Consider the following 546,130-nt stretch of genomic DNA (forward strand, 5'->3'; position numbering starts at 1 on the left):
TCTGTTCATCATCACTATATTATAAGCCCTTATTAGGTCTTGGAAGTGCAATTGGTCTATCTTTAGCCCACGCCATTATGCCAGCTCTTTGTAAAAGAAGTGTCTAAAAGCTGATCCTGTTACTGTAAATGCACTTCAGTACACAAATAAAATAGAATCTCATATTATATATGTAAAACCACTGTCTTGAGGTTCCCAATGAGCTTCTAGATGTCATGTATTATAATACAAATTTAATATAGTATAAGAAATAAATACCACTAAGTTACAGCCAATTTACCCTGTGTTCTACCATCCTGCTAAACATGGGAAGTCATTAGGATGTGGTGAAGTCTGTATTTTCTGGAAGATCTCTGACAACTGCTTGCATCAGAAACACAGTGCTCAAATATTGAGTGCCTCAAGATTTCATTTTTGCCCCTATGAGATAAGGGTGAACACAAACTTCTTTTCATCCTCAAGTGGAGTGTAATAACGATGCCAGGCACTTTCTCAGGCTCTTCTTTTCATTAGAATTTGGTCTAAATTAAACGCTTCCAGTAGCAGATGTGTTCCAGCAGCATACTAAAGTGACAACCTCTGGATGAGAACCTGAACCTAAGCATTTCTCCCTCCACAGTGCCTGGCACATAATGTTACTGTACCATGCCAAATTCTGTCCTGGTTAATTATGTTTTGATTGCCAAACATTCTCTCCACTATTCCCTCACTGGACACCAGTCTGCTCCCCATCTCAGAGGGATATGTAATGTCACTGGATTTCTAGCCAGTTCCTGTATTTAACTCCAGAATTAGCCACATCAAAAAGTTACTCACACACTGGGCTACAGTAAAATGAGAAATTACAGAAATATTACTGTTCTGTAGGATTACACATTTGGAAGTGGAGGGAAAAAATACAGCTACATTTGAGTGGCATATCATAGACTACATAAACCAAGATTAAACACAGTACAACAGGTACTGAACATGCATAATCTGCTTGTATCTGTATCTAAGCACAGGATGTGCCAAGTTTCTTCTGCTCACTGCACAGAAGAGTCAAATAGTCCCTTAAGAAGTAAATTTGATGCAGTATAATTTGGTTAGAGTAAAAGGATTAATCTGGGCACCCCCCTGCTGATCATTAAGTCCAATTTATCACAGCAGATACAGATCTATAAAATAGTGAGTTTTCAAAATCAAATGTGTGCACATAAGCAAAATTCCCACCTTATGACGACAGAGTACATTTTTTCTAGGCATTGCAAAGTTCCCAGATCAATCCGATTGCCAAAGCAGGTCAATCAAGTTATAATTGACTCTAACCAGTACTCCCTTATCCTGCTAAATATTTCACGTGCATCCAACTCAGCCTCAAAGCAAATGCAATTTTTTTTTTCTCCTTCATGTGAAAAAACCCTCACTCCAAAATTACAGAAAATCACTTTGATTCCAATGGCTGCAATAGGAAAAAAAACATCAGTACAAGTGAAAGAAAAGCCCGACAACTCCCATACAGCAAGGTTTGAGTCAAATGCTTGTAGCGAGCACGACTGTAACTACACTAGCTACGAATACAGGCAATGAAAATGCCACTAAGGGGCAGGTGCTTCTCCACATAACCAGGCAGTCTTGCTCACTTTAGACTGAAGGAGTTCAGCATTGACAGAGTGAAGAGAAATGCAACTCCTTACATTTAGGTCAGTGAAAAATAGTCCTGCTTTCTCTTTCCTTCACTGCCTGTCACTTTGCTATGTGATCACCCATGATATTAAAAAGCAGAGGAAGAGCTAAATTCTCAAAGCCAACTGCTAAATTTAGCTACTTCTGTTAACATGCCACATGCTCACAGAGAGAAAAAAGTTTATAGTGATGACAGGTGGAAATAACTACAGCAAAGAGTAAATAAACCCAGCAGCAGGCACAGTTCTTCCTCTTGACGTCGCCTCCAAAATCAGCTGCATCTACAAGGAGGAAATGCCAAACCACCCACCACTCCACGAATGTCTTTCATTTGCTTTGCAATGCAGGCAGACTCCAGCTCTTTCCTGCCAACAAGGAAAGAGGATAAATAGCATTGCTATACATACATGGCGATGGCGTCTGTCAGAGAGGCCAATGCAAAAGCAAAGACCATATCCAATTCCCCGCAGGGTATAGCCATGCTGCTGTTACAGAGGTAAAAGAAGTTTGCCCTAAACAAAGCTAGCGTCAGGGTTGTAACTGCATCTGGAATCATGAGAAGGAAATCCCTACTTTCCCATGGAAGTCATTTCTCCCCTTGGTCGTTCAGGGTTTGTCTAGAGCTATACCTGGGTTAACATGTCCTCCTGCGTCTCTGTGGTACAGAAGCTGCCACAGCCTTCACCTGCTGAAGAAAAGTCCTTCCCCAAATCAAATACCTTGCTTCAGCATGGTTGCCATGATGAGGAACACTTTATGGTCCCCAAGAGCCTTACATATACCTTGGGGACAAGTTCTTTAGCAGGCTCACGTTTACTGCTTTATTTGGCTTTGTTACCTCCAAAGAAATAAACAGCACTAAATTTTTCAGCTTCCAGCTACCAGATTTTGAAAATACTAGTATAAACATGATAGTAAATCAATGAGTTATTCCTGTAAAGCTTACAAAAATGCTTGATTAGTATGTGTTGGGTGCCCAGGCGCTGGCAGTGGGGGCTGCAGGCAGGTCTCTGTGAGGAGAGGCCGGGGCTGCCCAGGGCGGGTTCCAGCCAGTTCCGGATGGTTCCAGATGGTTCCGGCCAGTTCTGCAGCCACCCCAGTGCAGGGCTCAGCTGAGCCCCTCAGTGACGCTGCTGGCACCTCTGTGGAAACATGTATGAGAAAGGGCAAAATGCTGCCTGGCAGTGAGGGGAAACTGAGGAACAGCGTGAGGAAAAGCGTGAGGAAAAGTGTGAGGAAAAGCGTGAGGAAAAGCCCTGGGAGCACCACGGTCAGAGCAGAAAGGGGTGGAGGAGGCACTCCAGGCCCTGGAGCAGGGATTCCCCTGCAGCCTGTGGGGAGACCACGGGGGAGCAGATACCCACACTGCAGCCTGTGGAGGGCCCCATACCAGAGCAGGCTCACTCTGAAGGACTGCAGTCCATGGGAAGGACCCAAGCTGGAGTAGGGGGAACTTATGAGGAGGAAGGAGCAACACAGAGGAACTGTTAAGGACTGACCAGAACCCACCATTCCCCATCACTGCTGTGCCACTCTGTGGGGAGGAGTTTGGAACGAAGTGCATCTGAACCTGGGAAAAAAAAGGGGGTGGCAAACAGTGGTGTTGCAATTTGTCTGTTTCTCATTATCCAAATCTATTTTAACTGGCAATAAATTAAACTCCTTTTCCTCAAGTCGAGTCTGTTTTGCCCACCATGGTACCTGGCAAGTAATCTCCCTGTCTTTACCTTGATCCATGAGCTTTTCCATCTTATTTCTCCCCAATCCTGCTGTGGGAGTGAGGGAGCAGCTGGGTGGGCAGCTGGCCGAGGTCAACCCACCACATAGTATTAGGTGGAAAAAGTATGATTACAAGAGTGTAGGGCCCTATCTGTCAATATTACATAAAGTTTTTTCTGGTCAACTTTTGTCCCATTTAAGCGTCACAGAAGGAAACTATGTACAATAAATCCTGCAGGAAATAAACCAATAACATTTGGTATCTTTGACTGTCAGAATGCTGATGGGGCTGGTTACTGTCATCGTAACTGACGTATTCAGTTCAGATGTAAGTAAAGAACTTAAAGCCTTCTGCTATACAAAACTCCATGGCTGAGACTACAGAGTGCTCACGATGGCATTGGCATTTGCTGATTTCTGGGATTCACTTCTCTATAATGATGTGGTAAGGAGGCAAGAAAGCACCAGTTTTACCAAAACTTAATGATTAATAGTTTGAAAAAATGCTGAAAATTATGTGGCAAAAATTATTAAAAGGAAGCAATTTCATCATATTGTTTTGCTTTTTAGCTTAACTTTGGATGTGGAAGAGAGCCAAAGGAGAGTCATTAGTCTCTATACTAATTTGATACTTTTTTTTACTTTCTTGGCCAAGGCCAACTCTGCATGATAGAACTTTGCCTTTAAAATCTAGAGGAGTTAATTTTCAGTCTTGATAGCTGCTAAGATAAATGTTCCAAAATAAGAGATGTTGCTCCTGGGTGAGCTACAGCTTTAACATATCTAATATGTGAATTGCCCTATTCATCTCAATAAGGAGTTAATTCTGGGGACTAAGGTTGCCTTGTTAAGAGTCAGTTTCCAAGTGCTTTTAACACACATGCATGTAGAAGATGTCCATTTCACTTTTCTCCCATTTATGCAAAAAATTACTGCAACTGCACAGGCAAATTATCCTACTAAATAGAACAGCCAAATAAGCAAAGAATACAAACAACAGGGCATCGACACTGCATTTATGCACCTTTTCTCTCTCTGCAATATGTCTCTCTCCTTTTGAAAGGCTGAGCACCTCTGATGCAGCTCAGGGGGAAGCCAGGCTCCAAGGGGTCCAGTTCATTCCCAGCACGATGGTAAGCACTGGGGGTTTTTTTCTTCCCTTCACAAATCCAGTTGACATTTAGGAGGATGGAATGACAGTTTGAGCCAGTTTCTGTCTCTGCCTAGTGACTTGCACTCTCCCTGGGGCCAGGTAGCTCGAACAGAGGCTCTCTGTCTTGCATGACAGGGTAAGAAGTGGGAACCTTTCTGTTCCAAACACTGAGGTATCTTTGCAGGGCCATACTAGACTCCAGCTTTTGTCATCAGCAGGAATGCATGTGGACTGTTTGCAGTCCTGCCTGCAGGTCCTAATGAAAAATGTCATTTTGTCTTCTTGCAGAGAATGAGTCTGACACGCTGGTTGGAGCCAGAAGCATACAGATCAGCAAAGGAAAATATTTGAGGGTCTCTGTTATAAATCCTGCGCTATATGAATTCCAAGAATGGATATATGCAAAAGAAAAAGCAATGAGATGTGCATTCGATAGACAAGAACAAGGGAACAAACATCTGTCACTTATCTAATTAGCAACTGGATGTGACTTGTTCCAGAGATCTATAGCCGAAAAGCCCTTTTCATTGGTGTAAGGAATGCATGTATGTGCATTAAAGGAAGCAGTTGTATCATGAAAGATTTTGGAAAAACTGGCACATTTCTGCAGAAAGCATCTGCACTGTAAGTTAAAGCATCTGCACTGTAAGTTAAAGCATCATATATTTGTTTAACTAGCCGGGTAAGAAGATAATATATAACATCCCTGAGATCATCATTAGAAAACTTAGCATTTCCTGAGGTACACACAGCATTTAGAACATAAGGCCACCTCCTCCTGGCAGAATGCAAGCAGGAGGAGACAGGCCTGCAGGGATTAGCAAAGTCCAAGTGTGGGTCAACACCACTCAGTAATGCCAGCTGCCACAGCTTGGGGAGGGCAAGGCAGACTCCAATGCAGCACACAGACCAGGGGCAGGTGGACAGGGCTGCCTGGTACAAGGTTCCTGTTCCTGCAGACAAAGCAATAAAGTAAAAATCATTGCTATCACTGCCAGGGAAAATTTTAAGGGGATTACAAAGGATAAAGGCGTTTTAACATTGTGCTTTGAAGGCTCACGCATATTGAGGAAGATTGGAGATATCCAGAAGCAGATTGGAGCCTATTATTCAAGACTAGGAGGAGAGTATTTGACCATGCATACCATCACCCCAAATCGTATCTGCATAGTGTGCACCTTATCTGCAAGTGACATTCGGTCTGATCCAGCACCAAACCCAACATCATCACTGAAAAGAACTCCCAAATCCAAAAACTTAGTGTAGAAAACTTTGCAGTCAGCTGCACTTAGGGGGTTCCCTCTAATGCAATCAGCAGATACTGGCAAATTGCAGCGTACACTGCAAGAGTATTAGGCAGAAAGTTACTGCATTTGTGACGGCCCTCAGAGGAAAAAAGAGGTGATAAATCCAAGTGGTAGCATGGGAGTCTGTTCTCTTTAATTAGTTAAACAAACTCTTTGAAAAGCTTCAGGGAAATAAAGACAACTTTGCTCTTGTATTTCAGGCCCTAACTTCACCATTATTCTCCAGAACCTATTGCATCATTCTATTAAAGCAACATCAAAAATTATTTTTAAAATGCATACAATTCCCAAGCCAAATTGAGAAGAAATCCTTCCTTCTGACCACTTCTTTCCCAGACCCATCAATTGCCTGGGAAAAATGGCCCTGCAGTTCAATCCACAAGCTAACAAACCTAATCTAAAACCAGACTTGGTTGCCCCATCAGAGAAAGATATACCAGGGATCTTTCATTAGAATGGCCAGCCACTTGCCCTCTCTAACAGAAGTACTAACATAAGCCAAAAGTACCACCTGATCAACCATATCACATCCACTCTTGTATACAGTACTTCTTTTCAAAGTAACCAGAGCCATAATCCACATGAATTATTAAACAAAAATAAAATTAAAAATCAAATCCAAGCCCTTTATGGTGTACCTGAAAAGTAATAGGAGGCAACAGAACTCTGAATCACAAAGCATGTTTGCAGCAGATTTCTTGCAAGACATGGTGCCTAATAAAAAGGTTATCACAGTTGCCCTGGCTGGGTTCTGCCAGTGTCTCTCAGCTGCAGGCTCTGTCCCCAGTGGAGCATGTTGCAGCACTCCAACCTCATAGCAATCTCCACATCTCCAATGCCAAAGTGTAAAAGCAATACCATGTGGAGGAAAAAGTGCACATGCTGCTGCTCCTTTGAGGATTGAACAAGACTACTCATACACTGCATGTGTCTGACATTTTCTCCACGCAGGAGATCAAAAACCCACACTGCCATTTAGTCCAGGTGCTATGCGCATCCTGTCAACTCCCTTGCTCAGCCAGCCTTCATCCCAGGGGAAATCTCCTTCAGACACTATTTAAATCCAGATTACCATCAAAAGAACTTGATAAGTAACTGCTCAGAGTTTAAGTTTACTCTGTTTGTTTACTAGGTCTGCCAAAAAACGTGAGGAGGTGTAATACTTGAAATGCAATACATACTTAACATGCATCTGTTAACTGCTCAATCACTTAAAAATCTCTGTATATGCAACATGGTTTACAACTACTTACATAAAGATTAATACAGAGCTATACATAGAGTACGCTAAATTATTTCCTCTAATATTTTCTTCAGATATTAAGTGCAATCAAGAAAATACTTTCAAGATCAGCATTTGACAGGGGAAAAAATTACTTTTGAATCATTAATAAAAAAGAAGGGATATTATTAAGAAAGAATTGCTTTCAACCCTTCTAATTATGACCAAATACTTCATAGCCCTGAAATACTTTGGATCTGTAGCAAGCCATGAGAATGATCATTCTGCCAAGACAGTTATCTGCTGAAATCCGAGACATAATTATGGTCAGTGAAACTCCTAATCTTGAAAGGCCTTAGATTTAATTCTTTACGCTATCAATCTCTCTCTCTCTGGATTTCCTCCATGTTACACTTGGCATGATTAACTGTAAGTGGGGGATATGTCCACAGAATTACTCGCCATCTGAACTGGGACAAGGAAGGATTATTCAGTGCCTCCTATAAGAGACACGTCTTCAGTGTTAACCTTAACCTCTTGTGTGCTGGGATATGAGGCAACGATAGAGACAAAAAACCACTTCAGGCGGCTTAACTAATACACAAGGCAGGCAGGGGACTGAGAAGATGCCTGAAAGCCCCGGACAGTCCTATACATACACTACACATTGCTGCCATTAAGTCTGTACCGGATGTTGGAGCAGTTTCATCAGAGGGAGCAGGATAGGCCAAGCCAAGAACAAGCAACTTTCCTAACCATGACATTGGGATCCAGCCACTGCAAGAAATGACAGGATAGTGCAAAAGTGACTGGATATAGCTGTGCTACCACCAGTAAGCCAGGCTGACATTCTAGGTAGACCACGCTTTTAAGCACACCAAATATATATAGATACCAACATTATTTTTGGAGGAGATTGTTGGCAGCAAGGACTGAACACAAGATCTGAGCTAAATTATCCAGATCTGGTAACTCAAACACAGTAGCAGACTCATTGCTCTGTGAGGCTGGGCACCAGAGGGAGAAAGAACTACCATGTCTTGATGAGTTTCTGCCTGTAAACAATAAACACTATGAGAAGCCAACATGCGATAAATTATATTCCTAAGCCCCATGGTTACAAACTAGAAGCCTGAAGCAGTATCCTTCATATTGGGAAATCAGTCTAGAATGCAGGTGGACTCACATTCTCCATTCCAGATCAATACATGAAGTCTGGACCCTACATCACTCAGAAAGTGAAATACAACCTTTTCTGGTAATGATTACCACTTGTCTCAGATTTCAAACTATAATGGAAAAAATAATCCTATTGTGACATTATCTCATCTGGCAAAACATTTCAGCTTTGTCTGGCAGGCATGACAGAAACAGTTTTTGCAAGCCTACAGTGCTTCCTAATTAGAGCCTGAATCAAAATCTGTTTTTATCACTTAATGACCCTTGAGACCATCCTTGATTTTTGCATCATTTCAGAAAGTGCCTTCATGTTGTTTTCACAGAACCATCCAACACATATAGCACAAAAAGCTAAGACGACAGGGTGTTCTCATGACAGAAAATTTAAGATGACAGAGCATCTTGGAGCATACAAGTATATTCCAAACAGTTGCCGGATGGTTTTTTCCTAATGGCAAGAAAGCAAGGGTTTCTTTATAAGAAAGATCCCTCTGTAAGTGGGTTACACTCCTAGCCAAGCACTTCTGCAAACCTGCTTTAAAACATGAACTAAATCTTAGGTGAAAGTAATTGGCTTGTCTCCATCTACGTCTAGTGCACGTTTAACAATACTAAAGCTAGAAAGACAGTGCATGGGGCACCTATAGATGCTTTTCACCAGAGCAGCAAGGGAGAATAATTCTGGGGTACTATTTCAGTGTTTTTTCCTACAGTATTAGTCTCCGCAACTGTATTCTAGAGGGTCTTATTATTTTTTCATCTCATAAACACCACAAATTATTACAGTTAAAAATTTAAAAAATAATTTTAGAAGTCCTCACATGTTCTCATTCCTAACTTAAAATACTGCATGGATGGGTGAGTGTCTGAAATTTTGTTTTAACTGTAAAAAATCTACTGGTCTTTTCTCTTTTTGTTGGGAATCACAGAGTGTCTGCAATCTGCACTGGATTGATTTGATATTGACAAATGCTGAATTATGAAACCCTATAGGTAAAAACCAGGTTCAACATCAATGTAATTTAGTAGCGGCTGCAAGCGTGTGCCATTATGAAAATACTCATTTTGGCAATCATGCAGTATAATGATCAATATTTAATATTATTACCAAAAATATTGGCAAGTTATATCTTTCAGCCATTCTATACATTCAGATAATTCCCATAATTCTTTTCTGCTAGGAGAGAAAAAAATTATGAATAAATCTATTTAATTCCAAATATCCATTTGAAGAAATTAATTTTGTAGAACACTATAGTGTAGCATTTCTGACATTTTCCCCCAAAGAGTGGAAATTGAGATCTTAGCTACAGTACAGGGTTAACTATTTTGCATCAGAAGAAAAAATGGCTCATTTATAGTAGGAAGGTTATGATCATTAATCTGCATAAATATGTAGAAAGCTGTGTTATATATACCTGCACTGCACTTGTGAGAGAAAAAAAAACCCCAACACAAAACTTCATATTCCAGTGTTATGGGTCATTAATTTTTGAGAACAACTATCTCCCTCTGTTAAACCCCAACCTATCCCCTTTTCTCCCCCCTCCCTTGAATTCATCTAATGTGTGATGTCCTTCATGTAAATATTAATGGATTTATTGACAAAAATGTTTTGGACTATTGGTGAACTCTGTTATTTGCTTGGGAGACTATTTATTACCTTGCAGATGCTTCAGGGAGAAGTCCATTGTTTGGTGTGAAAGGGGAGCAAATGGAAAGTACGGTGTTCATTAAAATGGATCACACAACCAAGAATCAACCTCATTCATGTGGATACTGATTTTTTCCATTTCTGCTACACTGAGCTCATCACAAGAGACTGCACCAGCAGCTGCAACTATGATATTCAGATTTCTTACCAGAACTGATGAAATGTCTCAGTAATTCAGTGTTTGCTTTTTGCTTCCAAGTGACAAGAATAAAATGTATTGTCTGCACTCACTGCTTCTAACCACTGAAAGCTTCTGTTCACAAATAACAATTTTCTTCTCCTTTCTCACCCAAAAAGACATATTAGCTGTTTTTCCTTTAAAATAAATTTAAATTAAATTTAATAGAAAGTTCTTATTAACTTTTATTTACTTTTCCTACTAAAACACAAAACAAACCCCCAGCTATAGATTCTTCACTGTTTTGAAATAAAACTGTATAAGCTTTTTTCTCTGGTTTCAACAAAGAATTCCAAGCAGGGATTTTTGATGAAGAGTTAGTAATTCACTATCTGTCATTAAGTACTATACTTATTTTAGCTCTTGCCTGCAGAAATGTTAAGAGATCTGTGAGATTCTAATTCTGAAAAAGATGTCTCAATATTTCCAAAGTATTTCAGCCTGGACTGAAGCTTAATGCTGAGGTCAGCTCATCAAATCAGCCAACTAAAAGAGTAACATCCCTGACAAAGCAAAAAATATTGGATGGCCACAAACAAGGTTCAGGTCTAGAAACAAAGGAAAAAGACAGTGAAACTAAAAGCTGGGATTTTCCACTGAAGAGAGAGGCAGGGTCCTGTGGGAGATATGTACAAAATTGGTGGTGACCAGTTGTGGTTCTGCAACTCCACACTGTATGTCACACATCCCAGCCTGGGAACGTCACAACCAGTGCCTCCACGCTGGGGCCTCTCACTGCATGCAGTCAGGACTGAGTGCCTTCCATCAGTTCCTTCACAGAAGCAACGGCAGCACAGCACAGAGGCATCATCATCAATTACAAACGGGTTTAGATATACCATCAGCCTAGCCCTGTCAGGCCACAGCTTGATATTAGTTAATTTTCCCTACTGAAAACTTTGCCAGCAGAGTTTTCGATGATGCTACTGATGAATCCCAGTGGCAGCCCAAGTATTCAGCCAAGCGAGAAATCCTTAAAGTACAATGCTGTCACTCCTGCGAGCCTAAGGTAAACACAACTCGAAACTCTGGACAGTGGAGCAAACATTTCCTGGAATTTGGATTCCGAATTGCCTGGTTGGCTGATTTACAAGCCCAAAGGAAAACTTGACACCAGGGTTCTCTCACAAAGGCTGCAAGTGATAACTGGGCTGTCAACCATAGAGACAGGAGCTTTAGGAGTTGAGAACTTCTATGCAAACACAGGAGAAGCTGATACCAGGTTGCATCCCTTGAGCTTCAGGGCTTATTTTTTAAAAAAAAGCAAAACCAAAACAAACCCACAAAACCACAACAGTGTTTGAATCTGCTTATTTGTATAATCCATAATGAAGTCTAATGGCAAACTCAAGCAGTGACAAGGAGCAGACCTTGCAGTCATGCTCCCTCATCCTTCCCTCTCGGCCAGACAGACCCATCCCTTCTCTTGCACTAGCTCTCCTGTTCATTGGGACTGAATTTAGTAAGCAAGAAGAATTTTCTTCATTTTTGCTGGGCTAGTCAGCTGAATAATTTCAAAACCATTTGATTAACATCAGAATGAGCACAGGGCAGGGAGGAGGAAAGAAACAGGAAAAGGGTTTTTAATTCCAGTTTTAATAAAGCTGTTAGACCATCTTAACCTCTGTCACGTAACTTCGCTCACCCTCAAATTATATAAACCCAGACACACTTCAGTGTTTTTCCAGTGCTTTCAGCCATTTTCCAAAATACCTTTTTACTGCTAAAAGGCTCTTCATCGCTGAATAGTGCTGGCGAAAGAGAAGAAATGTAAGTATCCAGCTAGATGTGCATGATGAAAAGCAAGTGAGTTAAAGGTAAAATTTGCATCCAGATTCTGCACAGGAACAAGCTCTATACAATTACTCCTGGTGGGAGTAGTGTTTCTACTCACTTCAAATCATTGCCTGTATGAAAGGTGCTATTTTCAAACACTTTCACTCATTAGTTGGTCCTGGGTTCAGGCTCGATGGATAACATTCTGTGTAAACAGTCAACAGAAGGTACAAACTAACGGCTCCATTTATGCTTTTACTGGACACCTTAGAAGTGGACGCAAGCCATTACCAAAACAACCGAAAACCAAAACAAAAAAACCACCTTTGGTGTTCCTTAAGAGCTAAGGCTGCCCACAGAGACACTGAAAATGAGAGAACAGCTGAGTCCTACTCCGGGAAGAAAAGATGACATAGCACTCAGATGTCATGGGGAGGGATACCAGAAAAAGGACAAGGTGGCTGTAACCTTCTAACAGTTTAAGGTCTGCTAAAAAAAATAAAATCCTGTACCTGGTACCTGCACGAGAACAGGGCATCCGAAAGCTGTTCAGTGACATGGTGGTTGACATGAACATCATGACTGGCAGCAGAAAGCAAGTGCTGAAAGTACTTCTCCCCCAAGAGAGGTTTGTATCTTGTTCCTGAACAGGACTGCTGAGCTAAGCTGTGCCATTCCACCCAGAACATCCCAAGAGAAGGAGGTCACAGCCCCAGCAATACTTTTTGATCATATTTCTCTGTGGAGTTATCAAGTCCCACCTTCTAAATCATGGCACTGAGAGCATAAGGGCTTATATTCATATTAATGGCGTACTTAGTGCAGCCACCAGCTCTTTCCTGTTGAACAAGTGTCTCTCAACTCACAAGCCTTTTGCCATTTATCTGTTTGACTTTCAATGAACAGCAAATTAAAAATTGCACTACTAGGGTACCAAGATGCCAGAAATTTCCCTCCAGGCACACTGTCAACAAAACTGCTGAAAGTAGTGCAATGACCAGAAAAAAGCTTCAGACTCCTGTTTGAATCAGCTTTGTGTGTCCCTAACCAGGTCAGAAGGAAGCAACCATGGGAGCAGTTAGTCCTCAAAAGAACAACCATTCCTCAGTCCTGAGCTGATCTCAATGCTACCTTGACGAAGATCTTGTTGATAAAGCAGAATAAATGGCTGCTATTCAAAGTAGCTCCCTGAGGGAATGGGTAAAGTCCCAATTCTCACACCTGGCTGCTGATAGACTGCTGATATTTTACTACAGGATATGTTGGCATCTAGCAAAGGTTAGAATCATTTTCAGAATACTCAGCTTTTGCTCATCTGCAAAAGACTGATTAATAATGAGTGTATTGTATACATATTCAATAAAAGAATATTTCAACATGTCTATTTGTGTATTCAGGAGAAAGGCTAGATTAGAAATTTTCACACTCTTGACAACACATTTTCCAGGGTCCCCTCTGCAACAAGTTCACGTAACTCAGAGAGAGGAGTAATCCTTCATCCCAGCTCTGAGAATAGCTACATGCATGGGTTCCAGGCCACAGAGCCTGCACCACAGCACTCCTGTCATATAATACTTAATCCAGAACAAATTTGCCAAGTCAAAATGGACATCCTTTAAAATGATACTGTGTAAGGAGTTCAGTGCCATTAATGGAAGGACCACAATATAAATTCAGAGATGTATACATCACCTATTTTATTTAGAATAGAGGTATTTGCCCGCTTAACAGCAGAATTTGAAAAGGTTACTATTGCATGACATGGTAAGATACAACAGGGATTAAACTACATACTGTTACTGAAAAGTTTGGGACATGTTTTTAAATTATAAAATATAATTGTTCATCTATGAAGCCTTAAGTTTTACATTTTCAAGTGTCAATTCAGATTTTATGTTCTGTCATAAATCTAAGCCATTTGTTCAGCTACATGGCCTCGTGCACAGATTTTAAAACATCTTTTTATGCAAGCGTCCAGCACACGGACTCCAGCTAGCCTGAAAGGAGTTAAGTAACACTCATAATGAGGTCATGAAGGTTTTCTAATACTTACAGTTACTTCTCCTTTGAATGAAACTATTAATGGAATTATAAAAAATTAAAATTTAAGCATTCAGCTCACCAGTTGCTGCAGTTGTCCAAATGACATCTTAGTATTCATCTATCATCCCTCACAGGTTGCACAAAAATCAGGAGGTAATGTCAGACAGAGATCTAGAAAACTCAGAAAGTGTTTTAACAGCTTCAAGCTATTTCTACATTGCCATGCTATATAGGTATTGCTGATAAAAAGAATGACATATCAGTCTTTCAGCTAATATGAAGTTATACAACTGAATTGGATATAAAAGTTAAAGTCTTAGTATCTGCCAGTTAAGCATTAGCCTGAGTTAGTCTCAGAAGAAGATTGAAGTCTAATGGACTGTCTTGATCACACAGATGTAATGTGAGCCAAATTCAAGCTTGCCTTGCTATAGGATTTTTTTTTTTTTCCATTATTTTTTTCAGCCTATCCTGGGGATTTGTTGTCCTGATATGAATTGCTGGTTGAGGAAACCATGTTCCTGATCTCAGCTATAAGACTGTATCAGTCCTACAAAATCTAAGAACAATGTTACACATCCTTGAACATCATTAATGGCACTTTAGAAGCTTGTTCACAGGCTGACAAAGAAAGAATCAAGATTGAGCCTTTTTTCTGAATCGGAAGAGAGCAGAATCTTCAAATGCAATGGCAGCCGAGAAACTGATGACTCTAATCCCACTCAGTTTTATTTCAGTTGTCAAATAATTGTAGTACAAATATTTGATGTATCTAAAATACTGTAAAGAATTACTTAGTTGATTTAATATTTCTGTGAAATCTCTCAAGTCATGAACTGATAGAGTATTATCAAAACAAGAGAGCAATGATAGAAAATGAGGAGATAGCAGAGAATGAAACTGTTTCTTTGCCTCAGTGTTGATCATACAGCTGTCCAGCATGTAAGTCACCTCAATGGATTTTCTTCATTGAACAAAACCACATTTTGTTTAGAGTATACCTGGAGAGCCACTGATACATAACTGTGGTGCATCTGCTGATAAAGTTGGTTGATTAGCCTCAGTTAACTTCAGGTAAAATAATTAGTGAAAACATGCAAAGAGGGAACTTACCCCCAGACTGACACACATCTGTGCAAAGGCTAAAGATAAATTCTGCTTCTTCATCTGTACTTGATCCTTTGTCGTTCCATTTTCATCACTTTTATTATCTACGCTAGCTACCTGCTATCAATACATTCATGCTTTCAATTTACTCAAAACAAATCTCTAATGAAACAAATATCTGGGTGAGCTACTACTACTAGGTGTAGTGTACAGGAAAGTAGGTAGCCAGAAGATTAATTACTGGGTTTAAAAATAGGTTAAGAAAAGAAAGAACAAAATATAGGAATAAGCTTTCAACAGTGTGGTGAAAAAACACTTTGTTACAGAACCTCTGTATATTCCATAATCATCAGTTATCTGGGAAATGGAACATTCAAGTGTTAAATGAAAGTGCCAATGGCAGATGAACACAAACATAAGTCCTTCTTAAACAATAACACAGAATATAAATCCTCAAGAGGAACACAGGAAAACAAACAGTGAAAGCAGTCACTTGGTGAAAGCCCATGCTGACAAAGTTGTATCATGCACAGCCAAAGAGCGACTATAGGCTCAATTTAGATAATTTCAAGTTTTCTTGGAATCTGTAATCACTCTGAAAAAGTGATGCAATGTGACCAATGAAAAAAAACAAAGTAGGAGTGGCAAATACTTGCCACTTATGAAAGCTCCATCAACTAGAGAAAGCAGTATTTCTTAAGGATTATATAGCAGATTTTGCATCAAAACAAAATATATTGCTGTACCCTTGAGAGCTTTAAGATACCATGTGCCCCTTGACACTGTATCAGGACAAGACTAATGCATAGGCTAGGCCTGAACACAAGGTTTTCTAGAAGTACACGTAGACATGTTTTTAGGGAACCAGGACCCTGGAGGCGATAACAGACATGGATCAAACTACACCCAGCCTGAGGGATTTTGGCAATAAACATTCCCCAGAGAACATGGTAAATGGCAAAATCCTAATACCATTTGAAACTATCCTCCCAGTAACGTACAGTTGTTCTTCAACTGGAGTTAACAAAAGTTCCTGTAAAAGTATCCTGAAAGAAAGAGGCGTTTCAAGATTAGTAAGGCTGTTAAGCACCTTTAAAAGACTCATGAATACATTAATGAGAGATACTGAAAAGGAATAGCACTGTGTTTATTTCATGAAACAGCATTATAGCAAAGGGTGATACTCACGAAAGATAACTATCTATCTTTTATAGGTGTGAAAGGCCTACTGTATAATTTATACAGCATGGGCATCTTTTAGAGTAATGCTCAGTTTATGTACCTTTACAATGTCTTTACACATAAAAATTACATACAGCCATCTTCACAGTTATAAACAAGGCATTTACAACAAAGCCAGCAAACTTTCTTGAAAAGATTATTCTATTTCCACATATTATATATAGTGAAAAGGGTATTTAATTTGTACTATTTCTTTACAAACATAGTTTCTTTGGCTTAGCCCTAGACAAACTAATATATTTGTAAAACAACTAATTTTTTTAAAAGGTCAAATATCAAGGACATATTAAAAATGTATCCCATTTTTCAAGACGAAGAAAAGTCCTAGCCAAGTGGTTTGTTCATCATCAGCACAGGAAAAAAGTAGGTAAAGATGGAGCAAGAGAAAAAATAGTAAAAAAAAAAAAAAAGTAAAAATGTCTTCTTCGGTTAGTAATGTGATCTCCTATTGATTTATGTATTATTTCCCTATTTATATCTCCGTCCAGAAAATATTATCAGCTAGAAAGATATCCTTGAAGACATTCTATGTAGAAGCAGATTCCATGTCAAGTATTTGATGTGCCACAGAATCCCCCATTTCCTTTCCATTGCAGGTGCTGCTCCTAACGGACAATACAGAGTCACAGAAATGACAGTCCTCCTCTTCCCTTGGCAAGCTGGAGATCTGCTGCGTAGGATACCTCTGGCCACACACAATACACCTACTCATTCCTCAGCTCTTCATTCACGGATTTTAGTATCTCACAGAAGCTACACACAATGACTGATGCTAATTTCTCTTTCTCACATGTGACAAAAGTGCATGGTTTTAGAATAGCAGACCTTGCGCATACAAACAAATAACTTCTTACTCATTTAGCCACAGCGGTAATTCAATTACCTGTTTCCTTCCTTGCCTCGCTTTTGTAAGGTCCCCAGAATACTGGCCCGGGCATTGCCAAAGACTGCACTGGTAGCGTAGTATTTTTAATGCTATGTTTGTTATCCATTCAAAGCAAATACGAACCTCAAAAGTTAGACGTACTGGGGCAGACTCCAACACACACCATTAGCAAATACAGTAAACTGTTAACCAACTTACTTTCAGAGCTCTTACCTCCGAATCAAGCAGCTTCTCTTTTAGGGCAGAAACAGTATCACGTTGTCAGGCTTAAGACAGGCTACTATGACCAGCTGTGATCCTTGCTGGAGTTAATGTCACTTCCAACCTCAATTATACCAACACAACAATGGCAAGATACATGAACACAATAGAGACTTCAGTATGAGCTATCAAACCCCAATGAAGAACTTGCTTATTCATCCAAAAGCTCATGTATTTGGATTAAACTTTGTATATGACTAAGATCTCAAAATAAACCTTGGGATTAACACTCAATGTTCAAGTCACTGCACAATAAGACTTAATAACATACACATTATTTCATGTTAGCAAAAACTTTCTTCTTTTTAGTAATACAGACATGGCAAACAACTTCTTGAGACAAAATACTGTTGTGGTCCATAATATTCTGGTATGGTCCTCTTATCAAGCAGTCTGAACTCCCAACAGCATATCAATAAACTAGAAGAAAACGTCACTGGTAGTTTATTGATATTTGTGACAACATGCTGATTGTTATTAACTGAAGAATAAAAAAATATCACTGACATCTTAATATCATTAATGTTTTCAACTAAATGCTTAAAATAGAAGCTCTCTATACAACTCCTACATAGCTTTATCTGAGGATGCTGGGAATTCACAATAAAACAATTACAGTTCCAATGAATCTGCTATAATAAATCTGGACATAGCACAGGATGGTTAACTTTGCTGACTTTTATACTTGAGTGAGTTTCCCTTTGCACTGAAAAACTCACTGTTAGGAGAAACCTGGTTTATAGTGCTGTTGGGGGAAATACCCACATCATAATAGATGGGGGGTTTTTCCACCCCTCTCTTGTTAACTTACTTTTTGTGTCTCAAGGCCTTTCTACTCCCAATCACGTCACATGGATAACAACAAAAGTGCTGCAAACCCCATGGTGGGACAGTTTAGTCTCTGAAATTCAAGTTCATATGAGAGGAGTTCTACCACTACAGACTTCCCCCAGCTGCTTCCAGGGTGTCACACACTACCCAGAACTACTACTGAAGGCAGAATACTAGTTTTCTTATATACAGCTCTTTCCATCCTACGTGTCTGCTGACAATTATTTATTGACTACTACATTAACAGTCTTCCAGAGTCATGTATGCCACTAAGTAATTATCAGAAGTAACAGAAAGGTTTAGGTCCCCACTACTGAAGTATAATCTATTATAAAATCACAGAAGGTTTTGAAGTGGATACATAATTAGCACAGATCCCTGTCCCTTCTCAGCTGCTTGGGGGAAAACGCTTCACCTGCAGTCACAGAGATGAAAAACATCCGAAGCATTCAGCCAAAGTGAATTATGTTTTGAGATTTAAGTTAATTTGTAGTAATCTGTTTTTAAAAAGGATTAAATTGTTTCAAAATTACCAAAATGAGACATTTTTATTTTCTTAAATAAGTGGGTTTTTTCCCCTCTCCAGATTATCTTTTCAAAACCATCATCAAAATTCTGGTCTCCTATTGATCCGAGAAAAAACAGAACAGAGGAAGGAGACTGCAAACTATTTCCCACCCACCTCTATTAGATACTCCTCTTAGATACAGTAGCTAAGCATCTTCTTTAATGGTATTACTGTAACTGAAATCTCAGCAAATATGTCAATGATTTCCAAGATACTATCCCAGGACTGTACATCGTAGTTGGATTCATCTGTGTAACGTTTCTTGCTGCCCTTTTACCATTGCCAACAGAACATAAAGTATATTCTGTGTGACAAGAAGGGAATGACTTTGCCTTTGCATAACTCTTTTTCTGCCCAGAAAGTACAATAGATCAAAGGGGTCTTGGATGGATTGTCCATTCAAACAGAAGTATTAAACATATTAGTAATCTGTCATTCCTTGCTCCTGCTTCATGACTTGTTAGAATGTCTTTTTACTAACTCTATTCTTTCTTCAGTTTTTGAGGCTTTTTTTGGAGGGGTGATAGAGTGGTTTGCTTTTTCATTTTTGTTTTTTGTTTTCAAAGATATTAAGTATAGAAGCATGGCAGAACTGCTTATATGTATACAAAAAAAATTTCACATGCTTGGCATTCTGATTTGATGACTTGTCATATCCACAGTATTGAAAATTTCCAAGGAGAAGCCCATTTGTAATGCTGGTGTCACAAAGAAGTTTAAAGGTATGAAACAACACATGCTCAGATAAGTAAATTACAGAACAAGAAATAAAACCTCGAAGTCATAGACGATGGCACTCTTCTTCTGACAAGTATACTTAAATAAGACATTAAACTTCCTTATTCTTACAAAATTTATCAGGAACATTGTGATTAGCTTAAAGGAAATAAGCTATGACAGATTTTGGTTAAAAAAGGTACAATTTACACTGTGGGGGAAAATTATTTCCTCTGTATTTTAGTGTAGAGATTCTGTAGAAACATGTAAGTCCAAATGAGGACAATTTGACCAATAATTGTAATCCTACTATTTTTATAATTCTTGCTTTAACTGTATTCAGGTATATAATATCTACAGAAGGTGGTGGACATTGCAGAACTTTAAACAGGAGATGCAGTTTAAAAGACTCAAAACATCGGTTTCCTTTTCAGTGATTTCCAAACCAGCAATAAAAAAAAAACAAAACAAAAACGTCTTATAAAAACTTTTTGCCCTGCCAATCTAAGAAACTTTTTTTCTTGGACAGACTCCAAATGCTCTTAAAGTTGTGCATCACTGAGATTAATAGTGATGTAAAGGGAGTTGTGAATTTTATTACGAGAATGTACTGATGTATTGTCTAGGGGCAGCAATTAAGCACTGGCAAGTATTTCTACGTCCTAATTCCTGGTAACAAAAATTCAGGGAGCTTGAAACTAGTACTTGGGTAGAATATAAAGTCTGATACCATGCACTTATTTGACCCGGAAATCAAGAGCCCAGTACACAATCCTAAGTCCTTATACACACAACCAGTCTCTCCAATCACAGTACACTGAAGTTATTTCTGTGCACTCGAGTTTTACCTAGAAGAGGATCCTGCTGACATTAAAGCTTCTTTGCACAATTTGACATACTACTTTGATTTTGAAAACTCATTTTGCTGTCATTTCATCTATTACCCCAAAACTTCTTTGGGACTTAAATCCTTTGCAAAAGCCAACCAGCTGGAAAAAGGATTTCATATCTTAAGAGCCACAGCCACACATAGGCCTGCCATGCCAGATGGCTTATATAGGACATATATATTCCTCACTCTTCTGCAATAGCATTTCTCTTTTCTGACATCCACCTCCTCCTTCACTAATATTACAATATCACCAGGCAGGGAACCAGGGAGGAGAAATAAGGACTATTGTCCGCTTTAAATTCATTGCTTGCTGATTGCATGTTACTCAGTAGATGAAGCATAAATACATCCTTTACGCAAGAACTTTTGAGGATTCCCCATGCTCTTCTGTAGATAGCAATGCAATCTAAGAATCTGGCTGGTACTGGGGAAGAGTGAGGAGAGTGTCTGGGACATCGCAGAAATCAGAGTTGTGCAGTGCTACTACCTGCTGCAAGACAGAAGCACAGACAGCTTCCGTGGGGCAGCAGACAATAACCAATATTTATTTTGTTTGTTTTGGATCATTAGCAGAGAAGTCAACATATCCCATGCACACCAGCTGTCGGGGGCTATCTAGAGAATGCTTCACTGGGCACAGAAATGTAGAACTTACAGATAAAAATAAGCCAGTTCAGGCCTTTCCCAAATAAAATTGTTTCTTAAGCAGCCCCTGTCTATGGCTTCTGCAGTTTGGTTTTAAAAGACTCTGACAGTAACAAAGTACCTGATATTCAGCTTACCTTTCCCTTTTTCTTAATTTCATCTTGCTTCTCCTAATTGTATTACCATGTACCACACTAATTGGTGTTCACACATGGCCAACTCAGCTATGGCTGGTCAAATTTACTGTCACACACCTAGCACAATTTGGGATTCCTTAAAATTCCAGTTGTGTTAGTAAAGCATCACCTGTAAAAGGGAAAATACAACTGCAGTATTTTCACAGTTGTTTTCCTTTTTCCAATGGTTTCTGCTAAAGGAAAGACAGGATCTCAATTTGCATTTACCTGTTTCCACCTCTCCCCCCCATGTCAATTAGCTCTAACTACCACAGATGTATTTAGGCACTGTAATAACAGAAAATCCCAATGAGTGGAGAGAAACCTTCCACTCACATTCTAAACACCCCCCACACCCCCCACCCTACTTCCAGGCATCCAGAATAAATCTACCAGCAGTTTTGTTTGCAGTACTTTTATCAGATAATGATAGTGCATTTCATCAATAAAAGAGCAGTCTGCAAATTTAAAAAAAAAAAAACAACAAAACAAAACCCAAAAAACCCCACATAAATATCTGCATTAAAATCATGGTAATGCATTCTAAAGTGAGCTATAACAATTCTATGGTAGTAACATCTCCCTCACTACCAATATAAATGTTTCACAAATTTAAGGTATGATTGTGAGCTTATGTGACATATCTGCAATGCTAGCAACCCATTTTACAGGACAGGAGCCCAAGTGATGCAACCAGTGTTATATGGACAATCTGTATTAAAGCACAAATCAATCTCATGCTAACACCAAGCCACAGAAAACGACTTCCTCTGAAAGTTAAGTTACAAAATTCTTGTAAATTGTACAAAGTGGTAGGCTTTAAACAGATGACCACTTACACTCATACAAATACCTTGCCAATACACTACCAAGCCAGCATCTTTCTTTCTCGCTTTGCCTATTAGCAAGAACACAGTAATTTCCATTTTAGTATGCCAAAGAACACAGCACATCTCTGAGAGGTGCAGCTTGAGATAAGGTCTATTCCACTTACATCAGGGGACAGGGAGTAACTAATGTAGGTTAACACAGAGCTATCTTTGAAAAAAATCTCCAAGCATGCTGACAAGAAAATGACTTTTGCCTGAGGCAAGCAGGTGGTTTGTGGGATCTCCCCAATCACTTCTTCACCTCTCCATATTTACCCATGAAAAGCAACTCTTCCATCAGAACAGCTGTGCACAACAGGAGACCGGTTTAGAAATTCAAGGCATGTCAAACCAGAGCAGCAAGACCATGCTGATTTGGTGACTACTGCATCTATTTTAGAGCTATGCAAATTCACAAAATAGGTCATGATCTAACCCAGGTTACACAGGTTTCTATGGACTCAAAATCAGGCACAAGCATCACAAGGCAGAAAGCCCACGGGAGGGAAATGTGCAGCGTGACGCAGTGCCAAGGAAAAGCAGAAGGCACCAGAGGATAGATTTTCATCACCACAAATGTGTTCATCTTTTCTGGTAACTAAAAAGTAAATAAAATTTATTTTTGTTTAACACAAAAGGCTTACATTGAACCAAAAATTAATGAAAAACATTGTTAATGATTCAGTGGGGTAGCATTCATGCAATACGAATTGTAAGCGCGCTTGGAAGCAGGCTGTATCCACCCCAGTACTCACCAGGCTACTTGTACAAAGCCATGCAGCCGCTGCCTCTTTCCTGGGCAGCTGTAAGGCCTCCTCAGGCGGCAGGCTGGCAGCATGGCCTCCTCCAGCGCACTCCTGAGCAACCTGCCCAGCAGCCACGCGCATTCAGTAGGCACAGGGAGGACCAGAACAGCATCTCCTTGTACAGCAAAACTCTCCTGCCATCCCCGCTGAGACATTACCATGTAGCACAGGTTGCTTCAAAGGCACTTAATAAGAATGTATTAATCTTGAGTACGTCAGCAGCAATTACTAAGATTTAGATGGCAGCGCTTGAGCACAGACGCCAAAGTGTGTCACTGTTTACACCTCGGAAGGACGATGCCCTGTGGGGTAATCTCTATCTGCAGCCAGCCCAGAGCCCCTCAGCGATGCTGCTGGCACCTCTGTGGAAACAGGTGTGAGAAAGGGCAAAACGCTGCCTGGCAGTGAGGGGAAACTGTGAGGAACAGTGTGAGGGAACAGCCCTGGGAGCGCCCTCCGTTAGGAGAGCGGGAGGCCAGCTTCATGGCCCTCCTCTGCCTGCTGATGGCATCCCCTGGAGCCCACTGAAACCAGAGGTGAGATGGCACCAGAGAGGACACAAATGAGTGCTGCAAATGTAACAGAGCAGCAGGCTCCTGTTTTACTAGGGAAAACAAAGGGAGAAAACTTTTCCTCTGAGGGGAGCTGACGCCTGGCATGACGCCATTGCAGGTGCTCTGCCTGGTCCTGCCGCCTTCCGGCACAGCCACCGCAGGCCATGGGGACACCGGCAGCCCAGACGTATGGACAGAGAGCTGGTGACGTTCAAAATCATCTCTTATATGGTAAGCTCCCCAAAATTGTCAGTCTTCAATTTCTGCATCTTTCTGAAAGTAATGCACCTGAGAAGCAGACAAATGAGCACATCTTAAGATCACCAGACAGTGTAATAAGTAATCATGAATACCTAAGGAAAGAAAAAGCAGTGTCCAAACAAATTCCAGCACTCAAACACACTGAGTATTGTATTACACCACAGATCACACCCCAACACTAAGAAAAAATGGCAAAATCCAAATTCAAAGGACTCTGCCTCAGTGTCTGTGAGTACAGCTAAATAAATAATTCTGCTAATCAAACACTGTTCGCATACTCACTCCCCTAAAACTATTTGCCCAGCTCTGAACTGCTTGGGTGCGAGTCAAATGGATTTGAACACAGAGAAACCAATTTTTTACTTTCATTTTTTCAAAATGCTTGAGAGATTATGTAATATTTAATAAACTACACATAAGACTCAGTAATATACCATTCATATCTTTTACATTATATGGCACCATTTTTATTGTGCATGTAATATTTTTAATTTATTTTTTCATTAAAGATGGCAATTGGAATTATACATTTTTACAACACAGGAAATATTCACCTATTTTTCCTTCATGCAAATGAGATTTTCAAATATTAAAGAAATTTGAAATTTCTTTATAAATTTCTGATTTCTGATTACTAGTTGCCATTGAACTGTATGGAGAACAAAAAAGGAAGAAAGTAATTCACCTTATTGAATGTGTCCATAAATCTATATATTAAAATTAAATTCAAGCTGTAAAACACAAATATATTTCACTTCAGGGGGAAAAAAAACCCCACAAACTGGGAGGCTGAGAAGCAGGATGATATTTTTAAAAATCATGTAAGAAAAGAAGCGATAATGAGATGAATAAAAACATAATAATCATACTGGCCTATACTCATGGACACAGAGAATACCTTAACTCTGCACAGAACAGCATGGGTCATGATACAGTTACCATCTACACAGCCTGCTCTTGGGAAATTGGGATGCCAAAGGAAAGTGGGATGCTTATTGGGAGGACATGAAGACAGAGCAGGCAGGTAAACTGCACAGTCATCCCATGAAAAAGGGTGGAACTGGTGGTTCCAATCTCAATTTTGAATCAGGATCCCAAGTCTTAAACAAGGAAAGTGGTGCAAAGCAGATTTTGCCTCTGAAACTGCTCTAAGCTCACTGAATCCCAAAAGAGATGGACACCAGGAAAGTGTATCAATGTGTGGATCTCGTGCAGTTAATATTTTTGGTATTTCTGAGGTGGCAATACTGCCTTCAGCTACAGGTTCTTATTTAATACAGCGATTGCCAAACATGCTGATTTATCAGACATGATCTCACAACTCTGCTGGGGTGGGTTCTTGTGCTGTGGGTGTTATAGATGATGCAATGAAATTCTATTTTCATCAGAATCATCCACATTTAAAGTATTTTTTGCTCCTCCACTTCCCTAGGATGTGTCTGCACAAGATGAGTTCCAAGTGTAAAGTTTGGTTTCGATGTCTCTGAAGTTCAGAATTTCCCTGAACATTTAGATTCAAGACAGCTAATATTTGCCCAATATATCTTAACAAAATGTTTTAGTGGACTCAGATTCAAGTTTCTGCAAAGTGTTGGTCCATTCCTATTTTCAAGGCCCATTCCACTCATTTATTGTTCAGACACCAAAGTAGACTGATTAGTTTCTGACTTTTCACACAGCATTTCTTTTTTTTTTTTTTAATTTAAAAAAAAAGCTACTTTAATTTTAAAATGCAATCTATCATTTGTGTAGAACCAGCAACAGCATGGATGTAAAGCTAAAAGAAAATGATCAGACCACATAAAGTTAATAATGTGGTGCTAGCAAGAACATTTAATTGATTTACAGTGCAGCTCAATATCTAATCACTGTGCTATGAGTAAAGCTATAAGGTAGCCCACCAGTTCTTAGTGGGCTTGCTCAAGAGTTTCATTCACAAGCCTATTAATTAGCTTGCGTCCTTCAGTGTCCATCATTCAGATTTAAATCATTTGTTTCCCGTTATGCTGTGTACTATACACTGCAGGTCCATAAAATCAGGCATTAATATTTCCATCAGCAGGTCTTCTGGAAGTCAACTTTAATTATTATAGGTGAAATCTTCCTAATCCTTGCAAACAAAAATGATTAAAATACAATGAAGTAATAATTCAGTGATCGTGTTAAACACTGGAGTATGTTATGGGCAAATACCATCAAGTTTATTCCTCTTAGTAGGAAAGAACATTTAAGATCAATATATTTTTTAAAATGCCACAAAACATGACATGTTTTTTCAAGCAAATGCAGATAGTGAATTGATAAATTTAAGATCCTTTCAAGTTCTTTAAATGCTGTATTTTTCATCATACACCTGCTAGATGTTGTGATTCAGTTCACATGAAAAATAAGCCAGACTATATATATATATGACTCAAACCGACAGCAATATTTGCTAAATGTGTCATATGCACAAAATATTTATATAAAATTATTTTAATTATTTTACTATTTAGTTATTCATTCAAATTTAATATTTCCATATAAAATGAATTATTGCATTACTTAATGTCTTGTTCCTCACTGATATTTAAGCAAGACTTTGATTTACATTGCAAACTAAGATCTACAGATTGTCAAAGTCAGCTTCAACAAATTAAAAAAAAAGCAAATGGGACAGGATTAAACAATAATATAACAGTTGCAAATCAAATGCTCTCTACACTCCTGTGGAATATAAACAGCTGTTTCCTGGGTTTTTAAAAACATACTATGATTTAAATCTCCTTAACAATTTGACAAAATAATTTTATAGCACTTTAAAATATTGCCTGCAAATGAATCTGACAAGCAATGAAGAAAAAATGTTCTCGGTACCATTTCAAATCATATTTGTTGTGCCATACAAACAACAAAATTTAGAATTTTACTTTTAAGCTAGAGCTACATCATCACCTGCACCTTGTGATACCTAAAAGAATGTCAGAGTACAGCAGTCTTTCAGGCTCACATCCAGCTCTGACTGAGGTTCATATTTCTTTCATTTACATTCCTTTGTCCAGTGTTTAGCTGTTATTTTTTTTTTCAATGAAAACTGTACCACAATAGCAAAATCCCCCTTTTCATCAGCCATGATAACAAACAATATTAAAAATCAACAACATGGAATCCTATACCTCTAATACACATACAACAGCCTGTTTAGGGATTCAACCTTGCAAATTATCCATCAGATTAGGATTTAAATTAAAAAAAAAAAAAAATGAAGCTGTTAACAAGAACTTCCTTATTATATTACATAAGATAAAAAATAAAACCAAACATCTCCAATGGTTTCTATTATAGTATAAACCTTCCAACAGTCAGAATTAAAATTAAACAACAATTGTGAAAACAACAATTCACTGGGTCAGCACTGCGCTAAAGACAGTAAACCTTACAGATGAGAAGGAGGAAAATGCTTATTGCAATACCTCTGAATTATAGAGGATGTATGGCATTAAAACCCACTGCTGGAAATGCTAAAAAGAGACAAATTGAAAGAGATAAAAAACCATATCCTGCTATGAAGCTTAATGCAAAATTCCCATAGACGCCAACAGATAACTCTGTCAAAGTGTGGCAGGTTTAGGGCCAAAGGTAGAACTGTTAAAGATACTTTGAAGATTACACCAGATTTTGAGATTCCAAAATTAAAACACCTCACAGTAGTGTCTACCATGAAAAGTTTGGTTACGTTTTGCAAACTATGTATAATAAAGCTTTGTAAATTAATGTACAGAAGTACCTTAATCTATTATCCCCCTTAAAGTCAATGAAAAGCTGTTGAGAAAAGCCTGACAGTTTCATTCTAACTACAGCATTATTAGACAAAACACCTAGCAGATGTAGTAAATAAAAACCACATTGCAGTAGCTGACAAACCTCCCTTACACTGCGTACTACTGCCACAGCTTTGACTGCGTACGTATTTTACTGTTTTCTTTCGCATGTAATTGTAGCCCCTCTTCACTAAGAGCTTTCAAAATCTCTGGGAGTTTTAGTGTAAAGTTACTAACTGGGTTGTCCTGTCAGGACTGAGACTGAAGGGTTACTCTATCTTTCCATATGCCACATCCTCTGACAAAAGTATGCAGTTCTCTATTTCAGTAATTGCTTTGTTCAGGGACATTGAAATACAGTTGTACTGAATATGCATCTATTTACAATACGTCAGTCAAAGCCTCTAAATATAATAACATTAAGCTCCAGAAACATTCTCACAGGGCAATACTTAGTAAACGCTCACGGATGGATTTTGGAGACTGTTTCTCTTTGCAGTAAAGAGCCAAGGCTACATATACTATTACTGTTCACAAGTAATAAGATCTAGGACAGCTAATGTTCCTTTTTAGGTGACAGCATGAGCTCTGTTTTAGAGCTTTGAAGACAAAGCCACAGACCTTCAATTAGTTCACATAATCATTTTGACAATGCTGAAATCTATACAGCACTGATAAGATATTTCACTTGTCCCATTCAGGTGGAAGAATCCTGAAGCAGTTCATATACAATTTCACATGCTTTCCATCATCACCTTCCACCTTCAGCAAAATCATTTACTGTCTTTCACTCTAAAGGTTTATTAATTTGATCAAGGGCAAAGGATAGGTAGTATATTCCATCAGTTAATAAAGTTTATAAAGCACTAGGGGATCTACTTGGATGAGAATCATCACAGAAATGCAAGACTTAATCAGACCAAAACCAGCTGCTAATGCCAGAGAGATGTAAAACTCATTTAGAAATTAGAAGGGGTGGCTGAGCAAGCAGACAAAATTGAAAAGTTGTATTATGGGACACAGGTGCAAAGACTTTTAACCTAAGTTAAGGTTAGGCTTTTAAGGTTTAAAAAGAAAGTACTGTGAAATGCACCTGAGGTGAGTAGTTGAAAGGATACTTGGGCACAATGGATGTGCTGATTGTAAGAATTTACAAATGGGGGAGTAGGATATTCCAGCTGAGAAAAAACATTTGAAAAAATATTTAAACACCGAAGCTCTATGAACGTTATAAGCTAGGAATTACAACAGAAGTGACAAAATCAGAGAGCTTTAAAAGAGCACTGAATAATCCAATGATGATTGAAAGAGTAACCTGCAAGCCAGTCGGAGCAGACACATCACAGGTATGGTTGTGTGTTCAGAATGGTTCTGGACTACTAGTCACATGCAGACTTAATAACAGCATATCCATATGGATAACAGCGTTCATTTGTCAACAAAGCACTAATAGTCAAAAGGAGCAAATGAATGAAAACACCAACTTTACTGCACTTCAAGATAGCTCCACTGGTTCAGGTGAGGAGGGGGGGTTGTAACTAAATCGGGTGATGTAACAAGTGTTATTACAGTGCCATCTAGTGCGAACGAGGCGTTTGAATGAAGATGGCAGATGGGTGAAATCTCTGCAGCCCACAGCACCACCCCTGCCTGCCAAGGAAAAGGAAAGCCCCTCCCTGCTGGGGCCATGGTAGATAGGCCATCCTGCTTCTTGCTAGGAGGTAGGGGATCTGGCTCAAAGAGCAATTAGAAAAATATTTCCATTCTTGCTTTTGGGTGAATTGTCACTCTGAGTATCAGTGTCACACATTTAGCATTTTTAAGTATCTGGATTACGTGCTGGGCTGCTTTTCTCCATCACAATCACTTGCTCCTCCCTCAGTCACACAACTGAGAATAGCTTTGTGCTGACAAACAGAAAATGCTCTGAACAGGAGAAAATACAGCTCTGATTTGCCTGAATGAGAAAAGGCTATCATCAGCTTAACAAGTCATAGTCTGCGCAATACAACAATTCCCAGTTTATACAGACTGCTACTTGAGCTCTGGCCAACTTTGTACCTGCAGCTGCTCAGAGATACAGGAAGCCCATTTCTCTCATGATACCTTAAATATTGACAAGGTGGTCGATGCATCAGGTAACAAGCTGAGAATAATAAGAGAAACAGTGGTTAACTGTGAGTGCTGCATCTGTTAAATTCTAAAGTGAAACTCTTAGACTTACATTGGAGGTTTTGCAAACTTGTTGAGGAGGAGGTACAAATCCTAGCTGCTCAAAAAGCTACAAAGAAGGCTTGGTTAGTTACTGTGCATGCAGGTGACCTCGAGGCATCTCAGTGAGATCCACAGGGGAACTCCATGAAGGAAGAGCCACTCCAAAATGCTGGCTTTGTTACAGAATTTTCTGTTCCATCTTTTGTAAAGATAGGTTTAGGTCCAAAATGAGAATGTCTGTTCATATCTTTGCCGTGCAAGTGACAAATACTCATTAAATCCACAGTAGTTTCCATGTGAACTCTGGAGACAAAAACAAAATTCTAAGGTGCAGCTACCATATCAGCTTCAGAGCAGTTTTGTTCATTTAACTTCCTTCAAAATTATAGTGTCTTGTATAAATTTTGTAGGTGATACAGAAAAGCATAAAACTTCCTTTAAAAATTTTGAGAGAATTGCTTTGTGACACACAGGCTGTCCCTGCTGCTTCACAGGGAAGGGCACTCAAAATGCATGTCTTGAGCAAGCACAGGAGGTGCAATTCCACTAAGAGTGCAATGGAAACACCTTCTCCTAGCAGGACTGTATGAACAAGCTTCACTCTCTTGCTCTACCCACTGCTGCTCACTTTTTGATGTCAGAGCTCTGCAGCCTGAGAGATACTGGCAATGAATCAAACTTGCCTTAAACGAAATGAGAAAATTCCTCTTGAAATCACAAACCACAAATCAGGAGCCATACTCGTCTCCTCTCCTGCCTACACACAAACATGCACCCATACACAAATCCGCTTCATAAGAGAAGTAAATGATACAATTAGTACCTGCCTAACAACCACAATGCAGGCAGAAATGTGTTCTATATTGCTTTACTTCCTTAAGGTCTTTCATGGAATGATGATTCATAAAAACAATGTATGGGCCCAACGTGGTTTCGCTGGACAGTCTCAATGACCAAAAGCCAAAATAAAGAGAGAACACATGCTTGTTTGGATCTGTCTGATCCCCAGCTGGCCAGAGACTTGTCAAACTACACTTGAAACTGTCCTTCCTGGATGCAGGGAAGAAATCCAGCATTTTTGTTCTTCCCTAGCTCCTTCCACTTAGACATTCTGTATACAGAAGTCCCATATAAATCCCAAACCCTTTGTTTTGCCATTTATGGTTCCCTAGAGTCATATTACAATAGCTTTGATTAAAATACAAACCAAGTGAGTAATTGCAGGCTTTTTAATTTTACAGTGTCAGTTTGTCATTGTAATGGATATGTTGGAACACGAAAGTCTCTTAATGAATTAAAGGAAATGCATATTTAGAAGGACTTAAAACTGCCCATGACCAGCAACCTCATACACTCACACAAAAATAAGAGAGGGACAACAACTTTTCTTGTCAGTGATACAACCCCCCGATAAAAATGATGAACTGTATGTCCTCCTGACTGCAGCTCTCAAAGTGCCCTGTGTCTTCACTGAGTATCATTAAGCAGAACTCTTATGTACTTATTTTGAACAGGCCCTTCCATCTATATGTATCCATAATGCTGGAAAAAAAGGGGTTTTTACAACAGAGTTGAATAGAAAATAAAAAAGAAAATGCTCAGTTAATATTGTTTGTCCCCTCCAATCTGTAACATCTCATCTTAAATGAAGTAATACTTACATTTCAGAGATGTTTGTTTCCAGCAAGTGGATGCTTGTTTTCCTTTCTACATGTTGTTCCACTATATCAGTGTGTTTCACAAAACACACAGTGAGCAGCATATTGTAGTGGAAGTGCTGGAATACCATTTTTATTGTGAAGATCTAATGAGCAGATCTAATCACACTTGGACTACCCCTCTGGTAAGCAGAGTAAACCCAAGTATTATTAAGGAAACTGATAAATTTTTCCTGACGCACACTCCTAACAAGCAGGAAATCCATTTTGACAGCTGTTGTAAACAGCCAAATACAGGGTTGGCTATTTTTTGTTATTTAAAGGGCAGCAGAGTAAAATAATCATTAGGGATTTGCACACATATTACAAAAGTAATATTGGCTAGTAGAGAGCATTTTATAAAGGAGGGACCCGCTCCCACTCCATCTCTGCTACCAGTCTTTTCAAACAAGAGGAAACAGCAGAACTACGTCACTGCTGCAGTCATGCCACAGAGTATTTGTGCATCATTGTCAATATCACTAGCTACTATTCTTCAAATAACACGTACCAGATGAAACTGAATTGTAAAGTAGAATACCACTTTTTTATTCCAGTTTCTGCATGAAAATTTAAAAAACAAAAAAAGAAGAAGAAGAAGAAGAAAACAGACCAGAAACAAAATATGTTTGTTTTTCCCCATATTCCAGGGCTTTCTTCATGGACCATTGCTCCCCGCCCAGCGTCTCTTGGTGTACACACACAACTCATAAAGATTTCTGGTTTTGGTGGTCTCTGCTTTCTGTGGCAAAGCAATTTCTCCAGCTGAAAAAAGCACAAGATACCACCACACTAAGCTGTTTAATGCAGCTGTAACTCTTGCCTAGACTTCCTTGGCAATTTGCCAAGTTGCAGTCAGAATGACTCAATTTTTTTTCCTGCTTTTAACTTAAATCCTCAGACGTGACAAGCACCTGCAATTTGTAATGATTAGAAAGTGGGAAGTATTCAGTAACTCTTCTATTCCAGCCCTGAGATCATAAGCTTACTCCACACACTGAAGATTTCAATAGCTTCTCCAAAGCATTTATGCGCTGGCCTTTTAGGAAATGTTTTCCATTTCTGAGAGATGCAGCTCCAGCTGGACCTAGGCAAACAGTGGGGCAGGGTGACACTGGATTTGGAAATAGGAAATACACAGTTATACTCTGCATCTTCTTTCCATAGGGCTCCTGCCACACCGACTAAGTGTACTCCGTGATGATGTCATTCTGCTACTTTCTAGCCACATCCCAAACCCTTCTTTTTGGATTTGCAGCTCTTTAACAGTGTCAACACCACTCCACTGTAGCCCCCAAGTTTTACTGAAATTGCTATTTACTCACATTGATGACTACATTGAATAAGACTCCAATTCAGCAAACACTTGTGCACCCACTTGATTTGAAGTATGCACATGGTTCAATTGACTTCAGTGAAGTAAAGCACATGGATAAGTGCAGGGTAAGGGCTAAGACTGAATGCAAAGTGTGTTTACTGGATACTGCTATACAATCATACTTAGTATTGCTTTAATTATGGTGACTAAATTTAACTAGATTTTTGTCCACAGGAACATCCACATCCCCACTTCTTACACCAAATACTCTGAGCAAAACTATTCAATACAGCATCTGTTAAAATGATCCCTTCACAACCACTAATTTTATAACTCTTGCGAAAATATCTCAGACCTCCAATCGTTATTTGGCAAACAATTTCTAATACATGAAGGAAATAAATATACTTTAACAAATTTACCTCCCTTTACTTGCATATGGTTTTCTGCTAAAAATCAGGCCTTTTCCCAAAAGCAGTATGTGTTTGATAAGCATAAATTGAGTCTGCTTCTTTTTTTTTAGCAGAGGGATGTATGTTAAGAAATAAAAATGCAAGCAATTGTTCCTCCTGCTTGCTATTCATTGCTCAAATACTGAAAGTCTCTTTATGAATAACATGAATTGATGTTCTTGTCAGTAGTAACAATATTTACAGAATGTATGTAACATTAAAGAGGAAATTGAAAGTAAAGATGTGATTCCACTAAAAGAGACATTGAAACATGCAGACTATCTCACCCTTGCAAAGTCTGCTCACCTTTTGTCAAGATGTTTTGCTTAGTATTCATAAACCTTTTGTATTTGATGTTGACTATTTAAATCAGCTATTATCTGTCAAAGTGGGTCTCTGCAAACATTTGTGATATCAGAAAGAAATAAACAGCAAGTTATTACAAAGCATAACAGAAACCTGGGATTTTTCATAAGCTAAAGAAAATTTCCACCATTCAGCTACGGATGCTCCTTGTGGGAAACACAGAGAAAATGTTCTGAAAGTGAAATACAGAGCTAATACAGCTAGTCTGATTCACTAAAGTCTTTCAGTGTACCTAAGGAACTACTATAGGCTCCATTAGCATAGCAGCTTAGTGCCAAATGGTATCATTAAAATTCACATAGAGCTGAGCATAGTGCAGACTACAAAGGTTCCACCAAGACCAGTAAGCCCAAGAGGAAATCCCATCTGAATAAACATATCTCCACGGTTTCCAAGCTGATGGAACTACGGTGCTTAATTCCTTCCCAATATTCTGTTTAAAAAAAGAAAAAAAAAAAAAGTTCATTTTCCCTAAAGTAATTCCTGAACTCATGAAAGGAGAAGAACAATGCATTCAGCACTTAGTTCATAGGGTGGACAGGAGATGATCACATTTTGTTCTTTACTTGGAGATCAATAAATACACTTCTAAGCCCAAGCGTTTTACACCCCTGTAGCAATTGAAAATACAACCAAACTCACAACTCATAAAATCCAAATTACATTTCCTTTTCTCCATAAACAGAAGCATGGTGCACCAAAACATACCATAAAACCCCAGTGAGAATCTAGCTTTCTTTACACTTCCAAAACATCTTTTTGAGATGCTCTTTGACCAAGGGAATAGGGGAGAGAATTCCAGAGCCAGACACCTGAGAGCAGCATCTTTCCTTGGCAGTGCCCTCTCCTGTCTCAAGGAGAAACCAACTCCCTTCCCAAAGGAAGGAGTGAATCAGTTGGGTCAGGAGATTGCCGAGAAGCCTTGCACAGACTCACCACAGAGAAAAAGAAGTGTAAAATAGGCCCTTTTAAACAAATATTTTGAAATTATGGACTTGCTGACGCAGACCACTTAACAGAATTTACAGGGTAGATGTTAACAAAATACATCTCTGGGTAACCAACTCCCTCCACCCCAAAAATTCCTAAGTCAAATAATAGTCTAGCAAGTAAAAGAAATGAACCAGAAAAAATAATAATAAAAAAACAAAAAACAAAAGAACAAAACACGAAAACTGGAGAAAGAGAGAAGGTGTAGTTGTTATTTTACTACACTGTATTTCATCCAAAAAAAGCTATTTCAAGAGACTGCTGCAAATTTAAAAAAAAAAAAAAAAATCCTAATGATGCTGAATATATGCAGTAGGGGCCATGCACGAATGGAGAGATGATGCCGTAACAGGTTTTTCTGTTATGGTTACATTCAACGCAGACAATTATGCAAATAACAAGAAGGAAAACTCTGTAGAGGAAAATACTTCTCTCTCACAAGAATGAAAATGAAAACTATTAATCATATGGCTCTGGAGAATTTGGTATTAAGCACTACTAGTGACAAAAGACAAAACCCAATAATTCAAACACATTTCAACTGTCGTATATGTCCATTAATATTCTCTTCTCTCAAATTCAACATTTCTCATTTTTTTCCTCAATGAAATAAGAAAATGGCTTATGAGGAGGGATGGAAGGCACAGAAAGCAAATCAAATGGAATTGCAACAGGTAGGTAAAAAGCAAGCCATGCTTCAAGCCAAGACAGCTTCTTGAATGGATTTATATTATTGCATAACTGAAGTACTGCCATGATTTTAGATATCTTTGCTGAGGAGTATATTCCCAAATCCAAACAGAAAACGCATAGTTACGCAGAAAATATCCTAAGAAATTGTCCTAATTTGTCCATAATAATGTTGTCGTGCTACAAATGCAAAAATTCATATTTTTCAGTGAAAACACTTTTTTTAAAAATTTATTTATTATGCCTTAAAACTTCATGCTTTTCAGCAGACGCTTTCCAAAATTACCATCAGCAGGTTCATACAACTCATGGCAGTACTTAAGTAAACCAGACTGATGCCAAAGACACGCTCCCTTTTGGTTAAGAACATAACAACTGGACAATGAAATGATTCACATGTCAAATGGTAGGATACCTGCAGTCAGCGCAAGAAAGAAGAGAGTAGAAAAATCATGCTACTTTTTTTATAATAAATCTGAAATTAAGAGTCAAATTGCCCTTAACTAGAGGGATAATTAAAATACCCATCCAGAGGTGAAGGTTCAAATCCCTTTTTGTATGAAATAGTTGACAAATACACTCCAGTAAAAATGCCATTCTGTTCCTACCAGCACTTCTGGTTATGGAATTTTACTTTTCTCCTCTTCAGTTCCTCAAGCAAGGTGTATTGTCTCAAAATCAAGACAGATATCTACAGATATTCTCTCTCACCATCAGCCCTGCTGAAACACCTAGACATGTGCTTCAGTAGCATTCACTCTGCACACCGAATCTGGCCCTTGTTCACATCGCATTTTCAAATCGCGCTCTCATTACTGCTCCGGTATCTCATCCCCTTCACTGTATCCATACAGATACATGTGACTGAACCTCTTATCTCCTTCATACACTGCTCTTCAAGTTATACTGTAAATTGGGACAGTTTGTTTAAATAGTCATCTCCCTTGCATATGCTGCTCGCTGGCCCTTATATTTCACTAAACTACTTATCCAACGGAAATGGTACAATGGACTTACCTGAAATCCCCAATGACCAGAAATCTGTATAGTAACATGTATTTAGAAAAGAAGTTTGCCAGGACTTTCTGTATAGCCTGAGTAAAAATTGGACATCGTCCAAGAACAGCTCTTGCAACAGAGAATGCAACCACTAATTTAGGAATGTGTTTCTATCAGACCCAATATCTGCTTTATAAAAATATGATTCCCCTCCTACCAAGCTGCTGACCGATATATTCTGTTTCTTTTCACTGAAACTTAGTATCATGCTGTGTTTTCATGTTGAGATGAAAATTGGAAAATAGGTATACAGGTCTATTCTGTCATCTTGGCAATCTGTTTTCTCCTTGTGATATTTTAATCCACTTTCCATACTTTCAACATTAACAACTTCTGACAAACTTTTCTTCTCCCATGAAGATAACATCCACATAAATGACCTTACACTGTGTCTGAGGCTTGGAACATGATTTTATTTCCTTTTATCACTTTGTACTAAAAAGGAAGAAAATGAACCATTATTAAAAAGGGCTTTCCTTCTCTCCTTTTTAATTCTCCTTAGGAATAACAGTTTCTTTTCCTTTTATCTTGTGTTGGGTTTGCGTGGCAGGGTTTTGGTAGCGGGGGGGCTACAGGGGTGGCTTCTGTGAGAAGCTGCTAGAAGCTTCTCCTGTGTCTGATAGAGCCAATGCCAGCCGGCTCCAAGACGGGCCCGCCGCTGGCCAAGGCCAAGCCAATCAGCGCCTCTGTGATAACATATTTAAGAAGTAGAAAAACACTTAGAGAGAAAGAGCTTTTGCAGCCGGAGAGAGGAGTGAGAAGATGTAAGAAACTCTGCCGACACCAAGGTCAGTGCAGAAGGAGGGGGAGGAGGTGCTCCAGGTGCCAGAGCAGAGATCCCCCTGCAGCCCGTGGTGAAGGCCATGGTGAAGCAGGCTGTCCCCCTGCAGCCCATGGAGGAAGGATGAGGGGGCGTAGCGATTCCACCTGCAGCCCGTGGAGGACCCCACGCCGGAGCAGGTGGAGGCACCTGAAGGAGGCTGTGGCCCGTGGGAAGCCCACGCTGGAGCAAGTTCCTGGCCGGACCGGTAGACCCGTGAAGAGGGGAGCCCACGCCAGGGCAGGTTTGCTGGCAGGACTTGTGGCCCCGTGGGGGACCCCACGCTGGAGCAGTTTGCTCCTGAAGGTCTGCACCCTGTGAGAGGGACTCCATGCTGGAGCAGGGGAACGATGAGAGGAGTCCTCCCCCTGAGGATGAAGAAGCGGCAGAAACACCGTGAGATGAACTGACCGTAACCCCCACTCCCCGTCCCCCTGTGCCGCTGAGGGGGGGGAAGGTTGAAGCCGGGAGTGAAGTTGAGCCCAGGAAGATGGGAGGGGTGGGGGCAAGTGTTTTAAGAGTTGATTTTATTTTCTCATTCCTCTACTCTGTTTTGCCTAGTAATAAATTAGATGAATTCCCTCTCTAAGTTTGGTCTGTTTTGCTCGTGCCGATAATTAGTGAGTGATCTCTCCCTGTCCTTATCTCAACCTGCAAGCATTTCGTTATGCCTTTTCTCCCCTGTTTAGTGAATGAGGGGAGTGAGAGAGTGGCTCTGGTGGGCACCTGGCCCCCAGCCAGGCTCAACCCACCACATATCTTTTCATTCTGAACTACAGGTACAGTCCTATTATATCACTTGCTGATGCCTTTAAGCATACTTCAGCTAAATGCATTCCTTAAATCAATGAAAATGAATTAAATTAGTACCTGTAGGCAAAAAAAAAAAAATGTACAATAATACAATTCTTACACATTTTTCTCTGTACAAAAACATTAATATTCTGTGCATGATATTCAAATAAACAATTTTATCCCACTAAAATTAAATACCCTTTTTTTTTGTTTCGTTATTAAAAATTAAGATTTTTTGAATTACAGTATTCCAAGAGAAAAGGTATTAGTCTATTTTCCCACAGAGAAAACGAAGGCAGAGGATTCTCATTTACATTTTAAAGAATTGTACTACTTACAAAAAATACTGGTTTTCTAGGACTGAAAAGTGAATTTCTTTCTTTACTCACAGAACAAAACAAAATCAACGGTGGAAAAAAACGATCTCTGTTATTTCACACATATGGTTCTGCTATTGATGTGGTATTTTTAGGAGCAAGAAGTTTGTACGCATCCTGGTGTCTGCTTGAAACACAAGTAAGGATTTGAATTTCTGATAAGTGTTATCCACAAGAAGCAAGGCTGAGCACACATACACATTTAAAATGAGACACTGAATATTCAGAAACATTGTCATCTGTGATTATTCTAGATAAAATTGGGATTTGCACCAGTTCTAATTGTTGTTTGGCTTCACCTCCAAAATCCTTTTGCTTATAGGTTCTGAACTATGTGTTATGAACCTTTCCCAGCTGACCCACAACAATAAAAACCCACCTCATCTTGATTCAGAATGAAAGGTCAAACTGCATTAGAAATTCCTTAGTCAGACAAATAAATTGTGAAAATGAGCTTTTCACAACTGCTATTTTAGTAGCATCAACAATCTAATCTGTGTGATAGCCATAAATCCAACAGGAATTAATTATTTTAGGAAGCAATAGGTTGCATTAGTGCCGTGAATGGCATGCACTGACTAGGTCTGGATCAGGTAGTAGTCCCAAGGGATACACCACTGTTCCCTCTCTCTTCCTCCAAATGATCTAAAGGGAAAGGGGTTTATGCATCTCCCAGAATTCATTTTTCCTTTGAAAAATAAGGAAAGATAGAGTATACAGAAGAAAAATAAGAAAAGCTTTCATGCTTGCTTTCCTTTGCTCCTTTCTGCCTGAAGTCTACCAAATTGCCTTATTTAGCCCCAGCCTCTAAGCACTTCATAATTTTTCATGTATTAACAAGGCACATTTCAGATGAGGCACAGAGACAAGGCAAATAGCCCAAGCTGCCCACAAGCCCACCGGTTTCTCAAGCTCCAGCCTAATGCCATAACCAACAGGCCATCCCCTGGCTTTGCAATAGCTAAGAACCCAGGGTGTTTTCAAATGCTCGTTTTAAGTTTCATTTTAGCATAGCTAACGTTGCCTACAAGAGAACTCATCTTATGTGAGAGAGTGTGGAGATCTTCTGTTGACAAACTCAGCTGATGACAGCTCTCCAGAGTCACTGATAACGTCCATGGACAGCCAGAGACTCCCTGCTGGGTATCAATGCACAGCATTCACCACCCTGCTGCCAAACGGCGCCTGCTGTACTGAAAGAAATCAGAAAATACATCCTGGCCAAAATGAAATCAATGGCAAACACGTGGTCACTGGCAGGCCCCAGATTAAACCTCACACCTGGAAGATCTTCTTTTCGAATAGAAAAAAGACAGTGTTTGTGGTAAGCTATTTTTTTAAATTTTGGTGGTGGTAGTCTTTTCGAAGACCTGTAGAAGCATCTACTAATTTCAAATAATGTCACATATAGAAAATGAGTAAGCACACTTTTTTCACAGGGATTTGAAATAAACTAAAAAGAAAAATTATTTTCTCTTATTTTTTAATTAGAATTGCCTGCCCCCCAGCAGGTAGAAGGACACTGCCTGCAGGAGCATTTTTGTTGGCTAAAAACTGGTTTATATAATCAGCATGGTAATTAGTGAGCTCTCTGCTATTAAAAGGAACTCATTACTGCTATATTTTGCTGATTGATCCATACTCATGAAGCAATTTAAAAATGTAAAAAGCATTTTGTGAACCACTTAAAATAAAATCTTCAATATGAATATTGAGAAAATGTAACTGACAGTTGTCTTTGACTAAATTCCAATCTATAATTCTCTGGCAGTTCAAGCAAATCTATGTGGAACTGAACCTTAAATCATACATTGTTCTCCACTACTTCTCAGATTTCCTTCGCAAGGGATGGGGCCTGTTAGATCAACTAAATACCTCAGATTCTGTGACACTCTCACAGGTGATCTTGCAATCAGACAAACAAAGCAACAAAGCTCCTACACAAGTAGTTGTAGAGTCATTGGATTCCCCTGGATGACTCTACAACTTGCAGGGATGCTGCTCTTTTCTCTGAGGACTCCCCAGCAGGCTTGCCATGTCCATGAAGTCCTATTAGTCACATGGAGAGATAGCCTTCTGAGAAGCTATTTGAGAAGAAAATCACCTTTACTCAAAATTAATGATTAGCACGGATCTGAAACTGTTATAGAATGAATTACTTTCAACTTTGTACTCTCTGCCAAGTTTTCTCATGCTTCAAAAAGAACGGATAAATTATCCAACAATTTCTAATATTGAAATGCAAGGAGGAGGGAGAAGAATGAGGGAGAGATGACAAGAGGGTGGACACATGTCAACTGTTCAAAGAATTTCCCTTATTCAGGGAAATCTCAAGTGAAATTCTGCCTCCAACGAAGTCAACGTACAAGTCAATGAGCTCAATAGTGGCAGTATTTCAGCCTTGACCTACTGCCTTGACCTCCATCCTCTAGTGCTTCTAATAAGCGGTCTGTTCCTTTCTCCCTGACCAGCTCAGGTGCCACTTCATTTCCAAGCTAGCTGTGGCTCTGAGGCTGACCCCACTCTTTTAGGCATAAAAAAAAAAAAAAAAAATTGACTCTCCCATTGCCATGGCAATCCAATCTGGTATTTATAGGCTCCACTACAGTGCCAAATCATTTTACAAACTGAAAGGACATCACTAGTAACTGAAGTGGATACTTTGACAGGGATCATAAGTAACTATGACTGGCCCAATTCACCCACTATTAAAGTAAAAAGCAGACTTCAGTGAGAGCTGGGTCAGGCCCTAAAATCATACAGCATGGTCACACAGTGCTGGCAATAGGAAGGGAACATGGATTTCAGCTCAGACATTCATAAGAATCAAGGTAGGTCACTGTCCTGGAGGGCATGAGGACAACCTTATCACTGCTCATGTACTTCTGTGCAAATTTGATGGGCACTTTATGGGGACAAGTGATCTCCACGATTTATTCAGAAAATTTTCATTGCATGCTCCCACAGACACACTCTCCTGCCAGCATTAATATTACCGATGTGCTCTTTCAGAGCAATTCCTTTAAGATAATGCATTTCAATATTTAAAGGTCTATTTCCCTACTCTGTTCCTTCCCATTTCCATTTTTTGAAGAGGAAAGGATTATGCTATTTCAGCCTTTGCTTTTGTTTTTTAGTACATTAAGTATTTTTAAGCTCTTTTTTCCCTCCACAAAATTGAGTGCTTATAACATTCATTTTGCTTTAAGAAATTTATTCTTGCTTTCAAGCTGCAGAAACAACTCTTACTGAATTTTATTTTTATCTTTCTTGGAGATGGGTGATTTATTTTTAATTGCTTCTTTAGGTCAGGATGCTGCTTACCAGTGTGCCTACATTTACTGTGTTCATTAATTTAAGCTTTTTAAAAAAGTAATATGTCAAATCACTTTTTTCTCCTGGAAAGGGAAGTCATGGTAGATAGAGAGATCAATTATTAATCAGCATTAACCGAAAGTTAAAAAAACCAAGAAGCATCTTAAAGACTCAAGTGCTCTTGAGTGAATTAATTTATACCAGATCATACTTTTCCAGCAGAAGTTCTCTGACAAAATTAAAGCACAGCGAGATGGAGGTCTAAGTCCTCAGAGCTATTCAGGTCCTTCATTTTTATATCAAGGCAAAAAAAACCCCACTTAAAATTAAAAAAAAAAAAAGAAGGAAAAAAGAAAACAAGGAAAGAAAAAAAAGAACAATCTCCAAGGTTACAGAAAGATGTACATGAAAACAAAGACCACAGCCAGTTCTTCCAAAAATTAAACTCCAGTTAATCCAAATCTAGCTGTACATCCCCTCAAAGTTAATAAATTAATATATTCATACAAGTACAGGATCCTAAACCCAGCAGAATAAATTGTATCATCTACAGATTTCAGTAGATGTAAGTAAATAAACTCTTTGTTATTCCTGCATTTTCATTGAACAAATATGAAAAAAGTACATGCAAAAACCCTGGAAAAACCCCACTGCTTCTCAATCCTACGTATTTATTACATGGATCATAGGGGAGAGCTCATAAACATCCATAAACAGATTTATAGCCTCTTCTGCTAAGCAGCAGCGTACTGAAAGAAAAGCCAGGCCAAAACTGCCTTGAAAATGTGATTCAGTGATCTTGTATTCACTATGTTTTATGTAAAGCATAAAACTAGCTTTTAACTCTAACTGATAACATTACTTTTGTCTTTTTATCCTATATTTCGGAAAGTAAATTTGGACATAATACTGTAACTATCACACCGCCACTGAACTTTCTACCAGATAATAAAGTCAATATACAGACAAGAATTCTTCCATTTCTATAAATAAATAAATAAATAAATATTTGTATAACCACAAATAAAAATTGGGGATTAAACTCTCCTAACAGATTAATTCTAACTTTGCATAACTAATGTTCAAAACCAGATAGCGTAACACCAGCAATCTCTGAGTGGAGCCACCATGCACGCACCATGTGAGGAGACCCTGCGTAGCACCCGCAGTGAAATCACTGCCCCAGGCAGGGCTGTGTGCGCAGCCCTGCACCCAGCTACAGCCAGGCTGCTTCACACCAGGGTAACGGTCGACACCATAGCCTGTGCCTGAGAGCAGGCTCTGCGGTGCGTCAGATGCCCAAAAAAGAGTGCGCAAACCATGCTGAAGCTTTTCTCAATAAAGATCATCTTTCACTTTGAAGTACAGCATCAAACCTAGAAACGCAGTCACTTGTAATCCCAGGATATGCTGCTGAGCACTGACTCTTTCCCATCACTTCCATTTCCCCAAGATCTGCTTCAAATCAGATCCCTGGAATCCTATGATTTGTTAGTCCTCATCTGTCTACTATTATTTCCTGATTTATTACGTTTTTAAAACTAAACTAGTGGTGGTTTGTTTGTTTGTTTGAACCAGGGACAAGGCTGTTATAGAATCAGGGTGACCCCATTTTAACAACATAATCAGAACTAATTTCCTCTCTCTTTTGTCAAGTTCTTTTCCTGCCATTCAAGAGCTTGCCAGGACATGCTTCTCTGCAATATATTGCTTTATTTTCCTTTCTATTGTAGTCAATTTGATGCCATCGGCAGTTTTCAACTGGACAAACTATGTTTTCTTATTTTTCTAAGAAATCTGGTCAAGTATGTTCTACAGGATCCATGGTTTTATTCCAGTTTCTCAGCATATCTTCTGTTCCCCTCAGACTACTTTTTTTGCCTGTTTTAACTGCTGTTTGTCTAGTAACAGGCAAGTCCCTTCCTTAGAAAATGTCACTCATTGCCTTTCATGGCTCTATGAGCCAAATACGTGAATATCAACCACTCTGGGAAGCCTGGGGACCAGGCTTAGGCCTTTACTAATACTTCTGTGACCTACTCATTGCTACAGGCAGTACTAGGAAAGAAAAGGGATATGGTAAGAAACCTAGGTGAGAGAGGAAATCCTAAGCTACAGAAGCATCATTGATCTGTGTAAGAAAAAGCAAAGCTGAAAGCATGTGAAATGCATTTTCTTTGAACCACTCTTTCCAAGAATTGAAAGCAGAGAGTGCGACCACACACCAGAAGAGGAAAATCAGCTGCAGAGTCCTGCTTCTCTGGGAATGACAAGCAGGTCATTCTTCTGAAGATGTTAGGGAAAAGTATGTCAGTCCAGCTGATAAAAGGAGATGAAGGAAAAGAAAAAGTCAGTAAATGAGAAGTTTTCCGTAAGTCCACACGAAGGAAGCAACCAGGAAAAAACATTGCAAAAAAGGGCTCATCTCCTAAGTACGACATATTAACTTTGTTGCAGTAGTCTTGCTTTTTTAATAACTAATTTATTCATTACTCCAGACTAAAGGGACTTTTATTACCAAATGAGTCCACGCTGTCAACTGAACTGACTTCCTCTTTTATCGATAAGGTTTTCTCTCATGGACTTGACCTTGTGGACAGAAGTCAATCTGTCACAACGAGCTCTGTGTCTCAGAGATGTCCCCAGTGTGGCTGGCAAAACAGCACTAACATGACCCCTAGGAGCTGTAGCATACTTTGGGGAGGTATTCCACTATGGCACTGTGGTCAATTTTCCTGCAAAGACAAACCTGAGAAAAACACTTCAATGAGGCTTATGTTGCTGTTAAAGAACCAAACAGCATCACTCTGTTCACACTTTTAAAAGCTTCTCTGCTTATAGTGTCCCCAGAGTGAAATTCTGAAAACATAAAGGAGCATTTTAGAATCCCCAGTTTTTCCTGTAACCAATATCCTTGCATGTACTTGCTGTGTCCAGCAAAACATTGGCTAAAGTGAGTCTAGACAGAAGACAAGACTACTTTTTCTCTCCAAAATATTATTTATTTTAAATTTAGATAAGGAATAGATTATTGCTAGTCCTGCTACACTATGTTCATGCCATTCTTTTCATACTATCCTTGATACTAATGAAGGTAGTGCTATTTTTTGAAGAGTTTATATGGGGGTCATGAAGGTGTCTCACATAAGCTGATGATGGCAGAGACACCTATCCATTTGGGATTAGTGGAACTGAAAGCTTTAACCCTACACTGCTTTCATTCTCGACTGTAAGCTGCTTGCCAACATTTCACCTGCTCCTTTGGCACCTCTTTATACTCTTCATTTTCAGGACAGGTAGTAATATATTCCTTTGGAAACATGACACAGTTTGTACCATCTACTTTTTGATAGACCCTTGCAACAGTAGCAACTCCTCTCCTTACCCTACATAAAACTCATGAAAAATGGGCTCACGATCAATTACTAACATTTCTTTTATATCATATTATCCATTTTACATAGCAAGGCAGCTTCCAAGTGCATCAGTCTTGTTTTAAGAAAGCCTGAAACTTTTTGCAGAGAAAGGCCATAATATAGAATTAGTGACATGCCTCAGTGAAAGACATTTTGGAAACTAGACCCTATTATAAAGTATTCATTTTTGCCTCTTCAGACTTCAATACACAAGTGAAAATTTCAGATTCTTCTTTCCTCAGAAAGTATTTGTCTTCATCACAATGCCATGACACAATTTGTCACTGTTCAGCATAACTACAGTAACTAAACCTACTTCAAAAGAAAGAAAAATGAAAGAGACTGTAACAATATACAAAGAAAAGAGAGCTAACATGAATGGAAAGCCTGTACCAGGCCTCCTTGTTCTAGCTAGTACAATTAGTATTTAATGCTAATAACTCATATCTCTGTAAGACACACATAGTTACCACTGACAATAACGCAGGCTCCAGTAACATGGGATAAAATTATATGCATGCATTTACATAAACACTGCAAACTTCACCCTTTTGCACATCCCTTCACAGATAGCCCCACACCAACATCACTGAACTCATTTATATCCCTGGCTAGAGAAAAGCAAAAACCTTTCTGCAATTTTTCTTTTCCTTTGAATGAGCTTTCAGTAATAATCCACATTTTTATTCACATTAACATCCTTTGCTAAATTTATAAGGATACACGTTTCAATAGCTGAAATCAGTATTTGCTTTTGATTGCACTGCTCATTTCAGATTCGTTGTTATTTAACTGAACAAGCATTCCACAGAAACTGGTGACAACCAAGATTACCATCCTACCCCGAGATTACCCACAGTGACCCACTCACTGAACTGTTTTGGAAGTTGAGTTTGGCAAACTGAGAAAAATATTTGCATATTCAGTGAGACAGGAGGTACCTTCTACTCGCAGTGGCTTTGTATAATAAAATTACTATTTCCTGTATCTACTGAAAAACTCATGCGTCCTAGTATCCCACTGACCTATTTAACAGACATATTGCACAGTTATACTTTGATCAGCCATCACATATCTAGATGTTCTTCCTTCTCCTGCCACTTCCTATGATAGATCTGTAATTTGTTGTAGAAACATTTGATATGAATCCTAAATGACCTTGTATGACCTTGTACTTTGTGCTACTAAATTTCATCCTAACTTGCCTCAGCAGATTTCATTAGTATATGTCTTCTACTTGCACCAAGGATCACTAAAAATATGAAAATATGAAATATAACTGATCTGAAAACTTGGGAGGAACTCCACTGGGGACCATTAGGAACAGCCTCAGTACCGTGATTATTCTCCTAACTATGCATAAAAAGACAGGAAAAGGCTCTTATTTATCATTTCTACATAGAAGGACAGAAAATAAAAACAACAACAAGCAGATAATAAAAAAACCCTTTTGCATTACAGGCAGGTTTCCACAAGCCACTGTTGAAGCAAGTGCTTAGTAATAGTCACAAGAACATTTAGATGATTAAGACTACAGTGTGCAATTAGCTAAATTCAGGTACGCGTTATAAACGTATTGTTCCCGATTCCCTGAGGCACAGAGATCAATACCATGTTTTGAGACCAGGGCCAGCTTTTTCTTCTCAGCACGGTATTTTTAAACTAGATACTCCTCACAGTAACACACATCTGCAGCAACTCAGCTGAAACCAAAGGAGACGCATATGTTGCAAACCAGTTACGATTTATTTTAGAATCAAGCCCTATAATTCAACTAAAGCATTGAGATGAGAAAAGGCTACAGCCAAAATCTCTGCACATCTGGTATACGGGGGAGGAAAGGGACAAAGTTATGACATGTGGACACTTTCATTGCACTAGCTCTTAATGGCACAGCTCTTACTCTGCCATTATGCTTCATGGTGGTTTTAAGCTGCTTAGAAGCCAAGGTCCAGCAACCTTGCATCAGGGAAAAGCTTACAGGAGTCTAATGATGGTCAAGATCGGTACTATACACAGTAAAATTGAGAAAAAGTTATTTCCTTTATCACCCTTTTAATATTGTCCTTATTCTGCCATTTCACCCAAGATAGGTTTCATAGTGGCAGATATATACGCATGTAGTAGCAGGTGAGATTTTTTGGCCCTGCATCAAGCAACATGCTTAGCTCTGGTGCTACTATTCCCTTTGCCTACTTCTGCTTTGCTTAGTTCTAGAAGAGTCTCTATCCTGCCTAATCAATAAATTTAAGGTCCTCTGAAATGCTACAAATGCTCTATTTTTGTAACATGTATGCTTAACTGTACAACTATGAGAGATTTGTTTGCAATGACAGAAGAGTGAGCTGTTCCCAGCATATACAGCTAACACCTGAAATAACTCCTGGGTTCTGACCAACAGAAACCATGGCAGTGCCATGCAGCAGACTGGAGAAGAGACGGTCGCTCCAAACCTCTTTCCATGTACAGCTGCAGGGAGAACATCTCCCTCCACCCCACACAAACATTGTCAGCTGGGCGTCCAAGACAAAATGGAGTCCTTCAGATGGATTAATCATAATAAATACGTAAGCAAAGTAAAGGAAGTTTGGATTCTCCTTTTTAAAGCTTTTCAATTTTTAGTCAGAGGTGGTCACAAAGTTGAAAACAGTTGTTTCCATCTGCAGGTATAATAAAATGCAAAGAACATGTAGTAGTGGAGACCAGTCAAACACATGCCCTTCAAAAGGTAAAAGCGTTGGGGATTTTTCAGGAAACATGAGGAGAGAAAGCAAGAGAAAGGGAGAAAATATTTTCCCTCAAACCAACATTTGTACTAGCTGTCCTTGACGATGCTCCAGGCAACTTCATTTAGCCTTCGGCTGCTGCCTTGCTGAGCAGCCTTTGATGTTGCCCCAGGCAATTATCATCTAGCCTTTGGCTTCTGCTTGGTTGGACACCTTTTGTTGCCATTTCTGATTTGCGTGATCAGATCTTATCAATTTCACATAGAGATGACTCTTTGTCCATGTGGACAATTACATAAATCTTTAACATATTCTTGGGCTGGGCCTTTTTATTTTTATTTAATTCACTTCAATGGTTGCATTTTCTTTCCTTTGTATAACAGACTCAGAAAATCCCATTCTTCCTGCCTGGTGGAATGCTTTGATTTTTCTATTCTTTTTTGGGTGGGGAGGAGAAATACACTTTGTATTTATCTCATTTTATACTCAAAACATTGAGTGCATGTCTGCCAGAGCCAGATACTCCATGTCCTTCTGCTCAAGGCAATATATCTTGGCCTTATCAAGCAGGGATAGAAGAGATTTAGAATAAGATAGTTGCTAAAGCTGTGAACTCCTGCATTAATAGAAAGAGCACTAAAAAGCTGCCATCAGATTTCTTCTTTGCTCATGATACTTTAACTTATTGCTCCTTGACTATGAAAGAGCTGTCTTTAGATTGGACTGTAGCAGTGAGGTGTCATCATTTCAACTAATTTGGGGAGTGGGAGAGGAATGTTTGACCAATCGAATGTTAGCAGACTTTTTTCTCATTTTTACTGTCCGTTTTTGATCCTCACTTTTCATATACATTCCTTTTGATCACTCACATCTTAAGACTGTCCAAAATGATAGGCCAACTTCAAAGAACAGTAAGGTCTAAATATCAAAAGGTCTCCAAAATTTTAACCTTGAACAAACTGTATTGCATACACAAATCTATCTTCAAATTTATTTAGCAGCTTCCTTAGTACCACAGCACAAAGCAGAAATCACTGTAATGAACATTAATTCTGTAAAGGAATTAACTGCAGGCATTTGGAGCCACTCTAGCAGTAGGGTGCTCTTATCTAAATAGTCAAGGAACTGAAGAGCCTCATCTAACGCCTGCAGGCCCCGATACACACCACTACATTAAAGATACATCCCCTGTTTTGGAAAGTTTACACAAGAAAATTACAACATAGCTATACAAAGAAAGATTACCATTAAATAAAAAAGTATGAAGTACTCTTGCTCAAAACAAATTTTAAAAGAAAGGCAATTTACTGGAAAGCAAGCAGGAAAATCTTCCATTCTAACTTCCAGAAACTTCTTGCTCAGTGCACTCCCAGTTCGTACATTCGTGCTCGGCAATGGCACCATGCAGGGACCAGAGCCACGGCGCTGCCATTAGCCCCACCCTACAGGTCAGGGCAGCAATGTTGGGACTGTATTTCACAAGAATGTCTGAACACTTCTAAGCAAGCAGCTTTCCCTCGCTCGCCAGTAAACACATTAACATGAAAGTCAATGTTACAGAGTCACAGACTTGCTTCAGTTGGAAGGGACCTTTTGAAATCGTCTAGTCCAAACCCCCGGCTCAAGCAGGGTCAGTAACAGCAGGCTGTCCAGGACTGCGTCCAGTTAGGTTTTGAACATCTCCACAGATGGAGACTCCACAACCTCTCTGAACAACCTGCTCTTGCATACTGCTGGACCATGTTACATCATATGCATTCTCCCATCTTATAGATGTGAGATCATGCAACATGACTAGAGGCGAGGGCGGGGGGAGGGAAATCACCTGGGCCACACAGCACTTGCTCCCAGTCATCCTCCACCGCACAGCATGGTAAACCTCATCTTCCAGTGTGATGACACAGGGCATACTGGCTTTACTAGCGACACTCCACAAGTGAAGTTTGATGGTTCGTGGTTGGTTTTTATTTTTTGTTTTTCTTTCTGAATACTCTTACTCAGGGAGAAACAAAATGATCATCAATGCAAAACCAAAAGGCAAATGCAAACCCTCAAGTCTCAAGTTTAGTAGCACTGACTTTTCAGAGCATAAAAATAATGCAAGATGGCAAAGAACTCAGAGAAAGAGAACTTTCTGGTAAGATCAAATATGCCTGGGGTGACCAATGTTTTAGCAAAAAGCCAACCAAGTTCTGCAGTTAATATCTGAAGAAAACATAAACACAAGAATAAAATACCATGTAAAGAAAGGCACGGAAGCACCACTGCACATGCCCAAAATATGCTGCAACTATTTCATAATACTGCAACCCTGACATCTTATAGCGTTTGTATTAATGCAAATGAACTTTTAACTTACTTTAAAATGACAAGAACATTAAGCAGTATAAATTTTCATGAGGCTAACACTCTTGTGAATGCACAAAAGCAATCGTAGAGATCTGTTTAGATGGTTTACGCAATACTATATTAGCATTTAACTTTCAGATTTAGCAGGAAAACACTTGCTCAGTATTGCTGTTCAGGAACATAAGCCTAACAGCAGGTCTCAAAGAAACACCTACACACTGGAATATACTTAGTAATTTTAAAATTAAAATTACTCTTTTCCAGACTCTGATAACAGAACGTGGTGCCTCTTCGGCTAAAATATTTTCATGTTTTAATCGTCTGACCGCGCTGTAATTTGAAATTAGTCTTATGTCTTTAAAAAATTTACAACCACATTTTCAAAAAAAATCACAGCTACCTCATTTTGTCAAGAGTCTCTAGAAGTAGCAAGCACATTTTGCCAAAAGCCTCTTGGAACAGCACCCAGCCAGAAAAACATATAATTTGGGATGAGGCCATGTCTGCCCCATCCCTAACAGCTGTGCTGGGTTAGCAAATTCAAAACTTACATCACTGTCAAAACTCAGAATCTTAAAAAAAACCACCACAAAACAAGAAGAATCCCCAAGCCCCACAACTGGTAACAAACCCTTCTACAAATACTAGCTCAGATCCTCAGTCTCATTGTAAAACATCAAATATCTACAGTATACTAATATCTGATGGCCTTAATAGAACCTCCTCTTGCCCTATTAGAACTTGTTAGGTTCTGATCAGTCTTTACCATGAGCGTGATAATTTTGTAATCTGCTAGAGAAGAGAAAATAAGATCATGTTTCTGTAGCTCTTCTTCTCTTAAATGTAATAATGTTTGTAAAACTTGTGCTGTTAAAATGGCAGCCATATGGATGTTCCTAGTTTTCTTTCCTCCTGCTTGAATATAATTTATTTCCACCCATACATTGATTCACAGCCCCAGTAGTTTCTACAAATTACCTTCCCTCTAGAGTATTATTATAGTGTCCTATAATTACTGTATCACTACTAACTACAGTTACAAACAGTACAGTGCACTGAGTTGGGTAAATCATTATCTACCCAGGCTTAGGTGTCACAAACTTGCTGGGAAAGAAATAAATTCTAGATCAATACTACTGGAACTGGAATGATCCATCCCACTTAATTAGAACTACCATATTTCAGTACATTTTAGACCACAGCTAAAAAGATTCAGTGAATTACTTATATGAAAAAGTCAAACCCTTAAATAAATCTTAATAAGGCCAGTCCCTAAACTAGCACTCCACAGAGACAGTTTTTTAATGCACAATCATAAAATAATTCAGTAGTAACACCATTAGCACCAGTTGCATTTCCAAACAATAGCTCCTTATACAGCCAGTATGAAACACTACAGCTTCACAGCCTTGCATGAATGGACTGGGTTGACTAGCTGAGAAATTGTGGTTAGATTTCTAAAAGTTAGTTTAGTTCAAATGTCTTTACAACATAACATGTCTCTGTGTCAAGTTTATCCCACATTTTGGGAAAATTTTAGAAGCCTGAACTAGTGAAAAGACTTGACTGGAGCAGGTACACACCTACTAGTGTATCCACCTAGTACTGAACAAAATCTCACCGTTGAAAGCCGTGATGAGTCAGCATAAGACTGATGATATAAAGTAAAATACATCTGGGAAAAATAAAACCAAACCACAGATATTTATTTATTCACTCCAGTTGTTAGTGGAAGAATAGATCTTTCCTTTAGCGTGAGATTCATTTATGTGATAAATCTATTGTCCTCTCATCCTTGCAGTTAACCCAAACAAGTTTTGGGTGAGAATATCACGCCAAATTGAGTGGTTACTCCAGAGAACTAGAACCGTGCCCAGAGGAAGGACTTTGTTGAAGAGCTGGGTTGGCGCTTCCAACGAGAGTCCAAGACACTCCTCCATTTTTACAGTGCTGCTGCCTGCCCAGAAGCCTGTCTGCACGTCAAGGCTGGAGCTCTGCGGAGGCAGCCCACAGCCTCCCTGTTGCAAAGGGAGGAAAGACTTATATGGCATTCTGCCGTCTTGTCTCTTAGAAGTGCTGCCCTTCCTCGGGGTGAATGGCCTGCATCTGCCAAGACTCATTTTATGACCTGAACTACCATCTCCAGAATAGCCCTTGGGAGTGGATTTGGGTTTAATTTGCCTGGAGAATGTCACTGCTGCTTGTTGCACAGGGGAAGGAGCTGACAGCAGCACTGTTTTGTTTCAGATTATTTTTCACTGCAGCCAAAAGAGTGAAATCACATATATTATCTAATTAAAGAAACAAAACGTACAAATGAATCAATATTTCTGTCTTGCATGCTACTAGCATATCATCTTAGAGGATATACTTTTAAAAAAACCCCTAATTTTATTTCCCTTTGCGAAGTTCCACAGAGCAATACCAGCAACAATTTTAGGACCACCAGGCCAAATCTATTGCTGTCTATCAGGCCAGATGTACAGTATTCTTAACAGAAGAAATATTTAAATCTAACAAAATATTTTCTAATGAATTTAATATTTTTAAATACTTTGATTTGCGTATGTCCACACAAGCACAAGCAGTGTGCATGGTCAGAAAAAAAACCCCACTAGAAACAGAGCTTTTTATTTAACTTTTTGCTACTCAAATATATAGCAGGAATTTTTAGAAAATAATCCATTCTATCCTCAGGAAAACAACTTTGTACATTCTTCATAAATAATCAAAAATACTTCAAAGATACCCAAAGAGTACTGACGTTTCTTCCCTTAATGGAAAAGCATTTAAGGTGCATGGGAGGGGAGGGAAGAGGGTGGGGGTTTTTATGCTAACTGCGCAGATCTGAAGGTGCAACAATATGCAAACTTCCCCTGCCTTTCATACAGCTGACCGAAACTGGTCTGAGTAAAGATATAAATGGGACTAAAGTGTTTGCATCTCAGCCTGTGTTTGTGATTGAGAATGGAAGAAATATATTTCTGGCAATAATTACAGCTGCTGTGTTCCTTCACCCTCCTAATGACTGATGATAAGAATGAGCTTCCAGGGAACTGTTTGCCTTCCCCAGCAGTCTGAGCTCCAGACTGAACGTGCTGATGAGCAATGGGAAACACTGAAGCTGTGACAGCAAGAGGCTGCCCGCAGAAATGTGGTTATCAACATAATAGGTGTATTGTAAAACATGCTTTGCATTTTTCAAGCTTGATGTAAAATCTGTCACTCGCCAATTTCCCGTGACAAGCTGAAAATTTTTTTTTCCCACTTTGTAACTGATCCAGCAGGACTATGAAAAGACAAAAAAAATAAATAGATAAGCTAAGCTAAAAGAAACAAAGTAGTAAAAAGGGGCAAAGATCATACGCTGCACAAGGAACAGGAGAAATAGCAAAGGGCATGTGTTATCCCAGAAGTGGCACGGTTTTCTTTCAAGTAACATTTCTGAATAGTATTTACACATCTCCAAATCATGTTCTAAGAGCAGCAGGGGAAAATAACATTAACCCCTTAGGGGTGTTCTGCGATCATATTGCTTTGTTTAAATGAATCTGTGTCCTGCAGCAAAGGCACAGGACCACTCACATATCCCCAAAGTGCTTCCTGAACCCTTCTTTGAAACGTTCTAAAGGTTAATGACTTAAATTTGCTTGTGAGCATCATCAGAGGTATTCTAGAATGGGACTTCAATGCACTTACTGTCCTTTCAAAATATTAAACAGAAATACCTCCACAAAATAATTACAGTAAAAGGGGAAACAATGTTTGCTGTAACGCTGAACTGATTTGTACGAAATGAGGTGATGCCAAGAAGAGGAAAATCAACAACCAAAGCTCTTTATGTGAAAAGACCTCCTTGGAGTACCAAACCCAAACCAGCACTAACAAGACAGCTCCCTGACAGGAGCCAGGCACAGGCAGGATAAGCCCCATCACAACTCCTAAGTTACTCTTACTGTACTAGAGGAGAAGTTGGAGATTTGGGGCCAGGAAGTCTTAGAGGGAGCATGAAATGAAACTCACGCCCAGGACACAGTAAGCAGGGATGCTTTTAAGACAGTAGCTTCTGAAAAGAAAGTAACTGCCATGTATTTGGGTTAATCCAATGCATAATTTGTTTTCTGATAATGCCTCAAGAACCTTTTGTGCTTGACATTGTACACAGTTGCTGAAAGTACTCTTCATCCTCAAGGTCTAACCACTACAGCAGGTAATGTAGCCGAGCTTTCGGAGGGAAAAAAAATAAGGTCCCTTGAAATTAGGGGAAAAAAAAATGTTTGGAAGATGTAAAGTTAAGAGCAGAGCAAGGAATTAAAATTCTTAGAGTTCCTAGCTGCCAGATGGGCAATGCTATCTTGGCAAGGGAAAATGATGTAACTGTCTCTGCTTGCCTGCCAGCCTCACCACGTCAAAGCTATACAAGGCTTGTTACTCATCACAACCCGTGACACCCGTTGCGTCACCTATACGCCGTATTCCCCTTTCCACAACCCCCAGCAAATCCAGCCTGACGTTATCCCCACCATTTCCCGATCCCATCGTTTCGCGTCACTGGAGCGGGGCGTTCCCCACCGTTCCTCCTAAGCTCCCTCGCTGCCTGCATCCGACCCCTCCCGCGAGCACAGCATTTACTGAGGCGGTGCCGCGCTCGCAGCCCCGCGCTTAAAGGGCTGCTCCAGCCGGGGAGCTCCCGCGGCCGCGACTGTCGCGAGGCTCCCTGTCCCCCGGCGGGCAGCCGCGGTCACAGCAGGACCGGCGCCTTCCCGCGCTCCCCGGGAACGGGAACCCCGGCGCCAGAGCGGCGGCCCCGCCTCAGCGCTGCCGCAGTCACAGAGAAGCACAAGCGGCTGCAGCGCCACCCCCTGCGCCGTGACGTATGGTGACACTATCACGCAACGGCGCTGCTGTGACGCCACCACCGCGCGACAGCCTACCGGTGTGACGTCAGCGCGCGTGCGCAGTTTGGCGCCGCCGGGAAGGTCGCAGCGGTGACCGGCCCAACAGCCGCCGCCGCCGCCTCCGCCATGTTGTCAGTGGCCGCCCGCTCCGGGCCCTTCGCGCCCTACCTGTCGGCCGCAGCGCACGCCGTGCCCGGCCCGCTGAAGCCGCTGGCGCCGGCGGTGGCGCGTCGGGCCGAGAAGGTGCCGCTGGACGCGAAGCGGCCTCTGCTCTGCCGGGAGTCGATGAACGGCCGGTCGGCCCGGGGGGGCCTCGTCGCCGGCGCCAGCCTCAACGGTGCGGGGCGGGGGTCGGGACGCCGCGGGCCGGGTCCCTGGCGGAGCCGCTCGGGCGGGGGCGGGCGGCGGCCGCGTCCCGTCGGCTCGGCGGGCGGGAGCCGGGCCCAGGGGGCCGGCCGCCACCCCGGGCGGGACGGGGGGCTTAGGCGGCAAGCGCCGGGGCACCGCAGGGCCTCGGGCAGCGGGCTGGGAGTGCTGCCGCCTCCGCCAGCGCTCCGCGGTCACCGCTCGGCCTGCGCCCGGGGGATGGGGGGTACAGGGGACTCACCGCAGCCGCTGGCGAGGTGTCCTCAGCGCTCGGGGTCCGGCCTGGCAGGCTGGGGGAAGCAGAGGCGTCAGCTAGTTGAGAGGCTCTGGCTTGTGCTTTGTTAAAAAAATATATATATATGTATATATGTATTTGCTTCCAAGTTGTCATCGATATAGTAACACACGTTTATGACTCTATTAAGAGCACTTGAAAGCCTGCTTCCTTTTTATGACTGTCAGGTGGATATTTATTTTGCAGTTGGGAAGATGCAGAAAATTTCTGTGTAGTTCAAGAAGGTATTTAACTGAGGGACATCAAAGCGGAGATGTGCAGTGAGAACACACTTTGTGCATTGCTGGTGCAGAAAACCAGTTCTAACAGTGAATTAATGATGTCAAAACCATCACTGTGTCCTTCTTTGGAATTCCTGTATTCCCAGTTCATGCAGTGTTCGGAAAAGCATCAGCCAGGTACAGTTAGTCCCAGGTTGTTCCTGCAGAACCTGACTCCCGGGCAAAGGGCAGTGCTCCTCCATGGAACAGGCTGATTTGCATTTCATGGAGAACTATGGTCCTTACATGCTGATGCTGGGCACGTAGTGACGGTTTGCCTCATACCATTACAGAGGGTATTCATGTAAGCCTTGGAGATGGCAGTGCCTTGTGGAAGGTGTGCTGTGGTGATTAGAACTACGTACTTCACCTGACCCTCAACTGTAAAGGATGGGTTCAGGTGAAAATCCTACAAATCTCTAACCAATGTAGCTGACATGTAGTCCAATTCTTAGTTTTAATTAACATCAAACATGCTTTTCACTTTATATAAGGAATTTTTAGAAGTTAATAGTATTGCTTGTGAAATAATGTGAAATATTTTAAGTCTTAATACCGAAATAAATTAGTATGGTTTACTCTCTCAGAACTTTGAGTTTCAGTTTAATTTTTCTGCAATTAAAATGCTACAGCAAATACCTTCTTTATGCTGAGTTACTTGTAAATAAATGTACATATTTTCCCCATTATATTGCATATAAATCTCTGAGACTAATTGTAAGTACTTTGAGAGAATGGTTTTTATTAAGCTCCGTTAACTTTGGGCCAAATGCTAGGAAAAAAAAAAGACTAAATAGTTTTTTTCAAATAACAGAAGTTGCGCTTTGGCAAGTAATACGTTCTGTTTTTGGCATGTTCTTTTCTTTGGCTTACAGATTTTCATTGAGGGAAGCAACTTTCTTTTGCTGGAGAAACTAATGGGAGGCCTCTTAGTTAGCCGTCACATCTTGTTAGGTTAGCACACAGGTTTGACATGGGAATCCCACTTGAAAAGCTTAGGAATTAGACAGTTACTAGCTTTAGCCCTAATCCTTCTGTGAAGTGAGCCTGGTAAATAGGGGATGGTGGGTTGAAAAATTATTGACTGGGGCATTTAGCTTTGACAGCAGTTTAAAGGGGGAATGCCTGATACTGTGTTTTTAATCTTAAACATGCTTAACCACACACTTAAGATTATTAAAGGCATAGAAGGTATTTAAGTCCAAGGAAAGCACAAAAGCGTTAAGCTACAGATGTGCAAACTGTACTAAAACCAAATTTTCTCATAGCAATTGTTTTCAGGGAAACATCTGAATGGAAAACAGGTCTTGTCTTAGCTAGTCATGGTATCCTGAAGATGATTTCCTTGAAATCTTCTGAAAAAACACTTCACTCTAAACCCAGAACTTCTCACAGAATTTTCTGCACCCTTATCAGGCTTCATGTAATTTTCAAAGAACAAGGTTTCACAGATAACCTGTTCATCTACCAAAAATACCTTTTGGAAACCATTTTCTTACAACTTAAAAGTGAAACGTAGCAGAATCCTACCCAAACTTGGAATAACTTTTACCCATTGTTCCAAAAATACAATTTAAAAAGTGTAACTTAAAATACATCATAATATTTTTTACTTGAAAGTGTTGTCATTTCATGTTTTTTTTTCTTGCAGCACCTGCCAGTGTTCGTTGCGTCCATAATGATGTCGCAGTACCTGACTTCTCTGCCTATCGTCGTCAAGATGTGCTAGATGCCACCACATCTTCTCAAGGCAGCAGTGAAGCTAGAAAAGGGTTTTCCTACCTGGTGACTGCAACGACATGCGTAGCAACTGCATATGCTGCTAAGAATGTTGTCACCCAGTTTATTTCCAGCCTGAGTGCCTCTGCTGATGTGCTAGCGTTGTCAAAGATCGAGATCAAGTTATCTGACATTCCAGAAGGCAAGAACATGGCTTTCAAGTGGAGAGGGAAGCCCCTTTTTGTGCGTCACAGAACCCAGGCAGAGATTAATCAGGAAGCTGAAGTTGATTTATCTAAACTGAGGGATCCGCAGCATGACTTAGACAGAGTAAAGAAACCAGAATGGGTCATATTAGTAGGTGTCTGCACTCATCTTGGTTGCGTACCCATTGCTAACTCTGGAGATTTTGGCGGTTATTACTGCCCTTGCCATGGCTCCCATTACGATGCCTCTGGCAGAATCAGGAAAGGTCCCGCTCCCTATAACCTTGAGGTTCCGACTTACCAGTTTCTTGGTGATGATATGGTGGTTGTTGGCTGAATAACGAAGCGCTTGCTCACTTTCGTGTTCTGTGAATGTACATTCAAATGGGTTAACTGAGATTCTGGAATACTGTAAAACCAGATGATTCTGAAAACATAGTAGCTGTCTAGATTCTCAACCAGAAGTATGTTTGAATACTTCCCTGTGTTCGATTTTAATAAAAACTCGGAGTGAGCACTTGTTCCTGACTTAAAATAATGTGTATTTATTTGTGTACTGACTTGTAGTGTGTCTGGTCAAAGAGATACTACAGCAGACCCAGAGTATGTTCACGGAGCCCTCCTAAAGGGCTGCTGACGCAAGATAGACACTGAACTACAAAGCCATTGTTTCCTTAATAACACATATTTTCATTATTTGAGGGTTTTTTTGTTTTCACTACATTATGGGAAGAAAAAAGATCTAAAAAAAGATCTTGCTATTAACTTCTAATAGTGTTTGGAGTAAGCTTCAATGTAGAATCTTACGAGACGTAATCCTTTTCCTTCCAGTGTATTTTGTTTGTTTTCAAAGGAAGTGAAGGAAAAAGTAAATAAAAACCTACCTAGGAAGAAAACGTCTACATTGTTCAGAGGCAGCTTATAATTGTTTACCTAGAATGGTAACTATAATTTTATGATTATGTGGACAAAAATAAGCGTGTCATGTTAGAATTACAAAATGATTTTTTTACTTGCAGATAAGGCTTGATCTTATGCATACCTAGACTTCAGATTAGGGGCTTAGGACACTGGAAAACTTGTTACACTTTTCCAAAAGAACTAACTTCAGAAGGAAGTAAAAAGGGAAAGCCGAGTTTTACAGAGGGTGAAAAGTAAATTGTAAGAACCACTCAGTCTGGACTAATCTCTAATGTTAGACATAACAAAGGGTTGTGTTGCCATCAGAGATATTTTAAGACTCGATGTGTGTGAAAATAAAGGCCAAAACTTTGAAACCTCTCTTACCTTGATGCTGACTCTGAAGGCATGGAGAAACAAATGCAGCCTGAAACAGATCTTTTAACCGATATTGGTCCTGCCAGTACAAAACAAAACTAGCAATTAATTACCTACAGTACCTGAGGAGAAACAAGGTTTGCTGTTTCCAGAACAAACAACAAAACCCCAAAACAACTGCCAAACTATCTTGTCATTCCTGTTTGCTTCCCATTCTTCACTGCTGTTCTGTGAATGCTTCTGCCTTACACTGCATTAATGTGCTCCTCCAGTGATAAAACAGAAAATACAATCCTCAGAATGCCCTGAGTCTGGAATGTTTAGCCTCACGTATACTTCAGGTAAAGCTGTGATGACAGCTGGGCTAAAGCTGAAGTTTTAAACAGGATTAATCAGAATATTGATGCATATAGGTCACCTGTTCTCAGACAATTCAGTGAAAAAAAGACCATGACGACTACTACAGAAGTTCTTAGGTATGCATTTTACACCATTTCATAAATTTGAGCTTTACACCTTATCACTATGTCCACAAAAACATTCTCAAGAACTATTTTTGGTATAATGGCATGCTAAGCCAGTAGATAGAGATGTTCCCAAACTTGTATGTACATAATTGGTATTCATACACGTGGCTTGTACTACAAGGTTGATCTTGCCTCAGATTTTTTATTTCAAGAAGAGAAGCATGTATTTCCATTCTGATTCCCTCCACTTCACTAATGGCCTTACCAGCGCTCTGTTCCTAACATCAGATCCTTTTCGCTTCAACTGCCTGTGAAAACAAACTCCCAAGATTTCACAAAGCTAACAGGGCACCTTCCCCTTCCAAAAATGTACAAAGCCCCACTTCTCTCCTCACAACTGGGGCTTCCTCATGTTTGTGTAATACAGCTCTGATCTCTGTATGGTTTTCAACCGAGCGGCAGCATGAAGTCACACTTCTCCCTGAGCCGTATGATCAGCCAGGCCGGCATCGTTAGCTGCTGTTGACAGGGTGGCAGGAGCCGAAAGCAAGGACAAGTCTGATGCTAGTACAGGTTTGCCAGGTTGATCAGCGTCGGGGCCTGACGTTTTTCAGCAGCGAAGCTTTAAGACACGAGCCTATGCCAGAGAGAGGAGCTGCACTGCCTGCCTTTCATCTGTGTGCCTCTCGGATGGGAAGCAGCAGCTGCGTATCTGTCTCCTCTCTAGCTACTTTTTCTTTAGAACAAAACAGTCCTTACGAAGTTGCTGAACAGAGTTCATGCTTATTTAATAAAAAAGCTCTTCAGATATGGGGAATAAAGATACTAAAATCAAAACATAATTTTTAATATTTGACATTTCAAAAGCTTTGTCTTTTCTGTATCGTTAGAAGAGGGGCAATATTTTTAATGGTTACTGCTGTCAAAGGAATAATTAGCGCAGAGACTCTAAATGAAAATTCAGAATACGAATTCATTTTTGTGGCTAATGACACATGGTTTTTTAACCCTTCTGATCTGTTAGGTCCACTTGTCAGAACTGACGACGGTTTTCCACACAGCTTCTGTACAGTTGCTAACGTATGTTCTTGCAAACCAAACGAGGCAGTGTTCCCAAGGGCCGTGTTGCACAGCAGCACAGTTAGCAAGGACTCTCTTGCCACTGATCAACAAAATCTACATGAAGACGACACTCTGTGAAGAGGGTTCCTAAGCAGTTCAGGTGTACCCGAGGAACACAGTAGTCAGTTCCCCAGTTAAAGGAGCATTCGGCGCCCCAGCAATATGTTTCTCATAAGTAGAAGTAACAAGTGACAGAATAATAATGGTCAGAACAATAATGACCCTTCTCCAACCTTGAAAAAGGAAAAAGTCAGTAATTTATACATGGAAGGAGAGAGTTGAAAGCTACTGAAGGTTGGGTGTCCTCCATGGATAAAATTTTCTTAGGTGATCTACAGTTTATGTTTATTTTATATATTAATGGCTTTTATCATCCATAGAGCTGGTAACACTGTTCATGATTCAAATGATTCACATTCTAAGGCAATTTTTGGTTATTTATAGTGTTGGGAAGCTTTGGCTGTGATCTGTATTAACTGTGCCAGATTTCCTGCTTTCAAGTAATTTCTTTTCCTTGTGTTTCAGTAATAGTTTTGAAGATATGACTAAATGAAAAATAGCTTTCATGTCAATAATGGAGGTGATCCTGTCTCTGAAGGACTTTAGCATTTCATGCCATTAAAGTCTTGCAGTTTTGCTGACCAGTATACATTTTGCAATCGCCATGAAAATCCAAATTTTCTCTCATCATAACCTTTTAAAAAGTATGCCATTTACACAGGCTCAGATCAAAAGTATCCATTAATCTGGGGGCCTGCTTTGATACACCTAGAATCTGGTGGTGTTCAGGGTGGTTCCCCAGGCTGTAGCATCTAATTAATATATGCAGAATAGGGTTCCCACTGATTCTGCTACCATTAAAAGTACTTGACAGTCCTGCAAATCACAATCTTAAGTTAGAAGTCTAGAAGAGGAGAGAGAAATGTGATGACCATCTGCAAACAGAGGAACTGCGCCATCACAGAGGATCTACAGCACAACCAGGGATACACCTCACACCTCTGGAGCATCATTCCAGAGTATCCTCCCTTTCTTTCCCGGCGAGCTGGGCATTCACCCCTATGCAACCACAGCAGCAAATGAAGAGGGAACACCTTCCAATAATTACTTTTGTTCAAGAAATAACCAGTTAGTTGCAAACATAATATGCCACACTTGACAAATTATTTAGCATAATTATGACATTTTAAAAACTACTGTAACAATATCAATGATAACAGCCTCTATTCTTGCAGAAAATATTTTTTTTAAAGGAAAATACAAGATCTTTTATGCACTAGAAGCAGAGGAAGAATATACCTATGTAATTAGAAGGCATTACCATAGCGGACACAAAATGATGTCATGTAAAGCCTATAAGGAAATATTGACCTCAGCATTTCAAAACTGAGATCTCAGCTGTGATTTCACCTTTTAAAATGATACCATTACATTGTACTTCTAGAGAAAAACATACAGATACATATATGTTCTGCTTGCAAAGTTGGTATCTACGCCCAAGATAAAATGATGCCCTTTCTGCATTCCCATACTCCTCCTGGGCATCAAAGAGATGAAACACAACGACATAGAGCGCTCCAGTGGATAATCCTGTAAGTGCCCCGAGCCCATACAACTGGAGCCAGGCAAGCTCACCTTTACAGCCCGCTGGATTTGGTTTGCATTCCTGCCTGTAAGAATCATCTGCCAGGAGGCAGACAAGCTGAGCCAGAGCCACAGGGGCATTAGGCACATCCTGAATCTGGTATTCCTGAAAGCTTTAAGCTGCAGAATACCTTGTCATTCAGCTATCCTACTCCAAGGTGCCACCAAACCCCAAGTTATTCAGTGTTAAACTCAAGCCTACAAACCTTCCCAGCTTTCGTTCCTGTAACTACAGAAAAGTCCAACAAAAAATTTTCAAGATGCAAGTAGTAGAAGCTGCTTTACTAGTAAAACAGTAAAATAAAGAACTCAGATTCCTAGAATTAAGCAGTATTAACCAGAGACTTCAACATGGTCTGACAAAACACTGATACCCAGATATACTGAGGCAGAATTCTGTCTCACACCAGCTTTACAATAAAAGTGTGATCCATTTCAGGGAATCTGTCTATATACAAGTAGCAGTCAGTGACAATTTAAAACCATTGTGTCCAGCCTATTTTGTGAACAATCCACATCCTATGTGCATGCAAATATTAATTCTAATGTATAATTTTCTTTGTGCCTCATGAAAGAAGGAAACTATTAGCTTGATTTTTCGTTTTTGTTTTCAATGGATTCAGACAACACAAAGTTCCTGTAGCAAGTGGTCAAGTACAAAAAATGGTGTGCTGCCCGTATTACAACAGGCTCAGGACATTGGAATGTGTATATGGTTCAGCTGAGGCACCTGATTCTGCCAGATGAATTTAAAGGCCAACCCTACATAGCGACACAGAGATTTTAAGTCTGACTTGGATATTATAAAGCCCCCCAAGAGGAGTGTTTCATTGACTACAGAGGAAGCCAGGTTTGGGTAGGTGGTTAGGGTAGACGCTTGGAGCTTGTAGCGCAACCACTCCATTAACTTCACGCTTTTACTCTGCCTGAGCATCCCCAGCAGATGACAAGAGCCTGAGTGGTGTGTTCTAGGGGAGACCATGCTGCGAGAAGCAAGGGCAATAACTAAGAAACGTTAACCAGCAGCTATATTTAACATTACTTAGCCTTACCTATTTGTGTTTTAAAGGGAGAATTTCTATTTTCCACACATCTAGCAGTTTAGTAAAACAACCAGTTATAACTGAGAAGTCAGACAAAACTGATAAACTCCTCCTAGTGAACAAGGAAATGTCATTAAAAGGAATGTGGTTTCAGAAAACAGCTTAGTCACACTTCCGTCTCCTAGCCCCAGCCACCGCCACTGCGCTTGCCCTGAGGTGCATGTTATCAAATCCTGGGTTCGCAGAAGTGGCAGAGTCAGGTGCAATTTGCTCATTCCCGTACCTACGGGATGTATTACAATCGTTTGTTGAGAGTGTTTGCAATGGGAGGAGGAAAAGGGAGCACCGAGGACTTCAACAAGGCTCACTGTATTTAGAAAATTTGTGTAGGAATTGTAAGAGGACAACAGCTATGATACGTAACACGTAACACAGTCCTTTGGGTGATCAGTTGTATTAATACTAAATTTGCAAAATTAATGATGCTTCAATATATTAAAGCCTCAATTCAGATTTCATGCATATTAAAATACAAAATAAAGTTTTAATCCTATTTGTAAGCAGCTGGAGTACTATAAGGTGGTAAGTAATGGCCTCCCCGGATTTATCAAGAACAAATCATGTCGATGCTATCATATTTGTTGCTGTAATAAGATAACAGGCCTTGAAAACAGGGGTATATTTAGCAGTAGCTATCAAACTTTTAAGAAAGATTTTCACACCATCTCACAAGACATTCTCCCATCCTACTTTATCACTGGTAAAGCATTACTTGAAGATGACGTGTAGCTCAAAGTGCTTTATTTAAAGAAAATTGTGGCTCAACTAGAGTAGTATCCAGAGGACTGCAACAACTATGCTAAAATTTACGTGTAACTGAAATACAAGTGGAACAATTGGAAAAGATGGAGAAGATGCAACAACGCTTTTAAAACTATTTTAAACTAAAATATAAATAGATAAACATGAACTATTCTCTGTAAACTTTAGATATAAGCCAAGAAATAATAGGCTTGAATTAGAAACAAAGAGATTTAATTGACACTTAGGGGGGAGAAAAATGAGTCTTTCCAACTGTAGAATATTTAATAGTTGAGAATAGTTCAAGATTGGATACCTGAAAAGAGATGCGGGGTGTCCACACTGGAAATTGTGAACAACACTTGTCAGTAGGAGCTCAGGAATAACAGATGGGGCTTTGGGGACCTTCCAAGGTGGCTCCCAGCTGTACATCCCTGTGAACCTATGAAAACAGAAAAATGGATAGTTTGTAACATTTTTAATGCATCTTATTTTATCTTTGAAGATTAAAATCTGTGGGGATAAACTATAACATTGAAATGAATGGGATTCTTGATACTGGAATAGGGTAAGCTGAGGAATCCTTGTGCTGAGGGACTGGAGAAATTAATGGCAGAAAAACACCCAGCTGATTATAAAACATTCATCTGGTCAGGAAGGTGCAAGATAGGGAGAAAATTTGAGGGAAATATCACTGAATACACACTTTATTTCACATTCTTTCCTTAGTATCTGCTTATAGCCACTATTAGGGTAGGATACTGAGCTAATATGGACTTTTTGTCTGGCTCATTAGAGTTGTTCTTACATTGTTTAACAACCTGCATCAAGTAGGACTAGCATCCAATGAAATGCAGGAGAGAAATGACAGATTGTAACTTTGCTTGCTTAAAGAAAACACAGAACTTTTGGCATTTATTGTCCTAACACAATTAGCAACCAGTTTGTGTCACAATTGTGATATATTTTCTTCATGAACTATTTTAGCATTATAACATTTTAACAATCTCCAGACATTAATTATGACATTGCCTTGTTCTAACAATGCATATTCAAAATGTAACAGACCATATTGTTTACTACATGCACATTACTTCCCCCCCCAGCATTAGAAATTTAAAATAAGCAATTCTGGAATTAAACTACGCTAGAGAGGCATATGTTACTTAGTTTTACCTAGCCTTTACAGGAGTTAGACACATGAGACAGGGGAGACAGTCTCTTCTGTCTATAAATGGCAGTAGAATTAGCAGGAGAAGATAATATTGTTAAATGTGGGAGTTATGTAGCACTGATGGCTGATGTCTTTTGTCAGCCAGTTACAGAATTGGCAGCCGTACCGTGACTTTGTCCTCTCCCATGCCAAACAGAAGTTACACACGTAGAGGCAGGGCTGGGGTCAGAAGACAATACAAATGATAGCTGGTCTTGCTGCAGGACTTTGCATGAGCCAGTATTTGAGCTATCTTTAGTAAAAAATTCTACAGTAAAAATCACCGATCTGTAGATGTCTGTGCATAATTTTCTGCAAGCAATCTAATAGTAGTGTTGGACAGAATTGTTTTACTCCCACCATGTAACATGGTAACAGAACTCCAAATTTTCCTCTGTGAAGAGTCATATAATTTGCAAGTAATTGCAATACATGTCAGCCTCTAATTCCTATCACAAATAAAAAGTGCCAGCTTCCTGCACAGATCTATTGGTTTGCACAGCCCGAGGACGATCAAAAGAGTTAGAGAAATGCATCGTTTCCTAGCAGGTCCAGGAAATTTTATACGTATGGGGATTTAATGGTTAAAAAAAGAGTACTTAAAAACATAATGTAACCCACTTGAATGTATGTCCCAAGAGGACAGACTTTGCATGTACAGAAATTATCCTCCCGTGTCTACATTTGAAGAAGTGAAAGGACTAGAAAGAAGCAGCTAAATGAGATGAATTTTATTTCATAGGTTAACAGCACGGGGGCTTTATATTAGTCTGTGTTTGGGCCAGGAGGAGGAGGAAACCAAGCAGTTTATTTTGTAACCAGATCTGTTGTGCATAACTCACATACAGTTGGCAACTGATGACAGCACTCCTTAGGTAACGTTGGTATTTGGAAAAAAAAAAAAAAAAATTGAGCTCTTTGGATTGCAACTAGTGTGACAGAGCATTTTAGATATCAGCCTGAAATGTCACCTGTAGGACATCACCCTCACATACAGAACAGCCTGCCAGTTGTGACAGGCTACAGCTGAGTTTTTTCCCCTCTATTTTCAGTTCCAACTGAACTATAATTTTGAATTAAGTACTAAAATATCAGGAGTTTCAGTAGCTTTTCTAGCAGTTTGCTTGGAATTGTATATATCCCAAAGTACATTGCGGTTTTGTGCAGGCTAGAATTTAATAGACACAAGAAGATGTGGCTCATACATTTCCCACTGAAGTACCTATAGTGGCATGACAAATTCTGACCTGGCAATTATTCTTGCCTTATAATAACATCAATTTTAACTGCCTGATAAAAAGATTCCGTATTTAGGTCAATATGATTTTCTCTTTACATTTGTAATATGCTTTGATTTAGAAGTTTTTATTTGGACTTCAATGTTTCCACAAGCAGAAGCCACTATTCACTCTTCTCTCCAGTTCTTCTAATACCTTTGCTTTGGACTACAGTACACAATAAAGATATCTCTCTCCTAGCCATTATACTTGACACTGATTAGAAAGATGAGTAACTGCTTCAAAACATTTGTGTTGCTTCTAACTAAATAAAACATTGCTATTAGCTCCTAAGGCATATCTGACATTGTACGTCTGATAGACAGACTCTTGCATTATGGTATGAGAAAAGAAAAAACCCACCTATACATATATAGATTTGTATATGCAAATGAGTATATGTCAGACTCTTAGAATGTAATAATTTAATCTTTACTAGAGTATTTTCTATAGCAGCGTTTGGAAGGTTGGGCATTCATCCAATATTGGGTTTTTTGGCCATAATCACAGTGCCGCTCAGCTTGTCCTGCTCACTTCTCATAACCTACTGGAAGAGTTGTTCGTGATCATTTCATTTAATTGAATGTGACAAAGATCATCTCACTTTGTGCCAATAATTTTTCAGAAACATTTGTTTTTGAAGACAGTTTCCTATTTTGACAGATAATCTATCCTTACTTCTAATTCATATCGATAGATATGGGCTGTTCTTACACACAGTCTATAAATCATCAACCTTTTTCAGCCTGAATTTCTTGTCATCTCTAGGCTGCTCTGCTGAGGTCACTAAAGGCTGCCATTGCCAGTGCTATTTATCTTCCAAATTTTTTCTCCTCTCTACCTTTTCAGTTCATTTCATTTCCCAGGCAAACATACTTCCACTTATGCCAGCAGGTCATCTGTTGCTCTGCAGTAGGTATCACATCCATCAGCTTCTCTTGTAGACAGGAGTGACGCTCCATGGGCTCTGCACTGTGAGCACACTTACAAACTCTGGGCCTTTCACTTCAGTTGCAGTCATAACCCCAGTGAAAAACACTTGATTGATCAACTGGGTAGGTTAAAAGAAGTCTGGAAGATTAGCGATAAATGGTGGAGTCATGGTCTAGCTTGTGGTTATGGATTAGGCAGGCTTTATGTCCAGAGCCCATCAGTCTATAAATAATTATTGTCTTAATTAAGCCAGTATTTTTCTACAAAGGAAGCATAAATATCTTGCAAGAAATCTAGAATAAGCATGAAATAGGTTGTTGCGATTGAAGGATATAGCACATAGGAGTAGGTATATCATCCTACACGTACAGTGGTAGCCTAAATCTGTCTCATTTTATGTACTAAACTCAACGTTGTGGGGCTTTAATCTTAAGGGGCAAAATGCCCCTTGAACAGTAATGAATTACAATTTCCTGATTGCCAAAGCCTCCCTGCATACACATGACCAGGGTCACAGTCTCTCTAGCTTTGGTGGAGAAGATTCAGCAACCTACAATCTCTTGAATCTCTGACTGCATTTCTTCCCATCGTGTTCATGATATTTAAGCTATTTTCCTTTCCATTTACCTTCCACAAAGCTCAGAGGCAGCAGAAATTGCCACATTCTGTGGGTTTTAGCTGTCTTTCATTCATCAGTAGTCTATCATCAGTATGTTTCTCCCAGGTGAGATATAATCTATTAACATTTTTGGCAGCTTCATGTGTGCTGCTTTTTTGTTGTCCTTACCCAAGTGAGCTTTAAGGAAATGTTTTTTAGCTGATTTGTATTTGTTTGGACAACAGAACACAGTTTTCTCCATTTTCTTCTGTAATTAGTTTTATCAGTATCAGTTTGTTCTTCATGAGAGAAAAAAAAAAATCCAAACACTGCACATGTTTGGTCTCTGTCTTATATTCTTTAGTCTTAGTTGCAAAGCCATACTTGTTTTGTGTGCAGCTTTTGGAAACATCTACTTTTATCTGTTGATATTTCTATTTTGAAATAAATTACAGCAATTAAATAATACTGAAGTCCTTGACTAGAATTATCTTTAGCAAGTCATTTAACTAATGTTTATAAAAACACTTTCATCTAAGGATCTTAAAGACTATTACTATTATCTTCTAAGCTGTATCCCAGTTGCACTGCAGTGTGTATTCCTGAATGACACACAGCTTTGAAGTCTTTAAACTACACAAGAAAGTCATGGCTTAGGGATGTTTTTGACAACTAATTGTAGTTTTTGATAAAACTCTTCCAACTCACTCTGTGAGAACATAAGTCTCAGTGTTTTCATTATTCTTGGTTCATATTTTATTTAGGCCAACATTAGCTTGTCACTCACTCGTGTGCAATCTTTGACTCCCCAGTGACGTCCTTCAGTGTAACCACAGAAACTCCTCTGTATGCAGCATAATTTCTTTCATTTATGTACTAATCTTTGCTATATCCAACTTATTCTGCCAAACGGTTATACTTGCACATAATATTTTTCAGATGTGTTGGTTTAAAGTCACATTTTCTTTCAGCTATGAAAGGTAATTTAGGTATGACATATCTACTATTTAGACACAACTCTAGGTGCTGTAGAGAAGCTCCTGTCCTTTCCCCCATGACCATTTTAACCCCAGCTGAACGACACTGATAAGGAATGGCAATACCCAGAATTACTTGCAGAACAGCACGGATAACTTGAAAAACTGATTGAGGTGATGTAGTTCGCCACTAGCCAGCTCAATATACAGGTTACAGTGGTTCATACGCTCTGCAGATTCTTCACAGACTGGCACCAACCTCTCACAGGCCAATACATTTGATCAATGATTGACCTGAATTTAAATGCTTTTAAAGTCATGTTTCATGCAGTACAAATCAGAGAAGAGTATAGCAAGAAAAGTAATTGACAGAAATCTTAAGGAAGCTACATCTTCTGCCAGCATAGTATTTAACACCATCCCCTTTCTCAGTCTGTAAATTGTAGTTGGATGAGTCTTCCCACACAGAGAAGGAGAGTAAGTGGGTGAGAAGATGGTCAGGAACCTTTTTACAGCTCTGCGATTGCACAGGAACCTGACTAACACTGCTTAAAACATTGCTCTTTTAAAGATATATTTAAAGGACCAGAGGAGAATTTTCTGGTTTCGGTACGAAGCACATCTGCCACAACACAGACACTGTTCGGCCACCTGTTAAATCTTTCCAATACACCATTTAGATCATCTCAAAAATTAACAATGGTAAAGAAGGAATAAAAAGCATGCAGAAAAAATCATCAAACAACAATTGTAAAGCAAAAAGATGGAAATATGGATTACACATGATGATATTGCTTCAGAATGTGAAGGCGGCCCAAAAATTGTGCTGGCTTTAGCTGAGAGTTAATTTTCTTCATAGCAGCTAGTAGTGGGCTATGTGTTGAATTTGTGCTGAAAACAGCGTTGATAATTCAGGGATGTTTTTGTTCCTGCCGAGCAGTGCTTACACAGAGCCAAGGCCTTTTCTGCTTCTCACCCCGCCAGTGAGTAGCTGGGGGTGCACGAGTTTTCTCACTTTTCCAATTCTCTTCTCCATCCCACCAGGGGGGAGTAAGCGAGCAACTGCGTGGTGCTTAGTTGCTGGCTGGGGTTAAACCCTAACAAAACTAGAAGTAATTTAACAAGTGGAATAGAAAATTCACAGAGGAAGGTCCATCTGTGGCTTTTTGAACACAATGCTCCAGGCTCAGTCTCTGGTTCAGGAGAAGCCTACAGGAGATGACTGCTGGAAACTGGGACTGTAAACTCAGAGGAAGGACAACTCTAGTCTTGTGTGTTTCTTGTGCTCTTTCCAACCGTATTAGCTACTGGTTGATGCTGTAGATAGGGTGGGCAAACTGTGACCTCATACAGTATTTCTTGAGCTCCGAGGACAGCAAGGAGCCCAGTGGCACGGGTAATTATCCTTCTCAGTGGCAATAATCTGCCCTTCATTTTATGATATCTATGATGAAGCAACAGACTTCTACAGATTTATTTAGAGCTCTTTGAATAAAGTACCCTATATATAGTGGGTGACAGTTACCGGTAATGTTATTGTTATTATTATTACTGTAGAGAAGATTTCAGCATAAAAATGTTTATAGAGCCAAGGCTTATACAGACTGATTTCACATTGCACCACCTACACTAAAATACTCCACTGAATAGAACACCACAATAATTCTAAGATACGCTGAATCCAGAGGTTTGAACAGCAACTGTAATGGCTCCCTTAGAGCCAAGCCAATTCCAGAGCAAATATATTGCTCGCATTTCATCTCCCAAATGAGACAGGAAAAGGCCAGTAAGAACATTCCTCATAAGCAAAAAGGTTTAAAACTTGAATATAGACTTTTAAAACTTGCATATATTTTAGATTATAGGTACTTGGCTGCTCTGTAATGAAAGCTATGGTCAATAAATACCTCTGGGCAAGATAAGGATGATCTTTGATATACCCAACAGCGACGAAGAATATCTCAGCATAGGATACTATCTGGGTTTGCATCAATTCTTCATTTTTACTGTGCTCTTTGGACAGTGTCCTGATCCCTGCTATCCCAAGTACCACAGGTAGTAGTATTCAAAATATCACAACATTTCTGAATTTTTCCCAATTTTAACTGCAGTAATGAAATCGGCTTGTATCCATCACGGCTTACTTTAATGTCTTCAAAGCAGTCCTTTTTAAACAGAGCCTGTCACAACTGTAGCCAACATGTAGCCTTTAATCAAAGTAGCTAAAAAATAGTGCACTCATTTGCTTAATAACATTTGTTGCTAATATTACATACTGATGCACCATTTCATAACAGAATTAGCTAAGTTAGGTCAATGTATTACAGAAGTTGTTTATGAAAAAAATGGTTGAATAAACTTTGGACCAATCCCACAGTATAGTATCAACCTCCAGATTAAGTGGGAACAAGACTTCATCTGGTAATACAAATTTGTAGAAACTGGTCCAGTGTTTTGGAAAAAGTATTTTTTTAAACTATTCATTATTTAATCAAGCCTATTTACTTTAGAACGATTATGTACTTATTTAAATCTTGTTAATACAGTTGTTATTCTTCAAGCATTTATGAAAAAAAAAGGTAAGCTATCTGGTTCCTGTAAATAATATATTAATTAAATTTTCTTCACACAAAATAATTCTGAACAGTAACATTGTATTATAAAACAATTCCAAATAAAACATGCTCTAATTATAATTCCAAAGCTCACATTATTTTGAAACTTGTGTTGGTTTTTAGATAGATTATAATAAAAGCAAATTGCTGTATGTTTTAATAACACAGTTGTCAAATAAAGCCATAATGCCCAACTGATGACTAACCACAATGTATAATTCCCCATAAAAGCTAATTGACAATTGATTTTCTTAAATACTGAAAGAATTCATCATGATTAACACTATTACAATGAAATCCAAAGGAATTAGAAAAGATTTATCTCCAGTTGAGCATTTCTGCAAATATTAGACCTACTGAAGAGAATAACAAAGTAGGTTAGAAACAGAGCATCCCCTTGCCTAGTTCATAGACAGAATATGAAATACGAGGATGTAACCAAGGGGTTTGGTGCTTTTTATGCAGGTATATATACACAGTAGCAGCATGGCACATTACTCTCTTAGTACTCAAGCTCTGTCAGCAGGCTCAGCTCTGGGATCATCATCTCACTGTCTGCAAATTCTCGACTGGATTTATAAAAATTTAGAAGAAGAAAAAAAAGAGAAAACAGTAACATTATGGAAAATAAGAAGATGAAACCAACAGTAGCTTTGCGGTTAATTTTTAAAGGTAGTTGAAGTGACAGCTTCAGCTGACCTCTAAGCGCAGTGCTGGAGGGGAGCCAACAAGGGGGGCACACAGTTCCTTGCCGCTTGCATCAGCCCCGTGCAGGAGGCATGTGGCCTCAGGGGCTTGGAGAGAAGCTGTGGAGCTGTGCTGGAAGCAAGTGTGCCAGTACGCAGAACGAAGCAAGGTAATATGAAATGGAAGCTAATGAGGGAGACAGGCAAAGACCCCCACTGCCCTGAAAATTGGATAATTGAGCAATAAATTTTTCCATGCCATATTAAATACAAACCAGGAAAGCCAGTGAGCATGATTATTATGTATCAGCTTGTCTAAGGAACTTTAAGCAGTAATTAAAATAAAAAGACATTTCCCTGCCCTGGAGAATTTTCAGTGTGCAACTCCCCAATGTCGTGGTGACAGGCGATTCATGTCCTTCACTAAACTTCAGTAGGGTTCTCATGGGAAACTTTAAAAAGTTGTCACTGTGGGATTCGTCAGAAGGTACAAGTGACACAGAGTAGAACATAATAAAAAGGTGAAAGGCTATTGCTGTATGAGCACATGGCAATTTAAATTAGTTATGCACACTCAAGAGCGCTCTGTGCAGCCCAAGGGCAGTAGGATACTAGGCTGGCTTTTAAGCTGCTTTAGCTTCTTTTTAATGCTTTTAATACTAGAGGAGCTGCCGGTGTCATTTGGACAGCCCACCTTCTATCCCAAATATTCAGATCTTCCCTGGTATTTAAGTAAAAAACTTTTGCTTTACTTCTTACAGCCTGCATTTCATTCCCAGCTATTGCAATGTCAACTTCTTTTCTACAGTACCAGACTTTTTCCTTTTTTTATTAAAACTAAAAGAGAAAAGATGTTGCTTGTATTACTAAAAAGACCCCAAAAAAGGCAACTGAGATTGGTCCTGTGCTTTAATGAGAACATAGAAATGGTAAGCTGCGTCATAGAAACAAGAGTGGTTTTAAGAGAGATGTCTCAGTTCAGTACAACTATATAAAAAGAGGAATATAAAGTCAGGTAACAGTCTACTTACTTAATCCATCTGCATTTACCATGTTTTATCCATGTACAAACAAGTAAACTACAGTTTTAAAATAGCATTTGTTTTCCTTGCACCCAGAAACAATGATATCAGTTTAATAGAAGAAAAAGGCATTACGATTTTTTTCACGCTTTCCATACCTAACACATTGTGAAGCAGCCTAACCCTGCAGAGGTGGCCTAGGAAATTCTGTGATCTGTGTACGCTCAGCTCACCTGAACTAAAGAACAGACGTGCTTTCACTACAGAAGAAATAGTATTCCCAGCCCAAAATTTTCTTCCCTAATAATTTCAAGACTGCTAGGGAATTACTGATGACTTCCTCAATAGTTAGAAGGAATGATCAGATATTTGAATTTAATATCCAGCTTCCAGGTGGCAACTAAGGAATTTAGCAGCCCATTTTTAATCTACTTTTGTGTAACTAAGTTGACGCTGGCAATGAGTCTAATCTGCTCCCTGATTTTTTTATCCTTTCCCTCAGTTGGTCTAGTCACACACCACTGTAAAACTCTTCCTGGGCCCATCCCATCATCCCTCCTATTCATTCCTCTGCTGATTTTTTTGCCCCCATCCTTATGAAGAAAACTCCTGATCTCATCTCAAAGGGTTTACACAGAATTATCTTTGTCTTCTTGAGCCTTCATCTCCCTTCACTCCTATTACGCTGCTTTCCCTTCCAGACCTCTCTTCTCTGCTGCCTCCTTCGGACTGTATCACAGAGCTCCAGGTAACCTGCAGCGAGTGACAGAGCAGGAAGGGCAGAGCTGGCAAGACCATTATTTCAGGAGCTTTGGTCTATTGCCGGATTTCGATTGAAACATGTGGTTATTCAGCAAGATGGGAAATTACACATGAATGTACCAGCGTTTACAAAGTCCTGAAGATATGGAGGCTCAGTTGGTGGAGAATCCAATGTTTCTAAACTGTCAGATATCAAGCTGGGAGTGTAAAATGTCTGAAAACCTCATACTAGAAAACCAGGTTCCCCTGAGAAATCAGCTTAAGCTGCAAATATCAAGGCATCCATCATCATGAAGCTGGGAGCCTTGAATCCAAACTTGAAGTCAGAATTTGCTTCCCAGTGCAATGGTTTAGGCTGCCTGGCTCCCCATTAGCTCCAGCAGATTGCGCTGGAGCACAGAGCTAAGTCAAGCTGGTCAGAGCCTAGAAGCCATATTCTACATTATTATGTACAAACACATCAGTCAGTAAATTACGTATGTATATGAAACAAACAAACAAAGACTTAACCGACTCCATTTAAAAAAACAAAAACAACACACACCAACAACAAAACCCCAAACTGATAAAGTAACTTGAATGCAACTATTCAACGAAACCAATCTCAGCATGCAATTTTGGGATAATAGGCTAAAAGGTAACAGAAAGCACACCGTTGCCTGTTCAAAAGCTAGTCTGATAGGAATGCTAAACTGACAACACCACAAACAACTAATAATCCATATACTGTCCAATATTTTATAACAAACAATTAGAATGGTCAGATCCTTTGGAAAAAGGTGTAGAGCTTTATATAATGCACTACCTATAAAACTATAATCCTATTTACTATTTTCCATAAAACCAGAATATGAGAGCATTTGCTTAAATGGAAAGCCATACACACCTTTGTGAGCTACGCCTAAGTGGATAACGGCAGCCAGACTTCGGGACTTCCCGTCCCTGACCAGTTCTGGGGAATTGCCTTTGGTATGAAGAGTACTAATAATCCACATTGGTTTCTTTTCTTGGCATGTACTTTTGCATCTATCTGTCATCGTACCTGAGGAAAACGACCCCTGGTTTAAATCTATGGTTTATGACAAATACTAGGAAATGCTTAAAAAAAATAAAGCCAAATCAATATACAGCACAATATAGGAATTGTTTGTGGATGTCACTGTCAGAAAACAGTAGTGAAGGGAGCAATTTATTAAGTTTAAAGGAAGCCAAACACTGAAGACAACTTCCATCCATGTAGAATAACATTAGCTATTCAATACCACCAGATCTCATATTTCACATTAATTACGAAATGAAATTGGGAGAACAGTGTTTTTTCTTTATTTGGCAAAAGAAAAAGCATCCACTATCTTGCTTGGGTGGTCTTTCTGCATCCCTTTATTGGAATCAATGCACTGATCTTACTAGAAGAACCGTGTGATTATCCATAGACACGAGTACCCTGCATTTGCATTAAGTTGGGTGCCAGCTATAGTTTGTGTTTATGCACACGCATACATACAATTAGAGAAGTATGTCATTTAACACAAGCATTGCTCACATTACTTTTTTATACTGCGGGGTGAATGTGTGTGCAAATAGGAATTTGGTGTGCAAGTAGGAATTTTTGATTTGAGGACATGGTTGCATATTTTTACAAGAGGATTGCTACCCTCTTGAAAAAAAAAATCAGACCCTCTGTGTCACATGAATCACACACGTGACAGTCTACACTCATGCTTCCACATTTAGATTTTGTTTTCATTGTTCTCCGTAGGTTTTTTCTGGCTATAATTAGAGTTAATCACATTTCAAAGTACCAAGATAATTATCTCCATGTCAAATTAACTATTTTCAAATGAAAGACTATTTTTGCTTAATTTTTCCCATCTTGAAAGCAAAGCAGTGATTCCCAGATCTTTTATGTCATTTCTTTATGAACATCAGGTTATGATAAGCTACTTTCTGAACCACTGCTTTAATGCAATTTATTTTACATAGCTTTGCATAATAAAATGGCATTTTAGATAACTTATTCAAAGGGCAGATACTAATTCTCTGAAGATTTCATTAAATCACTCTTTTCATGTTAAATAAATGTGCCAAGTTAATTTTGGAATAAACAAACCAAGGTATTTAATTGCTTTGTGATAAATATGTACTACTTAGAATTGTATCATGCAGCTTTACGTTTTAAAACTCTCTATATTTCTATGCACCTCAAGAGATTTCAATTTACGTATATTTACTAGTACACACAAGATGTATTTAATAAACTGGTAACTCCGCATGCATATCAAATGTAATTCTCTCTTTAACAGTTATTTTGTATCCTGTGTTTTCCTAAAATATGAATAAATGACAGAAGGGGTTTTCTTGGAAGTAGTAGTCAGTTCTAAACAAATAGGCAGGGAAAAACAGAAAGCAAATGATCGGCTTTCACAAACAGGAGCTAACATTACAAGATGCAGCTGCACAAGAGCAAGACAGCAAAACTCAGACCTGACGCTAGACTGCCTTACCTCAGATTTCACTAGATCACTCCCCTCTTTTTCCCCCTTAAGTAAACATAAAGGTGTGCTCCAAAACTGCACAATGTAAAATACAGTTAGTTAGAAACTAGCTCAACTGATTTTTGCGTTTCAGTTTCAGAAAATGGTCAGCTTTAAGTGCACGAAGTCAAATCAAAACACAACACAACCTCTGCTCCCAGTTGTAAAAGTCCTGAAGTGCTCCATGGGGTTATTTCATGCCTGATCCTGCAAGTGCTCCTTTCAGCCTTTATCACTGAGTAACCAAAACCACCACCTACAAAATCCGTGGTTAGATAAGTATGCACTGCTAAACAGGAATTAATGCAGCATCTTTAATAAGAGGGAGATTTCGATGAGCTTTACTAGTATGAAATAAGCCGGCAGTCCAGCAACAATTATTTGCTAACACTCTTAACATGTAGAAAGATTTGACTTGAGATTTTAGAGCCAAAAGGTACCTTTTACAGCCATCAGTTATTATTATTATTATTGCTGCACAATATAGCTGGATACATATTTTACTTTATTTCTTGGTAATATTTCATATTATTTTAAAGGATATAAAAATCAATTGCAGTATTAATATTTCACACTGATTTTTTGCAAGCATAATGTTGGAATTAGTGCACTCTGATGTTTTCTTCTGACAGGCTTGTGAAACATTCTTGGGAGTTATTTTGATTTTTTAAATATCTTTTCAAGAAAATTATACTCAGCTAGAATAAATTATTTCATTGCTTCAGTTACCAATGAATAGCAATCTTCTCATTTATGGTAATTTTTCAGTATGTACTACAAACTGGGGAAGGAACACCCAAGCTGAACTGTCATATGGATATCGATAGCAGATTTTTATCTAGAAAATTAATTATTTCACAGTTTTGTAGCTGAAACGTTTCTAGAGAAAACTCTATAGAGAACAAGGGTGATACTTGCTTATATTTACAGAATTATTTTTCTGTGTGGAAAGCAGTGGATGCTGATCAGTTGCTGGATTGATTCTTAGTAGCTATAGGGTCTAGAGAGCTTCTCTTCCTTGTATATCCATCCTCATCCAGCTGAGCGGCCTGCAGGCTCTTTTGCCACTTTGAGCCGCTCCAGCCCAGGCGGGGACATGAGGGTACAATCCACCCAGTCAGGAGCACGTGGAGGAAGGGAGCCAGAATCTCATCATCCTCCTGAGGTTTACATCACTGTCGTCGTGTCTATGGTCTACCAGCCTCTTATCAGCTAACGTAGTACTGAAACTATCCATTTTACTTCCGTCTTCTGTGTGACATTCATTGTGCTCTAAGAATATTTACCTCAGCAACACATGCAGGGAACGCCCGCTTGATGGATCACAAGCGTACTTAATCATGATGATCTACATGTCAATCTGCTCTGTTCTGGTGGGTTTGGGTGTATTGAAAAGAGCACTGAGTTTCATGACTAATTGTCCTACAGTAATAGAAGAAAGCACTCGGTATAAGTTGCATTCGTGAAAGTTCAGTGAACTTTGTTAAAGGGCTGGAAAAGCATAGAGCAGAGACATTTTGTACTTCTTAATAGGATACACAAAAAGGTAAATTGTTGAACTCTTTCACGACAAATATAGTCAGCATTATGATAAATAGCAATACCCCATGAGAAAAAAAAATCCAAACATGCTTAATTTTAAGCACAGACTTAAGCCTCTTTAAATCCAAGAGTACTAGAGCTTGCCAAATTTAAGCAGTGAGTAAACTAACAATTCAGAATAATCTAAACATTACTGAAAGTGAAGTACCTGCCCAAGTGATTCACTGACTCAGGGTGAAATAATGTGTATGGGGAGCTCACAACTGGTATCACCTTGGCTTTTTACACATCTACAGATTTTGTACTTCTACAAAAATAAACAAGTATTTGTCAAAATATTTATTTTTTTCAGTGGTAGAAAAACATGCATGCATGCTCAAAATTCGGAGATTGTGTGAAAAAGCAAAACCAGCTTCTTCTCCATCCACCACGTACTAAAGCAGAGTGCACACTAAGTGGAGTACACCTGTGGGAGTACAGTTTATGCAGGTAAGTCCTCAAAGGGTCCATTTTCAATGGTTTAAAATTCTCTTGATTATAAAAAGTCATTATTTATCTGAATGAAGAGGAAGAAGGAAGAGTAGATGGTCAAAGCAAGAACAGAAAATATACATGCTAATATGTGACCAGGTCCTGAACAGCATCCAATTGTGAACACCGGCATTTCTCAATGGGATGAAAATTTGATGATAGGTTGCATGTGCAATTGAGCAACACAAATGACTTATTCTCAGCCACACTAAGGGCTAAGGCTGCACTTCTGAAAATAATTATTTTTTTGGAATACACAATTTTGAGGGTCATTGCCCGTAGATTGCTGAAAATGCTCTCTCTGGGAATTTAGACTTATTTGTTTGGCCATGAGTTTCTATTTCACAGTGCAAGGCCTATTTACTGCTATTGCCCATCACAATGTAATCAGCTTCTGTTATTATCATCGGCTTATTCATTCTTCTGTAGCACACAGTGCTGTGCTCAAGTTCAATCAGAAGAGATTTATTGTAGGAATGACCTGTTTGTTGATTTGCTTGCTTCCCCTCCTCCCAGACAGCACAAACCCAGAGGTATGTAGTTGGGCTACAACATTTTAATGGTGTCCTAACTCTAAATTGATGTAGCTTCTGGAAAAGTCTTTAAACTGATGCCCAACTCTAGTATCTAATTCTCGTTTTGCAGGGTAGGATTAATATCTAGCAGCTTCTGCCTCTTCACATTAACAGAAATTGTTTCAATGCAGGGTAAACAAAGTGAGAAAACTAGGGCACTGCTGCTACATTTGGGAAATGCTGCCAAAGGCAGGAGGCCAGGGCCAGAGAAACTCAATTCTCCTGCATACAGTCATCCCGTGGAGAAGGTTAGCTGTAAGATAGCTTGGCTGAGCACACTACGATCTTAGCGCAAGTGGAATTTTCTGCTGTAAGTTTTATAAAACTGTAAACCTTCTTTCCTGTATTTACAGCTACCCAGGCACTTTTTCGTATTACCAGAAGCACTTCAGGGGTTTGCTAATGCATTGGAAGCACCTTTCTGATAAGCCAACATAAATAGGTACAGCAATAAATCAATAAGCATTATGCTACTCCATGATGTGGAAGTGGATCATTTCATTATGCTGATAAAAAAAAAAAAGAAAAAAATGCACATTATAATACTATATGAAGGTCCATTTCTATGTATAGAGAATCTGAGTTATATTATACCTTGAAAGGCAAGGAAAATAATTACAGGATGCGCTACTTGCCGAAAGCAATCAGTATCGCATGACAACTGTCAGGGTAGGCTTATTAGAGAGGTTTGCATTAGAAGATGAGATGTCTTAAAAGGAAGATGGAGGCATTATTAAAACATGCTGCACATGCAGAGTGAGGCATGCATTACATGGTGACAAGATAATGGTTCGCAAGAAGATATATTGTTTTAAATGCAGCTTTAATTATTTAATTTCCTTGTTCAAATATGCAAAGCTCTAGCCAAGAAAGCATCTCCTTCTCTATCAGTTTAAATAGCACCTTTCTCCTATCTAGTTGGTAGCTCCTATTTCATACTCCGTTGCCACCAGAAAAATAAAAACTAATTCCATTGATAAAAAATTAATTGCATTAATGAACAGATGTTTTGGTTTTAAATTTCTACAGTGAAAAGAAAACTGTGTTTGAAAAGTTAGACTAACATGTTAATGGTCCTACTTTTCGTTATTTATTTGGTTCACTTGTTCAATAAAATTGGCCTCTTCCTTTAATTAAACACATTTTATACTTTTATTGCCATTGCATAAAGTCCAAAAAGTCACAACAGGGAATACATTATTGAGCCATTACACACTTCCTAGATGACTGAAAGCCCTTCGTTTCACCTCAAACATCACAATGCTTTAGAGAAGGGAAATATGATGGCGATGATTAATATTAACAATCACTTAGTATTGTGCTTTCACATTGACAGTCTCCCAGTGACTCCCACCAGCTCTGGATCCAGCTCACCATATCCTGTAACTCAATCTCTACTAGCGGCTTGTCCCCCTCCTCTGCATGAAGAGGAGTGTCCAGCGTCCTGTGCTGCCAGAGCAGCTTCTCTCCAGCAGTGGGGACAGAGGCCAGACTTTGGCAAGATCCCGCACCAGAGTCAGGCCTCAGCTCAGTTCCAGAGAGTCCTTAATCTTGAGTAAATGAAATATTAGGGGAAGATAACACTGTACCCCATGCTTAGCGCCCTATTTAACCAAACTGAAGGCTGAAATGGAGAAATAAACCTAATGCAAGCCGCTCATGCCAGCCCCACAGAATACATGAGTTCCAGAAAGGGTTTCCTGAACACTGCGGAAGGCAATTCCAAACTAACGCGCTGGCGTGAAAGGAAGCAGAAAGAAACAAAGCATGGAGAACATTATCCAGTTTTTGTTTAAGATGCCTAAGGCTCAAAGGCACAAAAACCACACAGAGTCTACCTAAGTCACAGAGATACTCAAAGATATATTTCAGTGTGAGCTTCAACATGTAAACAAGCTTTACAGGACAGCTCCATAGGCTTGTAGTAGCCCATCTCATCTCAGTACCGTAACTCCTTTTTTCATTATCTGGAACACAGTGCTTCCAAGGCCTTTCCTTCTCTATTGCTTCTTTCCATACCGAAGTCTAGGCACTATCAAGATTTCTCTCTATAATAGTCTCTACATTTGGGATGGTTAACCAAAACCTTCTTACAGAATCTTGGGAAATAAGAAAACTAATTTTTTTTTATTATGTTTTTTCTCCCCCCTGCCAGACACTGTATTTCCTTTGCCTGTAGTACATGTGAGTTTTCCTCTGTTCCTCTTCAAGATGTCCAATAACACTACTCATTTTTACAGCCTCCCACATCTGCTGCTCAGTATTCCAAAAGAAGGACCTGCTTCCTATCACAGCCCCCTCTGTTCTTTTCACCTGCCCGCAAATAGTGTAGAAGTTTAGACAAGGCTCAAGAAAGCTGCATTTTTCCAGTCACATCATTAGCATTTGGGCTGTCCAGGAGACATGACAAGTAAAAGGAAGGGAAATAATTTCAGTCAAATTATTAGGACTTGGTTTTGGTTAAAAAGAGAACCTCTGAAAACATCTATATCAATTATAATTTAATCTCCTTTGCAATCATTTAAAATTCCATCTAATTAAGGTAGTTTTTGCAATATACCTCAAAAAACTTCCTATGTGCAAATTTTCCTCTATTTATGTTCCCTGGTTCTAAATGCTGCTGCTCTATTGATTACTATAATTCAGCTCTAATTGCACTTTTACAAAGTAGAATGAATAGATTACAGTTGAGCTAGGAGGAAGCCAAACATCAATTATTAATATAACAGAGCTGGCCTTTACCATGTCTGTATTATTTACCTTGGGGAGTTTAAGAACCTGCTGAATAATATTTATTCTCATAAATTAACCACTTCAAAATATTTGTTTCCATTAAGGAAAGCAACCAGACTAATAAAAAATACTTTCAGCAAATGCAAACAAGCCCTCAGTGTCTGTAACGATATGTGAAAGCCCAGTGCGCTTTCTCAGGAGGAGGCAGCCTCGGTATTTCAGAAAGCAGCCTATATATTCTTCACCAAGAATAAACACAGCTGGTTGATCTCCAGATTAGCTTGCAGCACAGGGTTTGTGGTTACTGTTTCAGTCGTTGTTGTTATTGCTAGGCTATTTTAGCCTCAACAGGGATCCAAAAAGTGGACTGTTTCAGTATGGAGAAAAAGCTAGTGGTGAAGCTGGCATTTCCTCAGTGCAATTTTTTGTATTCACAAGGCAATTACACCAAGTCCTGCTTCCCTTCCCCACTCTGGCCAGCACAGTGGCCATAACACACCCTCACACCCCCCATTGCTAACTCTCTCCTTGGTCCCACTTCTTGCCTGTGCATCATCTGCTGCTTTGCTCCAGCAATCTGCATTTCCATTCACAGCATTTAATATTGACACAGTTTATACTCTAACCTTATGGCCTATGGTCTGACCGATGATTTGGCTACATTGATTTTATTTTTTTTTTTTTAAATACACATATTGCTAAGCAAGGAAAAAATTAAACAATTCCTCTGGCCTTTGTCTCTTAGGATACTTCTCCTGCCCAAAGAATGGAGTCATCCCTTTTCCACCACTAGTTTGGTCACCTGCAGAACGATCTGACTTGGTGCAGAGCCTGCCTGGCCAAAGCACAGGGCTGGCAGTTTGCAACCACATGCACAGATCCACCAAGAATTTCACCTTAGGAGTGAATTTCAGAATTGTTCACAGGCAGACAGTATCAGCCACAGTTCCCCTTCAGCTACTTTGAAGTCAGCTCACATGGAGCACAGATTCTGTGGTTGTTCTGTAGGTAGAAGTAAATTTCCTCCAGTGAATAAATACTATGCTTAAAAGCTATTGTTTCTCAAATAAAAATATTCACAAAAGCTAATTCTGTAAATTTCCACTGTATCATAATCAAGAACTCACTGTACAATAATTAATTAGTCAGCCATTTGCAGCTAGGGCTAGAGGCGTTCATCTTTCCAAAAGCATGCACAGTACCATCTGTAACATCCGCTCAGTATTTTGGCTCCAAATGAGATAAAACATTTAACACATTGGCTGCTAAAAGTTACTAGACTTTTACAGAACTATAAAATGGGAATACTGTGGTGCTGCTTACTCCTTTGAGAGTACAACCCCAGCATTTGCCACTATGGTATAGTCTCTCATCAAAAAGCCTGGAGGGAATCCAATGAAATCTCTGCATAATATTCATGGCTATTCCATTGCAAGAGTGTTAATCCAGCTCTTTTCTCTATCTGATTAGAGGAAATCAGCCCTTTCTACCCATTAGGCATCTTTATCTGCTCCTGCAATGTATATGTTTATATTTCTTTTCAATTCTTTGGAAATAACATCAGTGTAGTACTCTACTAGTAACTGTGTATCTGTGACAAAAACTTAGGGCTAGATCATACCTAAGAAAGAAAACAAGATGCTTCTCCTCCTTTGATTTATCCAGGAACTGATCAGAGATCTTCTGTGCAGCACAGTCCTTGGATATGAAGAATATCATCAAGGAGGAGGAAGGAAGACTGATAGCTCAGCTTGATTAGACCCCTCTCCCAAGATGTGCTGTCCTGCAGAGGGTTCCTGGTACCTCCAAGCCTTTCAGTTGTCTCCTCCAGTGTCTTGATTGCCAGGGGCCCTCAAGCCATACACACACACACCCCCTCCCCATCTCTAAATATGTTACACGCAGATTCCTGGAGCTGAAGATTCCCTTACCTCATTTCAGAGTTAGAGCTTTCCAGAATATAATCCCTACTGTACAGATAAAATGGTGTGCCTTGTTCCTGGATGCGTAATTTTGAATTTGGCTGTGCTAATGCTCAAGGGAACTGGCCTAACCAGTGAACGGCATCAGCAAGTGCTCTGTCCTCAACACATACTTTGATGTTGGATCGTCTGCAAATTTTATCATTGGCAATTTTGTACTTACTTCAAGATTATCTGTAAAAGTGCTGAATAATGTTAATTTTGATACTAATTCACTAAAACACTTACTCATTGATTCCTCATTAACAAATATTTGTCATGATCTAAGTGTCTGGCAGTTCTTAAAGCACTTATACCTGTTTTAACAATGTTGCACAGTGCTAGTTTTACCTAAGAAATAAAAGCTTAAGCCATCACTCTGTGTATGTCAACCAAACTCTTCAAAAGTTTTTGAATTTATGGACCAATTTCACACTTTTTTTTTATAGTGCTAGAGACCTGAAACATGTTACAATCCTACAATTTCATGAAAATCAGTAATAAAAATAAGTAAGCTCTTCTAAAAAAAACTCTCAAAGAACATGGTTCAGGGGTGAACTCTACTCCTTAGCCACCAGAGAAATCACCCAAGGGATCGAACTCAAGACAAAAATTTCATAGGAAGGCAGGTTGCACTGGCTTCACTATACACCAAATCACCTGATCAACTGGAACATTGTGCAGTGTTAAGTCAGTAGCTATCAACTGTCCATTTAAATAACTATACGGGTACTTGTACATAAGGAATGGAGACCTATTTTTAAAACATAATGTAAAAAACATCCATGAAAAAACCCACCAACAATTAAGATCATTCAACCAGAAGTTTTCTCTACCAGATGGATACATTCATGTGTTCCCTTTTTCTTGCTACTCCCCTCACATGAGATATTGTTGACTTGATCCGGACATAAGCTTTCAATGCATTTTTCCTTTTTTTTCTTCCAGTTTTTCCCATGAGCCTTGAGGTATTAGACAAATGTATCTCTGTTTAGTGAATACTTTCCCTTTCCTTCAAGAAATGGAGATGAAATCCACTCAGACAGTAGGAAAAATACGTAAATACTTTAGTCTTAACCTCAAAAAGGAAATAAAAGAACAGCGGAACACCCATGTGTGGGATGCCGGACTTGTCCAGGCTTGTTGGTGCCGAATACAGGGCCATTATGAGCCAGCAGAAGGGGCCCTGGGGGAGTCCAGCTTGGGCGAGAGCAGGGATTGAGCAACTTGCTTATCCTGCACTGATAAGCACCGGACCTGAACAGGGGCAGGAGATGAGCAATTTGCTCATCTTAACAAGGTGTGGTGCCTGACGGGTCTACTCCTCAATCAACTGAGTGACGCCTGGGGTGAGGGGGAGCCTTCACAGCTTGATGTTACTTTGGTAAAACTAAACAGACCACTGCTCCTCTGTACTGAACGCCTTTGTTCTCCGCCACTTCCCCCCCAGCCCCGATCAACTGCACAACAAGCCTTGTTAAGGGCCAATCGGCATACAATACCTGACTTAGTCCCACCTCGCCAAAAGTATAAATCTGGCATTTAGAAACCTCTTTTTTGAGGACGAGAACTCCAACTATCCGGACGGGTCGACGGGCCTGGACCTCTCTCCTCCCCAAGCAGGGATGCCTCTTTGGTAAGACTTCGCCTCCGATTATGTCGGATGTTACCCCAGGAAAACTATCATTAACAAAAGCGCTGAACTATTAACTTGAGCTCAAAATTGTTGCAGTAAGTGCATTTATCAATGGCAATTCTGAACTTTTTATATCTGTTGCCTCAATAAATTACCTATTTTTCTTTTCAACTTTGCGAAACTGTTTCAGTGAAAGTCCTTAGTGGGGCTCTGACAGGCAAACGTTGACTCTGATAAGTGGCTACACACATAATCCTTTAGACATAAACCGTTGACCAAGTCTGGGACTAAGACTGGACCTAGCCGCATCTAGGCTCCTCTCTGAGAAGGAGTTTAGAAAGCAAGGGGGTCCTTTCTGAACCTCGTGACTCAATGGGAGGGCCTCCCTCAGCCACACATCAGACTTGTACCCTTTCACGCGACACCACAATTTTATTTAAAAAAAGAAAACAAAACCATAAAACAAAAAAACCCAAACCCACAACAAAAAAACCCAAGAGATGTGTCTTTGTTTAGGTGATACTGTACAGAGCCTTTAAAGACACCTGTGAATATTCAGTTTTTCACATGATGCAGACCACCTCTATTGCAATATACAAGTAGCAGCCTGGTATATCTTGAACAGATATAATGTTATTAATAGCAAATTTCTCCACCCATTAATATTTATCTACATTGAAATAGGAATGTGTCTCATCTTTGAAAAGAATTCATGAACTTTAATGGCAACTTCAGACAATTTGATAGGCTTATATTTCCCTCAAGTAAACAGCTTCACATTAGCATATGAATGTTATTATCTATGCTTTAACTTTGCCAGAAACTGACCACTTTGTTGCATTTTTAATAGCTTACCCATGAATTTTTTCATTAAACATTTTTGATCTAGTGTTAGCTTTGATGTCAGCTTGAGAAAGAATTTTGTCTATTTGTATATCAATGAGCTAAAAGTTACCTAGAAACACTTTATACCAGCCTAAACTACAAAAAAAGGCCTTACACAACTAACTTACTTCTCTGTTATAACACAGGTATCTTAGGAAAACACATTAAGTACCGTGAAGGATGCAAAGATATTAGAATCTGAACTGCTTGAAGCATCATCCTCATTCTTACCTATTGCAGTAGAGTTTTTTGAAAAACTGGAATGCTCATTTCACAGAAAAAGGTACTTTAACATGTATTTTTTCTGAATCCTGGGGGAACTTAAATTACATGTATAAATTTGGACTTATAAGAGAGAAGAAAGATGGAGAGATCCCCTTGATATCTTTGAAGATTGAGGAACATTATTTATTTACATCTTCCCATTATCTTTGCTATTATCAATGAACAACAAGTGCCTGATATCAGAGTGACGGACAAAATTTTTCCTGTGTGGAGAAGACCTCAAACACGGTAATTACTAAGGCCACTGACAGATCTCTAGCACCAGAAGAGATTCTGCTCAAGTTTCCTACTAGAAGTATATGGTGAAACTCTTCCTAAAGGAGGGAAAATGCAGGGATGAAAAGATCCTTCCCTCCTAACTTAACTTTAATTTTGACCTTGGTTGAATAACCTAGAAAGCAGCAAATAAGCATTTTTTTAATGAGAATATCATTATTATGAATTGAAGACAAGGTTACACTGGACATCTTTCATCTAAGTTAATGTACACACTCAGATTATAACAAAGTCCATATTTTTACATGCTTGAGAAAACATCTCATTCAGTATTTCCATCAGTTTAAAAAGTGATTCCTGCAACTAAAGGTGTATGTTCTTATTTTCCTGGTTTCGGCTGTGATAGAGTTAATTTTTTTTTTTCTCCTAGTAGCTGGTATAGTGCTGTGTTTTGGGTTTTGGATGACAATAATGTTGATAACACACTGATATTTTGATTGTTGTTGCTGGGCAATGTTTACACTAAGTCAAGGACTTTTCAGCTTCTCATACTGCCCTGCCAGCGAGGAGGCTGGGGGTGCACAAGAAGCCAACACAGCCAGGACAGCTGACCCAAACTGGCCAAAGGGATATTCCATACCATATGACATCATGCTTAGTATATAACTTGGGGGAAGCTGGCTGGGGGTTTAGACTGTGACCCGGGAGCTAGCTGGGCATTGGAGATCTGAAGGTGGTGAGCAATTGTGCTGTGCATCACTTGTTTTGTATATTGTTGTCGTGGTTTTACCCCAGCCGGCAACCAAGCACCACACAGCCGCTCACTCGCTCCCCCCCTCATCGGGATGGGGGAGAGAATTGGAAAAGTTAAAGTGAGAAAACTCGTGGGTTGAGATAAAGACATTTTAATAGGTAAAGCAAAAGCCGCGCGCACAAGCAAAGCAAAGCAAGGAATTCATTCACCACTTCCCACAGGCAGGCAGATGTTCAGCCATCTCCAGGAAAGCAGGGCTCTGTCATGTGTAACGGTTACTTGGGAAGACAACCGCCATCGCTCTGAACGCCGCCGCCGCCGCCCCCCCCTTCCCTTCCCCCAAGCTCCTTATAAACTGGGCATGACATCATATAGTATGGAATATCCCTTTGGTCAGTTTGGGTCACCTGTCCTGTCTGTGTCTCCTCCCAACTTCTTGTGCACCCCCAGCCATCCCACTGGCAGGGCAGTGCAAGAAGCAGAAAAGGCCTTGGCCCCGTGTAAACACCGTTCAACAATAAGTCCATAGAACAAAAACATCTCTATATTATCAACACTGTCGCCAGCACAAATCCAAAACATATCCCCACACTAGCTACTATGAAGAAAATCAACCCTCTCAGCTAAAACCACGACAATTGTATATTCTTTATTATCTTCCTTTTCTGCCCTATTAAACTGTCTCAACCCATGAGTTTTACCTTCCCCCCCCCCTCAATTCTGTCCTCCATCCCACTGAGGGGGACAGGGAGTGAGCAAACAGTTGTGTGGTTGTTTTAGCTGCCCACCAGGTTAAACCACAACAAATACACTTTATGCTACATTGCTTCAAGTCTCAGTCTAAGAAGGTAATGAGGTGACTCTTTCCCACAACAAGAATCCCACCTAGCAGACCTAAGCAAACAGATGACTTGGAAGGTTGAAATAATTAGATAATCCACCCTGATATAGGAAGGGATGTGCATGCATTTGTTTTTACACCTACTGTGGTAGATGTAACCCCAGAGCTTTCGGGGATTAACTCAATTATTCATCATCATCTGTTTATCAGTCTACTTGTGTCTAAAATGAATTTCAGAGTGAAATAAAGCAACAAGGAACTGGCTACCTCAGCGGACTGAAATTGTTCACATGACTGCTTCAAATTCTCAATTTACACAGGTCAAATGGGAATTGCCATGCAAGTAAAGCTAGTGGTCCATTCCATCCTTTTTCTTACTGTGCCCTAGAAAGGAATAAAATGATCTACAATAGGAAATAGTGGGTAACCATTTAGAGAAGCAGCTTTCCTTCCTATCCCACCCTCCAGTTGAGACACTGTTTCCAACTCAGTGAGTTTACACCCCTTCCAGAAGACAGTCTAGAGTTGAATTGTGTCAGTAACTCTCTTATGGCTTTGGCTAAAAGCCAACTGCAGTCCTTGAAGTTCTTCACAGTTGCCAGTTTCCCCTTCTGCTCAATATTCCTTCATTATTTTCAGTACTGGTCTAGAAGTTAATCTTCCAGGATGTAGATGAGACAGTTGCTTACTGTGAATTTTTGTTAGTTATTTAGCTGTTCCTCTACTTTTAAAATGTCCTTAAAATCAGTAAAATCAAGGCGAAAAACTTGATAGAAATGCTTACTGTTTTCCTAGTTAGCTCTATACATATACCTGGAGAGATCCAGGGTGTGTTCAGCTCTCATAGTTGTCACCAGCTTTTTTAACTTTATCTTAGCAAACCGTTGCACTCCAATATGCATTGATAATACAAAGAGTGAAGCAGCTAAAAGCTGAAGTCTTCTATAGCGATTTTAATTCAGAGCCTGTCATCATCTGAATTATTATTACTGTTACTTTAGGAATTACATTGCAGCATAAATTTATTATAAGAAGCAGCCTGGCAATTGTGATCTTAGTCAAAGTGCCTGAAACAGGTTTAGCTTGTTTTTTGGGTCACCGGGGAAAAAGAAATCCAGAGATTGCTTCCATTTGGAAAGGGACTTGCGATGATGCCAAATACTTCCATAATTAACTGCTGTTTAGCTCTGGAGGCATTAGGTGCCCTGTCCCTGCCTCTGAAGCCCATGGCCTTCCCCATGGCACCCCCACAGTTCCTCACCCAAGCGTTCCCTTCCTGGGGTCCACACTCGCTCTATCATTGCGTCTCCAGCTCACCCAACTTCCTGTTGCTTGTGCTTGCTCCTTCACAAACACACTTCGGCAGAATCAAATCCAGAGAAAGCCTCACGTCCCGTGTGTACACCACAAATACATTTGTTTGAAACACGAGAGGTGCCTGTATTTGGGCTGAAAGTGGCAGATGTGTACCTAGTTATGTTATGTTTTATGTTATAAACCAGCACAATTACCAACTGTTTTAAGCAGGGAGGAAAAAGCAGGCATTCTCAACCCATAATGGTACTTTATCAAACCACGAGAAAAATCAGACAAAGCCAAAATAGGAGAGTCTCCAACCAAAGACTTCAACAGACATGCTTCCCCAGGAGTGGCATTGAGTGTGAGGGGGTCCCTCCTGCTTTGCCAAATGCCTGTGGATGGTGGCAAGCGGCTGCTTTGCTAGCTGTGGCAGGGCCTCCCGACAGCCGTCTCATGGCACTGCTTTCACCCAGCCACTCTGCCATGGAGGCAAGAGTAGAAGAAAACCACCATTCCTATCAAGCGCATGGGGTACAGCACAAACACCCACGTGATGTTGTAACTTCAGTGTATGGCTGGATGCATACCATGAGGAGAGCTGAAACATCCCCTGCTTCCAGCCTGTGGTGCACCCAGAAAGTCATACCCCAATGGCACCATCCCTGCTGACCTCCAGTGTGCTTGAAGGATTGAGTTCTCTTTTTTTTTTTCCCCACTTCCTACAGCTTTTAGAGAAATATAAGCAATGAAACTAGGAGGAACTGGGTCACAGCTGTACCTAATAACTGCCTGTGTGACTTGCTGCTAACAGCAGCAGCCCCAGACTCCACCTAAGGCAACACTGGAAAAGTGAAAAGTGATGCCACAAGCAGAACGGGAGCGTGATCCTTAAGCTCCCCCTGCCCACATCTGCAGGCAGGCGGCAGCACTCGCTTAGCTAAAACAGCCAGAAAACTGCTTCATGTGAAAACCAAACAAGGGAATTAATTCCTACTTGATTCCGATTTTCCTCGTATGTCTGGGTTGAGATTCCTTTCCCTTTGCACCCGAAAACTCAGTTATTTAATTTACAAAAGCATGTGTCTTGGTAAATAAAATGCAGATGCAGCTAGTTTTTCAGCAGACAGATGCAATGTTTTTACTGTACCCCGAAGGCCAACCAAAACTACAATAGAGAATGACTGAGCATAATATAGAATTCAAACTCTAAACAGAAAAGAAATAATCTTGACAATGGGCTAAGCAGAGTCGAGTGACTAACACAAACGTGGAAGATTAAATATGTTTTAAGGAGAATTGAAGATTATATTTTTTTTATATTTAGAGCTTCATTATAATTTTTTCTAAGCTGTACTTAATTATACAACTTTTCTAATTCTGGGTATGAATTTTAAAACCCACATAGGATAAGTCCTTAAAAATTGCAGTTCAAGTTACAGCATTTAATTCTAGATTGTCAGCAATGTAGCCTTCAGAAAATGCAAAGCTCTCAGGTAAAAAAACATGACTGCGTTCGGATAGGGCCAGAGTTTCACTTCTGCATGCAAAAATAAAATAATTTACATAATTTGTTTCAAATTTCTGTAACATCTCAGGACGTGGAAAGTGTAATAGTGGACTAATGTCTTTATAAAGTAATATAAGTATAAAAAAGTGGAATCTTACTGTACTTTTCACTGAGGAAAAAACCCCCTTACATTATTATTATTTTTATACGCCTACCCAGGCTTCACCTTAGATCATTTATTGTCTGAAAAACAATCTGTTAATGTTTCTGCATTACTTGTGTTTTGTTCCAAAACCAGCACTATGTGTTGGTTGGAAGGCATATAAAACTATGTTCGTACAGCTGATGTCATTTTTCTCCAGTGTGGGTCTGCACAGTTCATACACACCACCACCATCATCATCAATTCACAGCGCTCTCCACAAAATGTGTCTGGCAAGAAAAGCTTAAAGCGTGTTTAGAAAAAATAGAGCAGATCTTCACCTTTCACAGCTGGGTCTCGTCCAGTAGATCTGATTAACTGGTTTGGCAACCAGTCTACCAGAAAGCCACATGCGCAGCATAATGCAGTGCTACTCTACAACTTTATCTTCATGTAAATCATGAGATTGTTTACAGATACTCAGAAAATGATAGATACTTTTAGTCTTCAGTTCAGAATCTCTTTCAAATGAGCATTAAAATAATGGCTGTTCTCTCTTTTACAAACAGATCCAAGCATGAGAGTAAGATTCGCCCTGATGCCAAGGGCCTTCATTGAGACTCTCATGCGTAAAATGGTGCCAATGTCTTGTACATCACGCATTTTTTCCAAGAGAGTACCTCAGTATGCAACTCCAGATGTATATCACTGCTTAATGTTATTCTTTCAAAATCCGTCTCAAACCATATTATACATGTGGGCAAATTTTCTGGCTCACTTTTGTGCTTCACACAAGGGACAGTCATATTTGAACGGTGGTTGAAATTACTCCTTTATGTATGCTGGGTCCAAACTGTTGTGGTGTAACCTGGCAGGCAGCTAAAACCACCACACAACTGTTGGCTCACTCCCCTCCCGTGGGATGGGGGACAGAATCAGGAAAAAATGGTGAAACTCATGGGTTGAGATAAAGACAGTTTAATAGGACAGAAAAGGAATAATAATAATAATGAAGAAAGAACATACAAAACAAGTGTCAGCTTCTTGTGCACCCCCAATCTCCTTGCTGGCAGAGCAGTATGAGAAGCTGAAAAGTCCCTGACACTGTAAACATTGCCCAGCAACAGCCAAAACATCAGCATGCTATTAACATTATTCTCATCCAAAATCCAAAGCACAGCACTATACCTGTGACTAGGAAGAAAATTAACTCTATCCCAGCTGAAACCAGGACAGAAAGCAATATGGCATCTTGAGTAAATTATTTTTTCATAGTCTTACATATTTTAAGTGTAATAAAAATAATTCCAGGGAACAGGAGTCCTACTCGGGTCTGTATAGCCTGGTTTACCATTTTTGCAGAAGTGTTTTTTTTAAAAAGAGAAACATAAAGTAGAAATTCATTCTTTAAACTGTGCTGTTCCTGGTTTTCTATCCAACTCCAGAGACCTTGAAATATAAATAGCACCAAGAGTAGTCCAGGCCCTGAAACATGCACTGCCTCCTTCTGTAGGCATAAAGAAAAGTTAGTCACTTGTAACAGGTATATCCATTTGATCATTACCTGAAAATATTCAGAATATGCATCCCTGGGAGACAATACATCTTGCTAGGGCTGAGGGCTGTCATATTTTAGGCAACTCATGTCTTTAGTGAATCAAGATTATTACATCCACCAATCTAAGCCTGAAAGGGGAATCATAGTATAGAACTAGGCTTGACATTTTCTCATTATAAGGAAGTCAACAATTTTGTTCTAGACCCAGAATCCCCCCAAAGCTACGATGCATTCACAGTAAGTCCCCTAGTACGGCGCGCACTGCTACAAATCTGTTACATACTTCATTCTTTTAGTTCCAGGATTTCTGAAACTCAAGTCCTGTTATACAGGGATCATACAACTTGGGTAAAGCAGGAATTTGTCTAAGCCAGGGCTGGAGGTGGCCACAATGTGAATGATGAGCAGCCACACGAGCCTTCTCCATCCCATTCCGGTAGCACATAGCCTGCAGGACTCATGGCTGGCTGTGCTTGCAGTTCCCTGGGACTTCCCCAGAAATCCTGACTTTCACATCCTTCACTCCACACCACAGAAAAGCAGCATCACAAGAAAGTTAAGATATCGGCAAAATACCCGAATCCTTTGTACGGGCAAAGACAGACCAGCAGGACAGCACACAATAAGGAGTAACAATATGGGGGCCAATCCTAGTTTCCAATACGGAAATTAGGAATCCCCTGTTCGCAAAACATTAGACCTATTTGATCTCTAAGGAAAGAAAAAAAACAGATTCTGCACTTAGCCTTGTGTTCAGCAGCATTTCTGTCACACGCTCAGCGTATATTCCTGCAAGATTCAGTGCTGACTAGCTAAGCTAGACTCATGCTAAATAGCAGAAGGGGAATGGGTGGAAGGAACATTATCATTGTGTTGCACCTCTAGACTAATCTAATCAGATTCTTTCTCAGGATCAGGTTGTATATAAAAAACCCCACAAAAATTAGTCTGGGTTCACCAATCTATTTAATGCATTGTCTCCATTTGCATCTCCTACCAAATATTGTTACAGCAACTACACCACCTAAGAACCCCTGTCAGGCCAGTTACCAAGCACTACGTTATCGACCTCTTCTCCACCCTTGCACAGGAAGGATGCTATGGTCTTGCCAGGGCTCAGCACAGCCCTCCAGCCTCAGCACTTCTGCATTCCTTTGGAGCAGTGCTAGCTCAGCCACATTGTTTTTCCAGAAACAACTACCTTCTACTTGTGGGGCTACCTGACAGCTGGAGGAATCAGAACGGGCTTTTTCATCTGTGCCTAGCTCTCTCATTCATTATTTGGCTTTACTAAACATTTTAGGAGGTAAGGGCTGGGTCTGCTCCGAGAGCCACTGGCTTCAGAATCCCACCAGAAATCAGCTGAGATCTGATGGCACATCTGTCCCTTCTGCCCTCAGCTCTCCCAGTCCTTCATGTGGAGTCACAAACTAGCATATATAACTGCATAACTACCTATAGGTTTCATAAAAGTATTCATCCACTACTTCCATTAGGGAGTTTACTTTTCTTCCCCTGCCCTGTCCAGTCTCCACTCCTGGTAGCCACCCCCCAGTAAGTTGGCAGCTCCTTCAGAGGGAAAGGGTTAGCTCTGGCAATCATGTCTCTCTAACGACACTGCATAAACGCTTGGAAAAATATGGAAGAAGTGTTTAGAGTAGCTGCATATCATAAGAGCGATTTATAGGCCTATTAAAAATTATTAGGCTTTACTTCTTCTTCAGTGACAAAGCTGCTTACATAGACTGCTCTTGACAACTTCATATCCAGAGTCCACAGGATGTTTATTTTCACATTTTCAAAGTGTCATACTTCCTTCATCATTAATTTTTTTTGTTTTGTTGTTTAAAACAACAATTCCCTAAATCGTCTGACCTAGCAATTCAGTTTAAAAATATATGTTTCCCTGGAAACACTTTCAAATGGACAGCATGACTGCAGGGACTGTTGTGAGTAATGCTGTGAAGTGTTCCCCAGCGCCCAAATAACTAAAATGTACATGTCACAGATCCAAATATTCAACTGGGTGCTGATCACTGATTCCAGTTTCAATTGCTGATACACTTTGATTGGACTCAAGGACCTTACTCGCAATGGGAAAGTCTTTATCTCTGAACGTGATAAGCAGGAAGGCAGGACAAGGAAAACATTATTTTAATATTGGCTATAATATGAGCTCCCAACTTTCCACTCTCTGACCCACAAAGAAACAGAAGGGTTACTACTGTCCTTTCGTACTCCTGATGGCCATGATTTCTTCCTTTAGCATCCACATACCAATTCGCAACAACTATAAGAAGTCTGAGGTCTCTCCACTTAATAGAGGATCATTATCTTAGATTTTGCTTCACTTGATTAAACTGATAAAACCATTTGCAAATGTACTTTTATTAAAAAACAGGGAATCATGGCTGCTCTAATACATGAGACATAGATGATACGAACTGGACAAAGAGAGCTTCAGGAACAGTTTCATAATTGAATTTGAATCTGCTCAAGTTAAAAAGAGAAAAAAGATGAGACTTTTCAGAATTTTGAGCAGAACTGATAGACTAAAATCACTCCACTCCACAAGTTTCATTTGGGTTTACCCAGGAAAAAAAAAATCACATCAAAACTTGCTCAGCACAGAAAGACCTTTGGAATGGGCCTTTTTCTACTAAGAAAAGCAGTCCTTTGTGTGATACAGACATTTTGAACAACAAACAAAATGACAGTTTAAAAAATCTAGCTGGAATCTATTACTTGCTTCTATAAATGATAATAAATCACAATACAGTTGCCAAAAGAAAGATTGTTTCTATTACCAAACCTCTGTATTTGCTGTCAAGACATTTGCAAAGATTTCTGTCCATGACATCCCTCAAGTCTTCAGTGCTGGGCAGGTACTCTAGGTTATAGACAGCAGGTACAGTCAAACCGTGTTAATGAATTAAACACAAGGCTGTACAGAAGCATTCATCATAATTTACATGATAAAATGGTCAGGTAAAATCTCAGCAGTAAATCACAATGAGAAAAAATGGTTTATTCAGGTTAATCCTAATTAAACCATATAAATTTTTCAATATATCCCAGTGGTCTTTTCTACAGAAAAGATGAATGTGACCTGAATAGAAGAGTGATTTCAAACCTGGCTGAACGCATTGACAAGAAGAAGTAACAAAATTCCAAGCCAGCAGGCAAGAGACAAAACGATTTGAAGGTTTCCTTCAGACTTTCATCTCTGTGATATATGGCCCCCACTGTGCAATCTAAACCACTAAGACTATTTGGCAACACCAGCAAATCATCACTGACCAAGAAAGTAGTTAAAATTCAGCACTACACCTAGCATTATCTTGCTGTTTGCTATTGGCAAAAACAGGAAGGATGCTGCAAAAAGAAATGCTGCAATACTCCAAAGTAGTGCAGTTTGTAAGCAGAATGACAATGACTTTCATGATACTTTGCTATTAAACAACTGGGTGGGACCAATTCCTTCTTTTTTATGGAGCTGAATACCACCTAAAACTGAACGTAGGGCATCATTCTTTACTGCAACATCTATTGTTTCCAATGCTAATCCACTGATTAGCTATCAGCCTGAAATTATCTAATGTGCATCCAGCTTCACAAGTAGTTCTATTTTTCTTCTATAAACAAAGGAAAATAAACATCTCTAGAAAGGTTCTCCTGTGTGCAGAGAGTTCAAGAACAAACTCTTTTTTCCCCTAACTAGCTACCTTGGAATGATTTAGCATCAGTGAAGAAAGCGAGATGACTCATAGGAATAATGATTTTTATGGGTATTAACACTATGCAATCAGGACTGGACGCCACATGCTGCATATAATTAATCCTAGTAAGAAGATTGAGGAGACATGGGGTTTCTCACATGCATGTTTGCAATATATAAACCCACACTTGCATTTCTTTTTTTTTTTTTTTTTAATTATTTTAAACACTCTAGACATAAAAGTATAGAAGCTATTCTGTGCTGTGTCCTAGGAAGTACGCTGCATACAATGAGATCACAGCTGTGAAACAGAAAGCCCTATGCTTACTGAATGCTGTTAGGACCAAAACACAGACAAAGTCAGGTTAACAAAAGAAAACAATACTCAAATGGCATTTTGAGACTTGCAAAAAGTCTTTCCAGAATTTTGTCTGGAATTTTATGGAATGTGGAAAATCATGTAGGGAGATCAAAATACCTTAATGTCAGGAATCAGTCACTAAGTTCTAAAGTAAGACCTTAGATTAGATAAATACAAGGCAAAGTGGAACCATGTGCTAATATTGTCCATATGCATGGGTGTTATGAACGTACACCAAAACAAACATCAGCAACTAATGCTTCATAGCAGCTTCAGACATGTTCAGTTTTATTTTTCTCCCTGCCTGGAACACATGCTCAGTTATACCCACTTCTCTACACACGTGCAAGAAGTGTTTTAACTGCACGTTAGATCTTTCAACACAAACTTTATAGTTAGTGCCACAAATGCCATTTGTCTCAGTCAGTTAAGAGAAGCAACAACTTTTGTGATTTCAGTATTTTCACAAGCACAAGTGGTGTTCTCCCAGCATTAGATACCAGCAATAGTGACCAAATTATCTTGAACAATAATTATTTGCGGTCAAAACTGAAGCAGATAATAGAATTAAATGTTCCATTTCACTGAAGAAGGTAGCTGGATAACAAAATCTCTCTGTAGGTATAAATTATGAACTGTCCAGGAAAAAGAAAATAAGGGAAAACCAACCACAACAGCCATACAAGCAGTAACATAATCTGCAGACAAAGATAGCACTAAAGTGTGGAACAGAAGGCTAGAAAGCACTTACTATTTTCTCCTCATGTCATGGTCAATATGTAGTACACCAGGTATGTATTTCAGATGAGTCCACAAAAAAACCCCACCAAAAAACCACATGCTTACACAGCTCTGGGCTACTATTTAAATAAGTTAAGCAACATAAGTTAACTTAAAAAATTCCAGCAATCTAAGCCAAGGCCAAATGCTATGAGATCTTGCAGATGGCACATGACAGCCCTGACCATCCAGCACCTGGATAACACCACTACAAATGTGCAAGTCTCGAGCAGAATCCATGCAAGTCTTCAGAATAATTTGTGCAAGTCTACAAGGAAGGGATGAAAGTACAATGAGAAGACACAGCTTTTTATTTAAGTACCGTGTGGGTTTTTTCCATCTCATTTTTACCCTAAACAATCCTTTTTTTACCTATTCCCATCTGAGGCAAGTGTTCATAATCTAATACAGGACTTTGTGGGCAGCTTTTTTTTTTTTCTCCCCTTCTATTTACCATGATTTCTCTCACATTAATTACAACAGCAACTAAAGACATAAAGGGTAAATTTGTCAAGCATATTATAGATCTTCATTTTTCTTTCTTAAAACATATTCTTTGCAGAATATAATATCAGATTAATATAGATATGGTATCCCTAATAAATTACAACAGGTAATTAGATCACGGACACCTTCAACAGCAGCACAATTATTTTTACATTGTCTGCAGCTACAAGTTAGGAATAGCAGATAAGCTATTTCTAGACAACTCTAATAAGACTGTGGCTTTATCTGAGCCCAGAGATATTCTCTTTCCTTGCAAGTTGCATACAACTCAAGACCTGACAGATACATGCGTTCGAACATTTTCATAATTCCAGTAATGAAAAATAAAGTAATTATAAAGGCAGCCAAGTGAGATTTGCAATGCCAGCATTTTAAAGTAACTTCTGAATACACTAAAAGCTTTGTCACTTATCTATACCCCGAGACTCTGAAGAACTAGCAAACAGATAAATTTTCTTAATTACTCCATCTTCCCACCGTCATCAGTGCTCTGGAAGTTTACTAGATCCAGTTTCAGTTTTCATAATCAAAATCTTTGCCCTCTAAGATGGCGTCCTAATTCCAGGCTTCGGTAACTGGCCATGGTGCTGAACCGTAAGGGATACACACGCCTGTGTCAACAGCTCGGCCCAAACACTGGATCAGCCCAGTGCAGAAGCAGGAGCAGCAAAGCAAGCACGGCAAGAGGCCTGCCTAACCCACCCACACTCTGGTTTGGGACTGCACTTTATACTTCTTGCTCAAAAATCTAAGAATCAAATCCAAATATTTTACAGTGTGAAAATCTTTTAGTTAAGACTAATGTTCCCCATACAGCGATAATGTATGAGTTGCATTTCACTCTGTGAATCCCAGATTGCTTAATGAAGGCACAAGGAACTCAGCCTTCCAGCTAGAGCTGGTCAAAGTCTGAAATTCCTGGTGCACAGAAAATTTTGAAATGAACCAGCCTGGGGACACACCCTACAAAATTAAAATCTTAAAATTGCTTTCTTCTTAAAATAAAAACTCCCTAAATACTTCATTCTGATGTTGCTTCCCTCTCCCTTTATATTGTAAAGTATGTCGCAGAATATGTAGTAATATTTTAAAATTACAAATCAAGCATAGAGCTTGTCAAAATTCCTTAAAGTTGTTTAATAAAAAAAATCAAAGTCACCACTTTAGACCATTGTGGTATCAGAGAAATGGCATTTTCTAAAGAAAAATACCACTTTATCAGGAGTTTTTTTAGCAATTTTGTTCTCCAGCACTGAAGAAAAGAATAATCATGGGCTATAAAAGCAGGCCCAGAGGAAAAAAAACCCCACATCTCCCAGTGCAGGTTTCTATGCACAAACCCACAGTCACCATGCAGACCTTTCACATAACTAGTTGCATTGTCCACCAGTATTTCTTTCAGAACAGATAATTATTCATGCCCTAACTAGACCAAGGAGCACCCCTCTGAAAATGTGAAATTATTTTTCATCAAGTTTTACTTCATGTACTAGAAAGAGCACAGCAGTAAATATCTCACACACAGAGATCGAATGTGGAATAGTGATGCTGTGGTTTGTTTACATGGAGCTCATCTGCTACACCTTGCTGAGCAGCAGCTTTAAACAATGATTTCAAAATTGAATTTGAAATTATCAAATTACCAAAGTCAGTTTTCATGGGTACACATGAACCATAGATACATACCAGAAACGCATCAACTAGGGAGAACTCAGGTCATGCACCATTAATTTATTTTCTTGCCTACTTACTACAAACCTGGCTCATCCCAACAGGCCAGGTCACCGTGCAGCTGCTCAAACTCCCACCGCTCAAAGAAAGGGGACAGTGGACCTCTCTGTCTCTTTGGGCAGCAATGGCAACTTAAAACCTTAAAACTATGGCTGTAAGTTATAATGAAAGAGAGGATGATGTTAAGGTAGGGGGGAAATGAGGAAGTGACATGAGCCACAGGCTCCAGTGGCTGCTCCATGCACCAAGCATGGTTAGAGACTGCTGGAAGTGCCAGGACTGCCCACCTTGCTGTAGCACCCGTGCCCCCAGTGCCTTAAATATGCTCGTGCCATTGTCCCTCTTTTCCTCAGCAGGTTCCGGTCTGGCATCACTCACACATAATCATTTACAGAAAAAACAAAATCACACTTTTGCTGAACTGAAACTGTTTCAGAGCACTGTAACATTGCTCGTATTGATTTATCTATTTAAAGTAATGTCAGGATTTTGTCATTAATATTTGATTGGTATTTTTAAACCCTTACAAGAATTGCACAGACCATAAAAAGGTGTTACAGTAAAGCACCATAGGCAGAACAGCATTATCCTAAACCACAGGGGATGTTGGTTGGCACTATCTTCTGCATCTTAAAGTTCTCACAAGGTGTCAAGACACTATTACGTCATTGCCAGGACTCAACTTCTCAGCACACATGGATTTAAAAATTAGATTAAATTAAAAGACTAAAAGTGGCAGAACAAAACAAAAATCTAAAATTATAGACGTTCATAGAATAAAAAGTAGTATGATGTGTATTCATTAGTCAAAGTAAATTCAACATAGTATACATTAAGGCTTCACACATTTTAGCAGGAGTTATTATGGTGAAAGGCTTGCACATAAGAATGTACCGTTATATAATGAAAAGCTCTGTCTTGTTTCTTCAAAGAAAAATAGATCTTGGGGTACTTTAAAAGGCATGCATATTTAGTATTCTGAAAACATAACTCACAACAAGAACAATCGTGCTTTTAGAATCAAGAAGATCTATGAGGAAATGTCATCAATGAATTTATGCAAGGCCTTATACACAAGCAGAATTGAAATGCATTGGTTCTCCAGAGTACAAAATAAGTTAAAAATGGTGTCAGGAGAATAACGCAGCCCAGAAAGCTTAATAGCAACTTATCCACACTAATGACCTAGAGGTAAATTCAAGCTGCCAGCATACCTGCCCAAAGAGCTGGCAAATGAGCAGAGATGTCTTCGATGGGAAAGCATCTCCCTTAGTTTGACATCTGATACCTTGAACCATCATCTCAGAATGGTATGCTTGATAGAGTAGAAAGCATTCAAACTTTTAGCTATTTTATTAAAAGCATATGTGTAAATATGCCAGTTTTTACTTATAGAACAGGAATAATTTTTATATTAACTTTAGACAGAGGTGGTAGCCCTACCTAGACTTTAAGTAGTTTGAGTCATCCCAGCGTGTGACCCAACGTTATATAGTTTGTTGCTTTGGTAGGCTGAAGTTTTCCACCCTGGGTATCTGCCGCAGTCTTTGCTTTCTAAAAAGTTTCAGGTATGAGTTTTGGAAAATTTCTGAAGTGAATTTAGGAAAGAAATAGATTCTTCATCTATGGTAAAAACGCTCACAGCTTTTCTGCTGAGATGTTCTAGTCCAGTATACCTGTGACCTTTAGCAGGGACTTGAAACTTGGCTACAAGCAATATCCTGGTTTCTGGGCAGTTGCTTTGTCACTCAGAAATTCTCCCAAATACGGCCAAATTATAAGCTTCTATGATTCTTCAGTTTTTACCTTCGTAGCATTCACAATACATGAAAAACAGGAAGATTCACACTTACTGCATTTTCTAAATCAATACTACAACTTGAGCACTAATTTATGAAAATGTAATATAGAAACAAAACACTATATTAAAAATAAAGATATCATCAGAGATTAAAGCAGGACTACAGGAATTTAAGACTAATTAAGCCCCAAGTAGATCACTCTGCAAGTACTTCTGAAATACGCAACAGATCCTGCCCCCAAATAATGAACAAGAGTTGGCAGAAATGCCAGAAACTCTTGCCAAGTTTATAAATTCTTATGTCTTACTGAGGTTACAAAGCACACAGCTCCCAAATGATAAGCTGCATACCCTTGGGTGTGATAAAATTTCCCATAAAAGAGAAAAGTAGCCGTGGTAGTTCAAATAATTTCTCCAATTCAGGGTCAAACCCTCTCTCCCTCTGGATGTTCATGGTGTGCGCAATGTCAATGAGAATTTACATATGCATCCTAGAGCAGAACTGAGTTTTAAGCTACATAAAAACACCACATTACTGTCCATTATCTTAAAGCCTGAGTCTGCTATTATATCTGCAGTATAAATCAGAATAATCTCCTTTGAAGTCAGTGGAATCAAAACTCTAAACTCCAAGAAGAGAATTAGGTCCTCCACTCTAGGCTGCCTACCACATGAGCAGAAGTGAAGGACTGATAGAATTGTATGTATTTTTTAAAAAAAGTCAGCTTTAAGAATTATACTGCCAAGAAAAGCATGTTAACAAAGTTATGAAAGACTTTTCTATAGAAATCTGCTCAGCAGAGAAAGGAAGGAAGAAAAGACAGACGCATTTATAATGCTATGTGTCTTCATGGCCAGCAAAATGCAAAATGAAGCAGGAGAGATTCTTTGTAGTTCATATGAAAGACAGCATCTGCCAGAAAAGATGTTCCCTGGTAAGAGAGCAGTGGAAGTGTCTTTTGACAATTCTAATCAAGTGCTCTAGTTAGTATTCAAAATGATCATGATTATAGATTAGATGAATAATTTTGGTTCTTTGTCAGGACTTAGATAATTTCTGCCTGCAATACATCTGTATCAGTGCACTCTTAATTACTGAGTAAAGGACAGAACAGCACAAAACTTTTCTACACATCCTTTATGCTCAGATAATGACGAGGTCACGTAAATTATGGCATATATTAAAAAAGCAAACAGTATGCTTCTTTTCATCGTTACTCACTATACACATGTAGCAATCTGAAGAGCTATAGGGAGAAGGTTGTTAAACAAGATTCATCAAGTTGAGTAAGCTGCAGAATCTGAGGTAATAAAGGTCTGAGGACTGAACTTTTCATTGTGCATCCTAAGATAGTTGTACAGAACAAGCAGCAAAATTTAGATTCAGTCTACTTATATACAATTGATGAAGAGAGAGGTTGAGGGAGTAATAAGGTGACACAAAGACATCAAATTGTTCTGCGAGTTCTTTCCCTGCTTTCCTTAGGATTAAGGCTTCCTGTCTGTCCAGGCTGATGAATAGCATGGTGCAGAGCATCCTCTGTATAAAAAATAATTATCTTCCATTATTTCACATCTGCTCTGTATTTACATATCCATTTAGTCACTTCATGCTCCAGAAAAGTACTTTTGCTTTGGTGGACAGTCATCATCCTAAGATCATCTGTGGTTTTATTTAGCATTTTCCCAACCATTTCAGGAGCAGAACATAAGCTTTTAAGCTGTTCTCCTCCTGTGGTACACAGTTTGGCTTGTGGTCCTTTCCTAAAAATTTTACATTTGTTCTAATCGTGGAAGGTGGCTTTGTGGGCTGCAGTGTATGGTGAGAGCTGGAGTAGGTATTATGCGTGCTCTTTAGAGCTAAGGCTCTTTTGCACAGTTCCTGAGGAGAATTGGATCAGGTTATTTAAATCGTATGCTCTTATATTCTAGATTTCTACCATTTTAGATCTCAGTATCTTGACTTGTTCCTTTCCCTACAGCCTTATGGGTTTGCCTCAGAGAAAGAGTATTTCCAAGGAATTCTAGATGATGTTCTCTGTTTTAAATTATTTACCAGATTTGCTGCCACTGGATATCATTTCACTTTAATGTATGCTTCTTAAGTATCCTACTATTGTGTATGCTCATTGTTTTATTGTTTATATAGGAAAACTCAAATTAATGATCAGCATATCTGATGTAACAACCCAGATGCTCAGTACAGAAGCCTGAAAAATAGATGAAGCAAGAAAAAAAACCAAGATAGTTCTGCAGCTGTTGCACATCTCCCAGTGTACAGTAATTGATACAGTAAACTATTGGACTGGAAAATTGCTATTGAAAACGTATAATCAACCTTTTGAACTCTATAAACCCAGAGAGATGCGAGATGCAATTCTACTTCTTCAGGTCATGTATGACTAGTCAGTTTAGACTTCAACCTCAGAAAATGGAGGTGAACAAATTGCAGACAATCGCTCTTTGAGGTAAGTTTGATTAGAATTTCATCAGCCCATATATGTGACGTAAACTCTTTCTGTAAGTCTTTTGAAAGTATATAGACACACAATGACATGGAAACTGCAGATCCTGATAATTCTCCATCACCCCAGAAGTATTAAATATATATGGAGAGATTTATTGCATAAGAATTATTAAAGCACCTACCAGGTTGAGCTGCTGTTTTGTTTTCCCCTTTGTACACACACACTGCCAGGGAATTCTTTTGCGTACCAGGTTAAATCATAAAAGGCAATTCACTATTTGGCATAGATAGGAAAATGAACTAATAACATAAATAATTTACTGATCTGTAAGATATTGTTCCACAGTAATAGATCTAAACCCTTGCCATTAAAAGGCATTCATCTTCAATATACTTCCATTGGTAAAATCCATAAACTAATAATTGATTGTAATTTGATGTTTGAATACATTTGTGCAATGATTAAATCTAAATCTACCTTTACCATTCTAGAAGATCATCAGGTTAAAATTCCTCTTTTTGTGACAAAGTTCTAAAATTTACTTGAGATATGCTTCCTAGCTGGGCTTCCAAACTGCCTTCTTCAGCAATTAAAATTGATTGAAAATATTGATCAAAAAGGTACAGTGGTTTGGGTTTAACTTTTTATTGGAGTCTCCCAATGTCATCAGTGGATACTGAATCTGACCCTAGCAGAGGAACTGGCTTACCAAGGTGAGTACACGCTCTAACACCTTTGCCCTTTTCAAGCACTAATTGCTCCAGAAGGCAATGAGTGAGTCAGAACTTTCAGAATATTGAGTTAGCTTCTTAGATGTCTTAAAGATTTTGGAAAAATGTTATGGACCCACAGGCAGATGAAGAAAAAAAAAAGAACCAGACTGTACCACAGGAGTTTCATCTGACCCTCAAATCTGTAACAAACTATATTGTGCTCCAGATCCTTAAAACCGTTGCTATTAATTTAGGAATACTCAGATCACCAGATCAATAGCTCTTGGCAGCATTTTGCTACCACCTTAAAGAGAAACTGCTTTAAGATAGCTGTTCATAGAGTATGGATTTCTGGTTTCAATCTTTATCTCTAGGCAGACCCACACTGAGAAGAGACAATTCTGTTTTAACCTACTTCCAACTCATCTTAATTATAAAGTGGTCATCTTGAAAGTACTGCACTTGGTGGCAAACTTGTGATGGGAACTGACTTTTGATGAAGATTCTTGGCAAGTCTCTTTCATTTGTGCTGAGGCTATTTGACTGCTATCAAAACCTTGCATTATCTCAACCAACCACAACTTGCTGAGTTGAAAAAGCATTTTTATCTAAAGATAGAGGTATGCTCAGTGTGACAGATTTCTGGAGTAGTAGAGGTAGAATGAAAAGATCCCATAGAGATAAGTATTTTTAAGATAGATTTCATTCAGTAACTCAGCATTAAAGGGTGTGCCCAACTTAATGCATGGAATAAAAAAAACTTGTTCACAGCCTTCTGATCCAAACTCCCCACCAAGTATTTAGCCTCCTGATATTTTAATAGCATAACTTTCTGGCCAGATGTCTGCTGCTTGTTAAGCTCATCAACATCTCTGCTAAACAGTTAGGACATTATTGTCTAGTCACAGTGTTAGATAATTGTAACAACTGCGAGACTTATAGGTGTGCATTTCCAGATTTTAGTCTTCCTTTCACGCATATATTGTAGCATCTCTCCACATTTGCTTATATATAGGAAAAATGGCTCTTCGAACCATGCCACATACTGATGTCACTGGATTTGTCACTAGATAGGATTTGTTCAGATTCTGCTCATGTTTTCTTCCAAACGCTACAGATCATAACTTCAAAATGCATCATGCAGAAGGATCACATATAGAAAATTTATGCCCATGTATGAAGTTATCAGAACTTACTTATGAATAGTTGCATAATATAATAAAAATGTTCTGGACTTATTCTAATTTAAGGAAAAGCTGTGAATTAAAACTATGAATTTTAATTGCTTTTAAGAAAGTGAGATGCATGTAAAATGAAGATGAAAATAATCCCATCAACTCTAGAAGTTTTGGATCAATGAAGCAGTTGACAGATAATAGAGATTTACAGCAAAATTAGATTATGTTACCTGTTAAAAATAAAATTTAAAAAATCTGTATTTGCTATTATGCATGAGCAACATACTAAGACCAGGAAAGTTCCCTCCATTGAATTAAGTTGATATAGAGGTGAATGGACAAATGAGACTAGGTAATAAAATGCATCATCCTCATGTTATTAGCTGAGCTTCATAATACTATTGCATGATGGGTCATGATTACCTTATTTTATTCCTATTATTTCAGCAGTAATTCATCTTGCAAGTTTGGCTATAAAGCTAGGTTTAAACATACCTTTTACAGATGAATGGCTACATGAATTTATTTTCCTTAAAGCAGATAATACTTCATATCCTATCTCCTCTGCCATGGATTGTGTTAGCAGCTATACTGACTAGCAAGATATGACACTAAGTCTATATTTAGATCATAATGACTGCAGATTGCTGTCAGTGATTTGTAGAATGATACATGAACGACGTATGCTGTGTTTCACCAGCAATCAGTTTCTAGCATACGTACGTAATTTCAAGTGAAGCATGTATTTTAGTTAGAAATGGTTAAGAACGACTAACAAGAATTAGTGAGCATACATAAGATCATCAATATCATCCTAAATTAAGTGTTCTATTTAGTACTTGTGTAACATCAAGCAATTTTTTAAGTAGTCATTTTAAAGGGAAACAGTTTTAAAATGTTCTAGTCCAAATGTTATTAAAGATATGTTCAAACTGTTCTCAAAGGCTGCTTGATTTGGATCACAAGGATTTCAAACAAAATCCAGGCTATATCATCACTAGCCATTAAAATGTCTGACAGATGTTGTCAGGCTCACATAACAATAAAGGAGGGTACCCCAGAGACACCTACATTATCTGGAAAAAAAACGACAAAGCAACCAAACAAACAATTTGCTGGTCATTGCCTTAGAATAGTAGATCCCACAAAACAGCAGATGGTGAAACCAGTACAATTCCTACAATCCAAGGGATGCTAGCAAAGAATGTTTGAAGTGACATAAAATTGAGCTTACTAAAGTGACAGCAAAAAGAAAGGAAAAAGACAAAAAGGATGTTAAACCCAAATCCACCACATGCAGGTAAATGCGCTACATGTTCATAAGCAAAACAAATATTTGAAGTTAGCTTCTCCATAAAAGAGCTTATAAAATATGTGCTAGAACGAACTGCTGCTTCTCTAGAAGACAAACCCAGTTTTGCTTAAAAGATATCTTTTTTCTTTCTGGAAGTTTAGTTATATTTCTGCTTCTCAATAGTTAGAATTAATTTTTATAAAATACCTATGTTAAAGTGGTATAGCAGGAACACTTTTCTGTGAACATTGCAATTTAGCTGATCCCATCATAGAGAATGCCCAAGAAGAGCAAATTCACTGGCTTGACATGTCATAACTAGCACAAGGAGAAAGGCAGGCGGGGTGCAGGAGCACGCGGTGGGGCAGCCACCCCTACACCCAGAAAGCCCTCCCAACAGAGCGGTGGCAGCAAGCACACTCACACCACCGGCAGAGTCCCCCACCGGCTGCAGAGCCCCTTCTCTCCCCTGGAGCCAGCTCCCAGCGCTGGAAGCGAGCCAGCCCAGCCCAGCCCCACTGCCAGCACACCTATCAGCATGCTGCCTTGCGGCTGCTGCACGAGAGGATGCTCAAACTTTTTAAAATTTCCATTGCTTAAGCAACGGAAGCCACGCTGGAGGATGACGATAGGCGTAAATATCGGTGCAGCAGCTGCATGCATGCAGACTGGGTTTGCAAAGCAAGGTCTTTGCCAACGTGAGCCGTGCTTTGCCATGGTGCAAATTTGCTGTTTGGATACCAGCAAAAAAACAGGTTTATGATTTGCAGCTTTTCAAAACTAGGAATTTTTACTTGCCACAAATCCACTGTACAAAGAAAAAAAACTACTTTATTTTCTATTTTCAACATCTTTTCTATAGCATATGGCTTATACTCAGGTTTCTTATTGTGTATGCCATTCACTGTGGATCTGCACTGGTAAAAGTCATTTCAGTATTGTAAGGGTTGTTTTAACTATGATTGAATTGATGTAATATATGGTTTAGAAGGAAATTATTTTAAATTGAGGGCAAGAAGCCAACTGAAGTCATAGCTATACTTAATGCACATGCTGTAGACTGTAAACATTTTTGTCCTCATAAACATGTGGCAATTTAGTTTAAAACAAACTTCTCAGGGCGATCTTAATCATGTTTTCCTGCAGCATAAAGATTAGCTTTTTTCTGTAGTCTCTGAAAAGCAGTATGGAAGAATGACCCAATGTGTATTCAAATTAACTGGAGCTGAATTCCATTGATGATAATCTGTGGGTTTAATTATTCTTGTCTCTACTCAAATGAACTCTGTAGGTTTCCCACCATATTGTAATAATTTTCTTAAAATTATAATTAAATAAGCCTAGTGGCATAACAGCAGTGCATAAAGCTGACATGCAAAATGCTGTAGTTCCAAATAACAGCCTTGGGTTTTTATTAATGACATTTACAACTTGCAATTTTACATTTGATGGAAGGTAAGAAAATACATTCTCTCCAGTTTTGGGCTTTTTTTAAATAATCTTTTAAAGATACATGCCAGAACTCTGACTTTGCCACATATGTAGTAGGTAACTGCTCCTTTAGCAGCCTGAAGCCTCAATATTCTGGACTGCTAGCAGTGAAGTTCAGTTACTTCCACAAATAAAAGTATAGACAACAAGAATCCTGGCAAGACATTGTTAGAGTATATAATTTAAAGAAAAGCATCTCAGTAGGGCATGCACGTGCACCAAAACTGAAAACATGCTTAAGGACTATGTAAGCATACCTCAGCTACATTTAACCAACCTACGACCGCTATCTGTAGCGACAACAGCGAGGTAGGTAGGCCACTTTGCTGTGGACTTCAGTGGTATCTAGAAAGCTGCCTGCCAGCTGGTATTCCTGGCCTGTCCAAAGCAGGTGTTGGCAGGGACCTGGGGAAGGGAAATGAGAAGCCAGCAAGGCTATGCTGGACCATGCTGCAGCCACAGCTCCAGCTGCTATGCAAAGATATTTCTTGGTTTGATAAAAACAGTTTTATAAAGAGACCCTGAAAACCCCAGATATCTAAAGGGATTGTTAAATCTAAGGAGATTTTAAGCATTTTAGTCATTCCTGGGTTTGACCCATATTGGCTCTGTTTGCTCCTGACTTCACTAGAAAATGGGCTCACACTGAAACACAGCTGTGAAAAAAATGCCACTCCTAAAATCCACCGTAAGACTTGCCCATCCCATAACCAAAATGAGCATTCTCAAAATCCATAACCAACCAGTCTTCACCCACATTTTTTTTTGCTTGAGTATATTGCTGTTCCTAAGGAACTGTTACATATTTTGTATAAATTATTAAAATTTCAAGGGCAGATTTTAATCTGTTTAACTTAACTGTGGCAATTCAAAAAGAAACCAAAATTAGCCTGCAGTTTTTACTTTTAAATTTTTAGAAGAAAATGAACATCACTTTGGCTTCTGTGAGAGTTCCCACACTCAAGTTATCTTTGGAAGTAAAAAATGTTATTGTTGTCTGCCTATTTTGCAGGCAATACTAGGAATTAATAATGAAAAATTCACTATCGAGGATTTTTTTTTTAAAAAAAGAATTATGACTTCTTTTGCAGATACTGCACATGTTTATATATATGCATATTATCTTTAAATTTTAAATCTCATTTGCATTTAAAAAATGACACTGTAATTTGCTTTTCCCAGATGTATCACTTAATTAATCCTAACAGCTACCCAGCTTTTTTACATTTCTATTATCACTACTTAAAGTTGAGAAGAGACTTCTAATTGATCCAAATTACATATTCAAATTAGTCTTTTATAAGCTCAAATTAACATCCCATAGACATTTTATTTAATTTGGCTCCCAAAATGTCACCAAAGTAATTTGGTTTTAATATATTAATTAGTAAAAATTCACAAATTATTAAACTATAATAAATTCTTCTATATGAACATTCCTCTTCAAATAGCACCCCAAAGTAACTTGTAGCCCAATATGGTGTGCATTCACAAGTCTTGCTTCCTTAGGTTCTTTAACATTTATGCTGATGCAACTTTTGTTTGCTATCTCACAAGAACTGAGAAATTAGAAAAAGTCTTTGGGATTCTCTGTCTAGGGGATAATGCCTCAATTCCAGGTGTTTGGGATAGGCTTTTTAAAAAAAAAAAAAAAAAAGAAAGAAAAACCATACAACCCCAAAAAAAACCCACACCTTTTATTCACATTCAGAAGGTTGAAAAGATTAAAGAAATAGCAATTTTTTTTTTTTTTTGCAAAATTGTGTTATTTTAATGAAAACATTTACATTTTGAAGTTTTTTTTTCTTATACGTTCACCTACACTAGGAAGGACCATGCATTATTCCCCACCTTCTCAGAATTTCTCTATTGCCTTAGCAGAACCCCTAAAAGATCTCCAGTGCAGAAGGAGAACCGAAATGGCTCTCCCTCCCCACCGCTGCTACCCACCTACTTTGGTAGCATATAAAGATAAAAACCATTACTTGCAAGACTAGAAATATATGCCTGTTTACTTTTTAAAGTTCTTTTTTTCATTCCTTATTACTGGAAGCTTGCGGTCTTTCAGAACCTGTCCAAGTGATCAGGTTCTGACATTAAACTAACACACCTTTGCATTTTCCCAGGTCTATCAAACACAATTTCACCAGTTTGCTAACTCTTGGATCTAACTCTTCCTGGAAGCAGTGCTCTGGATGGCTGTTACCTAAACCTGTGGTGTGATTCACTGCAGAATAGCAGTTATTGTTGGGTATACCTATCCAGCCACTTATGTCTTTGTTTAAATGGCCAATAACAAAATCTGGTCCTGAAAACCAAGGAATCTTTAAAAAACAGATCCTGGCTACAGTTTGGCTCTGCTGATAAAATGCCACCAGTGACTGACTTCATAAGGAACACTTGTCATTACAGAAGCATACAGCTCCAACAGTTAGCATCCTTCTATCTGTATTCAATTGCAATTTGAACATTTGAGACTAAGTTCAGTTTTCATGCATAACACAAGTCCATTATTATTCTAGCCCTGAAAACTGACAGTTTTCCCAAAGATTTGAATGATGTTTTCTTTAGCAGTTGCCTTAGCCGAGTGATGGTCTCATCTGCAGGAGTTATCTGCTCCCAGAGATCAATTGACTATGTTTTCCTCATTAAGTCATTCATCTGCAGAACTTAAGTACACTTCTCCTCACTAAAAGTTCACCTGTTTGTAAAGCAAGACCTATAATTTTCACATTTCTTACTAGTACTTGCACACCATACAATAGAGATGAACTTTTTTCTACTGAATGTAATTCCTCTGCTCTTACAAAAATTAAAAGGTTAGGGCTTTTTATTCTTTAGTTGAAGCACCTATGCAAGTTAATGGAAACATGGCAGAGGTGTGCAATCTCAGCTGTGAATAAATTTGCCTGGAGATGGAACTAGCCAGCATTCTTCAGTTATAGCAAGTCTCAACACTTTGAGGTTTGGCTTCAGTCCAACTTAGAAATAAATCACATTTTTTAAAGCTTATTTCTTAAAGGAAATTCTGTATGTTGTGTGCCATAAGGAGGCCAATAGTTGGAGTTTTCAAAGCGCCAGGTTTCTTAAAATTCCTCATCTGCTGAAAGATGTTAATATGACACACAGCACTAGTTGTTAGCCAAGGAGAGTTTTCAATTTAGATGTTTTCAGTACCAAATCCTGTGGCCCCAGTTCTCCTATCTCTGTTTCTTACTAGCTGTCTGGGGAAAGTGAAGATTTTCTACATTTATCCAGGACTTCTGGAACTTTGGTTGCACAGGTCCTCAGGACACAGCCTTACGTGAAGTTCACTATGAAACACCGTCTACTTCGTAAAGTGAAGTTACTAAAGAAACAAATGGTCTCCCGAAGCCCCTCAAAATACTGTCCAGGTGTGGACTGACCACCACATTGAATTTACTATCAGGTGTTGTGTGCGCACAGACATTTGCCTGGGAAATGCTGGACAAGAGTATGCTGGATAAGTATCTGGGTAGGATTGATCTGCTGCATCACACTTCACACACTCTTGGCTGGACTGGGGCTTGCAGAGTTTATTATAATTTCTGGGTTTAAACAAAACGTATCATACAGCTGTAACTGCAGTCCACAAAGGAAGCAAATATGTCTCTTCCCTTTAAGTATTTCCTGGGCTATTGCTCTTGTGAGTAAATATGCTCTTAATGAACATAAGCCTGGAGAAAAACATTTTCCTTCAATAAAAAAAGTATCAATTAACCCAGAAGAGAATTTTCAATGGCAAAAATATTTTATTAACACTGTGTTGCTATCAATTCAATAATTCTTTAACAGCCCTTTCCAGAGTTTCTGCTCATAACAGGAATTTTCTCCAACAGCTACATTAACTTACAGACAAATAATACCTTGACTCCTAAGTTGTTCCTCATTTATAGTATCAAAGAAAGTATGCACAACTTTAGCAATCTTATATACCTTTACAATACATTTTAGTTCAAGGAAAGCTTCTCAAGTTCTCAAACACCTTGAGTTTTATGGCAGAAAAAGAAATATAAGCAAACCATAGCAAATTTTCACATTTCTGCTATCACTGGATCATAACAAAGAAAACCACAGTTCTGCCGAAGCAAAGCATATATGCTCTGTAACTGAGATGAGGGAAAGTGTGGAATATAAAGCCTACAATGCCACAAGTCCAGAAAAATCAATAAAGAAACTGCAACACAGAATGATACATATGTCAGCTGATGTTTTTGAAGCTCTTTGACAGTTTCATGCTGGAATGATTTGAACTGCCACAAAATTCTCTTAAGGCCCTTTTTAGATTCTTACTCTGCTCACTAGTGAAGACAGTCACTAAAATAGTCCAGAAAGATGGAAAGGTCATGATCCTAATGAATAAACCATTTTCTCACCATTGAAAAGTAACCCTTTTGCAGGACAGTAACTGAGCGGGCTGAGAAAATAAACATGTGGCGCTCTAACATACACCGTACTGTTTCCACTACATACATCTTCATTCATCAGTATTATCAAATTTCCATAAAATCTAAAGTGACTTAGAGATGAAAACCTAGCTCAAAATCAATCTTCCTAAAAAGCCTACCTTAAACTTTTTTTTAGCAAGTTCACATTAAATATTTTTATTAACTCATTATTCCCAAACTAAAGAGCAATTAAGAAATGGCACTGCTCTGACAGGCATTTAGAATAGAATAGACTACTTCAGTTGGAAGGGACTTACAATGATCATCTAGTCCAGCTGCCTCACCAATTCAGGGCTGACCAAGTTAAAGCACGTTATTAAGGTCCGAATGCATTATGACAGCCTTCAGGAATTTATATACACATATATATACAGCAGCACTGAAAATATAGCGTGTACAGTACAAATATATTGTATACTCCTACTAGAACAATGCTTTTTGGGAGTCAGCTGAGCAACAATAAGCCTTTTCAACCTTGAATTTCAGCAGGTAGGTAATAGCAGTTAATCTGCAGCAGCAAAGCTGACACTGATTATAAAATGATACATATCTGATGGCCATTTTATTTCTTATTACAGTCTGTGTTTAAAATTAAATTTTCCCCTAGAAACTAAATGACTTTAAGATCTTTCTTCCTTGGACTACTTTTGGATCTGGTATTGCTATGAAATATTATGCAATTCATATTTAAACACACTTACCAGAAGCCAAACTTGCTTGTTGCCTAGGACTAGGAGAGGCTGGGAGCAAGGAGCCTGTTTGCTCCTCATTTCTGATCCTGAGCCCAAGCCCTGCTCTGTTACTCTTTCCTGGGCTCCTGGGTTGGGAAATGAGAATCTCTGCTTTATTCAAGAAGACATATACTCACAGGCAATACTTGACTTTGAATCTGGATAAACAAAAATTCAGAGATCTCACACTTAAATGACTTTGTTCATATCTTCACATATTTACTAAATGTACAATGTTCTGCACCAAAATAGCACAAGATTAAAATGGTCAAGACATTAATTTCTTTCATTTGTAATACATTCACTGAGTGACAGAGATTGCAGCTGTTGCTTCCATATCCTATATGGTTGCATAGAGGGGATCCGCAAGGAGAGAAAGTTAATATAGCTATGGTAGTTTAAAATAAAAAAGGATTAGTCTTCCCCTTGATGCATGAAAGCTCACCTGGACTTTTAATATTGATCAAAGTATTTGCCAGGTACCACACAACCCATCTAAAGTTCTCTAAAGTGGAAAATTTACTTTCAGTCAGACACCAAAGAAACCCAGCATTTTCACACCACCAGATCTTACCAGAAAGTGTGTTTTGTTTTTCTCATTTCACAGGGCAGTCCAGTATGTGTTGTTTATCAATCCAATTATGCCAAAAGCAGCCTATGGTAAATCTTCCAAAACAAGCTTTGAATAGTGAAGAAGCTAAAAATCAGCAGATCTGAACAGGTTTCTATGACAAGGTGACCTGCTTAGCGGATGAGGGAAAGGCAGTGGATGTTGTCCACCCAGACTTTAGTAAAGTCTTTGGCACCATTCCCCACAGCATTCTCCTGGAGAAACTGGCTGCTCACAGCTTGAACGGGCGTACTCTTTGCTGGGTAAAAAACTGGCTGGATGGCTGGGCCCAAAGAGTTGTGGTGAATGGAGTTAAATCCAACTGGTGCCCGGTCACAAGTGGTGTTCCCTAGGGCTCAGTACTGGAGCCAGTTCTCATTAACATCATTATCAATCACTTGTCCAAGCGGATCAAATGCGCCCTCAGTAAGTTTGCAGATGACACTTAGTTGGGTGAGAGTGTTGATCTGCTTAAGGGTAGAAAGGCTCCTCAAAGGGATCTGGACAGGCTGGATCGATGGGCCAAGGCCAACTGTATGAGGTTCAACAAGGCTCAGTGCCAGGTCCTCCACTTGGATCACAGCATCCCCAGGCAACACTACAGGCTTGGGGAAGAGTGGCTGGAAAGATGCCTGGTGGAAAAGGATTTGGGAGTATGGGTCGACAGCTGGCTGAATATGAGCCAACAGTGTGCTCAGGTGGCCAAGAAGGCCAACAGCATCCTGGCTTGTATCAGAAATAGTGTGGCCACCAGGACTAGGGAAGTGATTGTCCCCCTCGTACTTGGCACTGGTGAGGCTACACCTCAAATACTGTGTTCAGTTTTGGGCCCCTCACTACAAGACAGACATTGAGGTGCTGGAGCATGTCCAAAGAAGAACAACAAAGCTGGTGAAGGGTCTAGAGCACAAGTCCTGTGAGGAGCAGCCAGGGGAACTGAGGTTGTTTAGCCTGGAGAAAAGGAGGTTCAAGGGAGACCTTATTGCTCTCTACAACTACCTGGAAGGAGGCTGTAGCAAAGTGGGTGTTGATGTCTTCTCCCAAGTAACAAGCAATAGGACAAGAGGAAATGGCCTCAAGTTGGGCCAGGGGAGGATTAGGTTGGATAATAGGAAAAATTTCTTCACTGAAAGGGTTGTCAGGCATTGGAACAGGCTGCCCAGGGAAGTGGTGGAGTCATCCCTGGAGGTATTTAAAAGAGACATAAGATGTGGTGCTTAGGGACATGGTTTAGTGGTGGCCTTAGCAGTGCTAGGTTAACGGTTGGACTTGATCTTAAATGTCTTTTCCACCCTAAATGATTCCATGATTCTATTCTTTTTTTAAAGCCAAAACCTCAAAAGCTGAAATTAAATCAACTTATTACTCAAATTGCCCCACGGTCTGAATCTCTTTCTTGTCCAAGGTCTGGACAGGAAAATAGGTTAATTCAGTATTTCAACTGAATATCAGGGTTTATATATAAATATATAAATTTCCAAACTACGTCACCTCATTTTATTATTTTGCTGTTCCAATACTTAAATGTGTATTAAGTGAACTTTGCTTGTTATTTACTATAACAGCATATAGCCAAATTAATTTACAATAAACCACTTCCTATCCTAATTCCCAAAACCTGACAAAACCCCAGAACTAGGTAAAACTCTCCTTACATTGGTTTCAAGCTAGACTAATAAAGTCATGCCTGATTTATACCAACAGACAGATCTAAGCATGCAGTAATGTTGCATCAGTTTATCTAAAGATATTGTCAAATTAAGAAAAGCAGCCTCTGCGAACTCTTACATGTGCTTTTATTCAAACCAGGTTTACATGAGCCTGAACCACCAGAATTAGCAATTTGTGTGATTTCTCCTATAAATACAGCCCCATGTAACAAATTCATAGCTACTGCCATAAACAAACATAACTTTGCCAATTAGATACTGTACTTGAGATAATTGAGAGCTTTATTTAACTGGGTGAAGTGCTGCAGCGCTTCCAGGTCTTGAGCTAGCATATCTACCCAATACTGCACCAATTTTGCATGGTTGCTGTGCACCATGCAAAAAGGCTGACAGCAGGACTGATTTGAAGTGGGTTTGCTCTTCCCTTATCTCTGGCTATTTTCCCTTCCAACCTCTACACCTACAGTGTTGCCTCATCATTTGGTCTGACAATCATTTAGGAGGTCGTAAGCTGCATCAGGTAACTATCAGGTTATGGCTAAAAATAATCTTAGCAAGAAAGGGGGTCTTTTTGTATCGGATAGTCACTGAGAGAAGCAGAGTGGTTCAACTAGAACGGATGGGAAGAAAAACAACAAAGCTTTTTGGAAGCACAGTGGATTTCTCAGAAAACCAGATGCAGCGCAGCTCTTGCTGCACAAGAGGCCTCTGTACGAGCTGTAGAATCCATCTCTCTGTTTGCCTCAGGAGCTGAACAGTGATTCTGTCCCTTCAATTTATTAAACAAAAAGGTGGGGGTGTGTGTGTGAAGAAAAGGTCCTTAATAGCTTATATACAAAACACACTTTTATCCTGATTGGTTTGATTTCATATCAGTGCTTTTGATTTATACAAGGTGATTTTTTTCCATTCTCATCATGTGTCCTCTTCAGTCACAGATTTAATTAAGATTAGGAAAATGAAAAGGTACTGAGAATTAGTCAGATTTTTGAGACAACATCTGTAACAATTTTTCATTCAGGACTAACCAGAAAAGATTATGCGTATAACACTTTGAGGGGAGGGAATACATACCATACAGTAATTTCTAATTTATGGAATACAATGTAATTTTGTGCTAGACAAATGTCAAATGTGATTAATAATTAATTTTTTGCGGAATGTCATTGGTCCCTTTTCTGGGCTTGGTTTGTGGAAGATATAAGTCTGCAGAACCCTTTGGATCAGCTGGCTAAGACATACTAATGCATAAACCATGGTTCACTTTCTTTGTTAATGGTGACTCCTCACCACAGGTTAAGATCTCTATTTACTTCAACGTTCTCTGCAGTTTTCTTAATCAAACATAAGCATGATGGTGAAAAGAAAGCAACAGGATAAAACTGATCAAAGTTTTTGCAAGCAGCAAGTCACACAGCACCTCTTGCGCTGACTGAGAATGCAGCTGGACGCAGGCTTGGCTGGGCAGAAGCAGGCTTGGCCAGAGCAAGTTCCCTCATAATTTAGGAATCCCTGTTACACAGGCTCAGTACAGCCACCCTCAGGAGCAAGGAGCACTGGGTAAAGTATTATCCTCTGATAGTGGCACTTATAGGCAGCATTTAGCTCTCTTCAACTTTGCTCTAATCAGTAAGGCTTAATATAGTCACACTTTTGCTCAGAAGGGTTACTTTTTTCCCCACTCGCATCATGAAATCATTATTATTCACAGATTCAATTAAGATTAGAAAGAACAAAAGATAGCAAATGTTTGCAAGTGTGCTCAATTAGGGCTGCAATAATTCTACATTTCAATTCGTTTTCATGTGGGTTTAAATAAAGGGGGGAAGACTGTGAAACAATACCTGTTCAGTAAAATTGCCCTTTCCAAATTTTTCCTTTAGGTTTGTGGCATAGCTTTTCCCTCCCTTGCAGAGGCTGAAAGTACCAGTGCTGTTAGAACTGGTGCTCAGCATGGGGGAGCTCAGACCAGGAGGTAACGGGCAGAGGCTGCACCCAGCAGCAATGGGAATTGGGGAGGGAGGTTCGAGGCAGACGCCTGTAGACTCTCACACCAACACGTCCACACCACAGGGCAGGATATACTAACTTCACAGAAGAGCGTGGTGATAAACTTGATAATAGCTTTGTTTCCTGCCTCGCAGCCTATGAGATACAGCTCCTCTCTGCTTTCTCCCCACTGGGAAGGGGATGGCTTTTCCTGCGAAGTGCTGATCGCATTTGAAGTCATTCCCACAAAGCCTCTAGAGTATGGAGGTAACCTCCTTGGGGCAGTCTCTAAACCAGGAAAGTAAAGATTGCCTCTATTCCCCATCTCCTGTTATCTTGTCCAACGCATTCACAACAGTGGCAGCGACTGGCCACTGAGACAGATCTTTTAACTCCTGTCATTTCTTACATTCTCTTGTGCTATAAAGAAGGTGCAGAAATGCATCTAACATGGGGAAATGAAAGCTACTTAACATAAGATGAAGCATAGCCATGAAAAGGAACAGGAAACCCACTATAAATTGATATTGAAAGAAGAAATTGTAGAAAAACACTCAGAAAAGAAACCCAGAGCAGTGAAGAAAGCATAATGTATCATGTTCTTGTGCAAACAGAGCCCCTCCACCACTGCTGCACACCTTTTCTCTGCTTTCAGCAACACTTTCCAGGCCCCCATCGAATTTTATATGTGTGCACACTGCGTGCTGGCAACAGAGATTCTCAATCATTCCCTGTCCTCACCTGTATCAGAGCAACATCCCAGAGTATCCCCTGGGGCATCATGTTCACATGAAAACTTTTACATCTCCATTTGCAAGGACTTGTACTACTAGAAAGCAGCAGTCCTTTACTGCTTGAGTGAACATGGCTACGAGCAGACCAGCTGAAAAGGTCACTTAACTTGTTAAAAATCCAATGAGGAAGACTTTGGTGGTAAACTAACTGAAATATTGAAGATCAAAAGCTAAAATTCAATGACCTATAAAGTTTAACAGGAGTATAGAAATTAACTGTAGCGATCATCCTGTTGAAGGCCTAAGATAATGACAACTGATCCGTATGTGTGAATGGGTACAGATACATATAAGACCATGGACAGAGCGGTGAAATACAAACATGAGAGTACAAATATAAATCTCTACATCTTTTAAAAACACATTCACGAATATTTATCTTGCAAAATCTGTACCAATATCAAATTACTCATAAGCATGTTTTTGTACAACGATGCATCTTACTGCTATTTCCCAGCTCTGCTGCTCCTTCCACACCCATAACAGAAAGAAAATAAAATGGAATTAAAATTCACTGCACACATTTGAGATACTGCATAATCTGAATTGCAAACCCACAAATGAGTCACAAAAGATATCCCAAAACACTTGACAGCTGATTGAAAAAAGCCTAACCTCCAGCCAACACAGATTTGTTAACATGGGATTTTAAGCATGATGATACCACATGTGCATTACTAGCAGGTTAGAGACATTTAAATCCTTCGAAAAGTACCAAAAGAGAAATACCCTCAGGAAAAATAATTATTTAATCAGAGCAGGTTGCTTAGCTGTACATTTAAATCTGAAAAATCAAGGTCACGCAGTAGAATTTTATAAACAAAGGGGACCTGCACTCGGCAAACTGCCATGGAGAGAAACGCTCATGTTCACCAGGAACTGAAAAGAATAGGCCCTTTGCATTGTGCAGCGTTGCTGTGTTCTCCGGAGAAATTTCAAATTAAGAAATTGCAAATCTTCTGTGGAGGAATAATTTGATATACAGGCCTTACACTGTATTTTCCCCTGTAGCATTCCTGTGAGGCATGACAGAGTCAACTGCCCATTTCACAGGTGGGAATGCAGGTCCAAAAATGAAGAATGAAAAAAATTCAGACAGTCCTTTAGAGCAATAGATACTTTTTCAGAATCACATCAGTGTCGATTCGTATTATAAGATGCCTAAATATGTTCTCTGTTTGAAATATAAGTAATTTTTCCTGTGTTACCCCAAGAAATCTAGAGCTGAGCAAGAAGCCTGGGCCATTTCTCCAAAGACAGTGCTTTACAGCAACAGCCTCCATCTTGACAAACAGCAAAAAGAAGATCTATAATTTAAAGTATTAAACCTAAATCTGCAGCCTTAAGGATTGTAGCAAACCTGTATGCTCTGTGGCTAGAGCACAGAATTTAATTCATAGCACATGCTGAATAGTAAATTAACACAAATATTTTTGTATTATGTTTAAAAACTGCCTCCAAAGAAATATTATAAATAAATATGAATTGTATAAATTAAGCATAGTTTCACTTCAATTTAATCTCATAAGTAGACTGTCTGAATACATACATTAACGGGTAAGTGCTGCTTATTCTAGGGTTCACTAGTAACAGTTCAATATGAAAGACACACTCTATAGAAGAACAAGTCTCTGTATCTTTGGGAAGATTATTTCTCTGTATTGTAGCGCTATGTAGTGCTAAATCCCCCTCAGCGATGTTAATAAATACACTGCTGTTAATACCGCAGAAAAATGTTACACCTTCTCATATCAAAGCATGCCAGTTTGTTAAGATATCAGGGGCTCTGTACTCTCCAGAGGAGAGAAAAGCAAATATTAAGATTTAGACATGAAATGGAAACATCTGAAAAAATCTGGACAGAGAACAGAAATTTTTATGAACAGATGGACGAACAAAAGAAAAGATACAAGCAGAGTCTATCTAAGACAATCAGCTGAGTAACTTCAGAAGCCTTTTATATGTCTACCAGCACTGGGAATATAATTAGAAAAAGTGTTTCACAAATATTTAGGCAAGTTAAGAATCAAGAGCGATGTTCAGTCTTCTGTATTTGCTTTTCATATACATTTGCCTGATAATTTGTTTGCAGTCAACAGTTCGATCTGGTGTAGTATTTCATACACAGGAGATAGATTACAAGAGTGACAGAACAGTTCAGTAAAGACACTAATCAAGAGGGAGACAATCTCGTTGGTGAGCAGATTCATTTTGTAACATTTTTGAGGATGTAATTCATATCTACTCTTGAAGGGGCAGGTCCTGAGCTTGTTAAAACTCCAATTATATAAGCAGAAACGTATCAGTAAGATTTGTCTATTGTTCAGCATTGTGACCCATATTTTTTTCCAGGCTCCCATGCTGTTCAGTAATCGCTCAGAGCTAAGAAGTCTGACAGATCCCAGTTTGCTGCCTGACACCAACTTATCAGCACTGAACAAAACAAGCCAGTGTATAGCTCAAGCGCTGGCTTACACCAGAGCCTCTGAAACTTATAACGTCCTTCATCTGCCCTAAATAACATTACCCTATAACCAGCCAGGCTTCTTCAACAGGATACTGGAAATTTATTTTTGTAATGACAGAGCCAAGTGATTGCAAATATATTATATTACATACCCCCTTCGCCCAAAAAGGACTCTTCAATATTTGGAGAATTAATATGGTGTTGAATGTCACAGTCAAAGAGAATGTCACACAATAGAAAATTCCAAGAAACACTATATTTCTATTTCTGCTTTTAAACTCTTAAGATTCCTCTTGCTAGTGTTCCTGGACAGGTTATGTCCGTTTTTGCTTCCAGATTAAATTTCTGCGATTATTTCTAGGAAATGTACACCACCATGTTCCTAATGTTTATGGCACTTTCCCTTGACACAGCCACACTTTCAGCAGGCTACAACCACTGCTTCAAAGCCTCCCCAGGCCTGGGGCAGGCACCCACTCACATCACACCCCTGCAAGCTTCCAGTACCGCCCAGGTTCAACAGCAGAAAATGCCTATGAGCAACTGAAGCACCAAGTTTAACAGACCAACAGACCATTTGCCCATTTAATTTTCCTTTTAATTTCTGTTACACAAACTCCTTTGGGAGCTCACTGCTCCAAGTTCAAATTGGTTCTCAGTCAAGCTCTATAAATCATCTCTCGCTTGCACTTCTCACCCTTCATTGTCAATGCCATGGGTTTTGGATTATTCACAGTATAAATTCCACTTCCTTTTGCAACTGTCATATTTTCTATTAATCTAGTTTGAGTGGCTGAAGGTCTTTCTGCAGCATACTGCCGCCAAAATGCCCTGTTTTTAAGCTTGACAACCATGTGTATTTGTCTAATACAAATACCTTTCCCCAGGATTTCCAAATGTCTCCTTCTCTACATCATATTTTCCAAACCCAGCCTATAGTTTCAGAAGAAGTACTTCTCTCTGTTCTAGTTACAAGTAATATTTGGTGATCCTCTAAGCAAGTCCTTTGATGTGTTTTTGCTTTTATTTTGGCTAAAGGCCAAGATTCAGAATGAAGCCTTGCAGGCAATCTACCATAGCAAGAGCAACAGGAAAATAGGAAAAGTGTTTAGTGGAAGTGGCAGCCCAAGCAGCTGTATGCACAAGCTATTTAATACTTTTGCGGAAGTTTCAGATGGCGCTTTCCCAAGGCAGAACAGAAACAGGAGGTTGTTATCACACCTCAGGGAGGGAGACAGCCAAGGTTAAGGACTGAAGCAAGGTAAATTTTTACTAGCCTCCTTAAAAAAAAAAAAAGTATTCTGCTCTAGGATTATGTTTATGTTAATACTGAATACACAAAAAATCCTTAATATCATATTTACAACATTTTTAGCAAACCTATAAAGGAGAGACCAATATGATATCAACAGGGGAAAAAAGGTATCACTTGAATAGATACAGGAGAACGGACACATAGCATGTAAAACAATCAAGCACCCAAAGGATGAAGGTTTGGAAATGAAAGCTCCAGCCACTGGCCAGCCATATAACCATGCATGTGCTTTGGCTAACAAATCCAGAAGTCTCTTAATTCTGACTGACACTTCTATCACAAAAAACCTGCATGTTTTTATAGCATCATGTATACTAGACAGCAAGGGGAAAATGGAACAGACAGCTATTAAAAGCTTCTTTAGAACCATCATAAATACCCATTTCCACTTTTGGCTTAAAATTTCTCTAGCTTTACTATCAAAAATGATTTATCTTCTTTCATTTTTCACATTATCTGTAAAGAGGTTATTCCCACTAGTGTTGCTGTAAGAAACATTTGTCACACCTGTAAGAGGAGGGAGCCTGGCTAATTTCTGGATTCAGAAACCAAGATGAATAGCCTTTCTCACCCCACAAACACCCCTTAACATCAGTCAAGCCCTTTCTTCTGAATGAAAATAGTATTTTGAAAGCCAACAGGTACCTTCACCTTGTTTTTCTATTCATATTCTGATATTTAGTATGACATGTTGCTACTAATTATGATGCAAGTTTGCAGAAAAGCAACTTATTTTAACAAGTATTGTAAAGTATTGAAGTATATGAAAAATTACTGAAACACAGCAGTACACAGTTAGCATATTAAATATATTAATATATCCTAATAAATGTTTGCCAACTATCAGTTTAACTTAACACACCACCACCACCCCCTTTTATTTGATTCACCTTCCACAGTGTGCAGATATATTCTTAGGCCTGTCTTGTCTACACAGATTACAAACTTGTTTTAAAAGAGCATCTCTCCCAAATGTTACTGGGTCCCCTTTCAGCTGGAGTCATCTATATGTATCGCTATGCATCACACACTGATGAAAAGAGATATTTTATGTAAAATACAAGCACTGAATTAAGGCAAAAGAAACAGACAATCCTGGAGACCTTACTACTGATAAGAACCCTGCTTAGCAGTATTTTTAAAAAGCTCAAAAATGCTTAGTGATTTGATAAATCTGCTGAGTGTCAAACCTTCCTTTAGCACTGAAAAACTGAAAACTGGATAGTAAGAAGTGATTAAAATGAGCCTTTTTAGGGCTCAACCTATTACTAATTGGTCACGACCATCCTGCAGAGCTTCATTTGTGACACCAGTAGAACAGAAATTATAATGCTAGTTTAATAACCTGAAAGAACTTTGCTGCTAAAAGACTGAATCATTTCTTTAATATTAAACAGTACATTTACTCTGTAAATGATGAACCAGTATTTCAGCAGAGTGCACAGTGTTAGCCAGCCAAGACTTTTCCTTATTAAAAAAGAACAGAAATCACTGTGAGCTGAATCCCACAGTCCCTTCTCCTACAAAGCTCTCTTTGAGGTCAATGGAAAATTTGGCTGTTAAAGAATGCCGAACTCTGACCTCTGGAATCACACAACACAAATCATATTCGGTTTTGAAAATAACCTCCCATCCTAGGTCTGGAAAGATTTCAAAACAGGATGAACAGGACATCCTTTTTCTATTATCCTTTCCTTAAGTTCACAATACCTGAAAGGTTATGACTTAGAATAGTATGCCAAACCATCTCAGCCTCCTCATTGGCTGGCTTTTATTGTTTATTGCCCACTTACTTCTTTTAGAATATACAAGAAGTAACAAAGACCATTAATCTATTTAATCTAGTGAGAGTGAAGCAGCATTTATCATTAGACACATCAAGCACAGTAAAAAAGAATACTGTCAATAAGTTTAATGTGCTTTTCCAAACTGAAGCGACTGTAGGTGATGATGAACTAGGAGAGAATGCAAACCAAACACCTTGCTTTTATCATTCAGGATATTTTAGGCGAGCAATGTCTGAAACTAGAGTGACAAAAGCTCAAAGGAAAAAAAAATGATGTGGCAGTAATATTCTGACAGAAGAGATCTAGTGGCCAGTATTAACAAAAAAATTGGAATTTTTATAGGACATTTTAGTACAGGCTAAGACCCAACACTACAGAGATTATCATCTGTATCTTGGAAAGCAAAACCTGGCTGACAAACTTTCAAAAGTTCCAGACAACTGCATCTCACTAGATTTGCAGTGGTGAATTCAATATAACACACAAGAATAATGCCATTGGGATAGACTTTCATGGCTCCTGTACCTGACAGCAAAACCAGTTCACTTCCAAGGCAACCTCAGTCACATCTTCCCATTATGCATGCTCTACTACGACCATGGTTCTTCACAGTCAGCATCCTTACAGATAGCCTCAAGGACACAATTACATACTGCTATATGCACCCAGGGCAAAAGTAAACGTAGGCATGATTCAGAAAACATTTTACAAGATAAAGATCTCTTCCATTGAGTAAATTGCACTCACCTCAATAAAACCCATTTAAGGGGGCTTGGGGACAGATTAATTTTTTAAACAGAAAGAAACAGCAGCTGAAGCTGAGGAGGTGGGCCAGAAGGTTTTGGTGAGGAGGTGTTGGGTATATTGTCTGAGAAGGAAGGTGATATCTACAATGTTTGAGAAGATCCATTGCTCAGCATATGATTCTGCCATGACATTAAACATACATTGGAGCTGCTAAGCATAATTTCTGGGCTTTCACATACCTCAATTCACATTTCATTCTTACAAATAGCATGTTCAGAAATATTACTTTCAAACTCCTGTCGTGCTTTCTTAATACTTTTGCCTACTAAGTTTCTATATCTATTAAAACAGACTCTACAACACGCTCACATAGCTAGAAGTCTGAATTTCACCACAACATTCATATGACTAGATGAATATTTGTATGAATAGATTCATTGTTCAGAAACACTGAATTTATTTCAGATCAAACAGCCATTCTATTTTCACATCTAACTCACAAGTCTTTGGTTTGGTTTGGGTTTTTTTTGTTTTTGTTTGGTTTGGGGTCTTTTTGTTTTGTTTTTTCTAAAATATATTTTTGTTTTAAGTTAGTCCTCCACTCTATGTCTGATTTTATAGCTTTGGAAAAAAACTTTCCCCGTGGTCTCAAACTACTTCCATTCTGCTCAAAATAATAACTTTTACTTAACATACGATAGAGCAATTTAACAACTCATTCTCTTTTAACAGTTAGTTATAGATGATTAATCTTAGTACAATTATGTCTGAAGAGTCCCTGAGCTCATCAGTCGATCCTTTCTAGACACCTAAACTAGGGCTGGGAATACATGAAATAAATGCTTGAAACAAGATAAAGAACAGAACATTTTATGCTTCAATCAAATCTAAGTAGCTCACTCTTGCTTTAGAGAAAGATCAAGTACGGACAAAGTCAGAGCAGTCTCCTGTCTTGCCTGGAGGTCCCTTCTAAGCCAGGACTGGCAGTGCTGCAGCAAAACGCCAGTCACGTTACAGTAAAATAGCGGACATAGCTTGTGCCCATGTGCTTTGTTCCATCAGTCTCCGCTCATGGAGCTGGGGATTCTTTGAGGTTCCCATTGCTCTTCCAAAGGGAGGGGGAGTTTATTACTCTTTTGCACCTCAGCATACAAGTGTGATTTTTACCTAACAGATGTAAAAAAACCCTTCCATACTCTGTCAGACAAGATGGTTTACCAAGGGTGAAATAGGTCTTTGCCTCCCTCTGTAATAGATGTAATTTTTCTCCAAAAATGACAGCACTCACATTAGAGAATTTCTTTAGAAAATACAGTAGACTCAACCTTGGTGCCACTCCCTTGGCAGGCGTATCATACCCTGACAGTCTTTCTTCAAATCCCTTCATTTGATCTTGACAGAGCCAGACCAGCACGTATGGCAGCAATCCAATCCCATTAAGGGCACTCAACCACACCAGCAGCTCTGATGGGAACCGCTGTGACATCCACAGAGCACAGGAGAGTGGCCTGAGCACAGCACAAGCTGTGGGGCACCACTGTCACTGATATACCCACAGGCAGAACTTTACAAAAAAGAGGAAAGCCTTTACCACAAGCATCAAAGTTTCAAAAGCAAGCTTGTTGTGTTTTTTTCCGTAAGACTTATTTATGACCTTTACTACTTCTTCCTTGCGACCATTTGAGACCTTGAGCAAAATACTCCGAAAAAACAAACTGTAGTTTAAAGTACACCCTTAAATGTCACCTTCTAACAACAGCATCAATTATCATTCATCAGGGATAAATTACTGCATGAGAAATACAAGGAAGATACAAGGTCTCATGTGACTTGTGCTTACTACACAATGAGTTATAATGCTTTTAGGAATGACAAGGAAATGAGAATAGCGAGAATAACATTATTTCTGGAAGAAAAGTATACATAATCTGGCAGCCTGTTTTGGAACAGGCTGCCCAGAGAGGTGGTGGAGTCACCATCCCTGGAGGTGTTCAAAAAATACGTAGACGTGGCACTTCGGGACATGGTTTAGTAGACATGATGGTGTTGGGTTGATGGTTGGACTTGATGATCTTGGAGGTCTTTTCCAACCTTAAGATTCTATGATTCTATAATGTTACATACATTCTACTTTTTCCTGCATCTGACAGCATTTTGATCTGACATCTTCCAGATGCTAAAGATGAAAAGTGATTTTTATTTTTTGTGAATCAAAAAATGTAGACTTGTCTTTTAAATTGGAATAATCCATGGTAACATTGGCATACATATACAAAATAAAGTTCTCAAGACTCAAATGCCTTCCCCAAGAGAACGGGAAAACACACACAGAAAATGTAGCATGCACGTTTTCTAATTAGGTGTAAACCAGGACAGAATTTAGGATATTGCCCATTTTATTTCCTTAAACAAGGTCACCATTAAGTCAAAATGTAGGCACTACTGTGTGTAATTTTGTATGATCATGAGATGACTGGCTTTGTCTTAAATAGAGACGTGAATCCTTACCTGTACAAGTGTGCCCCCTTGGATTGCCCAGGAGTGAAATGCTTGTTTTAGCAATTTGCATCATTGTAGCAGACTGCAGTATGGAAAGGATGATCCCATTTTCACCCTCAAAAGGGAAAAGATTTTTCTTTTCTTGGAATAAACTTGTGTAACATTTTCTTTTAAATTATATAGAATCATCCTGAGGCTTGACATCAGCTAGAGGGTTTAAAGGTGAGATTGAGGTTTAACAGCAGGTGTGTAGCCCAGTTTTATTTTTCAGTACTATGCTATGCAATCACTAAACTGCTTTCCTTATTGCCACCAGCAAGGAGAGAGCAAGACATTCAATATGAAATATATACGTACAAAAATAAACAAATGAGCTTTTCCTTTCTCTGCTTTCCATCTTTCCCCAGCACACACTCCAAACTTTCCTTTTCCACTAGGACATGTACCAAACAAACCTTGGGAGATGCCAGTGCCATGCACATGCTTCCCCCATATACTTGCAGGGCAGAGCCAAGCCAGAGGATGCTGCTAGCCTGGCTGCCTGAGCAGACTCTGTCTGTGCGGTGCCAAGCCCTCCAGTACTTCCTGACGGAGCCACGTAGCGAAGCTGCCTCCTGCACCCAGCACAATAGGTGATTTGTCTCAGGGTGGAGGCAGCCTGGGGTCTCTGCAAAGCACAGGGCTGTCTTCTAGTAGCCCCATGTTACCTGTGAATCTGAACTGAACAGTGGAAAACACTACGGACTTTAAAAATCCTTAGCAATGGGTGCCCAGTTATACTACCTAATGAGCCTTAATTATGCTATGACTTCCTTATGCTATTCAGAATACATGCAACTAAAAGCCTATTGTTGAATATTAAATACAAAGTTAGAAATTATACTACTCATATTATGCAGATACATTAACTCAGTCAACCTGAGCATAAACAAGTCTTTCAAATATTTTTATGCTGCAGAAAGCACTGCACTGTTAGGGTAATTTATGCATTTGTTGACCCTTATTTTAAAGGTTGAGCTATAACACTGCAGCTTTGTGCTTGCCATAATTTCCTACTCCTCCTTCAGCCACTTTATAGAGAATTTTATTGACTTTATCAGCAAAAAATAACCTCCATTCTAACAACCACTTTCAAGTTTAAGAACATATGTCTCAGATATGACTAATTTTGTTCTCTGTGCATATATATCAAACACTTCTGTACTCATCAGGTTTGGAAGGTGCAGGACAGCCTGGGTGGCTCTGTACAAAATTGCCACAGTACTGCTCTGTTTGCAGAGTAATAGTAGCTGTACGATTCTCTGAGCTGGTCTAAGAGCAATACTGCTGCTATGTTTGGAAAGTGCTGTATGTGGTCTAATAAAATGGTGAAAGTTCAAGGAGGATGTCTGTAGTATGGGTAATCCGCAATTCACAAATATTCAGAGGTAACGGAGCAACATATAAAATAACAGTTCTCCTCTTGTCCTTAAAAAGGATAGGGTTGGATCATCAAACCTCCTATTATACTCAATAGAAGTCAACACAGCAAACACTGTGTGCTTCAGAAATTATTATTACATTTTTATTAACTACAATTAAATATTACCTGTGTGAACATTCATGAGGTAACCTCATACAAAGTATTTCTGTGCTCCACATGGCATGCTAGACTTTGCTCTTCATAATGTTTACTTACGTAGCTAGTTACACAAGAAAATAAGTTCTATTGAAGTCAAGGAGATTTTATACGGATTAGTCGTTCAAAGAACTAGGCTTAATCTAAAAGCAAGAAGGGAAAGACTAAAATGAGTGCATTCAAAATCCAGAAGTTTTAAACTCTGTCAAGAACGATTTGGGTGTTCAGGAATCTGATTTTGGAAACCTATTTGTCTCCCGGCACCTAGCAAGCTAAGCTGTTTTTGAAAATAGAACTATGTCAGCTCGACATTTTTGACAATGCTACTGACTCCCTTCAGCATCTTATTCCCCTTTGTCCTTTCAGAAACTTCACAACATTAAAATCCAAGGAGAGAACAGAGACTTCAGCAACTGATAATCATTCACAAAATGGTAAGACAACAATGTATAAAACCAACTAACTATCCCAGGATTGTTAGACAAGTAGCCTATAAATCATGTAGACATCTTGCTGCATCTGTTCAACAGACAAGAAAAGTAACACACTGCTCAAAGAATAGTTACCAGAGTCTTACAGACTGTAAGAGTAAAGGCATTCTTTTCACTGCCAGATTCTCTCAGTTTTATGATTTTTATTACAAAAGTTAAATTATTTTAGACTCAAATAATTAATCTCAGTTCTTGGCAAGTAACTCAGAGGATGAAAAAGGTTTGTCAGGAGGATCATAGACACAGCTGCCAAATATCCCTGCCACCTTCAGCAACCAAACACCCTCAGAACATGGAGGGTTCCTTGAAAGGAAGATCCTAATTTCTTTAACTGCTGAATATTACTTGTAAGTCATTTCTGAAGTAACCTCCTTATGTAAATTTACACCACACAGAAAGTCTTTTACATATAGGATACTATTTGCTTCCTAAAGACAACAGGTGAAACTTTAAAATTCAGCTTTTCTCAGGGTCTGCTAAGTTAGCCAAAAGTTTCCAGGAATTCCAAACAAGCCAATCTCAAATAAGCATTACTAGTTTCATGGGCATGAGGATAGCATAATGGAAAGATGGGTAGTCCTTGCCATCTTCTGTTATTCTTCTGAGGGATAAAGCAGATCGGCAGTGCACACCTGAAATCCAAACATGCAACAGGAAACATCCCTTTGCTGACAACTCAGTAAACAGGTTTTCACTTCTCACATTTCCTAAAAATATTGACATCTAATAAAATATGCTCCCAAAAACTGAATGAAAGGAAACATTTTTGTTGTTGTAAGCTGTAAAAGTATTTTTCTCAGATGGTTCCTGCATCTACCACATAAAACCACTCAGTCAACTATGGAAATACTGTAAATGCACTGCTGTCAGGATCCAGTTTTAGTGAAGCAAGCAGGACAGGATAGGTATATTTAAACAAATAAACACATCACAGTAGAATGGACTACATTTGGTGACTTCTAGCTTCTATGTTATAAATAACAAGACCCATGTACATGATTAATTAAAAATACACTGTCCAGAGTGAACAAAAACCAACAACATGCTACAGTCTACTAAATAAAATGATGATTCTGAATTGTAATTCCTTTATAGACCACCGAATTAGAAAGTGGGGAGAAAAAGATTTATCACAGGAGATGTTTGAGATCATTAGTAAAAGTTTAATTATTAAAAGGGTTTTATCTCTGAAGGATGCGTGGTTTTGTATTTATGTATGCTTCTATTTCTTTCCTAAATTATTAAGAACAGCCATCACCACTTCACCCCCACTTGAACCCCCTTGAAATATTTTATGCACTTTCAACCACCTTAATGAGATGAATGTAATTGTCTGTGGTCTCAATTCAGGAAAGCATATAACTATACCTTAAGTCCCGCTGGGATAAATCCTCAGCTGATATATATCACGTTTATGGAGCTTCGGCATCCACCTCAGTGGGACTTAAACGCCTTCTCAGTACATTGCTGAACCAGCTTATTAAAAAGAAATTTAAAAAAAATGTTCCTGAAACTGTCATGCAATATCGACAACACAGAAATTAATATTTGTATGAGGAATTTCATTACAATGATTTTTGTGCAATATGAACATTTAGTACTATATGTGTCACTGTGCACCAGATGGTACAGCAGCAAAATTTTTCAGTCTAAGGTAACACAGCAGTTCCTAAAAGATCATTAAAGGTCCTTGTGGTCAGGCAATCATTTAGTTGATCTCATTTTGTAGCCAAAGCCATTAGGACAACACAAAACCGGTTTCAGGAAAGCACATTATTTAATTATAAAGCAGTCTACAACAAACCAAAAGGAAAATATTTGATTTATGCTAATTGTTTACAGATATTATAATACTGTGGTTCTCTAACTTGGTATCTTGTCTGGGGGAAACTATGAAATAATACGGGTTTTAGACTTCTTGCTTTCCTTTTAAGTAATTTTCTAATAATTCATTTACATCTTCTCCTGACAAGAACTGGTCCAAGTTTTATGCCTGATTCGGCTCATCTTGATGTCAACAACCTTCATTAGGTGCAATATAAAGGTCACACCAATTTGTGAGCAACAGGAAATTACAGTTTCACACCAGCTTTCACCAGCTGGTCTGTACAAACTGCCCATATGAATTAAGGGTACAGAACCTGGCCCAAACCTTTCTGAAAAACACACTGACATGACATCCTTTTCAACTGGTTGCACTGTTTCTTTCTACTCCATCTTGCTTGCTTTTCTTTCCTTCTTACTACATCTTTTAGACCATAAGCTCCTTGGAACAGAATTATCACTCATTCTGTGTTTTCCAACTGCATGGCAAAGTAGGGCTCAACCCACTTGCAATCACAGTGTAAGCGCTAAATAGATCATAAAAGCAGTCATAGTGCCTTACAAACTGGGTTTGTCTATTATTTCACAATACGAACATAGCGATCTTTTCAACAGAAAATACCTATAGGTTTTGCATTTATATAGAACGTACCACAGTGGGGTCCCAGGATAAAATCAGGGCTCCTATGCTCAGGCTTAAAACATATAATCATTTCCATTGACTTCTGCCACTGTTCTGGATTGCTTCTAGGATCCTGCTTTAATGCGTACAGATACCAGTTCAAATGACATAATGATTGCTCATTGCACCTTAAGCTGTTAAATCTCACCAGGCAGAAATAGCTATTTATTTCTTGTCACTGCATTTCCTATGCAACAGAAAGTCTTTCCTTACTCACAGGCTTTCATTATATTCATCAAAAGGTTTATTCTTATCACAGGCAAGACCAAGCATATCTAAAGAGATATCGTAGGCACCGCAGTAGATTCACTACAAGTCAGGTTGGACATACTCATTTTAAGTGCATCATATATTGCTAGTGGATAGCTTATCATTTCTTTCTCTAATGTTCAGCTTCTGCAGGCAAACAAATTTCTACCTTAGGCACTTAATGAAACCAGAAGTTCCAGCATGCTCCCAATCTGTAACTGCCATGAAATGTTTCATAACATCTTTCTCAAAGTCTTTTTCATAGAAAGAATTATTAATTCTTGCTTGGCTTTCTCCATTGTGTCCCAAAATTAGCTACCCCAGATCCAGTGTATATTACGCAGATTCTGCCAAAGCCATCCAAGGTCAACAGTTTTTGATTTGTGGATTTTTGTGTGTGGTTTGTGAAGGTTTTTTAAATGCTGTAATTTTCATTAACAATTGGGGAACATGGGAAACTTGGGGAGCTCTGAATTAAAGCAAGCAGTTGTGACTCTCAGCTGCTATGACACTGTGACTGCTCCTATTGCTTAAGTCTCCCAGTAGTGTAGCTCTTTACCCACTGATGTCTACTGCATCAGTCTCAGTGGTTTTAGTAGAGGGGAAACATGTACAAGTCTATTTAGGTATGTACTTCATGGTCCAGCTTTTATTATAGGAAGATAATTTTTCCAAGTTAATTATAGCAGAGAAGATTCATGCAGCTTGTTACTATAGCAATGAATGCAGAATAGCTAATATTCCTCACAGGGGTAGTGCTGCTCCTCCCATGGCAGGTGTTAGCTCCCAGTTTAGGTTCTTCATTTGAAGCTCAGGAAGAAACACCAGAGGTGACTCTCTGCTCTAAGCAGCCCATCATTCCTGGGTGCAGCAGGGTGTAGGCAGTGACATTTTCCCACACTTTCTGCATTCCTCACTGGGCTGGAGAGCACAGAGGTCTGAGGCAAGGGGAACTTGCATCATCCTGCTCCATCCCACAAAACAGTATTTGGGAAGCTTGCAATTAGCAGCTGCCTAATGAAATTAATTTTTTTCTTTTTTGCCTTTTCCTCCTCCATAGATGGGCACAATTGGCTTTTATTTAGATAGAAATCATAGCAACATTTTACAGGGAAGGTGGGCAATTGCAAACAGTCACATGCTGAATGTGGGCTGATAAAAGTGTGGGCTACAACTGTAAAATTAAAAAAGAGGGAGATAAGAGAAATGAAGGAATAGAAATTAAGGGCAAAGCTTTCTCATCAGTTGTCTGATCAGAACATATCTATCCAATCGGTATATATTTTCATGCAAATTACTTAAAAATACATTCTGGCCCCCTGTAAGCCAGTATTTCCACATTTTTGCTATATATTATTATGCTCTGTGTGAGCACATGTATTTAATACAACTAGATCTTTAAACAGGAAGTACACTACTTGATCAGGCTTCTTTCCCCTGGGAGGAAAATCTCAGGCATTATAGCAGAAAATGTGCAAGATGCGAAGCCAGTACTGTACAGCCCTAGAATAGCTTGGCCACTGGACAATATCTTTTTAAACCCATCAAGTTTTGGTACCTGATGCCGGATAGGCATTTGTACAAGTGCATAATGAAGATTCTGGCTTCTTCCAAGATTTTCCATAGCCTTTACTACTTTAGCAGTCTTGCCTTTCTAATCAAGTTTCAGAAAACAGTGGCAACGGATTCAAGTTCCACATGCTTCCTGTGCTGCTTAAGCTCAAGAACTCCTGAATGGATGCTATAACTAACCAGTTTGGGGTCAGAAGTTACCTTTATTCGCTACTGTACATTCACACGAGCAACACATACTGGCAGTTTCCTACTTTTAGTTGCAATCACTTTCCACTTTTTCCCCTAGCAGGGAATGTTCACTTTCTTCCTGAGATCCTCAAAGCATGTTCAAACTGGCTTCCCTTCCTCCAGAGTTTTTAAGAAGTGCCAATACATTAATATGTCTGGCCATTGCTGGTCATTGATCAGCACTGATTTAGCAGGTATGAAGCAAACTTGGCACAACTTAGCATCTCTGCAGGAGACAAAGGTCATAATTTCAATTATAATCCTCATTATTTACTACGATTAAATGAATTTGTTAATAATGCCAAAGTTCAAGTTGTTTAACATAACTAATTAAGCAAGTAACAGACTATTCCATCCATTAGCAATGCATTGCTTCTCAGGCTTCTGGTGTTTTACATTTTAGTTAACTCTTTCTACAGCAGATTCTTAGCAAGTGCAAGCAAAGCAGGGGAATTACGGAGTTTAGCAGCATCTGAAACATCTGTCACTGGAGGTGAACACACACTACAGGTTGTGGACATGTAGCCCAAGCCAAGGTTTCTTTTCCACAAACAAACAACAAAACAGAAGTTACTCATAGTATGATGAAAAAACACAAGTTGAAGTGCTCACCATGTTTTGCCAGGAGAGGGAAAGGAGGGCAAAATGTTTTGTACAGAGGAGGTAAAATGCAATCCCTACTGCCCTCTCCTATTATTTTTGGCATGCAGATACTTCAGTTCATAGCCCCAAAAGATGTTTAATTCCCTATTACTATACTTTAATTCCCTATTCCTTTATCGCATAAAGGAAAGCAGTCTGTTGTTTTGTTATTATGGATTATTTAGAATAGGAAAGCCTAAATACACTTGAGCTGAATGAGTTCAAGGCCCACAAACTGATTCCTGCTGAAACCAGGAATTTGAGGCCAAACCCTGCCCTCCTCCCCATTCTGGCCTGAGGGACACAAGGGAGACAAGACATCCCCAGGTGCTTGGAGCATTGCTGTTCGGGGAAGCACAGCTGAGAGCACAAGGAAGAGCTGGAGGCAGCTGCTCCTTGTGGCACAGCTCCAGCCAGCCAGATTTGGGCAGGCTGAGCAAGGCCACTGCAGCTGCCTGCCCCCTGGATAGGGGGAACTGGCAGAGCTGCTGGCAGGAGACACTGCTTGCTAAATAGCGTGAAAAAGTATTTCATTTAAGTGTTTTGGAAACACTAGTCCAGGCTTAGAAAACAGACTGTAAGCTCTTCAGGGCAGGGACCATCTGTCTGTTCTCTACTTAGGATGGAGGGCTTTACTTTTTCACTGAGTTAAGGCACTGCTGCAGTAGAGCAGGTAAGTAAACATAAAGATCATACTTTCAGGACTTTAAAGCTGCAGAACAAAATGGATGACACTTAACTGCAGAGTGACAGGAAGGCAAGGACTAGTTCCCAGCAATGCAGGGCATTGCTCCATGCAGCACGTTGTTCCCCAAAGCAAATACACTCAGCGCGCTGCTGCTTCCACACCATGACTACTGACGAGCATCCTTCAGGACTGCACCACACTGCCAGTTTTAGTATATTTTTTTCTCTTTTATGTATGGAAAGGGGGAAAAAAAACCCCAAACAGTAAGACCCCCTCCCCCCAGGTATAAACAAGGCATTAAAAAACCCATCAAATCTCAGACAAAAAGTATGACTTGTTAGGAATATCTTCTTGAAGCTGTTTGTTTCTTGGGCAGTTCATTTCATACAGCTGCACTAAGTATTCAAACTCTACAAAGATTATTGCAGTCCATCAAGACAGTGCTCCAGAAGAAAATCCTAAACCTAAAAGCCACTAAACAGAATCACAAGGATGAGCAATTTGGGAGTCCTTAATCAAAACCTGATGTTGCTTGAGATAGGCACCTTTCTTACCCATTCTTACACCTCTTTTCTTTGGCTCAAAATTTCATTTCAGCTTCTATAGTCTCTAGTTTGGCAAGTGATTTCATGGTAAGGCTTCTGCTGACAAAGAAAACTAACTGCATTCAAAACACATCCATCTTCCTGCAGGTAGGCAGATACACGTTTATGCAGCAAACCCATCGCCTGAATCCTGCCTTAGACCTTGCCCATAATAAACTGTTGGATTAGTTAGGAGATCAAGAAAGTTAGAAACTAATAATTCAAATGAGAAAAATCATTAAGTTCTAATTACACCAGGGTTTTGCAGAGTACACATTGGAGGCAGTAGTCTTTCATTGATATGGCAATGAATAGTCCATCTACCATACTTGTGTCTTTCCCACTAATTGTTAATTCTAGGAACTGACTACAAAATATGATTCCACAAAGTACCCTTTGGTTCTGCAAATGGAGCCATAGCTCTATTTTGCAGAACCTGCGAATCTTATGGGGTCCCTCATATTGCTGAGGGATAAGCACCCAATACATTACATCTGTGAAGATTACTACTGGTAGTTCTTATTTCTACCTTTCCCTGAGCTTCTACAAATAAGCATTCCAAAATACCCTCTCATCTTTCCCAGATTTGTTAGAGGCCGCTCCTTCCTTGAAGTTTACTGGCTTATTCTCTCCCAGGAATATCTTCCCTTCTACCAGCTCACAGTTGAAAGTCTTGGACAGACATTTCCTCCCCTCTTGTCATGTTCTCCTACACTAGCTTCATGCAGGTATGATAGTGTATGGGTTATTTTCATCAATTAATGTTTTAGAATATACACCTGTGACACCTCAAAAAAGAACAAAAACTTGTTATAAATGTGTACTGGTATTCCAGATAAGAAATTTTACTTATACCAACATATTAAGCAGAAATGGATGTGGGATATTTCCAAACACATGATTATTCTACAAAGCCTAAGCTGCTTGTTTCAGCCTTAGCTGTTATGTCAGCCATAGAATTCTGTGATAATGCTGGAATTTCAAACATTCCTGAAAAATTACCTCTCCAAGTATTCTGTACTCTTCAAATGCCATATGTTGTACATTACTGTAATTTATAGCTGCTCTATTTTAATCACTCATTCTAGGTTAGATTGACAGACCCAAATTTTTTTTTTAATTTTGTTTACAGAAATGCACTTCACTACTTATGCAGGCTATACAAAGACAAAGTAAAACTCTCCTCCATGTTATTTTCTAATAAGATTAAAGATCTACTCCAATTCTTTATTTCCCCTGATATTATAGATGGAACTGTTTGAAGATGCTGACTTCCAGCTATAAGGGCAGAAGAATAAAATAAAATAGATGGGAGAACATTCCATTAATGCAAGTCATCTAGAACAGACTCCTGCCTGGCTGGAGGCACATCTCTTCTGCTTGCAGCATCACGTGCAGCGTTCTGTAAATTGGTTCAAGGGAAGCTTTAAAAAACCAAAAAAAGGTGGACATTAAATGTCAGCTGACAGCTAGCAAGAGGCTCGGATCTTGCTGCACTTAATATGAAAGCTGTCAAATTAGGCAAGGGAAGAGATCAACTTTTACTTATTGAAGGCAAAAAACTGAATAAGTGGAGGTAGAAACTGGAGGAAATTAATTAATTAATATTCGACTTGTGAGGGGGTTTCTTCGATTTGTTCCAAATTATCAGCACAGGAAGACAAGTAAATTAACTGCATATTGTTCACAAAAAAAGTATAGGGCTTAAAGGCCCAGCTTCCATGTGCTAAAGGTCACAAGGAGTGGTAGTGGGAGAAATAAAACTCAGATCTTACTTATTCAGTCTTTTCTAGTCTTATCTATTTTTAAAACAAGCTCTGGAAGGTATAGGACAGACAAATGAACAGGTTTTCCCCCAAAAAATATGACTGGTCAAGAATAATGGCAATATAATAAGAGGGAATTCAGCCAGCTTCTCTCTTTCAAATGCCTGAACATTTTTTTTTTGAGGACATCTTAAATCTTGTCAAAACAATCAAGCAGCTAATTCAAGTCAAGCAAAGCCTCTGATACACAGTGGATTACACATTCTCAGCTAGTGTGGATTTACACTGCTTCAGTGCAGTGGTGGAATAGTCTGTTTTGCTGCAGGTGAGGTCAAAATTCAGCATGTTTAATAGCAGAAGAGAGAAAATTCAAAACACTGTTGCCAGCTAGCCATCTTGGGGGACTTGAAATGATAGAAAATCAATTCATCCCTGTGCAAAGCCCACTCTTCTAAGCTGCCATCCTGTTTTGTTTCAAGTGAAAATAACATTGATGTTGGTAATGCCCACTAGGTTGACATAATCTAATAGTTTGTGGCCAGTTAGAAATGCCACCTTAGCGAGTAAGATACCTTAAAATACTAACTATTCTTACTTTAAGATAGATGTTTTCCTCTCTTATTTTAACCACAATCCAAAACATCACCTCCAGTGATTAAGTGAACGATGACAAACGATAGTGTGGGCAGAATTAATTGCTTTGCCCTCTCCACAAAAAAAAAAATTCCATAATTCTACATGGCCTTTCATTTTAGTTTATGGAAATTAATTGGGGGGGTTTTTGGGGGGTGTTTTCTTCTCTCCAAGGAAAATATTTTCTACTCTATTCTTCAAATGTTTCATCATGAGAAAGGCTACTATTTTCTGCAGTCTTATCTCTAAAAAAAAAAAAAAAAAAAAAAACAAACAACTTTAATCAAAAGAGAAACAATAAAAGCAATGCAGAATGACCTTCTTATACCAGCAAAATATAAATTTGAATCTTGGTATCTACCTTAAAACATGCGTTCATTTACCAAAATAACCCCAACCATAAAAGCCAACATATATACTTAAGAACAGATCTTACAATTGTTACTTTGACAACTTCAGGAAAACCAGGATGAAAAAAACCAAAAAGAATTTTTAAAAAAAATCTCCTAAACACTAAATCAGATTTTTTTAAATTATTATTTTTTCTTTCCAGTTCCTATTTTGTCTACAGAAAACGAATGGTGGAAAGGAACAGCCTGCTCTTTGGTACATCTGAATTCTTGAGTTTTCTATCTTCCTTCAGCTTTTTAACATGTCCTTGCTACAGAGATCATGAGAGCAATAGGGAAAATATCAAGCATGTCTTCAGATAAAATCCTTGTATTTTCCATCAAGAGGCAGTGAAGTTCAAAATTAATTCTTAATTAAGTTTTAGGCTATGTTGAGAGAGGTCAAGTATACCATTACTGTTATGAACATCAGTGTTTTTGTTCAGCTAGAAAGCTACAAATCTTTTTAGCCATCTTGCCTTGCATTTGGCAAGCTATTAATGAATCATTTTGTCATATGTAGAATATTATCCATCTGAGAACCATCATATCATGAAAAGACATTAAAATGTGCTCTCATTATGGACACGGTGATTATTATAAATCCTTGCTTTCAGGTCTTAGGATAAAACTCACTTTAGTAGATGCATTTTATTTAAAACATGCAGCAGCCAAAGGTTTTGCTGGAACTAAGAAGTGTAATCATATAATGACAGTATCGGTGTCTCGGAGTAAAACAAAAAAAATTCATTCTCAGATCCTTTTGATCATTTTGCATTGCATGAGGACAAGTGTTGTCATATATTAAAGGCACTCTCATATTAAAGGCAGTTTGTACTTAAAGAATCATTGTCTTTCATTAGGGGTATCCAGTTCTCTCATGAGCCAGTGGAAGAACTCTCCTTTAGTCTGTCTCTATGGATTCACCTATTAGCATTTGAAGAGACTAACTTAACCAATATGTGTAATAGGAAGCTGCAAGTAGAGCCTTTTTCCTTCTTTGCAATCTTAGAGACACTTGTAGTGCCCATAGCATCTCTCTCAATCTTCACTGTATTTAATCCCACAGCACCTTCAGAGATATAAGGAATATTATCCTATTGATGTGGTAGTGAAGTACAGACCTCATGCAGCATTGAGGCATCTTTTTCACTCTGCTATCAGATCTGGGTTATCGAAACACCTTTTGAGATATAACTGGCCCAAAGTGACACAGGAAGTTTACCAGGAAGAAGTATGTTGAACCCAGGCCCCCTACTCCCCAGCTAGAGCCTCACCACTGAGAAATCTTTCTTGACCTGAAGCTTCATGCTGTTTCTAAAAATACAAGTGATTTTATGTAGGTCTTCTATCTTCATATCTATTCCTCAGCCTATTTGTTGTCATTTAGTGCCTGGAATCATAAGATTCACTGGTTAGAAGGGACCTTAAAAATCACCTAGTTCCAACCCCTCTGCCACGGGCAGGGACACCCTCCACTAGACCAGGTTGCCCAACCTGGCCTTCAGCACTTCCAGGGCTGGGACATCCACACCGTCTCTGGGCAACCTGTTTCAGTGCCCTACCACCCTCAGAGAGAATAATTTTTTCCTAATATCTAATTTAAATCTACTCTCCTTCAGCTTAAGGCCGTTACCCCATTACAATACAGGAGAGAAAATCCCATCATTTCAATACCAAACTAATTTTAAATCCATTGCTCCATGACTGGGAGCACAAGTCTAGGACTGCCTGTGTGGGGAAGATGACTGGTTGTGAGCAGGACATTGTCAGAGAACAGGAAACTAGATTATCAGAGAGAAAACTCTGGCTGTTCCTCTGAACCAGACTTCCCAACTCTTGGGTTTCATTCACAGCTGCTTCCCCACTCCACCACATTCTCCTCAGTAGTGAATTACTGAATTGCCACTTTGACCTGGTTGCAGGCAACCTACACCACATGTTGGCAATAGTACTCATGCTCTACCTTCGCAGGTCACCTTTAAAAGGTGTGAAAAACAATTTACTGAAATTGAAGTGTCAAAACTGACACTGACTTCCAGATTCTTGAGGGCACCTTCCTGAGTTCTGTAAGGAAAAATAATATGGTTTCATTAGGGACAAATTAGTTTTTAGGACTTCTGTTTGCCTTCATTGGAAATCACTGCAAACAGATTAAGCAGATTACTGAAGCTATGAACCCTTTTAGTTATTACTGCAACTGTAAAAGAAACTAGAACAGTGATATTGATTATCCTATTTAAAGAGTGCAAAAATCTGGATCTATTTAGTACATATTTTCAGATTTCTAAAGAAAACATTTCAAGGACACATAACAGCCACTAATTTCTGTATTACATAAAACATTCCCTGAATCCACATACATTCTTCCAGCACTTTGGCCTTTTTCTATTCCATGCAATAACCTCAACAGCAAAGAAGTTGTACATAGGCTGCTAGTCAGAAAGCATAACATGACTAGAAAACACTAACCCAGCTGCAACTGAACCTTAACATTGGGGGATGTGTAGTGAAGTTATTTCTGCAGTACTCTTCATCTGAAGATTTATTAATAAAGTAGAAAAGTCCACCAAAATAGTAATGAGAACAGAGAACAGTTAGATGCTTATTCTTATATACACAAAGATAAAATTGGAATGCTGTTTCTTTCATACCCTGAGAACTTTTCCACCTTTTCCTTATACCAGGCACGATGCTTTGGACCTATTCCTTTCTTGCAATCTAATGAGAAAGCTTGACTAAGGCTGAGCTGATTCCTCTTCTAGCAATTGTTAGGGTGACTCCCAGCCTATAGATGTTTCTTGAATATGATGCAATATAATATTCTATAAAACATTCAGCTACCCAAATTTGTAACCAAAACCTGCTTACCTCACTTTCATTATCTTTTGAAATGATCTACAATCCTATGCCAAAATATTTGCATTTTCTCCTTAAATTCTGTGCCAGAATTACAGTACCTTGACTCAGTGTTTATACTTACATAAGCGGTCATGTTTATGCATTGTTTTTTCCTAGTGGGCAAACTGAAGCTTATATAGAATATAGTTTGGGGTTTTTTTTTGCATATCCTCCAAGACTTCAGGTTACAGTATTTGCCAAAGTATTAAAAAACTAGTCAACACTGACAAATTAGAAATGGTATTATCTCAGTGGAAGATTTGTGAAACATTAAAGTAAAAGTCTGCCTTAAATTTTCTCAAAATAAAACACGTATGGCAAAGTAATCACTTCATTTAAAACTTGATCCTCTGATATTCATTAATTTGTTAACACGTGAAGGAATTTGGACTCTTATAATAAAGATCAGTAAGGATTTATTACCATAGCAGAGATCATAAATCTGGAATTGGATGTGTTGCATGAAATGTAAACTGAAAAGTTTTAAAAAGGTCAGCTCTTTTTTGCCAACTAAGAGGTGTAGAAACCTATGGATGCAACTGTTACACATTTAAGAAAAGAAAAGCTACATAGTTCACATGACAGACAAGTACCCCACAACTGCACATGCAGAAAGTTACAGTTAACGAGATTTACAAAGAACACTTAGATAACCAAAGTATTAATTACATTTTGTGCCTTTGGAAAAAGCCAAAAAGCCAACAAAACCACAAAACAAAAAACACCACACTTGCTAATTTTTAAATAAACCTAAAAGATAACATTATCCCCATTAACAGTCCTGCATTCAGTTTTGACTGACGCAAGAGCTGAGACTGCTCACTCCTCACATCTTGATGGCTAGTAAGTGTCCAAGTTCAGCACTTACCTGATTACAAATGAAAGATAAAAAAAATTGTTTTCAAATACTACTTTCAAGTGTCTCACATGTTCACTCAACCTTATCAATTCATGATTTAAAAATGTGACGTGCTTTAGCTAGAATATATCTCACTGATAGCCCCCATTCCAGACATTCTTTATGAGCAGAATGGAGAAGAACATAAGCAAAGAAACCTAACAAGTGTCTTACCTAGAAAGTGACTGCTTATCCACAGACTCGGGCAGTTTATTCAATTTTTAAGTGAATTTTGCTGGAAGGTCAAAAATCACACTTGGATTCAACGGATCAGATCTAGCATACACACTGCTACAGTATTGGCCAGCTTTACGAATAGAATAAGATTAGAATAGTTATGTATAGGTTAACTGTCCCTAGTTAATTTCTTTAAAAGTACCATCAACGGACAGTTCCTTCACCTTGATGCCACATTCCCATAGCAGTGAAATTGTGTGTCCTTATAAGCAAAGGCAGTGAAGCACATGAGCTGTATTACCTAGAGTGTGGCCAGCAGGTCCAGAGAAGTGGACAAATGGCTGACTGGAGAATACAGGAAAGAGCACCAGACTTTTCTCAGAGGTGCAGAATAGTAAGATGACGGGAAAGAAATGCAGGCTGGAACATGAGAAATCCTGAAGATGTTGTGAAATGTCCACCTTGGAGGCGTTCAAGACCCAATGGGACAAGTTCCTGAGCAACCTCACCTAACCAGACCTGCTTTAAGCAGGGGTTTGTACCAGATGACCACCAGAGGTTCCTTCCAACCTGAATTATTCTGCAATTATGTGAAACTGTCCATTACATTTCATAACAGATTAAGGTAGATTATTTTTTTTTAATCTTGGTAGTCTTACTAATAGTCTGGAGGGTTGGTTTTTTTCTGCTTCCAAGCCTACTATGTCTATAGTAGATGAGAACTGTGACCTCCAGTGCTGTACGAATCTATAACAAAACTTAACTGCCACATTTATCTCATGTACCTATATATGTAGATATATATGTATACCTAATTACCTATATATATATATAATATGAGGCATTTCATACCAACAGCACTGATTTACCTAATCTGAGGGTAATGCTCATCAGTGCAACTGCAGTGGCTGCTCTGATCTGCACCAGAAAGCAAACAACAACAATAAAAGCTGACTTAGTAGGAAGACATGTCAAAAATAAACCAACTAGCAGTATTAGTATTAGTCCAGGGTCACTGTAGTATCTAGAATGCAGGCACCACACAAACTCACTCAGAAAAAGAAAAAAGGATGATTGGAAGTGAGATTTAGCAAAGCAGAAACCAGAGTGAATAAAGTTTCATAACCCACAGAAAGCTATTTTTAACCAACCTTTTCTTTTCCCTAAGCAGAAACTACAAAGAAACATACTAGTCATTATCTCAAATCAGGGTGCTCACAGCAGGGCCAGTCATTTTGAGCAAAGCAAACTCAGAGTTGATGCTTTTTAATAAAGTTTAACAGTATTTACTTCAAGGAAAACAGCCATCTGAATCCTGTTATTTTCAGATCTAAAAGGTGGTCTGCAAGTACAGAAGGTGCCCATACAAATTTTCTTTTATGCCCAGATAAGTGACAAACGATATCTGGTTATTCTTATATATAAACTACACAAAAGGCAAGATTCTATCTGTTTGCCACCAACAGAAGCCTTACTTGTCCTGAGACCTAAAAATATCTAATTTGTACAGCACAAAGTATGCTCAGTTCTGAAATGAACCATTTTAGAAGGTCTGATGCATTTTTTAAAATGCAGCTAATTACTTTTAACTCCCCTCCCCCTGCCCCCCTTTTTGTTCTTGTGGATGAAATATCAGAGAGAACCAAAACAGTTCACCTGAAACAAGCCTTCATAGTACCAGGCACAAAAATGAAGAGGAGATGGATCATGCCTGACCCTTTTCACAGCCCAAAATCACACACATTCAGAACTGAAGACTGCTCAGGTTCCTGTTCCCGCATTCAGTCTCCACAAGACAAAGATTTCATGCAAGGACCAGCAGTTTCTAGAGCAAAACAGAGCAGCCCACCTCAGAATACTTCATACCCTTCCATGCTATTTGGACAGTCACCTGGGTAGCAGAAAAAGAAAATAAAGGCTGCAGGTCTTTTGGATTGATCCAGCTATTTCTTACTCTGGAAAGATTCTTTAGTGGTTCAGGAAAAAAAAAAATCTTTATGGAAAGATAGTCCTTTACAGAAAAGTTAATAAATTCAACATTTCAAGGTATTATTATTGAATTCCATTCAAACCCAATGTAGATTTGACTTTTCATACTTTAAGAAAAAGAACCATCATAATTAATCTGAGAATTAAATATATTTCTCAAAGAATATCTCTCATTACATTTAAAAGGAGGCAAAACTAGATGAACAAATAGACTGTGGCTTCTACCTACCCTCAACATATTCTGACCTACTAGCATTTTGGCTTCAAAAAACCAAATGTAAGTTCACTGAAATCTTATTATTGATTATAGCAGCCATTGGATCAAACCTATTTGTAGGAAGTCAAAGCTTTTTAACATAAAGACTTATTGCTAGGAGATTTTATTTCCACAGAAACAGCCATATGACAAATTACAAACTTACCTTTTTATTCATGTTTTCAGAGACTGTGACCAATCACAGACAAAAATAATATTACCATCCTGAAAGAAACAGTTACAATCAAGCCCTTTTCTCTATGCAAAGTCTCTAAACAATACTTTTAGCTATAGGAAAATTCAACCAAGTGTAATGAATTTTATCACACAGCAGCTGTTCAAATAAAGCAAAGCAAATTTGGCTTAATAGCTACTTGACGAGCATACACTGGTCTAAGACAAGCCATAGCAAAAATGTAGTTGCCTTGTGTATTCTGTCATGTAGTGAGGTCTTGAATATATTAGTTTCAATTGTACTCAACTATGCTGGACATTTAGATAATTAACCTAACAATATACAGAGTTTTGTCAGCTTAAAGAATTGTTCTGACGACATATAGGCACCATAGGCAGTGCCTGCTATTGCTCTGGTAAGGGAAATCCTGTTCATTAAAAATGTATTTATAGGAGTAGAATTAAAAGATTTGGAGGCACACTATTTTACGTTGTAGGCATCAATCCAGAAGTAAAATATTTAAAGTATTTTTCTGGTTGAGTTATGCAATTCTTTTGTACAACACACAATACAAAAAAAAGCTCACATAGAATGAAGAGAACAAAGCTGATAAAGTAATGTCCTAGCAAACTATCACTTTGATGAAAAAGCAGTAATGGTCTCTTAACTGCTCTCTCACATGATGGATATGAAGTTTCTGTAGCACATTCCCTATTCAAGATCAAGTTGGAAATTGTCCTCTACTGTAGGCCAAATTAGCCCAAACAACTTAACCTTGAGGAACAGTGCAACAGAGCTCAAGTATTTCTTCAAAGGGAGGAAGTGCAAAAAAAGAAGAAAAAAAGAAAAAAAAGCACTTGAATAGTTCTAGTTCAGGCTACATAAAAAATGAAGCTTCTGAACTGAGTATATTTTGAGAGGGTTTATACGGCTTCAAATCTAATATTTTAGTATAGTCACAATAAATACTTTTAAAAAAAAATCTGTGAGAAGAGGTTAGAAGCATTACAAGATTTCACATTTCATTGAGTCAGAACCAGAAGATGCTGCGAGTAAAAAGCTTCTTTATAATTAGTTCCAAATGGAGATCTGGCTTCTCTGCTAGACCATTACATCTGGACGCAATAAAATGCCCTGAAAAATATCCCATGCTCATCTACTGAGCTGCAGGTGAACTTTGAACACCCACCAGTAGATCCACAGGAAAGGCACTCAACTTTAATTCCTCAGTTTTCATGCCATAGAGGCTGACCTGCAGTCGATGATAGCAACTCCAGCTAGCATGGGTGGTCTAAGGCCAGCCGTACCTCAGTTTGCCTTTCAGCTCCAAGGACCACTCGGCCATATTCTAAGAAACTGCATGCATTATTAGGTGAGCCACATTTTTCCTAATTTGGGATGTGATAGTCAGTCCATCCTAAGGCTCCCCCCTCAATGCACACTTTCATCCTTCAGCATTTAACAGGAACACAAAGATTAGAATAACTGCTCACTTGGTGTGGTCTATACTGCATGAAAGCCTTCTCCTCCTGTCTCTCTAGTACTGAAAGAGGACACTTCTGCCATCACTCTCCTCACTTCACATTGCATTGTACAGCACTGTCACCCTCCTGGAGTTCTTCCCCTGCCTTCAACTATCCACCCTCTCCTTTATTTTTGAAAAAGAAAACACCCCTCCTTTCTCCCAGCTGATTTGATAACTGAATAGGGCTGATTGAACCTGATAATGTCTGTACTGTGTGGTATTAGTGACTTACAAAACACAAGACGACAGCAATTTGTACTATTAATATGAAGAACAACAGTGGAACACCCTCCTCCTTTGAGAAGGAAATTGAGAGTTTTCAGCTGGAAGCTCTTATAGTTTCAATGCATTCCTTATCTGCCTTTGTCCACAGTTGCTGATGAGAGCTAAACTCTTGCATCCATCCCAGCAAATTACATGAGTTTAATCAAATGGCTGTGTGATATATTTGGTGACAGCAGATTTAGTTACCCTGCTGTGATAAAGGGTTGATCAATGTACTATTATTCTTTCCTTTATTGGCTTTTCTTTCTTCCCAGCAAGCATAATACTACAGTATCACAGACCAAATTTTCTACGCTTCAGAACTCACCACACGCTTCTAAATCCAAAGACAACATTTCTTGCTTCAGCAATAAAGGCATTTGTTGCACCTTAAAATTCATGGTTTTCTAGCAATCCTTTTATTTTCACAAAACTGAATTGTTACTGAATTGAACTTTGCATATTGACCACCATTATTTGGAAACTTCTTCCTTTTTTTTCTGAATAGTTCAAAGCAACAGTGTTTTTTCAACGCTAGTCGAAGAATTCCTGCTTTATGGTCTTCCAAAAAAAAAAAAAAAAAAAAAAAAAGAGGAAAACAAACCAGTAACTTAGTCTTTTGTTCCACTGCTTTCCACCCTTTATCAATCTAGTTCTTAGCCCAAGACCAAGCTAACCAAGTGAACTTCAGTTATACAGCCATTGTACCGTCTTTCCCAGCAAATTTGGGGTTAGATAACACAATATGGCTCCTGTTCAATGATCACATCAATCAAGGACATTTTTGGCAAACTTCTGTAAACATGTTCAGATACATTTCCCATGTACCTACCCTTTTGAAAAATTGTTCCTAGAGGTTGAAGATTTTGATTTCGAAATGCCTTATGTGGTGTTTGTTGATATTACTAGTAAATCACTTTGTTCTACAGCTCACCTAGGAAATACCCTCTCTGGCTGTAAAATGACATCTGATACCTAACAGCACAACAAGATAGGACACAAATTGCTTGTGTCCTTTCAATTTTGGATTTTGAGGTTTGTTGGGGTTTTTTTTGTTTTTTAAGGTCTCCTATCCCAATTCACTCTGGGATATTACAAGAATGCAACCCTTTGGAGTAAAAGGGCAGATTTCAAATTAAAGATGAGTCAGTGCTGTCTGTAGATCTTGCCCTGCTATTCGGTATGCTGTTACATATTAAAATGTGTATTAAATTTAACTCTACACTTAAAAAGTAATTGAAGGATCAGAAGAGCAAAACTCCTTCAAGCTTTATGCTTTTACTGCCATTTTCTGTCTTGCTAAGCAATGTCTTTATTGTGATGTCATTTCTTCTAAGGTAGTAATTGCAAAAAGTGCAGAAATCATTCATCTACAGTAGAAGTTTGGAATGGGCACTTAACATTGGAACTTACCTTTACATTTTGATTATAAAAGAAAATGGCCCATATGGCATAAATATCTTCAACTGAAATGAGAGTTCATGAATTTATAGCAAGTGTGATAAGGGTAAAGAGATCTCCAGAGGAAATGCTGTGATAACGGTCTTCTAATAGACTTAAGAGAAAAACTGGCTAACTCTTACCATAGCTGAGCAAACAGAGACACAAATCAATTAGAAAACTTGCCAGTTAAACAGAAAAGAATCCAGAGCAAAGTTCATATAATAAAGTGATCTGCCTTCAAATGAAAGTTAAAAGGCAAAATTCTTAATGAGACAAACCTAAGAGTACTAAATTAGAATACAAATGAAGACATCTACGTTAGTGGATGTTGAGAGCTTTTAACTGGCTTCATCACTGAAAGTGCAGAAAACAGTTCACCCAAGCAGCTTGGAAAAGAGGGGTGGGTTGGGGTATGCAAAATTCAAATCTATGTTCATCAAGATATTAGAGACAGACAGAGCCAGAGATCTTGCAGAAAGGAAAGACTATAAACTTCTTACTCAAATTCTGGTTTGTTCTACGTAGCATTACATTCAACAAGTCACATCATAAGAGAAAATGTAAGACTTGCCACATTTTAAATTGATATTGCTATGGTCAGGTTTATCACATGGTGCACTCTATTAATGTCTTATAAAGTAAGACACTATTTCAGTTCCTCCTGATGTAAATTAAACTAGTGAATGTAACTTAGTTAACAGCTGCTCCCACACATTTACATACCAAAAAGGTAGCTGATTTTGTTGACTGATTCATTTTGAATTATTCTCTCACATCTAACTGTTAAGAAGCATGGCAATGTTTATAATTGTGTCTTGATTTGCACTGGGAAGTTCTCATTTTGTTTCCAACCTCCTACTCCTTTTCTCCCTCATTTGTCTTAACAGCCACACTAAACTCCAAAGCAGATTTGTAAACTTCTAGAGAGAAGGGAGAGGAAAAGTGAAGTTTTCTGTTATGTGATCACCACAGACCACAGGTCCTGAAACAATGAAGCCCAATGAGAGAATCTTTGCAAAATGAAATGCAGCTGCAATATAATGACCAGGAAAAGGATTCAGGAGTTATTGCAGAAAAATCCCTAAAAGCCCTCATCAGGATGAGCCACCGCAACAGTGGAGAAGGTATTAAAGCCTTTGGATTACACTGACAATTGTAGCTGAAACAGGTAAAAACAAAAATTCTACTCATTTTTAAAAACAAAACAAACCTAGACCTTCACCAACATATTTTAATTATGTAGATTATTAAAAGATCATAAACTTTTTTCTATTATCTATGAAGTAAGAGCATATGGCTCAAATTCACCATCAGGTTTGTAGGGCCCTCCACTGGCTCAGGTACTGGTGACTTCCTTCAGGTCAGAGGTCTGCCCAGCAGCACAACAGCACCCCAGTGACAGTGGCCACCAGCTTGGCAGGGACGTGCAGTAGCAATCAGAGTGCTGCTGCTTTGGCTGCATTGCACTGCCTTCTCCTGGGAAGCAAAGCCTACAGGAAACATCACAGTGCTGACACTCTGGGAAACCACCTTCCCCAGAGAAAAACTGACCAACCATGTCAACTTCTGTAGTGTAACTTTAAACCATATATTCCAGCTGTTGATGAACTCTGGTTTTGCTCTTTGATTATCTTGCCAATGAAAGAACAGGACATACCACATCTGAACCAAGCCTTCTGCTAAGAAGCACCCCTGGGCCATCTAGTCAAAGTTTTAAACTGCATTATACCAATGGGGCCACAAAGACATGATAGTTTTAGGGAATACAACTAGAAACAACAGGTCAACCAAAACAAAAGCAAAGCTTTAATCTGAACTGCTGAAATTAAAAGAAAAAAAATCAAGTTACAGATCTAATGACTCAATTTTTTGGGACGTTGCTGCACACGTGTATCAGCCAAAAAGAAAAAAGAAACATAGCCATATAAAAGACATTTCTGAAGCGCCAGCCAAGCTTTCTTTTTGCTCAAGGAAGCATATCCGTTGTTGGTTAAAGTTCTCTATATACATCCTGTATTTGGACAAAGTTTGCACTTTGGATGTTTTCCTATTCTGCAGTACCATCTAGTGACATTGCAATGAATGAGAATTGAGCTTCACTGCAGTGCTACTTTTTGGTGGTACAATTATTGGACCAAATCCTGCAACTCCTATTTTAACCATTTCTTTCCTGGCTTGTTATGAGCCCCATAAAAGAACACATATTATAGAAGATGCACTCTAATAGAAATAAAAACATTCATAAGCCCAGACACAAAGCACTTTCTGCCTGCTTTCTGGCAGACTGGAAAAGAGTATTTCAATGAATCTACAGGTGTGAGAGACATCCTTTGTGAAACCAGCTTTAAAATGCAGCAATTAGTAAGGCACTTATGTTAACCTACCATCACTACCTATCAGGCAACTCTAAAAGTATCTTACCTGTGCGTTTGGGGGGAAATCTAATAAACTGTGTCATTGATGAAAGTAGCTGCTTCCCTGGTTCCTGGAAGATCTCAGCTGAACCTGCCCTCAGAAGCATTCTTGGGAAATCTAGACGTGGAAAATTTCTAAGCACATCCCAGTATTCTCTTGTGTATTGAATACAAATGTTCTTATCAAAAAGTGTTAAAATAGTGACTATTACTGAGAGTTAAAAGACTGTATTTGTTAAAAAATACTTTAGATATTGTTCCTACAGAGCAAAATAAACACTTCATTTGTAGGCTGCCTTATCTCAGCTTTACTGGGGAGATTGAAAGAGACAAATATAATGAGTTTTTACAATGTCACAAAAGGTAAATAAAACCTTAAACTACAAAATAAAATCCTTTGTTACAAAAAGTTTTAACAGCATTTTACACAAGACCCCCAATATGGATTTGATAAGTGCCTTTTTTTTTTTTCTTTCCCCAAAGCTATTATTCCCAACTTGGCTCACAAAACAAAAGCTTGCATTCTTGACCAGAGCTTTTAATGCCTAATCCTAATTACAAAACCAAATATTAATCTACCAAACATTATAACAACAAAAAACCAAACAACAAAAAACCCACACCACACAAACCCCATCTTTGAACAGGCATTGGATCTGCTATATTTGTTCAGGATACAGACTGTGTAGCTTAAAGTCTTATTTTACACTATAATAATTCATGCATTAAAAGTTGTAATTTATGTCTAGTGCAGAAAGAATTTATGTGCAATACCTAGCTTAAAGACATATAAAGTGATCTGGAATGAATACTTGAATGATAGCTGATCAGCAGCAAGCCAGAATTATCAGTTGTGCTTTTTTTTTTTCATTTGCTTAACAGATATTCACATCATCTGTCATCTAGGCAGATAAAGGAAGTTTTTGAAATAAACTGATCATAGCCAATGCTAGACAACCACCTATGTAGACTTTCATCAAAAGAGACAGGTAAAACCATTATCTGTGCCAGTATAAGGCAACAAGAAAAATCACTCCTTGTGCAACTAGTGACTTCGTCTGACTGTTTCATGGCAGCTGCCCTCTGCCTGACTGGGAGCAGATGACATCAAAATACCATGGCATGGACAAGACTTAAAGTCACATATCATAAAGCAACAACACATCAGTATTCTAGGTTTTCATCTCCATGCTTTTTGAAGACACACCACATGTATTCATAAGGATATGATATAAAACTTGCATCAGAATTATCTAATAAAGGATTGGGCCCTAAATAAGAAGTTTCAGTAAATGCACATCCACAATTCTGATGTTAAATCAGGTACAAAACTATGGAACTGGCAGAAATTCTTGGCACCGCTTAATTATGTCATCATTGCATTCAATAAAAGGCCTGCCATTGTCTTCAACAGGAGCAAAAGAAATGAAATAAAGTCAAATTAAAAGCTTCTGAAAACCCTACAAGCACAGGCACTGTTGTCTGGTTGACTAATGGGCTCCATGAATTTAAATGTCAACAACCCAAAACAAACCTACTTTGCAGCACCATCTAGCGATGCTACATGGGTTTCACAATAAACCAGTATTGCAAAATGAATTTTAACATTAATCGCACAATTTATGTGTATTAATGCATACATGCAGCTCATACCAATTACTTGAGAAGCATTTTAACCAACAAGTTCAGCTATATGCAAAACAAACCCCAATACCTGCAGACCACCATTAGAAAGAAATCTGGACAAAGAATTTACTTCATAATCCTTCTATGGATTGTTAAACCAAAAATAGTGTCAGCAACATTAACTGAAAACAGAAACTTTAAACTCACATAGTTAAGATACGGATTGGACAAAGCAAGAGAAAATTGTGTTGTTGCAATATTTATTTCGTATTTATGACAAATATTTGAGAATAGCCTTAATCCAAAAGGGTTTCAGATTCCAGGTAACTTATCATTTTATCAACAATTCTAGGAACACAGAAAAAGATCCCACTCTCAAGACTTTCACAACCTGCTCCTTCAAGGAAGGCTCAAACTTATGTTTTAATCTGGGTACTTGAGGGGGAAGCCTTTTTCCACAATAAGTTTTACTATATATAACAGCGCTTGTTACTGGTGTATTAAAATCACTCGAGTCCTACCCTCAGGATAGCCTTCTACTGACATGATTACACTACTCCAGTGACAGATTTCTAGCCATTAAGAATAAAGAGAAGTGGCAGACTGCTTCAATAGAATTCTCATTTTCTGCAGTGACTGCTACTGTTGCAGGAGACGTACTTAGAAGTCTCACAATAGGAGTTAAAGTGACTGTTCTTCAACAGAAGAGAAGATAGCAATGCCTATTGCCTGACCAAATAAGACTTAAGCTTTGGACTACACAACTATTCTTTGCACTCATACAAGGTGTACTGCTGGATTTTGAGAAAGACTCCCCCAAAAAAACCCTCAAAAACACAAAAAACCAAACCACCCCCACCCAGAAAAGCAAAAGTAAACCATTTACCAATGCTAAGTGGAAAAATTTCTGTAAGAGCTACACTACCTAACATTTTCTCTAGCTAACAAAAATAGTATTAGTTTTCCCCTGCATACCCCTCACAGAATTTTGAGAGTGAAAGCTAATGAATATAGAGCTGTAATGCACAATTCATGTTATGTTAGAAGTCTGCAGAAAGTCTCAAACCATACAGTTCTGATGTCATCTTCACTTTCCAGGAAAGTCTAGAGTCGGAAGAAATTATCATACTACACAAAAAAAGGAAAAAAAAATCTTTGAATGGACCAATGTCTAATAGCATTGCTGTCTCCCCTTTCCTTACTACTGTTGAAATTTATTCAATAATAGATACAGATACGTTTTATCCCTGATCTTACGTTTCCATCAAATGTTTTCTAACCATCATTATCTTAGCAGTGAAAGTGTTAATACAAATGAACTTTACTTTTGTATTTAAATGAATCTTTATTAAAAGGAAAGGGTAAAAATTGTTCATATTTTCTGTGTTTTGAAGCAAACAGAGGCTTCAAACATTCTTCCCTTGCCTCTAAGTTGCTATACATTTTCAGATAAAAACAGTTATCTATATGTGCTATCACATCACGAGATGGTGCTTTCTTCATGCTGCTTATTTTTCCTGTGCAACTGAGAGAGATGCAAAAACAGGTGGGATGTATTATTATTTAGGCACAGTACAAGAGATGCTTAGCAGAAAGTTCCCCAACCATCTCTCTCATGGCTGCTTATGATATCTCTAGAAAGTCAGTCACGCACTACAGCTCTTCCAGATTCAGAGAGTTACTGATTACCTGCACAGGTACAGCCTCTGCACCTGGATTCTTGCCTGCCTTTCCCTGGGGAGTCCTAATCCCAACCTTGTTCCTGTATCCAGCTGCTAAAAGTTGAGATGTTATTTCGAGGATTCCTCCTCCCCACCCATCCTCAAAGCCATTTGAAACCATGTTTAGAGTACATTAGAGTGGAATAGATCAAACAAGCAAATTATTGCCCTGTTAGAGAGACATAACTTTTGAGAGCAGTGCTAAGACTATATGTACAACTGGTGAACTGACAACAACACAAGGTTCAGAAGACTTGAGATTTATATAGATAAATAATCAGAATCAAACTATAGGGCACAGTGCATCATTCTAACCCTCCCGCTAACAGTGCCTGCTGCACAAACTGAAGAAGTCAAGCATAAAGAGGATAGCTCAAAGCAAACTCAACCGAAAACCCCACATTATTCTTTTGTTGTTCTACTTTTATCTTTTAAGAATGCCTTAGTACATTTTAAAAACTCTGGAAAGAACGAACTCATGGCAGGCTTAAGACACTTTGCAGGGGGAATTAGATAAACTCAATTACATTTAAACTCCTAACATAAGGGCTAAAATTACTGGAAATGCTGATCACACACCAATGCAGCCACACTACTAGGCTCTGTTAATTTTCATCCCAAGTGAAAAATAACAAAACATAGAATGATGGCTATTTAAAGTAATTTTTAATTATGTACTGCTATATTGCATCCTACTGTAGATTAGAGAAACCACAGCCAAGTGCCTCTAATTTAGGTGCATAAACACAGAATGGGAGCAACATGACTACTAATTAATCCTCAGAAATTATTCAAAAAAAGAAATCAGAGCAAATTAGCTAGCGAGAAAAGGCGCTCTCCTCCCCTTGTACAGTCTGCCTCCCTTGCGGAAAAGGCTAGCCAAACATCAACATGGGTCCAAAAGAGGTACTTGGTTTCTGCTTTGTGCCACTGAATTTCTAAGATGCATCTCTTTTTGTGTTACAGTCAGCTGAATGGACTGAGGAGAGTCAGAAAAGCAAAGGAAAAACTTGATTAACGTGGATTATATGACCAAATAGTTCAGGTATTAATTAAATAGCCCATATATTAATTATAGCCCAACATCTCACTTATTCAATAAAATCTTTTATATGCCAATCACACACAAATAAATAATCAAATAAACTATGTATATTTTATTTCATGGTGCCAGTTACCTAATGAAGCTTCTACCAATGCTAAACATGCCTATGCAGACATACAAAGCTCAGAGATCCTGACCATGGTTCCTTTCAGAGGGTTTTCTGCCTTCTGGCTCTCTAACTTGAAATAAATTTGCAACACATTAAAACACTGCACTGCATAGCCCTTTCAGAAAAAGGTTAATTAAAAACAAATACAGTAGGTAAGTCCCTCTTTCAAAACTGCTCAATTCAACCACAGGCAGCTTTGAATCTCTACAGCAACAGACACCAGGTACCATCAACAACCCCACAAGCCCTCACTGGCCCTCGGGCACTGGGAAATACAGTGCCTCCCACCCCAGCCCTACCTGCCTGCCCCACAGGCAGTGAAACAGGCAAGTCTCATCATGTGACAAAGGTACATTGGGAAAAGCTAAGACGGAAGGAGCAGTAACAGCTCCAGAAGTTGCAAGGAGCAGTGGAGGAGGAACGAAGCAAGCAGTAAGACTGAGCAGCTCAAATACAAACAATACCAAAAAACATCCTAGCTGAAGAATAGCTTTTCCTCAGGCCATGGTTAACAAGACAACTTCTCCTGTCCTCACCCACCACAGTCAGTGCTGCTGGTTTTTGAGTAAGCTCCAAATAGTAGTTATATTCCCACTCAGGGAAGTGGTTGAGTCACCATCCCTGAAGGTATTTAAAAGACCTGTAGACACGGCGCTTCGGGACATGGTTTAGTGGTGGACTTGGTAGCCCTAGGTTAACAGTGGACTCAATGATCTTAAAGGTCTTTGCCAACCTAAATGATTCTATGATTCAACAAAAATTTTGAGGAGTCAAAAAAAAAATGAAACTGGGAAGAAAAACAAGACCACTGTGAAAATAGAGCAATAAGGTCATTTAAAAAGCACTATTTTCCTTCTCAGCATTTGGGCTAGTACAGAAGGACCATATCACCATAACACAAGTTATTTTTACAGCCAGAAGTAGCTTTGTGCTATTTCCACTGCATTCAGACTCTAGAAGCTAGGAGGGGTATCCACACTCATCCTAGCTTTCGCTGGGATCTGGCTAAGCTTCATCAATCCATCTGAAGAACCAGATCCCATGTCTACCCAGAGCCATGAGGACCAGTTCCCTCACTGTCCATCAGTGGGATCAGCTGCAATGACCTCCACGAGGATCAAAAACAAGTCTTACAGTCTTTTCTGTCCAATACTCAGCTGTAAGGAAAATCAGTGTCTCTAGGGATACAAGAAACAGGCAGAAATAACCATAATAATAATAAAAATAGATCATCAGCAATGCTACAGCAAAAATGTTACGAACACTAAAACATAAGACTTCTGAATTTTTAAAAAAATTTACTTTTAGAACACAGGCTGTAAAAACTGGCTAAAAAAGGGATTTTCATTTATCTTTATGAATATTGTTTTATACTATAAAAGTTTTATCTTATGTCCAAACAAAGGCAAAAGTACCTGTGTATATTCTTTCTATTCTTGGTACCATTTATTTAGTGGAGGTTTTATTCTTCCAATAAAGCATATATTCACTCTTGCCTAGTAGGTATCATCCAAGTATCATCCAATTTATTCATCACAATAACAGATCTGCATTTCAACAGTCATTTGCAGACAAGTTCCAGCATCAAGTTAAAATAATATATTAATAAAACCAAACTGCAGGACAACTTGGAGAGAATATGAAGGGACAAAATCACTCCCGGGAGCAGAAAGAGAAAAAAAATAATTGCCAGTTTTCTGCTGGCTCAAAGACAGATTTCTACCTCCTGCAGAGCTCTTCAGTAAACCAGGCTCCAGGAGAGGAACATCGCCTGTGTCTGTTGGAAACAGAAAACTGTACCAAGAGCACTTGTTTTGTAGGTAGATGTTTCATAGCTAGAACAAATTTTCCATCACTGAATCTCTTTCCTACCCCACCTGCAAAGACCCCAGACATAATTGCCATGTGTGACAAGCTTGAGCTTTTCTTGTCTTTTTATTCCCCAGCACTTCCAGAGTATTATAGCCCCAGCAGCTACCCCCAAACGAGGGGACAGTGGCAGCATGCCACCTGCACTGCACTGGCCTCCCACACCAAATCTGGCTCCTTGTGCCATGGCTATTTGCCATTACCAGATGCAGGGAGCTGAACATGACAGTACAAGGCACTAAGGAGCTCAAACCCCCTGTACTCTTCACCACTTGTTCTCTCACCCCCACTGCCAGTCAAAAGGAGAGTATTACTCCTGAGTTCAGCCACAGGCAGAAAGTGGTTCAAAAGGGGCAGATAACAGTTTATTTAAGCCAAGACATTTTTCTTCATTAGGTTTCCTGGAGTGACTGAATGGTATAGAGGATGCTTTAAGCCTGAAGAGGATGGAAGTGGGTGAAAAGATTGAAGAATAGCCACAAGAGTTCCTTTTCTCCAGGGAAAAATCTGTTGAATTAATTTAACAGGGAAATGACACCACCCAACTGTTCAGTTGAGATCTGAACAACATCTTTAATGAATAAAATATTAGCACTAGAAAGCACGTTTATACTCTCCTGTAAGAGAGCTTATAAGCAAACCATAAACAAACTATGGCAACAAAAAGGCAACGTACTTGTAAATATTCATGACATTTTCTATTCCACTTTATTTTCATCCTAAAATTGCTCAAGGCCCAAATCTTTTCTTGAAGACAGTTGCATTAAAATAAAAAGGAGTAAAGGTACAAAGGTCAATCTCACCACGCACAATCCTTCTTCATTATGAATTTATGATATGATGGCTCTTTTTATGAAAAAAGTAATGCCAGAATTAATTAGAATCCATACACTTTAATCCACTACAGAAATTAATTCCTTGTACAAGTGCCTTTGGGATTGCTACTATCTCTAGATTTTTTTAAAACTTTTTTTAACTAGGCAAATTTTTCCATATCATTGCAAATGAATGCAAAAGATGGAGGCCACCATAATTAATTAGTTTATCAGGGAAGAAGCAGGTAGCTTATGGATCACCACAGGTGCAAGCTTGTACCATAACTAGGTACAAAGACCTGTTTATATTCCTGTTTCAGAACAAATACTCATAATCAGCATATTGCTATGGCTGGCAACAGTTTCACCCTGCCACAGAACAGAACACCAACTGCATCAGCTACAGAGCACCATACATACTCCCTAGATATTATTATAACCTCAGTAATTTTAGCAGATTTATTTGAATGGCTATTTTATCTTTTATAATTTGCATACCAAGTATTTTCTCTTGATAGTGCTTTTCCATTTAACATTGTATTAAGCATACTGATAATCTCATGTTATAAATGACTCAATTTATCATCTTCTCTTGCCATCGGCTATTTGCAAGCAAGAATGCTAGTGATACTCAGTAAAGCTGCTGCTGCACTTTCATTTCACATTTAGGGTTTTATTTCACACTGAGAAATACAACATTGTACTACATCAGACAGCCACCTGGGAGGATAAGGGGAGTTTATAGAAAATTACTCTCTCACAGGTTTGAATCACTTTTGCTTTGGAAATCCTTCTGCAAATTGCAGTTTGCAAGGCATAAACAGGAATAACACTAGGTATATGGCTCCCCTCAGAATTTCCAGCTAGTTTTCTGAACTGAAGACTCACCCATGGAACTAATACTGCAGAGTTTTCTCAAGGTTTGTAAAATCCCATATCTACACTGGGTTAAGGATGCTGAACTAAGCCAGGTGTTGGTACAAACTGGCTGTGTTGTGAGCTTGTACAAAGAGAGCTCCTCAAGCATCAGTACTCAGCACAATCAACACAGTGGTTGTTTTGTGAGCAACTTCCCATGCTTGCTTTGGCTTATTTTATAAGAATGAAGTGTCAGGATTTTAATGCCCTGTATATTCTCTGCACTACCTTGACCTTTCTAGTGTTCTGCAGTTTGACTCACTGGCAAATCTTATTTATAGCCATAACACACCAAACAGAGCTGCAGCACGAGCAATGCTGACACATAAAACACCTCCAAAGGGGACAGTTGATGAAAGGGCTTGATAGGAATTTCCTGGCAATTAGAAACTTCCCGGATATTCAGTAACAAAAAAAGAAAGATCAGCTCCAAGCACAGAAAACCAAATAACCTGCAGATTAAGTACCAGAAAGAATTTTATCCAACAGCTGCCTTTTGGAGGTCTTGGTCACAGATGATGAAAGGCTGCTTCACCAGCTATATTTACACTGGAGTCATATACTCTAGGGTAGCTCCATTGATTACAGTAACAGCAGAGCCTATAGTTTTAAACAATTCTCAGATGTTAGATGCTGCAGTGTAAAGACCTTTAGTCGTAACAGCATGAGAATCATCATTACCCCAGTCATTTTCCACTCTTCAGATAGCCACTATATGGTGCTTTAGCTCAGCCATAGGCACAAGAAAGGAGGGTTGTTTCGTGGAGGGGTTTTTGGGATTGGGTTGTTGGGTTGGGGTTGTTGGTTTTTTGGGGGTTTTTTTTCAGTTTTTTGTGTTTAATTTTTGGTGCTGGAACTTATTTTTAAAAAAAGCACAAAACACTTGCACCCGAATATTAGCAAGAAACAACTTCTTATCTTGCTGTGTCAGACTGAGCCATTTCACGGTCACAGCTTAAGTCTGAAAAAGCCGAGACAAGTGATGAAACAGTAAGAGGGAGACCTCAGAGAATAGACTGGAGTCATACCAACAATTTCTGGGGGTAAACACATAATTTAGAATAGTTTATTCTTAGAAAACAAATCAGAAACCAACAGTCACATTATTACAAGAATTAATTTAACTTTTTTTACAAGTCATCAAAAACCAAAGCAGAATATTCTGCTGTGCAAGCATGCTGGACTCCCACATCACCTCAGTTTCTCAAAACTCCTTTTACACAGGCAACATTACAAAGTTAAATTTTTTCCCTGGTTCCATTAATAAGAGAAAGAGACAGCAAGGGGATTATTTGCTATTAGGATTATTTATTTCTACTTATTTTCAGTGTGATCCAATGCTTGTTTAAATCCACAGGAATAAAAGTTTCAGACTTTTTTTTCTCCTTACCTCTCTCAACTGTCTGAGCTTTCTTACCTTCTTTCAAGGTTTACCTTTCCCCAGCACTCTGTTGTTAACTTTCCATATTTTTGAGCCCGTCTCCTCCCTCTGTGTGGCCTCTTCCATCTGGCTCATATGAACTACAGTGCAACAGTTAAAAGGGGACTAGAGGGAGTTCTAGGATGTTCTTAGGTCTCATCAACTGCATGTGGCTTAACTACCACCAACCTTAAGAGGAAGGATGACCTGATACAGATTGTTCTCCCAACCTTCCATGCTCCCACTCTGGAGTAATTAGGAACATTCAAACTGAGAATTTAGCACACAGTAAACTAGTGCATGACTAGCACATCACTGGCATAGCAATTTGTGCAAGCACAGCTACCTTAATCTCAGGCTTAAAACGACAACAAACAAAAAACCCAACACAAACCCAAACCACTCCACTTCCCCACCACCACCAAAAAAAATAATTAAAAACACCAAAAAGACAAGACAACCAGACAAAACTGTTTAAGTTATCCTAGCTGATTTTCCTTGAATCAAAACCAGGGCTTGATCACACAAGCAACTTCGCTGCAGGTTGGAGAGTATTCTATGGCATTGGCATGGCTGAATCTGGACAATGACAGTCCACATCTATGGTTAAGGCAGTAACTGTTCTCTTACAATCAGGTGGTCCAACTAAAACTTGAAAATATTCTACATGGCAGAAGAGTTGCACAAACATTATTTAGACCACAATAAGTCATCTAATTATTATTAATTTAGTTAGGTTTAGTTTGCAGGTACACACAGTTCTTACAACACTCATACTGCAATATGCCCATCTTACTATACAAAAACTAATTTAATACAGTTGCCATTAAGACAAAAAGTAAGAATTGAAGGAGGTTTTCTTATTTTCTCTGATACGTACTGCAAACAGTGAGTGGCTGAATATTCTCCAATATTTTCCTTATTTATTTACTGAGTGTTATCTATAGTGGTCCCTAAGGAGTCCATTTATTGTAGAACTTGTAATTTATATTATTTGGACACATATTACTTAGGGACGTTTTGTTGGCTTGCTTTTTTTTTTTTAAATCAAGAAAAGCTTACAAATAATATTACTTCCACTTACAATCTGACTCTTTCTATAGTCCAAATAACTCTTCCAATATTCAAACTACTCTAAACTGCACAGCTGTTTCACAGCAAGTGCCAGGCCTGTCCTGGAATCTCTGAGGGGCAGGAAGAAAGTCTATAGGTCAGTTCAGGCTATATTGTTCTCTTCCCAACAGCTACCTTTGCCGAAGGTCAGTGAGTCACTGTCAGGCTCCCAACTTAAACAGTTCTGAAAATGGGGGGGTTGGAGCGTGTTAGTTTTGCCTTTTGGTTGTTTGGTTTGGTTTTAAATCCAGTGGTTCTTTACTAGTATGTATGTAATGCTTGCAGGAAAAGCTATTGTTAGAGGCTTACAAACTTTCCAAAAAGTCTAAGAAAGAAGTACATACTACTGCAGCAAATTTGATTTATCTCCTTTTATAAACAGAAAAATAACCTGACTTGCAGTGCTGCACATTCCAAATCTCCCCACTTTTTCAGTAATGCAAAGGGAAAAAAAGGGAGAGGGAGGTAGAGAAAACGTTGAGCACAAGTACTTGCTGAAGGGCAAACAAAGCATTTTTATTAAACATTTTGTTTTTGCATACTGAGGCTTAGAGACAAGATCCAATATTAGGTTGAAAGATCATGCACTTGCTGTATGTACATACACCCGTGCAAAGTTTTCCATTTTGGTATAGTTATAAGCTCTGAGAAAACTGTTTAACAGGCAGCTCAGCTGTTTTCTTCAGCAATGACAATCCCAACAGCCATTAAAGGCAGGAAAATATCTGATACTGTCATCCTATCTAAACAATGCAGCTTGGAAGAATTAAATTGCTTAGTGTATTTCAAGCCTGCAGTAATGAAAATAGAAGCATACCAAAGCACATCAGGGACATTGTTTACACAGCTTTTTAGGCGTTAATTCCGAAACATGCATTATCAAAAAGTGTATTATTCCATTAGAAACACACAGAGATGAAAAGTGCTGAGAGTCTCCAAAACATTTCAAAGCCATGTTCTTTTTAATTCTTTTTTTTTTTTAATAAAACTGCCAAAGTACTAAATAATTCAAGATAATTAAGGGATGTTATATCATTAATAACAACACATTTCTAATAGAACCTTGATACTTTGTGAAGAAGAGTTTTTGTTTTTTCTTTAAAACACCTTGTTCTTTTACAAGTGTTTGTCTCTGCACTCTCTTGTCTGTGCATAGGTGAATGTTATTCCAGATCAAGCAATAGCAGCTTTAATTTCACCGGTTCCTAAGTAAACCACTCCCAAAACTACTATGGGTCAGTGTTCACTCCCTCCCACTCACAACTAAGAAGGTCTCTACATGAGGAAATATGTGGGTTCAAGCCTCTAATATTCCTCTTAAGCCACTAAAACCAGATTTGTTCAAATACCTCAAGAGATTACTCAGTTCACAATATTGAAATCCCCCAAGAGTGTATGACCTTACATTATTATTTTAACTGAAGACACTACTGTTCTTTTATGCTGGAAGAAAGGTGTAATTCAAGAATTTCAGTATGTACAAAAGTTTAAAACAGTGAAGCTCAAGATTTTCCTACTTTGTCAGGTTTGTGAATCTGTAAAAGATCTCTGGAGGTTCTGGTCATGTGACTAGGCTTAGTAGCTCTAATGAAGGTAACCACACAACTCTATCTGGAAAGGAAAGTAGGTCACCACCCAGTAATTCTTGCTCTCTACCCCAGGTCCCCTTGTTTTCCTAAGATCACACCCAGATGTACGTAGGCAGTCTAAAGCTCACTAAACATAGCCAAATTGACAACAGGACCCAGAATTTGTAGAAGCCTTTTTTCCCGGCACTGCCTGCAGGTGTAACTTGACTTCAGCAGAACCCTTCAATAAAGGGAAAACTTCTTACCTATTACAACCACAGAGATAGGTTTCAGGGTGCACAAACTCTTCAGCACCAAAATTACAAGAAAGATTAAGAGCAGTGCTTTTCTGAAGCTCCCAGCATTCCATATTTGAGTTGGCAGTATTGTCACCTATGGTCATCTTCTCAGTTTAAGATGTCTCTAGAAACTTGAGTTCCTAACACTATCAGGCACCTTCTAATTTCAAAATTGTATGTGACAAAAGAATGGCAGCTTCTTTGTTTACATTTCAAGGAGACCAAGGACCTACTATCCTTTGGCTACTTAGCTGTAATTTAAGCAAGGCAGAGGAAGAACATAGGCTTCTATCCAGGCCATGTTTAATCCACTTACTGTGCTGTGTCTGTATATACAAGTTACCATTTAAGCTTTTAATACATCTGAAAACCCTGATAAACAGTGCAAAATGTGCAAGTACACCAGGACCTGCTTCAGAGGCTTTGGGATGTTGGGGAAATCCAAAATCCAGGTAGCACTGCATCTTTCCTTTGCAGGCAATCCTCAGCACAGACCAGGCAAGGCACTTCTGGCTGAGTTGCCCTGCTCTCCTTACTCTAACATCTCACTTTTCCATTTATTTTTTTTTTCTTTGCCAGAAAGCCAACTTTTTCTTGCTCAAAGAAGAATTGCGCAATTTTATAATGGCAAATAATTACAGTTGTAAAGAGCTTCAAAACAAGAAACAGTACAGAAATAAATAGTATGTGGTATGATTACATATTTCTTTCATCTGTAACATTCAAACACTGGATTTATATTATCCCCACACACACACCCCTTTCTAAAATGTATGAACTGCAGTTGGATCTTCTGCAAGTCAACATAGTATTTAGTATTTAATTTGGGAAATGCTGAATAGGCCCTACATATATATTCAAAAGATCAGCCTGTTGACATCTGAGTCCTTTGGCTTCTTCCTCTAGGCATAACTCTACTTTTGTTTTTAGATTTCTGCATTTTCTACAAAATTGCCACTTTCTATGATTATTTCTTGGCATGTCTGGGTTGGTTGTTTTTTGGGTTTTTTGGGGGTTTTTTTTGAGAACTTTATCCTCTCCAAAAAGAATATTTCTATGTTCTGCCAGCATAGCATTCTTTCCAAAGAGAGAATTAAGATCAAACATCCTCAGCAAACAAACATATTAGCATTATGTTGTTTCATCCAATTTCTTTCAACTCTACAGAAACAGAAGAGAGCAGGTAAAGAAAAAACCCAAATTCATTGTTACAAGAGGCAACCAAGATGCTTGAGGATGAAACATTCCCCTCACACAAAGCAAATACGAAGGTGCAAACTCAGATCTGTACCTAGGAATTCATTTTTTCTATAATCATCACAGAAGACAGGCATCTTCAAAAGCTGAGACAAACATCTACATTTAGCTGCTGCAGTGACATGGTACTAACACCATTCTAGGAGTTTCTCCATCCAAGTCAGGGGAAGGATCTAAAGTCACACAATTTTATATATTTATATATATATTTCACCACCAGCTGGTGTCACCATCCACCTTAAATTTATGCCAGGTTATTTCATACTTATCTTGATCCTCATCAAGTCACAGAGGAAAAAGTTTAATGTTTAGAAATAAGAAGCACTGACACTGTATTGTATATACTATCATCTGATTGGTCTTATTTTCATTTGTAAAAGATCTGAATAAAGAAAATTCCCCAAATAAATGAATTAAGAAATTTTTTACTGCTTTTGTACATTATTATTTTCACCTCCTTTTTTACATTGTTTGTACCAACAGCAATCTCCACAAAAATGGATTGATGTGTAGGAAAATTCACTTTGGGCATAGCAGTAACTATTACTTGTACTTGGAATCACACTTTTCTACATCAGGACAGGTTGACTATGTGCACTGGGGATTACTAACTTGTTTTTGTGCAAGAGAGGTATAAAGAAACCATTAGTTAGGAAGATATAAGGAGGGAGAAATGTTTGTTTTCAAATCTACATGGCAAGATGAATTTCCTCCTACGATATTTAAAGAACTGGCTGATGAAAACAGTACAAAGGATTCAACTTAAGAATGGCAAGTGTGGCATACCTATGGAAAAGGAAGAACTGGATAGTTACAGAGAAATAGCAGAACAAATAATGACCGGGTTTCACTCCACGGAAGATAAACAGCAAGCATGATTTATCACAAAGACCTACCAAGTTAATCTAATCTCCTCCTGTAGACAGGTAACACACTTCATAAAAATAAAATAGCAATAATGTTTTACCTACATCTTGAAAAAAAAAAAACATTAAGCCATATTAGAATTATGGCATCAGAATGTCTTCCAAAGACATGCAGCACACAATAGTCTGTGTACACAACCAGCCTTTCCATGAAAATACCAGCAATTTCCTGCCAAAGAGAAAGGCTGTGCTGAAGGGGAGTCTGCAGCTGTGAATCCTTTGAGTCAGTCCTATCAAGTACCATAATGACATGGTTAATGAACTAAGGATTTTGATTATTCAATTTGCAAAAGCTGGAAGGGCCATGAAAAACAGTGGGAGCCTGGATAGAACTCGGTGATCTTGAAGATGTGCTCTGGAAAAAGACAGATGACCAAAAGGTACAAGACTTCAGCAGAAGCAATCAGCTACTGCAGTAAAACTGACATTGTTCTGGATGTTGTATAGCAACACATCACAAGCAGTTTAGCATAAAGAAGCAAAGACTGAGGCAAGAGTCCACAACTTTACTGACATATATACAAATTTGCTGCAGAGAACACTTTGCACCTTTGTGTCCGTGTTGAATATGGACAATAGCAGCATTCTTAAACTGTGACAAAAGTATTCAGAATAAATAATGAACATAAAAAAAAACAACATAGAAGCTTAATGGGGAGTACAGGTCCCTGCGAGGAATAGCACAGGCCTATTTTATCCTGCTTCAGAGAAGAGTGCAGTATCAGAGGGTCCTGAAGGTCCCCCTTCCCAGCCCTGCGATACTAGGGCCTCATGTTTTGTTCACTGCTGTCTATTTAACATCATTTTTCATTTCCTTACATCTTCATTTCCTCTAGTAGCCTTATTTAATCTTCAATGTAACTCTTACCACATTTGTGAATTAACATCTTTGTCACATTAGCACATCATTTTCTAGAAGATCACCAATACTTTACTGCCTTCCTTTATATCTCATTACAGGATCCTTAAGCATAACACCCACTGAGTTTCCAGACTTGAAATCTCAAGTGTGGTACAGCTAGAAAGTCTAGCCTGCTGTGATCAGTCTCCCACATGATTTGCCCAATATTAAAGGTAAGGTAGCAGAAATCCAAACTATCCTTTTTTTTTTTCTTTTGTTCCCTGTGTTGGGTTTGCATGGCAAGGTTTTGGTAGCAGGGGGGCTACAGGGGTGGCTTCTGTGAGAAGCTGCTAGAAGCTTCCCCTGTGTCTGACAGAGCCAATGCCAGCCGGCTCCAAGACGGGCCCGCTGCTGGCCAAGGCCAAGCCAATCAGCCCCTCTGTGATAACATATTTAAGAAGGGAAAAAAAAAACAGAGAGACAGCTTTTGCAGCCAGAGAGAGGAGTGAGAAGATGTAGGAAACTCTGCAGACACCAAGGTCAGTGCAGAAGGAGGGGGAGGAGGTGCTCCAGGTGCCGGAGCAGAGATCCCCCTGCAGCCCCTGGTGAAGGCCATGGTGAAGCAGGCTGTCCCCCTGCAGCCCATGGAGGAAGGATGAGGGGGTGTAGAGATTCCACCTGCAGCCTGTGGAGGACCCCATGCTGGAGCAGGTGGAGGCACCTGAAGGAGGCTGTGGCCCCGTGGGAAGCCCACGCTGGAGCAAGTTCCTGGCAGGACCTGTGGACCCGTGGAGAGAGGAGCCCACGCCAGAGCAGGTTTGCTGGCAGGACTTGTGACCCCGTGGAGGACCCCACTCTGGAGCAGTTTGCTCCTGAAAGTCTGCACCCCGTGGGAGACACACATGCTAGAGCAGTTCGTGAAGGATTTTGCTTAGTAATAAATTAGATGAATTCCCTCTCTAAGTTCCGTCTGTTTTGCTCGCGACAACAATTAGTGAGTGATCTCTCCCTGTCCTTATCTCGACACACAAGCTTTTCATTGTACTTTTTCTCCCCTGTCTGGTGAATAAGGGGAGTGAGAGAGCGGCTCTGGTGGGCACCTGGCCCCCAGCCGGGGTCAACCCACCACAGTCCCCCACTTCTGATATTAGCAGCAACAGAAAACAGAAGTTGCTGTAAGCATCTGGAAGTTGAATACTGGCCTGGCCTCTCAGCACCCAACCCAAAATCCTCATTTTGTCAAATGAAGAGACTAAAATTGCAGCTTGTGTCATGTGGAAAAGCATAACAGAGCATTAGCAATAAAGAACATGGATATACACAGAAGAGTAATAAGTAGAAAAATTTAGCTTTCAATTATAGCTCACTGAAAAAGCCATACTTGACTATTTCTTGTTTTCCAAATATTTTACTCCATTCTTTTGTGCTCTGCTAGTTTCTATTCAGAGCCACATATTCATTTCTGTGTAAGACCACTCACAAAGTTTGAGTGAAAAACCTAGTAGTTGCCAATAAAATTGGTTGCAGGGGCAAAAAAAGTACAAAAGCCATAAACACAGACACAGCGGCAGTATCCTTGGATACTGTAAAGAGGTAGTATCAATTAGCACTTTATAATGAAGAAATAAAAAGCATCTTAATATTAGAAGGTAAATAAAATTAAAGACTAAGGTCTTGTATATTAAAACTCCCATGAACTATAAGTGAACTTTTAACGGCATCTCACTAATCACTAATTTCTTGAGAACACTTACTAATTAAGCTGTCGTAACCCAAAATTGCTGAAGCAGTTCAGCAACTACAAAGAAGTAGTCTTCTGTTTTAAGATAAGACTTCAGCATTTCTAGTGTCTCAGGAAGCTGAGATCAGTTGCACTGCAAATTAGTCATCTAAAATAAAAAGTAAAATACTTCAAGACAGTTTTCCTGAAGCCCACAGAGCAGAGGAAAGATTACAGCAGATTAGTAACACACAGACAATTGTTTAATGCTAATAAAAGCCATCTGAATCACAGAAGAGAGAGAAGGAAGAGCAGGGAAAAGAAAAAGGCTCACCAAAATGCATTCCTGATTGCCTAGCAAGGTCAAGTCCTGCCCAACTTGGGTAGTTCCCATCATGTTCTGTGATTTCCAAAGGTTTGCACAATAGAGAGTTCCCTGTTTTCACTGAAAGGAATAAGCTGGTTTTATCAAAAAGAGATCATATAGCTTTGTGGATATATGCATTACAATCCAAATGAAGAAGTGTAATGACATGGCCATTCTTGAAGACATGTCTCTGATTCCTAATAATTTTTCCCCAAATTATTTTTTTTTTAAAATGAGACCTCAGTCATTTACTTTTATTCTATTAGTGTCTCAAAAAATGATTGTAATCCCTACAGCATATAGGAAGAGGGGGCACGATGCTTTAGGATACGCTAGTCAAAATGAAGATATAGCTGCAATTATCAGATTAAAATCATATGAGAAATTCTACAAATACATGAAATATCCATTCCCTAAAGCTTATGATAGCACAAATCAGAAAATAGAGGAAAAAAGCAAACATTCAAAAAATTAGCAGGGACTGAAAAAGATTGCTAAAGGATCTGATCAAGTGTTCTGTTCCAAAAGAACAGCTTTAGATCCAAGGATTTTCCCTCTCTGATGCTGAATCACATTGGAATTCTCCACCTCTCCACACACACACAATCCCCATTTAAATCAATTCAGCCTCAGATTCTCTTTGGTGACTTTCTGGATTTCTATAGAAAGCATCTTGCAATTTTACAAATTCTGCAGAGGCTCTATGAATTGAAATTTTTCTCCTCCCAGTAATGAAATGAAGATAGTCATCGCACTTATCTGTAGTAGAAATTAATATCTTGCCTTTATTATAAACAGATACAGGAACAGACTCTGATGCAGTTGCTTGCACACATACAAATGAGATCAATTTTTATCCTACTTGAGGGACAATATGATTTCACTAGGTAGTGGGAAGATTAAATTATTTAAAACAAAGGCAAAGTTAAATATATAGCAAAGATAAATGAGTGTTATTTGCTAGCACACAAGCATGCTAAGCCTAAATGCAACAATTTCCCAGTAAATAAAATTAAGAGACACATGGAGAAAGCAACTCAAAGCTGAAACAATTGTGCTCTCCCATCTTCCTCATTAAAAGTTTATATTGAGAAGCAATGATTGTATCTTTTTAAGCAAGTGACTGGCTTACATTGACCATTTATAGATAAGAAAGGAATTTTTTGTTTCTGTACTTACATCAAAATAGTGTTAAAAGAGGTTACTACAGATTATCTCTGCCAAAGCCCCCTTCATTTCACAATAGGATTATATCTAATAATTATTAGGGAAAAAACCTCAACACATACACGATATATGCTAAAAAAGCATTTAAGAGTTAAGGAATACATTTTCATTTTAACAGATGAAAAAGTATTGTGATGTTTTAATAAAAATAGTGAAGCAAGGTGAGAAATACAATTAGGTTTTAGGCAACATCCCAATTCTTTTAATATTATTTTAAGGAACAGCTAAAATTCAAAATACATGACACACTTTCCTGGCTCCAGACCCAGCTTCATTTCCCCTACACTGTCCAGAATCCAGGTAGGTAGAGACAGTAAGTAAAAGCAGAGTTACCTAAATGCTACAGGTGCAAGAAGAAGCCAGTTATATGCTGGCATGCACACTGCTTTTAAATACTCAGGATATTAACAAAAGCATAAGGACAATTTGGGCAGGTTCCTGTTGTTCAGGATCTATGACTTCATTACGTTTTAAATAAACTCTCAGGAGAATCAAGTCAGGATGAATTTTTCTAAACTTAACCTACACAGCCAGCCATGGATGAGACAGAAATGCACATTCACAATAGATTAAATGTGAAAGGAGGTATTTTTCCCCAAGAGTTCATTTTTCAAAAGAATTAAGAAAACTTTTTTCTGAATCCAACAAGTTGCAGATGGTTAGAGGCACAGAGCTGAGAAGACCCATGTATTCACGCAAATGCTCCTCTACATATCCACCTAAACTCTCACTCTCATATGGTCCTAATCAGAGTCCATCTTCATTGCATAAACAAGCAACTATGTCAAACTGACACAATTAAATTATCCTCTACCCTAGTTAGGAATCTCATTTAAACTGTAATGAGGGCAAGAACATGTCTACTCCCAACTATGAATCAGCAATAGCTTTGCCAGAACTAATAGAAGACATTATCCGCTCTAAGTAAACCAAACCTTTAAGTCCAGTTGTACCTTTAATGTAGTCAGTCATGCTATTCTTCTGCCCAATTATCACCTCCCCTGTATCTCCTGCTGTTAAGCTGAGTAAGTAGTAAGCATGCAAGCAACTGAACTGGGTAAATGCTACCTCAGCATTGCTGAATACCAAACTCCCTGTAGCAGTAACTCAACTGTTCAAATTGATGGTGTGAAAAGATATTCCTGCCTGTTGATAAAAAGCTACATGGGAAGGGAAAGGGGAAACAGAGGTGACAGTGGAGGTCTAATTCAGCAGTCAACTGATATTTCGCTTATATCTAACCTTGTACAGATCAAGCCGATGTTTCAATTCTTTTTCCTTTTTAGTTGTTCGGTGCATGCCTCTCCTCAATAATGCATGTGGCATAACTAGCCACTTATGCTGTCAGTATTGGAAAGCAAGAGTTTCTAGATATCTGCTAAGAAAAAGCAATTTTAACTTTGCTTTCACCATGTTTGTTACACTAGAAGTTACCTTCACTTTCATGCAACTGTATTAGCAGTAATACTATAGTTGTTTCAGGAAGCCCACTGTATGTTTGTTCGTCAGAACAGTTTCTTTGAAATTATAAGACTACTCATAAGTTGATAGGCATATGCAGCAAAGTTTGCAGGCAAGTGGACTGTTGTTACATTACCACTTAAATACACCAAACACACCAAACTCTTATTTGGCAGTTATAAATAGGAAAATGTCTTAAAATAATGTCATCCAGGCAATTCACTAGCTAATTCTTCAAGTTTACAGAATAATTGCCTCTCTAAAGCATTTAAAAGCTTCAATTTTCCCTACGCTGTACATGTGTATAGCTATTAGCAACAGCCTATTTAGCCCACAAGATACCTATAACGTTTGCACAAAAAGAATGCATGATCTTAGAGGTCTTTTCCAACCTTAAAGATTCTATACACGCTACTAAGACCAGGATTATAACTTAGGAGCTCTCAGAACATGGATCTGGATCAGATCAATGGACTACAGCATTTCAGACAACTACCGCACCATGACTTGGCTGCTGACTCATATACACTTATATCCAAAAGGCGAATAATTCAGTACATTTTGCTGGCTACATAAAAATATGCAGGTTGCTTTAAGCAGCAAGTTGTAAAGATTGAGGTTGGAGGGACTGCAGAACTTCATGGCTTTACAAACTACAAATCCTACCATGCAAGAGGTAAATCCTTCAAATCTATCAGTAAATTATCTGTATCTAAGTATAGAGTTGACTGATGACTATTCAGACAAAAAAATCATTTAATGTAAGCAATTCAAAATTACTTTTGGAAAGTCAACCAAAATATTTAGGACTGGTATTGTACCAGTTTAGGCAATGTGAAATCTGGTCCACATAAGTCAGAGTATTCCCAGAAATAAAATTGTTTCTATTGCTACCTGACAAATATCAGAACAACAGCCAGTTGAGCATCATGCATTTAAACTGAAAATCAGCTGGCATCAGGAGGCCCTTTTCCTCTTGAAAGAGAAGTTATCATATTATGCCAGGCAATGTGCAAATAATGTTGTAAGATTTACTGGAGAAAATTAGGTCATTTCTGATGATAAAACTTTCCTTCTCTTACAGGGACACTTGACAGCCAATTGGCAAGTAGTCTTTTTATCTAAGCAATCAGCTGGCAAGTATTTGACAAATGGTTTTTGGATATTGTTCTAATTATATTTATGAAAGGCAATTACTTTATTTCAGTGGCAAATAGGACACATTTCAGGGAATTTTCAACAAAGTATTTATTCCCTAATATCTCGTGAATGGCCAACAGACAGCTGGTGGGCTTTTGTGTATTTAAAATTAGAAGATCAGCTGCCAAGTCTTACTTCAAAATTCTAAGCAGTAAAACTGCACAAGTTTCACAGCTGAAGCAGAACTGGTATATTTAGATATCTATATTACAACCATAAAGAGAGAAAAATATGCAGAACAAAGTTTGGGGAACTAGGAGTTAACTGTGGATTGTGGGCCTACCTTTGTCCAACATAACTGTAGCAAATGCCACACACTAATTTCATCAGTTAAGAGATATCTTTCCTGTCACTCAAGTCCAGCATTCATTTCTCCTAAGTTCAACATTGTCCCCCTCTTGAAATATTGCACAGAGAATTGGAAAGGACAGCAGCACAGATTTTGCCTTGGTGGAATTTGGTATGGTTTCAAAGGTATAGCTGGTAGAGATCATTAGACATGCACAACTCCCCACTGATCCAGTAGGTTCAAAGTGCGCGCTCAACCACAAGCTAGCTCCTAGTCGTGACTGAGTGGGACTGAGAGACATACTACTGCACCAGGGCCCAGGAGACTTGGACTCTATTTCCAACTCTGTGAGGAAACAGGAACACAGAGAAAATGCTCATCGAGAAAGTGATATGGACCCTAACTTAACCATACAACCTTTGACTCTTCATCATGGTTGTCACAATCATCAAAGCCCTTTCCGGCAGCCAGGCAATACATTTAGGGGTTGTGTTAGCTTGAGATAAATTCAAGTACAGCAGGATGTGACGAAGCAGTGGCCTGAATTAGAACAGTAGTGCTTCCTTTCACAGTGTCACTAGTCTCCGCAGTGCATGCCACCTATTTTTCCTCTCAAACTATATTTATTTCCTATCCTCACAGATTTACAGCAGAGATTAATAGGAAGATGTCCATATTAAACCTGAAAAGGATGGGCTGAATAGTTTATGGTTTTAAGCCAGTTGCATTGTCTTTTTAAGCTACTGATAAATTTAATCTATATAAATACAAGTGTCATGATAAAGTCACAGTCTAGTGCATTAGAAAGCACTTCCTAGCCCGTTAGGGACAACAACGATTAAAATCAAGTTAGCAAGATGAATAATGGCAGTGTCATTTTAGCTAATGCACTACAGAAAACCTTTCTGTCTCTATATAAAGTCCTACAGAACCCTCATCAACACCAGCATGATTCACTTTGTAATCACTAATGACTAACAGGAACTCCAAAATCAGATCTGTGATTTTATACTTGTCAAAACAAAATAGTGTCAGTTATCTGAAATACACATCAGGAACATTAGACCTTTACAACCATGATTCATAGCTTTGCAGTACTTAAGAAAATCACTGTAGCTACATACACCTCAAAACAAAGCAGCTTTACTTCTGATTTTCTTTACAATTTCTTTTGCCTTTACTCCAGTACATCACTCTCCTTGGCAGGAACAAATTGGGTAGAACCAGTTCAGATAAACTTTACAGGCAAAAGAAGCAGCGAGAAAAGTGTTGCCATTTTTATTTACTCACACGTGACCCCTTGCGGTTGACACGTCCAGCCTGCAAACACTACCAGCATTCCAGCTGGAAAAGCCCTCCTGCCTCCTCTTCCACCTCTCAACTAATACACTCTCTGAAATAGCGGTACCCCCAGGCTGCCCAAGCAGGGTCAAGCTGCTTACCACCTCACCATCTAGCAGCTACCTCCACACCTTCTATTCTCTCAGTCAGCAAGAAAACCCGATCAACCCTAACTTACCATGCAACCTTTGCTCTTCACAACCAGTTCTCTGGGGAGCCTCCATCCATTGCCATTGCCTCTGCTTTAACCCACTTTTTATCCATTTTCTCAATTGCTGCTCAAGTTATTTACTATCCTGCTCACAGAGCCAGGAAACTGCTAGCCATCTATCATACTCATTTACACCTTCCCAAACTGGCTCACAGTTAAATGACATTACAGCAAGACCTTAAGTAGGTGTGTTTCAGAAGATTAGGTGGACTTAAGCAGTCTTATGCACCCCCAAAGTATCACTTTACCACATCTAGTATGATAGTTTTCAATATTACATTACATTTCATCTGTGATTCCATGAATGCAAATTTTGGAGAACTCCCCATCGTGTCTACTTCAAATATGGGAGAAAGGAAAAAGGAAATAAAGTTAAAAGCTAAGTGATGGCAACCAAAAATAGATACACTGGAGAACAGAATCCAGCTTAATTTTCAGACTAAGGCTTATTTTCTGCCTGATAACCTCACCTCTTTTGTAATTTTTCATTTATGCTATCAAATTGTGTACCTTTAAAAATAAGGTCTTGTGTGCTCTGCTTGTTATCTGTTGTGTGCAGCTAGAAGAATCTTATCTTGCTTTCAATGAAAAATTGAATAAATACTATTCAGATACTGATGTAAAACAGGAACAATGCCCTAGTTCAAACCAGTCAGTCCCAGTACACAATCAAACCTGAACAGCTCTAATGGAGTCACAAGGCAGTTCTTTAGCAACAAAAACCAAGAAGCAGCACTCTCAAATATACATCTGTTTGGTTATACATAAGAGATCTTCCAAAGAATCCACTCAGAAGGAGGTTTCAAAAAACTGAAGGCCAACTGCAATAAAGAGCACAAACATGTTAACCTGTGACATGCTAGCATGTGCCTCCTCAAGACTGCTAATCAAAAGCCACTGAGGACTGGGAATCATTAGGCTGGAGATTCTCTGGCCAAATAAAATACTTATAGTCTAGTACAGAAAGTTCATTCCTGTCCTCTGCCTATGATTTTCACACAAATTCCACCTACAAATTGATTAAAATGGACTCCTATATTTTTTCCAGATTGCTTACTGTTGAAATTTTTAGTCTTGAGGCTGCCAGTTCAGTGGAATATGTTCCCCATATAAAATCAAATTAAATTCTCCAGGTTATTAAAACCAAAACACTGCAAGCTTGATTTTGGCACACAATCTTATAGAAGTTCAGATCATAGAAAAGACTTTTATTTTGCTCTGGCTTCACCCTCTCCCTCCCACCCTTGTCATTAAAAGTTTTCTTTAAGCCATATCCTTCATAGTCCCTGAATTAATCAAAATACTTTTAAGACTGGTACTGCATCCTTTTTCATTGCTATTCTAGCTATTTTGGCAACAAAACTACTCCATTTTTAAAAATAAATTTGACTTGCAGATTTTTGTTTTGTCCTTCATTTCCTAAGGCAACATCACCAGCACCTTTCCAAGATGATCTACTTGGACAAAAAGGCTAAGATCACAACCACTAAAGTACAGGTTAGGTCAGACAAAAGAAAAACAATTTGTAAAAACCAGTTTTTTAAACTCTTACAGCTCTCAAATATCCACACTTTGAAGCTCTAAAACAATTTGGGTACTCTAGTTTCTCATTGTACAAGCTAGTCTTTCAGACAATTTTAACAGACTTAATTTGACTAGTTAATGTTGTAACAGGTTATACCACAAGCCATAAGGTGCTTCTTATAACACAAAGGACTTTCTCATCCTCACACTAAATTACAATTAATAAAACCTCAAAAATGGAAGAACACCAACTTGCAGCACCGTAAACCCTGGCTCATCGACCTTGACAGTCGCACTGGTGGAAGAAAACCCCTCTTTGCATACATGCTTCTCCCCTGGACCTTTTCTCTCTCCCATTTTTAACCAAACAAATCTGGCTTTTGTCTTCAAGAAGCCCAGAATCAGTGAGTTCCACTAAACTATGGGTCCATCTAGAATGGCTAGAATTTCATCCAGAAGACTTAGCAAGTGAAATGGATAGGTGAAAGCAGGGAAGGGAGGGGAACACATTGCTGAAAACCACAGCTGCATTACTGGAACTCTGGCAGTGGCAACAGTGGAATTAATGGCAAGTTACCATTATTGAGTGCTTAATGCTACCCTGTAATCTCATGAGAATGCAAAATAGTAGCCAGACTCTCCACTACTTTGTGCTTATTTACTACCGATTAAAACACGACTAATCTTAGTGACAGACCATATTCAATTCCCCCAGATTTAAACAGCTATGCAAAGACTGCAACAATAGAGAATAAAGACCATAGCATGCCTCTTAGCAATCCCTATTACTGCACTCCCAACTATCTACCATTAAGATCAAATCAATTCACCATTTTTTAGAAGTCGAGACTTGTGAAATATTGATCACCTCCACTGCCTACTGTACATTTAAATAATGTATCCTATACTCAGGTCTCAGTAGAGGGCAGGTCCTCTTGATACTTTATCATCTCTACAGCTATAGATTTTGCCGTTACTGTATTTGCCTTGTGTTACACTGGACTAAGATTGTATTTTTGATTTATAGTAGCAGACAGGCAATTTATTCTGCTGTTTACTTCTTATAGTTGTTTGGAAGGGAGTAATATATAGAAGGGGATACTTGCCTAAGTCACTAATATCTTCAACTGAGTGGTATGTATTTTTCTTCAGAGAACAAAGACATCTGGCAATTTGAACAAAAAGAAAGCAGTGCAAACTGCAGAAAACAGCATCATCACCACCATCTGCTAAGGGTGATTAGATAAAGTATTGTACACCCACAGAAGTCTTGATAGTTCTGACTTTTCTTAGGGCAACTGTCCTGCCTCTCAGAGTTTAATTAGTCTTGTTAAGGTAAAGAGCGAGTAGTTACCCACACACACAAAGCCAGACTAAAAGACATGCTGGCAGCAAGTTTAAAACCAGGGCTGGTGTTTAGTTTGATACTGCCATCATGTGTCAAGATTCCCTGCTTCCCATTACACAAAGGACAGAGCAGTGGGTTGCCTTTGTTCTATTTCCATATTAGCAGAATGAGAGCCTAAGCAGGTACGCAATTTAACTGGGAAAACACTAGAGAAATTGGCCCTGCAGTAATAGTAAGATCACCCAAAATGCCTAGAGGTTGCAGTCGTGCTTGGACTTTGGCAAAGAAGGGCCACATGCTTGTAAACCAGGTGAGAATGGTGTGCTTTCTGCTCATTTTCTAATTATGCAGATTATCACAAGGTGCTAGATAACAGAGTAAGATGCTTGTATTTCCCATTAATAAACTGCCTATGTAGCTCCAAAGGACCACAGAGATCACAGCCCAGAATAAACTACTGGATTTGTTGCAAGAAAACCTAGTCAGGCTTTTTATAGGCAGAAAATAGCCACTTTTGCTATTTTATAAACATTTTTCCTTCTAGCCAGGATAGCATTGTTGTCAGACAGCTCTCTATCAGCTTTCGTCCTCTTGAACAGCTTCCACAAAGCATTCCACTCATGCTGTATCTGGATCCTTCCCTACTAGATAATCTTTCAGCTACCATAGCATAGTGGAAGTACTTGACTAGAAGTCCCTACATGTAGTTCATAATGCATAGTCTGTGCTTCAGAACTACTTTTCAAAAGAAATCACAGAAGCATTAAATGACTGGAGTAAAAAAAGGCAATTAAATACCTTAAAAAAGGGAGGCGGGCACCACTGAGTTTAGTATTTGTAAGAAAGTCAATTATTCTTCTTGTCCTACAGATACATACTCTCACACTCACTGATGCAAATGAAAGATGTATTTGACAAGCAGAAGACTAATACAGCTGAATAGGTGGTATATCATTGTACGGAGAAAAAAATAATCAATGCTTAGAACTTTTTTTAATGGCCCCAAAAATCTATATGATCAACAATGTGCTTCATATAGTTACAAATGATTCCTGCCTGTCACACGGCTTAAATTTATAGAGCAAAATACCTGATCAAGCTCTTAAAAAAACACCAACACCAAACACAGAAAGCAAGAAACCTTTTAAAATATGTGCGTGTATTTCCAAATGATGTATAGAAAGTATCCGATAAGCATACCAGGCTGTGCACGTGCAGAGCAACTAAATCACACGAGTCCTTATGACATGCTCACAGGGTTCACACATTCTGAACACACAGTTCATTTTCAAGGGATCACAAGTACACATCTCAAAAAGCTTAGGGCTTCAAAAATGTGTACCTTTTGTTGTTAAAGTTTCCTTCAGTGAAAATAATTCCTCTGGAGACTTGCTCAAATGAGAAAAGCACACTTGGGAGCAAGCCTTTGCAGAAGCTCTTGTGTTCACAGTTGAAGAGCTCTGTTATCTCCTGTTTTAGTCAGCAAAGAACTAGAAATGCCACTATTAAAGGGAAAAAAAGTCTCTATACAGGTAAGACTCAAGCAAGGGAAGTATTCTAGTCAACTCTGCAGTGAGGACATGCTTGTTTACCTATTCCATCAAAACCAAGTACAGTCTTTTCTGTCACAGGAAGTTGAGGGTTACTGCTTCAAAATAATCTGTCTAAGAGAAGGTGACAAGTCTCCAGTTTGCATCCCCTTGAGGATGAATATTTTCCAGTAGTACAGCTGTTTTTCTGGGCACAGGAAGGGACACACTTTACACCATTCAACTGCTCTGAGGAAGAATAAATCACTACAACATTCTTTTCTATACAGTTAAATATGTACCTGTGGAAGAGCAGGTTCCAACAGAATTTTTCTTTTTCATATACTAAAGTATCTTTTAGCATCAGAATATAAAGTATTTGGGGGGTGTTACCACAGTATCACAGAATTGAAAGAAGAGTCTCCTCTTCCCTCACTCATCTCCATGCAGAATTCCCTTTTCCTCCACCCCAGACCAGCAGCACCCACTCAGTAACTTCAGAAGGGCCAAAAAAAGAAAAAAAAATTAGCCACACACACATCTTCTGGGGTCTTGCTGAACAAGAAGGAAAGTGTAGCCCCAAATTATATTAGAAGGAGAAAGGAAGAATCAGTTATCACCTTAAACCTGAGGCAAGAAGACCAAGGACACCTACCATAAGCCAAACCATATTCAACACAGCCTAACCTTACAGGTAGGAACAGGAATTTGTTATCACAGCTGAAAGTGCTGTTACTCAGTTTACAGAGAAGTTACCTATTGGATTTGGCATTTAGAGATGCAAATCCAAGTTAAGTATAGACATAACAAAAGTAGTACTGCTCACTTACACTAACCTAATCCTGTGCTAGCATTTACTGATTAACATATCACCACCACCTAACTTCATTCAACAGAAGCCTACATAACTATTACCATAACATCAAGCAACACTGTCTAATGCCACCATGCAGTTTTACGTAACACAGCTAGCTTCATATTTCACAGCGCAGTTTTCTGTAGCTCTTGCTACTCCCCATGCAGCCACACGCTTCACTTAACACTCAAATTTCAGTATCCAGATTGCCCAGCCACACTGGGCCTTAACTGTATCTCCCTCTGTTGCCAGTGGTCCCTAATTAACCCAAGAAAGGTAGAGGAAGATTAAGTTTTAAAGCTCCAGATGGGAGGTTGCACTCCATAGTATCTTTCCTTAAGACGACTGCGACTATGCTTTGAAGGCCTGCCTCTATGACAAACGTTTATCTCTCCACAGTTCTTTCACTGATCACTCGTCTCTCTGTCTGCACTATCCTCACTGCTTTCCAATGGCACTGCTTGCCTTGTGGCTTGCGAGCACACAAGTTATAAAAACATCTTTTACAACAGAAATATTTCTGTCCATATGAAGTTCACTTTTCAGTTACTGTCTCAAGAGGATGCCAGTGTTTTTAAAAACAGAAATAATCACTGTCTTTCTCATGTGGGTACATAGCACTGCACCAACAGCAAGAGCTCCATTCCTCTGACTGCACTATATTTGGGGAGATTCAGCAAGTCTGTACCATGAAACAACACAAGAATGGACCCAGTGAGTGTCTGACAGGAGCAGGCAAATCAATAGCCCCTAAGAGGTTCAGATTCAGCTCCTCTTTAAGAAAGAGGACCACCGCCATCCCACCTCCACCTCCCCCAAACACATAACCCTTCTATGAGCAGAGCTTAACTTTAGCAAGTGGTCGACTAACTCTTAAAATATACTTACAGCTTCTCCTGAACACCTCCCATCACAGCCTACTCACCAACACACACTCCAAACCCTGCTAACTTGCTCACCCCCTTCCCCTTAAACCTTCCAGTCCCACAGGTGCTGCCAGTCTCTGGTGGTTGGGGAATTGGGTCCAGCTGCTCCTCCAGACAGGGCAAGCCACTGCTTCCAGCCCAGTCATAATTCTGTAAACTCTAAAGAAATATTCATAGTAATTCAGTGTCTATATTGATGTCAATTATTACTATATTAACAACATGGTCTTGATGTAATGCTGCTGAGATCTTTAATTTAAATCCAACAATAATATTTTAATGTCGGGTAGAACAAAGATCTAAAAACATATTCTGTATCAAATGGTAAGTACTACAGAAAAACTAGAACGGAGACCATGGAACTACACCTCATCACCAAGCTCATAATTTTTTCTGAACTACACTAACACAATCTCTACTTCATCTGATATGGAATCCAGCTATCACAGAATTATTCACAGAGCAGCCCTGGTTCACAGTGGGGTTTTTATGTTTGAATTTCTTTCAAGAATCACTCAGGTGTGCTGTATTGGATGTCAAAAAGAAAGTATTTTTCAGAAGTAAAGAAAAACTTTTTCCTACTGGAAAGCTGATGAACTTGATTGTATTTATGATCTTAAAAAATCCCAACAAAACATACATGCATAAAAATTAAATAATTAAAGAGTTTACCAGCCTCAGGAGTGCAAGTTTAAAATATCTAACTCTGATTTCAAGAATCAATTACTCTTTTTCTGGAATTCAAGGGATCTTTGTTAAATCGACAAATCTGCAAAATTTATTTTTTTCATTCCTAGCCACAATTCATCATCTTCAAAAACATGAAGCTACACCAGCACAGAAAAAAAGTCCTTTTAGAAAACAGTAATACATTTCAAAAAAGTATTTTAAAATATATGTTCTCCTTATTGTAGCCAAGCACAAGATGGGAGGAGAACCATCCTCCAAAATTGTTACGCAGATGTAGGGCCAAAATTGCCACACAAAGCCCAGAATATGGTCTGAGGCTCATACACACAGCAAAGGCCAGGAGAGAAAACTTACTGTCCTGCTTTGCTGTGATGCAATAACACTGCTGTTCGTAGACTCAAAGTAGGGCATGTGCTTCTGCTCCCAACCCCACCTGTATGCCCAAGGGTGACCTAGATTTTGGCATTCTGCAGCACTGTGCTTTATGTTGGCACCTCCAATATGGGACGTGCACAGCCCACGGCTTCAACTGCAAGGACTAGGCTGCCCATAAGGTATTCCTGAACTTGAGCGCATTTCTCCAAAAGCTCCAGCCATCAGTAGTCTGAAGTTTTTGGTTTATCTTTTCAGGCACGTGTGGTAATGAAAATGCACACAATACTCTCAGAGTTACCAAATACCATTGTCCTTTACTCAAAAGAAGGAGAAGTGACAGCACATAATGCAGTAACTGCACCTGAATCACACACTTTCCGCTGGAGGATATCAGATGATCTTTCCTCAACAAGCTGGTTCACCTATGCAGCAGCCAGTTCTGGAAGTGCTTTTCTTTGATTAGAAAATCATCATGGATTTAATGATCTCCCTGTTCTTAGCCCTGTATCATACTACACATGAATTTCTAGCCTTTTTGCAGATCAAAAGAGATGAAAGAAGGCTAAAAAGCTACAAGTGCGGCAAAAGTACGTAGGGTTCATAATCTCACATAGAACTAACAGGTTACGTAAAGCCATATTACCCCCAAAACCACTCCTCCGTATAGACAGGTATTACTTCCAACTCTCTAGACAAATCAATGAGAAAAAGGGGATAATGTTACCAGCCACAATACTGACATGCAATTACGCTCCCTTGAAGTATTTCCAACATAAGTTTTGACTTAAGTCACCTCAAATCACTAGGTATCAGAATGCAAATACCTAAAATTAAGCTCTACCTATTTCAACTGAAAGAAAACCTTATCTTTATCTGCTGAGGTCTGACTACACCTTTTAAACTGCTTCTATGAAAGTGGAAATTAGTAACGAGATTTCTTCTGTTTTCACAAATACTACTAAATAATTGTAAACCTTTTTCTTATTTCAATAATCTAAGAAAAATCTAAACCAATTTATACAGTTTTGAAATGGAAATCTGATAATTTATAGATAGCTTTCTGTTATGCAGTGAACTGTCATTGGCAGAAAAACTATACAAAAATACAACCGAGATATTGGTACATACAGCATTCTCCACACAGCGTTCAGAATAAATCACCCTTTTTCTCCCCCATGTATTTTGATATTACACAGTATGATTCAGTTAGGACAATGTACACTGATATTAGTGATCCATTTATCAGTTGTGGTATTTAGTTTGAACATAATTATCATCTCTACTTTTGAATAGAAACGAGATTTCCAATTCAATATATGTTTGCCCACTAGGAAAAGGAAAGCCAGTAAAACCCCTGGGTTTTTGTGAGTATTTTGCTGAGTAGAAATAAACACATTGCTTGCTGCTCAAACAATTCCTAATGAGGTTCATGCATACTTCATACATATAATGAAAAAATGCAGGAACTTTTTAAAGAAAGGTTATATATTTTGATACTTCCAACTTTGAAAAAAATGAAATCAATACAGTTGATGGGTTAAGAATCACAGCAGCTAAAAATATCTTTCTGTCATGATGTGTTGGTTGTGACATTAGGAAACATAACTATAAAATTTGTCTTAATGTGCAGCCAGAACAAACTGATTTAGAGCTTCCTTTCTCCAAGACAACCTAATTTATATTTTAATTTGCTGGAGGTAATTGATTATCATGGAGTAAATGCATTATACCGAAAACTCTATTAAATCACTAACAATGGGAGCAATTTTTTTTTCTCTTTTTGGATAAAGTTTAACCTTTGTAAGCATTTTAAAACTAATGTATCAGGCTCCAATTATTTTATGGTCTGTATTAAGCACTGTTTGGGGTTCATGTCCCTTTAGACTCCAACACAGTACATTATACTATACAAAGCAATTTGCCCAGAATAATGAGTTCTGTAGTAGCTTCATGAAGACCAGGATCGAAATGTTGCTGCTGCAGGCAAGCATTTGATCTGATATAAAGTATAGTGGGGACCAGGCTGGCAGATTGCTGCTCATCCTATTTGTATTGTAACTAACAGAGACATGAATATTCTTTAACTAATGGGTGGTGGTCAGTACATGGCCCATAGAAACCAATCCAAATTTACAGACCAAAGTGGATAAACTCATCTTTTTAAATACTCAATATCAATATGGCTATAAAGTGTAATCTAGTAGATAATTAGACCAAAAAATCAAGGAAAATCGATGAAGTGTAAAGGAAATAGAAAAATCTATGCATTTCCAGCAACCAATACCCTCAAACTGAAGACCAGAACTAAATGAATAAAAACTGGAAAATTAATTCAGATAACATCTGTATTTTATTAACCACATGTATCTATGTTTCTGTAGTGTTTGCTTATACTGATCACATTTACCAAAGTAATTTTTATTTTATGAGGAGTGTAATTCTTTCCTTGGGAATAGCTGTCTAGCTTTTTTAGCTGCTTGAGTTTAGGTGTGCATAAGATAGACTCAGTTGAAAAGGGTCGGATTTTACCAAGCATTGAGATTCTTCTAGAATCCAGGAATATTATTTTTCTAGCAGATGGTCTATTCTCTTGTGAAAAAACAGCTGCTCAGGAAATGGGGAAAAAAAAGGTGGTTCTTCAATTTTTTAAATTTACATCTGTAGTATATTCTATATGAAAATTTTGAGGGTTCTTCTATGTACAGAATAAATTAAAACCAACTCGAGTATAATATTCCTGACAGTGGGATTACCTGTTAATTCATGCTGCTTAGGAGGAAGTGCATAAGCTCACTTGTGAAACTCCATAGAGATGAGACTGAAACTCTAAAAACCTCGACCTTCATCCCTGCTGACCACACCAAACGGCTCATTGACTGTTTTTGTGGTCATGTTCTAATGGAAGGGGCAGGAACCTTTCACAGGAGGTGAAGTGAAGCTCCTAAGACAGTAATATAAAGGTTTCTAGTTAATATTAGTGGAAATAATATTATCATTTTACAGCTCTGGTGTAGTGCCAGCTATAGCATGAATAAGATGGATAAAACTGTATCCATATCCTGCCTTTGGTCTAACATGCAGCTACATGGGCCACTTTTTTTCTCATCCTGTCTGTGATTGAAAATGCTTCAAAGCATAATCCTTGGACATATGCCTTATACCATGTCTCCTGCTGTGTTCTTTTTTTCTGATCTGAAATGTGGTGGTCCTTGGTTTACTCACCTAAGCTGTACTCATACATCTGGAACAATTTGTTATTCTTTGAAGCAAGCGACTATAAGGCAAACAATGCTAACACCAAATTTCTAGGCAGCTTTCTCACTTCCCAGATCTGCTAAAAAACTTCACTTTCAATTACTTTCAGTTTCAAAAACTGAACTGTTTTAAAGCAGATGGTAAACTTGCACTGCAAATTGAGCATGTTGCTCCTATTATTTTTTAACAGAAGTCAGATGTCTAATTTCCTGCACACCATTCTGATAATTTAATCCATCTAGTCCAAGCAGGGAATTATTTAGAAAAGGAACCTTCTTTGGAAATTAACTGATAGCTGCAGGCCTAATGCAAGCTGTAAAGCAGAAAGACAATGAAACACAATAAAGGAAGAGCAATATATAAACCCATAATCTGGATTCTTACATCAAACATTTACAAATAAAATCCTGGAAAGTGTTATGCATATTGATAGCAAAATACTCAGTTTCTTATTCCTTACAGGTTTTTTTCCAATTAACCTCCATCTTCTCAGGCCTAAAGCCTCATACACAACATTATGTGCTATCAATCTGATTTTCACTTTTGACCCAGGGTCAAAATATTACTTAATTCTTTCATTTTGTCTTTCAGAAGTGAACACAGTTCCTTCAGCTAAGCACAGAGCATCATCAAGGACTGATCCCGAGCACTTTCACCTCCACTCAGATCAGCAACAAAGGGATGATAAGATTGCAGAAGCTATAAAAGAAAGGCAAATTCAGGGAATGTTTGTTGCTAAATAAAAAATTCCCCCATGAAGAATTCAGCAGCATCAGCCTGCTCTCCTTGCCTGCCTGTGAATGATGCCTTGCAAAGTTGGAAACCTTTTCTTTGCCACCGCACACACAGAAGAATCCCTCAGATGTCAGTAAGTCAAATAAAGGAGGGAGCAGCATGGTGACTAAAAGGCACGTCCTTGTTTTTTATTAAACAAGGGCATTCGATAACCTAATGGGGCTATTACACATTGTGAGGCTGTTTCAGAGAGACAGAAAAGAAAAAGTAATGCTTTTTACACTGCATTGTATTAAACTTTAAAAATTCTGTAATTTTATTATGGCTCCATTTATATATGACTATATATAATCTGCTCAAGAGCATTTACAGTTTTTATGATTGCAATGATTTATTGACTATGGAGTAATATATACTAAATAGTTCCTATAATACTTTGGTACAGAGATTTTGCTGTATGTCTCACCAGTTAACCTCCCCAAAAAACTAGTTTTAAAATGCCTCAGTACACATCACTATTAATCTTTATCTCTCTAAATTCTGAGCATTCTGAGAGAAGTGGGAAGCTGACAAGCCTTTCCTATATTTCTTTGCATCCAAGTTCCAATCCCCAAATCATATTTTCTCCCTAATTTAGCATCAACAGCATCAAACTGTAACTGTAAACCATTGCTGAGAACAAGCTTTTTTTTTCCAGTGGCTAGAGAGGTTGAAGTTGTCCAGGTATCACATCTGGAGACACAGACACAGTGTGCTTTCCTTTCCACATAAGCAGAACTATAGACTCTTTGAGGATATCTGGAAATATTTTCACCAAAATTATGAAAAATTAGTATCTTATACTTTGATTATTTTTTAAAAAAATCAAATAGATCCCAATATATCAGACTGGCTGAAATAAAATATAGATGGATTTAATAGGAAACAAAACCACAGCAAGGATAAGGCGCTCTCATATGCAATATAAGAGTTTATGAAAAAAACAATGGGGAATTTACTAAGTGGAAGATGCTTTCCCATGCCTACTAAGGCAAATTTTTAGGACAGTTTGAATTTTAACTTTATTTTTATCATGCTGCAAACCCACATCACCTATCCCACCACAGATGGAGTTCACTGGATTAAAGAGGTCTCAAAAACTGGTCTGTGAAAGATTGAAGCATAGGTGAGAATACAGACCCTTTTGGCTTCAAACTTCTGCTCTGTATGCTCATTGTGCTGTGTAAAAGACTAAAAGGTACCGATTTGTGAAGGAGCTGTTACAGTATCACTCTAATCAGTTCATGTCACACCTTCTTGGGGTCAAAAGAACTTGCTTGAACAAACCTTAGTTGGGCTAAGAGTTTCTCACTATACAAGTATGTAAACCCGATATTGCAAAAAATAAAAGGCAACCACGTCTGTAGTCTTAAGGATGCATTACAGAAAGACTGACAGACCTAAATTACTGTTTACCCTGAAACTGAGAAGACAAATACTCTGTAACACACTATTAGTCAGAAGCATCATAGCTAACTATAAATGTCATAAACAATCTCACCATGGCAGCAGAGTTCTGTGCAGGCTGATTCATACTTCTGCAGTTCATCAACTTCTTCAGCCCACGCTCGCCCTGGTATCTCTGCAGGGCAGGTATAACCTGTTATATCACACCTCTCCGAAATGCTGCATTGTGACATCAGTGCTCTGGATGTCAGCAGTGACATATGAAGGCCGTAATAAATAACTTTTTCTAATTCACCTTAACCTGGGTTATAAACAAATTCACAAAGATGGCTGCAGCATCCACAACCTGCAGGCAGTACTGAAAGTCCCTTCTCCAAGCACAACCTGACTTACTTCAGAAACAGATTTGTTTAGGGGAGTGAAGGTATGTTTCAGACCACGCTGTCCTAAAAAATCTCCTCTGAAAAAACTGAACTGATTGAACCCAGAAGACTACAAAAATTGTGTATTATTATTAGTTTAAACATCCTATGATTTTTTTCAGCCAACCTTATTTTAAGGCCCAACTCTGTTGAGTATAGCTGGTAAGAGCAATCAAATAGGAATAAAAACAGGGCAGAATTCAGTTCACCCTAATAAATGCAGAACATTAGGGCTTTCTGGGGTTCATAAGTCCTTAAACCTGGAAATATATCATGTTTGCATGCACAGAAAAATCCAGTCTATAGAGAATTTTGCTAAAATTCAGAAACAGATTCTGAGTTGAAAGCCATTTGTTCACTAAAATAAAATAATAAAAAAAAATCAACCAAAAACCACAGTAAATCTCAGTGCCAATGCCAGATTTCTACCCTGCAGTGACCAGCATTTGTTCTGTATTAACATCGGTCTCAATGGTTGCGTTCCTAGATCCATCTAGATACCAGACAGCATTTTGTACATTGAAACAATGAGCCCTCTATTGTTGCTGAACTTACATAGTATAATTACTTGTTATCCCATTCACGAATCTTGCTTTGCTTTCATATATTCCAGCCCTGTCTAAGTGCTAGAACACCAAGCACTACAAGAAAAAATGGCCAAGATATGCTAGTCCAAAACTACTACTTGCTATGACTGAAGAGATCTTTGCTACTCATTTATCTGTTTAAGGTACTCTCTTCTATCTTGCCTGACTATTTATTTGCATAGTCTCCCCCAGTAATGCAGTTATCAAGTGGATCAAAGTAATTAATAGAATAAGAATATATGGCAATGAAGCCTGTCTGAAAGGGAAGAAAGAGAAATTCATTGTGGATATTTAATGTCTGAGGGGGGAAAACCAGACAGATGCATTATTTTTATACACATGCTGTACATTGCTGATGGTTACATTGGTTGTGTAAGTGTTCTTTGATATAAGTATGCCTCTGAAGAGAGTGCTGGGAATCTTGTGCTGGTAGCTGTGTTATGTAAGTGTACTGTCAGCTAGAGTGACTTAGGAAGTGGCTCTTATTTTGAAAAAAAAAGAAAAAGAAAAAAAAAGGAATAAATTTATGGGTTTAGTTCAGGAATTCTTCTCTAGAGGCATAACATAGTGCTTAAAATAATGAGAATCCCTCCTTGGAGGTATCTCTTACCGAGAAAGAGCTATAGTCGAAAATTGCAATGCTAGAAACACTGCCCTAGAGAAAGTTATAATACAATAATGAAAGACTGAGATTCGTTTCTGCAACATAAGAAAAATTCTACCATGGGTCTAAACCAAAGCCATTATAAATCTAAGAACATTTGAGCCCTAGAGACAAATCCTACTACAGTACCACATACTAACTCTGCAGCTGTGGAAATCTGAACGTGACAGTAGAAATATCCTGAAAAGGAGGATTTCCTCTACTGAACACTAATGAAGATCTGTGCCATTTAACAATGAACACTACAACCCTCATCATCCATGTTTTGAAGGTTGCTCTGTTTCACAGTATGCTTAGTAACTGAGGCATTTCAACACCTACGACTTCATTGTGCAGTGAATGGTGGACTTTGAGACAGTTTAGTAAGACGTGTTATCCCTTCTTTGCAGCAACTTTAGAAAACCATTCATCCTGAAGGACAGTATGAAATGCTAACTTGCTACTAGTTGCATTTGAGACTCCTCTACTAGGAGAAGGCTCTCCTCTAGAAATGATGAATGCACAGGTCAGGATGATTTACACTAGAAGTCAGCTGAGGAAGCTACCTTGATATCAGAACTAATGGCATCATTCCTTTTCTAAATTGAGATAGTATCTGCAGAAAGGTTTGACTGTAAGCAAGAACTTCATCATTTTACCACATCACATCAATAAGTTACACTCCCTTATCGACCATCAATTGGTTCACAGAATTGAAAAGATTATTGTAGGACAAAAGTTAGTCTTTTAACAGACTCCAATTAAGTGACTCTATATTAGAAAAATGTATTAGAAAAGTACAGTAATCATGTAATAGAAATAAAATTGGTAGCATCCTTGTGTACCTTGATGGTGTGTCTGAAAACCTGTCTGTTCTATCAGTATCAGTTGGTCATGAAAAAATAAATGTTATATCTTTTTCCAACCTTATCCTGTCACATCAATTCTATGAATAAACAGGAATTATATTTTAATTTTATATTAACCCTATGGTCGCATATGACCCAAGGTTCACAGACTTGTGAAGTGTAGTTCTCCTGACAATGTAAGATTGCTTCTGGTGACTCTGTATGTGTTACTGTGGATGACTGTAATGAAAGACACAAGAGGTTACATTGAAAGGAGAACTACCAAAATAAAGAAGCTACTATTGTTATTCCCTTGAGACTGATCTTGGGATCTGCCACAAAATTAGAAGGCACTGCCAATACCAAGGACTGTGACATGAAATTTAACGCTATAAGGTGCAGTTTTTTGTAGCTTCTTTTGCTATTAATTGTGCATTCATAAACTGGAAATTATGAAGACAGAAAGAAATCCAGCTTATTGCTTAAAGGACAATTACGTATTACCACCTTGAGGCAGCTGTGAAGAAGGTGAATGCAATTCTAAATTGGAAGTAATGAAGCATTTTTATTGGGCACAAGGGAATATTAATGCTAGGAAATAAGAACATGGGAAAGACCTAATTTGGCATATTGCTATCTGGTGTAGTTCTGAGTATCCTTGATCTTTATCCATGAACATAAGAAGGGTTACTGTTTCAAATAGTTGTCTTCTGAAGAGCGACTGGAAGAGCTTGGCTTTAAGCTACCTAAACAGAAACTCAGGGGTTGATGTGAGCACTGTGATGATCTCCTAGAGTAAATGCTGAGTCACAAATGACAGAAGCATAGTAGAGACAAAAGATCAGGAGGTAGGATGGGTGCACTGGTGCTCTTTGGGGTGTTACAATACAGAGACCTGACTGGTGTGTGTCCACTGGAGAGACACAGGCCACTGACAGTGCTAATGAACTCTCCTGTTTCTCTTTTGGTTTTGTTTGTGTGTGGGTTTTTTACACCACCTTAAGATTTATTGATTTAATGTTTATAGCATGTTTTAAGTCAATTATAGAGCATAGAGCAGTACTTTATGTAGATTCCTTCATATCAGGTAATTATGATGTGGTTGCCACTGATCAACAAGAAAATAACTCAGTGTTCCAGATTTTCTCAGCATTTTCTTCCAGTCTTCTGCTCAAAAGTTTAATTGTAATATATGTTCCATTTTTCTGATGTGTGTTTCAAAGAGCAGACATCCACAGAGTCACAGAATGGTTGAGATTGGAAAGTCAATTCAGTCAGTTTTCAATCCAACTGACTGTCCCAAGTCTAAGTAGATATCCACATTCTAACATTTTAAGCAATATAGTTACCATTTGGTAAGGAAAATTTTTTTTTTTTAATTTTACATGCAATAATGGATCATTCTTGCTCAGCTATGTATTTGCAATTGTACCTTCAAGGGTAATAATTGCATCTCTAGGTGTCTAAATCTTAATCAGTTTGTATACAGTTACTTGAACTTCATCCACATGATCTCACAGAAATTAGAAAGTCTGTATATATATATATGTGAATTGTGGAACTATATTACTAATCACTACTTTGATTCCTCCTCCTCCTTCTCCTCCTCCAGTCCATTGCTAAATATCCATGGCTAATTTATGCACCATAGATGTAGTGCCAAGTCATTCATTGTCTGAAACAGTAGAAACACTTCTCAGACATACAACTACCATCCTCATATGGGCAAACTCATCCAGGCCAGTATGGAGCTACACTTCCATTTTGACCTTAGTGTGTCAGTAACTCCCTAGTGTATATATTTACATATTTATATTCTTTAATTTTTAGTTCATTTAGAGAACTTCAAGAAAATAAGAAAATGCTTAGGATACCAAGGATTAGTGGTGGTGTAATTAATGAGAAACTATCAAATAGATGTGGTAATTACAATGCTCTCTGGGACAAGGTGTTTAATGGGACAATTCAAAGTACATCCAGGGTATTTAATCCCTTGGAACTCATTTTACATCTGCTTTATTACAAATGAAATGCAAAGACTTAAGCATTGGTCTTGCTTTCATTGTTCAGGAAATAGAGCTTATAATTAGCTCCATAAAGCAGGAAAGTATTTAAATACTTTGCATTCTGTGTATAGCAACAGGGTACAGTTCACAATGCAGATCCTGCAGGAGCCTAAAACACAGGCAAATCAAAAAGAAAATTGTGAAGTAATACAACTGAGATGTGGTAAAGTGTTATATATAAAATCTTGTGCACTAAAGAATAAATATCACTTTCCTGGCTAGGGGGGGAAAAAAAAAAAAAAAAAAAAAAAGAAGAAGAATGAACTGCCTCTTCAGTTTCAGGGAAACCAGCAGTCCTTGCCAGAAGAATAAATCAGACAGTCGGAGACAAAAACTATTATAGATTCACTTGTGTGAAAAAGTGACCTCACTGAAATTGTCTTTAGCATTGTGGCTGAATGCTTGATGGCTCAAAACAGATCTAGTTTAGTCAACCTTATCTTCTTCAATGGGAGACAGTAGGAAACATAGTAGTTATAAGGTCAGAACTGCAAGGTCAAAAGCATGTGTCGTCATGTCCTATATACTGCATTTCTAAATGCAAATTAAATAAGGGAAAAATAAGGTAATATCTCACTTATTGAGCAGTTAGGGACAGTTATATAAGAAGCAAGGGAAAGTAAAATGATTGATTCAGCTAATAACTGAAATCAAGACAGCATGGATTCGTGCCCCAAATGCTTCACATAGTATCTTGGCTCCTGAAGCTGAATTTTAGCCTGGTCTGCTTCTTAGAGCCTCTTCAAATAGCAGAAGTCATCACAGATGATTGTGTTCAATATAGTAAAATCACCCATGCTGCTTCAGTTCATCTCTACTGTTATCTGCTGGACTGGCACTGTACATCAGGCATGACCTAATTAGCTAAAGACTAATGGACCAGTTGCCAAGATACAGCTGTGTGCCTTTAGATGCTGAAGTCTGCAGAGGAAATTCTTGTTCTGTTTGCTGGTAGCATCTGCATCCTCATGCTAAAAGTAGTACAACCCCCCCACCTAAACGAATGTCTGTCTCATTTTTAGCAATATGCCTGCACAGTGCCTACTGAGCCACAGTCCAGTACACCATTTGGGAGTATTACCAATTGCATTAAGAGAAAAGGAGAAGAGAAAAGTTAAAGAAAACTCATGAATGGTATCCTTACTGCTCTAATTAAGAGCTGGAAAAGCAAAAAAACTATGCCATCATGTTGAGGAAAGGAGAGGAGAGAAAACAAGTTACTTCAATCACATAATGCAAAGGTTAATGAAGACAACAAAATGTGGCATAACAGAAAACATATACTATTTGGGAGAAAACTTTGCTCTGTCCTTATTGACAGAAATCTGCACTCGCTTTGGCATAATGGAATTCTCTTTGAACGCTACAACGTCTTCACGCTAAAACCACCCACCATTTGGAGAAGCGGGATGCATCTAACGGATGCATCTCTTTTAAACAGATTTATTAGAGGAGTTTCATCTGGCAAAATACGGCTTTGACAATATCATAGGAAGCATGGTTGGAACAATAATTTCCTTCTTCTAGTTTTCCTCTAACTTGGGCAGGTATTTGCAGAAGATTGCAGAGAATTGCCAGTTGAAGGGTCAGGGCTTGGGAGCTGGACAATGAATGCAATTTGTGAAGGATGCAGAGAATCATTGCCCAGTGCTGGTCTTCAGAGACATACTGCATAAAGAAGCAGTTCTTGTATAAAAACGCAATTCCATGCCTTAAATGATACGCATATGGGCATGGCTTTTCCCAAGCTTTTGCTTCCTTTCTAGGTGCTGAGCAGCCCATGTTTCCTTACATCTGGTAAAAGAACTGCTGCATAACTGCAGTTAAAATGTGTATCATCTTGTTCTGCAATGCCCAGTTTCGTACTGCTTGTGCGATGAGTCTACTCAGATTCATACAGTGTGACAGAACCACTCGGACAGTATATGATTTATCTGCACAGAGGTACAAGGGCCCCTTTTTTCAGAACCTTCAAAATCCTAAAGCATTCCCTGCTGCAAATAATGTACATGATCTCAGACTTCCCAGGAATGAAGCTTGTGCACTGAACTTGCTCAGAGCAGGTTACTCTACTTTCCCTTGTCTTTCTTGAAGGTTTACAAGAAGAAAGGAGTATTTTAAATTTAAGGACAGCACATGTGGAAACATGAACAGTAGAAAAAATCTGAACATGCTTCAGTGAATTATTATGCGCCATGTTACTTTACTTTCCTGGATTTCTAAGCTAAGGCCACCCCAAGGACTTGTCAGTGCCTGTTATGAAGGAAAAGACAAACTGAATCACAACATGGGAGAACAGAAAAACTCTAAAAAGAAAACATTCTAGCAGGAATTCAGTCAGCTGTCCTCCTCTAAAAATTACCATTGTTGAACTCAGGGAGGCCAGACATGCCCACTAGGCTCAGGCTTGACAATCTCTCAGAAAACAATGTTAGTCTCCCATGCCATTTTACATTTGGATATGAAATAAATCATGAAATGGTTCTTTAGGCCTGAAAAAGCTCTTAGTGTTCTAAAGCTTCAAAAATGATAGGCAGAGTCTATTAATGATAACATTTGTGGGGGAAAAAGCAAATGGATTGGTACTGGGCTTCAGGGAAGAATTACATTCCAGAAACACTTTAGCACATTGCAAACTCTTCTGCACTAAGCTCTTGGTGTATAATCAAAAGCCTGACTTGTTAGCTCTTGTGGTATCTTCCATCTTCAGAACAACTTATAAGAACTACCTAATCCTTACAGCATCACAGTGAAGTATTGTTATCTCCATGTCCCAATGAAATTGAGTTGCCTCGCTCAGAGCTATGATGCAGAGTCAATTATGAGACTGTAAACTATGGCTCTCAGTGCCTCCTTCCCACTGGCAAGAACATGCTTCTCTCTTGGTTGAACTTGGCTATTTAGCAAGATTTAGATCTTTGGAAAATATTGCTCGGTGATGACATGAACAGATTACTTTGAAGAATAAGTAAGAAGAGTAAGAGGAGAAAGAAATTTATTATGCAACTGAACCATAAACAATTTATTTAGCAACTAATCCTACCTCCTTTTTGATAGAGTGACTGAAAAGCTCCTCAAAATAAAACCTCCTGATGCTAAAACCTTGCTTTCTTGTTTGAAGGCTTTGTTTCCCTGGACTATTTCCAGAACACCAAGCCAGCAGGTAGAATATCAGTACTGCACAGGAACAACGGTGAATGTAGCCTAGAAAGCAAACTGCAAAGTGAAATATGACTTCATATTAACAGTGGGTCTTTTCCTTTAGGGTCTGAATGGCTCTTTATTTTCTTGAACACCACTGCCAACAAATATGCGTACCATCTACCACCACCCCCAGATTTGAAGAAAATAAATTCATGAACATAAACATGGTTTTGAGTATGACAAGAGCAGTTGCAAAAATATTTTGCATTCACTTTGAATGACCAAAAATATTTTGGAAACACTGCACCTACAGACCAACACCAAAGAAAGCAGCTGCTCCTAAACAGAATGCAGAATTCTCTGCACAAACTGTGAAAGGTAATGTTTGGATGTAAGTGCAATACTATTTCCAAAAAAAGTTCTATACATTTCTGTATAGACAAGACAGAGGTTCTTCGTATGAAATGCTGTGTACACAATTCCCTTTAAATGGACACTATTTACCCATAAGATACCAAAACATTTACTTGAGCCAAAATCCACTCTTTTATGTTCCTTACCATTATCATGTCATCTGTTGTTACATAGCAAAGCATTCGTTATGTAACATTGTATAGTACTACCTTTAGAAAGATCTACAAATGAACAGAAAATAACCTACCAAAAATATCTTCAAAATAACTTTTTCAGTCAGTTTTGCTGTAACTTCTCTCACGCTATCAAAAAAGATGTTAAAAAAACCTTCATATGTTGTCAATCATAATTTATGGCTGCTTGCTTGCTTGTTTTAAATTAACAAACATTTTAAAAGACAGATAAATATAATTAAATGAAATGTTTGATACTTTATGAATTTTCTAGATCTCTTTTTCCGTTGGTATTTTTTGCACAAACTTTTCTGAAGTTATTTCTTACTTCCTTAGTTAGTAAAAAGTTAAATATTAAAAGGGAAGTCAGAGGAGAATTGGACATTGAATCCAAAAGGACCCTTGCTGCATCAGAAGAATATTGTGATTTAAAACCCCATAGCTGCAACTAAGGAAATGCCAGGAGTGGCATAACCTACTTCTTTGTGTCCTGTTCTTCTCTTTCCTGTGGCCTGACTCCTCTCCATACCCTCCACTGCTTCTGTGAGCCCTGCAATCCAGTCCATGCCCTCTCCTTTGCAGCACTATTTCTGTTCTTGCCTCCTTCGCGTCCTGCTAATATTTCCTTCCACAGGATACTTGGGTTTCCCATTCAGCGCTGTTATCTGTCTTGTTGCCCATCAAATACTTCAGGTTTCTGTTCTTATCTGCCCTTTCCATCACCAGCAGGTTACTGTCTGTTTATCTTCTCTTGCCATTCCTTCACATTCAGCTCAGGCAGTTCTCTCCTGTTTCCTCTAGGCCGTCAGCGCAGGACAGACACTGTCTACTCTCAGGAGCTGTGCCAGGCAATAAATTTGGATCCAGCAATAAAGAGCTGCTTTTCTGCTAACTTTCTCCTACATGTTGGAGCATATTAATTGTCTCTCAGTCTGGGGATGCTGTAGGTGCAAACCCATTAGCAGGACTGGTGCTAATCATGTTCAGTTAAGACAAAATCCTCAGAGAATCTAGGTAACAATTGTTAATAAGCTTGTATGGATCGTGTATGGAATATGTCAGAAGCTTACAGCATGTCTAAATTCTTCAGAGAGACTTCAAAGACTGTATCCCTCCTTGCAGACTTCACTTTCCTCAGACCCAAAATGGCTTTTCAGGAAAAATGGTTTGCTGTCTTCGGGAGTTCTTTTTTTGGAATGTATGGATAAAAGTCAGTTCTATTTCAGACTAACACAATTTTGGTAAACAAAGATTTCTCTGTATCATGGAGAATGCTGGGTAAGCTTCACACTCACCATTCCTGTTGCTTTCAACTGGACCTATTTTTGCCCATCCACAATATGCTTCACTTCCCATGACTTGATAGTTCTGTGCTTTTTCAAAAGGGATCAGGTCGGATGGGCTTTTATTGATGTTGCAATGCCATATCAGCCCTGGGAATATGAAAATCTTATTCACCCAGAGCTAAACCTCAACAGAAGAATCTAAGAGCACCAAAATCTCACTTTGAGCAAGACAGGAACTAGAAAAAGGAGTAAGCATCATCTCCTGCACCCACCAGTTCAAGCACATTATTTCTAATCATTCAAATGCAAGCCATAAAATACCACTTTAGAAGTCAGAACAGTACCAGCACCCTCGCCCCCCTGTATGGCTGACAACATGCAAATACATTGGCAATGCAGACATGCCTATCATTTGTATACGGTCTCTAGAGGCTCCAGGAGTCTGGATCTGCACATCAGAAGCAGATTTATTGGACTGTGACTATGTGCTCTGCACAGTAAGAACCAATGAATCTTGTGCTGGATTGATTAAAATTGTAATTGTACAATCTCTGTGATCCAAAGAACAAGGAGTCATTTTTCACAGTGAAACACTTAGCAATTGGACAGACTCAAACTGTCTGCCTCATGGCATTTGTAGCTGTTCTTTACATTGCCACATAAATCAAAGGCGTGTATTTTGACCCTCCTACATATAATGCAGCCAAACAGGAAGCAACACAACAAAAAGAACATTGCTGGTTGAATTTAGAGCAGTTTTTCAGAAAGAAAAACAATAGTGGATATAAACCCTTTACACACCCTTTTTTTCACAAAATGTGATATGATCTGCATAATAAAAAATACAAACTCCATACAATTAACAACTAGGTTGCTTAAATTATATGAATATTCCATTTTTACTACTGCATATAAAGGGAAAGAGAGAGGGGGAAATGCAGATATAGAAAGAGCTAGCAAAGCAATCAGGTTCATTTCAAAATTAGAATGGGGGGATGGGGAAAGAGATCTGAAATACCTTCACTTATTTGTTTCTATTTTGATAAGAGCTGTTCATAAGATCAAGAATAGAAAATTATTGCTCTCCATGCCTAATAACGTTTTCAGACAATCAAAATCACAGCAGTTTTTAAAAAGAGTTTAGAGTCTGGTTTGTCATCCATTATGGTTATGGAGAAAAAAACCATGTATGCAAATAACCTGTGAAATACCAAAACTTCTACTAGACCTCTTCAGGAATTCTGCAATAGCTCATGGGCTAAGAACTGTCAATTTACACTGCTAGTGCTCAGAAAAATTCTCCACTATGGTAGAAAAACTGCAAGTATTTATCTCTGAGTGACACCCTCCCCAACCCCCGCCCCCCCCCAAAAAAAAGTGAAAGAGGTAAAAAAGCACAGACACTCAGAAGAAACAACCATATCTCCAGCAGTCAGAACGTTTTCTTAGGAGAGTGCTCAGACAGCTACTGCCACATTTAGCAAGACTAGGTTGATAGGGAACTGAAGCCAAAGCAGAGTTCAGAGACAAAGCCTAGGACTGAACAGCTCACCAAGGGGACTGTTACTGCCCAAGACTCTTAAATCTGATTTTTTCAAACTCATTGTGTTATGCAGTTAATGGGTTACCTTAGCATGGCATTATTGATTCTGTGCTCTGAAGTATCTATTCACAATTCAAAGAGCTGCACAGAGAAGAGATTAGAGACACATTAGTGACACCTGTGGAATGCAGTTTAGCTGCCCACCAGCGCACCCCTGCTGTATGTATGGCACAGATCACACTAAGACTCCAAATGCCAGTTTGTGCCACAGACTATGTTAAAATGATGTCAGCATGTGGGCAAACAAAAATAAGGAGCTTAAGATGGAAAGCATCTATGTGTTTCAAGTTCCTATACACTGTTAGTAATTGCTATCTTCAGCAGTTATATTTGCTGCTCAAGTGACACCTACAAACTGAGCCATTACCGGTGAGACAGTTTCTTCGCATTCTGTGGAATCACTTGCACTAGGCAAAGTCCTTGATATTGAGTCATCCTTAGCAAAGTCACTTGCACAGCTCCCCACACCTCTTATCTGAAGTGATAAGAGAGCAAATAAAAATTGTATCCTGCTTACCACAATTAACATATTTACAGCAGGTGATGCCACAGTTGTATTCAATTAGAGACAGTACAAACATTTTCCAATGAAAACCAGAGTGGCTATATTTAATCACTTCCTCTATTTCATATTATTTGTTTAGATTCAGACACAAAAGAATGGAAGCCAAAAGTATTTTTCACTGCCTAATAAATTAAAAGTGCATTCACAGAGATTTGACCATTCGAAAGGACAAAATTCAGACCCAACAAAGCAAATTATTTTACCTAATCTGCAATCTAAGATCACAAAATATACCTTTTATCCACCCACAATAATTTCAGGGGGAAGATGATCAGTGTAACTACTTACCTGCAGCTAAGGTAGAGACTTGGCCAAGTCATCCAGTATGTTAGTAAGAAACCCATACACAGCTTCTGCCTAAGAGCCAATAGCAGTATCTGTAAGCATGTCAGATCTTAGTCTCCAATAGTCCCATTGTCAAGGTCAATATATTTTAAACTCTTCAGAAATGGGAAGGGATTATCATGGCCCACAGCATCCCAGCATATTCCTTTTCTTTCAGAAGGCTGCAGAACCATTGCTTTAACATAGAAAAGTTGTAGCAGGATGACAAGTCAGACCTCAGAGCAAAATCAAGACTTTAAACTTGACCTTGACACCAACAGATTGTGAAGTACAAAACCCCTGTGTTCAAAAGCCTCTCCTACAGGGTTTACTATTTTCTGCACCTGAACCCAAGTGGTTTGAAGATACAGTTCAATTTTTCATTTCTCTTGAGACCCCATCCAGGTAGTAGAACAACAACAGAGCTACTGCATTGCTGAATCACTGAATCAATGTCAAGGTCATGTGTTTACTTGATAATCTCTGATATGCTGTAAAAAATATTTCTTGAGATAAATGTTTCACCATGACTGGGGTTCTGCACCTTTTTATCACAGATGATAGCTACTTCACAAGAAACAGAAACTAAGGCATACCTAGCTTTTTAAAAATTTGTATTAGTGATCTGTTTTCTTCACTTGAAGCCCCCTCTTGTTAAGGTACCGAGTATTAGGATCAGAATTGTCCTACTGGGGGCGGGGCGGGGGAACGGGATGAACAAAGTTCCTTCCAAACACATTGTTCGAGCTCCTGGCATTTGCTGGTAACTTTTTTTGTGAAGTGACAAAAAATAACCCTTGTTCTGGAAGTCCATTCCTAGGACAGTCAGGAGGGCTGGACCAGGGGACTGTCAAGGGCTGACTGTCCTATAGGTTACTGTAAAATAAGGACACGCTGTAATTACAAGGTAATGCAACTGGCTGTGAAAGATTATAGACAGCCAAACAGGCATTTGTTTTTTCTTATAAATATGTAGGAGCTGTTCTGTTTCCATTGACTGTTTCAGCTAATGGCTATAGGACTTTTGCCAATTTGCTGTGTCAGGTATGTCAGTGTTCATTTGACTTTCCTAACCAGGCTTTACCTAGTAATGCTCACCAGTAGTATACTAAAAACCAATTAAATAAATCCTAGATCTTTTATGATCTGTTGCAATTACAAGAGTTTTCTGAGATCAGACTGTTACAACAAAATGTTTATTAATATATAAACTGTTTTATAGGTGAATGATCAGTAATTCAACATACACAAATGGACCACTAGAAAAAGCTGCTTTGAGTTTGTATCAGCCTTCAGCTCTGACATTCACTGCTGTCCTTTCAGATTCTTGCTACAGTCAACTTCTGGCTATATTTTTACCTCCTCTTTCTGAGAGCAACTTGAGAACAGAAAGGTCATTGGTGACTTTCTTTCATGTCAACAAAATCTAGTTTAACAGCAGAGGAAAAATATGATAATAAGAAATGCCGTCTAGCACTCCCCTCTTCTGTGCAGCCCTGGAAGGCTGCAGTGGGAACGAAGCCCCGGGGAGCAGATGCCATCAGTCTTTCAGAACACTGGTTTTGTTAGCAAAGAACCACCAGTGTCCCTTCTAGTGAAAAGCTTACCATGCAACAGCAGAGAGGAAAACTGTCTAACATTTAGGAAAGTCAGTCACATACAGGGTATTGTGGACTTCCAGAGGCTTATCCCAGAATGACTCCCAAACAGTTACCTGCACAGGTCTAGCCCTCAGAGTCCCATTCTCTGGAACTATGCGGTACAGATAAATGTGACTGCAGCTGGACTTTCTGTGTAAGTCTTTTCTTTTTCCTTCTCCTTATTTTTTTTTTCCACTCAAGAGAAAGGCAAGCAAGTCCAAAACTACTGGCAAGAATCTGAGAGGAAACAAACTGCAAAGCAATTTATAGCGAGTATCGATCACTTGGTTGAATGTCCAGGAAGTCAATCTGTGCTCAATCTTCCCTAATGTACACTTAAATACTATACACTAACTAAGAGGGACAGCAGAGCTCTGATGGCCCATCTATACTGAGTGTCATTTAATTCTGCACATACCTGAGTGATCTTTAAATGAGCTGCAGCCGCAGTGGCCAAGCCCTCAGCAGCAACCAGCTGACTGAACACTTGTTTCTTGGTTGAATTTTGCAGCCCATCATGAACTCCATGCTGTTTTTCTGTAGCAAGCTTAAGGTGTATATATAGATGGGCAGATGCATACAGATGCACAGACTGTATGTGCCTGTCTATCCTGAAGCAACTTGTATTGGGTGTCCACGCCCAGGCAGTGGGGGCTGCAGGCAGGTCTCTGTGAGGAGAGGCCGGGGCTGCCCAGGGCGGGTTCCAGCCAGTTCCGGATGGTTCTGGATGGTTCCGGCCAGTTCTGCAGCCACCCCAGTGCAGGGCTCAGCTGAGCCCCTCAGTGACGCTGCTGGCACCTCTGTGGAAACATGTATGAGAAAGGGCAAAACGCTGCCTGGCAGTGAGGGGAAACTGAGGAACAGCGTGAGGAACAGCATGAGGAAAAGTGTGAGGAAAAGCGTGAGAAAAAGCCCCGGGAGCACCAAGGTCAGAGCAGAAAGGGGTGGAGGAGGCACTCCAGGCCCTGGAGCAGGGATTCCCCTGCAGCCTGTGAGGAGACCATGGGGGAGCAGATACCCACACTGCAGCCCGTGGAGGGCCCCATGCCAGAAGAGATGGATATTTCCTGAAGGAACTGTGGCCTATGGAGAGTACCCGCACTGAAGCAGAGAAAAAACATGAGGAGAGGGGAGCAGCAGAGAGGAACTGCTGTGGAGTGACCACAAGCTGCCATTCCCAACTCCTGCCCTGTCTGGGGCTGGGGCTAGAGAATCATTCCAGGTATAGTCTGTACATTCTGTTGTCATTTCCTATATCCATTGCTTTCAGAGAAAGTAGTAGGCAATTCTCACAGTAAAAAACCTGAGCCTACAAAGTCTGCATAACAGGTAGTACAAATTATCAATTCTTGTAAAACCAAATCTCCCTTTACAGGCAAATAGAGTCAATGAAATTATGATAAGTATCATCTTCTGTCTGACTTACACTTAATTACTTCAAAAAGGCTGAATAAATTTGGAGAATTAGATTTCTAAAATACACTTCTTTTATAGCAGTTTCTTCACCACTAAAAAAATTTATTAGTTTTCCTGCACAATATAGGCATGCACATATACACATACTCCAGGCAACAACAAAAAAAAAATAATAAAGATAATTATACTCTAAAGTTGTACACAATATGCAAAAGATACATTCTATCTCTAGCTGTTCATTAAATTTTATTGCCAAAATGATTTTTGAAATTACCTTCAAGTTTTAACACAAGAAACTGATCTTAAACTTTCTAAATCTTCTGATTCACGTGCTAGTTAAAGTGACCGCCCTTGCTAAACGTGTACTAGCAAAAATATATCTGATTATGCTGAAATCTCCCACTCATAGCGCAGCCCTCTTCGGGCCACTGTATTTCCAGGATCAGTTTTGGCTATTGTGGATCACTGTTGGCAGCATTTCTTCGAAACCTACATTTGCCACTTCCCACTTAGGGCAACAGCTTTATTCTTCTGGACTGCATGATCATTTTGATTGGAATTACTGGATAACACAAAGCAATGACTGCTTGTTGTTTTTACAGTACTGAGTCAGGGATGATATGACAAGCTGGGCCATATTTCCAAAAAGCTTCCCAATGCACCATATAAATTATGAAATTATGTACATTCTAAACTATTTTGGCATAGAAATATATATTTAAATTCATTAAGCAAAAGGGTGGACAAATTTACTAAATTTCAATATAAGTATTTGTTCAAATAATTTTTAACACTTGATGGAAATTCAGTCTTTAATGGCCATAAGACAGGCACCCCAAAAAACTTTCTCCAAAAATTAAAGCATTTTGGAAAGGTACTAGAGCAAGAGCACTGTTGGGAGGAAGAGAACGAGACAGGGTGATGCATGAGGTGGTTCAGTGTTGGGCACTCTGCCCTCGAATCAGCATCAATACCGACATAGACCCAGTGGCACCACTGTGGTGGACAAAATGTAAACATCAGGTAAGAGCCACTAATGCATAATTATATCCCACAAGCATGGTTAACTGTACCTTTTGGAATAATTACATCTTATCCACTGAAAATACCTACTAGCAGTTTAAATTGGATAGAATATGCCCCTCATTCCACCCCATCAGTGTGTAACGTGGCCTTGCCTGATTAGCAGATGTTTTATTCTGGCCAGAGGTCGCTTATTATTGTATAAAAGCAATTTTGTAGCTTAAGTCGTGTATATTTCTATCCTAAAACAATAAACAACAAGAGCTGAGGAGAAAGGAGAGTGGGATCATGAAATAGTTCACACCTACAAAACCACATACGTAAAAAGGTATTTGTGATGTGCAAAACCAGGAAAGGTTTATATACATAGAATATAATTATTATTGCCTGTAAGTACTAGAATTTGACTGTTTCACCTCTAGATGTCAAGGACAATAGTTAATTTGTACAAAGTAGATAAATGAGGTGGAAACTAATCAGAAGAGGTTTGTTTATCTGTTCTTTGATGATATATTACACTGCAATAATAAGACAGTAACTGTGTGTTCTATCTGGCTGAGAATAACTTCCAACATCATTTCTCATTTTTACATATCAGATCTGAAAGCACCTCCCAGTCTTTGAAGTTCAACAAAATTCAAAAACAGTAATTAAGCCCAGCCAACTGGTAGCAGGGGATTTTAACAAGAGAAGTAACAATATTAAATTCCACCAAGTCTTAATACGTTGCTTCCGTCAACTGACTTGTATGCATGTCATCTCCTGTCTCCTCTGACTTTAATGGTCACTAGTATCAGATTGCATTAAAATGGTAATTTTTCTTTGTACTGCAACTCCAAATGTGCATGTGGTTTAAATTGCATTTTAATGTTTTTAAAAATGTGAAAATACTCATTGTCTTTTACTAGTACATTATATTACAATGCAAGAAAACAATTATTTCAGAACACACATAATATGATACTTTGATATAAAAGTCTGTATGGCTAAACATGTCCTTAACAGTCTACTACAATCTGCATGCTTGCTGGGAGATGGGTGGATGGGGAAGGTTTTTAAAAGAAAATTTTATGTCTTATGCTGAAAATCCAGAGGTTTACCAAAGAGCTGATGTTGTTCAGCAGAAAACACAACTTCCAGATCAAAGACAACTAAGAAAATTAAGTAGTTGACAATTTCAGTTTGCTTGTCCAAAGGCAAGGGCCTCTCCTTCTTTCCCTTCTGATAAAGTAGTGAGTTATGCTTGCTTTTTCTAGAACTCACAACAGTAGGTCTGTCTTTGCCCTCCAAAGGCCAAGACCTCCAGAACCGGAGCAATGTGATAGAACACACAGTGCTTGCTTCATTTTTTTCCCCCAATTATAAAACACTATTTGGTTTCCCTTAAAGATGCCAATTACAAGCTGCTTATTAAAAAAGTAATTTACAGGCTGAAGGAAGTTGATGAGAAGCTACTATTTCTCACAGCAGATTTATCAATAGAGAAAATGATAAAATAAATGAAGAGGGGGAAGAAGTCTAAGCAAGTCAGTGAGACTAGATAGAAAAAAATAAATTTATGTTGTGATAAGTGGTAGGAATTTGATTTAACAGAATTCATAAACCATACATATGGTCTTTCACAAATGCATAAATGCAAGTAGAGGTCTAATACAATCCTATTTCTTCCCCTGCCATCTCACTTTTATAAATGTAAAAAGCACCGACAGCCAAGTAAAAATAATGCATTACTTCAAGAATCTTTAAAAGAAACTGAATTATTGTTATGTAGTAATATTTATATCATCTGCCAGTGTGCTATATCTCCTACATAAATTTTCAAAGAAGCATATTACAGCCTTGCCTGCAACAGTGAGCAGCTGTTTCTGGAGGAAGTCACATAAGCAGACATAAGCAGCCATGGATTCACCTTAGGCTTTCAGGAAGGCACAGAAAGCCACCAAAATGTCTCATTACAGAAACAGTTTCATTCTCATAGGTCTTGCAAAATGAGAATTCCTGATAATTTTAGATAACCTGTAAATGTTTTGCTATAGAATATGATGTGGTAAATGCATGGGATTTGAACAACATGAAGAATCACCTACCCTATGCAAAATGAGTATTTTTGTGTATTCTAATAGCCAGCTGCAACCCTAAATTGAATACAGATTAACTGCACTTACGTCTTTGGCTGAGCAAAGGGTATTATGTGTACTTTGGAAAAACAGATTTTTGTAAAGCAGATATATAACATCCTGTTAACAGAGCACATGCCAGAAATGAGGAACGCAGGCTCTGGCTACTGACAAAACTATCAGGGTATAAAAATGATTTTCAAGGTAACAACAGGTTATTTTTATAGGATTATGAAGAAGTTACACAAGGCTGAATTTCTAAAAATGGCAAATATATTTCTTATTTTGCTGGGTTTTTTGTTTATCTGCAACACAGTTTAGCTTCCCAAAAAACCCCACAAAACACGTGGATCTGCTCCTAATGTTTCAATTACTTCTGTCTTTCCTAAGAGAAAAGAGTGACAGGCCGTGCTTCCCTCACAGCAGCAATGGCTGGAGTCATTCATGGGAGTGCTGTTTCCAGTCAATTTTAGCCTAAGTGGCAAGTTCTTCAGAGTGCCTTAGTCATTCACAAATAATCCAAAGTGTCATATGGGGAGGGCTTCTCTCCTGCAAGACTAGAGCTATATAATGAAAATGCTGACAGTCTTTTAATTATCAGTGGCACAAGTGGGTGCTACTATAATAAATCTCTCTTTTCTAAACACAGATGAATCAAGAAACTAATTACTAGCTTCATCAAAGCTCTCTAGGATCAAAGCTGGTCAAAAAGATTATATAGGAAATGCTACTCCAATAGAGTTGAAAATGAAGACAGTCATTTGGGTATACTTTAACACCCCACACTGGTAGCCAAATGAGAATGCAGTACAGCATTCTGCTGACATAAAAAGATACCGCATAACATTACATTATGGAAACATAGATACACATTATAGTCTTGCTTTTTTTCATTTCCTTATTTTTTAAGGAAAACATGAAGTGCACTGAATAGGATAAATGAATGTCATGGAACTCTGACAATTACCATGATGATCAGACAACTTTAAAAGATCTTTTTAGTCTACACTTTATAGTAAAGAAAATGGACATCAAACATTGGTAATCTGGCAAAACAATGGCTCTGGATATCTATCTCTATCTCCCTCTTACACGAGTGGCAATGATGCACTGTAAAATATAACCAAGGCAGTTGATTCACATGGTGATTACAAGCTCTAATAAGGAACAGCAAATCAGCGGTTCAGCAAAAGCCCAAAGAGAGAAATATATCAATGTAATATATTTGAATGATTCTGAGCATGTTAACTATAAAATATTATAGCATGTTTGTTGGCATGCTAGAAACATGAAAAAGACACTCATCTTAGAAAATCATCACATTTCTATCTGACATTGAAAAAGGATGCTTTTCTGACAGAAATGCAGTTTTAATCAGTGGAATTCTGTAACACACACATGAGGTAGAGCTCTAAAGCTCCAATACTCATCTTATTAAATGGTAACATATCCTATTAAATGGTAACATACATTTCTAGAGTTGAGTAAACCAGTCTAAAATACTGCCAAAAATATTATTTCACATTTATTTAAAAGACTGTTGTTCACTTCAAATGACTGAAAACAATTACAAGAATCTTTCAGTCTTTCATTAGTATTGTGAAGATAAAACAACAGAAAGAGTCACAAAACCCATATAGTTAGATAAATAAAATATTACAACAGAATTTCTGTGACATGGTGATAAAACATTAATAATGACATTTCAAAAACATGAATGACATTATGTTGTCAATGGGAGTTGAGTGACAGCCTGCCTCTTCGTGACTTCGAAAGCCTTGCCATAAAGGACTGCAATAAGGAAACCTTTCGTATTGTCTAACTATCTGTAGGGAAGTATGTGGAAAATACACTTAGAAAACAATGCTGATCTGATATAGAACAAAAAAAATTCCCTTTGCATATAAAATATACTAGACTAAGAACTGAAACATTTTGCAAGTCCTATTAAACCATCAATTGCAAAATCAGTATGTACTGTGATTTACACAAGACATTGCTGAAGATGTTACAGTATGAAATTCAGTTCCTACAGATTGCTTTTGAAAGCACTTGTGTATCACTTTCTAATTACAGTTTTCCAAATGAGGTAAATTATTCTCCTAACTGCAAAGGAATAACAGGTAAAATTTATCTCAGCTGAAGTTCTGACTGAGTTACAGTTTGGTGGCATTTCATTCCTTGATGCCTGCTCAAGCTGTCCAATAATATAAATACAACAAAGCCCAGGAAGAGCAACACCAACATATTCTTTGGATCCAGCACGTTCAGTGTCTTTGTTTCTTTTTCTGGTGATTCAATCTTCTTTCTTTTCTTTCATAAGAACTGCTATACTTCCAAACTTTCTTATCTGAATTATGTTTCTAAGTGCACTTATTGAAAAAGTTACTTTACACTTTTGGAGTAAAATACTGAATTCTCACTCATCATATGACAAGCAAGCAACAGAAAAAGTGAAACCTGGACACCTATGGATTTTCATCAGGTGAATGTTTTTTTGGAGGCTGAAAAGGTATAATGTCATCTGAAACCAGAACATCTGTTACGTTCTCCAATGAAATTAGATAAGAAGAGTGATGAAGCAGCATACAGAATACATGAAAGTTACTTTTAGTTCAGCATTTATGTACAATGTTTACACAAAAGCAGAATATCGCCAGAGATTAGTTCAGTTTTGTGAAATGAAACCATGAAGCAAGACATTTCAGGTCCACATTATGAGTTCAGATAGAACATGTGGGCATTAGTCAAGCAAAACAAACTCACCTTCACTAAGAGGTTCCTCTTCCATCTTTTTGCCAGGGTACATTTCATGGGAGTAGCATCTAAGAACAGCAGAAGCAATTAAGGTCCTTAAAGGATGCTGTAACACCTGCCACTAAGTGATCAATTTAGAACCTTTGTTATAGTGCAAGATAAATGGATTCTATCAATTTTTTCTTGGATGATGTGTAGAGGACAGAAGATATTCATTCCATATAATGATAAATGAAAATTTACTGAAAATCTTTTAATACCACAAGAGTAATTAATGTCAGTACACATACCATCAAAAGCCAGCCTCCTAAGAGAACAGTAAAGTTCCAAGTAAACACAACCTACTACAAATATCTATCTGTGGTGGGTTGACCCTGGCTGGAGGCCAGGTGCCCACCAGAGCCGCTCTCTCACTCCCCTCGTTCACTAGACAGGGGAGAAAAGGTATAACGAAATGCTTGTGGGTCGAGATAAGGACAGGGAGAGATCACTCACTAAGTATCGTCATGAGCAAAACAGACCAAACTTAGAGAGGGAATTCATCTAATTTATTACCAAGCAAAACAGAGTAGAGGAATGAGAAATTAAATCAACTCTTAAAACACCTCCCCCCACCCCTCCCATCTTCCCAGGCTCGACTTCACTCCCGGCTTCAACCTTCCCCCCCCTCAGCGGCACAGGGGGACGGGGAGTGGGGGTTACGGTCAGTTCATCTCACGGTGTTTCTGCCGCTTCTTCATCCTCAGGGGGAGGACTCCTCTCATCGTTCCCCTGCTCCAGCATGGAGTGCCTCTCACGGGGTGCAGACCTTCAGGAGCAGACTGCTCCAGCGTGGGGTCCCCCACGAGGTCACAAGTCCTGCCAGCAAACCTGCCCTGGCGTGGGCTCCCCTCTTCACGGGTCCACCGGTCTGGCCAGGAACTTGCTCCAGCGTGGGCTTCCCACGGGCCGCAGCCTCCTTCAGGTGCCTCCACCTGCTCCAGCATGGGGTCCTCCACATGCTGCAGGTGGAATCTCTACACCCCCTCATCCTTCCTCCATGGGCTGCAGGGGGACAGCCTGCTTCACCATGGCCTTCACCAGGGGCTGCAGGGGGATCTCTGCTCCGGCACCTGGAGCACCTCCTCCCCCTCCATCTGCACTGACCTGGGTGTCTGCAGAGTTTCTTACATCTTCTCACTCCTCTCTCCGGCTGCAAAAGCTCTCTCTCTCCAAGTGTTTTTTTCCTTCTTAAATATGTTATCACAGAGGCGCTGATTGGCTTGGCCTTGGCCAGCGGCGGGCCCGTCTTAGAGCCGGCTGGCATTGGCTCTGTCAGACACAGGGGGAGCTTCTAGCAGCTTCTCACAGAAGCCACCCCTGTAGCCCCCCTGCTACCAAAACCTTGCCACACAAACCCAACACATATCCTTTAGCGGAACATATGCTTTTTTTCCTGATCCTCTGTAGTAAACATTTCACTTTAACTTTAAAATACAACTATATTTCCAGGCACAAAACTATTTGTCCATACTGTAGTGACAAAGATTTTAGATTTATGTTAAACAAATAATTAAATTTCCTTTCAAAAAAACCACCACAGATTTTATATTACACAAACATTCCCTGTATGGTTCCATCCCTGCCAAAGATTTGGAGTGGGATATGCAAGTCTACCTATCCAAGAACTCCTTCAATTCTTTCAGTATGCTTTAAGCACTAACAATGGTCAGGCATGATTAAGCCACCATTATTAATGATCGAATGGGATTTTCTCTGCGTGAGGTTTATGCCTGGTCTGTTTTACTGTACACATATTAATCAGTTGTACACATATTAGTCATCACCTAGGCCTAAGATATAGATAACATGAAAATCTGGGTTTGTAGAGCTTTCTGTGATTCTAGGACTGATGTAAATGCAGTATACAGGACAAACAGCTGAGATGAAAACAAGCCTGACTGACATTTATTGCATTTCACTTCCTGCTTTTCCTTTTGTTGGACTCCAAGTATTTTCAAAACAGCAAATAGGATAAGTAAATAGCATGAGAGAAGCTGTAAAAGGTGATACCAGCAAAGAGCACAGTTAGAAAAAGGAATCAAAAGAACATGAAAGATAAAACCCAGAAAAATAAAATGAAACCGCCATTCCAAAACAAAACTTGGAGTGTCCCGGGGCTGATGGCACATTTAACTGGGTTGTGGTGAAGTCACATCCTGAACTTATGTTTTCTCAGTTCCTATAGAATCCAAACCTAGACTGAGGCGCAGCTTCTCTGATTATGCATGAACACCAGCTGAAGCTTATCTCCGTGGATGGGAAATTCAACTTATCTTTTACCAATGTGCATTTTCTGAAGTCTATATAGGAATGAGCTGCTGCTAATCATACTTCTAGGCTGCCAGACTAACCAAAATTCACATCAATCACCTGCTGTCTTTTGGTTGCTGCCATACCAAGTAAATACCTTCTAGCACCCCATGGTGCTGCTGGGACGTAACTGTGCTGCTTAGTATTTTGAGACTTCCATACTTTGTCAAACACAGCTGAATCTGGTCTGCAAGCAGAGCTATCCATGGGGGAAAAAAAAGGAATGACACGGACGGCATTGTTTAATTATGTTCAGGCAGAAATATTTCTAGATTTACTGTAAAAATAATAAAGACTACAATTCCACATAAATCTTGAACTGCACAGTTCATTTTTTTTAAACAATTTAAACACACAGTGGGAACAAAGATGTAGCCATCAGATCATGTACATGTTTTTAAAACTAATTGAAATGCACACATTAATAACACTTTCAGTGGGATATTGCTAACTCAAAACCCACCTGTGGTATTCAAAATACTTTCAGGTTCTCTGGAAGTCTGTATTAACCATCTCGTTAGTACTGAAATGGTGCAGAATCAATTTGGGGTACATCTCCCTTTGTGTGGCAACTGAAACTGGACCACTGCAGAATTCCGTAGGCAGCAGTCATAATCATTAAGGGCAAGCCATTTTTAGATCAGTAAGAGAGAAATCACTGCTACACTATTTAAATAGGGGGAAAAATCCCAAACACTACTACAATTGTTGAGACACTGATAAGCCATTTCATCAAAAAAATTGATTAAGGATGCATTGGCCTTTTACTAATTTGCTTTAGCTTTCCTAGAGTTCACCCCTGTCTTTTCAAGGTAAGTCAACTTACATTGCAAACTTAAATGCTAGATGGAAGATCCTGAGATTCATTGCTTTTTCTGAAATAGCCTTTCTGGTCTTCCCTTGGCTGCATACAGTGCTGTAGTGGCCGCCAGTGTGTTTGCATAATGCATGCTCTGCAGTAAATTGATTCCTTACTGAAAAATATAACACTTTAATGTTTGTGGACTTTGTTGCAAATAAAGCAAGCTGTGTCTGGGACAAGCTTCAGTTGAATAGCCAAGTAATTTGACCAGACATTGTAAAGGACAACTGTAAATTCCTCTTTAAAATCACCCATACAACTAAAACTAAATATACCCAGACATAGCTCTGAGTTAAAGGGAAAGGCACCCCCCAACCTGAGCCAATGCTCTCCCTTTGTTTATTCACATATATGAAGAAAGTAAGTCAAAGCTGGATTTGGGATACAATGTGACGAGGGGACAGAAGTGCAGTGACCTGCTCATCACATTCCATTGCTCTCTCCCTTGTTCTGACATGTCTGAGAACAATAAGAGCAGGTTCCAGAGGTGGAGTGAATTAGCCAGGCTTCTGTAGAAAACATTTCCCCAGTAAATTGAGTCAGTGCTTGGTCCAGAGTGAGTTAGAAGAGGCTGCTGCTGGCCTGTGGCATTCCAGCATTGATGGCCAGAGCTTTTGAAATATGATTACTTTTGTTCCTGTGAAAAAGAACTACCATCATGAATGGGCATTCCCTCATTAAATTTTAATATCACTTTGTCCCCAGTAGAGCCCCAATGCTCTAAACTCAAAACTCAGAGTTTCTTCCCAACATCGAGCAAACAGTTTTTAGCAATAATTTTTGTGAAGATGAGAACGAATTTTTTTCTTACCATGATGCAGGGAAGTTCTTGGCACAGGAAACTGTTTGATGCCTCTAGTGATGTAAGAGCGCCCCTGAAGTCAAAGCACTGTCATATAAAATGCATGTTCTGGACTCCAGCTAAGATAGTGTCCGAAAACCAGGACAGATAGTCCTTTGTTGTCTGGGAACTCACAAAATATTAACATATTCTGATAACCTACTTTTAAAAGAACATGGTAATGATGAGCAATATAACCACTGAGATTTCAGAGTTTAGGGAAAGACACGATATCCATTGCACCATTCTCACACTATCAGAGGACTTTAAGTTTGCTATAAGTGTAAATTGTGATTCCTTTCCCCACATAGCTCCTATATCTCAGTAGTGGGACAAGATTTTAAAAGAAAAGTCTTGCAGAAAATTCTAATTGTGAGGGCTTCAGACCCACGTCCTGCTACATATCCTTGTAGATAGGAACATGACTACCCAGAGCTTTTACTAATTTTTCTAGCTTATATCCTAAAATGATGTCCTGTAAAAAGGAAAGGGGAAAAAGAACTATTATTCTTTTTGTGGCTAAATCTTTAAAGAATATGGTTAATTGAATGAAATACTAAAAATAGACACCTGGATCATCTAATCTAAGCTTATACAAGAGATTAAATAATAATGCATTACATGTAAAGTTTCCTGTGGGAAGACCAGAGCATTGAGTATCTGTGTGTTGTTGAGAGTAGAATTTTAAGGAGTGTTTTCTCTACAAGATGGAGAAATTTAAGAGGATATGAAGGGCAAGTGCATAACCATGTCTGAAGGAAAGTCATTAATAGCATAAAATATTCGTCATAATAGCCTGATAAATGAGCTTTCATGCATCCTACTCAGGATTCAACACACTTCAATATGCCTTTTTTTAATTACCGAATGTAAATTAATTGACCTTGAGCATAACTTGAATGCTGGCTCATGATTCTTTACACGAAGACTCGGTTCATTCAACAATGTCAGTGGAGTAAATTTACAGTCATTTTGCTTCTAATGCACAAGTCAGCAGAGGAAGTTAAAGCATTTTTGCATGGCACTGTTCTTGCCAGTAAGCTGAGGTTTCTTTCTTTTCTATTTGTCATCTGTGCACGACTATTCTATATACATATGGTCATCAGATGTGCAAATTAAAATTAATTTTATAGAGAATACAAAGAGGAAAATTTACAAAGAACCTACGCAAATAGTTGCATTTCACTTTGTTGCAGTACACCTTCCTCTTTTGCCACAGTAAATTTTTAGTTAGGTGGAATTTATTTATCTCGCTGCCTGCTGTATGTTCCTCTGTAACTGATATAGCCCAGAGGCAGAAACGGGTTTGATGTCTTTGAGACACCATCAGAAATGGAAACATTACACTTACACCAATAGTTGAGAATTCAATTTTCAATAAACTTGAAAAAGCAGCTTCTGCCTTCACTGTCCTTCTTATATTTCCACTTCAGATATATACCAGTCATTGCATTACTGATGCCTTGACTTACAATTATTTGCAATGTATCTTTGTTTTCCCTCACTTCAGAGTAATTCTATCAGCTAAGCTCGCTGTGCCTGGTAAATTAATTTCTTCAGATGCAGGCAGGATTCATCTTCATACCAGCCACACAATGCTTCAGAGACAGAAAGACAAACATCTACTTAAAAAAAAAAAAACCAAACTATGTCCACCATGTCAGAATTTGCTTTTCTTGAAGAAAGAGACTTCTTTGGTGGCCTTTGTGGCTCTGCTTTCCACAAACAACTTTTCACTTTGTAAGTAATAAAAATTCTCCAATGTGGAGAGAGAAAACTGCAAACATTTAGGAAAAGAAAGCCCAGAAAAGTCTAAAAGAATTTGGTTTAATTATAGATGTTTACAGACAAGTGTGTATAATATCAAATTAAAATAAACAGAAAAATAATGAGATAATTTCAGACATGTCACTTTACATTCAGTTACTGTGGCGTATTGAAAGTGTTCTTGAAATACCCTCTTCTAATTTGCTGGTGGTATGAATTTGGATTTGGAACAAGGCCATATATCTTTTCTTTATGAAGCAATTTTCTGATCCTCTGCATTTATTACAGCTGTAGTCTTGACAGTTTATACCTGACCTTGATTATCATTTGATATTTATACAATACTAAATGGAATCTTCTGCATGAAGCTGCCACAATAATCATGCCCAACATTGCTTAATTCTGCAACAAGATTCTTGCTTATTGTCTCCATCTACCTAGAAATTTGAAACTTACTGGAAAAAGAGAGGCAGATAGGGAGACACATAGGAGAATCATCTGGGAAGTAAATGAGAAAAGGGACCTGTCAAATGTAATTCCTGCATAAATAAAATACAAAGCCTGTCTAGGTAATTCACACACGCACCCCTTCTTTTTTCTTTTTTTTTTTTTTTTTAAGAAAACTGCAGGCTTATGTTTACATTTCTTATGACAAATGTAATTTCTTATTTAACGTCTCCTCCTCTTTCAGTGAGTGAAGAGGCAGAAAACTATCTTAAATAATTGCCTTATAGATAAGATTTTTCTGCCTAGACCTTCAACTCAAATTATAGCTTTTAATGAAAGTTGTAAACACAAGACTCTCTCGTTTTTCAGCAAATTTTTATGATATGCATGACATTTGAGCATCACTGTATTACCTCTCGAGATTCAACACCTTTTTTTTTTTTGTAGAATTCATTATGTAGTCTGTCATATTTCCCAATCATCACTTGCCTTGTAATTTCAAAATCTTGTACAAAGATGTACTCTTAATTCCATTCACTTGTTCATAATTACTCTGGATTTAGTAAAACTGGAATACAATCCCTGATATGTATTGTTAGAAATCAAGAGCTGCTTTGACCTTGGAAAAATCATGTGTAGAAATCAAAAGAAACACAAAACTCCTTGCCTGAAAAAAATTAGTTATTCCATTTCCCTCAAATTATTACAATTATTACAAAGTGTTGTGCAATTAAAAGGTAGAGTAGTGCATCATGCTAGGAGCACATCTTTCTGACTTTCACAGATCAACATTTCAGAAATTTCATTTATTTTCTATATATTCTATTGAAAAACATTTTAAAAATGTTTCATTATGGGCCCAATGATAAAAATGAACAAGCTTTTGAGACAATATATTCCTAAGCAAATTTAATATAGAAATATTAAATGTATGTATTGGAACCATAACATCAGGCAACCTTGATTCTCTGAGTATTTTTCCCTTCTTTGTGAGCTTGACTTTGCAAACTTTGCTTTCTTTTAACGTAATGGAAATATTTGCACAATTTTACATGCCTGTAACTACGTATTTGCACACATATGCTAGTTGAAAATATTCTTAAACATTTTAAGGCATATGAAGAAGAACATATTGTTAAAAGTCTATGCTATAAATATGGAAAATGAAGAATTAGCAAGGAGTTCAGTCAACTGCAGTTACAGAGAGCGCCTCTGAGTAATTCTTTCCACTTCATACAGTGTTGTAAAAACAGTAGTTTGCCCAGTAGAATGCACAATCTCAAAAGCTTTACTTCTGTAAATCCCATTATCTGCCTTCCTTTCAATTACATTTTTGTGGAAACAGCTGAAGTATAGCACACACTGAGGGGTAGGGAACCTAGGCAGGTAGCCAGACTTTATTCTAAACTTGCCTTTTTGATCTATAACAAGAATCTTAATTCAGGATCTATATGCATATAAGAATTTCTAAGACTACGCTGAGTAATAGCTACTGTTCTTTAAAATCAGCTGCAAAGCAGAGCAGTATTTTGCTCCATTATATGTACTATCTTAGAAGAAGGCTTTACTCTTATTAAGAGGAAGGGTGTACAGACTATAATTTCATTATTGTCTTTCTCCACCACATTGAAACATATCAACAGATGATATATATGGAATATATATATTCCATAAATGCATACTTGCATTGTACATCTAATATTATAAACATTACTACTCTAAGTTACCAGTTGTAAAAGAGTTGCAAGGTATATTTTATAATATAAACACCAATACTCCAAATATGGATGTGTTATTGCAAAAAGTTTAAGTTTGCCAGAATCAAGTGTATGGCCAAAGGCACATCATACCAACCTCATACTCATCCTAGGTCAACTGTAATTAATGAGGAAAGATAAGGGAGTGAGACTATGTACCATCAACATTAGCTTGATTTTTTGCATAATTTTTTATTTAACTTGGCCTCACCTCAACAGTTGGGCATTTTCTCATACACCATTTGGCCTATTTTTTCAGCCCAAAGAAGTATGTTTAGGAACATGTTTTGGTTATATTGTCATAGAATCATAGAATGGTTTGGGTTGGAAGGGACCTCAAAGATCATCTAGTTCCAGCCCCCTGCCATGGGCAGGGACACCCTCCACTAGACCACGTTGCCCAAAGCCCCATCCCACCTGGCCTTGAACACTTCCAGGGAGAGGGGGCATCCACAACCTCTCTGGGCAACCTGTTCCAGTGCCTCACCACTCTCCCAGTAAACAATTTCTTTCTAACACCTAATCTAAATCGACCCTCCTTCAGCTTAAACCCCTTACCCCTTGTCCTGTCACTACACTCCCTGATAAACAGTCCCTCACCATCTTTCCTGTAGGCCCCTTCAGGTACTGGTAAGCTGCAATTAGATCTCCCTGGAGCCGCCTTTTCTCCAGGCTGAACAACCCCAACTCTCTCAGCCTGTCCTCACAGGAGAGGTGCTCCAGCCCTCCAGTCAGCTTCGTGGCCTCCTCTGGACTCGCTCCAACAGCTCCATGTCTCTCCTGTACTGGGGCCCCCAGAGCTGGACGCAGTGCTCCAGGTGGGGTCTCACTAGAGCAGAGCAGAGGGGCAGGATCACCTCCCTCGACCTGCTGGCCACACTTCTTTTGATGCAGCCCAGGACACGGTTGGCTTTCTGGGCTGCAAGCGCACACTGCCGGCTCATGTTGAGCTTCTCATCAATCAATACCCCCAAGTCCTTCTCCTTGGGGCTGCTTTCGATCCATTCCTCGCCCAACCTATAGTTGTGCTTGGGATTGCGCCAACCCACGTGCAGGACCTTGCACTTGGCCTTGTTGAACTTCATGCGGTTTGCATGGGCCCACCTCTCAAGCCTGTCATTCGTGCCTGTTCAGACCTTCAATTTTAATTGAACAATATTAAGATTTATATAGTGCCTTAGAGAAAAATGGCTGAAACATAAGCACTGCCCACTCCGGATGAACAGCAGAAGAAACCAGGAAGGTTACCACAATTATTTGTAATGCAGTAGTGTATTGCCAAGACCTGTAAAACCATAGTAAGATGACACTGCTGCCTTGCTGTGCAAGAGCTGAGGCCAAAAAGATATTAGGTAAATCTGCAGATGAAGAAATGGAGCAGAAAGAACTTAAGGTCTAGTTACTGGGTTTTTTTAGGTTGAAGATAATCAGCAAGCAGCCTCAAAATGTTTTTATACCATAAAATCAAAATAAAGATACTCTAATAGAAGATGATGGAACATTAGAAATATTCCTAATGTATTAAAGTCATGTGAGATAATCCCCACAAACCCTAAGTCAGACTGTATGCCTGGTTGTTAGTTCCCTTCTATGCTGAATATTCTAAGGGCACAGTGAATGGATTAAAGTAAGCTTCACTAAGACCTTAGAGGCTGCTTCATCACTGAGCCTTAGGGGATCAATTTTTCTAATGTGGAAATGCAATTCAGATTCCACCTCTTAAGAACAGCACTTTTTTGTCAAATTAAAATTCATGTTTAATAGAAAATTACATTAGTCTTTAATATTCCTACATCTTTGGCTTCAGCTCTTTAACAGAAAGATTTTAGGAAGATGATCTGTGCTAAAATTTGAGAAGTCTGAAGTACATTAGAGATGCTGAACTGGTTGTCCAGTGAGTCAATCAGGGATTATGATTTGATAAATCTACAACGTTTTTTAAGCACAAATTCTCTCTCTGTGGCTTTGTTACATAGATGGAAGAAATTAACTGCTGACTGGTTAGATTGCAGATGGTTTAAATTTTGCTAAAATCTGAGTAACACATTACATCCAATAATAAATGACTGCCAAACCTGCAAAATCAAAACAGCTGAAGAAAACAATCCTAGAGTTGAACACACTACAAATAAAAAAAAAAAAGCATACTAAGATTATCTGCTGAGCACCCAAATTTCCCTTGTTATAGACAAAATTCATAAACACATTAACAATTTACAGCAATTTAATCATAACTACTAACTGGATCAATTTTTGTATTAATGCATGTACCAATAAATTATAATCTCCTACGCTGACAACAATGTTGGTCAAAAACTGGAATCCAATTCTTCAAGACACTGACAAAGCAGTTTTATTCCAAGATGGAGTCAAACATGACATTTTCACTCCCTCAACACTATGAACTTTGAAAAAATGCATAAAATCAAGATAAATTTTACTTTTAAAAAAAGGTGTTCTCTTCCCTTCAACAGCCCTGTATGCCACAATACATCATTGCCAGACCTTGGAAAACATGCAGTTAATGAGCCTGATTACTGAAACTGCTGATGAAGAATCTGAGATTTTTAATGGATCTTTATCAACTGCCGTGTTCACTACACTAACCATATCCATTTTGAGAATCTGTGCTTTTTCAACAGAAAAGCATTTAATCCAAAATAGTCTAAATTAACTAAATATTCTGAATTAGTCTTTATTGTCAGAAGAATGTTAAAGTCAGCAGACATACCTGAGAATGTAGAACTGGCAGGAATATTCTGATGCTATTTTCAGCTACTATAAGCATGCAAGGAAGACAAAATATGTATGAAACAAAACACTATTTATATCATTAAGAAGTGAAAAACACCACATATATTATATACATATATATGCACATACACCAACATAGAGATGCTTGTTCAGTGGCTTATTTTTTTGCCTTGTCATAACCAGACTCTATTTTTCCACACCTTGGGGGGCTTGTGAGACTAGAACAAATATCTTCCACAGTGACAAGAGTTCTGCACATAAATTCTGCATGTGAAAGATGTTTGTTCAAGAAAATATATATTAGAGATCCCTGTGGAGACTGAAACCTGAACAAAGTAAATAGACCATATACATATGTTTATTTCCTGAAGAAACTTGCGAAGACAGCGCATGGGAAAAGAACTGCATTAAAGAGAAACTCCTGGCTGATAGCTCTTATTTTTGAGAACATACTACCTGGTTTCTTAATAATGCAGCTGCTCTTCTGACTCACACACATTCGCCTGCATACTCAAGGCTTTATAAACACCAAGATAAAAGTAGCAAGCATAGTTGCTTACTTGAGATTTAGCTATTATAATATTTTAACTCTCTGTATCAAAGTGGAGAATTCAGCTTCTTAATTATACTCTGCTCATTTGATTCTTGGCTATACCCTGAAAGCACCTACTTTGCTTTTCATTCTGTGCACTGGGACACTACTAAAGCTGAGAACTTGCCAACTATCACTTAAGAAACATAGAATGCTTTAGGGAAGTACTAATAGCTGATTGCTACACAGTAGCTTTTCCAAATTATAAACAAATAAATCAGCTTCACCTATAAACCACCTCTGACACTGCATAACAATTTCGGTGTAGTAGTTCAAAACATTTCCACTCTGTTTTTCTTTGGTTCTTGCTCGTTTCAGTTAATGTCGCTCAAACGCTTATTGCCAATATCTGGCCAGATGGAAGCTTCCTGGGAACTGAATTTGACCCACAAGTTACCCATTAGGTCACAGCTATACATTAATATATGATACACAACTAAAACAGTACACTGTTGTCAATTTTTTCTTTTATTTTCCTCAAACACCTGTCAAATATTTACATATATTGACACTTGCTGAATATTTATCTATATTGTCAAATATTTACATATATAGTCTGTATATTCCCTTTCTGGTGCCTTATGGCCCAAGGACAGCGAAATGTACACAGCCAACTTCATATAAAGGTCCCCAGAAACTTTGTTCAGCACTTTACCCTGTGAATTAAGATGCATTATACGAAATCTCAGAGGACTGAAATTTTTGCTCTTTATCCACAGAGCTGATGACAGAAAGTGGATGACAGGAATACACATTTTGCTATAGCTAGTTATGACTGTCCAGCTAACTTGGCACTAGAGATCCATAATAACATTATCGCATTCCTATTTACAGAAATGCACCTTCTCATGGACAGATGTCACTTCAAAGTAAGAAGTGCCACAGTGAGCCTTTCATCACAGTTGTGCCTCCTCATGCTGTCTTTATTCTTACCTAATTAAAAAAAAAAATACAGTTTTGTATATACTCCAAATTGTGTAGCATTTAAACCCATGAATTTTTACCACCTTGCATGAATGCAGTACTTGCTGACAGGCTACAGAAACTTTGTGACAAAGATAATCCTTCCCATGATTTGCTCTCAACTGCTAAAGGCGTACTTGATGGGCTTAGCAATCACAGACTGCCACTCAGCAAAGAAGTGTTATTCAAATAGAAACCATTTTAAGCATGTCAGCATTGATAATTTTCTATTTAGTTGTTATATTTTCCAGCTCAATGAACAGAGACAACATAGTCTTCTGCTTAGAGACTCACCTTAACACAGAAGCTGTATGTCTCTGTAGCTGTAAATTGAATTACTTTTCTTCCTGTTTCTCAATTAATGGAAAATGAACATGGTCTCTTTTGAACTTCCATGTTGGCTCAGTTGCCCAGTCAGACCTCCCTGAAATATCAGAGCACCATTTGGGAGCTTCATTTAACTGAAGTAAAAAATTGGAGTATCAGCATGGTCTGAATGATTAGGCAAGTAGGTGGGTGAATATAGCAAGGTATTTGTCATGGTTTAACCCCAGCCAGTAACTAAGCACCATGCAGCTGCTCACTCACCCCTCTCTCCCCTGATGGGATGGGGATGAGAATGGAAAAAAAAAAAAACCTCAAGAGTTGAGATAAAGACAGTTTAATAGGATAAAAAAGGATGATAATAATAATTATATGTATATTTTTAAAAAAACAAAACCAAACAAAACAAAACCAAAAAAACCCCAAGTGATGCACAAATGCAATTGCTCACCACATGCAGAAGGAAAAAAAAAAAAAAAAAACCAACCTGATGCCCAGTCTGCTTCTGAGCAGCGATCCTACTGCCCAGCTAGCTTCCTCAGTTCTATAGGGAGCATGACGTTCTGTGTCAGGGAATATCCCTTTGGCCAGTCTGGGTCAGCTGTCCTGGCTGTGCTCTCCCAGCTTCTTGTGCACCTGGCAGGGCGTGGGAAGCTGAAAAGTCCTGGACTTGTGTAGATGCTACAACTACTGAGCAACAACTAAAAACACATTAGTGTGTTATCAACATTATCCTCATCCTAAATCCAAACCACAGCACTATACCTGCTACTAGAAAGAAGATTAACGCTATCTCAGCTGGAACCAGGACAGTGTTCTAAACACAGCCATGTGCCTTTGCGATCATCTCTTTCTTGAAAGAGAAGAGTGTGTGAAGGTCCAAGTGATCAAACGGGCTTCAGATGAACTGGCAGAACCCCAGCGTAGGTGTGTAGTAATGCAAGCCTATTCACTAGACAAACCAGAAGCCAAATTTTCTAGTAACCACATGGGGTGCATACTTTCTGTTATGCTGTTATAGTCTGAGTTTTTAAACAACTGTGCAGAATCTTTAAACTGAAATACTTTTCCAGACTGTTTCAAAACTTCCAGGCAAGTGAAAACAGGCATCTCATTCACTAGAATTATGATTTTTACTACACTATAATGCATGTAACATTTCATTATCTACTATGTTCTGAATGTGCTTGCATATTTTTGAGATATAGTTGTTGATCTGTTTCAATTTGATTCTTCTCTTTCACTGTTCTGGTATGTGATAGAGCACTGTTTGAATACACTGATCCCTTCACTTTTCTGACACAAACTTGTTATTTTGTTTTTCATGCTTCTTGTAACAGGCAAAGCCTAAAACATTTACTATTTTATTTTCTCTCTTGCTACCTTCTGCCATTCCAAAATGTTTTCATTCCCATAGGTAATTTTCACTTACAAATTTATTGTGTCACATCTGGTTGCATCAGCTAAAACTGTTCATTTCTGTGGTTTTTCTACTTATGATTTTGCAACATTGTTATTCAGCCTCAGTGAACATTGTCTATGGTGGGTATGATTGCATTTGAAAGCTCAGTACGATCAAAGTGGAATTATTATAATTTCCTAGCTTAGATTTAGAGCACCTAGTCAATATTTATCCTTACAGTTTTGGATACATGGAACATGCAACCATGTTCAGATTCTGGGATATAAATTCTGCTCTGTCATTTCAGCCTGTTATATTTGCAACAAGCTAATACTTATTCAGAATGACTAATATCAGCTATCTAATTCAGAAATAGTTTAATAGTCTCTCTATTCAACTACTAATTTTGTTGCTGTTGTTGTGAAAGAAAAATGCGGACTATGCAAGGACTCCAGCTTATCAAATATGTTCTGCAGTCCACAACAAAGTTGCACACAAATTTACTGTGTTACTTCAGATATTCATTCATGAGTTCCAGACTGTCTCAGACATTCTCAGGCACACCCACAGTATGACTTTCAGGAGCGGACTGAAAGTCCAAAGGTTTAATATTCTCTGGTACTTCATTTTAAGATATTGTTAGCTGCCATGATTTCCTGATATGCTAAGTTTAAATATTCCAATAAATATGTTGGGAAATCACTTGCATTAGGTAGCCTGCTTGGTCATCATCTTTGCAATTAGTACTTTTTCTTTAAAATGGACAGAAAAAATTGCTGCTACATGCACAAAAAAAAATGCTTGTATTTAGTACAAACAAAAAAGGAAAGACACGTAGAGAAAATCAGATACAATAAGTAAGGTGGGGAAGATGGGAAAAAAGGCAAGTTCTCTAATGCCAGTGGACTCCAAGAAAATGAAACTCTGACTGCTCCTTACCCAGGGGTACTGCTGATTCACAGCCTCTGCAACTCAGAGACAGAATTGGCTTGCAAAGACCACTTGCCATAGATTCAAGCAACATGTTTGGATGTCATTAGATTTTTCTGACAAGAACAACATTTTTAAAGAACTTTTCCACTAAGAGTCCGCACTAGTAACTTCCTTTCCAACAGATCACTATTTTCTGCTGAATACTGCCAAGATTGTCTGTTCTAGTTCTGTTTTCCATTCCTCATCCATCTCTTGCTCACAGATACAATATGCTCCTTCATCCCTGAAGAATGAAATAATGCCTATCTGGTTGTTTATTAATAGAACAGACAGCCTAGAGATTAATTGGACATATTTTGAATTAGAAAAAAACCCAAAGGTTTTACCACTCGTGGGTCCAGATGCCGAGGTAGAAAATGTTTTAGTTGATGACCAAATGATGAAGAGCAATTTGGAAAGTCAAGTGTGAGCTTGCAATTAGCCTCTAGTCTAGTCTCTACTGCATTGTGTGATTGAAATAATGCTGGAAAAGGTAAAAATATAGAACCTTTTGGTTGTTATTTGAAACTGGATTTATAATTGCATGAATAGTATTCTCAGTAATATATAAAATGGAATAGCATTAGTCTGTAAGCATATATTTCAAAGCTAACGTGATGCAAGCCTTTAAGACATACTCCACTGTAGTATCTATTCACCATGTTCACATCCTCTGGGAATTCAGAGAACCAAGTATTAGGGAAATACTTCAGTCTCAGTTTTGAGGCTGAAATAGCAGCACATGCATTTTTGCATGAACAGTCACATCTGTAAGTATTTCTTTCTCTGTCTTACTGCATACTTAATGAAAGTTAAAATACAAATATGTGTGTATATATTTATGGACATGTTTATGTTAAAATAATCACATTTTCCTAATACACATGAGTGTGCTAAATATTAAGAGCCTGATAAACTGGCTCTTTAAAAGCAGTGATTGCTATTTGCATTAGAATTAAATACTCTATAAATACTGGAAGAAAACCTACTGGGTTTTTTCCCCCAGTAGTAACATGACCTGTTTCTTAGTATGTTGAACAACCTGAGCAACAACTGTATAAGAATTTTTTTGCTTCTTTGGAAAGCAGTGGATGCAATACAAACTTAAAGTTGTTTTTACATAACAGGATACTCAAAAATAGTTTTGAACATAAAATCATTTCCCAGTTGATTAGTTTTTCAAACTTCTCAAAATTGTCAGTATCGAACAAATGTTCCCTTTGAATGTGACCAATTTTTAGTATTTCAATATGTTGCATAATAAAGCAACATTTTCAAATGAAGAGTTGCTTTGAAATGTGAAAGCTAAGTGATTCATAATTAAAAACTTGAGGGGTTTGGTGGAGGTTTCTTAAATTTTTTTTTTTTTTTTTAAGGACAGTTTGTCAAAATCTATGAAATCTAGATCAGTAAACCTGTCTACTTCACCACAAATATTTGCCTATTTGCATATATTTCACTAAGTGCAATTCATGAGAAACTCAGAGGAGTCATCCTAAAATGACTAGCAAAGAGTCATAAATCCATTTTCTCCTGCTTCATTGTTAGGCATCATCCTTTTGTTTCACCTATTTATGGCAAAATCAGTGTAAACTGAAATATTTCTTCATATAAATGTGCATAAAGATCATTGCAGCTAGCAAGTCATGGTATAATTCTGCAGGGTTCATGCAAGTCTTTAAAAGATTATTTTAAGGGCACATGGAAAAATGTTTATAAAGCATACTAGTTTGTGTCCTCAAATAAAAGTACAAAGAAAGTCAAAGCAGAGTGGTATATTTTTAATGGTTCTTTGGCCTCTCACAAGTTTCCCCAGAATGACAGGATGATGGACCTATTACTCCTCCCTCGATCTAACACCCAGCACGCAGCTGAAAATCTCCCAGGCCATAAGTGACAAGTGTCATAAGTACCATCACTGCTGAAGCAGACTATTTTAATTTCTGCCTTTGTCAGTCTGCAGTAATGAGCTTGTCTGCTCCATCACCAAAGGAAAACACACTAATCTTTCTGTTTCAACGTCCAGACTTTATGCAGAGGACTCTCAAATACAAGTGGCGACCCTGCTCATGGCCTTTTTGAGGTATTATTAAAGCTCAGATGCTCAAAATTTAGAACCATATGGTACCAGATGACCTACACATGTGAACCAAACTCCAAAGAAAACTCTGTTATACTCATATAGAAAGGAATTTACATCATCTTACTAAACTGAAAATAAACCAAGCAGGGTGACAACTGAGTGCACAGCATGGCAAAGAATGAAACCCTGGATGCTATAGCCACTAAATTACTAAAACTCATCACATCTGCGGTAACTGAAGTCATGAATATAAAACTCCAATGGTAACTAAATTCCATAGTAGCTCACCAGAAATATTGAAACTTCATGCAATCACCTAAGGTGTTTATTTTTGTACTTAATTGTTTTGTACTGAGCACTGAGGTGTTTTTGCTGAATCATCAGACCTCATCTCAGCACCTCGGTGATGTCTAATGTTTTGGGGGATATTTAATAAATGGGGTTCATCTTTATCCAACTGCTCACTGCCTTCCTCAGTGCTTACTCATACAAATCCACTGAACAGAACTATTCATGACAGTCCTGTACCACCAACACTGACCCTGACTGGATTCATACTTTACAAAAAAATTTTTTAATTCTTCTGAATGAAAGTGCAATAACATATTCATTTATAAAGGATACAGATACCAAGAACTATTAATCTTGAAATTAATATAAAATCTATTTATGTGTGAAATAGCAAAGAACCATTAAATGTGGCATTCAAATTTTCTTGTTTTGTGCTCTAGTTATGTACTAAAATATTCGACCTGTTCAGGTAGCTATGACTACGAGTGAAATACCATCTGTATTTCATGATCATTCAGTAAATAACTTCTGGCAGTGCAGTAAAAAGACTCATAAACTGTGTGATTTATTTGATAATGGAATAATGTTCTTCTTTGCAGACCCAGACTTTAAGTTTGATTTACCTGCACAGAATTTTTATAAGCATATATACACAAGATTGATCATATTTCAAACATCTTCTGAAGGAAAACTGGGGTGGTGCACTTAAGAAGAAACTTAAATTAGAAGCTCAAATTTTAAAGAAAAAAACTTTGTCAAATAATAGTAAATTAAACAGCAGAAACAGCATTTTAACTCTTCACAGAAAAAAAAGTTATTCAACTTTTTATATTAGGAATGACTTATTGATTGATAGAGCATCATCCTTCTTTGGAAGTGATTTAAGTTGGTGAAATTTTGTACATTTGAGACACAGTTGATCTTACAACTGTATGAGAAATTCATGGGGAAAAGCTGGATTAAAGTTGGATCTGTTTGGGTTTTTTCCACAGAAAACGTCATTCTTCTGGTCCTTCTAGTATTGCTCTCCTACATATTCATTGAGTGAAACACTTAAAATTTGATAGCATTCCATGTCCAGTTTTCACTCAACAATGGTAAGAGATTTCAGAAGGTGCATTGTAAAGAAACATTGTTCTTAAGGAGTTCCAAGGATAGGCCAACATAGTAAAGCATTTGCATTCACTGACCTCGCTACTGAGGAGAATACAGGCAACAAATTTGGCTTTTCTCGACTCCAAAGCATATTAGGAGTCATAAATCCCCACATGTACTCTATCATATGTCTTGCAGGAATATTTACAAGTATTGATGGTTAACCACCCATGAAAATAACTAACTCTCACAGGTAAAATCTCTCTTTTCAAGTAATCATGCCAGTCTGTTGAGATCTATGACATTTTCAAACCAATAAAACTGACTTTGTTGGAAGTACTTAGAAGATTTTTTTACTGCATTATCTGATGCAGCAATATGTCCTTGCAAATAACCAGCTCTCTCCCCTTCCTTGGTCCATACTGCAACATCATAACTTACACTGACTTTAGTAGGATATCATACAGATAAAGATATTATTAAGTAAAATAATGTATTAATGAGTCCGTACAAGGCTGTTGGTATCCACCTACCCACTGATTCAGTAGAGGTTTTATCATAGAATCATAGAATGGTTTGGGTTGGAAGGGACCTTAAAGATCATCTAGTTCCAACCCCCCTGCTAGCGGGCAGGGACACCCTCCAGTAGACCAGGTTGCCCAAAGCCTCATCCAACCTGGCCTTGAACACTTCCAGGGAGGGGGCATCCACAGCCTCTCTGGACAACCTGTTCCAGTGCCTCACCACTCTCACAGGAAAGAATTTCTTTCTGACATCTCATCTAAATCGACCCTCCTTCAGCTTAAACCCATTACCCCTTGTCCTGTCACTACACTCCCTGATAAACAGTCCCTCACCATCTTTCCTGTAGGCCCCTTCAGGTACTGGAAGGCCGCAATTAGATCTCCCCAGAGCCTTCTCTTCTCCAGGCCGAACAATCCCAACTCTCTCAGCTTGTCCTCATAGGATCATCACTTCATAGGAACACTATCCTTTACAGAAAAGCTGTTCTTGTTACTGTTTTTCATCACATACTAATGGATCAGGTGGACAGAAATTAGTTAATTTACAAACATTTGCGAATTTAGTGGTGGAGCTAACCACAACTATGAGGACAGATATGATAAACAATTTTATAGTTGTCTAACAGTTAAGCAATTTGACCAAAGTATTCTTACATGTTCTAGCTCAATACAACTCTATTCAGTGTCTGAAGCGTTAAAGAAAAATGAGAGCTATACTCAAAGTATACTCAAGTCCAATGCTATCTCACCACACAGCATAAAAAAATTAAGCTTAGTTGGAAAATATCACACCTTCTCCAACTCCAGATAAGGAGTCTAACTGATGGCTGATGAACCCCTAAAGTTCCATGACTAGCCCTCCTAGAAAAAGAAGGCCATGTATACAAATATATTCACGCACAGCACACAGGCATATTATATAACTATCATATTAACTAGAAAATGGAAAATAAAGATTTCAAGTTTTTCCACACATAGGCCATGCCTAAAAGAAACTACTTGTAGGAGAGCACAAGGCAGACTTTCTTTTATATTTGAGTTTGCTTGGACAGTTTGCTTAAGATTATATCACACTTCCACAGTCTGTGCTTTGTGGAGAGAATAAATAATTGTGTTTCTTATCTTTTTTGTGGTTATTGATATATATTGATTTAGAAAAAAACCCAACATTTAGTCCAAAGATTGCTCTCAGAACAATCTAGTATTTTTATCATGTCCAGAATGAGCATTAATGCAACTCAGATCATTTGCTGAATAACCAGCCTGCATACAAACCTTTGTTTCACTTTATTTTTTTAGTTTATTTTCACACTACCTGGCTTTCTGTTGTAAACATAAAACCTGCTTTTAAGTGGTAAACACAGCAATTGGTTACACTATTGCATCTCTTACATAAAAACTGAATTAAAAAATTAAAGATTCATTCTTATGCTAATTTTTCTGGAACATTCCACCCAAACAAAATACCATCACCTCATGATTGCTGTCATTTTTAGCATTATTCTGAATACTGTTTACCAAGAATGACAGCTGAAACATTTGATTTTCAAGTTATTAAAATTCTACTAGGATTTTCCTATTTGTCTATCTAGTAAGGAATATCTACACAATTAATCTTGTAGTCATTCTAATAGCGTAAAAAACCTAACTGCATATGGGGAATTATAGAATGTGAAATTGAATCCACAGAGCTTGGCCTTACAGGCTGATGGTTTTGGACTAGATTCTTGTATTCAACAACCAAGTCAGAAGTTTCTGAACAAGAAAAGGAAGTCATAAAAAAACCCAACACAACAGTCCTGAAAATTCAGATTTGCTCACAAGCCCCCATAAGCCGTCAACTTATATGGGCTCATATAAGTTACACAGAAACAGATCGCTTTTTTTCAGACAAACATCATGTACTATAAAGAATGTGACCAACTGATCAGTAGCTTATTGTGAATTATTGTATTATTACTATATCTGTTTGAAGCTGAGGCAGCTCTTAAATTTACCAGGCTAGTATTTAGCCATCCTACTAAGATAATGTATTTACTTTTACTACGCTCCTTACTTCTCTTCAGTGCAATCCTTGTGTACTAGAAAAAACAGGTCCTCTGCAGACCTAATGCTTCAGCTCAAGGGAGCTCTGACAAATCCTGATATTTTTCTTGTTTTGAAGTATACTGGCTTTATAGTTCAGAGGCCCTGTGACTGAAGAGACAGCATTTGCCCTTACCTGTTGCTCTCAAACAAGACTCATAGGATTTTAGGGACACATGTTGGCATATAATAGCGTTCCCACTGTCAATCCTAGACAAATTTAACCTATGCTAAACCTGTCAAGTTAGTCTAATCTACAATCAGCACTCTTTGAACTGAATAATAAGTAACTGAATTTTTCACATGTGCTTTTGTTGTTCTTTTAATCTCAATCACATTAAAAACACATTGTTAATGGCCATCAGAATCTAAAGCAACGGTTAGTAAAAATGTACAAGCAGCTTACACATACAAATCATGTGTGAGTATTTGTTCAGTCAGCTTACTAATTTCAGGCACAACTGTGGTAAAGTCAGGCATAACTGCGCTTACATAATCTTAAATTTCTCTCAAGCATATGAATGAGAAATTCGAGAGGTTATATATAGGCAAGTAGAACAAACATTCTGTATTATAGTGCTCGAAAGCTGTCATAATGGTGAAATTCTAGAAAGCACATCTTAATGCATCACCACATTCCATTTTCAGCATCATTTATAGTACAAAGGGATATCCTGTATACAATATTCTGCTCTCATTATATAGATTGTCAGGCTAATGAATTACTAGAATTTTAATGTACACAATTTTCAATGAAGTATGGTCACATGCCTTTGTGAGACACTGTTCAGTCTTTGTTTAGCAGATCATTATGTACCTTCCTACGATGAGGAGAATAGGATAGAAATGACCAGGTTATTGAGCATTGAAATGGTTGTATATGCTGAGAAGCATCTTTCATAACTCACACAATATTACAGATAATTAAAGAATCTGATAACTCATTTGTGGCAGAGATATTAGTGAGCATAGAAAATGGTACAAATTAATCAATCCCATGGTACAGAACAGAATATGGAATGCAATTTAATAGCTCTTATTACTACATGAGGATAACTACATCAGCCTTATTTAAATATATATATTCATACATATGTACATATACTGCAATTTACAAGCAATTTATGAAAAAGGAAGCTCCTCACAAATTACTACATGAGTACTAAATATCTAAAACTAAAGATACCTTAATATGTACACTATCTAAATATTCAAGATATGTGGGATGGAAGAGGACATTTAGTTGGTATGAAAGTGCAGAAAGTTCCCCACTCCTAAAGCCTACTTCTCAATGTATTTTACACACAAAAAATTATTCTGACAACACAGAATTTCTTGACAATAAAAAGAATTACAGTATTTGCTAATTAAAGATAACTGGAGACCAGTAAGCATACTGTTTGGAGGAGATTCAGAGGTGTGGTCTACTTCTGAGCACTCTATAAGGAAAATTCAATGTAATTAAATTTGTATTACTTAATCGTTTCTCTCTCTCTCTGTCGCTCCCTCTCTCCCCCCATCCCAACTGGTTTCAGAACAGTACAGTTCTCTGAGACCTTAACAGACTAGTTAAGGTGATGTTCTACAGCACGATTTCATTTCACAGGATTTCGGTGTTAGATTCTCAAAAGTATGCAGGCTCCCATTTGTCCTTTAACTACTCAACCAGGCATCAGAGCAAAAAGGTTGATTCCACCATAGCAAAACTCATCAAACCTTTTCATAATCTGTTAGCTACATTTTAACAGACTCCCAGAAATGCTTCCTGCATTTGCCACCTTGCTCTCAGTTCATATTAAAATTTCCAAACCAAATTGAAGCTCTGTAAGGATAAAAAGTACCCTACCATAGCCTGGGAACAACCGTGCTAATATAACTCTCTATTTCCAGTAGAAAGTGGCTATCCAAATCATGACACTAAGTTTCTGAGTATGTGCCCTTGAGTTCAAATCAAGAAAGAGATTCAAACTAAACTAAATATTCATGTAGTTATTAAAAAAACCCACCACATGGGCCACCTTCTTTCCAACTCAATGTCTTGCAGGCTTATTTACCACCATTCAGTGGTCTATTACCTTGAAATTCATGCCAGGTTTGCACCTCTCTGGGGTACAGCTAGGCACTCTTATGTGAACATAAAGCTAAATCATGCAGTTAGCATTTCACTGTCATTCAACATGGAAACAATTTCAACTGATCATTCCTCTTATATTAGATTCAGCTCAAATTTCTGCTTATGCTATGAAGTTTTATGAAATTCTTTATAATATCTAATCCATCCAGAAAAGATAGACTTACTGGTTTGTGTCTTTATTGAGGTAGATGGACACTTTCAGTTTTGTCATTGTGCTACACCTTCTCTGCCTTCATCTCTCCAACTTCTATCTCCAATGATTTTAGCTACAGATAACCTGGAGTTCTGCTGTTTTTACAGAATGTTTCTACTTTTAATATCATTTGGAGCGATATCCCCCTGTCAGAACATGAATGGACAGTTCTAGAAACCTTTTCTTCCCAAAAGGAAATTATAATCATGTATCATGGTTGCAGTATTAGTCTGAGAAGCAGGAACATTTCCTAGAATAAATGTTCCTGATGTATTGATTCCTGATGTATTCTGAAATATGATGTATTTCACTATGATTTGAACACAAGTCATCTATACACATTGTTAAAAAAATCTGTACAAAAATAATGTTAGTGTGATATATTAACTGAAGTACCCTAGTTGCAAACATCTACAAATTTTCTTGACATACACCCATGGTTTTGACACAGAAATGAATTCAGACATAAAAATTACTTGACTGATAAATAAATGAAGCAAATATATTTTAGATGTATAAATCTACTCTATTGCCATCCAGCATGGCCTCGAGCCCTGCCCTGGGTGGCAGAACTCCCTCTGCTGCAGGATCCCCTCAGCCAGCTCAGCGCAGCAGGGGGGCAGGCAGGCAGCCCTTCCCCAGGAACGCAGCAAGGAAGGCTCATGCAGCTGCAGCCATGCTGGGGGAAAATCCACCCAGCCTCCATCCAGTGCTGCATGAACACAGGGTGCCCATCGTCTAAAGGGATGTTAAGATTTACTTGCTAACCATTCTCCGCTTTTTATTCTGTCTTATTAAAGCAGTTGTCTTGCTAAGCCATTTGTTGTTGGGTCTTTCTGAGATCCAGACAACCCTGTGCCATGTCTCTCTCTCTCCTCACCCCACGCACCTTTCCTAGTGAAGAACTGCTGTGTTTGATTTACTTTCCCATCTGCTTCAAATTTGCATTGGACAACCCCACACCACATTACAGTCCAGCAGGACATAGATGGCAGCAACTCTGGACAGACTTGGCTTCTTACCCAGCCCCCTGTATTCCACCCTAGGGCCAGACACAGCCCCATCAAGTGGATTAACAAAACCTCACCACAACTCAGCACCAGTGACAACATCTATAGATCTTGCTCACAGTCCAAAGGATTTTTTTTCACAGAAAAACCACCTCACTCAGAACACTGGACTGCCATTAAGGCAGTCTGTTTGGTTTCATTTATCTTCACCTATAATACAGAGCAAGTTTCTGTCAGTCAGTTTAAAAATAGCAACAAAGTCTAATAGCAATTTGCCAGCAGGCTTTTATTTCTGAAATATGTTATGTAGATAAGGAATACTTGAAAGCTTAATGACTTCTTACTAGATCAATGATAGCATATAAAGGTGTTTGTCTTTTTAAGGGGAAAAACAAAGGGTTTTTGGCTCCAGTCTCATTTCCTTTGAATATTCTTTCAAAAATTTCAAAAAAAGTTGGAAAGACTTTATTTAGTTTTAACAAGGTCAATAGACCAAAGAAAAAACAAAAATGAAAAGAAACAGCTGGTACCAGAATGGAGGAGGAAGCAAACCAAAAAGCAATATACACTTGAGAATCCTAGGATTTCACTATTTGAAACCTCAACATTATCAAACCATTTCCCTAAAAATCACCCCCATTTTAATGTTTCCCTCTCCTCAATCGATTCTGAATTCAGCCTGTGCAGAGCTCTGACTAAGCTCAGACACTACTTATACTGACCACCCCAACACATCCTCCAGTCACCACCACTACTACTGTCTGCAGTTTGAGATATTGCCAAAGCCTGGCTGAGTAGGGCTCTTGGACTGCCAGTGTTGCCACTGCTTCCGCACGTGTAGGATTAACAATATGATACCTCTTAAACAAGTGACAAATTCTGAAACAAAACAGTCAGATGATCTCAGAACCACCTACATATCAAAATAAAAATTTATTTCCATGCAGATTTTTATGATAGCCATCTTTTATTTCTTAAGGGAATTGCCCCAGCTTGACTGAAATGACACTCTTGGAGATACTCAGCAAAAAGTGACAGGAACCAGTTCTTGTACTTATGCGTCACCCCTGTCAGACTGTGTTGATAAATAGAAGTCTGTCAGCAGAGAATAGAAAAGACTTCTTTCAAATTAAGCACACCCTAGAGAATACTTTCTGTCTGGGAGATACTGAAGTCTAAGATACTTTTCTTCATTAACAATACTGAAAAATTTACTGGACATTTCAGGAGAAAGAAAAAATTAAGAGCATTACATTTTATGTGGTTATACGGTCCGGTACATACCTCAGAATTATACCAAAGCATCATATAAATAGGTGAATTGTTTCTTCAGTTTAACTCCTTGGTTAAGCACAAGAAATTTTTTCTTATAAGTGTTTGTTGCATTTTCAGAAGTATTTTGTAGGTTACTGTATATGGGCAACATTCAATTTTTCAATAAATGCAGGTAATTTCTTTTAAAGGACTGAAAACACAGCTTAGTGAAACTTACATATTAGTCTGTACGTTATTTTTCCCAAAAGATTACAATACTCAAAATTAAAATTATATTAAATCCAACGTGTACAACGTTATGGAATTTTAAAAGTCTAAATTCAGAATTAGCACTGATTCCCACTAAGTGGTTTACTCCTCCATTTTAGTTCAGAAACGGAGAGAGGAGGTAAGAATACACCCTAATCAATGATCCATTGAAAGAGGTAAAATTCTACTGAAGCTCAACAAGCTTTTTTTGTATTCATAAAACAGCACACTGTCTTCTGGTGGCAATTTTTCTCCCCAGGTTTAGACTTTGAAATGCTAGCATTTTTTGTCCAGGGTAGTTATAGGAATGAAAAATGGAATGAGAACTGGGAAGTTATTCCAAATTTTTGATTCTTAGAGCTCACAAATGGTCAGAAAGTCAGAGATTAGATTGGGCCCTAGAATGGAACACAGGTTCTTTCAGTCTTTACCACTACTTTGTTTTATGTCTGTGAATAAAGATCAGTTTATTGTAACATCCCACGATAACAGATTACTGCAGTAGTATCAACAGGGCTTTAGGAGCATACTCTTACTTTAATACACGTGTGTTTGTAAACCAGGAAGAGAAACCAATAAAGACAACTTTTCCCTCTCAGCCTAAATGCCAGACTGCCAATTCAAAACTTGGATTATAAAACCATCTCTTAGGTCCAGTGGGAAAATTATGTATTAGCTACTTAGAGCTTTTAAAAAGACACAGTCAGACATGCGCCAAGAGCAGAACTTGTCTTTGGGGTTTATTTCGCACACTTTTTGGTGCCTTATCAGAAGATCACAGATTTGTGACTCCATAGATTACATCAGGTTACTGTCTCCAACTATCAGGATTTCCAATGGAAAGAGTAATAATAAGATACAATAATCAAACCCACAGACAATGCAGCAGAATGCTTGGAAGAAAATACATCATTGTGGTAAACACTCCTTCAGAGAGTAACTATGCAATTCATAAGGCTTGACTTTAACAATTGGCAAGTGTTCTGTATTACTGCTGGTTTATCACTTGCAGGAATTGTTTTAGTAACGGTCTTTATAAATTTATTATAGAAGTCATCTGGCAAGGTTTTAATTTTCACTAGATATGTTAGCTCTAAAACCATGAGCCTATCAGACTTCCTTTTGTTCAGAAAGCCTGCATACAAACAAGATTACAAATATCAAGATAGTTGACTTTAGCGAGGTTAGTGTAATAATAAAGTTTTCTGCTTTACGTAAATTCCTATAACAACCAGACAGACCAAGTAATCACTGATGATATTGCCAAATGCTTGCACAGAAGCAGTGTCATATTAATAAAGCATTTCTGAGTTGCTTCATCCTGCAAAGAACATAAGTGGAGTGTGGATGAAATATATATCAGCGTTCACCAAACTGGAATACCTAACCCCATTAAAAAAAAAAAAATCATCACACTGGTAATTCACATTTTCGTCTAAATAAGCAGAAAAGCTATATATAAAGTAAGATTCACTGTACTCCAAAAAAGCATTTTATACCCCTAATTCATATAAATCAATTTCAGCTATGGATAAGGGGTTTTGAGAATCTATATGATTTTGTCTAAGAGCAGACCTGATGATTCAGTGGCAATTGTTCTCAGAATTATGTCTGATTACTATGGATCCAACAAGAAGCACGTGGGCCAGAACTCAGAGAAATTAATTAACCCAAGTGAAACTGAAGCAGCAGCTGCAGCGTGAAATTCTGACACAGTATCCTCCTGGAGAATGACTTTATAAAAGTATTAATGGAGTATGCCCACTGTGGTAATACAATATGAATTTATCCCAGAGGAATATAAAAAGCAGCATCTTCCCATAACAGGGCAGAAACAGCCTTTTTAGCTACAGTGAAATTGCATCCAGCGGTGAGATACCAGTCATCAGATTGTTACTGCAGGAATATTGGTGGCAGCCATTGTTGCAAGTCTTTAACTATAGTGAAGTAATAATATAAAGGGGCGGGGGGGGGCGACTTTCAGAGCAGCTTTGTGTGCGTACTTGTTATTCTTACCACTTGCTGTGAATATCGCTGGGAAAGGTCACTTGAATTCAGCAGTTCACAGCATCATGAACTGCTGGCTCAGATAAAGGCATTAGACTGTGGAAGATGATAATATGTTCTTCCTTCTCTAAGATATCGATCTAAGCTACACCTCTTGATCCCTACACAAGAATTTTAATTTGCCCAGCAAGGATAACACTGAACACCATCAAAATATTTTCTTTTGATAGTGGTGCAAAATCACAGAAAGCCTTTTAATGAACCATTTAAACTCTACTGTTTACAGCAGATTAGTGTGCCCATGCAGTGTAGCCAGGGTCTAAACACCCTCACTGCGCCATAATATGCTATAAAAGTGATTGCTATCAAAAATCACCTCCACACAACTGTGTCTGACACTGATATCTGAAAGCTACTTATTAGCATCACCATACTTTTCATGACTCGCATCACTTGACTAAGTGATGGGATAAATAAATTGCTGGGTTTCAGCTTATTTTCCTTTTTTACTGTGCTGTTGTTCTTGAAATAACTCTTTTTAACACCTTCTGCAAGGAAATTATGACACACACACCCCCAAACACAATGGGAGAAACAGAGTATTGGCCTACCTGTAAGCACGACTTTGGGAAGGATGTTTCACTTTCACTTCTTCCACAGCTCCTCTGTACAGACACAGTAATTCATGATTTAACAATACACGGGTTCTCTTGATTTCCATAATAATTTCTGGAAATAAGGCTTAGGTCACCCCTACATCTTTTAGGAATGTCATTAAATTGAAGCATATATTGAAAATACTTTTTATTTTCTGTATATTTAGCTGCAAAGTGAAATATTTTAACGTAAGGTATTTTACATGTGCATCAACATTCAAAATCCCAGAAACTTCTAGGTTTAGCAAGATTAAGCCAAGCTGTACACAGTTTTCCTTTGCATTAACCATCCAGGTTAGCACTTCTTCTATCAGCTGCAATATTGCCCAAGCACTCAAAAAAACATAGATCAGGGAATACAAAATTATATGGGGTTATGTGGAAGCATGATCCTTAAAATTTAAAAAAAAAAAAAAAAAACAAAACCAGAAAGAAAATATATATCATAACAAATAAAATGTAGTATGATTTTTCTGGCCTTACTGTTTCTTAGGTTTTGATGATTATTCTACCAGTATTCCTCAAGTGGAGATCCAAGAAAGAAACACAATATCTATAGCAGAGCTACCTTCTTTTGTTCTCCACATGTGAAATCTTCAGCATTTGAAGAAGAACTACTGAAATTATATGTTTATTCTGCAATTCTTTTTCTTTTTTTCCCAAAGCAAGATTAAACCATGAGAAACATTTTGAATTTTTACCTTTAAACACTGCAAAATTAGTCAAAAAACTGCAACATTATTTAGTATCTGGCTGTAACAGTAACTAGTATCTCAAGCAATACCAAATGCACTAAAAACGTGCTTATAAACAGTCACGTCATGTAAAGTCATTTCTTTTGCATCTTTATGCTAGAATAGGAAAGAAGAAAAATACTTCTGTAACAAAAAGTACCAGAGTAAAAGCAAATCATTACAAAGATGTAGAAATCAGAAACTTTTAAATATGCAACATTAATCACTTTTTCCTTTTCTTTTAGCGTTTCTAGATAAACATTTTTGAGCAAGGTCTAGTGTCCAATCGCTAGCTCAAATTGATTTTTGTTTAGCAAGATAGTGTATGTTAGATATGTGTCACGTACATGCAATGCATAGCTAGCTAGAACTAGTCGAAAGAATCACTACCAGGATTTTGAAATACCTTATAGAAACTATTCCCTGTTCTTTTTGAATATCACAAGCATGGCTGAAATGAAAGTATTGCATGGCCTTGCTTGAACAGATATGTGCATCAAGAACCCTAATTACAATTAATAGAAAAGCATTTGCTGGACTTAAAATCCATTTAATAAGAAAGGAAAAAGAAATACTATTAGCTTTCCAGGACTACCGGTCACACAATAGCAGCAGTATTCAGAGCTGTGGTGAAACTGCATAAAGTCACAGTCTAAATTATGTTTACTTGAGATTTACCTGTTTACACTGGGTAAATTTGAGCAATGGATTATTAAAAGCAAAAATATTTAGAATTTACCTAGAGTTAAAAAGCCAAATTTGTCAACTGCATCCCTACTCCTATCAATATTTAAGTATTTACAGACATTTGGGAAATCTCTTTCAGACAGAGTTATTTCTCACCGCATTTCCAGGGTGAGGGTTTACATTCAAATCCCAGTCAAACTTTTATCATATATTGCCTTAAAGAAAATAAAAGTAACTACATAAGTTTGATTACACTATTAAAAATTTTAGGACCATGTTTTTTAGAAGGACTACGGTACCTTTAAAATTTGGATCTTTGGGAAAAAACACCCCAAAAAGCAGCTGACAGGCCAATAAAAAAGGGATTTAGAGGTGATAAGGATTCAAATCAGAGAACTAAACTTCTTCGTCAGATCTGTCAGTAGGCCTGATTTGTATATGAATCACTCTGTCTTCTATGTTTCCCCAGTGGGCAGCCAAAAATACCAAGTTTCTGCCCACTGGGTAGGAACGTCAGATAAAGCCTAAAGTAGCAAATGTCATCAGTGTGCGGGTCACACAAAGACAGTGAACTTGGTCAGAGAAATCACGTATGATAGGAAATTGTGCGAGGCAGATCACTAGAAAATAGACTTACTTCCACATGTATTTTCTCACCTGTATCAGGGATTGCTTTGAATCAGCACCTTAGAAGAGACTGTTCCGTTAACATTTTCCCATTTGCCCAGTACCAAAGTACATAATACCACAATATATTTTGGTAGGTCACAGAGGCACAAGTCTTAAGTTAACTAAAATTCTGCATTTCATCTAAACATGTCCCCAGAACAGTATTTAAATTCATTCCATATGACTGCACAGTAGGATATCTCAATCATTTTTCTCTGTTATGGAAGAAGGAAAAATGGTTTATTTGGTTTTTAGAGTGCAAAACCCCCATGTTATACAGGGCTTTCAAATGACTGAATAATTCAATGATAAAAAAGGGGATGCATCTGCTAACAGTTGCACTGCAAACTATCCTGTTCTTTGAAGTTATTTGGCAGAAACAAGTTAATTGAAGTGCTGCTTCTCTACTTATAATATTTTGTGCTTAGAAATGACCTTTTATTTCTCATCCAAGGTAATGAAATACTAGAAATATCCATACACACAAAAATTTATAATAGTGTATCTTTTAAGACTGCTGTTGCATTCAAGCTAAGTTTTCTACTGAATTACAATAAATTACTTAGACTTTTCTAATTCCAGTAGTCTTAAAATAAAACCTCTTTCTAGTGCTCTGTGCATCTTATTATTTTGCATAAGAACAGGTAAGATCTATTTGAGTCTGCTAAAGATGTATTTCTCAAAAGACAAAATGAACTACTTTATTTCACTCATTTCTGTCTGCATAAGCATTCACTGGGATGACTTTTTGATTGTCTGTATTGTTACAGGGCCCTAACACAGCAGTGGTTTTATTACATCCTTAAAAATGTTTGCACCACACATTATAATCAAAATGTACATAGCGGTTATGGACATTCATGTGAGTACTTCATTTACTCTATGCCATGGGGTAATAATAACATTTTATATTATACCATAGAATCCCAAAGCATTTAAAAGCATTAGCAAATTAAATTATATGACGACTTTGTAAACTAAGTTCAAGATAACTTTCTACACTAATGAAATGAAATCATTTTTATATGAATAGTGTTCTGCTTAGTGAAGAACAAACACTGGAATTAAAAAACTCTACTCAGATTGTCCAGCAGGAACGATGTTATAATTCAGTCCAAAACCTCTCTGTAGAACATTCACGAGACCACTACTCAGAAAATGTTGTAAAATTACTAATGTTATTGATCATGATAAACATCATTTTATATTACGCTGATGAAAACCAGTCAGAACACAATAAATGGCAAATGCAGTTTGATTTTGGTGTAATACAATTTCTTCAGCTCTTATGCCTAGAAAATAAACTAGACAACTGCAAATCTTTCTAAAAAAGTTATTCTTTAAAAAAGTTCTTGAGATGGAAGGCCCTATATCTCAGATTTTCTTTTTCCTACTAGGATCACAGAGAAGTTTCACACTAACTTCACTGGAAGGAAGATACTACTTTGTACATTGGTAACTTTTTGTTCACAATTTATAAAAAAATTCCCATCAACAAGATTTATATCATTGTTAGAATACTCCACACAAAATATAACAACAATTTTACCAATGCAAACCAAGACAAGTTTCATGTAGCATTCTTCTATCATCACTGTCAAAAAAACACATAAACACACAGGTCTTGCACTGTACTCTGAAAGTCCCAAAACTTTGCAAGTTATAAAAGCATATTTCAGAAACACAGAATCATAGAATGGTAGAATGGTTTGGGCTGGAAGGGACCTTAAAGATCACCCAGTTCCAACCCCCCTGCTGCGGGCAGGGACACCCTCCACTAGACCACGTTGCCCAAAGCCCCATCCCACCTGGCCTTGAACACTTCCAGGGAGAGGGGGCATCCACAGCCTCTCTGGGCAACCTGTTCCAGTGCCTCACCACTCTCACAGGAAAGAATTTCTTTCTGACATCTCATCTAAATCGACCCTCCTTCAGCTTAAACCCATTACCCCTTGTCCTGTCACTACACTCCCTGATAAACAGTCCCTCACCATCTTTCCTGTAGGCCCCTTCAGGTACTGGAAGGCCGCAATTAGATCTCCCCAGAGCCGCCTTTTCTCCAGGCTGAACAACCCCAACTCTCTCAGCTTGTCCTCATAGGAGAGGTGCTCCCTCCCTCTGATCAGCTTCGTGGCCTCCTCTGGACTCGCTCCAACAGCTCCATGTCTCTCCTGTACTGTGGCCCCCAGAGCTGGATGCAGTGCTCCAGGTGGGGTCTCACTAGAGCAGAGCAGAGGGGCAGGATCACCTCCCTCGACCTGCTGGCCACAATGCCTCACATACTTTCATTTTTGAAGTCTCAGCATCCAGATAAAAACACAGGGGTTTGCAAGGGAAATAGACAAACCATTCTTACTCTTCCAGTTATCATAAGGGTACATGGGGAAGAAGTTCCTTGCAAGGAACTATGGTCAGAGATCAAATCATTTATCTGCTCGTAGTACACCTGGAAGCAAACTGGAAACCACTGTTGAATGGGGAAGGCATTTCTATAGTTTTATACTTGCTGGATTCTAAACAATGCCCTCTTATTTGAACCATCACCTGAATATCATGCAGCTGTGAATAGAAGTAGCTTTCAAGAATACTTGTGTAAGTCCTTGACTCGGAGGCAGACAGTGTATGATTTCATAGAACCAATGAGACTTAAGATAAAAACTTACTGCATCTACCACAATATTTGATAAAAGTTGTTGAGAGGCATATTTTCAAATTGGTTGTGAATTTGACATTTACCATATGTTCACACACAGCTTTTTTCACTGTATGAACAGTATAAAAACTTCCCATAAAGCTCCACTAATTAAATTAAAATAGAAAATGACAAACAGGATGACAAGCTGACAGTTTTCATAAGCGCAAACCAGACTAAGTATTCATCTTAAATCCTAATAGCACCATCTGATGGAGGATCATCACAATACTACAGAAAAGATTCAAAGTGTGCTAGAAATTCATTAATTTCAAAATGGTTTAACATATTTCCTTAATTTGTGTAATAAACTTTAAACATAAGTACACAGAATAGTGATGATCTGCTAAATAAACTTAATGTAGGTTCTGACATTTTAAGTCAATAAAAGTTTTGATTTAGTAGGAAGCAAATCCAGTCTGAGGCTAAGCCCAAAGGAAGAAAAACAGTTTCTTGTCAGTACTCTTTCCAGACACCTCTTTATATGAAGTCTGGATAATAAATATAAGCACATCTGGTATCCAAGTCAAGTCTTTATTGCTCGTAGACACTCAGGTTCCAGATATGGACTAAAATATAAGTGAAGAATTAGATGTTTGTGCTCCCTTAAAGGATACCAAGTAGAATAATTTTTTAACACAGGGATCACCGAATATCAGAATGGTGTAAGAGAAGAATGCAGGCATCACACAGAAAGACCAGAGTCTTTCAAAAAAAACCAAACAAAAAACCAACAACAACAACAAAAAAAAATACAAGATTTTTTCTGCCCTTGTAATAAGAAAAATATGAACCAGTGAGCATTTTGATCTGTTGACCTCTGAGATTAGGAGCACCTTTAGTTCCTGGCAGATACTCTGAAGACAAGAAACCTATATCCTTCAAGGAAAGTCTTTTTGTTATTTATCTGCTTAACAAAAAAAACCACAAAAAGTGTCCACAGAGATATGGTGGGGCAGCTTACATGATTGGAGCACTGTGATGGATGGATACAGATTAGGAAGGACAGGCCGGGAAGGCGAAGAGAAGAATTGCCCTGTATGTGGGAGAGCAGCTGGAGTGCATGGAGCTCTGCCTGAGGATGGTGATGAGCCAGCTGAGAGCTTATGGGTCAGTGTCAGGGGGCAGACCAACATGGGGTGACATTGCAGTGGGTTTCTGCTACATATCACTCGCTCAGGAAGAAGTAGATGAAGCCCTCTTCAGACAACTGGAAGAAGCCTCACACTTGCAGGCCCTGGTCCTCATGGGATTCTTTATCCATCCTTTTATATGCTAGAAAGGCAACACAGCAGGGCATCAGTGAGCCAGGAGGTGCCCTGTTTTTGGGATGCATTGATGATAACTTCCTAACACAGCTGATTGAGGAGCCAGCAAGTGCAGGTGCTCTGCTGGACCTGATATTTACAAGGAAACAAGATCTGGTTGGGGATCTGAAGGTAGTTAAACATTGAAACAGAGACCCAGAGATGCTGTGGAATATCTGACTTTGGAGAAATTCAAACCTGACTGGACAAGGCCCTGAGCAACTTGACCTAGTTAACCCATCTTTGAAAAGGGGATTGGATTAGAAGACCTCAAGAGGTTCATTTCAACCTAAGTCATTCTAGGACTGTAAGACTACTTTCAGATAAATCTGGTTTACTTTTAAAAATGTTTTCCCAAACCATTTCATTTTTCAATAAAGTAGAAACCTCCTAAGATAATGCTGAAAGAGAAAAAAAAAAGGATTACCAGCATTTTTTTGCTAGAATTTTTTCTCTGAATCTCCAGATAGATAATAAAGCAAACATGCAAGTTTCTTCACAGCTGTGCCGTTTTGAAACCAAAGATACAAAATAGTAAGAAACAAAGAGCTGATTACACTCTTTTGGTTTTAGAGTATTTTGTACAACATGTCTAAAGCTGGAAATAAGTAACAAATGTGAGAATGAATTCTGAAGCAAAAGACAATCATAAGTAAAAATACTAGAGAGCAAGATAAGGAAAAACAGCACACAAAATGATTATATTGAAGTCATTCCAGTTATGCCTCTTTTGAAAAGTAGAGCCCTACAGTAGAACATGGAAACAGCCAACATCAAAAGACCTACTCTAAGCAGAAAACCTTAGAGCCAATGCCAAGTGTGTGGAACTAAGCAGACCTGCTATTCAGTCATCTCTTACACATGTTCTTACACAACTTTACTTAAATGAATGCTTACTGCTTTGCATTCACAGGACAAAGTAAAATCAGACATATTTTTGCAATAAAAATTAAAAGGCTTGTTACTGCTTTTTTACTGCCTTTTGTATGCATTGATGTCTATGCTTCATTACTTTAATTTTTTTTTTTTTTACTACAGGTAGTGCCCTAAAGTTAAGGTGGTAAATTACAAGCTTTTAAAACAAGCAGATGTTTTCTTATTGTGGAAGAAGACTGTAGCTTTGTTTTATGCCAAGAATAAATTTTAACTTTTAATATCTTTCACAAAAAAGTCCTTTTTATTTTTTCATAGATTGAAGTTGGTAGAAAAGACATGAATTACTTAATATCTGCAATGCATTTAGGAGAACAGAAATCTTTTCCAGACTTGCTATTAGCATAGTCACTAGTGCATCAATAAGAGCACTAACAGGCCAAAATCATCCTTGTCATGAGTCTATTGACTTTACTGAAGTTCTGTAAGAAAGAGCATTAATGTATCCAAACAGTACTGAGCGCTTAATGTTTTCAGTTTGTTCTCAGACTTTACACAGAATACAAAAAATTGCTGAATACACGAAAACATTATTTTTGCCTGTAACAATTTAATTTTCTTCAAAATTAATTTCTAGTTCTTTAATTTTAAAGCACAGTATCTCATGACCTCTGATGCCAAACATTTTTCATGTACAAAAAAACCCAGGAACTACCTTTCTTCATCTTCATTAAAAGAGATTTTACTCCCTATAAAGATGAAAAATTGCCTGAACAACCTAAGATAAAACAAAGGAAAATTAGAACTAAAAACTACATCTTTCTCTAGTTTAAAAAACTATTTTCACTTTTTAACACTGGGAGGAAAATGACATTTTCTCAAGTTCTCTTTTGAATTTTACCTTTCCAAACAACTTCTTCTAGCCAAAAGACAGAAGATGAAAGAAATCGGGCAAAATGAAGAAACAGGTAAGAAAAAAATTAATTATTTTAGAATGACATGTCAAATAGGGTTTTTTAATTAAAAATATGAATCATGCATCTGAATTTTTCAGTGAGAAAACTTAGTTGAAGGCATTTTATTAAATGCACAAGCAAGGAATATGCAAAGGGCCTGATTCTGTTTTGTTACATTGCTAGCGTGCTCTGAGAATTTCCTTGTTATATTTCAGTTTAAAAGGCTTGGATATGAACCCAGATTGAATCAGCAGTGTTGGTTACTTCAGAGGTCCCACCTCCAATGGTCTCAGATTTTGTTAAATCACCACAGAAAAAGGCCTTACCATTGACACTCTCAGTACCTGGACCGCAAAATAAATTGCAAAGTGAGAATTGTGCTTTATGCAGAAGATGTATTTGACAAATGAGATCCATAACTAATTTAGCTCAGTGCATTTGCTATTATTTTTTATTGAACTACGCCTTTTATACCACCTTATTATCTGATCACTAACTTCGTACCTAAATTAATTTCTTCTGAATGTACACAGTTCACATCCATGAGTAAGAAATCTCCAGCGGTTCTGTTTATCAAAGAAAAAGCTGTACCCATGGTAAGGGGCATTCAAAAGTCTACAAAGGACCTTAAGATAAAAGCGTACTATTAAGGACTGTCAAGTAGGCCTAGGAAACGATTGGTATGGAAGGCCAGTAACTCAGCAAAAGCAGTATCACAATGAATCAAATTTCTTATTTCATATTGACCCTAAAATGACTTCTAAGCTCCTGAATTCTATGCCAAGGAAGTGCCAGAAAAGGAAGGATTTCAGGTACCTAGGGACTTCAATTTTGACCTAGTATATCACTGAAGTGGAAAAGGAATATCAGACAAAGTAGTATGAGCAGCAGGGTGTGTAAGAGACAGGAGAATGAACAATGGTATAAGGGATATTTTAAGATTCTTTAAAGCAATATATTGTGTAGATAAATTTAAATACAAACAAGTTTCTAGACATTGTAGATATATTTATGACTCCAATAATTGGAAAAAAAACCCAACCAACCTACAGTAGTTTTTATCTAACCCCATTAGAATGGCAATATTCACCTTTTGGTTGCTTCATAGATGTGTATACAATACCATTATTTGTAGCTGTTTGCAATTGTCTGTTTCTGAGGTACAAACACTGTGTAGTCATTGTGGGAGAACCACAAAACATTAGCTACCCTCCATATAGGCCTACTGTCAATCATCAGAAGAGCTGGAAAAACAGAATCTTTATAATTCATTTCTACAACACAATGAAATAGTCCAAATAATAAGAAATTTAAATCATTATCATTTTAGCCAGCATCACTAGCAGCCATTTCTTCTTTTGCTGTTACTACACAGAAATCCTTTCAAAAGTAGAGTGTGGCAAGACTAGCAAAGCCATAGCTGACTAACTACATCTGAAGGAACAATGGGAAAATCTTGACTGCACATAGCCAACACCTAAAATGAATTACAAGCCCAGACTGGGTTTGGTTTTTTGTTTCATGTCATGGCAACCACCCCAGTCGTGGGAGGGATTTAACTACCCAGCTCATCACAAACACTGGATATTCCAATTGTCAGATTCTATTACTTTTGGCAATGCTGCAAATATTAATAGTACCTTTTATTAGACTAGCCTTTAGCTTGTTTTTTTTACTTAGCTGTTATGCTCTGCTAAGAAGGTTGTTTTTAACATGTTATTAAAAATGGACTACTACAGAATATTAACCAATTAGAAAATTATAAAACTGTTCACTCTATGATCATAATTTTTAACATTATTATTTATCTACGTCCAAAATCCATTTGACACTGGACAAACAAGATTTACTGAAAATGAATATATAAAATGTAAAATAATTCAGTTTTGGACAACTTTGCAGTTTGTTTATTTTGTAATATGTATAAGATCAAGTCCTCAAGTTAATACTATCAGGGGAAGAAAAGCCCTCAACTGGCACTTTTTTTATTTGGAGAAATTAGGATAAATAAAACCAATGATTTTAAGTAAATTAGAAACTCTAGTTTAATAACACAAATAATCTTATTAAGCAAAATCAAGAAAATCAGCACACAATCATATTAGGGAGCCACAGACGTGAATTTTCCCCAGAACTATCTACTTCAGTTAACAGTTCTGTAACTCAGGGCACGAAGACTGCCTTGACTAGTTTTCAAAGAAACCACTTTACCGACTTTTTTTCCCCCTGTTATATCATTCAACTGTCTCAGAGTCCACAATTTTTCTTTTCATACAGCCCAGAATGAGTTTTCAAAAGATTTACAATAATGATAAAGAAGCATTTTCCTCAGATCAGAAAGCTGAAGGAATCCAAATGATACATGGAAGTGAGCATCCATCAAACAACCTTCTTACTCTATAAGGCAACATGGACATCCACCAAACAGGGTCTAACTTTCACTGTTTGGGACACTAAGCACATATCCTTCAGTGCTCATTTATAAACTGATTGGAAGAAAAAATCATTTTTCCCTATGCAACACTATTGTAATAAAGCAAGCTGGTATAGAGTATGTAAATAATACAAAGATGCACATTCTTTTTTTTTTTTTTTTCCAGAGATTTAGTTTGCTAAGGACAGAAGAATACAGTGTAATAAGATTTGAATGTATAGTTAGGAAGTAATAATCGCAAATGCAACTACTCCTTAAGACAGAGTAATCAATTTTGCTCATTTTCTTTGTATTGTACATGTTCCATATATTCTAGTTTTTAAGATGGGACTAAGACACACGACTGTGAAATGCATGTATGTCTATTTAGAAAATGTATCTATATGTTGCCCACTTTGTGCAAAATTTAAAAAAAGGTATCATATTAATATTTAAAACCTAAACATCCCAGGATTCACAAACAGCGTTTATGTAGTTAAATGCTTTCATTGTTTTCCATAAATGTAATATTTTTTCATAAATTTCTTCCCCATGCCACCCTCACCGAAACCATAAACCTTATATTACTTATTTAATGCACAGTGACTGATCTTTGATATGCTCTTTATCTGCACTGCCAAGACATGTGAGATAACTCATCCGTGAGCAGGTAAGAGTTTATACTCAAACAGATTGAGTACATTGAACTTCCAATACATCTTCAGCTACTGAGGTCTTTAATTTGGTGCACTCCATAGTACAGTGACAAACAGTAAAAACAGTATCCTAAACCCCAGACTATTTTCCATCTCCTCAAGGTTGTAAATTTCATTTAAGTTTTTAGAACAGATCCATTTTCAATTTGCAGCTCTGAGGAAGATGAGGAAGCCTCGGGAATGTATAATACTCTTACAGGAAAGCAATTCTTAAAAAACTCTTCTGAATTTTGATAAAGACTATATAAAAAGATCTTCATCTTTTTAGAATTCCTCCAAAAGTTCATCTGCATTTTTCAATACAGGCCATCCTATCTTGAAGCAGGATCTCAATTTTAAGTCAAATAATTGTAAAAAACATTGCAGACAAGACTGTGTAAATAAGACCATATCACTGAAAGTGGGATGCATGTCTCTCAAACAGACAGGACATTGCAGTGTGCTAAAATTTTCCGTCATCTGTCATTCTTAGATGTAAATCCAGATGGAAGTATTTCAAAGGCAAGGACAGGAAAAGAAGGAGGAGAGAATGAAGGAACAGATCATAATTTGAACCTTACTATTCATGCCTTCAGCAGTTCACTAGATAAAAATGAAATCTGGTTTGGTGACATGATTCTATTTTAATGGAAAAAATGCTGCTAAATCTCTGTGATTAATTTATGTGTCAGACTACACAAACAGAAAGATGAAGTTTTAAGAGGAGGAGCAAGACATTCTTAACAAGCTTATACATCAACATTACATTTATTACATAAAGGATCCTTTTTATAACTTTGACTAATCAGTACTGACAGCAGCAGAGATGAACAAGGAGATTAAAGGCACCCCTTTGCACTTCTTTTAAACCATGATGAGGTCAGAAATAGTAGTACAGATTTAGGTGATACATATAAAGCAAGCTCCAATCTCATTCATGCAATTTACCTAGACCAATTTTTCCAGTTTTCAATATGCAACTCAATTTCACTCATTACAATTTCTGCATAGCATCAAGAAAATATAGAATATTGATTATAAATTCAATCTGTTATGGCATTTACTTAAAGACTAAATGAAATGCAGAGGCAGACTGTTAATGTACTACAAAAGTCAGAAAACTTTCAGTTGGACTATATAAGCTCTTAGGCATTCATTAAATCTGCAAAAATGGAAAACATCTTTTCATTTGTGGCCAATTCAACCTAGGTTGCTGTATTAATGCTGAAAATAAATCTTAATCCTCGGTGAATTAATTCTCTTTGTTCAAAAGAAGAAGATTACAACATTACAGTTCAAATTTTAGAAATTTTTTTCCTTGGAATTGGGTAAAAAAGTTTCTTGATCCTTTCTGTATAAGTTAATAAAGTTGAATTTGCTAGTATTCTATTAGCATACCATTATTAGGAACCTAACTACAATGCTGCATATCAAAGTGAAATTTTTGTTGCTAGAGAACTGGATGTTTTGCACTCCCCGCATGCCACTGTACAAATTACTGTCTGCATCAGATGAATTGCCACTCCCATCAACTGCCAGGAATAACAGTAACAAGGATTAGTATTGTGGTTAGCTTAAAATAAAAAAGCAATAGCATAACAAACAAAAATGAAGCCTTATTCTATAAATATCTTTAGTATTGATAGTCTGACATTGAGGTTATGGCTTTTTTCCTTAGTAACAGCAGTAGGTATATGAAGTGTCTACACTGATAGCAAATATTGCTAATTGCAAAAATCTCTGATTTAGATTTTTTTTTTTTTTTAGCAAGTAACACAAATAGCCAGATAATTAATCAGTGGTAGCAGTGCAACTATTGGTGCTGCTGATTATCTTTTACAAGGAAACAAACACTACACTAGCATTGGAAAAACCGCACACCAAAATATACTATTTTAATGGCAATATTTTCTTTCTTGAATGTTCCTCCTTTTCAGAGTATAGGAAACAGAAGTACATGCTCCCAAAGTCTGTCCTTGTAATCACAGACAATAACCAAGACTTCCCTATTCTGAGCTCTTTAGGTTTTGTCTAATCACTTCTAATATGAAAGAATATGACTACTGTAATTGTTCAAAGAGTTTCCTCTCAGAAATAAACAGATGCAATCAAATCAGTTCTGACAGTTTAGCTTTATTCTTCATAATAAATTCTTAAATGGAGTATCCTTCTGTACTAATAAATTTAAAACAGGAAGAATTATCAACTGAAGGGATTACTCTGACATTATGACATCCAGGTGTTGTCTTGGCCATGGCAGCAGGTGACACACTAAAGTAGCATTACCTGTATGCTGACTTACCTGAGAGACTTAGAAAAATAGCCTCACGATATGGCTTTTGGACTGCAAACAAGTTGCCAATTACGAAAGCATTTTGGTGAAGTTCTAGCTAGACATAGAACAACTGAGCAAAACAGGAAAAAAGCTAATGGTGTTCATTACTGGATTTTCGTCCTTGTCTTTTGGCCTGAGAAGTTACCTGATGCTTAGAGTCATGCTGCATAATTTCCCTGGGGAGAGAGGAGGATTTGTCAATGAGTCTGACATTTCTTTTGTCCAGTTTTACTCATTCCAGGAAAAAGATGAAAAGACATCCTATTTCCCTGAGGAAAAGTCGCAGAATCTATTTCCCTTACTGGCATTTTTCAAATTTGCCTGTCTCCTCCTGTCTCACAGGTGCAATTACCAGTTGAAGTTTTTCAAAAACTGGTTATTATTTTTTTATGATGGCCGAACTGAAGTATAAAAATAGCTAACGATAATAAAAAGTGTCAGTTCTCCTACAAACAAGAAACTTGAGAATTAAATTTCTGATCAAACTGATTAATTAATTTGACCCAAAATGATTATTTTGAAGAGACAAGGGTTGGAACTCATCAGCTCACTCAGGATAAAAGCTGAGTACCGTCTTTTTCACAATTATATTTTTACACACACACACACACGCCCCAGATTCTCCCATTCTTTAGGACTATTTCCTCTCAATATCTTCCTTTCCAGTTCATATCTGGAAGTCAGCAAGCATTGATTCCTACTTTCTGAGTCAAAAGGGTTTGTTACATTTGGCCTTTCTTCAGACATACTTTTTTTGGTCACTATAATTTTATTTTCTTTTTTGGCTGAATCAGCTACACACCTCATCTGCTCTGTTGACAGCTACATTTCTTCCTCCTCTCCCTGGCTTCCAGCTCATCATCTGCCTTTGAGCTGGGTTACAACAATCACCAAATGCTCCAACACTTGCATTTGGAGTCTGTTCTCAAGGAAGTCTCTCACTCCACTTGCCTTACTTTCTGCTCAATCTTTGCTTCCTGTTTGGTGATTATTCCTGTTTCTCTTATTACAATAAAAATGGACACATCATTTTATTTACTTAAGCACAGTATGTTTACATGAAGAAATGGATACAGTTGAGAACACCAATTCACAGCTGAGAACATCAGTTCACAGCTTATGGTCCCAAAATCTCCTGGCTCAGAAGAGGGAATAATTAAAGACTGAATGCTCCTCAGCATGACTTTAATATCCCATCATATAGAAATACACATCTTTTCCCCACAAAAAAACTAATGTTCAGCACTGAGAAATCTATCGGGATAGATAACCATCAGAAGACTGCTGCAGAAGAACCTCACTGAAATCCAGCATGTGTGATACCTGAGGATTTATTATTTGTGAACATCTTCTGATCTGAAAAGTGTTCCACTACACTGGACTGATTTTTACAAAACAGTAATAATAATATTTTTTCTATTTTGCTAGCTTGCTTTGATGGTCTATTGATTTACTCAGTTGGTTTCCTGAAACATCTGGGGCACACAGATATGATACAGAACTATCTCATGGAGACTGGATTAAAGCTGAAAGTTTCAAATTGACCTTTCATTCACTAAGATCTGAAAATAATGTGTACATTTCCTTTGACAAAGGTATCAGTGCAGCCCAGCAAAGATGAGTTGCAGTGATGTATCTCAACAGGACTTGGGAGTCCTTTATGTGATTTTACCAGTTACTATCTGCACTTAATTAGAGAGTTGCTTATAAAGGCAGAGCCTGTGTGTGATCTTGAACAGCTACTTGTGTCATAGAACAGAAGAAAATGAGTGGTAAAGAGCTTGAGACCTTTGTACTCAGAGTGTGCATAATTAATACAGAAAGTAAATATTGAGACTCACCAATGTTATCAAGTAAGTCAATGGAGGCTATTAGCATCCTTTCAGCAGGAGTGCTCTTCAGGAAGGAGCAGCTACCATGCACACATTCCTGATCAGTGTACTTTCAACAGTAAACCAGGCAAAAGATCATCAGTAAATGTTTCCTAGACATAACTGAGGCTTGCTGTAGCAATACAACATACTATGTTCTAACACATATACATATAGTCTTGTCTCGTGTATCAGAACTAATCAATGTATTACAACTGCATCAAGTGCTATGCTCCTAGTGCATTAAAATTGAATACGAAAATGTAAATCAAAGCTTCAGAAAAAATATTGATACTGAAACAGCACTAAATATAGACTGGGAAAATGGGCAATATATGGAAAATAGCCCCTATCTAGTGGATTACAAAATACAACACAACTGCATCAGTGCTCAAAAACAACGTATTCAGCAGAAAACAATTTAAAGATACTTCTTCATTTCACTGACATAAATCAAGCACATGGCAAAAGAATTTCTTTGAACCAGATAATGGTTTGTCTTGAACAGCTATCAGCACAAAGAGGTGGAGATGCTAACAAAACAGAATGGTGGTAACAATTACATTGAATTTGACCTGCATGAAAAATCAGTTTGGGTTGCCAAGTAAAATCAGGAAAATATTTAGATCAGTTTGAAATGGAGGAAAAAAAAATAAGTTTTAAAATCTAAAGACAATAGTATTTTTGTTCAGGCAGAAAAGAAGCTTCAACCAAAACCTAAACATTTCTTTCAATCATTTCAATAAAAAGTAGCCATACATAATCTGAAAGTATAATTTCCATTAAGTACTTTTTCCTGAAGAACAATTTCTTTCCTTGAAAAAAAAAAAAAACAAAAAACAAGTGTAATTCAACCCAAATTCAAAAAAATTTCAATTATTCATTTTCCAATTACTTTGTCCCTCTTAAAACAAGTTTTGACAGACTGACAAAAAAAAAATCTTAAAATCACCATAACCATATATTAAATTGATGTAAAAGATTTCTTGTTAATCTGACCATAGAATTGTGAATATTGAAACAATACTATAGAGAATATAATTACAAATTTAGTGAACATGAAAAAAAAGATTTTTTTTTTTAATTAAATATTCTCAAAAAATGCTCCAAAATTGAGGAGATTGGTAGGTGTGTGCCTTTTCAGAAGATGATTCTAGATCTAGAAGTTGCATTGAAGATTTTCAGGATTTTCAACAATTCCAACAAGGAATTATGTATTTTACTTTTAACATTGGATTTTGCCTCTCTCTTCCACCACTTTTAACTTGCAGAAAAAAAGACTTAGAAGATGTCTTTGTTACCCATGCATGAAGATACTAGTTAGTACAGAAAGGTACTATGGTAATTTAATCAAGAACCAAGACACAATGAAAAATTAAAACCAGAATGGTTTTGATTAGGGAAAGCAAACGACATCAATAACACTTTGTGAGACTATAGCTATTTAACAGCTCAAAAATAAATACTGTAGGAAGACTGTTGTCTAAAAACATGGCAAACTAAAATGTGGAATGGAAAAACAATTATCAGAAGAGATGCAGGAAGAAGCAGTGTAGACAATAGTTCGTGCAATTGTGATATGAACAGTATCAACAAACACAAACACACACACACCCCCCACCAGATTAACATAACATTAAAATACTGCAGGTGATAATGTCTCTTTAGTGCTGAAATAGGCCTAAGCCCACCTACCCTTGAAGGTTGTGATGAATTCTAACTGCAAGGTACTCCAAAGATGCTATGTTCCACATCTTTGGAACTCACTGCTGTATATATTCAGCAGTTGATTAATTCAGCTTAAATCTGATTAATAAACACATAAGCTATTCCCCCAAATCCAGAAAGATAGCCTTTAACACCTATCAGGGACACTGTAGAAGAGACACTGCAACTCAAACCACTATTATCTGTCAGACAACACTTGACAGGCATTCTCCCTGTCTTACCATTCTCTCCTCTCGAGAGTGACTGACACTGCCAGACCTGTGCTTCACCACTTGTCCTGGCAGAGAGTAAAGTATTCACTTATCCTGCACAGAAGACAGTGTGCAAGGTCTCAACTGTTTTCTGCCATGTCTGGCATTCCCAATAATCAGACCTCACCATCACACAGCAGAACAGAAGCCCATATCCAGCCTTACAGGAAGGGTGAATTCTGTCCGAGGAAACAGAACAGAACTCTGTGTTAGAAAAAGGTATCGTTCTCTCCAATTCTGTTTGAAAAGAAAAATGGGACAGAGGCACTTTGATAACATCTCCTCTGTGGCAATTTAGCAGATTGGAGATAACATCTCCTCTGTGCACAATGACAAATCTGAAACAAATGTTTTGACATTTGCTAATTGAAGACATTTTCAAGTTCCTGAAAAAAAAAAAAAACCCAAACCCAAACAACTCAGCATTTCCATTTAACATCCCTACTCCTACTGAAAACAAAGTTTTCCATAAAATAGACACTCTGGTTTTTGCCCAATTCAACAAATTATATGATATTTCATCTAAGTATTAAGCTATGAGTAGGCAATACTACCAAATGTGTTATTAGAGAAGACATTTTGCTTTAATTGTTTATAAAATTCTGGTAAGAGCAGGGCCTCCAGCACTGTACATCAATATGTCAGAGAATCACTCCCCAAAATCACACTTGTAATCAGTTGTGATTGCTAGTCTTCCTGTTAAACACACCCTTGTGCTTAGTCTTTGAAGAGGTATCATTTCCTCAAGGCAAAACAGAATATAGAGAAAATGATATATTATCCACAACAGCCTAACAATTCAGTGTTAAGCCTCTAATAGCAATGAATGTCGGGAATATTCGAGGGGCAAATATTTCCACCTCCATCCTGACCTTCCCTACAGCCATAATCAGTCTAGTTACACATATTAAAAGATCTTGCTAAAGAAATAAATAGTGGAACTGGAGAGTTTAAAAGTTTTAGAATTAAAAATAAGGAAATTAATAAAATTTCATAAACAGATGCAAAATGCTACAGCAATGAAGATTTTACAGGGTCAGTTAAAGAGAATTTTCTGAAAGAATTTCACTAGAAAGACAACATGATAAGGGCAGTCCCGCCAGAACATAGTGAATCTTTGTTTTGAAAGCAGTTTGTTCTGGGGCTGAGGACATTCCATTCTGTTCTGACCCTTGTCACTCTTCCCCATGCTTTTGGTCTCCCTGCTATCCCATGGAAAAGGCAAAGTGGAGTTCAAGAATGTTTTTCAAAGCATGGAATCTATAATTCACCTGTAGACATGCTCTTCATTTCAAAGCTTGTTAGCTACACTAACAGACTTTTTATATGCTTTCTTTTCAAATTTAATGACTTAAGAACTTGCTTTTACTTTAGTAATATTCTCGAAAGTTCTCTCAAAGAACATTAATTTTCCCCACCTCTTCGTTCCTGTTTTCTTGCTGACAACGCTGGTATTTGTCAAGTATTAAACCACTGTAACATGTGTGGTGAATGCACATTCTAATTTTTCTGCAGAAGATAAATGGAGTAGATTTACCCAGAAGCAGCAGATAATTTGCTGATACTCATAGTCAGTCACAGTGTGAAAGCAGATCAGTCTTGCCACAGTCTAATTTTTATCCATCCCTTATTGAAATTAGTGTTTACATTAACATTTGCTCTAGCTTGGTTTGCCAAGTCATGCATTAAAAATGGCTCCTGGAAGTTGAATTATATTTCACTAACTTTCCAACACACTTAAAAGATTGTTGCTTGAACATAAATCTCCTTTCTGTATATCTGAGAAGATAAACACAAATAGAAGAAAGAAAATAAGCCTCTATGATATTTACATAGAGAAACACAGAGGGTTTTTTAGATTCATTTAATTATTAAGACATACAATGCTGGTATGGGGTTATATCTAAAAGAAAAAAGAAGTATTTTTTGTGTTTGGTTTAACATGTTATATTTCCCCTGCCCTTGACGGTAAGTACTGCTACGTCTTTAAACCTTCCTAATAATAGAAAAACCTTCCACTGGTGAATTAAGCTGACTTTATAGTTGCTTTGTACTGCCATAGTGAGGTCGGGATTTCAGGAATCTCTCACTGACAAAAGCACTTTGCATATCTGTAAAAATAATTCAACTTCTATGACTGAAGAATATAATCTGGCATCACTTCCTTTGGCATAATGCCAGTTTAAGAATCAATGTGTTCAAAAAGAGACAAAATTTAATTTTTTATAAAACTTAACAGAGAGCACTTGAGTATTCAGTATAGTAATTACTAAGGATGGCTGTGGCACACCTCATTAAAATACTTATTTCATAATGCGGAATACTAACGTCTCTTCAGAGAAAAGCTGTGAACTATAGTGAAGGGAATGATGCTCAAATGAGTCTGGTAATACCAGAATGTTACTCCTGTCTGATTTTTTTTTTTTTTTTTTAATTTCAAGCTATGATTGCCTTGTATTTCAAGAGACGAACCGCATCTTGAAGCAAAATCCCATAAGATGAGGGCATGAAATTTGCTTCCCTTCTAGGTCAGTTGAAAAACAGCTCTTAAGCCTGTAGGTCTTAAAGCAGTGCCTCAGCCTATGAACTTCAAACCTTGTAAAATATGAAATGAGAAATGGCCACAGTGATCTCTCTTTTTGTGTTTACCAGAGACAGTTACTCACAGTTTTAGAACCTGAGGGGGAAGCTTCAGCCTCCAGCATTTTTTAGCCACTGAATTTTTGTTCAGGAGCATATAATGAAGTCTTGGAGTAATTCTTAAACAAAAAAGACAAACTCCTCCTATTAGTTGGGATTTTTCTGAATAAAATCATAAAACTTGATCCTCAGTTAAGACAACTAGTAATTTTAATTCTTGCATTCTGATCCTGCAAAGAAATCTATCCACCACATCTCTCATCGTCCCACCATGGAATCACCAAGAGAGCAGTTGATCTGCATCTGTTTAGCACAAGGAAAACTGATAAATAATTCCAGTACTAGGAGAGATTACTTGATCACTCCTTCCCCTCGAGGTATATTTGTCTACATAAAGCACCAATATCCTTCCCTCTAATTTCACTGTGCTACGATATGCCCTTCCATTCTTATGGGATGAATGATTGCTTTATAATCTTTTAAATCACAGAGCTCCGTAGTGAGGACCTTATAGTAACACTATTACAAACAGGTCAGGCAGTAATTGCTTCCCTGTGATTAATTTAATACAAATTGAGTCATTTGACTTTCATTCAGAAACTGTAATCACAGGGAAAAGTGAATATTTTCTCTACTCCCCCATCATCATTATCACCACCCATCAGAGCTTGAATCTTAAACATGCCTCAAATTAACCCCCCATTCAGCCATACTAATAGATTCAAAAGTAGATGCTCAAAACCATGAAATAATAAGAACTATGCTGGAAAAATAACTAGAAAATACATGACTATTTGGGAACAATCTTGCATTTGCAGACACGTGGAGAATTGGCAGGAGATTAAAAGGCCTCTTAAAAGTTATTAACTTTGGTCTAAAATGCATCAGAAGTACCACAGTTTTAATAATGAAGGATGTTACTAAAATCTCTGAATCATCAAAATGGAAAATATAAAGATCTGGAAAGCGCTGCGTAAAGGTAGCTTAAAACTCTGTGCTTACTCCCCAATCCAGTATGATCAGCATCAGACAGAGACCCAGTGCTCTGCAGTTGTATGTTGGCCCCTCACAGCCTCAGGAATTATCATTTTAATAAAGTGATTTTTCCCAACACCTCCAATTTGACCAACGTATCTTCTCCCAAATAGCAAATATCAAATACATCCTCACTTCCATTAAGTTTTGAGATCAGTGGGGTAACGTGCACTGAAATACTAAAACCAAATTAGGTTACTGTCACCCAGCAATATCTCTGGACTACAATCACAAACGTCATTTGGCACATACAGTTTACCCATTGTAAATATTCGGCAGTCAGCTGCATTCTACTTCTAACAGAATGTACCTAGCCCCTGCCTAGAGCTGCAGTTCTAAAACCTGAATCACAGATATGGTACTTGGTCCTGCGGTTTTATTCCAGGAAAAAAATCCTCCTGAAATCAATGGAGTTTTGCCTCACTAAAAAGACTAAATAAATACATTTGGCAGAATCTGGGAATGTACTGTCAACTGAAAATAGTGGTGAGAGAAATAAGTATTCTTTCTTTTCCTACAATAGGTGTCAGGTTCATTTCCAGAATGATAAAAAACTCCTTGTCCCTTTCCAAGAGCTTATGAGAAGCATACGCAGCTTGCCTTTTCCACATAGCTAGCTGTTGCATTACATACCTGTTTCAACCATTCAATGGAAAAAAGATGAGTTGTCAGACTTTTACTGTTTACATACAAATAGATATTTTACATCCAGCTAGTGAACCAAAGTACAGGAAACCACCGACAAGATCTAACCACCTCTGAAATGCCTTTGATCAAGCTCCATTTCAGAATCCAACAACCTGGTTCAGATTTTCTTTTTACTGCTGGCTGTTCAGTCAGAAGTCTCTCTTTCATACTCAATACTTTTCAGTTTGCCTATGCTCCCATATTGCTCAGGCAGATCTATTTTGGTTCAGAATGTATAAAACAACCCAGCTTTGCTAAAGCAATCCGGGTCTTGACCAATGAACAAGTTACAGGATGCATTATTACTTATTAACAGGTATAGTTTCAAGAGTGGAGTTTCAAAACTAATTCCATTTTGCTGAATTTAAATGCTCATGGTCACGTACAGAAATTGACAGTGCATTGTTACATCGCTTGTTTGTTGTTTCAAATTGTACCCTGCTCCAGGACAAGGAAGTCATGTATTCAAACAGCTCCGATAACAGTAAATATATGCTTGGCCTCTGCCAGAATCAGTCACAGAGTATAAAAACAGCAGTGGATGGAAATGACTGTGCTTTCTTTAAACGCCTTATCAATGCTAAAGAAATGCTCAGTGTGGCACCACTGAGGTTGGATTGCATTGTGAATGCCATGCTCTTTCCTAACTTCACTAAGATACTGGAATTAATGTCCTCACGGACTAAGAAAACTTTAACTAAAAAAATGCAGTTGACTATGTAATCTACACCTACCTAATAGGATTAAGATGAAAACCAAAGTCCACGTCCTTTAACTTTTGACGCTATTCAAACTTCATTATTTGTGAATTATACACAAAACCCCAAATTACCATCAAGGTTAAAATTATGCTGTTCAAACTCTGAAACCATTGATATTTCAACAGAGTTTGCACTTGCTGCTCTCTCTGACACAACAGAGGACTGTGATTAGTGCAGGTATTGTTATTACTTTTTATGTGAACATAACAAATTGAAATAGAGGTCCAGCTTGGCACAGTGCTAAGCCAGAAACTCAATAACGCATGCTATATCTTTATTAACAAAACAGTCCCTTCTTTCATAAGCCAATAAAATAAGAAAAAATATGACAAATACGCACAAGTCATTTTATTTCCTAACATAAATCAGTGAGAAAACTATCTCATTTACAGTTTGTCAGAATAAAACTTTGTAACAAGTGGACGTGATGTCAAATCCATATATAAGCTAACCTTTTCTGTCACTCAAAAAATGTTGTTTACTATTGGATGTGATGTCACATCCAAGAATATAACCAGTTTGACTGATAGCTCTAGATGTGAAGTAAGAACAGAAACATTTCAAATAGACCTCAGCCCAACATTGTAATTCACATATATTGATGCAAAACCAAAAAAATCCCAACAATTCAGTAACAATACTAGAATATAAAGTCCTGGTGAAAAACAATTCCAGGTTTTCTTCCTTAGTTCATAAACCCAGAAGAACCACTGAGACGGCTGCCTTTGTTCCACCGACTGTATTTCCTGACTTTACACAAAGCAAGAACTATCACTGCAAAAAATACCTTTAATCTCTGTTGGGCAATTGGCATTTTAAGACAGATCCAAAAATACAGCTCTAGAGAGCGTTTAAGCTTGAAGCAGCAACCTTATTGGTGGTCACTATCATGGATTTCACATTACTGGTTTTTATTCATATCTGACCCTGTTGTGGGAGATTGTATTTTATTTAAAAATGAGTTTCCATGGTGTCATGATCATGTAATACAAAAATAAATTCTTCAAAAATAAATTCTAGCATGAATTGACATGGCTTCACTGAAGCAAATCAGCATAAGCAAATGGAAACCAGGAGAGGATCTGTTTCAAAATATATGATTCTGCTTTTCTTGCTCAAGCTAAAATTCCTGTCAGGGGAGAGGAAGCAGATCTACACCCTTAGCAGAAAAGTCAAGATGAAGGGAACAAGATGATGCATGAATGCAGTGATGCCCCTATATTTACAGCTAGTACACAACTTTCACGTACACATTCATCTACATGTACTAAAGTTGCACGCCTGTTCACGCTGTACGCACTTTGTCTTATTCACAATTAAGTGAATATTCTTTGCCACTACAATCCAAGTTGCTTTCTGATAGTTCTGTTGACTTCTAAAATATTATATCAGTTTTCCCAAAGTCACTGCAGTAGCACGTTTAGTGCACACAGTAACTATTGAAAGCATTACTGGATTAGAATGTATCACCTGTACATTAGATTTGCTGTCCCAGGATGAGGAACACAATCTCCATTTCGGTGACTGCCTAGCAGTAAGCTGTACAGTTGGGCTTGGTTCTGTTATACAGAAGTATGTGAGCTTTCAGTTCAGTTATGTATGAGTTGGATACATTCTGTAATATAGTTCTAGGATTAGAAAATGTCAAGAGTGAGTGGTACAGATATATTTAAGATTGCACAGTGAAGATTATACTAATTCAACAGTTTTCAAATTTGCTGCTTTACTGCACTCATCAGAAAAGATTCTTTCACTTAGTCATGTCACACACCACCACTGCCACCCCCACTTCAGTTGCCAGACAGTTCCCCTTTCATTGCTCTAGCCAGCACTTTGCCCTGACTTCCTGACCAACCAAAACTCTGAAATGCATACTATGTAAATTGTTTTGTTATGTCCATTTTAAATGTGGCATAATCCAGACTGAAGATAATGAAGTTTTTGTTTTGTAAATCTTATTTACATTTAGATCCTAAATAAAATATTTTTAGCCTAGAAAATGAACCATTTGACCTTGGAGATGGACCTAGCTGTCTCCCAACACTCTTCTGCTAGGGTACAGCAACAGGGAGAGACAGAAGGAATGATAAGGTGCCACAGTAAGTATTAGCTATCAGTGACATAAATAAAAAAATCCAACCTGAAAGATTTGATTCTTATGAATATATATTAAAATATACAGAAGAGATATTAATTATTTGGATATTTTCAGGGAAAAACAACTTGAAATTCATCTTCTCAGCCGCATATCATACATATTAACAGAGAAAAATTTGGAACTAATCTGAATATTTTGCATTTTTGCTTTAAGAATCTTTTTCACATGTAAAGTTTGTAATAAGAAAGACACTAACAAGCTCTTTTTTGCCTAATCATTCAGAACAGGAGGAGGCATTTGCAGCAGAACATATTCAGTGTCTTTTGTGGTTAAGAACATCCATTTTAATAACATTTTTTTCTCTCAATTCTTTATGCGTATACTGTTACAAAACATACTTGCTTTTATTAAATTTCTGGTACACAAAATCTTCTGGGAGAACATCAGTAAGATGGAGTGGAATTAAATACATACCCCACTGTGTTTCTGCTTCTCTGGGCAGAATATAAAACTGCGACCCAACCCCAACATAATCCTTGTGAAAGAGTGTATCAGGCATAGCTCCTTTTTTTTATATATATATATATATACACACACACACACACATATACACACAGAGAGACACACACAAGTTTGTACCACAACACCCAAACACTTTAGTTCTCGTTGCAATAGAAATTTTACTTGCACAAATACACTGGTGAGACCCCAGCACCAACTTCCTCTGTCTGAGGCAACATGACACAATCTTTATCTTTCCTCTACTCCCAGTCGCAAAGAAATAAAAGATTTGAAACACAGATGGCTTGGCTTTTGACCTATTTCTGGAAAAGGATGTTCACAAATATTCACCCCGCACACATCCCATGAAATCCTCAAAATACACAGCTAGCAATAGATTTTAAAAACATACAGCAACACAGTAACTTCTGTCCTGCTTTCAGAAATACAGTACAGAAAGGTAAAATACAGACTTGCAACCACAAATTACTGAAAAGTACACAGTAATATCTCCTCAGACACATGCAATACATTAAACATTGAGAAGATCCATGAGCATGATTACAAAACTGCAAGATACCTGAAAATACCACAGCCCGGTCAGTCCATTAGATTAGAAATCTCTATAGCTCCATCGCCAAAATGTACAATTGTAAATCAACCACTAATTAATGGATGACATAGCTTCAACAAGATTAGAAAGATATTTAGCCCTTCGCAAGCACAATTTTAGTACTACAAAATAAGGCAATGAGAATCTGGTCTCAGATTTTTCCAGGTGGCAGTTTCACATTACATATCTGATGCCTCCAGATCTTGCCTCAAGTACAGCTGTTTTATAGAGAATCATCTCAGCTGTAATTAGATGAACACATCAGGATTTAAGGTCTGCATATTCTACACTGTATTTGCCAGTTTTGTAAAGGCTTATTACCTAAGAATTTTCCCAGCTATGTAGCATATAGATTACTCAGTTTGCTGAAGTCTAATGTTATCCTGGTTGCTAAGGTTCCTCAGAGTTTGAAAAAAAAAAAACCCACACCACAGGTGAGAGAAGAATTCATTGGGCTAATGGTTTCATGACTTGGATATCTCATGTTTGACACACAGTTTTATGGGCATGCACTCATCATACCCTCTGTATTACTTCATTTCCTAGTGTAGCTTTTATGTAAAAAAGGAAAAGTCAAACAATAGCCCTAAGACTCCTGCTCCCACAGCTGTCCTGGGTTCCCTTGTTCCTCTGAAGGCACCTCCAGGCAAACAGAAATTCTGTTCTGATCTCTACCACATTTCTGTGTTAAAATGCATAATCAAAAGTTTGTTGAATCAAACCTCAGCATTTAATCACGAGGTGAGGGTGAGTCTGCCCTAAATAGCCATGACGTAGCTACAAAACTAATATCGCGTGCTTTTGATTCATGATCATAGTTTCACAAGTTTTTGCTGTCCATTCCTAAAACTATCTAAGCTACGAGTACCTCTAACCAGCTCTACTCTGAAAAGGTCACTATAAGAAACATCGTTACTACACAAGCACTTTAACAGTATTTATCTGTAACATAACTACTCTAAAAAGCAATTATTTGGGCAATAACGGGGACAAGAACTATCAGACAGAAATGAAGTAAAGAAGCTAGTCAGACAAAGATCAGTAATATCTGCTTGCTATGTCAATACTTCTTGAAACAGAATTAGTTTCAAAAGTTTACCTACTGTTTCCTTCTTTTTGATTCTCACAAAAACAACTCCTAGTTCTCTTAGTCTAAAATTTACCGTATCTGATACATCGTTTACCATGACAGCCTAAAGCAACAGTTCAAAACAATTTCAGCCAGATTTTCAGAAAAACTTTAATTTTCCATTATGTTTAGTTGCTTGTCAAAAGAAGTATCTTCATTAGAATAGTATTCTTTTTATGAAGTGATAGAGGCTCTAGCCTAACATGAATAGAGGCTGTAGATTAAAAAAACAATGAGAAGGGGAGGTACAGATAGATTCGTATACGGATAGATCAATACATATTCATAGATTCATATCAGTGGACCCACGAACTCTGTATCCTCCAAGTCAACAAATAAGGAAACTCTTCTCAAATTATGACAAAACGGCCTCCTGCTGCAATGTGTCTGAGTACCAATTTTGAGGCATCAGATTTGCCTGCAATTCCTTCTTGTGAAGACTTAAAATGTTCCTTCAGAAGGCAGTTTCAGATAAGACTAAAATTTAATTGCAGCTTAAAAAAAAAACTCTAAAAGAAATTGTTTAGAGGTGAAACAAAGACAAGAACTACTAAACAGAAGAAAAGTAAAGAGTTTGTGAGAAAGGAAGTTACAGCTAAAGCTAACTTGGTTTTGTGAAGCATGGGAAAATACAACCCCAAATTTACATAGCAGAAAGGAGAAAAGATAATTCTGCCGCATCCTTCCCTCCAGAAACTATGCCCCCCATATAATTTGCCATCTACCTTTAAATTCAACTGACCGGATCTAGCTCACTAAGTCATTGCACTCTTAACTCTGGTGAGTGGGACAGTGACTCTGTACCTCCCACCTCTGTTTCTTCTGTCCAAAGGAATCTTTTCAAGGAAAAGTCACCAGCACCAAGTCTACAGAATGTCTTAAAAGATATGTTTAAAACAGTATTTCCATACATCAAGTATGTAAATTAGGTAACTACGTAATTTGCCTTAAATGTCTCAGTGGTGCTATATGAAGTTTGGAAGACACAGGTAAATTGATGTTTTAAACAGATGGTGCAATTTCCCTATCCACTATTTCAGCTACTGCATGACCTATACCATCCTTTCAGAACAAGAAAATAGTAGAGAAACTTTTAGAATTGAAAAGGATGCCTGAATCATGACATCATTTGATGCAACTCACCCAACTTACTCAGGACTAGGCCTCATGTTAAAAGTGAGTTGTAAATGCCACTGACCCAGACCATAATTCTGCTCAAGTTGAAACAGGAATGATAGAGTAGTCTGCCAGCCGTTACCATTTTCTCAATTCAGACATAATTTGTGGCAGAATCTCAAACAGACAGTAACTTATAACTGGCAACTGACTGAAACTTAAGAAATTTTCCATTTAGAAGAGCTTTCCAAAAGGTAGTAAGAACCCTGATCCCTAACCAGAAGAGGGCTAAACTTAAGGCTAATGATTTCTGCAATATTTGTCAAAAAAGAAAAAATCATCTTTACCATTTGCCAGTGTAGATGCCATCCAGTTTCTACAATACCAAGACAGGATTAGCAGAGTTAAAAAACCCCAAAACAAACAAATAAAAAAATCAAAACAACATAGTAACTTAGTTCTAATCAATACTTCATGGGAAATGCTGACAATAAAATTCAACAATGGTTTAATGGCAACTCTTCTGCGCTTTTCCTTTCATCTTTTGAACTGCAAGGTATAAAACTAGTGCTTCAGATGCTTCTAGTCATAATAAAACTTACACAGAGACCTTCCTGCTATGGAAATATGCAAATAGATAAGCAGCTGGAGATATTAATTAAAACCACAAACCTCAACACTTCATTACAAAGTTGTGTACATTACAGCAAAAGAATGAAAAGTTAAATGGAAAATAGCCTGCAAATACCAACACAAAACTTTCAATTTTAGCAATTAAATTCCATCTTGTATTGTGAGACTGTACTATGGGATAGCAGATTCAGAAGTGGAGGGCAGTCAGTGCCCCCCATGTACTCACCAGGAGGCTAAGAAAAAATAGTGCTGAAGACCTCCACTACATGTTAAATTAGATCCCTGAGTAATTTGCTTTACAATACTTCCCAGCTGCAAAAGAGAAAGGCAGGTGCTTTGCTTCACTCAAGGAATAACTATGCAACCCATTTCTCCTGTGCCACGCTGTCACTGCTTGGAAGTAGCTGGCTTGGCTTTGTAAAGCACATTAAGAACAGCTGCTGACACTTCTCTCTCAAAGATTGCGCAAGATATCCTACCTTGTGCAAGCTATCAGAGAAATTAGGGAACCTTAACCAAACTACTGCAAAGAGGAACAACAAATGCCAGATACATAAATCCAAGCTCTTGTTCTGCCACCCAGACCTTTATCTCTGGCAAGTAACTGATCCACTGCTGCACCTGTATATTGGCAAGAACTGCTTTTCTTAATCATACAGAAAAGATGTGAGATGCTTAGTTTTTACAGTAATGGAGCCAGCAAAAACCTTATTAAACAGTTTTATCCCTTTAACTTGGCATGAAGAAAATGAACAAGAATCAAACTTTGCAATGTTTTAATGCTGGCAATAACATTCTTCAAGCTATTACCACTCTTCGCAATGGTAATACTGAAATTTTTCTTCACTACATTTGAGGCTCTTGTAAAGATCAAGGGCCCCTTCTGGTTGGCAAAGCAGACATGTTAAGACAGCCTGACCAGAAGAGGTAAACCAGAAACAATAGAGAAAGAAAAGAGGAAAGGCTGAGCAATGTGCTAGCAGCAGCACAGCCCTAAGTGTTCCAGCCACAGGTCTAAAATCCTTCTGCTTTTATGGGACTTCTGTATTCTCACATACAAATATATGTTTCCTAAGGCACTGGTCTCTCTCAGTTGACCATATAACCTGGATCACTAAAGCCCTGCCAAAGATGCAATCATGTAATCAACCTGGAGTCCACTAATTTATTTTAAAAGGTCTTTTATCACTTTATTTGAAAAACTACACGTTTATTTTTTTTCCAATGTTCAAAAAATTGCTTTTTATGTCACACTCTTTTATAGCAATTTCATATTTTTACCATGTCATGTAATTTCACTAAAACTTATATATGATAATACATGCACTGTAGGCACACATATATACGCAGCAGCATGTGAAAAAGTAGTTTGTACATGTGCCTGAATGTGAGCTTGGGATTTTAATATTTTTTCCATTTGCAGTTATTATTCCCTTAAGTCTGACACTAAATGGAAGGACTCAGGCAGACAAGTGTTCACCAAGTGAAGATCATGATTTGACATTTCTGTAAGTACTTTACTGAATTTGCCAGCCTTTAGAGGCTTTGTTACAGAATATGAAGCTATGTATGTATTGAGCAAGGATGCTGAAACTCAAACTGCAGTTTATTTCAATCAATATTTCTTTCTGAAGCCAAGGACTCTCCTGTAGTGCCCATATGACAGCCTTTGATGTGAAGAGCATTAATAAATGTTGACATTAGGGTTGATTACTCTTCCTCTACAAGCATGGACTAGTAAGACACTGACTAATCCCTTCATTCTTTCTATTTGAGTCGCTGCTGTTTCTGTCCTGCTTGCTACTGCTCAGTTTTATCTGTAACTTTCAGTGCACCAAAAATAGAGGATTAGAAAACCTGACACTAACAAGATCTGTGATGTTATTAAGCACCAGCAGAATCTGTAAAAACCGTAACCAGAACTAATATCAGTGACTCGTGTCTTTCTAATGTCTATACAATAATTCTTAAACTGGCACCATCCTGCTTCCATTTCAGTATAGATAAACCACGCACTTTGGGGCTACCTGCACAACCAGTGCACCCTCCTGGAAGCAGTACAAGGAAGGAAATGGACACAGAGAACACATTCTTCCAGTTCTGAAGGTCCACGCACCATTCAGATTGCACCAGCTATGCTATCTGGCACACTGAAAGGTATCATTACAAAGAAAGGTTGTCTTGATCCCCTCCGCTGATTCCCAAGTTTAGTTATGTAATTAATAAGTGCAAAGCAGTAGCTTGCTCTTCAACTTGCAAAGCCAATGACAGTTTTTAAGGGAAGACTACATAATTTATTACATAAGATGCCCCTTTTTTTTCTTTAGGTTATTAAACACATCGAACACCCTGTATCTCAAAACATTTCTAATTCATTTTCTATTATAATAAAAATGGTCTATTACTAACCTAAAAATGTATAAAAAAATTACTCAGAAAAAAGGGTATATAAAAGGCAGCAAGGTCTTGAGATCCTCCTTTCAGAACAGGAACTCATCAAAAATCCTCTCCATTAAAAGCTGTTAGCTTACTAGATACTATAATCCCTCCTGTTGAGTTGAAAGGTGGTCATTCTATTTAGAATCCTAACCCAAATTCATAATGTGTTGCTATTCCAAAAATGGAATCTGGCACTTTATGGAGATTTTTTTATCTGAGGCTAAAAAATAATTATTAATAGTAAGGAAATATTTTTCAAAAATTCAGGACAACCACAATGCAACAGAGTAACCAGAATACAAAACTGAATGAGGTGGTAGATATGTTCTGAAATGCAAACTCATTCATTTACAGGTGTATTGGTTTTGGCTGAGATGGAGGTAATTTTCCCCACAGCAGCCCTCATAGTGCTGTGCTGTGTATTGGTTGCTAGAAACCAGCTGGAGCTATCCCTTTCCCTGACCTGTTCTGGACTGACTGTACCCTAAATAGCACATAAGGAGACCCTCAATTAGACAATACTTCCTTCTCCACTGTTCAGCACTTCCCATCATTTGGGAAAAGAAAATTGCACAGAAGAGAGTCAGCCTGAGATTCTGGTCAGTCAGTCTAGCTTAATATCAAAGAACATCCACAGCTGTGTTTACATTTATTATGCCACATCCTAACATATGATGACCCCATAACCTTCCTTCATCCCTTCTACTCAGCACCATCTGTCTTATAGACACTCTTGCTATTCTCCAGCAATTCATAGTTCAAAAGCTTCCAGGCTGAGCCAGAAATTACATCTTGTGTTTAACTGTCCTTCATGGAGCCAAAATAGAGAATCACAGAATAGTTGGAAACGACCTTAAACATCATCTAGTTCCAACCCCCCACCATAGGCAGGGACACCCTCCACTAGCCCAGGTTGCCCAAAGCCCCATCCAACCTGGCCTTGAACACTTCCAGGGAAGGGGCATCCACAACTTCTCTGGGCAACTTGTTCCAGTGTTTCATCAACCTCATTGTTAAGAATTTCTTCCTAATATCTAATCTAAATCCACCATCCTTCAGCTTAAGACCATTACCCCTTGTTCTATCACTCCATGCCCTTGTAAACAGTCCCTCTCCAGCCTTCTTGTAGGCCCCTTTAGGTACTGAAGGCTGCTATAAGGTCTCCCTGGAGCCTCCTCTCCGCCAGGCCGAACAGCCTCAACTCTCTCAGCCTGTCTTCAAACGAGAGGTGCTCCAGCCCTCTGATCATCTTCGTGGCTTCCTCTGGACTCACTCCAACAGCTCCATGTCCTTATGCTGGGGGCCCCAGAGCTGAATGCAATATCCTGTTGCAGTTCTAAAACTTAGTTACATGTTGTGTGAAGAAGTACTCCTTTTATTTGCTTTGAACACACTCCTGATGATAATTTCATTTTGATGCCACCAGTTGTCACATTATAAGAGACAGGGAACAATCATTCCCTTTCCACCTTCCCTATATTACTCATGATATCACTGACCTTTTTCATATCCTTCTCTGCCATTTCTATTCCAAAATGAACAGTTCTAGCCCACTTAACCATTTCTCATATGGACACCATTCCATTCCCTTGCACATTCTTGTTGCTTTCCTCTATACGTTGCTAATTCAATTAAATATTTTTCAAACAAGGATAAGAAGTATATATGGAATTGAAAAAAGAAAGTTCAACATGCACTTCTAATATCACAAAAACATTTTCTGTTTTGTTCTCTACTCCCTTCCTAATAGTTCCTAATGTTATATTTGGTTTCAGGGTACTACGTTAAAAAACCCCTTGTACTATAAGCTCCAAGATCTCTTTTCTGAATGGTGATACCTTGTCTAAAGCTTGTTATTAAGTTTGTAAATTTAGAATTGTTTTTCCCCATGAATCATTTCACATTCTTCAACTCTGAATTTCATCTATGTTAATTAGAAAGCTGTCAGTTAACTAACTCGCTAATGGCATGGATACATTAGTGGTGGACTAGGGCACTATTTAGGCAGTAAAGCTCTTAGAGGTGAACTGTATTAACATAATAGTAATGAAAACCAGCACTGAACCATTCCAGCTGTGAACTACAACAGTGAAAAATGTGAACGAAAGTAATTTCAGAGGTTGCATGAATGCTGTTGTGTAAAGCCCATGATACAGCCTTTGGTCCCAAACAGTCAACTATTTACCTGCTTGCATTGCCCCCATGGAAATTACTCTGACACAGCTGAAAGTAAATTTTAGAGGTACCTGGAGTACAAACCACACTTCTTGTAGTAAAATAATCCTTTTCCAGTGCTTACCTAGTCTCTGTGTGAACATGTTTTTCCTTCTATCCAATCAGAATTTCCCCTGTTGCATCATGTGTCTGTTGCCATACATTCTTTCACTGTGCTCCTCTGGTTTTATCTTCTTTAAAACTATCAATCCCTTTGGGCAACACTATTGACTAACACATGGATCAACATTTTTACTATACATGTAGAAACACAGCCCTTAACATATATTTTTCTCATTCCACATTGAGGATGAAGAATTTAATCACCACACAATCCCCTGGAGGAAGGAAGACATTCTATCAAAGCAATCTCAGTATGTTTGGAGGAATTATTTAAAATACAGACTGCTTAAGGGCTACACAACAGATGTTCTGCATGAAAGAAAGTCCCGGTAACAAAATTTCTAGATAACTGCAAAGCTGTGCCCATCATTGTACTCTAATAGTACAGATCTTCTTGCCACTGTAATTTCTTATGCTTAGTGGAGAATATTCAATTTCCTTAATGAACACAGAAGGAAAGGATTCAGTCACTAGTTCTAGTTCCCTACCATACACAACCACATTATATAAACTTTTGCTTGAACTCCTGAACTCATAAAGATCTATTCTAAGACCACTTACCCTTTTTTCTCCTTCCCCTGCCCACACTACTTCATGTAGCTGCTCACTGCAGAATCTTTCTCTTTTGACAGGAACATTCTTTTATTCAAGCCAAGACTCGGGCTTAAGGGAGTTAAGGGACATTGAAGAATATGTACAGGCTCATGCATGGACAGCACTGCACCCTGATCTAGCTCACTTGACCAGACTGTAAGAGTCTATGCTGACTACATTTTGTGCTGCCATAGCTACACCTTTTAACAGGTCTTAGACTAATTGGACATCTTTGGTGCATCTAAATGAGATGCAGAGAAGGTGCATAAAAACAGGCAACTCCGTTCTACCACCTCCTCTAGTAAGTTCTATCTGACTTTGATTTATTTAGATGGAAGTGTGTACTTGGAAATCTCTACTATCTTGCAAAAATACTATAGTAATTAAAACTGTGTTATGATCCAACTTTTTAAGCAGTATAAGATATTTAATGCCAGAAACAATAGCATTATTACTGCATGCAATCAGTTTACTGGAATAGAGGAGAAACATCACACTTTCTCAGTTATATACTGCGCTGTAAATTGGGGTTGTCATCTGTCTGGAGGTAATCAAGACAGTCCTGATTTGATGAACGTGTACTGACCACAGAAAGGGAAAAAGTAACTGCCCTGACTCTGTACAGAATAAACAAATCTAAATTCTATCAGCAAATGACCAATCTGAATAAAGACACCAGGCAAATGCAGAAATATCTTGCTTCTATTCTGTTGAGTCACCTCTCCTGGTAATAATGTACAGGAAAATGCGAGGATGAGAGGACCTCTTCTACCAAGAGAAGACTTCATGCCATTACTGAATCACCCATTGTGAGATGTTAACAGAGACCTATAGTGACACTGCTTTCTTAAAGATTGTGTGATTTATGTTCTCAGCTCACAAAATGACTTTGCTATTTTTTATTGCAAAACAAAGAACCAGGGAGAATCTTTTACTACAAGTAAATGTCAAAAGGACTGTCAACACATTTGTATAAAGCCATGATTTATTATGGTTATTGCACAGTTGTTACGGAGATGAGTTCTGTTTTACTTTTCTGCTTATCTTTGCTAAGAACTACAGGATAGGTGATTCAGTAGAAACAGCCCTGAGAGAAATGCTTGCAAGAGCAAAATGTGTCAGAAATACAAAATCACCCTTCTATCATGATGTCACAAAGAAGGCTGCAGATGCATATTCTCTGCCTATTCCCCAAATTCCCACTGGAAGGTTATGTGACTTTATTGGTTTGTGCAAAAATTCAATTTATACAAGCTTGATAGCATTTTCCATGATAATTTAATTCTAATTTAAATTCAGAGAAAATTTTTCAAGTGGTTTAAGAATGCTATAAAACCCAACCTCCTTCATTTTTCTGAGAAAATCTAAACAACTACAGCTCGGACTTGGAGTTATCTAAGGCTCTGAAAAGTTACCTATGGAGATTTTGTCCATTAGGATCAACTAGCATCAGCAAAGAGCACTGTCCAAATTCTCAATGAATAATGTACATCCCATTGCTTCTGTGGCAGATGCATTCCCAATTAAGTATGTAAAGCTATAAGAATTTGCTTATTAATAAAATCCAGTTCCCACTGGATTAGTCCTGTGCCTATCAACATGGAAATAACAAGCCAAAGCTCACAACCTTATACTAGTATTAACCAGCTTTAATGAAATAATGGAGGTGCCTAACAATTTATTTTAATAGGTCTATAAATATATTCCTATTGTATAATAATGTTTTTATACTATTTTTACTTCTGTGTTCCTCCCCTGGACTTCCTCCTTTGTAGCCTTTTCTCTTACCAAAAAAAAAAAATCTACCTATCTACCTGTTATGTTTCAAATCACATGCTGTTGGGTTTTGGTTTGGTTTGGGTTTTTTTATGATTGACATTAAGTACATTAAAATTGTAGCACGATTCTATCTACATTCTTTGCTTCTGGTTTTTGGACAAAAGAATCTCTATATCTTGAAAAGATCTGCAGTTAAAACATGAATTATAGCTTCTGGGACATAAAGTCCCCATCCAACACTCACAAAAGAAACTAATACACAAGATAGCCAGAGATGATACACTTCAAAACTATCAGAATATGACAAAACTGTTAGTTTGCATCAAAGTCCTTACAGAGTTATAGTCAATGTAATCAGGTAGAAATAGCTTGTATTGTTGGCTTGTCAATATCAATTTAGACCACCCACTGGTTCTTATTTATTTTTTATCATTGATTCTGCATCTTTCCTGCCCGCATCATACAGCTAAATTCCTTCTAATATGACAAGGCCTTAAGGATTTATAGACATTTCTCAAACTATAACAAATTGCTATTCTTGTTAGGGTTCCAGCTACAATCCCCACTGGAAATATGTTATGAGAGAGATACTATCAAACTGATCCCTGGCTGCTTATGCAGAAATGAAGACAAGTCATTTTTAGTTAAAATCAAAAAGGGCAGAAATAGTAAAGTGAGGGAATTTATTAAGTTACAGTCATTTATCAGAAATAAAGAAAATTAATTTTTTTTAAAAAAAAGGTTTGAGGGTCTGTGAATCCTTAGTTTTAATACTGTAGCTAAGAATCCCTATTTATTCATTAAAAATACACCTGGGATCATCCTGTAAGAAATATACAGCTTTTTTCTCCAGAAATCGGGTCACATAGAATCATATGATAAACTTTATAAATTAAAATGATTTTTTTAATATAACAGACTGTACTATTATATTCAATACAAGCAAGTAGCATCGATGGACCTCCATATATCAGGATGATACATGACCAGGACACAGCCATAGAGTCAACATTTATATGCTCTAACAAAGGACAACAGAACTTTCTGCCACTTAGGAAACTAATAACTTCTGTGTGGAAAACAGTAAGAAAAAGAGAGGATTGTTTTCCCTTTGTCAATTTTGTTTGGTAAGTTTTCACTGAAAAAAAAAATTCTTTTTCACTCATAAGTATTATAAAAATGACGTCTGGTTTTAACACTAGGAGCTGTTTGCTAAAATTGAGATCAGTAAAGTGTAAAAAGCTTGAAAATCTACTCTGACATGGACATGCTCAGAATTTTTAAATTTTTGGCATCTGATGGGTAATTGGTATGAGTAACAAACAGAGGTTCAGGGTTTTTCAGTTTGTGTAAGATATCAAAGGGCCAGTTTAGTGAGACTCAATTGAGTTAACTGAGACTCACTGGCCCTGATCAGAGCTTCTGACAATGAAATCCAAACAGAACAGAAATATAGAGGGAATCTCCAGAGGGATCCACTGAGCACAGTTACTACAAGTGTCTTAGTAAAAAAAGCCAGTGTTTGACACCAGGAAGAAATATCAAATAGAGCAAAACTTCACATCCACAAGACTAGGGCCTTCACTGTTGCTGCTACATTTCCTTTTGCACCCAATGTGCTGCCAATGATCTTCCCTTTCAGTTCCTTGGAACTACAGAGGTGACTAAATGCGACTGTCTAGAATGCTTAAGCCACACAGAAAAATGATGCACAGCAAAAGCTTAGTGAGGTATCTTACCTCTAGTCACTTATTTTCAAACAAACTCTGAAGAAGTAAGGAAAAGCAGCCAAGGTCCCTCCCAGAAGAAGTGAGATCTTTCCCTCTGTGGAAAAGTTTACAAGGGTTGAAATGGCTCAATGTGGAATTCTGGAGAAAAAACCTAACCAACAAACCTCAACACATTCTCCCTGTAGAGTTCACCAGTTTTTATGTCTTTGAGTGGACAATAAGGTTAAACACTTAAGGTTAAAAAGAACAAAATATATCCATTGCTGGTGTGCCAGTTACAATAGACATATGCTATGAACTCATACTTCCAGCCTAATAAAGCTGGTCTCCAGAAATCATGAGGAAATAATTTCCTTCCTGTAAGTCCTTTCACAATTAACAAAGTGAAATTTAAGAGTCAATAGCCTTATTCTCTTTTCTCACTTAAAACCAAGAGCAGCAGAGTTGTCATCATCAAAGTCAGATGAATTTCTAAAGGATTTAAAAGAGACACTATGCAAGACCAAGACTGCTGGACACTCAGAAGGTGTTCCCTGCCTCTGACCTTGCCATTTCTCCAATTACTTTTCTGTTTATTTACCTCTACATCTGTCCAACTTTGCTATTCAATTCAACAGATTTTCTTCTACATTTTTCCCTGAATCAGTTTTTCTCCCCATGCTATTTTCTCAACATGAAAATGAACAATATATTAGACAGACAAAATCCTTGAAAAAATATTTATTTCCTCACCAAAAGATGCTCATCAGAGACTGTATCTGTTGCAAATTGTCCCCCACACTGGTTTATCTCATAATTTGTTTCCACAGCAAACAGAAACTGTCTTACTAATTACCCTACTGGAGACTCAGTTAGCAAGAGACTCCATTATGGCATGAAGTCCAGCACAAGGATTTGTCTGTAGAATTAATCTCTCATTTTCAAATCATCCTCACTTTCTAGAATTCTGTGAGGAAACAGAAAATGAAACCAGAGGGGAAAGAATCATTAGTAAGTTTATTGTTAAAAGAATTTATGTTATTTGCTTATGCATTTATTAATGTAAGCATCCTCAACCAGTAGTTCAGGCCTCCATCATACAGAATAAGATTGACCACTGCCACAGAAGTGTAATATTTCAGTATGAGAATAGAACGGGCATATGAATCAAAAGCTCATCAAGATAACAGGTGGCAGAGATCAGATAATAAGTACGCTTTTAGCCCATCAGTAATAAAAACGTAGCTTGTCACATGCCTCACTGTAACTAGAATGCATGGAAAGCACATGCTGGCTCTGTAGATGAAGGCCTTCTCATCTTAGAAGGAATATCGTAGAGTGTGAAAGGACTAGTGACAGAATGAAGGAATTAAGCAATCTAGCCTAATATCTTTAAAATGAAAATGGAAGAGAGAATCTTGCATTACTGATCTGATTAGAAAAAGAGCAGCAGCAATCATGAAAACAAGGATGAGAAGTTTGGTTTTAATGAGGGACTTAAATGAGGATGTGACAGTCAGAGCAGTGAGTCAGGAAGATACTATTAACAGCACTGTCTTATAAGGAACTGAAGACAGGAAAAGAACAGGAAAAAATGGTCTGAGAGAAGATTACTGTTGAGTGTAGAAACAATCAGATTATAGATGAGAGTTTGGAAAGCTTAAACACTACATGTAGAGACTGAAACAAGGCTGAACTGAGATGCAGAACGGGTGATTACAGCTACCTCAAAACTCATGCAGAGGAGAAATGGGGTGAGAAAAGCCTGTAAGAAAAAAGAAAATCCAAGTAGAAAGTAAGAATGAAGACACTGGTAAACCTTGGGCAGATTTTACTATATAGATCTGATCCATTAACACACATACATCACCCATTCCTTTTTCTGGTATCTCCTGTACTACAGCTTTCAAAATTTAAAACCTTCATTCAGGATGCCATTTTAGACTGAACACAGTATCACACTTCTATCTGTATTTTTACCCTTCATTATACTGCACTTGCAAGGTAGAATTCTGGTAACAAATATTTATCTCTGTGGCCACTAAGTATTTATGCTTCTCATTAAAAATTTCTGAACTGCAATCAACAGAACTGTTTGGTGCTATTTATATATGTAGCACTACTATGCATTGCCTCTTACTGTGATAGTTGAGCTTCCCTGCTTGACATTAATATCAAGGGCAAGCTACTGTATCAGTTTGCTCAGGAAACTGCAAAATTTATAGTCATTAACACAGTGTATTGAATGCTTTAGAACAAACTAGTAAAAAAATTACTTTGAACTCATATACATCTTAGTAGACTACAAAATATTTTCCACAAAAAACTCTGCCATGAAACAGGACAAAACCATAGAAATTCAGTTTCAATTTCCCCACCAACATTCAAAATCTGAGCCAAGTCTTTTGATGTAGGACATGACACCAAATCTAGCTGTTTAAGAAAAACAAACAAGATATAGTGATAAAACAAACCTGATATTGATAACATTGAAGGCTGTATAAAAATGTACAACTAAATTGGGCATGAGAGGTAAATAAGGTCCACTGGAATTCTTTAAACAACTTAAAACAAAACTACTTTAATTATTTCTCTACTCCTAGTAATTTTTCTTTTCAGTTTGCCTTATTTTAATTTACTTAACTTGAATTCAAAACAAATACAAGCGAATGAGTCAGGATATGATCTCTGACCATATTTAGAAATAACTTGCAACATAAAATGTAAAAAATTATGCAGGGATAGCCAGGAGCGTTGGATTTGGAATAATTTCTAATTCAGATAATTTAATTTCCTACTCTCTTCCCTAAATGACCTAATAATGTCTCTATAAGAAGCTCTTCTGAGCCATTTAAGAGGTAGCATGATACCAAATTTCAAGTTTTGAAGCTCTCTTCCATTAAGTGGATGTACAACATGGGTATTTGTAAAAGGTGGAAAACAGTGCAAATGGAAAAAGTGAAATGCAATCAAAGATTTAAAGGTCAAGAAAATTAACTCCAACTAGGATGAACAGAACCATGATTTCAGGCTTATCCAATGTTATTGCTTTGTTCCATAAAAGCAGTAGTTACTAATGCAAATAATTCTTGCTTCCATCTTAAAACAGAAACCCACAAAGATGTATGGCTATACATACCCTAGCACATAATACTCTTTAAAATGAGTGGGCTGTGGAGTGAAGCAACTGATGTTTCCACACTACAGGCATAGCATAGAACCACACAAGTGTAGGGTCTTACTTCAGACCAGCTGTATTCTGATGCTATGGATAGACATTCCCTTAGTGGAGAGAGTATATTAGGTATGCTCTTAGAACAAATATTCCAGCTTAGTTTCATTTAAAAATAAAAAGAGTTCAGTTTGTGCTCTCTAAGACCACTTCACAGTGCAATCTAAAATTCAGGAAATGGGGACTATCAAGACAGACCTGATAAAACCTGAAACATTAATGTGCATGTATTGCAAGCATAGTTGCATCATTGCACAATCCCACTGTAAAAGTTATCTCATTAAATCTTATGAAAGGCTTGAAAACTGAAATGAAGAAACAACTGTAAAATACTATTTCAAAGGCAAGAGACTAGCAAAATGCCTTTAATATTAAGCAAACTGTAGATATAAACAGAAGGGGAAAAAACAAACAAACTAGAAAGAAGAGTTTTCAGTCTTAAATCTCAGGAGTCCTTCAGTGAGAATAAATAGTATGGTGAATGCAATGCTCAGTACTGATCTTCTAATACAAGAATCTTAGATCCTTTTGAACTTCAAGAGTTTAAACTACTGAAGTGAACCATACTCTGCCTTCTAGCACCTTGCAGTGCTCGCTCTTTCTAATGCAGAAGACATTCCCTGTTTATTTGTGACTGCAAAACACCGATGTGAATTACACAATCATTCCAACACACAAGGGTCATCAGGTCACAAGGGATCACTTCCCATGGATCAGTTTTCTAATTCTATTTTAGTGTGGATAGCTTTTTTAATGAATTTTGTAAGGTTGGTTAGCTTCTAGGTTTGAAGCACGCACACAAGTCAGTTTAAACTCAGGCCTTTGTTTTGGCCAAAAATCTCTCAAACTATCAAACGACCATCATCGCTCACTGCTGTATCACCCACTTACATTTAGACTAATCTCAGTATTCAGACAGCAAATAGGAGACCTTTAAGATTCTATCATTTGGAATGCAAAAAGAATAAAAGGAGAAGAGAATAAAGAAAATAGATGTTCCATTTTTTTTCCTTGAAGCTGCCATATGAATAATATATCAGGGCAGGCCAGGACAACCTAAACTTCTGAATCTTTTTTAATATGCCAGTGATTTCAGTGGACATTTTCTTTGTGATTCTTCAGCTTAACAGGATACTAATTCATAAGATCTGTTCTTTACTTTTTTGGAGCCTTCATGCAGGACATTCACTCTCACCTTTAAAAAAAAGTGAAATATCTAATTTTGCTGCCATGCATAATGAAAGAACTTTGGAGAAAAACTCCAAAATTACTTTTAGTACACATTGGAAATAAAAGCTGACAAAACACTTCCATTTTTCATGGCCATTCTTTGTAATGGGAATTTTTATTAAAATGTGACAACCATGTGAAAAGGGATGTGTCTTAAGTCACAATGCTCAGAAGTCACACAAAAATACTGTTAAACTTTATTTTAATCCATAAAACCTTGGGCGGGGCGGGTGAGGAGAAGTAAACCTTCATAACACGAACTTCAAAATGGCAACTTCAAAATCAGTTTTCTCTTTCTGCGCAACTCTGAACCAGAGTAAAATCAGTACTGAAAAACACATTCAGTTTACAAAGGGCCATTTTGTAAACATTTTTACTAATGTGGCCACTATGATGTCATTGAGTAATGAGTAAAAAAAAAATGAGTAAAAATAGTTTACTGTGCATACAAAATTCTTAGCCCAATGCAAGAAAACCAAAAGTCCTGCATTTCTGGTGAATTTATGTATGAATTATGATTACACTTTGATAAAGGAGAAAAAAGTACAGCTTGTTTAAAAGTGTATGTTCCTCAAAATACATTTTTTGTGAATGCAAAAATGAATAATAAAAGAATAGGAAAACAAGACTGAGACTAAAGTACCAGTTGCAAGCTGAAGTAGACAAATACTTTGTTGGGGAGGTTATTTATTATGAATTCAATAAAGTGATAAATGTCATCTTCCTTTGTGCAATGAGGAAGCCACTCCACTTATTCCAGTTCTATAAATAAAAAAAGAATAAAATTTAAAGATGATAATATTTTTGGCTACATCAAAGGGGGAAAAGATGATCTCTGGGTAACAGACAGACTTCCTTGAATAAGATATTATGTGCAGCAATTAGAGCCATTTCATAATGTTTTAATGACCTTCCAGTTAATAGCTCTTTAAAAGAGTTACCACACAAGTATTTCTTAGGCTGACCTACCACTAAGAAGGGAAAAAGCATTTATGTGCAGTAGCAGAAGCTATCAAAGGCTGAAGTCATTTTTACTTAGTAAAATGACACAAGTACTATATAAACAGCATAGAATATAATAATGATTTAGCAATTATCAAAGAGTGCTCTCCTATGTTGAAAAGGATTTACTCTAGTTAGGCTGGGCAATATAGTTTCCTTTTTTATCACAATTTTAAAATTAAAGATGACAATACTGCAGTGATTTAGTCTAATCCTCATAGACATTGTAATTATTGTAATAAAGATAACAGGGTATAGTTAGCTGAAAATAATTACTAAAATGTAAGTTATTAATAAATAAAAGACTTAGTTAAATAGGATGAGATAAATGCTAGTTTCTACTGTTTATATGGTAAGTTCTTATTCTGGTTATTATGTCAATGTGACCAAATAAAGGTTCTTTGCACATGTAATGGAAGGAAATTACAAACTTGACTAAAATAAATCACATTTTTAAGATAGTAGTTCTTTCAGCTGAGGCTCTGGTTTGACAGCCCTGTACGCCTTCACCCTGACATACTGTTATTTGGAACAGTTTGTAACATTCTCATTTTGTCTGTGAAAAGACATTTTAATTGAAAAATCATTTGCCCATAAAATTATCATCATCAATTTACATTCTACAAAAGGACTGCATTATGACCATAAAACAATTTGTAAGTGGATTCATTCTACCCACTAAATCACTTTACATTATTCTGTGAACAGAATGATTAAAGCAGGTTAGCATTTTGCTGGCAAAGTAATTATGTTGTTATGCATTTCAGCCACACAGATACTTATAATAGCTAGTCCATTTATCTTGGTGACAGAATATCTATACTAAACAGGCAGAATACATTTTATTTACTTGATACAATTAATTTAATTCACAAAATACTTTAAAACTTAGTTTTTGTCATCAGGAGATAGCTTTATCTATTTATTTAGCTTTTCTGTAGAACATACATAATCTTGCGTAGAAGTAATGATCCGAATTTGTGAGTGAGTTTTAAGAAAAAGTGAAAATAAATTATCTAGTAGAAGTAGGTTGGCTACATAGAACTTACATGTTTAGCTCACAGAAAATCTACACAGTATGAGCTGGTGCAACAGTCTTCTCTTTGGGACTATATTGCTCTTACTAATGAGTTAGAAAAGGGAAATGACAACTCAATACTGAGGGCAAGAGCCACGGTGTTTCAGTATATCATAAAACACAATCTGAATGAAAGCTTGGTAGTTGGCTTGCTCCCTATGGTGACCCATATTGACCATGTATGTCACTCCCTAACAAGCAGTACGCCACGCATAGGTGCATCACAACCCACAAGTTTGGCTGAAAGCTACCTTTTCTCATTGCAGAGAATACCAAAACAACCAGTGGACACTTACTCACATAAAATCTTGCTGTAGTTTCACCTATTACTTCAGCAACACTAAAGAGCTTGTTCCTGCTCCCAAATTCTGGACTGTGATCAGTATCCAGCTTTTGGTATTTATCATCCATATATGCATGCCCACTTGACAACATGCAGACAATCATATAGATAACAGCTGTAATAATAATTACTAAACAGCACTGGTAATTTTACATCTCTATAACACCACCAGGGGACTGACTCCCCATTGTGCTGCAAGTAGAAGTATGTCTATGACTGTTGTATTCAGTTGAACGTACTGTAGGTAAAGTAATTATATTGTCTGCACTGGAAAATATTAGCAAATATGTAAACCTGGACACTTAAATCTGAGTTCCTCGGCTAATGAGGATTTCAATTCCCTTTGCAGGAATTCCACTGGTGTAAAAATAACAGGAGCAAGAGACGCTGTGAAGTCTGAAACCATCCAAAACATCCACCTCTTCCATCTTCTGTAGTTTCAAGGTAAGAATAGTGAGTGGCTAGTTTAGATTTCTAAATACGCTAAGAATGCCAAACTTTTAAAGAAATAATCAGAAACAATTGTAAAAATTGCACCCGTTTGGTAGTTACATTGCAGGTAACATATGGAAAAAACATACATATTGCTTCCCAAGGGACAAATACAAGTGCAAAAGAATCCGTCTCCAAATACCTCATTTCAGTGAAGGAGAGCCATACTGGTGACAATGGAGATTCCACAAAAAAGGTGGCTCTTATGTGGGAACCTTTCCATTATTCAACCAAACTTTCCACCCCTGTAACAAAGGATGTAAATTATCTTCCTATGTTTTCTGTCTTTATGACTTCCCTTGACTATGCATGTCTGCCTTGGCTAATGAAATACCATGACCGAGCAGATTCTATGATCAACTGGCAACCTCCATTCTATTTGCCCCTTCTGATGGCAAAGCAAATCATTCAGACCAACAGCTGAGCCACATGTAGGTCATGAATCCTGTTTTAGACATAATATGTCCAAGTAGCTGTTGTTATGATCTTAAATCCTCACATAAATAATGCCACTAGTTACAGGCAGAGAACTTAAACCAGCAATTATTTCTCCAGAAAACAAAACATCAAAACCTGATTATTTAAATATCTATGTGTGCTAATTTAGTCAGTCATGGCATTCACGCAACTTTCCTTCTGCCATGAATAAATATTAGTTACATTGAACAAAAAGAAACAAACAAAAACGCATGGAAAAGACCTCCACACAGACACCTTTTCATGACACCATAAGTGATCTCCTGACTTGAGGAAAAAAGAAAAAAAAGTACTTTTGCTTCACCACAGGTTTGTTACATCAGCCCTGCAACTTCCTCACAAGCACCAGTCAATTTGTTTCAAGTTACCTAGGGGTTCTTTAAGGGTTTTGTTGTTTGGCTGCGGTTTGTTTGCTGGTGGGTTTTTTGTTTTTTTCTAAGCAACTAATATGTTTAGATGAAGAACCATGCACCAATAGTTAGGTGGGCATAATAGCATATTTTTATTTTATGTTTAACTCATTTATTTTTTTTAATCTGAAGAAATTGTGCTTGTAGCGATACCATTCCTGTTAAAAGAACTCACAAACTGGTTTCATTCCAAAACTGCACAGCCTTTATAAACTGACAGCAGCATTACAGCTCTCCAAACACACTCCATTCTCATTAAATGACTAATCTAAAACCAATCAACCAAAACACATAGAATAACTGCACAGAATATGAATGTTTTACTCCCAAAGTGGAACTCAAAGTAAATCACAGTTATCTCTCAGATCTGTGTTACCATTATTCACAAATAATTTACTACAAAAAATAATAGCTGAAAAAATTTTCCTTAGTAGCATCTGCAATCAATTACCCAGGTAAAGGATTAATATACTGCCAAATTTCAACAACATTATGTAGGCAATAATCTATAGGCAGTTAACAAATTTCTAACAATACTGGAATAAATAGACTTTGCTAAAAATAAATTTCAATATTGAATAATTAAAATTATTTCTACTTAGGGGATATTGTCTGAAGTCAAATTTTATGTTTATCTAATTCCAGGGGTAGTACATATCTGCAAATAAATGGTGCAGTAATCCTTAGAAACTGGTTGAACACAAAACACGTACATTATCTTGCACACCAAATTTGACCAGACAATCAGTATTTTAAGTGTTATACCTGCTTGGTCTATTCCTTCGTACCTATTTGAACTGTTCCTTCCTTAGATCAATATAATACATCTACCTAGGATGTGCACTAAGATGTGCATAAATCATACCCATAAAAGTTGAATCTGAAGTTCTCCTCTCATTCTGCTATAGACCTGCTGTAGAAACTTCCTTGGACAATTCATTTCACAACTCTGTGCTTCTATTTCTCCACGTATTTAGTTGGGGCCATAAATTATGTTTGTCGTCACTACTAAATCATTTTGAAATCCACAAAGTATACATTGAATGACCAAACAGGATTTATAAATAATAGCAAGCCATAAACTACATAAATAAATGCCTAAGGTTTTTGTCATGATCATTTTTTTCTTAGAAACCTACAGTTATGTGAATATAATTTGTGGACAATTTCAAGGTGCTCTATGAATACGATTTGTAGTTTTATACTTGTCTCACAAATGAACAGCTCATCATATATTACTTTGCTGTACTTCTAATTGGTTATCTTAATTGTCCTGTGACTGCAACAAGCAGTTCCAAACATTTGTGATTACGAAATCTTAATTGACTCTTTGTAAATGTTATGGAAACATTGCAAAGAAAGAAAAAATTGACAAGCAGCATTTTTAGATGAATTATTTCTCCCCATCCCATCTGTTACATTTTAACAGTTCTACTAAATAGACCCTCCTATGCCTTACTAGTACATTCTTAAAATAATACTATTAGGACTTCCTTTATGAAAGCTTTAAGTTAATATTTAGATACTCAGCTGATGTAAAATACCTAATCTCCCATGAAATCTATGGAGCAAGATTTATTCACATCACTGAAAAAATACAGCCCACATTGTTTCAAAACAATCTCCTGTTCTTGCTTCTCTGTAATCCAAGTGTCCTCCGATAAAATATACTGATGGAATATATGCATCTCTATAAGATATTATAGATCAAGAAGGCCAGTATCAAGGAAGTTAGTAATCATACAGAAGTGCATATTATGATGTCAATGGTACAATTTTTGCTTTGGAAGAAATGTTTTTAATTTAAATAATGAGGGAATGAGGATATCAAGCCGTGCCCTTGAACACCATGTAAAGAAATATAAAGTAGTACAGCATGGGATACTTTCATGTAGATGCTCAAAAACTATGCTAAATTACATTCTTTACAAAAATGATTTTGAACTTATTCATTTAATCCGCTATTTAATTACAAATAAAACAAAGAGTGTTAGAACTATGAAAAGCACAAATACACTTGGAGGTCTTAAAGGGTAAATACAATTATATACTGTAATAAAACTTAGCACAGATCTTTTCAGTCAGTGGTTCAGAGCACTCAGATACGCTTTTGGAGAAGCATAAACAATGCAAAAACCTATAATTGCAATGTCAGTCATGGTGTCCATACAGAATACCAAGTACAAAATCATATCTTATTTGATTTATTTCCATGGGTCTTTTGTAAAATAAAAAACTACAAAGCCAACTGCAGAAGCACAGTGTCCTCTGCTGGGGAAAATTACTTAGATTTCTTACCTGAACATCAGGGGCGAAAAAAAAACATGACTCTCATAACCAAAATTGAGCTCGTTCAATCAATCATTGTTGCAAAAATCCCATTTTTCACAACACACATAAAAATAGCTGGAGACAGAAGACCATCCTGGAGATACTGCTTCAGTGAATTCTAACAATTCCAACTTGATTAATAGCTCAATAGCCATTACTTATATAATTCACCATAAGTGATCTTAAAATACTTTACTTTTTCATGCATACTATCATTATTGAAAATGACCAATTGAACCATTTGTCAATGCTAACTAAAAGGTCTCTGAGCACAAACGTTCTTAATCTTTTTTCTTTTTTTTTTTTTATAAGATCAGAATCCAGCTACAATATGTGCCATCTGTAATTTAGAATGGAAAAAGGACCGCAGCATAAGTCAATAGCTTTCTTCGATTACTGGATGTGATCAATTCAACTACATACTTGAAGAAGCTGCAGCTCTCTCTTCTAGGAAAATAAATAAGATATCTCATTCTAAACTGAATTACAAAGAAAAAACCCACACCTACCCTGTGTGAATTGTCTCTCATAGAAACGGTCAACAGTGCAAGGTTGTAAACTTAACTGAACAAAATAGGATGCAACTATCATAAGCATCTCTCCAATTTGAACAGCATTTACATTTGAATGTTAAATATAGCATTTCAGGGGAAAAAATAATAAATGTATAGAAAAATAATAAAGAAAATAACAGAAGCATCAACTACTAACTACAACCAAAAATAAACAGCTTTTGTAAATAAATGAACTCACAGGTCACATCCCTTATACATTGCTTCTATACTTGAAGATCAATACAAATGAACTCTTCTTTCAGACATCAAATGTCTTATTTGTACAGAAATATTCCTTTATATTTAAACCAGCTGAAACAGTTAAATTTTATGCTTAGTTAACCAACATAACACTGAAGTAACCTCACAGCAGTGACATAATGAAGTGAAATTAACTGTCTTCATGGACATAATGTATTGCCGTGCACCAAATGTTCACTACTGATGCAGGGCAAACATCTTAGTTTTAGTTTGCACTATTAAAAGCCCCACCACACACTGATAATAAAAACTGAGTACATACCCAGAGTGGAAACGAATCTCTTCATAAAAAGGAATATGGACAGGACGGAACACAGCTTGTAGTGATCTGAAACACTGCAGAAGATAGCATAGCTACCAACAAGGTAAAAGCCAGCAAAACAAATTGTCTTATTGTATATTAGTTGTACCCCTAAAAATGCCATCTACTGTTCAGTTAAAACAGGCAAGAACACGTCTCTTCAAGAGTGGCAATGCTTAAAATCTTCAACAACAGTGAAAAATCATTTCATTCTAATATTGAATGACCATTGGATGATGAAAAGATACTCAGAACGTGTTAATTTGGCAAACTCGTCTCCCTAGCAAAATACATTCTACTCCAGCTCCATTTTGTAAAATCTTACAAATATCTTGCTTTTTTGGAGTTCTTTTAATAGGTCTTGTGGAAATTATAACCTAGGTTGTTGTACTTCATTAAATCAGTAAGCCAGCAACTTTTTTAAACCATCCTAGTTTGTATGGCTGTATGTGAAAAGCAACTAAAAATTGTCAGTAGTTGCATGATCTGGAATTGCCAACCATTAAACCAGTGTGGTTTTATCCATTTGTTTAAGTCACATGGACTTAATTTATAATGCCTCTTGGAAAAGATTCTGATTTAGTCCCAGATTTGTGGTATAATAAGAGCTTACTGATATGCTGATATGGATTTTTTCACATTAGAAATTATTAGCTATCTTGAATCTGTTCTTTTAATGCATATATGATTTTCATGCACAGGTTCCTTTCATGCATGATTTCAAATTAATTTTGCTGTGCATTATGTATAGCTCAGTAGCAAATGAAGGGAAGGCTGTGCTAGCAGATCAAGGAGAAAATTCCAAGGCAGGTATTCTTATACAAATCAGAAGTCCAGCCTCTCCTAACAAACCAAAATTGCTAATGACACCACTGAAAAGAAAAATGGCCCCATCGTACCTTTCTGCCTCCAACAGTATGGAGATGTAAATGTTTTAAATGTTCTGTAGTTCTTCAAAATGTTTGATTTCTTGTATCTTACATTTAATGATGATAAAAGTAAATCTCCTTTATTACAAGAGTACATTAACTTTTCTAACCCTCAAAACGTCCTATGTCTGCCTTCAATCATGCTCATGTCTATAGCATACAAAATTACATAAAAACATAAAGCACTTTTCATTGGAATAGGTACTTGATGGTCACAGGAAGAAGTATAGCTAGAAAGTCTGGGAAAACATAGACCTTTTCTTAGCTTCTGCCTGCAAAAGAAAGCTCTAGCAAAGTGAAAGTGGGGGTCAGGCTATAATACTCAGAATATAATTACAAGAGATATGAATTCTTACATGCTTATAGATCCAAAGCTCCCTGACACTAGCATGTACGACTTCAGTAAACAGCACCAGGAACTACCACTGCCAAAGAAAATTCTTTCTTCAAAGAATGCAAATGATGAATGAGTCTGGATAATGGCAAAGTCCAGAAAGATTGCACAGTTTCAAAATGTCAGCAATAAAATTGTGTCATACAGATCAGAAAGCCAATTTACAGCAACAGAAGGCTGACAGTATGAGATGCAGTACAGCAAAAGAGTTTACCTTGTATTTGCATAACTGTGAAGGAACTGGCATAGTGAATGAATGCACTTGTATACCATCCAAGACAAAGGATCTACCCAAGACCAACACATTCCCTTAGCTGCCATGTGATTTTCAAAAGGAATTTTAATTTTTGAAGTTTCAGAGTTTCATTTATGTAAAAGGGGGGATTCTACGTTTCTACTTCACCTTCCCTTTTAATATGCTTTAAAATCCACAGATAAAAATTATATACCATACCTACACATTATATTATTATGTGTTCAATTGAGTGTTTGCTTTACAATTATGATGACCACAGCTCCATGTGCACATTGGCCAGTTGTGCATGCGTTAATTTCATTTGTGCACATAATAACCCAATTTGTTTGCACAACTGTAATCTAAAGTTTGCCTAAACTCTGTTTCTAGACTAGTTTCATTCATTCAAAATATACCCTTCATGAAAAGGACCCAACAGTTCATTTTAATGGTGTCAGCATTCATGCAACTGAAAGTCAGCTAGGGTACACAGCCAAAAATCAAGGAAATGTACTTGTATACGTATACAGGAGGAAATACTCTCAGATAAGGATAAAGAAGATTTTTTTTTCCCTAAACTAGAACCCAACATTATTTCCCAGAATTAAATGGTAAATTTAAAGAGGATAGGAGGGAAAGATAATTCTATTTTGCCATTAATAGCCATACCAAGTACGATAACCGTGTAGTAGCTAAATTAGATAGCCCAGCAAGATACAGCTGTAAGTAGCATTTATCAGAATTGTACTTAAGCCTAATACCAACTTGACTATATACCATAGCAGACAGAAGACATTATACAGTAGATATAGTACAACAGATGCATTTCTTGTCTTTAAATATTCAAATTATGACTTTATTTACAGGTTTGCATGGAAATACAGAAAGACCAGACAGCAAAAAAACCAGTTATTCACATAACAATTACAAAGAAAAGAGTGAATCTCTTGTTATAACAAAATATCCCATCTAGAAACCATGTTTGTATCTGTTCTGCTGCATCTAGACCTTTTTAAGGCATTCCTCTATAAATGTTACTGGAAAATCCACCCATATCAATTCAGTGATCCCATTATATATATATATACACACACACATATAATATACACAGCAAAGCACATATTATCATGCAGTAATAATTGCATCCTAATAGTATTTCACTCTTCTTCGGATCTCTTTTCAAAGCCAACTGCCTTGCACATTTTTCCTCTTTTTTCTCACACAGAACCTTTATACCCATCTCTGCTATCACTCATCAGACACTCTCCCAGGGATGTAAAGCAGCAGAATAATTTAATGCCTTTGGTCTATATGGTATTCCTGTAGCAGTGCTCAGCTCACTAATACTCTCATTCAAATATATCATTGCATCTCTAATGTCAGACTAACTTAGGCCATCAAAGTCTAGAACTATCTATAATTGTTCAGTTAGTCCATCAATATACTCATTTTCTGGAATGAGGGGGTAGAACGAGTCTTTGTGTTGCATACATGATAAAGAGGATTGCTGTTTCAGCTTGAACAGATTTCATAGAAGTTTTATGTTTCCAAGTCTACTAATGGAGTAAGAGTGTCATCACTCCTATCTACTGGTAAAAATAAGGAAAAGCTACCGCAATCACTTAGCTAAATTCAAAGCACTGCCAGTGTGATCCCCTAAGGCTGCTTTCTGAAGTTGGAAACAAATTATTTTTCCTTTTTGTTTGCTATGCCAAGAAAAGATAATGCAGCACATTCAGTTAACATGTGTCACTGCAGCACATTATCCCTCCAGGAGTAATACGTGGGAGTAGCACAGACACAGTGTTTCAAATCAATCAGGAATAGGATTAATCATGCAAGAAATAGAAGTTAAAATGTAATATTTAAAAATAAAGCTAAAGTAGTAGCAGAGTATAATTAAAATATTCTTCCTAGCTACCACTTCTGTTGCCATTTTAAGTTTGATTTTATCAGTTACCTTCCTCTGCTTTTTAATTTCTCAGTAATAATGTGTTACAGCACAAACCTGCCATTTAATTAAAGCCTAGTTAGAAATGCTTGCACTTTTTCCCTATTCCCTCCATTTTTAGAAAAAAGCAACTTCAAAGGGATTTTGATCTGCATATATGATCTGAATTACTTCAGAGCAGCACATGGGGACATTGGACTGTGCCAGGGAACAGTACTAAGAGAGGGGAAGGTAAGAACTGAACAGGTGGATAAAGGGAGTGTTGTTTCTGGTGAGAACTGACAATGAAAATTAAAGCAGAATTTTAGAGCACACTCAACATAATGCATTTTGAGTGCCAGTAATATGCACAAGAAATCTGAACATGATACGTAACACAAAAGGATAGCAGTGGAAGGGCAAAAAATAAGAATGAAATTAAGTTTTACTAATACGTAATGTACAGCTTAACACTGGTGCCCTCACTCAGTCCATATATCAGGCAGTCACATCACTTACAGTACAGGAGGTGTCCTGAGGGAAGAGTGGGTGTTCCACAACATGGAATTTGTTCACTCGCTTTCAGCATATTGCAACATATTGCAGTTTACGTATGCCCATTTAAGTGGATTTAGAGTTTATATTATCCAGTTTTAACTAAACAAACTCTCACAAAATGGACAAGTGGTTTAAAAAGATTTCTATGAAGAAACTGTGCATTGAAGATAATGCTAATAATGCAAGTACAAGCCAACAACAAGAAAATGGCAGAGCTAACAGTTCTCTTACTCCTAGTATGAGTACACCTAGCTCTTCATCAGACACATTATGAGGTAAAAAACAATGATGAGCTAATCAGAAGTTGCCTGAAAAAATTGCAAATTGTCAAGATGACTATTTGAAATATGGATTTATTTCTGCTGTTGTTAACAACAAACTTTGCTCTAAATATATATTGTGCCTTGAGATATTAGCCAATGATAGTATGAAGCCATCACAATTAGCAAGGCATTTAGGCATCCAGAACATGAAGACAAGCCTCCACAATTCTTTCTGATGTTTAAAGTCATGCTATACTTCACCCAGTACTTTACAGAATTTCACTGAACAATAAATGTTTAGAAGCCTCTTTTAAAGTTTGTCACTCAACAGCAGAAAAAAAAAAAAAAACAGAAAGCCACATACCATTGGGGAACCAACTGTTTAACCTGCCACGGTAAAAATGACTGAAATAATACATACACAAACAATACGGTGACGATTCTTTTGCCAGCAAATACTGTTGGAAGATACAGAGAAACCATTACTGAAGATTTGAAGAAACAAGAATTAAAACAAGTTACACAATGCGGGATGTTTGCTATACATCCAAATGAAAGTACAGATGGTTTTCACATGTCTCAGCTTACGGTATTTGTTAGATTCTGTTTCAGTAATGATATACATGAAAAACTACTCTTTTTTAGTTACTAAAGGAAAGATGTGCCAGAGAAGATATATTCTCAACAATAAATGACTTTAATAAAAACAATATTTTATGGAAAAATTGTGTAAGTGTAACCACTGATGGAGCAGTGCTTTGACTGGAATAAAAAATGGATTCTGCTGTAAGGTTGCAGAGATAGTATCACACATGAAATTTATTCACTGCTTTCTTCATTGGAAAGCTATTGCAGTAAAGAAATTGGGGGCAGAAGTGCAGAAAGTGCTACAGGATACCATGGTTAATTTTATAAAAACAAGACCTTTAAATAGTGCAATCTTCACAACACTTTATAATGAGATGGGGAGTGCCCATGCAAATCTTTTGTACCACATGGATGTTTGCTGGTTGTCTTGTAGCAAAGTGCTTTAAAAAGTTGTCAGAATTAAAGATGTTACACATTTTTCTTTGACAAAGAGACAAGTGTTTCAAATTTGCTGATCTTTTCTGTGATGAGAAGTGGCTGTCGGTGGTATGCTACCTAACATAATTTTGCAAAAATAAAATCTGTCTCTTCAAGGTAAAGGTGACATTATAAGAATTAGTGAGAAAGTAACTTTTTAAAAAGAAACTTGTGCTATGGAGAGAGCACTTTGAAAACAGATGTTTGGAAGGGTTTTAATTGTTACATCATTTTCAACAATAAAATCACATAAGGTGTGTCACCTATAAAAACTCTCTTATCTGTACACTTTAACTAGGAAAAAGAATTTTCTAGCTTGTTCAAATCTTCCAAGCAAAGTAATTCAGTGGGGTTTTAGCCCATTGATTAAAAATATTGAAATGCAACAACGTCCAATTGGTTTGAGAGAACAACCAATTGACATCAGGGAAGGTGGAAATTTACTAGCCAAACTTCAACAAAAACCTTTGCAGAACTGGTGGATGGGACTCAAAAATGAGTATTACGATTTGGTAAGCGTGCTTGAAGATGCACTTCTTCCATTTAGCTCTGTATATTTGTAAGGTATCTTTTTCAGCTATCACAGCCATTAAAACCAAGTATCAAAATAAACTGAACTTAGAACCACACTGTTGAATAACTGCATTACAAAGCATTAAGCTAAGATTTAAAAAAAATATATATATTCAATCACATTGCTCTCACTAAAAATATTATTTAGAATAATTTTGTTTATGATATTTTTATTAATGGTATTTATTAACTTTTTCACTCCCCTTAAAAATAATAGTTAATAATTTAAGTGAATACATTAACAAAATAGGGTGGAGAGTGGGAGAGTTACAATTATGTTTAAGACTACCCGTAAAATGTTTAATACATTTTGTTTCTAACATCTGTGCATTTCTAGAACTAATTACTGTTCACAGATTCATTGTAATTGGCTTGTTCAGACTTATTAATGATGTAATGACTAATTACAATGCTTAATAGGCCATCTCAGGTAGAATTCCAAGAATACATCCACAAAATTATGTTTAATTTGTGAAGAGGGAAATGTTAATGGAGAGATGAAGTCAAACCATTTATCAAAAAATCAAGAATGAAGACAGGTGGTTCAAAAAAAGAAATAAATAAGCATCAGAAGAGAGAACAGATGTTGCCAATTGAGTCCTGACTTACATGGCAAAGCTACCTTTTCATTAGCAATTACAGCCATTTCTTTTATCATATGCTTATTCAGATGAAGAAGTGGATTTGTGCTTTTGGTATCTTTTTAAAATAACCCGGTCATCGTTCACATGGTCAAAAGTGCCTGCCTAGTCCAGATGGATCCGTTTGGATCCACTTTCAAAGACTATAGAGAACATTTTTTTCATCACAAACCCAAGTTATTGAAACTGAAGCTTTTGCAGGAAGTTCTGTGGAAAGTTTCTCAGATGAGTAGACACTGACCCCCAGAATAGCCCTCTTTTAGGAACTTATGGGAGAAGCCAAATTTAAAACTTGTGTATTGCCTCATTTAGAATATGAACCTCAGTATTTCATGCAGCAGACAACTGGTCAGTGAGATTATTGCCTGTTGCCTTGTGTCTGTCTCAGTTTGTCTTCAGCATGAGATTAAGTAAACTAGGCAAATCAGCATATTCTGAGAGCATGTGCGTTTCTTCATGTATGCACATCTGTGCATACATACCTGTGCTCCCAACATCCCTGAACATATCTGCCAATTTTAATGAGAGATAACTGAATCAACATCTCAAAGGTAGTTACATGCTTAGAAGTTTTATTAAAGGCTGCAATATGAACCCAACTCCTATTATACACCAGAGAAAGGGTTATGAATATCCCAACCATAGGAAAAACTTTAATAAGCATTTGCTGATTTGCCCTTTGAGATAAGAGAATCCAACCATGAATTGGAAACCAAGTCTTATTACTCCCACTACTTTCACAATTAATTGCTTGTGAAAAAGTTAACAAGGTTTACTTTTTTAATGTAGCACAGAAATGTTAGAACACTAACATAGTCTAAGAAATGGAAATTGACTTTTACAAATTCTACTGATGATTTAGCCATAGCATTTGTTGCTAGCGCATTTAAACTTCCTTTACTAGAAATGGCAAATTAGAAACTATTCATGTCCAAGGTGGTTTTTAATCATTAAAAAACCCAACATAGTTTAAAATCATAGAATCATAGAATACCAGGTTGAAAGGGACCTCAAGGATCATCTGGCCCATCTTTTCTTGGCAAAACTCCATCTAGACAAGATGGCCCAGCACCCTGTCCAGCCAAATCTTAAAAGTGTGCAATGTTGGGGAATCCACCACTTCCCTGGGAGATTATTCCAAAGGCTGATTGTTCTCACCGTGAAAAATTTTCCTCTTGCGTCCAGTTGGAATCTCCCCAGGAGTAACTTGCACCCATTACCCCTCATCTTTTCCATGTGACTCCTTGTAAAAAGGGAGTCTCCATCTTCTTTGCAGCCACCCTTTAAGTACTGAAACATGGGGATGAGGTCTCCCTTAAGCCTTCTTTTCTCAAGGCTGAACAAACACAATTCTCTCAGCCTTCCCTCACACGACAGGCTTCCCAGTCCTTTGATCATCCTGGTGGCCCTTCTCTGGACCGTCTCCAAAATGAATCACTAAACCTTTGGATAAGTAACAGAAATAAACAAAGCTCAAATAATCCACGGGCCTTTAATAAGAGAATTGAGAGCATCAAGGAAAAAATAAACAGTCAAAACAGCCAAGGAAGATAGTCAACTTTCCCTCTAATTTTCTTTTTCTAAATTTTTAATTGGAAGCCACTTTTCAACGTTTTGTATTCAAACATTACTTTCAAAAGTATGTGTAATTTCAGTAAGGAAACCTGCAGTTCCAGTCAAAACCTTTTAAGATATTGAAAGGACAGAAAGTGACTTAATGAATCCAACAAAAATTTTCAAAACAAAATTTTGTGAAACCTCAGCCCTCTCCCATTTTGAATTTATGTACCGCAGATTGAAAATGACCATCAGTATGCAGTTTGATATAAGCAGCCTTATTAATTTACCATTAATTTTCTTTTTCAGTAATCATGAATTAAAAGAATCTTTCTTATTAAGAGAATCTCTTTGTACACCATCTACAGGTTTTTTTACTGTACAATTACAGTTGTAAGAATCCACAGTGCTGTCCAATGATGTTGGACCCAGAACTACCAAGCAATTCTTACATGATATCTCTCAATATACCACTCAAATTACATGTTCTCAGTGAATCATTTTTATGCTACCTGCAGTTTTAGAGTCAGGCAACTTAACACACAGGGACTTTAAAAAGTTACCTCCTCTTGAAATGCTACTGTGTTCTGTGAGGTCTCTCATGTCATCCTATAGTCTGATCAACTTCCCACTAGCTTTAGCAGGAACTGAACAAGGCTTTACATCTCTTTGTACACATATTCTCTGAGTATGTGATAGAATTTTATCTTTAGTGTTAAAATGCTTAAAACATAAAAATTATTTGATAGCTTCAGCCTTCAAGTTTAGTCAAACTGCACTTAAATGTAAACAAAACTCTCTGGGGTTTATATTTTATTGGAACTAGCTCTTCATCAGAAGCTAAAACTAAGGGAATGCTGCTGTTTGACTATAATTCCAGTCTACATATAAATAGCCTTGGCAGCTCCTAGCAGAGGTGACATTGCCACAAGAACTGTGTCATGCTCCTCACATTGTACCTGCACAATCTTATTGACGTGTGATCAGTTCACAGCAACAGTGTGAGAAATCTGAAAGCACTTTGGTTTAAATCTGCCGTTTCTGCCTTTGGCTTCTACATCAGAATGGTTCGTTTCTTCCTGTGCACACTAACACAGCTGTATTTTGTATGCAATGTAAGCAACAATTATGATGAATATAAAAAAAAAGAATATTTTACCATTATTTATTTGAATTTTGAAAGAAGCTAACTCAAATAGAAAGCCATTTTAATTGCAACAGAACATGCCCTGTTTCATGATTAAGTCTCAATTTTATATTTTTATTTTCCACATTTGCAGAGTACATTTATTCATTACAGTGAAAAGTGTGCAAAGTAAAGATAATATTACTGTCCCTCCATCTCATTTGATTTCTTTTTAGAACAGGAGGCTATCACAAAACCAGCCCTTATCATACCTGATTAGTGTTAAAATGAGTAAAAGATGAGTCATTGTGTCTAAAGAGTACAAATAAATGCAGACTCAATCTTCAACATTTTAACCTGCTTAATTCTGCAAATAGCCATGAATAAATTACTTGATAGTGCTATTTACAAAAAGCACAGAACTTTACCAAATCTAACCCTCCCCACAGTCACAGCTCCATTGAAGGATATACATATTTTTTAATATTTTCTATATCCAAAGCATGTGTTAAACATGTATTGTCTAATCTGAGAGACATCAAAGCAGCTGACTGAAAATTAAGCATGTGAAAACAGACATTAGGTGCAGCACAAAACAGTAGCACAGGCTGTTACAAGTTTTTGAAAATAGGCATTATATCAATCCCTTAAGATAACTTTTTTTTAAGTATACCCTAAAATACTTCTGGAATATTCTGTCAATAATACTTTGGTTTTATTTCTGTATATGCCACAATCTAGAAACTTTTAAACCTAGTAAGAGCACTTACAGCTGCCTATAATATTCTCAAAGATAAGCTACAGCATATATAATTCTTTACAGTATAGGAGTAATAGTAAAGATTTTTTGTTGCTTTTTTTGTCGATACCATGGCATTTGGTTAATGCAAATTGCCTTGTAGCTGAAGTATATAGATAGAAATGTTTCTTTACGATTTATCACTCTTGTAACGGTGCATGTTCATTAATACTTAATTCTCAGCTTTCATAAACTCCCAGGGATTACAAAGGGATTAGTGGGAGACTCATTTAGACATCCTGAGTCTCTTTAATGAGAAGGAAAAACCAAAAAATACAAAAAAAAATACAGCACCCTTTTTTTAAGTCCCTAGTATTTAATATCTGTTTAAAACACAGCCAGTTATATCATGCCTGCTCTTCTTCGCTTTAAGGGATGAATATAATACAAGGTAACAACTGACAACATTTTACATTACAATCTCTGTAGCCAGTGTTGGAAAAAGTGGTATTTTTTTGCTTAGGAACCAAAATCACTATTTTTAAAACCTCAAATGAGAAAGTTCATGTTCTAAGGGCAAATACATACTCACGGATATATGGCAAGGACACTGAAGATGAACGTGTAGATCTAGCAGTGGCATAAATGTTAATTAACATTTTGATCAGTTCAGGACTACAAAGATACTCAGAGCTTCCAGTTCCAAAAGATTCTTTCAGTAATAGTAGTATAAATCCAAACAATTTATTAGCTGTATGCAGTTAAACTGGATTCACACCCATTTAACAAACAAAAATATAGGCTAGGTTTGAACAGAAATATCAAGGAGGTGCATTTAAATATATGGAGTCACACTTACAAGAAAAGACTTCCTCTCTCATTTAGTTTCTTCAACAAAAAATTTTAATCAGGGGTTTGTGTGGCCAGTTGTTCTCTCCACTTGGTTCACTTATTTATTCTAGAACAAAATAAAATGAGAGACATTATATCAAGGGATTGAACAGTACATGGAGAAGAATAAAATAAAACAAAATATAAATAACAGAAGGTGGATACCAAAAACCACAGCTGAATAGAGACTAGTATATTTGGTTTAGTCCTTTTTATCACATGGTAAGTTGCTTAAACTTACCAACCAGAGAAGTATTAAGCAATGACTGTGGTATTCAGTCTATGTGTGTACTTTCAAAACGAGCATGAAGAATCCCCTATGGCATAGCGTGTCAGCCCTGACACTCATTTGTTTGCTTAAGTGCAGTCAGTTCACTTATGCAATAGCATTGCCTTGGAACAGCAGCATAGCAGATCACTATTTATTCCAAAATGTAGTCTTACAGATAAAACCTTTGGAAGACCAATGCTGTCTTCCTTTGGGTCTTGGAAAGTGCTCTTCACTGCACAATTCTTCTCTATACATGGAGAGTTCCATGCAACTTTTAAAGCCCATTAAGGCTATGTCATCATTAATAGCCCCTGAGGGGCTAAGCTGAGCCTGCACATGTACTTTAACTTCCAACCACTCACCAGCGTTCTCCTAGTCTCACTGGACCCCTTCCAGCACCTTAATCAATTCTTCTCCCAGCTTCCAAAGGGAAGCTATCCTAAAAAGAAACTAACACACTTCTCCCTCAAAAATCCAGATGAAAACACCCATTCAACTTTAAAATTGTCTCCAGGGTGCATTTACTTTTCCCACCTTGTGAAACATAACACATTCTTTAAGAGACAATTATTAGAATTCACATATTTACCCCTATCCATGAGCATGATCACGATGCCTAGATATCATCTAAGTTTTCCTTTAGAAAGGAAAAAATCCTTGTAGTAAATCACACATCAGTTAGTTGAAAACAGTTAAAATAATACTTTTATATTCATATTGAAGGGTAAGTGTCCATAGGAACAGCTGCAACATAAATTAGGAACTGTGAATAGGTATGTTGCACTTTCAGAAGACTTCATAATGTAAGTATTTCTTGACTTTTTCATTGTTTGAATAAATGACTACAAGACAAGGGCTTTCGAGAGGTTGCTGATTAAAGTGCCCTTTATTGTTAAAAGCGTAATTAAGTAATACTTGAATTTGTATCTCTCTTCAGGGAATCCGCACTCCTAAAGAAATTAGAAAATGGCACAGCCAGAAAGCTATCTAATTAATAATACTTTTTAATTATCTCAGATAGCCTGTGTGGCATTAACATTTGCAAGGTTTCATTTTATTTAAAGAAAGTACAGTGCAGATCAAGTCACAAAACTCTCCTTTTATGCATTGTCCAAAGTCTATTAAACAAAATATAGTTTAAAACCAGCATGGAATTATAAATAGTCTGCTGTTTGGAATAGCCTGTCAGTCTGTTCCCAATTATGTAGGTTTAGCTAACAGCTCTCTAATTAGCACTCGCTTCTGACTACACAGCTTCTAAACTGTTTACATTGGAAGTCACAAATTACTGTCTAATTATGTTGGCTACATTATTTTGCATAAAACATAAATAAAGTATCTGCCCATTCTACAAAAACAAAATGTGCTGTCATCACTCCATGACTATAAGATATACCATTGATATTCCAAGCCTTAGAAAAAAAGTGTTTAATTAAAACACTTTAAAAGCACAATAGCAACTTTACTGCATCAAGATCACATTTATTAAGAGACTGTATCACTTCTGAAATGTATTTTACTTGGAAAAGAAAACTAGAATGAACAACTCCCTTAAATCTGCTAAACTTCTCCTTTCAAATGTGCATGTTGTCATATTTCCATCTATAGTCCTTGGGAATTTTGCATGAAGTGTTGCTGATCATCAGTGAAAGGTGAGATAGAGATGCAGAACAAGGTGAAGGCTGGCAAAGAAGCAGGACATAGGTAGAGTGGGACACATCAGGGACTGTGGGGGAAGTGATCTAGAACCCAGAAAAATCAACATTCTTGTAAAGAGCCCTGCCAAGTCACTGAAACTTGATACAAAACTGAAGACAGCCATTAGGTATCAGACACTGAAACTTCTCCATTCCCACAGCTAAACTAGATCCAGAAGATAACCTTCTGTTCCTTCAAACTCTAGGTTATACCGCTAAATCAGAACTGCAGATCAAAAACAAAATTAATTTATCACTGTATGCCTCCTCTCTCTCAGAAAAGAAGCGGCCAACATCTAAATTAGAGGGATACTTGAAAGAAACCAGTAGTTTTCTCCTTCATACCTGAGCCAATGTAACCTATGCCTGAAATTTTTTTCTTCCTGAATTATCATGAAGTGGCCTCCAAATTGTCAAATGAAAAATACCAGTAGACCTTCAATATTATTTTGGCTTGCTTTATAATTCCCATTTATTGGAATGGGACTTCATGACACTTTAAGACTTCATATGACCCTTCCTATCATAGTGGCAGATACCTCAATAAGATATCACATTCACACAAAAAAGCGGCAACTTAACATCCAATGAGCACCTCTTATGACCTCCCAACAGTATGACAAGAACTGATTACTCAGTAACTTTATAAAGGATTCCAGAATACATCCAAGAACAAGTCATGTCACCTGCAGAACACAAAGAATTCCATACCCTCCTAATAAATATTCTTGTAAATAAAAATTAGTATTAGAGTTCTCTCCTAAATTTTGGCATCCTAATTTTTCCATGGATACCATAACGTTGTCCATGGAAAAAGATAAAATAACATTATTTGATATTCAATCTTATTTGTATATTATTTGTATAAAGAAAAACAAAAGAGAAAAAAGTGGTTTTTCTATTTAATAAACAGTAACCAAAGGCAGTTAACAGTGATTATGAATTACTTTTTCATGATGGTGTTGTGTCCTTTAGTCTTTGGTGATACAGTACCTGTTTGTTTCATAAATTCTAACTTCACATTTTTTGGTCATATGGATACGTAGTGAGAAGTCCAGCATATTTTATGGGGTTTTTTGGAGCCAACATTGAGATCACCTTCACTAAACACTACAAAATCCTAAATGGGAAATTGTTCTTTAATACTATAAATATCAACTGATTTTTCATGAATAAACATAGAGCAATCATGCCTTCCCTTCCAGAAGTTTGTGGGAGATGAACAAAAAAAAACGAGATCTCCTATCCTTTTATCAGGAGCTAAAACAAATGTGAGAAATAGAGAATGCTTTGGTTTTCCCAGGAGGATAAAAACCACAATACACTTCCAACTTACAGCACTATCACTGAAGCTATTTAAGATAAGGCATGGTGTGATTACTGCCATGTTGCATTCCATTTGACGGAGGGATTTGGATTACAGTAGCTGAAAGGTCAAATTAGCAATTAGAATTCATGTCAAGAAGAAATTCTTCTTAAGAAAGTCATACAACATGAAAAGAAGTGACTACAAATAGTTGAACAATAATTCTTTCAAAACTAATATATCTGGATGACTTATCAGTCTTTGGAAAATAACTGTGTATTTCTTTTTAAGTTTTTAATGTTGTTACTTGAGATGCGTAAGCATTCTTTACAGTCAGATCTGACACCACTTCTTGTTAATATTTCCTAGAATAAGATGCTTTTTCAGACACTTTCAGTGATAGAACCCCAATAATTTTGGAAAGAGATTCATTAAAGAAACATGAAAATCCCATCCCACATCCTTAGGGGCTGACACTGAAAAGTTAAAAAGCCTACCAGGTTTGTTGTGCATTTTCTCTAATAATAGTTGACCTCTGCTTGTGAATTCTTCTCTCCTTAGAAAAACAAGACAAACCTAAAATAGCAGTTCCCATTTCCTCCAGGGCCCTAAACTGTTTTTTGTTTTTATATATCCTCACATCTCAACACCTTAATTATTAATTTGTTCCCTCAGCTGACCTGTTTGGTGAGCTCTCCTCACAAGTACAAACCTACTTACCGGGCTGCAATTTTCAACTTATAGATGATCCTTCATAATATTAAAAATGTACTCCCTAAACACTTCCCTATCACTCAGAAAATTGGCTGTCACACATAATTACATTAATTTAGCTTAACGTTCAGAAAAAAATGTGTGCATTATTAACAATGAAAGCAAACATATGGAGCAGGTGACCTTGCTTCTGTCAAAGAGTGTACTTGGTACATTCAGCATTTGGTAGGGATGACCTTTACATACAGTTAATTGGCCAACTCAACTACAGTGAGTAGTTTCCGCTGATGGTAAATTTATTATGGAAAAAAAGGACTTGTTTTCCTGTCTTCCAAAGAAAAGAGAAGTTAGGCAGGAACACAGGAAATTATATGTTCCTGCCATCTCCATCTTTTGCACAAAAAGCCACTACATTACATTTAGGAGTTGGATGTGGCCATATCAATGTCACCTTTGATGTTCAGCTCCTAAAACTATGACCAACTTGTCAGACCAAGGATTCCCCACTACATGGAGTTTTCAGCTCTTTAGAGTTCAACTGGAGTGTGAAGTCCCATGACTTATACAGGATGACCACAGCAGTTCCCCTTCATTGTTTTTATTTCTGAATTATTGTGTTTGCTTTATTGTTCACTTTCTCCAATTCTTTTCTTACTTTTTGGATAGGATAATGCAAGTCCTTGATCAGAAATCCCTTCTGCTCTATTTCCTACCAGAAAATTTGCCAATTCCAACTTCAGAATAAAGGTATTATTTTTACCTACTCTCCCTTTGCCCCTCATCAGTCCAAGACAGTGAGGAGAGGGGGGGAAAAAAAACCCAAACAAAAAAAAAACCAAAACAAAACAAAAAAAACCCACAAACAAACAAAAACCCCACACATTTACAAAGCCACAGAATTTATATTAGATATTAAAAACCAAAAAAATAAAGATTGCATTGTAATTAATACAGCACTAAATTTAAAGGACATCAATCCTCTTTAAAAAGAATATTGCTGTAGACATCTTATAGAACTTCAAATTCCATGAGCAAATCAGAGTGATACAAAAATGAACACAGAAATTTCAGACTCAGACCTATTGATCTGGGGCACCATCCAATCACCACAAGAAAAAATGCACTTCCACTTCTTGTTCAACTGTTTAATTACTTTGTGCATGTCACAGAAATCCCATTAGTTGTATTGTGAAACTCAAAATGCCCAATTCCTAAGTTCAAAGACTGCTCAAGATGCTCTGAGTTTAGCAGCAAAGGATTTCCTTCAATAGTCTATGAGGAGTTTAAAGTAAAAGACCATCTCTCCCTCAGCTACGTAATTCTGTCTACAGAAGCTCAACATTTGTTTGCTATGCATTCATAAGCACTACTTAGTATCTGTTCAACAGATATTCAAACAAATACAATACAAAACTAGTACTTTCCAGAAACACGGACTTTTAGTTTGTCTTTACCAACACAATAAGCTCACCTCTTCATAACATAAACACATCATACCATTGTGTTTCCTAAACTTGTACTGGAGCTGACAACACAATGGAAGTTTAAACCCTCGATCTGGTTCATTAATTATTTATTTCCTTCCTGCTTTGCACTTGTGACTGTCAATTCTCCCTGCTCTTGTGACAGGTCTCAGTGACATTTAGATGTGCCACGTCAAGAAGATAGTCTTAGAACAGCATAGTCATGAAATATAAGCAGTTTCTCTGATTCTTCTTTGTACAGTATGATCACCTTTTCATTGAGGCGCATACCTGGAGGGAAGAGGGAAAATAATGACCCTTCTTACAGGCTTTCCACAAAACCTCATGTCACAAGCAAAGCTTTCAAAGTTGCAGATGCCCTTACAGAAAGAGACATTCCCAGTGACTCCCTAAAGGATGGTACTACCACTGCTGTTGCTGTTAAAAGCTTTTTTACCCACCATTATTGTTTCTATGATTAAAAGTTTTGTTTCAATAACTGTTTTCCATAGTCAATAAGTGCAAGCGAAATTTGCAGGCTTATATGCATTTTCCTTTTAATGAAGAGTCACTCCAATTTGCATTGAAATTGATTTTTTTAATGGTAAATATTTTATTTTAGATTAACTGTGAATTATTTTTAATCTCATTACTATCAATAGAATTCAATACTTGAGGGAGGAAAATTATGCACTTCATCTGGTTAAAAATAAAGCTTCCCTTAGTTTATGGGTTATTAAATTTTACTTGAATCCAGAGCAATCACAACTGAGTTCAATGAATTGTTAAATCCCAGTGTTTGAGGCCTGCAAGTTGATGGAAGAAGGAGAAATGCATTAATATTTAGGAAAGCTTTATAGATGTCTTGCCACCTAAAAGTTCCCTTTCTTTACCCGCCTCATCTGAGTGCCTTTTATCTTCCAATTGAAATCTGTTTCTCTGAATAAGGCAAGACACTTTATTGAGGCAACTAATGTGTATAAGGCAAGGACTAGAAAGAACAGCCAGCACCACACTATGGTGAAACCTCAAGCCCAGAGCTGACTTGCTGACTGAGTTAAAGAAATTTTCTGTTTGCTTTTCTTGGTTCTCTTTCACTTTATAATGCAAGTCCAATTCACATGTGGCTTTTTATGCCACCAAAAGATAATTTGTTGAAGATCAATAAGCTGCAAGGATTCTCAACACTTTTCTGTCACCTTTACCAGTGTATAAAGGAAAATTGTATACTGCTACTTTGATACTTTTACTTCAACTAAAATTTTGCCTGCAAGGGTCAGACATGCTGAACTTCTGATCACTGAACTGGTTTTATGCTTTGTCTTGTTAGAATACTATAATGCAATATTTGTTTCAATAGCTCACTAGGACTGAAAAAAATGAAAAGGAAAAAGGAAAAGGAAGGAATATTGTGGCAATTAAGAAGTTGTATTTGTACTGTCTAATGAGAACATCAGACTTGCCGTAGTTTGACACCACTAAATCAGAATATTTTAGCTATCAACTATTACTTCATTTCAATTACACTTGCCTTTTTATTTTCTGCTTTAACTGGAAAATCTGAGTTATTTCCTTGCTTTTCTTTTGCAACTTGATGGAGTTGAAATCTCATTTCTAGATTAATCAACATCTCAGTGTGAAATAGTGAAATGTCAGAGAAGCAAGCATGGGTCACTGCAGTGTGAAACCAATGTTTAACTCATGATCACATAAAATGGACCCTAAACAGTTCCTTTTGTTAAGGGCAGCAGAGAATTTTTTCCTCAGCTCTTACTTTTAAATGAGATTTGTATTTATTTCATAAAAAACATTCATTTTTTTAAAAAAAGAACAAGCTGCTAAAAGTTTTTATCAAAGCCAGCTGAGAAATATTCAGACAGGTTACAGATCAAACCATTCCCCCTCAATTTCATACACTGACAAAAAAAAATTAAGACGAAAATGAAGACTTTTGCAGTAATTGTGCCACATGAATGGATTCTCTATAGATTCTCTATAACCCTGACTGCAACTGTTACTAAAGAAAACCTAAATAGTGACTTCTTTCTGTCCACGTGGGCTTGCACTGTAACTTCTTAAGAAGCTAATAAACAAGCTTTACCTTCTCTTTGCTGAACAAAGAGTCATTTAACGTGACACAGATTTAAATGTGGATGAAATTTCAAGTGATATATGCAGTCATATTTTGTTATACAAAGTAAACGAAGACACTTGTTTCAAAGTAAAAGTATCAGTTGGGACACACAAGTGAAGGAAAGACAACACAGAAGGGTTTAAACAGCAGGCCACAACTTTAACTCGATACATCAAGGATTTGAACACACTCAAAGCAGGGGTTGCTTACAGGGTTACGACCATAAGTTCAGAAAGACCTTCTTCTGGATAAGACTATAGGAAGAGTTACCGGGTCAGACAAAAGGCACATCTACCATCCAGGATCCCTTCTCAGCAGTAAGAACAGGGTTAGCATATATTGATACTTCCCCCAAATACTCCTCCAACAAATTGCAGCTCAGAGGATTCCTGAGCAAGAGATGATGTCCTTATACTTTATTTTGAGAACAAACTTTCCTGTCAGTTTATCCAATCGCTTTCTGAAGCCATTTATCCACAGCTTCTAGGCACTTCTAGTTCTTTTTAGCTGCTACCAGGTTTTCTGGGGGGAGAAAAAAAAAATGTCTCCTTTTCTTTCAAATAGAATTCTGTCTGATGTCCTCCAGCTCTTATGTTGAAAAGGACTGTCAAGGTAGCATTATTACATTCTCTAACTGCAAAGTCCTAGTCTTAGTAGTTATTCTTTTCATATCCTTCTACTCAGCTTCATTTCAGATTCTTTCCTAACCTATGAAACATAGTGTTGGGCAGGTTTGCTAAATTCAGAAAAAAAAATTCATCTTTCAAATTGCAACAATGCATGTACTCAAAATACATAAGGTAGTGAACAGAGCAAAAGACTACAAATTCTGAATGAAGGTGTAAGTTAATGAGAGCGAGAGTGCAAGGGGCCAGTCGTATCTCTTCTCTCCCTGGTTCACTACTGGTGAAAAGGGCTGTGGAAAAGGAAGGGTTGGCATTAGCCACCCTCCCTCAGTCTCTAGAGGTTACCTAAGTCTCCCACACAACAAACTTGAGTAGTTATATTACCACAATGGCTAAGTCTTCAGGTTTGGACAGAACCTAATCACTGACAACCTGATACTCACTGGGGCTACAGCAATGCAAACTTTAAATACTATCTGCAGTTGAGCTACTGTTCCCTAGTCTCAAAGTATATAAACCTGGAAAAATCACTTTCACAAAACAGCTTGCTTAAATGAGGAAATTTTGCTTAAAAGTAACTGTGTATACATAGATACTAAATTAACAGCTATACATCATAGGAGTCATGTAAGAGAAAGAATGGTGCACCATGAAAGTAAGAGTTTGAAGTTGTAGAATTAGAACCCTACTCCACTAAAACTTTCTGCATTTCCTCTGACATCTCACCGTGCTTCATCTATTACTTCAGAAACATGGAGTACCTCCCTCACAACATGTGAAAGAGGGAAAAGAAATAAGTTTCTGATGAAGTCTTCTGGAACTACAGTAATGGAAACCAGAATTCTCTGATAAAAATAATCACAGAAGCTCTTGAACTATTTAAGACAATGGTAGTTTTCTATTTAACTTTTAGTCTGAAACCAAGTATTTTTGAGGATGTTTCAAGTGTATGTTTGCTCTGTTGCAGTATAACTAAAGACAGCTTTTCAAAGAAAATAATTTCCTCTTTCTCCTAAGAGCGTGTCATTTGTGGATTCCCTCAAATCCTTGCATGGAAATGTTTCATTTCACTGCTGTCATGTATTCCTAACAGCTCATCAGCTTCACTAAATGTCAAGAGTTTAATATCTCTATGACTCATATTGGATAATTCTTTTTAAGGTAACTCTGACTTATGCATACCAGCTTCTGCGAGCTGCACACATTCCTGTACAGAAAGCAGTTAAGCAAAAATATCTCAGGCTCAGCTAAATGCTTATGACATACTGTGCAGGGAAGGTTGGCACAAAACACTCCTGCCAGGCACTTCATTCTGTTCTCTTTATCTTTATGGGACTTTTTCCCCACTTGGTTACTACTACACCCTTGATGCAACACTAACTATTGTTCTGGCACGTGTTCTGCAGAGACACATTTGATAACAAAAGAGGTTCCTTTAAGGATTAACATCTATAAATCTAAACAAGCAGCATGCTGCCTACTGAAAGGTCTGGATGCTAGAAATCTTGTAATACACACCTCAGGTGAAAAATGTGTGCAGACCAAGGTTTCTAGAGAGAGAAAGTATCCTTGTGATAGAGCTCTTCAGAAATCACAATTTAAATATTTTTATTTTTCCTTACATGAGCCTTTGGCCCTAGAAGATAACAGGACACTAGACAATTCCAAATCAGACACAGTGATAAACCAGTTTATTTCCTGGAAATTTAACCAAATTCAGATCACGTTGCCCTATTCTATTATAATCACTAAAATCTAAATATTCCCAATAGCAAATCAATTTATATGATGACTACATTTAAACTAGTAAGCCTGCCTGTTCTGTTTTCTGATACCAAGCTAGTTATCCTTAAAATCATATGCTTAAGAAGTGAAACCATATTTCCAGATTGTCTTTTACAAAATGTTGTATATACTGTAAACTCACAAAAATCTACCATATCCATCTCCTTTCCTTATTCTCATTCTTGTGATAGAAGGTATCTACCTGTTTCACACATGAAAAGAATCCTTTGAATCTGAATTTAACTTATACCACATCTTCCAAAACTTTTATAGGAACTCATAATGCTAGCAGCAAAAGCAGAATCATTTTTTTCCTGTTTCAGAAATATGGGAGAACAATGCCACAGTTGTAAATCCTAAAGCATTAAATTCATATTTATATTCATGTATTTGAAGTTTCTGAACATAATGAAGGTTTTGTACCATTAGCCCTCTGATATTATAACTGCATGGTCTATACAGAGCTTAATAGTGTTAGAAGATTTTCTTTCAACACAGTGCTGCATAAGGATATAAATATGCAGAAAGTCGAAAGTACATCACACACAAACATGAATCAACTTTTTTATTTTTACATATTCAAACTATTTCCAGTCAGTTAATGACTTACAGAAGTTAAAAGAGCTAAAAGAGTGCATATGTGCCCTGATCAGGCTTCTGTTACGCTGTAAGACAGATGACCACAAAACCCTATCCTGAAAGTACCCCTTAAATATAGTCAGGACATAACTGCCTTATCTAATAGGAATCACTCATACTACTAGGTGCTTTCAGGAGAGGGGTTCCTTGCTCCTCCTCTAGCAGTTCCTGTTTCAGGAAAGGAACCATGGAGCTCATCCTCTCATGTGAGAGTAGGGAATGTAACCTCCCCACAGACTTCTGAAGAATTCAAGCTCAAAACCATATAGCACCACCTATTTCAGATTTACACAATGTTTGTTGCATATTTTATTTAAATTATTCAATTATTATTGTCCTCCACAGCTAAGGGACAACAAAACTATATGAACAGGTGTACAGGACAATTGCACTCCTTTCATACATGCATCAGATAAACCCCACAGTTTTCCTGAGGAGCACATGGAGTTTCCTTACCTGCTTCTCCAATCAAACAGTACTTGCAAGTGTGAGAAGCTATAAGCCCCATAAGGGACAGGAAGAGGAAGAAGTGTAGCCAAGTCATGCTGGAGAAAAAGCACTATGCACTCCACTTTCTTTTTGCTGATTTGAGTCAACAGTCTGCCTCACCTCAAAGACAATTACCATCTCTTGCATAATCTGGAGTGGATGGTCTTCTTCCTCCTAAACAGAGAAACAAAAAAGTGTTGGCTTACTACTTCAGTATAAAAGGTTAGATACAACCATGCTCTGCTTTGTTACAAAGGATGACACAGCTTGGGTCCCAAAGCATTAATCCTGAAACACTATAAACAACTTACTTAAACAGATCCCCATCACCACAGTGGTGAGTAAGATGACTAGTGCAAATACAACGACAAAGCTAAATTGGGCAAGGATAGGTGGACCAACATTCGATGGAAAAAAAAAAAACCAACTAATTATAGTATTCATTGTCTGTCTTCTCACCTTTCAAGTGCTAGATTGCTTAGTCCTTTCCACTGCAAATAGTTCTGCTTTTTCAACAGGCTAAATTCGTCACCATATGTGACTCATGGCAGACACATTCAGCATTAAAGCTTCCTTCAAGCTTTTCCTACTCAATCTACACTCAATTTTAGTGTATAAAGGCTTAATACTGGTTGAAGCACAGAAGCAAACTTCACAAAGAGACTAAATTGCAGTCACAGGCCTAAGGATAATTGTTCAGGCATTTTCAGGTAATCCCACACAGACTTGCACCATGGAATATGCTCAGCATGCTGTTTAAGCTACCAAGAAATTGGTCCTTCTTAGGATCCCCCACAAGTTTATACCTAGCAACTCCAAAAAGGAGCATATACTGAAACTATGATTAGTTCACAGCTTATATACCCAACTACATGAGTACACATTACACACTTTTGTCAGAAAGTAATACTCTAAAAAGTACTTTCATTAGAGCTGCACACTTGCTGTCAACCTAAGCTAACTCTACATATAACGTTCAAAGTGATGCAGTATGTTTCAAGTCCCGTATTCATCTATTTGATCTGTATTCACAGAAGAGCAGACATGCTAATCTTTTGTTTTAACTTAAAAGACACAGACTATTTCCACATGCTAGTCAGGACTGCCCAATACCCACAAACAATGACTGAACCAGGGAGCATCAACTAAGTAATTTTCAAGACAAGCACATTCATCATTTGTGAAACCTCTAGCATAAAGTCTCCTGGGTATGACCCAGGTCCTGCTAATTCCGCCCTGTGCACACAGAGTGGATTGTGAATTCTGTTGCAGTATCTCATTTCAAATTAGGGGACACCATCAGTGAAAAAAGTTTTCTCCTGCAAGCCAATTATTTTTAGTTAGGCTATTACCCAACACAGCCTTCAGTCTTGATACTCTTCTCAAGATATTAAAATTAGAATAAAACTGAAAATCTTTTCTAAGTAAACCTACACTGGCTCTCTACATTGGGAAAGCTAGATCTGATTACAGCACATTACAGTGTCAGTTTAACCTGGTTAGCATGGTGAACAAAGAAGCAGTGGCATGGGCTTTAATGCGTGCTAGCAACCGGTCTTCCCCTCTTGAGATGTTAGGTGCATGCTCCAGTTGGCAACTCAAGCCATAGGAACACCATATCTATAGACTCATGTGTTATCCTGGCCCATGTTTTTATTCTAAATAGAAGGAAGAAGGCAATAGTACACTTCTTTACAAATAATCAGGCAGCAAGAGTTAGGAGGCCATCACTTTTCAGCCAGACATGCAGCATACAAGTTCTACGAACAATATTGACAAAATACATGTAAATAAATAAGTAAATAAATATAATTAAAAGGCAGAGAGATGTAAAAAGAATCTACTCTTAAGTCAGAATGTCACAAATTCATTGTCCATTCTGCTCTGCAGAGAGTGCAGAATTAAACTATTTTAATTACAAAACAAAGCAGCAAAATGAAAACATAAGCAGCTGCAAACATAGTGTTTACGGCTGCTCAAAAAGGTCACAAAGAAACAGCTTTTCCATCCCACCCATCTTTTAAATAATTCTGCCCCTTGCTTTCACAGTCACCCTCTAGGAACTCATATTTTTAGCTAATGTTTATTTCTGATACATACTGGATCATCTCATCCACCCCCTACACTCACACCTCTCAATTTTTCTTGTTGTAAACATTCAAATGCTGTTTGAAATTTCTCACTCAGTGGAAGATACACTACTTCTATTTAAAAGGAGTGAATAAGGTTTTTAATAAAAGCATCACAGAAACTGCAACAAAATATTTATGACATTGGTATTTCATCCAAAAAGCAGCCATTAACAGTCTGAAACAACAACAAAAATTATTGAAAATTCTACTTTTTATAGAAACAACATTTCTGGTTTTTAACTCACTCCAATAATGATCAGCATTTGCCTACTACATACAAAACATGCCCACTGTTATCTACAATTCTATCACTTTTTGATCATTCTTTCTTGTTTTACAGTGTTTATTATAAAACCTAATTCTGCCCATTGTTGCAGACAGCCTAAGACTGAGCAGCGTTCCTCTGCCTTCGTATAAGACACAAAAATCTCATTATATAATTAGAAGTATATTTGTATCAAAAGGAATTGTTGGGAGGAGGTGGGGAGGGGAAGAGAAACAGTTCAAATAGCTTAGATGTTATTTTCCTTTTGTGAGCCTTTTTTGGCTCATTAGACTTACATGACTTCTGTTTCTTAAAAGATTATATTAGCTCCTAATGCTTATTCCCCACCTGGAGTCATCCTAATCCTTTATTTTTGACCCCAGAATGACTTCTACCACAACCAATTACATTATTTCTTCATGAAGAGGAGATAATAACTTCAAGGGAAAAGCAGCAGGAGTGGACAAACTCTTACAATATAAAAAGTCAGTGTTGCATGCTGCAGGTGTACTTAGTAAAAAATGAAGTGAAAAACCAAACATTATACAACACAGAGTTTTTCTTGTTAAAAAGCTTTCCAATGTTGTCTCTATGGGATTGAGGCAATTTAAAATTTTAAGTCATTTTTAGATTACCCATTTAACAAATGTGAGAGAAAGGTCTACTCCACCATCCTTAATATTGGGATAATTATACTCATACAATCCAATAAGCCTACTAATAAACCCAGTAGAAAACAAAAACTATTTCTTGATTTTGCCATATCTATTTCCTTTTGTCCTTTAAAGTAATGTAAGCAATTTAAGCAAATTAAGTAATTCAATTTTGAGAACACATTATTTAACAGCACTTCTTTGGAGAGCAAAAGATGACGACCAAAGTTTTATTTCAGAAATCTGACTGAAAATTCCAGCATTTAGTTCCCATGGAGAAGTCCATTTGAAGAATTTACTCTAAATTAAGGTAGGAAATATATTATTTTCCTGATTCTCACAGAACTTCATAAAAGGAACCATAACAGAATGTCACATTCATTCGTTTGGTAGACTGGCCATCAATAGCAGTAATCTAAGTAATTTGACATCCTGTGAGGCTTAATTTTCATTAATTTAAAGGAGGCCATCAAAGGTTAAAATTTTTGTCATTGATGATTAATGCCATAAATTAAGGATATGTTAGAGGGAGTATTACACACAATGGCATTAACCTGTAATGAACTTTTTGCTAATATAATCTTGGATCTAGTTGTGAATACAAACTCTTGAAGGTTAATGGAGTAATATTGGTTATTACTATATTGTACTTTGCATTTATACATTGGTAGGTCAAACAAAACTGGTCATTAAAATTTAACCTTGGCTTTTTAATACAAAATAACTATGGGGAGGAAAGAACAATTATGACTAATCAATTCAGGAACGATAACAAATAATTTCTTTTCAAATGAATCCTACAAACTTGTATCTCAGCTGACTATGTTTTGTAAAAATGCCTGTAAATACATCGCCTTAAAAATAACATTAATCTTACAATAATTTTTTACCTGATAATTGTCAAATACAACCATAAAGAAAACCTTAGAATTCAAGCAACATTAAACAAATGTTGGTATCAAATCATTTGGTCATAAGAAATTATGCTCATAACAGATCCTTAGTTGTTAACCTTTTTAAAAGCATCACTTGACCTGTTTCAAGATAAAACCAAGTTCTTCAATATTGTTTATATTATCCAAACCATCACTAATTTCTACTGGGTTTGGACAGACTGGAAGAGAGTATGTGATGTTAACAATAAGCAGAATTTCTAAACGGAAATACTAGAAATACTTGTCTTCAATGTACAGTCATTTTCCTATTTTGCAAGTATTTCTTTTAAATCAGCCATAATTCTACATAGGGGGGAAACCAGACATTTTTCTGAGGATTTTCTTCTATGTTTTTTAATATAGGATTGTTTTAATTTGTATGTTAGGTCTATGAATGATTTATACCATTACATTACATACACAGACGTAATGATGCCTTTTTCTTCAAATTTGTGTTTCTGAGTACTTTTCCAGATCTCACTTACATCTCTTTTTCTATGTATTTTTATGTCTAGTATTAATTTCATTTCATGTCCCTCTCCTTTCAGAAGGCACCATTTTCTCCTAAGCAACAGATAAAGCTTTTAATCTTTTTTTCTTGTCATATCACCTACTCTTTAACCAGAAAAGCTTTCTGATTTAACATCACTTATCAGGTCTTCAGAAGTTCCTTTTGTATCACTCACCGCAGTGTAAACGAATCCCATGCTGTTCACTGCCCGCAGACAATACTATGTGCAGAGCTTATTTATAACCATTGTACTGACTCAGAGCAGGCCCTGCAGCTTTCTGAACCCAGCCATCCTCTATTGTGACAATAACCTGGCCTCTACAAGCCTTCAGTAATACGAGCCAGGTCCAGTATGACAGATAGATTTTAAGCCTATTTGTACAGCATATAGTATATTCTCATTGAGCTCACGAGTCTTATATATTTATTTACTCTGAAAGACTCCAAAGCAACAGGTAACTCTAGCTTCCAGTCTAGTTCTAATGTCTGCCAGGGATCCAAGCATATTGGCAAAACAATGCTGTTTGTTTAAAGATATACAGCTCCATGGAAAACCTTTTTTGTTGTTGTTGCTTTTATTTTATTTTGAAGATATAATGAAAGGTAGGACTAGACTATATACTTTCAGCTTGAAGGACTTATTCTTCTACACAGAAAAAGGGAAATGTGCATCTCACTGAAGAGTCCACAGAGGAAAAAAAAAATAAAATTAAAAAAAAAATCACAGAATGTTTTCCAGAAAAGGAGGAGCTAATGGGAAATTAGGGAGTTTATCATTACTGAGAATCTTGGTACAGCATCAGAAAGCTTCTAAATTTCCTTCATAACCTTCTCTGATATTGAATCAATCTTAGGTTTGAAAATAAAAAATAAACAAATATATAGTCTCTCATCCTGCTCAGCTACATGGAGGTGCCATACAAGGACAACAATCAGTTGCTGCATAAACCAGAAGTACAGCTCTGCTATGGCTAACACAAAGTGAAAAGCATTATCTGAAAAGTATGTCTGTTTCTAACGTTCCACTGACTGATACCAGCAAAGCACAAGTAATTTACAATGTCTCTGTATTGAAAAAGACCTGTAAGAACAGAAAGAAAAGTCTCACTTTGTACTCAGAGACTTCACAAGTGAACACTTTTTTGCACCAGTTTAGGGTATTTTATTAATTTATTTTGGTTTTTTTTAAACTATTCACCCAAGATATATATGTACACTTTAGAATATGCCTACACTGTCTATCTTTAGCTCACTTGTGAAAAAATTCCAAATTCTCTGTTAGCAAACCCAGAAGAAAACAGCTTATTGGAGTTAACAACTCTGCACTCCAGTTCAAAATACGCAGAACAGATCTGTTCCAGGCTCTGCCCCACTTTGCTCTATGGCCACAACTATTTCATTCCACTTCAGTTTTAGAGTAAGAAATACAACAATATTGGTATTTAACTAGCAAACAGCCCAATACTTCCACAAATAACATTATCGACATTTCAAGGAAGCAAGGTAATTTCCAGTCTTGTGCCAAAAGAAATAAAAAGATTTGTAACATTTAGCGCATTCATCACTAACTTAAATAAACCTAAATAACCTACATAAACATGCTTCCAAACTGAGCAGAAGATAACACCATTTGCCATGCCGTTTTGAGACTATGCTAGGAAAAAGAACACACTCCTCACTTTATACACAGTTTACTTCAAATCTGTAATCCAGCAGTGAAACACACCATCTTATAATCTTTCTTAGTTATAAATTATTAAATAATGATTAAGTGTAAGTTGTTGTGAGTTTAATTGGACCATTAGGATGCAGTTTTTGCTCCTGTGATTATTCAACTTCAGCTTTAGTAGAGGTCTCTGAACAATTTCCTATTACCTTATAATGACTTTCAGTAAATGCTTATCTGCATCCAACAGATTGCTCTGCTTCAATATATGGTGCTGCAAGAGAAGGAACTAACTAAGGTATTGTCACCATGAACTAATTAATTATGGTTGAAAATGTCAGAGACCCTCATAACTTGCTGAAGCATAAAATTTGCCCTGCCTTTAACTCGTTATAGTCTAATGAGATTTCAAGTTATAACAGCACATCTCAATGCCTTCTCTGATACTGTTTTAATCAGATTTCTTTTTTTTTGTTGTTTTGTTTGACAGGCTTCTGAGAAAATATTGTATATTGCACACATCACTTCAAAAATAATCTCTAACTGCTAATGAACCACAAAAATGGCTTATGATTATTGTGTAACTTCCACAAGCTGCAACTATTCTATGAATGCCATTTGCTAAACTCTGCTATGTGCTCAATGGACCTAGAAGGATCCTTTTCCAACAAGTCCAATGTTTCCTTCTAATACGGTGTTTTGCTTTTGTGTCTTACAAGATAATAAGAAAAGCTACTGTTACTAGATTTATAATGGTATGTCCAAGATCAAACATACATCATAGGACAATGTCATAAGGAGAAAAAAAAAAAGAAAAAGGATGGTGGTATGTAAAACAACTACAAAACCCCCCACATATGTATCAGAAAATTATTGGCCTACATAGAACCTTTCCAGGTTTGACTCACTAACTTGTGGGAAAAATCTTGGGGCAGATCAGCTGCTTACTAAATTCTTCAAAGCTGCAGACTTGAGCAAAGGATAGAGTGTGCCACAGGTGCCATGCAAGAAGGGTGTCTTCACATTCAGTTGTAATCTTCTTTTCAGCTATACCACAAGTTCACATTGTCCAGAATAACTGCAGCAAAACAAGGAAAAATGTGTATGTGGGAAAACAGTTCTTTCAAACATACAGTTGATTACAACAATGCTTCTAGATGAATCTTTGCAGTATACATTTGATATCTGTGCAATACTGTAGAATGCTGAAAAGACTACCAAAATCAGCAAAAGTGTCAATTATTGTATTTTTGAAGTTTCTTAAAATGGACAAATCCCCAAGTAGTGGCTTTGTTGATGTTACCTGTATGCTGATGGTTTTAAAATGTAATAAAAAAAAAAAAAAAGACATTTTTTTCCTTCTAGCACTTTCACTGTTTAAAATAATAATAATAAAATCAGGTCTTGATCCCAAACTGTTATTGGCTGAAATCAATTCTAGAACTCCTGGCAAATTTTCATTTATGTATGCGAGATGCACATTAAAACAATTACTGTAAACTGTATTATCTTTGTACAGACTACAAGAGTACAAGAACAGCCTTTACAGATTGTCCTGGTTTCGGCTGGGATAAAGTTAATTTTCTTTCTAGTAGCTGGTATAGTGCTGTGGTTTGGATTTAGGATGAGAATCATGTTGATAACACACTAATGTTTTTAGTTGTTGCTCAGTAGTTGTAGCATCTACACAAGTCAAGGACTTTTCAGCTTCCCACGCCCTGCCAGGTGCACAAGAAGCTGGGAGAGCACAGCCAGGACAGCTGACCCAGACTGGCCAAAGGGATATTCCCTGACACAGAACGTCATGCTCCCTATAGAACTGGGAAAGTGAGCCGGGAAGCAGTTTCACTGCTCGGAAGCAGACTGGGCATTGGGTTGGTTTTTTTGTCCTTCTGCATGTGGCAAGCAATTGCATTTGTGCATCACTTGTTTTATTATCATTATTATGAAAAATATTATTATGAGAATATTGTCTCGTTACTCGACGAGAATGGTCACCTTACAAACAGGGACATAGACGAAGCAGAGATGTTTAATGCCTTCCTCACCTCTGTCTTCAACACTGATGACAGGCTGTGGGACCCCAGATGCCCTGAGTTGAGGACCGTGACTGCGGTAATGATAAACTCCCAGCTGACCCCAAACTTGTGCGGGACTTGCTGCTCCACCTGGATGCATACAAGTCCATGGGGCCAGATGGGATTCATCCCACGGTGCTCAGAGAGCTGGCTGATATCATTGTGAGACCTCTCTCAATTATTTTTCAACAGTCTTGGGAATCTGGAGAGGTCCCAGTTGACTGGAAGCTGGCAAATATTGTTCCAATCTTCAAGAAGGGCAAGAAAGAAGACCCTGGTAATTACAGGCCTGTCAGTCTCACTTCAGTGCCTGGTAAAATTATGGAGAAAATTATGCTGGGAGTTATCGAACAACACCTGAAGGACAACGCAGTCATTGGTCACAGCCAACACAGGTTCATGAGAGGAAGGGCCTGTTTAACAAACTTTGTTTCCTTTTATGACAAGGTCACCCATCTAGTTGACCAAGGGAAGCCAGTTGATGTCATTTTTTCAGATTTCAGTAAAGCTTTCAATACTGTCTCTCACAGTATCCTTCTGGACAAAATGTCCAGCATACAGTTTGATAAAAACATAGTGTGATGGGTGAGCAACTGGCTGATGGGTCGGGCCCAAAGAGTTATGGTAAACAGGGTTACGTCAGGCTGGCCGCCAGTCACTAGTGGGGTTCCCAGGGCTCCATTTTAGGGCCAGTTCTTTTTAATGTTTTCATAAACGACTTGGATGTAGGACTAGAAGGTGTGAGCAAGTTTGCAGATGACACCAAATTGGGAGGAGCTGTTGATTCCATCGAGGGTGGAGAGGCCCTTGCAGAGAGATCTGGACAGATTTGAGAACTGGGCAATCACCAACTGCATGAGGTTTAACAGGGGCAAGTGCCGGATTCTGCACCTGGGAAGGGGCAACCCTGGCTATATATACAGACTGGGCGATGAGACGCTGGACACCAGCCATGCTGAAAGGGACTTGGGGGTCTTGGTCAACAGCAAGTTGAACATGAGTCAACAGTGTGCCCAGGCTGCCAGGAAGGCCAACCATATCCCAGGGTGCATCAAGCACAGCATTGCTAGCCAGTATAGGGGAGTGATTGTCCCACTCTATACTGCGCTGGTGCAGCCTCACCTTGAGTACTGCGTGCAGTTTGGGCGCCATAGTACAAAAAGGACATAAAACTATTGGAGAGTGTCCAAAGGAGGGCAACAAAGATGGTGAAGGGTCTAGAGGGGAAGACATATGAGGAGAGGCTGAAGTCCCTTGGTTTGTTTAGCCTAGAGAAGAGGAGACTGAGGGGAGACCTCATCGTGGCCTACAGCTTCCTCACGAGGGGGAGCGAAGTGGCAGGCGCTGATCTCCTCCCTCTGGTGACCAGTGATAGAACCCAAGTGAACAGCATGAAGCTGCGATGGGAGGTTTAGGTTGGATATCAGGAAAAGGTTCTTCACCGAGAGGGTGGTTGGGCACTGGAACAGGCTCCCCAGGGAAGTGGTCACAGCACCAAGCTTGACTGAGTTCAAGAAGCATCTGGACAATGCTCTCAGTCATATGCTGATTCGGCTAGTCCTGTGTGGAGCCAGGAGTTGGACTTGATGATCCTTATGGGTTCCTTCCAACTCAGGATATTCTATGATTCTATGATTATTGTTGTTATTATTACTATTGTTATTCTCTTCCATTGTTATCCTATTAAACGGTCTTCATCTCAACCCACAAGTGGGGGGTTTTTTTCCATTCTCTTTCTCATCCCCTTTGGATCCGTAAGATCTTCTTGCTCATTCAGCTGGTGGTATTTTTCTGACAGACATTCAGGAAATTAAAAAGTTAACACAGAAGTACATGATCACAACCTTTGGAGATCTCTTCAGTGTGTTCTTGAGATTGTGAATACCTTTTGGACCCAAAGATTCCCACTTTGACTGCTGCATAACCTAACTTTTACATAAAGAGATTTCTAACACACCATGTTATAATTGCTAGTGAATATCTGATCTTCTTTATAAAAGATTAACAAATGCCATCAAAAGAAATAAAGCTATCTTAACTATCAGCTGCCTACTGAATGATACAGAACTACAAGTGTTCTACTAGTCAGACTCCAGCACTTCATGAGAATCGGTTTTCTACTCTCTATTGCTTTTGCGGTAAAAACAGAAGATTAAGCATTCCTATGAACATTCAGAATTACAGGAGACCACCAGCCTTTTTCAGGGTCCATCCCCACTGTCAATATGTGACAAGTTAATGGGTCTTAATTATAAAAGCAACACTAAGCAATTAAGCAAACTGAGGGACTATTAAGAGTCCCGGCTGTGACAGCATGTTTCTTACTTTAAGATAACAGCTATATTTTCTACTGAAAGTGAGATTAATATTCTAAAGCATATAAAAAAAAATCTTGCTCTGGGAAGTTTCTCCTCTCTTACTAAAATGAATTCTGGTTTTGGTAATGATCATAGAAACCAAGTACCACTTTAGGCTCTACATTTTCCAATTGCAGCCAGCCACTTGAACTATGACCCAATGAGACCCAGCAATAGGAAAAACAAAGGGTACAGAACTAAAATTATCTTTGACCTACTGTGCTGTGCCAGGTATTGCAATATGCAATAGGTTTGAATATCCTCAGTTTTACATGACAGTGATAAGAAAATTCAGTTGTTATTCCCTAGAATTGTTCTTCTATTTATAATATACTTTTTTCTTTTTCCTTTCATCACTTGCATAGAAAGAGACCAATTTTCCAGTTGCACATGTCCAGGACTGCACACACAATTCTGGACACATACAGTCAGATGTGCTAATAACCACTATGAAGTGCTGACAAACTTTAACTGTGTGTGCAAGTGATGACAGCTTTACATGCCGAACCTAAAAGTGTCATCTGTATACATGCAGGTATTAGTGTATCACAAAGTACACTAAGATGTTACTGCAAACCCTTGTTAATGCATAAGCATGCAAAATCATACATACTACTGAAAGCCCACTGAAGACCCAAACATATCTCAACATTTGCATCATCTTTAAGAATAGGATTTGTCTTCTACTTGTAGAAATCCAAAATATTAAGAGAGGGAGTCTGGGGATATGCGATACATACTGTGCCATACTAGGAGAGAATTTTCACTTCCAGTTATCTAGGCATTTCAAGATAGCCTGAAATCCATCAAGTTAAAATCTAAGCAATTAAAAAGTGTCTCTCTATACACAACAGTTTTATAATATTGCTTTTGGTGATTAATAAATTCAGTAAGTGTTTGCATAACGCAAGCTTCTCTTAGCTGCAAAGCTGGACTACGTTGAGCATTCCCACAGCAGGTGTTTGCCATAATTGCTGAACCTGCTATGGTTCAGTTGAAAGTAGAGTTAGTAAATGGCCTCTAACAGCAAAATGAGTCTACAGAACAAACCACTGCATCCCCATCTCATGAAAATACACTGCGTTGGGACTACTGAAACTACCAGCCAGGTTTTCAAAAAAATAAAGATATCATTAGAAGAATGTTAGCAATAAAATGTCAAGTCTTGCATTCTTCCAGGGAAAACTCCACATAAAATGACGTTGAATTCCCCTCTAAACAAAAATTTCAGACTGTGGCTGTCACCTTTACAATATATTATACATTTATATTAAGAAGAACTTACTTCTTGCACTCATTTTAAGCTTCTTTACACAGGAAATTTTAGGAACTGAAACAGGCCACCAAATTCTACTTATAGTCTTCCTGCCCCCTTAGTTAATTTTCCTTAAAGTAATTATTAAAGGATGCATCTGGTTTCTTTAAAAATATTTAATATGTTAAATAGCAGCTACAATACAGTAGAGGGAAAAAAATTCTTAAACATACCATTACATTAAATTACCATAGGTATTTATTTCACTTCCACCTGCTCCATTTGTTTCACTATGTTAATACTTTAGTAGTTACAATTAACACAGGACATGAGATGTTTTCATACTTTTTTTTATCATTAGCAAGTACAGCCTGAAAAGGCACATCCATGTACCATGAGAGCCCAAGTCATAAGCACAAACCTGAATGCCCATACACTTGTTTTCCTCAAAGTCTGTCACTAGCACTTGAGGCTATCTAAAGTGCAATTCTCAATCTTTTCATTTCCCACATTTCCCTTTTTAATTTGAGTGCTGCCACTAAGGACCCAAGACACTGATACCCAGCAGTAAAGAGCTTTCTATCAAATTGCTGGTAGATCAGCATTCAGAACGTACTACTTTTGGAAGTTCAAGCTTGCAAACAAGCCTGATTTATTGAGCTGGAATTGATTTACCACACCTTATATGCAACATTTTAAGAAGCTGTTCTGGCCTAATTACATACTCAGCTGATCACCAAGTGATTAATAAAGTTCTACTTTTCTGTCGCTTCTGAGCTGCCAGATGGAGTACAAAAAAAACTCATCCACATCCCATAATGCAGATTTTAACATTAATGAATAAAGCTTACAGCTAGAAAAAAAACTAGGGAAGATTTTACATCTGCTTTACTTTTACATTCCTAAAAAAACCCAAACCACTGTGGTGGATTGACCCTGGCTGGGGGCTGTTTGCCATGCAAACCCAACACAACCACAAACAAGACTCACAAATCAGGCTTATCCTTTCCTCTAGTTTTCAGTTTAGGTCAGAAATCTGTTTGTATTGGCCTTTGTTTACACAACAGTACTATTACGTCAATATTTTAAGATTAATAAAAATATATCTTTCATTATACAATTCAAAAGCTATCATATTGTCTTTATATATACATATGCCATCTAGAGCTGACGTAAGTCCCCCCAGTTTTTGCAATCTCTGTTCTTTCCTAAGAATTGGTAAGTGGAGTTAGTGACACTTTTCTTTGCTTTTCTCACAAACAAAAAACATGCTGAAGGTGACCTTGCTCTTTTTTTTTTTTAAATTTCATAATGAATGCAAAAAGTAATCAGAAAAAGATAGCCAGTGATTCAATTCTTTAGAGAGTGATTCAAATTCATTTGTCCGTTATAAGAACCAAAGAAAAAAAAAAAAGCCATTATTAATTTAGGCAATTAAGTGTACTTTGAAAGCAATATCCAGTACATTAAAGAACCTGTCCCTAGAGTGCTGCTTACAGTCTATGAAAAGTTAATTTTAGAGCATTTCAAGTGAATAAAGGTCATTTCCTAGATGTGCTCTACAGAATATTATAATTTTAAAATGTTAACCTAAATGAGAAGTGCTTTTTTGTAAATATGGAGTAATGCTTAAGTGACTTAGAAACAAAGACATGTATTACATTTATCATGTCATTTTAAATTAAACTATGTATAATAATATTTATAGTCTCTTTCTTTTACGTATCAAAGAAGAATCTATGGTTTTCTTCCTTAACATTACACAATGTACAGTCTAAACAAACAATTTCTATACAAGACATAATAGTTAACATTAAATCTTTATGGTTTCTAGGATCAAGTGGTAGGAATGAAAATTGAATAAAGACCATACAGAGTGCAACCAGTTTTTTAGGAAAGGCAGGGGGGAGGGAAGGTGTCTTACAGTGCAACATTTATTCTGACATACAACTCTTACCAGTCACAGTATTCAGGAACAGAAGACAGCCCCACAAGGTATATATGATCTCAAACACTTAATCAGATTCTCTTGACTCACCTACAATTTACCTGTCTCACTTTTGTAAAGTGCAGAAGGAAAGTACATTAAATTATGTACAACTCTCTAAAATTATATCAAGAAATACAATCCAAGACAGATATACTAGAGGCAGTTAAGTAAATTCCCCCCAATCCAGCAAAGTCAGAGAAAGGGTAATACAGTCACCAAGGCACAGGGCTGTGAATAAAGTTTCAAATTCCACCTGCAACAGACTTTCTATATGACTACAAACAGTGCACAACACCACTTTCACATTTCTCAGTTTCTCATTTATAAAACAAGATTAATCTTTTCCACACAAAGGTGTAAGTGTATGTTACTGTTAGAAAGAAGCTTCAGAAGCACAACAAATTTATCACAAATTACAAAGCTGGTCCTCACAGTTGTTAACAGGTTTATGTGTGATATCATTCTTTGGCAGACGCAATGTTAAATGCACTAGCATAACCCTTGCGGAAGGTAAGGTAATGCAGTAAGGTAATATTCTCTGATTTACTGATAAGGTAATACTCTCCGATTTTTACACAAGTATTAAAAAGGTAAGAAAATGCGATGATAAAGTTTCATGTATGTCCACTATAACACAGAAATTAAATACTAGCACAGAATCCTTTCCAAATTCACTCTTTTGAATAATGCAGCTAGATCAGATAAAAAGCATGGAGTTTGTATTTGTTATTATTCTGTATGTCTTCAAAAATGCCTCAGGTCCCCCATTTGAACCTCCCTCTCAAACAATCATGGTAACCATCAAGAATAATTATCACAAAACAGTCTTCAATGCAATAGGAAAACAATACAGATTAGATATAAGGAAGAAATTGTTTTACAACAAGAGTGCTGAAACAGTGGCACAGGTTGCCCAGAGAGGTGGTAGATGCCCCGTCCCTGAAAACATTCAAGGTCAGGTTGGATGGGGCTTTGAGCAACCTGGTCTAGTTGAAGATGCCCCTGCTCATTGCAGATGAGCTGGACTAGATGACCTTTAAAGGTCCCTTCCAACCCAAACTATTCTATGATTCTATGAATAGACAAATGCCAACAGCTCAAAACACTAACGTACTCTAACCAAAATTATCTTCACACGACATTAGAAAAAATTACCAGTTTGGAATAAAGGTGTGTTTCAATCAAAGGATTACAGGTACATATAGTAAAACAGATTATCACATTCTGTCAAACTAGAAGACAGTGATAAACTTCAATTTGATAAAGCAAAAAGATTTCATAGGCCTAAATCTTACATTTTATAATACAAATTATATCATCTTTGTACAAATATACTAGGAGGTAATGTTCACAGTAAGCTGTATTTCCTATCTTTTCTGCTTATACTGGGGTAATAATAGTCAACTGACATTGTGAAAAAGTTGTATATGCAAGTTAGAAATTTCTTCCCCTCACACTCAGAAAGATATCAAGCATGGCTTTGAGAATGGGTAGGTATCATAGACCATTCCTTCAAATTATTTCAACTTCTAGAAATTATAATTTAAATATACTTTTCTTTTTTTAATGGAACAGTAACACTACACTACCAACACAGGCATAGATTACCACACAAAGATATGTGCACAGCTAATAGTGGGGTTTCAGTAGGTAGTATTTGTAGAAGTGTGCCTTTCTGCAAAAGAGAAGTCCTGCAAAGCAGGCAAACAAGTTGCAAATAAGAAGGAGCAACTTGAACAAGCCCTGTTATCACCCAAGAAAAAGGCAGATTTTTTTCAAGTGGGGACTTGGTGTCATAACCAAGATCACGTTTGATTTCTGCCATGCTCCAAGGAACCTGCTCTTGTATAGTCTTTGTAAATAAACTGAACTGTACTAGAAATACTCAACTTCTTTTTCTGCCTCTAACAGAAACAACAATAACAACCCATTGGACAATTCAGTTGAAAGAAAGGGTCAGATTATTTTTACTGGCAATAGCGAAATTTAAGTTACAATAAGGATAAACAAGTTAAGTTATGAAATAGAGCAGAAAAGCAGATCAGTAAGGGGAGAATGCAATTAAAAACATAGGCTGAGAGGGCAGAACAGAGAAAATGTGTCTCAAGGCAGCAGGACAGCATAGATTTGCAAATGAAACATGCCGTAATAGAAGACAGATTGAAACTAAGGAATCTTAAGAATAAAACATTGCTCAGCCATCAAAATTATCATCTCCCTCAACCTGTTGACAACACTTAAATGCAGCCCAGGCTGATGCTGGTCTTTTTTTGCTGCAAGGGTGCATTGCTGTCTCACGTTCAACTTTCTGTCCACCAGGACTTCCAGGGGGTTTTTTGGCAGAGTTGCTTTCCAGCTAGTCAGCCCCTAAGCTATACCAATACATGGTGTTATTCCTCCCCATAGATGGGACTTTGCATCTCCCTTTGTTGAACTTCATGAGATTTTCTGCAACCTTTTGAGGCCAGTGATAACACTGTAGTAACACTGCGAATACATTTACCTCAAGTGACCACACCAAAGACTATGGTAAAGCCCAGCATAAATCCACTAACTAGATTGGATACACTTGTTTTACCAGCAAGATCTCAGCAGAGGGCCACAGCAAGAAAATGAGGTTTTTGTTGGCAACTTTAGGAGGAAAATACCTTTGCGCTCCTGAAGTAGCTTACTTTGTTCTTGGAATTAATTGATTATTCACCTCTTACTACTTCTGTCTCTTGCTTGTATCTGAGACTTGATCTCAGGACTTTATCCAGAGGTGAATGTACCTTTCCAGTAAACACAGATTGGGCAACAGGTGAAAGTCATAGCTTATGCACGTCAAGATTTTCTCCTTTCTTTTGTGACATAGCTTGCAAGATTATGCACTAAGAGTGCCTCACAACATGTCTTTGTTTTAGAAGTAAACCATTTTGTTGGCCTTTGCCAGGAGTGATTAGAAGTATTCTTTACATTGAACAACAAAGGTTAGGTCAAATAATTCTTTTGTTTCATTTGGCATTGCTAACTGCTTTAGTTCTTAGGCCACTGACTACAAAGCACGGCATGTTTGTCTATCCTTTATCACTCTGGTAAGTCATTTCACAGACTGTGCTTCATTTAAAACTAAACAAATATCTTCTGTCTTTATCATGGCTCTACTTCAGCTTGTTAAGTACTACAACATATGTCGTCTGTTTCCTTAAACAATCTACACAAGCACAGCACTATGGGATTGGTAATTTAAGAAAATGAAAAACAAGCAACAATTGACACATATATGCAGTCATGTTTGATTTGCTTTAAAGTAGATATTTCAGTACAATCTTTTCCACCCAATAAACATGTCTATAAATAACATTAAAAAAATAACCTTGCTCCTGTAGGCACAATCTTTTCAAATACCGCAGTACATGAGGCAGAAAAAAACTCAAATGAACAAAATCCTCAAAGCTGTCCTACACAGTTGGTAGAAGAAGCCTCCTTCTTTGGAGCATCTGCTGAATTGTTGCTTAATAAAGATAAACCCATTTTGTTAAAGTGCTTACCAGACACAAAAATGAGTTTGTTAACTTAAAGAAAAGGTAATTATTCCAAGCGTTGTTCTAACCTTCCTTCTTTAACCCGGAGCAGACAAGGTCACCAACATTACCATTTAGATAACTGGCTTCAAATATGTTTATTTTTCAAGAGGAGAATCAGACATTTTCACAAAACAGTCTTGATTCTTTCTGCCTCAGCATAAAAATACAGAAAAGCATAGGAGGTAGCCTGCTTAATGCAGGAGCAAAAATATTTCCGTTTTTGCAGTGAAGAAAATGAACTACAGTAAATGTGGGGGCTTAAACTTTCACTTGTGTGCCTGCACATGGAAATACAGAATCCCAAAGTGTTTAATGTCATTCAGTTGCAGATGAGTTTTATGTATATGTTCAAGATATAATAGTCTTCATTCAATGCAATTTCACTGAAGTCAATGGCATAACTGTTGAATTATACCAAATTACAACTGGAATTACATTCAAACTGGACATAGCTGTTTGCCTGTTTTTCCAGTAAAACCCATATTCAACATACACTCTCTACATCACAGAAAGTATTTGTGAAGCTTGAATACACCAAATACTTTTTATTCAGGCAAAGATTAAATAAACCTAGAAACTTGGTAGAGATTCCCTCTCCTCTACTGCTCAGTTGGACATACAGGGATGTCAGTGGAGGAGATCCTGAAGATCACACCTCAGCTGTTTATCTGGAGAGGGCCCCTGCTGCCCCATTAAGTTGTGCTAACAATCTGTGGGGCTCTGCTGCGACCTAGATCAGGAAATGGGCTCAGCTTAAATAAAATCCTGCTCAAAAAGTTGGATTTTTTTTCCCTGTTGTGGTTCACAGCACAGTTTAAATGGTAAGGCAGCCACAGAGCTTCTTCAGTGATGCTAACAGACCCACATAATCCTGCCCCATATCTTCACTGAACAGAATGGAAAACTCCTTGGCACAGACCGTAAAAGGGAAAGAAAATGACTAAAACGTTGCTTAGAGCACTCGCCATGGGGGGTGGCAGGGGAATAGGGAAGTAGAGATCTAGCCCCATTCCTATTAACTGAAATATGCTGAAATAGAACAGTAGCACATAAATTAGAAAGAAGAAATTTAAAGAAATCAACCCAGCATACACAAGAAGTAAATGGCTAAGGGAGAACTTGCAGGAGACAAGACACTCCACATCATCTCTGCTTTGATTTAGAGCAGAAGTAGGATCTGAACCAGGATTATTGTAACTAATTAGAGTACCACGAACGCTGGGGTAAAAAACTGCACCATTTTCTGTTACCTTATTTTCTAAGCAACACTGAAACCTTTGAAAGTCTAAGTGAAAATTTCCAATGCTCTCCTTAAAAAAAAAAAAACCAAAACAAAACAAAACCCTAAAACTAACAAATCCAAACTATTTTTGAAGGAAAAATTTATTTCATGCAAGCTGAAGTTATAAAATCCTGACCTGCTTGTTTGCAAAGCTCTTTTTAGAACCCATTAGGAAAAATGGCCCTAGATAAACACAAGTCAATAATAATTCATATGGATACTTACTGATTAAACTTTTCTAGATATTTTTAAACATGCAAAACAATGTTTTGAATAACCTATATTAATTATGTTGATCTTGTAAATTCCTGTAATCTTCCTAATTGGAAAGGAAGACCATTAAGATATTTTAATTTTTTAAATCAAATTAAATGGATTGTTGAGAATGCATCAGTGATGCAGGGCCACTACTTTCCCAGGAAATGCCAGCCAGCAGAAAATATAGGGCAAAGGTTTTCCAAAAGCATTTTGGAACTGCAGACCTAAATACTTCAGGGCATGTTAAAAAGTAACAGCGGAATTATTCACAATCAATAGGTACACTGCTTTTTCAGTGTCTTTGTGACTACACATATGGGACTCCCTGTTTACCACCCCCACATTTATACAAGTCACATTCAGTTGATCTTACCATCAGCTAAGCTCTGGTTGCCTAAGGTAACTGTTACCTGGCACCCCCACTTACCAGGTGGTACTACCTAGCTATGGTACTCAGTAAGAAAATATTGCAACAGCCATTTAAAAGATTAAAAATCACGTGTGACTTTTTTCTCTGGTATGAAATACTTTCAGACACACAGCCAGTTACAAAAAATATCTATTTGCAAAAGTGATGTGTTTAACACATCTGCTTTTTTACTCTCTCATGTGGTCCATTTCTTATAATCATTAAGACACAACTCACCACATTCAAAACATTTGATGACAGTTTTGTAGGCCTGAAGGAAGAGGAAAATACTAACTCCTTGAATAGCTTTAAACTAAAATATGAATTTAGATTTATGGACACACTATTTATTTCTGAAAGGTAAATGATATAATTTTTTTTCTTATTAATTTACCCCTTGCAGATTAACCAATTTTACACTATGACATCTTCTTTCACACGACAGCTACATTAATTATATGTTGACAGTATATATCCTAACAACAAAGTAATCAATATTCTCTTTCTATCTTTTTGGATCCAGTGAATAAGTAAATGGCACTATACAACATCATTATCAACTGTTCAATTTTGATTTACACTAGAATTCCTCAAGACATATGCTTAGAGTAACTCTGCTTCTCTTTATCTCAGTATTAGGTAAATACAAGATTAAAGAGATGAAAAGTAACAATAAAATGCGAATTGGTTCAAAAGTCAATTTTTGTAAGATTTTCTATCTTGTATGTATATATAATCTAAGTCCAATAGCTCTGAAAACAAATCTAGTGAAAATACTTTGAATGTATGTATTTTAGGCCAGTTACTTTGCTCAGAAAAGGGCCCTAAGTAATAATGAAAAGTTTCAATGTTTAGATATTATGTAGATTTTATTGATGACTTTTCTTATATTGCAGTACATCATCTACTTTATCGGAAGTAGTTTAAACCACTCATTAGCCAGGCTTCTAAAAATGGTTTAAAATAGGCACTGAGTTGTAAAAACCACTGCATTGAACCTCTCTCCTCACCCTGGTTGCAGCAGTATGAAAAATAAGAAATCTTAAACTACCTCACCAAGTTACAAATCTGCACATACACACAAGAATTTTTTTTATCATGGGAATTTTTATCAAGGACTTTTTATCACTTACCTAACTTGACTCAAAACTGATTTGTGAAGAAAAATGTAAATGCTGAAAAACTTGCCAAAAAATAAGAACAAATATCTTCTTAAAAATCTCCTAATATAGAAACTAAAATATGAGTTATCAGCATCAATTTTTTTTTAATAACAACTAAATAAAACAAGAAAAGGTAGGACTAAGGATAGTGTAAAACCAAGGTGATTTAGTACAAGTGAAAAGGAAAACAGGAACAGTTTACATACATTAAATAACATGAAAAACAATCTGGACTTGAGCACTTGGATAACTGAAAATCCAGAGCACAATTCCCCCAGGATGACACACACACACACACAAAAAAAAAAAGTAGTCACTGCCTCCTATTTTTCCTTTGAAAGTTCTGTAAAGCACTGAAGATTTCTGCCTTTGGTTCTTCTCAAAATCTAACTTTATTGCATGACAGAGAGGTATCTAGAATATTTAATTTTCATGAGGTAACAACTTAGCTTTTTAAGTCTTCTCTGATAGGAAGCATACTATCTCCTGGCAACTTACATTTAGACAAACACAGGCTTTTCTGAAGTCTGTTTACTCCTTTCCTGAGTAAATAAGCACATCACAGGTTTTTCTACAGCTACTCATTAATCTGAAGTCTCCAATCACAGTATTCTCAGAATTTTTTTTCCACATATCTAAATAACAGCTCACAGATTTTTGATACTGTCTTTTCTAAATATTGTATTGTAAAGGTATGTATATGCTTAGGGACAAGCCCAATAGTTTCTCCTTCAATCATTTTGCTTAATTGTGAGTTACAAGAAACATTGATAAAGGAGATTGCAAGTCTGCTCATAAGGTGTTAGTTTCTGAAGTGAAAACTACACGTGCAGAGAAGTACAACCAATCACAAAAGATCACAACAGCTAATTAGCCACCTGCAATTTGTGATATGTTGCCTCAAACCCCACTTAGATTTTACAATATTTTAAACACAGGCTTGAACTTCTGACTTTCAGTATAAGCTTGCTTAAAACAAAAGAAAAAAATGAACAGAGTACACTTCCCTGAAGGAAGTAACTTGTAATCTTCATTAACCCCGTTACGTGCAATATCATTTCATCGCCCTAACACTCCCTGCAGCTGCAGCAGTCTGGCAAGCACAAGTCACAAGAAAAGCTCATTTACATACAGCTTCTGGCCTTGTTCACTAGAAAAATTTCCTAAGACAAATTACAGTGTCAAAAGAAAGCTCATTAAATTTTTATATCAGATTGGTATGTTACCCTTAGTTCCCTGGGTATCCATCCCTCTTTCTGTCGTTAGCTTTCAGTCCTTAAGGCTCAAATATTTTCAAGGACAGAAGCGGACCAATTATAGAAAAGGAAGTTATTTGCTTACTAGTATAAAATGAAGCATACGACCATCACTAATTCACATTTACCAAAAATATAGCTCAATTACGATGTCACACTAGACTGCTGAATAGCATGATATTTCCACATGCATTTAATTTAGTACCAGTGTTTGTGCTGAGGCAACAACAGCAATTAAACATACCAAAATGGGGATTAAGCACATTTTCCACCATTTGTCTGTCCATTATAGTGATGTTCTTTTTCCTTCACAAAAAAGGAATACCTAGCCCATTTATCCAGTGATGTTAATGTTTCAGAAGATTTAAAAATCCTTCGACACCTAGAAAGGTTAAAAGAGTTACAAGCTTCACCTTAAGCTACAGTTATGTTGGGTATTTCCAAGGAACAGTCATTTAAAGAACTGAAGGACATGAAAGTTATATTCCCATACACCCATCAACTAAATGTTTAAAAGGTAGATTTAATTAAGAAAGCTTTTTCTGTTTAAAAATAAGAATGGTAAACGGAATAGTGTTTATTTGCCACCAAAAATCCAGTTTGATGCTTTTTTTTTTCTTTAAAATGTTTGGGTTTGGGGTTTTGGGTTTTTTTTGGGGGGGGGGGGAATATTTATTTCCATTTTAAAAAAGTATTTTTAAGTACTTCTAAATTGTGCACATAACCAGTATTTCATTAGGCATTTCAAACAGTACTTTAGATCTTACTTGTTCACAAGGCCAAATACATTAAGATTGTGATTTTATTCACCACCACTTCAACACTTTTTAATTTGCTTTCAGGCTTGACATATCTAAGTATAATTTGATGGAATGCGGCCATTCCTTCCCAGCCCAAGCCTGCACTGCTATAGTCAGGTAGGATGCAAATCAAAGCAATTGCTTGTGAAACCACAGCAAGTAGAATTTCTCTTACAAGTGTCAAAGGCAGCATATGCTAAACCTTGCAACGCTGTTTGTTGTTGTTGTTGTTTTTCTTTAAGCCTTCCAGGTTTCTTAGAGTTCTGCTGAATCAGAATTATACCTCCAATCTGATATCTACTGCTGATCTGCACTTTATCAGCTACCAACAGTCAAATGGTTAACAGGTAACTAACCCAAAGGAATATGACAAAAGTCATATGTTTTTCAGATGCCTGGCCCATGTTTAAGCTACTAATCATCATCATCCAGTGAGAAGAGTCAACTTAGTGAGCCCTGGTACAAAAATAATTAAAATTACAATGGAGCAGGGAAGAACCAGGATATGAAGTTAGCCTCCCTTCCTCTTGTCCAATGAATGTTTATTTGCTATTCAAGTCAAAACAGTTCCCACACACCATTTCAAGAGATAAAAAGAAGCCGTCTGTATCCTAATGGTTCAGATACCGAAAGGACATGAAAGAATGAAAGACCAAGCTTAACATCTCTGCATTAAAAAGCAAAACATAAACTGGTTTCATCCTCCTATACTAGGTCAGTACTTTTACCTTCAAAAGTAGTCTGTATTTCTTTATTTGTTAAGAACATTTTGGGTTGGAAGTTTTAATTTTAAAATTAAAGCATTTCCTAAGATTCCAGTGAGACAACTTCTTGCACAAATTTTTCCAACTTCAAAGTATAATGTTTATTTTATGAATTTTTTGTTGTAACAGATACCTCTGCTAAAGATTCCAATTTTTATTAAACTGGCACTTTTTATACTACTGTATTTGGTCAGAATTGATGATTTTTTTCCTGTGAACACAATAATGCTGTATCTAGATTGCAGCGAAACTGGAAGACTATTTGAAAATATATTTTCATTTTGCAGATTTTTCCTTTTGAAGTAGTTATAAAATTTCAAACAAGAAAGTGGAATTGTATTTTAATATTCAGCTTTCCAGCAAGCATTGTTTTCCAAACAGAAACGTTTGTCCCTTTAGAGGGAGCACAGAACTGATCAGAACAACTAGCACCTTCACTGACATTATCCAGAGCAGAAACCAATTTCTGCAAGAACTCTGCAGTTTGAAACTTTAAGTTGTAACACACACTCAGGGAATCATTTTTCTTACAGAATTTACAGGTTTGTCATTTAAGAGGTTTAATACTGCTATGAGGTTCCTGCTTCTCACTTTTTTCACTGCAACTGCCATCTTTGGACACCACCAGGAGAACTGTCACTATTTGCTTTGAGTAACAACACTGGAAATGCATAATTTTAATTTTGCAAAATGCTAGCTTGAGACTTGTAATTTAGAGTACTGATGATAAGAGGGAAGAAGAATAGGTGCAAACCACTGGATACAATGCTCCTCCTACAGGTGAAGGTAGAAATGGAAGGAATGATACAGAAAACACAAGCCCCTGTAACTTCAGGTCAACTGGCTGCATAAGAAAAGAAGCAATTGCCTAAAGGGAACTACTATTCCTAACTTCCAAAATACTTTAAAATGGAAGATGATGCCGAGTATGCTAAGCATCAGACTTCTGATCACACTTTAAAAAAATCAATGTGATGTTTGCCATTTTGTAGAAACAGGCTACAGTTATTAAAGTTTTTCTAAATCTTATACAGACTTTTGGCTCAAGCATAATAGATTTCCTGAAGGAACTTACAGTCTACTGATGTCAACAAACAAATACTCAAAAAGTCTTGACTATCCTTATGGCCAGATGCTGAGTGGCTAGGCATCACAAAGCTGCCCCAGATCACATGGACAGACCCACTCCACAGTCCTATTTTCTGCACATGCACCAATTTATAAACAGCAAAGTACATTTGGGCTATTCTTTCACTTGACTTACAGCAAAGTATTTAATTTAATATTGGCCTTCCTGCTTGGAACTAAGTCAAGGGTAGAGTAACACATTTCACATCTTCCTAGCTATAACAGCACAGCCTTTAATGCCAGAAATAGCTTGAAATTGAAAACAATTTGAGATTTGTGCAGAACAAAGACAATGTAGATGAACAAAAATAACAATAGGTATTGCTTAAATGCCTAAAGCTGTCTTCTGAACTTCCAAACATCAGCTACAGAATTGCATTTTACTTTCTGCTGCTAGCTGAGTGAGGCAGCTCTTTTATCCAGACCCTGTCAGTCTCCTAAATTAATTGGAGCCAGTTCAATGATCCATAACCACGGTACTTTCTACAATCATTGACAATTGATTTCAAACTAATTCACAATGGGCCAAGCTCTGGCCTTATGTACAACGCAATATTCTTTTATCACCCATGTGTTACATGAGGGCTGAATTCACGTAAGGATTTCTAATCAGAAATCTGTGTCATTGATGCCTTAGCTTTTAACAAGCTAATTATGGTAACTGTGAACAAATAACAGAGGAGATTTTTTGATGCATTGTTTTGAGGAGGTGAATTTGCCTTTTTGTGAAGGCTCCCTTCCAAATTTATAACATTAATGAGGCAAAATTATCTGATACATGGTATGTCTCTTAAATAATGAATATTTACTCCATATGCACAAGTCCCATTGGCTTTAGTGAAAGCTCTACATATTAGATATGCCACAGAAAATTAAAGATCAGAAGAAAAAACTTTAGTAGAATGACAGCATCTATTGCTAAAATTTGACACAAACAAATAATTCTTCATCATTGTCCCATTGATTTGAGCTTTTGTTCACTCCTGAGTTTCACAAGCCTGGTAATGCCTTTTTAAACATGCTTTTTTCAATCATGCTGATTTAGTGAATTGTGTGCTCTATCATTCTGCGATAATGAGGTAGGAGGGGAGAAAAAATGAAAAGAAAAAAAAAGGAAAAAGCCAAAAAAACCACCCCACAGTAGCTATGCACACAGCCTATGTCCCAACATGACAGAAGCAATATATTTTGAAGACCTGAAAAAGAGAATTATTCACTAGTTAGACAAACACAGAATAGAGCAAGGTTCAATTAAATTATTGGGTGTTCTTCTTGTATTTATAGCAGTTAGAACAAGCATCTTCATGGGTACTTCTGAAGTTTGAGTTTAATTTATGAAAACAATGTGCACAGAATAAGGTTAAAAAGGTTAAGATTATGACTTAAGATTGAAATATTAAACTTGATCTAGCTCCCCAAAAATATTTTAAGTTCTGAGGTACCACATCGAAATAAAACATCTCAAAGTAGCAGCCATCTTATGTTACTGCGCTCAAATCAAAACCTGTTGCCATTCTTTCTGATAAGCCATGTATCACATTTATTTCAAACAGCTGACATGTTTCCAAAAAACATTTTAGCACATACCAGTGATTCTCCATAACCGTTAACACCTCAAAATGTTTAATCTGCTACAGAATCAGATGTATTTAGAGAATGTAAGAGGCAACTGAGTCACATTTATCACCTGTAGCTTTGAAAGTTTGAGTTTTATAGATCAAGACACTATGAATATTCCTCAGAATGTTAACATATCGATGTCAGCACTGCTCAAAATGAGCTATTTGCATTATTGAGCACTTTTTAAGAACACTTTAATACAGTATTCTTACAAAGGCTAGCAGTCCTACAATTAATATTAAAATGAGCTATTTTATTACTGAAACCTCATAAAATACTGCATCTGAAAACCTTTACTGTTTGTAATATAGCAAACCTTTCAACCTGAGGAATATATATTTGCACATTACCTCTTAAACTGACTGGATGCTGCAAGCTGGTGTCTGTGTGGGAGTGTGCCCACTTTAGAATTTCAACAATTTTTGTCTGAGCTGCGTGTTAGGATTCACAGCACATCTACAGTTTGTCATAGGCAGTACCCTTGATACCAGTTGGTTTCAAAGCTGCTTGCTACAAATCCTCTGCAATCAGGTTGTGCTTGTTATTAATACCTTTAATCTGACCTCAGACAGGAAATCTAGTGCAGTGCGATTTTGCGAAACAGACGGAACAGTAATCAGCAACCATATCTGATGGATTATGTTCTTTGTACACTATTTACTTGTGAGCAAGCAACACAAAAACATGCATATGCTCATGCCTGTGTGTTACTGTGCATGCAGGCACTGGAGTTGAGTCCATTTGTATTCTCACCATTACGTTCTTTGCATCAAGATCAGTTGAAAAGAAATAGCATTTTGGGGAAAAGGGACATATTGCCTCTCTAATGAAATGAAATATTCACAGCTTTTATCAGTTAAAAATAAAACATGCTACAATTTGCATATAATATGCAGCAAATAGTAATACTAAGCACTGTTATATATATTGTTTTCTTTCACATATTTAACTGAAAGTCCAGGGGCTTCCTGAATCTTAGGAAAAATGAATAATAATTTCTGTTCTTCTGGAAAATGTCACTCATCACTTCACTGCTACTCATCCCTTCAATTTAAGCTGCTGTTACAGTCATAATTCCAAGACCCATGTAACTATAACCCAGTACTGTACTACTAATTTAAGTGAATTTTCCTTCCACAGAATTCATGCTGACAGCTGTTCCTTTTTTTTTTTTTTTTTTTTAAATGTATAGCCAAAGGCAATCTTCTATGTATACACTCTAGTCTAGTCTCTTGGGCCCACAGTGTCTACAAAATTCCTTTCTTTTGTGCACAAAGAGCACATCACTGAGGTTCTGATAGTTCAAAGAACTCATCTGGTATATCTGGCAAATAGCACAAATTTAGCGCGCACACACACACACAGAGAAAATAAACCCTCAAAACTCACAGACTTTGTCAGTAGAAGTTAAATGAAATCACATAGCATGGACTTTTCAAACAATGTCAGTCTGCTGAAAATAATACAGCACAATGAACTGCAATTGTTGACAAAGGTAACAAAAAAACACCTGAGATTCACTTTGAACACAGATTTTTTAGACTAATTCCTCAAAATCCAGGAAATATTGGTGATGAATGAAAATTGGGAGTCAGCTGAACAGCCACAGATGTTTACAAAGCAATAACTTAATACAAATAGACCTTACTAGTTTTGGCTTACTCCGAATCACTATCGCTTGTTAATTTTGCCAAATTAGTTTTCAGCTTCTACTTGGAGAAACTCTTGCTAGAGACCATTAAAATTAATTTATAGCTACATAATACATGAATTAATGTTGCTGAGTTAGGAGATTAGCCATGCCCATCCTCTAACCAGAACCTTTAGTTGAAGAACCGGATAGGGAAAGAAAAATGAATCAATGAAGTAGCACAAGAAAACAAATAAACCATTAGTTCTTATATACAGCATGAGATTACACAGTGCAGGACTAGCGTGAGTACCAGAGATCAAAATTAAGCTGAGGATGCACAGATCTGGCAGTAACGTGTGTTACCCTGACTGCATTTGGTGAATAAACTAGATTTAATCCTTTGCAGAACAGACTGGAATGGGTCAATCATGTTGGCAGGGTGCAGGAAATCATTATTGATAATCAACATAGCCACACCCTGAGATTTATGCAAGTAAACATGTCTCACTCTTGCAAAATTTCTTTGAAAGCCCTCTTTTCTAGAAAAGTTTTACCTGCCAGATAGTAACTGTCATCACTGACACACTGAAATATCTATTAGGTTTTTTTTTTTTGAAACAAACACAATAATTTTCATCTGCTGCCTATTGATTTTGTTCTACCACTTAAGCACGGGTCTGTGTGTTCAGCTGCATCTGAAATGTTCACTTATACTTATCTCTAGAGGCCACCAAGTCAGGATGGGAAAAGAATTGCTCTTTTACTCTTTCATTTCCATTTATTTAACTGCAGGCTTTTATGTGGTTCTTCTTGCTGTTTTATCTAACTCTAGTGGTTATTTTAGCATTTTGCAAGGAAAAAAAAGACATTAAAAACTAGCACTAGAAAGAACAAAACATCTTGGGAGACAGGAAGAAAACTAATAATCTAATATACATGTAAATAAGTCTTACACCTGCAAATACTATGTACGCCATGCTCTTGGTACCAATAATTACACACTGCATGGCAGAATAATAATAGATTTCCAGGCCTGATTCATGATCATTTAATCCAACTGCATGCATACTTCAGACAATAGATCCTATAGTTAATTCCTGCATCTATCCTACTACTTTTACTTGATCTCTACAGAATGAAGGTGTTCATTATGGAAAAGCAGAAACTTTCTTCTTTTTTTTTTTTCTTTTTAATGTTGCATATAATACTGAATTTCTTTCATCAGTTTCTAACCTGTCAGGCTTATGGTCACTTTTACAGCATGATCCCATACGAATTAAATTTATCATATACTTCAGGACAAATTGTGTTTCATAAAGATGAAAAACAGACAACAATTTGTGAAGCATGCTGGAAGGATTATTTGACAAAAATTCAGTCAGCAAATCTGCAAATTTCTATTGAAGTAAAAGCAAACCAGTGAAAAATGTCCATATAATTAATTTTTACCAAATATTGTTTCAATTAAAACTTTTCTTGCAAACTTAGCACATTGGTGTTTAACTTCTTGTCGCTACAGCATTTTTTTCAAATCAGTGAGAGACTTGGACAAAAGTCTGGGAAAGATATGGCCTGCCAGCTGACAAAACTCAGGAAAATGCCTCAGGACAGTAGAGGGGCTTTGAACCCCATGGCACACTGACTCCTTGTTGACAGGTAAAAAGTGCAAGGACAAAAGCAAATGGATGGAATTACTTCCCTTGGCAAGGAAAAGAGTCCGGAAGTGCTAAAGTATCTTACAGGAATGCCAAGACTTTAGCTGTTTTGGCAAATGGTTTTCAGAGTGAAGCAGCTGTGATATAGAAATTCTAAGTCTGAACAGAATCTGATCAGCATTTTCAGGAACTCAGTCTTAGTGTTTATTTCATGGAAGCCTTCTGTCCTGGTTTCAGCTGGGATAAAGTTAACTTTATTTCTAGTAGCTGGTATAGTGCTGTGGTTTGGATTTAGGATGATAATAATGTTGATAACACACTGACGTTTTAGTTGTTGCTTGGTAGTTGTAGTGTCTACATTGAGTCCAGGACTTTTCAGCTTCCCACGCCCTGCCAGGTGCACAAGAAGCTGGGAGAGCACAGCCAGGACAGCTGACCCAGACTGGCCAAAGGGATGTTCCCTGACACAGAACGTCATGCTCCGTATAGAAGCTAGCTGGGAAGCAGTTTCGCTGCTCGGAAACAGACTGGGCACTGGGTTGGCTTTTTTTCCTTCTGCATGTGGTAAGCAATTGCATTTGTACATCACTTGTCATATATATATATATATATAAAAAACTGTTATTCTTTTCCTTTGTTATCTTATTAAACTGTCTTTACCTCAACCCATGAGTGGTTTTTTTTTTTCCATTCTCCTCCTCATCCCAGTGGGCAGGGAGGGGTAAGCAATCAGCTGCATGGTGCTTAGTTACTGGCTGGAGTTAAATCACGACACCTTCTTCAAAGAAAAAGTCAGATGTCAAGACAAGGTTAGAGTATATAGACAGATTTCATATTTTTAAATTGGTTAGGCTCAATGGGTTTCATCCTAAAGACTTCAGTTGCCAAGAAATCTAGTTGTTGTAAGCTCTAAGAATTTATGGAAGACAAAGAAAGCGCCAGAAAACTGAAAAAGGGGAAATGGAGAACTGATCTTCCAAAAGGGAACTTGGGGAAGTCATTAAACAACTTAATTTCAGCTCTAGCAAAACTAAAAAAAAAAAAAAAAAAAAATCAGCACCACAAACAACAAAACAAACAAAAAAAACCCCCCACAACAATCAACGAATTCCCAAAGATAAAAAGCAATTATATTGCAGGCGACATTGATTTTTTCAACAACAAATCAAGTCAAACTAACTTAATTTTCCTCTATCACAGGGAACAAGACCTTCTATTCTAGCTATTGGGTAAATATCAGGTTCCCTGTAACTTGTCTGTAGGAGGTTTTTTGATAGCATTTCATGTGACAGTCCTAAGCAAGCTTGAAAATCAGATGAAAATAAAACTATTGCACAGTAAGAGAGAAAATGGTTGAAAAATCCCACTCAGAGAACGGTTATTAATTATTACCTCTCAAGAACACACCAGAAAGATTTCACCAAAGTCTGTTCAGTAATTTTGTGAATCCTGGATAATGGAATAAGGACTACTCTTACCAAAAGACACCCATGATACAAAGCTAGGGACTACAGTCACGCTGTAAAACAGGTTTAGAATTCAGAATGAGAGTATGAAATGTGCAAAGTGGTCTCTACAGGATATAAGTATTTCCAAGTTCAAGGAATGATGTAAAGTCAGGAATAACCAACAGCCACTAATACAGAAAGAGGAGAAAGTCGTTAAGCAGCAAGTCTAAGCAGCAAGACTTTAAGTCTTGCTTAGACTGTACATCTGTCACAAGCTGAACATAGGTTAACAGAATAATGCTGTTGCATGAAAGGCAAGTATCATACTACAATTTGTGAAGAAAAGACATGAGAACCTTTCCATTCTATATAGATTAATGAAGTTTCAACTGGAGAACTCTAGCATGACATTTAGGTGCCACGCTTAAAGAAATACGTGGACTAACTGGAAAAATTCAAGAAACTGGTCTGTGTTCTATAGAAAGAGGTTAAGGCAGTTTATACCACATTGCAACAGTTAATAAGCATTTCTTTCAGCTTTTGCCGGAGATCAGTTCAAAACTATTTTTAAAATGAAGAAATAAAATACATAACTCTGTAAAGAGAAAAATCATTAAAAAGCTCATCTTAGTGAAGAATTTCCTGCAACCATTTCATACTTTTATTGGGCATTGTCATCATTTTTACTAGCTAAATTGTATGTATTTCTTATTAAAGTACAGAAGCCAGGGCACAAAACATTACTGGTCTTGCATTGAGGAGCCAACTCAACATAGTGCCAGTTTACCAGATCAATTATTATGTTATACAGTCTATCCCTGTGCCCACTATTAATACATTTCTTTAGCTCAGGATGAAACTTCCTCACTGTGAAAGACAGAAATGCTGACTTTATTATGTTAAATTATTTTTAAACCTGAAAAAAATCATTAATTCTTATTTTGAATAAATGCCACAGCAGAATGAAAAGGTGTGGCATACAAGCACTTCACTACTTGCAAACCCTAATGACACCTTGATTAACACAGCAATTGATGGTAAGGAAGCCAAGCAGCCTCAATGGGCCTTATGCAGCAACACTGTGACTTATGGCTTTATATTTTTAAATTGGCCTCTCCAGTATGATCTGATAAATCAACATACAAGTCATTAAACGGTTCATTATCCCAGTAATATGATTCATTCTCTCTGCCAGGAAACACAAGAGATGATGGGCATCTTCTACTTGCAACCATGACTGTCCATCAATATAACAGATTAACTGTACGAGGGAGTTCAGTTTGTGTAGAGGTCAATAGGATGCTTCACGTGGCAATTTTTCTTCTGCAAGGCTTGACCTCTTAGCAGAAAAAAAAAAAAAAGTGTGGACAAAGAAAAGAATGTGGTTATCCTGCTGTGTAGACAGCTTTTAAAAATAAGAGGCATAACAGAAAAAAGAAACAGGAGTCACAGGTACCTAGCTAGCTATTTTCACACATGTAGTCAACAGACTTGAGTTAGACGGATTCTTCCTTTCTTAGGAAAGCAGAACTTAGATGTAGTTTAAAAAGGCAAATAATTCTGGTATTATCTGAACATGGTCACTTAGACATGTTTGCCCTTAGTCACCATGATTGAAGTCTGGCACAATTGGTAGACCGTGCTCAGAACAGGTCAAAAACTAAAAGCCATGGCAATATGCTACAGATCAAGACTGAGCTATGCTGGCCATTTTACATGTGCAAGCTGACACTGAACGTGTCTGTTCTCTGTGGTCTAACATGTGCTACCAGTTCCTTTCTTATAGTTACCACTTTATCAAGGAAAAGTCTTTGCAATTACCATATGCTAATAGTTTTAAATGACTCCCTAAGCAACTCTAATATGTCTACTGTAGTATGACTACACTAAGTATATTTCTAAATAAAAACACATACATAAAAATTAACTGATTCAAGAGAAAGAGCAATGCAACCCTACATACTAACTACACAGAGGAAAAATCCTTTATTTGAAGTACACAGAGAACAGTGCCCAAGTGGGCACTTGAGTAGCTGCTCTACCGTGACAGAACCAAATACCACTTTTTTACGATGCATTCATATTTCAGATTGTCCAAAAGTTTCAGACAGCTATGGCAATACCACCATACAGTATATTTCTTAGTGAAGAAAGAGGACATTTTACTAGAAGTCATTTGTCTTATAAAAATTTTTACTACCATATTGCTAAGCCTTGAAGCAAAAGTCAATTTCATGTATTCACACACAGTTACTGTGACATCAGAGTATATGTGTGTGTATATGCATATTTTCAAATTTTCATTTACAATATATGCATACACACACATATATATCCTTCCCCTTTTTGAGTGAAAAATCTGATTTCAGATACACTTGTCAAGAGTCAACAGTTATACTTAACTTTGTCAGTAGGTCTGAATAAGAATTACTAGATATATTAAAAATAAGTTTCTGTCATCACTGCGTTATGCTGAAGATCATGCAATATCCCTGTAAAGATAAGAAATTTTGAAAAAAAACCTCTGGCCTAAACTAGTGAAAAGTAGGAAAAAAATGTATGATTATTAATTCATGGAAACAATGAATAGAAGCAAGTGTGCATTCCTACCTCCAGTGACTCACAATATATCAACATCTATTACACAATTAAAAAAAACCCAAAACCCCTGCTAATTTGTACAAAGATTGTGTCTTTAACCTTAATCACATTAGCTCAAGGTTCTTCTCCAAAATTGAAGGATTCTTATATTCCTTCCCAAGATTACAATTCCAACAAAAGTTTGATTTTGTAAGATTTTTTGTAACTGTTTTTCAGACACCAAGAAACAACAGCAAAAATACAAACACTTGTTGTGTGGTACTTATAGGAGATGGGAAAGATAAGGTTTTCCTAAAGATATCAGAGAATTGTGCAAAACCATAGTAAGAGCCAGGATTTGTGTTAATTTTGTAGTCAGGATAAGCCCAAGTGTCGTACCAGAACCTTTGGCTGGAACTTTCCATACAAAATTAGATACAGCAAGATGCAAAGGATACATAAGTAAATTATTACATGACAACGATGGTCCTTATATAAATTATTTCATATAGCTCCAGCAGGGAGAAGATCTGTTCCTCAAAGTCAAAACATTACTAAATTTACAGACTATGAACATTGCATAAAAAAAAATCACTTAAATCCAGTCTTCAGCATACCTGTAACTACAGGCCAGAGAGATGAAGGAATTCAGGCACAACTTAAAAAAAATATTCATGTACTTATGAAAAGGATCCAGTTTTCTGAAAGTTGAAAGCCCAGGCATTTTCACTAATGCCAACGCACTTACAGCACAGATTTTGAGAAATCAGTTACATGGATTTCTAGGTATCAGCTATTATGCACCTCTCAAGAGGTGAAGTATAAAATGGCCAGAGCGAGCATGCCATGCTTGAATAACTGGCAAATGCAAGTAGATTGTATGGTTTGGCTTTGAGGCTTAACAGAACTGCAGCTTGTGCTGCCCACAAAGTTTTAACAAATATCTGTTCCCAGGGCAGTGTTTAAACTCCCAGAGTCTGGCTGGACCCTCTGGGAGTTTAGAAACATGTAGAACGCTATACGTTTACAAGGTAGCAGATAGACTCTATTTGTACACTGTTCATTCATCATGTTGATTAATAAGAATATAACCTGATGTTCAAGCTACTGCTCCATTTTCTAACCAGTTAATGGAGATCTCCATTCTACATTAAAGCTCTCTGACTAGCAAGTAACATTCTAGATTTATCATGGTTTACATTAAGAGAATTTATTTTTCTTAATTTGCTTTAAGTTTCTGAGTTGCTAGAGCACATAAATACAACACATTTGGGAGGCAGTAGAAAGATTCTTTGCTCTTCAAGTTATTGATCAGAAATAAGCATGGCTCAAAATGATTCAGTCTCAAAATCATGCATTATTTTGAACAGCTGACAAAGTTCTCTATAGAAACAAGTAATTAATGAATTAAAACAGGTGGAAGAAAAGAGTATTTTGTTTGCTTAAATTTGTGGGGGAAAAATACTAAACAAAAAAAGAATACCATGTTCCTAAAGTAACTTAGAACTTGCTGTTTATGTGGAATACATGAAGAAAAGATGGGGGGGGAAATGAAAAATAAAAAAAAAAGAAAATGCAATATATGGGACTAAAACTGTTTCCCTCTAATCTGGGGATATCCCTGTCATTTGCTACTGGTAGCAAAAAGTAACAATTCTGCTTTTCTGTTTGTTTGGGGAAGTGGGGGTATTTGTATACAGGAAATTCTATTCTAAAGCTGTTTTCTGATGAAAGTTACATCAAAGAAATCACTATATGCTACTGAAAAGTTTTGATTCTGATCAGCCCACATTTCTGATTAGGTTTGCTGGGCTTATTTTGTCACCGTTCCTGACCAGCTGTCCTGTAAGGATGATACAGGAAGCTATTCTGTTTAGTCCACTGAGAACAGCCAACAGCTCTCTTACAAAAACTCATCGGTTGACCTCCTCCTCTCTTCTTAACTGCAATGCAGTACTGTCACCCTTACGATTAATAAACAATCCCTTACTATTGCACAGGAAGGAAATTCCTTTATACTAAAGTTAAGGCCTGGTCTATACACAGATTTTGCTCCACTGCAGTTCATATATATATGAGAATAAGAAAAACCTCAAGCCTTGATACAAGGTTATCTTCACAATCTAGCATCAGTGGAAACAGAGAAGAATGTCTAGAGCCTCAATGCAAATATATTTATAGCTGTTGTTACATCCACAGGGTGATAAGTGCTACCTAAGGAAGGATGAAATGTATCTCAACCATGTTTGTTCAGCAAAAGTAATAACACAACATGGAGCTACACAGAAACTTATGCTCCTTTTAGTTATAAGCACAGCTACTACTTGAACACATTTGCAAAAGCTATTTCTGCATTCATCCTGACATAGTAATATTCAACCAACATAGAAATATGGTAAGTTTCTGTTAGGGCTGGTTTCAGAGAGGTTTACACAGTATTACCTCAATAGGATTCCTTGCTCCTTCAACAAACATTGATTCCTGTCAAGCAAGTTTCATTCTTGTATTCTTGTATTGATGTGCATTGTGGAGAAAAGGGAGATAATTTTACAAGACATCAGTGGTAGTGCAAAACTGAATCTGGAAGCAAAGGAACATTTTATTATGTATTATTTTATTATGTATTAATGATACATAGAGAGGAAGGGAAGCAGCTCTGTTTATCTGCTATTTTAAAAATAAATTTGGTCTAAACTATTTAAGTGAAGAAAATGTCTTAAAACGATTTCAAAAGAAAATTTCTTAAGGTTAACAAAACAGTTTTGTGATTATATCTGTAGTATTTAATACGTACTGTCTTAAAATAAGTGCACGCTACTCGAAAATTCTTAGTTACTAGTAGCCATTAAATGTAAACAAACACCACACATATTCAAAGTAAGAATTCATTATTTTTCAGGTTTAAAAATAATTTAGCCTAATAATGTCAGCATTTCTGTCTTTCATAGTGAGTGAGAGGCTCAATCTTCTGTAGCCTGTATTTCACCGCTTTTTCTTGTCTGTGCCATACTCCAGTGCAAAAAGCACTCCAGAGCAGGAGTTAAGGCAAATCCAGCAGCAAGTTTCACCTAAAACTTTGTTCTCCATATAGGAATAACCATTGCTAGTTCTTCCTCCATCTATCCCATCAAAAAGAGCACTGAGCCACGCAATGCCTATTTCAGATTTTTTTCTTAAATTAAGTACATTTATACTCTGAATACATGCAGATTTTCCAACAAGGATGTGGGCACACATACGCACATGGGCATATTCAGCTGGAGAAAATCTTCAGTTCAGAATTCAGAAGTTATGATACTTTGGGTCCTACTATGCAAACGTGTTCTTGCACTACCTACTGGGCTGCTGCACGACATTTTTTTCTTACAGGGTGCCCTGAATACAGTGCCTAAGTTTTGCTAAACATACAGGCTTGAACAAACTTAATTAGAAACTTGAGTTATGAGTGAAATCTAACACTGAGTGGTCGTGACTTTGAAAGTCACAACCCCTAGAGTTTTTATGGCTTCTTAGGCTTACAAACCTGGGTCCAGAATTACAGCATTTCAGGGGAAGCACTTGCATTCTTGTCGTCTTTGGCAAATCCACAATAATTAGGGGGTTTACCATGTCCAAATTAAGCCATATTTAATCATTTTAATGATGTAATATTTAGTAGTTTATCAAAAACAAAAGAAAGAATGTCAAGGAAGCTTTTGCAATTTTCAGCAATTGTTAGTATTGCTTTATATAAAAAGTTTAAGTAAATAAGCTTATACAAAATGTTTACATAAAACCTTTTCCAGACGTTTGGGGCAAGCAAAACATTTTCACTTCTGCTTGGCTGAACACTCCTGGAGTGCTGCTAGAATCCTAATCATTTTGCAAAAATATGAACAGTCTTCAGCTGATGATGGTCTCAGCTGACATGCAAATTTCTGGGAACCAATAGGCTTTTGCGATAAAAAAAGCACTGCGTGTTATGGGAGCATTCATCTAGATAATGATTTAGTCACAAATGATCATGTTGTTATGAACATTTACAATGAAATTCTGACCTCTCTGCACCAAATACCAGAATTATTATACTCAGTGAGACCAGTTCACTACATTCTGACAAATATGCACTTGGTGAAAGGAATAGCAGCTTTCCAACAGAACAACCACTGGCCCTTAAGTAGCGCTCAGAAACAGCAGCTACAGATGCTTTAATTCTTCTGGAGGAGAGTTAGCTCTTCAGTGAGTGTTATAGGACTTACTTTTTTTTGGGGGAAACAGTGATTACAGAGAAGTGGAAGGACTTTTTGAGGGATGAACAAGCATGCAAGCACAGCTCTAACATATAAAGGTAACGTTGTCCGTTTTCCCTCTATCTGGAAACTGTTTCCCAGATCAGTAAAATAAGCAATACAGATATAACCTATTTTTATTCCATCATGAACTCTTGCAAGGGCCATTCCTGACCAAGGATATTTGAGTAACTTCATTGCTAAAAACTGAAAAACGCCCACGCACTTCCCTGCTTCTCTAAGATAAACACCACAATGTCTGTTGACTTTTTTATTCTCCTGATTGGTTACACTCCCAGGCAGACTGTTATAGGGTTTTTTCCCAGAAAACTAAAGCAAATACAGTCTCTCCCATGGATACACCACAGGACTTTTACAAGCAGCTTATGCAAATGACTACTTAACTGGAGATGGCTCTACGCAGGACACTAACATAATTATAAACTGGGATGCACAGAACTAAGATGCAATAGGAACCCTTCTGCTTCTGTTGTCATGACATGCAGTTTAACCTATACCAGTACTGTTCACTGGTCTCTAATTCAGTGGACAAATAATCTTATAGCCAAACTGTCTCATCAAAACATACATTATTTGTACTGCTACTGCTTAACCCATAGTTTTTCTGGGAGATTTACTTTATGCTTCAGGATTGGCTCAGTGAAGGAAATTACATTCATCCCTTCTGCAGTTTCAAGCATATTATTCTGCACAAAAACTTTCATCTGTGGAAAAACAAACAAACAAAAGGGTGGGGTATTCTCACAAACTTTCTACTTGATGTAAACAGGCACAAGCATTTGTGTTACACAAACAGATGCCTCCCACGTGCCAGCCTTGAAATACTCACTGGTTGGCAGGTGGATTGAAGCTTCTTCTCTGCAATGCTCTGGATGGGGACCAATTGCCTCATTAGCTTCTTGTGTTCAAGCGTAAAGATGCAAGGAACCTTCCTTGTTGTGCACCTATGCTATGGAAAGAACAGTTCTATTCTACAAAGTCAGGTTACCCTTACTTTCTGCAGTTTGGGTGTGTTTGTTTGTTTTTTACCTACTTACATAGAGCACTTCCTTGGGAAAAGGGAGGAAATTTGTTCCCCTCCGAGGAGAAGTCACTTGTTCTTAAGATAAGAACGTAAGTAACTGCTTTAACAAAGTTCAAACTTGCAAAGGCCCTCCATTCCAGCAAGCTGACTTGGCAAAGTTAACTTGTGGATGTCTAACTGTTCTTACGCTTGAGAACAATCAAATGCCCAAGTGCCAGACTGCAACCAGAGTGTTCAGCATCCTGCAGGATCAAGCCTTGAATCCTTGAATATAAATAAAAGCTAGTAAGGAGTTTTCCAAGCATTTAATCACTTTGGTTCTTCAAGGTGGCATAAAAGCCGGGGGGCCGGGTGTGGTGTGTGTGTTTATTTCTCATCATATACTATACTATTTTTCCCTTGGTTGTGGAGTCTGCTTCTCAGGAGATACTCAAAACCTGCCTGGATGCCATCCTGTGCAACATGCTCTAAGTGACCCTGCTCTAGCAGGGGGCTTGGACTAGATGCTCTCTGGAGGTCCCTTCCAACCCCTACCATTCTGTGAATCTGTGATTTTATGTCAACCATACTTTGCACTTCAGATTTGTGAAAAAAAGCATATGCTGTGAGGTTTTAATTTTAAATGTCAGTACATTCTAAACAGTCCTGCACTTCCACAAATGCATTGATTTCAACTTTATCCCATCTCAGTGAGTGTTCCCTAGGAACTGAATGGAAGCAACAGAACTGGTTGTAGATAATGCATTTAGAGCCAGTTTACATAAACTTGTATTAGGCATAATTAATATATATCCAAACAGAGACACCTGCCTTTCTAGATTCTAGTTACAGAAAGAGCGACCTATGGCATATCTTTCCAAATCTGTTTTCCTACAACTGAGAAAAAATTATGTCTAAAAGCAACGAAATATGATATATTCCTCCAGAGCAGCGATATTAACTTTCTCTGAAACTAAACTGCATGAAGTAAAAAAAAATTAGCATAGGATTAACATATTTTAAGGACTCCTAATACACAAAATTATTTTATTGACAGCAGTTAGCTTTGTCTCTTGATGTGGTACTAGTGATGGAGAACCTCAGAGGGACTGATGTTCCAACCCCAATAACTAATAAAGATGCAGATGCTTATTAGAAGTAGTAAAAGTAAGTAATGTAAGGATAAGTAGTAAGTCTTTTGGAAGAGATTTTTCCCTCTGTCCTCCCAGCGTTTAAGCCATTTCTTTCAGACCAGATATATCTTGATTTAGTGATACTGGGGGGTGGGGGATGATAACCTTTATAAAACATCAAGTATGAGGAAAAAGAAGAAAGTCAGGATTAATGAAAGTCACAAATGGCTCAAGTTCAAGATCTCCTGATTTTTTGCTATTATCTAGCAAATTCTTTACATTTTTCTAATTATGTGTTTTCTTTGCCAAAATGCAAACTTTTTACTAAAACAAGAAGGGAGAACAAGTACATTCTTAGTCAAAATCATATAATGTTTAAATGAGAAGAAAAACATTTCTGAAGTTTCAGATTTTGACATTCAACATTTAGCTATACTAATTATCAAGTTTAATGCTGACATATACTGAATTTCACTAATCAGATGATTTCTTCCAATATGACTGTCTTTTCTGATCAGGATATATAGTCCTGCATGTCTTTTCAGTAAATATTGGCAAGTACCAAATGCACTATAAATAATTTCACAGAACACCTTTTTTCAAAAATATTGAGACTCAAAGTGATAAATTTTAACCCAATATACAACACTGCAATATATAGAAATAGAAAATTTAGTCTACTACACATGAAGAAAAGAAAAAATAAGTAGTTATATATCAGTTCTTTTTAATAGTGTTTTAACTTGAAACCTATTATTTTCCAAAGTACCCACTAAACTAGAAACACCTCATAACCTCACAAAACAGAAGCAATTTCCAAGTGCAACCACTCGACATACAAAACAATTCAGTGTTACTATAGCAACATATTCACATTTCTCGACTTCTGTGTTGATTTTAACTGTGAACCTTAACACTGCCTGAGTGTACTTTCACACAAATACAGAGTGGTGGAGCAACATCACTCCAACAGAAGCCAACAGAGAGATTCAGTACTGAAAGCAGTTTGGTGGGTGAAAAATTCCCCCTGCTAGCACATGTCAGCAATGTATTTACTATACACACGTGCAAACCACAGAACGCGAGGCAACTCAACCTCTTTCTGCTTTCTAAGCGCTACCTGATGAAACAGCAATAATAATCAACGCACTGTTTACCTCGCATATGCATGCTTATAGTATGTGTGCAGTTGAATGTAAGTTCTGGTGTACCTGGACAAACAATAATTTGAAGGTTACCATCTCACATAAGAGTGAACACAGCTATCTTTAGAAGGAAATTGCTTAAAACCAGTCATGTTTGTTTATGTTTTGTCCTTACTCAGATGCAGGTTTTATAAGCTGTTAAAGAGGAAGTTTTATACCAGAGTGCCTCCTAGTGGTTAAGGAACTACAAACCTCAGCTTGAAATAGAAAACCTAACATTTACATTCAGTAAATAAATCAATACAAAAATATATTTATAGATGTCTTATTGGAAATATTTGTTGCATGTCAGAACCACAGTTTACCACGGTAATATGGTTTATAAAAATAGAAACATAATTTAGGAATGAAAAGATATTACTTACCAAATGAATAAGCGAGAAAACAACAGATAATAAATACACTGTTGAACTTTGGGAATATACTTGGCCCGGACTGCAGATTTATGCAGGTGGTAAAAATCAGCAATATCATGAGTTAATTTCATTGAAGAATTCTATTAGCAGTATTTATCAGAATTACTTTTATCCAGACCAGCCACATGTCAAAAGTTTATGTAATATTGAATCATTTAAAATAAAAAAAAAAATGACAACAACACAGAAGTTTATGCTTTGATCTTTCAGCCAGCCACTTGTCACCACAGTAGCTCAACACTTAATAGACCAACCCTGCATTGAGCCCAACCACACAATTTTCTTTTTTAGATCAGAAAATAAAATCTCACTGGTGAGTTACGCATATAACAACAGCCCATTCATCTTACTCTAAATATCCATCTAAATTCCTGTTCGTTTAAGTCTTTCCTAGGAAAAGGAAGCATGAAGTAGTGAATGGATTCTGTTGGCCCCTCTTCAGAAACCCAGTAGCTCCAGTAGCGGAGCTAATCATTGGAAAGGGAATAACTATAGACCACTGTTTGATGCTGTAGTTCGTAACCAAGTCCAGGCTGTAACGCTTTCATCAGACTACAGAATGAGATTGAGAATCAGACCAGTACAGAAAAAAGGCCCAAAAAGTACTTTTGTAATGACTTCCTCAGGCATACCAAACACTATTAACCTCATAATCAGGACTTAGGAGTTTACAAAAGTAAACATTACAAACAAACACCACAGTCACAACTGAAAATTCCCTGAGGTATAAAACTGCCTGAAAACGTGAAAAAAAATGGTCAGATTGTTAAGGGATCTTGCATCTTTCTCAGCCTATCATCAACCTTATCTGTAAAGCATTTTGCAGAGACTTTGCATTAAGTTATATATACACTGCAGGTGTAGATCCCTGGCTGCTGTGTTTAATGTGCTTTCACTAATGGCAGTAGGCTTTGGACCAACCCTCTAGCTTGCAATGCTATAGGAAGAAACGGAAACTGTTAGTGAGGGAATGGATGAGGGAGCGAAGGGAAGTGTCTGTTCAGAGAGATTTGTGCATCTTCACCTCACCTGTGGGCTAGCGCACCAGCACTGTACTGCATTGAAGTCACTCCTTCAAATATCATTTTCTTTTCTGGAACCGTAGCAGACCAGTGTACAGAAGCTACTGGGAATCTGTGCCATATCGAAGGAAAACCAAAAAAGCTTATGCATCAAACACACTAAACTCATTTGAATGTTTCATATGCATTTCAGCAGAGATGCTTAATGCTTACAGAAAATCTAGGGGGAGGGCTTCCTTCAAATTCAAGTTACTCTATTAAAAGTTAAGCAAGAATCAAAGCCAATTGCAAATTAATTTCCATAGACAACAGATTAACAATCCATACTTTCCAAAATCACTTCTGTGACTAGCAACTAAGTTATCATACACACACCACTGATAATTATCTTACTTAAGTCCAAAAGTAAATGTTGCTGCTCCTATAATCCCCAATGAAGACTTTTCAATTAGGACAGCTTTATACCAGAGAATTTACCTCTCTCAGATAATTCTGTGATTAACTTATTTACATTAGTTGAAATGTAATTTAGGGAATTGTGCATGTAGATAAAAACTGATAATTATAAACATCAACTGAAGTATTAGTCCTACTAGAGTGCCCTCAGGTGATCTGTAAGCAAACCACCTAGTAGGCAGAAAATGAGTAGTTTTTTTTTCTTTTTCCCCTGGGGCCACCACCACCGAGCGCACCTCAGCACCTGCCGCGGGCCGATCCCCCTCAGGACGGAGAGGTGCCGAAAGCCTCACGGCATCCCGAGGCGCGTACCTCGGGCATCCCGCGGTCCCCGGCCGGAGGACGAGCTCCCGCCCACGGAGTCCGCTCGGGCCGCCGGCCGGGAACGTTCTGGAAGCCGCGAGCGCCCTAACGGCTCCGAGGGCGAGCGCCGGCACGAGAGCCCGCACGCGAGCCCGCACGCGCCCGCCCCCGCCCGCTGCTTCGAACGCTTCGCTCGCTTCGCTGCTCGCGACGAAGGCCCGGCAGAGGCCGGCCTGCTCGAGCCGAGTCCGTGCCGGCCCCGCCCGCGACACCGCAGCTCGTCCCCGCGGCGACCGCCGCCTCCCCAGCCCGCGCTGCTTAAAGGCTCGGGGGCAGCGCGCGGCGTTTGCGGTACGCGGTGCCGCCGCTGAAACCGCCCTGGGTGGGGCCCCACGGTTGGGATACAGGAGCTCTGCTGACCGGTTCGTTCTTGGTTGTGATGCTGGTGTTGTGCAAATCGCTGGGGTCAGCAGGACTCGGTCCCTGATGAACCAGATGGTGAGGGTTGCTGGGTTTACCTCCAGCTCTCCCTACACAAAACAGTGCTTGATTCTGACGGTGCAGAGTCCCCATCACCTCACCGCAGCCCATGGGGCTGCAATAAATCACTCCTGTGCTTTGTTGCACAACATGCAAAGAGCACAACACAGCCGTTGTGCGGGCTCCCTCTGTAAGGACTTGCTGCCTCAGTCACCTGCATAGCAAACAGCGTACCGAGCGTATTAATAACTTCACTGAGGCTCAATGAAGAAGTCACGTAGTTAACTGCATACGTAGTTTCTTAACAGCTGTCAGGCAACTAAATTTCTTTAAAGAAAGTTGTGATCTAGCTCAGCATACCTGCATTGGAAATACAAGCCAGGTCTTCTACTGTCTTCTACTTCGGCAACAGTTGTGTGAATAGGCCTCAACCTCAGCAACATCTTCTTGCAGGAACTGTTTTCATCGGCCCATTCCTTCTCCACAACTAGTCCTCTCTCCTCTAAAAGCACCTTCTAGTGAATTCATAAATGCAAGAGGTCTTCAGTGCATAAATGTTCCTGCATCCCTTCCTGACATACGTAGTTCTACATGTATGACAATACTTAATAATTTCAGATGAGCTTTAATTAGCATACAAAGCCAGGGGAAATTGCTAATGTATGACCACACCTGCAGTTCCATTCTCTCCAATCCGCCCTGTTCATCAGAAGAATTACCTTTTAAAGCCCCCACAGTAACCTGTGTACTGGTGGTTATATACACCTTCAAGGTAGAGGAATGATACCAAGATGAGTTTTCCATACCAACACTTGAGCCAACACTTTGTAAAAGAAGAATAATTGTCTAATTCTGTTTCCGTTTCTCCTCTTTCTCTCAATATATTTGTAATATATAGTGTAATATGTATTTCTTATATTAAGGAACAGTAGCCAATATTGGTCACAGACGTAAAAGCAGTTCTTAAGCAGTGAGCTTGAATGGTTGCATAGAACACAATTTCTAAGACAGAGTTCTTAAAGCGTCCTGGTGAAAGAGGGAAGGGCAGGAGCTATGAACTCCTGTATTCTCACCTCTTGGCTGGTGCCATATAGTTCAACAAGACACATGAGCTCTTCCCAGCTGTAAGACAGGAGAACATAATTTACCACATTTAGCAGATTAGTGAGGAGAACCGATAACTGAAGTTTTCAAAATATTTTTAAGTTAAAACAGGAGTATTAATTTTTTTTTCTCCTTTCTCTGCCTTCAGCTTTACTAGAAATTTCTCCTTCTATATGCTGGTTATGACTTTTAGCTTTTCCAGGAGGTTCTCTGCTAGACTCAGAAGTTTGTCTTCTATAACCTTCCTAATCCTCTTGTGAGCTCCTACTCTTTAATCTAGAAACAATTGTAGTGGATCTATTCCATTCTACAAACTGCATCTGGAACAGCTATTTTGTAGAAATGCTAATTCCTTAATGATATATGCTGCATGTGAATCATCAAGAGACATTTTTGCCCCCTTTCATAGATTTAATCTTTTTCATTGCTGATGCATTTCCTGTCAATAAAGACACCTTTTTACTGATATCAAGTCTTGAGGGTGGGAGTTGTTAATTTTAATAGATGTGCTGACAGCACATTCGTGAGATTCACTTCTGTTTGGCACCTTGTTTTTATATTTCATACCTACGGCAGGTAAGTGTAATGGTAAAATGTGCAAGAACAAAGCAATATTGTGACAGATTGCACTCTGGCAACAATTAGAGAGCTTGAAGAGTGTGGTAGTATTTGGGGAACATTTCATTTCAAATCCCAACGTTTTCTGAAGATGTTTGTTTTCTGATTTGTTTCAAATCCATACAGAACTTTTGCTGCATCATCATTATACTCTGTACCACTGGTGGAGTGTTCAAATACCAAAAGGGCAGAAAACAACCAGTAAAAGCAGCTGTTTAGAGCTAATCTATATCTGTTAGCACAGAGACAATGCCAGTCACAGGCAACTGAAACACTTGGAAATCAAGAGATTGATTTTCAGACATCCATGCTTTTTAAAATGGTTTTGATACTTTAGAGATGTGAAAGACAGCATCCTTTCCTGTTTGCTCACAGTCAATGCAAATTATGTTATATTCTAAAAGAGAGGTCATGCAGATTGATGGTTTGCCTTGCTGTCCTGGGAGTGATGAGAAATTGTCGGGAAGGAGAAGGAAACACACCTTCCCTAAGAGCTACACTTAGAGTTGGCTGGAAGAGCGTTGTACAATACACACGTAGGGGAGCAGGAAAGGGCAGGGCAGCAAGGAGGGAGCCTGCAGCACAAGGGTAGGCTGGGGCAATCCTGGTAGACACAGGGCACGGATACACAAGCAGAGCATTGAAGTGGCGGGGGGGGAAAGTCTTTTATTAACCACCCAAAATATGCTGCTTTTTTTTTTATTAAAAGAAAAAGTGTTAACTAAGGATGGAAAGGATCTGCACTACAAGAACACAGTGGGCAAGGGGAAATAATTGCCAGAATGCTATTTTCATTCCATTTTACCCAAGAGACTTGCTTTTCTTTTAATTTCCAGATAGCTCGTATTCATAAGTGGTTTTTGAGATTAGTACATTCATGCAAAATGTTTCTAATTTAACAAAACAGAATTTCCTGGCAATAGCTCTTTTAAAAAATTACTGACAAATCCTAACAAAGCTTTTCATATGCCCCACATATGTTGATAGTACCTCTAGCTGCATGTCATGATTAATGAGATGGCTCCCATCTAAGACAACAAGAAAAGACAGAGTTTGTTTTTACTGAAGGAAGCAAGTGAATGGTATACAACACTTAAAAAAAAAATCATAAAAAATGCAGATCTATAATTATGGAAATATAAAGAGTATTTAACCAAGGGGAAAGTTTCAACTAGGCAGTGCATGGATTTGGCAAACACTTTGCTAGCACAAATAAATTCTGTCTTTTCAGAGCTTCATTGAAGAGGAACAACATTGCTACTGCTGAAGGACCTCTCAAGATTCTGGACTGGTGGTATGTGCATTACTTACATCAATACCGAAGGAAAGGGTTTAGCTCAACTGAAATGGAAAAAAGGTAATGTTGGCCTGCTTTACTAAAGTAACTGATGAAATCCTAGCTTTATAGTTTTGCTCTCTATCAACATTTTTTGTTAAATTGCTTCATGAATAGTCTTACTTGCCTCTGAAATGAGCAAAAGCTCATATTACTGCAGGTAGTGAATCAATGGAATGAATATCCATTTCTGATTGCTATCAGGTAGACAGCAGTTCAGTAGAACACTTAAGCTTTAAAGAGCAAGTTTAAATCTTACTGGAGATAATTACATCCTTTGCTAAATTTAAACTGAAGAAAATGGTTGTAGTACCTTTAACAGGCTCATTGTTATGTTCAGCAGTAAGATAAATAGTATTAGTAAAAGGTAATAATGGAGTAGCCTGGACACAAAAATACATAAGACAAATACAAATTACCTACTGAATAGGAATGTGTTATATTTAAAAAAATATTTGCTCCTCTAGCTCTAACTTGAAACAGTGGGTCAGACTATATATTTCAGGAAGGAGTAACATTTTAAAAGTACCCTTTGCTTCATAGTAGCCATAATAATGTCTTGGTTTCTATATTCCTACCCTAATTTTCATCATCCTTTTTCTAACAGGGAGGATTTCCAACAAACACTAGGTCCAGGGCAAAATTAGTCAGTGTTATTTAGAATTAAATTTTAGTTCATTTTTCAAACTGAAAGAAGGTTAAGCCAATCCAAGCTTTAATGACATATCAGTCCATAGAAAAACATGACATTAGGAAAGGCCAGACTCTCAACAGGCATCAAGGCTATAAAATACAATGCTACATAATAGGATCCCAGTCTCATGGGATGTTTCATCTTGCACGTTGTGATACTGTTATGCCTCTGTGCTTCTTTAACCCAATCAGATGGGATTTGTAGGCATCTTTCTAATTTGATTCACATGCTGTCTGTATGTTAGGTGACAGTTTTGCCACTTGAGTGTCAGTAAGATTTTTTTAGAACTCAAAATATCCTGATGAAAACTTTTGTTGGGAAGTTCCCATAAAATCTATTAAGAGGGCTCAGAAAACTGTTTACTTTTTTTTTCTCTAAGTTTCTACCAGCTGTAATATCCACCTCTGAAATCTCTTAAAATTTAAACTGAAAGCAAATATTATCTGTCTTTAACTCTACCGTTTTACAAAGGTCTTGGAGCTTACTGTAGAAATGAGGAGGTTTTAGTCATATTCTGGATTAGAAAGGGTTTAAAGAAGCCACAAATGTCTGACCAATTATACCTGCAATTGTAGAGTAAGGGTAGGATTTTCGTTTCAAACAATATGCAGTATTTCACTGTCGAATTATTAAGAATATTGGTTGAAAAAATCACACAAACTGGGATGCTATCAGCAAATCAGAAAGCAATTAAGCGGAGTACGGATTTATATATGTAGTACGGAACTGTAGAGAAAAGTTTATGGTTTTCAAAGTCATGATGCTAGTTTCACACTAAGTGCACACACCAAGAAGTTTCATTTTACTGGGACATATTCATATTAACATCTTGATCTCCGTTAATATCCAATTATTCTAAGTGTATGCTTATTTTAAAAAGGTACTTCACAAACCACTAAGTATAATTCATAACAAGGCACCTTCAAAAATATTTTAGTAGGCCAAATTTGCTACAAATTAATTTCTGGCACTTGATGGATTTTAACTAGTAGTGAATTTAGCCTGATGTGCTTTGTTGTCTTTGGATATTTGTTTATTATTTGGCTCCCTAATGTCCTTTTGTCAGTGCAGTAGCTTTCTGTAACACAAACTCTTCCAACAGCCTTTCAGAATGGCTTCCCATACCACTTCAAAATACATGCCCTAGTTAAATTTGGAGAAAGGCCACTGATAACCAAACAAGACAGGGATCCAAATAAAGTTGCCTAATCTTTTACTGCTAATTTTTCCCCTGGTTCTATAAGAAAAGCCCGGGAGCATCTGAATGAAGTGAGCACCCGATCTACAGCAAGCCTGAATTAGTGCTGAGAGATGTTGCCAACCGTGTCCTGGGCTGCATCAAAAGAGGCGTGACCAGCAGGTCGAGGGAGGTGATCCTGCCCCTCTACTCCGCTGTAGTGAGACCCCACCTGGAGTACTGCGTCCAACTCTGGGGGCCACAGTACAGGAGAGACATGGAGCTGTTGGAGAGAGTCCAGAGGAGGCCACGAAGCTGACTGGAGGGCTGGAGCACCTCTCCTGTGAGGACAGGCTGAGAGAGTTGGGGTTGTTCAGCCTGGAGAAAAGGCGGCTCTGGGGAGATCTAATTGCAGCTTACCAGTACCTGAAGGGGCCTACAGGAAAGATGGTGAGGGGCTGTTTATCAGGGAGTGTAGTGACAGGACAAGGGGTAAGGGGTTTAAGCTGAAGGAGGGTCGATTTAGATGAGATGTTAGAAAGAAATTCTTTACTGTGAGAGTGGTGAGGCACTGGAACAGGTTGCCCAGAGAGGCTGTGGAGGCCCCATCCCTGGAAGTGTTTAAGGCCAGGTTGGATGGGGCTTTGGGCAACATGGTCTAGTGGAGGGTGTCCCTGCCCGCAGCAGGGGGGTTGGAACTGGGTGATCTTTGAGGTCCCTTCCAACCCAAACCATTCTATGATTCTATGTTGGCTAACATGCTCACAGAGAGATGGTCTTGGTTAAGAAGTTTACAGTGGAGTTTCTGCCAGGTCTGATTTCCACCACTGAAAACTGGAAATTGCCTTCCAATACAACAAATTTTTTTTGTCTGTTTGTTTTTCCAGTACAGGTGGAGAGAAGACTCTGAAACTTCTTTTCTAAAACAAAAGGATAAATACCTCTGTATGTTTTTCCCTCAAATGTCTATTTTCTTCTCTTTTATAAAAAAATTACATGTACTTGAAAGGGAGATATAAAGGCAATGGAATTCTTTCTGTAGTGTCAGATACCCTTCACGATTCTCTTATCCCTTCAAAATTCTGTTATTTAGGGTGAAATATGAAAGCAACCAGCTACAGGAAAGTCTCATTCTACTTTAAAAGCCAAACAGAATTGGAAAGTAAAACAAAACCCAAAGCATTTCCCTCCTGAAGAATTTTTCCTAATGCATTCACACAAGCTTTTGCACCATATTTTGTAAACAGTATTTGACAATACCAGAAAATACAATCATATATAATTGTCAGGAATAGAAGTTTTGAGCCTTAGCAAAGATTTTACAGAGTAATATAGTCAACATTATGAAAATTTTTAAGATACTCTTCTTTCCTTCAGATAGTAAAATAGAAGTTCATTTAAGTCCATCATCTGAAAATTACTACTCACCTAAGTAAGAGATTTTGTAGGAACAGACTCACAATCTTGCTTCAGCAGGGTTTTGGCATATGTAAAACTAGAATTTGGCCTATGGGAAGTGTTAAACTAATTTATATTACAGAGAACTAGTGACACAGAAAATGAAAGCAGATGCAATATCCATAAAAAAGCTCTCTCATGAATATTCAAGCTTTTATTTCAAGTAATAGTATATATTATCCTACTTTAAAAAAGATATTCAACATTATCTGCAGATAAGTAGGAGTGGGGCAGAGTGCAAAATTGTGATGTGAGGCAAGGCAGGAGGAAATTCTACTTACAAAGAGAAATATGTATATCTTTGGTTTGGGAACATACATTATGAAACAGTTTTATAATTCTGCCTACATATTAATGGCCTAAATGTTTAGATTTGCATCCAGAGCAGATGTTGGGCAGGACTTGCAAAGCCTTGTTTGCCAAAGGTTTAAAAATCAGAAAATATCTATCTTTCTACAGATACATATTACACATCCAAACCACAAGAACATATGCACTCAAACACTGAAGGAAATTAGTTGGGAAGCAAATTCCTGTTTTGTTAATGTTGCTTATTGTTTGCTCATATTTGCTTTTGACCTTGGAGAGAGATGCCCTCACAGGTAGGAATGAATGTTGTCAGTACTGGCTTTTAACAAAAATATCCAAATTGCATCCCAGATCCATGAGTGTCTGTTCTGTGCTGGACAAAGCTGGAAAGGGGGAAAAAATAGCTTTACATCTAAGTGGCCAAGTACCACAACTACTGCTATAACTTGGATGGCTTTGCAGTGCATCTGTGTTGTGCAAGTAGTGGCTCAATCCTACACTCCCCAAACTGACCTCATATTCAAACAGAGGCAAACTCTGGGGTATTGCAGAACAAAGTCCCGTGCAACCCCTTTCAGCAGTGTGAACAAGCCAGGGAAAACCCTGGATAAGTCCAAATTCTCATCTCCCATAATTCCTTGTTAAGATCCCACAGAATTAAAATACAGGTGGCTTCTGAATGTCATTTAGATGTGGGGGTTACAGATCAGGGAGTATGTTATGCTTGAGCCCATTAGTTGGCCCATCATCTGTGGCTGATGATGTGGGCCCAGAGAATGTTCTAACACCCTCACATCATGCTGAAAACCCTGTTACTCCGCAGAGCTCATTCTATGTCCATTTTCCATGACTGAATCATGCAAACAGTCCTTTCCCACAATAGATCTAAACCACTTATCTGTGGGAGCACAAGAGGCCACATTTCTCCTAGACCTATTTCACATCCATTATTCAACAGTATGGTTTCCTCTTCTCTCCACAACAAACATAGCTCAAAGTTTCCTTATTCAAGGCTGCGTGGAGTAGTTCCCTAGAGAATTCTGGACACTTTGTGACAGATTGACATAGAGGCACCCAGGATAATCATCAACAGACCTGAAGTACAGTATCTTTAATTATGAATTCCTGATTGCAGTTTATCTCCACTGATGCATATGTCAGAGAACTGACCACAGCCCTAGCTCACATGGGAAATTTTGTAGCGACAGGAAACAAATACAATTACAGTCAGCCCCTACAGTTCATGCCCCTTGAAGAGAAAGTGAAAACTAACAAGCTGTATGGAATTCCACATCATCGGGCACTCCTGCAGCTAGACTGTTCCAGAAAAGCCTCTTAGAATTTTATCACTGCAGCTATTTATCAAATGTAACAGAAGTAAACAACAAGGCAAACTCCAAAACAAACAATTGACACAGAAAAAATTTTGCTAATCCCTTCAAGTTTTCAGTTATTGCTGTTTTCAGAAGGAACACAGAACTCCTAAGGACACTATGGCTTGGCACATTTCACGTAAAGCAAATAATTGCCCTTCAAATAGATTTTCAGGTTATGAGATCTCTATCCATACAGCTTTTCTGTTTTTCTTTGGGAACTGGGGGGATTTTTTTTTTTTTTTTCCTGGATGAGATTTCACAATCTTTAACCTTTCAGCAACCTCTAAAAGTAATAAAATGTTGTTCAACTCCCAAAGCCCAGGAATGAAGAAGAAAAGACACTGTCAGAGTCGCTTTGCTCCTTATTCGCTATTTGAGGGAAGCAGGAAGACATTCCTGGATAAGAAAATAGTATAAAACACATTTGACCCTTTTACTGCAGAAGTGATCACAACTGGCAGAGAATCCATCTGTTCAGTGTAACACCAATGTATTTGCCATTCTGTCAGCTGATCACTAGAGATGTTATTTATTCATGCTTTCATGGTCCTCTGCACATACAAAGTATTCATCTGTGTCTTCAGCAATTAACGTCACATTACCAAAGGGGAAAGCAGTTTCTCAGTAGAGTGCAACTAACTCCCACCTTACAGATTACGCATTATTCCACAAACTTACTCACATAACAAAGACCTAGCTGTGATGATGATGCATAAAAAGAGGGAACCTTGCCAAACAAGATGCCTGGCAGCCTTCTCTACTTGGGTTGTCTCTGAGGTAAGCAATGCAGAGTAAATGAGAGATATTCCCATTTCCACAGAGGAAATAATAGTTTACTGATTTAGTTTTGTGCTCTCAAATAGTAGACACACAGTTCCAGATTTTAAGTTGGCATGGCTATTTTGTTAGGAACGTGTTATATTTATCTCCATCTCCAGGTTCGACAAAAACCACGCACTGTTCTAATATGGGAATAATGGGTATTTCTCTCTTAAACAGACAGTGGTGCAAATATGCTGTGAGTGTACACATTTCACTACACATTTTGAAAACCTATACTGAAAATGAACAGACTATTGCAAAAGATGGTCAACTGCATGAAGTTTTCGTTCTAAAAGAAAGCACCTGTGTTTCCCCAAGGAAACCCTTCCAAAGCAGAAAGGCTTTTTAAAAGGGACGTTCTTCAAATAATGCATAAGAATATTGAGTGGAAATCGACCTTCCTGTGTCCTTATCTACCCTGGACCAGAACCACAGTGGATAAAGTCCACGCATGCAGAACACAAACACTATTACAATCTGGTATAACTGTTCAATAGCTCTTGCTTTACAGGGCATTGTCTCAGCATTTATAAATTAATATTGGCTAAATACAGGCATGGGTTCTCTAAGGCAGAGGAATACACAGGATTCCTTAACCCAACAGTTCACTTACAAATAAGAGAAGCCTCAGGGGAGCCATAGAGCTTTTGAGGTCTTAGACTGTTCAAAGGGAAAACTACTAAATAGGGCGCTCTCCACCACTGACTTCAAGATACACCACAACACTGGCTGGTTCCAAAAATATGTTGATTTCTAGGTCTGTCTTGTTAAGCCTGATCTCTTTTTCTCTGGCACATGAGCACTCAAAAGGCTTACAGTATACAAGCTAAAAATTTAAGTCATAGTGCTCTGCCTCAAAACTTTGCAGTTGCATTGATATTAACTTGCCTTTTGTTAAGTGTCCAAGTTGTGAGATCAGGAATGTATGACAGAGTTATGTTTTTAACTTGCAGGGTATCTAAAACTTGCAGTAAAAATCTTGTTCTGTCTGTTTTTAAAGTCAAGATGAAATAAGTATTGATGCCATATAAAGCGAACAGGATATTTTACAAGACTTCATACATTTCTTCCAGAGCACGAAGACTCTGAGGATCAATAATCACTGTATCCAAAAGGCCACAAAACAATTGGCAGACACCAGATGTTACCTTTAGATGTTTCATTCAGTGATCTTAAGATATTATTCCCTCTACAACCCAAAATGTCAAATATAAAACAAAGGTAATGAAATCCAAGCAATAGAAATCTTCACTTGATGCATGCTTATGTGCACCTTCCAGAAGCCAAGTAACAAGGTCATCTGTAAGGTTTTACTTAGGAGTATTTCTGGAATTAAATCTACCTGGCTTGCTTATTGCTGCCTCTATAGTACCTCTCCAGTAACAATTCACTGAAAGTATACGAGAGCGCTACATCAGTCACTACAAAGCTGTAAGCACTTTAAGACTTAGATACTACCACCTTTGTGATAGCCACAAAACCTGAAACTGATTTTTTAAGTTGCTTTAAATGCATAAATGTTTAAAAATAGAACTGCACCAGGTCTGAACACCTCTTACTGTCACTTACTTACCTAGGAAACTGAAGACCACCAATTTCCTGCAAGAGAAACTTGAGTATGATTTTGATAAGAATAATGAACCAAATTTAAAAAAGATCTCAGAAGTAAATCTCCTGATGTAATTCCACTGATTTCAGGAAGTTTATCTTAGCAGTTATTTTACTTCTTCAAGCTTATTTGAACCTGTAACTGAGCAAAAGACAAAATCCCGTAACCAGAGAACAGACAGTCTGCATTTGCAAGCTTCAGGATTCCTTATGCTTTTCCTAAACTGGGCAGGGAGCCTAAAGATATTGACCATGTAAAAATAAACAAACATGGCTCAATGTCTGTGCATTGAGTAATTTTTCATAATTACTTACAATAGTGAATCGATTTAAAAATATTCTTTTAGAAGTCCTATTACACACTGAGGCCTGATTGACAGTTAAAAGGTTTTGTCAGCATAATTATGTAATAACCTAACAGAACCTACCCCTTATAGCCATAGCCAGCAAGAGCACTTTCCTCAGTAAAATCAGTTTAATTTGAAAAACAGGGAATGTTCTTGACAGCATGAGGTGAGTTTCCTTAGACAAGTTTTCCAGTATTCCCTTAATCTAGACTCAACCTTAGCTTAAAATAAACAAACAAAGGCAGAATTACCAACTATTCTAAGCCTAGAGGTGAAGAATTTTCCACAGTATCTTCACTCCCTTAGAAATATCTACATTTGCCTTTGAAAATGAATCTTAAATTTTATAAGCCGCTACAGTTTTTCACTGCTTGTGCCTATGAGCAACTTAATACCCTTGTACATAGGGGTAGAAGTTATCCCTTAATTTCATTAGCCTAGAACTAACCAGTTTAAGACCAGCATTAGATATTTTATCACTTTACTACTTTGGCATCTGCAAAATACTCTCAGCAAATAGTGCTGCCTTCCAAACCATGTGAAGCTTCAGCAGACCATGAACACAGCTATTTAACAACCCAGATTTCTTCCACACCCAACCCAGTATAACTACAGTTATACTTCACTTCTTTTTCATGATCTCAATGCAATTGAATATGTAGAATACACTGGAAAAATAGGATGAGATTTAACAGATTGCATTAAATCAACCAGATTAATATGTCCAGTTTGGCAGGACTGAAGTGGTTTTACAAAGAACAGAAAAGAATGTGTGTGCAGAGTCATTTCACCCCAGATGTTCCTGGCACTGATTTGCTAGTTTAGCCAACTCACAGCTCTCAGCTGGAAGTGTCAGCTACCAAAATGTTTATAACGGTGACAGTTGCTGATGCTGGGCCAGGAACTGGAGGCGCAATGGGACCCAGGAATCAGCACTTTGTCACAGAGGAGAGAGGAACTAATCTTTTTCTTTCTTTCACACCCATCTTGAAGGAGCGCAGATCCACTTCTTGGCATCAATCAGGATGATATTGATGCACGTGTGTTTCTCTGTCAAGGAAAGGGAAAAGATCTTCCAAGAGTTCAAGGCAGCGCTGATACAGAAAGGTACGCAGGTAGTCTCAATGACTGCAACAAAACTGCATGAGCTCCAGGGGCAGAGGTGGGAGGTTTGCCACTGTCGCTGTACACTGTGACTAAAATATGCAAGAGACACTGGGCAGTGTTAGTCCTCCAATAAATCTCTCAGCCATGCCCTAAGCCTGGCTGGATATCAGAGCTTTAACCCAAGATCATTCTTTTAGAATCATGTTTACGTTATAGTCTTCTGCAGAAAAGGACATTCCTCTCTGATTTTTTGGTGTTAGCTTGTCTTTCCTTTGTACGTGTGCAGCTCACATTATGATGGAGCCCTGCCCCCATATGGTGCTCTAAGCTTTACTAAATTGATTACAATTAAAATAGACGGGTTTTTTGGCTGATCCTCTTAAGTAGAGTTAACACAGATTAACTGTCCATAGAAAGAGTCTTTAAGTATCGAGTGCAAGAGAAATCTCGTATTAAATATTAGCAGTGGCATCACCCTTTATCACCATAATCATTTAATTTGTTGTGCTGTTTGACAATATAATACAAATGTGCAACTTAAAATATACTTCTGTGCAAAAATACTTAAGTTTTAACTCTCACTTGCATTTCATATGTGCTGTCTCATTGAATGGCAGTTCAAACTACAGCAAAGAAGTAATCCTTGGGTGTCCTTCTGTCTAAGAATGAACACAGTGGACATACTGAAAAATTAGGCTGTCCACAAAGCCATATATTTGAAATGCATTAACTCCTTTTTCAATCTTAAGTTTGTTTCTAAACATATCCAAATACATAAAATGAAAGAGATGTGGAATGTTAGAATGACTATTGAGACATGACAAACTATCATAGTAGAGCATGGCATTTTTCACAACTACATTCCAAGACATAAAAAGTATAAACCTACAATAAGTTAATTACTAAGACACAAGACTTTCAAAAATACATTTCTTAATTTTGAACAAGGGATTTGTTCTGCTTTGAGGGAAAACTCATGGTCAAGGAAATAATTTCCAGCATAAGCAAGCAAATGAATAGAATTTGTACAACTTACTATATAAAAACCACCAAGGTTTGTGTAAGACAAACTGTTTACATAAGCAGCAGATGGACGCAAAGGACTGATTCATAGGATACTTTAAGTGAAATAAACAGTAACCTTGCTTCATTGTGATTAGTCCTTACAAAACACATTGATGAGTATCTCACTAGCTGTGGAAGGCACAACAATAAAGGCCTGTGGAGTTTACATAATTTACAAATCCACATTGCTACAAGTTTTTTTAAATATTAATTTGCTTGTCTCCATTTCTCCTCCGGTGACTCACAGAGCTAAGACTACAGCTATTTATGCCCTCCAAAGATATTCCTGGATACAAGCATGAAAAGCACGAATGAAGCCAATGCTAGGGGAAAAGGAGCATGTTTTGATTCTTAATGTTCCCAGTCATGGATACTCAAGAATTGCTGAAACATCACAGAGGGGTTATTCAAGTGAAATTAAGCCACAGAATGTTTGTCAATGCTTCCATAAGAAATGCACTTGCTTAAATATAATCCAATTTCTAGATGAAGATTTGGCCCAGTTTTGGGAAAGATTCTCACTCCCAATTAATTTCATTCTTCATTTATTTCAGTATATAAAGATGTCTGTTAGCTTTTAAAACTACACAGAAGTATGTCTTTTAAAATGTTTTGAAACCACTACTTTTTTTAAGAAAAAGGATCTTAAATGAGTAATTCTGCAGAAACATAGGTATTTAATTTGACCGATACACATAGTTGATACTCCACTGCCTTTTGGGGACAGAGGGCTGTTAAGAATGCATTGAAATAGATGCCATGACTAACTTAGCTGGACTCGTATCGATACGAGAGAGTAACCATGACAGCCATTACATCAGTAATAAAGTACATGCTCATGTTGAACTGGAAGGAAACACTTTTTCAAACTGGTTTTACATGGAAGATGACATTTTATCTCAGGTGGAATTTGGCCAGGAGTATTAGGTAAACTACCCTGTGTCAGTAGAAATTACATTATACCAGTGTAAACATTTTTGGGTGAAGACTTAGACATCTTCCCAAGTTATTTGTCAAAGCATTTTGACAGTAGCCAACCTCCTACAAGAAAGTACCGTAGCACACTGAAATGCAACTGCCGTCAGTATCCAGTGACTTGTAAGGATGCCAGTCTTTTTAGCAGTCACTACATTGTATCATCTATTACTATGCAGCACACGTGCCACACGCTGTACACTGGGTATTGTAATTTAACTCCCATGCATCGCATGAGTGTCATTTTCAAAAAGTGTTTGCACATGGTGGAGAAGCAAGAACAAGCGAGCCAGCAACTGTTCTTCAGAACACACAAATTTTACTACGGTAAACCACAACAGCAGTTCAGAAGCCAAGAATACATCAAAGATTATTATACCATCTGGTATTTTTAGATTTTTATTCAAATTTAAAATCATACAACTCCCCACCCCCCCATCCTCCCCCTCCAAAAGAAAAAACATCTTACATCATGTTCCTTTTTCCTTAACATAACCTTCTGGCTGAGCAGCAAAATGCCCAGCAATAATACTCTTTCATGCTAACAGTTTAGACTTTATAACATTATAACCAGGAAAGGGTCCCTGCTGAGAGAAGGGATTGTGACAGATGGCATGAGATATTGCAGTAATTTTACTGACAAAGCAGTAAGCATGTGCTAGAAGTTCAAAATCTATTCAATATATTCCAGTTGAAGCAAGTTTAACAGGCATTAAAGCAGAAGCTTAATAGTAAAGTTATTTGGAAAAGAGACGTTTTCTACACCATTAGGAATACATGTATGACTTTTTTGTTTCTGTTTTCTGGATGAAGGCTTAAAACTTCTGCTTGGGAAATAAACAAAGGGCCAGTCTACAAGTTATCCGCATATGCCAGAAAAGGATTGAGAAGCCTGGAGCCAAACTTTAGAGCACTGAAAGAACAGGTTAATTAAGGTAGTGTAATTGGTAAATATTGTGGATTTGATACAGGCAAATGCTTCACATAGTTCATAGAATCACAGAATGGTTTGGGTTGGAAGGGACCTTAAAGATCATCCAGTTCCAACCCCCCTGCCATGGGCAGGGACACCCTCCACTAGACCAGCTTGCCCAAAGCCCCATCCAACCTGGCCTTGAACACTTCCAGGGACAGGAGGCATCCACAACTTCTCTGGGAAACCTGTTCCAGTGCCTCACCACCCTCAGCATGAAGAGTTTCTTCCTAATATCTAATCTAAATCTCCCCTCCTTCAGCTTAAAGCCATTACCCCATATTCTATCACTCCATGCCCTTGTAAACAGTCCCTCTCCTCCTTTCCTGTTGGCCCCTTTCGGTACTGAAGGCTGCTTCCGTAGGAACCTTCTCTTCTCCAGGCTGAACAAGCCCAACTCTCTCAGCCTGTCCTCACAGGAGAGGTGCTCCAGCCCCCCGATCAGCTTCGTGGCCTCCTCTGGACTTGCTCGAACAGCTCCATATCCTTCATCCATTTAAACCACTAGTGAGAAATCCATACACTTTTGCTGATAAATCTTAATTCATCTTAAAGATACAAGTAAATGTATCACTAGATTTACCAAAATTATTTCATTAGGCGTTAATTCTTTATGGATTATCAAATGTTCACAGATAAAAACACTGGTATTACATCTTCATACCAAAACTCTCTTGTCCAGCAAGTGGGAACTTAATCAAGGATGATTACCTCTGCTGCCAATTCTTCTACAATCCCTTTGTGTGACCTTGGAAAAGCCATTTTACCTCTCTGCTTATGATCTGTCATTTCCCCTCTCTACTCCTCTTTGTCAATCTTGTCTATTTGAAATATAGAAGTTAGGGATCAATCTGTAAAGAAAAGTATCGAATCCTTGGAAGAAAGCTACATAACCTATTGCAGAAAGAGAAAATAATACAGAAAATGATTGGCATGCTAGCAGCTGCATTTTACACAATATCAATATTTGTTATCTTAAGCAAAAGCTCCCACTGTAGTACTTCAGGGGGAAAAATACATAAGCTTTTCTAGAGAACACAAAGGAACTAGGCATGAGGACAACAGAAAGGATTTTATTCCAGAATTGTTTAATTCTATTTTAATTCTTAGGGGGCTTATTTAATAGATTTGGGGAGGAGGTTAAATCTTAAAGATCTTTTTCTTGCACATTCTTGTAGAACTGGGGTGCGCATTCTGCTTGCCAATCAGCTGTACTATCTTTTGTACATTTCCAGAGCTATAAGGAAGTCTGTTGTTTAAAAGAGAAACGTACTGAGTGATGGCGAAAGACACCTAACAGCCTAGAAAGAGTTTGATCACGTGACCATCAATGATTATTCTTATAACCCTGCACACCAAGGTTGAGCAATGGCGATTGTTCCTACTTAAATTGGAAGAAATACCCAAGTTCCTCCCCACTGGATTTCCTGAGCAATTTTTACTCCCTCTCCATTTTTAAATGGTGCCCTTAATTGTTCCCACTATTTTTGTCAAAGACTAGAAGGACTATAATCAGAGTCCTTCACTATCACTGCCATCACCTTACTGAAACATTAGCATTTTATGAGACATTTTGTTCCCTTCACACAATCCTGCGGTGCTCAGTCATCCTTGGAAGAAACCACAGAGCAAGACGATTGCATGTCAGTTTTTGCCAGTTCTCAACATACCCAATAAAAGATATCACGTCTTCTTGCAAACCTTATACCCATCAGATCATAATACCTCTGCTACCTTGGGGGCCATTAACAGCATATTAGTAAATAGTTCTGTGCTAAGTTCTGAGCCAAGAAAAGATGAGGAAGGGAACACTACAGTGGCTGGGTGCTCTTTTTTTTTGTTTTGTTTTGGGGTTTGGGGGGAAGGGGGAGGTTGGTTTGGTTTTGAGCTTGCTTAAAGACACAGTCTACTAACTGTGAAGAAATAACAGCCCCAGGGGTGGTCAGCAGAGTTTAAATTGTCAAAGTTCACTTGGGGCTTTTCCTCTTAGTTGCCAGGATTCCTATTCCAGCATATACAGGCTCTGTCACTGAGATACATTTCCAACAACTTTTTATTCCAGCTAAATGAACACAAAAATACAAACAGTTTTCTCTACTGTTTCAGTTTATTCTGCCTCCTGTTGCAAGCGTTCAAGCATACACAATGCACAGAAACACGCCTAGCTTTTTGCTCTTTGCCTATTTGGGAAACTGAAATTTCTCCAAACTAAAGCGTACTTTATTTCAAATGCCAGTTGTATCCTACCAGCTCTCTAATTCCATTAAGCTCTTTGCTAAATCGTTACCCAAAAAAGACGATCAGCAGCAAGCCAGAATGTTCTGTCTCAGAAAAGTAAACTATTATATTGAAACAAATGTTACTGAAACAAGAATTTCATGTCCTGAACTTCTGGGTAGAGTTTTACAACAATTTTAACTTATTGCAACACTATAACTTCCATAGTAAATCAGGTGGGAAGACTGAAGTGGAGATGCAGATCACATACCTGAGAATAACAGAAACATTACTGAAATCAACTGAAAAAAAGAAAAAACCAATGGTTATAATAAAAGACAAATCTTTTCCTAGTTACAGCAGTACAGTTGATAGCTTGATTCCAGAAACTAGATTGTTTAAGAATTATTAAAAAGATAATAAAATCAGTTAATGCTAATGTTGATCACAGCTAGTTGCTGTTTTAGAAATTATAGGAATATTAATCAAAATGCAAATAAAAAGGATATTTTTCAAAATTAATAAAGATAAACGTTAAAAAGAAGCAAGCAGTCAGGAAAAAAAGAAGTCAACAGGATCATTAAGGAATGTGAATACACTAATAGTGACAGATGAGGCTGATGTTGCTGAAGGCCTGAATAAGTTATTTGCTTTAACATTCATGAAATAATTTGGAGGACAGCCCTGAGACCAAATACATTTTCATAGGGGAAGGTGACATGGTGAATGAAATCTGAGAGTTTTATTTTTCCAGAGCTCATAGAATAGTTCCATAATTAAGACAATGAAAACCTGACATTGCATCAGTTTACAATGAGAATAACAAAAAATCTGGGTGCTCCTAACTTGCTCTTTTCCAGTAGGAAAGATGACACAACAGCAGAAACTAGAAGATGACAGTATCACACTTAGACCTATCAGAAACAAAACAGCTGAGCTGCTGGCTAAAATAGTTCCTCATTTCCTAGCATGGAGGACAAGAACATTGCTTGTGCTATTTCTACTCTTTGGAGAAATATCATAGATCTCACTTATCTAGCTTCCAATAAAGTGGCTTAATAACTAAAACCAAAATTATAATGGCTATTTGCTGGCAGACACAAACAGCAGGGATGAGCCATGCTCCCTGCAGGCCACCTTCAGCCACATGAACTTCATCAGAGTAAAACCACAAAAACCAGCTGGCAGGATTTATTCAGGCTCACAAAAGGCCTTTGACAGAATTCCTCAACAAAAGTCTGTTAGAAAACCCAGATAACCAGATGACAAAAAGCAAAATACTTGCTCTAAACCAGAAACTGTCCAGGGGATATAAATTAAGAAGGAATAATTAGTTTTCTGTCAGTATGGCTAAAGAATAACAGTAATGCCTCAAGAATCTGTACAGAACTGGTTTCTAAAGCAATTTGACAGAAAACATGAAAATTTCATGCTATTTGGCCAGCCTGTCAATAAAAAACAAAACAAAAAAACCCACAACACCAAACAACCCAAACAGATCATCTGGAATAGAGTTGGTAAGCAACATCCAACGACAGGGATTTGTGGTTTCATTAGGTGACTTGACCATGTCCTACACAGGGAAAAGCTGTTGGGCCTGTTCCTCAAAAGTGCAACAGACTGCGCTGTGGAGTTATGCCACTATCGCTGAAGAGATTCTGACAAATGTTCTCTCATTGCCACGGTCAATACGTCTAGTTCTGTTTCCAAGCTGCAAACATGCAACTCTGTCATGGATTTATACACCTTCTCCTGAATAAAGGAAATGTTCAGGTAAGTATAGCTAATCTATCATAATCACAAGGTGAATTACGCAAACATTAGATTTTCTATCAAAGAAGATTACTCCTGTTCTTTGTGAATGAGCAAGGTCATCCAGGAGGCATCTTTCACCTGTCAGTCTTCTGAATCACGGTGTTGAGTTGGATTTGTTTGAATCCACAGGCCGCTTTTTTTTTTTTTTTAAATAAAATGCAAAAGCTTTCGATGCACATTTCAGCATGAAAGCCGTATAACTCCCTATTCTTAGCACTGATTGCAGTACTTATCTAAGAGAAACATCTGCTAGAGCATAAATACTGCAGAATATCTTCTGTGGGTTAACATTCTGTGTTGCCATTATGAATGTTTTTTTTCCTAACCAGATAGCTATAATACTTTTAAATCAATCTAATGTCCTATGATTAAATATTATGATTAAATGAAGGAGAAAATTAAGCTAAGACCATATAGACCTCAAGGCTTCTGCAGCATCCGTTCCCTGTTGTAGGTGCAGAAGGAGGGACTTGTTATAGATGTCAAGAAATTGAAACTTTCCACAGAATCTTGGAATATCAGAAAGATCAACTATGACTTCACATGCAGTAAATGTAGTTTTTCATTACATAACAGTAAACTACTTTGTATTGCATTGCATGCAGATGAGATATCTAAATTAATTATAATTTTTGGCAGTATCTGTCAGGTGTTTTCTAGGATGGCTCACTTCTAACGGGCAAACAGCAGAATCACATAGAACAAAGAAGGTATAGCTGGGTCAGTTCTGCTGTTACGCGCAAATCCTTTCCTAAATAGAGACATCAGGTCATTGGGCCATACGTATGTGGCTCATTTCAGCTGGGTCCTTATGGAAAGCTAACCTACACACAAGAAAAACATCTGCATTTATCATGCCCTCGCATATTTTGTAGGAACTGTGCAGGCTACAAAGACTGTCCCATTTACCTGTCAAGAGTGACCACTGTTTTGGTGGAAAGCCCCTAGCAGATCTGGAAAGTCAGTGGTGAAGTTTTCTCTTGTGGTGAACTGGCATTTTTCGGTAGCTAAATATTTTCCAAGGAAGAAGGCTCAGTGTAAATCTGCAGTGGGTGTAGCTATCCCTTCACTCGTTTTCATTCTTTTGCTCCGTCAGAACTTGCCCTCCACTGTACCAGGTATCTTCGTCAGTGAAAGTACTATTTCAGTTAATGACATTTACTCTGTGCAGCATGCTGGCATGACTTTCTCTTCAGTGCCAGAATTTGAAAGACCTAATTGTGTCTTGATGTACGAAAGAAGCTTTACAGGTGACCGCACTTTTTATGTCCACCCACTTTTCCTGATGTTCTCACCTTGATTTAGTACATGGTTTTAAAAAAAATAATTTTAAGATACGTGTTACAGGAGGGAACGAGCACAGATACAGTAGTAGTGCTTATGACATTATCTCTACAGTCTTACACAGGAAAACGACTGAGATAACTTAGAGGATTCAGGAAGCGTCACAGCAGAGCACTCGCACAAGTGAAACACGCTGTGTGCTTCCCAGTGGACCGGTTTACATGAGGTTTAAATTGTTTGTGTAGAGATGTTACACTAGCATGTTTCCCCATCTGAAGCAAAATGCAACAAAATAGAAAGCCTCTGCCATAGGGAACTAACAAATTTAAACCAGCCTCCTTTGCTTGTTGCTATAGTAACCAGCTGTGGTAAGTGCTTTGCAGCAATTTCAAGCACAGGCTGTATGAATTGTTTATGTAATCATATTTTATATGCAGACAGATCTCTGCCTTAATAAAAAGAAGTCACTGTACCACAGGAGAGATGGGTGCTTTACTGGCTGCATTAACAGAACAGATGTAATACATGACTCTAGTATGAATAAAGCAAGAGACTGAATTTTCACTATGAATTTTTAACAGTTATGGCTCTTCATTACTCTATGATGTATCTGTTCTGGGACATGAAATAGAGCATTCTGTCTTTAGGGCTGTCAGTCAAGCATATTAGCCAGCATTAAATTCATTTGTAAAATATCTAGATTTTGTTTCTTTTATACAATAAACATTTTCCAAAATTACAAATATTTTTATATAATCATAGAGTTTAGAGAAAATAAAAGCCCTGTTAGAGGGACATCTACAACCTTGAGTGAAACCTTAGGAACGTCCTCAGAATACATAATATTCAGTCAGCTATGACTCTTGTGTCTGCAGAGAGAATTTGAAATCTGAAGTCCCCTACAGATATTTTGTTTCCCCTTTAAAAAAGTTGATTGCTTGTCAAAATGAATATATTCAAAAGCTCTAGACTTTCCTGCTTAAATCTAAGATGATGCAAAATAGGAAAGTTACAGCTGTTTCCCTCCACCTGAAATGTAGTATTAACCTCTTATCAGCATTGTGAGAGATTTAAACCAATGCACATTACAAAATAAAACATCTAATTTGAAAACATTTAAGCAAGACGACATGACTTTAGTCTATGTTAATTCTAAGCACCTTACTAACTCACCTAAAAATATAGTCTCACAAAAGAAATGCATGTATAGCACAGAAATAAAAAAAGCACATATAGCATTTTGGTAAGATATGTCACAGTAGTTCTGTGTTCATTTTTTCCTATTTTTGGCTGAAGCATTTCAGAATGAAATTAAGAATAGAATTATTCATACCAGGCTAAGCTTTATTTTTAACTCTTGACATAATTTGGTATTACAGTAATGGATTTAGTATAAATTTAGATCAAACTCTCTTCAAACACTTTACTTTTGAGACAGTTCATTCTCTTATTTTAATTTTCTGCACATTTGGGGGGATAACTTTGTTTCTATGGCTTTTCTTTCACTATTTGTTTTTTTCCCCACTTACTGACACACTTTCCAGATTAGAAGCTTACTGACTGTTAATGATTTCATCATCTATCATTTCATTACTTGTATAACTTTCAAAAAAAAATAGACTACTGCACAGGTCAAAAGGTTGTCTTGGTGCTTTGGTTAGCAAGAACGAACTCTCACAATCCACTAGCGGACTCTGAAAGTGTTCTCCATTTCATTAACTAAACCATACCATGCTTCCATTGATAAACACAATAGCATGCATTGATTAATGATTGGTTCATATTTAACACGCACAAGAAATGCTATTTTTTACTTCTGATTTTTGCATACTGTTTTTTCCTGTCCAAAGAAGAAAAATCTTTTCCTTCTACTCCATTATTTTCCTTTTACACTTTGCAAATAATCTAGATAAAAATATCTTGTCACATCTTCCTAGTGTTTCTGCTGAATATTTATTGCAAGATCCTTCAACATACTGTGTTTAAAGTCAACCCTTTTGTTCCTCATTTTCCTTGTAAAGTAAGATTTGATCTTATTGTGTTCTGAATGGAGGAATCTGACAAATCTTTACTATGGATTTCTTGTAATTTAAACTTCACCTTTAAAGCAAATTTTTTATTTCTAACCTTTAAAGAGTCTCCTTCCTTTTCAGTTTTTAAAGTTTGTTCCTTTCTGCCTCTTTGCTAATTCTAATTTAGAATCTGAGGGGTTGATCTTTACAGCTCTGAATGAGCTTTTGCTCTGTTAAGTTATTTGTAAAGTTGCTATAAAATTAAAATAATCATTCATTCTATACTTCAGATGTAACTTCTGAAACACTTCACTGGCTTTATCCAAAACCTGTGCTTCTAAATAATTCAGGCACTTAACTCTAATGCAATCACATTTTAAAAAAACAACATGCTAAAGTAAGGCCAGATTGCTGTTTCTGATAATGACCAATAGCAAACACATAGAGAAAAACAGAATTAGCAATTTTATACAAAGTTTTGTAGAAATAGCATTAGTACAGTTGCAAAACTGAGAATATGTTTCCTTGTTGTATGATACAGCTTAAATTAAGCTGGCTATCCAACCTATAGTGGAATTATATTCTAAGAAGAATCCAGACATCACATGAAACAACATACAAGGTGGATTCTGAGAATGCTTCCCATATTAGCTATTTCTGGAATTAGGTTGGGAAGAGAAATGGTGAATTTCACCATAACAAAAGGCCCTTATACATATTATTGGTCTCATCAAGGTTTCTGTCACAGCATTTTATGTACTACAATATACATTTATCAGAGTGAAAGATAATTTCCTCTATGCCTTTACTATAATTTCTCCATACCATTAGTCTCAGACAAGTTTTCTCACTAATATAGCAATACAAAGACAATTCTATACAGCACTAAAAATAATTATTAGTTTGTTCAAATTACTCTCAGTCAGTGAAGGAAGATAAACACAGATGATGTTTAAATTGAAAACAGGAAAGTAACATCCTTAAACAGTAGAAATTATCAAAGTTACCTTGATTGAAATGTTGAAATTGATTTCTCATTAGGAGTAAAAATACAAGTACTTCATATACCTAATGGGAAAAAACAAAATCAGTGTTCATCTGGGGGGGATGGAGTTGGCAAATTCTTTATTGATTTGAAAGAAACTGCAGTTTGAAAAGTCAAAGAGACTAATTTACTGTATCACTTAACTATTGTACAGAAAACAGCAAGAGTAAGCCTGAAGCACATGCCCAAAGAGACCCAAAAAAATTATTCTAATGGAATGTCCATGCATAAATGGATACACTGAAATAACAATCTAAATCTGGTTAATTCCGCTGCTCTCTCTGAATTTAATTATTCTAATTAAAATCATCAAGCATCTACCCACCATGAGACAATTACAGGGTTGCTTCTTCATATCCAAAAAAAGTTGCAGAGCTTCACAACTGAAAAGCAATCTATTACTACAGGGTACAATACCAAAAAGAAAAACATGATTTGTCTAGGACACCACCACCCCACCCCAAGATTGGAAATGGAACATAAGACAGACATATTTGAATGGCACATACTTGAGGCAGTCGTGTTTTACAGTATGTTTCCACTTAATTAGGTAGCGCAAAGGAAGGACTTTAAAGACCAAACAAGCCATGAGATGCAAGACAAATGCTTTCACACCTCCTGTCATCCCATTTTAAGGCCAAAAGATTCTTGCTTTTGATCCCTATATTTCAAACAAGTCAAAAAAAAAAAAAAAAAAAAGATGACAAAAATTAATCAGGAGTTCTGTCTGCCCCCCCCGATGTAAATACCAACACCCAGAACCAACAAAAGGATGACACACTCTCCCAGGCTGCTTTGTAATTCAAGATCCGCTCTTGCAATACCTTCTTTCTTTTCCTGCATGACCTATCTTGCTTTTTTTGTCTTGTTTCAGCATGAGCACGAGGCAGAATTTTTGAATTCAAGAGAGTAACATAATGCAAAAGCTATAGATGTGAGATAGTCTTGAAACCCAGCAATGCATGAACATGAGTTTGTAAACTGGTATCAAGGCCTGTGAACAGCATTAAAAGCATAATTGAAAAGACTTACACAACCACTGGTATAGCCCCTCAGAGAACTTAAACAACAAGCAAGTCTATGTCACCATCACACTTCTGAGTAAATCAGCCACATTTTCATGTTACCTTCCTCTGTCTATAAACATATACAAATTTAAGTGAAGCATAAAGATGTTATGTCCCCCATATAGAATGTTCACTTGGTGCAAACACTAACTGCAGATGGACTCAAACTTAAAGAATGTGTCTGAGACAGCCTGAAGAGAAAACAGAACCTGAATTTCATTTTAGAAAGTATTTCTAGGAGGACTTGTCTCAAAATAACCAAGTCCAAAAATCCAGAAGCTTTTAGATAGAGGAATGGGAACTACACGAAAAGTGGAGATGCTAGCACTGCAACATCTTGTACCCCACGCAGGAGGGGGAAAAAAGAAAAAAAAGAAAAAAGAAAAAAAGGTGTATCAAGTTTCATTTTTGTGTAAGTGCATTGCACTTTCAAATACTAATTTCTACATGTATAGAATTTGTTCGCAGGCCATAATGACAATAAGAATTATTGTCTGCAACTATTATAAAGTGTAGAAACTAGGATAAACTGAAAGACATCTTTGAACAGATGAATAAAGCAACACCACTACAACTTAGATGGCATCATGGAGTACAAAGGAAAGGTATGTGCAGGCTGCAAAGAGTGTCTTGAGACAACAGACAGCTTGACACACAGCTATGCACAAATCTACATTGACAGACGTAGATGGGACCTAAATAGACTCAAGTACTGGAAATACCTTCCTAGAGTCATGAAACACTCTTTATAGTTTAAATACCATTATGAAACCAATACTTCAGTCACGATCTCATTTCTGTTTCAGAATAACAGAAAAGGGGTTGGAAAGCCTTAGAAGCACTGAGCATTAGGCCGCTTCATTTCAGAGAAAAGGCACACTGCCAGCCAAACATCAGCCTTAACCCGCAGTATTTCTCTCCCAAACTGCAGTAGGCATATCAGTGAATAACATTTCCTTTAAAAATAGCTGCACAGGGTGACTTTGTGAGGACTAAGAACGTGCTAATATGGTAAATACCTGTGACAAACATGCTTTGCACTATTAAACAAGCACACCAAACCTGGAGAAAAGTGTTTGAACAAAAGGGCATGTTTTAAAATAAGCTTTTGAAGGAAAGATCTGAAAGACTCTTTGAGAACTCTCAAGTAAAGTGGTACTTCTGTTATACTGCTGCTTTCAAGTTTTAATTTTCTGCTGAGAGATTAAGGCCTTACTAGAGCAGCTAAAGACCATCCAATCATTTACCAAAAATGCATCATACAGTGCGAGTGACTCAAACTGCAGTCTACAGACCACAAAACCTGCCAGTGGACCTACAAAGGAGTCGGTGAAGACCAACTAGAAACAAGCACAATGAAGCTGAAATTATAGTCTGAACACTTTGTTGATGTTTCTGTATAAGCCACAGGGATGAAAACATTTGTAAAAAGGAGGAAAGGGTAACTATTCCTGCTAGAATTGGATGATCAATTCACTAAGTAAACTAAAAAATCTGCTTGTCTGTGGGCATAAGGAGGAACTCTGAGTTCAGGTGCTTTTCAGAAAGTTAATCTCTCAGTGCTCAGCAGTGAGAAGTCCAGCACCTCCAGCCTATTACCCTGCACACACGACATTGAAAAGTGCATTGCTGAGTTGGCTCAATACCTATCAAGATCTGGCCTGTTACACATTTCAGTGATGAGAGCTTTGTCTTCCGAGGCATTTGTAATATTACAAGTATTTGGATGTGATGTTAAGAGCTGCATTGAAATTTTACCTACTGGACACAAACATTAATTTCCATTTCCACTACTGCCTTTTTTTTTTTTCCTTCAAATGGATCTATGCAGTGGTTAATTTATATGGCATCCTCTAATCCACCAAAATTACTAGTCTTCTCCATCTTCCTTTCTTTCCACCCTTTCTTTTTAATGAAAGAAAAACCAAACCAAACCCATGAAAACCAATAGGTGTCATCTCAACTGAGACTACTCACAGGGGTTTGTTTTGTTTTTTCCCTTAATTGGGCCAGGGCAATCACATTTTGTGATTATTTTAGATGCAGCTGTGGCTGAAGCTTTGGCCTTTTATTACAAAATCCCAATTTGGAATAATTATCCTCTCCAGTAAGATTTTTTTTTTTTTAATACAAATGGAAGATTGAAGTTAAAGGAATGCTATTAAGAGCACAATTTGGAGCCACATAGCACTAAAAGGCTTAAAAGCAAAATATTTTTTGCAGATCTTGCCTTACCAGAGGCGCATCTAGAAACAGCTCTAACATCTTCGGCCGTGACATTCACATTTAATGGCAACAATTACCTCTATTTACAGTCAGTGTCATTTTGGTATCTTCCTACAGAGCACATCTGCAGCTTTAGAACTGCTAGCTCAGATACCTACGGCAGTGTAGCCATGCAACCCAGTGATCTCTGTGGCCTAACAACATCAGTCCAGGGCACTGGGTATTGAAGCAGTAGCTAAACTGCTGCAGCTACCCTGCCTACAGGTATGTTAGAAAGTGAAAATAAAGCATCAGGCAAATCACCAGGAGCTGTAATTGCACATTTGACTGTCCGCAGTCATCAGCCAAGAAACATTCCTACATCTGGGCTGGCACCAATTTCTGCTTGCAGCAAGAGTCAAGCTGATCATGCAGACCATCCCCTAGGCCAGCTCCTCTGCCCTCAGCTCAGAATCCCAGGTTTTCCGTCTTTGCAAAATCAAACAGGCTATAAAATTCCTTCTCACATCACCACGCTTGCATCTAACAGAAAGAAGGATAGGATGGGATGCACTGCTAGCTTTCCAGCAGTAGAAGACACACTATTAACTGGTGTAAAAATGAGCTCAGCTAACTGTTGGCCTCCTTACCTTCCTGTAGGCATTGATCAATACCTTCTGTAGGTATTACTCCCTATCCTGCCTTATCTAGTTCAAATACGATTCTAAAAAGTGGACTTCCAGATACACTAAAATGTTGTTAAGAAGCCATAATCCACCCTTGAAAGCAAGGCACCTCTCCTCTTAGAAAATAGCTAGGTCATCCAGAACAACATTTGCTTTAAAATTTAACATGTCAGAATATTGATGTCTCAACTCCACCTGATACCAGCATAGTAAATACTATGATTTACATTATTACTAAAAAACTTTTACAAAACCTTTTTATCCAACAACAGTTTCAAAGCAAACACACTGAACAATTTCTCCTTCTCAGAAATTCTGTAAGTGGTGCATTTGCTTTATTAGTAAATAGATGGAGCAAACCAACAAAATTGCATGACAGTCCTTCAAATTGCACTATACAGAAGCTATATCCAGCCTACAAAATGTGAAAACCTGCCAGTTTCACTTCAGTTCCTGTTTTAACCCTCAGTGTTTTTGCATACTACCCACAAAGTCTATGCTTGCAAACAAAAGCCTACATTAAGTAGTTTCAGCAGAAGATCAGGCAAAACATTATTCTAAAAAACCCTCCAAGCCAGCTGGCAAAATTCCTTTGCACTGGAAAAAAATCTTCAAAAAAAAAAAATCTTCTCTGACACACAATAACACACTGCTGCTGGCAAGCCTGCTGCAGTGTAGCACCGAATTATCACTTTGACAACATACAGACGTCACATTCTCTCATCTCACATATTAAAAGGAGCGAAGCTAGATTTATTTCAGCCCTCCTTTATCTCAGAATAAGGAATAGGCACCTTACAGCATTGATTGCTCCTCTAATTGAGTGATGGAAGTTATGCAGTAACTTTTTTTCTTTGCTCCAAAAGTTAATTTTGTTGAGCTGATTTTTATCACTTCCCCCCCACTCCTCCAAGAAGATACAAGGTCTGAGCCCGTACTCTACTCTGACTCTTCTCTGGTGAAAACAGTATGAAAGAAACCTTAAAGTTAACATCATAAATTCTCAGAGGCATTCCAGAAATGATCTTTTAGTTCCTAACTTTCTTTTCTGAAAATTTTATGCAAAGCATTTCCAGATTATTTGCAGATCAAGTGCTGAGGTAAAGCATACCTGCTTGAATGTATTCTGACTAGGATATTTGTGAAATAATGGCAGTTGAACAGCTGGGGGAGGGGGGAATTCTCTGTTCCTGCATAGATCCCCCTAAGGGTGGGGAACAGGAGCAGAGATGACACCAGCCAAAAGCAGAGAACAAGACAGACTAGCCAACGGCACTAGGAGCAAACCATTCACATTAGATTTACATTCAAATTTTACTTACCTTTAGATTTTTGCCCTGATCAAATCAGACCTCTCCATGACCAGCAATTGCCAAGCCCCTTAGCTGCTCCTCCAAGGTTAAGATTTCAGTCTCTTGGCTTAAGCTTTCTGTTTTGTATAAATAGTTCAATATTTATTGGAACAGAGCTGAATGTGATTCTCACACATTCCAGGTGAATGTAATAATCACCATTTGGACCATTTTGGAAGCAGTCTCTTTTTAATTTTATACTTCTGGTTTATTAAAACAGGCTTGTGATTTAATCACCACATTATCCACAGGAAAATGTGACTGCTGTAAGGCATAGATAAAACAAACAAAAAAATCCTCCTGTGAACATGAAGGTAATAGGGAAAGATTGTTAGCATTAAAAAAAAAGTTTATCTCTCTACTACTCCAAGTGTATAAAATTGCAAGTATACTTCAGAGCAGGAATATAGTGTTCTGTACAATAGCTGGCCGGGTAATCCCTGATACTTCTGAAACCAGCCTGAACAGCGAGGATTAAGGCAGTGGGGTTATCGGTAGCAAACACAGAGCTTATCCGAAGCTCTGCAGTTCCCCTCCTTATCTGAAGCGCTGCAAGGGACACACTGATTGATTACAGGGAACGAAGGCAGTTATTTCAGACTTGGCTTTGCACCCCCCAATTCACGATGAGGGGTTTCCTCCTGCTGTAACTCTCCACAAGCTCCAGGGACAGCACTGCCTCAGTGTTGGGGGGAGGAGGGGGCTGCCTCTCTGCCTCTGCTGCATCAGTGGCTGGTTGTCCACAAAGGCAGGAAAATTTAAAATTAAAGTAACAACACTTTTGAAGAACAACGATGTAATTTTCTGACTAGTTAGGGGATGACTTAGCAAACAACCTAGCTGCTACACAAGGTAGCGTAGCATTGCTTGTCAGGTTTGCACTTCAGACACGTCTCCCTGTTCCCTAGTGCCCTGGCCTTCATCTTCTTGCCTGACTACAAGCATCTGCGTGTGATCTAGTCATTAAAGCACAAGTTTGCTCACCACGAAAGCCCACAAGAGCCCAGCCAAGCAGGCAAGCACACCAGCAAGTCCCTGGGCCTTCTGAGGCAGTGCCAGGTAGGGTCACAGCCACAGAACAACCCCTTGCACCTACGCGACATTGCACCTACGCAAGGTGCCAACAGCACTACAACAGGAGGTGAAAGGCATGGCTAAACCCCAGCCTCCTGTGGACTTCTCCAGTGACAGCCCTACATCTACATGTACTGCAGCAATACATTCCCATTGGGCAAGCGTAGGAGTGGGGCATTGAGCCATTGTATGCCATTCCCAGGGAAAAATCATGGGAAGGTCTATCACTATATGTGTTGGGTTTGCATGGCAAGGTTTTGGTAGTGGGGGGGCTACAGGGGTGGCTTCTGTGAGAAGCTGCTAGAAGCTTCCCCTGTGTCTGATAGAGCCAATGCCAGCCGGCTCCAAGACGGACCCGCTGCTGGCCAAGGCCAAGCCAATCAGCCCCTCTGTGATAACATATTTAAGAAGGAAAAAAAACAGTTAGGGAGAGAGCTTTTGCAGCCGGAGAGAGGAGTGAGAAGATGTAAGAAACTCTGCAGACACCAAGGTCAGTGCAGAAGGAGGGGCAGGAGGTGCTCCAGGTGCCAGAGCAGAGATCCCCCTGCAGCCCCTGGTGAAGGCCATGGTGAAGCAGGCTGTCCCCCTGCAGCCCATGGAGGAAGGATGAGGGGGTGTAGAGATTCCACCTGCAGCCTGTGGAGGACCCCATGCTGGAGCAGGTGGAGGCACCTGAAGGAGGCTGCGGCCCGTGGGAAGCCCATGCTGGAGCAAGTTCCTGGCCAGACCGGTGGACCCGTGAAGAAGGGAGCCCACGCCAGGGCAGGTTTGCTGGCAGGACTTGTGACCTCGTGGGGGACCCCACGCTGGAGCAGTCTGCTCCTGAAGGTCTGCACCCCGTGAGAGGGACTCCATGCTGGAGCAGGGGAACGATGAGAGGAGTCCTTCCCCCTGAGGATGAAGAAGCGGCAGAAACAACATGTGATGAACTGACCGTAACCCCCACTCCCCGTCCCCCTGTGCCGCTGAGGGGGGGGAAGGTTGAAGCCGGGAGTGAAGTCAAGCCCGGGAAGATGGGAGGGGTGGGGGGAGGTGTTTTAAGAGTTGATTTTATTTTCTCATTCCTCTACTCTGTTTTGCCTAGTAATAAATTAGATGAATTCCCTCTCTAAGTTCGGTCTGTTTTGCTCGCGACAACAATTAGTGAGTGATTTCTCCCTGTCCTTAACTCGACCTACAAGCATTTCGTTATGCCTTTTCTCCCCTGTCTGGTGAATGAGGGGAGTGAGAGAGCAGCTCTGGTGGGCACCTGGCCTTCAGCCAGGGTCAACCCACCACACTATAGCAAAGAACATTTTCAATTTCTCTACTGCTTATGAGGTATTCTAGGACTTTTTCCTCTGCTAATGCAAATTCAGAGTCTGTCATATCTTCCCTTACACCAATAAAGTTCATCCTAATATAAATTATTTTATACTGTAGCAGCTCTTCAGTTTAACATAACTAATAAATGTTTTATGAAAAAAAGAAAAAGGTGAGTGGTGAGCTAAAACTTATGACAAAGCTTGCAGCACTTTAGCTTTACTGCCCATGTGTTTTTTCATGAAAATGTAAGTGAATTTTTTTAAATAGTGTTTAAAGTTGAGATAATATATAGCCAGTTATTAATTTTGCTTTGTCTAATTCATCATTTACTGAGTTTTAAACTGGAAGCTCCAACTCAATTGATTTGCCTCAAAAGCTGTTTCATATAGAATCACAGAATGGTTTGGGTTGGAAGGGACCTTAAAGATCATCCAGTTCCAACCCCCCTGCCATGGGCAGGGACACCCTCCACTAGACCAGCTTGCCCAAAGCCCCATCCAACCTGGCCTTGAACACTTCCAGGGACAGGAGGCATCCACAACTTCTCTGGGAAACCTGTTCCAGTGCCTCACCACCCTCAGCATGAAGAGTTTCTTCCTAATATCTAATCTAAATCTCCCCTCCTTCAGCTTAAAGCCATTACCCCATGTCCTATCACTCTATGCCCCTGTAAACAGTCCCTCTCCTCCTTTCCTGTTGGCCTCTTTAGGTACTGAAGGCTGCTTCAGTAGGAATCTTCTCTTCTCCAGGCTGAACAAGCCCAACTCTCTCAGCCTGTCCTCACAGGAGAGGTGCTCCATCCCTCCGATCAGCTTCGTGGCCTCCTCTGGACTCCCTTTAGTATACTTTAGGCTCACAGCTACCTTTGTAAAATTTTTTGCCTAGAATGTATCTTTTTTATTAACCTAAATGAAGACATGTAAATATCAATGCTTGATTACCAGAATCTGTGTTGTCTAGGAATCTTTTGAGAAAAGTGGATTCAGAAAACAGGACTATAGATCCAATTTGCTGTCAGAAAGGTGATATTAATACAATTTGTCATGCATTAGTGTCCAGGGTTCAAGTATGATAAGCTGGGACAAGACATGCTGCATGCAGCTTATTCCTCCTGGAAATATTTGTATGGCAGTAATTTATCTACTCAGTAAAGACATGAAGGAACAGAGAAAAGGTTAAAGACAAATCTCAAGGTTGCCAAGATTTGAGAACGGAATAAATAGTGGAAAGGCCAGACAAACAATAAAATGGGGCCAGGACCAACTAGGTAAGCCATGGGGCTTAATTGCACATTTAATAAGCGTAAAATGTAGTAAGTCCAAGAACAACAGGCTAGATACACAGGATGGGGAAATCTCATGCTGGGATCAAGTTATTTTGCAGCTGCTTAAACATTTCTTGAAACTAAATGTTTTCACCAGCTTTTGTTAGACAGATACACAAGAAAGCATTCTGGAATTAGTTTCTCATTCAGGAGGCAGGAAACGTTGACAGAGAGGAGAGTAGATCAGACATTGCTATAACATCAAATACCATTAAGAAAAAAATTAAGAAATTTAATAAAATTTAAAAATGTAAGAAAAAAATTTAAGAAAAATATTTACAGAGGATAAACTGAATTTATAATTTCAAATATATAATCTGCTGACAAAATGCATTGCTCCACGCTGAGTGTACAAACCTTGTGTTAGGCAATGGTTCTTTCCCTTTCTATTTAAAGATTTCTTCTTCTGCACTTCTAAGGGAAAGTAAAGCTGCAAAATAAAGAAACTTACACTTATCAGTGACATAAGTGACTGGAAGGACAAAACTCTGAGAAGGTTCCATTCAAAGCTTAGTCCCCTGAGGCTCAAGTGTCATCAAGAATTTAACCACCTTTATCATACAATTCCTGCACAAAGGAAATGGCTGGAAGTTGCACTAGCAGCCTCATCTTTTCACATTTTGCTCCTCAACCTACTGACAACCTGCACAATAGAATCACTGGTAGCATTTGGCACAGGAACAGGCAAAACTGCGCTGGTATTGAAAGCAGAAAAGTTACATTTTTATTGGTATATTCATAAATGTAAAGCTGAATTTTAGAAAAGGGAGGTAAGAGGCTGTCAAGAGATAAGCCAGGCTTAAAATGAAGTGCAAGGGAAAGAAATGCTACCTACACAACACGAAGGCAGCTCACTCAGGAGAATTACGGTTTTGAAAAGATGAGAGGAAAGAACCACAAAATTAGTTTTTAGCCCCAGTCCTTTAATAAGGATTACACTTGGGAAATAAAGGCATAACATCAAAGCATGAAACTTGACATGTGGCCTGATGAATAGCTTAAGATACTAAACTACTGCCAGTCTTAGCATTAGCCTGTCACTTGACTCAAGTATTTCTTTAAAGTCACTACGTGGCAAACATTTATGGGTTTGTGCATATTGAGATACTGCTATGGCGTTTATGTTCATCAAAACGCAAAGTTTCATTCTGAAGTGTCCTGAGCAGAATAAAACCAGAAGCAGTGGGCTAGGAAAGCTGCAATGAATTCTGTGGTGCACATACTAGAAGAAAATGCTTGTAAATTACACCTTTCTCTTTTCCTTTCTATCAGCTGCTCACACTAAAACGAATCATGTACTGAAGTGAATTTTGCTTGTCATCTCAATTTAAGAATAGCTTGAGTAAAAAATCTGGATCAGACTATTTATATCCACTTCCAGGCAATGCATTCACTTCTAGTAAAGCCATACACCTGCTAAGCTACTTTCAGAAATTATCCCAAAGTCAATTCGCTGGCAACATGCTTTTCCCTTCTTAACACCATATTTGATTCTGTTTCATAGGACATCCTGAATCACTTAGGAGTTAGTATTTTCCCACATACCTTTCACACACCAGTTCAAAAACTGACCTACAACTCTTGAAGACAGTAGAAAAGTTTGAAGAAGGCATCTGTATTTGTAACTAAAAATCAGAGAGGCACTGAGAAGGAAGAGTCCTCAATCAGGCAAGTCCTTCCAGTTTTTCCCTCAAGTAAAAACTAATAATGTGCAACAGTAAGCCACTGAAGTGCCTTTGTTCTACTGAACGTTCCACAGCTGCGGGATGATAAAATCACAGTGTAAAGTAATTTTTAAAATTTTCCATTCATTTCCAAAACTGCTACAAGCGGTATATAGTTTTAAAGTTTTTAGAATAATGCACTGAAAGGTATGGTATGAATACCACTAAGACAGACATCCATTTTGATTTCTCTCTATTCAGATTAATGGAGTTTAGTTAGATGCTGCCTTCCTTAAGGAAAAGGTGCACAGGCACTGGTAGCTGTTGGAAGTAAAGAGCTGGGCACAGAAAGACACAGAAGACTGAATGATGCTACACTTCCAAATATTAAGTTTTCTAGAAAATCCTTCAAGTATGAAACGTGGCAGCCAATCACGACATTCCTAAGGAAGAGAATTCCACTAGCTTCTGTTCAATGTAAAAAACTAAAGTATGTCAATCTCTTACAGCAGTCAGCTGCAGACTAATGACACTTGAAAAAAATGGAGGAAGATGTACCACTAAGTGCTGCACATTTGTTTTCCACTCTTCCATGATAAGTCCTATCTATATTTTCTTTCTTTGAAGATTTTCTTTATAATGAGAAGTTAAATAAATACCTTTAAAAAATTAATCAGAGAGCTAGCAAAGCAGCAGCATGTAGATTAGCAGAATATATGCACGGTCTCCATGCTAGAGTTCTGTTTTCTATGACGTTATCCATATTTGCAGCAAGGAAGCAAAGTTTCCACATGCAATATATATACTATTAATAAATATTTGTCACATTTTAGTAACATTATGGAAGGCTAATGGAAAAGGTGAACTCCTTGGAAAGCAGCAGTAAAAATAATAGCTTGTGCAAATCTCTTATTGCAATTCCATTAGGAGTCAGGACAGTCAGAAAACAAAGGTACCAAAACTTCCTTTCCCATTCCATTTGAACTGATTGCCCACGATAGAAACAAACATTTCTTGTGACATTAAGTTGTCATCAGCTTCTGTGATTCCCAGTTCACTCAGTCTTTTCTTGTGCATCTGGCTCTTCTTTGCAGAAGTAGCCCCGAGTTCATTTGCAATTTCATAATTGCCTTCAATTTGTTCAGAAACCTCAGCTTGCTCATAAAGCTCCAACTCATCAGTTACACATTCAGGTAGTTGTTCTTGCCTGAAGCCCTCTAAGCAGGCTGTCCCATCACCTGCCTGGGTAGGCTGTATATTCCCTAAGTCAGGAAACAATAAGAATGTTATCAACAATCATGCAAAACAGCCAAATCATTTAATACTCTGGGAATTAAATTTTCTTCAAGCTTAACATTTTCCACCTCATCCCACTCACTTTTTGGATAACTACTCAGTGACAGCCACATATTCCAAATACAGTGTAAGATGCTTAAGGAAGAGGTTTCTTCTTGAGAAGACTTTCAGTTGCCAAGTAATAGTGATATTAGAGAAAATTACAGCAGGTTTACACATTGCACTTAGACAGTGACAGTTCTTCTCGAATAAGACATAATATGAAAAATACAGTTGTCACATTTTACTTAGCGCAGAGAAAAATTCTGTGCTGGGAGCACATCTCAGCTCTAATGCGCAAAAGAAAAAATGAGCAGAGAATGATCATGAACCAGAAGAGCTGTAAGAGAAGCCATATCTGCTTTCTTACTGGTTGCACTCTTCTTTCTGCATGACCCAAGGAGGCCATCAGTCATACAGGCTCTGCTTAGTAGGGAACACAGATCAGGTATGTAAGGACTTTACAATGGAAGCGCACACACACCATGAAGCACAGGCATTCACAGTATTTCTCTGCAACAAGTTCATCCTTTAGGAAATTTCAGTGTTTTGATAGTTATGAAGATTTATTTCAGCTAAATCAATCTAGACATTACTAGAAAATTTAAGAGACTTGATTATGAATTATGCAATCCAAAAACCTGGGTATACTAGATTTACTTGTTTTAGGAATTTCTTCTAGGAAGAGAAAAATACCTTTGGTTCTGTCTGCTGAAGGATCCTTTACATCAGAGGGCATTGCTGGTCTAACCAGGACTACACCATATCCTTCATTATTATGGATCATATTATTGACCATGGTTATCTTGGGGATGTCATAATGTTCATCTAAAAAGTTCTACAGCAAAGAAATGGAAATCCATCATGTTATGTCCAGTTAAAGGGATGCAAAATATTTCAGTTTTAGGTAGAATCAGTTCTATGTATTGGCTAGAATTTTATTATTTGCCTATGCAAGTGACTTTGCAAAAGACATTTTCTTTCTGGCAGATAAGAAATAAAACAAGTATACTGCTTTGGTGGACCAACCCGAGGCAAACAAGTACCATCATCATCATCTGTGACATATAAAGAGTTCTTCCATAAGGCAACAAGGTTATAAGCCAACCTAAACACAAATTAATTGCATTAATTCTAGTAGCCATAAGCTTTTGAAAAACAAGAAAATTCTGCCTTGAACTGACCTTTATAAGTATTCCCTCCTTGCAGTGATGTATGCCATTGTCTAACAGGGTGCATGTACTACCTGGATATATTTCCACACCAGCACCCTGCAAGATAAAATTGATGGCAGTTGACAAATAGTTCGGGTACATTTCCAATTTAACTTGACAACTCCATTGCAGATCTTTGTGTTCATCTACCAGTTTGCACAATGCAAAATTGTGCTACCACTCCAGCTTCATGACTTTGTTAATCAACTCAAGCAGCAATACCCACGGTTGAGGCCCCATGGATAATATTATTGCCACCAGTCTTTACCAAAAGCTCTAGTAAAGACTAACTGCACGGTCTTGCATTACTTTCTTGTTCTTTAGTCATCCACCTCAACACTCAAAGCCCCATCATTCTTCAAAACCTCCTAATCACAGTTCAATTCTGTGTTTATCATCCTTTTATAAGAATCAATGGACAAATGTCCAAAAAGGCATTTCATTTGCATAACAAATGCAAGGTTTAGTGAGAAAATTATTTATAGGCAGAGAAAACAGAAAATCACTTTAAAAGTATTGTAGGACATGAATCAGTCCAGCAACACAGCACTATTATTTCACAGATGTCCCCTGTTACTACAGCATTGTCGTATCATCACACACCAATCAGCATGAGACACTTCACTAGATACTATTGGAGGCTACAAGACCCTGGGACCAATCTCTTAAACCCAGTAACATGTAGCTGTCCAAAATGAATGTGTAAAGGTTCTCTCAAGAACAACAGAAGTCACCCCGTTACTGACTGTATTATTCCCAAGTAGAAACCTTTATTTTAATTTAGGAAATAAGCCAGAGTTAAGAATTTGCTTGTACCTTGGCACCATACAGATCTGAGTTTTTCATTAATAGCTCAGCTGATGTTCGTATTGTTATGCCTGTAGTTTCACATTGTAACACACAATTCTCCAGGGTGGTTTTCCCATGATGGACATCTACATACACAGAAAGCAAATATTGTTAAATAAATCAGTTATGCAAAGGCAAACCCCTCCTACAGATAGATGAGCTTGTAGCATTTTTGCAGCATGAAAAAGTTACTATTTTAATTTTATCCACTTCAGGTTAATTTTACCAATTTGCTCATGTGTGGTTTGAACTCATGCTATTTTTCTAGTATAAGCAGGAACATTGCTGCAAGGGAGCATTAGTCAAAATTTTGTCTTAGAGGGTTTTTGGCATTTTATTAAAAGTGAAAACAACTATTCATTACATTCCTAAGAGACTTTTGAATTAATAAGATATTAAATACATGTATGCAGGTGTTAATAAACATTTTAACATGTTTAAAATCAAATGTATGTTGAGACAAAGTATTAATTGGCACCTTCTGCAAAGACAGAAGGCCACAGCCAATAAACTTACTGGATACAATTTAGGACTATTGGAGCCTCAGTCTGACTGCACTGTCAGCAAAGTTCTACACTACTTCTACAGCATATGCCATTCCTCAGTGGAGAGCTGGCTGGGTTCAGCTACAGCTGAGTATTGCCATGGGGATTCTTTTGTGGAAAGAGGAATTATTTCCTTTTCCAGGTAGCCTGACATAGGCTGTGCAGCAGTCAGTCAGGTTACCTTAACAACAGAAAAAATATCAAGTCAAATGATCTTATCCAAGTATAAGAATAATACACAAGAGCCACAATAGCTTGAAAGTACAAAGAGTGAAGTTATTTTGATGTTCACATTATAAGCAAGTCAAAAAAAAAGCGGGGGGGGGAAGCCTTGATATTTATGCCTGTAGGGCTCCTCTCCACAATATTTTGTTAAAACTAGTAAACTCTAACACTGGATCCCAGCTTTAATTCTAACAGTAAATTAAAAAAGATTCACAGAAAGGTCAAGATGCTTTTATACTTACTTAAAATCCCCTCCACAGCATCATGTTGCACTAACTTCAAACTGGAGATCCTTATATTGGCTCCTGTACAGTCAACAAAATTGTCTCCTTTCCCTCGTTTTTCTATCACAATATCATCTGGTAGGCCATAGCCTTAAAGCAGAGGTGAAAGACGCAAGTTCGATTAATAACTGGTAACAATTAAGTGCTCAGTACATAACAGACATTTAAATTAAATATGGAGGTTTAAAACTTGAGGTCTAATATCTGGAATAGGATTTTCCACCCAGTGGCCAGGCTACACCTTACATCCCCTCTGTACCAAGGTCCAGGCACTCAAAACCAAGCTCAAAAGTTACCTTATTTGAATGACACCCGATAAAATGCAAAGTTATTTAGACAGTTGAACAAAAGGGTAACTGAGCCCACATTTGCCAAGGCCAAAGTTCTCACTCCCAAAAGTTACAACAGAGCAGGGAGATGCAGTAAAACCAAGGACACACAGGCAGCTGCAGCCTGCTTTCAAAGTACAGAAGTTTGCTAGAGCAGACAGAGGTTCCAAAGAGCATGGGGAAAAAGCAGTCACAACACAAGGAAGCAAGTGCGGGGGACTTGATGTTGTTGGTAAGATTCATCCAACTTCCCTATTTAAATGAAACTTGGGTCAAAATTTAATGTTTCTATGTTACATGGGCTTCCAGATTAATTCAGATTAAAAAGAAACTTTCACAAGCATATGCCAACATTGATTTACTAAGCCATCCACAGTTGTCAGCATTCAACCACTTACAGAGAAATTTATGAGCATGTAAAGCTTTTATTGCTTGTCACTGACAAGAATCATGATAAGAAAAGCAATAATGCAATGTCTATTAAAGCAGCATGAGTCCTATCCTTCTCCGAAGGCACGCACAAACTCAGATAAGAAGCGCCTGAGCAGGATGCTAGCTTTTAACCAAGTACATAAATAAATACTGTAATGTGCAAGTAGAAAGGTTAAAAAAAAGAAAAACCCACCCAACTTTGAACAAGAGTTGGCAGAAAGTTTTAAAGACAGCAGATCTAATGCAAAGTGATTGGTACTTCAACACACTATACTATCTAGAAATCTTTTCCCACTGCTACTTATTTATGGTCGTCCCTGGGGAGGAGGTGGCATGGGGCAGTTTACTTCCAGTACGTAAAAAGAAAGCACCACGGGACAGCAAACGGCAGATCTAGGTTAACTTCACATGACTACAGAAAGAGGTTATTATCCAAGGCAAGAGTTTTAGGAATAATTGTCCTACAGACTACCTGCAGTTTTTCTAATCATACTTTTAGCTTGCTTTACACTTCACCTCTAAAGCAGCAGCTCTTATAGTAAGGAGGCAGCCAGTGACAAGATAAGGAATAGAGAAGGAACCACTGCTGTCGAGTGGTGTTCAATACACAATGTCGTCACAGCTGTACGCCCTGCCTGTAAGCTAAGTGATTCCAGAACTAAAGGCAAACGTCATCCAGTAACACTGATCACAGATATTACACAGGCTGATGCTACAGGTTCTCATTCAGCTTGAACTACTGTACAAGCAGAAGGGAAGTTCTTAGGTGCCTTTACTACATGTTTTTGTCAAGTGTTAAAGTTATCCTTACCATGATTTCCTGCAGCTGCTATTACTTTAACATTATTTAGTCCTTGTAAGTTTTTATTTATCCCTGACTTACTAATCCTCATACTTTCAACCTCAGTATTGACTTGCACAGTGGCTGGAAAAAAAATAAAAGCTCTACTAAGCAAAGTGACATTATATCTTTAATGAGTCACCTCTTCATCCCAAGAAAGCCCCCAAAACAGCCAGCTGCTCAGATTAGCACCAGCAAAATTTTTCTTGATGCTCTTACTTCAAATGTTTTTGGCTGCTGCTACTGCTATAAAAGCTTCTCTAACAGGAGTCCCTATAAGAAGATTAAATACCCCAACACATAGTCATTATTCAGAGTAGATCGTACTGAAGATACATATTTATATGCCTTGCTCCTTAAAATAGAGCAGCTCATCCTTTAATAGGTGTGCTGTTGCACCATTTATATTACTCTTTCCTCAAAGCTAGGAAAACAATTGTTATAAATACACAATTTTAAAAGAATGTCATTCTTGCAGATAAATAAAGCACTTTGAGTTCCTTTATCCTGAAGGTGCATTGTCTATCAGCATGCATATCTATAGATATATGCATATATACAGAAGAGAAGGGTGAGAAAAAGTGACACTCGTAAAACAAGGGCAAGAAAAATAAAGTCCAGAACAGCAGGAAATTAAACTCTCAGCCTTCTTCCCATTAAGAAGTTTTGACAAGATAAAAATGCCGCTAAATAAGTATCTGAACAGCTGCACAAGCCCCAGTGATATACAGACTATTACCTTGCAACAGCATGCATGCCTAAAGCAGAGGAATCACACTGAGAAATCAAGAATTGCGAGGAAGAAATAGCAACATATCCTAGATAAGGCAGAAGTATTTCAAACACAAATATTTTGCAAGAAAAATGGAATCGCATATGCTGTGTGTGTTCCTACAGAATAAATACATATGTTAAATCAACAGCTCCCTCCTCTACTCATGCACTTCACAACGCAGATTCACACTGGTGCCCCTACACACATCGCTGACATGCAATGAGTGCCATAAACTACATTCTAATAGCACTTGGTGCTCTCCCTCTGTATTCACTGGTGCTATACTGGTTAGTGTGTCTCAAGAGTCTGAAGCAGATTAAGACATGCAAAGAACCAGGACACCTCTCAAGTACTCTTAAGGTACTGGCTTTGAAAACTGAAGCCTCTCAGAATGACTTTTGTGCTTCCTAGATGTAAAAATAAATAAATAAATAATCATGTTTCTGTTGAATCCTATTATCTATATACTTGGGATAGATTATATAGATAAAAAAATAATTAGGAGGAAATTATGAATTTGCTATTAATCAGCAAAATTTGCAGTTTACTTGCAGAAGTAACTATGGCTAATGAAAAAGCTTACTCCATCCTGCATTCGACATGGCTCTAAAAGCAGAAATAGGAACACTTTGAAGAAAAAAGCAAATGCTCCTGCCAAACTCCACAAAAAGTAAATCCTTATGCAGAGCTAGTTTAAGACACTCACTGTTTACTTTTTTTTTTTTAGGACCTTTATGCTAGCAAACCTCTACCTTCTAGTTCAACTGAATCAGCAATGCAGAACACGCCATCTACAACATAATGACCAGGACAGATGATGACTGTATCTCCTTCGTAACAGGCATTTACAGCTGCCAGTGGATCATTGTGAAACTGTAAAAGACAAACAATATAATCAGCTCCTGAAGAATGCTATAAAAATGGATGCATTTATTCCCTTAAAGCTTGCTTTTCAATTACATGTTGCTGTTTTGCTTAAAAGAAATCCTTTGTAATGGCACAAATAATACACAATTTCTACATTGAATTCAAGAATCATAGCACTCACTGGACAAAAACAGCTTTAAAACATTCCTTTGATGTTTGTGTCATGTCCATTCCCCCATCAGAAAACTAGGGCAGAGAGACAGATTGAAGAGCATATGCACCGGAAAGCAAACCTCAATATGGCCTTGGTTCCAGGCCAACATTTGCATTGTGCCTCAAGTGACTTGCCAAGAATTACTGAATAATTAGATGACAGAAGGTAAAGAAAATAAAAACCACAAACAACTCAGCATCTAGATTTGAGCTGGTCTGAACACGGACATAACCCTTCGCTCCTGTTGCAAGTGACCCCAAAATAGAGTTCAGATATTACAGTGGCAAACATGGGGTCCACATGGTCCTTTTCCTTGCCCAACGAGGGCAGGCTGATAGCCTTTACAAATATTACTGGGCAATTCTGTATTGAAGGATAACAAATAGCACAGAAAAATTCCACATTTATTGCTTCCCAGCAAATTCCAGGGTAAGCATAGTGAGCATTTTTCAATTGACATGTCAGAAAATCTAATTGATAGCCCAAGTTAACCCAGGACCTTCTCTGTGGCTCCATTTTGCCCATCTGTAATTCATAAACTTGATCAGAGTACAGCAAGAAATTTCATTTGGGCCCAAGGAATCCAGACTGTTCTTAACTGCTGAAGTGGGAAGTCCTGTCTAAATTCACTAAAACTAGACATAACTACTTGAAAATAAATGTATCTATCTCCTACACAGAACTAAAGCAACGGAATGACATTTCTTTCTTTAAACTCTAGATCATTATCAGTAACATCAAAAGATACAGGTATTTCAACATTAAATATAAGTATTACGCCTTACCATGTTGTAGAATTATTACAGAAGGTTTATCTCATTTCCTACACACAGGAAGGAAACTGCTTGTATAGAATATTCGGCAGACACAAATGAATGAAATTATTTGTATCATCTAGTCTTACCACTTATTGTTTAAATGACAACGCTTTTTTTGAACTGACAAAAAGTAACACTGTGCAAATGTAGTATACATGATTAACTTATTCTTCCACATTGTTTCTTAAGGAGAAAAACTTATTAGCAGACAGACAATGCCTGTTACTGTACCTGTATTTCTAGTTCTTCACCACAAGATTCAGGACAAAGTTTGTCCCTTATCAATGACTGCAGCAAACTTGCCATCATGATTGAGGACACAACATGAGTGACCTTGGTACCCGTTGGTCTCTGTCCTTTAGCTTGAAGACCACTGGATTTTTGGTAAGCAAACACATACCTAAAACAAGAGCAACAAAGCCATCAGTTCTTTCTTCGGTAAACAATGTCCATGTCGAGTTTCCCACAGGGCCCTCCTCCTTGCACAAACTCGCCAAGTACCTCAGCAGAGGATTCTCAATTAGTTTTAGCTTTTGTTTTAAGTGCTCTATTTCCTCATACAATTTTAGTCCTTCCACCATGGAGACGTTTTCTACTTCCGAGTCCGAATCACTGCTTGATATGCTGTTCCTCACATTTAAAAATTTCTTGTAAAGCTCTTCACATTGAGACAACAGGTTCTGGTAATCAGCTACAAGCCCAGAAGGCACACGGTGTTCAAGGATGTCATAATGCCTGCAATTCAGAGCAAGGGGTCAGTATATTTCGTGTTTATAATTTCAAAAGATCAAATACAAACCCGGAGAGAACCTGAGGAGTTCTGTATCACTACTTGAGTCAAAATTCTCTGCAGTGTATATCAACACAGCTCAATGTTTTTGAAAGCAGCAAAACCAAAAGCTTGAACAGACACAAAGATTACTTTCTAAATAGTTGCCCAGCCACTTTGAAAGATTATACACAATTATCAGAAACTCACTCTAAAACAGAGGCATAAACATTAAAAAAATTATAAGAATTTAGAGGGTAATTAGATATAAAAATCTATTTTCAAGCAGTTACTAGAAAAACTGAGAAAATCATGTTTGAAATAATAGAAGAAAAATGCTATAATTTGAAGTCTCTATTAGCACCAATCTAAACAACTACCTGAAGAAAAGCACAGAATAAATAAGGCAGGCATTATCAGCACCAGATGAAGATGTGAAGGCACTGCATAGTAAATTTTGCGCCATCCCAAGAGTATCTTCTACAAATGAAACTGCAGGCCAGAAAATGCGAGCCCAAAGTTGCATTCCCAAAGTGAGAAAGATGAGGGCATCTGCCAGCTAGACAGTGCCAAGATGTCCAGGGCTAATCATGTAGGACCAATCATGGTCACTACAAAAAAGCTGGACAGCAATTAATGATACAAATAAAACAAGATTTAATTATCTCGCATCATTTTTCAAGGGAACTTATTAAACACAGTATAAATAGCTTCAAGAGGCTACATGAAATCAGAGCAAAGATGTTCCCTCAACTTTCAGAGATTCTTTAAAGCGTGCACTTAAAGCATGTTGCAAAGAGCAAGAAAATCTGTAGTCGAAGCAGTCAATATCTATGCAGTTCCAATGAACAGGGTGTATAGAAAGACAAAGATCCTCACAAAATTTTAGCAGTGGGGATATCAGAGGCAACAGAGTAAGTCAATGCAGCATGATTAACAGCAGAAGAATTTATAGCAATACAGAAATATAAAATATTTGGCAGAAACTGAATGTTGTACACAATTTGGCCCTGAAATGCATGCTCTACATTTTAGAGCTGGTCACCATGAAAGCACACAAAACTAACTGTTTCTTCAAGCTTTAGTTAAACAGCTCATACAGCTTTAGTTGCCTCAGAAGACTAGTACAAGCTAATGGGCAGTGTAAAGGTACTGTCTGTTCTCATTAAAGCAGTGCACAGCAGAGACCTGAAAAGTCTAAAGCATCATGTTTCCATGGATTGAAGATTAATGTTATTTCTGAGCTGACACATCAGTGCTTAGATCACAACATAGGATAGCACCAATATCAGCGTAGCTTGGGGGACAGGCTTTGTATCAAGCATGGTATGGGGAAAAGTAAATGTTGTTATCCTTTCTTCTTTTCTACTTGAAGATACTGTTTAAGCATTTTGGATTCTCACTAAAATGGCTGTAATGCCATGCATAGTGTTAAAATATAATAAAAACATTATCCAGTGGCGCATCATTGCATTCTGGTTTCATTCCATGTAAAGTCTCCACAAGGGTCCAAAAGTCAACAACAGAAGAACCATTTGCTGGTGCATACAAATATAAATACTTCAGAAACATGTACAATTTCCATATATAACACTTCCCATAACTTGTATGATCTCAGAAAAATACAGGCGTATCAGAGTCCTCAAATGTCACTTTGTGTCCTGTTTGAAAGAGAGGCCCAGAGCCACCTTTATAGTGTGGATAATGATAGTAGTTTTCTTTGTAAAGCACTTGCTATATGCTATATTCTAGCACATGTAATGCTGTATTCTAAACAGCTCTTCGGGGTAGGTTATAAATATTCACTGATGTAGTTCCCTAGTATCATAAGAGTATCAAACCTGGATCTGAATGACACAAACTTCCAGATACTTATGATGCTAAGTCATAATAAGTAAAGAAAAAGAATTGAAAAATAACTCTCTTTCATGAAAGACATAATGAACAGATACAATGTCAAATCTCCAAGGAAAGTCTACGGTAAAAATCACTTTTCAATTATTCATTCCAGGTATGTTTTATGGTGTGCTTTGGTTATTTAGCACCCTCAAAAATATAACCAGACTGTATTCTTGTGCAATGCTTCAGTTCCATATGGCTGCACAGCATTAAAAACCCACCTTCAGAAAACCTAATGCCGACTAATCCTGCTAGGGAAAGAAATACGTACATTCCTTCTCAGCATGACCAGTTTACAAGTTTTTGTTTACATTCAGCTCCATTCTCGTTCTTATTCTATGCCCAGAGGTATCAGAGTATCCCACGTTAGCTTTAATTAGGATTACAAGTCCTATGCCTGCTATTTCCTATAGCTGGATTTGGAGCGCCATCTGATGGAAGGTCAAGGATTACAGGGGAAAACTGGGTTCAAAAATCAGCTGGCAACCTTAGTTGCACCCTCTTTCCATACAAAATTTTGAGCATCAGACAGTGAATGCTGCTAGGACAAACTTGCTTTGATTTACTAGTGAACAGTTTTCCTTGAAATCTATTTGTGTGTCACATAGTACCAAAGGCATTACACTTACAGTCTCAGTCGAGGCTCAACGCATCGCACAAAGTAATCAAAATCATCCTCCTCCTCCTCGTCCCAGGTCCTCCAGATGCACTGGTAGAAGAACCTTTTGAAGCAAAGCAAGCATTTAAACATGCAAAGAGGCCACATTAACCTGAGCAGAGACAACAGTACTGCAAACATGACTGTAATCAATTTGAGAATTCATCTCAAAGCATCACTTCTCTCCAATTCCATGCTACCATTCTGTAAACTATTTAGTATATACAGAAATTCTCTTTCTTGTCTGTTGTTTAACTGCATAAGAGTTTTATTTTGTTTTTCTAAGTTCAAAATTCATAACAGCCTGAGTCCCACTGCTTTTCATTAAGAGACACTGAACAGCTAAAAGCTGGATTTGAAAACGAGACTTACACTCTCAAGATCCTGAGATTTTTTGGTGTTTTTTGCTTTTGGCCAGACATCCTTCAGCTAAGTTTTCTTTTCCACAATGAGTTCATCACCTCCATCATTCAAGCTTAGATCTGTATTACTGAGCAGTGCTCAACAGAATGACTCTCTCCTCTTTTCCTCCTGCACCTTTATAAACACAGCCCATTTTCTAGACAGGAAGGTCATTTCTCCCATTTTAGCATTTTCATCCAGTCCTACTGCCTATTTGTAAATAGCTTTTAAACAGCATGTAGTACATCAAAGTGAGGGAGATGGAAAAGAGACACAGAGACATAATAAAGAAAGGAAAATAGAAGTAAGATGCAAAGAGACATCTGAAGAAAGAGCAAATTTAGGGGAGAAATGCAGAAAAAGGACGAATGAGACAAAAGGAAAAAACCCACCAAAGTGTTATAGAAGAGAAAGGAGCACTGCACTAGAGCCAGCAACATGATAGAGCCCAAGAAAATCTGGGGTGGAGAAGTGAGGGAAAGCAACACAGACTCCCCCCCTCTCCTTTTGAGACAGAAAGCAGACTGACAATAAGCTGCAGCTAAATGTACCTCATGATTGTGTGATTACCTGTAGCTGCAGAGGACACCACGGATTTTCTTTGTGACCAGTCTCCTCATAGTACTAGGCATCAGATTTACTTTGGAAAGCTTGGCTTGGGGAGCTGCCAGCATCACAAGAACTCAAGGCACCACCCATTGGGTACTACCAGAGCACAATTGTTCAAGACAAAAATTAAACCTTGAGCATTTTCTTACCTGACATGCTCTACAGCTAGTGCTGTCTGATCAAACTCTCCCGACTCATCATACACAACCCACAGCTCCTGCAGTGGTATCTGACGCTCCTTCAGCTCCAAGAGTTCCTGCATGCACTCCAAGGTAAAGGTGCTAACCCGTGACTCGCACAGGAAAGGCTCACCGAGTTGCACAACTGCTTTCAGAGCTGAGTACTCCACATCAACAACCTGTTGGAACAAATAGTTCTTAAGATTTCTCTAGGCAGAACCTTAGACACAGCTGAGGAAGGCTAACACGATGTGCATAAGTCAGCAGGCCATACTGCAAGTGCCAGTTGACCCACACAAACCAATGCATGTTGCATAGTACAACAAAGGGAATCTATTCAGCTGAAGTGACGACCCCAAAATTAAGCTTCTCAGAACCACACACGTAGACTCTTTTCCTCATTCAAAACTTCACTCAAATCCCTCATAATACTCATACAAAGCGAGTAAGTTGCTTTCCTGTTTTGTTTATTTGCTTTGTTAAGAAACATGCAAAAGCAGCATCCTCAGATAAATCAATACCTTACAGTTCTCAGGGAATCCTTCAGGGCTCATTTTTCAAAGTGCCCACAAGACACAAACAATCCAAAGAGGTAGTCTGAGCCACTGAAAATTTTGTCACTAATTGGGCTGAAAAGCTGAGGGGGTACAAAGTTTTGCCCTCTTCAAACATGTAATGAAACTCCAAGTTCGAACATCTAAGGTTTGCACAAAGACATATGAGTTTGACATTGGGAGACCTAGAAAAGGAGTATCCCAAACCAGAAATCTTCAGTGGGCCTATGACAGGAGTATGCAATGCAGAAGAGCTATGATTAGTGCCCAAGGTGGGTTAGAAGGAAGAATTTCTTCTGATAAAAAAACCTGACAAATGCTCAGAGCCTGATATTTGAAAAGACTACATTACAACAGCCAGCTCTGGACCAAGTACTTAATCCCTCTTTGCCCACAGACTTCTACCTCATGGCTCACTTGCACTGACTTGGTGTCCTTCCTTCCCATTTCAAGCAAGGAGCCCATTGAAGACATTGCTTTTATTTAGGTATGGTCCTCCCACCAAATTACAGACTTTAGAGAGAGCATCCCTGAAATTAGCATGTGAGATGTTTTTGCCACATAACCTGCACATAGGTAAAGTTATATAGTTTCTATATTACCACGTTTGGTTGAAAAATCATTTTCCCACTTCTAGAGAAACTCAAGTAAAGCCAAGTGACTGTGCAGTGCCCTAGCATGCAGAAAGCATAAGTAAATGTTGTATAAACTTTTGCTATAGCACCGACGAACCAATCTCACAAACACAATAATCATGCGCTTTGCACCCTGCTAACACTTCAAAGTCCAAAAGACCACAGATGACAGGCTGATAGTATCAACAGAACAGAACCAAATCTCTCTTATTTTCAAGATATCAACACCACTTTATGGGTGTCTCAGAGAAAATGAAATTCACCTGCCTCACTGACAATGCTGTAAGTCAACAGCAGAATTTTTAAATGGTAGACAGGCAAATACCAAGGTTGAAAAATGAAATAAAGCCAAAAATAGAAGGTCTGCTTGGTGCTTGGCTTTCTAAAGTTGTAATGTGCTGTAGCCCTAAAGAGCTGGTTCTGAGCAGTTGTGCCTCACTGCAATGGCGGCCTTTCATGCAAGTATCACATCACAGACTCCAACCCCATGGTTCTGGGTGAAGGAAGCACACCAGTGCACAAGACACACGGTGTTTTGGAACAAGGCTTCCTTTGAAAGAAATTCCTATTGCTCTAGCCATCACTGACAATTAGATATGAAAATGTTACTATCTTTACCAGCTCATAAACTTCATAAATGACCTGTCTGTTACAGAGGTAAGTTATGTTAATTGGAGACAAATGCCTGAAGAACTGCATCCCGTTTACCTCAACAAGGACTTCAAACACATTAGTGCGCCAGACTGCCTGCCATCCAGATGGTTCAAGGACCTTCTCCAGGTATTCAGCTGTGAATTCTTTCACCTCAGAAGCTTTGCAGTCAGCTAAAAAGAAATTGAAGACAGTACATTTATGCAAGAAAAGAAAGAAAAGTCCTCCAGATCATTGGAAAATTAGAGTTACCACAGTTGAAATGTTCCTCAACCACAGCTAAAGTTGGACTTCATTCTCTTTTGCTCATAACTGCCAGCATTTTTGCTGTCTCTCTCAGTACTTAGAGATCTGAAGAGTCATCTGTTTAGTGCTTCTCTGGAAGAAGAGATCCAGTATTCAACCTTCCAGCAGTATTAAACAGCTAACCTGTGCCTTATCTTAAACAGTCTTACCAGACACAAAAAAGTTCTATGAAGAACAGTTAAAACAAGGCACAGAATCCCACCTTTTTCTTTCAATCATTCAGATTCTATTTACTTACATTAAAATAATTGCCTCCTGGTCCACCAGCTAGAGCAGCTGAGGTTACAGCATAAGTGATGGCAGTACACCACATTTTTTCTAGTCACTGTTATTAAGAGCATCTCACAGTTTAACAGGGAATTGACTCCATTTAAACTGGATCATTTAAAGAGTCACTACAAGAAACCTGACTACGTGTTATTTTTCTACTAAGAAATTACTTACCCAAGATGTAATCCTGGTATGCTTTAAATCTCTCATAAAACAAAAGGTGATCAGTGTGAAAAATATCTGGAAAAAGCACATTCCCATCTGGCACAGTCCTTCCTAAAGCTGTCCCTGGTTTGTCACGACTGCCATAATCACTACAGGGATCATCTTCCTGGAGCAGATCTGGGGAGAGGAATGGGAGCAAAGCAAACCCCGCAAACTGTCAGTTCAATGCAATCATCACTCACTTCTCTATTGCCAAAGAATTCCTGTTCAGCCCAAGATCTATCATGAACCTGCTTTCTACAGCAGATCTTAAATTATCCTTGGTGAAGAGACGTAGTTACTTGCTCTCTTCTTCAGAATATTTGCCCTGTCCCAAAAGAGGATCTCCCTCATTATTGCCACCTGCCCTTAGCTGCAGTTACATGCCAATTTACTTTGTTCTATGTGTAAGATCTGAAATCCTTTAGGTAATTACCCATTCCTGTACATATTATGTCTGGATGATGCAGACAGCACACTAACAAGGTACAATATCAAGCAATAATCCAAATGATTTTCAAACATGTATAAAAGCAGCTGATATCTCACACAACTGATCCAAAATAATGCACAGAATTACTCTGAGCAGAGCAAAATATAAGACGTATGATAAAACTGCAGATACTAGTCTCAGCTAAAGATGCATTTTCACAGTTACCTTTTCCTTTTCTCATGTCTTTTCCTGTTCTTCAGTACAAAAATTCTTCTTGTATTTTAATAAACTAACAAATAACAGAGTCTCCACATCTGAAGTCTCAATGGAAATTCCAAGCAACATAGCAACATATTTAGACAGAAGGGACACAGCGTTGTCATTTCTAGCCTGCTTAAATGGACAATGGCTGAATCTTTACTTTGAAGGACTCAATATGACGATAACACCCCTTTGGAAGTCTTAAAGTGTCTCCACTTGTGTTCTCATTACAAACTCAGCGAACTCAGTCACCGTTGGTCTTACAGTATCTCTCAGGCCTGGTCATCCATAAGTTCAGAAAATATTAGAGATAGCTGCAGTAAACCAAGGGTAAGCAATGACACTCAATAGATAACAAAAGCACCAATATTCCAATATTGTGCTACTAAGGCAGAGGGCGGGGGAGTCACTTCCAGGAAAGTGTTTTTCCTCTGACAGTATTTCATACCCATACATGTTCATGAATACTAATTTAGATGCCTGAGGCATGCACCTAAGACACACACCATAAGATCATAATCAAAAGGGGAAAAAAAAATATTTTACCATGTTTATTTCCAAAGACATCCCTACATCCTCTCGCAGGGCACCATTTCTAGCCCTGTCCCTGCTCCACGCACCAGCAGCCTTACGAACCGGGGAGCGCTGAGCCGCTGCCTGGGGACAGCCCTGGGCACTGCAGCCTCCGTACCGGCACCTGCACGGGGGCTGACCCGATACAAGAAACATTTTCCCCGTAAGGGCGGCCAAGCAGCGGGACAGGTCGTCCGGGGAGGTCGTGCAATTTCTACCCGTGGAGGTATTCAAGCCCCGGCCAGAGCAGCTCTGGGCAACCTGGTCCGATCTAACAGCCCCTGCCCCTCTGCAGCAGCCTCCAGCGTCGGCTTCCGCAGCAGCAGAGCCGCCCCGGGCAAACCGTGCGTCCCTGCCTCTACTGCCCTAAGGCGGGGCGGACGGTGCCAGCGGCCCTCCGGGCGCTCGCCTCTCCCTTCCCGACCCGGGACGGCCGCAGCCCCACGAGCGGCTCCTGCCCCACGCCGGCCCCTCAGCACTTCCCCAGGCGGGGAAGCGGCCGCCGGCGGCGGCACCGGGTCGCGCCCGGCCGTAGGCGGCCCCGCGCTCTTCCCCCCGTGGGGCGTCCGCCCGGGACAGGGACCCCCTACCTGGCTTCGCCTCCTCGGCGCGCTCCTGCGGTCCAGCGCTGCTCCCGGCCGGCAGCGGGGCCTGACCGCGGTCCTGGGGACCCGCCGCCTCCGCGCTCTCCGGCAGCTCCGGCCCCGGTTCAGCCATGCTACCGCCCGCCCCGCGCGGCTCCGCCCGCTGAAATTTCAAACTTTCCCGGCAGCTCACCCTCTGCAACGTCACCGGCAGCGACCGCCCTCATTGGCTAGCGGCAGCCGCTGGCGAGTCCTGCCGCAACGGGAGGGCGGGCAGCGCCGGGGCGGTTAGCGGCGGGGTCGGGCCGGGCCGGGGCCGTTGCGCACCGTCTCTGGGCGGGCTGATGCCACAGTGCCCGCGGGCGCGTCCCCGCGGGTCGGACGTGTCGTGGGGCTCCGGCGCTGCACTGCCGGGTGTTTCCATTACCCGGGCAGCGCCCGGCGGCGGGGATGACTGTGATCGGTACTCTCCCGTTTTCCAGAGGGCTGGCCGGGCTCCCTCTGGAGCAGAGTGGCAGCCGGGACGGTCGGAAACGGAAAAGAATGCTTGAAAACTTCCACCTGTCAGTCATAGCCAAACCGACACCTTGGGTCTGTTCTTACTAGAGAAAACAGTGAGGTGCCGGTGAGGATGGGCAGCGCCTCTTCCAAGCAGAGGTCTGCTTCCAGAGGTGGTTTATCCCTACGGAGAGGTGATGCCACCGGAAGACATGCTTTGCTTTTGGCTCTGACCAGTTGCTACACAAAAGGAACCTGATAAAAATTTAAAGCACCGTTTTTTCCCCCTCTGAATTTCTCGGTGCTTGCGATGTTGTATCTCATCCATCTTAGCATTAGCATCTCTCATTTCTGTCTTGACATCTTTTCACATCCGTTTCATGGCCCAGCTTTTCTCTTCAATCCACTGTTTATGTTTTGAGCTCTGTTACCACAAATGCCAATAAGGATTACAGTCAAAATTATGTAAGTAAGGTTGAGCTAAGCACTTGGAAGACATTAATATTTACCTGAGTAGATATTTAGCAAAGATGAGGTGACTGCAGGTCATTACAGGATCTGGGGACAGGCAGGAACTAAAGAAAAAAAAAATCAAGATGCTCTAGAAAGACTATGCAGCCTTCTGTGCAACGCAGTTCCAAAGAAAAGGAGCATCAGTGTTCCGTGACAGACAACAACCCGGCAGATTTGGGCTAGTACAATTCTGTTCATATAACATACCTCTGCCAGTGCTGAAGCCAGGTATATATGTGGAATTGGTACTGTAGGCCAGGCTTCAGAAAGCAGCTCCTGGCAATTCAACCACTTAGATCAATACCACACAAAAACTATTTTTGACCTGTATTAGCACCACAGGTTGTTGGTGTTATCAACACCTTTAGCAAGTGTAACAGTACACAGTAGAAATTTTAAATCGGAAAACGTTCATTTCTCCTCCAAACAATGGCTATTTTTAAATGGGTTTTGAAACAATTGCTTCAAAACATAAATGGCCACAAGGGGGCTGCCTCAGATTTCTAACACCATGATTAAAGAGCCACCAGGTTCATGTTTACTTTCCAAATATTAATTACTTTTGCAGCAGCAGCACAATGCCTGCAGCAGTTTATGCATTCCAGGTAAACCAAGAGCTCTGTCCATCCCTACATTACATGAGTCTGGGTTGCTGCAGATCCACTGAAATCGACCCTTGCCCATCACAACTCCAGAAGAAAAAAAGAGTATCTTAAGCCCCAAGTCTTTTCCGCAGTATGCTCTCAGAATTTAACTATTATACTGGGCATGCACGTTTAACCATACTCATGTAGTTTTCATCTTTCATAATTAGTTACAAAATTACACTAAAACTTCTAAATCTCCCCAAAAAGCTTTTTTTTTTTTAGGTCAGCCTTCTTCAAAGCAGACTGTGTTTTTAAATGAAGTATCTGCAAATTGCTAAGTTTTAAATAATTAAGAATTGGGATTTTGTCCCTACTAAACCTGCAATACCATTGAACATCCCCCATATTTAAAGAGTAAAGTGACACAGTTATTCACATAAATTCTTTGCTATAAATCCACAGAGTTGAGATTCTGCAGTAGGCAATACACATTTGTTAGATTCACACAGAAGAATGTCTCTGAGATGAAGGAAACTTCACTGAATAAATAAGGGGTTTGAATCCATCCTCGGCAACACATACTAGCAAAATCGTATTCAGGCTGTACACTGAGTCAGGAGGAATGGAGTGATGGTCAAAAAAGAGGAAAAAAAAAGAGTAAGAAATAGTCTAATGGAGAGGAAGGATAATTGAGGAACAGCAATAAGAACTTTCACAATAGGAATGGGAAGGAAGAGAATATTTGGAAAGAAAAGTACTGGAAAAGGGATATTCCACCAAGATGAAGAAGGTCATCTTTTGGCACTTAGGTCTAAGTTACCTTGGTGGGAGGTTCCTTGTCTTGTACTTTTTTCAACACCTAGAATGGAGACTATCAGCATGAAAGGATAGAAATAGCAAACACAACAGGAGAAACAAATCGAGAAAGGCCAAATAAAAGGGAGGAAAAGCAGAATGCCAAAGATAGCCTGGAAGATACACGAGAAGCTGGAGTGAGTCTCAGAGAAAAATCAGAAAATGTTTTTGTGACTACAGGAGCACGTGAACAAGCTTTTTTCCTGAACAAAGGAGCTAAATAAAGGATTCAATAAAAAGCATGAGGTGGATAGAAAAGGAAAGAAAAGGGGTAGCAAGTGAAGAACAAGCAAAAAACCTCATTCCATTATATAGTTTAGATACCTGCTGTTAAATCTCCACTGTTACATATTTATGTACATATAAGTTTATGCATAGAGTAACTGTATAACCATAGTAACTATATAACTGTAAAGTTATGGGTATGTAGGTTCCCCTATTATTTGTTTAGATTTTTTTTTCTCTAAATAGATACAGTGAATTCAGGGACTCATCAGGGCTCACAATGGGAAGGTGACACACTGGCACCACATTGTGAACAGGACAATCCATTTATCCCTATTCAGTTGTCAGCATAGCTGGGGGCAGAATGTGTTCTACTATATAAGACACTTCCACAACGATCAGTTAATTATCTACAATTCCTGTAACAGAGCTGTTTTACTTCAAAGAAACACAGGGATTGCCGCTGCAGGCAACTAAGTCATGGACTGATCAAGCTCCATTGTGTTCAAAAAACTCCACCACAGTTGGTTTCTTTCCCCTCGTATTGGAAATAGAAACACAGTCCTCTTACTTTTGGAAACCTTCCACTTTCCAGCTTTCACGTGCATGCACAATGCAGACCATCAGTTATTTTCTTGAGCTTAAACAGTTATTTTTCCCTCTACAAAGTTTATCCATCCAATTTATTCTTGAGCATGAATTAGCACTTTCCTGAGCCTCTTTTGGTAAGTCACAGTCACTCTCTCCTTTTGCACAGCAGGCTCTCCATTCCCCTCATCTCACTAGTTGCCCTTCTTTGCTCTGTTCTCCAAGCCTACTTGCTTCTTGAGTAAGAGTGACCAGGTCCATGTGCAGTGCAGAGGACTGGCAAGACTTTACATCGAACATTAACACTCCTGAGTTTGAAAGGAGGAAGAGAAAGTGGTTCCCCTCGCACTCTCTACTCAGCTTTTGAACTGAAATCTCAAATCTACTTTTGAATGAAATCTCATTGCTGTTGTTCCTGTCAATGAGATATGTGCACTCCAGTCACCTAGATGCTTCTAAAACCCCTAGTCTTATCTTAAGCCCCAAATACATTTGTTCAGCTGCATTTCCCTTGAAATATTAAAACAGCGAAGAGGGCTAGTATGCAGAACTCTGACTTTTGAAATCTCACATAAACCTTCACTTAAAAGCATGATACGGCAAATACAGTTTGTAAATTACAGAAGACCATTAATTGCTTTACAGAATTTAGTGCAAGTGCAGCTACATAAACCTAAGGAAATGCAGAGAGGAACTAGTGTCTTAGTATGAAAAGATAAATTAATTTTGGTTTGGTATTTCACTAGTTTAAACTGAAGGAACACAATGGTAAAACAGATCCCACATGTGGGATTTGGCCAGTCTGGGTGTCCTGACAACACACACATCACAAGCAGTCAAATCATAGTAGCTCCAATGCAGGTGCCATGCAGGCATCAATAAGACTGTGTTGGCTCAGAGCCTGGTGGTAACCCACACCCCTGGTTAAGAGAAGCAGCAAGCCAGAAGGGCTGCTGAAGCTGGCATACGCAAGTCAGCCCACAAGCCCTTGTGGAGCAGGACTGACATGCAATGGAAAACCATTGCTGTGTAAAATAAAGCTGAGCTGTTGCTTCCATTCTCCACAGTGCAAGTCTGATGGCTGCCCATTAAAGATAAGAGCATGCAGTTCGCAGGGTCAGGATAGCCCTTCCTTTTATATGTGGGCTTATGAAGAAAAAACACTCATCTACAGAAATATGTGTAGGATAACAAACTTACTTGATTACTCTGGACCAGAACTTCACTACGTGCACTGATTTCACTGCAGCAATGTCTGTTCATGCCAACTGAAAATTTAATTCCAAAGTTAAAAACCTGAAGAAAAAAATAAGAGTGTTTTACTCAGTGTTCCTATTAAAAAAAATAAATAAAACTTAATTCTAATTCACTGCTGGAATATAAACCTCTTGATATTAGTTCTCTTTTATGGACCTAGATATATCTCAGTTGAGACCACAGGCTATTTCTGCTTTAAGATGTCTTAAAATAATATCTTCTTTGTCATGTCTCATTACAAGGCAACCTTGACATACGAGTCAAAAGATGAAATTATTTTATTACATGTAATGAAAAAATTGTTAGTTAATATAAGGCTTGCAAATTGGAAAATGTCTATCAAATGTGTGGAATAAGCAGTTAAGACAAGCCAGCAGAGATGCAATAGTGATGGGAAAGAAACAATAAATATGTACAAAAGAAAAAAAAACTAAAAAAAAAAGTGCTACATAAGACAGTAAAAAAATTCTGTGTACTTTTCCTCATCTTGACACAAATTTTCTTTGTTGCCATGGCAATCACTTTAGTCTCTCTAGGCCTCCATTTGCTCAGTATAAAATGCATATAATATTTTTTACTGCATATGTTTCATTAATTCATTTGCAAACCACTTTTATGTCTGGGGATGAATGGTGTCACATAACTATAGACTGCTGTTAATTAGTTGGGTTATTAGCTATAGCTGTTCTTTGACAGGTATTTCATCAGTTTTTAGACTTCCTTTTATAGCTGTATAAACTTAAACCTTTGTAAACCTAAATAAATTGAATCTAACCAGAAAAGCAATTAAACTTTTGAAAACCTGTATAGTTTCATTCCCTCAGAAAGTCAAATCTAGTTATTTTTTATGAACTGTTTTGGAGCTTCACATATGAGTTCTCTCCTCATCCAAATGTCTACATTTATCAAAGATGGAGCCATATCACTGAGATCAATATATCTGACTTCCAGAAGTCAAAAAAATTAGAGCTGGAAATCACCTGCTTGCATCACTGCTGCACTCTTTATTAATGGAGGATGCTTTCTCTAGTGTTTTCTCTAGTGTGATTTGGGTAGTTTTCAGAATCTTCTCAATATTACCTTCTTCAGGAAGGTACTGAGTGGCCTTAGAATTGGTCTCACAGCCACTTTATGTTTTAAAATTCCAATAACAGCATTGCTTATTTGGATTTTCCTGTTTATAGACCCTGCTTTTTTGCAATTCACCTCAACAGCTTCCAAGATTCTTACTACTTTGCCTGCTGAGTGTTGAATTTCTCTTAACCACAAACATGCCTGGTATTTCTAACTCCTTAATTTTCAGAAATGCAAGTTTCAGCTGACTGACCTTGCAAACTGAACCTTTGCTCCTCTTATCAAGGAGTTGGTAAAACAAATTTTAGCCTTTTTGCTCATTAAAGAGGATACTGCAGTTCTATTTTCACTCACCCCTCCACATGTTTTCAAGTTCCACTAAAGAGCAGGCAAGGTCCTTCAGCAGAAGTAGAATTTGGTCCAGCTGAGGACTGGTCTAATTTAGGTGGGGTTTTGTTTGGGTTTTTGTTTGTTTGTTTGTTTTATTATTTCACATATATTGAGACGTGTCTGCCTCTCAGCCATGCTTTCATCTCAGGGAATGTTCGATCTAGGTAATGACTTACAAAAGGAATCTACATAATGATGGAAAATTCAATTCTATGCATATTATTTGACTAAGACCCATCTAAAACAAAAGGGCTATTGATCATGCTCCCTCAGTATTGGTTATGTCCCTTCTCCACATACTCAGCTCTGGAGGAAGGTCTGAAAAGAGCAGGAAGCAGTCCTTTTTCAGACATTTCAAAGTTGTCAAGACCCCCAGAAGAATAGACCAAACATTACACAAGGTGTTCCTCAGCTGACTGCAGAGATACCACCAGAACACAGCCAATACCAAAATGTTTTCTCTCTTTGGAGACAAACAATAGGCAGGCAGATTTTCTAACAGATGTTAAAATTGGGGGGAAAAAAAAGTGGGAATAAATAGAGACTTTGGGCAAAAGTGGAAATTGTAAACAGGCTTCAGCTTTATGACTAACACTGTGAGATTTATTTATCAGACATTGTATAACAGAGTAAGTGCTGTATTTTGCCCTATTACTGTCAAAATTTTCATTGGCATTAGTAAGAATAGGCATCATTGCCATCACTGGCCCCTTAACTTTCTGCCCCTGTAGAGCTGCTGACCACATCTTTGAAAGAATACCAAAGATGCAGTGAATAAAGATAAAGATGAAATCATGACTACTGCAGATGCAGAACACAACAAATCATTAGGCATAATTATGTCAGGAAGAAGGCATGCTTGAAAAGAATGAAAATCGCTTGCACTAGTGATTTTGCATGATTATTGCACCTCTTCATTCACTGTAAACAAAACAAAATTAAATTTACCAATGATGCAAAAGAATGCAGCTGTTGGTGATGGGATATGTTGTTTTGATCAACACTTCCTTTCGTTTCAGTTAAAATTTTGAACATGGCTGTTTAAAAGTGATTCTCCTATAATTTTGTGATAGTTCAAGTACTTTAGGTTCTTTTTTTCCAAAGGACAGCTGTGTCGTTACCATCTTGACAACTAATGTGTAGTAATGAAGGCTCTCGGGTCTTAAAAATTAGCTACTGAAGTGTGTTGGAAAAGAGATCAATTAGCATGAAGTGATTTCTGACAAACGCTTGTCAGTGGGCTTATGATTGTGTCTTAACAGATGGTAGTTTGAAAGGTTGGAACTATCTAAGTGTGCTACTTCGACTGATCGTCAGAACAGTGATAGGCAGCCAGTTCATTCTGGGCATTATAAGCCACAACAAAGTATGCACAGGCACACTGGACTTTGCCAGTTGCTTTTCTGTTGACTTGGTTTTCTGTGCTCTGCAATCTGCTTAGCAGTTAGTGCATAATCACAATAATTTTACTACATACGACATAAATGTGTATATATAATAATGATGCAACGTATAACTACATACATACTCAAATGATAAAGTCAACTCTTCTTCTAATGGAATTCCTAAAATATTTTGGAATTCTAAAAATATGTTGAAGGTCTTTCAGGGAAAAAATGTTTCAGACAAAATACAGGTTTCTGCTCAGTACAGCATATAGTGGAGTACATTTTTAAGGTCTGTGGTTTATAAAACAATAGCATATGTGACCCAGCGATCCATAACAACTGCAATCTATTAATCTAAATAAAATTTATATGAATCTTACTTTTTATAAGTAGAATGGCATGTAAGTTTGTATTCATAGGTGAACACATTTCTAGATGCCAAAAAAAATGTTAGTAACAAATGACTAGGATGAAAGTCATTGATTTGTGTGGTTACCATAGTTTGTTGTGGCAGGGGCTTTTTTTTTTCTTTTTTCTTTTTTTAAGTAAATAGAATACAATATGGAGCTTCTGGGAGACCAAAACCATTCATAAATTTGATCAAATTCAATTAACAGAACAGCTTGTATCAAAAAAGGAACTTTTTTGCCAAAATACCAAAACATATTTTGCTTATTTAATAAAATGTTTTAATTAAAATATGACAATGAAAAGATGCATTTCAACCTGTATATACTATCTTTAAATTATAACCATTATTTATTACTTTGGGTAAGTAGTCTAAAATAAAATATTATTTTTCTTTTCAATAAACTTTTTAGTTTTATCCAAACCAATTTCCTTTTTGGTGGCCCTTTAAGTAGCTGGAGATCTTACCTTTCAAAAGACCAGGGCCTTATTTATTCAAAAAAATAAAAATGATACAGTTAAAAGTATTTGAAGCCACTGTATTTCTTTCCTTTGTACACATCACCACTCTGTAATAGTGTCTATACCATAGAACAGAGTTTCACTGAAATGGAAAACACATCTTGTCCAGCTACCAAAAAAAAAAAAAAAATCCAAGTTCTTGATGTTTGTATGTCTTTTTTTAGATATGCCTTTTTTAGATATACCTTTTTTGTTTGTAGCAAAGCAGAACACTATGTGCCGATGAGAATCTGTTGCTATGTCTGTACAGTCAGACTTCCTCACAAAATAACTAAAGATAGTCCTTAAATTAAGACTACTACTCATGAACTGTCCCCCTTATTAGCTTTCCTCCTAGCTTTCCAACACAGGAAAAAACACATAGAAAATACCCATCATTGCAAACAGACACGTATAAGTAAAAATCCTCAATGTGAAAAATAGTCTTAACTATTTCAAAAGTGTGCAAAGTCAGTAATTTTGCAAGTTCCCCTCACACACAACATTACGTGGGTAACACTGTACTGGACAGCAGGATCTCCTCCGGCTCAATCCAGAGCTTTACCTACCGCATACAGCCACTGCCACTATGCAACAATGCTTACAGAAAATGCACAAGCGCCTCAAAACCACAGCGGATCAATCCTTACCACACCCTTGTGGAGCCTAGAAAATCTTATTTGCACAGAGGACCCCATTTCCCAGACCATCAAATGCTCATGCTCCACTGTCTCAATTAGTGGGGGCTCTGCTCAGGTAACCCCTGAGCAGTATTACAACAAAACCAAGTATTTTAATATACAGCATTAAAAGTTTACTTTTCTAGTTCCAGGTACTTTATGTGATCATTTGCAACTCAAAAGAAGACAGACAGAGACAGCTTCTAAGCTTCTGAATTCCTCAAAACTGGGGTGATGTGTGAATTGAGTACTTAGGATTATACACAGGGAGAATGGACACCAAAATGGCAGATTAAATGCCCTGGTAACAAACACAATGTAACGTGGATGGAAAGAAAACTGAGACACTCAGATGCATCAGTGCTTTTTGAATGAAATGTAGCCACTCAGCAAACCAGCCTCAAAGAGCAGCATGTCTCCAAAAAGAATGTGTGGGCAAGGAACAGGACAGAAGACAACAGGCAAGTTAGCGTGTTCTTGCATACACCGAGAAGAGGTCACTGAAATATTTGTGGCTTGCTAACCACATTTTTAAAAAATTAGAGGGAAACAGAAGAGATACTTTCAGTGTGTGACCAAAGTGAATTAAGGTCTGGAAAGACTTTGTACCAAAAGATTCTGAAATTGAGCCTGTTAATTCAAGCATTAAATTGTTTCTAAATGGTAAAATTAATGGCTATTTCACATACATAATAGTGCCCATTGTTCTATGAGGAGCTGGTCCCCTTTTCTGAGAGAAGACAGATAACTGTGATGAAAAATATATTATGGAAGAATTTACAGCCAGCTCCTGAGCTACAGAATGTGACATTACTATTCTAATAGGAAGAGTTATCATTCAGATTGTTTGTCTTTGTCTTTCTTTTTCTATTATTATTGCACTTCCATTTAGAAACAGAGACTGATCACTAAGAAGAATTTGTTCTCCCACTTCCTTTCACTAGCATAAAACATAATTGCTAGCCTTCAACGTCAGCTGCTTTTGCATATTCCTGCAGAAAATACTGCATTTGGTTTTTCTCCACTGAGAAGACAGATGCAGAGGACGCCCAGGATCACATCAATCTAATTCTCCAGCTGATGACCAGTGTCCTCAATGTACCAGGTAGCGCATGCCAGCTGTGCTACAGCACCCGAGTCATGTCAGAGCAGCTTACTAGCACAAAAGGAACATTAATAAATAATGGCAACATTGCAGGTTTGATGATGGTGAAAGGGTTGCTGACAGCAGTATGAAGTCCAGCTGGAGGCAGTCACAAGTGATGTACCCCAGCGGTTGATAGTGGGGCCAACACTGTTTAACCTCTTCATTAATGGCCTGGGTGATGGGACAGAGTGCACCCCCAGCAAGTCTGCAGATGATACAAAACCAGAGGAAGTGGCTGATAGATGGAAATGCCCATTTCATTATATGCTTTAAACAAAAATTCTCTTGTTGATGCAGGGGCAACCCCATTTAAACTAATACCAATATAAGAAAAAAATACTTGCATTGTTAAAGTTCTATGAAAATAACAATAATTATTATTAGATAGCTAACGCTCTTAATTATTATATTTTAGCTCTTTGTCTTTTACTACTTTCTTTCAGTCCCCCCTCCTCTGATATCAGTGTTCTTTGAATAGGACAGATGTCATGCTATTTGAAATAAAGGGCAACTTAAAAGCAAAGATTGTTCCTTAGATAAAAAGCTCAACCCCATACATGGTAGGACAGTGGTCCCATCTGCTGTTGGAACAAAGCTTTGGGGAAGCAAACAGTAAAAATCCAATTAAAGCTGCATTAAAACACATGCAGTAGAGGGTGGCCTAATTCCCACAGCTCCCAGGCAGTATTGCACTAGTGTACTTAGCACCTGTTCAAAGAGCTGATGTCACAGGGAAGCGTGGATGTGCTCAGCTGGGTGGGAAGTGGCTGGCAGCATGGTGTTCTCAGTGAATGAAAAAATTTCTTTGTATTCATGATGATGCTGATGAATAAAGGCTGACTGGCTAACACATGCCCATCTCCTATCTCATCTTTAACATACTAAATATGCAGCTTCCTGCTAGACAGATAAAACTCCAGCACTCCCAATCTTGTCTATAAAAAGCATCTTTTACTAACTTTCCTCTATTGGTATCAACCATTCTGCAACACTAGCATGTGCTTGTCACTGATGTTTTTATTCCCATATTATCTAACTCCATTCAAAGTAATACAGAAGTTCATGTGTTGTCAGCATGCTGGTCACCAGTACCACGGTGCCCCGCATGGCACACTATCTCCTGTTTTCCTGCTGAAGTCTGGAGGAGTGAACCTCTTTCAGCAGGCACTGAATTACAGCAGATGACCTGAAAAGCCTTTGCAGGTATATCATCAATATACTTCTAATAAATGTGCTCAGTGAGAGATCACACTTTTGACAAGACTGTAGACAGACTGCTCTCAAAGATTTCTAAGAAATGGCACAGTCCTAATTCCCCATATGTGGCTTCATAAAAAGATGGTGTTGTCTAGGGCTTAATGCCGGTACCTAGCCAGATCTTTCACCTCTGAGAAGATAAGGCAGGGAGAGACAATGCTTTTGTTCAGAGCTCTGTTACTGAGAACAGGAAGAGGTTTTCTCTAACTGTAGTAAACAAACCTGGTCCAGAATGGAGTATCTAGTATTTACATAAATTTGCTTGGTTTATGCCTCATCCATCCTTATCTTTAGCTATTTCCTTGAATCTATCAAACATTATTCTGTATGGAAGTCTGTGTAGTAACAACATACAGCTAGGCTTTTCAAAATATATAGTAGGACAAAATGAAATGTCCCAAATATTCCACTGGTAAGACTGAAATAAGATACTGTACTCACCACTTGCCGATTAGCCTGGTAAAAACAACTTGTCACAACCCATTGCCAGATTTGATATATGCTAAAGAAGGAGAAAACCCCAGTAGCTCTTAATAAAAGGTCAGCACTGCATCTGGTTATTTTCAGTGTTAATTACACTGCAATGCCACTTATATTGAGCTGTTGTACTGCATGGGAACCAAAAAGTCCTGCAGAAACCTGCATAGCCAGGACAAACAACTCCAGGGGAAAGCATACAAGTGGGGGCTGAAAGACCAAAACAGTAGCACAAATCCAACCACACAGAGTTTTAAGGGAGGACAGAGAAAGCGTTTTGTGTGTGTGTATATATACACATATAAATAATCTAGGACAAGACAACATGAAATCAGTAATAGAAGATACTATGGCTGCACCCAAAAAAGCACAAGTGATAGAATACCACTTCTTTCTTAGGTACTAGAAAGAAAAGTATAGCAAAAATTATACCTGTGAATAGAGGCTTCTGGGGAAGTCAGGTTAGCCTAAATACTGCAGATACATATTTTCTTATGCTCTACTCGTGATGTTACTCATCTAATCTTTCTGAGGCCCTGAAATTCTCCACAAATAACTTGCCAAGTAAGAAGGCTCAGTCTGGCACCATGTCTCTCTTCTAAAGCGTCGCCCTTCAAAATAGCTAGTTAGCATGGTTCCTTGTTGTAAGCATAACAACAAGCTTAACAGTTATTTCAGAGCCATGAACTTTGCATATAAGTGAGAACTTAAAAACACAAATACCTGCTCAGAAACTGGAAACCATGCCCAGATTACTGTTTTGCATAGTTTTGTCATATCATTTAGTTAGAATGAACAGGCACCTCATGATTCAAATTTTTAAAGTCAGTCTAATACATCCTGTATGGTAACTCACTAGTTTCATTTGCAGTGAGGTGTCATAACATTTTAAAACCATATTAACTTACTAGCTAAGGTCAAGTACAAATGCACTGCATCAGTTCATGTCTGATATGTTATTACTACCTAAAATTGACTTTATGTTGCCTATATAACTATGTAACTTATCCAATTTCTATCCGAAGAGTTAAAGTAGCCAACAACTCCACAGATACACAGTAAACAATTCAACAACTGTTAGAACATATCACAAGTTCTTCAGCACTAATTTATGATGATATATAATTAATCAGAAGAACACTAAGAAACAGAATTTAATGAAAGACATAATGAATGCAGTATACCACAGAAGAACACTAAGAGGTTATGTTTCTAATATAACGTGTTCTTTATCCCAAACCTCATTACTTATATTTTCAATCACAGCATGAGAAAGCTTCAGTTAATACCTAGACCTTGCTTTTTACTCTAGTGACAACTGCATGTCCTCTTGTCCATGATGTTCAAATACTCTTTTTCTATATATATAAAATGCCAGCTGGTACTGTACATTTGCTTGTGGCCTGTGCAGAAAGCAGCATGCCTGAACACTGCATTGAACACTTACTGCATTTTACACTTGCTTGGCCTTTTATTCAGTTCTTTGACTAGTTTACTTGATACATAAACACTGTATGCTTTCTTGTTTTATTTGTATCGCTAATTGTTGTCCAGCTTTTTTGGAAGTGACTGTGATTGGGTATTAGGTGATTGGCTCTGGAGTTCTTGGCACCATCTAGTTGGCAGATGTCTTAATCTTTCTGACTTTGGCAATGCAACTTTGGGATGGTGTTTCTGGCCTGCAGTTGCCTTTGCACAAGATACTCCTGGGTAATGGTGCAAAATATATCGTGCAGTAAATCCAACTGTGTCCAGCAGTGTGACTATTCCTGGAGTGAAGAAGATTAAGAAGCCAACCTGGAAAAGGTAACCTCTGCAGGAAACAGCCATTTACTGAGAAATAAGACATGGTTTTCAAATTTATTCTTAAAGTAATAAAGAAATTGTGGCCACATATAAATAAATATTAGCAGGCTTTGTCCTCCAAGTTACTCAATGTGAGGAAAAAGAGTAGCCAGGATGGAAATTCACTAATAAGTCATACACCATGTCACACACAGCTTCTTCAGCTATGAGATGGAAGGTATGTCTGCGATGACACTGCATTGCTAAGACACCTAATGCAGGTTGATAGTTGGCTACTGGAAGCTGTGCAGAAATGAAAGGATGGAACTCTACAGCTAAAGAAGTCCATCACTATACCTAGACTGCTTCTCACCTAATGTGCTTGCAGTACAGACATGCACAGTCATCTTTTTTTTTTTTTCTTCTTTTCCACAGATCAGATCCTTTATTATTCAGTGTTCCAGTTCCATGCAGGTTAAAAACAAACAGCACCAGAAGCAACACTTGGGCTTTAAGTGGCATCCTGATCTCATTGGCTTATCTGGGGATAGAAGTAGATCCTTCAAAACATGAATGTTTTGTTGGAACCGAAACAGATGGGAGACACAGACTACTGAAGTAGCAGCTGGAAAAGGCAGCTGGTTAATTTAAAGCAGGCAGCAGCTCTGGTTGTTTTTAGGGAGTCTTGTTAGCAAACTGGAACTAGAATGGAGATTGCTCAGGATTTGGTGGTGAATGTGCTATTCTGCTGCCTCTGCAACTGAGAAGAGCACAAACTGTTCAGGGAGCATCTCCCCTGACACTAACTTAGAAGCAAAGTTTGTGCAAGATTTTGAATAAGAAAATGAGGCTGCTATCAACATATCAAATGATGAGAGCAAATTAAAAGCAAAGCCTATGGCCATAGGGAATAAACCAACACTTCTTTTTCTTAGTTTCATGTCACAAATGACTAAGTGGAAAAATACTTTAAGATTACACCCTCTGGTTGGTTTTATTACCACTGACCTCCTGATTGCCAAGAATCCCAGCCATTGTGCATCTCTACTTCTATGAAAAGTTCTCATGCAGACATAATCTTTGCATGATGACTAAAGAAGAGAATCCTAGGAGAAAACTACAACAACAACAAAAGAAACAAAAGGTCCCTAACAGCCACACAGGTAGCTTCCACAGATGTTGATGTATTTCATGGGAAGGTTATGAGAGCTTTTTCTTATGGAATAGATTCTGCTTATCTTATAACATCTTACTGTTTAAGCATTCCTGTTAAGACTGAAAAAAAAAGGTGGTCCACAGCCCGAACAGATGCATCAGAGCTTGACTCCAACTGTAAGGAGCCCTTGAAAACTTACCCAGATGGTGAAGAGAATTTAACATAGGAAAAATTGCCAAGAATAACTATTATTTACAATTGCAATATCATTTGGCATTTACTGTAGCATCACCTCTCAAACAAACCAGCACAGTCTTAATCATGATCACTGTAGGTGCAAAAACCTTTGACTATTTTTTCCTGAGGTTAGGTTTTCACCAAATTCACTGGTGAAAAGTTCACTAGTAAGATAGAGCAGACAAGGGCAATTGGAAATTGGTGGTGGAATACTTAAAAATACCATATTCTAATAGACAACTGGCGAGAGAAAAGGAGAACATTTTAATCAAAAAGAGAATTGTTATACCCTTTTCACCTTGAAAAGTAATAACAGTGTGCTAACACACTTCTTGTTCCAAGTCATCATGAACCTTATCAAGATAGCTCATACTTTGAAAAGAAAAATCAATATAGATCTGACTTTTCTATGACTCTGGATACAAAAACAGCCAAAAGAAAGCCAACCTCGCAACAACCAGGACCCTGAGATTATATACCCCGGCAAATCAAAATCCCTGCTGCACATGTGTGGACTAAGACTTCAAGCCTACGTTGGGATATGCACAGACAGGTTCCCATTCCTACTCAGAGCCTGCTAGCTACATCAGTGGGAGCGTCTGTCCAACATAATAGCATGAAATCCATGGAACATTATCCCCCAGTCTCCTGAAAGGCATTTCCTCATTCACCCAGTTATACTTCGGCCTAGTGTGTTTTCACCTTCTCCTCTGCCCTTCAGATTCCTTCCAGCTACCAGAGAGACTGGCAGTGCCCCTCTTCCTGGTAAAGAGCACTAGTGATGGCAGCAGTCAGGGCCTATCCTGCTGTTACTGAAGGCCATATAATCTCCCAGGAAATTGTACCTCACACTACAAATAACTGAGAAGATGTCTATCGAGTTTAAAGACCACAGATCTGCAATGCACTGAAATATGAAACTCAGAGATGACTGACTGCTGCAAACCACAGATTAATTTGTTGTCCTGTGTTAAGACAGGAGGTTGTTAAGCTTCTCATTACCACCATGGCCATGCACCAGTCACTTCAAGTTCTTAACAAATTACAGCAGAGGACGACACAATATAGGCAACAAAAACCACAGTGTAAATCTCTGATCATCAGGCATCTTGGTCCATCTGGAAGTCAGACTGTGGTTTTCTAAAGACTTGAACATAGAACCAGAGAGAAGACTTAAAATCCAAGCACTTTTTTCCTCCAGCTATGTATATCCGCTTCTAAAGTATATTCCTTTTCTTCTTCACTCTGGTTTGCCACATCCTGACCCATCTGGGATATTACCTGAACACTCTAAGTGCCATTGCCTAACTGCAGTCCCCCATATTGTGGGAGAACCATCAATGGAAAGGCATACCCCAGGGGTTGGCCTAGGAACATAATACTGCAAAGGGTCATGGAATAGACCCTCTGGATTTCATAGGTAAGCATAATGTATATGTTCCTACCATGACGGTGCATAATACTGTGTGGAATTCACTCTTTTAGCTACACACAAGCTGGCAGGAGAGGAAGCAACACTTTCAAACTCCAGTTGCTAAATTCCCAGTTTTGAATTTTCATTGCCAAGTAATTTGTGCTGCCTGGATTGTACATCACTGAGGGGCAGCCTGAAGAAACATGGCATCCCCACTGCGCCTAATTAGCAAGTCAGCATTTGAACTTTCTTTGGCTCAGATGTGACTGAATAGGATGGAGTTTAAGGAGATAAGAACCCAAAGCATATGTTTGTATATTAATTTTATGGCTTTTATTTTCCCAAGAACATGTGCTCAACTTTTAGTTATCCTTTCAACTTCAAAAGCTTATCTCAACAGGCAAAATGGAAGCAGTGCTATTTCAACCACGTAATTTTGTCTGAGGATATTAAAACAGATGTCCACTAAGTTGGCATAATTGTGTGAATTGTGCAGGAAACAGGAAACATAGGACTACATTGCCAAGAAGACTGAGATACATTAGATTTCCATTCATTCTATTAATACTCAAAAGCTCATTGTGCAGAAGTTGCTTAAGTGCACACAGTACAAAAATTAAAAAAAATCTTATTTTGAATCTTATTTTTAAAAGATAAAAACTTACTAAACATACAAATAGGTAAATAATATATGCATTCATTCCAAAGAATTTACTCTGTTTCCCATAAATATTCTTTTTCATTTCATTACACTGGAATTATGTTATTAACCTACTACAATCTAGTAGGTTAAGATTTTACTACTGTCTGGGAGCTACTTCTTACACTAAGAGTTATTAAGGATTATTTGCATCCTGTTCTAGGGGAGTTGAGCTCCAAAATTTAGTACAGCAGATTTCTCACCATCCTTCTTACAAGCAAGATTAAAAACTAAATTTGATGAATCTACACCTTGTCAATAGTCCCATCAGATAGGCATGGATGAGTGGGTATTCACAGTAACTTCAGGCATCTAATTGAAGTTCCACTGTTCAAAGCTCAGGTCACCGCATAGGCCTTTGGGAAGCACAGACCCCAAGCTTTGGTGTCTTGATTAACCTTGGGAGGCACCTAATTTATAAACTCAGTCAGCAGAACTTGGTAATTTACAGCAATGACCCCGCAGAGCAACAGATGAAAAGCCGTATCTAATTCACTTACAATTTAGACTGGAATGTGAAGCTGTGTAAAGAAAACAGAAAATTCTCATTGATTTCTATAAATCCTATATCACTTTCTTCTTCTGACCATCTCTTAAATATCTATCAGCACCAGACAAATATTCCACTCAAATCTGGATTTTGACTCTCACAGGCTGCATACACAGGTTGTTGTGATGATGATTTGAAGGCTATGAATATGCAGAGCAATGTCACAAGCTGTTTTTTGAGTCAGACATAATAAATGCATGCACATTGAAAGGTGAATCCTTTAATTTCTTGGTTGAAAGGTCAAAACTTTTGTGAAAAGCTTAGAAAAAAATTATTTTTATTTTTTTTATAAACAGGGTAAGGTCACTCGGCACATGGAAGGAAGTATAAAAAAAAATCAAGAGTTAAAACAAAATGTTAATATTAAGAGCTGAAGGAAGATAAAAGGGGATGGAATTCACATTTTTGAATTGGCACTGAAGACTGGTTCAATGATTATAAAATTCTAAGAACAAGATAATCCCCCCTGACAATAATTACCAGGTCCTGGTACTAGCAAGAAAAGGGCATTTTTTTTATTACAGATGTGTGTAGCAGAAATGTTATTACCCGTTAAAGTCCTTTATTATTCTGCTGTCAGTTACCCTCTGTTAACGAAGTCTTCATGATTTGACAACTCTTTCTTTAATTGTCACCCCATGCTAGCCTCTAGTTCACAGTTACATTGTGAACTGAGTTTTCATATATTATACATATTACGTACTGAGTTTTCTAAGCTTTCACCTTTGACATGATCTTTATCTCTCTAAAAACATTCTTCTACGCAGCCAGCACATGGCTTCAGAGAATGCTCTGTGGAGTGATAAATGACACTCCGTGTTCTTTTGACAATGGAAGAGTATCCTTATGATCAAGCATGTCTATAATCCTGAAGTTTGCAAGTCTCCGCTAAGAGACATACCAGCTCTCACATTTGGCATTAAGAAGGCTTTAATGTTAATTATCCTGCAATTCCTCGACTCTCTCTCAGCAGTAGTTTTTAAGATTCCATAGATACCAGCTCTGTAGTTCTGTTTATTTTTTCCCCTTCAGAAAAATTATATGATATTTATTCCTTCAGGAAGAGGCTGGTTATATCTAGAAACCTGTAAAACTACATTCATGTGTTGTAATGCATCTTATGCACTATAATGCCTCTTAGATGCTAGGATCCCCATGAGATATTCACACTACTTCCCTGGGCAGCCTATTCCAGTGCTTGACAACTCTTTCAGTGAAGAACTTTTCCTAATATCCAATCTCAATCTCCCCTGGTGCAACTTGAGGCCGTTTCCTCTCATCCTGTCACTTCTTACTTGGGAGAAGAGACTTACACCCACCTTGCTACAACCTCCTTTCAGGTAGTTGTAGAGAGCAATAAGGTCTCCCCTCAGCCTCCTTTTCTCCAGGCTAAACAACCTCAGTTCTCTCACCCTCTTCTCATAAGAATTGTGCTCTAGACCCTCCACCAGCTTCACTGCTCTTCTTTGGATGCGCAATACATTTGTAAAAACATATTAGCCATCTTGTCTGTATTTATGGTTAGGAAGAAGGAGGCCTAAGATACTCTGTGCAAGTCTGAATTCTGCATGTTTCACAAGTCTAGAACAAGGTGTGCAGGTATCAGCAAGCAGGTGTATAGGGCTGATGTTTGGTTTTGGTGGGCGGTTTTTACTATTTTTTTTTTTTAATCAATAAGGATAGAACTATGATTTGATAAATAAAGGGTTGAAAAAAATGTGGTTTATTCATGGATCTTGCATGGCCCTCCTAGCTAGATTAAGGTCAGAAACTATATGGGGCCAATAGGATAAATCATCTCGCTATGGATTAGGCTACAGAAGAGACTGAAGTTAGGAGCAAGTTTTAGGAAAAGAAAAGAAGAGAAAATTTTTTCTACCTTGATGATCTTGCAAGATCAAGGCATAGTTTATTATTAGAATTTTCTTGTCTGTAAATGAGAGAATGAGAGCTGGCATATGCCACTATTTTCTGCTGACATGTAGTTCTAATGCGTATATTGCTTATCAAGATAAAATAAGTTTGGGACAAAGTCTGGATATAGACACAGTGTGGCATTCATTTGGAGTAGGCTTTATACTATGGCAAAAATTTTGGGAAGAAAAAAAAAAGTCAAGGACTTCAGGTTATTGCTGACACCTGTACAACTGTCAGGGCAGAGAGAAAGTTTGATATCATCACAAAAATCAGTTTACCTTTGGCAGCAGTGCAGGATTTGTTCTCCTACAATCTTTGGTGATGATTAGGGCTTACAGACAGAGGAAACAAGATGGACTGGTGTACGTGGCCCATAAGACTTGCACAAAGGCTGACATCAGAGGCTTCCACACCTCAAGTAAGGGCAGCAGCTGGATTAGTGGTTTGCCCAAGGGCACAGTCTCTCTCATTCTTGCTTGCCCTGCAGATAGAACAAAACACAGTCACATCTTGAAGAAAAAAAGAGTTTAAAAAAAATCTACTTTCAATTCTAAAAAATAATAGAAGGCTTTTTTTAAAATTTAAGTTTACTAGAATAGAAAGTCCACTTACTACTCATTTTTATTCTTTGTCTCTTATCCACTAAAATTTAAAGTCATACAGTTAGAGGTAGACAGGGAAGAAATATCAAGAGACAGGGATCAAGATTCATCTGCCACAGCAGAAACCAAATTTAGGAGAAAACCAAAGTCAAAACAGAAGACAAGAATTCACAGCAGACTTTGACACAAGCCTCAGTAAGTGAAGGCTTTAGCCATTTACATAGAACCAGTTATACAAAACTGCTTTTGCCCTGGGCTCATGCTACCAAAAAACTCACCTCAGCACACACCACACCCTTCAAAAAGGACTTGTGCTGCAGAGGTGTTGGCTTGCTAGGCTTAGCTGTTTGATGGAGTTGAAAGCATCTCCAGGAGATCCTAGTCAAGCGTATTCCTTGGCTTGCAATATGAATCAGCTGTGTTAGCAACAGCCTCTTCACCCTGCTGCTGACTCAGGAGAGGTTAAAGCCTCCACTGAGGAAAAGCTTGTATCTCTCGGAGTCAGGTTTGGTTTAGTGACCTGGCTGTACTGCATATTAGAGATAACACCTAGAGGCTGTATCTCTATATGCCTATGTTAGCTTTTACAGGGTAACATGGTATGTGCGGCTGCAAGCCTTGTGCAGTCACAGAGTGCCTGCTCACTGCTCTTTTCCCTGCGCTCTATTCTACAGCGTTATTAGCCACTCTGATAAGCAAAGCTGCTTCTCTTTCTAGTGGCTAAGAATGACACTGTTTTCCAAAGCTGAAAGTATGAACTGGATGGCTGATTCCGTTAATATTTCCACGCAGCTCGTGTGGGTGAACTTTGACAGCTCAATGCACCGCACTGATTCTCCCCTTTGAATGTGCACAGGGAGCAACAGGGTGCGAGCAACAGGGTGCTATAGTGTATCAGGTAACTGCTGCTCTTTTGCAGCAAACCGCTTTTATTGGATTTGATAATGGAAAGAATACAAATAGTCCCTATCACAAAAGCAGAAAAACAGTCTGAATCTGTGCTGTATTTTTTACCAGAGAAATGAATTCTCTAGAAATTTCATTTCAAAGCAATACTAGATTATCGTCTCTAATAAGTATAAAATTAAATGAGTTCACGCTGGCAAGATGACATTTATTTTACTGAAAGGAAGTGCATTAGTACAAATCAATTCCTTGCAAGGTGCAGGCCCTGAACAAACAGCTCCTTAGATATTCACAGCAATCGATGCACTGTTTTGTAAGCACCAGACCAGGCATCTGAACCCTAGCTTGTAGCTTCCCCTCTGTTCCGATTAAAATACAGTCACACTGAAATGTAAGAACTGGTTCCCATTTGAATGGGAACTGTGAGAATATATGTACATTCACTGCACTTTCCTGTGTTCCTTTGGCTTTCTATATGTTGCCTGTCAGCATATGAGATGCAAAAGCGACAATCCTGTGTCTGTTCAAGACCAGAGGAGTCTAATTGGAGAGTTCAGAGCTGAATGGTCCTTCAGGCTATTTGTTGAGGAAAGCAGAATTTTGGAGACTATGGGAGCAACATCCACCAGACAGTAGCTTTTAAAAATTAATCCCTCCTTCCACTCTCTCTTGTCTGAAGAGAATTTCCAAAGATGGCATTCAGATGCAAGAATTTTTCTGCAGAAAACTCTTCTTTCTTTCCTTTCTTAGTCCCATGCTTGAGACTTAATTAATAATTTTATCCCATATTTTCTTTTTTTCTGTGAAGTACTTACAACAGTTTTGAAATGAAAACTCCCTTTCAAATTGAAAAGCTGAAACATTTCATTAAAAATACTGCTCTCTAAACATAACATTCCAACACAGAAAACACTTCCCTACTTTTCCAGTCAAAAATGTATGTGTAATATTGACAGACTCTGTCCTGAACAAATTCTGCCCTTATCCCAGCTGAACTTTTAATGAAATTCACATTTACCAAATTAAATTCAGCCAATTGTGCCAAACAAAGAGATTTCCTGGTATGGGGAATCATTGAAAATGATGCTTATCTTTATAATTATAACACACAGAACCAATGGTTTTAATGTCTCCTATGTTGAGCTTTAGATAGGAATGTGATATTTCTCTAGCACATAAACTTCAAGCATATGAGGAGTGTCAATGACTTATTTAAAAAGAAATGAATGTTTGTTGGGTTTTAGGCTGCTTTTTTTTAAGAATGATTAAAGGCTATCATTTCCTCTTAATGTTCCATAATTGGTTATTTAACTCCCACTGACACTAATGGGAACAGCCTGCTTAATCACTGCATGCAAAGATGAATGTATTTGAACATGTGGTGGGTGGAAGCTGCCTTGCCTATTGAGTTTAGCTATAAACAGAAAAAGGGTATGAAATCCATTGTTCTGCTGACATTGTTTTACAAATCTAACAATGTGAATTTTTAAAGCTTTTGCTTCTAGAATATATTTTCAAAAGAAGACTTTTAAGTACCTTGTCCCATACAAGAATAATGAGACACACAAAATCTAGGTGATTTTCTATGACCCCAAGTTTACAAGTTCATGGCAGAACCAAGAACACAACACAGGTTTCTACCTCCTACTTCTGTGCTGTAATGTTCCCTCTGCAGTTAGTTAAAACTGATCCTTCTGTGCTTTCCAGCAAAATGCACAATTAGGGGCTGACTCAAGTACACTGAAGTCAATGGAATTCAGCTGGCTCACTGTAAGAGAGGAGCCTGCAGGCAGCGCTCACTAGGTACTGGCCTGTGCGCCTCATCTTTATCTAGAAGTGCAGCAAGAAGTTCATATGTGAACTTCTCTTTTGTTTGACAGTACAAGTGATGAATAGAATTCTTTTCTTATACAAAATACATTTAATAGCTCGGATGACCCAAACAGAGGAGCTTCTCTTCACGGATAGGTTCTGCACAGTATGCTGTGGGAAAATCCATCCAGGGTCTGTCTGATGCTGTACAAACATGGGGTTTCCAGCATCTCATGAGATTTACTACCTATATTCCTCTTTTTATTCTATCTTATTAAACATCTATTTTATTAAGCCAATTGTTGTTGGGTCTTTGTTATGGAGATCCAGAAAGAACCCTGCCGACTGTTTATCTCTTTCTCACCTCACAAAAGGCAACAATAGGAAACCTTGGGGTTTGGTATCAATAATTTGGACCAGTAACCTACTTTATTTGCCTGCAGATGTTGTACAACTAGTAGCCTGATTTACAGTGTCATTTCTTGTAAAGACTTTGACCACCATTTTACATCAAGGACTTTTGCTTAAGGTTTTCCACTAGTCGTAGAGATAATATGATCTGCTCTAATTGCTTGTGCAGTCCTCTGCCACAGGTTTCTATTTCTTGCATTGTTGCCAAACTATTGCATGTGCTTTAACTTATTTCTGCCTTAAATAAATTATTTTTTTTCACTAAAAAATAAGTATACCATAAGGACCATGTCTTAAACTAATGACATAAACAGTTAAACCCTTAACTGAAGTTATGCAGACTAGCAATAATCTCCTGCCAAACATAATATTGAGGGTAAATCACTGTCCCAACTCAATTCACAGTAGAATGGGTGTATAAGGGGGTAGTATCACAAAGATGCTGTATCTCAGAAAAAATATTCACACCTCTAAGACAAGCATTTTCATAATGACCCATTCTCCATATGCTCATCTACTTCTGCCTCTTTAAAGATCTCAGTTCCTTTTTTTCTAATTTTGGTTCTTTTAATTTAATTATTTTACCTTTTCCCCAATTGGCTTTTTCATTATTTTGATCTTTTATATTTGAGATATGTCTAACCAAACAAGAAAGCATCTTTAAAGTGTCCTATCTAGTTGTGGGGGTTTATTTTTTCTTTTTTCCAGGTTAATTTGTCAATTATCATGTAATAAGTCGTGGCAATGATTTAGTTTCATTAAATGTGTTATTTTTTTCTTACATGAATACACTTCTTAATTTCACCTCTTCTTATTGAGGAGAAGCCTGATGAGTAAATTAAATGGGGAAGCCTAGTCATAAATTGATTCTGACAGGATTAGGTCTGTACAGTCCTCAGCCCCGTGCTGTTGATCTCATGAATTCATATGCTTGCAGACAGAAACACAGCTTCTTCATTTTGTCAGAAATTCATCTACCTTGCCATCACAAAACATCTTTGGGAATCAGTGTGGGAGGGTCTGCTGTCAGGGTGGGCAGTCGAAGACTTGTTTTCATTTGTGTTACCTTGTTTCTGCCGTTGGATGTCTTCTTCTCAAGTAATCTGTTATATTCCTTGCTTCCTGCTCTTAGTAGCTCATGAAGTAAACAGCAGGCAGCATCTTTCTTTTTCTTATCCAAATCCATCTTTTGTGGTCCTCTGAAATTCTGACTCATTGTTTCAAAGACAAAATGCAAACAAGCTAATCCTGGTGAGAGTTCACCAAAGCACAGCAATATGAAGAGGAAGAGGCTAAAGGGTATCTAATTACACTCTTCTGCTACCTAAGGACTAATTACAGAGACAGTCACACTGTTTTCAGGGTTGCACCGCAAAAGGAGAAGAGGCAGTTTATTTTATAAACCAGTTATACACACTAGCTGCAGCAAGGGAAATTTGTATTCAATAAAAGGAACTTTTTTTTTTTTTTTAACTGCAGAGGTGGCCAAGCACTGGAACGAGCCCAGACAGACTGCAGAATCTTCATCCTTGGAGCCATTCAAAACTCAGCTGGACTGGACCCATAGCAACTTCATCTAACTCCAAAATTGACCCTGTTTTGTGGTCCATAGACCAGATGATCTCCAGGGGTCTCTTCCAACCTAAATCATTCTATGATATTGTCTTCAATTTTCTGAGTTTTTCAATGTGCTTTAACACTTGGTTCCCTCAGCAATGGGCTGAACACGACTGTCAGTTCTGTAAAGAAGCACACAAACTTGACTAGTCCAGGAAAAGTTCTGGATCCCTTCACCATCTTCTTTTAAAATTTGTGAAAACTAAAGCCCAAATAACTGATTACCTCCTGTCTGCAAGCTAAAATTAAAAAAAAAAAAACCAACTAGATCTGTCATGCTGCTATATCCCTTTAAGTCAAACTGCATTTACAAATCTAGTGACCAACTGCTTTTGTATATGGGTACATAAATGTTACAGCATCACAGGTGACACTGAGAAAACTAGTGACCGCAAAACTGTGTTACAAACCACATTCTCTACCAACAGTCTAACTGACATTGATGTATCAGTAGGAGAATTTGCACTTCAGTTGTTGTCATTCAGCCTCTAAACATTTCTGTGTGTCTCTAACAGACAAGACGCAGGACCACTGCAGAGCTGCAGAATTACAGAAAATAAGGCTGGAAGGGAGTCTGGGAGATTATTTAACCCACTTCCCTCTCCAAGGCATGTTCAGTCATTTCTACATCATTCTTAATAGATTTCTGCTGAAATTATTATTTTGGCTCTCTAATGATGGAGATCTCACAGTAGTTTCAGGCAGTCTATTTCAATGTTTCACTACTGTTAGACTATTGTTTTCTTAATTTCCTCTGCTGATATTTAAGACCACCATTTCTGTCCTGTAAACTATGGACATGAAAAACAGTCATCTCTTCTTCTTTCCAGTAATTACTTTTTATTTAAAGACTACTAAGTATGTCTTTGACCAATAAAGTTGGAGATGTGAAACTACAAAACGAGTCATACAGACTTATATACTTTACTAAACTGAGAAAGATTCAGACAAAATTCTGCAGTTTTCCAACTTCAATCCAAAATGAGAGTAATTCTTTAAAACACAAAACTTCATTCCAAACAGACATTCAAGTTCCTACCTACCCCTATTAAGCATAGTGTAACACAGACACAATCCTAAATAATAAAATCCCCATGCAAGTCCAAAAACAATGCATAACTATTCCCTTGACCATCTAAATGCATACAAGGATGAGCTACACTCTGCTGTACTGTAAATTTCCAATCTAATGCTGACCGTGACACAAGTACAGTAAGAGCCTACCAGATATATCCTGAATAAAGAAACTCTGTAACATTCAAAGGAAAAAGACAAATAAGCCTAAATATAGTACAGCAGACATTTGTTGAATTTCTGCATAAAGTGAGAAAATAGATATTAGAGAATGTAAAAAAGTGAAGTTTGAAAAAAAGGAAATTTGAGTTCCTCCCTTTTTCCTCTGTAAGAATTTATACCCCACCAATAACATGAGGAAGCAAAAGGTACCTGCTAGCATCAGAATGATCTGGATCTGTCTTATTACAAAGGCTACGTGACAGCAACTGGGTCACTGATTAGTAACAATGATGAGCCGTGCTCCCTAACACCATTAAATTCATCTTCTGCTGGCAACACATTCATATTTGCTTGAAATTTCATATCCTGCCATTGAAGCAAATAGACATGAACTTCCCAAAGAGGCATGGGCATTAGGTCACAGTGCTGGGAACTGCTATTGCAGGTAAAAATGAAAAATTGATAGCCCTGAGGGAAAATTTAACCCTAACTCATTCTTAAAGCTGTAAAAACTACAACAGATACTGACATAGCTTCAACTACTACTGATACAGGTAAAATGTAAGTTTAGAGATGCTGAGGAGAATATTCTAAATCTGTGCTTATTATCAGCTTGCCACAGAAATACCCTCCTGGCTTGGGTCAGAGGAAGATACAGAAAGCAGATCTGCTTCCAGCTTATTCCTGGGGAATGCCATCTACTGGTGGAAAAGAAGGTATTGAGCAAATGCATCCAAATGCCAGAAACACTGTTTTCCTAGGATTTCAGTATCACTCCGGCTGCACCACCATAAGTGAAGAAAAGAGTAAATGGTAGGTAACTATCAGTAAATGGTAGGTAACACTGTGTACTCTGTCTGAAGTAGATGCCTTTCCACTAGCACAGATCAAATAGGTGGTTTTTTTCTCTACATGCGTGGGAACAAGAAGAATTATTTTAAAATATGAATTGCATCATATGCATGGAGATATCTACAGAACATTAAACAAAACCCTAACTGGCAAAGGGTATAAGGTTAATAGGAAACGATCATAGCAGAATTTAGTTTTCCCTGTTCATTTAGCTAGGATCAGCTCTGTCTGACAGCAGAATTTGTTTTACCAGTTGATAAAGCCATGTATACATTCTCTCAGACAGTCTGAAGATCATTCCTCTTTTCTGGCCAAGGAAGTTTTTTTCTCTGTCAAATACCAACCACTCATAGCAAGAGAACAGTTGACAACAACCTATAATTATTAAATGGGGCTATTAGCAAGTAAATATTTTGTCAGAAATTTGCAAAACTAGTAGTGAATAGTTTCCTTTATGTAAGAGAAGGTTCCGGCTATGATATGCTTTCATACACTTTACTGATATGTGCAACAACTGCCCTTCAGTTCACTAGGGAGCACAGCTTAAGTAAAGCTTTGGTACCAGACAGCTTGTGGCATACCAAGAAAGAGTTATCCCATGTGTAAAATCCTGGGACTAAAACTAAGTATCTTTAAAAGGAACAAGCAGAGGAAGAAACATTATGTACAAGGTGCTATTTGGTAAAAGACACAACAGTTTAGCTTTGAGTTTAAATTCAGGCAAAGATCCAATGCAAGTGTGCTTACTACCGTACTTAATTGTACTTCAAAGATGTTATTAGCCAAGAAGGTCTTCTGCATCTTCTGGACCAACAGGCCATATAGCCAGCTGGAGTCTACCCCCTCTCCATGTGGTTGCCCAAGTCTATTTGGAAACTGAATTTGGCCTGTTCTGGAGAAAGTGTCATCTGTCTGTGGTATGGGAAAAACATTCTGTTTTTCTATCATTTCTGTAGATATACTCACCCACTTACACTAGAGTCATGGGAAACTGCATGACTCAGCTCTCTATTTCAAAAATCACTGAAGGATGTCTTATGGAAATGAAAACAATTATCACTAAAGAAATCACAGGGAAAAAAATTAAAATTACAGAACACATCAGTATTGATATGCCTTGAAAAACATTGCATTTCTCATAATTTTCTTGAGCTATTGTCATTCCTTTTTACCAATTCTAATCAATTATGTCTCTTGCTCCAAGGATTAGATAAAGATCAAGAACAAAATATGTTTTCAAAAGTGTAAAATTCAGTCTTACTTCATCATGCCAGCATCCATTCATCAGAGTGTTCTCCCACCAGGACAGACTGCTCAACAATGGAGCCAATGAGGTATAGCTCTCTTCTCTTTCCTGGGCTCATTTCAAGATTTTTTTCCCCAGTGTGTGCATATATCTACACCACCATAAGATATATTTTGAAGTAAAGTGAAGCTCTTCTCCCAATAATTAGTGTTCTTAAAAGAAAATCAACATAGTAACTCACAGGACATGAAAAAAATCCTTTTTTCAGGGAAAAAGAAAATGCTTGAAGCCTGGATTTGTAAAACCTGCTGTTCTGCTGGCCACCTAGTTCACACTTGGATTTGCTGTCTGCAAGGGTCTCTGGACAGCACTAGTACAGCCTTCAACAGTAAGTCCCCAAGGTGCAGAGCTATGGACTAATGGTTCGTGCTTTTAGGAACAGAATTCTGTGGAGTTGCAGTCATCATGCCTTGCCAAAGCAACAGTAATAAAGGGGCATCAGAAGACAGTAAAGGTGGTTATTATGGGACTTGCTGAGACTCTCAAAGTCTGCCAGGAGGTAATACACTACAAAAGCTTCAAGGACAGTACACAAGCATACATGCTGCAAACTCACTGAGCTGCTGTAAAATCACCTTACATTAGAGAAGTTCAAGAATATAGTAATTATTCTTGAAAGAATAAATGATTTCTCCCATGTTTTCCTGGTGATTGAGATATTTATTTTTTCTTGTGTCTCTTGGCTGCCTCTTTTATCTTTTATATGCCACAACACAATCAGATAGCAGTAATTACCGACAAGCTTGATCCTGCCTAAACTGAACTGAATGGAAAACTGCCAATTGGGCTCAAAGGGAAGTGAAAATGAGTCTCCAAATTAGGGAATAATAATAATCACTGTGGTAATAAGCTAAGGCTTCAGCGTTCCTGTCACTTTTGCTTTGTGCAGCTTTAGTTATTTGCTTTAGGAAGATAATGATATGGGGGCATGCAACAAGAGTGTTTTGCTCAGACACATTAGACATGCAGTTGCCATTTCTGTCTCTAGACTGACAGAAATACAAAGGTCATATCATAAGTAAATTACAAAATCTCCTCTATGGAGCTACTGATTTATATGGATTACCTGGCCTGGAATTTGTACTTCCAACATCGACAAAAGCTTGATGCTTCTCTCTGGGGAAAAGGCCAGTCCACCATTACCCTGAGAATGTATGCTCAACCTCAGACAAATAATAGAGATAGTATTAGGCTGTTCTTGTTTGTCTTACCTGACATCCACATGAATAGCTTGCTCTCTTTAGAAAGCCGCTGTAACTGCGTCTAAGTTTGTTATTTCAAACTGCAGATTTATGCAAATCTGCTGCTTTTATAAAAGAGGAGTTTACCACATGTGAAACACTGGCTGAATTAAGTGAATATTATGTGCATCCAGTGACTGTTTTTGAGCAAGTTTTGTTTTCTTTTAGCAACAAAGGGGCCATACTGAAGGCAGCAAGTCCCAAACTGCTTACAGTCTCTAGGAAACTCATGGAAAGGAAGACAAAGCCCATTGATGGCCACATATTTTAAGGCAGATGATGATCCAGCGGGCCAAATCATGAGAGCAGAGGTAGGCTGCATCTCCTCTCTTAAATTACCCTTCAGTTTTGACAGACTTCAGCAGCCTCTGCAGTTCATTCAGCGATCGCTGTGTCCCACTCCTCCTCCCCAGTGCTGGCTCAGCCATCTTGCCAGAAGCTGAAAGAAGTCTTAGCCCTTTCCTGGCTGCTCACGTGTTTGGTTTCTGGAATAGGTCTGCCTTCAGTGATAAAACTGGCTCTCCGACATCATTGTCACAATGCACTTTAAAATACTGTCTGAATCCACTGTCAGTTTGGGAAAGAGAGACCTCAGAAATACTGTGTTCCTGAGTTTTGTGAAAACAAGCAGCCAGGCACAGCAGCGAGACCGTTCAAGTGTTCCCACAGATGGAAATGCTGAGGCAGCCACAGCCTTGTCCACCCTGCAAGGCCACAGGCAGTGAGCTCAGTGGGAGGCACAAGATGGCCGTCCAGCACATCGCCACACCGCTGGCTCTGCTGGGCCAAACGCACAGGTGAAAGGGGGTAGGAAGTCTTCCAGACATGGCAGAAAGCAGAGGTCGTTAGAGGACGATAGAGGACCCTATGGGCCATGGGAAACTGCTGCAGATATGGTGTGGAGCATGAGCCGTAAAAAGGCAGCTAAGAGTAGCCAGCTAGCCAGAGGACATGAGGAGGAAACTGGGAGAGCCGTTGAGAAGGCAGGCGGGCGGCCGTTGGGGAGCCGTTAGGAGGGCAGGCAGCCGTTGGAAGCATTGCTTCATAGCGCTTCATAGAACCTGCTCGTGAGTGAACCAGTCTGCGGGCAGCGGGAACGCGGCAGTCCCGCCTGCAGCCCCGCGGCAGGACTCCGGAAAGTTTTGCCAGACCGGCGCCGTCCCAGCACGGGGCCGGATGAGCTGCGGACAGAACCAAGCCGCCCCACAGCCCGCCGCGCCGCGCCCGGCCCCTCCCTCTGCCCGGCGGGGCGGTGCCAACAGCAGCGCGGGGCGGGCGCCAGAGCCGGGCTGGCCGACGGCGGAGTTGCGGGGAGCACCGCGGGCTTTCCGCCGGCAGCAATGGGCCAGGACCTGCCGTGGCTCAACCACTCCGGCAGCCCGCGGGCGGCGGGCAACGCCTGTGCAGCGGACGGGCAGCACAACGGGCCCTTCGCCGCCGCTACCGCCGCGCTGCTGGCGGCGCTCATGGGGCTGCTGGTGCTGGCCACGGTGCTGGGCAATGCCCTGGTCATTCTGGCGTTCGTGGTGGACCGGAGTCTCCGTACGCAGGGCAACTTCTTCTTCCTCAACCTAGCCATCGCCGACCTCCTGGTGGGTGAGTTTTGGGGCGCTGGGAGGGGCGGAGGGTTGTGGTCTGCCGCGCTGCACGTATCACTGCCAAGCTCTGTCCACAGGCAGCTTCTGCATCCCCCTCTACATCCCCTACGTGCTGACGGGCGAGTGGAGACTTGGCAGGGGCTTGTGCAAGCTGTGGCTGGTGGTGGACTACCTGGTGTGTACTGCCTCTGTCTTCAACATCGTCCTTATCAGCTTCGACAGGTTCATCTCAGTCACCAAAGCGGTAAGGGCCGGGCAAGTGGTCCTAAAGGTGCCCTGCAGGGGCTCCAAGGCTGCCCTTACAAGCACATGGTTTGCTTGGGTCACTCAAACACTGCAGGAGACAGGGGGTAGCGAGGCAGTTCCCCTCAGTCCTGGAACTATTTCTGGGGGTGATTAGCTTTGGCAGACAAGACAGTTGCTTCTCACTTTGACAGTGGAAGAGGTACTCTGTTTTAGAAACAGGCACAATTTGTATATGATGCTGTTCCAGCTAGAAGGGCAGAGGGAGCAAGGTGTACTTATTTCCTCCCCTTGCTTCAGTCATACAGCATGTCGGTTATCAAGAAAGGAGTAGACTAGACTTTCCAAAATCAAAAGCTAGCTTCATTTTCACTTAGAGCATCCTGCCTCAAAGTATTTTCGATGGTACTGAAATAACATTTTACCTGCTAATAGGTTTCACTCTTCTACACACACTTCTTGGTTATTCTTCAACCCCCTGTTCCACCCACATTTTCTTAAAACATTCATTTAGCTTCATTGCTCATTCTAAATCACACGAAGAGGTAATGATACTTTTTTGGCAAACAGTACAAAGAGGCTGCAAGATCACATTAACAGTTTATATGCAACAGTGTTTTACCAACTTCTTTTTCAAGAGGGAGAAATGAACAGATTAATTCTTAAACAGTCACCACTTACAATTCCTTTATTTTCTAGGTTCTAATTAACCATGTATTTTGCTTTCATAACCAAACTTGTGACTATACACATAATATAAATAGACTGGATGGTTTCAGAAACAGAAAGGGAAACTGGTCATAAGTGAAAAAAATCAGCCACTTTAAAATACTTCAAATTAATCCTCCATATAAAAATCCCTCCCCAAGCAAGAGTACGGAAGCTGGCTGTTGGGTTAGGGCAATGTAAGAACTTCATATATTCCTTTCATATGTTCTAAATTACTCTCTATCTCAATGAAAATGTTAATCTTCCTGCAAGACTGCTCCTAAAATCATTAGTAGCTTTGTCAAGGATTGCAAAAATCAGACCCAATTCAGGCAAGCTCAGGATTCCTCAGCTGTGCAGGTATTCCACCAGAACAGCACTGGCTGTGGAGATCCAGATCCAGAAATTGGGGCAGTAAACATGAATCCTATACAAAATTCAAGGTTGGAGGACTTTGCATTCCAAACCACTGTGTGGCCACTGTAGAGATGTGAAGACTGAATTCCAATTTACTACGTGAATATTGTCTAGTACACTAGGGAATTAGAATATTGAGAAATAGAAGATACTGATTTTAAGATTCTACTGAATTCTATTGCTGATATGGTTTACTGACATTTTTGCACCTTAGATTCTCTATTTTCTAAATAAAGGAAATTAGTGACTCCTCCTGTAAAGCACTTTACAGACCACAACACTCCATCTATACATCTGAACTGCAGATAAGAGTTCTGCAAGTACTTCGTAAGAGAATGAAGTTAAAGATATCAAACAGAAATAAAAGCTTTTATCCATTGAATTTTTTTTTGGGTGTGATTTTCACATTAAGAAAAAAGGCTATTTGTCTACAAAGCAGAAAAAGAGCTTGCATGGGTGTTCTACGAATTCGGATTCTTTTATGTGTTTTAAATTAAATTATTTAAAAACACTAAATAAGTGAATTTTGAAGGGCCATGCTTCTAGCTTTTAAGCTCCAACATACATTCTCAGAACATATCCTGTCAGCTTGATAATGTTTGTTGGAATGATTTCAGAAATAGCTTTTCTGTGGTACCAGTAAGATTGGTATAACCCTCATCCTCAAAACAATATATTACCAACCCTCACAAGTGACAGAGAAGGCCATATTCCAAGGTACTCATGTAACTAAGATACTAGTAATGTATGTGATTTAACTTTTCTCTCTCACAGGTCAGTTACAGGGCTCAGAAAGGGATGACCAGAAATGCAATATTGAAGATGATCGCTGTATGGATTGCTGCTTTTCTCCTCTATGGTCCAGCCATTCTCAGTTGGGAGTACGTTGCCCAAAAGAGCATCCTCCCTGAAGGAGAATGTCATGCAGAATTCTTCTACAACTGGTATTTCCTAATGATTGCCTCTACTATTGAATTCTTTACACCTTTCATCACTGTCACATACTTTAACGTAAGTATTTACCTCAACATCAGGAAACGCACATCCCTCAGAAATGAAAACCTATCACCTGGTCAAGAGGACTGTGAAATGAGTTTCCAGGGGAAAAAAAGGGAACACACCATATTTTTTGTAAAACCTGCTAACAGACACAAACATGAGAAGAAGAGAGCAAGTAGCCTTTCTCCCCCAAAAAAGGTTTCAAGGCTCAGCCTTAATGACAATCAGTCATTAAATCTGACTGTCAATCAAGACCTTCCACCACTTCAGGTGGAAGTCAAGACCAAACCTCATAGGAATGGTTTCTACAAAAATACAGAAAGCATATGCAACACTGCCACAAGAGTGGACATTGCTAACACTGTGGCAAATAGATTTAGACTTTCCCGGGATAAAAGGGTAGCAAAGTCTTTAGCAATTATTGTCTGTGTGTTTGGTTTGTGTTGGGCTCCATATACACTTTTGATGATCATCAGAGCAGCTTGCCATGGGCACTGTGTGCAGTATTCTCTCTATGAGACTTCATTTTGGCTTCTGTGGGTGAATTCAGCCATTAACCCTGTTCTATACCCACTGTGCCACATGAGCTTTAGGAAAGCCTTTATAAAACTCCTGTGTCCAGGAAAAGCCAAAATTCATCCTCATATATTTATGTGAAAAAAAAGTGTGAAGGCTAACAATTAGTACATCTTGCTTTCAGTGGGAGCATAAACTGGCTAATATTCACCTGCAAGTATTAAGTACCATGTGCACTGGGTAGTTTATGGAATACTGATAAGTAGGTACAAGTGTAGATATTTATGAATGTACAGAAACAGTCATCCATGTAGCTGAATAAATCACAGCAGTGAAAAGAAAGGTAATTTCTCAAAGCTCTTTGAGAAATTATGCCAGCAAAATATTTTCTGGTAATAGTGCACTAGCATTAAAATGCTGAAAGGGAATACAACATTCATGGCCAATAAGAGTTCAGGCTCTCTCACTTTTAATAACTGTAAGTATGACTGATAAGGCATTTCATTGTGTTAACCTTGGATCTGTTATATTTTAACCCCAGTTCCACTAGAAGACACGAAGGGTCTCAGCTGTTAAGTGTAGTATGCTTTTTTCCTCCTTTAGTGGCAAGCCAGACAAGATCATGACCAATGAAAAAACCTAAATACCAGTGTCCAGGAAAAGCATGGGACAAGAGCTTTAGGTAAACTTCCCTTGGAGTAATTTTTTTAAAATATTTCCAAGTAGACTTTTACTAGTCCTAGCTAGTTCTGAAAGGAAATAATGTTTTCCCCTGTGCCACCCACTGGATCTATCTATCCATCAAGTCATCAATGGTTTTAAAAAAAAAAAAAAAAAATCTTATTTGAAGTGTTCAGACACTTGCCCCGTGAATATTCATGCACCATGAATAGCGTGACCCAAAGTCTTAAAATTTACAGCCTTGCTATTGACCATGGGTGTGAAAAACAAGAGCATAAACACCTACATACTGTTTCTGCCATTCTGCCTCTGCCCTAAGAGATGCTTGCACAGCTAAATCCTTCCTGAGTTTTGACTAGATTTGTCCCGTAAGAGGTATGGATTTGAACATTGCTAGTGATAAAGTTTGTTTCCACTGTCATAAACATGTTCTACGTAGCTTAACAGACACTTTCCTTTGCTGACAAGAGCGATAGCTATCAAACAGCCATAGTTGTCCATTGCCACAGCCAAAATGCATGTTAGTACAGTTATCTTAAAGTTTACAGACAGTATTTTGAAATTATTTACTTTGTCAATTTCAATAAAAGTAATTAAGAACTGTGCAAGAGTCATAACTTTGTAGCCTTAACAAGTGGTACATGGAAAAAAGCACTAGCCTACAGCATTTTGGTAACTGCAGTTGAAACTGCAAAAACATTATTCAAAGACATTTCTTAAGTTACAAGGACTGACCTTGAGGATTAAACAAACATGGTTAGCAAATACTGTAAACTAGGACATATCCCTACTATATGAATGTATGTACATGAACATGATCATCATGTTCCACTATGGATGTTTTATAACAAAACAATCAGCTTAACAGTTCTGTTAAGAGGAACAGCATTAACAGATACAGAGCAACATTAAGATTTTTGAACAGCATTAGTTGTATCACTAGGCAAGTAAAGCCATTAGATTCTCTCCCCATTCCTCCTCTCCTCCAAGCCAGCCTTACACATCAGTAGATTAATAATCTAATTGCTGTCTACTCCATAATTCTTATGTTTCCTAGGATCATATTTGCCTTTTACAGAAAACAGGTAGCATTAAATTATTAGACACTCCCACCAACGTCTCATTCCCTGTCCAGTCAAGCCAGGACAGTTTTCACAACAGTGATCCAACTCAAGGAGTAAGGAAGTTCAATCAGATAGCTTTAGAACATTATCCAGGTAAGGTAAACCAGACATTTCACAGTTTTCAGCAACTGGCATTAACCTACAGACTAGACAAGTCTTCACAAGAGTTGCCATTGGCAGTTGTTCTACTGCTCCATTTCCTACAGCTTTGTCATTTAATTGCCACTCGTGTCTCTGCCACAGACCTAGAATCCAGTAGGATTCTCCACCACACTCTCAAGTCATAAAAGTGTTCTAAAATACCAACACACATCATCTCAGCATCATTTGGAAAAACACTGGGTTTGAATTATAAAATTCTATATTTAAAATAGTAGCAGCCTCCCAGCTTGTCCAGGTTAGCTATGCCTTGGTTCTTCTGTCCCTACAAAACAGAAGTTCCTTTGTTTTTATCAGAAGGTTCAACATTAGCATTGGGTTCAGTGGGCTCTGAAGAGACATGAAACAACAGGTGTTAATAGCAACTTTATTGTTTCACTGGTGCAAAATCATGATACTGAATAAACTTGTGTAATGCATTTTCCCCTAAATTTACAGTAATGAAGGTTATACATATCTATATAGATTGCAATTTCTCTATTTTTATACTATTTGGAAGAAAATTATCTTGATAAATATGCCCTGTGCACAGTACTGGCCCTCACTGAATGTCACAGAGCCTTAATATGCAAAATATAACTTCTGTTTTTGAACATGGTACTTTAAAACTCTCCAAACATGCATTAATATATTCTAGTTTTTAGGGAAAAATATTACACTTAGTCTTAACTTGCATTAAAAGAAAAGCACAAGCAGAATCTGACATACAATAATCCCAAAGATCTGATGCTCTGTAAAGGATCAGACACAGTTTCAGATGACAGTCACTGCCAATTTAGAACTCTAGTGCTACAGAAGCAACAGTAAACAGACAGAAGAGAAATCAGAACCGGAAGAGCCCTACTATGTCACGTGGATTTCAAAGAAGTTTCAGCCATGCTAACTGATGAAACCTGTAGTTGCTGGTCCAACCTTTCAAATTTGTTAAGAGTACTCACAGGTGTTTGAAGTGCCAGACTGAACACATGAATGTTAACTTAACTTGACATTTCTGAAAGGCACAACCTATGAATCTATCTTAAAAAAAACCATACAGTATGTAAATGAAAAGAATTAAGTACAGTGTGTATCTTCCTAAAGAACAAGACCTTCATAAATTGGCCCCTCAGATTCCGGTGATTCCCTCCGCAGACGCAAGTGCTCCAGTGTGTTGTGAAAGTGTTTGTTAATCTGTTCTGTTTCTTCAGTAGACTCAAGGTTTGGGAGATCTTCTCTTATCTTCTGTATAAGCTGATTCAAAACCTGAATTGTCACCTACACGAGAACATAAACAGAACAGAGGTCATCAACAAGACCTCTGTATAAGTGCATAGACATTACTTTTAACAGACTTGTCTCTAAACTACTGGTATTTGGACAGTTCTTAGAAATATTGGCAAGACTGTATGCAGACAAACTGTTGGATGCTGCCTTCTCTTGTTCCTCATAGGACCATTCTGACTTGAGAGTTTTGTGGAGTTTCCCCCATCCCAGCAAATGAAAAGAACTTGTCATTAACCCAATAGCTTTGTAACTTTTACCGCAGCATTTCTCTCCAGTTTGTTCAATACAAATTTAAAAAGCTTTAAACAAACAAAGCACATAATCAGATTGTCTATACACTCTAACATAAACTGTTTCTTGTTAAAGTCAGTCAGGATGGCAATATCTCATGTGAAGTTAGTCTCAGTGACCAAGTGAAGTTATTCTTGGTGACAGAGGAAAGTTCGAATGCCTATGGTTGCAAGTCCAGCACTACATACCACAGCACAAAGTGCACTGCAGACCACCACTGTATCCAGGGACTATTTTTATATCTGCCAAGTGCTTGAAATTCAAAGTTTTGTTTTCATCTCCATCAGATACAGCATCTACTAAACTAGTGCACTACTATAGTGGGAAGCCAGTTCAGCTGCTGGAAATTCAGCAAATCCCTAAAATCTCTTTAGACAGTTTCTCAAGAACTACAGGGTATTCATCAACATCTGCTCTTGATCAAATGACATCAGATGGGATGTGGATCTCTACTTGACTGAGCAGCTTTTACAAACTGGATAAGTTTACTAGTTATGTACCAACAGAAAATGTATGAGGTAACTACTGTATCAGATTTCAAAATTTAAGCTGGTACATGAGATGTCATATCCATTTCTTGAAATTAAAGCTTACACCAGCCATTTGTGGTACACTCAGCAGTGACCATGAACAGCCGTAAGAATTTTCTTTCCCTTATATGTACATATAAGTTAGGTACCTCTAAAGTTAGAATCTTAGTACTTTGTCATCTAAGTCCTAGTAAGTTTTGATCTAATAGATATTTCAGGTATCCAAGTCTCACGATATTTAAGTTCATAACTAAACTGCAAAGGTTTGAAGTTTTTCCCCCACGTAAGAACAAAGTTTTATTTACAATTTTACTAGCATATCAAGAATTGACTACTCTGTTATTACCAGAACTTGTGCCTCTCATGAGAGGTTACGGAGCAAGTTGAAAAGACACGATTTAATGTATAAGTGTGAGTGAAAAGCTTAAAGAAATGCTGTTTAAAAAAGATGCAATAGAGAGAATACAATTCTACTTACTGCCTCATTTTCCTTTTCATAAAAATAGATATATCTATTCAGAATTTCTATGAAGAGCTGGACTTGCAAAGAAGGGTCCATGCACTGATTTGCTATCTTCAGAGCCTTCTTTAGGCATTCCATCACTCTTTTTCCTCCATGAAGCTAGGAGAAAAAACCCAAAAGTTACAAGAAACAAAAGACCCTTAGGGAGCTCCACTGTCTCTTCCCTTGGCACATAAATGGCACTACCTGGTGGCCTACCACAGAAACACAACACTAGACAAACTGCAGAACAAGCAGTCATTGAAAGCTTACCTTTCCTGACTGCCACCAATTTTATTAACTTTTCTGTTAAATCAGGCAGTAACATTAAGAGTTGTTGAAAGCCTTCAATTCTGTAATATGTACACTAATGTGTACTTTGAGAAAAATATTTTAAACATTGCTCTTTAATTACAACAGCTTATGTGACAAGCCCTAAAGAACACAGTTGTTTGTTTGGGTTTTTTTTAACCTTTAATTTGGAAGTTTGTTAGTTCATATGCAACCAACAGCTGCTATAATAAACACATACAAAATGCAGACTGTACCAGTCAAACTAGTTGACACGCAAAACCTTGTGTGGTACTTCCACCCTTAAATTTGAGTTTTCTCTACTTTTGTATTTATGCAACTTATACTGCAGTGAGATTTAGAAGGTTGATGTATTAGAATACATTCTAACCAAATCTACATCATTAGGTGATATATGCACTTTAGATGTAAGAGCCTTCAGAACAAAGGCAGAACTATGTTACTGAGGTAGGATGTGTTACACTGCTGCTGCTTTATTCTTACCTCCTCTCCATTCTTGTCAGTGTTTCGGCCAGACCAAAACAGATGGGCACAAGTGCTCACAGCCCGGCATTGGTCTGGCTTCTTAAGGAGTTTAGAGGCTGCCAGCGCACACTGAGTCCTCAGAGGCTCGTGGTTCTCCTCACTGAAGCACTTCATCCTCTCAAATGTCCCAATTATCAAGGTGATTGCAGCCAGCTGTGCTTTTGAATCACTGATTTCATCCTCATATAGAGAAAAGGCCTAGTGGGAGAGCAAGACTCTTAATCACTGCTTTAGAACACATCAGGGAAAAAAAAAAATCACACCTGCTAGTGACGTGGCAAGAAAATGTCCAGTTTTACATTTGTTAAAAACCTCAGGCAAGAAGAAAGATCTTTCATTGTGAGTGTCAAAGTCAAGTTAAACCCACAGTCTGGAAGTAAGTCTTGCAAGAAATACTTCTTACTTAAGTGGTCATAGTAAACAAATGTGATCTACATATAATCTGAAGATTGAAGTTTTCCTCATTTCAAGCGTCTGTTCAAATAAGGAACTTCAGTAGAAGTAGTAATCCCTGAAAAGGATTTGGTCCTTTGAAACACACAAAAGAACAGAGCAGAAATTGAGTAGTAGGTCGGTGACCACAGAGTAGGTAAGAACAGCGTGTGCACTGCTCTTACATGGATGAAGAGCCTTGAGAGAACACACCAGACTAAAAGTCTTGAACCATATCTCTAACAGAAGGAACATAGTTGTCACACTGCTCTCACCTTCAGAATTGTGCTACAATGGCAACTGATACTAGACAGTAAGGAAAAGCAAGGGGTTATCAGCAACTCAGTTTAAGAACGTGCATTAGTAGCAGTATTAGAGGAAAGATTAGGACAAAGCTTGCAACATGGATAATGTTAAATACATTGGTTCTTTATCTGATGGGGAAGATGGGAAGGTTTTTGCAACAAGTAAGGCTTAAGACCACGTTACAGGTTTAAGTGTATTTTCATCATTTATAATAGGTTTCAATACAGGGATTTTAATTAGCAAAACCCAGCCTGGCAGTTGTGAACACTGCAAATTTTAGAGAACTTCCGAAGAGTGCTTGTGGTCAGGGCAACACCAGCCAGATAACAGGAGCTGGTAGACAGTCTTGGAAGCAGTGAAGGAGCATTTTATATTGTGAAAGCTACACTCCTCCAGTGAACCAACTATGTGAGTAGGAGACAGCTGGATGGTTCAGTGTTCAAGAAACCTACCCAAGCCAAATTTAAGGTAGCATAGGACAACAACTGTAATGGTTGGACATTCACCTGGGACATGAATTCATAGGCCACAGTTTCATGATTCTCAAAGCCAATCTCTCCTGCAGCCAGTGCTCCTTGTAGGAAGAGCCGGAGAGGCAGCTCTGCCAGTTCTGCTTTGATCAGAGCACTGATGGTCTGATGAGCAAACGAGAAGATCTTCTGGCACTTCTTTTCCCATTTGTCATCCTAGAGAAGTGAAACAAGTCAAACCTTGAACAAGACCATTGCTATAAGGAAAAGAGAATCTAAATTGTAATAAGATGTGTTAAGTGCTCCAGTCCATTGTCTTCTGCATGCCAGTCCAGCCACTTATTTACTGAGGTAGTGGTGAGTGCCCTAGCAATACTGTGTTGGCCTTAGTGGGTCTTCACAAATTATTTCTTCCATTTACAAAAAAAAAAAAAACCCAAAAAACCCCCAAAAACTCACATGCATTTTTCCTACCAGTTCATAGAAACCTTCCTCAGAAGTCTATGCTGAGCTGTAGTTACCACAGCTATGCTTAGAACGTAACTAAGCAAAAGCCTAATTAGCTAAGTGGAGAAAAAATTCTATGCAGTCAGTCACTGCATTTAAAAATATTGATTTCGAAGAGTGTTTTAACAAACAGCATTTTAACTTATTTCCCCACAATAAGGGAAAATACATATTTAAGCTAACTTTCTCAATCAGAAAGCACTAAAAGGCCAAAATGGATCAGTGATTATTTTAGTGTGCACTTTTAAAACTACCATGTAAGTTAACCTGCAAAGAAGAACTTGCTTTCAGAAACATTAAAACAGTACAGCTACAGATTTAGAAGTCTATGAATTTCAATATCCAGATTTAAATCAGTTTCATGCCACCACTTGCAGTGTCGTAGTTCTCTGATCTCCATGTAAAAACACATAATCAGTCACCTTTACACAACTAGCCAATTTCTGCTTCACCATTCCTCAAGTGCTCAAGTAATTTAATATGAATTGATAAAAATCCTCCTTAAATTAGAAAGCATTCACACCTCAAATAAAAATCTGCCTTGAGCAAAATAACCCTAGCATTCTGTATCAAGTCTTAGCATACTGTAGCCAGATGAAATGCATTTTTCAGAAAGTCAAAAATAAGGAAGTATACAAGATTTACCTAGAGGTCAACTTACCACTTTGGAGTTCTCTTTGTAGCGAAAAGCAAGCTGGTATGCTGCAAAAACCAGTGGTGGTAGTGTAAAACGAATACGTTGGTTCCCACCTGCACCAAAGTGTTTCCGAGCAGTGTTTAGGATCTAAAACAAAAGCACTGTAAGCTTACAGAAGTCTTGAAAGAGATGTTATTTGCATCTATAACTTAATCTGCGCTCCATGGAACAAGAGCAGATAGACAGATATAGAGTTTACATCAGATAAATTACAGTATTTTGAGGGGACTACATACAAGTTGCTTTACTTGAATTAAATTTGTGCAGTATCTGTAGCTTTTTATGTGTTATCTGCCCAAACTTTTCCTACAGCTGCTTAATAAGTGTTAGGCAACACTTGTTGTACTATATTAACTGCAGATACATTTTGGATTGTGCAACATGATGGAAGTTGCCTGAGCTTGCATTTAATAATGACCTCGGATACATTCTGTCCTCAACTCAATGGAAGCTACAAAAAGGACTATTCTTTCTTACAATAGCCTGTAAGAAAGGAAAAAGAAAGAAACCAAGTTCATGAAAATAAACACATAAGTCAAAAATGTTTCTCATACTCTGAGAGAGACTATAGTGCCACATTCTGGTAGCAATACCTGCAACTTTTGCCATTTTCTCCTGGTTTTAGTTTTTCATTATGGTCATTAATGACAGCTTCTTTTATTGCCTTTTTCAGTTTTGAGCACAAGCTGCACACACAACATGAACGTGATACTTTTCTGCCTATCACCCTTGTTCTAAATCTGTGGAGAGGGACTAAGGAGCTCTACTTGTTTGTTCTGCTAGCTTCTCCTCTTCCCCTTATTTTGGGATTATTTCTATCTATTGATATAGTTAGTCATGTATTCTCATAACCAGAATTCTTGGGAATAGCAAGAACTCCAAGTATCAGAAGAAAAATTAATCAATCTGTTCCAAGCAAGCTAAACATTATGTTTGTTGTTTGTAATAACCTGACTCCCTTTCAAAGGGGACAACACTCAGACATGTCATATTTTACACAAACTTCTGAAATAAAACCAACACTTTTTAACTCTGATCTCTAGCAGATATGATTATTGTTTGTGTGTGTGTTTACATTTCAGAACAAAGATGCCTAGTTACTACAGCCAGGTACTACCTTGCTTTCTGGTCATAGCAGTCCCATTACCACTTTGAAACAAGCACTAGAACTGAAGCTCAAACATTTTTAGATTACATCTAGAATTCATGTAAATAACAAATAAATACAAATCTGTCTTCCCTCTTTATACACTGTATTAGCCACTTTGGCTTGTAATGCACTAAGGTGTTTGAATTTACATTTCTGATCTCTTTAAATTATGCATTCTGTATGAAAGTGAGACACCATGAAAGAACTATGAAAATCCCATAGTCTCAGATTTTTTCCTACCGTTCCTGTGATATAGGAAAATTTGATACAACCATTTGTGATGCTCATCAAGAAGCCATTAACCATTTTTACCAAAAGGTGTTAAGTAGAATTCTATACAAAAGGTAGTTTGACAAGTCCTGTGATGGCATTTAAAGGTGATCAATCTGATTAAAGCTAAGCATTGCTAGATGAGAAAGAGGACAGCCTGATGTTCAGCAGCTTTGCAAAAACAGCTTCAAGATCTCTAGCTATACAAAGTCTTTTGGGGTAAAAATACATCAACTCCCTTAGTGCCAGCATCCATTGAGGGAAGCTTTGTTCTCTATTAAAAAACCTCAACAAACTGCCATTATCTCAGCTTTTCCTATATGAATAATGGTACTTGCTAGCTGTAATCAACCCATATAGTTCTTGAAACGAATGAGAACCTGGTTGATCTTCCTGCCTTCCTCCAGCAATATTCAGAAATAACGCAGTCAATGAAGCGCAGGTCCTGAAATGCAACCCTCTCCAATGTTTGTACAGGCATTAAAGTCATGCTTCTCCCCATTACAGAAGTTGCAGCAAAGCTCTACATTTCAAGCAAGCTATTTTAATACAGTATTTCAAACTCAAGCTAAGTGAACGTCAGTAATGTTGTACATAGCTTCTACTGGATCATGTTGGTCTTTTGTCACTGTTTATACTCTCTAACATTGCTGCAACTTCAAAACATAGTCAACCAATTATATTTCAGGCACATTAACTGTAACTTCACAGTAGTCCCTACTCGGGCCTAAGTTCTGACTCCAGCTAACTAGTTGCTGCTGCTCTGTAACAGCATCCAACTTCAGCACATCTTCTGCCAGCTTCTCCAACGGATTTTGCGTAGACAGAATATCCCTGTCCCTCTGCCCCAACACACACTTCTCTATACAGGGAGATCATTTAAACTTCAAATAAACTAAAGTCAGAAATAGCAGATTAACATCAGAGAGCTACACAAAGCTTTGATGGATCAACTCAAACTGTTAGAAATAACATAATGCATAATTTTCAAGGCCATATCAAGTCTGCTGTTAAGGATGGACCAAGCAGAGAGGAAAAACATTTGTACCCACTAAGCAGCAGTATACTACAGGCTATACGAAGACTGTATATTTACACTAAAATCTGAGTCCAAACACATGAACTGTATTTTCTGAGCTTTTTGTATATTTTGATACCAAGAGAATGCAAGTGGCACAGTGCTCCAAAACTCTGCTTGCTGCTTTCTAGATAGATGGCGATATGAATTTGTCAGAATGTTAATTAAGAGTAACCATAAACTAACACAGTTGCATCCAAACTGCCCCCTTATGGGATGAAAAGTTTAAATCCACAAATGCTTTTACGTCCTTGCCTGCTTTTTCCAAATAAACATTTCACACTACCATTAAAGGTGTCATACAATGTTTTCTACTGAGTTTGTAGTGCCAGAGCACTGATGTCCCAGCTCCCAGCTACACTAAATTCTTGCATATTAAATAATGCAAGAACTGACAGTTAAGAGAGCACAAGCATTCAGAAGCATCAATCGCCATACCAGATACTGTTGGTCAGGGTCATCTGAACGTAAAAGGTGAATAAATCTTCCCACAAGACTCTGCTCATCAGCAAAGTCCTCAGGGTCAGGATCTTCAGCAGGCTGATCTGGTTGATCCTGGATCAGCGTGGATACCAAATTCATGATAGCATCAACCTGTTAAAGGCAATACAAGCTCTGTTTAAACCAGAGTAGTCTATAAGCATAAGTTGACAGCAACTGGGAACATCTTTACAGCCATTCATAGTGCTGACAAAGCACAAGGAAAGTCTATGAGCAGCTGGTGATACTTCAGGACATATTTGCCTTACTCCCTGAAGAAGGGTCCCTCTTAACAAAAGCGGGACAACACAGCAGCATAGGGGAAATTTGGATTCCAGAAGTACTATCCAGCCTTCTTTAGGTAATAGGCCTAGTTTTAAGGGGATTCGGGGTCTTTGTTCAACCCTAACAGAAGTAGTCTCTAAGATAAGGTTAGGTAAAATATGCAACGAGATACTTAAGAACATGAGTAGAATTATTAAGTGTGATAAAGCCTGTGCTAATAAGATGGGGAGGTGGGGGCACGCAGGTGGGGAAAAATGTGTCCTGAATGAAGTCACTTAGTATGCGTTTCCAAGTCTTCAAACAGTATTTCAGATACTTAGAATTTCCACTTAAGTTAACATGCCATACCTGTTCTTGGGACACAATTTCCGTGTTATAGTCCAATACATTGCTAAGCACGTAACAACTCATGCTCTTCCTGGACTCGTAATCAAAGTATTCAAAGAGTGGGTGAAAATGTTTTAGTTTCAGAACTGTCAGGATATTGTTGTAAGTATCAACAGGGATTTTCAAAAGTCTAGTCAGCTCCTTTGAAACAGCACTGCTTGTTGCAATACTAAAAGAAAACACATGCAAAACACACAATTAATCAGTTGTTCACACACGTAGACAGATTTAAAGTCTGCCTCAATACAAATTCTGATGTATACCACAACATTTAAGCAGCTTGTTGCTAGGGAGATAGGAAATAAAGTATCAAACCAAGTCCTATCTTGCTCTTTAGGATATACAGTGGAAACTGCACATTTTAAGTTGCTGATAGCAGAAGCAGAGACTATAGCTGCAAATTCAGCAAGAGGAGAACTCTAGAGTGCCATAAGGGATGAATAGATAATGACTACACACAGCGTGGCATACACATTGTGTAGCTGTGCAGCTATACAGTAGGATTTGTGCACAGGTGAGCAAGTCCTGGTTAGTCAGTAGTTTATCATGATCCTCTCAGGCTTGGCCCAGTAACCTTACACATCCAGAGCATATGTATCTGCTATGCTGCCAAGTACGGTGAAATGTAGAAGTCAAGATTTTAGAGTACTAATTGCCACTCCAGAGAGAATGCAAGAGACATTTACTTACTGTTCCAGATTAAGTTTATTGAATATTTCCACGGTTGTCTCCAACACCTTATCAACATAGTCGACACGGTCCGGGTAGCATTTCATAGCCAAGTTAATGAGAGAAACTTGCAAAGATACCACATCCTCTGAGGGCATGTCCTGGCGAGACTGAAATTTAAGACAGCACCGAGTTGATAAAAAAAGCACATAACTTTGGGGAAAAAAAAAAAAGCCAAAACTGCATGCAAGAATACACAGCATACCTGTATAACAGTAGCAACCTGCTGTGAAAAGATGTCAAACAGTTTGATATCTGCTGGGATGCCAGGCCCATCTTCACGATGTGCAAATAAAGCTAACCTGGTAACAGATAAAGGAAAGCAGCTCAGTCAGTATAGTCCTCCCACTCCTCAGATCAGGCCAGAAAGAGACATTGGCAGAAAAAGCAAGTCCTTTAGCTGTATTTGCAAGCTCTATTACAAGCAACAAGGAAATTAAGAGAAGTCAGAAGACTTAAGAGCAACTGAGCCTGGTAAATATCAGTCCTGGAAAAGTGCTGACAGAGATGGCAAGATGAAGAAAGAACAAGGACGGTGTTTCAATAATCCTTGTTCTTCAGCTAGCAGCAAGTGTTCTGTTCTGTCCAGCAGAGAAAGAGGTATAGAGTAGGCTGATAGAAAAGCAAATATCCCGCATCCATTCAACAGTATTTCTGAAGCCAGACATCCAGCACCATTCTCTGCAAAACTATCTCCAGAGAAAAAACAGAGGAAAATGCTGACTTAACTATGCTTTTTCTCCAAACACTGATGAACACGTTTGGGACTTCCACTGTTTGCAAAGGGCAAAACACAAAGTAAATTTGAAGTGGAAAAGAATACTTTTGGGGGGGAGGGGGGGAGAAGAGATTGCTATCCAGCAAGCATCCAAAAGATGTGGTTTCTCTATCTGTAACAGGAGAAAGTCATGCCAACCACCACTTTTGCAGAAATCAGACACAAGATAAGAATCACCACTATAGGAAGGCTAGCACCTTACCAAACCTGCACCTTAAAAAGCTCAGCATTGCTATCTGTGCTTTCTAATCTTAATTAGAGAAAGACCTACAAGTATATTTAGGAAAAGGCACCTGATTAAAATTATTATAAGTTATTTCTTACAGGGTTTCTAAACTTTGATTCTGAATGAACTCTGGGTCTAAAACAAAGAGGCAGGTAAGAAAAGGTTCAGGTGCCAAAATACTTCACTGTCAGGAAAAATAAACATTGAACTATGCTTATATTTCATTAGGGTGGTAACAAGCAGACTTTCTACAGCCAGGAACAATCACTGCCTTTTTTCAAAGGGAGAAGGCAGCTTTTCTTGGCAACAGCTCAGAGGGTAAGGCCGGCATGCTACAAAGTATGATCAAGTTGCAGGCAGATGGCAGCATAATTAAAAGCTATGAATGGTTTAGTAAGGCAAGAAAGATCCCAAAGCAGCAAGACTATTTGCAGAAAGATTCCTTTAAAAGGAAAGCCCCATGGGAATAGGGACTAAAGCTTCACAAGCTTCCTCAGCAGTTGTTGATGTTCAGTTTCAATTATCCCACGCCAGCTGAAATATGCCAACAGGCACTGCCTGTAAGGGGCAGATTCACATCTTAACTACACAATACTGAAACGCACCTAACAACTCTAACCCAAACACAAGAGCAACATCTTCCCTACATGCATGGATTCCAAGAACTGATCCACTCATATCCTCCAACATGTGCCGCAACATTACAGTCAAAAGCACAAGTTGCCATACTACAAAAAAGATAATCGTCACACTGCCACCTTTTGATGCTTGTCCTATAGCCAAATAAGGTGGCTCTGGAAGACACTGAAGTGGCCCAACAAAACACAGTAGCAATAAATCTAGGAGGGCAGCAGGTTCGTTGCCAGTAAGTTTATTACTGTTGTTTTATTACTGTTATTTGTAACAGTAAGAATAGAAAACCTACTGTGGAGGTAATACCAAGGTTGTTTAGGTCCTCTAAGTAGGCTTGACAGCAAAAGCTACCTGAGAAAAGCCTTCTTGCAAGAATTACATTGCTACACACTAATGTAAAAAGCTAGCCAAAGATCCTGTGCCTCTGTTCAAAGCAGTCTCAAGACAGTCTCAGAATTATATTGTTATAGGCAATGCTTCTTGGGATTTTGGGATTTTGTGGGGTTTGGTTTTTTTAAAGCTAACAAAATTATGAAAAAATCTCAGCCACAGCAGCAAAATTAATTCCTGTGAACATCTCTGGATGAAGGCAGAGCTGCTTTTCTGCCAAATGCACAAATACTTAAGAGATACTCCAATAAGACCAAAGACCTGAACAGATCTGATGTAATCTGAAGAAAACAAACTACAGATTTGTTCAGTAAAAAATTCAAGATCTTAAGTTATACCAGTCATGCATAATATACATGCTCCATCTCCAGGCATTAGAGAAGATAAAGAAACAAAGCCACAACAACCCTACTCATTGCTGAATGCCACTGGGACTCAAGGTTCCAATGGAACCGAAGTCCACACGTGGATCAGATATACAAAGGTACGTATGTTTGTGTGCAAGTGTAAGGCTTTTTTGAGGCTTCAAAAAAGCCATGCAAGTGCTCTTCCTTTCTGCAGTAAGAAAGTACTGGTGACTCACTGATATTCTGTGTTGCTTCCTTTCAGGATACAAATCTTCAGTTGCAATTTCTCCCCCACATTTGAATTCAATGCAAGCAGTTTTAAGCAGCATCTCCACAGGAAAAATACACTTTTGGGAGAACAAGCAGGAAGCTAGTGGTAAACTAAGAATTAATAAGGTAGATCCATTTCCTACTAGCTCTTTCATCAAGATGCATGCGTTATGTTCTCTGATTAAAATTGCAAGGCAAAGTATCCTTGATATACGATTTAGCCATTAGGATCTTCAAGTTTTCAAGAAGTACCTGTGACCAATATGGCTGTCAAGCAGAACACTGGTGCCACTTTAGTTCAGAAATATGAAATTGGTCAATACTAAATGGGTTGTTTCCTGGTTTAATCTGTTTACTAGTTTTAATCAGTTCTTAAAGCAGGTTTCATTAGAAGCTGTAAAAGCAGAGTCCAGAGAGCAGAAGCTATAGAAATAATATTCTTCACAGCCTTAATTACAGCTGATGGAAAGACACAGAAACAGTGAAGTTAAGCAATATTACAAATTGAAAGCTTTCAAATGCTAGAAGAATTATCATCCGCTTGTGCACAACACAAACTTAATTTTGAGTCAATTTCCACCCCCTTGGTCACTCACCTGTCAATTAAAGCAATAATTATATTTTTCACATTCACATTTTGGTGCAGCTCAGCACAGGCTCTGAGAAATGGGTTCAGGGTTTGGAGGTGAAATTCATCTGGGAAAACCTGAAGTTTTAGATCAATAGTCATCAAGTTATAAACTGAATTTGCCCATTGTTACACAGCAGTAAAATGCAACAGAGTAATTCTAAAGCAGATAGCCACATAGTAAATACGGTCTGGCCTACGAAGGCTTTAGGGTTCCCCAAGCTGACCTTGGCTGGGTAAACGCATGAAGCAAGAGATGCAAGACAAATGGGTAACTTGAAGGCCCAGCTATCTATTACAATTCATACAGCAGGCACTGCTGCTCAGATGCTTACAAGCTTCCACAACAGAAGGAGCACAAAATGGATTCATCTCCACTCCGCCCATCTGGTAAAAAAAAAATTATGGGACAAGCCACTGTGTAAGAGTCCCAGTGATGTTTTCTAGTTCGTGAGGAAGAGGTGAAAGTAGCCTGAATCTGACTAAGAGTACAGGAGTCTCCCTGTGTCCCATCACTGCATCTGAATTTAAGCAGCTCACCTGTATGATGCACTCCATGAGGTACTCCTGAGCTAAAGCATCTCTACAGTTTACAACTTGCTCCAATATTCCAGGCAGAACAATCTGAAACAGGAAAAAACCTCTTGCAGTGATTTTACGATTACTTTCTAAGTTTATATTCACACATATGCATTTAATCCAAGCAGAGCAGTATTTCTAACATTTCTTAGCTTATTCTTTACATAAAGGCTTTCTGATAAAAAGTCCTGTTTTTCAGCAGTTCCATCCTTCAGAGAAAAAAACCCCAATGGTCTCTGACATCTGTCCCTTTCATACATTACATAACCTGCAAGCTTTGATTTACTAAGTCAGTGCTACTAGCTTTGCTGGCACATACCTCTACTCAGGGTCTCAGCAGTACCGCTCAAAATAGTTTTCAGCAGCTATATGGTAGAACTTACAAGGGACTGACTTCTAAATAATACCTTTGCTTGACTGTCATGTCATGCAATAACAGTTCTCTTCAATGCTTTGGGAAGCATAGCTTCATTTAACTTGTAAAGTCTATCACAGAACACTGTATGTATACACATCCTTTAAACCAACTCATTGTTCTATAAGTAAAATGGGAATCAGGAAGGAAAGTTTTAAAATTTCTTGCTAACATTACAGAAAAGCTTACAGGAAAAATGCACTAGTCATGTCCTTAGCCTCACAACACATTATACAGCTTCATTAGCATTCAGAACTTTTCCTCAGGTGAAGAGTTTGAGAAGCACAGGATACTGAACTTTTAGCATAGCTATAACACTTCAAGCTGCTCATCTGAATGTCCAAACTGTTTTTATCCTGAAAAAGTAACAGAAGTCAGAGAAGATGGACAGACACCTCACCTGCTTATATCGCTCCACATTAACACCTTCCAACTGACTGAGACGAACCAGGTTCGTTCCTACTAGGATTCTCAGTTCCTGCCTTTCTCGTTCCCTTTTCTCTCTGTCCCGACTATGGCCCTGGTGTTGCATTCGCACCCAAAGTTTGTTCATCTCAGCAAAGTTCAGCAGCACAAAATCCATCGAATCACTGATGTCTCCAGTAGTTTCTTCACTGCAAGTGAGAACAGGAAAAGCTTGTCAGAGGCATTCATCCTTCCATCCACTGGTGAACATCCAATTTTTAAGAAGGTAGGAGGGTGGGAAAGTATGTGGTGGCACATCTAGGTTCATAAGAAAGGTTCATATCCTCACGTGTGAGAAACCTTCGTTCCGGAAGGGAGTTTTTAATGGACAAAACAGCTGTCAAGTCTACAGAGTTCTAACATATTTACTTCTCTCAAACCTGAAGGAAGTCATACAGAAAATTTAAATATGTTCTGTTAAAAACAATAATTTTTTAAAGTTATAGCCCATCTTTCTTACTCTGCTTGCTCGCCTTCATCTGGTAAGATATTCCTGGTACACTGCAGGAGATAGTTTCTAAGAAAGAGGCCTCTAAGAGGATGCTGTACTCCACGGCACATCTCCACCAGGTCTTTCAAAATATCTTTCCTGGACTGTGGAAATGACTTGACATAGACAACACCTACTGTTATCAGGAGATACCTGCAAAAGGCACAGAATCAAACAATAAATTGTGAAGTAACAATACCATACTTAAAGGCAACGGTTCCTTTCTTACATCCTGGTAGTATTACCAAAGCACAGAAAGCAATAAAATATCATCTAGGTCCCATAATTTTGGATATTTAGTCAGCTTTCAACTCCTATTCTCCTCTGCTACAGAGCACAGCAAGTCTGAACAAACACTTGTCCTCATTATAATGCTTTATACACTGAATGTGTAAATGCTGAGCATGCATAGGTTCTGAGTGCTCTCAGACTAGCTTGTCTATACTTCCAGTATTCCACTAAGCTGGAAAACAGCTCTGGCATATATAGATAAGTAATCTATTATGGTGAAGCAGTTAAGCCTCTTTCACACAGTAGTCTAGCTGTTATGCTCTTCAGAAATCCCCAGACCTGAACTCATTCCTTCAGCATCTCTATACTAATCAACTGGTAGACGTAACATGCAAGATGCAAAGGACTGGTGCTCCAGTATACTTGGACTACCCTTCAGCTTAAGAGAGAAAACATACAATGCTCAGAACCTTCACATACTCAGTTTAGAGGCCTCAACCCTCCCTGTGCACTTCTCTGCCTCATGTATGGATGTGCACAGAACCTCCATGAAAGCACCAGAAGTGTTCATCAGGGAGAACTAGAGCCTACATCAAGCAGGCAGGAAGACAACTCAAATGATTACGCAGAGGGGTAAAGATATTGCGGAAGTCATTAGCCAAACTCCAGAAACTGCATGAGGATGCAGTCTGGTGTCTCCAAAGCCTCTTCCTGGCACGAACATAAGGTCAGGTATTAAAATCTGCAATACCAAGCATGAATATCTAAAAGATCTATTCCAGCCCAATGGTCGCATATTTAAAGATAAGCCTTCCAGTATCATCTCTACCATGCTAACACACAGCCAAAAAAGATATTCAGAATCAGAAAGCTTTTAAGAAGTTACAGAAATTTTCAGCTTCCTTTTCACACTTCTTACTTTCCAAAGTGACAGACTGTTACGAAGCATCTACTGTGTGTGAGAATCTAAGACCTAGATCCTCAGGTACAAGTTCATTAACAGATAACAGAAAAAGTTAATAAATGTGTAGACAATCTCACTGATCAGAACGTGGTACTTGGTAAATCTTCCACTGACCAGCTCTTTACTCAAAAGCCAATTTTATTCCAAGATCAAAGTGCTTTCATCTTGGTCATGTGCAAAACCAACACAGTGGCAGGAGGAACTGACTTTCTGCAGTTGCACTCTTGGCATAAATCTCAGAAGTCTCATAGCAATCCACTCTTAAGATATGCAGAAATACTATTCACCATTGCAAACCGAATTCTTGCTGTCAAGCAAGAATGCAGAGTCAATCATTATCTGAACCCAGGGCCTGACCACTATTCACCAATTTAAAAAAACCCACAGCACTAACATATACACACTTACAGTCTTGGAATAATATTTCCAGCATACTGCACTAGCTCATAAAGGTCTGCCACTTTCCGTCCTTTGGCAAATTCATCTGTCAGGTAAACTTCTAAGTAGTGTAGTTCATCAGAAATTGCCATGTCTTTTTCTCATAGTTAAGGATTTTAAGTCAGAATGTCTACATAGCAATTTGCTCATTCACACCAAGGAGGAAAGATGCTATACCAAATACAATCATGCTTAGGTAGGTAGTACTTCTGAAACAAAAATCACTATTGGGATAAATGTGCAAAGTTAACCACAAGTGTTCAATTGTCATTTTTATCATATTAGAAAAGGAGAAGAACCCTAATAAAATAGTGAGCAAATGAATGTGACTGAACAGAGTAAAGGCATACTATGCGTCACAGAAGAATATCACCCACGCACAGAGAAAATATTTGAATATATCCACATTCTATTCCCAAGTCTCATGAAAAGGCTCCCTTCTTCAGATACCACAGTATGCACAAGTTAATACATCCAGGCACTGTCTTATGGTTAGAAGCTAAGATAATAATAATGAAGGGCAAAAAATAAGTTGGTTTTTCAGATTTTTGGGGTAGCATAATGCAAACAGAGATGTTTTACAGAGCTGATATTTTTAGAGACCTAGACTCCTGAAACCTCCCAAAGGAAGATATGCAAGACATTAGAGACCTGCTTTATACCAATGGGAAAAGATGAACTTACACAGTGAGCAAATAAGTGTATATCCTCCTACAATATATCCAGATAACTAAATACTGAGGAGAAAAGTGCTAGAAAATATCTGAGACCAATGAGACATCACTGTACCAAAAAACAGATGAACATTTAATTCCAAATTCAGCATTTCAACTATTTGTTTCCTCTTCAAAGGATACAGAGCTCATAATAGCTCTTTGGAGATAACATAGAAGTCCGCAGCTCACCAAGCATGTTGGAAGCATGTTTCAGAGCATCCATGAGCTTGTTTTTGTCCTTTAGAGGAAGAAAGAGAGAATAGTCTGTAAGAAATAATACTACGCAGCTACAGTATTTTAGAAGGCTTTTTTTTTTTTTTACCTTTTTCAAAAAGCACACAAAGATTAAGTAAACATCAGGAAAGCATTAACTCAAATCAAGTGATTTAGTTTCTAGCTTGTACTACATTGCCCATCCTAATTAAGTGCAACATTATACCTGAAGGTAGTATCTGAAGAGAGCTACAGTGCTAGTTGTAATACTAAGGGTAAAAAAACCCTAAAATTTTGCTTATGCAGAAATCTCCACCCACCACTCAGATTCTATCCAGCAAGCAAAACAGAACAGACTCCCTCCCTCCTCAATCTGGTCTGTTGTTTTGCTCAGATCTCATGAAGAAACCCCTGGCAGACGGAGGATATGCACTGCCAGCAGACCACTGTTAGAATTAGATTCCTTTCCCCTACTTCTCACCCAAGAACAACAGCTTACCGAAAGCCACAGTTTATTAGGCTGCATATAACTTACACTTATGATGTATATAATCACCTGGCATCACAAAATACAGGACAAACTTCTAATCTACCACCTATGCATACTTGTTCAACCCACCATAAGAAGCAGCATTAAGTTTTGGGGGAGAACAGAAGGAACTGTTGGTGTGATCCACTTAGTATATTGCCACTGAGTTACACATAGCAGTGAAAAGCTAAGCTGCAGCTACTTCAAAGATTTCAAAAGCATTCCACAGAGCATAAAGCTGGAAGAGGTGTTACCTTTCTTGCTACCGTCATTTGGCTGTAAAGTTAGCTTGACTAACCATGTGGAAATATATGGCAATATGTAAGTTTTCATTGCAACTTTAAGCAGTTTCTCCAAATAAAAACAGGCTTCTCAAACCCAAGAAAGCTACACTTGATGACATCATCTGCCTGCACTGGCTACAATTTCAAGATAAAGATCGCAGCACAACCCTAGCTAATGGTGTTTTCCAGTCATAGAAGAATTTATGCATCAGTCTACAATTAATCACTACGAAATTTATCCTATGCAGCAGGTAAGTCATTAGCAGCCTCACAGTCTGTGGTTCATGCCAAGAGAAGACTACATGGAAAAAACAACAGTATGTTGAACATAAACAATAATAGTTTCTCATCACATAGTTCCATGAATTTGAGTAATAACCTTCTGATGTCAAATGGCAGGCTTATTCTCAGTTTAGGTTTACTTAAATGCAAGCACATAAGTTATAAAGGTTAATTTATCTTGTCTAACACTGGAGCAAAAATCGGGAAGACACATTCAAAGAATACTCAAGGTTCACTCTCATCGAATAGCTGCCTCATTTATTTGCAAAGCTTCTGCCAGAAAGACCCATAAAGGGTTAATTTTCCTCACAGCACTAGAGATCAGTGCTGATTTATTGTACTCCCAGCAGACAAGAAGCTTCACTGCATTTTAAAGTCACATTCTTACCAAGCATCTCTTCATCTGGAAAGACTGCACCTTCACAGCCTGAATGGCTTCATCCAGGAGTTTTTCCTGTTCATCCTGAGGAGATTGCTGTGTTGTTGGCTGGAGGAAAAAAAACAGAATTCAATTATTTTTATGAAGCTGTTTATGACTTGTTTCAAACAGGGTTCCTGTAGTTTAGAACACAGTGCAAGTGACACTGCAGTGTGACCACTCAAGAGTTATCAGAAATAGCTGCATGACATGTAAGGGAGAAAGCTCCCAGTACTCCGAAAAACCTGAGGGCAGGGAGGAGAAAGGTTATGGGTAGCCTGCGAGCACTGTTGCTTCTTGCAGTGCAAAGCCATAGGCACACAACAGGGTCAACTTTTCCCTTTTAACATTTAGAGGTCAAGAATCCAGTCCAAGTATCTGGCAAGAAAAAGCTTCAAGAGAATGCAAAGACATCACCATGCTGAGAGGAAGTATTGCTACTTCTTGACACAGAGCTTCAAAGCAATGCCCAGACCACACACACTGCAACTGCACAGATGCTTTCAGTACTCACAAGTTCAATTAACTACTATCTGAGCCACACAACTCTGTTAAGGACAAGTTTCAGATAAGCAAAGGACAAAGTACAGTTGGTGCTTTCCAGAAGCTAGAAGCAACTTGCAGGAAGCAACAGAAAACTGAAGAGAAGCAACAACTCTTCATGTCCCTTACTTGTCCCAGTGACCCTCTTACCTCTCCTCAAAAGAGGCACGTTCCAGGCCTTCAACTTTCAACACCTTTTGCTTTTCCAATGATCACACTGCATTTTCTTACATTATTAAATCCATTGCTTATAGCTTTAAGTTTCCCCCCAACCCAGCAATAATACTCCTACTGCAGCTGCTCCCTGCCCTCTACCAGACTGATGAGATTAGTTTCTACACGCATTACCCTCTAAGATGTCCAGATTTACCTAGCTCAGAACCCCTAATGCTGTCCCCACCTGCAATGTGCCTTCCTCCTAACACCTTACAAGGAAACACCACCATCCACCTATTGTTTAGGCCAGTCTTCAGCACCTCATTAAGAGGCTCCCAGCCTCTCCTTTTTGTTTCAGATGGCCTCTCTGAAATATTGACAAAGATAAAAGTGCTGATGTTGTGTCCTAATTACATCTTTGCTAGTCTTGACAAATACCATGCACAGTGATTGGCACAGCAGGTTCTCCGAGCCTGTAGCTTCAGTAATTTCTCAACTATTTATACATGTTCCTCTCATCCACTGTGTTCAGAAGGTACCTGGTCTCCTCTTTTTAACTAAATCTCAGTAACAAGCTAGCAGACCATGAATTACATCATTCTAATGTTCTTAAAAACAGTATCTTCAGTACCAACTCCTCCCACACACCCCATGCTTGGAGTCCTCATGAGTATCTTTTGATGAGAGATTAAAATTGAGGTCTTCATTAAAACAGAGGGTTTAGTTTAACAACAACTTGCCTTGGCACATCTGTTTCTCCCATATTTAATTGGGTTTTGTTCTGCAACTGGAATCTCCCTAATAAGAACGGCAAACAGTATCTCTGCCTTGTTCTCCCCACTATCCTTTTTCACATACAGAAATCAGACAAGCGCCATGCAATACTGTTCTTGCCTTGATCATGCCCAAATAGGCAGTGAATCTCTGCCTTTGAAGGTTTTCAATCAGCTAGGCAAAACCAAGGCTGATCTGATCTAACATTGCTGACAATCCTGCCTCAAGCAGGAGGTTATATGAAATAAAGGTTCCTTCCAATCAACACTTCCGTGACTCAATGTGCCTCAGTAATATTCAAACCATGCACAATAACTAATTAACAAGCCTATTTTGTCAACAGAAAAAACCTACCTCTTCTAATTAGAGACACTGCACCTCTTACAAAGCGCTCTCTATAATTAATCACATAAAGTGCAGGTCTTCCAAAAATGACTGAAGTATAAGGTGAGAGTGGTATCCATAGCCAGATGACCCTATTTCCCAGGCAATTCAATAGCTACGAACTCTAGAAAACCTCCAACTGTGAAGCAAGTACATTCTGCCAACAGAATATTGCTGTAATTGCTAAGCTTTATTTGTACCATGCCAGATCAGACTTTCAAGGAACAGAAAATGACAGTGCTGGGACTAGTGTGCAACAATCAATATCAAAGCATCATGTAACAGACCTGCCGAATTATGACTATGCCAGCACATGTGTCACCCTACAGTCCCCTGAACGCATATTAGCGCTTTAGAGAAGACACGTCACTACTGAGCTGAATACCACACGCTCTGACCACACCAGGTATCCCTATATTAAAGCACAGCTAGAAACAGTGGAGTAACATTAACACTAGCCACAAGTTCCTAAATCCCCTTTCTAATGGGCATTAAGCTTACGCAGCTACCAGTCCTGCTCTTCCATCCCCAGTTGTTTGTGGGGCCACACAGTGCTGGGAGAGCTATTTAGGCTGTAAAGCATCAAATAAGCTAGAACGTTAGCCCAGCTGATTGGTAGTTTACCATTCATCTACTTCACCCTACAACCACATAAAACCTTGCAAGTAGGGGTGTGAAAAGGCAGCCTTTGACAGCAACGCCAAGTTAAAGCATTTATTGAAACACATAACATTTGCTACAGCCCCAAAAAGTGGTTGACAGAGTGCACACACATCAGTCTCCTTAATTTTGGTGTGAAAACAACTGGTTAAATCATAATGGCTACTACAAGTTTGACTGCTTTAGATGATACAAATAATGACCTCATCAGAGATATCTAACTGAAGGTATACACTTTCTTATGCAACTTTAACCACTGGTTTTTTAGTGACAGTTGGGGAAATAATGGTATTTCAGAGCCTTGCTCTATCAGACCTAGCTTTCCCATTTATGATGAACAAGAGTCAGCTTTACATCAAATTCTGTCTGCATCAACAGAAGACATTGACAGTATTTCCATTTCTGCTCTAAATCTGAGCACCAAGGCCCCACACTGTATTCAACGTTGGGACTGTAGTAAGTACAGGACTGAATTCACTGATACAAGCATTTCCATGTTACCGTATTTTTTTCTTCTATAGCTCTTCAAGATTAAAATTACATTCATATCTGTTCCGATTTGGAGACTGAAAAGGTGATTGGTATAAACAAAGATGTCTTTACTACTAGGGTACTGCACTTCATGTCTAAAGAAAAGACAATCTCAGTATTTTACAGTTGCACAGGCAGCGATATAACCTACTACTGATTGTAACAAGTGTACAACCAAAGCAGTCTGAGATGTTGTTTGCAGCAGCTTTACTTCTACATGAAGAGAAAACATGTTAACAGCAACACCACTGAACAACTTCCAACCTTCTTACTTTTCAGTTTTCAAAGTCTGAATATTCAATCAGCTTACCCTTTTCTTCCTACTTCAGAAAGCAAGCTACTTTCAGCTTCAGAATTTTAGAGCATTTCTGCACATAACCTGGTTATTACCAAGTGATGCACAAGATCACATGAAGATACACATGTCCTGATACATATGCCAGAAGTTTGAGGAAGTTGTAGCAAAAAGCAACTGAGGTAAAGAGAACGTACAGCAAAAGCCTACCAATGACAGTTAGCAGGGCACACACCAAACCAGAAACCAGTTCTTCTGTCAGATACAATGTGGAATAAAGCTGTTTATTTTCTGTATCTTCCACTTCAAATGAGGAACCTAATAACACAGGATGTTATTTTCAAGTGTTATTTTATCAAAAATGCAACTGCGCTGTAGAGTCCTATGCCAATCTACAAACAAAAGTCTTGAACATAAGCTTTTGAAGTGGCAGATACTTCGACACTGGAGAAAAGCAGCAGTACTCTGTAACCAAGGCACAGAACGTCCTGCCTTGTCAACAGCATGTACAATAAGGTATAAACTCCTGCATGAACACAAGATAAGCAATTTATAGCAATTATGCAGCCATTTAGACTTTAGAAATGCCTTATCCCCATTAGGTACACTGCAAATGCTGAAGAAAAAAGGAGAGTTGATGTGAACAGAGTTTTCTGCTTTACTTGCTCCCTAACCTTTTTTCTGCTGAAGCCACAAGGAAGCCAGTGGGCAGCGAGGAGGGGACAGAGAACTGCCTCTTTCAGCTGCACTACCAGTTTCTGTACAACAGACCATAGCCTTTTTCCAACTTTGAAGAAAGGACTATCATAAGTTACCACATGCAAGCTATGGAAGTCCCAACACACAAGCAGCTGAATTTGACAGAGGGGTGAGGAGAGCTGGCTTTTGGTGTGGGTTTTTGTTTGTTTCGGGTTTTGTTTCTTTGTGTTTTTTTTTAAATAAAAGCTAGTGAACTGTAAGTCGCCTTGGAAAACAAGAATTTTTTTTAAACCCAGAACTAGCTTGGAAGAAGTCTACTGCCTGGCTAATCAGAGTGGGTAATACAAGTTATCCTGTAGATAACAGTTACAAAAGTGTATTATCACAGCAACAAACGTTATTCTGGACCGTGCCTATCCTCATAATAGCAACTGTTCTTGAGCATACAATATGAACTTTACATCTATTGTGTAGGATTTACTTATTTTCCACCACTCATCTCCATGAGAAGACTTATATAAAATTCATACTTAGTTTCATACTTGAGACTTAGCTGCACTCTGGAGATGGTTATAATTTTGGGTCAATATGTTGACTAGTTAAGATGCTCATTCCATTTTTAAAAAAACCTGTAAATTGCAGTACTCAGTAGAAAGAATTACATAGTATTGAAATACAGCAGAACTCAAGGCAAGCTTGTGGAGCCTACCCAATAGCTTGGATTCTGGCGACACAGATATCTTAAGTTGGATGCAGAGTATAAATACTACAAAGTAGAAGGTTTTGCTTCTGTTCCAATCTAAAGTTCATTAGATTTACCCTACCTCCTCCTAGTTGGACTTTATTAGGGCTAGCTACCAGTCAGTCACCACTGAGACATTTAAAATGAATGCTACCCAAGAGAGAAGATGGGTTAGCTACAGAAGCAGATCAAGACAACTGTCAGCCTACAGATGAAGCCTGGGTGCACACAATACATCACTGTAAAAGTCACCGAGCTGCTTGGAATTAACAAAAAAATGCATCAGTATTTTATATCATATTGAAACCGTTACTCTGCAATACTGAAGGCAACTCCAGAACTTCTGTTATATCTCACAGTATAGGAGCTCAAAGATGAGCCAGAGGGAAGAAAACATTTTTCACATGTTTAAACTGGTACTGCCACAGGAAGCCATAAGACATTAACAAGAATCAAGGGGCTGGACTTTTTATTCAGGGGATGATCAAGAACAGCCAGAGTCCTCTTAAAAATCAGTCTTGTTAAAGGTACTTAAACATTTAGCTTCGAGGTTTAAAACAAGCTTGGCAACAAGAAATGGCAGTGGAGCCGAATTTCGTACAGGGGATTATCCCATGTTTAACACCTAGAAGTTTATTTTTTCCTGAACCACCTGATATCAGCTATTCTTAGAAAGAGGACACGAGAGCAGTCTCAGGCCAGTTTCCATGGAAGTGACAGAGGAAAGTTGTATCGTTCTTGAGTTAGTGACTACCACAAAGTATTTCTCTGGGGGACAGAGACCGCTGTCTAAGTAGATGTAGCATTTCTCATCACCCAATTGAATATTTTCCATTTATTTTTCAAGTTATATTACAGGTTTCGCCCACACACACATCTCTAGAGGATATAGCATTAAACTTATACCAACATACGCATAACTTTAAGAAGAAAGGCTGTCCCAAAAGCCTAGGAAATGCACAATCTCTGCTTTATAAAGCACTCGGGTTTTGCCTCACTGTCTAGATCCTGTTAGTGCTGTCTATACTCCACAGCTAGGCTAATCAACACACTGCAACGGTTATAGCAAGTGCTGTGTAAAATTTTACTGAATATTAAATACCACAGAAGACACGTACTAAACAAGTAGACTTTTCTATTTTACCAGGAAACTTGATTGTCACCATATTTTTATTGAAAATTTAAAAGCATTTCCTAATAAGAGGTATTCCCATACTGAAATTTCAGGTTTGCTTCTCTAATAAACATCAACATTTGTTCCAGACCAGCTTTATCGAGCAGGGCCCACCAACACACAACCGTTTTTTCTGCAGGAAGAGAAAGGGGGTTCACTAGGAAAGCTTGAAATAGCAGTCCTGGAGGGTCAGGAATAACTGAACAGCAGACTGCAGCGTGGACAACAAGAGCACACATGCACAGCAGCAGAAATGACATAACCTCGGGTTTACGATAGAAGCAGCACGCTAAAATACATTAAACTCTGAACGCAAGTGCAGCAGCGGCTCCCTAACAAGAACACCTCCCTCCCCTGCGCCCCTACAAGCAAACTCGGCTGAACCCAGTAAAGCAGCGACCTGTACCGACCCGCCGCAGCAGCGGAGCGCGGGCAACGGTCGCGACCGATACCGCGGACACAACGGGCCCAGCCCTCACCTCAGCCCCACCCGGGCCGCGCGGCGGCCTCCGGGCCCGGCTCCGGTCCCCCCACCCCGCCAGGCCCGGCCCGCCCCCACCGCCGGCCGAGCGCGGCCGCTGACGGCGCTCCCAAGCGGCAGCCAGCAGGAGCCCCCAGGCCCAGGCCGACCCCGGCCAGCCGGGCCTGCCCCTCAGCTACCGGCGGGCGCGGGCCGGACCCCTCCCACCCGCACACAGGGCGGCGGCGAGGGCGGCGGCGAGGGCGGCATCAGCGCCGGCTCCCGCGAACCGCACCCCATAGCGCCCGCCGGCCCCTCCCGCCGCGACCCGGCCGCCCCCCACCGCCCCTCACCATGGTCGCGCCGCCGCCACAAGCCGCCCCCACCAGCAACACCCCGCAGCGCCGCGCACCGTCATGTGACTGCACCGCCCGCGCCGCCCCGCCCCGCCGCTGCGCCGTGGCCTTTCCATTGGTCCGCTTCGAGGAAGTGGCCCTCTCCAGGCCGATCGGCGTAGAGGACGATGATTGGCGGTGGAGCCGGCCAGTCCGCTGCCGAACCTGGCTGCGCGTCGGAGGGCCGTGCGCTGCAGGGCGTCCGGGCGGGAGCGGCGGCGGTTGGGCGGCCCATGGAGCGCGGCGCGGTGCGGCGCCTTGCCGCCCGGCTGGGCCTCACCGAGCTCCCTGTCATCAGGTACCGCGGGGCAGCTTCCCCTCGGGCGGCCCGGCTCCGGCAGGGCTCCGAGAGCGGTGTCTTCCTCCGGCGGCCGTTATCGCGGGGTGTAGCTGCCGGGGCTCGGTGCCGTCCCTTCGCGCTGTGGAGGAGCCTGCGGGACGTGCCGCGCTCCCGGTGACCGCACACCAGCTCCAGCCGGCTGCCCCCGCTCTCGGGAGCGTTATTCCCGTCGGGATAAGCGTGTCCAGCGGTGCGGTGCTGGCCCGGCCCGCTCCCCTCCAGCCGCCTGACCGTGCTTTGCCGCCGGGCCTGCCTGGGCTCCGCCCTGGGGGTGCTGGGCTGGGTAGGCCTCGGGTCGGTTCCTGTCCTGCCCTTCTTACTGCCTTGCAGCTGGTTTGTTAACGAAGGCTTCGTATGCTGGGTGTTTTGCAGAAAAGCTGAAGAGTATCTGCGGTTATCCCAGGTGAAATGCACGGGATTAATGGCTCAAATGACGGCGACAAGCAGTGCTGTGATGTGCCTGGACCTAGCAGCTAGTTTCATGAAACAACCAGTTGACAAAGTAAGATACGGTACATGACGTGGCCAGCTGGCGCATTCTCCATAAGTCCGCTAAAATCATTGTTCTGTGTAGTGTATGTCGGGATCAGGAAAGCGACAGTAATAACTGGCATTACCCTAGACCGCATGTGCTGCTAAAGCTTTCACCACTCAGGGTTTGAAACAGGGCAAATTGAGATCAGTGTCATAGTCACTTCACAAGTTGAGCTTGCTTTGTTATAATTTCAGCTCTTTTAGTAACAAGTAAACTACCTGCAAGGATGTTAAATTTAAGATCTGTCCCTTTTACTGTGGGAGGGAAGCAGTGGCAGCACCTGTAAACCTCCATCTGCAGACTTGCCAGGTAAATGGCACTGAGCTGCCAAAATAACGTCTAGTACAAGATGTTCATGATCGTCCATTCACAGACAGAGGAGAACTTAATGGGACCTGACCCCATGAGAAGCAGCATGAAAATACTGCTCAGCTCTTCAAGTTGCCCAGATCTTGGTTACCTTTGTTTTCAACAACCTTGTGATGAAAGGGCCATGTCATATTATATGGAAAAGACAAACCTCACTTCCAGTGAAATGGTCTAAAAATAACAGTGTATTAAAAGATATGGCATTCCTAGGTGGTTAATCTTTCCATGTGCAGTCAAAACTTACATCATTCATTGCACAAATTTGCTTAATACAGCAATTGAACTTTATTTTATGGTGTTGTATAATTTCTCCCTGATTTATTTTGGTTGTCTGAACAAGATGTTGGGAAGGAATCTTGCTAATTCTTGGGGTTTGTCTTTGTCTTCTTGGAAGAGCTATTTCATTAAACTCTCTGGTTTGAACAAGACGACCTACCAGAGCTCCATGAAGTCTTTGGAGTGTTTGCTAGAGGTGAACCCCAGACTGGGAATGCGAGACTTGGCTGTGCAATTCTGCTGCACCGAGGCAGTAAGCACCGCTTCAAAAATACTACAGAGGTGAGGAAGCTCTCATGAGCACACTGGTAACCACTAGTAAGATTCTTTGTTCGTTAGATGTGTAAAGAGCTTGATGGTTTGAAGGGCCAGGTATCTCCCACTGACTGGAGTGGTGAGGCGAGTTCTTAGCACTGACACTCCAGCCATTTGTCTAGGCCACTTGTTAGAATACATGTCAGAAAGACTTAGTCTGTGAATCTCAGTAAGTCATTGTCTGAGTCCCCTCCAACTGGGAAGAGTATAAAAAATACAGGACTGAGTCCCTGTATTTGTCCATAGCATCACACTGTCTTCCATTTAACTGCTGATCATGTCACACTTCAGAAGTATTGCTCAGCAGAAATCCTCCCTTCTGGAGAAGCAGATCTTTTAAAATGCATGTTACTCTACCTGTAAAAACAATAGGTAGAACACCTCAATGGAGATTCAGCAGATTTAACTAAAATTTTGCACTCTAACGTCCACTTTAACAACAGCAATCACTGAAGAGCTCTGTTCTAGAGTGCTGTCACCCTGGTAGCACATGTTTAAGTGCTGTTAGGTCAGTGAAAAAAGGCTGTGTATGCTTGGCGGTGCTTAATACAAACTAAAAAAAAAAAAATAGCCTAAAGACAGGTGGACAATAGAAAATGAAATTCTCCAGTGCTGCACATCCACTATGTCATTTTCCATATTTAAGTCTTCATCTGTGTAATATACATCAGAGAATCAAAAAACCTATAATTCTAGAGAATTAAAAGAATCAAAAATTCTATAATTCTACCTTCTGCTATAGGATGGATGGATGCAAGTATCTCAGTGTCACTTTAAGATGTAACGTAGAGCTAAAAGTGCTGTGTGGATGGGGAACATAAGAAATAGATTTTACTGACATGCTTTGATCCAGATCCCTAATTTGAAATGCCCTTCATTCAAAAAGAGGAGGTGATCCCAATCCCCTTCTTTTCCCTAGTCTCTTTTCCTCTTCTCAGCCAGTAGCAGTTGTTTCTGCTTGACTGGGCTGCAAAGGACCAAGTGATCCAACTGCTGAGTACCATGTGACAAATGAATTTCAGCAGCTTCATTTGAGGCAAATGCACTATACAATGATCACTCTTATTGTTGTTGTTTAGGTATGAATCCAGCCTCTCTGAAGCACAGCAAATGGACCTTGATTTCTCAAAACCACTTTTTGTAACAGCCGCACTATTCACTGCATGCAGGTGAGAATAGCTTGAGGGATCTTTTATGGGCTTAAATGCCTAGTGAGGCACCAAACAGAAATAGCGCTTACAGTGTAAGCAGCTGATTCATTCAGTATGTCTGAAGGGTCTTGCTTAGCTGCCCTCCTCCTGGGAATGGAGACAGCTGCGGCAAACCAGGCCTTTCCTTACAGTGAAGTCTTCAACCTACGCTGCATTTCCCTTCAGGAGAAAGCAGAAGTATTGTATCAACTATACAGAAAAGGATCTTGAGTTACTTATCCTAAAATAAATGAAACCTGTCTTCCCTGATGTGTAATCAGGTGCTGTGGATAATTCCATTAGGACATATCCACAGCAGTGGTTGAAAAATTTGTTAGTGTTTTACACTTCATGTTCCTTCCCCTCAGCCTCACCTGCATAACATAATCCTTTAGTAACATTTTCAGATTTAGTGGGATTTTTTTTCCATTGTCAGGATAGATTTGAGCTGGGCACAAAGCAAGAAGTTGCATAGCTTTTGGTGAGATACCGCTTAAGGTGCGGGAATGGCTGCTAGCTTACTTCTGAACACCAAGAGGCAGCGATTCTGAAGAAGGAAAAGCCCTAAGCCCTACACCATCACATCCTAAGGGTGCTCTAACCTTTGGGAGATGGATCTAATAGCTGTCTATCTAGATCTATCAGCTTGGAAGATAAGTGTCAGGTGCAACTGACTCATCCAACCTTTGTAAGAATTTGGTTGCATGCAAATACCTTCCCTCTCAGTATTATGCCTTATAGCAATCTTATGAAGCAATTCAGGTGCTGTGTAGTTGCTGTGTAGTCCCATTCAGCTTCTTGCAGTAGTGGGATTCTGTCTTGGTTCCCTCAAAATCTGAAAAGTGCCTTTTTCCTAATAGAGTTTCCTTATGTAACTTGAACTAACCCTGCGTTTCAACTCTTGAGCTGTATTGACTGAGTAGTGGAGGGGTCTATTTTTTTAAGTAAATCTCTTTCTGAGACAAGGTACAGTAAATGTCACCTGAGTGAGAGTTGCTGGAGTGTTGCTTTGTACAGAGGTAACTTAACTTTCTCTTGTAGGTGTTTGAAGCTAAAAGTGGACAAAACTAAAATGTTGGCTACATCTGGGGTGAAAAAAGCAATTTTTGACCGGCTGTGCAATCAGCTGGAGAAGATGAGCCAGCAACTCAGCAGTAAGTTTTTGGTTTTATCCCTGTAAGACAGCATACCCACCATCTGGCCTCACAGTGCCCCATCCTTTTCCACTGGTGATTTCATTCAGATCACTTCAGCTGTCCCCATCCAGCCAAACCTGCCCCTCCATTCCAACATGTTTCCTGCCGCCCGGTTCCTGTCACAGTCATTGCTTCTGGAGAAGTCGCAACAACTTAGCATGTGGCAAGGCCAAAAAAAAATAAAAATGCTTTCCTCTCTTCCCAAATGCTCACTGCTCCTTACATTCTCTGCTGCTGCAATTTATTCCCTGCTTCTTCCATACTACCTGACTTATCTTGGATTCTTGTTTTCTGCATTCTGTTAACGTGGCAACATCACACGCAAATTAACATAAACATCTTGCTACCTCTCTTGCTTTAACTGACTCACTTCTGTGTTTTCCTTTCCCCTGCTGCAGGATTAACAAGACTAAGCCTTGCTCTTTTGGTAGTAATAACTGATAATCCTGCCTGAGGAATCAAGGCTAGTAGTGTGGTTTTGGGGTATGAACACGGTGGATCATTGTGGTTACAAATGCAGCAGCAGTGCTAGTTAAAGCAGCCAACCAGTCCATGCAACCCTTGAAGCATGCTGGCACCTCTGCGTGTACAGCCTGAGCATCAGTCTGGACCAGGTCACTGCTGTGACTGGGAGACAATACTTTTGGAAGGTGATACTGCTGTCAAAGAATTGCATAAAGAACACCACCCTTGGGGCCCCAAACACCATTCAGAAGTAAAGCGACTTATTTCTTTTTGTAGAAGATGTTCCACTGGCTGCAGACACGCATGAAAGCTTGCAGACCAACCTGGAGCACTGTGAAAAAGAAGATGGTAAGTTGTGTTTAGCTATGAACTAAAATCACCTCACCAGAGCAGTTCCGAGCTTTATTGCTGCTTAATATTTTAGTTGTGTAATATGCCATAATTGGTTCACAGCAGCTTACTCCATTCTGCAAACCACTGGCTAGTGAAAGGACAAGGAGAACCTAGCTGAAGGACAGTGGTGTTTATACTGAGTAGTCCTAGTAGAAGTAAGGACAACTTCCATTCAGATAAAGTAAAGAGGTGACTGTTGCGGCAGGTGAGGGGAGCAGCAAACCACAGGATTAGATAATGCAGTGACAGACCCTGTGCTTGTGTCTGCACGTTTGCTCACTGCCGTGTGGTTATTCCCAGCAACGTATTGCCCATGATAGCCTGCGATGGAGTTTCTCCTTCTCTCATAGGATCTGAAGATGATGAGGAGATGCCATGTAAACGGCCAAAGACTGAAACAAAGCAAGACTATGAAGAATGGAAAAAGAAAATCCTGGAAAACGCTGCTAAGGCACAAGAGACAAGTAGGAGTACTGTCTCTGTAGTGCCACCTAGTAACACAACTGCTGCTTGCTCATAATTTTAACTCTCCCTCCGCTCTTAACAAGAGTTCCAGTAGCATATGAATGATGGCTATCTGGTAGCCAGCTGATTTTATTTATTAGCTGGTTTTTAAGTATTTAAGAAGTTATTTTTAGTAAATGACACCAGAATTGAGGTGATTTTACAAGAAGCCTGTCTGACTACTCACCAGGCTGGTACCTGAGCAGCTATGGCATTAGGTGGTAGAATAACTTCATTCTCTTGCTGCAAGCAGCAAGTAACATTCTAATGCTGTGTTAAGTGTAAATAAGTTACAAGTTATATGCCTTGGGTCCCTGGCTGGAAGTAGCCAATGAAAAAAGAGGGAGGGGACTTCTGGTACCTTGTTAAACTGCAAAACCAGCAGAGGAATTAAGACAGATAGTTTTTTATTATTTTTTTTTACTGTTGAAATACTGTTTTACTAAGAAATATTACTTAGTCACTGAATTTGACTTATTTTTGTGACCTGTATGGGACTGAAGTCTCTTGTGCTTGTAAGGGGTCCCAAATATTCCCAGAAACAATAAAAATACTGGAAGGAAAAGCTTTGTATTATGACATCAGGTTCTTTGCACTTGTCATATATAAAACCCTTAGAATGCAAAATAAAAGACAGAGGAGATGTTTGTGCTTTAAGCAGGAAGATATCCAGGGACAAGGAACTTGTCGGGGTAATACAGGTTTTTGCATTTCGCAGTCATAAACTTAGGGAAGAAGAGAGAGTGCTCTGCCCTGTAGTTTTTAGGGGCAACTTCCACAGTCCTACACTTTCATCCCACAATTTGTATTTACTACTTTTTGAAGGAAAATGATTACTTTTAGCAGTACGGGGCTAGTGTAACTACATTTCTCTTGCATGTTTTCTGCCTGGGATGTGCAGAGAAGTTCACTTTAATAAAACCTCATTTCAAAACAACCTGGACAACCCCAAGTGTCCATATGAAGCAAGGTAAATTATCTCATGTCTGAGCATTTGGAGTTGAAGCACTGACCCCCCCATCTGAGCTTCTCAACAGTACTTTAATGGCTTGCCAAATGCCTAGCTGCTGTGCATGCTCCCCGCTTACCTGCATGACACTGATGGCACCAGGATTACGATAGTTGATACCCTTAACTGCTTGAGATATCAGCGTATGGGGCCAGTTTTTTTGGTCGTACTTACCATTCCACTGACTCACAGGTCACCTGTTGTTTGGCCTTTTAGCTTTTTGTTGACCCCAAAGCAAAATGCACAAGATGTGGTGAAACAGCCCATAAGGCTGCAGAGGTAGGTTTCATTGTACTGCAGAACCGTGTGAAGAAAGAAGTCCCTTCAGATTCTATTAGGAACAAAATAGTAATGCTGCTGGCCAGATGCACCTTCTCTTTGCAGAAAATGGAGAGGAAATACATGCAAGACAGCAGTGAGCATCTGTGTGTTACACTCTTACAAAAATAGAAGCAGCAGCAGCAGACAGTAACTGGAAAATTAAAACTTGCTGGCCATTTTCCTTTCACTTCCCCTCCCAATGCATAAAAAAGGAGATCACTTGAAGCCAACTTTAATTAGCAAGAGCTCATTTCATTCCAGATGAGAGTTCTGAAATGTAACAGTAGCTATTGGGGAATGGACTCCAAACAAGTGCTTGGTGTGCAGAGCAAATGTTGCTAATTAACACACATTGAGTAACAAAATGTCCTGCCATTTAAAGTCTGATCTAATATGTAACAGAGGGTTCTTACCATGGGAGAGAATCCAACCTCGTACATTAGCATTCTGTTGTTAAGACCTATTCAGAGATGCTTTCAGGTTTGTTTGGCAGAGGGATTTAAACCAAAATTGAGGAACAGGCTTATTCCACTTTAATGGAATTTATTAGTATTAATTCAGAAATATACAGACCAATTAATATAATCACATTTAGCATGCAGAACCATTGTGGAAGGAAAACATGAACAAAAGTGGGCCTTCACAGAAGGTGATACACCGTCAAGATTATTACACTTGATTTTAATTATTCTTCTCTGTTTCAATTCTGGAAATGCTGCAGAAGTCCAGAATTCAGGATCATGCAAAAGGAGAAGCGCTAGAGTGGAAAAGATAACTAGACTAGGGTAAGCCAGTCTTACAATCTCTTTATTAGCCACCAACACTTTTGCTAATTCAAGGGACATGAAAGTCCATAAAGTTAAGGGGATCTTTACAGTGGTTTGATGCCTTTGCTGGAAAACTAGTTTTAGTAGTAGGAGTTTCTGTTTTTCCTAAGAGCCTATCCAGCTCACACTGAGTTTTGCAGAATCTAGAATAGGAATAAAGAAAACCACAGGTTTAATAAATAACGTTGTTACACTTTTAGCTGAGAGACTGTGAGTGGCTCCAACTCTTTATACATCAAGAAAAAGTTTAAAATACAAAATAAGTTAGTATTGTGAAGAAAATGTTTAATGTTCAAGAGCAAAGTGGGGGAAAAAAGGGCTTCAGCCTCCTAACTGGGCTAAAGGCAGAGTCTGGCAACACACCATTTCCCTTTTACTGAACAGCAATAAAACCTATTTTTCATATCACACCGTATCAACTTCTCAGACTTCATTAAAATTGTCAGAGAGGAGAAAAAAGTCCACAAACTAAAACTTAAAGAATTAAGGGCTGCAGTCACAGGCAATGAGAAGCACTTAGAAGTTTTAAATACATATAAAATGATGTCTGGAAATCTTTTCTGCACAGCATGAGATCTTTTTGCATAGACCCAATGGTCATTAGGTGATTTTTATTTGTGGCAGTTTCACCTATCTCCTTCCAAAAGTTCAATCCAGTTCAATTCAACTCATCGTAAGAAAAAGCAGCGATGGACCGACTGACTTAAGTTGCTTCAAACCAGGATTCCTCATATTTCCTAACTATGCAGTGACTAATTTTTAAAGGAGCCAGTAGTATTAAAAAAAAAAAAAAAAAAAGAAAACCCCACCCAAACCAAAACCACTCAGCTCTGAGTAGTTGCACTGAAGCATCATCATGTTTGGGGAAAAAAAAAAAAAGAATCTTTTTCAAAAAAATTACAGAAGACAAAGATATCCAATATCTTTTGTTCTAAGTAACAAACATCCAAAGGAAAAATTGTGCCATTGTTGTGGCAGTGCTCTAAAACTGCTGACATACAGCAGTTGTGAAGAAAGTTTTTAGAGATCCCATGCTTGGTGTGAGAAACCAGAAAGCTGACAAGGTGTTCTCTGATGTAAACACACCAACAATACTTCGCAGAATCCAAGCCTTCAGCAAGAAGTCAGCCCCAATAACAGCCATGTTTTTCCATGACTATGTACAACAACTAAAGACTTGTAAAAACAAACAGGTAGCTTCTGCTTTTAGAAATTATTTCAGTGCCTCTTCCTTGAGACAATTCCGGAACCTTAGCACTAACACACATAATATTTGAGGATGACAGACCCAAAACCTTATGTTATAAAACAAAGGGGTAGAAATTATTGAAGATACTGAGTCCTTTCATGGCTTCATGTCCACCTCCAAGAGCGGCAGATGCTTCATACAAGCTTATGCAAGCTTGACAGACATACTCTGAAATCTCTTCAGCCTGTTAGCAGCAGCCACCACATAAAAATGTTTCTGTAAACAAAACAACAGTCCAAGTGTGAGTGCAACTGAGGGAAAGGACCTTTTCAGTAGCTGACAGGGATTTTTCTTCCTGGTGACCCTCACCTTGTGTCGATTGCAGTGCTGAACAGCTTTGTACCAGGGAACCACTGATTACTGCAGAACAGACTGCTGGTACTGCAAACTTCTGCAGCATTATTATCAATTGCATAGTAATATGTCTTTAGATTATATATTTTTTTAAAATGTGAGTGCAGAGGTCTGCGACCAACTGCTGGAGTGGAAAAAATAGAAGCCTCTGGTTTAACTCCTTTGCAAGGAATTACAACTCTCCAGTCACAAATGAAAAGGAAATGGTCCTCACTGAGTTTTCCTCACATTTCCACAGGCTTATATGTAACAAGATCACTGTATTCACCTCTCAGGATTCATTATCTACAATCCAATAGAGACTCCAATAGAAATTCTTATCTATCACTCCTTCATATAAAATTTAGTTCTGAAGGAGCATGGGGTTATCAGAAAGGTCCTGAAGAGTTCTCTGGATGGGTTTAAGCCTAATTTTTTCCTCTCCCCCACACTTCTACTCTCTGCAATGGGAGGCACAAAACTGCCTTATGTTGTATTCCTACTCCATAGGGACGATAGAACAATGCAACTGTTACCAATAGAAAAAAATTCTTAAATGTGAAGAGAAAGAACACTTAATGCGAGCTAAGTAGCATCTGAAGCCTCTGAACTCGCAAAGAAAAAAATTTAAAACTTCTAAACACCATTCAGGAGGAGTAAAAATTGAAACAATGAATTTTGCTAAAAATAGAAGCAATATCATTCTGCAGGAGGGAAAAAAATACCAAACCCAAAACAATTTACAACCAAAAAATGACTTCCAAAAACTCATTTACAAGAAATAAGCCTGTGGGCAAAAGTGAGCCACCATCCAAAAAAGGAGGGAATGGCTCTGCCTGTGTTGAGTGATTCGCCCTCTGGAAGTAGATTTGCCCGGCTTTGTTTGTTTACCTTCCATTTTCTGTGAGCCATGTAACTCTGCAGCAACAACTGGGACTTCAGGCGAAGCTTGGACTTCTTGGCTTTGGCAGGCAGATCGTTTAACCACTCATGCTTCAGGCACTGTGTTGCACTCATCCGGCAGCTGCAGGAAAGGAAATCTGCCATATGAATCCAGCTAACCCCTGCTGCCATTTGCTCAGTGCCCTGTGCTCCTCAGTATTACTGATCAAAGGAACTGCCTTAGAGGAACCACCACCGTGAATGGGGATGCTTCCTGAGATGCTGCTCAACCCAGCACATGGGATGCTAACGGCATCCTGCGCTCTCTGATGTAAGGGGTAGGTGGTGTGAGATGTTGCTGGAGGGTCTGCTGTGGGTTGATTGAGCTGTGGTTAAATACTCTTATTTTGCCTTTTTAGGGTTTGGGTTTTTTCTTTGAAGCAGCAGCTGTACAGGTTCATCAGTTTCTGTATTATTTTGTTATGTGAAAGCAGAACTTTTCTAAAAGAATCGGTGCACGCAGAAAATATTTTGTGGTGTTATCTGTCTGTCCTGATAGTGTAAGTTTATTCTGTGCCTCACATTTAAAAAGCAAAATTGTCTTTTCACCCTAAACTTGGATCAAGCTAAGCATACATTACATCCCAACATTCAGCAATGGGCCCAAATGTGAAGGCCTACCCAAAAGCTTTGAGAAAGCTGTTGGGGAAAGAAAAAAAAAAAGTTCAATTTGCCTTTTTTTTTTCTGAAACAAAAGCCTATTCCTAACTCCTGAGCTTCGTCTGAGCTACCACTGAGAAGATGATGAAGACTCCTGCCTGCTCGCACCTAATTTCAGTAGCCAGAGGAGGTAGGTAGAAATCCTGCACACGGCCAGAGTGACTGGCATGCCAAGGTGCCTAGTCTGTAGGAGCACGCAGGCTGCCCGCATACCTTGGGAACAACTAGGCCAACTAATCGTTGCTCTTTGCATCTCCCTGACAATATTCTTCTCTTGCACAGTCTTTCATTCCCCAGACTCCAGTGTGCCTCTGGAGTCCCTGTTCCCATTGCACAGAAAAATGGAAGACTCCAAAGCAAAGTTTACAATCTCATTGCGAATCATCATCGCAGTCTGAGAAAAAGCCCCTTTGCTGTCTCCTGCTGGCAATATGCTAAAGTTCAATTTATTCTTAGGTTTTCATATGACTTATTGTTCAAAATGTAATTAGTACTAGGACTGATTTTTCCGATTTAGGTAATCATCTGGAAGTTGTTAATATTCTAAGCACTCCTTTGAATTCCCCTCGAACACACAATCTGTTTTACTGTATGCATCATTTCCTGTTTTGATTAGTTTTGTATCACTACTCAGAAAGGGAAAAACTTCTCTACTCGCCCAACCCCATAGCCATGGTCTGACATCAATATCACCCTCGTTCTCTCCTGCTGTTTCATATGTGCAATCACTTTTTATTTCAGTGGAGCCAAGACTGAGAAGCCACATGCAGAGTTAAGTCCCAAATGCTCCTTAATATCTACCAAATGCACGTAGACCACTTTAGAAGAGAACAATGCACATTTTCACAGCTGCAGCTTCCATTTATCCTCTGTGGCATTCAAAAGACATTTTTGCAATTTGTGTCAGGGCTTGTGAGAATCCAAAGTATCACAGAAATAGCTTTTGCTCAGAGATAGAATACTAAAGACAGATTCCTACACAGCAAATCCTTCCAAATTTTCTCCGTTCTGCCTGTACTGATGCTACTGTGAAAAGCAACTTTCTTCAGCCAAGGTACCCAGACATTTTCCTTTTAAATAAGGGCTTTTGAATCACTGAGGAACTGCCCAGCAAGCACAGATACAGCATACAAAAGTGTCATGTACTAAGTTCTCATTGCTGGCTGCAATGCAAACAGTTGGCTAGGAGGAACTTAATGTTATTAGGTGCTACTGTCCTCACAATCAGACAAAGAGGTACCTTTTCTCCTTCATGAGCAGTCTGGAAATAAAGTCTTTAGCTTCCTCCGATAGCTGTTCAAATGCTTCTGCATCAAAATCCCAGCTGCAATTGACTACATAATTCATTGTCTCTGCATCGGTTTCTCCCAGGAACGGGGACAGGCCACTGAGCCTTAAAAAGAAGAAGGAAAGAGAGGGACATGAGTAGTTATTATATGCAAGATGCATTTTTCCTTCTGCGAATCCTCTGCTTTGTAGTTGTTGTTAGCTTATGGAAAGGAACTCTCAGCTATGGGCATTCCACTTCTCAATCCCTGCCAAGATAAGCCAACAGTTTGGAGCAAGAAAGCATTGTAACGTTAGTGTTACTCTAGCAGGTCACTCGGCTACGCCAGGGAGCACTGTTAATAGATCCCCAAGGAAACTAATTCAGTGGGGATCTAGGTACATAGTTCAGTGCTTTCCCAGCTAGGAAAGCTAGGGGGACTCAAGAACTTTCCTGAGCCAAGGCCCATATCCGTATGTGGCTTGAATTAAATGGAATTCTGAACAATAGCGTACTTTTTTCAATTAGTCTTTAAGCCCAGATTTATTGTTTCAGTTGTTTATTAGTTCACTCAGTTGGGTTTTGGCTAACATAAAAATTTAAACCAGAATTTCCAGTTAACAGAAAGCATCTGTGAAAGATTCTGGGATGCAAAGTCAGCTGATCAGAAGGCAAAGATTTTGGACAGACAGACCGTCAACGACCGCCATCCAGATATCAGAGAAAAGTTTTAGCCCTCTTTGTGACATGACATTTTTTAGACCTATGGCCTAACACCCAATGGTAATTCCTCTGTGCAGATGCACACGAAGTCCAAGCTACTAAAATCATCAGATTGCAAATTTGAAAATTAATTCAAGTCCTCAAGAACAGAATCTAAATGAAAATTGTGATGTGTTTTGAGCAACTTTTCTGAGAAAAAAAAAAAAGACCTAACCCATTTTACTTTGCTAAATAAGGTGGTAAGGGAGAACACTTACGTATTTATCCAAAGGATTATTTATTGTTTAGGGACTTCGTATGCACAGCAAGGTGCCTTTGTATTAAAGGCTGGGTTTTTAACAGAATGAATTAGGTGGAGTGACACCCAGACGGGCTCAGCAGTTGCTGCGTTCCTGCTCTGCTGATACCCTCCACTGGCATGCTCTTGCACTGCCTTTGGCGCCAGTGCCACGACCCCTCACAGGGTTACTCACAACATATACGTGATGACGCCTACGCTCCACATGTCCGTTGGGAAGGAAACAAAGTCATAGTTCACCACTTCAGGAGCCAAGAACTCTGGAGTTCCAAAATTAACCTTCAGTTTCTCACGAGGTTTGTACCTTTACCAGAAAGAGACAGACATCACTGCTGAGAGCAGGCTGGGGAACGCATCTCACATTTGTAAAAATCAAGGCATGATGTTTTGCCACGCGAGCATGGCAGAGTGAGCATAGCAGACTCCCCAGGCAATCAGGACAGCATTAAGGTCTCTAAAAATAAATTGGTGAATTCTGCTGTGACTTCAGGTGAATAGACCATCAGCTATCCCTTTGCCAGAGCAAAACGAGAAGGAAGAGCAAGGGCAATAAAACTTGTAAAAGCCTCCCCCACAGAGCGACAGCAGCTTTACGCTGCCAGGCTCCACAGGATGCTTTCCAGCAGATGTTATCCAACATAAAACAAATAAATGAGCTTCCATTAAAACAGGTTTGGGAAGCATTTGCTTAGTAGGATGTACTCAGCTACAGCTCAGGGTGAAGGTCTGTATGACAGATATGAGCACAATATAACTGCTAAGGTGGGACTCTGAAGAGGTTTATTTGGGCTCGGTAACAAGTTAAACAGTGATCCATATAGGGAGAAAATTATTCTGGTTTATTGCTTAAAAGAAAAAGATTAGGAAAATGGACCAGTAATAATTGTCACTGATGGCAGCTGGAGTTACATCTGTGTAGAGACATAACAAACCATTAAAGCATTGCTTTTACATCTCTGCTTCCTGGAATATGTTGTTTTCAAAACTGCTTTAGTAGTAGTTTGCGTCTTTACCCTCCCAATTTAAACAAAACAAAACACCAAAATGCAATGTATCCATTTCTGTTTTCATAATATACTTGTAAAAGGAAAAAGTCCTTGGACAGATACTTATATACATGTAAGTACATATATATGCATGAATATACCAGGGTTTGGCTTAACAAAAGCCTCAAAGGGTTTAGAAAAGAAATAGAGAAATGTTGGTGTTCTTACCGTTATACCAACAGGAGTCATTCTTTTCTGTTCTAGGGGAAATGACTCACAGCTTTCCTTTAACAAACTTATGCAAACAAAGTAAAAGAATGGAGAAAAGTCCGTACTTCTCTGAAAGTTTCCTGTTTCAGATGGGATGGCTCAAACATGCTTTTTTTTTTTTCCTTTAATCAACTTATCTACGTAAAGACTTTAGCAGATAATTTCCAAAACTTGAACCTGCTCAATAAAACCCAGCAGTCAAGAAGTCTCTGAGAGCCTTCATGGAGTCCCTAGAGTAAAAGCTCTACATGGGGAATCATTTTGAGATAATTAGAACAGCAGTATAGCTTTTTCAAATAACATTTCTGTTGGGTAAAGTAATTAGATAATTAATGCACACAGCAGAAAACTCATGCCTGGAGCAGCATACTGCTTAGCTCATTCACATAGAGCCACCAAAATGCATAAACCACCCCCCTCCAAGAACTACTAAAAACATGTCAGAGGTTTGTGGGTTTGTTTTGGTTTTGTTTTTTACAACAAATTCAGAACTGAACTCTCTTACCTCCTCGCTAATCCAAAGTCAATAATTTTAATCTGGTTTCCTGTGTGATTTACACATAGTATGTTTTCAGGCTACAAAAAGAAAAGAGGGTATTTTGAGTTAAATGTATGACTGTTTGAGAAAGAGATCTAGCAAAAGAGTATAAGAATCTCAGAGACTTTGATGATTATTTTTAGTATAAACTTTTCCTTCTATTCCTATCGTGAGAGAGAAAGATTTGACTGGTGTATTGAGCTAGTGAAAGGTTTAGGTTGGACCTCCCATCAAGAAGTTCAACTTCTGTTCCTGTATAACAACATTCCTCTATTTCACCAAATAGACAAATAGATTTTGAAATGGAATGCCCCCCCTGTGTAAAACAGGGGACTCAGTCTGATGGTTGAGGCTTACCCACTGGATTTACTCCCTAAGTATAAAAGGAACTCCATAAAAAGCCACGAGAAACATGTCAAATGCACCCTCAGGTTTGCCCACGAAGGCAAAAAATTGTGTTTTTCAATGAGAATATTTTTCAAGGTGGGCATGGGAGGGATGATGGTGTCCAAACTTATTACAACTGCAGAACTGTCTACACAACAACCAGGTGTAACGTAATTTGTGTAAGGCGCTGTATAAACAAGTAGAAAAAAAACCAGTTGGTATTTCTGTTCAAAAAGATCAGTTATTAAGGGGCTTTTAGGAACACATTGTCATGCAGTTCAGTTCCAGGTAGTAAAAAGTACAAAGAACAGGAAGATAGTGAATAGGTATTTGAACACAGTTACAAGGGGACAGGGGGAAGTGGAGGGAAGACTGCAGGCATTTCTCACCAAAGAGGTTATTGGGTGTGGTTTTTTCACTGATGACAAAAGGGCGTTGTTTAATGAATGAAAAGCTTCTCATTTAAGAGAGGCAAAAGCACGGAATCCTGTTCATTTCACTATTCTAAGCAAGCTACCAAATGGACACTGAAAAAAACAGTAATGAATCTCTAGACCTCCATTCATTGTGGCTATTGAATTAAATAAGTCTATTTCTTTATGACAGAAGCCCATGAAATGAGAAAGGACTCTTTTAACTAAAGACTTTGTGGTGGTCCAAACCATAGCATCGCTAAAGAGTGGAGAGTATGAACTACTGACCTTCAGATCCAAGTGGAGAATATAATGCTGGTGCAAGTAGTGGACTCCTTCACAAATCTGTCTGGTAAATAGGATTGCATCCAACTCAGTTAGATTGTAGTTTTCATCTGTGATCCGGTCAAATAATTCACCACCATCAAGACTAAAATTTTTGACATAGAAAAGTGTTAAAAACCTTAAAATTCCTCATTTTACAAGAGCTGACAAATTGGACTCATTTCTGCACAAAAATTAAGAGAAAATTACATCAGATATATAGCTCTGACAAGGTTCTGCAAGGTAAAAACTTCAGATATTAATTTCAATATACATATTTTAAATATTTTATCATATTTATATTTGCTGTTTCATTTTGTATTCTTTTTTCCTTCAGGTCATTAACAATTAGTTCTGTAACAGAAATTCAGCTCAGTTATAAAACTTCAGGTTTTTGTACAGCAATATGCCACGACACAGGAAAGGCAGCAGGTGTACGTCATGAAATCTCCCTTTTGTGAATTCCATATTTGATATAGATCAAAATTCTTATTTAGTTTCAAATGGGGAGGCATTTTTATTAATCCTAAAATTAATTAGAGGAGGCAGACCATGCATATAACTAGTCACCTTCCTACCTTCTCCATGTCTTTTCTAAATTTACTTAAAACACTTCACTTCTTCTCTTGTCTGGGTGTCTCACCTTCACTCTCTCCCTAAGATGAGATTTTATTTACCCACAACACTTCTATGTAATTTGGTAGGTAGGGACAATGTTGGGGCCTGTCAGTTACATGAAAAATGAACCATAGCGAAGCTCTGTTCATTAACAATCTTGTAATTTCGTTCATACTCTTGAAGACAGCTGCCTTCCTTACCATCTGTTTAAACTGTAGTCTTGCCAAATACATAATTTTTAACCTGAAGAAATTACCTTTAAAACATATATTTTTTTTTTCCTTCTGAAAGTGAAATCAACTCTCTCTCAGGCTGGGAAACCACTCAAGTCTTCTTCAAACCTCAATTATCATTCCCTGTTTCCTTCAGGGACCTGAGAAAACCCAAACATCTAACAATTCCTGAGATCATTTAAACTTACTATTCCATGATAAGAGTTATATTATTTTTGGCTTCAAAAGCATCATAAAGCTGGATCAGATTCACGTGATTTAATTGGTTCATGACGTTAATTTCATTTTTTACTTCCTCCTGAAAAAATAACAAATTAACAAAAAATGAGCAAAATACGCTTCTTAAATTCCAATATATTAAAATACAACTATTCGTAAAACCCAGTAACCGCTATACCACAGGTCTCACGTGGACAGAAGGTTTCATACAAACACAGGAGCTGACTAACAATCACGTGAAGTCCAAGCTGCTACTCACTGAGACAGACTGCACAGTATTCGATACTACCCACGGACAAGTTGACTCTTAGGGCTGCTTCAGGGAAGCGGTGTTAAGGTGCTTGCAATTAGGCCAGGTTTAGAGCGTGCTCGCTTGGGTTCACAGCAACATAGTTACCCTCTCTTTTGCTCCTTTCACTTTTATGATTTTGGCTGCCAGGTTGAGACCGGTTGATATTTCCATGCACTTATGAACTTGCCCAAAACGCCCCCTGTTGATACCAAACAAAAGATGGGAAATGGGCTTAACACAGCTCACTGCAGAAACTTTTCATACAACTATTCTTATCGTCAATTAAAAATAGCACAGTACAAAGTGAACAGAATCAGGTGGCCAGCAGCATGAATCTCCTCTTTCTCTCAGCTTATGAAGGATTAGTTTTATCTTTCCAGCCAGTTGTTCAATGCTTACATTAAAATATTATGCCCCCTTCGTATTACTACATTTCACTGCGGTATGATGACCTGATGATATTCTTTTTCGGTTCTGTAACTGTACCCGCTTGCTGTCCTTCAGTGATGCGTTAGTGGGTATATTAACAAGGATATTTCTGTCCTGATCTCATAACTTTTTAAATGACTGTAAGACCAGTAACTGTAGCCACTCCACAGACTGCATTTCTTGCATGTTGTAAATTCTCCCCCATGTCACCCAGATACGTTAATGCCCCTTGGGACAATCTCTAAACACCGTCTTTCTGCTATTGCATCATCAGGCTTATACTTATTAAGCCATATTTGTACTTGGATCAGCCTGTAAATCAAACCTTCTTGTCAGATAAGTAAGGATACAAGAATACAAATGCTGAAGCAGCTGCAGACTTCCTATGACTGAAAACTAAATGTAAGGTCAAAATAATTATTACTTCTCCCTTAGTTTTCTTTAATGTGCAGTTCGGCACGGAAAAAACATTTGGGAAGGTGCCTGATCTAATGGGCTTTGCTGCCTTCAAATGCTCTGAATCTGTCTGCCTGAAGGTTACAGATTTTTCTCATGACACCAGCTGTGGCCAAGATTATTAAAAAATGCAAAAAAACAGTCATCCAAGTTCACAGTCAGGAGTCTGAAAATGAAAACAGTCATCTAAAGGACACCTCCCCACACCCCACACCCCCAAAAAAAATCAACAGAAGGGTGATACAAGGAGCCCAGAAACTATGATATCCCAGAAGGTCTCAAGCTCGCTGTGGCTGCAGTGAGTTTGTAGATGCCTCACCCACGCACACCTTGGAGCTGTCTGAAGACGACAGCTCTAGCTCCCCAGCTAACCGAATTTTTCCCTGCCTTGGCCACCAACAGCAGTACAGTATTAGGGACCTGGAGACTTACCCCCCCAGTACTTCGTGACGACACACTGAGTAGCACGTTGTTACCTCTGTTTGCTTGACACTCACTATGCGATGTTCAAAAGGAGCTGGAGGAGAAGGGCTGTCATCTAAAAAGGAGACAAGCTGGTCATTGAGATGTTTCTGCACACATCACTGCGCTCAATTCCACCTCCCTCAGACCAAAGATTTCAATTCACAGCACATGCACATCACTTTGTTGTGTTTGCTAAGTGTAAAGAAAAGTCTCATCTGCCTTCTGTGCTTCCAGTATCCACAGTTCCACAGAACCACGCTCTTGTGCTGCCCCCCACCTTCGGCATGGCTGCTCCTCAAGGGATGAGCCCAGTTTCTCAGACGGGCACGGCTGACGCAGAGCCGGGAGCACAAATGCAGACACGCAGCTCTTCCACCTCAGCGCTTCTGGGGCTGTGGGGCTCTAAGGGGGAAACGCTGGGGGCCAACACAAACGCCCGGACAAGCCAGCCTCTGACTGCTGCCAGTGAGCTGCTCGTGCAAACACTCAGAACTTTATACTGAAGTGCACTACCCTCTCTCCCATCTTTTCTCTTTGCTTCACGCTGCTCTACCACACCATCGTTTTTTCTTCTACTGGAATTCGGACAAGCACTGAAGTATCTGGATAACATTAAGCAAGCAATTCCTTCACTATTTTTAGAGTGGCATTGCAAGTAAAATAATGATTGCATTTGCAGCTAGCCCTAAGACGGGAGGTGCTGAAAATATCCAAAATCTCCCTGTTACTTCAAGTGAGGGACTTCTACTGCTAACAGCCTTTTACAGATGAGGAATAAAGGCTCAGAACCGAGAACAGGATCCCACCTCCTGAACCTCAACCCTTTTTTTTGCTTAGGGTTTTTTGTTTGTTTGTTTGGGGTTTTTTTGTTTTTAACACAGTAAATCCACTGGACACCTTTAGAAGATCAACCTCTTAGTTTATACATTAACAGAAGAGGTCACCTGAAAAAATTATCTTGAAGTTTGAAAAAATTACACTCAATCTTCTTTTAATCTTTATATGGCAGCTGGAAAGACCAGCACAAATACACAGCATTGATAAACAATGACAGTTACTGGTAAAATCAGGAAGTTTCTCCTAGCAGCAAGATTTTTGCAGACAATGTCCATGTTAAAGCTGTAAACATTAACGTTACAACTATTAAGTTTAATCAGTTTCTGTGAAGCTAAATCAGTTAACCATGATATGTTTAAAGTCCAAGTTTTTCTACGGTAAAGCTTCCATAAACCCACTTTTGGTGTTCCCCATTCGAAGCAATTTTACAATTAATCTCCAGATATCTTAGGATGCAGTTTAACATATATCCAACTCATCCCCAGCCACTGCTGAGAAAGCCAGATCAAGTCAGGACATCTACCCATGTACGTACATTCTGGGATACACACATATTTATGCAGCCAGGAAAGAGTACTCCCTGAAACAACGCAATCAAGTATTCACACAGTAACCGAGAAGAGATCTATGGCCAAGAACACAACAAAGACCACAGCAAGATACTCTTCCTGCAATACGTTGCTGCTCCAGTCCATAGTTCCTGAAGCATACCTGGCTTCCAGACTCTGTCTTAAGGAATAAATGCTTAATCTAAAGAAAATGGATTTTTTCAAAATTACTCGTACTTCTAAACAAACATATACTTCACCCAATTTTAAAGGAACTTTTTTCTCCAAAACACACTTTAAAAGGAAAATTGCTATTAAAAGAATTTGTATAAATGTTAATTCACTTGTTATTTACAAAGGTACTCACGGCAAAATGTTCTTGAACACAGGTGGTCTGCTGAGCACTGCTTCAACTACTGTTGGATATATAACACACAAGTAGCACAAAATCCTCAACGTAAAAGTGTCTGAGAGTAACTGCGAGCAACTTACCGATGACCATTTCATCCTGTGTGGGAAGCTCTTTGCTAGTGTCCAATGACTTAGTCTTCTCTGGTGCCATTCCTGTACCCTGATGGGCATCGTTTTCACTTCCCCCTGCAGATGCAGACTCAGATTCCCTCCTCTCAGAGTTACTCTCTGTTGGGGATTCTTCTGCTTTTGCTGTTTCTTGATGGAGTTTCACTTCTGCCACCAGTTCTTTCGTAGGCTCCTTTGCAGAGGTATTCTGTGAGGTTATGGGCTTGCATTTTAACTCTGATTTCTCTTCAGCCTTGTTACCTGGTTTGGGCTTGCTCAGTAATAGCTGTTTCTTTCCTGTTTGAGGTGCAAGTTCATTTTGCTTATTGTTGCCTTTCACTTCTTGATTTGGCTCAGTACTGATGTTTTTAGGACTCTGCTGAAGTTTTAATTTGTCAGGCAGCTGTTCAACTCCTTCCACTTCTGCTGGTGTGGAGGATGGGGATTTTACTTTGAGACTTTTACCTCTGTGATCATTTAAGTTGCCTTCCTTGGTCATCTTAATCTTCTCTTTCATTTCAGTCATATGTACGTTGATGGGTATCCTGCAGAGAAAACAGCTGACATTTTATGCAGATGACTAGCCTTGCTTTTGTAACTTTGTGGGGAAAGAAAAAAAATCTCTAAGCTTCTGAAACCAAAGCTTTCTACAGTATCAAAAGGAATCTAACCGTATCAATCCTCTTCAGAAATACAACACTAAGCAGAGACCACCAAAAAGCGTGCTGATGCTTTTTCTGTGTCCTTATCCGTGCGTATACCTGCTTTCTGCTGCACACAAAATGTCTCACACGCTGCGGCGTTAATCCCTCATTTGAAAGCTCACCCACTTTTTGCAACTATTACCATTGGTCTAAAAAAATACCACCCACCTGGGCCGAGGGGGGATAGTGACTGCCCTCACAAACTACAGGCTCATTATCGAAATGGCTAACTGTGCACATGGCTCCACAAATCCAAAGGTTTGCATCCATCCCAGTCCTCTTCCAGCTGGCTGACTTGCACAAACATCTGTGTTTGTGTCTTCTGATGGGATAGCATTCTTTCCACAGCTTTCTGTTAAAAATGTAACTTTCATAAACTCGCTTGCTCCATTAGTACTATTTTCCTTGGCATTCTAGCTACTGGAAAAAAATTAGTATTTTTTTTCCTCGTGTTTCCTAAAAAGAACATGGGTTAAAACCAATTCTCTGTGCTCCTAAAATCCATCAAAGACATTCATGTGATAATTTGAGTCAGCTGTTACCGCTTCAACTGTCATAAGCATATAGTCTGATTTCAGAGAGGCTGAATTGAAACCTGTGAAGTTGTAAAGTAGGTTTTATACAACAGCAATTACAGAAAATTTCTGATGTCTAGGAGAGAATGCACCTCATTTTCCCAAAAGTTATTGCCTCTTTCAGTGCAGCTACCTTATTACAAAAAATGTTATAAAATAAAATGTTTCCACTTTTGCATTACAAGTCTGAAGTTTCTCATTTTCAGCATCTTTAACGCCCCTGCGTTGTGCTATGAATCTAAACCGCACTGGAGTGAGCTACAGGGCAGCTGAACACCGCTCTGAGCAAACACTTCCACTGCTATCTGGACAAGCCTGAACTCGGCAGGACTCTTGGGCACTTCTCCAAGCAGGGGAACACAATGTTCTTTTGATGCTTCTGCGTGGGCTTACAGACTTCATTAAAAGTTGTATTCATTTTAGAGAGCCATTCACCACCCTCATGTGACTTCACACACAAAAACTTAATAGGTACCCTGTGCAGGAAGGCTGCAGCTCCCCTTGGGGATTACTCTAGGTTCTGCCTTCCAGTTCTCTGTCTCCCTCCTCCCCAAGCTCAGACACCCCCCTGCTCAAACCAACCAGCTGCTTGAGAAGCTGCTGCCTATCTCCCAGTTCACTGCCCGGCACGTCACGATCAACCAGCGCTGACTTCCATGGGGTAACGGCAACCGTTCCTCACTGCTTCTCCAACACCCTGAGCCGTCCTCAGAGCGCAGCCCAGGGGAGCCTCCGAGGCAGCGCGCCGGCAGGCGCCTGGGACGGCCCCGCTCCAGCTGCTGAAGCAGAGTGCCTATGGCTCGCCAGCCAGAGCCTAACACCCACACGCAAAATACAGGGAGGCTCCTCTTTTCTCAGTGCTATTACAGCAACCAGTTTGGAGGTGACAACGTCTGTAACGCACACAAAGTGGTTCCCGAATGTTTGAAAAGAGGCCGCAGCAACAAAAGCTTCTCTTACTTTCTCCTGCCACTTCCTCACACTCAGCCTCTTTGGAGAAAAACATCCCAGGGTGCCAGCCTTCGCAGTGAGCCGTTTCCCTCATGAAGCCCTATGTGCTGATATCAGGACAACTTTCATTCTTTCATTCATTTGGGTAATTTATTCTTCTCTTTTTTTTTTTTTTTTTTTTTGAAGAGTCCTGTAATCCCAGCAGGCAGGAAGTACCCATTGCACAGGAAGATTTAAGTGTTCATCCTATATTCAGACGTACTGGTACAAGGTCAAAGTTTTCAAATTAAAGTACACAAAAGTAGTGTCACATTCTTGTCTGGGCTTCAGATTGTACACGAGCAATGGGGAAATTTCACACACAAGTAACATATGTACATATACACACACACACGTAAGAGTGTGTGCATCACCCATACGTATACACGTACAAACAACTTTATATCCACCAGCCCAGCCAGAGAAGGCATGGCAGTTAAAATCTGCCACAGAATTTCCAACTGTCGGGGTTTGGTTGGTAGGGGTTTTTGGTTGTGAGTTTTTGGTTTTGGTTTTATTTTTAATTGAAATAAATGGAATTACAATCAAATCCTAAATAAATAATTTAAAAGGAAATTGATTATAAAAGACATGTTACAAAACAGCTATTTGAGGAGATTAGGCTAACAGATATTAAGAAATGAACAATCCGGTCATATCGTTATGTGACCAAGACATTAAAAACCCCACAAACACACTGATGACATCAAAACGAGTTGTTCGGTTTTGTCATATATTAGTGTCTCAAATTCCTCTCATCCCCATGGTTACAGGAACAGAGGAGTTAGTTAGAAAGAAGCAAGTTGTCTATAAAGGTACAACAATTTAAGCTATACTAGTGTGGTCACTCTCCTATTTCTAATGCACAGAAGCCCCAATCATATAAAAATCTCCCATACATCTAGCCCTCTAACTCCTTGGCTGCATAAAAATTTACAAAGGGCCCTTGCTGCCTTGAGTTTTTTGCCTTAACCACCTGTAAGGTCTCACTGCTCCGTTCCCAGCATGGCTGGTTTTCCCCTAGATCATGCCTCAGCAGGAGCTGCCTCCTACAGTGACCTGGCTTTCTTTTGTTTCCTTCTGACACGTGGAACGGTTTCAGATCACACAGAACGCTACCAACAAGGCCATTACCTGGTGTGTGTCACTTCACACCCTGTGTGAGATATAGCCTGGGATGTGGAGGGCACAGCTTCCCGGGATGCCACACTTGACGATGGAGGTTTGTTTTCATTCTCTCCAAGTTTCTGATGAACAAGCTGCCTGTGGCACGCACCTAGGTGTGAGGCTCTGTCCGTACCACGTGCTTTAGCAGGAACATTTTGGCTGCCTACATGAGCTTGATTTACGAGGGGAAGACCATTGTGTTGATTCAAAGCTTTGACACCAACGTCCTTTTGCTCTTGACAGCTCTCGGGGCTGTGTGTTTTGCCAGCACCTTCTACTGCTTGCTGCTGCGTCGTCCTCTCTTTAACTTGGGGTTTGGAGTCAGCTTTGCAGGCTACAGCATTAGAAGCGTTCTCCTTCTCACGTGCTCCCTTGTTTTCATCCAGCTTTTTCCCACTTTTTGTCTCTGAATAAAATAAGCCATTAATAAACTATCCTTAACAAAAGTGACAACAAAACAGAGAGGGAGTAAAATAATCCACCATTCAAAATAATCTGTGCAGTTACATACATATGAAAAGTAGCAAGAAACCCCCTAAAAGGTTTAAAATCCTTACACCAGCAGGCTTGAGGCAGCCATTATTAATGCTGATGGCTCGATGAGAGGTTTAACTGTTCTGGTGGCTTTCTAGCCGTGTTATAGATTGAACTTGGATTTCCATAACACAAACAAAAAAACCCTGTGAGGCTCACCTTACTGCTTTTCAAATCTGAAATCACTCTGCAGGCAAATGTAACAAATCCTTCAGGCACTACAGACCCTGCCAGGACACTCCTAAACCCGATACACCCCCTACCTGATGAGAGCAGCAGCAATGCACGGAGCAAGACTCCAAGGGATGCTGGGGCTTGAGACAATGCCTATTGTCCTTTCGTGGAAAATGCAAGAAAGTTCTTCAACATCTTCTCGTGACAACAGGTGTGAGTATTAACAGTGGAAATTCCTAGGGTAATTTCTTTCAGGGTTCAGCACACACAGGTCACCAGCTATTAAGATTAGTTCACAACCCTGTGTAGCTTTTGAGTCAGAATTGTGACCGACTGTCTGCTTTATTTTTCTCACTTCCTAAACGATGAAGCTGAAAAGGGGATGGTCCATAATTTAAAGGATTCACTGACAATTTGTGAAGACAACAGCATGACAGGGCCTGCTCAACATCACGTTCACCCCTATGGCAACTCACAGGTATTAATAATGGACGCAACAGGGCAACGTCCTGACAGACGCATCCTAAATAGGAATCAAACCCTGACATGGCAATGAAACTTGCTGATCAAAAAAAGATATTCCCAATGTCAACATGTCACTGGTTCCAAGAGGGGGAGGAGGGAGGGCTGGTTCAGATGTGTTAAGGGAAAAGAATTTATTAGGTTTGCTACGTGACATTGCCACTACCTTTGTGGTATCTCCAAACAAGTCCTGCTGTCTCAATTCGACCCATTGTAATTTCAAAGCTAAAAAATCTGTGCAGCTGAACAAAGGTTCTGCTTTTATTTTCTTTATCTTCTAGGGTTTTGTCCGGTTTGATCTGGAGGACAGACGTTCTTGTGGAGGAGGTGAAGAACATCTCTATTTTCCCAGTATTGGTGGACAAAGTTACTCAGTTCCATTTGAGTAATTCAGGTAGTGGGAAACAGCAGGCTACTAATTTCCAGTTTGTCTGCTGCACATTCTAGAGTCAAATCTTGTAGCATGCCTGGAGTGATACATACCTTCCAGAGGCTTCTTGCTTTCAGTTTGGGTTCCTCTATTACTAAGCACATGCTTAGGTTTTGCACCACTCTCCTCAGGTTTATCTTTGGCCTAAAAATGGCAGGGGAACACAAAAATAACAGTTATGGCCAAGAGTGTTTCTTTCCCACTAGGTTCCTCCAACTACCTGAACTAGGTATTCAGACTCTGTAAAACAGACACTAACACCTCTGATCATCTGATTTTTTAGTGACTACTATGTTCACTCCCTTCTTCCAGACTCTCCCCACTTTTGCAGACGGTCATACTTCTAAAACAAGATGACAATGATAAAACATCAGCTCACTGCTTTCCAAAACTGTGGCTGTCAGAGATTTTGTCTCCTGTCATCTTTACTCATATTGCTTAAACACCATGACATGTGAAACATAGGAGAGAGATTAGAAAAAGAAATTATACTGTCTTTCTGTTGCTTTTTGGCTGGTGATTGAAAGATAAGCAATATCTCTAAAGATATTGCTTAACATATTTGTCTCAAGGAGTCTAAAGATTCATCATTTGAGCTATGACACAGGTGATACCAAAAAAGAGCCTCTAGCTTACGGTAACTCTTGTGTATGTTCTTGACATTACGCGTGTCACCTTTGGCATGGTTAAAAAATAGACTTACTGTCTTTTAGTGGCAGATTTTTATTTTTAAGCAAATTTCTTCCTCCAATTAAGAAAGCACAGAGGAGGGATATTTTGTAATAGCACCACTAAACACTTCACACAGCAATATGTTTGTAATCAAATTAAAACTAAGTAACTAGTTTTTAGCAAAAAGCATTACACAAAAAGAGGAAAAGGCATAACATATTTCTTGGTTGGCATATAGTTAAAAATCTAGCGATGAGCAGCCTCTTATCCTTATTCGTACAAGCAAATACACAACATTTAAAATATTTCTGCAGATAACTGATTACAAGACTGCTGCAAATCACCCCCTTCATCTGTTAGTAAAAGTGGTTAAGGATTAAGTTTTTCATGCTCCAACCACATGGATTCCAAAACAGACCCCCCTCCCACCCCTTCCCAAAACCCAAAACATCCAAAGAGTAAAAGTAGTAAAAAATCATTACCATTTTTATTACAGCTCTAAGCAAACCTGCAACAATGACCAGGGGGAACATTATTCTTGCAAAATCCTACGTGCAAAGAAAGCCTCAGATAAGTGACAGTTTAACGCTGGTGGGTTTTTCCGTCTGTTTGGTTTTTTTAAATAAGTTAGAGGTTTGGATCCTATAAAGCTCAATTCACAGTCTTTTATTAATTTGACTCCAACCGTGCAAAATTTCTTCCATGAGCATTCCCATGGCATCCCTGGAATGCTGTCACACCATCAACAAACAGCTTCACTCAGAAATGAAAACATGACCTCCCCACTCCCATCCCCATACTGAGTAACCTTGCACTAAGCCAGCTCCGTGATAAGCAGCACGCTGTTACAAAACAGCAAAGGCTGGAAAACAGGAACAAGCAGGTAGCAAAATCTTTTTGTGTGCAACCCCCGTGCAACTGTGGAGCTCTTTGGACACGTCTATACCGCTATCACAAAACAGGCGGCAAAAACCAGACCCAAGTTAGCACGTGGCTCAGCACAAGCCAGTTTGTTTTTAAATTCACTCGTGCTTTGCTCCACGTTACCCCAGCTAGGTCACGTACGTACACTACCGCACTAATTCAAGCCTAGTTCAAATATCACTCAGCAGCCTGTGATCAAAGTATAGACATATCTTAAGGTCTTATAACTGACCTCATGCTCCAATTTCAAAAATTGTTCACGACCAGAAACAAAAAAGGAGAACAATGATGGTCATATTGCAAAACCGGAGTTAGTCATAAAACTCCTCGCTTGCTCAGTACACATGGGCTGTTCTACAACTAAGGCAGTGGTTAGAGCCTGGGACAGAGACCTCCGCCCCCCCCAGTCCATCAGGGCACCAACAGCAGGTCACTTCACCTCTCAGTCTCTATCCACCTATGCATAAAACTCAGATGAAGTTCTGACCTCCTTCAATCTCCCCTTTTGCAAACACCGATGAGGAGGCAATGCATAGTGCCTAGTTGACAACTAATCCCAACAGTATGCTAGAAGTCCATGTGAAACATTCCTCCAGTATCCCTCACATCACCTCCCTTTATTTACATCCCTCCTTACTGCTCACTTCACTTAGAAACTGACAATCTGGAAACAAAATTAGCTTATCATCTTTATACTCATCTTCACCTGGCCATTGACACACTGTGCACTGTCAGCCCGGTTCAAGGTGTAAATCCTGCTATGGATTGTATCTGTCTCCAGGCATTTTACAGTGACTGCAGGCAAGAACTTGTAACAATACAGCTTTAACCAAAACATGTCAAACTTTTCCATTTCTCTAAAAACCTGTAGAATTGAAACTGGAACTGCAAGCAAGTACAAGCTGCATCTCTATCCGGAATTAAGATTAATACTTAATGTATGATTTATTGTTCTCAACGCTAATGGAAAGAAACTCTTTATAAATTCTTCTGTCTCCTAACAGTCTAGCTCACTGCCAGCCTCCGGCACTTAAAAAGGGAGACCAGGAGAGCATTCAGAAAGCCTGAAAAGGTATGCTAGCATCTAGCATTGCCCTGTTCTTGTAAAAGTTCATGCGTACCTTCCACCAAAACATTTTACAGTTTTGGTGAAGAATATTTGGATTAAGATACACATGGACACTTGCATTTGATCTAAGTTCTCCTTACTGTAATCACACCTCTACATACAAGGAGATTCTTGGAATGAGCAAACCTATTCCAACTCTCGCAGTTTTCCTCCGCTTCTTCCCCACTGTGGGATACAAGCCACAGTGAAAACTGAGCCCTCCCATTAGCTAAAACTAATTCCAGATGCCTGTAACTTTTAAAAAACAAGGTTAATCAATTCCAAAACACCGTATCAACTACGTACCTGCCTTGCCTGTTCCTCCCTCACTGTCCTCAATAATTAGGAAATGCTTAGGAATCGATGTGTAGGAACTTGCAAACACAAGAACTATTTGATTTGAGGAGTGAACAATGTTGAAGTTGTTGATAAAGTCACAGGTTCATCATAAAGATGTAGCTAAAGACAACCTATGTGTCTAAGGACATGTATCTGCTCAGTAATATGACCATAAGTCAGCGCAGGTTTTAGTAACTGGTGTTGTGTTCAGAATTCATGATCAATCAAGAAAACAGAAGCTTCTTCCAACAACAACAACAACAAAATGCTTCTAGTATGTTGCTCATAATTTTCACTGGGGCCTCATTTCAGTCCCTAATTTGAATGACACTGCTGATCTTCAAGCACTGGTAGAAGCTGAATTTTCCTTTACAGCAGCAATCTACTCCTCATTCTTGTTACAGGATTGCCTGGCGCACTTTGGGAACCTTAGACGTAAGACTGTGAGGCACGTTTTGAGCCTTGGACTCTGCCTTAAGAGCCTCGCAACGCAAAGGTCACAGCAGTAACCTGTAGCAGCAATACTGAAAGGAAAACCTGAATTACACGTTATTCAAATCCGCAGAAGAGCCTAAAACCCTGCTGCATCATAAAGAGAAATATGAAGAACAGTAAAACAAAACCAACCTCAACAAGGATTTCCAGCAGACTCCCCTTCTTCCAGGGCACAATGCCTTTGAGAATAAAATCCACTACTTTAGAATTTTTTAAAACTTCTCCCACAAATGTAATCACTTTATCCAGTGTATCAACCCTTTTCTCTATCTTGGCCAGCCTCTCCTTATGCTTCGAGGCATCTAGCTGGGCAGCTTTCATCAATTTCAACACTTCTGAGCATATGCTCTGGATATCAGCCTGGTGAGTACTGTCCGATACCTTTAGGCCTTTTTTCATGGCATCTGTCTCGTCAGGAGCTGCTCGGGATACTGTTAGCTTGTTAATGCCTTTTTCTACATCATCAATGCCTTTGTTCACTCGCTGCAGTTTGCCTGTCAGATCTTCTTGGAAATGCAACAGTTTGTCCATCTTTTCATTCAAGAGATTCAGTTTTTTGTCCATCATACTTAAATTGTTCACTTTTGTAGGCTGTAACTTGGTCAGGGCATTTCCCTCTGCAAGGTCCAAGCTACCCGCAGACATTCTGTCCAGACAGCAGGATGTCAGATAGATTAGGTTGGCTTTTCATTAATCATAAATTAGAAAATGAGGGTCTGAAAGTTCGTCTTCCTTAGCTATTCCTACACCAGACAACTTCACTTATTGGAGTCGCTAGAGCATATCATGAGATAGCTACTGCACAAAAGATTTATTTCTGTGTTATCTCTTTCTTACTGCGTGCTTTCAATGATGGAGGTAATTTGGCACCAGACTATACTTTCTTGAACCTCCCTGACGTCACAAAACCATTTAAAAAATTCTTTCTCAAGTGGCTGTTGATAGGCAAGTATCTTAACAATTGCCAATGCCTGAGCAGACCTCTGGAGGGAGAAGGATTGTTTTTATGACCAGTTTTAGTTCTGTGATAATGAAAAGAACTTACTAGAGCATTTCTCTTCATTAAATAGGAAAAATATAAAAGTAAATTTGGTGGCCTTGTGCTGAGGCTTGGAAGAATTCAGCTTTGTAGCACGGATGCAGAGCGTGCAGCATAGGGTGTGCTCTTTAGGTTGGCTGGCACTTGAATTTAAAAATAGAGTACAATGACAAGGATCTGAAATACGTATCTAGCACCAGCATGTCTTTGTCAACTGAAACTTCTAAAATTAAATCTTTCTCCCAGGCTATGAAAGTGAACAGAGTTTAAAAAAAAAAATCTTCATGAAGGCACAGCAGAATTAGTCCAACTATTAGCTATTAGCAACAAAATTATTAAATCATAAATCTTATTTAAACAATTTGTTACTGACTTGCTTTCACTTCTGAATCACAGTGTGTCTACTACAAAAATTAGTCGGTCACTAGAGAACAGAAAGATAGTCACTTTATATTTGCACAGCCTGCACTGCCACAATTCTGAATGCTTTAGAAACATTAATGAATGTATCCTTACAGTCCAACACAGAACGAGCGTCAGTCCTCTTCCACAGAGGATGAATTGCGGCATCAGGAGATAAAGCAGTTTGTTCCATGCCAGACATGACGTTGTGTCAAACGACTGCGTCTAGCTCTCCCAGGTCCATTTTCACTGCTGTGTGTACGTAGAGAGGGGGCAGAAAGCAGCAGGGAAATCCTGCTGCCGCAGGAGTGCTGGTGTGACAGAACAACGGAACCACGTCAAATCCATAGGCTTTGGGATACCGAGCATCCCTTTGCCTCCAATCCCTTCCTTATTTTTTGAAATGGGCATATGGGAAGAAAGTATAATTCTTAAAATGAATTTGCTGTATGAGATAGGACATTCTAGAAATTAAAATCCTTCCCCTACACACCACCGAGTAGTAGCGGCACTAAAATTACCCTCTTCAGAAGATATTAAGTCCTTGCCACTTCTGTAAAAAAAGTGTTTTACCTTTACAATAAAAAAAAAATTAAAAATTGTTATGTCTGCCAAGGGTACCAAATAATTATAGCCAACCTGGTGGTTCTGTGACATTTAGAGGCCAATAACTGGCTTTGCAAAAGATACCAAAAGCTTTAATACTTGGACTGTTCATCGCCTTCAAGGGAGAGTTTGAATACCAAGTAATGACTTTAGAAGAAAACTTGGCCTGTGAAAGCTGATGGGAGTCGGCATTTCATGCCATGTCACTTCTCCTGATCAAAAAATATTTTAAAGTCACTGGTATTCTCACAGTGGTCTGACATAGTATGGCATAAGTTTTATGATACTCCATATATTTCAATAATCAAGCACATCATCCAGTAAAATACACAGGTCTATCTTGAAAGTATAGGACACTGGCAATAAAAGTTCTGCAACTCTACTACTGCATTTAAAGAATCAGAGTTTTCAACCAAATGCCTTTAAGTAATTAATTCTTTCAATGACAAATAACCCAAACGGTCAACATTTTTATTAAATCAAAAGTACCAGCTGAATGTTGTTCTCTTAGGGACAAAAAGAAAAAGTAGAGTCATTTGATTGTTATATTTAAAGTTAGACAACTTGCAGCAAGTATTTCAATAAGGAAACCTAGCCACAGAAAGTCATCCACAGTTGCATACTTAGAACTGAAGTTGCCACCAGCAGTGTGCTATTACAGGCACAGCACGCACGGTCGTGAAACAATGCAAGTACGATAAAAGTGCGCAGCTGGCCTCTATGCTTGTGGGCAAATGGGAGTCTTTTGAAATCTTGAACCTTCTTAATTATTTAATAATTGAGAGCCAAAAGCATTAATGTTGCCCCATTGTTATTTACTGCTGTTATTATTCATATAACTCTGATTATTTAATCCTCCTCACATACAATGGACGCTAATGGTAAATGCTGTGTAAAACAAAAAAAGGAGACTTCAAAAAAACAAAAAGGAAATCTCTGAATTTAGATTCATTTATGCAAGCAGACCTGCCCGACTGCAGCTCAAGGGGCACAAACCATCTCCTCCTCCTCCAGCTTCAGCCACACGCACTGTGTATTCCAGCTACATGGAACAGATTTCACCACCTAATACCTACTCAGTGCACTGTGAGATGTGTAAGATAATGCACTATGGAGAATACTTGCTACATGCAGCAAATATTCCTTCCTAGTGTTGTCTGAGATACATACATCAGGGAAGATACAGCCAACACTGCTTCCTGCTCAGATACAGCTGTTTGACTTCTAACGCTACTTACATTGTACTGTGCATCCACAAACAACTGCAAAATTACGAGTGGGATGAGGGATAGAGAAGAAGGAAACATCGTTTGGCCCACAGTGAGACGTTTTAAACATCTGTCAAAAAGTTATTAAGGTCAGCTTTTCCTTTTTCTTTTAATTCCCTCCTCTTCTCTCTCCCTTTTTGAACTGCTGGCAAACACACAAAAAGAAAAAATGGTTCCAATGGATCTGATTGTTTTGCCTTCAGGATGATAATATGCTCGAATACTGGCAAAAAAACTTTTATTCCTTTTGCTTTGAATTACAATAGAAGGCAGTTTTTGTTCCAAACGTTGATTTAGTGCCAAATGTTTCCATCTTGCTTGAGAAGCCTGAAGGGAGCATTCAGTTCCATTGACAGTCTCAAGCCTTTTAATACTTACCAAAAAAAAAGAGAAAAATCCTAAATTGCCAGGCTCCATATTACGGATCATAGCATACCTATCCTTAGACATCACAAAAAAGTACCATTATTGTAACAAATGCAATAGCAACTCACTTTTTCTTTGTGAGGAGCTATTGCTTATGACAACATTTTGCACTTATATACTGCAACACATGTTGCTTCATCTTCAATACTCCCCAATTTACATCTGAAGAACCTGAAGTGTTGTATAAGCAACAAATACCAGCGAACCTTGCAGGACCTCTGTAGACTGCAGTGCTATGCTCAGTCACTCCATGTTGTCACTGGCAAAACAAACTGGTGATCCACAAGACTCCATCATAGTCTGGATGTAACTTTAAAGTTTCTGATGATAACTGGTCTCCTGTGGATTTCTGCTGGTTTCTTCCAGGTAACAAAAAATGAGCACTGTAATTTGGTGTGTGTAGGCAACTGCCTCCGTTCCGTTAAGAGCTGAACTGAAATGAAGTTGTTGGATACCTTTAAAATATCTCCAAGGTATCAAGTATCTCAGGAATGCCAGAGAAAAGGAACACAAATGCCGGAGAACCAGAACGACAGGTGACCTTGAACCGATGATGCCAAAGATCCTTCTGTTCTCAAGGGGGAAATCAGAGTTTATTCCTCCTTGGCTTCAACCCCCTGCACGCTCTCCCAGTTGTGAGAGAGAGATGTCAGCAAACAAAGAGAAAAATTCACATTCAACACAAAGAATCTATGATATTGCAGTTCAGTTATGACCCCTCCTTGCCAGCTCTGAGCCAAATGAAGGAAAAAACACAAAGATGGGGTGAAAAAAAAAACACCACCAAAGAAAAAACCCTACAGCACATACTACAGTAACAGCAGAGGCTTATATCCCAAACAAGAAATGTCACAGAGGTTAAAACCAGCTGCTCAAACAGATCATCTCATTAGATTATTGCATTGCTTCCAACAACACAGTAAAACCAGAGATGGCTGAAAATATGTAGGTAAATGAAGAAAAAAAAAAACAAAAACCACACCAAACTTTTTAAAAAGGCCTAAACAAAGTCAAAGCTTAATAAAGAAGTTGGGGGCTTTGGGAAAAGTTTGCAGTGGTTGCAATGAAACAGAATTCTAAGAGGATGAAGAACTCAGTGTGGTAAAACATCAGGAGCTTACAAAAAGGAAAAAAACAAACAGCAGATAAACTCAAAATAATCTGGCTACGTCTGCTAAACACTACTCAGGCAAAAAATACTAATAAATATCCTTTACATATTTAGAAACCAGCTGTCATTTTTTTCAAGTTACACTGAAAATCTATTTAATCTACATCTAGGTGCTGCAGTTCATTAACATACACTTCTTAGTTTTTTCCTAAATGAAAAGGTAACTAAACATTTTTAGGGTAACGAAACTTCTGAAAACTTAAGCCCTATACCAGTGAGTAATTTCTCATGAACAGCATGTTTCCTAGACACATGAAAGGTAGTAAATCATGCCCACAGAGCAATGGTGCAGCAAGAGACCACTTCTCATGACAAATGGCAAGCACTGAAATGGGCACTGGCTCTAATTTAGAGGAATAACTTCCAAGGGCAAGATATGCCATATAGTCTGGATAAGTCTATCTGGTCCAATATTTGGGTTTCCCACTGAGATCAGACAGAAGATGTCCATCTGCAATGTTTGGTGGCGTACCAGGAACTGGCCCACACTTGCTTTAGAAGGCCAAGAACCTGACATTTAACACATTACTAATGTCAGCTCTTGGTTGAAATCCACCTGCACAGTACAAGGGTCTATCAAGCACTGTCAGTCTCCCCAAGCGCCCCTGGCATGATATATTTTCAATATCGCCCAGCTCACAAGAGCACAACGTTACTGCAGTACTAGATTGACTAAACCTTAACAATCACCGTATAAACTTTTTTTTCTTTTGCTATATATTTAATGACAGAACTGTTAACACAGCAGGTTATGAAACACTGTCTTGCAAGTCCTGACTTCTTCCCCTCCTTTTATTTAATTCTTTTTCAAATAACTGAGTCTAAGTATAATGCTCCCAGGCATTAGCACAGCTAAGGATAGGTTAATGAATCGCAGATCATGTGTAGTATTGTAATGCATCTCTGTCAAGCAGCTGACAGCAGATAGCTGAACAGATCAATTATGACATTTCACTTACATCAAAGTGATGAGATTGCTAGATAACACTGTCTACCATTTGCCCACATGGCTTAACAAGAACCTTTAAGTCCTTCCTCCAGGTTACTTTGCCTCTCAGGAGGCCAAGAGAGCACCTGTTGCTTATTCTCACCACCAAGTCTGTTACTCACAGAAACTACTTTAAGAAGCCGTCTCATTACTTTTAATTTTCATTCTTTCAAACTTTAAAAAAAAAAAAAAACAACAAAAAAAACCCCAACAAAAAACCAAAGACACCCAAGCAGCTACTATCTGTTTTACCAACTTGGACCAGAAGAGAGGTAATCAGTCATGTCTCAGATGACATTGTGACACACCAAATACCAAGTACTGTGCTACTGTGCTCAGTGTTCCTTCCTCATAATGGTCTTTACAGGAACCTAACAATGGGGAGATTTTTTTAAACTAAGAACACTCCTTGACATTACTATTCCTCACTAATAACCAGAACACCACATTAAGGAAATTCAAGATCAAGTAAATAGTCATCTGTCCTATAATGAAGTCTGTTATGTGCTATATTCACCTGCTGATTTAGATCTTTCTGACATTTTGCTTTGACGTCATTCACAAACACAGAAATAACTTCATCAGTTCAGGCTCAGTCCCAACACAAACTCTGCTTTAAAAAGGATTCAGAGTAAGAAAATTTGGGTACAGAAGCTGGCGATTTTGCAAACTCTTCTCAGTAATCAAATACGCAGAGAGAAGCTACAAGTACTCCTTTAGGTGAATGTTAAAATATCTGGCAAAAAACAGAAAATGCTGCATCCATTTCAGATGTGCAAAAGATCTCCAGCTGAATTTATAATGGCTTTCATCAAGTTGGAAGAAAAATACAATAAACAAAAGAACATAATCTTCAGAAAAGCTGGTCTAAAAGAAAATTATACTGCATGCCTGTGGAATTGCAGAAAGCAGATAACAACAGGCATCAAGCTTACCAGAGCAAGGAGTGAGAAGGCAATTTCTTTAGGTTTATCTCTCTAAAGCAGATAGTTTAAGAACAGTTGGGCGTGAATTAGAAGCCTTGAGTTAGGGCTCCAGTGTCATGACTAAGCACAGTGATCCATTTTTCCATCTGAAGTTGGTATCTCAGCACAAGTATCTAGTAAACCCAGAAACCCACAGCACATTCGGTGCAGCTTTTTTCAAGCCCAGAACAGTAAGGACCCCCTGGTGCTTCTGTCAGAACTCAGGAAGCTTTGCTTCTGAACCACCTCGCTACTTTAACAGCCAACAGACTCCAGAGTACTAATTTTAAGCAACCACATACAAGGTTCTCTGCACTCATAAGAAGCTCCTGAATTAAAATGACTAAAACATCAATTTTGCAATTCTGCTATTAGATCAGTGACAAATTAATCACCAGATGCATTGCAGAGATAGTTGTAGTGTAAATCCAGATACACTGATAAGCCGTATTAGACTGAAAAAACAGCATCAAGTGCTGGCACCGTAAAGCAAAATCACTCGGAGGAAAGCAAGCAAATAACACCGTTGATAAAAGGTCCAGGATATGAATGGTTTGGATTTTCATATTAGTTGATATCAAGAGTAGCTGTCTCTAAAGGGCAGCAGGGCAGTGCCAGCCACACATCTAGTAACAGTACATCAAGATCATCTCGGTGTGAGAAATTAGGAGAGTAGATAAAATGCTGGGCAGGATGCTGGAAAAGACTGCAGTAATATTCTGCCGAGAGGTGAGCACCAGGACAGCAAGTTACACCTGCAAGAGTCTCTGCATGCAGTCCATGAAAATGGTGGAATACAGAGCTGCCTGGCTCTTGTTCAGCCACAAAAGGAGGGACAGGAAAATTTTGCAAAAGTTTCTCTTAACTGAATCTAATGAGGAGTGGATCTTAGGAAACTCTGCACTGACCATAACCCAGTGGACAGTGTGCTGAAACGAACTCAATGCCGCACAGCAACGACTGACAGCTTTCTACCCGCCTCACCAACGACCACTGACAGCCACGGTAAGACCTGCCTTGTGGAGCAGGATGACCCAGTCGGCCATTTGGCAACTCGCACCAATGTTTTCTGGCCCTAAGACTGATGCTTCTGTATAAAGCAAACCCAGAAAGAAGGAGGTCAGTCAATCATCAAATTTGTAACAAACTATTTTCTTTTTATAGCAAGAGAAGGCAAGGAAGATGCAATTAAAGCTGTGCCAGTTCTTAAAGAGGTGCTGAGAATTAACCAGGGCCCTGAAGCCATGGCTCCCCACGCTGGCTTCTGGGGGACTTCAGCTGAAACTGGGAACAGGAACCCACCAAGAAAATATCCAGAACAGAGCTATTTATAGAAGAAGAGCACTCCTTTTTAATTCTACCCAGCCTCATACAATACCAGTGAGCATGCAATGACAGTGCTGGAAGGGATCAGGTCTCTGTACAGAAGCGTTCAGGACAGTACATACCTGAAGTCAGAGGCAAGTGTAAATAAGTTGGATGAGCCAGAAAGCACATGTACTGCTCAACCCTGAACACCAAAACGAGGACACAAACACAAGAATGAAAGGTGAACCACAAATACAGAAGACAACAGCAGGAGGACCTGCTAGCTCCTGCTATCTCAATTCAGCCACAGGAGAAGGTGAAAACAAACCTGTTTTGTAATGTCAGAGACTATATATAGTTTACTACTCTAGTTTCTGGGATATGAACTGTCTGAAAGGATACTCAATAGAATATATTTAGACGGCGAACAACTATACACTGGTGCAAAATTCAAACGGGAGCATACAACATCTTTCTCTTGAATTCCCACAAAGCCCGGGAAGACAGTTCCAACAATTGAGATGCTCAGAAATTTTCCAACCATGCATTTTTCTAGAAGACCCAATCCTTCAAAAAGGCTTATTACTTCCACTGATTTTTTTGTTTTTTCAGTCTGTCCACTTTTCTGCTAGCTCTCCGTAGCAGTCTGCACGTAGCCTGCCAAGTCTCTGGACCCAAGGGTGGTAGATACAAGGCCTCTGCAGTACACAGACTGCCCCAGAGCTGGGGGTCCCCAGTCAGGTCTGCTGAGTAGAGGAGCGACTCCCCAGGTAAACAGGAGCCTGAACTGCAGGTGTCAAGGCCTGGCTCCATCAGGCCTATCCCAGCACCTCTGTAATCCAAGCATCAAATAACTACACAAAACGGGAGACAACTGTTCAAAGAGGCATTAAAACAAAAGGTAACTGTTATGCAGTGTGAGACATTAAAAAATGAACACACGAAGGTCAAGATGTGAACCAAAAGTACCTGAGGAGTTTCAAATAACCCTACACAGGACTCCCACAAGAAGTACGTCTGAATAGCAAAACCAGCAAGATGTAAACCAAAAAAATGACAGTGGTACACACGCACTCTACTCTCCTCCTTGAGAGGAGCATAAAGATTAGCTTCCGCGAAGGACTAGGTGACTTCAGATACCTTATTAAGTGGCCATGTCCTAAGAGTCAGTTCCATCAAGTCAGCAAAATAAAGAGAGGAGCACCACCAAGGCTAAAAGGACCAATGCAGCTGAACATCAAAGCTGTTCAGCTCATGGGAAGGAAAAGCTTGAAGGAAGTACAGGCACCTTGGTCTTCAGACACATTAGAACACTCCTATCACTGCCTCTACTAATAAAGAGTCCAATTAATTTTGGAAATACAAAACACCTCATCTTATTGCTTGAGCACAAACTACACCCTCCACCATACATGTGAGCTATAGCACAAATTTCCAAGCAATCTGTAAACACGCTCAGGCCACTGCTTTCAGAGCTGCCTCGTGTTATGAGTTCTTCCATAACACCAGGATCAGCTGAGCCAGCCACTTACTTGAGTATAAGCAGGCAGATCAGCGAGTACTATGCCAGAAAGAGACTACAGTCAACAAACATGCAGACAACAGGCTCCACGCTACAACCACTGAAATCTGAGGTGTTGATACACTCACCAGCTTCTGCAGGAACAGGCTCAAACCCAACTTATAGGCTGCCATTCTACGTGGGAGAAGAGAGCTCTCACTAGGATTAATATTAAGATTACAGATTACAACAGTTCTCACCAACTTTAGTAAGAACTGCATGCACGGTCCAAGACACTATTTATCCTTGTACGCTTCTCTGCTGGTCATATCCTCCAAAAATGAATTTGAGTGCTAGCTTTGTGAATAAAACAAAGAATGATTTTCTAAGTGATAAACATAATGAGTTTGGTAAGCTGGAGTGATGTCATCCAATGCAAGACATCCAAAACACAGTTATTTTTGATTTCTTAGCTCGCTGAGGACTAAGAAAACCAATAAATCAAACTAAATCTAAGATAGCTTTTACCTATGGACCTTAAGGTGTTTTCAGAGAAGTATCATTATCACTAGTTTTACAGAAAAGGAAATTGAAGCAATGAATATGAAAGTATTACTCATTCACCCAACAAATCAATTGCAGAAAAATAAGATATTCTGCATCTCATTACACTCTTCTTATTACTGCGAAATACTAACTCTGCTCTGCACAGAGCCGAGCCATAGAATGTCACGTAGACAGAGAACTGCAGTACTGACTTTTTTCCCCTCCAAGATATGATATTCCAAAAAATCCTGATCATTGCTTTGATGGTTCTAAAGCCACCTTCTGTAGTCCTTCCTGAAATATCTTTCATTTGCATTCCTCCACCAACAAGCTAAAGAAAATTGAATGTATTTCAGGCTGTTAAATATCTTTCTTTAGCAAAAAGATGAAACAACAATTTAAACACATCATTATCTTTTCAGCATGAAGAACAGTTGAGTAGTATATTCAATTAAATTAATAGACTAATTTTTTTTCTGCTCTGTTGCCATAAATAGACAATAAATCATGTGGCCAGAGGGGTACGAAATGTATCTAGCCTTCTAAACCAATCTGTTTCTTATGTAATAAATTATATCCAGAAAATCATATTGTACTATTTGCTATATTAAATCCAGTACGTGACATTACATTAGATTAATTTGAGGCTTTGGAACAAGTTCCTATTTGTTGAAATTAGTAGAAATTTTGGGGTTTTTTCTTCAACTGGACCAGAATTTGGTTTGTCACTGTTGATTTAGTTCCTTTACTCCACTGGCTCTTTAAAGAACTAAATGATTACAAATATAAACTCTTTAAGAATGCCCACTAGAGTTAGCATCAAGCAAAATACATGAGGATATCATTTCTTCAAAATTTTGAAAGAAAACAGCCCTAAAAAACCCCTACAACAATCTGAACCATTCTCATTTAAAATGCAACTCCTACTTTTTTTTTTTCTTCATTACTTGAACTGTATTATATGTACATGGCATTCTTTTTAAGGTTGCTTAAGTCCATTTTCTGCTTCTGTCTGGATGGTAATGGTCTTTTCAGCAACTCAAAAAGTAGGCAAATGCAAACAAACTGAAAAAACCTGGGGAAAACAAAAAACCCAAACCTGTTTCCCTAGACTTCCTACCACCGTAGCAACTGAAACTTAACTCCACAGATAGCATTAAAACACAGCGTAGTTCGATGAATAGCTTATGATGGCAGAAAAGCAGATTCCTATTCTCTCTTCCACCAGTGACATCTCTACGTCTCTCTCATCTTGCAGGGTTTGTGGTCTGTCGATCAGTGGTTAAGCTTTCACAGGCAGACTCTCTCTCTTTGTTTCCTCAGACCCTTGCACAATGGGGTTCTGATCTCACAACTTTTAAGTACTGCCACAGAGCACACATCTGAGGTACCAGGCGCCTCGCGTTCAAGTTGATTGCAGTGGTTTTACCACAGGTCGATGTAGAATTTGGCTTCTCATTAAATCGCCTCAGCGTGAGCCTGCCCAACAGATTCATTGTCTTAAAATTCTCAGTCACGTGACAACTAAAGCAAAAAGCTGTAACAACTGACCACATAATTTGAACGGCAGTCTGGCATCCTCTTCTACAGATATAGCACTTGGAATAAAAGTTTTAATGTGCCAAGGCTCTCACAAAAAACAAGTTTATTTACAAAGGCAAAGCCAGCACTCATCATTTCAGAAACACGTCCTTGACGTGGGCAGGTGTTTTGCAAGCCAACAGACGGCACAACCTGGCCAAGAATGCCAAACACATACAGCACTTTACAAAAGGCACAGAAACCAATACTGCGCCATCTAGAAAGTTTTTACATTCAGACTAGGCTCACAATAAAACACTAAGGAGTCCCTTACCGTAAATCTCTTTATGTAATCAGAAACACAAAATCCTCCCATGCTCAAACGAAGGGGTCTGTGCAGGGAAGATTCTTGATATAAAGTTCCCATCCTGTTTGGCTCGTATGGTGGTCACTCAGATAGCCTGAAGGCTTTTACTGAATAAAACTGCACAGCCTCCCTGGATCTTGCTAGAATTCTGCTTGTGAGATAAACTAGGCATTTCATCTTATCTGACACTACACCAGGCATTTCAATCATTTCACTCCCTTATCAGCTGTGCTATGTTCTATCCGTATCCCAGCGGCTCACTTCCTGAATTACTGATAACAGCTACTGTTAGGCACGGAAACAACGGAAGATCACAGCCAAATCTCTTGAGTCACTAAAGAGTCCCTTCTTTGCATTTCTCTGTTCCTTAGCTTATTTTTGCCGATTTAACTTTGCTTTAGCTGTAACTTAAGGACAGCATGTTTCCTTCAGCCAAGCAGTGACAAGACTGTCGTTTATCTGACTGCTGTTCTTTTTTTTCAATGATGCTAATTACTGCTGCAGAGTATTTGCTTTAACGTAACAACATGACCATTATACATGTGAGCACTTCTCTTATTTCCAGTTTCTTAAGCGATAACATAGGAACAGAGGGAACAAAAGAATGGACAAAAAAGGACAAATATTCATCCTCCATCAGAATTCACATACCTATTTATGCCTTCAAGCACTGTTTCTACAGTCTGATGCTATGCACACAGAGCCATTCACTTCAGTCCGTAAAATACCTTACGGTCAAACAGAAGTACTCACGCAAGTGTACGTTGCCATGAAGTCCATGTAGGCATAGTTGTGAACCCCTAGATTTAGAATCTTTTAAATCTTTTTCTACTACACAGATTAATAAGCAGCCATAATGTACCCAAATGATGTTCCTCCTCATGCATTTGGTCCTCAGCTAATGAATTCTTTTTTATTTTACCCTGTGTAAAACACACATTTTTTAATTGAGTTCTTACCTTAAGATTGTGTCAGTCGAGTACAAATATAAAAAGACAACAGATACCAAGATGCTGGATGACCTAAGAAGGAAAGTAAGTTCTGGAGAAGTAGAAAGAAAATCTACTTTCAATTTTCATCTGTACTGTGCCTTCCTTTCCCCCTCTGCCAACAAAGTGCAGTGGAATTAGCTCTGTTGATTACCAGCTGCAAGTGATTTAACACTAACCTGAATCACATCAGGCATGGGCATACAAAAGGACAGCCACTCACTATGGACCAGTGGCCTTTGAGCAGATGGACAAGCATCTCGAGCCCAGTATCCGGGCTTAGCATGGGCCATGTCTTCACTGCTTAAATCCAAACAGATGTGTGTTTTACCATAGAACAAGTGCACATGCACTCTCCCCTAAAATAATCAAGCAAGCAATGGAGATAAGATACTGTACCTTTATCATTCCGGTCTAAGAGATGTCAGGTCCAGAAGTGTGAGTACAGATCTGGCTACCCCTCTCACAGCAAAAACAAGTGCTTCGTTTCCACTTGGGTTTGTACAGCAAGATAACCAATATGCTGTTAAAACACAAAATGAAACCTACGTGAGTACAGACAGCACCAGTGAATTAAGGCGAATGAGGAGCTCTCGGAGGGCAAAAGCCAGGGAGGAGATGGCCACGCTTGCTGTGCTGCAAGTATTTTTGTACTGCCTGGCAGGGGATGTTTTTCAGGCCATTCAATAAACAAGTGAAAAGGCCAGGGGCTGCCTGGGGTACAGGATGATTGGCCACAGCTCACTGAGGTGAGCTAGTTCTACCAAGTGGTTAGTAGTCTAACATCCTGGTAAAGGGACACAGGCAACCTGAGGCTGCCTGACACACTGGACTTAGATCTCCAGAAACCTGAGGTCAGTCTCAGCTGCCAGACTCCTGTGTTATTTCTAACTCGACCTCTGTGCCTTGGCTTTTCCACCTGTAAAACTAAGTTAAACTCTTCCTAGCTCACAGAATATTTTCAAAGGTTTAGAATCTGTTATTACTATTCCCCCTTTTAAAAGGCAAAATCAACGCATAAATCCTAGGTCAAAACTGCCCCCAAAATTTTAAGACACATAAGCTAGCTCCATACAGTGGTATAGAAAAAGTGGTGTCTTCCAAGCAGCAAGCAGTGAGGCTGCTGCCGAGCCCGTCTGCCCGGATAGGGTAAGACCGTTGCAGGCTTTGTGGCAGCACCTCGAGCAGTATTCCTGGCAGCGGCACAAGGAACGCTACCCAGCCACTCTCCATGGGAGAGGAAACTACCCACATGGGCATCAAGCTCTTGAACATGGCCCTAAGCTTTATTAACATGTAACCGATTGTATGAATTAAAGACCCCTATTCCAGATCCTAAGAAAAACAGCAAATACTACAGCTATTCAAAAGATGTAGCACTTAATAGAACAATCAAGAGATCACTAGACCTAGGGGAAGAAAAACAAAGTATTTTTAATACATTTGTGACTTATTTCAATAGCACAAATAATCATGTTGTTACTCCAGATTTAATAAAGAGATGCTATTACTTAATGTGGCAGCAGAGGCATGCACAGCATGTAAGCGCCATGCCACGGGGGAAAGCTTGCATGACAAAGAGAATCCTTTAGGAAATTTGGCAAGCAGTCCGGAACAAGCAATGCTCAGCCTGCGACCTTCCATTAGCAGATCTAAATACAGAACCGTAGTGTAAAACAACACCTTCCTGCAGTATTTTCATTAATTAATACTAAGAATATAATTATTATGATGATGAACTTTACTGATTTTGCTTTTTCTCCATTTTAGCTTCTGGAAAAAAAAAATTTGGAGCTTTTTGCCTCCCCATTTTCAATTCAGATCTTCTGATGCCGATTCTGGACTGTGTTTTCAGAAGAGCATTAAAAGCAACAAATCAATAGCAACTATAAAACATTCAATCCACAACAAGGAAATAGTCCACTTTTCACAAAGTTAAATGTATTGCTGTGGATAGAAAACAGGTAATGGACACAGGACTACATTTTCTTCAGTACTAGGAAAAAGTCCAGTGAATTTTACACTCAAGGAAAAACAGTTTGGTGCCTTTCCCTAAAACACCAAGAGCTAGAGACAAGTAAAGTGCTCACTTGAAGTATAGTTATTCCAGTATAGGCTTTGTAGATGTCATGAGACATCAATCACCTATAGAATGAATGCAAAGCTTTTCCAAAAATAATGCAAGTAACACGCAACAAATGAAATGAAGATTAAGCTACTTTAACTTTCAGAGCAACTCTTTGAATCTGCTATACTTATACTCCATAACTCCTCTTTCAAACCAAGAGGGGTGTTTAACAGCTAAATCGGTGCATTCGGAGCAAAGACTAAGAAAAGGAAAAAGGTAATGTTAAGAGGCTATTAATTATTACTAGCTTGCCCAGCCAGCTGCTGACAGATATGCCAATTCCCACACTAACTACAGAGTAAAATGAAGGGGCTCAGCATTTTTGAGGTGACCTCTCTCATCTCCTAGCATCAGCCTTTGTGAATTAGGAGGTGCACTGCTCCACAAACACATCCCATTTTCAGGGAGTTTATAATCTAAACAACATTCCTTAGCTGTAACTGTTAACATGGCGGTTAATACAGAGTATATTCCTTCCTGAAAATAAATAAGGAGAAGCTTTAGTCCCTTGGCATGTACACTCAAAAGTTACTAAATTACTTAAGTATTTTAGAGCCTTTTTGTCATAATAATCAAGGCAGGGAGCTACTAACACTGATGCCACCCAGTTTAACTCACCATGACTATGCCCAAAACATCTAACTGACAGTTCACAGTTCTCTTCCAAAAGGGCTTTCCAAACTACCAATAACTTACCCTTTCATTACGCTTCCATCCATGCAACAAGCTAGAACTGAATGCCAGCATACAGGAGTGCTCCCAGAGAAACGCACGCAGAATCAGCAGGCAGAGTATTAATATCAGAAATGTTCAGGTCCCTGTCTGCATCTGATCAGGACAAGTATTCAGGAGTTTGTGAAGACTTTGACTGATGAGGCATTTCCTAAGAGCAGTCAATTCCTGGTTGTCTCTGTGCCAGTATCAGCACATTTCTAGAGCTGCTCCACTCACAATGGATTAGTATTAAAGGCCAGGTCTGAAAGCCTCCCCACTTCATTAATATTCATTTTATATTTTAAATCCCATTTACACAAGGACTCACCCCCAAGGCTGGAAGCCTCATAAGTTATATTCCATTTTTAAACCTGCGGTATTCACTCTCATTGTTTCAAAAGGAAACCACTAGCAGAGACAGCTTTAGGCAGGCTGCTTTTGTTTAAAAGAATAGTATCTAAAGCCCTTTAACTTCATTAGCCCACAAAGATTTGCACTACAACAAATCCTGCCTGCAAAGCACAAGCACAAGTACAACTGTCAGCAGATTTTCACTCTTTCATTATTCTGCTTTTATTCCAGCTGCCAAAGCAGGTGGGTATAACGTCTACAGTTGAATAAATTCACAAAAGGCATCATACCTAGTGAACACTTCAAAATAGCTACAATCACCATAAAAAAAAAATAATTAAAAGAGACAAAGTGACTCAGTATCCACTTTGTCTCCTGGCAAGCATGGGTAGATGATTTTGCATTCAAAGCATACCACATTACATAGCAAGCCTGGCTTTGGTGGTCATAAAAAAGGTCCAAAGTAGAACAGATTCAAGCCTTCGCTGCAAGAACGACGGACAATTTTGGGGTAGTAGTCTTTTACTTCTGTATAGCACAGAGCCCTGTTACACAGGTCAACTCTACAGGCAGAAACAAACACGTTTGGGATGCTGAGACAGACAGTGCCTGCACCCTTCTAGTCTCCACTAGTGAAGGAATGAACAGCAAAAGGAAAAAGTAAGATGATTTCTCCTAGTTTTACCTTATTCTCCTTTGCAAAGCATTTGTTGTTACACAGTACTGTTCAACAGCCTGTTAGTTTTTAATGCAGAGGTAACCTTTTACAAAAACCTGAAACCAAAAGAATTTGACATCATTCCTCCACTTGCCATCAAAAAAGCCTACAGTAATGAGCAGAGCAGATCAAGTGTGTTTCCCAGAAGATGGGATGAGTAGGCTGTTATTTGCATTGGATGATAGATTTTTATCAAGCTCCTGCTTTGCATGTGCACTATTCTGTACTTTTTATAAGAATTAACTCACACCCTCTTGCCCACTCTGAGGCAGCCACGAAGCATAGTCGGTAATTACAAACTCTCGTTTCAATGGTCCATTAACTAGAGAAGACATCATTTCTGTGAGTAAGCCCCATAAAGTACACATGCAGCACCAAAATTATATGTCAAATGAACATACACGTGGAGATCAGATTTATAGGATCCTTTACATGTGTTTGAAATTCAGAGGTAAGTATTTTAGATGACTTTTAACTCTGGCAGTCTGCATTGCTGACTTTTTTTTCTTTAAATCAGTGTCCACTAACTGGGTTCATTCTAGTCCTCAAAAATCTTCTTTACAAGATGTTTCCTCATTTTGAATCCGCTCTGAAAAACAAGGATTTACGCTCTCAGTCCCACTCCCGGGGGGAGGGGCGCGGATCTTGTTCATCTTCCACACAATCTCTGAATTGGTTTCCCATAAGAAAAAGCCAGTAAACTCACAACTAAGGATACAGCCAGGGAAGCCCAAACAACACAGAAAAAATAATATAGCCTCTGGAGAATTCGTTTCTCAAACCACCTTATCTTTACTCCTCCTACAAATGCAGCACCTCTCCAGTCACCTCTCCCTTGTTCTCCATATTGCCCTGCTCCTCCTCAGATCTCCAGAAATCTGAAACACGTGCATTCCTTTCCCTGCCACAATATCCTGCAGAAGGTCCCCATGTCTCTCCCAACAGCCTTAACATACTCATCTTTAATTCTCATTGTTATACCCTTCTCCATTCTCTAGCTAAGTCCAGCTGTTCTTTTTTCTACCCTCACCGTTCCTAGCTTGGTCACCCTGGTCCCTGCCTCCTCCTGATGTCTGTAGTGAGCCACAATCACCTTCCTCCCTTTGCTATATAAGGATACTCCACTGCAACTGTAACACTGGCTAATAATGAGAACTGCATGCCTGAAATCCCAGAAATTGAGATTAATGTAATACAATAACAATCTGCCACTGGCTTTTTAAGTCATTGTGCTTCTAAGTATTACTACAGTCATAAAGAGCGCAAGCTGTCAAAAAACCCTTAAGGTATTACAGCTAGATCAGCAAAGCAGTAGTAAATTGACAAGCAGCAAACAACAATCTCAGAAATAATTAATCTAATATAATTTCAACCCATCTGTTAGTCTCACAAAAAATCTATATATAATTTTTGTGACTTTCTCAGATTCCCCGTGTTCAAACAATTAATCCTCTTGTTTCCCAGGAATGCATTTGTAATGCGGGCATTCAAAGCAGAATGTGTCCCCTGCTCTTTTCCATTTGCTGTATTTTTATTTTGGATCTTTCTATGGTTGGTCGGAGTAGAGTTCTGTTCATTTTGTTTTCAAGTTTTGTAATACATTAACAATCTATTAAAAATTTTAAAAGACAAAACATTTTACGAGACATTTTCCTATGCACTGTTGCCTTCAGCCTCAAAATCAAAATTGCTGAACAGTATAAATTATTATTCCTCTTCCAAACTCTGTACTCCTTTAACCTTTTTTTTTTCCAGAACTACATTTAGATGCACACGTATGAGCTGTACGTAAATGTGAGCTTCACTGTTGCTAAGTAACTGTGTGCCAGTAGATAGCACTGCAAATGTTGTAAGCAACATCACACAAGTTGCCAAGTTCATAATTTGGTCAGCATGGAGAAATGGAAGCTAAATATTTTGGATGAGACTCTCAGATCTTTTTAAAACGGGCATGAGCAACAATGAAAGAGAAATACACTGAGAAGTGACTAGACACATGAGTAATCCTACACACTGTGGGACACTTTCTCCCCTATCAGGACAGTTAGGCTATCCTTCAGAATGAAGCTATTAGTATTTAACTAAATTATGCTTCTTTCTCAATTTCCATTCAGCCCATTTTTCACTGCTCTGGGGTACTATGTTCAAAAGACTCCTCTATGTAAATGTTAGAAAGACATTCCATCATTTTAAACGTTCAGTTAAATTCAGAGTTTGTTTTAGAAGTATCTTCTTCAAAACTTTTCACTGGATGTCAAGACCTGTCACTAAAAAAATCCTAAGAGTAAATTCTAATGCTCATCTTCAAATCTTAGGATAAGTTTGCCCACTCAGTTTGGCAAGGAAGTCTACTTGTACAATTTTTATATATTTAAGTTTTTTATTTAGTTTTTTCTTTTTCAAGACAATTAAGAGGTAAAACTACAGGATCAGGCTCTGAATCAGTACCTGGCCAAGACCTGATATATCTCAATGTTTTCAGTATCTCATAACTTATTGTATTGTTTTTCATTCTTTGGAATTGCTCTGACTTAAAGAACAGATACTTGTTACTTTTTCAAGATGACAGGAAGTATCATCATCCTCCACTGTTTCAGAAAGCTAAAGTAAAAAGCAGTTATACCTTAACCTCATTCTACAGTAACATAGGTTCCTTAGAGAATTAAAAAAAAAAAGTGAACCTTGCATTTCTAACTTCATTCATTTGAGGTTACACAACATTTCAGAGTTTTAATAAAGTCCTCCAGCTGACAGTCTCATGCAAAATAACAGCTATTCTTTTCAAGAGTTTCTTACAGTCATACCTTTTCTCTGACTTCTGCCTTATGTTCAAGACAAAATCTGTCCTACCTTTAGGACACTCTGTGTGGTTTCACAAGATAGATTTAATACCCAGTGCACCTCTTATGCATGTTATGACAGCACTAGATTTAAAGATTCATGAACTATGCTGTTAATAAACTATCCCTTTACTTAAATAAAAACGTCCTTTAATACCTCACTATTATTTTAATTTATTTGCCAAAGAAGTAAACTCCATCAATAAACATTACTTTCAAATACGTTACAGACTACCACGCAGTGCCAGTAAAATCAGTGTTAGGACTCAGTATCATTTGTTCATTTTGCTGAAAAACAGAACTCCTGGTTCACCTCTTGATCCAGGCAACCTTAGACGAAACACCAGTTTGCTGTTGTTGAGGATCAGGACCTTGGCCTCAGACCACCTACGTGGCAGACTCCAACCATGCACCTCATTACGTGTGCTCACGTGTGCATGTACACACACACACCCCCTGCTCCACAACTTCTCCAAATAAAGCAACGCAGATGTCAATCCAAAGATTTTTCTTTATTAGCAAGATATTGTCAATAAAATATTCAAAAGTTCTTTATTCCAAGACAAAGTAAAAACCACTGAGACTTGGAAAATCATCAGACTATTAGTGGTTGTACTCCTGGTATCTGGAACACTCAGTGTTCTTAATAGCGTTTCATGGTCTTCAACACTGTCCAGGATCAAAAACAGTATTTATATCTTAACCCTTATGACAAAATTAAAGACTAAGTTATGACTGAGAGAAATAATGCACAGTAGAAGACCAAAGGTAGTAAACTAACCTTCGTAAGATGAAGTTCAGTTTCTATGTACAAAGCTAAAAAGCACCAAGAAAAGCAGATTGTGGGGGTGGGAGGAAAAATGAGGGAAGAGTACCTGACTTTTTCCTGGGGGATAAGCTGCATGATGACGCCAAATGATTCCTAAGAACCATGTTTTGAGCTTGAAATTAAACAACTTTGGTGAAAGCAGGTTTAGGTTTTCTTCTGGAGAAAAAAAAAGAAATACACAGATTTATCCATTTCCACTGCCTTCTTCCTAACCAATTTCTTGCTTTTTCCTTAGATTGCACATCCCAATCAACGGCTAGCAGCTATAGGCAACCCTTTCTAAAGTAAGAGAGAAAAAAAAAAAAAGCATTCTTATACATTGATTTACAGCTACTTTTGGTTCATTATCAATTCACAGTATCTACTGAAATCACATAGGGTATTTCTGCAATGTCTGATCAACGCAGAAAAATTGACCATCTTCATCTCAACAGAAAAACTGCTTAATCAGATACAACTTTGGGGTAGCCAGACTTAGAATTCTGTAACTACTAGTGAGTTTTGAAAGTGACAGTCTAAACAAGAGGGAAAAAAAAAAAAATCATTCTACTACTTATGAGAGCTGTCCTACCACCACTGCTACCGAAGTGGCAACCTCCAAAAAGAATAGGCAAATAATTGGGGAAAGCAACATCTTGAAATGCTACAGGTAGATTCGCTAGAGGTTATTTGCCAGAATCCACAGTGAAATAAAAATGTAGGAAGCCTACTACAAAACACTGATAACATTCTTAATACTTTGAAGGATAAATTGCTTTTAGACTCACCTGAAAGTGTTGGTTAAACTTGTTAACATTTGCTCTGCTGTATTTTCATAATAAGCAAGGAGAGAGACACAACAGGAAGTCTGTAGAGTGAAACAATTGGTACTGAGAGCCCAACATCTGCTACAGGTAGTCCTGATCCTGCAGACCAAACACCCACTAACAGTTGAAGGACATCTTCAAGGTCAATTTTTTGTAAAAGAAATCTACTTCCTGCTCCCCAAGACCATTCCATGTTGCAAACACAAGCACTGGAAGTACAGACTATCATGAGATTTGCTTCAAACACACACTCCTAATCCAAACAAAACCACTTGCACAGATGCACCCAGAGATACAAAACAGGACACCAGTAATACCTGCACATGTTCATGCACACAGAGGAATCGTGTTCTGGAGAACAGCAACTCAAAAAGGCTTAAGCTAAACTGTGGTTTAAGACAGCTTTCTGGTTACATTGTTTAATCCCAGGTTATCAGTACCTTAAAGGTTATCACTATCTTCAAGAACAAGAGTCAAGCACCATGTCCTGTTAGGCAACAGAATACTAAGCATCCTTGACAGTACAGTCCAAGATACAAGGAACAGACACAGTGCTGCTAGTAGCCTACATGAATCATTGTTTCACTCTTAAAAAAAAAAAACCCCTAGAAAAACTCAAAAAAAAGAAAAGCACTAAGTAAACCCAACCCAAAGACCTTGTTTAGGACCTGATATTTGAAACAAATATCTCAAGTCTAGTCTCCCTCTCTACAAATCCTGCTGCCCAACCACAGGGTGACGATAATCTGCAAAGTATTCCCAATACCTTGCCCCATTTCCAATGGTTTTTAATCAATCATAACAGTATTTAGAGTGAAAATAACACAAAAATCAGAGATGTTTGTAAAATTTGACCAAAGAAAACTTACATATATGAAGAAGAGTTTCCTTAAACCATTTTTTATTAAATTGCTAACTGAAAGTTCAGAGTTCTTTGGCCTTGACAAATTCATCTTTACCAATTTTTACAGGTCAAGAGCTAACATTCTACGCAACTGATGAACCCATCTACTTTCAGCGCAGATAGCCAATAACAGCCATTAGCAGGATTTTAAGCTCCCAAGTCAGGTATGAATGAGTAATGTTCTAATGAAAAATAACCTTTCAGTGTACTTTCACCAAAACTGAATACTATGCTCTTCCTAGTATCGATAGTAAGAATGCCTGAATAGAAAGCAACTCTTTAGAATAAGGCTGCCATCTAGTAGCAGAACACAGTAAATGCAGAGAAATCTCAGGCCAGAATTTGAACTGTGAACCTGCTTGATGGCCTGACATGCTGTTACATAGAGCTATAAACACTGGAAGCATAGTTCTTCAGAGAAAAAGAGGAAAGAGGTGACAGCAGAGCTTGCTAGATGGTGGTTTACAAACAGGCAGTTCTCCAGTACAATCCAAAACTATTCAGTTCACAACATCAAGTTTTTCTAGTCAGGTAAGTTACCATGCACATATAGTAACAGTATAGAGGTAGAGTGGTATTTTTGTGGTGGTGATGTACTTGATCTTCTTTCAAGTTAATTAAAAAACCTGCAGCCTAATTCACTTTCTGAAAGACAACTATTTTTCCATGTGAGGTCTCATGCTACAAAACGCAGTGAAACAAATTTGAGACTGAACCACAAAGACATTCAAAGGCAGGGCCTAAAATCTTATACTGGAACAAGAGAGTCACAAAAAAAATTTTGCATAAGCAACTTCCTGAAGTGTTACACATTTATTCTTGCTTCTTGGAAACTAGGCAGTTTCCAAGTAAGTCAGAGCTGCAGTACATAGAATTTTATGCTCTCATCATTTAGCTGTCACTGGCTTTTTTTTAGTTTCATAGACAGAGATTCAATATATTTTACAACTGTAATCTACAATGATTTGCCACAGTGTTTCATCCATTGATCATCGCTAACACAAAAAGAAAGAGCTCTTGAGCTGCCATCATGTTGACGCCCATTTCATATGATACAGACACTTTCTAGTTCAGTCACTGAATATGTTCAAAGAAATCTATGTCTTAGCATACCACAGCCACAGAGTTATGAGGGCTTTTGGAAGACACTGAAGTGTCCCATACATATAGGAAAGAACGGTTTGTTTCTGGTTGGTGAGAAGAGAAAGCCAGGACTCTTGCTTTGCAAGATCCCCTAGCAGAGAACCACTCTCTCCCTAGAATATTTTCAAGGCCACCTGCTTCCATCACAGCTTTCTCAAAGAAACTGGAAGCCAGCGGGGGAAGAAAAATAGCAAGACCACAAGTGGGAAAGAGCTGACAGCAGAGACCTAGGGAAGACAAAGGGAAGAAGTACAGAAATAGAACTCAACCACTGTTTCAAGAGAGTTTCCATCAATGAAGGAGAAAAAACAGTCTTGCGCTTTTGAGAGGTATGAATGTATTTTTCAGTACTTATCAAAGAAGGCACCAATCTAAGTGTAAAAAGCGTAAGTTAAATTTTGTCACATCTAACAACATTTGACTCCAGTCCTCTGAAGATAACTAATTCCATGTACAGGAGCAGAAAGAAATAGATACCTGCAGGAACGCAGGTTAGACTGCCAAACAGGCTGCTTTAGTAGTTTCCTTTGTGTCTTCTTAACACAGCAGATCTCATTCTAGTGACAGAGGCAACACAAGCCTGACCATATCTTAAGTTTTCAAAATTAGAACTTCCCTTTTGTCATTCTGACTTTAATAACTTACCATGCAAACATATACTCTATCCTTAAGAGTTACTCATCTGTCCTTACTACTGGTATCTGTGACAGGCTAGTTCTGGAAAGCAGAAGTCTACATGATGTAGGGAAGTAGGTCTCATGTTCGCAATTCCTCATTTACTGGAATAAAGACAAATGTATATTAGTGGTTTACGTGCATTTCCACACCCATCCCTCTCGCTCAGTGAGGACCCCATGACTCCTTAGGAGTCAAGAATTAAAAATCACTTTCCATGTTTCCTGCTTCTGCTGACAAAGTTTGCATCTGATCATTCCCTTGTGGCTTGACTCAAAACTATCATAGCTTCTTCCTTTAACGAATAACTAATGAATAGTCAGTATTTGATAGTCTATCTTTATTAATAAAAATCTCTGCTTCCACCCAGAAATCAGTTCTGTAGCAGAATCCCATTAGGTAATTCTCACTATTAAAGTAATGTGATACTGAAAAGCATGAGTAATACTAAAGAAAAACTAAAGACATTTAGTTGCATTTCCCTTCTTAGGAGAGTGAAATGTGACAAAAAAACAGCATGCCAGACTTTATGAATGCAATTACCTCCTACACCTCCTTCCTCCGGATTTTACAGGGCTTGAGCTTTTTTTTTTTCTCCTTCTAAGAAAAAAACCCTGTATATTTACTAAAGTAAGAGTTATGGCTCAAATTGCACTATACAACTTTAACAAAGACTATTTCATTGAATGTCTTCCCCAAACCTGTTTCTATCAAGACAGCTCATTTTTGCACACTCAGGTAGACTTTTGCTTTGGTATTTACAGTCAACAGTTCAAAGACAATACTGCTAAGAATTACACTTTTAAAAGACAAAAAATGGTGGTAAAACTGGCATATCCTCCTCATCTTTTGAAAATACCAGTAAGAAGATGCTAGCTGCAGACCTCCATCTCTGATGCCTGCTTCTCTCCCTCTCCAGTAAATGATGGGCCAAGAAAGAGTATGGGAGACGTACTTACCGGCTGGACAAGGCAGACACCCCACAAGTAGTTGTTACAAAACAAGTGCTTAGCTCTCAAACTTCAGGATTCTGACCCCAAAAAAAGCATATGTGATTTTTAAAACACAACTCTATGTAACAGGGAATAATTTTCTAGAGAGAATTCATAAACAATATGAAATTGTCAAACAGAATAATCCCCCCAAATGAAACTGCTTTCATTTTCTTCCTGTCAGAATAGTATTACAACCTATTAAAAAAAATGCAAATCTAAAGACATCCCTAGGATGAATACCAGATTTCTAAGAGGATTAAAGCCAATATACCCTAAGATCACAAACGTACTTAATTCCCAGTTCAATAAAATATTGGAATATCAATTTATTAAAAAGTTATGTCAACTGTACATACATAAACTGCAATATAGCTGAAAAATCTGAAATATATAATTTTAAATGAAAATCATTTACTTCTGAAAATATTTAAAATATTGCATTTCTGGCAGCAAATTTAAAAGAAGTGCTGTGGAATGGGTGCAGTCTCTCTGTGCATTTGTCTAGCATTTGTCTTCAAGGCGTAAAACATATCTGCTTTCTGATTTTTTCATAGCACAATCTCATGAACACTTTCTGACTTGCAGAGACAGAATTCGATTTCCAAGAACAGCATCAGAATTTTAACAGGAAATACTATAGTCCTTGATGGTGCAGACAACACACTTTCCGAGAGTCCACGACACCTTGGAAACACACTAGCCATTCTGCATATAAATGCATCAGATTGTGCTTACAAGTTACAGAATAAGTCTTTGATTGATAATTTTTCTGTTTATTTCCGCCAAGGCCACTGAAAATACGAAGGCCTTTTCATCTGAAAGGTTAGCATACATGTCAACTTCTTTTTCTTGTTTCTCTGTAGAAGAAAAAAAAGTCACTATTAGAAGCTTTTCCCATTATTCAAAGTTAATGCAAGTTACATAGCAGTTAATAAATTATGTAGAATAGAGTACTGGAATTGAAAAGAAGTTAGACAATTAACTCCTATGCAGGGAGGAATTGAGAGAGAGGAGGAAGGAATGGAGGCACACAAAGGCACTAAAGGAGTCACAGAATCAGTCATCCAAAAGCATGACTGAATTTCTGTTCTTTAACGATGAAGAAAGAATGAGTCATTAACATTATATTGATTTCTGACACAAACAAGTATTCAAGTGTTCCTCCAGTTTTGGTTTTGTAGGGGGTTTTTTTTTGCGTTTTGTTGGTGGTTGGTGGGTTTTTTTGCTTTTACGTAAACACCTCCCATCCTAGAAAACAAAGTTATTTTACAACATCCTTATTAAATAGGACATTTGTCCCCCTATTTTACATCTAAGTAACAGAAACCCAAGAGTTTAATTACAGTGCCCAAGATCAAAGGGCAGATACGTGGCAGAAGTCTGGTTCCAAATTTGTCACCATGAACATTTCTGGACTTTCTATACTGCAGATTTTCAATCTTGTCGCAGATATAGAACAATGCTAACATCTCAGTAAGCAAGTGAAAGCCCCTGAATTCCCTTTGCTGATGTTGGCTTGTTTCAATGCTACAGACACACAACAGCAAGCCATCAAGAAGCTTCCATACTGCAGTGCTCAAGTACACTAAGTTACACCACAGCATATGACAAAAATCATAGAACAGTATGATTTCATAAATACCACTTAATCCAGACCATGACTATTTATATCCCAGTTTAGCTAGCCATGGGTAGCTGACACAACTCATTAAAAAATAAAAAACAACAACAACCACCAGCTTTGTCAGCAGAAGACCAGGCTTGTAGACACAAAGAGAGGAATCCACATAGAGCTTTAAGGCTGGTGTCTAACTGTGGAACTCCAACTCTAATCCAAGTTGCACGGTGGCCTGGATGAACTCACAATCATGACACAACACTCCCTTGACAGACCCATCTCATTAACACACAGACACACATATGCATGCGTTTTTTGCCCACAGCATGCTCTGGCAGACTGCTCCACCAAGACACCTAAATCAGCAATGCATATGTGAAAGACAAAGCAGCATTAGAAAACAATGGGAAGCCCCACGTGGAAAAAGGATCCCAGCATCTCGTATCTCTGCCTACTCACAAGGTTATTCCTTCAATGGGTCCACATTCATAACAACATTTTTAGATTTGGCTTCACATCTGATTGTCTATCTGTGTTACAGTTACACACACCATTCCAGACTGCCTTCCTTGTGAAATCAAGCGCTTGTGTTAAACAACTAGTGGGAGAAACTGAAAAATCCTTTAGCACTGCGTTCTGAGTTAATATTGATATAGAGACACACAGCAACAAACCCCTCTACTTAAAAGACTTCTAGACAACTTAAATCATACACAAGCTCGCCTTTCCCTGCAAGTAAAATTGCTTAATGAGGAGCCTGGACACACAAAGATGCATCAGTTTTCAAATTAAAAACAAGAAACCTGATTAGCAAAGTAAGACAAATCAAAGCATGTTTGATATTTGGAATGTGATTTCTGCTGGCTTCCTGGCTACACAAGACAATATTCTCTAGTGTACGGAGTTTCAAATGAAAGCTAAGAAACTGAGTTTCACTGCAAGTCCTACCCTGTAGTTTAAGACAAATCAGTTTCTATATGTACGCTCAGTCTGGGTTGCTCCACTTCCTCCCTCCCACCATTTACAAATGAACAATGCTGGGAGTTGTTCTGAGCACAGACTACATACACTGGCCATTCCACATTAACCTTTCCTATTTTTGCTTGTAAACCCCTCCCCTTTTTTTATACTTCCTGATCCAAACAAATCCAGCCACCACCTGAATATGTCAGCACCCAGCAAAATTAAAAATACTCCCCCCCCTGCCCAGTTACTGTTAACAGATTGTAGACTTCTTAGCAAAACAACTTTCTCAAGTTTCCCTTCACCACTGTCCTCCCAAAGTACTGGCTTGTTCTGACAGACTTCAGCTTTAAAGAACTGAAATCTTGATACCAAACAGTGTCAGGGATTAACACAGATTTGCAAGCTTTATGCATTCTTAAGACAATTCCAGTTCTCATCAGTAACTAGTGAAAAGCTTGCACCTGCCTGACATTTTATCATACACTACTCATAGGATACCGTGGTTTCTACAGACACTATTAAAATTTTCCGCTTCACAGTCTTATCTGAAAGTAGTTTTGACTCACTTCTCTATTATTAGCAAAAGACCGTCTTACAGACTCACAATACCATTTTTGTAACATGTTAAAAATACTAAGTCTTTTGACATACAGCTAAGAGGCTATTTAGGTGAAAATACTCAGTCTTTCTGTAGCATGTCTCACCTCCCCAGATCTGCAACCCACTAGACCCACAACCCTTAAAATCGTAATCTATGTATAAATCGAATACGGGCCCTCCCCTCTCACAAATTTTGTATGGATTCAAAGTCCAAAGTGCTGAGATTCACTATCCAAGATAGTAAACTATTTCAAATGTGCATATTGGGCAAGCAAATGTACGAGTAATACAGTCGGACATTACTGGAAGAGGAAAACTTGGGTAAAGAAATTTAATTCAGCTTAAGTTTTTTCAGGATACTGAAATGTATGTATCTTTAAAGATTCGCCCCTTGTTAAGTATCAAGTATGCTTTAGTAAGACTCCAGGCCAATTTTACTGAGTCTCACTTGATGGTAACCTCTTTCAGGAACAGAATAACCAATACCACTTCCTCCAGCATACGAAGGGTTTTTTGTTTGTTTTAATATAATCAAGGTTGTTACCTAGATAACAAGGCAGATTGGGAACCTGTCTAGCTGTGTATCACAGTCCCACATAGTAAAATAAAAAACATACCACCACAAAAATCAGAATCAGATTATTATGAAGTTTCTATTTTCAAAACATATTGTAGCGTTTCTGACAAAGAAATTAAGTGACAATTTTGACAAGCCAAGCCTACAGTGAGAAGTTCCTATTTTCCAGGGTCATCACAAGGCTCTGAAACATGATAGGAATATTCTCTGGGTCCCAGCACTCTGCCATATCCCCTCAATCTACATCAGCTTCCTCCTTTCTCCCCCTCCATTCCTTCTTAATAAGTCTGCAGGAAAAATAGCTTATTTTAAAATGCCCTTTTGCTTCTCCTATTCTTTTTAATTGCTGTTGAATCCTGCAGCTCTTTTCTCTAATGTGAACCAGTCACGAAGGACACAAAAGAACTAGTCAAAGGCACAGACACAACTGGGAATGAGGACACTATGTATGAAAAGAGCATGACACAAGCAAGGAAGCAAAGCTACAGATGTCATGGGTGTCCCTTCCTAAAAAAATTTGCACAGCTGGGTAGTCTTCAAATGGATAGATTATCTGTTCTTGCATGCTATTATAATTCAGGTGTTCTCTGTCCTCCTGTTTTTCATCTACAAATGCATTAGGCATTGCAGAAGCTTAAGAAGCACCAAATGTTTAACAGCTTTGCAAGCAGTGGCTTCTTTTCAAGTCTTTTGGGAGAAAGAAGAATAGCATAATCTCTAGTGGCAAGTAACGTGTACCCAAAATATCCTAGAAATATACAATAGGCAAGGAAACAATACACTTCAAGTCTAACACTAAGTTAATGTCTTGCACTCTGGAGCTGACTTTCAACACTATGCAAACTGATACAAGGACTAGCAATGAGTCACACAAAAATCGCCGTAATTGGAGTAGAAGAATTAAAGTTGCTTAATATGCCTTTACACAAACAACACTATCAAGCAGCAGGTTTGGTAAAGGAAGAATATTTCTAAAATTCCCCACTAATTATTCCACACATAGTAGTTAGCAAATTTTATAAGCCACTTGAAAAGGGAGAAGTCTATGTTAACTTGTTTTATAGTAATTATTTACAAAATGATGGGTTCTCTTCTGAATTTATTTTTATAGCCATGACAGCCATATATATCAACTTTTTGTCTGCTTTTTTAAATCTCCCCCATAATCGCTACAGTGGTCTACACACATCGTAGTCTGACATGACCAGAAATAAGTCAGAAGTAAGAAAATATCCTAAGCCTACTTACACTTAACCAATAAGGTGTGTTGTACTGCTGAGGAGCAAACATAATTACTAATGGGTGTGAACCCAAGCTCTGTACCAGCTCTGCAGAAGAGGTCAAGGAAGAGTAGTCACAGTACCAAGAAGTAAAGGGGATGGTAGGACAGGACAAGAAGGTGAAGGCAATCTTCTCAAGTGAGATTCAATTTAAAAAACAAAACAAAACACACAACCACAACAACAACAAACACCACCAAACACCAAGAAAACAACACACCACACACGCACTCTTATGCAAAGATTGCACTACATCCATATTTCTAGTTTTCTACCTCAGAGCACTGGCATTTTGTCACGCTTCAGAGTATGTGGCAGGAAGTTAAAAACATTCAGACTAGTTTCAGATAGGAAAACATGTCCTCTAAATATCCCTCATGCTTTCAAATTCTCGCTTTGTGGATACTATAAAACATGCATTAAGATAATGAACATTTTCTTTTGATTGCATTCCCCTTTATCAGGGGACAGAAAAGAAGATTTACTTTTACAGGGCAACTCAACAGGATTGCAGGAATTTTCAAACCAAAGGTGTGTGAGAACTAGACTGACAGTAAAATGCCCAGAAATGATCTTACAGGTGCTGGACAAAGTCTAGCTTGGGTCAATAACAAATAGGGAAGTTCTGTATTCTGTGAAGCCATATGCAACAGTGGAGAGATTAGATATTATAAGTGTATTCCTATTAAAGCAATTGCCATCCAGAAAACATACAGAAATCAAATTCCACCTCCTCTTTCCCCAGCCAAAGCAATAAAACAACAACAAAAATCCCGATTTATACTTTTTCTCATAGGAAAGAAACTTTAAGAATGAACAGGTTTACACTAAACAGCAGAGAAAACAAAATTAGTTTTGAAAAATTAGAAGTTAAAGGTACTCACTTTGCAACATGGATTAACACCCAAATTTGTTAACAAATAAGGTGGGGGAAAAAACAATTGCATTCCTGAGTTATGCCACAAGGTACACTTGATGGTTTCAGTAGGTTTAAGAACAAGATCTTCTGAATATTTATATGAAGTCTTGTTCTTCCTCTCCTATCTGCCTTCCAGCCTTTTTAAGCCTATGCTAAGTTTTGGATTAATTATTCAGGCCTAAAATTAGTATCTCCAAAACCATAGATAGCAAATGCAGTGTCAATAGGCTTTTAAAAAAATAGGAATCTTAAGTGATAGTCATATACTTGAAGGGCTCCAAAATTACTTTAGTGCATGTAACAATCTACTGTATAAAGATTAAGAGCAGCAGGTCGCCAAGGAACCTTAATAAGCAAGGAGGCATTCTCTCCTCTAGACTATTATTCTGTAGAAACATGGGACAAAAATTCAGGTCATAGCAGTGACTCAAGATGCCCTTTTTACTTTGGCCCTCCAAAAGGTTTCAATGAACTTTTTAAGCAATTCAATTATCCTAATCACTCTCTGATAAAAGGCATCATTACATTGTTTGTCCTTGTAATATAGAACAGTGGTACCTCAAAAAAATTTAAACAAAACCAAACCTAAAAACCTACTAAGCACTACAGTTCAACCTACTTGCTGAAACCTGATCTGGTGGCTAAAAATACAGACTTAGTTCTTTGTAGTTAGTTCCAATCAAACACTGAAACAAACACAGAGGTCTCTACAGATGTGAAACAGTCCCTTCCCTGTATTAAGATACCGGCTATTGGCCGAACTAGTCTAGTTATTTAAATGGTATAAAGGTTTATTGATATAAAAAAAGTCTTCATACAAGAAGAAAACTCAATGAACATATTTCTCCAGTTCTCATACCTCTTTCTTCCTCGTGCTTTTTGGCTGAGGCACTCTTAGGTCTTCCTCTTCCTCGTCTGCTATGATCTGAATGGCTGTTAGACCTGGATCTTTTTCGGTTTTCTAAGTCTTTATTTACTGCAGAATTTATCTTCTCTCGCTTAACTCTTTCTGTCCGTCTCCTTTTGGCCTCACTCTTGTTTTCTGTACAAATAAATAGAGATGGTATGATCCAGGGTTGTTTTCATCTTTGTTCTTAATTTACTCTTAGTGCTTACCCCACCCAATCACCTTTTTTCTTTAAATCTCTTAGCAAAAGCAGTTAGATGTCTATACCTTTACAGCACTACATCTGCACAGCATCCATACAGAAATTAAGGTGTCAGATCCAGAATGACACTTCACTTCTTGATTACAAGGATCAAGCCTTTAATTACTTCAAATGCATTCTGCAACATGAGACATTTGCTACTATACAAAAAGTTCAGTTTCCCACGGAAAAAACTGTACAGATCACAGCCATCAAGACAGCCCATTGCTGTTTCCACTAGCCAAAAAACAGTTTATCATATAGGCAAACAGCAAAATACTTCATCTTCTTTTGTCACTAACAATGAAATCATTCCCGCTGCTCACACAAATCGAGATGCTGAGTAAACAATGCTGTCAGTAAAAGCCACATTACACAGCATAGATGTCCCACCAAATCTAGTCTACAACAAGGCCTCATAACACTTAATGGTGAACAAGTGTATTGTTTTCCTACACACCAGAGTTAAAAAAAAAAGAGAGTATCTACATGAGTTTCACCTGTAAGTTAAGCATGGATTAACAAGCTTGGGTACTGAAAATAGTACAGTCACCACAGCACACTATTCAACAGACTAGTTGCACATTTGCATGGCTGCAGCACCATTCTGCAGTAGCTATATTGTTGAAAATACTGGAGCAATGTTTTCTAAAAGAAGTTGCAGTGACCTTATGAACACGATACAGACATACACAGTCTCCCACTGTATCTTCGTGGGGAACTGGTTTCCTTTTGCTGCAGTTGTGCCATTAATCTTGTATGGACACAGGGTACAAACTGGAGAGCAGGGTAACATTAACTAACGTTAATACCAAAGCTGTATTTCACAGTATCGCAAAAAGGTAGCGGTAGCAAAGGACCTCTAGAGACCAACCCGTCCAACTCCCCTGCTCAAGCAGGGCCACCAAGAGCTGGCTGCCCAGGACCACATCCAGATGGCTTTTGAGTATCTCCAAGGATGGAGACTGCACAACTTCTCTGGGCAACATGTGCCAGTGCTCGGTCAACTTCACAGTAAAAACGCATTTCCTGATGTTCAGAGGGAACCTCCTGTGCTTCAGTTTGTGCCCATTGCCTCTTGTCCTGGCACTGGGCAGCACTGAAAAGAGCCTAGCTCCATCTTCTTTACACCCCTTCTTCAGGTATTTCTATATATTGATAAGATAAACCTGAGCCTTCTCTTCTCCAGGCTGAACAGTCCCAGCTCTCTCAAACTCTCCTCAGAGGAGAGATGCTCCAGTCCCTTCTTCATCTTCATGGCCCTTCAACTGGACTCTCTCCAGTATGTCCGTGTCTCTCTTGTACCAGGGAGCCCCAAACTGGACACAGTACTGCAGGTGTGGCCTCACTAGCACCAAGTAGAGGGGAAGGATCACCTCAACCTGCTGGTAATACTTTGCCTAACACAGCCCAGAATACCATTAGCTGCCTTTGCTACAAGGACACATTGCTGGCTGATGTTCAACCTGCTGTTCACTGGCACCCCAGGTCCTTTCCTGTAAAGCTGCTTTTCAGCAGAGTGGCCCTCAGTATATATTCATGCATGGCGTTCTTCCTCCCCTGGGGCATTCCCTGAGTACAAAGCTGAATTATACAAGAGCTTTGCTCTACCAGATTACAGCCTTCAGCTTCATTTGGCAACTACTTTATCAACTTTCAAATAAAACAATCAGGGAGGGGGAAAGAATATTGACCAACACTTCCAAACAGCACCACAGACATTGCTTAATCTCCTCCACCTTGAAAATTATCTAGCATAATGTCATACAATTCCTACAAGCTAGTAAACTACAAGTATCCTTCAAGATAGTGATATAAAATATCAAATACTTAGTTTCCATTTTGTAGGTCTGCTAGATTATTTTAAAAAGTAGACATTATAAATCAGATTTTTTTTTCTAAACATCTTCCCTGACAGGTGCTTGTTCTGACTAATTCCTACTAGGACTGGAGAAAATGATAAACATGAACACAAGGAGAACGTGAATCATGCCAGAATGCATATTCAACCAACTTCTTACTGTGCCCATCAACAAAGACACACAAGTTAGACACAAAAAAATACACTATTTTTTTAATTGAACCATGCAGAGAGACTTAAGATCCACCTGGTTTTAGACTAAACATATGACCAATTTTATACAAAGTGCCATTCAGGTGTTCATGAAAAAATACAACTCAGCATAACTTCTTCAAAAAGAGAGGATTTTTACTTTCAGAAAACCCAGCTTCAATCAGCATGTACTCTGAAATCTGATCCCTTTGGCACCTCTAGACATTTCGCTTCAAAATAGGATTAACAGAAAGCTTTCTGCAAAGAGTTATTTTGCATAGCAACCAATACATGCTGCTAGAGTACACAAAGAATAAATACAACATCACAAGTACAAAGGAAGTAAGACTGAAAACGCCCGCTTTTTACCCCTTCAAAATTCAAGAAAAATTAACATATTAAAAGTCTACCATGCACAAATTCAAGGTAAAGTGAACTGACAACGGTCAGTTTACACAGAGAAATAAAATACTCTATCCTTTGCCTCCAAGTAATAAAGAGAAAGAACTATTGTGCCCTTCTGCCCATTTGTGTAAGTATTACCTGTGATGGGTGGTGATCTCTCAGCACGTTTAGCATGCAAGAGTTTTCGACTAATAAATATGTAGCCACAGGGACATGATTTACATGCAACAGGAACCTGGGAAAACAAAAGACAAATATTTCAATCATGTCAAATTATGACAGAATTCCTGTCCGATGAAGAAAAAAACCCTAATAACTCGCATTTTGTCCTCAGAGATAGCTCTTCAAATTCAGTCTGTACTGCAAACTATGGCAAACTATGCACTATTATACAATTGTATTTAAATGCAGTAGAAACAGGTTCTGCTGTGAATCACCCACCAAGCCTTTTCTTTATGCAGTTGTTAGAAAGCAAGCTTGAAACGTACAGCTGTTGTGACCGCTTTGTACTACAAACCCTTTTCCCCAGACTGTCAGGAAGGGGTAGGGGGAAATGGAGAGCACTAAAGCAAGGGTGAATTATAATAGAAATATAATTTCTCTTCAGACCTCTCAAATATCCCCAGTCAAATCAGTCAGACATTCCCTGTTTTCCTTCCTTCATTTATGGTCAAAAGAAAATATTACAGAAAAATCATGAGTTAAAACTGTCAGTACATTCTGAATACATTCACTTTCAGAAACATTTGAGAACAACTCCTTTAGAGAGCAGGAGCAGCTTTAAACAGGAGGCACAATAGAGCCCAAAGCAGAACAGATGCATTTGTACCACACTCTACAACCCGACTGTAGACAAGGCCGGGTGGTTACAGAAGGACCTAGTTAATTCAAAATGCAAATAACCTACCACAGCTAGTCAAAAGCTGACTGCAGGCTGAAGAGTTTGAGACACTACAGCTAAGCAGTCAGGAGCAGTACATTTCCCTAGCATAAGACAATTTAAAACAAGATGAGAAAGTCTGGAAGCGCCACACTTACATGAAAAATGACAAAAATCTTACTCTGAGCAATTGAAAGAAGTGATGCTGATAAATTACAAACCTCATTACCTTCACTTAAAACCAAGATCTTTCAAGATCTTTCAAAATATAAGGAACACGCCATATTGCTTTGATTAGGTTTAAGACTGAAAACACATATCAAAGCAAGTTTAAACTTGCTATCTGGAAGAGATTAACATAACATACGTTAAAGTCAAGTCATGTTGAAGCAGGATCGTAGGGAAAAAAAGCAGGAGGTAATTACTTAAATGTAATTCTTTAAGACAGGTCTCTACAAGTTGGCCAACGTCTGCTGAAACAAACAGGAGTACAGAACCATGACTGCCTGCTCAATTCTACCGGACATGTGGAAGAACCAAGTTCCAGTGTTCTACTGACTAGGGAAAAAAAACTGTCAAATTAGTACATGAATTTGTAAAGGAGAACTTAACAGCTACTCAGAATAAACAAATCATTTTGCTTTCTGTAGCACATCTTAATTCCTGTACTTCACCTTATGAACAGCTTATAGATAGAGTTTTGATACAGGTTTTAAATAAGTAAAGACTTTTAAATTCCCTTTATGGAGACACTGACATAATAAAAACAATTCTAATCAAGCTTTAGTGAACCCTAAAGCTCAGAATTTATCAGACTTGTGTACACGCTTATCTCCTCGTTCATATGTCAGTGTAAGAGTACTAAAACCCACTATCTAGCAGATAGTTTGTCTGTACTGTTTAGGTGATACAGGAGTTCCATTTAAGCTCATTTTTGAACACCTGGGTCTCTAATAATTACCTTTCCAGGCTCAGCCTAAAAAAAGGTTGGGGAAAACCACCCAAGGGGATTGGAGCAGATCCAATATTTTTCAATGAATTTCACTGTGCTTAACAGAACAATATTGCTCTCCTATTAGAGGTTTGGCATGTAGATGTATATGTCATTTTTTGGAGGGGTGATTAGGTGGAAAGGGACTATTCATTGAAAGGTATCAGTTATCCTTTGAAGATCTGCATTGATAACACCCTGTAACATAATTATTATGGCAACATAGTCCTACACACACTATTTTAGTCTCTTCAACATTTTCCTAAGCAAAAAGAGATTGAGTTTCTCATACCAGTTTACCTGAAAGCTAAATTAAGAAGCGGTAATTATTTCTTCTGATTGACTGCACGTACTTCAGGCTCGCTAGTTTAACAGGTCCATGCTTTGCTTGTGAAAATCTCATCAAAAACCTTAGATTTTATTTTAAATAAAAAAGAAATGTCAATTACATATCAATCTAAATTACAACAAAAAAAGTTCCAAAGCCAAAGAAGTGTTACTCAATATTATGCTCCAATATTTGTGGCTGTCTAAATATTTCCATGCATGCCACTTCCAGCTAAGAAATCAGAAACAAATGCAAAGCCCTTGTTTATGGAAGAATTTAAGCAACGCTAGCACACAACTAGACACAACCACTTAAGAGTCACACAAGAACTTCCCCACACTCTGCAGAGGGCTGGCTAGTACTGCAGTAGGGCAAGGTTCTAATTTCTTGTCCTCTCTCAAACACTTGGCACTGGAAAAGAAGGTCCTGTGAGCAATCCTTGTGCCAGGGCAGGACACACAAGCCCATTAATTCCACGTTAGCTGCAGAAGAGCTGCTAACAGAAAATCTGCATTGACATATGCATATCACGTGTTTTAGTTTTAAAAAGCAGAACAAAGTGAAAAATTCAGCATCAGCTTAAAAAGCTTATAATGTTTGCTTACTTGCTCTTCCTATTGGTGGTTTGACATGCACTAAATTATTAAAAAAAACACAAACCCAACCCAATACCACTCTCATATTCAACTTCTCACTCATTTTAATTTCTTCTTCCGCCAAGTGAATAACCAGAACTTGGCACACATTTTTTTTCTCAGAAATAGTACTTCAGTGACGTGCTTAACATGTGAGCATTTGCATTGGTTCATCTATTGCTTAAAACATGAAAGTATGCCCCCCTCCCCAGCTTAACATTCCAAACTGTTCCAGGATGAGTAGAAACACTATAAAAAACTAAGCAAGTCAGAAGAAATAAGATGACTTTTTAAAAATCTTTGTAAGTAAAGAAAAATGACATGAGATTATTTTTTTAACTATAGCTAAAATAGTGTATAGCAGCCAAGTTTCAAGATCAAATAACAGAAACGTCTTTCCCATGATTAAACGCAAAAGCCTCCCCCCCCCACCCTGAGCCCCACAGCAGCGGCATTCTGCAGTGCTGTGCTATTGTTCGGCAGAGGAGCACTGCCGTAACAAACTGGCCTATTTTTAATAGTAACATCATTACCAGTAAAATGCATAAATGAAGACAAGCTCATATTATATTAACAGTGAAAATCAGCTGTTGTTAATGTTTAAGTGTAACTCCATTTTGCACACATTAGAAAGCTGCAGTGAGACATAAACAACAGTTCGCATATACGTTTGGACTACACGATAGAAATTGCAGCAAAGGTCTCAATTTTGCTGTTTCTAAGCTACTCCATGAGAAAACACCACAAGTGAATACTCTCCTGACTAGCCTTAGGCACATTAATCATCCAAAGGGCAAACTGCATTGCATAAATTACTAAGTTCATTATATTTTTAATAAATTACATAGTTACTAAACAATACTAGCACATAAACAATTCTGCACGTCGCACAGAAATCCTTCGGCATAATATATTGCGCTACCCTGCAAGAGGAACACGATATTTAATCCACATTCCAAATAGAGACTGCAAAGGCAACAATTATTTACTTCATATAAACATTACTTCACAGCGGCACGGAGACAGTTTAATTTTTTTTTTTCCCCCCTCCTCCCTCAAAACCAAACAGCTCATTCGACAGCTTCTTGCATTGCTATTGCAAACGCATAATCTGCAGCGGCGGGTATCAAGAAGCAACCACAACCGACACGGAGAGGAGAGAAAACAGGAAGCAGGGCTGTGCGTGCTAACGCGGGCAGCCGCCCGGCGGCCGGGACACGGCACACAGCCCGGCGCCCCGGGAGGTGGAAGGCGGCTGCGAGCGGCCTCTGAACTCCGCCCGCCTCGGCGAAAGGTCAGTGCGGGACAGCACACCCCTATCGTGCCGTACAGAGACAAGCCAGAACGGAGTCGGCAGCGGCGCTCCTCGCCGAGGCGCTGCCAGGGAGGGACGGTGGCTCAGGGCGGCGAGCACCAGGGGAGCGGGTCCCGCAGTCGAGGGACACGGACCCCACCGGCAGCCACGAGCCGCCGACGAGGGCCGAAGCCCACCTCCCCCAGTTCCGCCCCCCCTTCCCATCCCTCGCTTGAGCCAGGGCCCCAGCGGCAGGAGGCACCTGTCCTCGCTGAGGTGGCCGGCCGGCCCCTCTGCTCCCCAGAGCGGGGCACTCCACCGGCCTGTGAGGGCCAACCGGCCCCGACCGCGGGCCGCCGGCTGGCGGGGCGGGCTCCGCACCCTGCCTCGGGATGGGCAGAGGCAGCGCGGCCAGCGCTCCTCCCGCTCACGAGGACGCCGTTTTAACCCCCCGGCCCCTAATTCCCCTGCCCCGGCGGGGCCGGCCCTCGCGGGGAGCGGGGCCAGCAGACACCTCACCTGCTGGTCGCACTCCGGGCAGGACTTGGTGGCCATCTTCACTTTCTTGGCCCTGCTCGAGGACATGCTCGCTGTTGCTGCTGCTGCTGCTGCCGCCGCCGCTGCCGGAGCGCCGGCCGCCCCGCCCCGCGGCGGCCGGGAAGGGCGGGAGGAGAGAGCAGGGGCGCGGCGCCGGCCGGAGCCTGCACAACCTCCGCGGGCCCGGCCCGCGCCCAGCGCCCGCCCCCGGCGCGTCCCTCCGACAAAGGAGCCGCTCCCCCACGCCGCCGCCGCCGGAGAAGTTCTGCCCACCCCGGCGACGGCAGAGCTTGGGGCGGGGCGTGTGCGCCAGGCGCCGGCTCGGTGCTGGATTGGCTGCGCGTAAGGGCCGGGAACGGGAACGGCTCCTCGCGGCCCCGGCCCCTGGGCTGAAGTGTCGGGACCCGGGGCCGAGGGGAAACCGGGGGGAGCCGGCGGCGGGGAACGGCGGAGCCGTGGTTGTCCCCGGGCCTAATCTCTGGCTGTCGCTTCCCCGCGTGGCAGAGCGCTGCCGGGGCTCCGGCGCGATCGCCCCTCTCGGGTATCTTCGGCGGGGCTGAAAGCCGGGCAGTGCCCCACAAAAGCTGCCTGCTCGGTTTTCATGTTTCCGCGGCCTTCTGTTTCATTCGAGGCAATAAGGGACAGGGCAGCTCCCTTACCGCCTTCCCAGCTACCCGTGCCCCACAAGCAGCCCCAACCAGCAGGATGAAATCACACCGAAGTACGTGCAGTCAGCAAGTGTTAGGTGCTTTTTTTCTGGTCTTCATCTCAATTCAGAAAAAGAAAATACTAACGTTGAGGGGAAGGCTTACTGCCTGCCGTTCCTATATCTTTGGGAGCCTGGTGGTTCAACAGTTAAGGGTCCTCAGTCATGCCTCTAAAAGTTGTTGTTATGCTTGCAAATTAGGTGTTTTTACTTTAGTACGTTAATCTTCCTGTCACTCCCACCTAAAAACATTAATAGCATAATGTAAACTAACTGCATTTTTATGTTTCTTGTAAAATACATTTTTAAAGAAATAAAGCAGCTGGAAATACTCAACTCCAAAATTTCTTCAAGATAAAGTTCTTAGACTGAAACTTTGCATCAGCATGTAAAAGCTTTGTATTCCTATGAAATGTTTATATCTGAATCATTTACCTCTGGAGTTAAAAATAAGAGGAAAGTGACAATAACAATACTGCTATTAACAGGAGTTCGGATGATTTTTTTTTTTGTACTACAAAATGTCTACAGGAGAAAGGCACAGCAAAGTCTCAACAGAAAATTCTTTTTGAAGATTACGGTTTAAAATAACCTGAAGTGCAGCTGCCAACACATATTCAAGAACTGTAGTGGAACTGTAATGCTTTCACATGGGCAGTAATGAGTGCATCTGTGAGACTGGCTCTGGGCCCAATATAACAGAATTTTTATTTTATGTTTGTGGTTTAGTCTTGAACTCAGTTTGCTGCACCTAAGTATTGAGAAAAAAATATTGGAGGAGAGACAGTTTTAATAAGACTTTTGTCTACACTTCTCTTTCAGGGAAATTAACCTAAAAGCAGTTTGAAGGATATTTTTTTAAAGTGACTTTTACAGCTATTTAAATGTTAATACCATCTACTAGCTTGTTACTGAGTTACTTTGATGCATTTGGTCAGTTCCTGGTGGACAGGAATCTAAAGAGAGTATTTATTCCTCTGCCAGGACAGCCCAAATAATTTTTCCCTGCCAGGCAAATTAAAAAGACACTTCTTCATTCAGGCAGAAAAAGACCAGCACTTGTCACAGTTTCTCACAGAGTAAATTCTCCCTACGGCTGCAGGCCTAGTGGTCTTACCTTCTGTGGCTTGTCAACCTTCCCTACAGATCAGATAGCTCACAGTATCCCAGCTGCCAAGGAAGCTTGTCTAGAGTCTCACTAGAGCTTGATTCCTTCAGCTTAATTGTTGAGGCAAATTTATTACAGGTTCTGTGAAACTTGAAAATGGAGATCCAGATTCATAAAAGACCTCACATGCTCTAGATAAGCATTATATTTTTATTACAGATTTCTAAGTGACATGATTGCTGCACATACCTTAAATGTAGACTGTAAAAACTGAAACATCTTCTGAAAAGCCACATAGAATAACAAATTACACATATCTATTCTGAGGAAAATCTGAACACTTAGGAGATAACACCGGGAAGTCGTGATATAATAACAACAGCAGAGGTAGTTCCTCACCTTAATCATTTGAAATGTGGTTCCTCTTAGTAATCGTGACAGTTCATCTTCTCATATGACAAAATCCACAGGTAACAATCTTAGGATAAAATTTTCCTTTTCTAAATTTTAAAAACAAATCTCCTTCACTACATACTAACCATGATCTCCTCAGAGTAAATTTCTCACATTTACCGTTTGAAGTGGAAGGCTGCAGTTCTGGCTCCAAGTACGATCACTACAAGTCACTTACTATCTTCTCTTGTTGACAACTTATCTCTATGATTATCAGGGGCAGATCTTCACTGAGAGCTCCTGGATAAAACAGAATAACAGAACTCTGGACTATGCAATTTTTCACATGCAAACTGAGGACATGCAAGGGTTTTAATCACTTCTAACCTGTTTAGGCTCCATTTTTCCCACATGGCCCAGGAGAACATCTTCCCACCCTTCTTTTAGCAGCCACCCTAAAGAGGGAGAAGGCATCTCACAGCATCCTAGCAGAGAGGGGCATACCTTGTAATGGACCGGACCTCCATGAAGACAGCCCCTGAATGAAGAAGATTATGATCCACATTTGTACAAAATACTATACTTCTCATTGTAATTCTTGTTGTACTTCTCACTGTACTTGATTTCACAAATCTTTCATATAAATATTTATTATCTTTGTGTATTCACTAATATACACAAGTTCAAGACACCTAAAAACCTATTCCTGTAACAGACCAGCTGTACTGTTTCTTTGTTGTTGTTTTGCACTCCTCTTAAATGAATTTATTTAATGTAAAACTGTTGTGAGATTAAAATGACCAGAAAGATCTGTTTGGTAAATGGTTTTTCTACCTGTTTTCCACTGGAAGCCCTACATGTCATAGCTGGCTGCAGTGCTGGCTGCTTTCGCTTTATTGTAACACAGAGGATTTTGATAAAACAAATGCTGATAGAGGTAATTGCTTCAGATAGCTGTATATGTTTGCCAGGGTAAAAAGTAAAGACAATAAAATAACCTCAACATTTTGATTCTAAATTACTCACATAAAGCAAAAGAGTACAGATGCTTATTAAACTATACTACAATTGAGATTTCCACCACTGGAACACATAGTAGTTAGACTTTAAATGCAATGCTTGCTTCATGCACACTATCATGAAATAAAAACAATGCTGGAATGGATAGATGAACTGTAGGCAAACAAAAATAAACTCATAATATAAAGTATATACAGTCAAAATATAATTAGAAGTGGTTTAAATCCTAAATATTGATAGTGGGGAAACATCACTGAACTCTGATTATCATCTCTCCACACAAATATACTCTAAGTGGTTTTCTAGATGCTGTGGGTATCCAGATGCTATAAGTTACAATGAGCATATGTAAGTATTAACTTTGTCTCTTATAGATAAATGTAAGATATACAGGTATACAGTTTTGTTTGATCTAGTTTTCCTGATTGTATGCCCAATGCCTCAACTATAAAATCTTGCTTACTGCAGTCTCGTACATAAATTTCTCTTCCTGAAGACTGCAGTCAATGTTCTCAGCAGTGTGCTACTACCGTACCACTGCCAGGATACCAGAAAGCGACAGGAAAAGTACTGGACCCCTGCTATGAATTTCTGAGAGGTAAATTACATTTATGCCCTAGAAAGTATCCTTCAGATTCCCAGTTTGTCATGCCAGTCCTCTCCATCCTTACTACTAATATTATATGATGAATAAAGAATCAAACATCATTTTCAATATCCTTTCCTGTGACAATACTATCTATTGATTTTTTTCTATCCTTCCTCTTCCTTGAGTCTCTATCTTGAGCCCTGTTCCCACGCAGGGCATGAGAACATCCTCTTCTGTACTTGTGAGTATCTTGGGCTCCCCCAAGTCTATGTTGTGGTTTCTGTGTGAGTACAGAGTTACTGAATTGGCTGGCTTGCCCTTTTCCTTTTCTTCTTAGTATTTAAGTTATGTCTCAGAGGGTGGGTTTTGTTTCCCTTCTCTCTCTGCGAATTGTTTTCAGCCTATAGCACTCCATTACCAGCAGAGGTCTTATCCAGAGATACACAAAGACAAGACAGGTTTATTTTTTCTATAAACTGTGACTGTTGCCAAAAACACAAATGTGTTCTATGTAGACAGGACATCCAGATTTCATTGCTGAATCAAGACCAAATCCATGCAACCAGGACCTTGAGACTACTTTCACATTATTTTTTTTCGTCTTAACTGAGAAAGTCCAGACATAACAAAACATAGAGACTGTGTTGGTATTTCAGAGGGTCTTTGTAACAGCAGGGGGCTCTGCTGTGTATAGTAACAGTATCTAGTAAAGAAGTTAATGAATATACAAGAGAACTAACAGAGATCTATTACAATACCCTGCCTTTCTGTATAGAGCAAATAAACGAGTCAGTGACAGCTGTTCAACTATTCTAATACAAACAAAAATATTTTCCTTATTGAATACAAACAAGATAGTATTCATAGCTAAACAATTGATTATTAAGATTTACCAAACAGACATATATTTTTCTTGTTATTGTAATTTATTAAGTCATTAGTTTTGAGTTCTGAAAGTCCAAGACTATTTCTTTTGCATCATTTCAGAAGTTTAATCCAGCACTGAGAAAAAAATAACAAATACCTTTTTAAGGGTACAGGTACCTCCTCTCTTAGAGACTCAATAATGAGTGGCACCTTGCAAGACCAAGCCTCATTTAAAATGTGCTTTAAACTAATTTAAAATAGAAAATAAGAAAGTTATGCCATTTCTATATTTTATTAAAAGCTACACATTTAAAGTGTCTGTTCCTGATGGCTTCCTTTCCTTGCTGTTGTCACAATGGAGTCCCGCTGATCTGAATAGTCTGAGATCTTAGGGTTCTTATCCCCTTCACGGAATGTAGTGTGTATGCCTGCCACACCAGCTTCTTGCACACTACGGTATTTTGGCATGAAACTATAATTTTACATGAAAAAAATCCCCAAGTAGGTACAACTCCCATATCTAATCCACATGAGATTTGGAGAGAGAAGCACTTCCTAAATTTCATTTCTGCTCACCGCTACAGACAATTTGGAAGCATTCTGCTCTCCTGCAGTAGAGTTCCCTGCGAGCTCTCCTCTGAGTACTGACCACCTCAGACTTGCCTAAGAACTGACAACCATCAGCAAATTGAAAAATTAAATTCCTAAATTGCTGTGCAACCTTGTGTCAGAAAGGTTATAATGCATTCTGATTAAGTAATGACTCCCTCATTAGTCAGCTATATTCAGTGGGGTTTTCATTCTTTCCTCAGAAAAGGTAACTATTGCTATATCTAAAATATATAGGTATTCATACTAAGAACAGAATGTATCAGAAGAAAATTACAAATACTAAGAGCAGCTAGATGATAATATTTGCAATGTTACCATGAATGAATTGAACTTGTAATCTTACAGTATACAACTGGTAAGAGAAAAGTACTATATCAAAATCAATTCATTATACAAAATCAATTCATTATACAGACAAGCTTTAATCCTATTTTCTGTGATTTTGGTTTTGGCAATTTCAGTAATCACAACAGTCTGCTGTACTTAATACTGTCACTGTGCTTCTCATCAGGAGATTTCAGGGTAGCTGTAATCTGAGTACCCTCCGAGTCCTTTAATAAGAAATCAAAGTTGTGCCTAACAAGTCCTTTGAGATCCCATTGCTCCGAACTTGGGCAAGAACAACATTAAAGTGGTACAAATGTTGGCTTTGTTCTCCAAGTACAGCTAAATATTAAGCGTTGCCCAATTACAAAGCATTTTGTTCTTTAAAATGTTGTTACACATTGATGTCCTTTGGTTTCAGAAAGCCCACATTCAGGTTGACTTCCCGTCTTTAGTTTAAGTTTTTGCACGTTAGACCTTGCCTGAAAAAAAAAGACCATGCCACCAGTGTAAATAAGTATGCCAGCTTCTACCAACACAAGGTAACTGGTAGCTATTTCAGACAACTATGACATAGTTATGAGCCAGCTCAAAGTGTTACTGCATCATCAAGCTTCCCAGGTAATCAACGCCCACTTGCTTTACAGTCACTGCAGCACTGCAACAGAACATCACCATCACTTGTTCACCACAATCTGTGGCAACAGAGTCTAATCAAAGTGAAGCCCACTTCAGTAAACATTTTACATGTTTTTAAGAAGTCCTATCTTTTCTATACCTTTACTGTGCTTCTTTTTGTACTCAAAAAGAAACATTTTAATTTCTGGCTCCTGTATTTTAGTAAGTCACTATGTTAGTAAGGGGTAGAAAATTCTTGAACTTTTCCACTCAACTGCTTGATTTTACTTGATTCTTAAAGCAAATGTGTCCAATACATTGACCTTGTCCATATATTTTAAAACAATGAGTTATATGTCACTGAAACCCTCTAGGGGTGAAAACTAGGTAGAAGATCCCTCTCTAATCAAGCTGAAGCATACTCTATAAATTGAGTTTTATGGCCCAGGTCAATAGTGTTTTTTTCAAAAAGATTTATTTGCTTTGTGAAGCAAGTCAGCTTCAGAAGGGATTTTTAAAAGAAGCTTTTATTAAAATATTAATAATTTAAATTACTTAATGCCAGTAGCAGCTACCATTCCATAAAAAAGACTTCCAACATTTTATTCTCACATATCAGGCCTTTTTCATGGGAAACTTTATTAAAATCCAGATATTGTTCAAAACAGTTTGGTTTCAACAAAATCATCATTTTCCCCCAAAAACCTCCTGAGCAGTTTTATTTTAAATCTAGTGTGTGTAAAAATGCTTTGCAAAATAAAATTACATTATTTTCATAGAGCACCTTTTCAATTAATTCTCATTAAGAGAACTCAATACACTATTTTACACGTTTCATTTTGGGTTTGTTTTTGGGGTTGGGCTTTTTTTTTTTTTTTTTTTTTGCTTATCATGAGAGTATGAGAGCTGGTAAACATTAAGATATGAACTCACTGAACTGGCACTTTTTCCACTGACTGCATTGAGCTTTGGACCACATCTTAAAGGTTTATGTTAAGTTTGAAGAACAGTAGGAACAGTAATTTCTCTGAAGATGCTCATTATGTTCTGAACTGCTACCATCAGCAGCATTCCACAGGAAACAACCATCCTCCATACTTGCACAACACAGAATACAGAAAGGCTTTGCTCTTTTTGCCTAAAACCCCATAGTTTTTGTAATGTGGTTTCCATTTACTTAGTGTCCTCAAAGATTCCTAAATATCATTAACAACACTTGGCCATTTTAAGCTATGAAGAGTAGTTTTCTATCCAGTGCCTTTATTTAAATGAAACAGCAGAATAAAAATGAATGCTTAGGTACCACATGTCATTATTGTAATCATGTGGTTTAAAGCATGCAACTATACATAACAAAGAAGCTTTCTGAAAGTCTGTCAAAATGGCAACATGTGACAGCAGCTGTTATCTGTTTATCAAAGCTTTTTCTCCAAGTCTATCTTTATCTTTCTGTGTATTTATGCATTTGCTGTTGTTCTCTATCTCCAACTCCTCACCATCAACATAAACTCATTATTTTAGCTTCTTACAACTGCAAGAAAACCAGTCTCTGTCTTTATGACTAAAGATGGAAGGCAACATGAGGAGCAAAGAACTGCCCTTGGTAAGCAGTACTTGCCCACTTTCTTTGTCTGGCTTATCTGAAACTTGTGTTCGTATGATTTGTACAGGATACATAAACTGTCTGTTGATCAGGCCAATTGATGACCACAGGCCAACTTGCAAAAGCTAATGTCTTCTCTGAAAAGTATTGCATGAGCCTGTAATTAAGTGTGCTACCGTCAGTTCAACTCAGGGAGCAGGGGGGAGAGAGAAAGGAAGGTTTCCGTAAGTAAATACAAGAAGATACTTCACCCTTAATAGGTCATTGCACAAGATTTTTACAAACATGGTTTAACTAATTTCACAGCTCATGAGGTAAGTTTTCTTCTCCCCATTTTATACATAGATATCCAAGCCACAATAAGTTAGAGTGCCAGGCACAAAACCACAGTCACACTGACAGAGGAGTGGAATGCTGACTCTCCTGAAGTCATCAGGAGCTTCGCTGCTGACTTCAAAAGGCAAGAAGATAGGCGCAACTTTGCCTCAACATTGCAAGTTCATCATACTCCCATTTCCTTTCCTGAAAGTATCTGTATTAAAATAACATTTGGAGATATATTTATCATAATGAAAGCAACAGATACTTTTTCTGTAACACAGACAAGACTTCATGTTACATTGAAGATGGAAAGGCTTTTTTTCATCTTATTTATTTCCTGTGTGCATTTCTTAACTTAGGAAATTAATCAGACTATTGAATTTCAAGTTTGCGTATATTCATTCAAATGTTTTACTAAAAACATATGCTTTGGCTTGTGCAACATGTGTTTTAAGATTGTTAGCCTTATTCCAATGCTGCCATGCTATGTTACAAGCTCACAAGCAGCATTACAGAATTTGCAAACAAGGTGTGAGGTCTTGCTGGGATTGTCAGCTAGAGGCAGAAATGGAGATGTCAGGCAGTCTGTACCTTTCCTTCCTGGGGGATCAATCAGAGATACCGTGGCAGTGCTCGCTGGAAACTTTCTGCTACGCCAGCTGTTTCTGGGGGGCGGATTGGGGGTGGAACAGTAGCGTGTGGACCAAGAGCAAAGGTTAATTTGTGTTCTTCCCCCAGCAAAATTAGTGGTTCCAAATCCATTGGACTTCGATTTTTAATAGGCTGGGTAGCATATCAACCCAGATTTCTAATGAGCCCTGCAACACTCGCACTCAAATCAAGATGTCTGGAAAGTCTACTTGTATGCACCGTATGTAAATATTAGAATTTAAAAGAAGTTAGACATTTCAAATGATCTGATTAAAGGTTATTGCAAAATCAGTTCTGGTTTTGTTTTCATGGTAAATTTGACCTTGACAAGTCTTAGCACAGCATGAAATCTTTTCTTCTGCATTACATTTTATCAAACCTGGGGAAAAAGCACCATGACACTGCTTGTTAATTATCAGTCAAAAAGCTGGATTCAGGTAACACTAAGCTTTCCAGATACACAACTGATGACAACTTTAAAGGAAAAGTGTCCAAATGAACAGGCTCCAAAATTTGACATTTCAAAAGTTAAAAAGGTTTAAAAAATGGAAAAAAAGAAAAAAGTCTGAGGAGAAGCAGACTGCAATGTCCTGAAACAGTTATTGAAGGTGCAAATAAACAAAAATGTCCTTCTTGGAACTTGAATTTCTAAACATATAGTGCTCCACTGGGTCATTTTTGTGAGCAGAATTTTGGAGGAAGGATAAGCAGGGCCAGACACACTCCACTCAGCCTTCACAAGCTGAGCAGTAAACAAGAAAAAGCTTTCACTACAGTCAGTACAATGACTGGAAATACACAAAATTTAATTCCTGAATAAAACAAATGAGTTTTCTGCACCATCTGAAAATGGTCCGGTCCCTTCAGCACAAAAAACATCCCATTTGTGTTATTTTGTTAACTATGAATTGACTAAAATTCTCGAGTAGCAATTATTTTTAAATTAGCACAGAGCAAGAGCTAAAATATTGCACTTGAAATAGAATAAGGACTGGAACAAATTATTTATGAAACTAAACACTATGGCAAGAAGCAGCTCATTAGAAAGAAGAAATAGTAAAGACAGGAAAAAGAGGCAAGATATAATTGTATGGGACAAAATAAAATCAAACGCAGCAAAAGCTTGCTTTCTCTTCATTAACCAAGGAAAGATACCAAATCACACAGAACAGAACTCAAGTCTCAAACCATCTCATTTAGGTACCTAAAATAGAAAGCTGGTTTTGTATATTCTAAGTCAGTGGAGAAAGAGAAAGTAAAAAGGCGGCTCTACAAAAACAATTCACAAATAAGCCTGACTTACAGCCCAGGCACTTACTCAGAGAGGTAACATTAGGTCATAGGAATATTCCTGAGTGAATGATCCCTTATTCCACTCTCTGAGCACAAACAAGGAGCCTCTTCTGGGCACCCAGGATGGTAAAACGGGCCTTCTCCTCCCCAGGAGCAGCGAGAACGAGAGAGCATTTACTTCTCTCTCCCCCGAATTCTGCTGCTGTTGTATTTCATGGCAGATCTCCAGTCATTTGCTATGAAAGCTGAACCGAACCCAAGAGATAAAAACATTTTCATCATCTGGAAACAATGAGGAAACTGTGAAAGAGGACCGACTTGTTCCTGCGGGAGGGAAGGATCAGGAGAAAACGCTCCCCTGGCAGGGTGACAGCGCGAGGGATGCGGCTGCTGGCGTTCAGTCTCGCTCCCTGGTCTCTACCCGACTCGCTCTCCAGCAGCCCAGCAACAGGTGACCCATTTGCAGCCCCCCTCCCCGCTGCACACTAAACCTCACGCTGCATTTCTAACGCCACCGCGAAGCTGGGAAATGAGAGCAGGAGGCTTTTTTGCCCAACGGACAGAGGAGAATCAGCGGGGGCAATATTGCATTTCTCAAACTGCAGAGCAGAAAAACAAATGCAGACAAAGGGAGCGCTCTCTGTCGCGGGCGGGCAGGCAGCGGCGGGCGGCGGCACGACGGAACCCGCCGCCGCCCGCGCAGCGGGAGAAGCAGCGACGCGCTCCCCGCCCGCCGGGGCTGCGGCCACGGCCCCCGCCGCCCCCGGCCCCGTTCCGGG

General features: G+C 38.5%; 7 protein-coding genes and 1 long non-coding RNA gene across 12 annotated transcripts; 3 read left to right on the forward strand and 5 right to left on the reverse strand.

The window, feature by feature from the left end:
• The first annotated feature begins 55,063 nt into the window (after positions 1 to 55,063).
• On the forward strand, positions 55,064 to 58,434 carry LOC129212439 (cytochrome b-c1 complex subunit Rieske, mitochondrial). Its single transcript, XM_054841016.1, has 2 exons — positions 55,064 to 55,390; positions 57,626 to 58,434. Exons 1-2 carry the CDS (start codon positions 55,180 to 55,182, stop codon positions 58,234 to 58,236), a joined length of 822 nt encoding a protein of 273 aa, XP_054696991.1. The 5' UTR covers positions 55,064 to 55,179; the 3' UTR covers positions 58,237 to 58,434.
• A 6,123-nt stretch (positions 58,435 to 64,557) lies between these two features.
• On the reverse strand, positions 64,558 to 308,803 carry LOC129212254 (uncharacterized). Its single transcript, XR_008579124.1, has 3 exons — positions 308,603 to 308,803; positions 297,480 to 297,578; positions 64,558 to 64,696 (listed from the first exon to the last, which is right to left on the reverse strand). It is a non-coding gene; the product is annotated as an uncharacterized LOC129212254 (long non-coding RNA).
• Positions 308,804 to 385,607: 76,804 nt separating this feature from the next.
• Positions 385,608 to 404,226, reverse strand: SHCBP1 (SHC binding and spindle associated 1). The gene is made up of 13 exons (XM_054841071.1): positions 404,087 to 404,226; positions 402,200 to 402,367; positions 401,507 to 401,622; positions 399,580 to 399,788; positions 398,391 to 398,483; positions 395,595 to 395,828; positions 395,325 to 395,493; positions 393,947 to 394,067; positions 390,776 to 390,907; positions 389,731 to 389,849; positions 388,885 to 388,971; positions 388,397 to 388,538; positions 385,608 to 387,627 (listed from the first exon to the last, which is right to left on the reverse strand). The coding sequence occupies exons 1-13, from the start codon at positions 404,211 to 404,213 to the stop codon at positions 387,305 to 387,307; spliced, it is 2,040 nt and encodes a 679-aa protein (XP_054697046.1). The 5' UTR covers positions 404,214 to 404,226; the 3' UTR covers positions 385,608 to 387,304.
• Positions 404,227 to 434,951: 30,725 nt separating this feature from the next.
• Positions 434,952 to 438,289, forward strand: LOC129212351 (histamine H3 receptor-like). The gene is made up of 3 exons (XM_054840821.1): positions 434,952 to 435,263; positions 435,343 to 435,509; positions 437,408 to 438,289. The coding sequence occupies exons 1-3, from the start codon at positions 435,008 to 435,010 to the stop codon at positions 438,287 to 438,289; spliced, it is 1,305 nt and encodes a 434-aa protein (XP_054696796.1). The 5' UTR covers positions 434,952 to 435,007.
• Positions 438,290 to 440,465: 2,176 nt separating this feature from the next.
• VPS35 (VPS35 retromer complex component) lies at positions 440,466 to 466,460 on the reverse strand. Its single transcript, XM_054840820.1, has 17 exons — positions 466,394 to 466,460; positions 459,593 to 459,691; positions 458,038 to 458,134; positions 457,151 to 457,274; positions 455,518 to 455,700; positions 454,993 to 455,206; positions 454,139 to 454,222; positions 453,567 to 453,676; positions 450,532 to 450,628; positions 450,288 to 450,436; positions 449,559 to 449,766; positions 448,884 to 449,039; positions 445,912 to 446,034; positions 444,780 to 444,959; positions 443,494 to 443,733; positions 442,675 to 442,818; positions 440,466 to 441,366 (listed from the first exon to the last, which is right to left on the reverse strand). Exons 1-17 carry the CDS (start codon positions 466,394 to 466,396, stop codon positions 441,187 to 441,189), a joined length of 2,391 nt encoding a protein of 796 aa, XP_054696795.1. The 5' UTR covers positions 466,397 to 466,460; the 3' UTR covers positions 440,466 to 441,186.
• An 88-nt stretch (positions 466,461 to 466,548) lies between these two features.
• ORC6 (origin recognition complex subunit 6) lies at positions 466,549 to 472,583 on the forward strand. Its single transcript, XM_054840822.1, has 7 exons — positions 466,549 to 466,733; positions 467,148 to 467,277; positions 468,074 to 468,237; positions 469,350 to 469,439; positions 470,502 to 470,614; positions 471,398 to 471,469; positions 471,865 to 472,583. The coding sequence occupies exons 1-7, from the start codon at positions 466,564 to 466,566 to the stop codon at positions 472,032 to 472,034; spliced, it is 909 nt and encodes a 302-aa protein (XP_054696797.1). The 5' UTR covers positions 466,549 to 466,563; the 3' UTR covers positions 472,035 to 472,583.
• A 1,291-nt stretch (positions 472,584 to 473,874) lies between these two features.
• MYLK3 (myosin light chain kinase 3) lies at positions 473,875 to 511,950 on the reverse strand. 4 transcript variants are annotated; one of them, XM_054840817.1, is made up of 15 exons: positions 511,737 to 511,894; positions 509,312 to 509,435; positions 493,432 to 493,497; positions 492,331 to 492,421; positions 490,585 to 491,023; positions 487,155 to 487,726; positions 485,245 to 485,350; positions 484,033 to 484,126; positions 483,605 to 483,714; positions 482,530 to 482,671; positions 481,409 to 481,479; positions 479,823 to 479,951; positions 478,600 to 478,752; positions 476,649 to 476,781; positions 473,875 to 475,640 (listed from the first exon to the last, which is right to left on the reverse strand). In XM_054840817.1, exons 2-15 carry the CDS (start codon positions 509,318 to 509,320, stop codon positions 475,569 to 475,571), a joined length of 2,187 nt encoding a protein of 728 aa, XP_054696792.1. In that variant the 5' UTR covers positions 509,321 to 509,435; positions 511,737 to 511,894; the 3' UTR covers positions 473,875 to 475,568. The 4 variants fall into 4 exon arrangements, with proteins under 4 accessions (XP_054696792.1, XP_054696794.1, XP_054696791.1 ...); XM_054840819.1 differs by lacking the exon at positions 493,432 to 493,497 and having other exon boundaries at positions 511,737 to 511,950; XM_054840816.1 differs by lacking the exons at positions 493,432 to 493,497; positions 509,312 to 509,435; positions 511,737 to 511,894 and adding an exon at positions 507,891 to 508,036.
• Positions 511,951 to 516,183: 4,233 nt separating this feature from the next.
• C13H16orf87 (chromosome 13 C16orf87 homolog) lies at positions 516,184 to 537,979 on the reverse strand. 2 transcript variants are annotated; one of them, XM_054840824.1, is made up of 4 exons: positions 537,841 to 537,979; positions 535,229 to 537,753; positions 530,720 to 530,816; positions 516,184 to 521,872 (listed from the first exon to the last, which is right to left on the reverse strand). In XM_054840824.1, the coding sequence occupies exons 2-4, from the start codon at positions 535,292 to 535,294 to the stop codon at positions 521,754 to 521,756; spliced, it is 282 nt and encodes a 93-aa protein (XP_054696799.1). In that variant the 5' UTR covers positions 535,295 to 537,753; positions 537,841 to 537,979; the 3' UTR covers positions 516,184 to 521,753. The 2 variants fall into 2 exon arrangements, with proteins under 2 accessions (XP_054696799.1, XP_054696798.1); XM_054840823.1 differs by lacking the exon at positions 537,841 to 537,979 and adding an exon at positions 527,835 to 528,017 and having other exon boundaries at positions 518,188 to 521,872; positions 535,229 to 535,515.
• Positions 537,980 to 546,130: the final 8,151 nt, after the last annotated feature.

Source organism: Grus americana, chromosome 13 (assembly GCF_028858705.1).
Source record: "Grus americana isolate bGruAme1 chromosome 13, bGruAme1.mat, whole genome shotgun sequence".
NCBI classification, from domain to species: Eukaryota; Metazoa; Chordata; class Aves; order Gruiformes; family Gruidae; genus Grus; species Grus americana.

What these genes read in the sequence shown, in the direction of transcription:
- MYLK3 (XM_054840815.1), bottom strand. Translation starts at nt 496,460, where the DNA reads ATGTCTGCGGGTAGCTTGGACCTTGCAGAGGGAAATGCCCTGACCAAG. An exon ending in ATAACTCTTATCATGGAATA is followed by an intron (nt 482,672 to 483,604) that starts GTAAGTTTAAAT and finishes CAAAAATTTTAG; the next exon opens with TCTTGATGGTGGTGAATTAT. An exon ending in CTGCTCATGAAGGAGAAAAG is followed by an intron (nt 476,782 to 478,599) that starts GTACCTCTTTGT and finishes CCTTTCCTGCAG; the next exon opens with CTGCCGGATGAGTGCAACAC.
- VPS35 (XM_054840820.1), bottom strand. An exon ending in TCCAGATGAAGAGATGCTTG is followed by an intron (nt 458,135 to 459,592) that starts GTAAGAATGTGA and finishes CTTCCTCTAAAG; the next exon opens with GACAAAAACAAGCTCATGGA. An exon ending in AATAAACTTAATCTGGAACA is followed by an intron (nt 449,767 to 450,287) that starts GTAAGTAAATGT and finishes GTTTTCTTTTAG; the next exon opens with TATTGCAACAAGCAGTGCTG.
- LOC129212351 (XM_054840821.1), top strand. Translation starts at nt 435,008, where the DNA reads ATGGGCCAGGACCTGCCGTGGCTCAACCACTCCGGCAGCCCGCGGGCG. An exon ending in CATCGCCGACCTCCTGGTGG is followed by an intron (nt 435,264 to 435,342) that starts GTGAGTTTTGGG and finishes CTCTGTCCACAG; the next exon opens with GCAGCTTCTGCATCCCCCTC. An exon ending in TCATCTCAGTCACCAAAGCG is followed by an intron (nt 435,510 to 437,407) that starts GTAAGGGCCGGG and finishes TCTCTCTCACAG; the next exon opens with GTCAGTTACAGGGCTCAGAA.
- LOC129212439 (XM_054841016.1), top strand. Translation starts at nt 55,180, where the DNA reads ATGTTGTCAGTGGCCGCCCGCTCCGGGCCCTTCGCGCCCTACCTGTCG. An exon ending in CGCCGGCGCCAGCCTCAACG is followed by an intron (nt 55,391 to 57,625) that starts GTGCGGGGCGGG and finishes TTTTTCTTGCAG; the next exon opens with CACCTGCCAGTGTTCGTTGC.
- SHCBP1 (XM_054841071.1), bottom strand. Translation starts at nt 404,213, where the DNA reads ATGGCTGAACCGGGGCCGGAGCTGCCGGAGAGCGCGGAGGCGGCGGGT. An exon ending in TGTTTGAAGTCCTTGTTGAG is followed by an intron (nt 399,789 to 401,506) that starts GTAAACGGGATG and finishes TTGTTCCAACAG; the next exon opens with GTTGTTGATGTGGAGTACTC. An exon ending in AGGAGGGAATACTTATAAAG is followed by an intron (nt 388,539 to 388,884) that starts GTCAGTTCAAGG and finishes TCTTTGCTGTAG; the next exon opens with AACTTTTTAGATGAACATTA.
- ORC6 (XM_054840822.1), top strand. Translation starts at nt 466,564, where the DNA reads ATGATTGGCGGTGGAGCCGGCCAGTCCGCTGCCGAACCTGGCTGCGCG. An exon ending in GCACTATTCACTGCATGCAG is followed by an intron (nt 469,440 to 470,501) that starts GTGAGAATAGCT and finishes TTTCTCTTGTAG; the next exon opens with GTGTTTGAAGCTAAAAGTGG. An exon ending in GCACTGTGAAAAAGAAGATG is followed by an intron (nt 471,470 to 471,864) that starts GTAAGTTGTGTT and finishes CTTCTCTCATAG; the next exon opens with GATCTGAAGATGATGAGGAG.
- C13H16orf87 (XM_054840823.1), bottom strand. Translation starts at nt 535,294, where the DNA reads ATGTCCTCGAGCAGGGCCAAGAAAGTGAAGATGGCCACCAAGTCCTGC. An exon ending in GCCCGGAGTGCGACCAGCAG is followed by an intron (nt 530,817 to 535,228) that starts GTGAGGTGTCTG and finishes TTGTTTTCCCAG; the next exon opens with GTTCCTGTTGCATGTAAATC. An exon ending in AAAGCACGAGGAAGAAAGAG is followed by an intron (nt 521,873 to 527,834) that starts GTATGAGAACTG and finishes TTTCTTCTACAG; the next exon opens with AGAAACAAGAAAAAGAAGTT.